General features: G+C 41.7%; 4 protein-coding genes and 3 long non-coding RNA genes across 30 annotated transcripts; 3 read left to right on the top strand and 4 right to left on the bottom strand.

Moving 5' to 3' along the window:
- Positions 1 to 48,904: 48,904 nt before the first annotated feature.
- On the bottom strand, positions 48,905 to 115,737 carry PUS7 (pseudouridine synthase 7). Of its 5 annotated transcripts, none has more exons than XM_037836441.1 (17): positions 115,506 to 115,737; positions 103,100 to 103,532; positions 102,061 to 102,148; positions 101,829 to 101,930; positions 96,885 to 97,029; positions 88,051 to 88,068; positions 86,434 to 86,545; positions 85,159 to 85,236; positions 65,335 to 65,463; positions 64,830 to 64,955; positions 58,329 to 58,390; positions 57,301 to 57,461; positions 56,204 to 56,330; positions 54,771 to 54,872; positions 51,662 to 51,791; positions 50,622 to 50,713; positions 48,905 to 49,990 (listed from the first exon to the last, which is right to left on the bottom strand). In XM_037836441.1, the coding sequence occupies exons 1-17, from the start codon at positions 115,732 to 115,734 to the stop codon at positions 49,854 to 49,856; spliced, it is 2,271 nt and encodes a 756-aa protein (XP_037692369.1). In that variant the 5' UTR covers positions 115,735 to 115,737; the 3' UTR covers positions 48,905 to 49,853. The 5 variants fall into 5 exon arrangements, with proteins under 5 accessions (XP_037692369.1, XP_037692370.1, XP_037692373.1 ...); XM_037836442.1 differs by having other exon boundaries at positions 102,064 to 102,148; XM_037836445.1 differs by having other exon boundaries at positions 103,100 to 103,500; positions 115,506 to 115,639.
- Positions 115,738 to 124,912: 9,175 nt separating this feature from the next.
- On the top strand, positions 124,913 to 146,439 carry RINT1 (RAD50 interactor 1). 6 transcript variants are annotated; one of them, XM_037836434.1, is made up of 15 exons: positions 124,913 to 125,092; positions 125,620 to 125,665; positions 130,700 to 130,884; positions 133,199 to 133,440; positions 136,791 to 136,964; positions 137,065 to 137,211; positions 137,756 to 137,912; positions 140,262 to 140,372; positions 140,470 to 140,695; positions 141,203 to 141,340; positions 142,595 to 142,794; positions 143,261 to 143,475; positions 144,321 to 144,501; positions 144,580 to 144,698; positions 145,628 to 146,439. In XM_037836434.1, exons 1-15 carry the CDS (start codon positions 125,051 to 125,053, stop codon positions 145,818 to 145,820), a joined length of 2,376 nt encoding a protein of 791 aa, XP_037692362.1. In that variant the 5' UTR covers positions 124,913 to 125,050; the 3' UTR covers positions 145,821 to 146,439. The 6 variants fall into 6 exon arrangements, with proteins under 6 accessions (XP_037692362.1, XP_037692359.1, XP_037692361.1 ...); XM_037836431.1 differs by having other exon boundaries at positions 124,917 to 125,092; positions 130,793 to 130,884; XM_037836433.1 differs by having other exon boundaries at positions 124,961 to 125,145.
- On the bottom strand, positions 127,056 to 183,067 carry EFCAB10 (EF-hand calcium binding domain 10). Of its 3 annotated transcripts, none has more exons than XM_037836438.1 (4): positions 182,923 to 183,067; positions 156,417 to 156,581; positions 156,240 to 156,327; positions 127,056 to 127,514 (listed from the first exon to the last, which is right to left on the bottom strand). In XM_037836438.1, exons 1-4 carry the CDS (start codon positions 183,029 to 183,031, stop codon positions 127,475 to 127,477), a joined length of 402 nt encoding a protein of 133 aa, XP_037692366.1. In that variant the 5' UTR covers positions 183,032 to 183,067; the 3' UTR covers positions 127,056 to 127,474. The 3 variants fall into 3 exon arrangements, with proteins under 3 accessions (XP_037692366.1, XP_037692365.1, XP_037692367.1); XM_037836437.1 differs by lacking the exon at positions 127,056 to 127,514 and adding an exon at positions 141,817 to 144,491; XM_037836439.1 differs by lacking the exon at positions 127,056 to 127,514 and adding an exon at positions 145,931 to 146,012.
- Positions 183,068 to 207,110: 24,043 nt separating this feature from the next.
- Positions 207,111 to 444,056, bottom strand: ATXN7L1 (ataxin 7 like 1). Of its 11 annotated transcripts, none has more exons than XM_037836418.1 (13): positions 443,837 to 444,055; positions 443,267 to 443,335; positions 359,256 to 359,360; positions 259,897 to 260,119; positions 239,645 to 239,925; positions 236,562 to 236,644; positions 235,436 to 235,692; positions 224,310 to 224,502; positions 220,194 to 220,315; positions 218,395 to 218,700; positions 214,783 to 215,734; positions 211,876 to 211,950; positions 207,111 to 210,174 (listed from the first exon to the last, which is right to left on the bottom strand). In XM_037836418.1, exons 1-13 carry the CDS (start codon positions 444,015 to 444,017, stop codon positions 210,133 to 210,135), a joined length of 2,889 nt encoding a protein of 962 aa, XP_037692346.1. In that variant the 5' UTR covers positions 444,018 to 444,055; the 3' UTR covers positions 207,111 to 210,132. The 11 variants fall into 11 exon arrangements, with proteins under 11 accessions (XP_037692346.1, XP_037692347.1, XP_037692348.1 ...); XM_037836419.1 differs by having other exon boundaries at positions 207,111 to 210,171; XM_037836420.1 differs by lacking the exon at positions 211,876 to 211,950 and having other exon boundaries at positions 443,837 to 444,056.
- Positions 212,907 to 214,766, bottom strand: LOC119534266. Its single transcript, XR_005216999.1, has 2 exons — positions 213,665 to 214,766; positions 212,907 to 213,035 (listed from the first exon to the last, which is right to left on the bottom strand). It is a non-coding gene; the product is annotated as an uncharacterized LOC119534266 (long non-coding RNA).
- LOC119534267 lies at positions 302,809 to 336,683 on the top strand. Its single transcript, XR_005217000.1, has 2 exons — positions 302,809 to 302,961; positions 336,146 to 336,683. It is a non-coding gene; the product is annotated as an uncharacterized LOC119534267 (long non-coding RNA).
- Positions 444,057 to 444,419: 363 nt separating the features above from the next.
- LOC119534264 lies at positions 444,420 to 495,867 on the top strand. 3 transcript variants are annotated; one of them, XR_005216997.1, is made up of 5 exons: positions 444,420 to 444,577; positions 444,703 to 444,755; positions 444,857 to 444,962; positions 445,533 to 445,788; positions 494,458 to 495,867. It is a non-coding gene; the product is annotated as an uncharacterized LOC119534264 (long non-coding RNA). The 3 variants fall into 3 exon arrangements; XR_005216998.1 differs by having other exon boundaries at positions 444,420 to 444,755; positions 445,590 to 445,788; XR_005216996.1 differs by having other exon boundaries at positions 444,420 to 444,755.
- The last annotated feature ends 40,063 nt before the right edge of the window (positions 495,868 to 535,930 follow it).

Genomic DNA, 535,930 nt, shown 5'->3' with positions numbered 1-535,930 from the left:
TCTTGCTTCTGGGGCCCCCCACACCCTGTTTCCTCCACTCCAGCTGCCATTGTTGGAAGGGTCTTGTGTCAGGAGCTAAAGGGAAGGGTGGGGAAGATGGATGTCCACCCTAACTGTCAAGTCTTTTTATTGACATGGGGGCAATTTGAGTCATGCATGGTGTTGATCAATAAAGGTCACTCTGGTGGGCACTCTTCTGAGTAATATAGATAACCCTTTTTACGTTCTAACGAATTGGAATAGCTAGCAGTAAATACCTGAAACTATCAAACTACAATCCAGAATCTTTGAATCTTGAAGATGATTGTATAACAATGGAGCTTATGAGGGGTGACAATGTGATTGGGAAAACCATGTGGATCACACTCCCCTTTGTCCAGTGTATGGATGGATGAGTAGAAAAAAAATTAGTATGAATGAAGACTATTCGTGTGAATGCAATCAGTTACCTAAAATATGGGAAAACAAAGGGTATTTTTGTTTCCTTTCATGTTATTGAAAATGCCATCTGTAGCAATATACAACTTCTGCCAACATTTCTGCCAAAAAAATCCTTAAATTTTTGTTAATTGAAGTGTCATTTTTCTTTTAATACCAATATTGATATGCAGCAGTTATTGGATCTATTGGATCTAGAACAGCAAGTCTATATGAAAGACTTCGGTCCTGTTTTCAAGTTTACCTTTGGAGAATTTTTCATCGGTGTGCTTTCATTGGTGAAAGCTTATTGATCAGTTTTCACTAATATTGCAGACCTGTTGTTTAACACAGACATAATTAAAAATTAAATTCCTACTTTACAGTTAAATGAGTTATATTCTATCCAAAGTTAATGAATACTCATCATCCATCATTTCACTAATTATTTTGCTATGTTTTGCTCTCATCTGTGCTATTGAGGTTATTTATAAACATTTATTGTATCTGCATGGCAGAATTGTACTTAATGGTGAACTCCTTGGTACCTCTTCCCATCTCCATGTTCAGTGACCTCAAGTTGGTAGTCTGAAATTGGCTGTGCCAGTTTGAATATATTGTGTCCCCCAAACGCCATTATCTTTGAAGTAATCTTGTGTGGGCAGATGTTATCAGTGTTGATTAGATTGTAATTCTTTGCACCCCACCCAACTGTGGGTGATGACTCTGATGAGATATTTCCATGGAGGCATGGCTCCACCCATTCAGGGTGGGCCTTGATCAGTGGAGCCACATAAATGAGCTGAGGGGTAGAGGGAACTCAGTGCAGCTGAGAGTGACGTTTTGGAAGAGGAGCTACAGCCAAGAGGGACACTTTGAAGAACGCACTGGAATGGAGGGAGGAGCTTCAGCTTAGAGAGACAGTTTGGAGATGGCCGTTGAAAGCAGACTCTTGCTCCAGAGAAGCTGAGAGAGGACAAATATCCCAAGTGCAACTAAGAGTGACATTTTTGAGGAACTGCAGCCTAGAGAGGAACGTCCTGGGAGAAAGCCATTCTGAAACCAGAACTTTGGAGCAGACGCCAGCCACGTGCCTTCCCAGCTAACAGGTTTTCCGGACACCATTGGCCGTCCTCCAGTGAAGGTACCTGTGCCAGTTTGAATGTATTGTGTCCCCCAAATGCCATTATCTTTGTGGTCTTGTGTGGGGCAGACGTTTTTGGTGCTGGTTGGATTTGCTTGGAATGTGCCCCACCCAGCTGTGGGAGATGATTTTGATGAGATGTTCCCATGGAGGCGTGGCCCCGCCCATTCAGGGTGGGCCTTGATAAGTGGGGCTATATAAATGAGCTGACTCAAAGAGAGGGAAGTGAGTGCAGCTGTGAGTGGCGTTTTGAGGAGGAGCAAGCTTGCTGGAGAGGAATGTCCTGGGAGAAAGCCGTTTTGAGGCCGGAGCTTTGGAGCAGACGCCAGCTGCCTTCCTAGCTAGCAGAGGTTTTCCGGATACCATTGGCCATCCTCCGGTGAAGGTACCCGATTGTTGAGGTGTTACCTTGGACTTTCTGTGGCCTTAAGACTGTAACTGTGTAGTGAAATAAACCCTCGTTTTATAAAAGCCTATCCATCTCTGGTGTTTTGCATTCTGCAGCATGAGCAAACTAGAACAGTACCCAATGGCTGATGTGTTACCTTGGACACTTTATGGCCTTAAGACTGTAACTATGTAACCAAATAAACCCCCTTTTATAAAAGCCAATCCATCTCTGGTGTTTTGCATTCAGGCAGCATTAGCAAACTAGAACATTGGCCATCATGTGAGGATTTGAACTAGAGAAATGGGCAGATGCTGCAATGAGTTGTTAAACATTTAACCAGTATACTAGTGATTTTGATTAAAATGTCACATTCATAAGCATCTGTTCTACAATAGGCCATGATATTTTAATTTCACATCCAAAATGGGTAGTACTTAAACTTTTCCTACTTAGTGGAGAAGGTCATTGAAAAAAATAATACATAAAATGACAAGTTATCAGCTTTTTCCTAAAGTACCAAAAGAATCTTTAAAACACTAGGTGTTTTGTTGACTTTTTTCCATTCCAACCCTTTCTTTTATGGGAATTTTCATGATTAACTTGAAGGATGACAATTACTGATGAATGAAAGTGGAAAAATTAAAAAAAAATACCCACTCACTTTTATATTCTGATTAGCAACTTTAGAATGTATTTTTTACTTCCTACTATAGAAGTGATTTATTACATTTGTACTACATGCCCCTGGCTCTCCCCATTAACCTTCCAATGATTCTCTTGGCTACTACTTTTTTTTCTTAAATTTTTAATTTTGAAATACTTTCAAACTTACAAGACAGTTGCAAAAATAATACACACCCCATACAGAGAACTCCAACATACCATCCCCCCATATGATCCACCAATTTCAATATTTTGGCACATTTGTTGAATCATTCTATGTATGTACGTATGTACATACATATCTGTCTGTCTAATTTACCAATTTTCCGAACATTTGAGAATAGGTTGTATACACCATGCTCCTTAAACACTTATTTCCAGGTATACTTTGAAAGAACAAAGATATTCACATATGTAACCATCTTAAATAGTTATCAAATTCAAGAACTTTAACACTGATATAAAGCTTTCAGTCTATATTCCAATTTTTTCATATGTCCCAACAATGTATTGAATTTGTTATTGTCTCTTTAGTTGCCCTGGCTACTATTTTTACTCCTCCTAGTGATTGCCTTTTTGCCTTTAAATACTATATGAAGCCATCTATTTATTATTTTATAAATGTCAATAAAATCAATTTTATTGATTTCCCTCTCTGAAAATCAGTTAAGTAATGCACTTATTTCTTCTGCCTCCTCCCAGTTTTTGCTAGTTGTGGTATTATCTAACTTGGCAAGACTTAATATTTATATACTTTTTTTAAAAAATTGTGGAATATAACACATTTACATAGAAGCGGTAACTTTCCAAACGCAATTTAACAAGTAGTTAGAGATTCAATTTCAAAGAATATTATGGGTTACAGTTCCACAGTTTCAGTTATTTCCTTATTGTGAAATATAACATACATGCAAAAAGGTAATAACTTTCAAAGTACAATTTAACAAGTAGTTATATAGGAAATTTTAAAGAATGTTGTGAGTTACGGTACCATAGTTTCAGTTATTTCTTTATTGTAATATAAAACATCTGTTTAAAAAAGGTGATAACTTTCAAATTACAATTTAACAAGTAGCTATATAGCAAATTTCAAAGAATTTTATGGGTCACAGTTACTCCATTTCCGTTCTTTCCTTCTAGCTATTCTAGTACCCTAGCAACTAAGAAAAAGAAAATTAAATAGATTCAGTATTCATAATTCTTTGTTAAATTCTAAAAAATTTATATATTATTTACCTACTTACATCTAAAGTTAAAACTCCTCTTTGCTACAGCTGACCATGTATGATTCTGCCTCAGGGCCTGTTGTGGTTTGCTAATGCTGCCATTATGCAAAATACCAGAAATGGATTGGCTTTTATAATGGGGATTTATTAAGTTACAAATTTACAGTCCTACAGCCATAGAAGTGCCCAAACCAAGGCATAATCATGAGAATACCTTCACTGGAGAAAGGCCACTGGTGTCCAGAAAACCCGTTAGCTTGGAAGGCACATGGCTGGTGTCTGCTTGCTCCCATGTTGTGCTTCAAAATGGCATTCTCCAAAGTGTCTGAGCATCAGCCAATGTCAGGGGGCCACAACTCCAAGCATCTCTGAGCTAAGCCGGCAAGCATCTGGGCCTATAACAATGTATTTAAAGGGCTCCAGTAAACTAATCAAGACCCATGCTGAATGGGCCAGGCCACGCCTCCATGGAAATAATCTAATCAAAAGTTTAACCTACAGTTGGGTAAGTCACATCTCCATGGAAACAACCTAATCCCAATATCCCACAAGATTGGATTAAAGATCATGGCTTTTTGTAAGGGACATAATACATCCAAATAGGCACAGGGCCTTTGCATTTGCTCTTCGTGGCTCAGGCCCTTAACTTGATTTAGAGCTATTTAGATGCCACCTCACTAGAGAAGCCCTTTCTGACCAACTTGTCTAAAGGAGCATCCCTTTCCCTCCACTCCATTCACTCTCTATTCTCCTACTCTTTTTTATTGTCTTCATGGCATTTGTGCCAGTTTGAATATATTGTGTCCCCAAATGCCATTATCTTTGATGTAATCTTGTGTGGGCAGACGTTATCAGTGTTGATTAGATTGTAATTCTTTGAGTGTCTCTTTGGAATGTGCCCCACCCAACTGTAGGTGATAACTCTGATGAGATATTTCCATGGAGGTGTGGCCCCACCCATTCAGGGTGGGCCTTGATCACTGGAGCCATATAAATGAGCTGACAGGCAGAGGGAACTCAGTACAGCTGTGAGTGACATTTTGAAGAGGAGCTACAGCCAAGAGAGACACTTTGAAGAAAGCACAGGAGCTGCAGATGACAGTTTGAAGACGGCTGCTGAAAGCAGACTCTTGCTCCATAGAAGCTAAGAGGGGACAAACACCCCAAGTGCAACTAAGAGTGACATTTTTGAGGAACTGCAGCCTAGAGAGGAACGTCCTGGGAGAAAGCCATTTTGAAACCAGAACTTTGGAGCAGACGCCAGCCACGTGCCTTCCCAGCTAACAGAGGTTTTCCAGACACCATTGGCCATCCTTCAGTGGAGGTACCCGATTGTTGATGTGTTACCTTGGACACTTTATGGCCTTAAGACTGTAACTGTGTAACCAAATAAACCTCTTTTATAAAAGCCAATCTATCGCTGGTGTTTTGCATTCCAGCAGAATTAGCAAACTAGAACAGCATTTATCATAATGTAACATTATTTATTTGTTTACGGTGTGTCCCCCCCACTAGAAAGTAAGACCATGAGGGCACCTTTGTTGAGTTCACTGAGTATTCCCAAAACTAGAACAGTGTGTGGCATACAGTCAGTGCTCAGTGAACATTTGTGGAATGAATGAATAAATCCAAAAGAGGAAAACCAAAGAAGTAGTATCACAAAGGTCTGTGAAAATGCAGATTGTGGGAAGATGGTGGAGCAGGAATCAGTCTTTCCATTAAAACAACTATTGAACTGGCAGAAACTGTCTAAATCAACAACTTTGAAACTCTGGAGCCTGGGGTAACATTGCAGCATCCAGTCAGGAACAGGAGGAGGACTGGTAATTTGCGATAAAGACTGGTGGGTTTCACTCTCCCCGTAGCAACTACCATCCCCTCCTCCCCCAGCCTCATGGCTGGCAGCACTGGGGACTGCTCAGCTTGCTGATGCCAGTTTGGGACATAAAGAACTAGTCCTACAAACTCTGGGGATGTGTGGTCTGAACCCAGATCTCTACCTTTGATCAGCTACTTCAGACTGCTGGGGACCTGCTCTGAGGGTGGCCATTGTTCCAAACCCCCTAGAGCAAAGGTGGCAGAGGAATCTTAAAGACAGTAACCTTCTGCAAAATTACAGAAAAGAGTTAAAAGGCTGCACTAACAGGGCAAGTACTAAATTAAGCAAATGCAACTTCAAAAGCTATAGAAGAAGCGCCCTGTGCCCTTGCTGGATCCTCACCCACACTTCTACAACACGTAGTGGAGTCAGTTTGCACTCCCTTTGTGGGTCCTTGGCCCTTCTCCAGAGGGAGCAGAGTGGCCCCATGTGCATAGTGGGGTGCATGTATGTAAGTGCCAATCTCTCTGGTAGATATCTGGGATCAGCTGTTACCAGCTCACTGGATGAGGCCAGGCTCCTACCAGAACAGAGACTTACTCCAGGTTCGAGGTCCATTGAGAAGGAATTCACAGATGGGACAGACCAGTGGCAAAGTGACAGCAAAGCTTTATTTGAGATGTTACGCTGGAGCCTCCAAGCAGAGACCACTTCTGGGGGGCTACAGCTCAGGCAGAATTACAACTTAAGCAGTGTTACAGATCAGAATAGTACATGTCAAAGAGTATCAGCAGTCGATGAGCTCAAGAGAGAGTTGTGCCCAGTAAGTTCGGTCTTGGCCTTTTATTTGCTGGGGGGGTGGGGGCTTAGACCCTTGGTGTTTTAGGATTGGCTCATTTTTATGCAAATAAGGGACTGCACTGTGGTGGAATAGGGGACCAGCTAAGAGCACCTTGTGATTGGTTCAATTGAAGGCCATTTTGATTGGTGCTTGCATTCCCAGGCTATCTTGAATCAAGGGTGTTCAGGATTGGCTCATTTGCAATATTAGTCCCATGCCCCCTTTCTGCTGGTCCGAGGTTCCCTATTCTAGTGTGCCTCAAGACCACACATCCTCAGAGTTTGTAGGACAAAAGAAAGTCTGGCATTATTAGCAGTTACTGTAAATGTAAATGCCTTAAATGCCCCAGTTGAAAGGCAGAGATTGGCAGAATGGATAAAAAACCATGACCCAAGTATATGATACATACAAGAGACCTTAAATTCAAAGACATAAGTAGGCTGAAAGTGAAAGGATGGAAAAATATATACCACACAGGTAGTAACCAAGGAAATTTCAATACAACCACTTTCAATAATGGATAGAATATCAATAAGGAAATAGAAGACTTGAATGATATTCTAAATCAGCTAGATTTAACAGACATATATAGAACATTTCACCAAACAGGAGCAGAATACACATTCTTCTCCAGTGTACATGTATCATTATCCAGGATAGACCATATGTAGGTAACAAAATAAGTCTGCATAAATGAGAAAATATTGAAATCATACATTGTCTTCTCCAACCACAACACAATGAAGCTACAAATCAATAACAGAGGGAGAATTTTAAAATTAACAAATCTTTGCAAATTAGGCATTAAACAGCGTACTCTTAAAATACTTATGGGTCAAAGAAGAAATCAAAAGGGAAATTAGGAAATATTTGATGCAACTGAAAATGAAAACAACATAAAACTTATGGAATGCAGCAAAGGCAGTGCTGAGAGGGAAATTTATAACTCTAAATGCCTACATTAAAAAGGAAAAAAAGACTTCAAAGCAAAAGTAGAGGATATAAAAAAAGAACAAAGTAAACTTGAAGTGAGCAGAAGGAATAAAAAACTAAGAGTATACCAGAGGTAAATGAGATAAAGAATTTAAAAAAGAGAGAATGAACAAAACTAAAAGTTGGATTTTTGAAAAGATCAATTAAATTGACACTTTCCCTAGACTGACAGAAGAGAGACAGAGACAGAGACAGAGAGAGGACACAAACAACTAAAATCATAAATGAAAAGGAGGACATTATTATTGATTCCAAAGAAATAAAAAGGACTATAAGAGGATACTATAGGAGAACCTAAGATGGCGGCTAGGAGAGACTGGGCAAAAAAACACCTCCATTTAAAATATTAGATAAAAGCCAGAAGGTGATCCAGAACACCAGTTCCAGCGATGCACCAGCTGGACAAGGTCTGCTAAATCCACAGAGACCATGCACTTGATGAAACTGAGAGTCTGCGTTCTGAAACGAGTGAGTAAGCCACTGAATATCTGGCAGCCATGCTGCAGTGTGGGGAAACCGAAGGTTGGCATTTGGAAGCGGACTAGTTCTTTTTAAAAAAAAAAAACCAAAAGTGAGTGCAGATACGGCAGCGAGAACCGCACAGTGAAGTGCAGCAGGAATGGGCTGTGCAAATGCCTCAATATCTGGCATGGAAGATACCCTTTCACGCTCCCGCTGCTAAGTGTCTTGGAGTGAGGAAAGCAGAGGTGAGCCAAAAGGGGAAAGAAACCACACCCCTTCCAGTCATCTTCCTGGTGTGCTGGGAATGCTCCTGCCCAGCACTGGAGCCACAGCCCAGGGCAGCACCAAAAAACCCAGTGTGACATGAAGTGTTTCCAGCAACACACGTACACGCCACAATATCAGGCATGGACAATAGCCTTTCATGCACCCACAGCTAATTGTCCCAGAGCTGGGAAGGCAGAGCTGTGCAAAAAGGGGGAAATTAACATGCCCCATTCAGCCATTCTTTCAGCAGGCTGGGACACCCCTACATGGCCTGGTGGCCCAGAACTTCCCTTGAGGGATGGTGCGCACTCGTGACATAGCACAACCTTCCCTCAGCAGAGGCCCTAGAAGGGCACAGCTTGGAAGAGGGACCCACTTGGAAATCCCAGGGACCATACACCAATAGCAAAGACTTGTGGGTCAGCAGCAGAGACAATCAGTGGTGAGACTGAAATGAAGGTTTAGACTCTTGCAACAGCCTTAAATCTCCAGGAACACTTGGGAGGTTTGATTGTTAAAGCTGCCCTCCCTCCCTAACCACTCAGACACACGCCCCACATTCAGGGTGGATAGCACCAACAACACACCCAAACTTGGTGCACCAATTGGATCCCAGAAGAATCAGACCCCCACACACCATGAAGACAAAGTTGGGAGAACTGACTCGAGGGGAATGGGTGACTCGTGGACGCCATCTGCTGGTTAGTTACAGAAAGTGTTTGACACCAAGCTGTAAATCTGACAAATTAGAGATTCGGCTTTGAATAATCCTACATATCCTAAAAGAACCCTATCAAATAAAGCAAATGCCAAGAAACCACAAACAACAGAAAATTTTAAAGCATATGATAAAACCAGACCATATGGATAACCCAAACCCAAACACCCAATCAAAAGATCAGAGGAGACACAGTACTTGGAGCAATTAATCAAAGAACTAAAGACAAACAATGAGAGCATGGCACAGGATATGAAGGACATGAAGAAGGGCATGGCACAGGATATAAAGGACATGCAGAAGACCCTAGAAGAGCATAAAGAAGAAATTGCAAGAGTAAATAAAGAAAAGATGATCTTATGGAAATAAAAGAAACTGTTGACCAAATTAAAAAGATTCTGGATACTCATAGTACAAGACTAGTGGAAGCTGAACAACAAATCAGTGACCTCGAGGACCACAGAATGGAAAAATGAAAGAACAAAAGAAAGAATGGGGAAAAAATTCAAAAAAATCAAAATGGACCTCAGGGATATGACAGATAAAATAAAACGGTCAAATATAAGACTCATTGGTGTTTCAGAAGGGGAAGAGAAGGGTAAAGGTCTAGAAAGTGTATTCAAAGAAATTGCTGGGGAAAACTTCCCTAACCTTCTATGCAGTATAAATACACAAAGCATAAATGCCCAGCAAACTCCAAATAGAATAAATCCAAATAAACCCACGCCAAGACATATTCTGATCAGACTCTCAAATACTGAAGAGAAAGAGCAAGTTCTGAAAGCAGCAAGAGAAAAGCAATTCACCACATACAAAGGAAACAATACAAGACTAAGCAGTGACTACTCAGTGGCCACTATGGAGGTGAGAAGGCAGTGGCATGACATATTTAAAATTCTGAGAAAGAAAAATTTCCAACCAAGAATACTTTATCCAGCAAAGCTCTCCTTCAAATTTCAGGGAGAGCTTAAATTTTTCACAGACAAACAAATGCTGAGAGATTTTGCTAATAAAGTCCTGCCCTACTTCAGATACTAAAAGGAGCCCTACCGACAGAGAAACAAAGAAAGGAGAGATATGGAGAAAGGTTCAGTACTAAAGAGATTCAATATTGGTTCATCAAAAGACAATAAGAGAGAGAGAGAGAAAAAATATATATCTGACAAACATAAACCAAAGGATAGGATGGCTGATTCAAGAAATGCCTTCACAGTAATAATATTGAATGTAAATGGATTAAACTCCCCAATTAAAAGATATAGAATGGCAGAATGGATCAAAAAATATGAACCATCAATATGTTGCATACAAGAGACTCATCTTAGACACAGGGACACAAAGAAATTGAAAGTGAAAGGATGGAAAAAATATTTCATGCAAGCTACAGCCGAAAGAAAGTAGGAGTAGCAATATTAATCTCAGATAAAATAGTCCTTAAATGCAAAGATGTTAGGAGAGACAAAGAAGGCCACTACATACTAATAAAAGGGGCAATTCAACAAGAAGAAATAACAATCATAAATGTTTATGCACCCAATCATGGTGCCACAAAATACATGAGACAAACACTGGCAAAACTAAAGGATGCAATGGATGTTTCCACAATGCTTGTGAGAGACTTCAACACATCACTCTCTACTATAGACAGATCAACCAGACAGAAGACCAGTAAGGAAACTGAAAACCTAAACAATCTGATAAATGAATTTGATTTAACAGACATATATAGAACATCACATCCCAAATCACCAAGATACACATTCTTCTCCAGTGATCATGGAACTTTCTCCAGAATGGACCATATGCTGGGACATAAAAGAAGCCTCAATAAATTATAAAAAATTGAAGTTATTCAAAGCACATTCTCTGACCACAATGCAATACCATTAGAAGTTAATAACCATCAGAGACTTAGAAAATTCACAAACACCTGGAGGTTAAACAACACACTCCTAAAATAAATGGTTTATAATGTAGAATGTAGGGGAACTAGCAAAAGAGAGCAATTAATGATGGGGGAACGACTACCCAATAAGAACAGATAAGCTATCGTTTGTAAATTTAACGTTCTGGGAATGCCCAGGAACAACTAGAGTTTGTTAATTTCTGATGGGTCTGGTAGGAACAAGTTCATAGAAATGTTGCTATATTAGGTTATTTTCTTGGGGTAGACTAGAAACATGTTGGAAGTAAAGTAGTTATTTTAGTTTAGTTGTCTTTTTCTTACTCTCTTGCTATGGTTGTTTGAAATTTTTTTTATTGTATATCTTTCTTTAAAAAATATTTTTTGGATATAGATAATTTAAAAAAAAAGAGTTAATTAAGAGTTAATGACAATCAATACAATATATGATACTGGAGTGAATCTAAGAATGGAGGAGAAAAGCTCAAAGAGGGCATAAGGAAAAACTGAAATATAGAATTTAAGCTTTATATCCATATTAATTTTCTTGAATTAACTGCAGTTAAATTAATGGCGTAAATGAATATCCTTGTTCGTAGGAAATGTACATGGAAGTGTTACGAGTTCAAGGAGTATGATATATGCAACCTGCTCTCAAATGTTCAGAAGATGATAAATGGGTAGATAGATATTGATAGAAAGATAATAGATATAGTTGAAAGAAAGAAGGGGGAGGGAGGGAGGGAGAGAGGTAGGAAGGAAAGAAGGAAGGAAGGAAGGAGAAAGAAAAGTACTGCAAAGGTAGCAAAATGTAAAATTGGTAGATATGGATATCTGGGGGTGGAGGAGTGTTGGAGTTCTCTGTATGGGGTTTGTGTTGTATTTGCAACTGTCCTATATGTTTGAAATTATTTCAAAATAAAAATTAAAGAAAAAAAAGAGGATACTATAAACAACTGTATGCCAACAAATTGGATAAGTTAGGTGAAATGGAGAGATTCCTAGAAACACACAAATTACCTACAATTACTAAGAAGAAACATAAGATCTCAATGAACCAATTACTAGTAAAGAGGCTGAATCAGACATCAAAAACCTCCCAAGAGAGAAAGAAGATGGTGGCACAGAGAGGAGTGGAAGCTAGTCAGCCCCCTGGAACAACTAATAAACAATCTGGAACAAATAGTAAATAATCTGGAATAACTACAGGGGGACAAATAATGACTGTCCACTCATCATACACCAACCTGAATTGGGAGGAATGCCCAAGATTGCAGCATAAAATCTGTAAGTAAGGACTGCAGACCTGTGCCGAGAGCTCCTCCCCCACAGTAGCCTCAACTGCAAAACCTCACTGTGATAGAGAGCAGCACTCTGTGAACAAGTGAATACCTCAGTCCAGCTCCAACTGGGGTTTTGATTAACAAATGTACTGTTCAATACAAGCTACAAATCTCCAACAAACAGATGGAGGTCTTTAGTGACAACTGACCTTAAAGAGCCAGAGGACTTCTCTGTGCCGGGAGGGGGAGCCCAGAAGACCGGGTGATATCTATGGCCAGTGGGTGAAGCTGGGAGGACCATGGACTGGCCCTGAAGGGGGGCTTTCTGTCCCTTTTTCTCTCTCTCAACCTGGGGGGCTCAGTGGAGAAGGCTGCAGCCATTTTCAGTTCAAAGCTCTCTGACCCAGACAAGGGTGGAGATAGAAGAGTCAGAGAGACAAACATCCTATTTAAATGCAAATGAAAACTCCCTAGGGGGTATCTTCCTTAAGAGGAAGGAGGTGGTGCCCAGCCCTACTACCGACCTGCCATTCAGAACCAGACCCCACCTGGGGGGAAAACAGCCAAAACAGAAACTAAGGACTAAGGGGGCCACACCTCCTTACACCAGTCAGGAGTGACAGACTGACAGGCGCCACCTGCTGGGTAGGTTAGGAAAAGCACAGCAGCTTGAAGTCTCACAGGGTGCATCAATCTTCTAAGACACACCCTCAGGGAGACCTGATACTGAATGTTGCCCCCTTCTGAGATCTGAGCACATTATGGTCTGTGAATACCTGACTGGGGTAACCAAGGAAACCAAATGCCTAGACAACAGAAAACTACAACCTACACTAAGAAAAATGAAGTTATGGCGCAAAGGAACAAACTTACACTTCAACTGAGATACAGGAATTAAAACAACTAATGCTAAATCAATATAAAAAGTTTAGGGAAGACATGGAAAAAGAGATGAAGTATATAACAAAAACACTGGGGAAAATAAGGTAGAAATCAAGTTTGAAAAAACAACTGGCAGAATCTATGGAAATGAAAGGCACAACACAAGAGATGAAAGACACAATGGAGACATACAGCAGCAGATCTCAAGAGGCAGAAGAAAACACTCAGGAACTGGAGAACAAGATACTTGAAATGCTACACACAAAAGAACAGATAGAGAAAAGAGTGGAAAAATATGAGCAACATCTCAGGGAATTGAATGACAACATGAAGTGCATGAATGTACATGTCATGGGTGTCCCAGAAAGAGAAGAGAAGGGAAAAGGAGTGGAAGCAATAATAGAGGAAATAATCAACAAAAATTTCCCATCTCTTATGAAAGACAAAAAATTACAGGTCCAAGAAGTGCAGTGTACCCCAAACAAAATAGATCTGAATAGGCCTATGCCAAGACACTTAATAATCAGATTATCAAACAACAAAGACAAACAGACAATCCTAAAAGCAGCAAGAGAAAAGCTATCCATCACATACAAAGGAAGCTTGATAAGACTGTGTGGATTTCACAGTAGAAACCATGAGGCAAGAAGGAAGTGGTGTGATATATTTAAGATACTGCAAGAGAAAAACTGCCAACCAAGAATCCTATAGCTGGCAAAACTGTCCTTTAAATATGAGGGAGAGTTTAAAATATTCTCTGACAAACAGACAATGACAGAGTTTGTGAACAAGATACCTGCTATACAGGAAATACTAAAGGGAGCACTACAGACAGATAGGAAAAGACAGAAGTTTGGAACACAATCTTGGATGATGGTAGTACAGCAATGTAAGTATACTGAACAAAGATGACTGTGAGTATGGTTGAAAGAGGAAGGTTAGGAGTATGTGGGACACCAGAAGGAAAGAGGAAAAATAAAGACTGGGACTGTATAACTCAGTGAAACCTAGAGTGCTCAACAACTGGAATAAATTGCACAAATATGTTTTTACACGAGGGAGAAGAAATGAATGTCAACCTTGCAAGGTGTTAAAAATAGGGTGGTATTGGGGGAAAAATACAATCAATGCAAACTAGAGACTATAATTAACAGAAGCATTGTATTATGCTTCCTTTAACGTAACAATGGCAATATACCAAAGCTAAATGCCTTTAAGAGGGGAACATAAGTGAGGGGTATGGGACTCTTGGCATTGGTGATGTTGTCTGACTCTTTATTCTACTTTAGTTTAATGCTATCTTTCTTTTTGTTGCTTCCTAGCTGTCATGTTTTGTTCTGTTTTGTTTTCTCTTTCTTTTTTCTTTTTCTTTTGTCTCTCTACTTTCTTTGACTCTTCCTCCTTCTTTGTGGAAGAAATGCAGATGTCCTTATATAGATAATGGTGAGGGTGGTGAATACATAAATACGTGACTATACAGGGAACCATCAATTGTATACTTAGGATGGAATGTATGGGGTGTGAACAAAACTGTCTTAAAAAAATGAGTTGATGAAGAAACCTTGAGGACATTATATTGAGAGAAATAAGTCAGACACATAAGGACAAATATTGCAGGGTCTCACTGATATGAACTAATTATAATATGTAAACTCATAGACGTGAAATATAAGTTACCAGGATATAGAACGAGGCTAAAGAATGGGGAGTGGTGGTTTATTATAAGCAGAATGTTCAACTAGGTTGAACTTAAGTATTTGAAAATGGGCAGAGGTGAGAATAGCTAACAGTGCTGAATGGTGTGTGAATGTGGTGGAAAGGGGAAGCTCAGAGTCACGTATGTCACCAGAAGGAAAGTTAGAGGTTAAAAGATGGGACTGTATAAAACAGTGAATCCTATGGTGGGTAATGTCTGTGATTACCTGTACAAATATTAGAAATCTCTTTCAGGAACTAGAACAAATATATGACACTATAACTAGAAGTTAATAACAGAGGGGCATAGAGGGAGAAAGGTATACTTATTGCAAACTATATACTACAGTTAGTAGTATTTTAACATTCTTTCATCAATAGTAACAAATGTACTATACCAATACTATGAGCCAATAATGGAGGGGGGGATGGTTAGTATACAGAAGGATTTAAGTTTTCTTTTCTTTTTTTTTTTTTTTTTTTTGTCTTTATTTCTTTTCTGGAGTAATGAAAATGTTCTAAAAATTAAAAAAATAAACTAATTGTGCTGATTGATGCACAGGCGCATGATGGTACCGTGGACAGCTGATTGTATACTTTGGATCTTTGGATAACTGTATGGAATGTGAACAATCTCAAAAAAAAAAGAAAAACCTCTCAAGAAATAAGACAAAGCCCTGGACCAGCAGGCTTGACAGGTGAATTTTACCAAACATTTCAAGAAAAATTAATACCTATCTTGCTCAAAGTATTCCAAAAAAATTGAAGAGGACAGTACACTCCCTACGTCATTCCATGAGGCCAACATCACCCAAATACCAAAGCTAGATAAAGATAACACAAGAAACTACAGACCAATATCCCTTGTGACAATAGATGCAAAAATCCTTTAGAAAATGCTACAAAACTGAGCATAACAGCATATCAGAACTATTAGGTAACATGACCAACTGGGATTCATCCCAGCTACATAAAGGTGGATCAACATAAGGAAATTAATTAATGTAATACACAACATTAACAGAACAAAGGGGAAAAACCACAAGATCAATTGATGCAGAAAAGGCATTTAACAAAATCCAGTTTTCTTGATAAAAATGCTTAGCAAACAAGGAATAGAAGGAAACTTCCTCAACATGATATATAGCATATGTGGAAAACCCACAGCAAATATCATACTCAATGGTGGTGAAAGACTGAAAGCTATCCCTCCAAGATCAGGAACAAGACAAAGATGCCAACTGCCACCTCTATTATTCAGTATTGTACTGGAAGTTCTTGCCAGAGCAGTCAGGCAAGAAAAACAAATAAAAGGTATCCAAGTTGGAAAGGAAGAAGTAAAACTCTCCCTATTTGCAGATGTTATGATCCTATATAGAAAAAATCTTGAAAAATCCACAACAAAGCTACTGAAACTAATAAATGAATTCAGCAATTGGCGGGATATAAGATCAACACTCCAAAATCAGTAGTGTTTCTATACACAAGCAATGAACAATTGGAAAAAAAAATCAAGAAAAAATTTCCATCCACAATAGCAACTAAAAGAATAAAATATCTAGGAATAAATCTAACCAAGGATGTATTGGACTTGTACATAGAAAACCACAAAACATTGCAAAAAGAAATCAAATAAGACCTAAATAAACAGAAAGACATTCTGTCAGGTTAGGGAGACAACATATTGTTAAGATGTCAATTCTACCCAATGTGGTTTACAGATTCAATGCAATCTCAATCAAAATTCCAACAGCCGCCTTTGGAGAAATGAAAAAGTCAATCGTCTAATGTATATGGAAGGGTAAGGGGTCCCAAATAGCTAAAGCCATCTTGAAAGAGTTGGAGGACTCACACTTCCCAATCTTAAAACGTATTACAAAGTCACAGTAATAAAAACAGCATGGCAGTGGCACAAGGACAGACATACAGACCAACGAAATTGAATTGAGAGCTCAGAAATTAATCCTCACATTTATGGCCATTCCAGTTTGCTAACACTGCCATTTTGCAAAATACCAGGAATGGACTGGTTTTTATAAAGGGGATCTATTAGGTCACAAATTTACAGTTCCAAGGCAATAAAGTGTTCAAAACAATGCATCAGCAAGAGGATACCTTTGCAAAAGGAAGGCCAATGTCAGCTGAGAAGGCATGTGGCTGGCATCTGCTGGTCCTTTGTTCTTGGGTTGTGTTTCAAAATGGCTTTTTCCTCCTTACTTTCCCAGGGTGTTTCTCTCTAAGCATCTGGGGGTCTTCTCTGAGCTTTTCAGGGGCAAATGCTGGGCATCATCTCTTAGCTTAGCATCTCTGAGCATCTCCAAGCATCAGCAAGCATCTGGGTCTTAGCTCTCTTAAAAACTCCAGTGAACTAATCAAGATCAACCCTGCATGGGCAGGGTCCACACCTACAGAGAAACAGTTCAATCAGTTTCCACTATAATTGACAGATTAATCAGTCTGCCCCCACAAGACTGCATTAAAGAATATGACTTTTCTGGGTGACATAATACATCCAAAACGGCACAATGGTCAACTGATTTTTTTTTAAATTCAGTTTTATTGAAATACATTCACACACCATACAATCATCCATGGTATACAATCCACCGTCCACAGTATGATAACATAGTTATGCGTTCATCACCACAGTCTATCTCTGAACATTTTCCTTACATCAGAAAGAACCAGAACAAGAATAAAAAATAAAAGTGAAAAAAGAACACCCAAACCATCCCCCCCATCCCACCCCATTTGTCCTTTAGTTTTTATCCCCATTTTTCTACTCATCCATACCCTAGAGAAAGGGGGTATAATCCACAAGGTCTTCACAATCACACTGTCACCCCTTGTAATCTACATTATTATATAATTGTCTTCAGGAGCCCAGACTGCTGGGTTGGAGTTTGGTAGTTTCAGGTATTTACTTCTAGCTATTCCAATACATTAAAGCCTAAGAGGTGTTATCTATATAGTGCATAAGAATGTCCACCAGAGTGACCTCTCGACTCCATTTGAAATCTCTCAGCCACTGAAACTATTTCATCTCATTTTGCATCCCCCTGGTCAACTGATTTTTGACAAGGGAATGGGGAAAGAATAGTCTATTCAACAAATGGTGCTGGGAAAACTGGATGTCCACGTGCAAAACTGAAGATGGACTCCTATCTCACATCGTCTAGAAAAATCAACGCAAAATGCATCACAGACCTAAATATAAGAACCAGAACTATTAAATTCCTAGTGGAAAACATAGGGAAGCATCTTAGGACCTTGTGTTGTGATGGTTTCTTAGACTTTACACCCAAAACACAAGCAACGAAAGAAAAAAAATAGATAAATGGGATCTCATCAAAATTAAAAAGTTTTGTGCCTTAAAGGACTTTATCATGAAAGTAAAAAGACAATCTACATAATGGGGGAAAATATTTGGAAACCACATATCTGATAAGGGTTTAATATCCAGAATATATAAAGAACTGTCTTACAACTCAACAATAAAAAAGACAAACATCCCAATTTAAAAAATGGGCAAAGGATCCAAATAGACATTTCTCCAAAGAAGATATACAAATCCAAAAGGCACATGAACAGATGCTCAACATCACTGGCTATCAGGAAAATGCAAATCAAAGCCACAATGAGATACCATTTCACACCCACTAGAATGACTACTACTAAAAAAAGAGAAAACTACAAATGTTAGAGAGGATATGGAGAAATAGGAACACTCTTTCATTGTTGGTGGGAATGTAAAATGGTGCAGCAGTTGTGGAAGACAGTTTGGTGGTTCCTCAGAAAGTGAAGTACAGAATTACCATATGACCTGGAATTCCCACTTCTAGGTATATACCCAAAAGAATGAGAGGTGGGACTTGAACAGATATTTGCACACTGATGTTCATAGCAGCATTAGTCACAATTGCCAAAAGATGGAAGCCACCCAAGTATCCATCAACCAATGAATGGATAAACAAAATATGGTGTACACATACAACTGAATATTATTCAGCCATAAAAAGGAGTGAAGTTCTGATACACATGACAGCATAGATGAACCTCGAAGACATTGTATTGAGTAAAATAAGCCAGACAGAAAAGGACAAATATCGTACCATTGGATGGGGTGGGGATAGGGAATGAGGGATTAAGGTTTAAATTGTACAAAGTTTCTATTTGGGTTGATTGTAAAGTTTTGGTAACGAATGGTGGTGATGGTAGCACAACACTGTGACCATAATTAATAGCCTTGAACTAAAAATAGGACTGTACAACAAACAGTAACCCTATTGTAAATGATGGACTATAGTTAATAGGACAATTATAAAAATGTTCTTTCATGAATTGTAACAACTGTACTACAGCAATATAAGGTGTTAATAATAGGGTGGTAAATGGGAACTTTGTATTTTATACATAATTTTTTGCAAACCTACAATTTCTCTAATTAAAAAAAGTCTGCGATTGTGTGATTGTAAAAACCTTGGGACTGACACACCTGTTCCAGTTTGCTAATGCTGTCATTGTGCAAAATACCAGAAATGGATTGTCTTTTATAAAGGGGATTTATTAAGTTATAAATTTACAATTCTAAGGCCATAAAAGTGTCCAAACTAAGGCATCATCAAGAGGATACCTTCACTGAAGGAAGGCCAAAGGCATCCAGAACACCTCTGTCAGCTGTGAAGGCACATGGCTGGCATCTGCTGATCCTTTGCTCCCAGGTTGCATTTCAAAATGGCTTTCTCCAAAATGCCTCTGGGCTTCTTTCTCTCTTAGCTTCTCTCAGCTCTCTGATTGGTTCTCCTGGGACGTTTCTAAGCACCTGAGAGTCCTCTCTTGGCTTCTCTGGGGCAAACTCTGGGTTTCATCTCTTAGCTTTAGCATCTCCAAACATCCTTCTGTCTGCATCTCCAGGTGTTTCCAAGCATCTGCATCTGTGTGGCTCTTGAGCTCTCTTAAGTACTCCAATGAACTAATCAAGACTCACCCTGAATGGGCGGGGCCACACCTGGATGGAAATAGTCTAATCAAAAAGGTCTCATCCACAATTGGGTGAGTCACAGCTCCATGGAAACAAACTAATCAAAAAGTTCTACCCTAATCAATAGATTAATAAGTCTGCCCCCACATTACATTAAAGAACATGGCTTTTCTGGGGGATATAACAGATCTAAACCAGCACACCCCCTTTATCCAGTATATGGGTAGATGAGTAATAAAATAAAGACATGCATGGGAAAAAAATGGATTGGGAATATGGGGAAAAATTTGTAAACGATGTAAAATAGTTAATAATATTTCATCAATTTTAACAAATATAACTACTGTTAAAAAATAGCATAATTACAAAAAGTGCTATCATCAATTTTAACAAAATTTCCACACCAATGCAAGTGTTGGTGATGGAGTGGTGTGTGAGAATACTGTATTTTATGCATGACTGTTCTGTAAACTCACAACTTCTCTAATAAAAAAAAAGAAACAATTTTTTTAAAAGTCTGTGAATATGCAAATATTTTTAGGAACTTAGTAATGTTATCGATTACAGTAAAAATGAAAGTATATTCCTATGTCATTGACATTTTGGCAATCAAATGAGAAACTTCCAAATATCAATGTCTAATATATCCTCTTTTATTTCTAATATCATTCATCGTTTTGAATTGTACTTCAATTTCTAGCTGCTAGTCCCATGTCATTTCTGTTTTTGGATTTATTTTTATTTTGCTAGAGATCATGCTCGAGAAATTTTCCCATAGAGGGTGACAAACTTTTTTATTATTTCCCCACTCCATTCTCGCTATTGTCTCCTTCTAGAACACCTATGACATTGAACTATCCTCCACCTTCTGTCCTTTCAGTTTATGTTCTGAGAGACTTCCTCTACTTAAAGATCCTCCTGATCATCTGGTCTTCAGTTAATCCACTTTATCTTTCTCCCAATTCATTATTTTTGCAATCACTCTTTTTGTTGTCTGAGTAATTCCTTTTCATTGCAGACTTATTGTTTTATAGATACACTATCTTTTGAGTATGCTAATTAGGACAATTTGAAATGCTCTTCTGTTTCCAGAATTGTCTCTGTTTCCTATGAAGGTCATTGTTCACTATGTTCATCTTGGTCCTTCTCTTCCATGTTGTTGCCTTTCCTTGTGTCTGTAAGCCCTGACACACACGGACATTCCATTTCTATAGAGGAGTGAGGAACTATGATGGTTAGTATTGGCCATTGTTGGTATGAGTTTCTTTAGTAAAGTTTTCCATTCTCCGGCAGGCCTCTCCCTAAGAGGAGAGCCTCCCAGCATATCTTGGTGAAACACACTTGGGTGAGGAGGCAGGACATAGGCTGCAGAACCCCACCATTGCTAAATTGTAGGGGACTGTACTTTGAATGGAACGGGTTTACTGTGTTTCTCTCCAAGGCAGAACTGCGTTCCCTCCTCCCCACCTATTCTGCTTGGAGTTCTGAAGTTCACTCAAGTTCTGGTCTCCTTTACCCAGGCATGAAGTGTTTCCCTCTTAGGCTGCCTGCCAACTTTCTTCACAGAACTGTTCACTGGCTTTCTTCCAATGGCAAAAGAACTTGGAACAGTGCCTAGTGCTTTGCAACATGATCAACAAATATTTTTTGAACGAATAAATGATGAAAGAGAGGGGGAGGGAACCAACTGTCCCTGCATGAGTTACTCTCAAGATGGCTCCCTGGCCCTGCACTGCTCTTCGTATTTGTGGACCTCAAGCTTGCCAATGGCTAAGATTTCCTTTGTTACATCTGATGTGTTGGGCTAAGTGCTATTTCCTCTTCACTCTCCACGAATGTGAGCCCACTTACACACTCTCTTCAATAAAACTATAATTTCAGTGACATCTTGGGAGGAAAAGAAGATAGATGGATGTATTCAGCCTGTCAACTTAAACCTGAAATATATCTGAAAGTGTAGTTACAAAAAAAAAAAATGTGTTTTAAAAAACATTTATTGAACCCTAACAAGTTAGAAGTTTGAAAAAATTAGTATGGAGTTTTCTTTTTATAAGTTGATATTTTATTTGGAAATTAGGAAAAGAATAATATAAATTAATTGAATATTGGCTAAACAAATCAGCAGAAAATGAGTTAAAGATTTTTTTGACCTATGTTTTTAACAGAATCATGTAGTTTTAATATAGTATCCAGTTAATAAATGTTTATTGAAGAAAATGAACATTTATGAGTAATAGATGAAATGTCAAGATTCCTAAGGAAAAATAGTTTTGTCAGTTGAATATACCTTCATTTGAAACAAATTTGGCTTTTAAAGAAAAAGGCAGTATACAGTATATTAAATGGAAAAAGTAACAGCATAGTATCATGTAAACATTATACCCACATTAAAAGTATACATGGTAAGGGACTTTAAAACAGACAGTTCTCCAAAGAAAATATACAAATGGCCAATAAGCACAGGAAAAGATGTTCAACATCATTAGCCATTAAGGAAATGCAAATCCAAATCACAGTGAGCAACCACTTCGCACCCACTAGAAGGCTATCATTAAAAACAAAACAAAACAAAACACACACACACCAAAACAAAAAACCCAAAACAGAAAATAACAAGTGTTGATAAGGATGTAGAGAAATTGGAACCAATTGGAACCCTTATACATTATTGGCAGGACTGTAATATGGTGCAGCTGCTGTGGATAAACAAACTGGTGGTTCCTCAAAAAGTTAAGCATAGAATTACCATATAAACCAACAATGCCACTCCTACGTATATACCCCAAAGAAGTGAAAACAAGGACTGAAGAAGATACACATACACCTATATTTACAAGAGCATTATTCACAATAGCCAAAGATGGAAACGAATGGAGAAACAAAATATGATTTATACATACAATAGAGTATTGTTCTGTCATAAAAAGGAATGAAGTTCTGATATATGATACAACAAGGATGAACGGTTAAAATTTTATGCTAAGTGAAATAAGTCAGACACAAAAGTACAAATATGCTATGATTCCACTTACATAAAATATCTACAATAGGCAAATTCATAGAGACATAAAATAGATTAGAAGTTACCAGAGCCTGGGGTGGGGGAAGAGTATGGGCAGTTATTGCTCGATGGGTACAGAGTACCTGTTTGGGGTGATAAAAAGTTTTAGAAACAGATAGTAGTGATAGTAGCACAACATTGTGAATGTTATTAATGTCACTGAACAGTACACTTAAAAATGGTTGAAATGGCATTTTTTATGTTATGTGCATTTATCAAAATAAAAAACCAGACACAGGTCAGTTAAAAGTAAAGGAATGATAGACCATGCTAACACTAATCAAAAGAAAGCTGGAGTAGCTATATTAATTTCAGTTGACGCAGACTTCAGAGCAAGGGAAATTATCAGGAATAAAAAGGGGCATTAAAAATAATAAAGGAGCCAGTTCTCCAAGAAGACATAACAATTCTAAATATTTCTGCACGTAACACCAGGACATCAAAATATGTGAGGCAAAAAATGAAAAAAAAAAATATTTGAGGCAAAAACTAATAGAATAGCAAGGAGGAATTAACAAATCCACTATTATAGTCGGTGACTTCAATAGCTATCCTTCAGTAACTGATGGACACAGAAGGCAGAAAATCATTAAGGATATAGTTGAACTAAAGAGCACCATCAATCAACCTGATCTAATTGACAGTTATTGAATACTTCATACAACAAGAGCAGAGCACGTACCCTTCTCAAGCTCACAATGAACAGTCATGAAGAGAGACCACATTCTGGGCCATAAAACACACTTGGAAATTAAAAAAAAAAAAAAGCAAATCATGAAGATGCTCATTGGGAAGATGGTGGAGGAGGGAGCTTCAGGACTCAGTCCTCCCACCAAATTAAATAGGCAGCAAATGTCTGAAACAACTATTTTGAAATTCTAGAGGCCAGAAGAATACCATACAGCATACAGGGAAGAGTGGTGGGAAGAGGCGGATAAATTATGGTAAAGAACAGTAAATTGCTCTCTCCGCACTGTGGGTACCATGTCCATCTCTTCACTCTTGCGGCAGGATGCTGTGGAGTTCAGCCCCTGGCTAGCTGCTGGTGACATAAAATTCTCTCCACCTAGAACGTGGGTGGGCATAGTTGGTCACTCATCACGGCTTTTGATTAGCGAATTTGGATAGGTGGGGGCCCAGCTCTGAGGGCGGCCATTGTTTCAACCAGCCCTGGACAGCTGCAGTGGCAGTGGAGACTTAAAGATGCTATGCTGGCTCCACGGTTCCCTGGCCTTACAGGTCAATAAAGAAAGCTTCTTTCTGGCAAGCATAGGAAACATATGATACTTTGGAGACCTTGAGAAAGAGGAATTTAACCCTTAATCTATAGGTACTCGAGGTGAAATCTGGTGCCAAGTTCTTGGCATGGCTTCCTAGCCTAGAAAGGATTTCAAAAGTCCAGAGATTCTGGCTGGATACTTGATTGGCCTTCCAGAAAGATGGTGGAATAGGACAGGCAGAACTCACTCTTCTACCATAAAACAACTAGAGAACAGGCAGAAAACCACCAAAGCAGCAGTTCTGGAGTCCAGAAGGACATCTGCATTATATAAAGAGAAGAAACCTGGATGGAAAAGTGGAGAAACTAGGACTGAGAAACTGGGGTGAGCGTATTCAAACATTATCATCCCTAAGGTCCACAGCCGTGTTAACAGCCAGAACAGGCAGCCAAAAGGTGACAAACCCCTGCTTCAGAGAAGCGGGGAAGGCAATCCTCTCAGATCTGCAGGCTAGTGTTCCCGTGTGGAAACCCAGGAGCGAGTACTCATCTTAGCCACATACAGACACCCTGCTGTGGTGTCCAGTGACTAGCCCCGAGTCCTGAGGCAGGCCACTGTGGGTGCCTGGACTTGGGGGAGTCTGGGAAGCCCTCCCTTTGGGACGAGAGGGGGATGCAGTGCAGAGCTGATCTGACAATTGGCCAGCAAGAGAGACACTTTGGATCCAGCTGCCTTGCTATCTGCACAGGGGCTCAGGGCACACACTGCATGCACAACCTGAGAAATGAGGACAAGGGAGCTGCATTGCAATGCCAGGCACCCTTTCCCCTATCCCCCAAGGTGGTCTTGCTGAGCCGGCAAAAAGCAGTGCACTCCTGGGACAGCTGCTGGCTGGTGAAGTTGAACTTCCCAGTCCCGCAGCCTGGAGTCTTTCCACACAGGAGTCTGGGAATCACCAGACCCATCATACCTACAAATCTGAGTCTGTGCACCAGTGCCAACCCCTACCCCTGGAAATGGCAGCTTCCAGCACAACTGGGGCCTGTGGCCTTGATTGGATTTTCACGTGGTCTGGACCCAGCCCAGTGGGTTGCTGCAATTGGAGAGAGGCAGAATTGTAGGGAAGAGGTGGCTCAACAGCATCATCTGCTGGGAAGATGGGGAAAGTGTAGACTGGCAAGCTGCTTTTCTGCCCAGCCTTCGGCAGACTTTTAAAAAGGGCTGCTCCCCCTGAGATAGGCCCTGACCTTGGTTTGGCTGAGAATTAGTGACAAACCAAGAGCCAAAGGAGACCCTCAACGCAAACCCAAGCAAAAACTAAATATTATATGAGTGAAGGAAACCCCTCAAAATAATCGTATTAAGATAATCAAATGCCTAGAAACCCAAAACAAAAAAATCACAAACCATATGAAGAAGAAAGATATGGCCAAGGCATATGATCAAAATAAAAAGCCTGAGGAGACAGAATTTGAAAGAACTAATCAAGGATGTTCATACAAAGATCCTAAATAATTTCAATGAGTTGGCTAAAGAGATTAAAGATATCAAGAAGACATTAGAAGAGCATTAAGAAGAATTTGAAAGAATAAATAGAAAAATAGCAGATCTTTTGGAAATGAAAGATTCTGTAGAGCAAGTGAAAATATATTAGAGACATACAACAGCAGATTTGAAGAGGCAGAAGGAAGAAGAAATGAATGAGGAGACAGACAACTGAATTCAAATGCACAAAAGAACAAATGGAGAAAAAGATGGAAAAATTTGACTTGGCTCTCAGGAAAATGATGGACAACATGAGGTAGACAAATGTAAGAATCACTGGTGTCCCAGAAAGAGAAGAGAAGAATAAAGGGCTAGGAAGAGTATGCAAGGAAATAGTTGGGGAAAACTTCCCGACCCATATAAAAGACAAATATGTAAATCAAAGAAGCCCGACGAACTCCAAATAGAATAAACCTAAACAGACACACTCCAAGACACTACTAATTAGACTATCTAATGCTGAAGAGAAGGAGAGAGTCCTGAGAGCAGCAAGAGCAAAGTGATTCACCACATACAAGGGAAACAACATAAGAGAAGGGGATAAGAAGGCAGTGGTATAACATATTTAAGATTCTGAAAGAGAAAAATTGCCAACCAAGAATTCTTTATCCAGCAAAACTCTCCTTCAAAATTGAGAGAGAGTTAAAATTTTCACAGGCAAACAAATGCTGAGAGAATGTGTTAACAAGAGACCTGCCCTGTCGGAAATACTAGAGGGAGCTCTTCTGACTGAGAAAAAAGAAAGGAGAGAGCAGTCTGGAGAAGGGCACAGAACTGAAGAGTATTGGTAAGGGTAACCTAAAGGACAAAAAAGAGAGAGGAAAAAAAAGTAGATCTGATAACTAAAAACCAAAGGATAAGATGGCTGGTTCAAGACCTCCCTTCACAGTAATAACTCTGAATGTGAATGGGTTAACTCCCCAATTAAAAGATACAGACTGGTAGGATGGATTAAAAAGTATGACCCATCGATACGGTGTTTACAAGAGACTCATTTAGACCCTGTGACACAAAGAGACTGAAAGTGAAAGGATGGAAAAAAATATTCTACACAAGCTATAACCAAAAGAAAGCAGGGATAGCTATACTAATATTGGACAAAACAGAATTTAAATGCTAAGATGTTGTAAGAGACAAAGGACACTATATTAATAAAAGGGGCAATTCACCAAGAAGAAATAACAATCATAAATGTTTTATGCACCCAATCAAGGAGCTCCAAAGTACATGAGACAAACACTGGCGAAACTGAAGAGAGCAACAGACACATTTACAGTAATAGCGGGAGAATTCAATACACCACTTTCTTCTACAGATAGAACTAGACAGAGGACCAATAAGGAAATTAGAAACTTGAACAATATGATAAATGAATTAGACTTAACAGACATATATAGATTGTTACATCCCAAAGTACCAGGATATACATTCTACTCTAGTGCCCGTGGAATGTTCTCCAGGATAGATCATATGCTGGAGCACAAAACAAGTCTTAATAAATTTAAAAAGATTGAAATTATTCAAAGCACATTCTTTAACCTAATAGAATGCAACTAGAAATCAATAATCATTAAAGATCTTTCACAAATATATGGAGGTTAAACAACACACTCCTAAACAACCAATGGGACAAAGTAGAAATTGTAAGAGAAATAGGTAAATATCTAGAGATGAATGAAAACAAGAACACAACATATCAAAACCTATGGGATGCAGCAAAGGCAGTACTGAGGGAGAAATTTATAACCCTAAATGCATATATCAAACAAGAAAGCGCTAAAACTGAAGACCTAACTGAACAACTGAAGAAGCTAGAGAATGATCAGCAAACTATCCCTAAAGCAAGTAGAAGAAAAGAAATAACAAAGATTAACCAAAAAACCAACAGAGAGAATAAATAAAACCAAAAGGTCAACAAGATTGACAGTCCCTTAGCTACACTGACAAAGTCAAAAAGAGAGAAGACCCAAATAAACAGAATCAGAAATGAGAGTGGGATAATTGCTATGGATCCCTATTAAAAAAAAAAAAAAAAAAAAAAAAAAAGGATACTATGAACAGCTGTATGCCAACAAGCTAGACAATTTAGAGGAAATGGACGATTTCCTGGAAACACATGAACAACTTAGACTAACCCAAGAAGAAATAGAAGACCTCAACAAACCAATCAGAAACAAAGAGATCTAATCAGTCATCAAAATTCTACCTACAAATAAAAGTCCAGAGCCAGATGGCTTCACAGGGGAATTTTATCAAACTTTCCAAAGATAATTGACACTATTTCTGCTCAAACTCATTCAAAAAATTCAAGAAAAAGGAACATTACCTAACCCATTTTATGAAACTAATATCACTGATAACAAAACCAGATAAAGATACCACAAAAAAGGAAAACCATAGGCCAATCTCCCTAATGAATATAGACGCAAAAATTCTCAACAAAATACCTGCAAATCAAATCCAAAGGCACATTAAAAGAATTATGCACCATGACCAAGTGGGGTTCATTCCTGGCATGTCTGGGTGATTCAACATAAGAAAATCAGTTAAATGTAATAAAACACAATAACAAATCAAAAGGGAAAAATCTAATGATCATCTTGATAGATGCTGAAAAAGCATTCGATAAAATTCAACATCCCTTTTTGATAAAAAGACTCCAAAAGGTAGGAATTGAAGGAAACTTCTCCAATATGATAAAAAACATATATAAAAAACCCACAGTCAGCTTAGTACTTGTGCTAGTTCAGATATATTATGTCCCGCCAAAAGCCATATTCTTTGATACAATCTTGTGGGGGCAGATGTATTAGCATTAATTAGATTGGAGTCCTTTGAGTGTTTCCATGGAGATGTGACTCAATCAACTGTGAGTGAAACGTTGATTGGATAATTTCCATGGAGGTGTTACCCCGCCAATTCAGGGTGGGTGTTAATTGGATCACTGGAGTCGTATAAAGGAATTCACAGAAAAAGGACCAGAGAGCAACTGAGAGTTACATTTTGAAGGGCAGCTGCAGCTAAGAGAAGACAAAATGCCCCAAGAGCAACACTTTGGAGAATGCCATTTTTGAAACACAACCTGGGAGGAAGCAGACACCAGCCACGTGTCTTCCCAAGTAACAGAGGTTTTCCAGATGCCGATGGCCTTTCTCCAGTGAAGGTACCCTTTGCTGATGCCTTACCTTGGAAAAATTATGGCCTTAACACGGTAACTGTGTGACCAAATTAATCCCCTTTATAAAAGTCAATCCATTTCTGGTGTTTGGCAAAAGGGCAGCATTAACAAACCAGAACAGTATTCAACAGTAAGAGGCTAAAAGTCTTTCCCCTCAGATCGGGAACAAGACAAGGATGCCCACTGTCACCTCTATTATTCAACATTGTGCTAGAAATTCTGGCCAGAGCAATTCGCCAAGACAAAGAAATAAACGGTATCCAAATTGGAAAGGAAGAAGTAAAACTGTCATTATCTGCAGAGCATATGATCTTATATTTGGAAAATCCTGAGAAATAGACGACAAAGCTACTTGAGCTAATAAATTCAGCAGAGTGGCAGGATACAAGATTAATGCACATTAGTCAGTAATATTCCTATACACTAGTAATGACCTAACTGAAGAGGCAATCAAAAAAAAATTCTATTCACAATGGCAACTAAAAAAATCAAGAACTTAGGAATATACTTAACCAAGGATGTAAAAGACCTCTACACAGAAAACTACATAACTTTATTAAAAGAAATTAAAAAGGACCTAAATAGGTGGAAAGATAATCTGTACTCATGGATTGGAAGGCTAAAAATCGTTAAGATGTCAATTCTACCCAAACTTATCTATAGATTCAAGGCAATTCCAATAAAAATGCTAACAACCTACTCTGCAGACCTGGAAAAGCTAGTTATCAAATTTATTTGGAAGGGAAAGGGGCCATGAATTGCCAAAAACATCCTAAAAAAGAAGAACGAAGTGGGGGTACTTACACTTCCAGACTTTGAAGCCTATCATAAACAACAGTGGTCAAAACAGCATGGTATTGGCACAAAGATAAACACTGATCAATGGAATCAAAATGAGAGTTTGGAAATAGACCCCCAGATCTATGGTCGATGATCTTTGATAAGGGTCCCAAATCCACTGAACTGGGACAGAACAGTCTCTTCAACCAATGGGACTGGGAGACTTGGATATCCATAACCAAAAGATTGAAAGAGGACCCCCTACCTCATACCCTATACAAAAATTAAAGTGTATCAAAGACCTCAATATAAGAGACAGCACAATAAAACTCTGAGAATATATGGAAACATCTTCAAGACCTAGTAATAGGAGGTAACTTCTTAGACCTTACACCCAAAGCACAAGCAACAACAACAACAAAAAATAGATAAATGAGAACTCCTCAAAATCAAAATCTTCTGTGCCTCAAAAGACTTTGTCAAAAAGGTGAAGAGGCAGCCAGCTCAATGGGAGAAAATATTTGGAAACCATATATCTGATAAGAGACTGATATCCTGAATATATAAAGAAATCCTACAACTCAACAACAATAGTACAAACAGCCCAATAATGAAACAGGCAAATGATATGAAAAGGCATTTTTCTGAAGAATACAGGTGGCTAAAAAAAAGATGAAAAAAAGTTCATCATCACTAGCTATTAGGGAAATGCAAATCAAAACCACAATAAGATACCATCTCACACCAATAAGAATGGTGGCCATTAAACAAACAGCAAACAATAAATGCTGGGATGGATGTGAAAAAATTGGAACTCTTATTTACTGTTAGTGGGAATGTATAATGGTACAGCCGCTGTGGAAGACAGTTTGGCAGTTTCTCAGAAAATTAGACATTGAATTACCCTACGATCTGACAATTCCTCTTCTCAGTATATACCCAGAAGATTTAAAAGCAGTGACATGAACAGACATTTGTACAGTGATGTTCACAGCAGCATTGTTCACAACTGCCAAGAGATGGAAACAATCCAAGTGTCTTCCAACAGAAGAGTGGATAAACAAAAGTGGTATGTACATACAATGGAATACTATGCAGCAGTAGGAAAGAACAAGGTTCTGAAACATATGGCAACATGGATGAATCTTAAAGATACAATTCTGAATGAAATAAGTCAGACACAAAAGGAGAGAAACTGTATGTTACCACTACTGTGAACTCCCTGAACAATGTAAAATCAATGTGTTATAATATTGAATTTTGGGGACCTAGTGATAGAAGTTAGTGGAAGGGGAATGATAATCTTATGTCTTCAGATATGTTAATGAGAGTGAATTCAAATGTATGGGAATGGATAGGGGTGACGATTCTTTGTTAATGGAATTATAAGTATCAAAGCTGTACTGAAGGTGAATAGGATTGAAAGTGGTTGTTCAAAGTCATGTATCCCACAGATCAGCACTACACAGATAGGTGTTTGCATGACATACTTCTAAGTTGTGACAATAGTACAAAGAGTTGACAACAGAATGGTATATGGGGAAAAATCTACCTATTGCATACCAGGGACTATAATTAATAGGAAAAGCTTTCTAATACCACACAAATATTAGGGACAAATAATTACGGGCTGAACAGAGCTATGGAGTGTTTTGGGTCATGAGAATTGTTTAAAATGGAGAGTGATGAGGATTGTACAACTAAGTGATGATAATGTATGATATGGATGGATTATCGTGGACATAACATCAGCTATGTTAACTTAGAAACCCCCTCTTTTAAAGTCAAGCCTTCAATCTTGAGGCTTGCTCTTGTGAAACTTATGGTTGTAAAGGGGAGGCTAAACCCATCTATAATTATGCCTAGGAGTCACCTCCAGAGAACCTCTTTTGTTGCTCAAATGTGACTCTCTCTCTAAGCCCAACTCTGCAAATAAATTCATCACCCTCCCTGTGACATGGGACAGGAACCCTCCCCCCAGGTGAATGAGTCTCCCTGCTGCCGTGGGACACGAATTTTTGGAAAGCCTGACCCTAGGATCGAGGGATTGAGAGTGCCTTTTTGACCAAAAAGGGGGAAAGAAAGGCAATAAAAAAAGGTTTCAGTGGCTAAGAGAATCCAAATAGGGTTGAGAGGCTGTCTCCTGGAAGCTTCTCTTATGCAAGCTTCAGTTACATATGCCAAAATGGCCACAGTATAAGCCCAAGTAAACAGTAGTCCCTAAAACCCTAAAGAACAGCCAGATTCCTATCTGAGATCTATAAAATTTTCACACACTAAGTTTGTTCCTCAGAAACTTAAATCCTCCAGAGAACTCTTATGCCAGCTAGGTCACAAAACCCAGTGGCAAAAGCCTCTTCAAGAACATCAACCAGATGTGTCCCCTTTTCCCATAAAGTCAACACCCCTTTTCAACATGAACAAGTTAGAGTGGTCACTGCCTAGACAATCTGAAGATTGGGAAAGTAATTAAACTAGAGGAAGGGGCAGCAACAGACAAGATGGAATTTAACAAAGGATTATGAATAATGACTATTTAATTTTCTTTTTCTTAATTGTTAGGGTACAAGAATAGCTAGAAGGAAAGAATTGAAATGGTGGAACTGTAACCCATAGCATTCTTTGAAATTTGCCATATAGCTACTTGTTAAATTATAATTTGAAAGTTATCACCTTTTTGTATATATGTTATATTTCAGAATAAGAAAATAACTGAAACTATGGTACTGTAACTCATAACATTTTTGAAATTTCCTTTATAATAACTTGTTAAATAATACATTGAAAATTATTACCTTTTTTGATGTTATATGTTATATTTCACAGTAAGGAAATAACTGAAACTGTGGAACTGTAACCCATAACATTCTTTGAAATTTGCTCTCTAACTACTTGTTAAATTGTACTTGGAAAGTTATCACTTCTATGCATGTATGTTATATTCCACAACAAAAAACATGATAAAAAATTTTAAAATGTAAAAAAAATTGGTTAAATTAAAAAAAGCTCCCAGCAAAGAAAAGCCCAGGACCAGATGGCTTTACAGGGGAATTCTACCAAACACTTTAAGAGATTTTACCCCAATTCTGCTTAAACTCTTTCAAAATAATTGAAGTGGAAGCAACACTCCTTCGTTCACTCTACAAGGCTAAGATCACCCTCATACCAAATCCAGATAAAGATTCCGCAAGAAAATAAATGTCTCATGAAGATGGATGCAAAAATCCTCAGCAAAATACTAGCAAACTGAATCCAGCAGCACGTTAAAATAACTATACATCATGATCAAGTGGGATTTATCCCTGGTATGCAAGTGTGGTTCAACATAAGAAAGTCAATTAATGTAATATACCACATTAACAGAATGAAGGAAAGAAAACACATGACCATTTCAAATGACACAGAAAAGGTCTTCGGTAAAATCCAGCACCTCTTTGTGATCAAAACTTAGAAAACTAGGAATAAGGAAAGTTCCTCAACATGATAAATGGCATAGAAACCCACAGCTAACATCCTACATAATGGTGGGAGACTGAAAGCTTTCCTTCCAAGATCAGGAATAAAACAAAGATGCCCACTGTCACTCTACATTGTACTGGAAGCTCATAAACAGTATCCAAGTTGGAAAGGAAGAAGTAAAACTCTCCCTATTTGCAGATGATATGATCCTATATAGAGAAAGTCCTGAAAAATCCACAACAAAGCTACTGAAACTAATAAATGAATTCAGCAAAGTAATGGGATTCAAGATCAACACCTAAAAATCAGTAGTGTTTCTATACCCAAGCAATGAACAACTGGAAGAATTCAAGAAAAAAATCCCATTCACAATAGCAACTAAAAGAATAAAATAACTAGGAATAAACCTAACCAAGGACCTATTAGACTTATACAGAAAAAACTATAAAGCACTGCTAAAAGAAATCAAAGACCTAAATAAATGGAAGGACATTTTGTGTTCATGGATTGGGAGACCAAATATTATTGATGTCAATACTACCCAAAGCAATTTACAGATTCAATGCAATCTGAATTCCACCAACCTTCTTTGCAGAAATGGAAAAGCCAATCATCAAATTTATATGCAATGGTTAGGGGCCCTGAATACCTAAACCCTTCTTCAAAAAGAAGAATGAAGTTGGAGGACTCACACTTCCCAATCTTAAAACTGATTACAAATCCACAGTAATCAAAACAGCATGATACTGACACAGGATAGTTATACAGACCAATGGAATTGAATTGAGAGCTCAGAAATCAATCTTTCCACTTATGGCCAACTGATTTTTTTTTCTTATTATTATTTTTTTTAATCTTCATTTTATTGAGATATATTCACATACCATGCAGTCATACAAAACAAATCTTACTTTCGATTGTTTACAGTACCATAACATAGTGGTACATTCATCACCCAAATCAATCCCTGACACCTTCATTAGCACACACACAAAAATAACAAGAATAATAATTAGAGTGAAAAAGAGCAATTGAAGTGAAAAAGAACACTGGGTACCTTTGTCTGTTTGTTTCCTTCCCCTATTTTTCTACTCATCCATCCATAAACTAGACAAAGTGGAGTGTGGTCCTTATGGCTTTCCCAATCCCACTGTCACCACTCATAAGCTACATTTTTATACAACTGTCTTCGAGATTCATGGGTTCTGGGTTGTAGTTTGATAGTTTCAGGTATCCACCACCAGCTACCCCAATTCTTTAGAACCTAAAAAGGGTTGTCTAAAGTGTGCATAAGAGTGCCCACCAGAGTGACCTCTCGGCTCCTTTTGGAATCTCTCTGCCACTGAAGCTTATTTCATTTCCTTTCACATCCCCCTTTTGGTCAAGAAGATGTTCTCCGTCCCACGATGCCAGGTCTACATTCCTCCCCGGAAGTCGTATTCCACGTTGCCAGGGAGATTCACTCCCCTGGGTGTCTGATCCCACGTAGGGGGGAGGGCAGTGATTTCACCTTTCAAGTTGGCTTAGCTAGAGAGACAGGGCCACATCTGAGCAACAAAGAGGCATTCGGGAGGAGGCTCTTAGGCACAACCATAGGGAGGCCTAGCCTTTCCTTTGCAGCAACCATCTTCCCAAGGGTAAAACCTGTGGTAGAGGGCTCAACCCATCAAACCACCAGTCCCCTATGTCTGTGGTCATGTTAGCAACCATGGAGGTGGGGTAGGCGAATACCCCTGCATTCTCCACAGGCTCCTCAAGGGGGCACTACATCTTTTTTTTTTTCCTTGTTTTTCTTTCTTTTTTTTTTTTTTTAACTTTCCCTTCTTTTTTAAATCAACTGTAAGAAAAAAAAAGTTAAAAAGAAAACAAACATACAATAAAAGAACATTTCAAAGAGACCATAACAAGGGGGTAAGAAAAAGACAACTAACCTAAGATAACTGCTTAACTTCCAACATGTTCCTACTTTACCCCAAGAAAGTTACATAATATAGCAACATTTCTGTGAACTTGTTCCTACTATATCCATCAGAATTTAACAGACCATAGTCATTTCTGGGCATCCCCAGAACGTTAAATAGCTTATGTGTTCTTCTTGGATTATTGTTCCCCCTTCCTTAATTGCTCTCTACTGCTAGTTCCCCTACATTCTACATTATAAACCATTTGTTTTACATTTTTCAAAGTTCACATTAGTGGTAGCATATAATATTTCTCTTTTTGTGCCTGGCTTATTTCGCTCAGCATTATGTCTTCAAGGTTCATCCATGTTGTCATATGTTTCACGAGATCGTTCCTTCTTACTGCCGCGTAGTATTCCATCGTGTGTATATACCACATTTTCTTTATCCACTCATCTGTTGAAGGACATTTGGGTTGTTTCCATCTCTTGGCAATTGTGAATAATGCTGCTATGAACATTGGCGTGCAGATATCTGTTCGTGTCACTGCTTTCCGATCTTCCGGGTATATACCGAGAAGTGCAATCGCTGGATCGAATGGTAGCTCTATATCTAGTTTTCTAAGGAACTGCCAGACTGACTTCCAGAGTGGCTGAACCATTGTCCCACCAACAATGAATAAGAGTTCCAATTTCTCCACATTCCCTCCAGCATTTGTAGTTTCCTGTTTGTTTAATGGCAGCCATTCTAACCAGTGTTAGATGGTATCTCATTGTGGTCTTAATTTGCATCTCTCTAATAGCCAGTGAAGCTGAACATTTTTTCATGTGTTTCTTGGCCATTTGTATTTCCTCTTCAGAGAACTGTCTTTTCATATCTTTTGCCCATTTTATAATTGGGCTGTCTGTACTACTGTCATTGAGTTGTAGGATTTCTTTATATATCAGTCGGCTGCCTCTTTACCTTTTTGAGAAATTCCTTTGAGGTGCAGAAACTTCTAAGCTTGAGGAGTTCCCATTTATCTATTTTCTCTTTTGTTGCTTGTGCTTTGGGTGTAAAGTCTAGGAAGTGGCCACCTAATACAAGGTCTTGAAGATGTTTTCCTACATTATCTTCTAGGAGTTTTATGGTACTTTCTTTTATATTGAGATCTTTGGTCCATTTTGAGTTAATTTTTGTGTAGGGGGTGAGGTAGGGGTCTTCTTTCATTCTTTTGGATATGGATATCCAACTCTCCCAGCCCCATTTGTTGAAAAGACCATTATGGCTCAGTTCAGTGACTTTGGGGGCCTTATCAAAGATCAGTCGGCCATAGATCTGAGGGTCTATCTCTGAATTCTCAATTCGATTCCATTGATCTATATGTCTATCTTTGTGCCAGTACCATGCTGTTTTGGCAACTGTGGTTTTATAATAAGCTTCAAAGTCAGGGAGTGTAAGTCCTCCCACTTCGTTTTTCTTTTTTAGAGCGTCTTTAGCAATTCGAGGCATCTTCCCTTTCCAAATAAATTTGATAACTAGCTTTTCCAAGTCTGCAAAGTAGGTTGTTGGAATTTTGATTGGGATTGCATTGAATCTGTAGATGAGTTTGGGTAGAATTGACATCTTAATGACATTTAGTCTTCCTATCCATGAACATGGATTATTTTTCTATCTTTTAAGGTCCCCTTCTATTTCTTTTAGTAGAGTTATGTAGTTTTCTTTGTATAGGTCTTTTACATCTTTGGTTAAGTTTATTCCTAGGTACTTGATTTTTTTAGTTGCTATTGAAAATGGTATCTTTTTCTTGAGTGTCTCTTCAGTTTGTTCATTTCTAGCATATAGAAACATTACTGACTTATGTGCATTAACCTTGTATCCCGCTACTTTGCTAAATTTGTTTATTAGCTCTAGTAGCTGTATCGTCGATTTCTCAGAGTTTTCTAGATATAAGATCATATCATCTGCAAACAATGACAGTTTTACTTCTTCTTTTCCAATTTGGATGCCTTTTATTTCTTTGTCTTGCCGGATTGCCCTGACTAGCACTTCCAGCACAATGTTGAATAACAGTGGTGACAGCGGGCATCCTTGTCTTGTTCCTGATCTTAGAGGGAAGGCTTTCAGTCTCTCACCATTGAGTACTATGCTGGCTGTGGGTTTTTCATATATGCTCTTTATCATGTTGAGGAAGTTTCCTTCAATTCCTACCTTTTGAAGTGTTTTTATCAAAAAGGGATGTTGGATTTTGTCAAATGCTTTTTCACCATCTATTGAGATGATCATTTGATTTTTCCCTTTTGACTTGTTAATGTGTTGTAATACATTGATTGATTTTCTTATGTTGAACCATCCTTGCATGCCTGGAACGAACCCCACTTGGTCATGGTGTATGATTTTTTTAATGTGTCTTTGGATTCGATTTGCAAGTATTTTGTTGAGGATTTTTGCATCTATATTCATTAGGGAGATTGGCCGGTAGTTTTCCTTTTTTGTAGCATCTTTGCCTGGTTTTGGTATTAGATTGATGTTAGCTTCATAAAATGAGTTAGGTAGTGTTCCATTTTCTTCAATGTTTTGAAAGAGTTTGAGTAAGATTGGTGTCAGTTCTTTCTGGAAAGTTTGGTAGAATTCCCCTGTGAAGCCGTCTGGCCCTGGGCATTTATTTGTGGGAAGATTTTTGATGACTGATTGGATCTCTTTGCTTGTGATGGGTTGGTTGAGGTCTTCTATTTCTTCTCTGGTCAGTCTAGGTTGTTCATATGTTTCCAGGAAATTGTCCATTTCCTCTACATTATCCAGTTTGTTGCCATACAGTTGTTCATAATATCCTCTTATAATTTTTTTAATTTCTTCAGGATCTGCAGTTATGTCACCTTTTTCATTCATTATTTTGTTTATATGGGTCTTCTCTCTTTTTGATTTTGTCAGTCTAGCTAGGGGCTTGTCAATCTTGTTGATCTTCTCAAAGAACCAACTTTTGGTGATATTTATCCTCTCTATTGTTTTTTTGTTCTCTATGTCATTTATTTCTGCTTTAATCCTTGTTATTTCTTTTCTTCTACTTGGTTTAGGATTGGTTTGCTGTTCATTTTCTAGCTTCTTCAGTTGATCCATTAGTTCTTTGATTTTGGCTCTTTCTTCCTTTTTAATATATGCGTTTAGTGCTATAAATTTCCCCCTCAGCACTGCTTTTGCTGCATCCCATAGGTTTTGGTATGTTGTGTTCTCATTTTCATTCGTCTCTATATATTTAGCAATTTCTCTTGCTATTTCTTCTTTAACCCACTGATTGTTTAGGAGTGTGTTGTTTAACCTCCAGGTATTTGTGAATTTTCTAAGTCTCTGATGGTTATTGACTTCTAATTGTATTCCATTGTGGTCAGAGAATGTGCTTTGAATAATTTCAATCTTTTTAAATTTATTGAGGCTTGTTTTATGTCCCAGCATATGATCTATTCTGGAGAAAGTTCCATGATCACTAGAAAAGTATGTGTATCCTGGTGATTTGGGATGTAATGTCCTGTATATGTCTGTTAAATCTAATTCATTTATCAGATTGTTTAGGTTTTCAATTTCCTTATTGGTCTTCTGTCTGGTTGATCTATCTATAGGAGAGAGTGATGTGTTGAAGTCTCCCACAATTATTGTGGAAACATCAATTGCTTCCTTTAGTTTTGCCAGTGTTTCTCTCATGTATTTTGTGGCACCTTGATTGGGTGCATAGACATTTACGATTGTTATTTCTTCTTGCTGAATTGCCCCTTTTATTAGTACGTAGTGGCCTTCTTTGTCTCTCAAAACATCCCTGCATTTGAAGTCTATTTTATCTGAGATTAATATTGCTACACCTGCTTTCTTTTGGCTGTAGCTTGCATGAAATATTTTTTTCCATCCTTTCACTTTCAGTTTCTTTGTGTCCCTGTGTCTAAGATGAGTCTCTTGTATGCAACATATTGATGGTTCATTTTTTTTGATCCATTCTGCAAATCTGTATCTTTTAATTGGGGAGTTTAATCCATTTACATTCAACGTTATAACCGTGAAGGCATCCCTTGAATCAGCCATCTTATCCTTTGGTTTATGTTTGTCATATATATTTTTCCCCTCTCTCTATTAATATCCTTTATTGTACCCATACCGAATCTCTTTAGTACTGAACCTTTCTCCAAGTCTCTCTGTCCTTTCTTTGTTTCTCTGTCTGTAGGGCTCCCTTGAGTATCTCCAGTAGGGCAGGTCTCTTGTTAGCAAATTCTCTCAGCATTTGTTTGTCTGTGAAAAATTTAAGCTCTCCCTCAAATTTGAAGGAGAGCTTTGCTGGATAAAGTATTCTTGGCTGGAAATTTTTCTCACTCAGAATTTTAAATATATCGTGCCACTGCCTTCTCGCCTCCATGGTGGCTGCTGAGTAGTCACTACTTAGTCTTATGCTGTTTCCTTTGTATGTGGTGAGTTGGTTTTCTCTTGCTGCTCTCAGAACTTGCTCCTTCTCTTCTGTGTTTGACAGTGTGATCAGTGTATGTCTTGGAGTGGGTTTATTTGGATTTATTCTATTTGGAGTTCGCTGAGCATTTATGATTTGTGTATTTATGTTGTTTAGAAGATTTGGGAAGTTTTCCCCAACAATTTCTTTGAATACTCTTCCTAGACCTTTACCCTTTTCTTCCCCTTCTGGGACACCAATGAGTCTTATATTCGGACGTTTAATATTATCTATCATATCCCTGAGGTCCATTTCGATTTTTTCAATTTTTTTCCCCATTCTTTCTTTTATGCTTTCATTTTCCATTCTGTCATCTTCGAGGTCACTGATTCATTGTTCAACTTCCTCTAGTCTTGTACTATGAGTGTCCAGAATCTTTTTAATTTGGTCAACAGTTTCTTTAATTTCCATAAGATCATCCATTTTTTTATTTAGTCTTGCAATGTCTTCTTTATGCTCTTCTAGGGTCTTCTTGATTTCCTTTGTCTCCCGTACTATGTTCTCATTGTTCATCTTTAGTTCTTTGAGTAGCTGCTCTAGGTGCTGTGTGTCTTTTGATCTTTTGGTTTGGGTGCTTGGGCTTGGGTTATCCATATCGTCTGGTTTTTTCATATGCTTTATAATTTTCTGTTGTTTTTGGCCTCGTGGCATTTGCTGAACTTGATAGGGTTCTTTTATGATTTGTAGACCAATTGAAGTCCTTATCTCTAATTTATCAGATCTACAGCTTCGTGGAGTACACTTTCTCTAACTAACCAGCAGGTGGCGTCCACGAGCCACCTGTTCTCCACAAGCCAGTTCTCCCCTGCTTAGCCTTTTTGGTGAGTGGGGGAGTGAGTCTTGTGGGGTCCAATTGGTGTACCAAGCTTGCGTGTGTAGTTGGTGTTGCCTGCCCTGTATATGGGGCGTGTTTCTGGGCAGTCAGGGAGTGGGGGGGTGGCTCTAACATTCAAATCTCCCTGATGATCTTAGAGTTTTAAGGCTGCTGCAATAGTCTAATTCTTCAGTTCAGTCCTGCCACAGTTTGTCTCTGCCACTGACCCACAAGTCCTTGGTATTGGCGTATGGCTCCTGAGACTTGCAAGTGGGCCCCTCTTCCAGGCCGTGCACCCCCTGGTCCTCTGTTGAGGGATGACTGTGCTATGTCACAGGTGAGTGCCGTCCCCCCAGGGCAGTTCTGGGCTGCTGGGCTGTGTAGGGAGGCTCCCAGTCTGCTGAAATGATGGCTGAATGGGGCTTTGTTAATTCACACTGCTCTACCTTCCCAACTCTGGGACAATCAGCTGAGGTTGCAGGGAAGGCTAATGTCCACGCCCAGTTTTGTGGTATGTGCCTGTTATTTGAAGCACTTCCGTCACACTGGGTTGTCTGGGGCAGTTCTGGGCTATGGGGCTGGCGGTGGGCAGGAGTGTTTCCTGTCCACCAGGATGATGGCTGTGAGCGGACACCCCCCTTTTCTTGGGAAGTTGTGGTGTTTAGTGAATTTTCTCAGCCACTGGATTATTGCGTTTTGTCTCAGAGCTCTCCTAGTTCTGCTCTTGACTTGACCTGCCCAAATTGCAGGTCTTTGAAGCTTTCTGTATTGGGCTTCTTAGAGTAATTGTTTTAGAAAAAGAAAAAAGGATTACAAAAAAAAAAAAAAAAAAAAAAAGGGCCCTCCTCAGAGATCTAATGGGCTATTGAAATGCTAAGAGACAAAGCAACCAGGGCCATTAAGGAAAGGACCACAGGGCAGAGAGATCAGCTTTTCTTCGGGATTTGCATATGTGCCTCAGGGCTCTTCCCCTTTCTATGTTCACCAGAACTCCAAAAATCCTCCGCTTTTATTTTGGAGTTTTTCGTGTTGTTTTTTTTCTATGCCTGTCTCCTCTCTGCTGGGCTGGCTGCTCTCAGATTCTCTGGTGTCTGGTTTCAGTCTATATATGGTTGGAATTTGGATCAGTAGAATGAGTTTCCGATAAGGGCTGCCACTGCAGTTCTCCCTTCTCCTTCCCGGAGCTGACAGCCCCTCCTCCCACGGGACTGAGCCTGGCAGGGAGGGGCGCGGGTCCCCTGGCCGCAAAAACTTACAGATTTCGCTGATCTCAGCAGTTCCACATTTTCATGAGTGTTGTATGAAGTATGCCCAAAGTCAGATTGCTCTGTGGTGTCCAGTCCACGCAGTTCCTGGCTTTCTACCTACTTTGCTGGAGGAGTAACTAAAACATACAGCTCACCAGTCTGCCATCTTGCCCCGCCTCCGGCCAACTGATTTTTGAGAAGAAGGAAAGACCACTAAATTGGGAAAGAAAAGCCTCTTCAACAAAGGATGTGGGGAAAACCAGAACTCCATTAGCGAAAAAAAAAAAAAAAAAAAAAAAGAGAACGCCCTACCTCCCACCATACACAAAAGTCAATTCAAAATGGATCAAAGACCTAAGTAATAAAAGAGAACTATTAAAGTCCTAGAAGAAAGCATAGGTAACCATCTTCAGGACCTTGTGTTAGGCAATGGTTTCTTAGACTTCACACTCAAAGTACAAGCAACTAAAGAAAACACAGAAAACTGGGACCTCAACAAATTTTAAAACTTTTGTGCATCAGAAGACTTTATCATGAAAGTAAAACAAAAACCTCCACAGTGGGAGAAAATATTTGGAAGTCATATATCTAATAAAGGTTTAATATCCAGAATATATAAAGAAACCTTCCAACTTAAGAAAAAGACAAAAAATCCCATTAAAAAATGGGCAAAAGACTTGAAGAGACATCTCTCCAAAGAACAGCACATGAGAAGATGCTCAACATCAAGGAAATGCAAATCAAAACCACAATGGGATACCATGTCACACCCAGTAGAATGGCTGCTACATAAAAAATGGAAAATAACAAGTATTGGAGAGGAGAAACAGGAACTCTCATTCATTACTGGTGGCAACATAAAATGGTGTGGCTGCTCTGGAATAAAATTTGGTGGTTCCTCAGAAAGCTAAGTATAGAATTACCATATGACCCAGTAATCCCACTACTAGGTATAAACCCAAAAGAATCGAAAGCAGGGACTTGAACAGATACATGCACACCAATGTTCACAGCAGCGCTATTCACAATTGCCAAAAGATAGAAGCATCCTAAGTGATCATTAACTGATGACTGGATAAACAAAATGTGATATATACATACAATGGAATACTATTTGGCTGTAAAAAGGAATGAAGTCCTGATACACGTGACAACATGGATGAACACTTAAGACAGCATGTAAAGTGAAATAAGCCAGACACAAAAGTACAAATATTGCATGATCATCACTGATTTGAAACAATTAGAATAAGCAAATGCATACTGAGTGAAAATCAAGAATTTAGATTACCAGGGAATGGGGTGGGGCTAGGCAACGGGGTGGGGATAGGGAACGTGAAGTTAAGGCTTAAAATGCACAGGATTCCTATTTGGAATGACAGAAACATTTTGGTTACGGATGGTGGTGATGGTAGCACAATACAACTCTGTGAATGCAATAAACAGCACTGAAATATATATATCTGAATATGATTAAAAGGGGAAATATTAGATTGTGTATAAGGTAGAATAAAAATTAAAAACAAAAATCCATGGAACTACACTACACAAACAGGGAACTCTTAAGTTAAACCATGTAGTTTAACTACTAGTACAATTATAAAAACGTGCTATCATCAAATGTAACAAACGTTCCACACCAGTGCAAGGTGTTGGTCGTGGGGTATGGGAATCCTATATTTTGTGCATGGTTTTTCTATAAATCCACAACTATTCTAATGAAAAAGAAAAGTAAAGAAAAGAAAAGAGATTATACCAACTATGTTCTCAGATCACAATGGAATTAAACTGGAAATCAATGACAAAAAAATAGCTGGAAAATCCCCAAATATTTGGGGCTTAAAAAGAACACACATTACTAAATTACATATTGGTCAAAGAAATCTCAGAGAAATTTAAAAATATTTCAAACGAAATGAAAATGAAAATGCAACTTAGCAAAATTTGTGGGACTTGGCAGAAACAGTGCTTAGAAAATAATAGAAAAGGCACATAATAGAAAAGAAGAGGATCTAAAATTAATAATCTAAGTTTCTACTTTAGGAGACTAGAGAAAGAAGAGCAATTTAAGCCTTGATTGAGTAAATAAAGAAAACAAAAACTAGAACAGAAATCAGTGAAATTGAAAAACATGTAAACAATGGAGAAAATTCATGAACTCAAAAGCTGGTTCTTTGAAAAGTTAAAATATCTTGTGAATTCTTAAATATTAGCTTTAGTGATTTTTGCTAAAAACACATGTTCTCAGGAAACCCTTTTAAAGTAAACGTGCAAGATGCAAGAGAAAGCCATTTGCAAGAGAAAGCCATTTGCAGTTTTTTGCTTTTACTTTTGTTTGCTGTTAATATTTTATTGAAACTTTATTGGTCATTTTCTGGTTTTGTAAGTACATCTGCTTAATGCAGTTAGGTCTTTAAAATTGTCTTTGTTGAGCCATAAACTAATCACACATCTAAGGAGATATTCTAACTTCTTAAACATCACAAACTTTCTTCATTCAGTTTTTGGAAACAACTATCTCCACCTTCTTGACTATAAAGAATACTCCACATTCTCTGTATTTCCTGTATACAGCTTTGTCATACTCAGGACTTGCCTTTCTTAGCCTACCAGTAGGTTCTTGGGTTGCTTTGCTCCCTGCTTTAAGTTCATTTATGCAAAGGAAGTACTGAACAACCTAATTTCAGGAACGCTAAGGGCCGGGTCTGCCTAAAGCATCAGTTTTGTGCCTTTCTACAACAGGAATACAGTAAATGTTTGTAGAATGAATAGTCCATGTTTTTCTGTGGAAAAGCTAATTGTTGATATCAGTAAACTACATCTATTGTTGGATTATCACTCTAGCTTTACCAACAACATGGCTTCCTCATTAACGCATTGGGGGCCTAAGAATCCAGAATGACACAGACAGAAGCAGAGCCACTGTCGCTCCACTTTATTAGATATCACGAGGAAAAGGAACAACGAAGAAACTATTGTTTTCCCAAAAGGTAAAGTTAATGGAAAGTGTCAATCGATGTTAACTGTGTCCTCTAGACTGAGTTTTGGTACTAAAACATTTTTGTCTAGTAAAAACAGGTAATAAGAGCTCTTATGTAACAAATTATTCTTGTAAACAGGAAGAGAGAAATGTAGAAAACAGCACGAATGTTGGCAATAGAAAGCAGGTGTGGGCGCTAGTCTGAGAGACGCAAGGGCGTGTTCCCTTTGTTACCATTTGTGTGAACGCAGTTCTCAGTGGCCGCTATGGCAACAAAAGCACTCCCTTGGGCACCAGAGTTCAAGCGGACTTTCCCTGGTGATTTCATCCTGGAAAGTTACACTGAGGAATTCTTGGACTTCACCTTGAACGCTCCCAGTCGTGGAAGTCCACTTTGGGATGGTGTTGTGGACACTTGAGGAATCTCATTTACAAGTACAATCTCAGTAATAGCTACTACAGCCTTTTAACCTCAGCCCTGAGGAAAGTGAAAAGACAACCAACAGAGTGGGAGAAATGGGGGGTGGAGGATGAGGAGTGACTGCTAAGGAGTATGGGGTGTGTGTCTCCGTGTGTTTCTTTTTGGGATAATGAAAATGTAAAATTGTCTGTGGTAATGGTGGCACAATTCTGTGACTACTGAATTGTACAGTAATGTGAATTACATCTCAAGAAAAACTGTTAATAGTTTTAAAAAAGGAAAAACCTCAGCCCTACCTCCATCATCTTACTATCACTCCACGAACTGGGTTCTGAGTTTTATGTGCTAATTCATACGATTTTCTTTTACTTTTGGTTCTATCCTCCTTCTCATCCCCAAACCTCAATTTATATCCCATAGATTTGGAATTTAAAATCTAAAGAGGTGGCACTAAGGATTAGCTTTGTGTTATTTAGGAAAGAGAAAAAAATTGCAGTGTGTCATCCAAACTGCTTAAGGAAATTTTCAAGCATCCTCAAATATTTCAGAACCTATTAACAATTATGGTATGTACTCCCAGAGCAAAAATATTTGCTTCCAATCATAAAACTTAATTTAACAATCTATTAGGTATTTGAAAATCCCTTTTAACTAGCCGCTCAAGCTACCTATTCTTAATATGTCACGTAAAACCCTAATATCCAAGACAAATTTAACATTATACCAGTGACATGTAACAAAGAAGAATCACTATCTTTCTAGAGCTGTGCTGGCCAACATGGTAGCTACTGGCCACATATGACTACTGAGGAATGTAAAATATCTATTTTTTTAAATATTGATTACATGTTATAATATTTTAGATATACCGAGCTAAATAAAATGTTATTAAGATTAATTCCATTGTTCCTGTTTACTTTTTAATGTGGCTACTAGAAATTTTAAATTATAAACGAGGCTCCCATTATATTTTTATCAGGCAGAGCTGCTCTAGAGAAACATTTAGCGCTTCTGAGGAGACTAAATATGCATTAGAAGACAAGGGCTTTGAATAACTTCACCCATTACAGTTCCCTGTTGCCATTTTTTTTACACACTGGTCATTTCCAGGCTCCAGGAGCCTTTAGTACAGGTGGTAAAGCTATACACAAAGTTAACATTGTACTCCTGTAAGAAAATAAAATATGGACTCTCTCTAAACATTTTTGCTTTTTATAGCGGCTACTTTCAAAGCATCTACAGCATGCCAGCCAAAAAGGAAAGTATTCAATAACAGTAGCTAAGACCTTTTCAGGGGGTGGTGATTTCCTGTGTAGAGCAAGGAGGCCACAAAACCGCAAGATGGTTTGACTAAACAGAACAAGGGCATCTAGATGAAAGCAAGGTAGAACAGAAGGAAAAGAGGATTATAGAGGATTAGGGGATCCTGGAAAAAGCTGGAAAATGAGAAGCATGGAAGGGAGTTAAAGGGAGACTCCTAGACATTGATCAGCAGGATCTATTTCAAGTGTAAAACCTTAAATCAACAATTTGAGTCCTAGATCTAATTAAAATGCAACCACACCTGCACTTGATGAACATGTATAAACTGAGCATTTGCCTTTAAACACAGCATCACTTGGTGTCACACATGATCAACGCAGACTCTCCTCCACCTTTGGTGACTGATTTCTTGTTCTCTAGAGCAGTGCCATTCTAAGAACTTTCTGTGAGGATGAAAATGTTCTTGGTCTTTGCTGTTCAATACAGCAGCCACTAGCCACATGTGGCTATGGAGCAGCAGAGAGGTGGCTAGTGGTGTGACGGGACAACTGAATTTTAAATTTTTCTTTCAATTAAATTTAATTAGCCACATGTAGCTAGTGATTGCTGTGCTGGCTAACTTAGGTCTACAGCCAGGCACCCTCTAAGAGCTTGTTGGAAATACAGTATTGCAGACTCCACCTGGACTTTCTGAAATACATTCTGCAGTTTAACAAGAATGCCAAGTGATTCCTATGCACAATAAAATTTGGGAAGCACTGAGCAGGGGTCTTATGTGGAGCCCCTCCCTAAAATTATATGAAAAGTTTGTATGTATATGTGTTTTCTGTGTATATATGAATATGTGTGTATCTCCCTTTTCTTCCCCAGAGGACAAAGTCCATACTTTTCCCGATTTTCCAAGGACTTCATGTTCCAAAAAGAGAAGTTCTATCCTAGATTAATGTAGTCTCAGAAAGTGGGACACCAGATTTCACTGTAACAAGGAAAGCCTTAAAGTTATTCCTTGTTAGGCAAAGGCTCACACTTTCCAGTTTTTGCCAGTATGAGCCAGGTACCATTTTGCTATGTGAGCAAACTCTTTCCAATTTATGAACCTGGCCATTTTCAGCTTTGTAGTTCTTCCATTGTACTTTCACTTCTTCATGTCTGTCACCAAAATTAACTACATGCTACACTCTGCTAGCCTATTGATTTTTGTTTCAAAATGCCACATATACATGCATCAGCACAGACTGGTAGTTATTTTTGTATGATATAATGTACATACCCAAACTCATCATTTTTTAGTGCAAAACTGACCACAAAATGCATTCCAGTACAAAGGCAGATTTGTGCTAATTTGTACCGACTGGAGCAACTGGTTGAAGTTGCAAGTGCTGATGTGCTACTGCAGCTGCACCCAATTTTTGGTTGATTCAGGAATCAGCAGGAATTTTATTTTTATTAGTCTAGCTATTATCTACAACATGAAACCATGAATAAAAATATTTGATAGTACCAGCTTGACTCTTTAGCTTACCTTTCCAATGGTAAATAATACTACTGGCTTTACAAATAATGAGAAAGAACGATCCTTTATTATTTCTTTTAGGTAAAATTTTAGGAGACAATACTTTTATTTTGAGAATGAGGTTGTTTTCAGACTCTGTAAATTTGTCTGTGAGGAACTTCCCACCTTTGTTAACAACAACAAAAATGTACTGACTTCCATGCTAAAGGAATTGATTGATTCCAAATTGACGAAGTCCCTAGTAATGTTAAATGGCATGTCCCCAAGTCTCAAAAGAGCTCTAAGAATATGTCCCCAATCATTATTTTCCCCTGCTGTTTAAGAAGAGACCTACACAAACTGATAGTTGGCCAATGCAGCAAGGAAAATTAACTCTTCATATAGAGTCACTTGCATTTCTAAGGTGAAGAAAACGTAAGTTTTGCATCGCTTCTGGTTTGTTTTCAATGTAAATTTTTAAATGCAAACTACCAAATGCACTTATAATAGGCAGGCTTAGGTCCCCTTAATAAGTACTTTTTTCACTCATTAGTCTGATGAAGGAGTGTAACTTCCTATTAGTGGGAAGTAGACAGACAGACCATTATACATTTAATACATTTGGCTTTTGGAAACCAGCCAGCTAAAAGGATGACTTACCACGATATTTTTAATCCTTTTTCGACCTCAGCAGTGTGGTGGATGTCATTAAATTAAAAGGGCTGAACCAATTTTATGGTATTTGTCATGGCAGCCAGGAAACCAAGACAGTTTTGGTACCGGAAGTGGGATGCTGCTATCACAAGTACCTAAAAATGTGGAAATGGCTTTCGATTTGGGAAATGGGTAGAAGCTGAAAGTTTGCTGGAACCCAGAAGAGAAAGGAAAAGACATTGTCATGTGACATGGAATGCCAAGAAACCCAAGGATTGTTTGAAGCCAGCACCAGGACACCACAGTCTTTAGACAGAAGGCATCATCTTGCTGACCCCTAGATTTTGGACTTCTCTGAGCCTCAAAACCATGAGACAATAAACTCTTGTTGTTTAAGCCACAAAAAAAAAAAAAAAATTAAAAGGGCTGAAGTAAAGCTCTTAGTCTTGTTTCCACTGCCTGATACACGACAAATGTCATTCACTCTCCCACTGGGTGGGAAAGCACACTGGAAGGTAAGCAAGTGATGCTACTATAAGGATAACCCTGAATTCAGTCTTACACAGTACATTATTCATAAAATGTGACACTCTATTATTCTCATATCTCACACCTTTGTGTCTCAACACCATTGGTGAGAATCCCTCATTCACTTTTGTCCCCTGCCTTTAGTTAGGGCCAAGATTCTCATTTGCACTCAGTTTTAGATATTTATTTGATTTATTAATATAACCAACAGAAAGGAATTTTTAAAAATATTTATTATATCTGGTCCTAGAAATGACAGAAAATAAAAACTGATATAATTACGTCACATAACTTTAGAAAGGTGCATTCATCCTTTCACATCAGAGTTGTATGCAATGCCAGAAATGGAAATCCCAAAGCTGTTGGTGACAAAGCTGACAGGAGTCCTCATAAATTTTTAAGGTTTTTTTTTCTTTTGGACAAATATGAGTCCAGTGGAAAGAGTCCCGAACATAATAAAAGGCACCTAGAGTAAAAATTAGACTTAATTAATTAAAATAGTGGCACATGTTTACATCAAGAAAAAAGTCCTGTTCATGCAATGCTCCTGGCAAGGCAATGATGATGTAAATGTAAAAGCTCTTACAACTAAAACATCTCTAAACACTTACCAGAACCTTGTATGTGCTCTGGATAATCACAATCCTTCCTGTGTTTATAAACCTGTAGGTATTTTATTATCATTTGTATAAGCATGAATGCTGTATTTATTTTTATATGCAGGGGCTCTCAAATTATGTATCCAGTCAAGATTTGTTTTTTTGCATCTGTGTCTCAAATGCACTGTCGTGTACTCCATAGACCTGTTAAAAATTCCTATTGTCTTTCAAGAATGTATCAAACACCTAAAACTGCTACTTTAAACCAAAATCCTTTTTCATTACGACAAAGGCAGTAAAGCTGACATTTTACTATGTTAAGCACCTAAAATATATTTTGACCAATTTTATATTCTCTGAACTAGAGTGAGGAGTCCTCAGGACTTGTGTATGTGTATAAAAATTGCAAATTACTGATTTATGCTAATAAAAACTTGAAAAAATACAAATAATCTTTGACTATAAAGATTCAAAATCCACATATGGGTAGGTTCTAAGAGAAAAATTAACAGGAAGCCAGTAAGCAAACACTAGTCTGCATTTTCTCATCTGTGGACAAGGTACTTAGCGGAGCCAGGTTGTGTTCAGCTGGGACTGGTTCTTGATGCTGGTGTCCATTTTTAGTACTTCTCGAATGGCCATGGTAGCATAGGTAGAAGGAGGAAGAGAAAAATCCATCTTCAGAGCCCGGTATTTGCCTTCTGCCAGGCAAGAAAAGAACAGAAAGAAAACTAAGGCAACTAAGATAGACTAGGGAGGCGCATAAAATCTCTATACAAATACAAAGAACTGTCTCACAGGCTTCCACTTCCCAGGGGACCTGCTGCTTCTTCCCATCGGGAAGTCAGAGATCTGTGAGTGTGTGACCCAGGTCAGTGTCTGCGGTAATTCTACCTGGGCATCTTCATAAACAGGGCAGACCACAGAAGAACTCAAGAAAAATGTATGCAAAATAAATTTTTAAAAAATTGGGGCACAGGGGAGAACAGGAAAAGGAATGGAAACAAGAATTTGACAATGAGACTGCAAATTCAATTTGTTAGACTCTTCCTGGATTTTCACTCACCCTCCTTCACTCTCTGTGGGGATGGGGAAGAAAGATTCAGTCACCCAATATCACATTCGTCTATAATTTATTCTCAGTGGATTTACTGGTTTAGTCACCGACCTACAGCTGTTAACATGAAACTGAGGGGGCAAAAGGCAAAATAGAAACCCAGGAGTGGGTAGGTGGTGGTAGAGATGCTAAGAGCAATTTCTGTTTCTAATTTATGTTTTTGTATGAGAAAACATCTCAAAGTTGACACAAAGCCGATGACTGAGTAAACTGACCAGAAGCAAAAACTGGTGGTGGTTTCCCTTCTAGGTTGTCCACATCTGTGTTGAAAAGTGGAATTTTAGGATCATCATATTCAACGACTTCCCTTTAAAACACATATAAACAAAGAGTTTTAGTTTGAAAGTGAACTTTCATAAAATGCACTTTACTTGGCACTATCTATTACTTAGCAAGACAAATACATTGTCTATTGAAAATAATTATAGGTAGGACTACTTAACAGCAGAACAGGGCCAGATTTTATTTATAATTATTGCCTTTGTATTATTATATAGCAAGATGAAAGACAATGGCAATCCTGGAAATTCTTTTAATGTGAAGTTGATAAGTAGTAAACTTCACTTTGGTCAGATGTGATAAAATTAATCATGGTATTTACAATTTCTCCAGAGCACTTATCTTGTTACTATAGTGTCCTTACTGCTCTCTGGGGTGGGGAAGGCAAAGTCCAACTTTGCTAACCTCTTGCCCATAATTCAGAAATAGGGCGGGGGGGCAGGGGTAGGGGAAAGGGAGAGAGAAACACACACAATTTCTGACAATTAGCAACCAGTTCAGGATTTAATTTTTTAAATTATTAAGCAAAGTTTTCGACAATACTAGGTGTAAAGTATTTTTAAATGGATTAATACATCTTTTTCTCTCTAGAGACACGATAGTAAAACAATCAGATTAGTGTTTGGAACTCCCAGCTAACTGTGATTAAGATAACCTGTTCACATATAGCTCCGTAAGCAAACCAGTTTTTACAAACAGGAAAAAGGTTCATTTTTTACACATTTCTTCAATTATGTAATAATGTTAATAAAATGAGAACTAAAAATCACTTTCACTATTTGTTTGCATTCAAAACAATTTCATCTATTTCTTGATGATCTGAAAAACACCAAGGAGTAGTAGTGAAATAACAGTAATGACAGCAACGGTAACTAACACTATGTGCCAGTTTCTAGACATTGAAAAATACGTATGTAAAGCAGAAACTTAAAACCCACAATAACTCAATTCTAATTTATTCCAAACTATTACTCACCAGCTGACATTCTGAGGACGAATAATGATCTTTCTGTAGGCCCCTGATAAGGAATAATCTCGAATTTTGTGTCTCATGTTGTCAATGTCAAGATTGTCTGCTGTGAGCATTTCCCTGTAGGATTCACTAACTAAAATAAAATATATAAAGTTAGTTGGAATGCAGCATGTCAGAATTTACCTGGAATTATACTACAAACCCAGTGACATATAAATTCAGTTAGATCACCCTAACATAATTAGTTACCCTAATTTATAATCCCGAAGTCTGTTCTCCGGAATCAAAATTTAGTGACTTTGTAACTAGAACTAGAGGATATCTCCAACTTAGGTTTGGCCAACTTGTAAGCTGGCTGTTTGCAATCAGTCACAGTACCCGTGGCATAAATTCTCCAAGCCGTCTACAAAGGGCCATTTTATCTGAAGTTGCTGAACTATACGTTACATGTGCTTAGAATTGGAAGACCATATACAGATGCTACAAACTCTTTCTGAAAGACAGGCACAAATAAACATAAACATAAGAAACCTTGGAAAACCATCTGGTTCACCCTTGCATCTGATGCAGAAATCTTTTTATAACACCCAAAAGAGGCAGTCATTTAGCCTCTGCTTGAACATTGCCTTTACGGGGAACTTACTTCTTTGTGAGGCAGGCAAGTACTAGAAAATTCCTTCTGTATCAAGCTGAAATTTGTCTTCTTGTAACTTCTGTTAGTTGCTGTGAAACAAGCAGATTAATCCTGCCCTCTTCCCTATTGATTAATAAGTATCTACTTAAGCCATATCTTCTCTAGGCCAAACTGATTCTCTCAACTATCCCTCTTTTGACATTTCTATATTCCTCACCAGACCCCTTATCCACCTCAAGGTAACAGGCTTGTGTTCAGCAGTAACTGCAGATACTTCTCATAGAAACTACTATCAAACTGCATCTTTTAGCTCTTTGTGCATAAATATAAGAATTTACATGTAACCCTATTTTAAATATCTTCTGCAGTGCTTTCTAATTACTTATTTTTCATATTGATTAACAATTTATTTTGCACAACTCACAAATATGATAAGATTTATTTATTCAAGTTGTTCATAAAAAATGATGGACAAAATAGGGTTAAGGAAAGACTCCTTCACCACACACTACAATGATGACAGGAATCCCTAAATTGACCACTGTAGGATACCAGGTACACATGTTTTATATTCACAAGATTGAACTAGCACCCATCTGGTGTACAGCTTCCTATCTTGTCTATAAGGTTTTCATGAATGGCCCTGTCAAAGGCCTGGATGAATTTATGTTCTAGTGGCTGACAGCCAGAGTGCCTGATCCTGAGTTCTTTCTCTTTCTTGGAAAGAGGTGAAGCCTGGCTTTTAACATCTTAGTGCCTTCCTTCTCACTAATTCCTGGCACTGCTCTCCTGGGATCCTAGCTGCATCACCCCTCCCAGAGCAGGGAGACCATCCTGCTTCCCCTAGAAGTTTTAAAGCTCCATTATCCATCTTTCTTATTTATTCTTTCCTCCTCCCCTCAACTCCTTTTCCCTCAGTGAAGTCAACCTCATATTAAGTATTAAGAGTACAGCAACTTACTATTCAACCCTTTCAGAGGTATTTGCATTATCATAGGAGGATGTTAATCCTAATTATTCTCTAATTAATAAAATTTCAAGGAATATAAATAATGATAAAGAAAATAATTCATGCCTCTTGAGAGGAAAGACATTTTAACAGGGCAGATGACTGGCTGACCAGCACTGGCTAGGAGGAAACTTCCAGGGTCAGTACCAGGTCAGTCCCACTGGTCACAGCTGCTTTCTTTTTCTAATTCCTGAATCCATGAACAATAAAAGCTCCAACTTTTTTCTCACAACGACATATACGAAGGTAATAGAAGTAATTCTTCAATGTCTCCAAGGAATGGGAAATAAGGTTAGAGAATTTTATTACTTGATAAACTTCTATACTCCTTGACTTTTTTTTTTTTTTTTTTTTTTTTTACAAACGCTTTAATTTCTTTTGGGTAAATGCTTAGGAGGGAATGGCTGGATTCTATGGTAGATACATGTTTACTTTTTTTTAATTAAATTCAGTTTTAATGAAATACATTCACACACCATACAATCATCCATGATATACAATCCACTGTCCACAGTATGATAACATAGTTATGCATTCGTCACCACAATCTATCTCTGAACATTTTCCTTACATCAGAAAGAACCAGAACAAGAATAAAAAATAAAAGTGAAAAAAAAAACACCCAAATCATCCCCCCCATCCCACCCCATTTGTCCTTTAGTTTTTATCCCCATTCCTCCACTCATCCATACACTAGATAAAGGGGGTGTGATCCACAAGGTCTTCACAATCACACTGTTACCCCTTGTAATCTACATTATTGTATAATTGTCTTCAGGAGTCCAGACTGCTAGGTTGGTATACTCCTTAACTTTTTAAACACCATGAATGCATATATTTTTTTTTTAAAGGTTAAAAAAAAACAAAACGTAGAATTGCCTATCTACTTTCTCAATGACTATTTTGAAACCCTTCCCATTGACAAAAACTAAATGAAGAATGGGGTGGGATGGATGGGGGGGGGTGGAATGATTTGGGTGTTCTTTTTTACTTTTATTTTTTATTCTTATTTTCATTCTTTTGGAGTGATGAAGATGTTCAAGGGTTGATTGTGGTGATGAATGCACAACTATGTGATGGAACTGTGAACAGCCATGGATAATTGTATGGTCTGTGAATACATCTCAATAAAACTGAATTTAAAAAAAACCTTCCTATCATTAATATTTATAAGTGAATTTCAGAAACTGAAGTAATACCAACAACAGTAATAATAATACTACCACTATCATCTCCACCATCTACGTTCTCAATTTAAATTATCCTTCTGAATCCATTCTTTTTTGGGAGACTTTTATAAATAACCATGGTTTGTATGTGTTTGAAATCTAAATATTTTTTCAAGGCTGACAGAAGTCTAATTAAGTTTCATTTAAAGTACCGATTTTTTTCCCCTCTCCAGTTTTGGCTGCCAGTAGTTTAATTATGTTAGACTTTGTTTAACTATTTTCCCCACACAGGGAACTTACTTTTATGCTTTGGGTAGATGACATCGAAACCAGGCAAGGGCATTACCACATCATGGATGGAGTAATTATGAATATCTTCTTCCTCAATATGGGTGGCAGTGGCTGCAAATTCACAAGTGGACAATAAATTAAAGAAACAGGCAATATTTTCTAGAGCTCAGTTTTCTAAAATTAAATACATATAAATAAATTGGAAATGCAAGGTGGCACAGGTTCAGTGGCCTTGAAAGCTTAAAGAAATTAAGTTGGAATAAAGGCCTGTCTGTCTGTTCTTCCCCATTCTAGAAATAAACACTGAGAATTTAGAAAAAAGTAGTTCTAATGAAATTAAAAACAGCTGCATCCTCATTTTTTGGGAACCCATGCATTTTAAAATCAGCTCCCTTTTCCTTCCTAAACAATGCTACAAAATACTATTTGGAAGGCCATCACAAATGAATCAATTTTGCTAAAAGAATACACAATTTTAAAAACCAGTCTGTAGAGAACGGAATGTGGTGACAACACTGGACACTCAAAGATACTGTATGTGATGAACACTGGATGAGGAAAATAAATTTAATTTATGAGCAAATTAAAAACTTCAGTGGTTGTGGTGAGGAATGCACAACCATGTGATGATCCTGTGAACCACTGATTGTACAGTTGGATTGATTGTATGATATGTGAATATATCTCAATAAAACTGCTAGGGAAGACAAAACTTAGTGGATTTATGGGGACTACCTACAAATGAGCAGGGCATGTGTTCAGTTAACAGAGGGGCAGCCGGGCACGTCAGAAGATGGACTTTGGAAGCAGGCAAATAACTGTGAATCCAGCCTTTTCTTTCCTTTTTTAATTTTTAACCAGCTGTGGAATCTTGTGCAAATTACTGAATCTCATCTGAAAAATGGAGCTAATACTTACTCTGTAGTAATACTGTGAGCTTTAAACTAGAAGACATAGGTAACAAGCTTAGCACAATGCCCCTCACACAGTAAGGGCTCAACAGCCGAAGGAATGATTCACACTCTGCTCTGAATGCTTCTGGCAATAATAAATGTCCATTGTGCTATGGCCCACATGTAAAGTTAATCAGATATTAACCTGAACAAACTCTTTAAAACTGAACAAGCTGAGAGCCTGACACACATCTAGAAGTGTATAAAATTATTTGCTATACCCAGACCAAGGTTTGGGATTTTAGCCATCATTTAACTCAAATTCTATTTTAGTTACGAAAACTGAGGCCCAGAGGGAGAGTACTCAAACTAGACGTGTACTTTCTCATTAAAGATACAGATAAAAACTGGTCAGTGCAAGTTGACACTGTCCTCCCAGCTCAAATACATCTCTTTCTTAACTAGTAGCCAGGCTGCATTTTAAAGCCACTAGTGACAAATAACTGAATCCTAGTTTGGTTGAATAAAGATGATACTTGGCCTTTTTACCTCCTTTGAGAACAAGGTCCCCTGGAACAGGTTTCAGTCCGTACTCTTCTATTCTCTTGCTCACCATGTTATTCCATACATAACTTTGATAGCTATGAATATACATCAAGCGATTATTTCTTGGTATCTGGAGGGAAGGAAAACAACAGGCAAGAAAATATATAAATATATATTCTGAATTTGAAAGTACTGTACTTTCCAAGATACCTTGTTTAGTGGTGATTCTAATGCAAGAAATTCCTACAAATCTCTCATTTTTCTAATAGCCTACAGAAACAGGTGACTGTTTCGCAGCATAAAATTCTAGAAACGAACTCCTCAGACTAAAGGATGTTAGCAATCAACAGCAGCTGCAGCAATGCCTGTTTTGTATCCATAGCACACAAACTCATTTAAATAAAACAAATGCTATGGAATTTATACCCTGAATCAAAGACATAGGCTTCAAACTCAAGGAATTTACAAATCAATTATACAGCTAACAGTGAATTCCCATAATTCTAAGAAAGGAGAAAACCTAAATGATTTAACTGACAACTAATTTCATACAGTAAGAATCCTACCTTTTTTGTTTTCATTTTTATAACCAAAACTTAAATTTAAGAATTAAACGTTAACCTATTCCAGATTACAGATATCCAAATACTAGTACAGGTTACAACTGCAAAGCTGGTAGCAACTCTTGACCCACCATGCAGAAACCTGACTAAAAGCTCACAGTCCAACCCTCTTAATCAGGCAGTTTACAGTTCTGATGATAGAGAATGATCAAGAAATGACTATACAATGGATTCTGAATTTCTCAAATTCCAAGACACTTAATTTAAATTAAATTTCCATTGTAGATAAGATTTTCCCTCATCAATGGTTTTCTCACACCCCCTTAATGTTAATAACTACTGTCAGCACTGCCTCCCTCCCCCCATCACCAGTCGGGGTGTGAACAAGTGTCACTCAGGTAAAACACCTCTTTCAGATCACCAAAGGAAACTTAGTTATCTTCTGCTCTTTCCAAATTCAGTAAATCAATAAAGATAAAATTTTAAAAAGTTTTAAGCCACCTAGAGCCATAGCCTGACTTCACAAATTGCACTCACTATGCCAAATGCAGAGACTATATTCTTCATTCCATATTTTGAAAGTCCTCGAAGCAGCTGCCCTTCCACACACCTTTTGACAGGTAGTTTTCTGAGGGCAGTGGCTGGGTCTTTGGTCTTAGACCATTCTTCCCTGCATTTAACCAAGTACCCCTTTTCGGCTGGGGAAGAAAAAGCAGTTGTGATTAAACAATTTATCCAACAGACAGACTTCTATAACTTAAAATGTTCATGGAAAACCCAAAATTAGAAAGTGGTATCTTTAATACAAGATCTATGAAGAGCAAACCTGTGAGTAGTGATCAGAAAGTGAAAAGAAAGGAAAGCTAGGAAGTTTACAAAGCTATATGGCTTTGTCAACATGCCACCATCTTGGGATTCAAAGTCAAATATTGCTCATTATCATAGCTGATTCAACATGAGATAAATGCCTGGCAGTCCTCCCTTCTTTCTTTTTTTCTACTGTACTGCCAAATTTAATGAGTTACTTTCCTTAAAATTAGACAATTTTATCTTTTTGTTTGCAAATGAAAAACCCAAAATAATTGTAACTATTTTGACAACACGTAAAGTAGTAAATAAATTCTTCTCCACATAGTATGGTTTTACAAATACTTTCTAGAAAAAAGTTTTAATGAACTCTTTGAATTAAGCCAAGTTTTTATAGTCCGTTACACTTTAGTGAAAAAACTACAAATGAAATCGTTTGGATTCCTATACTTAATCAGATTAAGCAGTACAAGGAGAAAAGGAAATGAATTACAGAGCACTGTATTCATTTAATGAATTAATAAATTAAATATCTAAAGAGCTAAAAAAACAGGATATAAATTAATCTCCAAAATATATACACAGACCATGTGAAAAAATATAAAGAAAAATACTACTTCCCATTTCATTGTAAAAACAATTAAAGAAAATTCTGAAATAACTCTATCCTAATTTGCACATATACTTTTTTCACAGCAATTCCATGAATACCTAGTCATATATTCTATTTTTTTTCTTAACATGTATTTTATTCTCACCTCCAGAACGGGGTTTTAATATTAAGTCCATGACTTCAGTCCAGGAATTTTGTAATATAGCTCTAAAATTAAGCACAGCATTTATTTCACTTAATTTTGCATTAAGATAAAATTTTTTTAACTTTCTATTTTAAAATAATTTCAAAGTTACAGGACAGTTGCAAAAATAATACAAACCCCATACAGAAAGCTTCAACATACCTCCACAAACCCCCAGATACTCAGATTCACCAATTTTAACATTTTGCCACCTTTGGTTGGTTTTCTCTCTCTCTTCACCCTGCCCCCTCACCTGCACATTTGAGAACAGTAGCACCCATCATATTCCTTGAACATATAATACTTCCATGAACATGTTCTACAAACAGGATATTCCCTTAAGCAATCACCTTAAATGCTCAAGAAATCAAGCTCAAGAAATTTAACATTGATACCAAGCTTACATTCTATATTCCAATTTTTTCTTATGTCTCAATAATGTCTTTCTGAGCCTTTTCTCCTCCATTCTTAGATCCCATCCAGTATCATGTATTACATTTAATTATCTTTCCTTTTTTTAAAAATTATATAAATATATATACATGAATCTTTCCATCCCAACTATTCCCAAGTATACCAGTCAGTGTGATAAATAATTCAAAATGTTACAGTACCCTCACCACCATCCATTACTATAATTTTTCCTTTACCCCAAACAGAAATCCTACACTCATTTTACATTAACTCCCCATTGCCCCTACCCCTGGTAACCTGGTCTTTAGCTCTGTTTTGTTCCTTTTCATAACTTCTGTCTATTGACATTCTCCTTGTATTCGTTTTCCTGATTTCCTTTAGTTCTTTGTTTATATTTTCCTTCAGCTCTTTGAGCACATTTAGGATCATTTCTAAAAAGTCTTTGTCAGTTATGTCCCAGGTCTGGTCCTCCTCATTGATGGTTTCTTTGCCTGGCCTATTGCTTCTGTTTCTTTGTATGTTTTGTAATCTTTTGTTGAAATCTGGACATTTTGGTATTTTAATGTGTTTTCACAGAAATTCAGATTCTGAGGCATCTATTCCTTAAGCTTGTATCCATCTAGTATACGACAGAACTTTCTTTGAATGCCAAGAGCTAAAACACACACACACAAAACCCCACACCTTTCCCAGTCTTTATGGATTGACTTGTACAAGTGCTCTCTTTCAGAGCTTTTCCATATAATGAGTTTAGAGAATAGTTTAGGCCTAAATGTAGGGGTCTCCCTGATCCTTCTGTCCATGTGTCTTGTCTTGGGCATGCATGTGTGGCCCTAGGAATTTCCCTCTTTACATCGATACAAATGTCCCCTCTTCCCTAAGAAACAATTTCCTTATGGTCCCATGCACTGCACTACATATATGTCCTACAAACAGCAATCCCTTGCCCTAGGCAGCCAGTGATTGCTCTCCCAGAGCATTCTATATGAGAGCTCAGGGAGCTGCCTTCTACACACAGGGCAAGTTCTGGTACAGTGATACCCTCGGGTATCAGATCAACTGGGCCAGACATACATGTTACCAGTATATGCCGAGGGTTACTCTGCTCCCTCTGGAACTGGGACCAAAGACCTGCACTGGCAGTGCGGCCAGCTTGCACGAAGCTGGTGAGGGGGTGGGGGAGTGGCAAGCCAGGGCGTCCAGGAGAGCCTACTGCTTTTAAGTGGACTTTTTCCTGATTTGGCGCTCGCCCTGTTACTGCAATCCTTTATCTGTTTTCCGGAGCTTTGAAAAAGATGTTTCTGCGAGTTCCTGCTGGTTGTTCAAAGCTTCTGTTGGGGTATGAATCCCTCAAATATCTCACTCTGCCATCTTTATTGGAGAATGTGAGATAAATGTTATATGCCCAAATCTTTTGTAGAGTCAACAAATCATTTATATTTATATTTATATTTCTTATTAAGCTTCATAGTAAGCATAAAAGCTAATATAATAATATAGATTTCAAATGTAAATGCAAACAGAATTTAAAAGAGAGAAGACAATTAAGTACATATAATAATGTACACCCATAACATTTTGTATCATTTCCATTTTAAAATGCTATAATAGTATAAATACCAATCTGTCATGCTCTAAGTCATTATACATGGCATTACTTGCATAAATCAAAGTTTTATCTTTATGTGCCAAAACTTGTTTGAACTTTTCCCCTATGTTGAATATTTTCCTACTTAGGCAAACAGAATAAATACAATTTATCCTCTGTGATTCTTGCCAAAATGAAAATATCTGTATTTTTGATTATAAAAGTGATACATGCTTGTTAAAAATTAAATACATAAGTAGAGAAAGGTTACCTGTTATCCAACCTCTATGCAAGTAAACATTGTTAACACTTTAAAGTATATTTTTTGAGACTTTGACACTTCTACAGGTGTATGTAATTTCCCCTTTAATTTTTATTATACTATCTTTTGCCATATAGCAATTTATATTTTGTGTATCATGCATGAAAATATTTCCTTTAAGATTTCTAGACTTAGTGTCATGCTTAGAAAGGCATTCCCTACCATAAGTATATAAAGATTAGTTTTTCTTTTCTTCTAGCTAATTATGGTTTTTATCTTTCCCATGTAAAAGAGCTAATCAATACAGGGCATTTTTTAATATCTTGTGAGATAGGGAACTCTTTCTCCCTCCTAAACAGCCAATTATCTCACATTTATTCTAAAATAATACATACCTTTCTCATGGATTCTTAAATGTCACCTTTATTATATATGGTTTGGGCTAATGTGACACAATAACTGGATTCCAAAGAAATCTTTTATTATAAAAAGTTAAAAAAACCTGCTTCCAAAAAAGGTACGTCAATTAAAAAAAAAAGAGCCATGAGTTAAGAGTTTCAATTTCAAGAGTACAGGCCCCTCATTTCCCATCACTTCTCATTAGTAAGGTGTCCTTTTTAAATTCTTTTATATATATTCTCACAGTTTTGCAACCTATTATGATAAAGTACTAAACCACTCAAAGGGAGAAGGTGCATTGCTCAAACAATGGTAAGCACTTTGGGACCTTGCCATAAATCAACAGCTTTATACTAATTATGGACATGAATTAATCCACATATAAAATCCAATTGAAAATTTAAAAAGACAAGCTGAAGGGGAAATGTCACCCTAAATTTCCATATATATATTTTTAGACTCCATTCTGTTTTACTTATCTAGATGCCTACTAGTGTTAGCAGCATGCTATTTTAGTTACTGTAGCCTTATTCTATATTTTGATATGTTTGAGGATGTTATCCTTCTTTTTCAAAAACTTCTTGGCTATTTTCATGTAATTATTTTTACACATCAAATTTGGAATCAATTATCAAGTTTCTGCCCCCAGATCCTATCAGAATATTCACTGAAATTAAAGAAATTTAAATTCTAATAAAAATGACATCTTCATATTGAGTCTTCCTTTCCAAGAACATGGTATGTCTCAACTCTGACCATCTACTAAAATTTTCTTTTATTTCTTTGAGTAAAGTTCTATAGTTCCACTCAGATAAGACTGAAACATTTTTTAGTCAGTTTATTCTAAGGAATTTTATAATTTTTTTTGAATAGACTTTTTTCCCACATCACATTTTCTTTTTCCTCTCCTTCCTCCCACCTACATTTTCTCTGGCAATATAAAAAGAGACTGATTATTCTGTATCTATCCTGTAATCAACCCCTTTTTCAGCAAAATCTCTTGTTGTTTATGGCAGACAATCACATCATTTACTAATACAGCATCTGTCTCCTCCTTTTCAGTATTTAAAGTATACTAAAACATCCAGGAAAATGCGTAGAAATATCAGTGAAAGCTGACAATCACGTCTTTTTCCTGACTTGAAGCAGATGCCTTTTGAGTTTTATATATGGTATAATGCTTGCTACTGGTAGATGATACTTTAGAAAGTAGTAAAAATGTTTCCTTCTATGTTAGTTTTGTTTATAGGAATGGCTATTATGGTATCTATGGATGAGATCATATGGATTTTCAACTATTAATGTAATGCATTCCATTAACAGATTTTTTACTGTAGGGCATCCTTGCAGAACTAGAAGAAACCGTGCTACATCTGTCTTTAAATATACTGCTGGAGTGATAAATGATCTACCAGAATAGGCCGGTAGCAATAATTCTCAAATAAACGTATACAAACTTGGTACTAGGGAATGGTTTGTCAGGTATCATACACAAAGTCTTCTATGTCCAAAAACCAACTGTATTACATTTAACTATGTAACACAGAACTCACTGAACTATGACCAGTGGGCCAAATCTGGTCAGCCACTTGTTTTTCTTAAAAAAGTTTTACTGGAAAACAGCCATGCCCATCAGTTTACATGTTGTATATGGCTCCTTTCACACTGCAACAGCAGAGAAGCCTAAAATATTTACTATCAGGCCCTTTACAGAAAAAAAATTGCTGACACCTGGAGTAATGTATTTAAAAGTTTCTTAACAGCAGAACTTCTCAAGACCTTTAAGGTACTAAAATATACTTGGAAGGTTTCTTATACCATGTTAAATATTTATAACAGGCCATCCTACTGGCCCAGTACACATTAAGATGCTTTCTGCTCTTCTTAGTTTTTCTTTTCTTCTTCCACCTTTAAAAATAGTTTTAATTTAAAATCTCAAAATTTTATTGTGGTTACATGTATATAACATAACATTTCTCTTTTTAATCATTTTTAAGTGTACAATTCAGTGGTATTAATTACATTGACATTGTTGTGCTACCATCATCCTTTTTTAAAAAACATTACTAGTGAGGTATAATTCACACATCCTACAATTCAATCATTTAAGTGTACAATTCAATGCTTTTTTATATATTCATTGAGTTGTGCAACCATCACACAAGTTTGGAACATTTTATCAAACCCTCAAAGGAATCCTACATCCCCATTTATTCGTTTCCTTGCTGTAGGCAACCACAAATCTACCTTCTGTTTCTATAGACTTGCCTATGCTAGACACTTCAAATGAATGGAAGCACACAGTAAGTGACCTTTTGTGTATAGCTTCTTTTACTTAGCATAATATTTAGAAGGTTTACCTACGCTGTAGGGTGTATCAGTATTTCATTCCTTTTAACTGCTGATAACATTTCATTTTATGTATATACCACATTACTTTTATCCATTCATTAGTTGACGGATATTTGGGTTGTCTCCACCTTTTGGCTATTATAAATAATGCTACAATGAACATTCATGTACAAGTTTTGTATGAATATACATTTTCAACTCTCTTGGGTATATATAAGAATTGCTGTGTCATATGGTAGTTCTACATTTAACTTTTGGAAAAATTGCCAGATTATTTTTCAAAGTGGCTGCATTGTTTTACATTCCCACCATCAATCTATGAAGGCTCTTATTTTTTTTGCATCCTCACCAACACATGTTTTTTCTTTCTGTGAAGTGGTATCTCATTGTATGTGTGATTTGAATTTCCCTAATGGCTAACGATGTTGAGCATCTTTTCATGTGCCTATTTGGCCATTTGTATATATTCTCTGGAGAAATGTCTATTTGGCTCCTTTGCCCATTTTTAAATTGGGTTGTCTTTTTATTATTGAGCTGTAAGAGTTCTTTCTGTATTCTGTATACAAGTCCTTCCCCCTTTAAACCATATATACTGCAGGTTCATTTTTATCCCAGGAGGTCCTATGACAGTAACAGTGGGTTGCTTTGAAGCCAGGAAATGTTCTTATTATGTTATAGAAACGCATGGTTTGGAGTTTTGAACTCACTTTGTACTGACCTTAGGGAAAATTTTGCAATTTTTGTTCCTTGATAAATTTGATCTCATTTGCATTAGTTATATTACCTTTAGAGCACAAAATTTACAGGGTTCTCATGGCTGTCCTTCTGCTAACTTAATTATGAATTTCAAAAGCTGTTACAGCCTTCCCTTAAATAGTCAGTCCTATGATAAAATTAGCATCTTCAGTGTCTTTTTTAATGTCCTCTGACCAGTAAGTGAGGTTGAAAACACATTTTTTCATTAATATTAGTTACTACAGTTTTCTACTTGGGAACCATTTTTTCTCTGGTTAATATGTTTTAATTTTTAAATGTTACTTTCCATTTATTGAGCACTTACTTAATCTACGTACAGTAATAGGCGCTACATAAACATCATCATCTCACTTCATTTTCACCACCTTGCTGAGGTGGTTACTATCATCTCCATTTTACAGATTAGTAATCTTAGGCTCAGAAATCAGGTCTCATTTTACTGAGATAACCTTCACAACACTGCATCAAGGGGGAGGAGAAAACACTATACTGTAGATTTTACCATTGTGTGCTTTCAAAAACACATGAAGCAAATGCAACTCCAAGTATTTAGCTGCTCAAACAATGGATTGGAGTCAAGAAAACTCTATTCCCAGGACTATAGCTAACCAGTTATGTGAGCTCAGGCAGACCTCCTTAAATTACTTTTTTTAATAAAAATTTTTAGATAAAAGTTAAATTAAATACAAACCTTCCAACTTGGTATGTAGGTACTGCTGTAGTTCCAAACCTTTGCATTCCATAGTAATTGATAAATCCAATCTGTCTGAGAGAATTCATGGCTTGTTGTACTTGGTCATCAGTTCCTGTTATATTTCTGAAGGGAACCAAGTCATCCAGAGGGAAAAAATTAGTCAAACATATTTCAGGGATACCTATCATAATTCTGACTTGGCTTCCATGTCCCTTTCCTTCCTCCCTTGCAGCTTTCTTTTGACCTCCTGAGGGCTCTTCTGCTTACAGTATTTGAGGGAGATGGTGCATTTTCAAAGGTTGTGCCAAGTTTTCAGAGGAGTGAGGGCCTCAATACAAATGCTAGGAAGTATTTGCTTTCCCAGCCCTACCAGGCCCTGCCTTGCCTTCCCTGGCTGTCAAACCAGTTAGTACTAGCTAACCTGTTAGTAACTGTCACTAATAGACTCACGGTCATCCAGCAAGACCCTCACTGGTCTGCATTCCAACCCACAGTTCTTTACCTGAGGACCACAGTGAAGTGATTTCCTTGAAGCTCTCCCAGTTTCAGAGGGTTTTTCTGGTAGCTGAAATTGCCTAGCTTAAAGTTCATCAAACACTTGTTCAAGTGGGCAAGTCTTTGTGCAGTTATCCTAGAAAATGTAACAACAAAACAGGTGAAAGAGCAGAAAGAGGATCATGAAATATTGCTTGACTGAAACAGTCAGGGACATCTTGCTGCAGAGAATAGCAGCCTGAAACAATACTAAACCAAAGCTATGCCATTGAAAAAGAAAGGCACCATATCCACAGCAGGTAGAGTGGGCACACTTTCATCTTCCTCTGGATTTTTCCTCCAACATAATATTGCCTACTCCTCACTACTATGGAACGAAAAAACCTGAGCTGTATGTTATATACTTAAAGCCTCATGTTTTTGTGTACTGATGAGTAATAAAAACGTCTGTGGAATTTTCTACAAAGTACTTCCACTCTTTTGGGCAGGGAGCAAGTCTATAACAGAAAAGAATGTTACAAGCATTTAAAAAAAAAAACAAAAACAGTTGGTCAACAATGAGATACCATCTAACACCTATTAGAGTGGCTGCCATTAAACAAACAGGAAACTACAAATGCTGGAGGGGATGTGGAGAAATTGGAACTCTTATTCATTGTTGGTGGGACTGTATAATGGTTCAGCCACTCTGGAAGTCAGTCTGGAAGTTCCTTAGAAAACTAGAAATAGAGTTACCATTCGATCCAGCGATTGCACTTCTCGGTATATACCCGGAAGATCGGAAAGCAGTGACACGAACAGATACCTGCACACCAATGTTCATAGCAGCATTATTCACAATTGCCAAGAGATGGAAACAACCCAAATGTCCTTCAACAGATGAGTGGATAAATAAAATGTGGTATATACACACGATGGAATACTACACGGCAGTAAGAAGGAACGACCTCGTGAAACATATGACAACATGGATGAACCTTGAAGACATAATGCTGAGAGAAATAAGCCAGGCACAGAAAGAGAAATATCATATGCTACCACTAATGTGAACTTTGAAAAATGTAAAACGAATGGTTTATAATGTAGAATGTAGGGGAACTAGCAATAGAGAGAATTAAGGAAGGGGGAACAGTAATCCAAGAAGAACAGATATGCTATTTAACGTTCTGGGGATGCCCAGGAATGACTATGGTCTGTTAATTTCTGATGGATATAGTAGGAGCAAGTTCACAGAAATGTTGCTATATCATGTAACTTTCTTGGGGTAAAGTAGGAACATGTTGGAAGTTAAGCAGTTATCTTAGGTTAGTTGTCTTTTTCTTACTCCCTTGTTATGGTCTCTTTGAAATGTTCTTTTATTGTATGTTTGTTTTCTTTTTAACTTTTTTTTCATACAGTTGATTTAAAAAAGAAGGGAAAGTTAAAAAAAAAAAAAAAGAAAAACAAGGAAAAAAAAAAAAGATCTAGTGCCCCCTTGAGGAGCCTGTGGAGAATGCAGGGGTATTCGCCTACCCCACCTCCATGGTTGCTAACATGACCACAGACATAGGGAACTGGTGGTTTGATGGGTTGAGCCCTCTACCATAGGTTTTACCCTTGGCAAGACGGTTGCTGCAAAGGAGAGGCTAGGCCTCCCTATAATTGTGCCTAAGAGCCTCCTCCCAAATGCCTCTTTGTTGCTCAGATGTGGCCCTCTCTCTCTAGCTAAGCCAACTTGAAAGGTGAAATCACTGCCCTCCCCCCTACGTGGGATCAGACACCCAGGGGAGTGAATCTCCTTGGCAACATGGAATATGACTCCCGGGGAGGAAGGCAGACCTGGCATCGTGGGACGGAGAACATCTTCTTGACCAAAAGGGGGATGAGAAAGGAAATGAAATAAGCTTCAGTAGCAGAGAGATTCCAAAAGGAGTTGAGAGGTCACTCTGGTGGGCACTCTTATGCACACTTTAGACAACCCTTTTTAGGTTCTAAAGAATTGGGGTAGCTGGTGGTGGATACCTGAAACTATCAAACTACAACCCAGAACCCATGAATCTTGAAGACAGCTGTATAGAAATGTAGCTTATGAGGGGTGACAATGGGATTGGGAAAGCCATAAGGACCACACTCCACTTTGTCTAGTTTATGGATGGATGAGTAGAAAAATAGGGGAAGGAAACAAACAGACAAAGGTACCCAGTGTTCTTTTTTACTTCAATTGCTCTTTTTCACTCTAATTGTTGTTCTTGTTATTTTTGTGTGTGTGCTAATGAAGGTGTCAGGGATTGATTTAGGTGATGCGGGTGACTGAGCTTGTACCTCGACTTACCAGGCCTGGGCCAGGGGACCTGATATCATCCCCTGGGGAGGGTAGTAGGTACGGGCGTGAGTGCCCTCTGCAGCCCCCCCGAGCCTGGGGAGCGAGGTCAGGGCAGCTCCCTTTTCCTCACCCAAAATGTCACGGGCAGGGGAGGCTTGCCGGAGGAAACCGCCTTTCTCCCAACTGTCCTTTCCCCACTTCCTTATCTTACCCACTCACTCCCTGGTGCCAAGGCCATTCCTGCCACCGCCAGCGCGCATGCACCATGGCCAGAACAACCCCCGCCCCGCTGCAACGGCTCCGGCGTTCTCTCAGAACCAATCCTAGCCCCTATCCCTTCAGTATTGCCATTTAAGGCTGCTTCACCTCCTTTCCAGCCCTGCCCTTCTTACCAGCCTATATAACCTGTAATCACCCCTGAATAAATCTCTTTGGCGCATACTCCTACTGGATGAAGACTGTCTTGTCCTTATCGCCGCCCTCCATACCTTGCACGCCTCCCGCCGAGGACCTGGCCAAGTCCTCCGCCTCACCCTCGCCTCTGGGAAAGAGCCCCCGCCGCCGGTACCCTTTAAGCAGCCCCGAGAGCTAAGGGCTCAGCTACCGGCCGCCACTCCCCCTAGAAGCAGTAACCGCGACCGCCAACTGGTGCCCTGTGTGAGGAAGCGTCTCCACACAACAGTTCGGCAGGTCGCCCGCTCGCCCGGACGCCTCTCCAGCTTCCCGTTTCCTCGCCTGCAAGGTAAGGGCCGCCTCTCCTTCGCCGCTTCCGGAGCCGTGGGAGGTTCACTGCTCCGAAGCCGCTCCTCCCTTCCCCCACGCTCTCTTCGTCCTTTTGTATGCGCACTTCTATGACCCCCGTTCCTCCTAACGCTCTCCCTCTTCCCCTCCATTACTTTGCTGTAGTTCTTTGTATTTTTATTTCCTCATTTGGTGCCGTGTGCCTCTTTGCAACCGCCCCCCCCGACTACTCCCGTTGCCAAAGGGCACTGCTTTCCGCTCTCGCCGTCTCCTTCGGCCTTGCGGCCACAGTTTATCTCATTCTCTCTGCTCGGTAAACAACTCCTCCTCCTCCTCCCCACCAGCCGGGCCGGCCCGGCTCGGGAGCAAACCCCCCCTCCTCCCCCCTCAGCTATGAGTAATCGTATATCTACGTGTCAGGCACCTCAAGTTCGTGCTCTAGCGGGTCTCCTAGACACGCATCGCTGTAAAGTGTCTGTCCGGCAGCTGCAGGTGTACTGGGACCTCCTGCTTCCCTTTAACCCATGGCTCACCACTTGCCATCTTTGGAACCCTGTTACTTATGATCGCCTTATTGATCGGGTCACCAACGCCATGGAACATGAGAGCAAGCGCTTCCCTCCCGGCTTGCTCCCCACTTTGATAACCATCCGCTCCTGCCTTCAAGGCTCCCTCCCCCCTGATCGAGGCCCCATTAAATCCAAGCGATGACATCAGCCCTAAGCTGGGCCAGAAACCGCGTATGCTTTACCCCGCCCTTTCACAGGGCGGAGTTAGTCCACCATCTTATGCCTTGAACCCCGCCCTTTCACAGGGCGGGGCTGATCCACGATCTTGTGTCTTAGCCACGCCCACCGCGCCGCCATCTTGCGACGCTTGGGGCCTCCCACTCCCACCTCCCCCTTCGGCAAGCTCCCCCTCGGAGCCGCTACCGGCAGCTGCCGCCGCTCCTTCCACCCTGCCGGCTAACAACCCCTGGCTGCCTTCTACACCTCAAGGCAACCCTTGGGGCAACGCTCCCCCTACCCCCACTTCCGTGCCAAGCCTTCTGCAAGCGCGTCCTCCTTTCTCTCGTGCTTTTCGCTGCTTTCCTCTTAACCTTGCCCCCACCCCACAGAAACCGTATGACTGGTATCCCATTGACTCAGATACTATCAAGCAGCTTCGCAGGGCCGTCAAGGAGGACGGGTTAGGTAGCCCATACGCTTCCCAAATACTGCAGGATCTCGGCATGGACTTTTGCATCCCCCAAGACTGGGCCTCGCTTGCCCGTTCCATTCTTAACCCCGGTCAGTTTGTTGACTGGCGTGCTCACTTCCAGGCAGAAGCAGCTCAGCAAAGTGAGCAAGACGCAGCCCTTGGAGTCTATCATCCCCCTGAAGCCTATTTGGGCACTGGAGCATTTCTAAATGCGTCTGCTTATATTAATGTCCCTGCTACCTTCTGGACTGTCCTCAGAGGCATCGCCTTACGCGCGTTTGCCAATTGCTCTGCCCGTCGACCTGACAAATTTACCAAGCTCCTCCAGGAGCCAAATGAACCTTTTGCCACCTTCGTTTCCAGGGTTGAAGAGGCCTGTGCTAGAAAAGTTACCGACCCCCAAGCCCAGTTAGCGCTCACCCGCGAACTCATTCTAGAAGGAGCTAACCCCCCCTGTAAGCAAGCCATTCTTCCCTTGCGGGAAAAAAGGATAGATGACTGGGTTCTCGCCTGCAGCGCCTTTGATCCAGCTGCCACGTCTCTAGCCCAGGCTGTCTCTGGCGCCGTCACTGCCGCCTTGGCCGCCACCACCGGTTGTTTTAAATGCGGGCAAGGCGGTCATTTTGCCAGGGAATGCCCCAATACGGAGGTCAAACGCCCGCCTCCCATGCAACGCAATGGGCGCCCCCCTCCCACTCCATGCCCGCGCTGCCAACGTGGTTATCACTGGGCGCGCGATTGCAAAAGCAGCCACAGAGACCTTAACGAGAAAGATTTAAAAAAAATTCTGCTATCCCTGGTGCCCTGGCGGTAGTCAACACCAAAGCACTGAGCAGGCTTTAAACTCCAAGCGGGGCAAGCCTCAGCCCCGCCCCTAAGAGGCAGCGTGCCGGCCGGTTCCAATAAAACTAATCAATGCTCCAACAATAAAACGCTTCTCTGGACAGTCCCCCTCACTCCAGAAAAACCTACTCGTAAGTTAAAAATAGAGGGGCAATGGTACACAGGCACGCTCGATTCAGGGGCAGAAATCTCTTGCATGCCCGCTCAATATGCCACCATGTGCATGGTTCTTGATGGTCCCTCGGTAGTGGGAGCCACTGGCACCTCTACTTCTCTTCAGGCCATAAGACCCATTAAGTGGGAGGATGGAGAAGGCCACTCAGGTACCTTCCGCCCGTTATTTCTACACACCATAGACCAAATTTTATGGGGCCGTGACATCCTCGCCGCCTCTGGGGCAGTGCTTACCACGCAGCCCCCCCAATAATGTGCGCCACTGCTCGTTTAACACCTCCAGCGCCCGTTCCTCTGCAGTGGGATACTGAGGAACCTATATGGGTGGAGCAGTGGCCCCTTCCCACGCATAAATTGGTAGTACTCCAAGCCCTCGTACAAGAACAATTGAATGCTGGCCACATAGAACCTTCTACTAGCCCCAATAATTCGCCAGTATTTGTTATTCATAAAAAAACCACAGGGAAATTTAGGCTCCTCAATGATTTGCGGGAAATCAATAAGCATATTCTTCCCATGGGTTCCCCGCAGCCTGGCCTTCCCCATCCGGTAGCCATCCCGGCTCACTATCACGTAGCCACCATTGACATCAAAGACTGTTTCTTTTCCATCCCGCTACATGAGCGAGACCGCCCGCGCTTTGCCTTTACAGTTCCCGTCCCCAATCACGCGGGCGCGGCTAATAGGTACCAATGGAAAGTCCTCCCTCAAGGGATGCGTAACAGTCCGGCCATCTGCCAGATGTATGTTAATCACGCAGTGGCCCCCCTGCGAAAGCAGGCCATGCTCATCCATTACATGGATGACATCTTAGTGGCCTCTGAAGACGCCGAGACGCTTCCTCTAATCCTCAAAGACCTTACCACTAATTTAGCTGACCTCGGCCTTACAATTCAACTCGATAAAGTTCAAATTGTGCCTCCATTAGCCTTCTTAGGGTTTAGTATTGATAAAACCATTGCTCCGTCCGCTCCCCAGCTGGACATACCGGACCGGGTCACTATCACTGAGCTTCAACAGCTCTGCGGTCAAATCAATTGGCTCCGCTCTGCGTTGCCGATCACCACAGCGCAGCTACAACCACTCTTTATGCTGCTGAGTGTCCCTGAAGCCCCGCCGCTAGCAATCTCCCGGCGCATTAAGCTCACCCAGGAGGCAAAAGAAGCCATTGCCGCAATTAACAAGGCACTTGCTGCCTGCTGTCTCAACAGGTTCAGCACTAGAGAGGGCAATCTTATAGCACTCATCCTCCCTACGCCCGGCACACCCATGGGCTGCCTGTGGCAGGAAGGCCCTCTACTTTGGGCGCATCCCGCTAAAAGTCGACTTAGGAAGATTTGCCCCGCAGTACGGCTCTGGATCAGCCTAGCTTCAGATCTAGTTACCTTGGCTGTTCATGTATTCGGAGAGCCGCCAGAAAAAATTATTTGGCCCCTAGACACAGGCCAAACCCGCCTGCTTATACGTGACAACCCGGACATGCAAATCCTTTTAGAAGGATTTCAGGGGGAATTCAGCTGCCACTATCCTAGCCATCGGCTGTTACAGGGACTCGCCAAGCTTCCCTTCCGCAGTCCCTTCCATCCTTTCCCCTCCTCTGCACCCATCCCGGGTGCCAATACCGTCTTTACTGACGCCTCCAAAACCCGTTTCGCCTTCCTCTCTTATTCGCAGGACCATCCGGAACCCCGCCTATTCAGTTATGTCAACCTTCATTCGGTCCAAGTGGGGGAAATTCTGGCAGTGTCATACGCACTAAACGCCCACTGCAGCCACCCAGTAAACATTTTCACTGACAGCCTCTACACGTATCAAGTCTGCCGAGTCCTTGCATTTTCCACCTTTTTCCCTGGGAACTCAGCCATCGATAAAGCACTTTCTAACCTCAGAAGCATCTTAGAGCATAGACAAGATCCTTGGTTCGTTAGCCACATTCGTAGTCACTCAGGCCTTCCGGGGCCCTTGGCTAATGGCAACAGTATAGTAGACCAAGCGGTCTCAGCTCAGACTACCCAAGCTATGCTAACTCACACAGCGGCCCCTCCGGGGGACGCTGTTAACCAGGCCAAGTTATTGCATTCCAGGTTTCACTTTTCGGCTACGTCGTTACATCATCTATGTAACCTTCCCTTAGATACCTGTAAACATCTTGTCCGCAATTGTGCAACTTGTGCACCCTTTGCGCCACTTGACCCCTTACAACCTCAAGGAGTCAACCCACGAGGCTTAAAACCAAATTCTAGATGGCAAATGGATGTAACTCATGTTCCGTCCTTTGGGCGCCTCAAGTATGTACATGTAATGATTGACACCTTTTCAGCTATGTGTTATGCAGTCCCCCTTGCCGGGGAAACGGCCAAACATTGTATCAAAGCCCTGAGACAAGGAATTCTCTTCATGGGAGTCCCTTGGGACCTAAAAACAGACAATGGGCCTGCCTATCGCAGTGCCTCTTTTGCGGCTTTTCTTCAGTTATATAACATCACCCATCATTTCGGCATCCCCTATAATCCACAGGGGCAAGCCATTGTAGAAGCAATCCATCGCCGCTTAAAAATACAGATTAAAAAAGAAAGGGCAATGCTCCCCCAGGCAACTCCAGGGGACCTTGTTATAGCAGCCCTTATTCACCTTAATCTACTCACATTCAATAAGGAAGGGCTTTCGCCCCTACATAAACATTGGGGGCCCTCGTATAGGCCCACCCAGGCCCCGATGGTTTACTGGAAGGACCCGGAGAATAATACCTGGAAAGGTCCCTCCCCACTTCTCGCCCAGGGGCGCGGGTTTGCTTGTGTTTTCCCAGATGATGCAGCACAACCAATATGGATCCCAGGAAGGGCAATCCGGCCCGCCACCAGCAACCACGCGTTCAACGAGACGGGAACGCCGTCGTCTCCGCAGCCTGGTGCACCAGATGACAACAGTACACCTGGGCCTGAACCCCAGTCCGAGCAGAGCGCAGCAGCGGCGAGAAATTAGAAAAATTATACGCCTCTATAAACAGGCAAAACACCATGTCATACACCCTCTCAACCCTCACCCAAGCATAACCTCCCTTCTAATGGTTATGTTAGTTCTTGCCTCTTCTACCCAGGGCGATCCCCACCAGCCTTGGAAGTGGACCCTTGCGCGTTGGAAAGACTCCACAATAATTTTTTCCAACACCACAGCAGGATCTCCCTCCTTCGTCTTTTATGCCATTGATCTGTTTGTCCCTCCTAATCCAAAACTTCCTAGTTATCCAGGCAGCCTAAATATTCAGGATTATTATATGTGTCCAGCTTCAAATCCTGGAAAATCATACTGCAAATCCCCAACAAACTATTACTGCCCGTACTGGGGGTGTGAAACATTAGCCACTGGCTGGAAACCTTCTGTCCCTGACAAATTTCTAAACCTCGCAGTAATCCCGTATTCTTGCCAAAATTCAGGCTATCGCTATTTCAACAGGTACCCTTGTCCTAAAAGACTAATGCTCACCATACAAAACCCTGCCGATACGTCTTGGCTCTTGGGTAAAACTTGGGGCTTCCGAATTTGGCTATCGGGGTTCGATCGGGGAACCCTTATATTCATAAGAAAGGAGGCAATAAACCAACCAAAGAAAGATACTATTATAAAAAAGCCCTTTAACATTAGTCCCAACAAGGTCATTAACCCTCTTTTTCCACAGCCCTCCAGCCGCACCTTAGCTCCAACTAAACGCACTTCAACTACATCTCAAACCCCACCACCCCAGCTTCCTCTGCCCCCTTCTCGTTATTCCTCTCCCCTCCTCAGCCTCATCCAAGCCGCCTTTGCCTCAGTAAACTCCTCCAACCCCAATTTTACCTCATCCTGCTGGCTCTGCCTCTCCACCTCTTCCTCTCTATACGAGCCCGTTGCCTCCAACCTCTCCTTTTCAGAAAGCACAGAAAACAGCCCCTTGGAATGCAATTGGAATACCTCTGCCGTCCCCCTGACCTTTCATTCAGTCTCCTATACGGGAAAGTGCGTCCGCCCTCGCTCCAGTAACTCTCCCGACCTCACTGCCTGTGCCAGCTATTCATCTCCCAGCAGCTCTGCCAAATTTCTCATTCCTCATAACTCCTCCCAATGGCTCTGCTCCTCTACAGGACTTACCCCCTGTCTCAGCACGAATGTCATCAATGAATATAAAGAAACTTGCCTCCTAATTGTCCTTATCCCTAGGGTCTTATACCACAGCGAAGAAGACTTCTTCCTCCGTCTGGAAAAAACTGCGGCTCCTGCCCCACTGCAAAAGCGAGAGCCCATCACCGTCCTTACAATTGCCTCCCTCCTAGGTCTTGCCGGCACTAGCACCGGAATCGCTGCACTAGCCAGTCAAGGCTCCGCCCTATCTCACCTCAGGGCGGCTGTTGACGAAGACATTCATCACTTACAAAACGCTATTTACCATCTAAAAAATTCTGTCAATTCCCTCTCTGAGGTAGTGCTCCAAAACCGCCGAGGTCTTGACCTTCTCCTCCTCAAAGAAGGAGGCCTCTGCGCCGCCCTAGGAGAAGAGTGCTGTGTTTATGCCAATTCCACAGGTCTCGTCGAGGACAGCCTGAAAAGGGTCCGAGAGGGACTGGAAAAGCGTAAAAGAGATCGTGAAGCCACCAGTTATTGGTCCAGTTTTTTCACTCCCATCCTCCCATACATCCTTCCTTTTCTTGGCCCCTTATTAATAATTATTCTAGCTCTCATCTTAGGACCCTGCCTCATCCGCAAAATTGTCCAGCTTGTAAGAAAACAAACGGATGCCATTTTTTCCTCGTTCGTGCAAATCCAGTATCAGCGACTCGCCACCTCTAACGCCCCCCACTCCAAGATGACAGCCAACCCTCCGCGACCTCAACGCCACCGGTCGACTCGCCAACCGCGAAGCCCTTCTCAATCACCTGAACATCGTTCTCACCTCGAGTTCCAGCTTCTCTGAACCCCTGAACTTTAAACCCCTCACCTTCACCCAGCCCGCTGCAGCGAAGCCATTGTCAAGCGCCCGGGCACCACACCAACACTGAGCTCCAGCCTCGCTGAGCCACCGTCAACCCCTTTTTTCCCTTCCCTGACCTCCCCCTTCCCTCACCCTTAGCGGGCCTCTCCGGTAAAGCCTCTTCCTCTAATTAGAAAAGAAAGGGGAATTGCGGGTGACTGAGCTTGTACCTCGACTTACCAGGCCTGGGCCAGGGGACCTGATATCACCCCCTGGGGAGGGTAGTAGGTACGGGCGTGAGTGCCCTCTGCAGCCCCCCCGAGCCTGGGGAGCGAGGTCAGGGCAGCTCCCTTTTCCTCACCCAAAATGTCACGGGCAGGGGAGGCTTGCCGGAGGAAACCGCCTTTCTCCCAACTGTCCTTTCCCCACTTCCTTATCTTACCCACTCACTCCCTGGTGCCAAGGCCACTCCTGCCACCGCCAGCGCGCATGCACCATGGCCAGAACAACCCCCGCCCCGCTGCAACGGCTCCGGCGTTCTCTCAGAACCAATCCTAGCCCCTATCCCTTCAGTATTGCCATTTAAGGCTGCTTCACCTCCTTTCCAGCCCTGCCCTTCTTACCAGCCTATATAACCTGTAATCACCCCTGAATAAATCTCTTTGGCGCATACTCCTACTGGATGAAGAGTGTCTTGTCCTTATCGCCGCCCTCCATACCTTGCACGCCTCCCGCTGAGGACCTGGCCAAGTCCTCCGCCTCGCCCTCGCCTCCGGGAAAGAGCCCCCGCCGCCGGTACCCTTTAAGCAGCCCCGAGAGCTAAGGGCTCAGCTACCGGCCGCCACTCCCCCTAGAAGCAGTAACCGCGACCGCAAGGTGATGAATGTACAACTATGTAATGGTACTGTAAACAATCGAAAGTACGATTTGTTTTGTATGACTGCGTGGTATGTGAATATATCTCAATAAAATGAAGATAAAAAAAAAATGTAGCTTATGAGGGGTGACAATGGGATTGGGAAAACCATAAGGACCACACTCTCCTTTGTGTAGTTTATGGATGAGTAGAAAAATAGGGGAAGGAAACAAACAAACAGACAAAGGTACCCAGTGTTCTTTTTTTACTTCAATTGCTCTTTTTCACTTTAATTATTATTCTTGTTATTTTTGTGTGTGTGCTAAAGAAGGTGTCAGGGATTGATTTAGGTGATGAATGTACAACTATGTAATGGTACTGTGAACAATGGAATGTACGATTTGTTTTGTATGACTGCGTGGTATGTGAATATATCGCAATAAAATGAAGACTAAAAAAAAAAAAAAAAAAGTTGGTCATATTTTTGTCTGTCAGAAAAACACTACCCTTTACAGAAAATACTCCTTATAGAAAAGTAAAAAGAAAGATTCATAGTTCTATCACCTGAATAAAATCTGTTAACAGCAAAGTTTATATTTCCTTTCATTTTTTAACATGTTAAAAATAGGTATCTATAGTTGGAATCCTTTAATGAATTCATACCCTGCTGCTGTCATTTTACTTATATATTTCCTCTGTTATTATACACTTTTATAAACAATTATTTCCTTAACTTCCTTAATAGGTAATATATGTAGAAAAACAAATACAGTACTAAAATGCTTTTGTTCTACCTCTATCCTATAATGTCCCTCCCACTGGCAACCACTGTTCCCAGTTCTTTGTGTATCGTTCCAGAAGCAATTTCTATATGTAAGCACATGTATGTAACCAGTGTCCCTTCTCTGTTTGGAACTTTTCTCTTTGGAAGCTGCTAATATGTATGTTATATATACAGAAAAGTACACAGCTTGATGAATTTTCACAAAGTTAATACATCCAAGTAACTGAGAACCCAGATTCTCCCATTTTAAAAACAAATTCTGGTACACTATAACTTATTCAGTACCATGATTTTTTTCACTTAAAAATGTATTTTAGAGATTTGTGTTATCCATTCAGTACTTCTAAAGTTGCCCCATTCCATTTATTTAGCTGCATGATGCAGCTGCTCCATTGCATGGACACACCATCCTTTATCTGACCCGCCTCTGAAGGACATTTAAGTTAACAATCCTTTGCTACACTATAGCAAATATCCTTATAAATACTTCATCATGTATGTCTGTACATGCACACACACATGTATATACCATATATAAAGTTCATCAAACACTTATTTAAGTGGGCAAGTCTTTGTGCAGTTATCCTAGAAAATGTAACAAAACAGGTAAAAGAGCAGCAAGAGGATCATGAAATAGACCATAAATATATAAGATAAGTTCCTAAGAGGATCAAAGGGTATGTGGATTTCAAATTTAAACCCATATTGCCAAAAGTCCTCCAAAAAGTTCATATCATTATGCTCACACTATTTAAGTGTCTGTAACTAGACTCATCCCTGTGTCTATCTCCTCAAATCCACAGCAATATAAACTTTTTTGGCCTTTGCCAGTCTGATAAGTAAATAGTGATATTTTACTATGGTTTTAATTTGCACATCTCTTATTGTGAGAGTGGCTAAACATTTTTTCATATGTTGAAGAGCAATTTGTACTCCTTTCCTGTAATTTGCCTGTTTGTCCTGTTACCTATTTTTCCATTGGAACTGCTGAAATTTTCTCATTGTTTTTGTATATTAAGGAAATCTATCTTTACCATATATTTTCAAATGTTTTCTCCAGTTTGTGGTTTTACTTTATTTATAATATTTTTTACTATTTAGAAAAATTTCCCCCAATTTTATTTGGAAGAATTTCAAAATTAGAGAAAAGTGGCAATCGTATAATGAACACTCCTACACCTCTTACCTAGATTTACCAAGTTAGCATTTTTCCAGATTTACTTCATCTCTCTCTAAATAGCCCACATATTACACATACACACACACATACACAAGTATAACATGTATATATTTTACTGTGTCACTTTATAGTTAGTTGCAGGCATCCTGACTTCACCTCTAGGACCCAAGGACAATCTCTTGCATGACCACAAAGGTTACAGTGAGGAAGCCTAACATTAATTCAGTATTACCATCTAATATGCAGTTCATATTCAAACCCTGTTAGCTCAATAATGTTGCTTATCCGTCTGTTTTAGCTCCTTAAATTCAGGATCCAATCAAGGATCACTCATTGCAACTGTGATGTCTCCATTAGTTTAGAGCCTAGGTCTTTGCAGATTTTAGGTCCCCAACCTTTCATTTTTCATGACATCTGACTTTTAGAAGAATCCAAGCCAGCTGTTTTGCGTAATTTCCTTAAATTTGGATTGAACTGTTTCTTCATAATTAAGATTCAGGTATACATTTCTGTAGGAATACCAATGAGGTAATGTTGTATCCTCAGGGCATCACATCAAGAGGCATTGCTTCTGTTTGTCCTTCACTGATAACAAATTTGATCATTTAGGTAGGATTGTATTTGCTAGATTTTTCCCCTGTAAGGGCAGTCTTTCCTTTTGTTTCCAATCAGTATTCTGAGGTGGTATTTTTGAGATTGTGTGAATATTCTCTTTCCCAACAGTCTTTTACCTAACTGTCTAGGTTTACAAGGATGATTCTTGCCTGAATCAAATATTACTGTGGTGATTATAAAACAGTGTTTTCCTGCATATACCATTCCTTGTAAAAAAGGGCTTTACAGAGACTAAAAGTTAAGGTTTGTTAAATTCATCAAAATAATTCTGGGTTTTGCGTCATACTTAGAAAGGATGTCCCCACTCCAAGATTAATGAAAAAAATTAGCCCTTTTCATTTTTTTTTTTTGGTTGCAATTTTTATGTTTAAATCTTTGATCCACCTGGAATTTATTTATCATAGGGAACTGAGACAGGAAGCCAACTGAATTTCTTTTCAGATGGCTCCTCACTTAATCCCTACAACATTTACTGACTCAACCATTTTTTTCTGTTGATTTCAAATTTATTTTGAATACACACTAAATCCTTGAAAATATTTGGGTCTATAACTACTTTAGTCTATCTATTCATATGTCAGTATCAAATTGATTTAACTGCTAGATTTATATGCTTTAATATTCCCCTTTATTTGTCATTTATTGCAGAGTTTTTATGGCCCATTTTGCCTCAACTTTTCCACACTAACTTCATGATCAGCTAGATTAGTTGAAGAAACATTCTATTGGTATTTTCATTACTACCACTGGTATTAGTATTAATTTATAAAGTTATTCAGTAAGAAAAGACATCTTTATATGTATCTAAGAACAGGTTATATCATTCATTTATTTAAGTCTTGTATGTCTCTCAATAGCATTTCAAAGTTTTTCTTCATAGAGCTTCTTACATGTCTCTCTCCTTTTCTCCTGCGTATGTTACTTTTCTCTTTTTTTTACTTTTTGCTGTGCAAAACACTTTTTTCATTATAATTTTTAAGTGGTTATTGTATTTTGTGTATATTAATTTCATAAACAATCACCTTATTAATTTTTATCTTTTATAGCTATCAGTAGACTGCTCTTCTAATTTTTTTATGTTTTATTTCTTAATTTTGTCTATTTGTATTAGCTAGTTGTCCAGAGTGATGATAAATAACAGCGATAACAGGGTGGCCATCTTTATCTTGTTCCTGACTCTAAATGAAAGCTTCTGGTATTTCACCATTAACTTAGATGCTGGCTTTTCACTTGAGATTCACATATTTTGCCATGTTAAGAAAGTATTAATCTACCTCTATTTTAGCAAAGTTTAAAAATTGTAAAAATAGATGTTAGAAATAATTTTTAATGGTCAAATACTAATTCATCAAGTTTATGCATTTATTTAACCATTCACTTTAAGATTTGCCAATCTGGGTCACCTGTAAATGATAAATACTGCCACAAGGTATATCCTACGTATAAACAGTGTTTTTAATTTTTTTAAATTCACACTTCCTTTGAAAAGACATCTATTCTGAGAACTACCAGCACAAGAAGTATGAGTTCTTCACTTTGTTGAATACACTTTATTCTTTGCTACCCTATATGCTGTCAGTGTTTTTCAAGGTTGGTCCTTGAGCTCGCACTTACTGGCTCATGCTATCAGGAGCCATGTTCCAACTCTGCCCATAAGAGAGGGGCTGGGAGGGCTGATGTGGATCTTGGGGAGCTGACCCACATTAAAGGCCAAGTTCTGCCCCAAAGGGCCCACAGAGACTGAGAGTAGCCAATCATGGAAACAGCCCAACAGAGGCGTGTGCCCTGGCCCTGCAGGCCTCTAAAGTCCCAATGATAGATGAAATATTAATGGAGAAATTTTATTCTGCTTTCTAATGACAAATATTCAGTTGTCAAGTAAAAAACAAAAAATGTTTAAAATTCATTTATACAAAACCAGCCTGCCATCTAATTTCACAAATTCTCCTTTCTTTGCTGAAAACTTCCCCATGCTTTCTGAAAACAATCAATTCCTTGAAGCACTATTAATCACCATATTTGTTTCCTGTGTTTGTCCGGTTCAATATGTGCAGCAGTATCCTGGCCAAGGTTCTTGAGAAAAAACTGTGTTGTTGTCCCATTAATTAATATAAAAAGGGGGAAGCTAGCCAGAAAAGTAAGGAAACAGGCAAAACTTGTACCCCATTTCCCCTCTGTCCCTTGCCCAACCCTAACCAAAAGGCCCAGGACAAGAGTCCAAACACGGGAGGAGCAAGTCTAGTCCAGACTTGGGCCAGCTTCTGGAAGGCAGCAAGTCCAGGAGAAAAGAGGTCCAGGTCCTTGACTTCACAAGGAGACAATGGTTGAACCATTCAACAGAAGTTAATCTTTGAATTCTATCCCAAAGAATCTAGAAAACAGAGATCAGTGTGAATAGGGTGAGGAACAGGAGGGGCAGAATACCTTCTATTTTACACTGCTGTAGAAACCAACAGAATAATTAAGAATATTCAAAAGAATAGTGCCATGGAAGTGCCCGACAGCTCTGTTCTTGGGTATAGAACACACATCTATTTCTGAATCTCACTGGCAGGGTAGAAAGCATGAGCTATAGTCAGTTTTTGTTGGTGTGGGTGCTCAAAGAGACAGATGGAATGGAGTTGACGATATCTTCATGATGCTATTTACAGTTTTAATTTGGATGATCCTACATCCAAATTGATATGGTTGTAAATTCATGTCAAATTCTGTGAATGACCTGGAAATATGAATATTTCACTTGCAAACATCAGGAGCCAACTGTGCCGTTATCTAAGCAGCACACTGCACAAAAAGCCTTTATAAGCAAAGCCAGGGAAATACCAGCCCAGGCTCAGAAAGGAGACTGGCAGGAACAGGCAAGAAAAGAAACAAACCATTCTGAATGAGACTGTTCCTGTTTGAGATCCTGTTAAAATTACTAGATAACTTTAGAGAGTTATATGAGACTAAAAAGAAACAGTGTTTATCCCCAGGACTGATAAATTCAGAAATAATTAAAATCTTTGTCTAGAAGAGTGGGTTTATCCTGTTCACTAGTTCTCACAGGAAAGGCCAATCTGTCCAGCTCCACATATCATTGAAGCAAAATAAGGGTATAGCCTGCATTCGTGAGATCAATGCCACATGCTTTCAAAAGGCCAACATTTTGATCCCTTAGTGTGTAACCTGATTGGTCTCTGGAACATTGGGTATCTCTGTGACACCTGAAACTCAGAGCTAGAGCTCGGCAGATATGAGTATCAGTATTAACGCATACAGCAACTGTTAAAAAAAAAAAAAAAAAAAAGCTGAAATAGAGCCCAGACTTCAATCAGAGATATGAATAAAGCAGATCTGGTTAAGATTAGAACAAATCGGGCCAAAGGGTGAAGGCTGAAACTGTGTGTTAAAACTTCAACTTCCATGTGAGACCAAGGGAAGAGATGTTTATTTGGTGCAGGATCTATATTTTCTAAATAATATTACTTCTACAGTCAGTTAATTCAAACACCACAATTACATGGAACTTTGAGTAGGAAGTGAGCTATGGTAGGTCTGTATAGATTAGAATGAAATAGCAACACATCCTAAAGTAATTTGGGTGGAGAATAAAAATATATATTCGGGCCCCCCCCCCGAAGAGCTGGGGGAGGATGCAGAGGTGTTGGACTTCCTCACCTGGATCGTCGCTGATATTCTCAAACATTGGGGACTGACGGCTTGATGTGCTGAGCCTTCTGTCTTGGGGCTGGCCCCTATGAAGCTTGTTGCTGCAAGGAGAGGCTAAACCTGCTTACAGTTGTGCCTAAGAATCTCCCTGAGTGCCTCTTTGTTGCTCAGATGTGGCCCTCTCTCTCTAAGCCACCTTGGCAGGTGATCTTGCTGCCTTTTCCCCTACGTGGGACCTGACTCCCAGGGGTGGAAATCTCCCTGACAACGCAGGATATGACTCCCAGGGATGAATCTGGACCCAGCATCATTGGATTGAGAACATCTTCTTGACCAAAAGGGGGATGTGAAATGAAAGGAAATAAAGTTTCAGTGGCTGAGAGATTTCAAAGGGAGTCAAGAGGTCACTCTGGTGGACATTCTTACACACGATACAGATAACACCTCTTAGGTTTTAATGTATTGGAATAGCTAGAAGTAGATACCTGAAACTATCAAACTCCAACCCAGTAGCACTGACTCTTGAAGACGACTGTATAACAATGTAGCTTACAAGGGGTGACAGTGTGATTGTGAAAACCTTGTGGATCGCACTCCCTTTATCCAGTGTATGGATGGATAAGTAGAAAAATGGGGACAAAAAAAACTAAATGAAAAATAGGGTGGGATGGGGAGGTGACTTGGGTGTTCTTTTTTATTTTTTATTCTGATTCTGATTCTTTCTGATGTAAGCAAAATGGTCAAAAATAGATTGAGGTGATGAATACACAGCTGTATGATGGTACTGTGAACAGTTGACTGTACACCATGGAAGACTGTGTGGTATGTGAATATATCTCAATAAAACTGATTTTTTTTTTTTAAAAGGCCAACATTTAGGGATCTAATATTCCTTACTAAGTCACAGAAACATGATAAAGGCACCAAAGGTCTATGAGGACAGAGCAGCATCAAGATCAAGAATGACACCTGCTGGTGGATCAAGAAGAGAAATAAGTATCTTGAGTCTTCAATTATTCAAATATTTTACATCATAAAATGCAAAATAAAATAATGAGATGCCACTTTTCACCCTCAAATTAGCAAACGATTTTTTTTTTAATGATAGTGTGCTGGGGAGGATTCTGGGGAACAAGGATTCCACATTCCCTTTAACTCGATAATGCCACTGTTAAGTTTATCTTAATGAAGTTATCAGTGATGTGCGCCAAGATTTAGTTACAAACACTTCTGCCATGGAATTGCTCATAGTAACAAGAATTTAATATAAACATTAAAAAATAGAGTAACAGTTAATAAATTAGGAAACATCCATATATAAAGTATCTGGCAAGCACCAAAAAGGATGAGATCGAACTCTATGTCCTAACAGGGAAAGAGATGTATCACTTATTGTTGAAAAGAAAAGAATAGTTTACACAAATATATTTGTTTAAAGGGGGAAAAATCCATCACAAAATACACGCCAAGCTGGGAACAAGGTAATCTTTGAGGGAACGCAGTCATGGCAGAACTTTTACCTACTCCCACCTTAGGTACAGCCAAGAGAACACAGAATTGACCACAGTGATATTTTAGATACCTAAAAGGAGCCAAGACAAGGAACACCTGGAGCCACCAGAAGATGGAAAAGGCAAGAAAGGTTCTTTCTCCCTTAGAGCCTCTGGAGGGAGCACAACCCTGTGGACTGGCTTCCAGAACTGCAAGAGAATGAATTTCTACTGTTTTAACACCCTCACAACCCCACTCCACCCCATGCACACCGAAGGATTAAGAACCTGTGTCCTCTGCTCACAGACTATGGGGAAAGCCTGCGTCCCCAAACTGCCACCTCTTTTCTCCCAACCTTCGCTGCCCGTTCTTCTGAGTTTCTGGTCAGAGGAACTATTTCAATTCTCCATATTCTTTTTAAGTTCCCTTCCCCACTTTTCCTTGCACTCTCATCAGTTAACTTTACACCCTAAATGTCACAGAAAGAAAAAGAAAAAAGGCCACCAGATGGGAATGCCATCATTTTCACGTATCTTCTCTACTCCCTTTCAAACACATCAACATCTGCACAACAGGTAGTAAAAATTATGGAAAGATGATGTTTTTTATTCTCCTTTCATTACATCATACCACTGTCCCAAGGTCAAGGAAGAACAAAACTAGAATAATTCATTAGGATATAACCAGGAGCTCAACCATTATACTATTTAAAGTGGATCAGAGAAGTGGTGGGAAAAAAGGTCAGATTGCAGGGGACTGGAGATTAAAGGGGAGATGCCACCTCAAATCCTTTATGAAAAGATGGGAGAAATACAGCTATTTATTTTTAGTGGAGATGGCAAGCATAGACTGTTTTTAATTGCAGTATAATTGACAAACTGTACATATTTAAAATGTACAAATTTTGATGTGTGTATGTATCTATGAAACCATCACCACATTCAATATCAAGATGGCAGAAGTAAACCCCATTAATCAAGGAAATTTGAGAACTCTGAAAGATAGTGCTGGGGTGTTTGCAGTACAAATCCCAGTATGTACTTTCTACTTACTTGAGAACAGCAATCTCTTGAACTGTTATAGCCCTTTTATCTTTGGTTCCCATGTAGGAGAATATGTTTGGCTTGACTCTGATAAGACAGAAACAAAACCACCTAAAGTCATATATCATAAAGAAACCACATTTCTCATAATTTAAGTTTCAAAACAAATATACTTAAAACATAACAGAATAAAAGAAAAACAAGGAGAAACTTTATTCAAAAAAATCTATCCAGGAAAATATAAATTAATATGCAAGCTAAAAAAGTAAAGGACACCTGAACAATTCCTTTCTTAGCAGGGCTTGCCCTAGAACATTTGTGGCTATTAGTGAATAATTGATATTGTTCAAAAATTTGGCTAGCCAGTAACAAAAAAGGAACTGATACACTTCCTATTGATCATATGCAGACAATTACCTTATGTAAAACTCTGAAAGAAAAAGTCATTCTAGATATATAATGTGCAACTTTGAAAAATTTCTATCTTCAAATATATAAAAGTTGATAATAGTGGGAACTTCCTTTTAATACATGCTAATGCTTTGTATTAAAAAGTCAAATGCTAAAACAGGGATCTGAGTAGTTCTGATGTGAAGATATAAGTTAGTTAACTGTTCCATTGGAACAGAAACAGGATTTCTTGACTCCTGTGCCACCCCCAGCTCCAGATATCAGAGAACCTCCTCCCACCCCCGAATGTCTACTCCCATCAGGAGCTGTCTACTGTCCTCGGCTCAGGCACAGGAGTAACTCAATTGGCTACTGCATTACCATGTTTAACTTGAATTAAATCTATACCAGAACGCAAATTTCCCTACCAAACCCATTTGCTATGGTGCTCCTGTGGCCATTTCTATTAAAAGAAAAAATTCTTCAGCACCTAGCCCATCCCGAGACGCAATTTCTGCTATATATGCATTCTATGAGAAAATCTGACTGGTCTCGGGTTTTCAATCTAGTCAGTCTCCAGGAATTCAAAGCTGTCAGTTTAATAAATCAAATCCACGCAACCAAATCAAAGTATAGGCTTTAAGGGAATAAGGTTAATTTTTATTTTTAGCTGGATACACTGGTAATCCTCAAATGTACATGAATGATTTACTTAAAAATTTTTCATACTAGTTTACCAGCAAAATGCATGGGTGTCAAGAAATTTACCTACTGTCTTCAAAAAAAATAAGTGGGAGGTTATTTTGTCTATGCTCCTGCTCCTTTTCATCAGCATGGGAAGACGTAAAAATCACAGTGTTTTGATTTTGTATAGCATAAGAACAAGATACTAACCTTAAATATTTGGATAGTACATTAATGGCATCCATGGTGTCTTTGTTTTCCTTGTATAGTACAAAGTGGCAGTAACTTCCCCTAGATTTTGGCCAAGAATGTTTTCTTGGATCTTAAAAACAAAAAAAAAAATGAATGTAATATATACCATAATATAAGTTATTTGAGTTTCTTTCTATATAAAACCCCACTGAGCTCATTTTTTTTTGCTACAGAACCCTGAGAGTGAGAAATCAGGTCCAATCTGTCAGCAAACACAGCTTTAAGTGGTTACAGCTGTGTATGTGGACTACAGGTACTAAACTTTCTGTGGCTGGGTACTTAACATAGAGTACTTGTCTTTTCACATTTAAAATCAAAGGTGTAGTGATAAATGCCTAAAACTAACCAGTGGTCTTTACACAGAAGAGATACAGAAGAGGCACAGTGGTTTCCCAGTGATGTCTACAAGCACCCATTTCTGGTACATGGGGCAACCAGCTCTCTAGAACACATGCAGTCCAAAAGGAAACAGCAGTTACATCAAAATCTACCGTCTAGTCTTGCCTAATGTCCACAGTCGGGTGTTTACACATATTCAGATTGGATGCCTTGAGGGAGGTGACATAGGAATAAAGCTTGCGAGGAGTCTGCCTCAGAGACATGTTTAGATTTTCCACAGGCTACTTTCATCACAAAAGTTTAGCTAATATCAGATGGTTTGCAAATGTCTACCTAACAGAGCAGCTGGCATTCAAGAACTGATTATCACTCCTGGGAAAAAGGAAACTTTAAAAATTAAGCCATGTTAAAGGTTAACTTTTGAGCTAGTACCTTGTTCAACTTTTTGGAGACTGACAAACATTTCATGGTCTTGGAGAAGACGAATTTTAAAACTGCTCTTTTAACTGAACATTTCAATTATACTATAATGTAAAAATGTATATTCAGGCAATATTAAGATTTAGATTTAAGCTGCTCCAAAAGTGTTTTGAAAAAATCAGCACTTTAAAAGAAAAATATGTAGGCCACAACTGCATTTTCCAGACACTGTACAATAATATTCATGAGTCTTGTGCAACACACAGCTGCAACTGTTATTTGAACACATTTAATTCACTTAGTGCTGTTAGCTCCATGAAAAAAAAAAAACTGTGAAAAAACAAAATATTTCATACAATCCCTAGAAAAGAGTCCTTTTCGTTTAAAAATGTTCCTTCATCTTTGTCCCTAAAACAATCCTTTAGCATAAACTCACGAATCCTTCATCTTCAGAGGCTTAAGATATTCCTGGTATGGAAGTTACTTGTACAACCTGGCTTTGTCAAGGTGAAAGGGCTACTGTGATAGGTTGGTGATTTAAGCTACAATGTAAATACAATGTAAAGAACAAATGAATCAAACCCTCTAGGAAAACTGCCATCAGCATTGTATGCCTAGACATGTATGCTTGGGCAGAAAAGTACTGCAAGTATTTCTTCAGTTCTTGGTATGAATTCCTCACAACTCAGCCTGAGAAAATTGTGAGTAGGAATATCATTTTAGGTATTCCTCCAGCTCACAAGCAAAAACTTATAGCACTTGTGACAAAATCATTGGCATTTCATCTTGTCTACATGAAATGCCAATAGCTCTTACCTGTTGCAGTTCTGACCTCTGTCCAAATGCATAGCATAAAGAGCACAAGAGAGCAATGTTTATTTTACGATAATATTAAAGTGCTTTAGAGGTGAACATGCAAATGACCGCATGGTAAGTTTATATTGAAGATTTTATATAGCACCTGGTAGTTATGTACTGGGTTAACAGCCATTTAGACATTAACAATGGAATGCTGTGGAGGCAAACAGTGAAAACGAGGTGAACTCACCGACAGGTACTAAGCCTCCCTGTCTCTAAGCTGTACTGTCCATACCCATGGTATGTAGCAAAAGGTTTAAAACTAAACAAAATGCTTCCCCAGAGAGATTTGCTTCCTTAATTATGGGAGGGCATATATCAAAATGCTATTTGTGTTTGTTTTTGGTAGTGAGACTGCAAGTAATCCTTTACTGATTTTGCTTTGTGCTAGTCTGTGTTTTATGAGATTCCTACATTGAATTACAATAAAGTTTTTTTATTTGAAAAATTTTGAATAATCACTATGGAAAACAGTTCTCTAAGACAGGAAACTCTTACAGATTAAAAAAGATTTATGAGACATCCATCGGATGCAATATTCTGACCTTGCTTGGATGATTATTTGAACAAGCCACCTGTGTACAAAAGACATTTTTGAGAAAACAGAGGAAAAACTGAACACAGACTAGGTATTACATATAAAGGAATTATGTTAATTTTGTTGGAGATGATTATGGTTTGGGGCCTTATTCCTCATCTGTTAGATATATACTGAGGTATCTGAGTGAAAGATGGATTCCCAGAATTTGTAGGAAAAAAACTGGAGTGAGATAGATCAAATAAAAACAACAGAATGTTGATACTCTTGAACTTAGTTGATGCATACATGGGGTTCAATACACTACTTCCCCTATTTGGGATGTTTGAGCTGCTCATAATAAAAAGTTAAAAAAAAAAACACTAGTGATAAAAATTTATGAAGTATAGTTGCATTTTTTGTTAACTATCCCTTTAGTTCATTCACAGTTAACTATAATGGCAAGAAGAAAATTAAGTCACAAGTATAAAAATCTAAATGCTGTTATATCTTAGAAGAAACCATGACAACGGAGTATGAGTTTTGGCTCACAAGCAATCTTTCTCTATTAGCAAATCCAAGCACTGAGCATGCACACAATTATCTCCTCTGCAAACAGATGCACTTATCCTTTTTCTAGATGCACTCAATATACAGAATAGCAAGCATATGCATTGATTAATTGGGGACATTTTGAATAACTGAAAATCAGTGAGTCTCAACTTATTCTGGGCAATTTATTTGATTGTATAATATTCCAACTCTTAAGAATACCAAGTGGTATATACTTAGCTTTATAATTCAAATGACTTTAAAATAACTTTCAGACATTTTTGAGACACTCGGATTTATAACGCAAATGTAAAGAATTTTCAAGCTGGAGTAATAAGAAGCAACATTCTAATGGTCTGCCATGGCAGCTCCGCTCTAATATGAATGGAAGCCAGATAAAGGGGGGAACCAAGTTCAGGAGGATTCATGTACTGAGCACAGAGATCTCTCTGAATAAGAATGGAAAAAAATGCTTGAGACTCAAGAAAGTAGACAGGCTGGGGTAGCATGCAGAACATTCTTCCGTTCTTATTCAAGGCCATTCCCATCACTGCACCCCTGCACACCAACTCGTTAAGCTTCCTGCTACATCAATTATCACTCTCCTCCCTGAATTTTCACCCTCTCTCCCGACTGGCTCTTTCCCTTCAGCAAATACAATGTTTAGAGCTTTCCAATCTTAAAATGTCAAACCTAGGTGGAACTTAAGATGGCAGCTAGGTGAGATAGGGCAAAAAAACACCTCTGTGAAAAATACTAGATGAAAACCAGAAAGTGACCCAGAATACCGCTTTCAGCGATGTGCCAGCTGGATGAGGTCTGCTAGTACCACAGGGGCTGTATACTTGGTGAAACCGGGAGTCTGCATTCTGAAACGAGTATGCTGGCTGGAAGACCCGCTGCCACGCTGCGGTGTGGGGAAGCCAGGGGATGGCGTTTGGAGACCGACTGGTTCTTTTAAAAAAAAAAAAGGGAAAAACCCAGGAGTGGCTGCAGTTGTGACAGTGGGAACCACGCAGTAAAACACAGCAGGAGAGGGCTGAGGGCTGAGCCGGCCTCTCGGTGTCTGGCCTGGCGGATAGCCTGCTGCAGGTAGCCTCGGGGCCAGGGGAGCAGAGGGGGGGAGCTGGAAGCAGAAAGGAACCCCACGGCTTGCAGCTGGCTCCCTGGAGGGCTGGATAAACTCCTGCCCAGGGCCGTGCCCACAGCCCAGAGCCCTGCCAGTTGTCCCGGAGCTGGGAAGGAGGAACTAAGCAAGGAGTGGGGGGGGGGGGGGTTGAGATCCCCTGTTCGGCCATCTTTGCATCAGGCTGAGAGCACCCCTGCACAGCCCGGGGCCCGGGGCTTCCCTTAACGGATGGCGCGCACTGGTGACGTAGCACAGCATTCCCTCAGCAGAGGTCCTGGAAGATCACAGCTGAGATGGGGGCCTGCTCGGAAAACCCAGGGACGCTACGCCAAGTCCGGTGGTTTGTGGGTCAGCGAGAGAGAGGGCCTGGGGCTGAACTGAAATGAAGGCTTAGACTCTTGCGGTGGCCTTGAATCTCCGGGAACCTGGGGGGTTTGAATATTAAAGCTGCCCTTCCTCCCTGGCCACCTGGACACACGCCCCACATTCAGGGTGGGCGGCTCCAGCAACACACCCAAACTGAGTTCAGCAACTGAACCCCACAAGAATCATTTCCCCACACACTGCGGGGACAAGGTTGAGAAGAACTGACTTGAGGGGTATAGGTGACTCGCAGACACCATCTGCTGGTTAGTTAGAGAAAGTGTATGCCATCAACTTGTGTTTCTGAAAAATTAGATTGGTATCTTTTTTTACAACTTGAAAGAACCCTATCAAGCAAAGCAAATGCCAAGAGGCCAAAAACAACAGAAAATCTTAACACATATGATAAAACCAGATGATATGGAGAACCCAATTCCAAACGCCCCAATCAAAATATCAGAAGAGACACAGTACTTGGCACAATTAATCAAAGAACTACAGTTGAGGAATGAAAACATGGCAAAGGATTTAAAGGACATCAAGAAGACCATGGCCCAGGATATAAGCGACATAAAGAAGACCCTAGAAGAGCATAAAGAAGACATTGCAAGAGTAAATAAAAAAATAGAAGATCTTATGGAAATAAAAGAAACTGTTGGCCAAATTAAAAAGACTCTGGATACTCACAATACAAGATTATAGGAAGCTGAACAATGTCTCAGTGTCCTAGAAGTCCACAGAACAGAAAATGAAAGAACAAAAGAAAGAATGGAGAAAAAAATCGAAAAAATCAAAATGATCTCAGGGATATGATAGATAAAATAAAATATCCAAACTTAAGACTCATTGGTGTCCCAGAAGGGGAAGAGAAGGGTAAAGGTCTACAAAGAGTATTCAAAGAAATTGTTGGGAAAAACTTCCCAAACCTTCTACACAATATAAATACAAGAAGCATAAATGCCCAGCGAACCCCAAATAGAATAAATCCAAATAAACCCACTCCGAGACATATTCTGATCAGACTGTCAAATACTGAAGAGAAGGAGCAAGTTCTAAAAGCAGCAAGAGAAAAGCAATTCACCACATACAAAGGAAACAACATAAGACTAAGTTGTGACTACTCAGCGGCCACCATGGAGGCGAGAAGGCAGTGGCATGATATATTTAAAATTCTGAGAGAGAAAAATTTCCAACCAAGAATACTTTATCCAGAAGAACTCTCCTTCAAATTTGAGGGAGAGCTTAAATTTTTCACAGACAAACAAATCCTGAGAGACTTTGCCAATAAAAGACCTGCCCTACTTCAGATACTAAAGGGAGCCCTACCGACGGAGAAACAAAGAAAGGAGAAAGAGATATAGAGAATTTTAACAGACATATATAGAACCTTACATCCCAAATCACCAGGACACTCATTTTTCTCTAGTGAGCACGGATCTTTATCCAGAAGGGACCATAAGCTGGGACATAAAACAAGCCTCAAGAAATTAAAAAAAAAAAAAAAAAAAAAAAAAAAATTGAATATATCCAAAGCACATTCTCCGACCACAATGGAATACAAATAGAAGTCAATAATTTTTGAATTGTAACTCCACTATTTACTTCCTACATGATAAAAGATACACAAACTAATGACAAATCAGCGGTTTTGAACTCAATGTAAAATATGTAATTTTAGACAACTATATAAAGGTGGGGGAATGGAGGAATATAGGAACATAGTTTATGTGTCTTATTGAAGTTAAGTTGGTATCAAAGAAAAACAAGATTGTTATGGATTTAAGAGGTTAATTTTAAGCCCCACAGTAAACACAAAGAAATTATCAGAGACTATGACCATAGAGATGAAAAGTAGAGTATGGGTTAAAAGAAATGGGGGAAGGGGCAATGGGGAGTTAAGAAATGAGTGTAGGGTTGCTGTCTGAGGTGAAGGGAAATTTCTAGTAATGGATGGTGGGAAAGAGCATTACAACATCCTAAATGTGATTAATCCCACTGATGGAATGCTAGGGAGGGGGTGGAATGGAAGATTTAGGCTGTATATATGTTTCCACAATTAAAAAAATTTAATAAAAAAGACAGTCTAAATAGATGACAAGTGAATGCCAACGATGAACCTGGATGGGATTGGAGGATGGAGGACAAGAGGCTCAAAGGGACACAGGTGAGACATAAGGAAAAGGAAATACAGAATGTAAGCTTAGTATCATTGTTGAATGTCTTGTACTTCTTAGCTGTGCTTAATGGGATTGCATAAAAGAATGTTCTTGTTCATGGGAAGTGTGTATGTGAATTATAATGTTTGTTCAAAGATGTGTGCAGCCTGCTCTCATGTTCAGAAGACAGAGCAATAGATGATGGTGATAGGGAGGGAGGGAGGAAGGGAAGGACGGAAAGAAATAGCGATGTGACAGCATGTTAAAGTTGGTGGATTGGGGTGTCGGGGGAGGGGGGTCAGGGTATGCTGGAGTTCTGTGTATGGGGTTTGTATTGTTTTTGCAACTGTTCCTATAACCTTGAATTATTTCAAAATAAAAAAAAAAAAAGAGAGGCAGAGAGAGAGAGACATCACAGATAATGAAAAAGAAATAGAAGCAAAGTCAGGAGAGAGTGAAATCACATAAATATTTTCTAAAATTTATCTAGAACTTTTAAAAATATGACAAAAAGATTGCTTCATACTCTGTCAATGTCTTACTGGAGCATTATCTAAGAAGCTCATTCAGTGTCATCGGATGTTCTAGGGGAAGTAATCTTGGCTTGTCCTACTTTGACCATTGATTAAGACCCAGACTCTGTAAAGTTAGCGTGTAGAGGGCTGGAAAACTGCAAATCATTTTTGTCTGGTAGTGTATAAATTATTTTTAGCTAATAGATTTTTTTAAAAAGACTCCTAGGATTTAACAAATGATTATGACTACTGACTCATTCTATAGATATTTCTTTCTAGTTTCTAGTGAATTAGAGTAACCCTAGAAAATACCTGAAAATGTTGAACTGTAATCCAGTAGCCTTGATCTTTTGATAATGATTATATAACTATACAGGTTTTATCGTGTAACTGTGTGATTGTAAAAACATTGAGACTGACAACCCCTTTATCCAGTGTAATAAAATAAAGTAATACAAAAAAAAAAAAAAAAAAAAAGTCGAACCTATATTCCCGTCACCTTAATCATGTTCCCTTCCTCCCTTCTTGTCTTTACAGCTTATTTGAAAGGCAATCTGTACTTCCGACCTTCTATCTCGACCTACTGTGTTAATGACTTCCAACCTCAACATTCCACTAAAACTGCTCTGGTAAAGACATCAATGATTTCCACATTGCTAAACTGATAAGACATGTTTCAGAGCTCTTATCACACTGGACCTATCATAGAATTTGTCACTGCTGACTTCTCTGATTATTGGTATTTCCTCTTCCTGTGGATTCCATAAAACCAGACTCTCCCAGAGAGTTTCTTTTGTGTCTGTCTGGCTCTTCCTTCTGAGACTTTGTGGATCCCTAAATCCAGGTATCCCAGCTGGAAAGCTTTCATTTCAGAAAATATGGCAAATCTCTATATATCATGTGGCAGAAAATTTTTTACTTAAGGCTTTAAAAAGAAGTTTTTAGAGCCATTTGGAATGTACATTATCCATCTCAAGATATAAATTAATTTCCTTGATTACATAATTTATAATACTTATACGGTATTTTCAGAAAAATACCATATTTATGTTTCTATTGGTAAATCAATGTGCCCTATCTATCAGACTGGCTTAACCCACACAATGATGCCTGAGTTAAAATAATTGGTAATTTGTTGTCTTTGGGTAGATTCTACCATGCCTATGTTTTAGGATGCAATATCTCTATTTGAAAAAAGTTTAGGTTAAGAATATTCCAAAAACTACTAGATAAAGCATAACCTATCAATAATAATGCTGTCTCTAGTCAACTAGTCATTTATATCAGGGCTTGGTAGCAAAGTAGCTAGAAAAATGTTATATATTTAGCTTTGCAATGAAATTTTAAAAGCTATTTCATTCAAATGCTAGGCAAGGAGGTCCAGGAAGACAAGCTGTCACTGATACTGGGCTCTTATTTGTGGGGGCATGAACAACAGCTGCTGGATACTAGATCTCCCTACTTCCCCAATAGCATTGCTTCCGGGTCAGCTTACGGCTGGGAGCTGCACCTGTAAAAGATGAACACGTGCTCATGTGCTGGTCTGGGTCAGGGAATGTCCTTCCATGAAGAGGCTGGACGGCAGAGATTTAGTCCACCCTTGACTAAATGCCATGACACCTCTAGCCCAAGAGGTTAGATCTCTACGTAAGGGTTGACTCATTCTGGACCTTACTTGTTGCTCTTTTGTAAAGTGAGAAATTAATATTTTACTGAAGATGCCCAAAGGGAGATAGAGAGAGGCTGTTCACATCACACAGCACTTGGCATTTTACTTGAAAAAGCTTAAGGAATATTTTTATTGAAAAAAATGACAGATGGGGTAAGAAGCAGGAAGTAGCTAATAGCGTAAGCACAGAAGATGTAGATGAAGAGAGAATACCGGAAATCCGGCAACAATCACTTAACGGTTGTCAATGTTAATGGCCACCTTGACCTGCAAATGCCGTAACTCCCCTCCCCTGCAGATCACAAAACCTGGTATCCTCTAAGATATGATGGTCATTTCCAAAAAGCAGCCAATCAGAAAAATACAGTTTTTGCTTTTTAAAATCTGCTTCCTCATGACCACAATGAGCAGAACAAGACCTTGCCTCTTCCCCATGCCTTCGTAGAGGGCAGCTGGCCACACACTGATTACCAACGTGGGTTTCCTGTCTACAAGAGACATCTCTCTAGCAGCCCTTCCTGATCTGGAGTCCCTGATAGAACTAAGACCAAATACCCTAAGCCACCCATTGTATGTAATAAATATACTTCTTTCCTATATTTGTATTATAGTTACTAGCTACATATTATCCTTGGGAAATCTGAGAAAACAGTCACTCAAACTATTATCTGTTGAGCTTAATTCTCTTGTGGAATCCTGACTGAGAAGGCTACTATGATAATGTTTCATACTGTCACCCAGAGATTAAAGAAACATATACTAACCAAGTCACTAGCTTCTGGACTGAGAAGTGATTAACAACTCCTTTCCTCGAGCAGTTCCAGAGCACATAATCTCACTTTGCTATTTGGTATCCACTGAGATCAGAAATGGCCCCCCATCACCATCTTCTCCTCAACTGCTCAAGGTTTCTCATTTCTATATTCGTATCTGGATATGCTGATTTGACTAGATTATTTTCACAAACATATTTCACAAACAAACTTTATTTCTGCTCCAATTTATCTTACACCCTTACATTTCACTAGAATCACAGTTATAACAATTAAGGCTTCAGCCATTCACAGTATTATCTTTTAAACTTACTAAGATATTGACAAAGCCCTAATGGTCTGAACAGTCTTGTTATATCCTTGGAATTCTGCTCCAACAAATATATCTTGAAATAACCAGGCTGTTCTTGGTAGGGGAGAAGAGTGAGGGAATGACTTTTTCCTACAGTAATTTTCATAAAAAATTTACCTGCTCATTTGACAGGTAAAAAAAAAAAATTACCTACTTTTTCTTAATGTTATATGTAAATACAAAATTTCATGGCAGTAGTAAATACATTAGAACATAAATATCAAAGAGATTAACAGATACACCAATTTTAAATGAATGATATGCAATGAAAGGGGCTCAGGTAAAGGGGTGTTTTTCTATATTCCATTTTTTTTTTTTTATGTGTAAGTGAAGAAGATACTCTCAGTGGGAAGGCAGAAGCTGTTTCAATATAGGCACGTGGCAGATAATATGCCAGAGGGAATGGTGATAGGCATTTTTTTTGTTCATCTGAAAGCTTTCTTTTCTCCATTAAGAACACAAAATGACAAACAAATCTTCCAATTTCTTCCTGAATTGCCACTCATCCCACTCTGCTCTTCGGGGAACATATTAAATTCCTAGGACTCTCTCTCAGGCACCATTGTAATTTTAGCTAATCTTGAGTCACACAAAAGACCTAATGCCCCATGTCAGACAGACAGTGTGCAGGATGGCTCTGGCATCTTAAATGACAGTAGTCCCCTTCTCTGAACAACAGCAAAGTAGCCCCTGGACATGAGCAGGAAGGTGAATGAGGTGCAGGATCTGCCTGGCAAGACGAACACCAGGTCCTTCCCACACTTACTTGCCAAAGCCTTTTTTCCAGCTGCGTGGTAGGCTACAATATATTTCTTCCCCTCTCTGTCCTCTGTTTTTGTCTCTAATCCTGGAAATAGAGATTTAATAGCTTGATGGATGACGGTTCTTTTCTCTTTGGTGTCTTCAATAACCTATTCACAACATAGACAGTGGTATTATGAATTTAAAAAACATTAAGTAGAGAAATAACCAATGAGTTAGGAAAAACATTTTTCATCTTATTGGCTCTGCAGAATTAAAGTGCATGGATACAATTTCAAGAATATTTTAAAGCCTCAGAGTATTGCAAATCATAAGAGCCTGTTTATCAAGCATGTCCATCTGCCAGACACTGTATCAGCACTTCACATTCAGCATCTTATTTAATCCTCAGTTTCCCACCATTATATTTACTTATAGATGAGGTCTGAGAGGCCTTCAGAAGTTAAGGAACGCATCTAGGATTGTACAGCTGCAGGGCAGTAGAGCTGGATGGGAAACCCAGCCTGTCTTGATTCTTAAACCGCCATTCCCAGACCCTACCTCTCAAGCTCTCCACTAGAAAAATACCTCAGGTTCTCAGATGAAAATGTGAAGCTGGGCCTTTTGGTATGTCAGTGTGCTGGTTTGTATATATTGTGTCCCCCAGAAAAAGCCATATTCTTTAATGCAATCTTGTGGGGGCAGATGTATTAGTGTTGACTAGGTTGGAAACTTCTGAGTGCTTCCACGGAGATGTGACCTATCCCACTGTGACTGACACCTTTGATTAGGGTGTGACCTCTTGATTTAATGTTTCCATGGAATTGTGGCTCCACCCATTCAGGGTGGGTCTTGATCTGATCACTGGAGTACTTTAAAAAGAGCCACACAGGCCCAGACACAGAGCAGCTGTAAGTGACATTCTGGAGAGCAACTGAGTGTGTCATTTTGAAGAGCAGCTGCAGCTAATAGAGGATAAAATGCCCCAAGAGCAACATTTTGGAGAATGCCATCTTGAAATGCAACCTGGGAGCAAGCAGATGCCAGTCATGTGCCTTCCCAGCTAACAGAGGTTTTTGGACACCATCGGCCATCCTTCAGTGAAGGTACCCTTTGTTGATGCCTTACCTTGGACACTTTATGGCCTTAAGACTGTAACTTTGTAACCAAATAAACCCCTTTTATAAAAGCCAATCCATTTCTGGTGTTTTGCAAAAAGGCAGCATTAACAAACTGGAACAGTCAGTAACTTAACTCCACTAAACAGTCCAACTGACACTTTCCTTATACTGAATTCCACTCCATACTGAATTATTTTATAATGAGGTTCTAGCACAATTGTTAACAGTTGTGAAAAATCAATATAAAGAAAATGTAAACTAATTAGTTACAGGATTGTTTTTCAGTTTTTGAGTGTGTCTCACTATAAGAAATACATTTTACATTTTGACTTAAGAGCCACAAATGTGTATATGGGTGTGTGTATATACTTTGTTAAAAAATTGAAAAAAAAATACTCACCTTTACCATGTACAAGGCATCACTATTTTCTATTTTATTTTATTGCATTAAAAAAAAAAAGAAGGTGCGTTGAGACCCATTAAACTGATTTCAGGACCCACTAATGGGTTGCAACCTTTAAGCTGAAAAACACTGATATATACTACAACCACTACTGGCTAAACTTGACAATATTTTAGCAAAAATTAAAAAGCAAAAAAAAAAAAAGTACACAATTACAGACAAATGATTTCATATCAAAAAATGTGTCTACAATGCCCTTATAAAGCTCGTTACTGCAAAGGAGAGGATAAACTTGCATATAATTGTGCCTAAGAGTCTCCCCCTGAGTACCTCTCTGTTGCTCAGATGTGGCCCCCTCTCTCTCTAACTGAGCCACCTCAACAGGTGAACTCGCAGCCCTCCCCACTACTTGGGACCCGACTCCCAGGGGTGCAAATCTCCCTGGCAATGCAGAATATGACTCCCGGGGGATGAATCTGGACCCGACATCACGGGACTGAGAGTATTTTCTTGACCAAAAGGGGGATGCAAAATGAGATGAAACAGTTTCAGTGGCTGAGAGATTTCAAATGGAGTCGAGAGGTCACTCTGGTGGACATTCTTATGCACTATATAGGTAACACCTCTTAGGTTTTAATGTACTGGAATAGCTAGAAGTAAATACCTGAAACTACCAAACTCCAACCCAGCAGTCTGGACTCCTGAAAACAATTATATAATAATGTCGATTACAAGGGGTGACAGTGTGATTGTGAAGACCTTGTGGATCACACCCCCTTTATCTAGTGTATGGATGAGTAGAAAAATGGGGATAAAAACTAAAGGACAAATGGGGTGGGATGGGAGGGATGATTTGGGTGTTCTTTTTTCACTTTTATTTTTTATTCTTGTTCTGGTTCTTTCTGATGTAAGGAAAATGTTTGGAGATGGACTGTGGTAGTGAATGCATAACTATCTTATCATACTGTGGACGGCTGATTGTACACCATGGATGATTGTATGGTGTGTGAATGTATTTCAATAAAACTGAATTTAATTAAAAAAAATGTGTCTACAAAAGGACAAATATTGTATGATCTCACTAATATGAACCGAATATACAATGTAAACTCGTAGACTTAGAATCTAAAATTAGGTTTCCAGGAGATAGAATGAGGCTAGAGAATGGGGAGCAGTTGTTTAAGATATGCAGAATTTTTAACTAGGTTGAATTTAAATGAATGGAAATGGGTAGAGGTGATGGTAGCACATTATTTGAGTATAATTAACAGTGCTGAACTGTGTGTGAATGTGGTTGATAGGGGAAGGTTAGAGTCATATATGTCACCAGAAGGAAAGCCCGAGGTTAAAACATGGGACTGTATAACTCAGTAAATCTTGTGCTGGATGATGACTGCGATCAACAGTACAAAGACAAAAAATTTCCTCCATGAAATAGAACAAATGAATGAAACTATTACAAGAAGTTAATGATAGAGTGATATATGGGAAAAACATACCTATTGCAAACAATGGACTATAGTTAACAGTAATATCTTAATATTCTTTCATCAACAGTAACAAATGTACCATACCAATGCTAGGGATCAATGATGGGGGGAGGTGGGGATAAGGGATATGGGATGCTTTGGGTTTTCTTTTTTTTTTCTTTTTTTCCCCCTGGAGTAATGAAAATGTTCTAAAATTGATATGTGATGATACTGTGAACCACTGACTGTATACTTTGGATGGATTGTATGGTATGTGAATATACCTCAATAAAATTGCATTAAAAAAGGAAAAAGAATGTGTCTATATCTGGTATTACTGAGGGCAGTGAGTTGGGATCATAGTGTATGTATATGAATATCCACTTAAACCTCAAAAATTCACAAAGTTCAACCTCCTCACTTTACAGATGAGAAAACTTACCCATGCTTTATTCCCTTTATAAGTTAAAAACTTTCAGTAGATGGCATAACCATAGTTTTTAAGATGGTAATTAATTTTGCCACCTGTGTAGGAAAATGCATATTATGGAGCTAAGATATACCACTGCATTGTACAAGCAAGGGAAACCTGGACCTACCTCCCAGATTTGCTCTCAAAACATAATCTTTGGAGTTATTCGCTTTGACATTGCTGAAGATTTTATCCATGGGTAAATTCAGGTAGTAAGATCCCTAAAGTTGTAATGTCATATACTTTGGGAAGTTTGGGCAGGAGGCGGAAGGGTCAGTCAGGGATTAGAGGCATGAATTCCGAAAAATTACCGTAAACTCACACTAACTAGTAGAATGATGGAGACAAAATTTCACACAACCCCAAATCTAGTAGCTCATTAAAATATGGTACAAAATGAATTTAATTTTAAACATGAAATTCTAAAAATCTTGTGCTACAAGAGTCTCAAAATCTTGTAACACATTTACTTTGCCATTAAGACTACCTGGAGCTGTCTGTCCAATATGGACTACAAGGCACTTGAAATGTGGCTAGTATGAATTGAGTTGTGTTATAGTGTAAAATATCACCAGATTTCAAAAATAGTAGGGGGGGAAAGTAAAATATTGGATTAATAATGTTTACAAAATTACATATTGAAATGAAAATATTTTAGAGGAATTAGGGCAAAATATATTTTTAAAATTTATTTCCTGTTTCTTTTTTTAAAATGTGGCTAACACAAAATTTAAAATTACATACACACACACACACACACACACACACACAATTACATACACAGCTCAAATATTGTAATTTCAGTGGATAGCGCTAATGTACAAAAATAAAACTTCCGTACGAAAAAACTTTCTTAAGACATTTACTCAAAGGTACCAAGATGGTGCAAAATCTTAATAATAGGGTAACACCGTGCAGGGGTGGGTGGGTATATGGGAACTACAATTACTCTACTAAAAAATATTTTTTTAAAATTAACAAAACAAAACAAAACAAAGGCATTTACTATTCTATTTCTTAGCTGAGCTCTCCTTTTCTTGAATATCGGAATTTGAGCCTTGTTACCTCTCTTCACCAATCCCTCCCCAACCCAGAGCCCCATGTAAAGTGAAGAGGCTGATGGAGACAGAGTGAGAACCACCAGACCAGGGTCACAGATCTGACTGTTAGGCAGCAGCAGTCTTACTGCAGCAGATACCATGAGATACCACAGTCACTTTGCATTTCAAAACAACAGATTCCTTTGTTGACTTGTTGTCATTTTTGTTTTTAAAGCAAAAACATTTTTTTTTGGAGAGGGGGCAGGGATCAGTTTCTCTGGATACCAGTATCCATCCCTGATAAAAAAAATAATTCTCAGTGTAATGCCCTTTTAGATCAAATAGGGCAAGGTCATCCTTTTGTTAATCATTGTAATTTTTTCAACAGATACTTACTGGCAACCACCCAAAAAGCAGCAAGCAAAACCCTCAAAAACCCTCTTACATGTTTTTGTGCTATTTACCTCAATGGCAACACTTGTTTCCTTATTTTTAAAAAGCTGGAGCTCTTCCAAACGCTGCTTTTCTTCAGCTGTCAAAACCGTCACTGTATCTTCTGAAGGATCCTTTAAAATAACCATGAGAACTCCCAGTGAGTCCAACACAGACTTAAAGGCTGTTAAAGCTCTAAATTTCTAAGATCCCTAGAAAAGGCTATTTTTATACAGAAGGGGACTTTTATTAGCGAGCTACTGCTACCTCCTCATCCACCGGAACAGACAAGTCATCCAAATGGCTAATTCGTCCATCTTTTCCTATTTCGTGAACCACAAAGTCAGAGTATCTGATGAAAAGAAAACACAAATTTTCAGCAAATTAACATTCTGTTTCCTACTAATTTTAGGATAAAATTTATCAATAGTAAGTCTTAGAATTGTATAAAACGGATTTTTTTTTTTTTTTTAAGTCTTCACTGCAAAATCATGGTTATTTTTTTCTGATTTCTTTATGAATGCTGAGCTATGCCTTGGTTCAGGCTTTGCAGAACTTAAGGAAAAGGCCCCCTGAGCTTCTGGAGTATTCTTCGAGAAAAATGCATAAACAAAAGCTTATTAACGTTACCCTGTGATTATACAAACAGCTGTTATGCAAGTGAACCATAAAATACAGTAAATGGTTTATTAAATCAGAACCCGGCAATTCAGATCCTAAGTCTGAACTACCCTGAAGCTTACCGTTATGCTAAATACTTTACATACGTTATGTAAAATCCTCTCAACAACCCCAAGGTAGTGTTGGGATCTATTTTTTGGACAAGGAAACTGACACTCAGAGGTGTTAAGTAACTATTAGGGGACTGAACTAGGATTCACATTCAGATCCATCTGGCTACAAAGGCCACCTTTTTGTACTGTATGATGTGGCACACTAGGGTGAAAGGGTTTAAGGCTATAAGACTAATCCTGGAGAAAATGTGAAACCATTTTTAAAATAATTTATTTTAAAGACACGAATAGCACCCATTTACATAATAACAATCCATGCCACTGGAAATTATCTTTACTTACTCACAAACAGTATTGGGAAGGATCTTCCCTTGCTAAGAACTGACCATTATTTGCATTTATTTGAAGATATGCAAAAACTCAAGATAATTCACTTAGATCTCCTTTGCCCTATTCCGTTTTGACCATCAAAGTAAACAATCCTTAGGGAAACAGAGCTAAATGGAAGAATATATCATTAACTTCTTTTCTAAAGAACTAATATAACTTTATACATAAACGAAACATACCTCTCTTTTAAGATTCCTGAGAATCCTTGATGAGAACTTACAAACTTGGTGATGCCCACATCAAGTTCGGTGAGTCCATGCTTCATCATGTCTGCAAAACTCTCCACTTCCTCCTCCTCCTCGCCCTCCCCGGAAAGGCCATCTTCCTCCTCCCCGTCCTCTTCTTCTAACTGTGCGTCAGAATTGTTTTTACCTTCTCCGACACTTACAGCTTCAGGCTGCCCAGGGACATTTTCCCTGCTCGGTAGGGCGTCACTCTCTAGCCCATCTGGACCTCTGCTTGGACAGCATTCTGAGACCTTCTGTCTTTTTACCTCCTCTGCTGCGGTGAGACTCTCATTATCTTCCACGGCAAGGGACCCACGCTTCAGTGACACACCAGTTACTTCTGTGGTCTCCATCTTTAAGACCCCAAGAAAACATTTATGAGAACCTTGTAAGGAGGAAAAAGAGAATAGGTACTAACAATCATTTAAAAAGAAATCGATTTCAGCCAACAGAGGCACAGTTAACTTGTTCAGAGAGCCCAAAAAATCATTCATTAAATTGATTCTTCCTGATATTGGCATACACTTACAGTAGAATAGAAAACTAGCGCAGTAATTCTGCATGGAATTTGACAGTGTGCATCAAAATTCTTAACAATTCCACTTCATAGTCTATACCCTAAAGAACTGAAAGCAGGGACTCAAGAATTATAAATAATGTTTACAGCAGCATTTTTCACAAAACTCAAAAGGCAGAACAATGCAAGTGTTCACCAATAGATGAATGGAAAAAGAAAATGTGGTATACACATGCAATGGAATATTATTCACCTGTAAAAAAAAAAAAAGGAATGAAGTTTTGATGCATGCTACAACATGAATTGTTGGGGACTGAACTATGCACCGCAGAAAAATATGTTCTTATTCTTAATCCATTCCTGTGGGTATGAACCCATTGTAAATAGGACCTTCAGAAGACATTATTTTTAGTTAAGTTGTGGCCAACGGAATCAGTTTTAACTTTAACACGGATTACTGAAGTCCTTTATAAGCAGAGTGAAAGTCAGAGAGGGAGAGAAGCCACGGGGAGTAGACACAAGCCAAGAAAGAGACAAAGTAATCCAGAGGAGAGAGGAAAAGTTGTTGCCATGTGCACTGCCATGTGACAGAAAAGCTAAGGACCAAGGATTTCTGGCAGCCAGCCCCAGAATGCCTCAGTCTTCAGGGAGAAAGCATCATCTTGATGAGGCCTCAATGTTGGACTTCTCTAGCCTCAAAACCATGAGCAACATATAACTGTGCCTAAGAGTCTTCCCCCGAGGGCCTCTTTGCTGCTCAGATGTGGCCCCTCTCTCTAACTAAGCCACCTTGGTGGGTGATCTCGCTGCCCTCCCCCACTACGTGGGACCTGACCTCCCAGGGGTGTAAATCTCCCTGGCAACATAGGATATAACTCTTGGGGATGAATCTGGACCCAGCATCGTGGGATTGAGAACATCTTCTTGACCAAAAGGGGGATGTGAAATGAAATGAAATGAAGTTTCAGTGGCTGAGAGATTTCAAATGGAGTCGAGAGGTCACTCTGGTGGGCATTCTTACGCACTACATAGGTAACACTTTTTAGGTTTTAATATATTGGAATAGCCAGAAGTAAATACCAAAAATTACCAAACTCCAACCCAGTAGACTTGACTCTTGAAGACGACTGTATAACAATGTAGCTTACAAGGGGTGACAGTGTGACTGTGCATGGATGAATGAGTAGAAAAATGGGGACGAAACCTAAATGAAAAATAGGGAGGGATGGGGGTGTGTGTGATTTGGGTGTTCTTTTTTTATTTTTATTTTTTATTCTTACTCTGATTCTTTCTGGTGTAAGGAAAATGTTCAAAAATAGATTGGGGTGATGAATGCACAGCTATAAGATGGTACTGTGAACAGTTGATTGTACACCATGGATAACTGTATGGTATGTGACTATATCTCAATAAAACTGAATTGAAACAACAACAACAACATAATGTGAGCTTCAGATGTGGCCTTTCTCTGTCTAAGCCCAACTCAGCAAATAAATTCATTAACCCTCCCCCTGCCCCCACAAGGGACATGACTGCCAAGGAAGGTCTCCCTGGTGACCTGGGATATGATTCCCAGGAATGAGCCTAGCCCTGGCAGCGAGGGATTGAAAATGCCTACTTGACCAAAAAGGGGCAAAAAAAAAAGGTAACCAGCTGAGGTCACAGTGGCTGAGATCCCAATAGCATCGAGAGGCTATCCTGGAGGTTTTTCTTCCCCAAGCCCCAGCTAGACATGCCACATGTCATGCCCTTACCAAAAGTATTCCCCAAATACCTAGGTCCATACCTGATATTCTGTAAAAGATGCACTCACTAAGTTTTATCTTTCAGAAACTTAAATCCACTTAAGTGTTCCTATACCAGACAAGTCCTAAAACCCAGAGACAACAGCCTCTTTAAGACCAACAAATCAGCTGCAGCCCCCTTCCCATACTGTCAACACCCCCTTTCAATATGAACAAGTTACAGTGCTCACTGCCTCAACACACCTGAAGATGGAAAAACAGATTAAGTGAGAGGAAGGGGTAGCAACAAACAAGATAAGATTTAACAAAGTTCTATGAATACTGAAACTTTATATAAATACATATATTTTTTTGGATGCTGGGGTGTTGGAATGGCTGGAAGGAGGTAAATGACATGGTGGAACTGTAGCCTAGCATCCTTTGGGATTTGCTCTATAGCTGCTCATTTAATTGTGCCTTGAAGGTCTTCACCTTTTTGTATATACCCTGTATTTCATAATAAGGAAAGAACTGAAATTGTGGAACTGTAACCCATAACAATTTTTCAAATTACCTATATGACTGCTTGTTGAGCTGTACATTGAGATATGACACCTTTCTATGTGTATGTCATATTTTATAATAACAGAAATGGTTGATGTTGTGGAACTGTGACCCATGACATTCTCTGAAATTTGCTCTCTAACTGCTTATGAAATTGTACTTTGAAAGTTATCACTGTTATGCATATATGTTAAAGTTCACAATAAAAAAAAAACCAAAAACAAAACCATGAGCTAATAAATTCCCATTGTTTATGCCAACCAATTGCATGGTATTTGTTCTAGCAGCCAGGAAACTAAAACATGGATGAACCTTGAAAATATCATTATTGAGTGAAATAAGCCAGACATAAAAAGACAAATATTGTATGATTTTGCTTATATGAAATACCTAGAATAAGCAAATTTCATAGAAACAGTTAGTAGATTACAGGTTACCAGGGACAAAGGTGGGTGGGGTGGGGAGAAAAAGGGAATTATTGCATAATGGGTGCAGAGTTTCTGTTTGAAGCAATAAAAAAGTTGGGGTAATAGATTTTGGGGATGGTAGCATAATATTGTGAGTACAATTAATAGCACTGAATCATACATGAAAGTGGTTAAAATGGGAAATTCTGGGTTGTATATATGTTACTACAATAAATTTTTTTTTTAAAAGAATATATATGCCCTTTGACCCAGAAATACTACTTTTAGGGATTTATCTTAAGAAAATAATTAAGAAAGTGTTTAAAATTTTAGCTGCAAGGTTCTTCATCACAGTGCTTTTACAGTAGCGAAAAATTAAGAACAATGAAGTCTTGGTTCATAAAATGCAGAATAAGTGGAAACAAGGTAAAAAGAAACTGAGATAAGGTGGTTACTTTTAGGAGAGGAAAGAGGTGGCTGGGCACAATCGTGAGAAACTTGTTTTCACAGAATGCCATTTTTGAGTCATTTGAATTTTGTTTCATGTAGAAATATCATGTCTCCCACAAAAGTTATGTTCAAGTCTTAATCCATATTCCTGCAGGTGATCTGTAAATCAGATCTTTAAAGATGCTATTAGTTAAGGTGTGGACCCATTTGTGAATAGGATCTTAGAAGACCCTACTTAAGGACAAACTGAATCAAGATGGGCCTTAACCTGTATGACTGGAGTCCTTATAAAGCAGAGGAGATTTGGAAGCAGTCAGTGAGAGAAAGCCATTAGAGGAGACCAAGGAGACAGACCGTCACCTGAGGAAAGCAGAAAGCCCCCAAGAATTGCAGCAAGCCAGCATTAGGATGCTACAGACTTTGGGAGAAAGGCTGGCCTGTCAAGACCAAGATTTTGGACTTCTGGTCTCCAAAACCACGAGACAAAAAAAAAATCCGTTCTTTGAACTAACCAGTGGTATTTTTCATAGCAGCCCAGGTAAACAAAAACAATCATCCGTTTGAAAAAAACGATTAAATAAAAATAATAAAAATAAACACTTTGGCATGAAAGCATATTCATACCATTCCATATTAAAAAAACAAACAAACAACAGATTATCATTTAACTGACCCACACACAATGTACTAAACCAAAAGTCTAAGCAGTTATACATACTTTGTAATCCAGAGCAGCTTGAGAGAGGGGCCTAAACACATGGCATTCAAAATAAACACATTCATGAATCCAAGACCTTGAGTGCCTGTCTTATTTGATGTTCTTGGTGAAATAAGGATAAAGACTTTCCGATATTATATAGGGAGATGCTAAAGTTAACATACAAACGATCTTCGTAATCATAGTCATAAAGAAAATGAACTGGCAAAAAATTAGTATTCCAGTTCTCTAAGCCGTAGATTAACAAGTAACCCACCTGCAGAAGCAAAATAAGAATGATGAATTAAATTTTAAGATTCCATATTTGATCTTACCTCACAGATAAATCCAAGAATAAAAAGTAAAGAAAAAGACGAACACAAATACATGCTAAAAGTAAAAGAAAAAAGGACCATGACAGCTACGAACAGTAGGAGAAAAGATATATGAAAATGTCAGTAAAATCAATTTCCTTTGAAAGGCAAAAAAGTTAAAAAAAAAAAAAAAAAAAAGAAAGAAAGAAAGAAAGAAAAAAAAAGAAAATGGAAGATACCAAGAAACTGGAATAGCAGTAGACCACAACTGGTTAATGTAAAATTATCCTCTCTAATTCAAATAGAAAATATTTATTCTTTGTTTGTTCTAGTAAGGTGTAGTAAAAAGAATGCTGATTTAGGAATTAAAAGTTGATGCTATTTTATTTTCACTTTGTATCAACAAATCTGCCCTCACAGAGCTTGCACACACGTGAGGGGAGCAGAAAGACATCTAGGCTTACCTGGGGACTATGGGAACAGAAAGCAGCAGCAGGGGGTGGTGGGTGAGGGTTTGTCTGAGAAAATCTAACGGAAGACCAAAAGTGAATATCTGAGCCAGGCTTTGAGGAACAAGTTGGAGTAAAGTCACAGAAAATGTGGAGAAGGGTGCTTGGGTAGCAGGTTCCACGCGTGCAAAGGCCCAGGGGCAGGGAGTGCAGGAAGACCCACAAGGAGCTCATCACACATTGTGGGGTGTAAGCCACACAAGAAGAGGGTCTGGAGTTAAAACTAAGAAGGTGGGCTGAAGCCTCATCAGGCCAACAAAATCTCTAAAGGATTTAAAGCAGGCTTTGACCTTGCCAGTTTCATGAGGTATGATAATCTCCTGGCATCTCTTGAAAATAAAACTGGAATTATACTGGAAGACCAGGTAACAGGAAACAGCAATAATCTGAGAGACATGAGGACAAATCAAATAATGCAATACAATGTGTGGATCCCTCTTTGGGTCCTGATTTAAACAAATCAACTGTTTCAAAAAGCATTAACGGATCTTTTTTATTTCTTTGGGGTCCATGGTAATCATCCCTGTCTCATTTCTGATTTTATGTATTTGCATCTTCTTTTCTGTCTTTGTCAGTCTAGCTAAGGGTTTGTCAATTTTACTGATCTCAAAGAACGAACTTGTGGTTTTATTGATTCTCTCTACTGTTTTTTTGTTCTCCATTTCATTTATTTCTGCTCTAATCTTTGTTATTTCTTTCCTTTTGCTTGCTCTGAGATTAGTTTGCTGTTCTTTCTCTAGTTTCTCCCGGTATTTGGTTAGGGCCTTTGATTTTCACTCCTTCTCCTTTTTAATGTAGGTGTTTGGGCTAGAAATTTCCCTCTCTGCACTGCCTTAGCTTCATCCTATAAGTTTTGATATGCTGAGTTCTCATTTTCATTCATCTCAAGATATTTACGATTTCTCTTGCCAATTTCTTCTTTGACCCCTGGTTGCTGAAGAGTGTGTTGTTTAACCTCCATATATTTGTGAATTTTCCAGTTCTCTGGTAATTATTGATTTCCAATGTCATTCCATTATGATCAGGGAAAGTGCTTGTATAATTTCAATCTTTTAAAATTTATTAAGCATCCTCAAGATCTAGGGATAGGCAGTAGTTTCCTAGACCTTACACCCAAAGCACAAGCAAACATAGATAAAAATAGATAATGGGACCTCCTCAAAATGGAATACTTCTGTGCTTCAAAGGACTTTGTCAAAAGGGTGAAAAGGCAGCTGACTCAATGGGAGAAAATATTTGGAAACCACATATCTGATAAGGCTTTTATATTCCCGAATACATAAAAATCCTACAACTCAACAAACAAAAGACAACCAACCCAATTAAAAAATGGGCCAAAGGACCCAAATAGACATTTTTCCAAAGAGGAAATACAAATGGCTAAAAAGCACATGAAAGATGCTCATCTTCACTGGCTACTAGGGAAATGCAAATCAAGACAAATGAGGTATCATTTCACATCTATTAGAATGGTCACTATTAACAGGAAACTAAAAGTGTTGGAGCAGACGTATGAAATAGGAAAAACTCATTCACTGTTGGAGGTAATGTAAAATTTTGGTATAGCTGCTGTGGAAGACAGTTTGGCAGTTCCTCAAAAGCTAGGTATTGAGTTGCTCTACGAATCTGGCAATCCCGCTACTCAGCATATACCCAAAAGAACTGAAAGGGATGCGAACAGACATTCGCACACCCATGTTCACAGTGGCATTATTCACAATGCCAAAAGACAGAAAAAATCGAAGCGTCCATCAACGGACAAATGGACAAACAAAGCGTGGTATTACATACAATAGAATATTATTCAGCAGTAAGAAGGGATAAAGTCCTGAAGCATGTGACAACATGGATGAACCCTGAGGGTCAATTATGTTGAGTGAAATAAGTCAGACACAAAAGGAACAATATTATTATGATCTCACTAATATGAACTAATGATACTATGTGAACTCATAGACATAGAATCTATAATAAGATACCAGGAGATAGAATGAGGCTAGAGAATGGGGAGCAGTTACTTAACAAACATGTGCAAATTTTTAACTAGGATGAATTTTAATGAGTGGAAATGGAGAGAGGTGATGGTAGCACATTATTTGAGTATAATTAACAGTGCTGAATTGTGTGTGAATGTGGTGGACGGGAAGTTTCACTTCGCTCCCCCTTTTTGTCAAGAAGATTTTCTCAATCCCACGATGTGGGGTCCAGGCTCACCCCCCCTGGAGTCATGTCCTACATTGCCAAGGAGACTGACACCCCTGGGAATCATGTCCCATATAAGGGGGAGGGCAGTGAGTTTATCTGCCGAGTGGGCTTAGAGACAGAGGCCACATCTGAGCAACGAGAGGTTCTCTTCGGGTGACTGTTAGGCATAATTATAAGTAGGCTTAGCCTCTCCTTTTAAAGCAAACTTCTACAGGAAGTCTTTGCTAATTTCTTTTTCTTGTCTTGCTTGCTTTGTTTTTTTTCCGTTAAAAAAATTATGTGTAGTAAAATATATACAACCTAAAATTTGCCGTTTTAACCATTTTTAAGTGTGCAATTAATTACATTCACAATGTTTCTGAAATCATCACCAACATCTGTTTCCAAACTTTCTGTCATTCCAAACAGAATGGTGCACTCATTAAGCAATAATTCGCCATTTTTCCTCCTACCCTCAGCCCTGAGTAACCTCTAATCTACTTTCTGGCTCTACTTTCTGTCAAAAATGAATTTTTTATTTACACCTATTCTAGGTACTTTCATGTAAGTTGAATCATACAGTATCTGTCCTTTTTTGTCTGGCTTCTTTCACTTAGCGTGTTTCCAAGGTTCATCCATATTGTAGCATGTATCAGAACTTCAATCCTTTTTATGGCTGAATAATATTCTATTGTACGTACATACTACATTTTGTTTATCCATTCATCTATCCATGGACATTTGAGTTGTTTCCACCTGTTGGCTATTGTGAATAATGCTGGCATACAGAAGTCTGTCTGAGTCCCTATTTTCAATTCTTTTGGGTATATAACTGGAAGTGGGATTGCCGGTCATATGGTAATAGTATTCTTAACTTTCCTGCCCCATGTTACCTTCCCACAAGGATTCCAATTTCTCCATATCCTCGCCAACACTAGTTATTTTCCAATTTTTTGACTACAGCCATCCTAGTAGGTGCAAAGTGGTATCCCGTTGTGGTTTTGATTTGCATGCCAGGCCACACTCATTTTAACATTCACTCCTCAATGCTACACTTCACTCCCTCAACAAAAACTTACTGCACACTCCTGTGCAAGGCATTATGCCTCAGTGAACCAAATGAACACCCTGACCATCCGAGGCTTACATTCTAGTGGAACATCTGGCTTCTGCCTACAACATGCCCATTAAATTGTTTCCTCCAAGGTCAGCGATGCCTCTCCTGCTGCTGCCAATCCTGGTTCTACTTAATTCTTTTCCCAGTCAGACATACTTCACTACTTCCCTTCCTTGAAACTCCTATTCCTTACTTTTCCTGCCTCTTTAGGTGCTCTTTTACCATACTTCTCTGCTTGTTCCTTAAATTTAGACTCTCCTAGGCTGCCTCCTCAGTCTCATTTCCTTCTTACTCCCAAGTGCTCCAGCCTAGAACCCTCCATCTCCAACTCCCTGGTTACTGGGGGGTTCCAGCTAATAGTAACGACAGCTAAACTATTATAGAATACAGACAGACACAGCTTATTCAAGACTCGCTCCAACCCTATGACTTAGGAGTTACTATCATCCCCATCTAAGCACTAAAGAAACAGACCCTGAGATTAAGTATCATGCTCAAGGTTACGCAGCTACTAAGAGGTGGAATCAAGATGGTCAAACTCAACATGCCCTAAACTTATCTCATCATTTCCCACCACAAACATACTTCTTTTAAACCGTCATCTCTTACCTCAAAGAATGTTTACCACCAACTAATTACCAGTCACCTGAATCAGAATATGGTCATTATCCTGACTCTCCATTCTCCATTATGCCTACATCAGTGAACCCATGAATGAAATTCTAGCAGGTTTGGGACAGCACCTGTTATGCCAACCATCCCTGGAATGCCAGTATCAGCAGATCATGGATCTCAAGTACCAACCACTGTTTTCAAATCTTCTTACTTACTTGGTGAATGGCAATTTGTATGGTATGACTTGGAGCCAGATTTATTGTTTTTGCCATTTACTAAATAGGTCATTGAATCTCTCTAAGCCTCAGTTTTCTTTCTCTGTAAACTGAAAAGAGATGCAAAAAGTTGCAATAGTCATTCTGATTGAAAGGTTGCTCATTAATATTTATTATGGGATGGTTTTACACAGAACTGTATTGCTGAGTCAGGGGAAGGAAAAAAGCTATTTATGCTTGTTTTTTTTTTTTTTTTTTTTTACCTCTGGCCTATTGTTTAAACAGGGTTTCACCTTCAAACACCATTTAATTTTAAAAGACCCTCCATAAAAGGCACTGCCAACAGCACCAAACAAACAGGCCTTGAAGCCGGCAATCTTTTCCTTGATATTGTAGACACTTACCTGATCTCCTTTACTTGGTATATTCAATTGCAAAACAAGCTCATTAACTGATCTTACTTTTGTGTTTCAAATAAAATTATACTTTTAACTTGCTTTAGCTGATGATCCTATCATAGACATGTTCATTTTTAAGGTATATATAGCACCAATAATTATAAATCACTTAATATATATTTTTGCTATCTGTGCTATGGGCCTAGAAACTGAAAGCACATTTACTAGAACACTTGTGCAAACTTTGGGATCAGGAAAGTCAGAATTCAAATTAGTGTTGTTGTCACGATCAAGAACTAAATAAAAGGGAAGAATGAAATGCAATACAATTTTTAAATTTAAAAAAAAGAGAGAGAGAGAGAGAACAGTGATCCTGGGAAGACACCCCGAGACTCAATCTGAAAGATAAAACAACCCTGACTGCCCAAAGGTGAGAGGTTTAAGGATATGTAAGTTTTGCATTCAGGAAAATCCAAAGATACACATCCAAACAGTCTAGCTTGAAACTATAAAATATACCTGGCTAAAAATAAAATAAAATAAAAAAATTAGCAGGGGAGGGCAAGATTTATGAGCTGTTTTATTTTTAAAAAAATTTTATTTTGAAGAAATATTATGCTGAACATATACCCTATTGATGACAGAATCTCAGTTGTTAAGTAAAATCTATATAGACCAGAGGCCTGATTCTACTACCAGAAGAGAACAAATTTTCCCATGAACTTAAAAAAGTCCTCCACAATTCTCTGAAGGGAGTGCTAAAATAAGTGATTTTTGTTTCCTCTGCACTCCCAATGAGAAAAGAAATATTACAGTTTCAACAGTATATTAAAATCTTTCTCATGAAGATATTGGATTGATCAATGACTCCTCTACACCAAAATAAAAAGGCTCATCATTTTCAAAATTTAAATACAACATTGATGACAACAGTCCCTTAAAACTATTTTTTCCCAAAGTGAGCATCTAAAAATGAGCCATATTAGTCTTAATCCTACTTATATTTCAAAACCTTCCACAAATTCCATTTTTTAAATGCATCCCTCCTCTAACCCCTGCAAACTGTAATCTCTCCAGTTGTTAAAATCTCACAACAAAGAGCACTTTCTTTGAAGTAGAGCATACACACTACATTCAGATATATAAAATTGTTATGTCTGTCAGATTCGTTCATTCCACAAATATTTATTGAGCACCTCCTATGTGACAGGCACTGTTCCAGGCAGTTGGGGAAAAGGGAAAATTTCCTGCCTTCCTGAAACTCACATTCTATTTGAGGATATATCTGAAAATAAAATAAAAATCAATCTCAGAACATGCACACAGGAACCCTACAAAGAAAATAAAGCAGAATAAGGGAGTTGAGAATAAGAAGGGCACTCTCTAGCAAAGCCTAAGGAGGTGAGGGTTGGACAAAATCCTGAATGAAGAAGACATTAAAAGACTTGTGAGGAAAGCACAGGCAGGGGGAAAAAGTGTGTAAAGGACTTATGGCAGGAGTTGACTTAGTATAACAGGAAGGCCAGCTAGCTTATTTCCCTCTCTTACTTGAGGGGAAGGACTGTTTCATTAATTCCTGTATTGCCCTAACCTCTATTAAAAGACATGTTCGAAAGGAGTGGTGAAGTTAATAAATATGGGCTGTTGGCTACTTGCCTAACGACTGAACTCAACCGGCCTCTCCATCCCCTTTTCAATATAGGTGAACAATGTATTTGACAGAACCCTCAACAGCCAATGCATCCCCGGGCCAAAGAGGCATATTCTTTTCACACAGATGATTACAGACTTCAGACAAAAGCCCTCAGTAACCCTTTATTTTCTGAATGAAAGACGTAGCCTCCCAATCCTACTTTCTAGGAGGAGCTTATAACGAAGCAATGAAGGGATACTTTTAAAAAGATTATTATTAGAGTAGTTAAGGGTTACGAAAAAAATTATGCATAAAATACATAATATCTAAACCTGTCAGCGCAGCGCTGACGCTAAGGACGCTAAGGACGCTAAGGACACTAAGGACTCTGTGCAGATGAGTTGGGCAGGTACAAAAGCACCTTCATTCACTCACTGAATATTCACGGAGCAGAGAGATGGGGAAAATACTCCTAGTCCCCAGTCTCAGGGAGGTTCGCTTCTACTTTGGAAAATGTATACAAAATAAAAAGTCTCCTAAGTGCCTGCCTGGCATATAGTAGTCTCGCAACAAATACCGCGGACCGAATGCAAGGGCTAGAGCACGTGAGTTGGTAAAGGGCTTCGGGATAAAGGCTAGTTTTCTCTTCAAACAGGGAGAGCGGCTGGGAGGAGTTTAATGAGGATCTGGGGCAAAGAAAGCCGAGGGAAGGGAAGAGGATCCTCGGCTAACAGCGCCGCGGGGAGGACGAAGGGCGCGGCGCCCCCTGGCGACCGGCCCGGGAAACTGGGAAGCTGGGAGCCCTGCCCGCGCGGCCGCAGCACAGAAACGCCAGGCTGCAGCCGCGCTCCCCCGGGCATGATCCGTAATGGAGGCGCCCAGGGCGCAGAACCACGCCGGGACGCATTCCCAGTCGGCACTGCCTCTCCGGGAGGGGCCCTGGGGCGCGGGCGCCGGGCCTGGCCGAGAGCTGGAAATGGAGCCCGGACGGCAGCGGAGAGGCCGCGCACTTACCGGGAGCCTGGGAACGCGGGCGCGGCTCGAACCGAGCAGCGAGGGAGCAGAATCGCCGGTTGGGGCGCAAAGGCGCGGCGGCGGCGAAAACCACTCGGCAGCGCCAGCTGCGAGAGCAGCGCAGGATAGGCAATGCCGTCCAGGCCTCGGACGGAGGAGCCCGGGATGGATTCGCCCGCCGCCGGGCTCGCACACGTGCAGCGCCGCGCCGCGCCGCGCCGAGGCCCATGGCGGCCCGTCCCCCGGGGCGGAGCCCGCTCCCCGCCGCCGGCCCCGCCCGCTGGCCCCCGCCCGCCGGCCCGGAGTGGGTGTGGCCCCGCCGCTTCCGGCGGGTTAGGGCTCCCGGAGCTGCTCTCCCGGGACCTGTACTCCGTGGCCTGGCAGCTTGCGGGGTGGGGAGCTTCCGGTGGCCATTGGCCCCGGGAACTCCCAGGCGGTCGCACCAGGCGTTTGGCAAGGGCAAAAAGTGGTTTTACCATGCATGAGTTATTTAGGTATTCTTCTGGATTTCTAAAGCAGCGATTGCCTTTACGAAGTTTAGTAATCCTCTAATTAGGGCTTCTTAAACATTGCTATGGTCCTTTCTTGTTGCCCTTCACCAAGCGGTTAACTTCAAAATAAATTGAGAATCACTTTAACGACTTTTGTTTTACAAAAGTTTTGCATTCGTATGCAGCGGATCCAAGAGCATCATTTCCCCCACTTCTCCAATTTACCCCTTGTTTGACAGCTTCCCAAAAGGATCTGCTTCAAGAAATTTGAACATAGCAGTTTGTGCTTCCGTGTAAGGAAAAATAAAATCCTTACCTCCTCCCATGCTCTTCAAGAAGCATGCATTTCCTGACCAAATCCCAGTCCCTAATAGCGCTCACAGATCTAATATTCTGCCAAACTTCAGCCCGAGTAAAAAACCAGTGCTGGATCAAGTCTTCATATTTATTCTAGACTTGTATTTTTTTCAATTTTATGTTATAGTTAATAACACAAAATTTACCCATAAGTGACATTAGATAGTCACATTATTTTGCTACCATCACCGCTATCTAATTCCAGAACATTTTCATTACCCCAAAAGGAAACCCCATAACCATTAAGCAGTCAGTCCTAATTTTGACTTGTTTTCAAAACACAGATTTACATGTGGGGATCTGGTCAAATGCATCACAGATAATTTGCCCAGACTGGGGGGTTCTGTACTGCTTTTCTCTACAGATTTACCTCAGCTAAGTACCTCAGATATTTTTCTGTCCCTAATGGGTGTATGGTCACAGGTCCATGGGTTATGGTTAATTCGTAGGTTAATATCCCAATGACGTTAACTGCAAATATTCTTAATACAGCCTTGCAGTAATAATGCAACCCCAAACTCTTAATATGTGTATACTTTGTAAAGTATGTTTTCAGAGGTTTGACTCAACTCCTCAAAAATGTGTATAGAGGAAAGAAAGTTCACATTCTGTGGCCACTAGCTGGGTCCATAGTCAAAACTTAACTCTTCTTTGAAATCTAAGTACTTGTTAAATCATACTTGGAAAGATATCACTTTTCTGTATATATGTTATTTTTCATGATAAAAATGTAAAAAGAAAAACCCAAACACAACTAATGCTTTTGCATTTCAACCTAAAGGGACTTACACAAGCTCCAAATAAAACATACATTTATAGTTTCCCATCTTCCAAAACAGGCAGCTCCTTATTGGCTTTTATTGTTAAAATAAAACAGAAGTGTAAAAAACTTCTCCCCCATTCCAACTCCCTCTAATAACATTTAACAGTTCAATATTATCCTCAACTTTACAATGCCATCTCAACATGTATATTCCACACTGTATTCATTATATCTATTAACTCCATACTAGCCAGCTGTATGGATGGATTGCTATCATACAAAATTTCTCTCTTCTTTCATTCTTGTTATTGCCTGGTATCCTGACCACCTTAGATGCCTTTCCAGAAACCCCAGATAGTAAATTGTCCTATGTGCTCCCTCAGTCATTGCTAACATTTCTGTTGTTGAAACAACTATGCTCAATATTAAATTATTTATTTCCATGTTTATTTCCTTTAGTAGAGGGTAAAAATTTGAATTTAGGGCAATCACTATGCCCCTTCATTTTTACTTTTTTTTTTTTCTCAGTTGTACATGCCTATATGTAGAGTTAAATAATTTTGTAGAAACCTTGTAAGGTTTGCACAATGAATCAGCAAGAAGTGCCTCCCCACCTTTTCTTCCTCCCAAAAGGCTGTCACTTCACTTCTTTTAACTGATTAATTTTATACTTGCCTCTGTTTCTCTAACTAACATGCTTGTATCGACATTTCTTGATTTTTTTTTTTTTTTTTTTTTTTACTTTTAGGCATTATTTATTGACTTCACTTAATGGAATATGAGTATTTAGCTCTTCTTCCTTCCCCCACCTTTACCACACTTCCTGTGTCTCCATCTGCCCAATATAGTTCTATTGTACTTTTTATTAGAGTTTTGTTTACTTCATTATGATGAGGTAAACATTATTCACCTCTTAAGTAAGTAGTAAAACATGATTACTTCTCTTATCATTCAAGCTTCTGTTTTTTCCTATAGTTAATAATCTTCTTTTGGTTTACTTGTTCATCACTCCAAACCCAAACTCTTTACTTGACTGTTTAGCTCTCCCCTTCCAGATGTTCAGATTCATGAAATGTTCTACCAATTTCATCTTTCTGAAGGAGTCCTTCTGGAGCCTTCTGAGCTGCCTCAATCTATGGCTAGTGCCAATTGTGGCAACTCACTTCATTTTTCTCCTGTGTTTATATTCTGTTTCTATATTCTGTGTCTTCATTTTTCTTTTTTTTTTTATATAAAATATTTTATTTGAAAATTTTTTCATTAGCTGATTCTTTTTTTTTTTTCATTTTTATTGAGATTGTTCAGATACCATACAATTATCCAAAGATCCAAAGTGTACAATCACTTGCCCCTGGGTACCCTCATACAGCTGTGCATCCATCACACTTAATTTTTGTTCAATTTTTAGAAACTTTTCATTACTCCAGACAAGAAATAAAGTGAAAGATGAAAAAAGAAAAAAAGAAAAGGAAACTCTAAACCTCCCCTATCCCTAACCAACCCCCCTCAATTGTTGACTCCTAGTATTGATATAGTACGCTTGTTACTGTTTATGAAAAAATGTTGAAATACTAGTAACTGCAGTATATAGTTTGTAATAGGTATATAGTTCTTCCCTATATGCCCCTCTATTATTAATTTCTAATTGTATTGTCATACATTTGTTCTGGTTCATGAAGTGATTTCTAGTATTTGTACAGTTGATCATGGACATTGCCCACCATAGGATTCAGTTTTATACATTTCCATCTTTTGACCTCCAACTTTTCTTCTGGTGACATATATGACTCTGAGCTTCCCCTTTCCACCTCATTCACACACCATTCGGCGCTGTAGTTATTCTCACATCTTGCTACCAACACCCCTGTTCATTTCCAAACATTTAAGTTCATCCTGATTGAACATCCTGCTCATACTAAGCAAGCGCATCTACATTTCTTCCACAAGGCAGGAGGGAGAGTCAAAGAAGGTAGAGAGGCAAAAGAAAGAGGAAGCAAAAAAATGACAGCTAGGAAGCAGCAAAAGGAAAAATAACTTTAAATCAAAGTAAAATAAAGAATCAGACAATACCACCAATGTCAAGTGTCTAACATGCCTCCCCTATCCCCCCTCTTATCTGCATTCACCTTGGTATATCACCTTTGTTACATTAAAGGAAGCATAATACAATGATTCTATTAGTTACAGTCTCTAGTTTATGCTGATTGCATCCCTCCCTCAATGCCTCCCCATTTTTAACACCTTGCAAGGTTGACATTTGCTTGTTCTCCCTCGTAAAAGAACATATTTGTACATTTTATCACAATTGTTGAATACTCTACATTTCACCAAGTTACACAGTCCCAGTCTTTATCTTTCCTCCTTTCTTGTGGTGTCTCACATGCTCCCCATCTTCCTCTCTCAACCGTATTCATAGTTACCTTTGTTCAGTGTACTTACATTGTTGTGCTACCATCTCCCAAAATTGTGTTCCAAACCACACACTCCTGTCTTCTATCACCCTGTAGTGCTCCCTTTAGTATTTCCTGTAGGGCAGGTGTCTTGTTCACATAGTCTCTCATTGTCTGTTTGTCAGAGAATATTTTGAGCTCTCCCTCATATTTGAAGGACAGCTTTGCTGGATGCAGGATTCTTGGTTGGTGGTTTTTCTCTTTCAGTATCTTAAATATATCACACCATTTCCTTCTTGCCTCCATGGTTTCTGCTGAGAGATCCGCACATAGTCTTATTAAGCTTCCTTTGTATGTAATGGATTGTTTTTCTCTTGCTGCTTTCAGGATTCTCTCTTTGTCTTTGACATTTGATAATCTGATTATTAAGTGTCTTGGCGTAGGCCTATTCATATCTCTTCTGTTTGGAGTACGCTGCGCTTCTTGGATCTGTAATTTTATGTCTTTCATAAGAGATGGGAAATTTTCATTAATTATTTCCTCTATTATTGCTTCTGCCCCCTTTCCCTTCTCTTCTCCTTCTGGGACACCAATGATACGTACATTATTGTACTTTGTTTCATCCTTGAGTTCCCGGAGAGAGTTGCTCATATTTTTTCATTCTTTTCTCCATCTGCTCCTTTGCGTGTAGGCTTTCAGGTGTTTTGTTCTCCAGTTCCTGAGTGTTTTCTTCTGCCTCTTGAGATCTGCTGTTGTATGTTTCCATTGTGTCTTTCATCTCTTGTGTTGTGCCTTTCATTTCCATAGATTCTACTAGTAGGTTTTTTGAACTTTTGATTTCTGCCGTATACATGTCCAGTGCTTCCTTTACAGCCTCTATCTCTTTTGCAATATCTTCTCTAAACTTTTTGAATTGATTTAGCATTAGTTGTTTAAATTCCTGTATCTCTGTTGAAGTGTACGTTTGTTCCTTTGACTGGGCCATAACTTTGTTTTTCTTAGTGTAGGTTGTAATTTTCTGTTGTCTAGGCATGGTTTCCTTGGTTATCCAAATCAGGTTTTCCCAGACCAGAACAGGCTCAGGTCCCAGAGGGAAGAAATATTCAGAATCTGGTTTCTCTGTGGGTGTGTCTTAGAAAATTGCTCCACCCTTTGATGCCTCGGGTCACTGTGCTTTTCTGCCCAGCAGGTGACGCCTGTTACCCTATAATTCTTGACTGGTGTGAGGAGGTATGGCCGTGTTCCCCCAGGCTCTGGGGTCTGGTTCTGAATGGAAAGGGCCCCACCCCTTTTCTCCTAGAGAAGACAGACCTCTCAGGTGGAGGTCATTAGCATTTCAATGGTCTCGCTCTCTGCTTGTGGTGTCTCCACCCTTCCCCGAGTCACAGCCCTGGAAACTGAAAATGACTGAGGCTTTCTCCACTGAGCCAAAAAAGAAACAGATAGTTCCCTTCAGACGGAGTCCAAGGCGACCCTCCGACTCTCCCAGGTCAGTCGTCACCCAAAGCCTCTGTCTGTTTTTTGGGGCTGCGTACCTGTAGTGAGCAGTTCACACTCACTACTTAAAACCCCAGTTGGAGCTCAGCTGAGCTGTATTTGCTTGCTGGGAGAGAGCTTCTCTCTGGCACCACGAGGCTTTGCAGTTCGGGCTATGGGGGAGGGGGTCTCCCGACCTGGTTCCGCAGGTTTTACTTACAGATTTTATGCTGTGTTCTCGGGCATTCCTCCCAATACAGGTTGGTGTATGATGAATGGACGGTCTCGTTTGTCCCCCCCGCAGTTATTCTGGGTTATTTACTAGTTGTTTCTGGTTTTTTGTAGTTGTTCCAGGGGGACTACTTAGCTTCCACTCCTCTCTATGCTGCCATCTTGTCGCGAGTCCCCGTCTTCATTTTTCTTGATTTATTCCCTCAAATTAGGGGAGCATGACCTCTAGCAACTTCCTGAGAAAGAAGAGGTAAATGAAATGTAAATTTTAATTCTTGAGTATCTGAACATGTCTTTATTCCAGCTCCACATGTGATTGATAGTTTACCAATCAAGTACTGAATTTAGTTTGAAATAAATTTACTTTTGAACATCGAGAAGAATTGCTCCTCTGTCTTCTAGTTTCCTTTGTTACTGTTGAGAAATCCAAAGATTTGCTAAGAAATTTATTTTCGAAATGGTTTATTTTTCATCCTGGAAGTTTAGGATCATCTTTTTGCCCCCAGTGTTTTGCGATTTCACAGTGATGAGCCTGGACACTCAGTGGGGCCCTATCAATCTGGAAGCTCAAGAGTTTCAGTTTGGGAAAATTTTCTTGAATTGTTTTGTTGATGATTCTCCTGTACCTACTCCTCATTTTCTCTTTTAGAAGTCTTATTTTTCAGGTTTTGGAACCCCTGGACAGGTTCTCTAATTTGTTACCTTTTCTTTTATATTTTCCATTTTTGTCCTTCTGCTTTTATTTTTTTAAGGATATTTCCAAACATTTACCTTCCAACTCTTTTACTGAACTTTTCATTTCTGCTATCATATGTACAGTTTTTTGTCTTGGAATGCTAGTTTAAGAATAGCTCCTGTTCTTGTTTTTATGGTTGCAATGGTATCTCATATCTGTCTCAGGATATTGGTAATATTTTTTAGTACTCTCCTCATTGAATGATTTCTGTTTCCTTCTAAGAGTTGCTCCCTTCCCGGCCCTGTGTGTTTTGGTCTCTATGGTACTACCTTCTGTGTTAATTTGTTTATGAAGTTGTCAAATCCCCAAGTCCTCTCTTGCTGCTAGGTAACTCCTCTTTTCTCTTCCTTGTCAAAAGACAATGTGTGTGTGTGTGTGTGTGTCTATGTGTGTGTGTGTGTGTGTGTGTGTGTGTGCACGCGCCTGCCTGCCTGCCTGCACTGGGCAAAATGCATGTTAGATGCTGAGTCCTCTTTCTCCATTCAGCTCCCAGAATGGTTACAATCTGCATCCTCCTGGCAGAAAATTGGAGGGTCATTTCTAGAAAATCTGACCAGCCTTAGAAAGATCCAGAGACACTGATATTGGAAATCCCCCTGTGCCGGTTTGTATATATTATGTCCCCCAGAAAAAGCCATATCCTTTGATGCAATCTTGTGGGGCAGACATATTAGTGGGGATTAAGTTGGAACATTTGGATTTGAGTTGTTTGCATTGAGGCGCGCCCCACCCAACTGTAGGTGATAACTCTGATGGGATGATTTCCATGGAGGCATGGCCCCACCCATTCAGGGTGGGCCTTGATCAGTGGAGCCATACAAATGAGCTGACAAACAGAAGGAACTCAGTGCAGCTGTGAGTGACATTTTGAAGAGGAGTGACAGCCAAGAGGGACACTTTGGAGAACGCACGGGAGATGCAGATGAGAGACAGTTTGAAGATGGCCATTGAAAGCAGACTCTTGCTCCGGAGAAGCTAAGAGAGGACAAATACCCCAAGTGCAACTAAGAGTGACATTTTTGAGGAACTGCAGCCTACAGAGGACCGTCCTGGGAGAAAGCCATTTTGAACCCAGAACTTGGGAGCTGACACCAGCCACATGCCTTCCCAGCTAACAGAGGTTTTCCAGACACCATTGGCCATCCTCCAGTGAAGGGACCCGATTGTTGATGACTTACCTTGGACATTTTATGGCCTTAAGACTGTAACTATGTAACCAAATAAACCCCCTTTTGTAAAAGCCAATCCATCTCTGGTGTTCTACATTCTGGCATTAGCAAACTAGAACACCCCCCAACCAAACAGCCCAACCAAATGGCTCTGCACTGAAGCTCCTGGTCAACAAGCTTGCTCATACTTTCAGAACATCCGTTCAGATCTGTTATTGTTCTATCTATAAATAGAAGCTGAACAATCAAGGACACCATCTTAAATATAAATCTAAATGCTTCGGGAACAATAATCCAAGAAGAACAGATAAGCTATCATGGGTAAATTTAATGTTCTGGCAATGCCCAGGAACGACTATGGTCTGTTAATTTCTGGTGGGTATAGTAGGAGTTCACAGAAATGTTACTATATTAGGTTACTTTCTTGGGGTAGAGTAAGAAAACGTTGGAAGTAAAGTAGTTATCTTAGGTTAGTAGTCTTTTTCTTACTCCCTTGTTATGGTCTCTTTGAAATGTTCTTTTATTGTATGTTTTTTTTTTTATTTTTTTTATTTTTCATACAGTTGATTTAGAAAAAAAAAAAAGGAAAAAAATATGCAGAGCCCCCTTGAGGAGCTGGTGGAGAATGCAGGGGTATTGGCCTGCCCTACCTCCATGGTTGCTAACATCCCCACAGACATGATTGGGGGTTTGATGGATTGAGCCCTCTACCACAGAATTTGCCCTTGGGAAGACGGTTGCTGCAAAGGAGAGGCTAGGCCTCCCTATAATTGTGCCTAAGAGCCTCCTCCCGAATGCCTCTTTGTTGCTCAGATGTGGCCCTCTCTCTCTAGCTAAGCTAACTTGAAAGGTGATATCACTGCCCTCCCCTCTACGTGGGATCAGACACCCAGGGGAGTGAATCTCCCTGGGAACGTGGAATATGACTCCCGGGGAGGAATGTAGACCCAGCATTGTGGGATGGAGAACATCTCCTTGACCAAAAGGGGGATGTGAAAGGAAATGAAATAAGCTCCAGTGGCAGAGAGATTCCAAAAGGAGCCGAGAGGTCACTCTAGTGGGCACTCTTAAGCACAATACAGACAACCCTTTTTTAGGTTCTAATGAATTGGAATAGCTAGCAGTAAATACCTGAAACTATCAAACTACAACCCAGAACCCATGAATCTTGAAGACAATTGTATAAAAATGTGGCTTATGAGGGGGGACAGTGGGATTGGGGGGGGCCATGGGGATCACTCTCCCGTTTGTCTAGTTTGTGGATGGATGAGTGGAAAGGTGGGGAAAGGAAACAAACAAACAAACAAACAGACAAGGGTGCCCAGTGTTCTTTTTTACTTTAGTTGCTCCTGGTCACTTTAATTATTATTCTGGTTATTTTGTGTGTGTGTGTGGTAATGAGGGTGTTGGGGATTGATTTTGGTAATGAATGTACAACTACGTAATGGTACTGTGAACAATCAAATGTAGGATTTGTTTTGTATGACTGCGTGGTATGTGAATATATCTCAATAAAATGAATAATAAAAAAAAAATCTAAATGCTTCACAGTGATTTTGTGGTGTGGAGGGAGGGGTATCTTCAAGCTCCATAACTGAGGGCCCTAAGGAAGTAGACAGGGCTTTACTGTGCTTGAAAAGAATGTGACTCCCGCCCGTTCTCTGGAGAGCGTCGGGAACCCGAGGCTGCATCCGCAACTGCCGACTCTGTCCCTGGCCGGCAGGGGGAGGTACGTCGCGCGGCCCGGGGCTGCGCTGACCTGGCCTGTCTAGGCGGAGAGGAAGAAACCAGAGAGACGGCGAGAGGAAGTCTCGGTGGCGCTCAGCGTTGAAGTCTGATCTGGTGTTTCTACCTGGCAACGTCGCTGCCCCAAACCGTATTCCACAGGCCACGCTGGCTGCGCATCAAGCCGAGGACGCGCCCGGAGGCGGGATGCTCGCGGCCGGCGAGATCGCCGAGGCGCCGGCTGTCCCGGTGAGATGTCTGGGGAGGGAACAAGATGAGGTGGCACAGACCTCCCGGCAGAGGTAATCCCGGGGAGATGGCCCTTGTGACCTCGGTAAGGTGGCCCGTGCCACTCCGGTGAGATGGCCCCAGAGTCCCCGGGGAGGTGGCACTGGTGGCTCAGTGAGGTGGCGCAGACCTTCTGAAGGAGGTAGTCCTGGTGAGTGACCCTGCCATCCGGGGAGGTGACTCGGGCGGTCCCGAGGGAGATGGCCCTTGAGCCCTGGTGAGGTGGCATAGATCTCCCGAGGCAGCTGGTCCTGGTGGGGTGGCCCTGGCAGCCCGATGAAGTGGCTCTGGTGGACCGGTGAGATGGCACAGACCTCCCGGGAAGGTGGCCCATTTTGAAGAGGCATTGGACTACCCTGACCCCTCAGGAGGGCCCTAAGGAAGAGGTCTGGGACTGCTCTCCCCACCAGTAGATGCCCTTGGGGAACCCTGCATGAGTTCCACCCAGCGCTAGGGTCTTAATGTGTTTAACCCTCCTCTCCTTTTAGTGCTGCCCTGAAAATGGTGATGAAAGGAAGAACATCGAAGAAAAAAGTAAGCAGGCTCCAAACACCTTAGTTCTTTCTATCAAGCCATCACTCCAAAATTCAACTTTCCAAGGTCCACATCAGAAAAGGGGTCTTACCTCTTTATCTTTTAGATGAGGTGTCTTTTTTCGGTACAATATGATTACATAGTATTAAATACTCATTATGATTATAAACAGTTTTGTCTTAACCTTCTAAAATTGTAAAATGTGGGATGCTTTGGAGATCACTCCCTGACCCCTACTTAGTGCAGGGATTGGTGTGATTTCTGTGGGGTTCTGCCCATCATTCAGGATTCAAAATAACCTGGTTGGGGGTGGGGGGGCTACCTGTGATTTTAATGAAACATCAACTCATTAAGCATTGGGGAATTGGGAGGAGCTAATGATCTAGGAGAGATGACCACCACCTTAGTTGGATTCAAAGGAGTCAAATGATGACTGTTTAGTTGTACTTTTAAACTTCAGTGTATTTTCAATTAAAAATTGGTGTGGGAAGAGCACAGTAGATAATTTGGTATCAGGATCTTGGACTGGATGCAGAAGGGGTAAAAGGTCAATATCTGCCTTTCCATAGGAGAATATGTCAGGATGTGTATGTTTGTCATTTTACTCTCATGAACTAAGCATGGCAGGCTACTGGAAATCAAGGAATCTTCAGTGACTTTTTTTATGCAATTTTATTGAGATATAATCACATAACATACAATAAAAATGTACGATCAGCTGTTCACAGTATCGTTATATAGTTGTGCATTCATCAGTACAATCAAACTTTGAACATTTTCATTATCCAAAAAATAAAAAAAGATTAAAATAAAAAAGAACGATCCAAAACATCCCATTCCCCTCCCCCCATTGTTCATTTACTTTTTTAAATACAGTTTAATTGAGATATATTCACACATCCTACAGTCATCCACAGTGTACAGTTATTCACAGCAACATCATACATTTGTGCATTCATCACCAGAATCAATTTTTGAACCTTTTCGTTACTCCAAAATAAAAATAAAAGCAAAAAAGAACACCTAAATCTTTCCATCCCCTCCATCCCACCCTATTCTTCATCTAATTTTTGTCCCCATTTTTCCACTCATCTGTCCATACACTGGATATAGGGAGTATGAGCCACAAGGTTTTCACAGTCACATAGTTACGCTGTGCAATCTACATAGTTATACAATTGTCTTCAAGAATCAAGGTCACTGGGTTGCAGTTCAACATCTTCATGTATTTCCCTCTAGCCATTCCAACACACTAAAAACTAAAAAGTGATTTATCTATATAGCACATACGAATACCCTCCAGAGTGACCTCTCGACTCCATTTGAAATCTCTCAGCCACTGGAACCTTATTTGTTTCATCTCTCTTCCCTCTTTTGGTCAAGAAGATCCTCTCAGTCCCACAGTACTGGGTCCAGGCTCATTTCCAGGAGTCATTTCCCGCACTGCCAGGGGGATTTCACATCCCTGGGTGTCATGTCCCACATAGCAGGGAGGGTAATGAGTTCATCCTTCAGGGACTTTTGAAGTGAAATTTATTGGGAGAGAAGGGGGGAAAGTATGTAATAGCTATTCTATCAGGCTTTTGGTTCTTCTGATCATGCAAACAGTCTGGAAATGAGTAGTGGTAAGACTCTTGTACCCTTGCACCCATGTTACCTTATGGCCTTTAGGAACAAAGCTTGCCCTTGATATCCCCACTGATATATTCTCTCCCAGAAAGAAAACTCTGAGTAGTCCATAGCATTTCACATTCATAGCCACGCGAACTCTGCTTTTTCCTTGAAGGATTTGAGGATATCACCTTTCAGTCAAACCCTTCCCTTTTGCATCTTTGCCCCATTCAGGTGCCTGGGAAGTAAAACGATAGAGGTTGATTTTAACCTTTGTTCTTGCCTCTGCCTTGGTGGCTAAGTAATAGCTTTGCAATTTGGAGTGCTCTTTACGAAAACACAAGAGAGAGACAAATAAAAACCTTCTGTTTTAGTTTCTTTACCTGCTCAAGCAAATACCATGCAATGGGTTGGCTTAAACAATGAGAATTTATTAGCTTATGGTTTTGAGGCTAAAAGAAAGTCCAAATCAGGGCTATGCTTTCTCCCTGAAGACTGTGGTGTTCTGGGGCTTGGGATGGAGATCCTTGGTCCTTAGCTTGATATGTGGCAAGGTACATGGTGACATCTCCTAGTCTCACCCTTCTCTTCCAGGTTTCCTAGAGGTTCATCTTCTGACTGCTCCCTCTGTGGATTTCTTTTTCTTTGTCTGAATTTCGTTCTCCTTATACAGGACTCCAGTTATAGGATTAAGACCAATCCTGTGTGAGGTGGGCCACACCGTAACTGAAGTAACGTCATCAAAAAGTCATGCTTACAATGGATTCACACCCACAGGAATGCTTTAGGTTTAAGAACATGTTTTTCTGGGGTACATACAGCTAAAAACCACTATACCTTCCAAATCAGCAATGTGCCGTTTTGAAAAATGTCATTTATTAAGAATGTACTATGCTGCATTTAAATGATTATATCAAAAGGGCTTATTTTTTTTTTAATGTGTAGATAGAATTTACTTCTTAAGGTACAGCAACCGTAGCATTCACAAAACATCTTTCCACACAACTCTACCTCTATTTGTCTGCTGATACACCATGTAACTCACTTTTGTTTTATGTAGGATAAATAAGAAAAGAAGACATTTTGACTTCTGTAAATAATAGTGATGGATTTCTGTATTAATAAAGTTTTGGTGCAGACCAGCTAATTCTCATATTTGAAGGGGAAGAAAATATTTTGGGTTAAGAGTCAGGAGACATGGATTTTAGTTCCATTTCCAACCTTTAAGTGTAGCCTGGGGCAAATGTTATAATTTATTTTGTAGTTGGGAAGTTGAGGCATAGATTTATGTTAGTTTCACTTCTACTACCTATTAGTGAGCTTCTGGATCTTATAGCATGCAAACAAGCTTTTAATTCTTATAAGTTTAATAGAACAAAGGAAAATTTTGGGGTTTTTGGGGGGAGAGATGCCAAGTTTACTAAACACACTGGTATATATTGTTAATATTTTCATAAATAATTGAATAATATATTTATATTTTGCATTTAGACAAATCTTTAGGTATTCATATTTACATTTTATCAGAAGTGAAGTTGTTTATAATGAGGTTGATTATACCCTTCTTGCTTTTTTCTCATTGCTATATTCTTAAAACTTTGGATTTTTGGTAAAGAGCTATGAGAGACAGCTCAAAATACATTTGTCTAAAGAACAGAAGTGAATTCTAATCAATATTATTTCCCAGAAGGCTCTGTGTTGTTTCCCCAGCTTCATCACTCAAGCACACACCTTTTGTTTTTTTTTTTTAATCCCCAGGCACTACTCAAATCTAGGAAGGTTAAGCCCTGTTTGTAAAATAATTCAAGTTGTAGACTGAGTAGGGTTGGCCATGTTTAATGTCAGGGAACTTAAAGACTGCACTGTGAAATGAAGTTCGATCCAAAGTTCAAGTTTCCTAAACTTGCCCATGAAGAAGGAAACCATGATTAACCATAAAAGGATAGCTTACACATGGAAACAGATAATTCCAAGGGAAACAACTTTATCTGAGCACACTGTGGTGGTATGGAAGGAGAAAGACATGACATTTAACCCTGGGTCATATCATCCCTCCTTCCTTTGCCAAGAAACTGCTGTGGGTCTTCAGGTTACCCTTGGGTGTAAGGCACAGTCTGAATGCTCCCGTGGCACAGATGGTCAGCAAAGGTGCAGCTAGAGACACTCCGGAAAAGGGGAGCAGTGCTGTTGCTCCACAAATTCAGGACAGTGCAAAATAATTTATTTGCCTTTGAAATGGGTTATGTGTTTATTAGAAACTTTTCTTAAGCATTTTGTTTAAAGAAAAGGTGAATTTAAATAAATATTTAAATCTTGCCTCATTCCACAAAGAATCGGAAGTAAATTTAATTAATTAATTTTGTCTTAATAAATATACTGGATAGTGGAAGAAGGTATAGAAGCTTGCATGGTGAAAAACTGATGTGTGAAATATAAGAAGTGGTCAACTTTCAAGCATAGAAAAAGAAGTGGACTATTTAGGAAACTTTACTACTTGGGATGAGTGCAAAGATACATAGTGTCCCTGCTGTCCCTGGGTACTGTTGGCTTTTAAATGTTGCCTCTGCTACCCTTCTCAAGAAGCGGCTTTAGGGTTCCAAGTCACCTGTGTTTGTCACATTTAATAAGTCCAATGTAAATACTGGTCTGTCTTATTTGCCATGGAAACGGACTCACTTTAGACTGTAGAATGTAAACCTTTGGGTTTTTGCATTTCTTGAATATTCATTCAGTACTTGCATCAAACCATTTTGATTTTTTCATAGTAATTTGTGTTTTCTCTCATTTTTCCTTTTTTTCTGACATAGACATCTTTGTACAATGACATTTGAAGCTTCTAAAATTTCTTTACTCTTAGATAAGGAGCTTTATTCATTGGTAATCCTTTCAAAATTTTTTCATATACTTGAAAGAAAAAAATTTTTTTTAACATGTTAAAGCAGAGTCCTCTTTTGGTGTTAATTCTAGACCATACTATCTAATAATAAGTTGCTTAGACATTATTATAATGTAATAAAAACTGTATCAATAAAATTAGATTCCACATTTTATGTAATAAAATAAACTCTTTAAGACATTAAAGACATTTTCTGGAAAAGCTTAATGATCTCTTTGTGACTGCATCACTATGCAACATTTATTGAAATCTGTGGTTACTAGGTCAGACTTGAGGGATTTTTCCTGAACAAATCCCTTGGACTCACAATTCCTATACTATGAGTTTCCTCAGCTCTTAAGCATTTTGTAGTACTTGATTGGTGGTTTGCTTGGTAGCTATTCATTTGGGTATTTTATGTATATTTATTGTGTTTTCTCTAAATTATTAACTTTTGAAGGTAGATGTACTGTGTTGTATATCTTTTGCATTTCCTTTAATTACATAGTACCTAGTGGTGTTGAGTAATTGTTATTCTTTTATTTTAGATGACATAAATATGATAGTTCTTGTTGGAAGTGAACAAGTAAGTGAAGGTACAGATAATGGTGATCTCTCTTCCTATGTGTCTGCATTCATAGAAAAGGAAGTTGGAACTGACCTTAAATCTTTAAAGAAACTTGATAAACTCATAGAACAGATGACAGAAAGTAAAATGCAGTTAGAAGAACAGGCAAGTATTAAACCTCATTGAAATAATATTGATTATAAGTTTATGTAAACATAATCAGATAAATACAGGAATATAACATTTTAATAATGATTATTTCTGGGTGATTGGATAACAGGTGACATTCATATTTTTCTGTATTTTCCAGTTTTTTTCATATTTTCCATTCAAAAATTTTTTTTTTTTACAATGAACATATATTACTTGAAATAACTTCAAAAATCCAGTGAATGTATTCTTAAACAAACAAAAAAATGGGCCCCTATAACCTGGAAAATGGTGCAGTTTTCAAGGATAAAAGATTTTTATCATGTAACTACTAAATTAGGTTAAGTAAACTCTGTGTGGGTATTTTGGTGTTTTATCCCCAGGTTGCCAGTTTCTTATCTTCTCCCACCTCATCCCATTAAGCTTTCTCAACCTCATGTCTTTCCACCATACCCACTGCTAGCCTTTAAGTTTAGCCTGGCCCTGTCTGCCTTTTCCACTCCTGCATGCAGGTAGTTGTGGGCCCTGTTGGAGGAAATCACCCAGCTGAGTGGATTGATGCCAGCCCAAATCTGTGGTCAGCCATCATGGCTGAGTCTTCAGCCCCACCTGGCAGTCATTCCATGGGACCCGGATTGGCTCCTCTTCTACTCCCCTCAGCTGTTCTTCCAAATTCTCCCCAAGACATCTGCTCTGCTTCTGGCCATTCTACCATTCCTTTTCCTCAAATGAAAAATTGAGGCCATCTAGCATGAATCTGTTGAACCGTTTTACCCCACACTCGGCAAACTTAATTGCAACCATTTTAAACTTTTACTTCAGCAAAAGATCAATATAAGGCCGTCCATATGCCCCAAATCCTACTTGCCAACTCAGTGGACTTGCTTGAGCACATATTTCCATTTTCTCTTTTCTAATTTCATTCTCTGCTCCTCAACCAGTTCTGTCCTCTAGGACATTTACAGGTCTTTCCCTTCAAACTTAAATAAACAAAAAACCTTCCCCTCATTTTTCAGTAGGTGTTAGCTTCCTTTTACTACCAGGCTTCTTCAAAAAGTCATCTTACTTTGTTATCTATCTCCACTTCCTAATTTGCCATTCACTGTTTGACCCATTGTAATTAGGCTTTTTTTTTCCCCAATGGGCCACTGAAAAGCCTGCTGAAGTCCTTATTTGAACTTTAAGTTCAGCAGGTCCAAAAATGTATTGATCTGTCTCTGAAAATAATTCTCCTACCTTGGTTAAGGGAACCCCATCTGTCACTCAAGATGTCACTTGTGACCTGGTCACTCTAAACCTGTCCAGCCTCATCTTCTCTTTGCAGTTCCTTGAACTTGATCCTTTGCTCTCTCTGCTCTTGTTTCTAATCACGACTGAGCTGGCCCTTCTGCTCAAAATGCCATCTCCGTCCATAATTAGTTCCCTGGAAAATTCCCACCTATCCTGCAAAGGTCTCTGCATGAGTTATGAAAGCAGAATTGCCTTGCACCTCAAAATCTCAATACTCAAAGTGTGGGAGCGTGTTAGAAAAACAGGATCTCAGGACCTACTCCAGATCTACCAAGTCCAAATTTGCATATAATGAGAGCTCTAGGTAATCTGTGTGCTTATTCAAGTTTGGGAAGCATTACCTTAGTACACCATTACACCTAGCATATTTCTTTTATTGCATTAATCACTTGGTTGAAATTATTTGCTTACCTCTCTCTCATACCATCCTGAGCTTAAGGGCAAATGCTGTCTTACTTATCTGCATATCCTTAGTACAGTGCCTGGTACAGAGTAACTATCTATTCAATGTTGACTGGATTTTTATTCCTCCATAATATTCTTTGTACTGTATTCTTTGTATATATTTTCCAGTATGCCATAAGAAAAATTCATTTAATAAATACCATATCTGAAGGCATTATCTGGATCTTTTCTTACCAAGTCAGTGGTTTTCAACCTGGACTTAAATTAGAATTGCCTGAGGAAATTTTGCCAAATAGTTCCTTCCCAAACTTTCAGAGCTTCATTTGTTTTTGATGGAGAATAATTAGTAGCTAAAGCATGTAAGTGGTCTCTGGCTGGAACCTCTAAAAGTGCTGAGTCTCGTGATGAAGCATAAGGCAGGTACCAGATGCTTCTTGGACCATTGTGATAGGCCCCCTCCCTGGGCACCTTCATAGAAAGCATTTTATGTTTGGGTTTCAACCTTTCTTTTGAAGTTTTTAATACAATTTAAGACAATTTTCAATTTTATTAGAACAAGCATGTATAGAAAACATTATGAAAATGTTATCTGATGGGTGCTGTTTTGTTTTGTTTTGTTTTTTGGTATGGTCAGGTGTTTACAATTTCATCAGAAATCCCTAAAAGAATTCAGAGTGCTTTAAAAAATGCAGAAGAATCAAAGCAATCCCTTAATCAGCTTCTGGAGCAAGAAAATTATCTCTTTAGCTCCATTAATAGCCATTTGCTGACTGCACAGCCCTGGATGGAAGATCTTGGCTCCATGATTAACCAAATAGAAGAGATTGAACGGCATCTCGCCTACCTAAAATGGATTTCACAAATTGAAGAACTAAGGTAAAATATGCTTCATTGCTCTCATAATTATTATTTCTCTTTGAGGCTTCTGTCCCAAAGAGGCTATGCATGCCATTAAATAATCGAGTTAATTAAAGATGATGATAATGTAATTTTACCAGTTGTTGTGAAAATTGCATTATGATAATGATTCTTTTTCTTTATTGTGAATAAACATAAACTTTTCAGGGAGCTTAATTTGATTTTGAAAGAAAGATCTAAGCAGATTAAAATTTTAAGTCCTATAGTTGTGTTGTAAACATATAATAAACACTATTACTTTTGCCATGTTATAAAAAACCACTCAGTGTTGTAATATTCATGTTTACTTTTATTTTTTAGCAATGGTCACATAATGAAATGGATTGCTTTTTCTATAATTTGAATTTTTTTTTCAGTAGGAAGCATCTAATAAAAGCTACACAGTATTTTTTAGATGAATAACACTGGGTTGTACTACCTATAGATAGAAAATAAAATAAAGTAAGACTTGACTTTGGTACTATTTGAATTGAATACTTATGGTGTATGGTTGATTGTGAATGTCTGAGAATTGCTTTTTCAAACAAATTAAAAAAAGTCAAATTAACATTTACCCACCTAGATTGCCAAATTATGTGGTTTCATGATATGTTCCCCCCACCCCTACCCCTGCTTCAAAATTGTAGTGTACCATCTTTACTCTGTTTTAACTACTCTTGCTTCAAAGCTGTCAGCAACCATTAGGGTTGTCTGGAAGACTTAAGGGAGACAAGTCTTACAAGAGAGAGACTTAGTGTCCCATTTAGAGAGTCCTAAAGTCTCATTTCAAATGTATTATAGTTAGTATATTTTGTTATTTCTTCAAAAGTGTAACACAGTATCTCTTTGTCCTACATGTTTCCCAAAATTTTAAAGGATTTTACATATGAGAAAAATATGAAAATCTTTGTTTTGCATATAGGAGGAGTTTTACATTTAGAGGAAAAGTGATAGCCTGGGATTGTAGTGTTACTAGTGATTCCAGAAATCGACTTAAGCCTTTTAAAGCATCTCATTCTTGTTTAGATAAATTATCTGCAGTGAAGGAATTTTAAACTTTGCCTTATTTTACTTTGTTTCAACTCGCCCTTCTGAAAGAAAACACCAATGAGGGGCAATATTAATAATCTTATTAAGTAAAATAAGTTGTTTAAAAGCCTCACTGTTGTAGGCTAAAGTACTAAATAAACTAAAACAGAACTGTGGTTATTGATAACCTTTTCTGGTATCCGAATTGTTTAAATGAGAAATATGCCTAGGGAATCATATTTGAAATAGAAATTAAACTCATAATCAAGTTGAGCAGTTACTTCTCTCTCTTTTTAATGTGTTCTTTTCTCCTAGGTCTTGTGATCCATCTCTATTTCTACCCTCTAAAGTTCTGTTTTTTATTTTGTAGCACTTTCTCTTTCTTTTTAAGGTAGTTTTCTCTTCTAGAACTAGCATCTTTATACTAGCTGTTTCTTGAATGCCACAGTAAAGCACTGTCACTATGAATGATCCCTATTAGCATGGCTTTTCCTGAGCTCTAAATGTCCTTCCTGCTTCATTGTTGGGGGGTGATCTATTTCAGGAGGTTCATTCCATCCTAGAAAGCAGTACTTCTATATTCTAGGGTTATTTGTACATTTTGAATTCTTTTGTAACATTTGTACATTTCTTAAACATGGTGATCTTTGTTTTAACATAATGCCACACTTAGTTTGGAGTGATAATTCTTCTCTTTGAAGTGAGAAATTAGGGAGAAGTTTTTATAAGGTCCCCTGTTACGATAATAGGCCATAATGCAAAGGGAAAAACCCTATACAGGAGCAGTCACTTTATACATACCCACCATTCAGAATAGGTCCCACAAAGCAGTATCAGTGCCTTAATTGCAGAAATAGTGGATTTGTTGACACCTAATTGGAAAAAAGAGTGTTTTCAATACTCATAATAGCTATAAAGAACAAAATCTGCTGGAAATCTTAATAAAAATGATTAGAAAAGAAGAAAGAAAAATGAGAGGATGAGAGTATAGCCAAAGGGCTTACAGAAATAGAATGATACAAAAATGAGCTTGGTGTTCTTGTTGAGGTCTAAAGCACTGACAGTGGAAAGCAAAAATGGTTCATGGAGGGAAGAGAGGAAAAAGTTGACTACCAGTGCATAGTGGAGTTTGGCAAGGTAGGGATACACATTTCTGTTCTTAAGGAGAACTCTGTGACTACCCCAGGAACACAATTGAAGCAGCACACTGAACCAGGGGAAAGAGTGTCAGCACATCAGTCATCTTCCAGTGCCAGGGCAGGGAGAAGTGGGCATAGCTGCTACAGGAGCTGGGAGTGGAGCACTTGCTTCAGATTTTCTGCAGAGGGTGACCCCTAAACTGAGATTAATTACTGGAAAGGTTACATTTTGTTCCTAATTCTGAGATGGCTTAAGACATGGGATATGTTATTTTTATCAAAAGAAACATTTCATTTTTAAATAAAATGTTTTGATTTTTAAGGGCCAAATATGCAAGCTTGTGGCTCCTGAACTGAATTTGTCCTGAAGACATGTTTTATTTGGCTTGTGTTTTATTAAAGAATTTGATTGGTTTGATTTTACTTGCAAATCTTGATTTCTGGTTTTTCTTGAAAATGTTTTAAGATTTGGCCATTTTGGACCCACACTCCAGCATGGTAACACTTGGCTAGGGCCATAGGATGGGATATGTGCTTTTTTGTTTGCCCTAGTCCCCACCCATTTTGCTTTTCTCATTTACTTGACCTGTCAGACTTTTGTGGGCATTTGAATTTGCTACTCTGGCTTTAGAGCTTACCTTAAATTTTATATGGAACTTCCAATAGTAACTTCACATGGCTAGACACTTAAGTGCCATCTCCTTCAGTTTCCGATAATGTCGGCTGGGCAACATAGATAAAAATCAGTGACTATCAAAAGTTCCTTCTCTGCTGTCCCTCTCAAATTTGAACCTTCCAGATGCTATCTACCTCATTCCCTTAGATTAAGACACTAAAGACTTTTGTAAAATGTAGATGTTATCAGAAATGAGTGGTGCCTCAGGGACCCAAGAAAAATTGGTTCTATTGGAAGGAGTGGGGAGGGAAAGGTGGAGGGGGTGTCCCGAGTATGGGCCTCTGCTCTTAAAAGGATGCTGAATTTGAGGACTCCAAGCTCCCAGAATCACTTGGGTATCAGGTGAAAAAGCCACCTCAGTGTGGTGGTGCATCATTCTTCCTTGGTTGTAACTTTATTTAAAATAAGAGGGAGATGCAGTTTTTCTGAGTTTGGGATTTTTCTGAACAAACTGTCTTTAAAGTTTGCTTTGCTTTGCTTTGCAGTGATAATATTCAGCAGTATCTGATGACCAATAATGTACCAGAAGCAGCCTCAACTCTGGTGTTTATGGCAGAACTTGACATCAAGCTTCAGGAGTCTTCCTGTACTCATCTTCTTGGTTTCATGAGAGCCACTGTTAAATTCTGGCATAAAATTCTCAAGGACAAGCTTACTAGGTAGTGAATTAACTCGTATTTCATGGTAATTGCTTTCAGGTGGATATTTGGTGATCATTATATATTTTACTGAAAAATGTGTGTTACTTTTCTGTTACAGTGATTTTGAAGAAATATTAGCACAGCTTCATTGGCCATTCATTGGACCCCCTCAGTCTCAAACTGGCTTAAGTCGACCAGCCAGTGCTCTGGAAATATATGGTAACCTGGAGACACTATTTTGTCAGCTTCTGAAACTACAAACCTCGTATCTTTGTTGGAGTTGAAAATTTACTAAAATGTCTTTTTTTGAAAGTGATTTTGTGTCTAGATAGTAAAACCTTTTGAAAGTGGCCAAGAAGACAAATGGGAGCCCTGGGTTTGAATTTCACCTATATATGCCCATCAAATAGTGTACTGTTCTCTTTCAAAGTGAATTGCATGTGGTGGGAGGACCGTGAGGAAGATTCCTGAAATACATGACTTACTTAGGTTTGTAGCACACATAGCTCACTTGGGATAATAGAAAAAATGGGCAGTTGGGAAGAAAGCCCTGTACTTTCTTTGTAATCATAAAATGATTATTTGTCTATTTCCCTATTTAGTACTATCATTCTTTATGTTAGAAAAGACAGATTAATTCTGGTAACTTAACTTTTGTGGTGCCTTTTTTCACTGAAATAATATTTAATGTAAAGTTAGATTACATAGTATATTATTATAATTAACTTTACTTAGTACCTGATAAATTTGTTGGAAAAGCCTATTTTGTGTGTATGGTTTTCACTTTTTCCTTGACTTGACTATGTCAGAGATGTATTACTGACTGAGCCAAAACAACTCCCAGAAAAATACTCTCTTCCTGCCTCCCCTTCTATCATCCTGCCCATCCAGATTATGCTGACTCCCCTTCAGAAGAGGTTCAGATATCACTTCAGAGGGAACCGACAGACTAACCTCATAAGCAAGGTGTGCTTTGTCAACCCTTATCCTTGGTTTTTATTAGTAAATGTTAAAGATTTCTATACTTTCACTGGTTTAAGTTAAAATTGGATTTATTCACATTTCTGGTTTTTTCTCAAAAGAGTTAAATTCTTATCCTGTTGTTGTCCCTTATAGATATATTTTGAGACTATGTTGATATGTTGTACGAGTCGACTCACTCATTAGCACATCATCTGACCAATTTCTCAAGTGTCCCCTTGGGTGTGCATTTGCTGTGGCAGTTTTCACAACTGTATCTACATGTGTTTCCCTGTGCAAATTGCCTTTTCAGGTTTATAAATATTTCAGAAAGAGAAGTGAAAGTCAAAAGATAGTAGAACATTAACTTTTGAATAGAGGTGCCAAAGCTAAGATTTGCAGCCATGCAAGTGAATAAATGATGGAAATGTTTAATTTGACCTGGAAAACAATTATATCCAACTGTTTCCAATGAAATTTGTTGCTAATTATAACCTCCAGGTTTGCTGGGGGATGAATACTATTTTGTTTATCCTTGAGTTTCGCTATATCTAATGCAGGGCACTTAGCAGGTGTTCAGTAAGTGTTTTGAATTAAATGTAATTAAGTGCCAGAAAGCACCAGGAATTGTATGTATCATATATGAATTGACTTGTAGGCTTTATGGAATTCCAAAGGAATCAAGGGATAGGCAATTACATGTGCAAAGGAAGGACTTAGTGGCAATGGGCTTCTGGTTGTTAAATTCCACTTGTTCTTTTCTACTTTATGGATGGGAGAGAAGTGTAGAACCAGTTAGTAAGTTGTGAGATGAAGCAATTAACCTAAAATTGTAGAGAGGCAGTAATAATTTGAGGTAAGGAAATTGTGAGTTATGTTCGCTGCCTTTTTTTTTTTTTTTTAAGTCTTCATTTTATTGAGATATATTCACATACCACGCAGTCATACAAAACAAATCGTACTTTCGATTGTTTACAGTACCATTACATAGTGGTACATTCATCACCCAAATCAATCCCTGGCACCTTCATTAGCACACACACAAAAATAACAAGAATAATAATTAGAGTGAAAAAGAGCAATTGAAGTAAAAAAGAACACTGGGTACCTTTGTCTGTTTGTTTCCTTCCCCTATTTTTCTACTCATCCATCCATAAACTAGACAAAGTGGAGTGTGGTCCTTATGGCTTTCCCAATCCCATTGTCACCCCTCATAAGCTACATTTTTATACAACTGTCTTCGAGATTCATGGGTTCTGGGTTGTAGTTTGATAGTTTCAGGTATCCACCACCAGCTACCCCAATTCATTAGAACCTAAAAAGGGTTGTCTAAAGTGTGCATAAGAGTGCCCACCAGAGTGACCTCTCGGCTCCTTTTGGAATCTCTCTGCCACTGAAGCTTATTTCATTTCCTTTCACATCCCCCTTTTGGTCAAGAAGATGTTCTCCGTCCCACGATGCCAGGTCTACATTCCTCCCCGGGAGTCGTATTCCACGTTGCCAGGGAGATTCACTCCCCTGGGTGTCTGATCCCACATAGAGGGGAGGGCAGTGATTTCACCTTTCAAGTTGGCTTAGCTAGAGAGACAGGGCCACATCTGAGCAACAAAGAGGCATTCGGGAGGAGGCTCTTAGGCACAACCATAGGGAGGCCTAGCCTCTCCTTTTCGCTGCTTTTTAAAGTATGATCCCAACTGTCCTGGCACTCTGACAGCAAGCCTAAACTGTGCAGCCTTGAGAATAGAGACTGTCTTATGCATCTTTGTATTCCAGCATCTAGCACACTACAGGGATTAACCGTTCAGTAAATATTTCTGAATTCCTGTCCAACAAACTTGGGAAAGTGTTACAGAATCCTCTTTAGGGACAATTAAATGGTGCACACCTACATTTTCTTTTCTACAATTATATCTGTTTTGAGGCATGTGCATTTTTTGTAATACAGACCAAATATTTTTTTTCTTAATTTACCTTTTGAAAAGAAAAAGCAGAAGAAAATAATCTTTTAAAATTATTTTGTAAATGCTACTTCAGAACAAATAATTTCAAAGCCAGCAGTTCATTGTAACACTCATCATTTTATATACTACTAAACTAGGCTATAACTATATGTGGTGTTGTAAATGTATGAATTTGTTGACTTAAGTCATGTTTTTGGAATTTGTTGGGAATACACTGAGATTCATTAAGCCTTGCATGAATTCAAAATTCAGAGTAGAAATTGTACTCTTACATATATGTGGAATTTTTAGTTTATTTTTTGAGTGCTGTATACAGTTAAATAGAGCCAGTTAATTGCAACTTTCTAGTTGGAATGACTTTTCAGATTTCAAATTATTTTACTTTCTTCCTTAGCCTGAGTGGTACCTGGCTCAGGTACTTATGTGGATTGGAAATCACACTCAATTTCTGGATGAGAAGATTCAGCCAATTTTAGACAAAGTAGGCTCTTCAGTAAATGCAAGGGTAAGCAACTAGTCTTAAGCATTTCAGTTTTAGAGTTGTGTGTGTAGATGAATTAACTTTGTCATTTATACTCTTCTTGCTTCTGTATTTCTTTTAGCTTGAATTTTCTCGGGGCCTTATGATGCTGGTTCTTGAGAAGTTAGCTACTGATATTCCTTCTCTGCTCTATGATGACAATCTCTTCTGTCACTTGGTGGATGAGGTGCTTCTGTTTGAGAGGGAACTACATAGTGTATATTACTATCCTAGCACTTTTGCCAGTTGTATGCATATTCTATCAGAGGAAACATGTTTTCAGAGATGGTTGACTGTGGAAAGAAAATGTAAGTGCCAATGTGGTTATAGGGTGGGAAGAGATATCTGGTTTTGTGCATAAACATTTTTGGTGTTTTTCTTCTCCAGCTCTGGGTAGGAACTAGAGCCATCTAAACTTTTCTTGGTCAGGGTTTATCAAGTTGCCTTCAGAGATCATTCATTTTCTTTCCATCAAACTTTGGTTTTTCCTGGAATTACACTCCATTTTTAGAGAGGAGAATTCAAGCCAACAGGGTGTGTAACTTTTATAGATTTTACATATAATATTTCTGCTCTTGGTACAATCTTTTTGGAATGTAGCTTATTAATCAATATAACTTTTGAAGATTTGGGGGAGGAAAGTTAAGATGTCTTGTTTAACTCTAAAATAGGGCATATTAAATATAGTGCAACTTAGTGGGAGGTTGTGTTTATTTCTTATAGAAAAGTCATTGTTCCTAAAAAAATCGTGAGTTGAAAAGTTGGGAATGACTGTTAACTATTTAATTGACATAATTCTTTTTTCTGCAAATCAGTTGCTCTTCAAAAAATGGACTCAATGCTTTCATCAGAAGCTGCCTGGGTATCTCAATATAAGGATATCACTGATGTGGATGAAATGAAAGTTCCAGACTGTGCAGAAACTTTTATGACTCTACTCTTGGTTATAACTGGTAAGTATAAGTCTTTTAAGATATGACGTTGTTTTAAAAATGGACTTCTCATGTGGTATTTTTTCATGTGGTTCAAGAAATTAATAATACTTAGTAGTTATTATAATATCTTCATATTCAGTTTCTATTTTGGCAGAAATCTAGCACAGTATTCTAGCTTTGGGTTGTTTAATAATTTAAGTAAGAACTTAAACAGTATACATGAGGAAAAAAACTCCTGAATTGTTTTACATAGAAGTAATTAAATAAGAATTTAATTTCATCACCTGAACTCTCCTGCCATTCAGCTTTTTAAGTATTTTCAGTAAATGGTTAATTTTTAAATATTTTAAATATTATAATATTTTATAAATTTTAAATATTATTAAATTTTAAATACTATTTTCTTGGCCATGATTTTTATCAAAGACTGAAGAAGACAGTAAAAGTAGCTTTCAGGTGCAGGAATTTTCTGGCCAGCGGGAGCATAACCCTTTGTTGTCTGCAGCCATCTGCATTGCCCCATTGCAGGCCTGCTGGTTCTCCAGGAACCACTGGGCCTTTTTTGCCACCATTGTTCCCTGTCCTGTCTATTGCTTGGGCCTGCAGAGTAACTTGAAGAAATGCCATTCTGGCCAAATCAGTAAATAATTCCACATTCTTAACTGCAAGAAAAATATGAAAAACACTAAAGCACAAGAAAATTAAAATTAAGACACTCATGTGTCTTTCAAGAACTTTTTATTAGGGAAATTTTCAAACATACCCCCAAGTACAGAGAATAATATAATAAACACTCAGGTACCTGTTACCCAAGTTCGAAACAATTATCCCTTTTCTGTTATAAATTTTTCTCCTTGACTTTTTCCCCCCAGCATATTTTAAAGAAAATTTCAGACATTATATTTCACCTAAAAATTCTTAAGTATCTCTTTCAATCTATCATATTTCCTCTTCCTTTTTTTAAAAATGGTATTTATTTGTTGAAGAAACTGTGTCATTATTGTATATATTTCTCATATGCCTTTTTTAAAAATTAAGGTATAATTTATATACAGTGAAATGCACAGTTCTTAAGTGTACAGTTCATTGGGTTTTGACAAATCCATATATTTGTGAAACCCATGTCCTTAAAGAGTTTAGAAATAGACCTATACTTGAATGGTCAACTGATTTTCAACAAAGGCACTGAAGCAGTTCGGTGGGGGAAAACCTATAACTACATCATGGATGGTACCAAAAATCTTCACATGTCTTTTTAACGTTCTTTAACAGACAGGTACAAAAACCTTCCCACAGCTTCCCGAAAGCTGCAGTTCCTGGAGTTACAGAAGGACTTAGTAGATGATTTTAGGATACGATTAACTCAGGTGATGAAAGAAGAGACTAGAGCTTCCCTTGGCTTTCGATACTGTGCAATTCTTAATGCTGTTAACTACATCGCAACAGTACTAGCAGATTGGGCTGACAATGTTGTAAGTTAATGTATTTTTATACTAAATCATACATTAGAAGTTTGGACTATTTTACCCTTTTTATTTTTTAACTTACTATTTTACCTTTTAAAACTTTAAATGTATTGCCTAAATTTAGGAGGTGGTATTAAAGTACACATTTTTTCAATCAGAAATCCCAAATGGCTAAGTAATCCTGATATTTTAATGTATTTAATCAATAGAAAAGAAAGTCAACTTTCATAAGACAGAAAGTAGATGAGTGGTTGCCTAGGGCTGGATAGGGGTTGTGGTGCTGGTCATGGGGGTTGACAGCTAAGCGGTGTGGGGTTTCCTTTTGGAGTAAGTGAAAATGTTCTAGAATTGACTGTGATGATGGTTACACAACTCTGTGAATATATTAAAAAGCAACTGAATTGTATACTTTGAATGGGAGAATTGTATGGTATATGGAGTAATATACATGTTAGTGTGTTTTTGTTTCCAGTTCTTTCTACAGCTTCAACAGGCAGCATTAGAGGTCTTTGCAGAGAGTAATACTCTCAGTAAACTACAGCTGGGACAACTAGCCTCTATGGAGAGCTCGGTCTTTGATGACATGATTAACCTCTTAGAGCGCTTAAAGCATGACATGTTAGCCCGTCAGGTAGACCATGTTTTTAGAGAAGTTAAAGATGCTGCAAAATTGTATAAAAAAGAAAGGTGAGTCCTCTATATTTTCTTGTAAGTCAGCTCTTAACTCCAGTTTGGTAAAAGTTAAAAGCTGGTACATGCAGTCAGATTTCTAAGATGTCTAGATAGCATAGGGTTTGGCCTTTTGTACTCCAAAAACTTTGAACAGTTTCTGATGGAAATATTTATTCTTTCAGATCTTCTTAATCAGAATAAATTGATCATAATTTAACCTTCATATGTGTTTGTTAATATAGAGAGCTGTTGTGTAATCTGGGGTTGAATGACTTAGCCTTTCACCCATTTTACAAAATAAGGTGCTCCCACTGTACTCTGTGCATGCTTGCATCATACAATTTATTCCAGTACCATAACCGCCTGTGGACACCTCTGAAACTTCCAGCAGATCATGAGCTCCCTGAGAGCAGGCAATGCCTATCTGTTCTATCACAGTGCCACAGAGTACTTCCAAATCAGTTTGGAAGTGATATTAATCCCCATTGTTTTTACTGGAAATTAGAGCATAATATTAGCTGATGTCTTAAATGCTAATACATTTTACATTTTAACTGTTTTATAATTACATTATCAACAAATCATATGAAAATTTGGGGGGATTGGTTTCTTGAAATTTTTATCTATCATCCTCATATTAAATAAGTAAGTGATTGAGAGCTAAAATGTTAAATATAGGTACATTTGTTTTCTGTTAGCCCTGTACCTTTTTTTCTTCTCCAAAATACACCAAGACTGTTTAAACACAGTATACTTCCCAACATTTAAAATGAGTTATATCTTTAAAAATATGCGGTGATTAAAAATTTTATAGTAAAAGTTACTATGCTTCAGGCTATGCTGTTTTTGTTTTTTTTCAGGTGGCTGTCCTTGCCATCTCAGTCAGAGCAGGCAGTCATGTCCTTGTCCAGTTCGGCTTGTCCCTTATTGCTTACAATACGAGACCGTTTACTTCAATTGGAGCAGCAGCTTTGTTTCTCCTTATTTAAAATTTTCTGGCAAATGCTTGTAGAGAAGCTGGATATATACATCTACCAAGAAGTAAGAGTAAACTATATTATTGGGCTGTGATGCTAAAGGCAACTGGTATATCATCATAAGAATTTTTCTTTGTTTCAGATAATTCTTGCTAATCACTTCAATGAAGGAGGAGCAGCTCAGTTGCAGTTTGATATGACTCGGAATCTTTTCCCTTTGTTTTCCCATTATTGCAAGAGACCAGAAAATTATTTTAAGCAGTAAGCTCAATATTTAACTATTAATATTGGTGTATCAAATTGTTAGAAGAATTTAATTTTTTTTAAAAACTGTAGGGCCCCAAGGATGTTTGGTGGAGTACGTATAGAATCAGTTAAAAATGTTAAAACATTCATTTCATATCTGTGGATGTCTGGTGCACAGTACTAAGCACAATGGGGAAACTAAAATAGTACAAGCTGTGACCCATGACCTCAAGGAGTATACCAGAACTGGATATAAAGTATATCTTGGGCTTTGTTTTCTACCATTTGGTTTAACACTCCTATTAGATTATTACTGAGAGATAAAATAGAAAATGGGAGCAAGTACAGTTCTGCCATATTCAATAAATATAAGAAATTACAAATATTGTTTAGTAACTGAAGGAAATTTGGTTTCTAAAACATTTGATATTAATTTTGGTTTAAATGTTACTATAAGTGTAGTAAGAATTAGTATTTTTCAGAATTTGTTGGGTTGAACTTTAAATTATTTAGTGGTTTCTGAGATTATAAAGTATTCCTTTTACACATATAAATGGAAAATTATTTTTGCTCATTTCATTAAGATATTTGACTATTTCTAGTTATTTTAGTATTCTATATTTCTGCTCCTTTCATTCTATCCCTTAATTAAAGTCTAGCTATATTTAGTAGCTAAATAGACTGGTATCCAGCAATTATTTAGGGTAGTAATGATGCATAATGAAAACAGTGCTTCTCTTATCTTGTAGTAATCTAATGAAATAAAACTAATAGTTTAACACATTAAAAAAGCCAAATAATAGATCCACAGATAAATTTTTTAGAGGACATATGGACAACCTGTGCAGGCAAGATGTTTACTTTTTCAAAGTGAAATTGTTATAGGACAATATGAGTGATATAGATATTGGAGAGTTCATTTCCTTCCTTTTTTTTTTAAACAGTGTGAAAGAAGCCTGTATTATCTTGAATTTGAACATTGGTTCTGCCCTACTTCTGAAAGATGTACTACAGTCAGCTTCAGGGCAACCTCCTGCCACAGCAGCATTAAATGAAGTTGGAATATACAAACTGGCTCAACAAGATGTTGAGATTCTACTTAATCTGAGGACAAACTGGCCTAATACTGGAAGATAATGCAAGTCTTTAAGGGAAGTCTTTTGTGTTTGTTTGTTTGTTGAACAAAGAGGAAGCCAACTGGATTTCAAGATATACGATGAAGTTCTATATTAATGGAACTGCACAACTAAAACTTTCACAGAATCATTTATTATCTTGGACTTAAGGTGTTATTAAAATGCCGACCATATTTCATGAGTCCTCCTGTTCCTAAGAAAACAAAAACATAAAACTCAGAAATTATGAAAACTCAGAATAATTCTATTTACAAATATAAATGCTGAGTCTGTTGGAAAAAATACAAAAGTATAGATAATAAATTATAACCAACTTTCAGTTTCCTGTACTAATTAAAAGAAACTCTGTCAGTAATATATAGTGAATAAATTAAAAAAATGATTTTAGAATCATGTATCTGGTATGGGAATTCACTGTATTTATATAAGAAAACACAGAATGAAAATGATAACTAAGGTAGAATTGCTCTTCATTTGTCAGAAAAGTTGTCTCATTTAAAATATTTCCTAGTTCCATTCCATGTGATAGTAGGCAACATTTTCTTTCTGGATGAAACATTTCAGGCCAGAGCAATCTGCCTCACCCTTTCTTCTGGGATACAGAATGTAAATTTTTTTTTTTTTTTAGGGTTGGCTCCTGCCTTTATTTATTTATTTATTTATTTATTTATTTATTTATTTAATCATCATTTTAATGAGATATATTCACATACCACGCAGTCTTACAAAACAAATCGTACTTTCGATTGTTTACAGTACCATTACATAGTTGTACATTCATCACCTAAATCAATCCCTGACACCTACATTAGCACACACACAAAAATAACAAGAATAATAATTAGAGTGAAAAAGAGCAATTGAAGTAAAAAAGAACACTGGGTACCTTTGTCTGTTTGTTTCCTTCCCCTATTTTTCTACTCATCCATCTATAAACTAGACAAAGTGGAGTGTGGTCCTTATGGCTTTCCCAATCCCATTGACACCCCTCATAAGCTACATTTTTATACAACTGTCTTCGAGATTCATGGGTTCTGGGTTGTAGTTTGATAGTTTCAGGTATCCACCACCAGCTACCCCAATTCTTTAGAACCTAAAAAGGGTTGTCTAAAGTGTGCGTAAGAGTGCCCACCAGAGTGACCTCTCGGCTCCTTTTAGAATCTCTCTGCCACTGAAGCTTATTTCATTTCCTTTCACATCCTTTGGTCAAGAAGATGTTCTCCGTCCCACGATGCTGGGTCTACATTCCTCCCCGGGAGTCATATTCCACGTTGCCAGGGAGATTCACTCCCCTGGGTGTCTGATCCCACGTAGGGGGGAGGGCAGTGATTTCACCTTTCAAGTTGGCTTAGCCAGAGTGAGAGGGCCACATCTGAGCAACAAAGAGGCATTCAGGAGGAGACTCTTAGGCACAAATATAGGGAGGCCTAGCCTCTCCTTTGCAGCAACCGTCTTCCCAAGGGTAAAACTTATGGTAGAGGGCTCAACCCATCAAACCACCAGTCCCCTATGTCTGTGGTCATGTTAGCAACCATGGAGGTGGGGTAGGCGAATACCCCTGCATTCTCCACAGGCTCCTCAAGGGGGCACTACATCATTTTTTTTCCTTGTTTTTCTTTCTTTCTTTCTTTTTTTTAACTTTCCCTTCTTTTTTAAATCAACTGTATGAAAAAAAAAGTTAAAAAGAAAACAAACATACAATAAAAGAACATTTCAAAGAGACCATAACAAGGGAGTAAGAAAAAGACAACTAACCTAAGATAACTGCTTAACTTCCACCATGTTCCTACTTTACCCCAAGAAAGTTACATAATATAGCAACCTTTCTGTGAACTTGTTCCTACTATATCCATCAGAAATTAACAGACCATAGTCATTTCTGGGCATCCCCAGAACGTTAAATAGCTTATCTGTTCTTCTTGGAATATTGTTCCCCCTTCCTTAATTGCTCTCTACTGCTAGTTCCCCTACATTCTACATTATAAACCATTTGTTTTACATTTTTCAAAGTTCACATTAGTGGTAGCATATAATATTTCTGTTTTTGTGCCTGGCTTATTTCACTCAGCATTATGTCTTCAAGGTTCATCCATGTTGTCATATGTTTCACGAGATCGTTCCTTCTTACTGCCGCGTAGTATTCCATCATTTGTATATACCACATTTTCTTTATCCACTCATCTGTTGAAGGACATTTGGGTTGTTTCCATCTCTTGGCAATTGTGAATAATGCTGCTATGAACATTGGCGTGCAGATATCTGTTCGTGTCACTGCTTTCCGATCTTCCGGGTATATACCGAGAAGTGCAATCGCTGGATCGAATGGTAGCTCTATATCTAGTTTTCTAAGGAACTGCCAGACTGACTTCCAGAGTGGCTGAACCATTATACAGTCCCACCAACAATGAATAAGAGTTCCAATTTCTCCACATCCCCTCCAGCATTTGTAGTTTCCTGTTTGTTTAATGGCAGCCATTCTAACCGGTGTTAGATGGTATCTCATTGTGGTTTTAGTTTGCATCTCTCTAATAGCTAGTGAAGCTGAACATGTTTTCATGTGTTTCTTGGCCATTTGTATTTCCTCTTCAGAGAACTGTCTTTTCATATCTTTTGCCCATTTTATAATTGGGCTGGCTGTACTATTGTCATTGAGTTGTAGGATTTCTTTGTATATGCAAGATATCAGTCTTTTGTCAGATACATGGTTTCCAAAAATTTTTTCCCATTGAGTTGGCTGCCTCTTTACCTTTTTGAGAAATTCCTTTGAGGTGCAGAAACTTCTAAGCTTGAGGAGTTCCCATTTATCTATTTTCTCTTTTGTTGCTTGTGCTTTGGGTGTAAAGTCTAGGAAGTGGCCGCCTAATACAAGGTCTTGAAGATGTTTTCCTACATTATCTTCTAGGAGTTTTATGGTACTTTCTTTTATATTGAGATCTTTGGTCCATTTTGAGTTAATTTTTGTGTAGGGGGTGAGGTAGGGGTCCTCTTTCATTCTTTTGGATATGGATATCCAACTCTCCCAGCCCCATTTGTTGAAAAGACCATTATGACTCAGTTCAGTGACTTTGGGGGCCTTATCAAAGATCAGTCGGCCATAGATCTGAGGGTCTATCTCTGAATTCTCAATTCGATTCCATTGATCTATGTCTATCTTTGTGCCAGTACCATGCTGTTTTGGCAACTGTGGCTTTATAATAAGCTTCAAAGTCAGGGAGTGTAAGTCCTCCCACTTCGTTTTTCTTTTTTTAGAGTGTCTTTAGCAATTCGAGGCATCTTCCCTTTCCAAATAAATTTGATAACTAGCTTTTCCAAGTCTGCAAAGTAGGTTGTTGGAATTTTGATTGGGATTGCATTGGATCTGTAGATGAGTTTGGGTAGAATTGACATCTTAATGACATTTAGCCTTCCTATCCATGAACATGGAATATTTTTCCATCTTTTAAGGTCCCCTTCTATTTCTTTTAGTAGAGTTATGTAGTTTTCTTTGTATAGGTCTTTTATATAACTTTTTGTATAACTTTCTGGTTAAGTTTATTCCTAGGTACTTGATTTTTTTAGTTGCTATTGAAAATGGTATCTTTTTCTTGAGTGTCTCTTCAGTTTGTTCATTTCTAGCATATAGAAACATTACTGACTTATGTGCATTAACCTTGTATCCCGCTACTTTGCTAAATTTGTTTATTAGCTCTAGTAGCTGTATCGTCGATTTCTCAGGGTTTTCTAGATATAAGATCATATCGTCTGCAAACAATGACAGTTTTACTTCTTCTTTTCCAATTTGGATGCCTTTTATTTCTTTGTCTTGCCGGATTGCCCTGGCTAGCACTTCCAGCACAATGTTGAATAACAGTGGTGACAGCGGGCATCCTTGTCTTGTTCCTGATCTTAGAGGGAAGGCTTTCAGTCTCTCACCATTGAGTACTATGCTGGCTGTGGGTTTTTCATATATGCTCTTTATCATGTTGAGGAAGTTTCCTTCAATTCCTACCTTTTGAAGTGTTTTTATCAAAAAGGGATGTTGGATTTTGTCAAATGCTTTTTCAGCATCTATTGAGATGATCAATTGATTTTTCCCTTTCGAGTTTTTAATGTGTTGTAATACATTGATTGTTTTTCTTATGTTGAACCATCCTTGCATGCCTGGAATGAACCCCACTTGGTCATGGTGTATGATATTTTTAATGTGTCTTTGGATTCGATTTGCAAGTATTTTGTTGAGGATTTTTGCATCTATATTCATTAGGGAGATTGGCCGGTAGTTTTCCTTTTTTGTAGCATCTTTGCCTGGTTTTGGTATTAGATTGATGTTAGCTTCATAAAATGAGTTAGGTAGTGTTCCCTTTTCTTCAATGTTTTGAAAGAGTTTGAGTAAGATTGGTGTCAGTTCTTTCTGGAAAGTTTGGTAGAATTCCCCTGTGAAGCCATCTGGCCCTGGGCATTTATTTGTGGGAAGATTTTTGATGACTGATTGGATCTCTTTGCTTGTGATGGGTTGGTTGAGGTCTTCTATTTCTTCTCTGGTCAGTCTAGGTTGTTCATATGTTTCCAGGAAATTGTCCATTTCTTCTACATTATCCAGTTTGTTGCCATACAGTTGCTCATAATATCCTCTTATAATTTTTTTAATTTCTTCAGGATCTGCAGTTATGTCACCTTTTTCATTCATTATTTTGTTTATATGGGTCTTCTCTCTTTTTGATTTTGTCAGTCTAGCTAGGGGCTTGTCAATCTTGTTGATCTTCTCAAAGAACCAACTTTTGGTGATATTTATTCTCTCTATTGTTTTTTTGTTCTCTATGTCATTTATTTCTGCTTTAATCCTTGTTATTTCTTTTCTTCTACTTGGTTTAGGATTGGTTTGCTGTTCATTTTCTAGCTTCTTCAGTTGATCCATTAGTTCTTTGATTTTGGCCCTTTCTTCCTTTTTAATATATGCGTTTAGTGCTATAAATTTCCCCCTTAGCACTGCTTTTGCTGCATCCCATAGGTTTTGGTATGTTGTGTTCTCATTTTCATTCGTCTCTATATATTTAGCAATTTCTCTTGCTATTTCTTCTTTAACCCACTGATTGTTTAGGAGTGTGTTGTTTAACCTCCAGGTATTTGTGAATTTTCTAAGTCTCTGATGGTTATTGACTTCTAATTGTATTCCATTGTGGTCAGAGAATGTGCTTTGAATAATTTCAATCTTTTTAAATTTATTGAGGCTTGTTTTATGTCCCAGCATATGATCTATTCTGGAGAAAGTTCCGTGAGCACTAGAAAAGTATGTGTATCCTGGTGATTTGGGATGTAATGTCCTGTATATGTCTGTTAAATCTAATTCATTTATCAGATTGTTTAGGTTTTCAATTTCCTTATTGGTCTTCTGTGTGGTTGATCTATCTATAGGAGAGAGTGATGTGTTGAAGTCTCCCACAATTATTGTGGAAACATCAATTGCTTCCTTTAGTTTTGCCAGTGTTTCTCTCATGTATTTTGTGGCACCTTGATTGGGTGCATAGACATTTACGATTGTTATTTCTTCTTGCTGAATTGCCCCTTTTATTAGTATGTAGTGGCCTTCTTTGTCTCTCAAAACATCCCTGCATTTGAAGTCTATTTTATCTGAGATTAATATTGCTACTCCTGCTTTCTTTTGGCTGTAGCTTGCATGAAATATTTTTTTCCATCCTTTCACTTTCAGTTTCTTTGTGTCCCTGTGTCTAAGATGAGTCTCTTGTATGCAACATATTGATGGTTTATTTTTTTTTGATCCATTCTGCGAATCTATATCTTTTAATTGGGGAGTTTAATCCATTTACATTCAACGTTATAACCGTGAAGGCATTTCTTGAATCAGCCATCTTATCCTTTGGTTTATGTTTGTCATATTTTTCCCCTCTGTCTATTAATATCCTTTATTGTACCCATACCAAATCTCTTTAGTACTGAACCTTTCTCCAAGTCTCTCTGTCCTTTCTTTGTTTCTCTGTCTGTAGGGCTCCCTTGAGTATCTCCAGTAGGGCAGGTCTCTTGTTAGCAAATTCTCTCAGCATTTGTTTGTCACTGAAAAATTTAAGCTCTCCCTCAAATTTGAAGGAGAGCTTTGCTGGATAAAGTATTCTTGGCTGGAAATTTTTCTCACTCAGAATTTTAAATATATCGTGCCACTGCCTTCTCGCCTCCATGGTGGCTGCTGAGTAGTCACTACTTAGTCTTATGCTGTTTCCTTTGTATGTGGTGAACTGCTTTTCTCTTGCTGCTTTCAGAACTTGCTCCTTCTCTTCTGTGTTTGACAGTGTGATCAGTATATGTCTCGGAGTGGGTTTATTTGGATTTATTCTATTTGGAGTTCGCTGAGCATTTATGATTTGTGTATTTATGTTGTTTAGAAGATTTGGGAAGTTTTCCCCAACAATTTCTTTGAATACTCTTCCTAGACCTTTACCCTTTTCTTCCCCTTCTGGGACACCAATGAGTCTTATATTCGGACGTTTCATATTATCTGTCATATCCCTGAGGTCCATTTCGATTTTTTCAAATTTTTTCCCCATTCTTTCTTTTATGCTTTCATTTTCCATTCTGTCATCTTCCAGGTCACTGATTTGTTGTTCAACTTCCTCTAGTCTTGTACTATGAGTGTCCAGAATCTTTTTAATTTGGTCAACAGTTTCTTTAATTTCCATAAGATCATCCATTTTTTTATTTAGTCTTGCAATGTCTTCTTTATGCTCTTCTAGGGTCTTCTTGATTTCCTTTGTATCCCATACTATGGTCTCATTGTTCATCTTTAGTTCTTTGAGTAGCTGCTCTAGGTGCTGTGTCTCTTCTGATCTTTTGATTTGGGTGCTTGGGCTTGGGTTATCCATATCGTCTGGTTTTTTCATATGCTTTATAATTTTCTGTTGTTTTTGGCCTCTTGGCATTTGCTGAACTTGATAGGGTTCTTTTATGATTTGTAGACCAATTGAAGTCCTTATCTCTAATTTATCAGATCTACAGCTTCGTGGAGTACACTTTCTCTAACTAACCAGGAGGTGGCGTCCACGAGCCACCTGTTCTCCACAAGCCAGTTCTCCCCTGCTTAGCCTTTTTGGTGAGTGGGGGAGTGAGTCTTGTGGGGTCCAATTGGTGTACCAAGCTTGTGTATGTAGTTGGTGTTGCCTGCCCTGTATATGGGGCATGTTTCTGGGCAGTCGGGGAGGGGTGTGGCCCTAACAATCAAATCTCCCTGGTGATCCTAGAGTTTTAAAGCTGCTGCAATAGTCTAATCCTTCAGTTCAGTCCTGCCACAGTTTGTCTCTGCAACTGACCCACAAGTCCTTGGTATTGGCGTATGGCTCCTGAGACTTGCAAGTGGGCCCCTCTTCCAGGCTGTGCACCCCGGGTCCTCTGTTGAGGGATGACTGTGCTATGTCACAGGTGAGTGCCGTCCCCCCAGGGCGGTTCTGGGCTGCTGGGCTGTGTAGGGAGGCTCCCAGTCTGCTGAAATGATGGCTGAATGGGGCTTTGTTAATTTACACTGCTCCACCTTCCCAACTCTGGGACAATCAGCTGAGGTTGTAGGGAAGGCTAATGTCCACGCCCAGTTTTGTGGTGTGTGCCTGTTATTTGAAGCACTTCCGTCACACTGGGTTGTCTGGGGCAGCTCTGGGCTATGGGCCTGGCAATGGGCAGGAGTGTTTCCTGTCTACCAGGATGATGGCTGTGAGCGGACACCCCCCTTTTCTTGGGAAGTTGTGGTGTTTAGTGAATTTTCTCAGCCACTGGATTATTGCCTTTTGTCTCAGAGCTCTCTTAGGTCTGCTCTTGACTTGACCTGCCCAAATTGCAAGTCTTTGAAGTTTTCTGTATTGGGCTTCTTAGAGTAATTGTTTTAGAAAAAGAAAAAAGGATTAAAAAAAAGGGCCCTCCTCAGAGATCTAATGTGTTATTGAAATGCTAAGAGACAAAGCAATTAGGGCCATTAAGGAAAGGTCCACAGGGCAGAGAGATCAGCTTTTCTTCGGGATTTGCATATGCGCCTCAGGGCCTGAGCTCTGCCCTTCCGCTTTCTATGTTCACCAGAACTCCAAAAATCCTCCGCTTTTATTTTGGAGTTTTTCGTGTTGTTTTTTTTCTATGCCTGTCTCCTCTCTGCTGGGCTGGCTGCTCTCAGATTCTCTGGTGTCTGGTCTCAGTCTATCTATGGTTGGAGTCTGGATCAGTAGAATGAGTTTCCGATAAGGGCTACCACTGCAGTTCTCCCTTCTCCTTCTCGGAGCTGACAGCCCCTCCTCCCACAGGACTGAGCCTGGCAGGGAGGGGTGCTGGTCCCCTGGCCGCAAAAACTTACAGATTTCGCTGATCTCAGCAGTTCCACATTTTCATGAGTGTTGTATGAAGTATGCCCAAAGTCAGATTGCTCTGTGGTGTCCAGTCCACGCAGTTCCTGGCTTTCTACCTACTTTCCTGGAGGAGTAACTAAAACATACAGCTCACCAGTCCGCCATCTTGCCCCGCCTCCGAATGTTACATTTAGAAGAGCCAAAGAATATTTCTCAGTAAGTAGGATAACTGGAATTTTTACTATTAAACATGGCTTTTGTAAATGCATGGTCCAAATATTTTTTTCATGGTCAGTCTTTAATAGCTTATTAATGTTTTTCCCACTTTTTATATGAATTATAAAGTATAAAAATTTGTCCAACAGCTCTAAATAAAAATGAAGAAAGATATTGAAATAAATTTGATATTTTTATAAAGAGAAAAAATATTATATGGAAGGATAAGGGACCCCAAGGACTCACAATTCCTGATCTTAAAACTTATTACAAACCACAGTAATCAAAACAGCATGGTACTGGCACAAGGACAGACATAAAGAACAATGGAATCAAATTGAGAGTGCAGAAATCAGTCCTCACGTTTATGATCAATTGATTTTTGACAAGGTGCAATTGTCAACTGGAAAAAAGTAGTCTCTTCAACAAATGGTGCTGGAGAAACTGGATCTCCATTTGCAAAAAAATATGGAGGACCCCTACCCCACACTTTACATCAAAATCAACTCAAAATGGATCAAAGGCCTAAATATAAGGACCAGAAGTACCAAACTCCTAGAAGAAAACAGGGAAGCATCTTCAGGACCTTGTGTTAGACAACAGTTTCTTGGACTTTACACCCAAAGCACAAGCAACAAAAGAAAAAAATAGATAAATGGGACCTCTTCAAAATTAAAACTTTTGTGCCTCAAAGGACTCGATCATGAAAGTAAAATGACTGCCTACACATTGGCAACCACATATCTAATAAAGGTTTAATATCCAGAATATATAAAGAAATTCTTTGACTTAATAATAAAAGGACAAAAAACTCAATTTAAAAAACGGGCAAAAGTCTTGAAAAGACATCTCTCTAAAGAAGATATACAAATGGCCAGACAGCACATGAACAGATGCTCAACATCATTAGCCATCAGGGAAATGCAAGTGACAACCATAATGAAATATCATTTCACACCCATTAGAATGGCTATTAAAAAAACATTAAATAACAAGTGTTGGAGAAGATGCAGAGAAAAAGAAACACTCATTCATTGCTGGTGGCAATGTAAAATGGTGCAGCCATTGTGGAAGATAGTTTGGCTGTTCTTCAGAAAGCTAAGTATGGAACTACTGTATGACTTGGCAATCCTATTACTAAGCATATACCCAAAAGAATTGAAAGCAGGGACTCAAACAGATATTTGCACACCAATTTTCATAGCAGCATTATTCACAATTGCCAAAAGATGGGAAGAACCCAACTGTCCATCAACCGATGAATGGATTAATAAAATGTGGTTATACATACAATGGGATATTATTTAGCCACAAAAAGGATACATGCAACAATATGGATGAACCCTGAAGACATCATGTTGAGTGAAATAAGCCAGAAACAAAAGGACAAATATTGTTTGATCTTACTGATTTGAAATAACTTGAATAAGCAAACTCATAGTCAGAATCTAGAATATGGGCTACCAGAGGATGAAGTGGGGATAGGGAATAAAAAGTTAAGGTTTAAAATGTACAGAGTTCCTATCTGGAATGTTGGAAATGTTTTGGTAATGGATGGTAGTGATGGTGGCACAACATTGGAAATGCAATAAACACATTTAATTGAAATGTGATTAAAAGAGGAAATGTTAGATTGTATATATGGCAACATAATAAAAATTAAAAAAAACAACATGGAACTACACTACATCAATAGTGAACCCTAAAAGTTAAAACATGGACAATAGTTAATAGTACAATTATAGAAAAGTACTATCATCAGTTGTAACAAATATTCCACACCAATGCAAAGGGGTAAAAAATAGGGTGATAGATGGGTATCCTATATTTTAAGCATGATTGTTCTATAAACCCACAACTTCTTTAATAAAGAAAAAATGCATAAATAAACTTACACTTCATGCCTGAATTTTTCCAAGGTTATTGAATGACCATCATCTTTTAAAACTTCATCTGCAGTACACAGACCCAAGGTTTTTAGGGCTAAGAAGTCAGAATGAGAAGAAATGAAAATATATACAGTGAGAATTATTTTCAGCTACAAACTACCTCAGTTTGCAGAAGATACTGACCTTCTTTGTACTGCACAAATGATATGCTGCCTTTACCCGAGGTGTCCATTATCTCAAACATAGCCACAATGTTAGAGTTATCCATAAAGAAAGGAAAGGCCACACCTGTTACTTTGGCAAGTCTCAATCGTTCCAATATAGCTATTAAATAATCTCTTGGTTTTTCTGCAAAAGAATAATTCCAGATATGAAATGAAAATATATCACAAATGGAAACAGTCATTTAACAATTACACATCTATGTGCCAGGTACTGTACTAGACACTAGCGATACAAGGCTTTCATGAAATAGTCCGGCAGGAAAGGCAGAGTGAATAATTAAATAATTATGTTTTCAAGTGCCCTACCCCAGATGACTGAATCAGAAATTCTAGAGATTGGACCTGGGCATTTGTTTAAAAAGCTCTCCAGGTGATTCTAATTTGCAGACAGGGTTGAAAACCAAAAGGATAGAGGGAACAGCATGATGCAGGAAAAAAGTTGTCAAGTTAAAAGAAGGGATAAAATATAGATAGATAATATATTAGATAAATATAGTACTCCAGTTAGGAAGCAGAATGTCCATTTCTAACATAGAAGTGGCATTTTGAATAAATAGGTTATCTTTCATGTAAGTAACATGAAAAATGAAAAATTAAGATCTACTTTCCAGAAATAATGTAGTAGAACAATCATGATGAAAAGAAACCAGAAGAAGTAAAGATGGAGCAGTTCAGATGATAAATGCCACTACTACTGCCTGCCATTTTATTTCAGTCCCAGACTTTACTCTCATATTTTCTCTTTAAATTATCTTTCAAAACTATATCAGACAAAAGTAAATACATACAGACAAAAGTAAAATGAACCCCAATATACCCCTCACCAACCGCAAGTATTTCATTTATGGCCACTCTTATTCCACTAAGTCCCATCAATTTACCCCCCTTCATTATTATTTTGAAGCAAATCACAGCCATTATATCATTTCATTAATAAATATTTCTGTTCATATCTCTAAAAGATAAGGACTCCTTTTCCACATTACCACAACACTATTACCATAATACCATTCACACATTTTAAAACATTTCTTAATGTCATCAGATAGGCAGTCAGTATTCAAATTTCCAGTTGTCTCACAAGGGTCATAATTTTTACACACTTTTTAAAAAGTCAGTACTCTAATAGGATCCACACATTGGAAGAGGTTGTTAGGTCTTTTAAGTCTCTCTTAATCTATAAATTCCCCTCCATCCTTTCTCCCCCTTGGGATTTATATGTTGAAGAAACCAGAAGTAGATAAGACTTTTTATCTAATATAGTGTACTATTTTTACAAATTTTAATAATTATTACAACAAATAGGCCACTAATCACATCTTCATCTATGTAATCTTCTGTTGATTTTTCCAGAAAGAAAAAGGTCAAGTTTGAATTTCAACTTGCTACATTTCCTTTTAAGGCTGGAATAAGTAAACAAATAATGTCAACGGAATTATGTGTGTTACTGTAATGAAAATCTTAACCAGGCTTATTGTCATATATCCTTTAAACTTCATGGGATACTATAATGCTTATGCTTGGGTCTATAATTTAAATGCTGCCTGCTTCTAAAAATAATTTGAAATTGCTTACAATAGCATATATATGTGTAAAATTGTAAAATAAACATACCCATTTTTAAAAACATGAACAGAGAAGCCAAATATTACTAACCACTTAAATTAATACAATCTCAGTGACTAGCATTAAAATTAACACTTAAATGTCAGCTGATAATACACTCAGTTCTTTAAGGGAGACAAACCCAAGTCCAATGTATTAATAATAGTAGCTAATATTTGTTGATTCCTTGCTATGTGCTCGGTACTGTGCTAAGCATTTTATCTGGCTTTCTTCATGTACTCCTTACAACAGTTACTTGCCCAAGATCACACAGCTAATATGAATCCAGGCAATGTATTTCTAAAGCTTGCAGATTTTACCACATTCTAACTAAAATCTGAGAAGCATCTTCAATCCCCAAATCCAGTCAGTCATAATGGTCTTTATTGAGCCTTTCTCCTAAATAGCTCTCAAATTCATCTCATTCTCACCACTCCCATATATCAGTATCTCTCATCTGTGTTAGTATAATTGCCTCCTTTTTTTTTTTCTTAAGTTTTAACTTTATTAAAGCCAACTTCTAAAATTTCATGCTCCCTCCTTCCATAGAATCAACACTGAGAAGTGGCTGCCCACCCATTTTGGAATTGAGGATGCAGGACTGTGAATCTGTTCCCTCAACAGCAATAACCTAAAAAAGCTATCTAGTCTTATTTTCTGTATCTCCCCTGCAATTTCAAGGTTTTCAAACATGTCATAATGCCATGGGCTTTACAAAGACACCAGATAAAGATAGCATATCTTCTTAAGCATCAGTCATACTCTGTGTGAGTAAAACAAAACATTTATATTAAGATATGGACATATCTGCAGAATAAAACTCATGAATTTTCAGGATAAAACAAGTGACTTCAAAGAGACTTGCTATGCAGCTTCAGGCTAAGACCCCAGACACTCAATACAAGTCCTCTTTCCTCTGCCACTAGGACTACTTGGGAAACTGAGAAGCACTGCATGTTCTCTGTACGCTAACCAGGCTTTTTCGCCTCCTTATCTTAGCTCAATGTTTCCTAACCTGTGATTTTCCCTTCCCCCACTTTGGAGTTTGTAATGATGTTTCAAGGACTTCATATTGTTAAACGTGGTAACAGCATCACAATTTTTAATTGATAATTATTTAAATTTTTTACGTGATGGAGATTATGCTATTGATGTGAAACTATTCCCAGACTTCTCTTTCTTATCCCTTCAGCTAAAGACAATTTTCCTTTATCTGCTTAGATTCTCTTCCCCCACCATTCTTTTGAAATAACGCTTTTTTTTTTTTGCCAGACAGGTTCAAAGATTTAAGTGGTGAAAGAAAAATGTAAGGAATCCCCAAGACACTAACTTGGTTGACATGATAAAGAGCTAAGAGAAAAAGGCAAGGCAGGGAACAGGAGACAGAAGATTTGGATGGGCTGAGTGTCATAGATTTGGAACCTGACTGGCTCTGCAGATGCTGTGGGTAAATACAATTGGGAAGCAAGAAGGAGCTTTTGAGTGGTCCTATAGTGGTCTCATTACTCTTGGTTGCTGGAATGACTGCCTCTTTGAGTGTAATTCCATGCTGAGACTAAGCTGAATATATGAGGGCCTTTCTTATATTTATCATATATTATAATGACATATTTATATACTATATATTATAATTGTTTTATGTTGTGTTGCATTTATATTATGTTGTTATATATTAAATTATACTACATTATATTATTATAATTGCCCTTGAAAACAGAACTGTTTGAGTACCTCAAACAGTATATATCAGCAGCCAAGGTAGATGAGATGAGTGTGCTCATGCTGTGATTCAGAAAATCAATTTTTCATTCAGTTGACAGGCTGGCTGTCATTGTGTTTTTGACTTTTAAAATTTTAATTGTTTTTATTAATTAGGAGGACCAAATGTCATGATTTGCCAGGAACAGTCTGGGTTTACTATGCTGTCCTGGCATAATTATTAATAGCACCTTCTTTCCCTCAAAATGTCTCTTGTTTAGATGATAAATAATACAGTGATCTTACCCATAAGGTCCATTAGTGAAGACAAGAAATACAAGGGACAATAATGTTAAAATCTAAGTTGTAACAGTAGAATACACATTCTTCTTAAATGCACATGGATCATTCTCCAGGATAAACCATATGGTAGGTCACAAAACAAACTCAGTAAACTCAAAAGTACCAAAATCATAAAATGCATGTTCTCTAAACACAGTGGAATGAAGCGAGAAATCCATAACAGAAGGACAAATGGAGTATTCACAAATATGTGACAATTAAACAATGTACTCTTTAACAACCAAAGGGTTAAAGAGGAAACCACAAGGGAAATTTTAAAATATTTTGAGGCAAATGAAAATGAAAATACCACATATCAAAACTTATGGGATGCAGCAAAGTCAGTGCTGAGTGGGAAATTTACAGTTCTAAATGCTTACATTAAAAAAGACAAAAGGATAGGAATGTTTTGGGTGTTCTTTTTAATTTTAATTTTAATTTTATTTTTTGGAGTAATGAAAATGTTCAAAGATTGACTATGGTGATGAATGCACAACTATATGATGATACTATGAACAACTGATTGTACAACTTGGAGGACTGTATGTTATGTGACTATATCTCAATAAAATTGCATTTAAAAAAAGAGAAAGATTTCATTTCAAATAAGAGAACTAACCTCAAAACTGGATGAAATAGAAAAAGAAGAGCAAATTATACCTAAAGTATAATTTGAGTAGAAGGAAAGAAATAATAAAGATTAGAGTGGAGAGAAATGGAATAGAGAATAGAAAAACAAAAGAATCAACAAAACCAAAAGTTGGTTCTCTGAAAGATCAAAAAAATTGGCAAATCATTAGCTAGACTGACAAAGAAAAAAAGAGGACACAAATGACTAAAATCAGAAATGAAAAGGGAGACATTACTACTGACTCCAGTGAAATAAAAAGGACTATAAGAGGATATGTACGCCAATAAATTAGATAACCTAGATGAAATGGACAAAGTCTCAGAAACGCACAAACTACCTACACTGATTCAAGAAGAAATAGAAAGGCCTGTCTGGGAAGGGTGGCTGGCAGCCCTCGCCCTGTGGGGCTGCCGGCCTGCGGCCCAGTGCTCCTGTGCAGAGGCCTCGGCGATGGGCTCCGGCGCTAGTGGTGGGGCCAAGGGGAGTGAAAGGCGGGGAGTCGGGGGCGTCAGCAAGGACATGGCTCCTGACTTCCGCGCAGAACGAGAGTGACCAAGCGGTGGAGCCCAAATGGTCTCTAGCATCTTGCCCGTGTCACTGGAGGACAAGGTGTCCCATAGTATGAAGGAGATGATTGGAGGTTGTTGCATTTGCTCAGATGAGAGAGGCTAGGCGGAGAACCCGCTGGTGTACTGCGACGGGCACCGCTGCAGTGTTGCGGTGCACCAAGCTTTCTACGTATGGCATTGCTCAAGTACCCACTGGACCATGGTTTTGCAGGAAATGTGAATCTCAGGAGAGAGCAGCCAGAGTGGAAATGGGGAAGGAGACCAGGACAAACAGAACTAGCAGAGAAAGGGGTGAATCCTGGAAAGGTGAAGGGAAACACCAAATTCCATATATAAACTCTTTCCAAGTCTCTAAATGATGCCTGGACCCACTGAACAAGTGGCAAGCAATATGAACTGGAATTTGAGATGTTACCCACTATTAGAAGAGTTTGAAGTTAGAGGTTAATCAAAGAACTGTGTGTTTAAAAAATTTCAATACTCTTTGAAACATGTAACAGTTAGAACATTCAAGACAATCCAAAACTACTCAACATAGAATCTGAAAAATGTGATCAGTTTCAAAAAAGGAATCAACGGAGCTCGACCCCTCAATGACTCAGATGTTGGAATTATCACAGAAAGGCTTAACTAGTATAACTACACTCACAAAGGTAAAGAACAATATTCATATAATGAAATAAAGAATGCAAAACATCAACAGATCAACAAGAAATGTAAAAAAAAAAAACAGAATTTAAAACAAAATACAATAAACAATTTAAAAAAAATCACTGAAAGAGCTTCATAGAAGAAAGAAGGTGGCAGAAGAGAGAATTCAAGAACACAGTATTAGACCAAAAGAAATGATCCATTTTGATAAACAGAGAGAAAGGATTGTAAAAAAATAAAAGATCCTCAGAAATCTGTAAGACAATATCCGTAATTAATTGGAGCCCAGAAGAAGAGAGAGAATGGAGTTTTAAAAAATTTTGAAGAAATGATATTTATAGCTTTCCCCAATTTAGTAAAGGTGTAAACTTATAAATTCATGAAGTTCAAATCCCAAACAGCAAGAAATGTGAAGAAAATTATCTGATATTAATGTCAAATTGTTGAAAACTAAAGATGAAGGGAAAATTGTAAAAGAAGCAGAGAATTAAAAAAGTTGCATACAGGGGACAAAGACTTGAGTGGCACAAACTTTCTCATCAGAAACTATTGTGGCCAGAAAACAGAGAAAAACTTCTTTAATATATTGAAAGAACAAAACTGTCAACCTAGAATTCTATATTAAGTGAAAATATCCTTCAAGAATGCAGATGAGATGAAGACATTTTCAGAAAAACTAAAAAAAAAAAAAAAAAAAGTGCAGATTTACACCTTAGAAAGGTTAAATAAAATGAAGGGAAATAGAGCCAGAGGAAAACTTGAACCTTCAGCAACAAATAAGAACAATGGAAATGCTTATTCTTAGAAAACCATACATCAAGTTAAAAAAAAAAAAAGAATAGAAGATCTCAACAAACCAATAACTAATAGAGAGATTGAATCAGACACTGAAACTTCCCAACAAATTCCTGATTTTCTTGCAAGCATTGGGGACTACCAGTTTAGTAGACAGAGCCCTTGATCTTGGGGCATGCCCTGATGAAGTTTGTTACTGCAAAGAAGAGGTTAAGCCTACTTATAATTGTGCCTAAGAGTCACCCCCAGAGAACCTTTTTTGTTGCTCAGATGTGGCCTCTTTTGTTGCTCAGATGTGGCAGGTAAACTCACTGCCCTCCCCCCTATGTGGGAAATGACTCTGAGGGGTGTAAATCTTCCTGGCAATGAGGAACTTGACTCCCAGGGATAAGCCTGGACCTGCCACTGTAGGATTGAGAAAGCCTTCTGAACCAAAGGGGGAAAAAGAAATGAAACAAAATAAAGTTTCAGTGGCTGAAAGATTTCAAATGGAGTTGAGAGGTCATTCTGGAGGTTATTCTTATACATTATATAGATTTCCTTTTTTAGTTTTTAGTATATTAGAATAGCTAGAAGGAAACACATGAAACTGTTGAACTGCAATCCAGTATCCTTGATTCTTAAAGATGATCATATAACTATATTGCTATACGGTGTGACTACGTGATTGTGAAAACCTTGTGGCTCACACTCCCTGAGTATGTCCTCACACTCATGTGTATGGACAGATGAGTAGAAAAACGGGAACAAAAAGTAAATGAATAATGGGGGGTAAGGAGGGGTATGAGATGTTTCAGGTGTTCTTTTTTACTTTTATTTTTATTTTTATTCTTATTCTTATTTTTTTGGAGTAATGAAAATGTTCAAAAATTGATTGTGGTGATGAATGCACAACCATATGATGATACTGTGAACAACTGATTGTACACTTTGGATGACTGTATGGTATGTGAATACATCTCAATAAAATAACATTAAAAAGAAAAGAAAAAAAACCTCAACAACTTCCCAATAAAAGAAAGCCCAGGACCAGATGGCTACATAGGAGAATTTTACCAAACATTTCAAAAAGAATTAACACCAATCCTCCTCAAACTCTTCCAAAAGGACTGAATAGTAGGAAATACTCTTAATATATTCTACGAGGCCAACATCACCCTCATACCAAAGCAAGAGAACCTGGAAGACATCATGCTACGTGAAATAAGCCAGACAAAAAATTTCACTGGTATGAAATAATTAGAGAATATGGGTTACCAGAGGACAGGATGGGGTAGGGAATAGGGAATTAAGGCTCAAAATGTACAGAGTTTCTATTTGGAGCAATGGAAAAGTTTTGGTAATGGGTGGTGGTGATGGTAGCACAATACTGTGAATGTAATTAACAGCACTGAATTATATATTTGAATGTGGTTAAAAGGGAAAATTTTAGATTGTATATATGGTACTAGAATAAAAATTTTTTAAAAAATCCATGGAACTGCATAACACAAACAATAAGCCCTAAGTCAAATTATGGACTATAGTTAATAAAATTATAAAAGTGTGCTTTTAGCTATTATAACAAATGTTCCACACCAATGCAAGATGTTAATAATGGGGTGGTATATGGGAATTCTGTATCTTATGCATGATTGTTCTGTAACCCCCAACTTCTCTTAAAAAAAAAAAGTTAAATGAGGAACATCAAAACAATTTTTTAAATTCTCAAGACGATCAGTAGATTCATAAATTGCATTGGTTTGATCAAAATTATCATACCACACATCAAAATGTCTCTAGTCCTTAACAAATTAGTGAGAAAACACATAGTGAAAATTACATCAAAACTGACTTTGTTGGGAATAAAAGCTATCCAACATTTTAATGTTACTTTGTGGGAAAACTTATAATATAGCAGCCTGAAACCTCTCACAGCCCATCATTCAGAAACAGGGCACAACACTCATAAAATTAAAAGCTTATTTTTTTTAAAGCCAAAAATGGAATAATTTTAAGCATCAGGTCATAAAAGCAGTTTTTGTCTATTTCTGTTGCATGAACTTGAAATTAAGTAACTACCTACATTTTTAATGTTTTTCTAAAAACTATTTATCAAAGACCTACATTTTTAATATACTTGTAATCACCAAACATAATTTAACATCTGATTTAAAAAAATATTCATTAAAGTTTCTGGTTAACAAGTAGCAGATCAAACAAACTTATTTATCGCCACTCTCTTTCTAAATCCCACTAAAATGACCAAAAAGGGATAAGTTAGATAAAGACCCACAGAGAATGGGAGAGGAGGAGGTGACCGCATTAGAGGTGTCATCAAAATTCTGGAAACTGAAAAGTAAATGGACATGTGGTAACTGACTTTATAACAGAACTGACAGAGCTGAACGCTGAGCTCAGGCACAGGGAAAAGCTAAGATAGAAGTCAAATGGTGTTGCAGAAACTTGGAAGGTTCAGGAAATGAACCAGGTACTTCTGAAGAGAGAACTGTAGGTAGGACAGAAAACAGAACTGGATGAAAGTCTGTACAAGAGATGGATTTTCAGAACTCTATTCTCACCAAACCCAGTCAGACAACTCTTCCACCTCAGCAAAAAGACTGGAGCTCTGTTCCATTAAGAGGCTATACCAGGAGGAATGCAGAATGGTGCAAGCACTCTGGAAGACAGTGTGGAGGTTCCTCAGGAAGCTAAGTACAGATTTGCCATATGGCCCAGCTATTCCATTGCTAGGTATATACTCAGAGGAACCGAAACTTAAGACACAAACAGACATTTGTAAACCGATGTTTATTGTAGTATTATTCACGATTGCCAAGAGATGGAAACATCCCAAATGTCCATCCACGGACAAGTGGATAAACAAACTGTGGTATATACACATGATGGGATATTATGCAGCTGTAAGACAGAACAAAGACATGGAACATATGATAAGGTAGATGAACCCTGAGGACGTTATGTTGAGTGAAGTTAGCCAGAAACAAAAGGACAGATACTGTATGGTCTCATTAATATGAACAAATATTAATGAACAAATTTTGAGAGTTAAAAGCTCAGAATACAGGCTACCAGAAGCTAGAAAGAGGGTAGAGATCGGGCATTTGATGCTGAAGGACTACAGAATGTTTGGCAGGATTGATTGTATAGACCCAGAAATAGATAGCATAATACTGTGTGATGGTAGCACAAAATTCTAAGTACACTGAACAAAGATGTCTGTAACTACACTGAATAAAGCTGAAAGAGGTGGGATAGGAGAATGTATGACACCAGAGGTAAAGATAGATGATAAAAGACTGGGATTGTATAACTTGGCAAAAACTGGAGTGGCCAATGACTGTTACTAAATGTACAACTATAAAAATGTTTTTACATGTGGGAGAACAAATGAATGTCAACCATGAAGACTGTTGAAAAAGGGATGGTATTTGGGAAAAAAAACATAAAGCAAACTGGAGTCTATGGTCAACAGTAACATTGTAATTTGCTTCAATTAAATGTAACAAAGGCAATATACCAAAGCTAAGTGTGTATGAGAGGGGGATATAAAGGAGGGATATGAGATTCTTGGTAGTGGTGTTGTTTTCTGTCCTTACTAATACATTGTATTGTATGACATGTTATTTTGCTTTTTATAATCTTTTTTATTATTTGCTAAAAACAAAACAAAACAAAACTTTTTTTTTGTAGTAATCAATATGTTCAAGTGCTGATTGTGGCGATAAATGTACAACTTTATGATGATACCGTGAACTGACTGTACACTGTGGATAAATGTATGGTATGTGAATATACCTCGATAAAATTGTAAGAAAAAAATATAAATAGGAGTAAAAGTGTTGGAGAAAACATGGAGAGAAGGATGTACCCATCTACCATTGATGAGCAGGCAGAATGGTGCAGCCTTTCTGGAGGTCAGTGTGGTGGTTCCACAAAAAGCTAAGTATGTGGGGGCCATAAGGTCCTGCAACCTCATTATGGGGTATGTTATTGGAAGATCTGAGAGACAGACATGAATGGACATTTGCACACTGGTGTTCATGGAGGCAGTATTCATGATTTGCAATGGGTGGAGGTGGCCTAAGGGTACATAGACTGAGGAACAGAATGGTGAACTGTGGTGTATGCCTACAATGGAATACTGAGCAACTATGAGAAGGAGTGAAGCTGTGAGACATGCAATGAGGTGAATGGATCCTGTACACAGCATTTTGAGTGAAGTACATCAGAAATAAAGGAAAACACTATAATGCCTCACCAATATGGACTAACTACAATGTGTAAACTCAGAATTGAATCTTAGAACACTGCCTAAGAGGGGAACAATTATTGTAATGGTCCTTAGCCTGTAAGCTCTTACAGCAGTCAAATCTATTCCTGAATTGTAATGGCTATCTCCAAACTTTGAGATGCTGATCCTTTAGTATATAACCTAATTAATTGGTCTCTGGAACACTGGATATCTCTGTGACACCTGAAACTCAGAGCTAGGGCTTGGCAGATATGAATGTCAGTATTAGTGCATACAGCAATTGTTTAAGAAAAAAAAAAGTTGAAAAAGAGCCCAGACTTCAATTAGTGATATGAATGAAGCAGATATGGTTAAGACTAGGGCAAACCGAGCCAAAGGGTAAAGATTGAAACTGACTGTTTTAAAACTTCAACTTCCATGTGAGACCAAGGGAAGAGATGTCTATTTGGTGCAGGATCTGTATTTGCTAAACAGTATAACTCTACAGTCAGTTTGTTCAAATACCCCAATTACATGGAACTTTGAATAGGAAGTGAGATATGGTAGGTTTGTAAAGGTTAGAGTGAAACAGTGACACATCCCAAAGTAATTTGGGCAGAGAATAAAAATATATTTGCAGGGCCCCCCTGAGGAACTGGGGGAAAATGTGGAAGAGTTGGACTTCCAAACACCTGGACTGATGCTGATGTTGTCACAGACATTGAGGACTGGCGGTTTGATGTGCTGAGCCCTCTATCATGGGACTTGCCCTTATGAAGCTCGTTACTGCGAGGGAGAGGCTAGACTTGCATACAATTGTGCCTAAGAGTCTCCCCAAGTGCCTCTTTGTTGCTCAGATGTGGCCCTCCCTCTGTCTCTAACTAGGTCACGTCAGCAGGTGAGCTCACTGCCCTCCCCTCTACATGGAACCTGACTCCCAGGGGTGTAAATCTCCCTGGCAATGCAAGATATGACTCCTGGGGATGAATCTGGACCTGGAATTGTGGGATTGAGAATATTTTCTTGACCAAAAGGGGGAAGTGAAATGAAATGAAATAAAGTTTCAGTGGCTGAGAGATCTCAAATGGAGTTGAGAGGTCACTCTGGTGGACGTTCTTATGCACTATATAGATAACACCTGTTAGGTTTTAATGTATTGGAATAGCTAGAAGTAAATACCTGAAACTATCAAACTCCAACCCAGTAGTCTGGACTCCTGAAGACGACTGTATAACAATGTAGCTTACAAGGGGTGACAGTGTGATTGTGAAAACCTTGTGGATCGCACTCCCTTTATCTACTGTATGGGTAGATGAGTAAAAAATGGGGACAAAAAGGGACTGAAAAATAGGGTGGGATGGGGGCATGATTTGGGTGTTCTTTTTTACTTTTATTTTTTATTCTTATTCTGATTCTGATGTAAGGAAAATGTTCAAAAATAGATTGGGATGATGAATGCATGACTATAGGATGGTACTGTGAACAGTTGATTGTACACCATGCATGACTGTATGGTATATGAATATATTGCAATAAAACTGAATTTATGTAAAAAAAAAAAAAAGGCTATACCAGGGACAATTTGCACTGGGGACACGAAGCACAGCTAAAGGTGGGTCTGAGCCTGTTGAAAATAGAGGTATTGTGTGAAAGTCCATATACTGAATGGCAGTGGTTGGCAGACAAACCTACCAACTGCACTTTCCCACTCCCCACTGACTATGGTATTTCTCTCTAGAGAAAATGACTTACCCAAGGGAAATATCGCAAGAAACTGGAATCTGGGTGTCCTCTAAAGAAAAGTTGAGTCTGTGTCTGATACAGTGAAGCTCACCAAACAACAAGCCTTGCTGATGCAAACAGGGCTGCTAATCAACTTTTTGGAGTTTTACTTTTTTTTATTTTTTTTCGAAATAAATAAAATTTGCAAAAACAATACAAACCCCATACACAGAACTCCAGCATACCCCGACCCCCCTCCCCTGATACCCTGATCCACCAACTTTAACATCCTGTCACACCATTTCTTTCTTTCCCTCCCTCCCTATCTATTATCTATCATCTAGTGCTCTGTCTTCTGAACATGAGAGCAAGCTGCACACATCTTTGAACAATATAATTCATGTATGCACTTCCCATGAATAAGAACATTTTTTATGCAATCCCATTAAGCGCAGCTAAGAACTTCAAGAAATTCAACATTGATACAGAGCTTACATTTTTTTTAAATCTTCATTTTATTGAGCTATATTCACATACCATGCAGTCATACAAAACAAATCGTACATTCGATTGTTCACAGTACCATTACATAGTTGTACATTCATCACCTAAATCAATCCCTGACACCTTCATTAGAACACACACAAAAATAACAATAATAATTAAAGTGAAAAAGAGCAATTAAAGTAAAAAAGAACACTGGGTGCCTTTGTCTGTCTGTTTGTTTGTTTGTTTCCTTCCCCTATTTTTCTACTCATCCATCCATAAACTAGACAAAGGGGAGTATGGTCCTTATGGCTTTCCCAATCCCATTGTCACCCCTCATAAGCTACATTTTTATACAATTGTCTTCGAGATTCACGGGTTCTGGGTTGTAGTTTGATAGTTTCAGGTATCCACCACCAGCTACCCCAATTCTTTAGAACCTAAAAAGGGTTGTCTAAATTGTGTGTAAGAGTGCCCACCAGAGTGACCTCTCGGCTCCTTTTGGAGTATCTCTGCCTCTGAAGCTTATTTCATTTCCTTTCACATCCCCCTTTTGGACAAGAAGGTGTTCTCCATCCCATGATGCCGGGTCTACATTCCTCCCCGGGAGTCATGTTACACGAAGCCAGGGAGATTCACTCCCCTGGGTGTCTGATCCCACGTAGGGGGGAGGGCAGTGATTTCACCTTTCAAGTTGGCTTAGCCAGAGAGAGAGGGCCACATCTGAGCAACAAAGAGGCATTCGGGAGGAGGCTCTTAGGCACAATTATAGGGAGGCCTAGCCTCTCCTTTGCAGCAACAGTCTTCCCAAGGGTAAATCCTGTGGTAGACGGCTCAACCCAACAAACCACCAGTCCCCTATGTCTGTGGTCATGTTAGCAACCATCGAGGTGGGGTAGGCCAATACCCCTGCATTCTCCACAGGCTCCTCAAGGGGACTCTACATATTTTTTTCCTTGTTTTTTTTTAAATTTTTTTTTTTTTAAATCAACTGTATGAAAAATAAAAAAATAAAAATAAATAAAAATAATAATTAAAAAAAAAAAAAAACATACAATAAAAGAACATTTCAAAGAGACCATAACAGGGAAGTAAGAAAAAGACAATTAACCTAAGATAACTACTTTACTTCCAACATGTTCCTACTCTACCCCAAGAAAGTTACCTAATATAATAACATTTCTGTGAACTTGTTCCTACTATACCCATCAGAAATTAACAGACCATAGTCATTCCTGGGCATTCCCAGAACGTTAATTTTATCCATAATAGCTCATCTGTTCTTCTTGGATTATTGTTCCCCCTTCCTTAATTGCTCTCTATTGCTAGTTCCCCTACATTCTACATTATAAACCATTTGTTTTACATTTTTCAAAGTTCACATTAGTGGTAGCATATAATATTTCTCTTTTTGTGCCTGGCTTATTTCACTCAGCATTATGTCTTCAAGGTTCATCCATGGTGTCATATGTTTCACGAGATCGTTCCTTCTTAGTGCCGTGTAGTATTCCATCGTGTGTATATACCACATTTTATTTATCCACTCATCTGTTGAAGGACATTTGGGTTGTTTCCATCTCTTGGCAATTGTGAATAATGCTGCTATGAACACTGGTGTGCAGATATCTGTTTGTGTCACTGCTCTCCGATCTTCCGGGTATATACCGAGAAGTGCAATCGCTGGATCGAACGGTAACTCTGTATCTAGTTTTCTAAGGAACTGCCAGACTGACTTCCAGAGTGGCTGAACCATTATACAGTCCCACCAACAATGAATGAGAGTTCCAATTTCTCCACATCCCCTCCAGCATTTGTAGTTTCCTGTTTGTTTAATGGCAGCCATTCTAATTGGTGTGAGATGGTATCTCATTGTGGTCTTAATTTGCATTTCTTTAATAGCTAGTGAAGCTGAACATTTTTTCATGTGTTTCTTGGCCATTTGTATTTCCTCTTCAGAGAACTGTCTTTTCATATCTTTTGCCCATATTATAATTGGGCTATCTGTACTATTGTCATTGAGTTGTAGGATTTCTTTATATATGCAAGATATCAGTCCTTTGTCAGATACATGGTTTCCAGAAATTTTTTCCCATTGAGTTGGCTGCCTCTTTACCTTTTTGAGAAATTCCTTTGAGGTACAGAAACTTCTAAGCTTGAAGAGTTCCCATTTATCTATTTTTTCTTTTGTTGCTTGTGCTAGGAAGTGTCCACCTAATACATGGTCTTGAAGATGTTTTCCTACATTATCTTCTAGCAGTTTTATGGTACTTTCTTCTATATTGAGATCTTTAGTCCATTTTGAGTTAATTTTTGTGTAGGGTGTGAGGCAGGGGTCCTCTTTCATTCTTTTGGATATGGATATCCAACTCTCCCAGCCCCATTTATTGAAAAGACCATTATGACTCAGTTCAGTGACTTTGGGGGCCTTATCAAAGATCAGTCGGCCATAGATCTGGGGGTCTATCTCCGAGTTCTCAATCCGATTCCATTGATCTATATGTCTATCTTTGTGCCAGTACCATGCTGTTTTGACAACTGTGGCTTTATAATAAGCTCCAAAGTCAGGAAGTGTAAGTCCTCCCACTTCGTTTTTCTTTTTTAGAGTGTCTTTAGCAATTCGAGGCATCTTCCGTTTCCAAATAAATTTGATAACTAGCTTTTCCAAGTCTGCAAAGTAGGTTGTTGGAATTTTGATTGGGATTGCATTGAATCTGTAGATGAGTTTGGGCAGAATTGACATCTTAATGACATTTAGCCTTCCTATCCATGAACATGGAATATTTTTCCATCTTTTAAGGTCCCCTTCTATTTCTTTTAGTAGAGTTATGTAGTTTTCTTTGTATAGGTCTTTTACATCTTTGGTTAAGTTTATTCTTAGGTACGATTTTTTTAGTTGCTATTGAAAATGGTATCTTTTTCTTGAGTGTCTCTTCAGTTTGTTCATTTCTAGCATATAGAAACATTACTGACTTATGTGCATTAATCTTGTATCCTGCTACTTTGCTAAATTTGTTTATTAGCTCTAGTAGCTGTATCGTCGATTTCTCGGGGTTTTCCAGATATAAGATCATATCATCTGCAAACAATGACAGTTTTACTTCTTCTTTTCCAATATGGATGCCTTTTATTTCTTTGTCTTGCTGGATTGCACAATGTTGAATAACAGTGGTGACAGCGGGCATCCTTGTCTTGTTCCTGATCTTAGAGGGAAGGCTTTTAGTCTCTCACCATTGAATACTACGCTGGCTGTGGGTTTTTCATATATGCTCTTTATCATATTGAGGAAGTTTCCTTCAATTCCTACCTTTTGAAGTGTTTTTATCAAAAACGGATGTTGGATTTTGTCAAATGCTTTTTCAGCATCTCTTGAGATGATCATTTGATTTTTCCCTTTCGAATTGTTAATGTTTTGTAATACATTGATTGATTTTCTTATGTGGAACCATCCTTGCATGCCTGGAATGAACCCCACTTGGTCATGGTGTATGATTTTTTTAATGTGTCTTTGGATTCGATTTGCAAGTATTTTGTTGAGGATTTTTGCATCTATATTCATTAGGGAGATTGGCCGGTAGATTTCCTTTTTTGTAGCATCTTTGCCTGGTTTTGGTATTAGATTGATGTTAGCTTCATAAAATGAGTTAGGTAGTGTTCCATTTTCTTCAATGTTTTGAATGAGTTTAAGTAAGATTGGTGTCAGTTCTTTCTGGAAAGTCTGGTAGAATTCCCCTATGAAGCCATCTGGCCCTGGGCATTTATTTGTGGGAAGATTTTTGATGACTGATTGGATCTCTTTGCTTGTGATGGGTTGGTTGAGGTCTTCTATTTCTTCTCTGGTCAGTCTAGGTTGTTCACATGTTTCCAGGAAATTGTCCATTTCCTCTACATTATCCAGTTTGTTGCCATACAGTTGTTCATAGTATCCTCTTATAATTCTTTTAATTTCTTCGGGATCTGCAATTATGTCACCCTTTTCATTCATTATTTTGTTTATATGGGTCTTCTCTCTTTTTGATTTTGTCAGTCTAGCCAGGGGCTTGTCAATCTTGTTGATCTTCTCAAAGAACCAACTTTTGGTGATATTTATCCTCTCTATTGTTTTTTTGTTCTCTATGTCATTTATTTCTGCTTTAATCCTTGTTATTTCTTTTCTTCTACTTGGTTTAGGATTGGTTTGCTGTTCATTTTCTAGCTTCTTCAGTTGGTCCATTAGTTCTTTGATTCTGGCTCTTTCTTCCTTTTTAATATATGCATTTAGTGCTATAAATTTCCCCCTCAGTACTGCTTCTGCTGCATCCCATAGGTTTTGGTATGTTGTGTTCTCATTTTCATTCGTCTCTATATATTTAGCAATTTCTCTTGCTATTTCTTCTTTAACCCACTGATTGTTCAGGAGTGTGTTGTTTAACCTCCAGCTATTTGTGAATTTTCCAAGTCTCTGATGGTTATTGACTTCTAATTGTATTCCATTGTGGTCAGAGAATGTCCTTTGAATAATTTCAATCTTTTTAAATTTATTGAGGCTTGTTTTATGTCCCAGCATATGATCTATTCTGGAGAAAGTTCCGTGAGCACTAGAGAAGTATGTGTATCCTGGTGATTTGGGATGTAATGTTCTGTATATGTCTGTTAAATCTAATTCATTTATCAGATTGTTTAGGTTTTGAATTTCCTTATTGGTCTTCTGTCTGGTTGATCTATCTATAGGACACAGTGATGTGTTGAAGTCTCCCACAATTATTGTGGAAACATCAATTGCTTCCTTTAGTTTTACCAGTGTTTCTCTCATGTATTTTGTGGCACCCGACTGAGTGCATAAACATTTATGATTGTTATTTCTGTTGAATTGCCCCTTTCACCAGTATGTAGTGGCCTTCTTTGTCTCTCAAAACATCCCTGCATTTAAAGTCTCTTTTATCTGAGATTAATATTGCTACACCTGCTTTCTTTTGGCTGTAGCTTGCATGAAATATTTTTTCCATCCTTTCACTTGCAATTTCTTTGTGTCCCTGTGTCTAAGATGAGTCTCTTGTATGCAACATATTGATGGTTCATTTTTTTTTATTCATTCTGCGAATCTATATCTTTTAATTGGGGAGTTTAATCCATTTACATTCAACGTTATAACCGTGAAGGCATTTCTTGAATCAGCCATCTTATCCTTTGGTTTATGTTTGTCATATATATTTTTCCCCTCTCTCTATTAATATCCTTTAACGTACCCATACCAAATCTCTTTAGTACTGAACCTTTCTCCAAGTCTCTCTCTACTTTCTTTGTTTCTCTGTCTGTAGGGCTCCCTTTAGTATCTCCAGTAGGGCAGCTCTCTTGTTAGCAAATTCTCTCAGCATTTGTTTGTCTGTGAAAAATTTAAGCTCCCCCTCAAATCTGAAGGAGAGCTTTGCTGGATAAAGTATTCTTGGTTGGAAATTTTTCTCACTCAGAATTTTAAATACATTGTGCCACTGCCTTCTTGCCTCCATGGTGGCTGCTGAGTAGTCACTACTTAGTCTTATGCTGTTTCCTTTGTATGTGGTGAATTGCTTTTCTCTTGCTGCTTTCAGAACTTGCTCCTTCTCTTCCGTGTTTGACAGTGTGATCAGAATATGTCTCGGAGTGGGTTTATTTGGATTTATTCTATTTGGAGTTCGCTGGGCATTTATGATTTGTGTATTTATGGTGTTTAGAAGATTTGGGAAGTTTTCCCCAACAATTTCTTTGAATACTCTTCCTAGACCTTTACCCTTTTCTTCCCCTTCTGGGACACCAGTGAGTCTTATATTCAGGCATTTTATATTATCATATCCCTGAGGCCTGTTTCAATTTTTTTTTATTTTTTTCCCCATTCTTTCTTTTGTGCTTTCATTTTCCATTCTGTCATCTTCCAGGTCACTGATTCATTGTTCAACTTCCTCTAGTCCTGTACTATGAGTATCCAGAATCTTTTTAATTTGGTCAACAGTTTCTTTAATTTCCATAAGATCATCTACTTTTTTATTTAGTCTTGCAATGTCTTCTTTATGCTATCCTAGGGTCTTCTCGATATGCTTTGTATCCCGTACTATGGTCTCATTGTTCATCTTTAGTTCTTTGAGTAGCTGCTCTAGGTGCTGTGTCTCTTCTAATCTTTTGATTTGGGTGCTTGGGCTTGGGTTATCCATATCATCTGGTTTTTTCATATGCTTTATAATTTTCTGTTGTTTTTGGCCTCTTGGCATTTGCTTAACTTGATGGGGTTCTTTTAGGATTTGTAGGCCAATTGAAGTCCTTATCTTTAATTTATCAGATCTACAGCTTTGTGGAGTACACTTTCTCTGACTAACCAGCAGGTGGCATCCACGAGCCACCTGCTCTCCACAAGCCAGTTCTCTCCTGCTTTGCCTTTGTGGTGAGTGGGGGAGTGAGTCTTGCGGGGTCCAATTGGGGTACCAAGCTTGCGTGTGCAGTTGGTGTTGCCTGCCCTGTATATGGGGCGTGTGTCTGGGCGGTCGGGGGGGGGGGGTGGCTCTAACAATCAAATCTCCCTGGTGTTCCTGGAGTTTTAAAGCTGCTGCAATAGTCTAATTCTTCAGTTCAGTCCTGCCACAGTTTGTCTCTGCCACTGACCCACAAGACCTTGGTATTGACGTATGGCTCCTGAGACTTGCTAGTGGGTCCCTCTTCCAGGCCGTGCACCCCCTGGTCCTCTGTTGAGGGATGACTGTGCTATGTCACAGGTGAGTGCCGTCCCCCCAGGGTGGTTGTGGACTGCTGGGTTGTGTACGGAGGCTCCCAGTCTGCTGAAATGATGGCTGAATGGGGCTTTGTTAATTCACACTGCTCCACCTTCCCAACTCTGGGACAACCAGCTGAGGGTGCAGGGAAGGCTAATGTCCACGCCCAGTTTTGTGGTGTGTGCCTGTTATTTGAAGCACTTCCGTCACACTGGGTTGTCTGGGGCAGCTCTGGGCTATGGGGCTGGCAACGGGCAGGAGTGTTTCCTGTTCACCAGGATGATGGCTGTGAGCAGACATCCCCCTTTTCTAGGGAAGCTGTGGTGTTTAGTGAATTTTCTCAGCCACTGGATTATTGCCTTTTGTCTCAGAGCTCTCTTTGTTCTGCTCTTGTCTTGACCTGCCCAAATTGCAAGTTTTTGAGGCTTTCTGTATTGGGCTTCTTAGAGTAATTGTTTTAGAAACAGAAAAAAAAAAAGGTAAAAAAAAAAAAAAGCCCTACTCGCAGATCTAATGGGTTATTGAAATGCTAAGAGAGAAAGCAATTAGGGCCATTAAGGAAAGATCCAGGAGGCAGAGGGATCAGTTTTTCTTCAGGATTTGCATATGAGGATCTGATTCTTGTGGGGTTCAATTGGTGCACTAAATTTGCGTGTGTTTTTGGTGCTGTCTGCCCTGAATGTGGTGTGTGTATTTGAGCAGTTAGGGAGGCAGGGCAGCTTTAATAATCAAACCTCCCAGGTGTTCCCGGAGATTTAAGACTGTTGCAAGAGCCTAAGCCTTCATTTCAGTCTTGCCACAGATTGTCTCTGCCACTGACCCAAAAGTCCTTGCTATTGGTGTAGGGTCCCTGGGATTTCCGAGCAGGTCCCCTTTCTCAGCCGTGCTTTTCTAGGACCTCTGCTGAGGGAAGATTGTGCCACGTCACAAGTACGCGCTGGCCCGCCAGGGGAGCCCTGGGCCACCGGGCCGTGCAGGGGCATTCCCAGCCTGCTTTAAAGATGGTTGAACGGGGCGTGTTAATTTCCCCCTTTTCACACAGTTCCGGCTTCCCAGCTCTGGGACAACTAGCTGTGGGTGCACTAAAAGCCACTGTCCACGGCCAATATTGTGGCGTGTGCACGGTGCTGTGGGAAAGACTCCCTATCACATTGGGTTTCTTGGCTTGGCTCTGGGCTGTGGGTCCGGCCCCGGGCAGGAGTGTCCCCAGTCCGCCGGGGATGGCTGCAAGGGGCACAGTTTCTTTCTCCTTTTGGCTCCCCTCTGCTCCCCTGGCCCTGAGACAATCAGCAGCAGGTGTGGGAAGGGCTATCCTCCACACCAGACACCAAGGCGTTGGCCCAGCCAATTCCTGCCATGTTTCACTGCATGGTTCTCCCCGTTGTATCTGCAGCCGCTCCTGGGTTGTTTTTTTTTTTTTTAAAGAACTAGTACGTCTCCAAACGTCAACCCACTGTTTCCCCACACTGCAGTGTGGCCACCGGACTTTCAGCCAGCTCACTCACTCGCTTCAGAATGCAGACTCCTGGTTTCACCAAATGCACGGTCCCTCTGGATTTGGCAGACCTTGTCTGGCTGGTGCATCGCTGAAACTGGTGTTCTGAGTCACTTTCTGGTTTTTATCTGGTATTTTTCACGGAGGTGTTTTTTTGCCCTGTCTCACCTAGCCGCCATCTTAGGTTCTCCTCTGGAGTTTTACTCTTAAATATGAGTGGTTAGGCAATGTTTACCAGATATTTGAGAAAAGACTTGTTTTAGTTTGCTAATGTTGCCAGAATGCAAAACACCAGAGATGGATTGGCTTTTACAAAAGGGGGTTTATTTGGTTACACAGTTACAGTCTTAAGGCCATACAGTGTCCAAGGTAACAGATCAGCAATCAAGTACCTTCACTGGAGGATGGCCAGTGGTGTCTGGAAAACCTCTGTTAGCTGGGAAGGCACATGGCTGGTGTCTGCTCCAAAGTTCTGGTTTCAAAATGGCTTTCTCCCAGGACATTCCTCTCTAGGCTGCAGTTCCTCAAAAATGTCACTCTTAGTTGCACTTGGGGTATTTGTCCTTTCTTAGCTTTTCCGGAGCAAGAGTCTGCTTTCAACGGCATCTTCAAACGGTCTCTCAGCTGCAGCTCCTGTGCTTTCTTCAAAGTGTCCCTCTTGGCTGTCTCTTCAAAATGTCACTCACAGCTGCACTGAGTTCCTTCTGTTTGTCAGCCAATTTATATGGCTCTACTGATTGAGGCCCACCCTGAATGGGTGAGGCCATGCCTCCATGGAAATATCTCATCAGAGTTATCACCTACAGTTCGGTGGGGCGCATTTCCATGCAAACAACCTAATCCAAACATACCAACTTAATCCCCACTAATATGTCTGCCCCACAAGATTCCATCAAAGAATATGGCTTTTTCTGGGGGACATAATACATTCAAACCAGCACAAGCCTCTAGTCTAAAAGGCTAGAAATATATGCAAATAGAAAAACGGAAATGGGTGGAGCGAAATGTAGGGAGCAGAAAACTTTTTCAACTTTTTTTAAAAAAACATAGTATCTTTAGACAATTAAGAAGCAATAACTGAATCCACGAAAAAGAACAGGATGCTCTTTAAAAATAAACATTCAGATAGTAAGATCTTGAGAGTTTAAAAATCTGATTGAAATAAGAAACTAATAGATAGGATGGAAAGTAAAAGTTCATGAAATTTGAGAAAGTTGAACAAGATGATGAAAAGATGGTGGCAGGAAATGAAAGAAAATTAGAGAATCAAACTAGAAGTTTCAATATCTAGCTGGTAATAGTTCCAGAAAGAAACAAATAGGTAAGGAAAGTAACTGAGAATAATATTTCCTAGACCTGAAGGAAAAAGTCTTCAAATTGAAAAAGACTACCAAGTACCCAGTACAATGGATAAGAAAGGGAGGAAGGCAGGCAGGCAGGCAGGCAGGCTGGCAGGCAGGCAGAAACTTACTCCAAGTGTGCTGGTTTGAATGTATTATGTCCCCCAAAATACCATTATCTTTGATGTAATCTTGTGTGGGCAGATGTTTCAGTGTTGATTAGACTGTAATTCTTTGAGTGTTTCCGTGGAGATGCACCCCACCCAACTGTGGGTGATGACTCTGATTGGATAATTTCCATGGAGGTGTTACACTACCCATGCAGGGTGGGTCTAAATTAAATCACTGGAGCCATATAAATGAGCTGACAAACAGAAGGAACTCGGTCCAGCTGAGAGTGACATTTTGAAGAGGAGCTACAGCCAAAAGGGACACTTTGAAGAATGCACTGGAACAGAGAGAGGAGCTTCAGCTTACAGAGACATTCTGGAGACGGCCTTTGAAAGCAGACTTTTGCTCTGGAGAAGCTAAGAGAAGACAAACGCCCCAAGAGCAACTAAGAGTGACATTTTTGAGGAACTGCAGCCTAGAGAGGAACATCCTGGGAGAAAGCTATTTTGAAACCAGAACTTGGAGCAGACACTGGCCATGTGCCTTCCCAGCTAACAGAGGTTTTCCAGATGCCATTGGCCATCTTCCAGTGAAGGTACCCTATTGTTGATGCGTTACCTTGGACACTTTATGGCCTAACCAAATAAACCCCCTTTTATAAAAGCCAATCCATTTCTGGTGTTTTGCATTCCCACAGCATTAGCAAATTAGAACACCAAGGCAACCAGATGAAGAACAACAGGGACCAGATAAAATGACAAACCTAAACTCTTCCAGAAAGAAAAAGCATGTCTCATAACTGTACATAGCTTCAAAAATCTGAATGACATCATGACATAATACTTCTTTAGAGCAACACTGCAAAGAAGACAATTTTATCCAAAGAAGAATTTTAGACAGCCAGTTATCATTGAGTTTTGAGTGTAATATAAACATTTTTGGACATGCAAGTTCTCAAAACATATACCTTTCAAAGCATGGTATCTCAGGAAGCCAACAGACTATGTGTTCCACGAGAAGAAGGGGGTAAAGCAAGAAACAGGGATACCAGAGTGGCATAAAACACAGGCTCTCACACATAAGAGAGGCAAAGAGGATTCTTAGAATCAGAGTGAGGGAAATCTTGGAATAACAACTGTATAGCAGGATATTGAGCAATCAATACAGACTGGAGCAGGAAGACACAGAGCTCCAGGGGAGTGTGACCACTTGATGAATGTAAATGTAATCAGAGAAGATCTATGCTTCTGGCAAAAAGAAGATATGGATGAATTAGTGATAAATACACAGAAAATTAAGCAAATTTAAAAAAAATGTAATATTATTAACCCCAAGGAAAACAAGCGAAATATAATCAGAGCATACCACATAGCTCAGCTGTGGAGAGCTGTCTAATAATAATGGAAATTCTGAATACTAGCCATACAAAAAATTGTAATCCAACTTTATTGGCAAGATGGGGTGAGTGGGAACAGAAGTGTGTGTGTGTGTGTGTGTGTGTGTGTGTGTGTAAGAGGGCTAAATTTTCACCTTCCACAGTGTAAAGCTAATATCTAAACTGGGTGCAGGGAGTCAAGAAATAGCAATATAAGCTTGTTTTTTTTTTAGAAATGTCAAGATAAATAGCATAGGAAATGGTTAAAGAGTTGAAAGTCCTTTATTCTGTGGAGTAGGAACTGGGAATGGGGGGATGACTGCTATTATTCCATATAAACCTTGGAGTACATTTTGATTTTTAAAACTTCACGCACATACTCTGATAAAAATCAAAATAAAATGTAAAAAGTATGTTGACAAACCATGGTTTTTCGTACATAATGAATACAACAATACATATTAATGAGTTTATCACTTCTTAAAATAGGGAAAATTAAATTTTGTATCAATATATAATGACTGTTAGAGTTTAACATAAAATTTGTTTTGAAAAATCAAATGCATTAAAATCAGGGTATCCCCACCTATAATTATGCCTAGGAGTCACCTCCAGAGAACCTCTTTTATTGCTCAAATGTGGACTTTCTCTCTCTAAACCGAATTCTGCACATAAATTCATCACACTCCCCCGACTTGGGACAGGACCCCCCAGGTGAATGAGTCTCCCTGGCAACATGGGACACAGATTCCAGAGTGAGCCTAAACCTGGCACTGAGGGATTGAGAATGCCTTTTTAACCAAAAGTGTGGAACAAAAGGCAACAAAATAAGATTTCCGTGACTAAGAGATTTCAAATGGAGTCAAAAGGCTGTCCCGGACATTACTCCTATGCAAGCTTCGGCTAGATATGCCAAATGGCCACAGTATGATAAGCCCAAGTCAACAGTAGTCCTGAAAACCCTAAAGAACACCTGGATCCCTATCTGAGACTCTAAAGTTTCAGTCACTAGATTTATTCTTCAGAAACTTAAATCCTCCAGAGAGCTCCTATGCCAGCTAAGTCCCAAAACCCAGAGGCAACAGCATCCTCAAGAACATCAACCAGTTGCGTTCCCTTTTCCCATAATGTTGACATACCTTTTCAACATGAGTAAGTTAGGATGGTCACTGCCTAGACATCCCTGAAGATCAGGAAAGTGATTAAACTGGGGAAAGGGTAACAACAGACAAGATAGAATTTGACAAAGGATTATGAATACGGAATCTCTATATAATTTTCTTTTTCTTAGTTGCTAGAGTATTAGAATAGCTGGAAGGAAAGAACTGAAATGGTAGATCTGTAACCCATAACATTCTTTGAAATTTGCTATATAGCTACTTGCTAAACTGCAATTTAAAAGTTATCACCTTTTTGAATATATATTATAGCTCACAATAAGGAAATAATTGAAACTATGGTACTGTAACCCACAACATTCTTGGAAATTTCCTATATAACTACTTGTTAAATCATACTTCTAAAGTTATCACCTTTTTGCACATATGTTATATTTCACAATAAGGAAATAACTGAAACTGAAAAAAATCAGACTATCAAGAATAACAATTTGGTTATTTTGCTGGATACGTTAATAATGATCCATAATATTTATAAAGAAATTACTGCTGCATCTAATAGCAAGAGATTAGTTTCAACATTACACTAACAAACATCAGCAAGATACTTCTCATGTTTTCAAAAAATAGGTTTTTAAAAATTAGTTTATTAATAGCAACTTTCCCCCCAGTGCATTAAAAAAATTTAAGTGCATTCCTTTGTACTTTTCACTTTTTACTTATTTTATTTTTACTTGTTGCAGAGTTTTTATTGCTTTATTGATCCCTTTATTGATACATGATCATACTGGTTGGTAGTTTTTGGTAAAGTCAGAATGTTTGATATTTCCATTTCCTTCCACAGAAGCAAACGGACAATGCCGGCATTTTGTCTCTCCATACGGAGGCCAGCAAGTTACAACTGTACACCCTAGCGAGGACATAAAACCATTTTTAATACAACGATTTAAAATAAAAATTTCACCTTAACATTAACTTTTATCATACACCACACAAAAATTATGACAGGATTCAAACTCCGTAAAGGGGCTCAGCGTCTAAAATATGTCAGGAAAAGCTATCTCTTCGAGAACATCCTTCCCTCTTGCCCTGTCAATTGTTTAGTCCCCTTACCCGATTAAAAAGTCTTTGAGGACAGTGGAACCATCTGCTGTTTAACGGGCATAAGGATGATTTTTATATTATCCATTTGATTTTCCCCACCATTCTATGAAAGAGTACTTTATTATCCCCATTTTCTAGAAGAGACGAAAGGTCACATGGTACCAAGGAGTGGGTGGAGCCCGGCTGCCGGGCACCCTAGCTTCTCTCCCACCTCCTACCATCCCTCGGTCTCCGCATATTCCCAAAGCTGGTGCAGAAGTCGTTCAATAGGTATTTGTTTAATTAAAGGCCACAGAGTTAATTACCAGCAGAAGACTCAGGTAGCTGGGGGGCAAGAGAGAGAGGGTGTGAGTGTGTGGAGGTGGGGGGTAACCAGGAGGGAAGCTGGGCGCGGGAGTGGAGTGAAGGGGGGAGTTTCTGGGGAAATGTGGGCTGGCGCCTGGGACCCAAAGCAGAGTAGCAGGCGAGAGTCTTACCCGGCTGGAAAAAGAGGAGAGTGCTGGTGAGGTGGTTCAGCAGCTGCATAATCCGATGTTTTTCCAAGTAACTCCTGGCCTGGTGCTCCCGGTCGCCGCCGGCCTCCATTACGAGGTGTAGCGCCGTTGCTAGGCGACCAGGGGGTTTCTCAGCAGATCCGGCCGGGCTCCGCCCCCTCCGCCCCGCACGGTCACGTGACGGGAGTCCTGGCAACTGCCTACCGGGGTCGGATTTCTACGCCTCACGGCGGAAGGGAAGTCCGAGGGAGTGTGGCTGAACGATAATTGGGAAGGAGGGTGTACGCGGTACCCTGGGGGAGACGGATGTGGGCTGGATGGCGGGGTTCTCGTCCCGGGCTGAGGTCTGGGCCTGGCTGGCCTTTCCTGTTTCTGTCTCCAGCAGCTAGCGCAGTATTTGTTGGGCTCAACACTATTTTTCCCTTTTATTATAAAGCAGTCATGCATAAAGTGCAGGCTTCTCATATACTGCTTTATCATTACCTCCTATGACAGGTAAGTCCCAAAACCCAGAGGCAATAGCCTCTTCAAAAACATCAACCAGATGGTGTCCCCTTTTTGCATAAAGTTGACACCCCTTTTCAACAGGAACAAGTTAGGGTGGTTCCTGCCTAGACATCCTCGAATTTTGAGAAAGTTATTAAACTAGACGAAGGAGTACAGCAGACAAGATGGAATTTGATAAAGGATTATGAATACTGAATCTTTTTTTTGTTGTTAATTTTTTTTTTTATTAAATTCAGTTTTATTGAAATACATTCACACACCATACAATCATCCATGATATATAATCCACTGTCCACAGTATGATAACATAGTTATGTGTTCATCACCACAATCTGTCTCTGAACATTTTCCTTACATCAGAAAGAACCAGAACAAGAATAAAAAATAAAAGTGAAAAAAAACACCCAAATCATCCCCCCATCCCACCCCATTTGTCCTTTAGTTTTTATCCCCATTCCTCCACTCATCCATACACTAGATAAAGGGGGTGTGATCCACAAGGTCTTCACAATCACACTGTCACCCCTTGTAATCTACATTATTATCTAATTGTCTTCAGGAGTCCAGACTGCTGGTTGGAGTTTGGTAGTTTCAGGTATTTACTTCTAGCTTGAATACTGAATCTTCATACAATTTTCTTTTTCTTAGTTGCTAGGGTATTAGAATAGCCAGAAAGAAAGAATTAAAATGGTGGAACTGTAACCCATAGCATCCTTTGATATTTGTTCTATAGCTACTTGTTAAATTGTAACTTGAAAGTTGTCACCTTTTTGTATATAAATTTCACAATAAGGAAATAACTGAAACGATGGTGCTGTAACCCATAGCATTCTTTGAAATTTACCCTCTAACTACTTGTTAAATTGTACTTGGAAAGTTATCACTTCTATGTATATATGTTATATTCTAGAATTAAAAAAATAATTTTAAAAAATAAAATAAAATGTCAAATAAAAAAGAGGGAAAAACAAATGCTGGGTCCGGCTGAGGAAGGCCCAAGTCACAGCAAACAGAGGGATCTGGTTTGCATTCCCAGGCCTGCTGTTGTCATGGTGTCCTTTGACCCAAGGCCTGTGTGGCCTGGGGAAAGAATAATAAAAAATATAAGGAACATTCCTGGATACAGTGATTTCTTCTCAGTGCTATGTGTTCAACAGGTTTGGTTTTCTTCTTGAGAACTTCATGTATTTACTCTTCAGGAGTTACTTAGTTCCTGAATAAATAATTCTGCCCTTTGTGCTCTAGAACCTCAAATGACACTGAAATTAAAACAATCTAATTTCCTATGCCTATAAAATCAGGCTGAAAAGAGCACGGTGGGCCCCACTGACTTCTTCCCAAGCTGCCGACTGGTTTCTGTCCCAACAAGCCTGGGTTCCTCTGTCTGCCAAAAGAACCACAGGGTCTACTCAGGGCTCTCTCATCACACCTCAGGAAGCTCTGGGCTGCATCTCTAATTCCCCTGGAAAACATGCTAAAGAGAAGGGTCCAGGTGCCACCTAGTGGCATTAACTATGCTCTGTCAATGCCATCTCAGTAAGTCAAACTGGGCTTAATTAATCATCATCAACATCATCATCATAACCCTTCTTCTTCTTTGAGACCTTGTCCTGCACCTCTTAATGATTATTAATAGTATTACCAACCCTTTCATTGGTGTTTGAGAGTAACTCCAAGTGGAAGTCATTAAAGGAGGGGTCTCCAACCAGAGGTGCACATTAGAACCACCTCGGGTCCTTCAAAAAATATCGCTGCTTGGGCCCCACTCCAGGCCCATTCCACTGAATCTTTGGGGATGGGACCTGGACACTGGGAGTTGTTTTTTATTAGCAGCTTTATTGAGCTATAATTAACATTTAATAAACGAGACTATTTGATAGGTTTTGATGTCTGTATATAATCCATGAAATCATAACCACAATCCAGATAATGGGCATGTCATCACCCCCAAAGGTTTTCTTGTGCCCCTTGGTGATTCCTCCCTCTGTCCTCTCCCCAGTCTCTCTCTCCCCGGGCAACCACTGGCCTGCAATCTGTAACTACAGATTTTCTGGAATTTTACATAAATGGAACCATACAGTATGTACCCTTTTTTTGTCTGGTTTCTTTCACTTGGCGTAATTATTTTGAGAGTCATCCATGTTTAAGATTCATCCATGATACATGTTGTTGCATGTATCGAGACATCATTCTTTTTTTATTGCTGAGTAGGATTCCATAGTATAGATGATACCACAATTTGGTTATCCAGTCACCTGTTGATGGACATTTGGATTGTCTTCAGTTTGAAGCAATTTACAAATAAAGCTGCTGTAAACATTTGTGTACAGGTCTTTGTATGGACATTTACTTTCCTTTCTTTTGGGTAAATATCTAGGAATGAGATGGCTGGATGATATAATAGGTGTATATTTAACTTTTTAAGAAACTGTCCAACTCTTTTCAAAGTAGCTGTACCATTTTATATTCCCACACTGGTAGTTACTAAAAGCTTCCCAGGTGATTCTAATGGGCAGCCAGGGTTGAGTGCCTGCATTACAGCTACCTGTTCAGGTTGAGCTGCAGGGCTAGGAAATGTTGATCAGGAGTCCAGGGACTCTAGGAATATCCAACCCATGCTTGGTATAGACTTACAGTGAGTCTCAACCTAGGAGAAACACTGGCATTTCATGTGGAGCCTTTTTTTTAAAAAATTCATTTTTATTGAGATAAAATAAAATACCATGCAGTCATACGAAGTGTACATTCAATTGTACATTCAGTGCCATTATATAGTTGTACGTTCATCACCAAAATTAATTTTTGAACATTTTCATACCACACACACAAAAATAATAAGAATAAAAATTAAAGTGAAAAAGAACAATTAAAGTAAAAACACTGCGTGCCTTTTTTTTTTCCCCCATTTTTCTACTCATCCATCCATATACACTGGACAAAGGGGAGTGTGGTCCATATGACTTTCCTAATCACATTGTCACCCCTCATAAGCTACGTTTTTATACAATCGTCTTCAGGATTCATGGGTTCTGGATTGTAGTTTGATAGTTTCAGGTATTTACTGCTAGCTATTCCAATTCATTAGAACCTAAAAAGGGTTGTCTACATTGTGCGTAAGAGTGCCCACCAGAGTGACCTCTTGGCTCCTTTTGGAATCTCTCTGCCACTGAAACTTATTTCATTTCCTTTCACATCCCTCTTTTGGTCAAGAAGATGTTCTCCATCCCATGACGCCAGGTCTAGATTCCTCCCCGGAAGTCATATTTCATATGGAGCCTTTTAAAAATATAATGTCTGCCCCGTCTCCCTGGAGAGATTCTGATAGAATTGCTTTGGATGGGCATTGGTGGTAGGGGTGGAGCCGGGGGTGGGGAGTTTCCCAGGCAACACTATTTTTTAACAGTTTCCCAGATGGTCCTAGGGTAGAGAAGGACCAGTTGTTCCCATTTGCCCAGGGCTGAGGGATGTCCAGGGATGCGAAACTTTCAGTGCTAAAACTGGGAAGGTTTGTTGACCACTAGCATAAAGAGCCTGGACTTTGGAACCAGATGGATTTGTAAATCTGCCTGTCAGTCTTGGACTTGCAGCTTAAGGGGTGGAGATGTATAAAAAGGAAAGTGGGGAGATATGACCAGCCACTGCAGACCGGGTGCTGACTCCGTTTTTCTGTTCTTTGCTTCAATGAGGGACAAGTCAGCAGTGACTCAGCTATGAATTTTTGGTTGCTGTTTAAAAAGGAGGAAAAGTGTGAGAGACTCTTTTTCTGAGAAAATATATAGGTGAGTGTTCCGATTTGCTAATGCTGCCGTTATGCAAAATACCAGAAATGGATTGGCTTTTATAAAGGGGGTTTATTTGGTTACAAAGTTACAGTCCTAAGGCCATAGAAGTGTGCAAACAAAGGCATCAGCAGTAGGGTACCTTCACTGAAGGATAGGCCAATGGCATTGGAAAACCTCTGTTAGCTCAGAAGGCACGTGGCTGGCGTCTGCTTGCTTGAAGGTTGCATTTCAAAATGGTGTTCTCCTAAATGTCAGTGTCAGCTTTCAATGGCCGTCTTCCAAATGTCTCTTTATGCTACAGTACTGATCTCCTTTTGTCTGAGCTGTTATAGGGCTCAGGTAAACTAATCAAGACCCACACTGAATGGGCGGGGCCACACCTCCATGGAAACAACCTAATCCAAAGATTCCAACCAAATCAACACTAATATGTCTGCCCCCACAAGATGGCATTAAAGAACATTTCATTTTGAGGGACATAATACATCCAAACCAGCACAATGAGGCACAGTGCTATAGAGGCTTCTGGGCCAGACTGCTTCACTTCACTTTTTACCAGTTTTACTGACCGTTTTACAGACACCTAAATTGTCTGCCTCAATTTCCTAATCAATAGAATGGGAATAATATATCTACCTCACAGGGATATCATGAGGATGGAATGAGCTAATATATGTAAAGCTCTTAGAATGGTGCCGAGCATGTATGAAATGCTGCATAAGTGTTTGCTGTTATTATCTTAAAATTAGAGGGAAGATATTTGGAATGATGGAAATGTTTTGGTAATGGATGGTAGTGACAGTAGCACAATATTGTGAACATAATTAACAGGACTGAAATATATATCTGAATGTAATAAAAGGGGAAATGATAGATTGTATATGGAGTAACAGAATAAAATATTTTTTAAAAATCCATGGAACTATACTACATCAAGGGTGAACCCTTAAACTGTGGACTATAGTTAATTACAATTAACTATATAGTAGTACAATTATAAAAATGCAATTGTTAGTAACTATATAGTTAGTACAATTATAAAAATGTGCTTTCATCAGTTGTAACAAATGTTCCACACCAATGCAAGGTGTTAATAATAGGGTGGTACATGGGAATCCTATATTTTATGCGTGATTGTTCTGTAAACCCACAACTTCTCTAATTAAAAAAAATGAGAAGAAACGGAAAATAAATAAAATATAAATATATATATATAAGAAATATAGTATCCATAACCTATGCTAATAGGATATCCTACCTAGTTTCCTACTGAAAGATTTTTCTTGGTAACTTTTCAGATTTTGTATTGCAGCTTTTAAAAACTATAGACTCTTGGTTCTGTGTGGCAATGTAGGAGGAAGAAAAGATGTATTTATTATACCCTTAACATTCTTGTACAAATCGTAAGGGAGGAATAAATTTGAAGCTTGATAATTTTATTTTCACAAAGTTGTTTTATTGGTGCGTTGCATTTTTAGTTGTTTTTTCAAAAAACAAAACACAGCCTAATTGGGATCTTATGTTAGTCTTGGTGTATGGTAGGATGCAGGAACCAGTTTTAGCTCTGTAACTGTGACCTAACAGGTACACAGGATGCTGTGGAACTCGAGTCCCAAGAGGTACGTTACAGTCTTTGTAAAACAGTAACAGTCAATTATCTGAGGTAGTGCCAGGTGTACTAGAAACTGTGTCCAGCCTTGACTGATTCTTTATTAACCTAAAAAGCAAAAAACCATGAAGGCATTTTTTTAAACACTAAGTAATTTAAATCCACTTACAAAACATGAAGTGTACAAAATATCAAGAGAGGGCCTCCCTACAGCAGGAAAAGATTGCATCTGGCCCTGTGGTGCCACTTTACTCTGTTTAATTAAAAAATTTTTTTTTTAATTTCAAATAGCTTGACTCACAAAAGTTGTAAAAGGAGTTCAGAGAGTTTCTGTGTACCCCCAGGTTCCCCAGATGATGTATGTTACATTATCACAGGTGATTGTCAAACTAGGAAATTGACACAGGTACCATACTATTAACTCAGAATAGACCTCATTTGGAGTTCACCTGCTCTTACATGCACTTCTTTTCTATTCTGTTTCATTTTTGAGGCTACTTCTGTATTTCAGAATATCGTATCATAAACTGAGCCTAAATTTAGCTCCCATCATACTGACTAGGTCTAATTAGGTCCACCAAATTAAAGCTTAGGACAAAATTTATGAATGACTTTCTTTGATTTTCTAAATTAGTCATATGAAGGATGACTTCAGTAGATCACTTATTACCACAATTTACATGGGAAAGCCAAAGGCCCTTTCTCAAGAGCTTCTCAACTTGTTAGCTGTGTGATCTTGCACAAATTATATGACCTTTCTAAGTTTTGATATCCTCATCTGTAAAATGGGATAATAATCTCACCTACCTCATAGAGTTGTTGTGAGGATTAAATTAGAAAAGATGCAAAACACAGAATTGAGGCTCAATGATGTTATTTATTCACTACTACTGCTACCACAATACCACCACTACTAGTGCTAGTCCTACTGTTACCACCAGCAGCACGCACCAAGGGAATGCCTGTCCATTTAGCCCATTTCTTGCTGTCAGAGCAGAGTAGGTGTGGCTCAATGCTGGGATTCTGGATACAGTCTGGAAGTCTCTACTCTCCTGGCAGATGGCGGACGGCGGGGTAGAAGGGTGTGCTCTCTCATGGCTGGGATGGTGGCCAGGAAGCATACGATCCTGTCTTCCCTGGCTGAAACTGAGAATGCAGCTCCCCAAATAATACTACTGATTGATATTAGACTTCAGGTGCACTGCAGGATATATGGGCTTTTGTGGGTTGTCCTATGACCTAATCACCCTCAACATTACATTTTAAATGGAAGAATATATTAGATTTAAAAAAACCAACTTCCAAAGGAACATTTGGAGCACAACCCATAAAGTGGTGATTGCTTATACATAATAGACAATTATTCATGTCTTATTAATTTTTTTTAACTAAGACATCCACTTTGCCCCAGTGCCCTTTTTAAGTGAAATAAATTTAAAAGGAAAATAAGAAGTAGTAAAAAATTGTTGGTTTGAATGTTGGTCACTTTCAAATGATAGCCAGGTTCTCATTGTTGGCTTTACTAATGTATTAAATTATTTCATACACTATATTAGTGAATCAGTATAGTTCTGCTCATCATAAGTATGTCTACTGCATTGGCCAGAGTCAGTGGTGTGCTGAAGTGGGCTTACACCAGTTCATAAGAATCAATTGTGAATGTCTGTGGTGACTTGGAGCTACATACCCCGGAAAAACATTTTTAAAATCTTATTCCATGCCTGTGGGTGTGAACCCATTGTAAATAGGACTTTTTGATGAGGTTATTTCAGTTAAGTATGGCCCAACTGAATCAGGATGGGTCTTAATTCTATTATAGGAGACTTTATAGAGAAAGCCACAGAAAGAGAAGCCACAGGGAACAGATAGAAATTGGAATTCAAGGAACCTGGAAGAGAAAGGAGAAGTTGCCGCCATGTGCATTGCTATTGATGGAAAAGCGAAGGCACCCCAAAGTTTTTGGCCGGCCAGAAGATAGCAATCCCGGGAGGAAGCAAGCCTTCTAGCCTCTGCCATGAGCCGATAAATTCCTAATGTTAAGCCAACCCATTGCTTGTATTTGTTTCAGCAGCCAGGAAACAAAAACAACATCTCTTCCCAACTCTACATTCAAGTGAGGTAATGCTGTTAGTTTGAAATCAGCCTTGGTGGGAAACGTTTCCTCCCCACCCTCAAAGCGGGTTGTTCAACATATTCCAGTACCCCACCGACCCCTTCACTTTTAAATTAACATTTATTGTATGCCAACTGTATGCCTGACACTATTGTTACCAAGCAAGTGGGCTCATTGCCCGATGTGCATAGAGGCCAATATTGTGACAACGGGATTTCGAGAAAATAAAGAGTATATTTATTGCAAGGCCAGGCAAGAAGACAGGGGAGAACGATCAAATCTGTTTTCCGGAACTGAGGGGGCTTATGTTATTTATGCAATTTGTTAGGGGTTGTTCTAGAGGAGTGACTCAGGATGGGGTGAGATGTTACAGGTCAGGAGGCAGGATTAAGTGGAGCACATGCAGTCACAAATCATGTTTGTTCATACATTGCATGTTAAAAAATGGTGGCCTTGACATGATGAGGGGTGTGTTTTTTAGTATTATAATTAAGCATAGGTAACTTTAGGTCAAAGTGTTACCTTTCTGCGTGTGCTCCAGTCTCCAGATCTAGTTGGAAGTTGACTATTTTCTACAGGGGAAGAAGGATACAGGAATTAGGCTTTTGGTGAAGCAAGTCACTTATTAATAAACGCAAGTAGGTGGACCTCAAGCAAGTAAGGGAGCGGTTAGGAAATGGGCTTGCTAGCAGCTGGTTTCACTATTTTAGGAACTAAACTGGTGAACAAGACTGCCCAGGGCCTGCCTCCTTGTGACTTATACTTTAGAGGCAACCCCTTCAGTAAAAACATGGAGCCCAAATAAACATGAAATGTACATGTTTTTTTAAAAATAAAAAAGCCATGGAATGGCAATCTAACCTATATGGTAATCCACACCAAGCTTTACGGATACAAAATACCCATTGAGAAAGTCCACCTATTAAGCAGGCTTGCTTCTAAAGCAACCCCAGGCACTCCATTTTTAATCTTCTCCAGGGAAGTAGATTCCACAATTTTTCTCTGTCATCAGCTATGTTTCACCACTTTCACAATTTTTCCCTGGCCCTACATCTAGTCTTCTTAAGCTCCTAAGCCCAGAGCCAAACTCTGTTCTTTGGTAAACATAAAGGCAAGATCACATAATGGCTTCCATATATTTCATTTTTATTTATGCATATTGATATTATGCTAACCTAATTATAAAAAATATCAAAGCAACACATGTACATGGCAACAATTTAAATTCAACAGAAGAGTTTACAATGAAGAATGACAATCTCGTGCCTCCCTCCACTCCGCCCCGGCCACCTGGTAACATTCTCTGCTGGGCCTGATGTCCCTGAATCCTGGACCTCTCGGTGTGCCTTTCAATTTCTCCAGAAAATAACCCTCAGTCCCCTGCTGGGCAGCGGGTAGGAGAAGGAGAGTGCCACCTGGCTGCAAGCAGGAGGTAAAGGGGGATCTGGGAAATCCAACAGCCTTATGGGTAATTTTCAAATCCCCTTCCCCATTTTCAACCCATTGCTCCACCCCTGCCCTAAGAAGCCTCCTGTCTCTGGAGGACTGGGAGAGAAATGGACTTACTAGTCATTAATCTTCTCCTCAAATCACTCTATAAGTTTGTTCTCTCTGCTACTACAATTATCATTCCAAATCTGCCACTATTTTACTTAAAAAGAAAACTTTTAAATTTGGAAATGCACAACAAGGTGAGTGAATCTCAAGTAAATATAAATTTTTCACAAATGATTATACTCATGTAAAAATCTTCCAGGTCAAGATACAGAACATTTACATCACTCCAGACCTCCTTGTGTCCCCTGAAGGTAACACTATTCTATAAATCTGTCTCTAAATCACCAAGGTTATTTGAATGCCAATTCATTGGTTAAAATGTTAGACAATGCTGGGCTCTTTATGAACCTGGTAGGAACATCCTCAAAGTGCTTGAAGGTGGCGTTGGCCTGGAGGCACTCACTCTCTGGGTATGTTCTACAGCAGAGGAGTCAATCCTCTTCTCAATGTTGTACTGTCTAGTCCCCATCGGAATGTTCTCAATTTACTGAGTTAGTCAGAACCAAAAGACTTGTAAAAATTTAAAGCAAACAAGAGGCATTCATTGATTCTTTCCAAAAGAAAAGTCCCAGAATCACTGTTTTAAAAAAATTGTTAATTAATGTATTCTTAATTATGGTGAAATACATATAATATGAAAATCATTTTAACTATTTCAAGTGGACAATCTTTGACATTAAGTACCTTGACAATACTGTGTAATTTTCATGACTTTATTTCCAAACTATTTTCATCATCCCAAACCAAAACTCATGCTCATTTAGCAATAACTCCCTATTCCCCTCCTCCCACTACCCCTGGCAACCACTATTCTGCTTTCAGACTCTATGAATGTGCTTATTCTAAGTATTTCATATAAAAAATCATAGAATATTTGTTCTTTTGTGTCTGGTTTATTTCACTCAACATGATGTCTTCAAGGTTTACCTATGTTGTAGCATGTACCAGTTTCTTTTTATGGCTGAATAATGTTTCATTGTATGCACATACCACATGCTGTTTATCCCTTCATCTGTTGATAGATACTTGGGTGGCTTCCATCTTTCGGCAATTGTGAATAATGCTGCCTTGAACATCGGTGTGCAAGTATCTGCCTGAGTCCCTGCTCTCAATTCTTTTGAGTATATACCTATGAGCGGAATTGCCAGGTCATATGGTAATTCTATACTTAGCTTTCTGAGGAACCTTCAAACTGTCTTCCACAGGGGTTGCACCATTTTACTTTACCAACAGCAATGAATGAGTGTTCCTATTTTTCCGTATCCTCTCCAACACTTGTAATTTTCCATTTTTTTTAAATAGCAGCTATTCTAATGGGTGTGAAATTGGTTTTGATTTGCATTGCTCTAGTGGCTAATGATGTTGAGCATCTTTTCATATTCTTACTAGCTATTTGAATATCTTATTTGGAGAAATGTCTATTCGAATCCTTGGTCAACTGAATTGCTTTTAAAAGTGATTCTTTAAAAGGCTTGTGTACAGCATTAATGAGGTTATACTCTGAGGAGTAATTACAAAAATGTGTTAATTTGCTTCCTTTTAAATCTCTTTCACTGGACAGATGTTGTGCTGGTTTGAATCTATTACATACCCCTAGAAAAGCCATGCCCTTTTAATCCAATCTTGTGGGGGCATACCTCTCATTGGGTTGGACCTTTTGATTAGGTTGTTTCCATGGAAATGTGCCTCAGCCCATTCAAGGTGGGTCTTAATCCTTTGCTAGAGTCCTCTATGAAAGGCTAAAAATCAGATGAAACTGAGAGAGCTTGGAGACGCTTAGAGAGAGAATACCCAGAGACATTTTGGAGGATGAGAGTCATTTTGAAACCAGAAGCTGGGAGAGAAGGACCAGCAGACATCGCCATGTGTCTTCCCAGGTGACATCTGGAACCCCAGATGTCATGAGCCTTTCCTCAGAGAAGGTATCATCCTGATGATGCCTTAATTGGGACAATTTCATGGCCTTAGAACTACAAATTTGTGAACTAATAAACTCCCATTGCAAAAGCCAATCCATTTCTGGTGTATTGCATTCCATCAGCTTTAGCAAATCCAAATAGATGTCTATAAGCACCCTGAATTAGTATCAATTAAAGTGATTTCAGCTTTTCTTCCCCAGTCAGTTCTCCATCAGTCAATGAAGAGAATTTAATTCCTTCTTCCCCCTTTCTCAATCTGACTAGGATTCCACTGGGCCATGGTCCTCAAAAACGATCTTCCTCTTTCAAGTCACACATCTGCCACATCTGATTGTTCTTTTCCTCTCATCTTGAATTTTTGCCTTTTATATTAAAAGTAAGATAATTGGGAGGGCGTGCCATCATTAGAAAGGCTTTGTAAAGACTACAAAACAAGGAAACTACCTCTCTTTTGAGAGGTAATTTTTTGGGGAAAAGACCTTGGCTTATAGTTGGGCATAAATGATACTTTATGCTTTCTTAGCCTTACTAGATAAATCCTACAAAACATATATGTAAATGTTTTCCTCTCAATATTTGAATTAAATTCCATGTTGAATACCTTTGTTGTCAAACTGCTTTGCTAATAAGTGTTTAAAATTGATAATTGTTTTATCAAGTCCAAAATGCATTTGTTTCAGAAGTTTTGGACAAATTATTGATGCAAATATTCTTAGGCATTATAATTCTCAGAAGTCAGGGTCTTAGAATCTGGGGCCTAAAGAATAGGGACAAGAGGGAATATTTGGACTGTGAATACTTTACACTTGGGTATGTTGTGACACAGAAGACTGTCATTCACCTTAGTTGAACATAGTGTGGGCACTTGTATTCTCTAAACTATTGAAAGTTTGCAAGATGTACCTCTGAATGGACTGTGCTGGGCAGGTTTAGTAGACTGGGTGGGACAAAGGGTAAGGAATGAAAGACTTCAACCCTGAAGTGTATTCCTTTATATCCCCAGGAAGCACAAGTTTGAGATGTAGTAGAGAAGATCAACAGTCTACGTAAAAGAGATTCCAGGTCTTGGGAATTGTTACTTCTGTGGCTGGGTTGCTTCCTTCGGTCACCAGGTAGGGTCACGCTCCTGACAACCTAGGGTTTCAAAGGTTGCTGCTACTGTTTCTACTGCTAGCTAGCTATTGCAGCCACTTGTATAGGGAATCTTATCCTATTGATTATTTTTATTTGTAGAATATCCCATTGAAAGTTTTTTTTTTGGGGGGGGGTGTTGCAATGTGCTTTATCCTAAAGTAGTATGTAACTATGTTAATTGCAGAATTAATGTAAAATTGACTACATCTTTCACAGATGAAACAGCCATCAGGATGTGGATCTGAGAATGCATGGGACAGCAAGGACTTTAGAGATACCTCATCAGTGGTTTTCAGCCTTACTTTGTAGTAGCAGAATGCTTTTAAAACAAAACCTCATTATATGAAACATGGAAAGAGTGATTCTGCTCTGGGAAAATTGGCAGATGGGAGCTTGGCCCTGTCTACTGAGCTTTCCCCCTATCCACTGCAGTGCACCCTGAGACAGCTTGTTGGAACAGCGTTTAAAATCCACTGCCCTAAACCATTCCTTATTTAACTGAGGAAGAAACAAAGGCCCAAAGACGTGTAGTTAGTTGATTGAGGTCACCCATCTTCTCAGGGCCAGTACTTAGAGTACTGGCTTAGAGTCCTGGGTTGTCATCCAGTGACCTGTGAAGCAACCATTAGTCTGCAGGAAGACAAACTGTTCTGGGACTGATATAGAAGATAAATAGTGTTTCTAGTGCCTAAAGAGAGAATATTGCAAGAACCTTATTCTTAAACTCTTCCTTTTGTTGTCAAAAAAAGAAAACATACCTTCTTTCTCTGAATGGAGCATACTCTTAAGACGTTACATAGGCCTGGACTATGTAGATCATATTCCTGTATGGTAGGAGTGGGAGAGAATTTGCTCTATGTAGAAAATTTTTATATATAGTAAGACAGTTTTCAGAAAAAGTATGTAACCATCTTTTGTTTTTAACCTTAGCTTGAAATATTTAAATTTATCAGATATATGGTATGAAATATTTAAATTGATCAGATATATGTTTTCCAAATATTTTCATTTCTGAAGGTTGTCCTTATACTTACTTGATAATGTAGTTTTATGCACAGAAGTTTTTAATCTTGATGAAGTCCATTCCATTTTTTTCTTTTGTTGCTTGTGCTCTTTATGTAAAATCTAAAAATCCATTACCTGCTTCAAGGTCCTGAAGATATTTCCCTAGGTTTTCTTGTAAGACTTGTATTGTTTTAGCTTCTATATTTAAGTTATTGATCAATTTTGAATTAATTTTTGTATATGGTGAGAGGTAGCACTCCACATTCATTCTTTTGCATATGGAGTCTCAGTTGTCCCAGTATCATCTGTTGAAGAGATGTTCTTTCCCCCATTGAGTGGACTTAGCACCCTTATAAAAAATTAACTAGTTAGAGATGTATGGATTTATTTCTGAACTCTCAATTCTATTCCATCGGGCTGTATGTCTATCCTTATGCCAATACCACGTTGTTTTAATTATTATAGCTTTGTAGTAAGTTTTGAAATAAAGAAGTATGAGTCCTCCAACTTTGCTCTTTTTCAAGATTATTTTGGCTACTTGGGGCCCTTTGCAATTCCATATGAGGATCAGCTTTTTCATTTCTGCAAAAATGGCTGCTGGAATTTTGACAGAGATTACATTGAGTTAGTAGATTGCTTTAGGCAATATTGATATCTTAACAATGTTAAGTTTTCCAATCCATGAACACAGGATGTCTTTCCATTTATTTAAGTCTTTAATTTCTTTTAGCAATGTTTTATAGTTTTCAGTGTTCTAGTCTTTCACCTCCTTGGTTAAATTTATTCCTAGGTATTTTATTCTTTTAGATGCTATTGTAAATGGTATTTTTTACTCGATTTCCTTTTCAGATTGTTTATTACTGGTGTATAGGAACTTGACTGACTTCTGCATGTTTATCTTGTCTTCTGCAACTTTGCTGAATTCATTTTTTAGTTCTAGTAGCTTTTTGTGGATTCTTTGTGGTTTCCTGTAGGATAATGGCATCTGTGAATAGGGATAATTTGTCTTCTTCCTTTCCAATTTGGATGTCTTTAAAAAAAAATTTTTTTTTTAATTTTTAAAAATTTCTCTTGCCTTGTTGCTTTGGCTAGAACTTACAATACAATGTTGAATAACAGTGGTGACAGTGGGCATCCTTGTCTTGTTCCTGATCTCAGGAGGAAAGCTTTTAGTCTTTCACCATTGAATATGATATAAGCTGTGGGTTTTTTCATAAATGTCTATTCCTAATTTTCTGTTGTTTTTTTTAAATCATAAAAGGGTGTTGGTTTTTCCCCTTCATTCTATTAACATGGTGTATTACATTGATTGATTTTATGTTGAACCCTCCTTGCAATCCTGGAATAAATTCCACTTGGTCATGGTATCTAATCCTATTAATGTACTGTCGGATTCAGTTTGCCAGTATTTTGTTGAGACTTTTTGAATCTATATTCATAAGGGATCTTGGTCTGCAATTTTCTTTTATTTTGCTTTCTTTATCAGGCTTTGGTATTAGGGTAATGCTGGCATCATAGAAAACATTGGGAAGTAATCCCTCCTCTTCTATTTTTTGGAAGAGTTTGAGAAAGATTGGTATTAAATCTTCTTTAAGTGTTTGGTAGAATTCAGCAGTGAAACCATCTGGTCCAGGTCTTTTATTTTTTCATTGGAAAGTTTTAAATCACTGATTGAATCTCTTTATTCATTATACAACTGTTAAGATTTTCTATTTCTTCTTGTGTCAGATTAGGTAATTTCTATGTTTCAAGAAATTTATCCATTTTATCCAGGTTTTCTAATTTGCTGACATATAATTTTTCATCGTGACCTCTTATGATCCTTTTTATCCCTTTTATCTCTGTAAGGTCAGTACTAATGTCCCCATGTCCATTCCTGATTTTATTTATTTGTATCCTCTGCTTTTCTTTGTCAGTCTGGCTAAAGGTTTGTTGATATTACTGATCTTTCCAAAAAAAAACCAACATTTGGTTTTGTTGATTCTACCATTTTTCTATTCTCTATTTCATTCCTCTCTGCCCTAATTTTTACTATTTCTTTCCTCCTACTAAGTTTGGGTTTAATTTGCTCTTCTTGTTCTAGTTTCTTTAGGTGTGAAGTTAGGTTATTGATTTGTGATCTTTTTAATGTGAGCATTTAGGGCTATAGATTTCCCTCTGAGCACTGCCTTTGCTGTATCCCATAAGTTTTGTGTTTTCATTTTGTTCATGTCAAGGTATTTCCTAATTTCCCTTGTGATTTCTTCTTGACCCATTGGTTGTGTAAGTGTATTATCAAATTTCCACATATTTGTAAAATTTCCAGTTTTCCTTCTGGTATTGATTTCTAGCTTTATTCCATTGTGTACTGAGAAGACACTTTGTATGATTTCAATATTTATAAATTTATTAATATTTGATTTGTGGCCTAATATATGTTCTTTCCTGGAAAATGTTCCATGTGCACTTGAGAAGAATATGTATTCTGTTCTTTTTGAGTGGAGTGTTCTATATATGTCCATTAGGTCTAATGGTTTAATAGCATTATTCAAGTCCTCTATTTCTTTATCTTCTGTTTAGTTGTTTAATCAATTATCAAAAGTGGTATATTGAAGTCTTCAAGTAGTATTGTAGAACTATCTATTTATCCCTTCAATTCTGTCAATTTTTGCTTCACATATTTTGGGGCTCTATTATGAGGTGCATATATGTTTATAATCACTATATCTTCTTGCTGAATTGAACATTTTATCAATGGATAATAACCTTCTTTGTCTCTTGTAATGTTTCTTAACTTAAAGTCTATTTTGTCTGACAATAATATAGTCCCTCTAGCTCTCTTTTGATTACTGTTTGCATGGAATATTTCTTTCCACCCTTTATTTTCAACTTCTTTGTGTTTTTGCACCTAAAGTGATTGTCATGTAGATAGCATATAGGGATCATCCAATCTATCAATCTCTGCTTTTAAATGGGGGGTGGGGGGAAGGATCAATCCATTGACTTTCCAGGGAATAAATGAGAGGAAAGGATTTAGTTCTGCCATTTGGCTATTTGTTTTCTGTATGTCTCATATATGTTTTGTTCCTCAGTTACATAATAACTGTCTCTTTTTATTTAGTTGCTTTTTTGTAGTGTACCATTTTTATTCCTTTCTTTTCTTTTCTCTATATTTTTTGGTTATTTTCTTAGTGGCTGTAGTTACAATTAAGATCTTTAACTAATAACAACTCTATTAGTCAGGGTTCCCCAGAGAAACAGAACTGTCAGGATCTATAAATATAATGTAAATTTTATGAGATGTATTAAAGGAATTGGCTCACACTACTGTGGAGATGGGCAAGTCTGAATTCCATAGGGCAGGTCATAAGCTGGGAACTCCAGTGAAGGTTTTTGATGAATTCCCTAGGGGAAACTGGCTGGTTGAAGTAGAGATGAAAATTCTTCCTTATGACTGCTGAAATCATCAGTTCCCTTTAAGGCTTTCAAATTATTGGATGACACTTCTCTCATTGTTGAAGGCAATCTCCTTAGTTGATTGTAGATGTAATCAGTCATAGATGCAATCAACATACAGATGATTTAAATAGATGAGATATCCTTACACTAACAATCAGGCCAGTGCTTGCTTGACCAAACAACTAGACACCATAACATAGTAGATACATGAACTTAACCATCATGACAACCTAGTTTGACTAGTTCCAACCTAGTTTCAGTAGTATATAAATTCTCTACTCCTATATATGTCTGTCCCTCCCCCCTTATATTGTTATTGTATCAGATTACATCTCTATACATTGTACACTTATGAACATAAATTTTAAATGTTCTTTTACACATTTGCCTGTTAAGTCATATGGGCAGGACACACAGTTACAAACCAAAAATTCAGTAATACTGGATGGTATGTTTACCTATGTAGTTACTTTTACCAGTGTTATTTATTTCTTTTAATGGCTTCAAGTTACTGTCTAGTGTCTCTTTATTTTAGCTTGAAGAACTCCCTTTAGCATTTCTTGTAGGCCATGTCTTCTAGTAATGAATTCTTTCAGTTTTTATTGAAATTGACAGTTTTTTTTAATTTAAGGACTCAAAATATGCCATCCCACTGTCTGTTAGCTTCCATGTTTTCCATTTTTTTTTTTAAAGCAAATGTACATTTATTAAGGCAGTGAATTATTCTACAGTACCCTACTAGGTTTTCCATTACATTGGGTGGGAACTGCTTCAGCTGCTGATAAGAAAAGGAGCACACTAAGACAGACAAGTATAAGGAGACAGAGGAGTGAAGTAGGGCTTTGAAGGGCATTAGCTTCTATGGTTTTTGATGAGAAAGCTAAAATTAATCATTTTGGAGACCCCTTGCATGTGACAAGGTGCCTCACTCTTGCTGCTTTCAAAATTCTCTTTGTCTCTGGGATTTTGACAATTTTGCTGTAATGTGTCTTGGTATAGATATCTTTGAGTCTATCCTGCTTGGAGTTTGTTGAACTTCCTGGATGCATATATTCATTTTTTCCATCAGATTGGGCAAGTTTTCTGTCATTACTTCTTCAAATACTTTTACTGCCCCTTTTTCTCTTGTCCTTCTGGGACTCCTTTGATGCGTATGTTGGTATACTTGATGGTGTTTCATTGGTCCCTCAGGCTCTGTTAATTTTTCTTCATTTTTTTTCTTTCTTTCTGCTCCTCACACTGGATAATTTCATCTGTCTTGTCTTCAAGTTTGCTGATCCTTTCTTCTCCCTGTTCAAAGCTGCTGTTGAATCCATCTAATGAATTTTTCATTTCTATTACTTTACTTTGCAGCTCCAAAATTTCTGTTTGCTTCCTTTTTATAATTTCCATCTCTTTATTTTGTTCAATGTTTTTCTAATTTCCTTTCATTCTTTGTATATGAATTCCTTTAGCTAACTGAATATATTTAAGATGATTGATTTAAAATCTTTGACTAATAATTCCAATATATGAGCTTCCTCAGAGATGGTTTCTGGAAAATTCTTTTTTTTTTTTCCTATGAATGGGCCATACTTTCTTGTTTCTTTCTTGTGTGTTTTGTAAATTTTTGTTGGAAACTGGGCATTTTGAGTATTATGTTGTTATAACTTTGGAAATCCAGGTCTCCCACTCTTCTGGGATCACTATATATATATTTTTTAATTGATGGTTGGAGCTATCAAGTTGGAATTTTACGATTTTTTTTTCCTTCCAAATAGGGGGTAAAAATAGGTTCTGCCTCTTTAAAACTCTTTTACCACTTTTGCCTGAGAGGTTTGAAAGAATGGCTGTCCTCACAGCCAGCCCCCTAGCTATCTGAAGTAGCTGATCAAAAGCTGTGATAAGTAATTGGATCACACACCCTGGATATTAGAGGACTAGGTTCTTATAGCCCATGCTGGTACTGATAAGCTGCACCAGGAGCTTGGGCTGTAGTCCCACTATTGCCTGCCACCTGGTTGGGGGATGGTAAAATTCACCATATTTACCACAATTTACCAGCATCTTCCTCCAGGTCTTCCCTGGGAAGCTGCAGTGTTCTCTAGACTCCAAAATTTCAAAGTAGTTGATTCAGACAGTTCCTGCCAGTTCAACAGTTATTTTGATGGAGGAACTAATTCCTGGATCTTCCTATTCTGCCACCTTTCCAGAATCCATTCCCCAGAAGCTCTGCTATTTTTGCTCCCCATCCCCTTCACTTCTCTGAGGCTCTGCCTTTGCCCTAATCCAAAAAGGTGCCAGGATCATCATCCTCCTTGCCCCCACCCAGCACTGCATTTGAATTAGGAAGGAACATGGAGATAATTTTCTTTTTGAGGGGGAGGAGCTAAGCAATAAGACTGACCAATAAGTTAGGGAAGTGAAGTAGGTGGGAGGAAATGGAAATCCTAATACAGACTGCTGCAGAAGATCCTATTTTAATAGCAGCTTCCATCCTACTGTATTTTCTTAGGTTGCAGAGGATGCAAATGCTTTTGTGATTATGTTTGCTTTGATTGAAAATGTACTAAAATATTTGAAGGCCAAAAGGGAAACCTAGAAGTGCTACAGAAATTTTAAAATTAGGAAAATTTTCTCAATATTAATGACCTTAGATCAGATTTGTGTTTTAATTGTCTTAAAAAATAAAACACCTCCAAGTTCTTGGCAAGTTTACCACAGCAATTCTTCAATGATTCCAATTTGTATGGGAGTGATTAGGTTTTTGAGGCATTCAGATTTTATGCACCTTCATCATGTACTTTTCTAATTGAATGAATATGAAGTTGTAGTGACTAAAAAAAAACCTATTACAATATATTTCTGGTAACTTTGCTCAGAAACATGGATACATAAAGCCTGCTACTCTGGACTGGCCCCAAACAGATAAGAAATCAAGAAATAACCCATTAAGCAAGTAGCTATCACCTAATGGGAAAAACTAAACAAGAGAAAAATATCGAAATATAGTAAAATAAATTCCAGAAACCTGAGTAACCTACTAAGAGGCACACAGAATTTTAAAATACTTTTTGGGAAATATCCACAGTGACTTAGGAAGAAAAGTTGTAGGTAGAGTATATTTTTACAGCAGGTAGGAGGTACAAAGGAAACTGCACTGGATTGAAAGGAGGGCAGATTTGCCCATTAGTCAGAAACTGCTGTATGGTCTTAGCACCACATTTAAATTCTCTGTGTCTCCTTACCTGCAGAAGAGGGTTTTTAAGATAACTTCCACTGTCCCTATCAATTCTCCAAGGCTATGCCTAGTTTTGAAGGAGCCTTCTCTAAGGCCCAGGTTTGAGGAAAAAAGAATGGAAAAGCCTCTTTCCAAAAGGAATTCGAAGTTGCCCAAGCCAGTGCTCAAATGGACTGCCAGTCAGGGACAAAGCTTTCAGAGAACCAATGGGTGAAAGAGGTAGTTAGTGTGGGAAACACCATATTGATGTTTTATGACTGTGGATGATCCAGTTTTATAAACATTTATTCAAAGTGCCTGCTATGAGCCAAGCTTCAAATCTGTTTCTTGTTTCTTATTCTGCACAATAATAAAAATACCCACCTAGGCCTGAGGCAAAATGGCAAAAGATTTGCCTTAGTTTCCCTGACAGCCTTGGCTCCCAGTGGCCTTCCTCTGGTCTCCAGTCCTGTCTTCTCCAAGCCAGGACCTTTCTTTGATCACTAATTTCAAATGTGCTCTCAATACTGTCTAGCAAACCAATTTCTTTGGTAACCATTTCATTCTTCAGTTACTCTCCTCAAACTTCTTCCAAGCTCTCAGGCACGGAATTCCCTCTTCCTAACAGTGATTCTACAAGTGGACTTCTTCCCCATAACCCTGAAGGGGCTCGTCCTTCTTTCTGAAGGGCCAATGCCTTTGGGCTTGGATTCAACTCTCCTCTTGACTTCGCAGAAACTTCCCTTCTTTTATCACCCTTTCTCCTTCTATCACCTGCCAGCCTCATCAGCATATGAATTTTTACCCGGGCTCTCCTCCCCTGAAAACAAAAGAACAGAAGGAAACAACCCCCCCCCCCCCACTTGAGCCAATATCTCCTAACCTCCTTGAGATTTGTCTGCACACACTGAACCAGGAAGAGAAAGGAGAAGCCAGGAGAGGCCACCATGTGCAACGCTTGTGACAGAAGAGCCAAGGATCAAGGTTCACTTGCAGCCAGTCCCAGAACACTAATCTTCTGGGTGAGATCTTCGCCTTGATGACACCTTGACTTTGGACTTTCTCTTTGCTTCAAAACTGTGTGCTAAAAAATTCTCATTGTTTAAGCCAACCCATGGCATGGTATTTGCTTTAGCAGCCAGGAAACTAAAACACCATCTTTAATTTCCACTTTGCAGCCCTATTTGACTCATTGACTGTTCCTTCCTCAAAACATCCTACAATCCCGGCTTTTGGGGTACCACATTCTGTTGGGTTTCCTGTTCTCTTTATGAATGCTCCACCTTAGGTTCCTTGCCAGCTCTTCTGATACTACCCAACCTGCAAATGTCTGTTCTTCTCCCTCTATATTCTCTCAGGTAATCACATCCATACCTGTGGCTCTAAATATCATCCATATACTAACGACTTCCAAATTGATGTCTCCATCCTAGACCTCTTGGTAGCTTCAATCATGTGTATACCATGCCTCCTTGACAAAACAATTTGTATGTTTCACAGAAATTTTATACATGAGCAAACATAATTGAGTAAAGCAGAACTGATGCTAAACTCTCCTCCTGCCTTCCCCTCAACAAAACTCAATCCTCCTCTGGTTTTCAACTCTAAAAGAGAAAAGAAAAAAAAAAAAAAAAGGCATCTCCATCCAACACAATTGCTTGACAAGAAACCTGGGAGTTACTCTTGTTCTGCCATCCAATTCATAAGCAAGTCTTGTCAGTTTAATATCTACAATATATCTTGAATCCATTCACTTCTTTTTTACATCTACTGTCATCATTCTGGGTCTGCATTCTTATTATCTCTCTCCTGATCTCTTGCAATAGCTTCTAATTGATTCTCCACAGCAGCTAGAGAGATCTCTTAAGACAGATCAGAAAGAAATCTATAGGGACAGAAAGTAGATTAGTAGTTGCTTAGGGCTGGGGGTGAGGGGAAAGTGGAGAATGGAGAAGAGGATGATAGTTAAGGGGTATATGAGATTTCTTTTTGACGTGATGAAAATATTCTAAAATTGACTGTGGTGAAGGTTGCACATATCTGTGACTATACTAAAATTCATTGAATTGTACATTTTAAATGGGTGAATTGTATGGTATGTGCATTACATCTCAATAAAGCTGTTTTTAAAAACTCAGATCAAATCATGCTATGCTCCTACTTAAAACCCTTCAAAGGATTCCCACTGAATTTAGTATAAAATCCAAATTCTATTAGACCTTTTGTGACCTTGTCCCTGCCTTTTGTCCATCTGTCACACCCGGTTCTCTCCACAATGGACCTTCTTTAGGCTCCAAGAACTTACCAAGCTTCTGCCACCCTAGGCAATCTCTGCCTAGGACTCTCTGCCCCCACTCTCTGCCTGGCTAACCCTCCTTCAGGTCACTTCCTTGGAGAGCATTCCCTGAGCGCCCCTTTCTATATTGGTTTCTCCTATAATTTTCTCCCTCATAGAACTCAATTACTCCCACCACAGCATTTGCCACAATCTGTAATTACACATTTAATTCTGTGTTTATTTATTTACGGTCTCCCCCACTGGGCTGCTTCCAGAGAGCAGCTGGGACTGGTCTGTTTCTCATCACTGAGCACAGAGCGCCTAGCTCAAGGGCAGGTACAGAGAGCGCGCTGCATAAACATTTGTTGAATGAATTTGAAACTGTGGAAACTTCCCCCTTTCTCTGCCCTTATCACAAGCTCTCTTAACTTCCCCTCTCCAGTAAATTACCACAATCGCCAACCACCAACTGCCTGACACCGGCAGAGACCAGCCCTAACCGGCCTGTAACAACGCCCCAGCCAAACGCATGCGCACTTACTGCCAAGTAAGTAACTTACCTAAGGTAACCTTCCCTCTAAAAATCCTCCTCGGAACCAAGTTTACAGGGATGAAGAGTCATCAGAAGAAAATAAAATGCGAGGGGTCCCTCAAAAAAGATAAAATGCGGCCGCTGGCATATTTCTATAAACGGCCAATCAGAATATGCCAACTTGAATCCTGTTGCTATTCCCACCTCCCTCCGTGTACACATTATAAATCTCCCTTAGTTCTTGGATTGGGGAGACAGATTTGAGCCTTACCTCCTGTCTCCTTGCTGGTTGACTTGGCAGTAAATCTCTTTCCTCAAAATCCAGGTATCATGTCAGCTTCTGTGCACATCAGGCAGCAAACCCATTACTCTGTAACAAATTTACCGTCTTCTACTCTCATCTCTCACCTTGAATCTGTGTTCTTGCAGGAAGGCTCTTCTGGTGATAATACCTTAACCCAAAAGAAAAGAAAAAAGAAAACACAATACTCCCCAAATCTAAATAAAAACCAGAAGACCTTGTTTTACAAACATATAAATTATTTTATTTACAAAGCCATGTTACAAAAAAAAAAAAAAAAAAAAAAAAAAAAAATACAATCGCTCACTGGAGAATGTCTCCAGGCCTGGTGCTGAACCACGGCAGTATCAATAGATACGTGTTTATTCTTTCCTTTTTAAAACTGTAAGCCATAGAATTTACTATTTACACCTACTTTAGACATTTATTCTGCTTACAATATCACAGGCATGGAATGAATTCTATCTGATAGTGCTAATACATAAAGGTGTGGGACGAAGAAGGAAAATACTTAGTGTTACAAAATATGGATTGTAGAAAAGAAACCCACTCCACAAGTGTGGCATTTGTTTAGAATGATTGGACATGCTTTCTTCAAAATTCTTCTGGAAAAGGTTCTAAAATCGGTAGTAAGAAAGGACAATTGAGCAGGTGCAAATTCTTGTCTGTGCAACAACAGTTATTTAATATACCCCATGACTGACCAGCTACGTAAAACCCACAGAGTTTTGTTAAAGTGCCATGGGCCGACAGCATAACAAAATATAAGGTGTAAATAGAAAATTTCTTTTTTTCCTTTTTAAAACAAGAGTTCACTGAGAATCAGCAATAATAGAATATGCTGTATAAACTATTCTCTACAAAGGTTGATCAGCATTATTTACAATTGGTACATTGATACAAAAGAAGGCATACAAGTTATCCAAGTCGCTTTTTTATGGCTGACAGGTCTATGCATTGCATTATGCTTAACAACCAGAGCTTCTGAGCCTCTAAGGTTGGAGACGAGTCACGAGATCTTCAGGCAAATAGGGGTATGTGCAGTCAAGGGACTGGGAGAGAAGGCTGGGTGGGGTGTGCAGAACAGAAGAACCCAAAGGTTATCATCCTACAAATGCTGTATAGGCTGGTCCAGTTTACCTCCATTAAAACAAACCAAAAGCAAACCTTTTATTTGCATTCCATTTTTCAAGCTGCAAGTTTTTAATACATCATTATAAAGTAAACCTATGGTTGATTGTGAAGGAAGAAATACCGTGGGTTTTCCCTTTTTGCTCGGTTTTCCAGAAATGTCACCACCGTGGTCAGAACTAGTCTTTAACCATGGAGCAGCATTTGGTGGGGAGCCTCTTTATTCCAGCTTCCAATTCAAAATGTATGTTGAGAGCTAAAATGTTTAAATCTATTGAATTGCTCCGTGAGTCACTGTTGAGACATTATTTCTCAGAAGCAGCTACTTAATCTCACAATCTTTGTTTTCCCTCTTTGAATATAGGAGTTTTTAAATCAGAGAGTTATTTTGTTGCTGAGATTTGTTTTGTTTTCACTCCTGCAAGTTTTACAACTCAAAAATAAATTATAAAAAACAACAGACTTCTAAATTCGAACAAGACAAAAATTGTGCAAAAATAACAAAGATATGTACATACTTTTCAGTCTGAAGAAATGTACAATAAAAACGTAATTCAAAGAACATTTTAAAAATATAAACATTGCTTAAACTTTCCTAAGTTTCATATTGTTTCAGAACCTACTCTGGTCAGTTAGCTCTGTTATATAGTAAAACATAAATTATTACAAAATTAACACTATAAAAATTTACTTTTAAGAATATCTTCTAAACTTTTTTCAAAGGGTCTAACCTTGTTTATAATTTCTTAAACATTTATAAGTCTTAAAATCTGCCTTAACCTTTTTTTAAAAAAAGAAAAAAGTAACAATCTTCCCTTCAATTTGCAGTCTCTTTTTCCCAAGACGAAATAAGCCAGCATATTAAGTGCACTTTTAACCCTGTAGAAATAAAAATGAAATCATATGAACTAATGTCCTGGTACCTAATAACTCCTGATTTTTTAAAAAATCTTCATTTTATATTAAAAAATTTAGTAATCCTATAAGAAACACTGTCAGTGCAATTCCATTGATACGAATCACTCCGTTTGCTTCCCGTCTTTGAAAATTCCAATCGTGTGATGAAACTTTAACAGTAGTCTGATCTTTGGGTTGGGAGAGATGGTAAAGAAAAGGGAAACTTCTGGGTGGGGTGAGGGTTGTGCCTAGCTGCAAATCTAGCATTCATTTCTGATTTAAGGATGGAGCGAAACCTCCCAGTATCTTTGCTATTTTAAATAACATTTACCAGATGCCTTATGCAAAGTTACATGATTAATAGCCTAGAACCCTGTGTTTTATATTGTGAATTCCTTTCCTGGTTATGATCCTCTATTAGAGCTATAATATTGATGTTTCTTTCAAAACTCCAGTGTGAATAATTTATGGCTCCAACTTCTCTCTTCCAGCACTTCCAAATGGTTTTTCACTAAGCAGTGGCTTGTCCTTTCCACTCCTAGCAGGGGCCTGTATCAGAGTTGGGACATCTGATGACCTAGAGCATGCTGATCTGGGAGTGTGCTGATTCCGCAGGGTCTCCGTGGCCCAGGGCATGGAGGTTGGTGGGAAATGCTAGTATTCTCACAAGGGGCTTGACACATAACTTACGGAAGCTTCCCCTCAGGGACCCTTCCTTCTTCTTCCCTCATTTTCTCCTTTTCCCTAGCACTGGAAGGCAGACTGGGAACTTTCTGCAGCTGTGACAACGTGCCTCCCCACGGAATGGCTTCCCGGTCTCTTGCAGCCTTCCTCCCTGGAATTCTTCCCCCTCTGGCTCGCCTACCTTTGAGCTCTTGCACACTGGGCCCTGGAAGGGGAGTATGCAGAGTGGATTCCTAACAAGCTCAGCTTGTACCCAGCTCCCACCCTCTTTTGAGATATGCCCCCTGCTCTGCTTCCTGCCACCTTCCCAGGCCCATTACACCCCTGAGCAATCACACAACCTGTCACAATATATCCTGTTTGAGCTGCACAGCTGGACAGTGATATTGGGTAAACCAAATCCCTAAATGGCTGCTCATCTCAATTTTGCCCGTAACATTGCACTCCTGCCCACGTGGGCCGGAGAAACCTGAGGAGGGCACCCCGCCCACCCTCCAGCTCTCTGCTCCCCAGGAACAGGCTGTGGCCCCCACTCCTCCCCTGCAGAGGGCCCCCTAGCATGCTCTCAAGAGGGGAGCTGGTGCCAGCTGGCAGCTTCTGGTGGCCAGTGGGGATCCAGTGAGTGGAGGTGGGAGGAGATGGGAGGGTTGGGGTGGGACAGGACGAGGAAGGAAAGGAGTACTGCACGTGCAAAAGTTCAAGAGTTTCAGACGATGCCAACCCAATGCAATGTCCGCTCTTGATGGCTGGAGCAAAATGATGGTGCAAGAGCAACATCAGAAGCTACAGCGGTGACCCCAAATCTAGAAGAATGTTTAAACTGGTGGAAATGAAAGGAAAGACAACGGAAACAAAACACTGGTATTGTTTTCCGTAAATCTCAAATTCACGGTTTTTTTTTGTTTTTTGTTTTTTTTTGTCTTTTCCTTTTTCTTCAAAACTAAAAATTGGTCAAGTAAAGAAAAGGAGAAAGGCTAGAGCCACAGGCAGGGCACAGGAAATTGACTCTCCCCCACTGCCCACTCCCTCCCTCCTCCTCCTGCCAAGGCCTCCTGGGATGGGATCAGGTGGCCGGGAATTGGTTTGGAAGTGGCTTCATAATCTTGTTATGGAAGAGTCCTTATCCTGCCCGGTCTGTTTGTGGTCTTCTAGGAAAGAAAAGAAAAGCTTGTTTTAAAACCACGTATTTGGGATTACCCACGAGAACTCAGGAATTGAACCAGTTTTCTCATCTATAATAAAAAGGTTAATATTACACAGCCTGCATTGGGCAAAGAGCAGCTGCAATAAGCAAGTGAAATGATGGATGTAAATGGCTCCATAAAGGTGAGTGAGGTAGCCACAAAGACCCCAGCTGTAGAGAGAATGCAGGGCCAAACATGGTGGTCATGCAAGGGATACCTTCCTCTTTAGGAGAGAGGACTGTGATAAAAGATTTGTCTTCATGTTTTTCTCCACATTAGTTCACCTTTTCCTACCTAACCTATAGTTGACATGGTGAATTGTCAAAGTGGGAAGTATAGTGTTGAGTTAAACATAGAGACTTTGAGTTCAGGTTACATAGCCTAGCCCTGATACCCTCCTAGGGTGCTTAAAAAGTTTTAATGAAATGATGTGCATAAAGGGCTCAACGAGTGGTCGTTATTATTACAACATTTGTCAAGGCTGATGCCAGCATTTTGGGTCCTGAGCAGATGTACATGGAGCCCTGGGCGCACAACAGGCTTGTTAAGGGTGAGTATAGTCTCCAGGTACAACCAGCCACCTCTGCAGGAGAACTGCCATAAACACAGGCCTGAGCATAAACATGCCTTCTTCCCCGCCCCAGCACACATGGTCGGTTGCAGGTGTTCAGGCACAGAAAGGGCTGTAGTGACTCAAAATGGTGGACAGAAACTCCTCTGTCAATGATCTTGAGCTACAAAAATTGTTTCCCCATCGTTTCCACCCAAACTCTACCCCAGAGTTGTGAGAAAACCACAAAGGGCAAAATGTAGACAAGCACAGACATTGCAATTTGGTGTCTGCAGAACCTGTAGCACATCTAAGGCAACATAACAATGTAGCCCTATACATATGTTTTTTCCAGTCACATGTAAACATGTACAACCCCACCTCCATACCCTTCCTGCCCCTCGCCGCCCCAACACACACAAACACACTCCACTGGAGAAACACACGTATCCACTGGTCTTATATATTGACAACTCTCACACTTCAAGTTTATAAAAACGCGTAAGTCTATCCTGAATACTCTCACCGTAATGCTTGCCACATCCTGACTGGGGCCTACAGCTCACTAGAAGCCTTTCAGAAAGCACTGACTGGTATCTGCCATGGACAAGGCCCTTTAGTCAAAATCATCTTGTTTAATTTTCACAATCACCTTAGGAGGTAAGCATCAGTTTTGCTATGTAACAGATTAAAAAACTGAAGCTCAGAAAACTCAGCTGCCTAAGATCAGATGGTCGATAATAATAATAGAAGTAGTCATAGTAGTAGTCAACACTGCCTGTGTATTTACTGTGTGGCAGGCATTTTCTAGAGGCCTTATGTGAATAAACTAATGTAATCCTCACAAAAACCATATAAGGTAGGGGCCATTATTATCCCCATTTTATACAGGAGGAAATGGAAGCACAGAGAAGTTAAGTAACTTGCCTGAGGGCACAAAACTAATAACTAGAAGGCCTAAGACTGGAAGCCAGGGAGCCATGCTCTTGACCGCTACACCAAACTGGAGATGAGATCTGAACCATGGCCTGACCCCAACACCCACACTGTGCTGTGCTGATGACCCTGTGTACTTTTGCCCCTGCTCACCACTCCCCCCACCCCCAATAACTTACCTGTCGGTTGTGTCCTGGGCTGGATATGCTTGAAGGACTGGATTGTGACAAAGCTAGGCTGCTATTTTTCCCAACCTGAAAGACACCAGTGAAGCCCTACTCAGACATACAATGTAGTAAAGGTGGTGGGCATGTCACTAGGGGAAAAGAGAAGGGCTGCTCAATAATGGGCCTTATTCTCAAGCCAAGTCGGAACTGTGTTTCCATCTTAAATGGTGGAGAAAATGGGTGTCTTGCTGCTGTCCCTTTCATCCCCAGAGAGAAAGCGGAATGGTGGAGAACTCCTAATTCTGCCTCCCCAGATGCAGAGGAAGGTTTCAGGGATGAGGACAAAGGTTTCTGGTTAGAGGCCACACCCCTCCTGGGAGCATCTAACTCATCAGAGGCCCAGCTTTTTCACCGTGGCCAAAGGGTCACACAAGCTCTTCTACCTCTGAATCTCAGACCCATACTCAACTTGCTTCTAGCCCAGACTCCCTTGGAGGAGCTGGGACAAAAGCTTGGGTCTTTTCCTGGGTCAGTGTTTCCTGCCAGGAGACATAGCTCACACCCTGCTGTTCTTCAAAAACCAGCAAGACAGCCCTTGGCTCACCCAACCCCCAGCCAGTGGCATGGGAAGGAAGCAAGCTTTGCCTGAGGTGGGTCCCTAGGTGAGCAGTACTGAAAAGGGCAGCTGGGTCTGTAAACAGCCTGTCCTCTGCCTTAACCTACCATTGCATAAAGATGTTTGCCTTATATCTGGAGTCTTGTTTTTGTTCACCTTAACACTTCTGTGGCAAATTCTGGCTTTATGCCTTTCAGGTACAATTAAGTGGATCCCCGACTTGTCCCCAAAGCTCACTTCCATCTTGGATTTCTCAACCTCATGCCACCCCCCCTTCCCAGTCGCGTAACAGAATCAATCCAGACCCAAAGGCGTTTCTCCAACATTTGGAAATCCCTGGTGGTGACCCTGGCTGAGCCTTCTCTTGATGGCCTGGTGACAAGCACCCTGGTACCAATGTTGACTAGACCTAAGGCAGTTGTTCACCTTTTTTTTTTTTTTTTTTTTTTTTTTAAATTTCCTTCCAGATGAACACTCTCTGCGTGGAGGCTTGACTGCTCCTTTCACCACTGGTAGTTGGCAGATTCATTGTGTTTACTAAACATTTCATGTGATCCTGCAGACCAAGGAATCAACAAAGCAACATTCACTAATTACAGAGGCACTCCATTCATGGCACAGAGGTTAGAAGCCCAGAATCCAGGGCCAAAGGATTTAAGTCCCAACCCTACTGTTTAATTGCTGTGTGACTCTGGGAACATTGCTTAACCTTCCTATGCCTCAGTTTACTCTTCTGCAAATTGGGGGGTATTAATGGGTAGTTATCAAATGAATTCATCTATCTAAAGTGCTTGGCACAGAGTCTGTCACACAAGTCAGTGTTTTCCACTGGTACTTTATCTAAAATGGATGAGGCACTAAAGCCTTGCTACTCAAAGAGTAACCTACAAACTAGTGCAATGGCACTGCCTGGGAGCCTGTTAGAAATGCACTCTCAGGCCCCAGCCCAGATCTGCTGACTCAGAATGTGCATTTTAACAAGAGCCGCAGGTGATTCGTTTGCACTGTCAAATTTGGGAAGCCCTGGCTCTGCCCTCCATTCGGAGACACAGAGGAGGCACTGACCAAGCAGTTTAGTCTGAAGGTAGGGTCCTGTGGTGCTAACCTCCCTATCCCCCCACATGGATCTGGGGGATCAGAATGGCGGGCATGTCTGAACCTAGTGAAAGGACCCATGTCTCCCACCTGTCATCTTGGCCTTGGTTTGTGGCTTGTCTGACCCTTGAGTCCCAAACTTGCTGCTCTTTCTGTGCTGACTTGTGATTTGTGAATCTTCCTGAAGATTTTCTCTTTGTGAGGTTTCAACAAGTCTCATAAACAATGGTACAAAACATAGAATGTCTTTTTAACAACTGCTTCCTATCTTATCTCTCTCAATTCCTCATCCCCTGCTTAGGGTCTGGCACACTTAATTACATAGTCATAAACCTTACACACCATGCACAGGCTGACCTCCCGGTGTACAGCTACTGGGCAGGCTGGCTGTGTTCCACTAAGAACCCTGGGCCGGTCTCCTCCCCATCTTTGCTCTCTCCTTTATTGTCCAAAAGGTACGAGAATCTGGGGTGGGATGGTGGGCTCTATTAAGTACTCCCCAGCCTGAGGAGGAAGCCTAAACGCAAGGATGAGAAACACGTATTCTTTTTAATTGCACCACCTTTCCCCAGCTTTCCTCACAGGACACACTCCTATTTGGACAATGCCATTGAGCACTTCTTAGCCAGTTGGCATGAGCTTGCAGTTTTACTTTTTTAAAGAACAAAAAAGTTGTATTTGGAGGAGGCAGGGAGTCGGGCAGCACGGTAAACTGAGAGGAACAGTTGTCTGGGGGCTGACCCTGTTCTCCCTACGTGGGACCCCAGGCTCCTCATCTAACCAGCCTGGGCCTCAGGTTCTTCCTTAGGGGTTTCCAGAAGACCAGAACTCTTTAATGGAATCATCCTCAGAGCCTCAAGATGCAAAATAGACAGAAGTAGAGTGGGGAGCTCAGACTCTCTCTGTGCTTCCATTTCCTCATCTCTAAAACGGGGATAATTCTACCAATGGCACCGGGTCGTTGCGAGGATTAAATGAGGTGGTATCTGTCAAGTGTTTAGAATAGTGCCTAGGATATAGTAAGTGTTCCAGAAAATATTTGTTAAATAAACTGCTCTCAAAGCAAGGGGGGAAGCAATGACAGGAGTGGAGGTTGCTTCCCGTCTGAGTCACTTTTGGCTAAGCTGGGGCGCTGTCCGGCTCCCCCTGCTCCCCCCCAGAGCCGATGAAGGCGGTGCCGGGAGCCCCTGGGAGGACGGGTCCCTTACCTGCCGCGAGGAGGCGCTGTTAACCGGATCGGGCACCGGCACGAGAAGGCTGGGCGGGTTCTTTTTGTGAACGCTATTCATACCAGGCATTTTAGTGATTTTACAGGCTTTGCTACTAGAACTCGAGTTCTTACGCTTTTTTCCTTCTGATTTGTCAAAAGAGAGGGGCAGAGATGACACGGCATTGTGTGAGGCCAGAGAGAGGTCTCCCGCGTGGAGCGCGAGGGAGGGCACAGAGAGGGCACAGGAGTCGCTGCCGCCGCCCACCGCGCCCGCGTGTCTCCCTGAGTCCGCGGGGCCGCCGGGCAGCGAGGTCCGTCCTGAGGGCTCCAGTTTGGCACTGAGTGGGCTCACGCCATTGTTTGAGTTGTGCACGGACAGACTGTTAAAGGAAGGGGCGGCCTGATAAGAGTTCAAAGCCGAACTGGTGTTCAAAACACAGTTCTTTTTGTGGGGCCCTGATAATGGAGACGCGAGGGAGGTCTGCAGGGAAAATGAGGAGGAGGAGGAGGAGGAAGTCGTAGACTGCGGCTTCCTCTTTTTGTTACTTGGAGACTCATCGCTCCGGGCGGACAGGTCTTTGACTTTTGAGGATTTGCTGGTTTTGGTTTTGGATGGCTTGTGGGATGGGGAAGGGATGACAGCTGGTATCGGGGACACGGCGGATGGGGCCTTGAAGGTTGAGTCCATGATGCTGAGGGTTGCAGCCACATGAGGGAAAGCTGTGGTGTGTGACATGAGGGCGCTTGGGTCCGGCGATGTCACGAAAGCTGCGTTTGAGAGCATGGCGGATGTCATTATGTAAGAAGAGGTGAGCCTCGAGCTGATGGGAGCTGAAGGAAGATACACAGCACTGGGGTTGCTGAAGGGTTGTAAAACGGATGCTGGAACAGGGGTGGTGATGTGGGCTGCTGGCGAGGGCAGGGGGCTATCTTTCGCAGGAGGGATCTTCCTAAACGTGAGAGAAGAGTGAAAGAGAAACAGTGAGAAATTGGGCTGGCGTTGCTTGGGAGGCTCCAATTATGTTTGAGCATCAGGACTACAGAGAAACCCCTGGCAGAACCAGACTATGGAAAATGAAGCCTTGAAGAATGGTAAAATCTGAATTATGGCCCTTCCTTATGGCTCCCCCCCAACCCTCCTCCCCCCATTGCAACATCCAGCGACCTATTTTGAATCACTTTCATGTTTTTCAGATCCTACTCTCCTCGCTTGGTTACTGGATAATGGCTGATTTTGGTTCATGGATAAAAGGCAAATGTTATTTAGAATATAAATTCCCAGTAAATACTCCTTTTTTCTGGGGGGGGAGGGAGGCAGTCATGAAAGTGATTTTTAATGGGAACTGGTTATTTTACATTAAGGTCCTGGTTTGAATAAATGTGAGGACAGGGCTTTGCCACCTGTGTAAAGGCCAGAGCTCTCACCCTTCCCCCACCGCAGCTGCTACTTGCTGCCTCTCAGGGGGCTTCCCAGCCCCGTTCCCACCCCCTGCTTTCCCACCCTACTCTTGGATGAGGCAGTCTAGGAAACGACCCTGTCCTCACAGGCCAGAATTTGCTGCCTGTAGCCTTTGGTTTAGTCTGTAGAGAGGCATTTCCGTGTTAGCTCATGGCTGCCGGCTCCTGTTGGCCCGGCCACAAAGGCAGCAAAACAGTGGAGGCTGAGGGGCTTGAAAAATGACAAAGATGTTACATTGCCCATACCCAGAACTGATTTTTTTTTTTTTTCTCCCCTTATTCACTTGACCCCATTCCCAGCTCTCACTTAGAGGAACTACAATTGGGGTGTAGGCTGCCTGCATCAGGTCCTCTTGTCCCTGTGTAAGGAAGGGGTGAACGTGTAGAGGGCCCTCTTGTGTCCAGAGAAAGGGGTCAGGAACTTCTAGATTGTTCTGAAGATAAGTGCAGGATAGGGCAGGAAGAGGACAGGAGAGGACAGAGGAGGACAGGGGAGGGGAAAGCCACTGTTTTCTTCTTCATCTTCCTGGAGCCTGGGGAGTACCTGAGAGCAAATCAAGGCCAGCACCATGGCAGGTCACTCTTGGGGCCTCCCTGCAAATTCCGTCTTTGACTTGCGCTGGAAACAGCTCCCGGTTCCAAACAGGGCCCGGGTCCATGTGGCTGCTACTCGGGACCAGGAGGAGGTACGGGGGCTTGGGGGTCACCATTTGTTTCTGGTTTTGCATCCACTTGGGAGCCAAACAGGTTCTTTACTGTTTCTCACCTCCCTTTCCCCCCTGGAAATCATAATCACTGTAGCCAGGGCTCTCTAGCAATTAAGAACTAGTTTTTCCTCTTTGAAAACAGCACTGGAAGAAGGGCAGGCTTGGGTCCTGCAAGGTGTGAGACGGGCCCTTCCATAGTCCCTTCTCTTCGTTGGAGGTCACCCTCCCAGCTGGCCTCAGGATTAGGTGCTAGGGCATCTGGAAAGAGCCCCTCTGAGAAATAAATGCCTCTCTTAGCATCCTCCATCTGACAATTCAATTTTCTGCCTGCCGCTTTAGTGGCGCCGATGGCTTCCATTTTTAGGGTGGAATCTGGAGGAATCCTTAAATAGAGAAGCACAACATCCTTGAAAATGCCAGACCAACGACATCAAATATAAGAGAAAAATGTTGCCAAACTCACAGTGACCATGATGGCATTTGAGAATTTACTTTCTCTCAAGTCTGAAGAATGTAGGAGACCCTGTTAGTACTAAATGAGGGGCTCTATAAATACTTGTGATGACGGATGAGTGACCGAATGAATGGATGAATGGGTGGGTGGATGGGTGAGCAAGTGAATTCCGGCAGCCACGTAACCGTATTGTCAGGGGCTAGGCATGCTAGGCAGGGACTCCCATGTAACTAGACTGGAAAGGTCTAAACATGTCCTTAGAACTGTCTGGCATTGCACAACCCCTTTCCTAACAGGGCCAGGAAGCACTGCTTAGGGTGTAAGGAGTCAGCACACTTTTCCTCCCATCTCTGTGGCCCTGCTGTGGTTCTACAGGCATCCTGCCCAATCTTTCCTTTGGTTTCCAACTAAAGGTTGGATAGAAATTCATGTGGGAAGAGGTTTAGCGATCATTTGTCATAAAAAGTTATTTACAAATACCAGATGGCTCATTTTAGAGTGGAGCCCAATTGATGCCCTTAAATGGGATCCTCTTTTAAGGTCTCAATTTATAATTTTCCCATTAAGTAACATAAATGCACACTTCAACTTGTGCCGATGAGCAGAGCCGAAGTCCTAAATCTTAATGGGTTGGCACTCAGGATTGGGAAGGGTGCAGGTTTTTTGGCAGAGTTGCTATCACTTTCCTTCCTTTCCCCACTAATCCTCAGTGGCTAGCAGGTCCAGGGGCAGTGATTAGGGCAAGAGAGAAGCAGGGCAAGGAGCACGTGGACAGCTCACTGTCCCCGGGAGCCCTTTCCCTTATGCTCAACAGCTTCTGTGTTTTTCTAGGTGCCAAATGGCCGTGGACTTCAGCTTTCTGTGCTGTGCCGGGTTTAAGCTCTGCCCACACTGGCCTAGGGAAGTCCCATACACAAGCCCATAGATGCGTATAAATGACTGACAGTGCCCATCCTCCCCTGCCAGCTGGCATGGAGATCCAGATGCTGACCTGGCTGAAAGAGAATACTGTGTTGGCGTCTCCTGATGCAGACTTAAATGCTTGTTAAAGAAAAAAGAGTCTTGGCCGTTCCTTTTCTTCCTAATGTCTTCCATGCCCCCATCGGCTGCCATCCCTCCAGGTTCGGGCCCGTCGGGGCCTGGGGTTTGGGCAGCGAGGTTGAGAGGGCAGCGGGGTGCTACGCTCTCCAGAGTTGACACCCAGGCAGCCCCAATGTTGCTCAGTGACAGCAGATTGGTTAGGCAAGTCCTGAAAAGGGGGGAGGGACCTGATGCCCTGTGGCTCGGGCTTCTGTGCCTGAGGAGGAAAGGAACATGGAGCTTGAGCTGACAGGACAGCAGGCAGCGACATACAGATCAACACATTCCTTCCACGTGTCCGGGATTCACGCTTCCATAACCCAGGAGAGCAAAGAGCTGTGAGAATCACCAGGACTGGCTGTCATTTTGGGGGAACAAGTGCAGAAGGGGAAATCACCGAATCACTGAGGACAAGGTAACCCCATAAGGCTGCGCCAATTTGTTGCTGTTTTGAACGGACACAGGTCTATCAAGGGTGCCTTTTATACACGCAGGGCAGTCGCTTAAATGGGAAGAAGCGATAAGCTTCTCTTGTGGCCCTTTCCTATTTCAGGTTAAGTGTCAACAATTAGTCCTAAGCCTACTATGCGCACTGAATGCAGACTCAGTGGAGCTCCCTTCTCTTGCTGGAAGCTCTTTGGGATGAAAAGGGGCTGAGGTGCCACAGATGCTCGGGAGAGAAGTGGAAACTTGGGAGAGGAGTGAGTTTTGCATTCTGCTCCACTCCCACCCCCAGGACCCTCCTTATTTCTCAGGAACGACTTTCTTGTCTCACTGACTTCACTGGGGCAGGGTGGGGGTCTCAGCCACCCGCCATCACTGATGGCCCTCCTTGACCATCTGGGCCGAGTCTTAAGTGATCCATGATTTTGATGGATTATGATATCTTGAGAGCTCACCTGTGGGAGTGGAGGGTTGGGGTACCTAGAGGGCTGGCTTTACTTTATCAAGTGGCGGAAAAGGCAGCTCCTTATTTGTTGGGGTTTGAGAGAGTCTAGGCCGATCGTTCCTTCACAAATAGCCTTTTACCGAGTCAGGAAGGTTTCTCCCTTTTTCATGAACCCCTATTAAAATGTAAGCACACTGGGAGAGATTAGAGAATCAAGGGACCTTGGAGAAATGGAACATAAGGCAGAGTTTAGAGGAGGAAGAAGTACAAGCAGAGGTGAGGAGGGATCCTAGGGAGGTAGGAAGGGCCAAAGACAAACTTAACCAACTTCACAACATTGTTTAGGATCTGCCCTGTTAGCAAGTGTTCGTGTTTTTTTTTTTTTTTTTACCATGGTCCATTAAACAATTAGAAATTGGTTCATAACCATTATGAAATCTTTAGAACTGATGTTGTAGCATTAACATGACAAACAGTAGCATATTCTTAATATCCTTAGATGTTGTTAGTCATCATAAAAAGGCCCTTTAACACTGTTAAATAAGCCAGATTTTATCTAATATCTTTTTCATTTAGTTTAGAAGATACCAACAGAAAAATGATCCCCAAAGAAGACAAAACAGACAACACATCATAGGTGTTTCTAAACGGTAGATAAACTATTAAGAAGAGCTGACATTTAAGAATTGCTTGTGAATCTTGATTTTAAGAATCATTTTTTTCTATGAAGGACTAACATCTGATGTTTATTTAGAAAATTAGGGTTCAAATAATTATGGGGCAGCTCAATCTTAGAATGCACAGATGACCTGCTCACTTACTTCCACATCTGTGAATTCAAGTGTTTTTCTACCATGGAGTTCAGTGCGAATCGAAACCGATCCCATCTTCTATCAAACACATAGTACCCTCGTCCCATGAGGCGACTCCCGAATGAGCAAAACTGTGAGGAAAAACACAGCGTAATTTTGATTACAGGTTAATAAGCCAATATAAACCATACAGAGAAAATAACATTTGCATAAAAACACACAGGGGCACAATTTTACTCGAAATAAAGAAGCAAATAGTATTAAAGCCAAAAATATTTCTGTGGTGTTTGAGTTTGAGCTCTAGATTTTCTGCAGAACCTCACATTATAACTCGACAAAAGCTACATTCAATTTCCTGTGGCACTGAGGGCTAAATTCTCCACTCTGGGGATTGAGCCAGCATTTTAAGTTAAAAAGAATAAGCGGCAGTCAGGGTGATTTTTCAGCACCATCTGCTCACCATATCAGCCATCTTCTCAAGGAACTCCGTGGTTCCCTGTTTCTCATCACAGCAATGGAAACTGCTTGCTCTGGGTTCAAGGTCTTCTGCCAGCTGGTGACACTTTTCCTGTCTGATGTCAACAGACCCACTTCACTTCCAACCAGGCTCAGCACCTTCCCTGCCCAGGCCCCAACTAATTTCTTCCCAGTGTCAGGGCTTTCAGGCTGCCCTGGGGCACACGCTTTCGCTCATGCTGCTCCCTCTGCCTGCGTCTCCTTCCTCTCCTCCCTGTCAGTCCCAAGTCTCACCTTCCTTGGAGCCCCAAGCAAAAACTCTCATTTTCTACAAACTTTATCTGATTAACCTTACCACTCTGAACTCCCACAGCACACCTATTGCTTACTTTATTATCTACCACCTTGGAATCATTCCGTGACTGCTTTATATTGTTATACATTGCCTTATGTTCCTGACCAGATTATTAATTTATAAAGGCTAGGAACCCCTTTGTCTTCCTCCCCCCGCCCCTACCTCCTCCTCAGTATGAGGATAGTAGCGCTGAAGAATGGAGACAGGCTCCTGCAAAATGTTTAAAGCAGACCATCACATTTAAAACATATGGCTGAAATATGAGTATTCAGATATTTATAATAAACTCCATTTGATTATGATGTTAGGACAACTGGAAGGCTGGTGGACAGAAATGCAAGAAGCGGCCTGTGAGAAGGTGATATTTGGCTGGTCTGGAGCTCAGGCAAGGCTGCAAATGACTCTATAACTCAAATGCAGCTTCTGTCCCTTCCTCCAGGCCTCCCAGAAGCTCGCTGGCCTCCATCCCAGACACAGTGCTGGGTTGGCTCGTTCCCCAAACCTTCCTGGAACCAGTCTTTTGGAACAGTTCTCAGGACGAAATGCAAGACCTTCCTTTTGTTCTATCTCTGCTTGTGTTTTGAGGGGTTTGTGTTAAAAATCTTGCCACATGTCAAATCTGGTACCACTTATGGAAAACATTTTTCTGCATCTTCTTATTAGGTTTTTACTGACCAAAGAAATAAACATACAAGGGGAATCCTCTAACATGGAAGCTAGTCCCAGCAGTGTGTGGGAGCTGTTCCAGGTCTGGACATCATCTCTTCTTTTATCTCAATTGCTAAAGATACACTGAGTGAGCCTTCATTACAAAAAACGGTTTACTGTATCAACTGAGCATGAGAGAAGGGACAAAGCAAAGGAACAAATCTGTGGCTTTTCCATTTAAAATCAGCAAAACATTAAGGGCACATAACTCTTCCATGCCCAGAGCTTAGCTGAACCACTGTGGCCTGGCAGTCTTTCAATTTGTACAAATGTCTTGATCTACTCAAGAGCCTGGCCTTCTGGTAGAGTCCCATCTCTGTTGCAGACTTGGAAGCTGGAGGTACCTTTCTGTCTCTGCTACCCATGTATCTCTTTCAATACAAATGGGAGGCTAGATGGCCCTGAAAGGTGCTTGTCCCAGTCGGTGTGGTAAGCCCTTAGCAGAGCTGTGGATCCTTGCCGTCGTGGCCACAAGGGCAGACCCTACTGGCGGCCAGCCTAGTCAACTGCCTGTTCCCACCTCTCCCTGTCTTTTCTTTGCTAACAGAACCACATTTTTGTTCTAGTATCCAACACGCAGCAGTGGGTAGGAAAGGGGGATTTCTCTCCTGGGACCTAGGGATGAATAGTGGCTGGTTTTAGCCTGTGTCACTGCAATTCCATCCTTCTCTGCCATTGATCAGTCCAGGGGTGGGCATGTGACCCATTTCTGGCCAATGCAGATGTAAGGGGAAGTCTGATGGGTATTTCATAGGAAGATTTTCTTCCCTAACATTACAGCATCTTGGACGCCAATGAATTGGCCTCCAAGACACCTGTACACCAATGTTCATAGCAGCATTATTCATAATAGCCAGAAGGTGAAAACAACCCTAATGTCCATCAACAGATGAATGGATTAAAAAAATGTAGCATATACAAAAAGTGGAACGGAATGCTATTCAGCCATAAAAATGAATGAAGTTCTGATACATGGATGAACCTTGCACACATTAAGCAAAGTGAAAGAAGCCAGACACGAAATGATAAGTTCCACTTATATGAAATATCTTGAATAAGCAAATTCATAAACACAGAAAGTAGATTAGAGTTTATCAGGGGCTATGGGGACACGGGAGTAGGGAGCAACTAACTACATAATGTTTTGGGTGGTGAAAACTTTTAATAAGAAAAGAGGTTATGTGTAGTACAGCATTGTAAAAGTAAAAGTAATTAATGCCACAAACTGTATATTTAAAATGGTTAAAATGGCAAATTTTATGTTATATATAGCATATATCTAACACCCTCCACCCAACAAGACGGCATCTTGGAAGAGAGTTGCTTTCTGTTTGTCTCTTTCTGTCCTGCTTATAATGCTATTGGACAAGGATGTGATATTGAAGATGTAGCAGATGTAATACCATGTGGGAAAGGCCAACAGGGTTGAAGAGACCCTTCTCTCAGCTCCATGACGTACTGGAGGTGCATGCTCAACCAACCTTGGAGCCACCTACCTCTTGACTTCTCGTTTAGGTGAGGTTAGTGTTTAAGCCATGTGAGCTTTCTATTATTGGCAGTCAAAGGCATTCCTAATAGTCCCTGACTATTTGCGCATTAGCCAAGAGGCAGTCTCCGGCTGTTGGTGGGCCACAAGTAACCATCATCCCTAGAACAGGAAGTGAATTTGGCCTTCATTCATCACACAGAGAGGAGGGAGGAAGGCCCTCTCTCTTGATGCAGGACTGATTTTACCCAGACAGTTCATGAGATCTAGGGAGTCAAAGCTCAGCGTACAGGGCTCAGGCTGGTACCAGAGCCAACAGGCCTTGGGGTCCCAGGTCCCAGGCTCACCTGCATTGAGCCCTATGACGGGAGCACCAGGCAGTCCCTTCTCAAATACTCACATGGCAAACACTAGCCTCTTGCCAATGCCTCCTAGTATTTTCCACCTCAATTTCAATGACCTTCTGAATTGTTAAAGTGGACCCTTTCAAGGAATTGGAAAGAAAGCGCCCTTTTTGTTAATCAACAGTCATACTGACATGAAATGTTTCCTCCCTCCCTCAACTCTCTCTACCTTCCTCCCACCCTCCTTCTCCCTTCCTCTCCCTCCCCCTCTCTCTCTCTCACACACATACATGTGTGCATGCACACACACATGAGTTCTGGTGCTATTAGGCCACACTAATAACAATAAAGCTTAGAACCAACAGGGGAGAAAACCAACTACTTCCAGCACCTGGCACACTGCTAAGACAGACAGTTTCCAGCAGGTGGGCCAGACTAATTCTTGAAACTAGAGGCTCCATTTTTAGATGGGCCAGACCAGAAGGTCAACTCCCCAGTGCACTTACATAAACACTATTTCTCCAGCATGACTGCTTCAAGGTGGACCACAAATACTCAGGTGTTTAAAGGATTAGAATCAGCCAGTAGCCTTTTCCTTTCCTTCCGTGATTTTCAAGGGTATTTCTAAGGCAATCATTCAACCTCAGGGTAAGGCTCTTCGTAACACACTGGTTGGCGGCCTCTCCTTAGTAATGCATGCTGTCTGGCACGATCAACTAAAGGCCTGCAAAGCACAGGGCAGAAAAAGGCAAGGAAGGAAACAGAAAGAGGCCTACCGCAAGAGGTCTGGGGTGGTGTGTGGAGAACTGACAGTCTAATTTCTCGGATTCATCAGCTCCTTCCATCTCCCCTTCATCACTGGACAGTCGGCTGGCAAGGTCACCTCCAACAGGAGGCAGGGGGGGTTCCGGAGTGTAGCCACTGTGATTTGAAGATGCGCTGCTACTGATGCTATTTGCAGATGATGGTCTAAGGGCAAGAAAGGAGAACAGACTGAATAAACTTTTCTGAGGTAGCAACATCCAGCCAGTTTAATGGAGCTCAGAAGACAACCCTATTCGCCTTCCCAAGATGTCAGGGAAGGCAGCTGGATGGCAGATTTGCACAAGGGCAAAATTAAGGCTGAGAGGGTTAGCGCTCTTCTGTGATCCAGTGGGTCCCAGGCTCTGCCCTGGCTGCTGCCTCTGGGGTGGAATACAGGCATGAGAGTAAAACCACAACTGTGTAAGCAGAATGTAAAACACATAATGTGACCGAGTTAATTTAACATCAAAGTAGTTGTCTCTGAATTCAGTTACAACCATTCACCCGTTTACATGTCAGTAATTTGTATTTGCCACATCTAGCTGCTTCTCCTTGAAAGTAGAAGCACTTTCAAACTGCATGCATATAGGGTTGCTGAACTGTATAGGAATATCAGCAGGTAAACAGGTAAACAAGTTTAAACCAATCAACAAAATATCAGTGGTGAAGAAAGACAGCCCTGGGAACGCTTTCTTTGCTACTGAACTGGGACTTTATGACATTGTTATCATACTGGCATGAAAAAAGGTTTTGACACGGCGGTGGACTCTCACATCCCTTAATCCACAGCTGCATCTTTTTCCTTAATATTGAGCCACATGTAGTTGAATACTGCGTCTTCTAAGGATGAATGTTTCAATTCAAACATTGACAAGCCCTTTTAGCCAATGCCTGGCAGGCCTGACTAGTAGTAGGTGCAGAAGAAATATATTTCTGAAGGAAGGAATGACTGAATTTCATGTGTATAGATTGATCCAACAGATCTCGATTATGGCTAAGCTGAGAAAAAAGCAATGTCACAAAAGGAGGCAGCACTACACACTTTCTAAGCAGTAAAAAAAAAACAAACAAAACAAGGAAAAAATAAAACCAACCAACAAAAACGTCTACATTAGTAGAAGAGCTAGAAAAGGATTAGTCACAGTTGGTTGTTAACAGTTTTTACTACTTCTCCGCTTTTATCAGGTGATTGACCAGGGAGAGATGGCAAAGATGGGCAGAAAAAGAAGTTTTGGGAAAAGAAAAAAAAATTCAAGGTCTTTTAAAAAAATTGTTTTTCTGCTTCCTGCTTCGAAAGCTGCCCCCTCAAGTCACATGAAGCAGCACTGTTAATTTGTCACCCTTCTCTCTCATTTTCATCCTGGATTCTTGGTTGCTTTGAAATCTTTCTAGGTCGTGAATAGTACCTGAACTGAAACCAGATCCCCAAGGTACAGTCATTTAAAAACAAAGTCCCAGGTAGTGTTTTTTTCCAGTGTCATTACAAGAACTACGTTGGTATGACAATTTATTATTGACTGTCACCTTCCCATATTTATAAAAATAAAAATGCCATTACTCTGCATGGTAAAAGTCTATCATCCAGAGAGCACATTGCCACAGGGGTCCCCAGAAACCTCCTTTTCTGCATCGGGATGGGCAACGCCACCACTGCCTGCTTATGCTGAAACCTAAGTTCATAAAGCAATTCAGCTAATGCTGAAACTTATGAAGAAGGAAAACAGCATCGACAGTCCTGCTCCCCAAGATCCAATGCTGTTAGCATTTTGATTTATATCCTTCCAGACTTATTTACTGTGCCTACATATGCATATGCGTTTTTAAGCAAAAACTGTATCAAACTGTGCATACTATTTTGAGACACACTTTTTTTTTTTTAAACAGTGATGTTATAGAAATATTTCCATGTTAATAAGTACAGAAGTCCACCATCATTTTTAATATTCCATAGTATGGCTATATCATAATTTACTTAATAATCTTTTATTGATGGATACTTAAATTCTCTCCAAACTTTCTAACAGGCTCTTTTTGAAGCCTTCTCCACCATGGTAGGACCTCCCTGACCTGCCAGAGATGAAAGTGAGCAGGATTTTGTTAAGTGTGATAATAGGAAAATATCTTAATTTTTTTAAAGATGCATTTGGAAAGATTTAGAGGTGAAATGTCATTATATCCATAAGTTCCTTTAAAATACATCAGCAAAAACATAGATGAAGCAAGTAGAGCAAGATATGAATATAATAACTGTTAAGACTATGTGTGTGTGTACTAATTATACTAGTCTCTCTCCTTTTCTGTACATGGGAAAAATCATAACAAAAGTAAAAACAAAAACAAAAACAAAAGTGAGCTTTTTCTTACACATAAGTGAGGAATGTGTAAGAAAGTGACTGAAGAACTTCCTGTTAAACATGGCAGATGAATCTCACATATTTATTGCCCTTCCTCCCCAAATCCTACTAAAATGATAGTTTATTGACAGTTTACTTAGAAAAGGTTATTAGCCCTGAAGAAAAAAGAGCTCAACAGAGGAAATATGGTGCTGACTTCCCAACATCCATTTAACCCCTAAGCCAACAGTGGGAATATTTTATTAATCTTGCTAATGATTGGCTTAGAAAAGGACATGAGTCTTTTTTTTCCCCTTCCTTTTTTTTTCCAGGGTGGGGGGTACTTCTAGACATATATTTCTTACTTTTAAAAAGGAAGATGGAGTCTCCACCTTCATCTGCACTTTGTTGTATCTGGATGTGCCTGGAATTGTTACAACCATCTTGCTACTGACTTTGAGGATGAAGCCAAAACATTGAAGAAGGTGGAATAAAAAAAGGGCAGAGGAAAAGAGCCAATCCCCGACCTTTAGGGTCTGGTGCCTCTTCCCCTCTGGACTTCTTGTCATGGGAGATAAGAAATTTCCTAAATATTTAAGCCTTTGGCAGTCTAGGTTTTTGCTACTTGCATCCAAAGCATCCTGGCTGATGCAAGTGTGAACAAGAGATTTTAACAAATTTTTTGAAAACAGAATGTGGTTGATGAAGTGGTAACTGACTTAGATGGTAACTTCTTCCACCTTGCTAAGTGACCGCAGAGGAAAATTCCAGTGGGAAAAGAGCTGGCCTACTGCAGAACTCCTGAGAAGTTCAAAACCTGGAGTTACCTAGAAGTGCAGAAGTCATGGGTGAGGTGAGGACTAAACATAAGGGGTGAGTGAAAGTCCTCATATGTGGTAGTTGGACCTACAGGACATCTCTACCATTTATCCAGATGAGTCAGTCACCACTGCCCCCTGCCAGCTTACCTCTCTGTGATAGTTAGGCTCATGTGTCAACTTGGTTAGGTAATGGTGCCCAGTTGTCTGGTCAAGCAAGCCCTGGCCTAACTGTTACTGTAAGGACATTTTATGGACTTAACTCATCAGTAAGTTGATTGCATTTATGACTGATTACATCTATTGTCAACTAAGGAGTCATCAGCAATGAGAGATGTTTCATCCAATCAGTTGAAGGCTTTAAAAGGAGAAGTGATGACTTCAGCAGTCAGAAGAGAGAGAACTTTCTACTTCAGCCAACCAGCTTCTCCTGGGGAATTCTTCAAAAACCTTCGTTGGGGTTGCCAGCTTGCAACCTGCCCTACAGAATTTGGACTTGTGCATCCCTGCAGTTGCATGTGACACTTTTACAAAATCTCATATTTACAGCTATCTCCTGTTGGTTCTGTTTCCCTAGAAAACCCTGACTAAAATACACCCCCTCCCCCAGTCAACTTTCCAGTAAGAGAACAAAGCTTTATTCTCCAGAGAGACTGAACTGGAGAGATTCTACACATGGGACCCACCAGTCTCAACAGTGATCAGGAGTGAGGCCAAGGGCTGGAAACAGAGTGACTCTGGGCTATCTTGGCCTCTTTTCCCCACCTTAATCCCCTGGTGCCTAAAGCCAGGCATAACACCACCTCATACCCTTGAGAAACTGAATGGCCCCAGAGAAAATGCTTCCAGATCTTGCCTTTGGGAATCCTCCATCAAAAGATTGAATGGTGACCTGATGACCTTTTGGTACACAGTCCCACACAAAGACTTCCAATTAGCCATTAGGGCTTCTCTTCTAAATATGGATGATTAGAGATCATCATACATTCCTAGAACATCTCCAACATGAGACTGACCAACCAAACATCAAACACATGAACACAGAAATGAAACAAATCTGTAGGAAACAAAGATAGTGAAGGAAAGAGGAAAAACTAAACAACTCTATCCTCAGAGATATTAGAGATGACATTGCCTCTGCAAAATGAAAGTATCTTTAGCAGGATATTATACAGAAGAAACAATCAGGAAAAACAAAACAAAACCAGAAACTAAAAATTTAAAGAGTGTATCACAAATTGAATATTCAACGGGTGGTTTTGAAGGTAAAGTAAAAAAATCTTAAGAAAGTAGAACCAAGGAGATTAAGAGATGGATTAAGAGAAAAGAAGTAAAAGAATTAAAAGATCAGTGTAAGAGGTCCAACATTCAACTAATAGGAGTCAAGAAAGAGAGAAGAAAGGGTTGGGAGAATATTATGCAAGACGTAACACATGAAAATATCCCAGGAGAGAAGGACAAGTGTTTCCAGATTAAAATGATCCACTGAGTACCCAGCCCAATGAATGTAAAAGGACTCTCATCGAGAGTCATTCCTGTGAGATTTCAGAGCCCCAGGCTTCAGTGCTAAAAACAGGTCACATGCGCATCCCAAATGGCCACAGTATGCCAGGCCCTTACCAAAAATATTCCCCATATACTTGAAATTCTATAAAAGATGTACTCACTAAGTTTTATCTCTTAGAAACTGAAATCCACCAGAGTGTTCCTATACCAGGCAAGTCCTAAAACCCAGAGGCAACAGCCTTTTTAAGATCAACTATCAGATGTGGCCCACATCTCCACGCTGTCGACATCCCTTTTCAGTATGAACAAGTTAGGGTGCTCATTGCCTAGATACCACTGAAGATGGAGAAAGAGACTGAGAGGAAGGAGTAGCAACAAATAAGATAAGATTTAACAAAGGTCTATGAATACTGAAAATTTATATATAAATATATATACACATATTTAGATGCTGGGGTGTTGGAATAGCTGGAAGGAGGTAAATGACATGGTAGTACTTACTGTACCCTGTAACATCCTTTGAAACTTGCTCTATAGCTACTCGTTGAATTGTGCTTTGAAAGTCTTCTCTTCACCTTTCTATATATATCCTATATTGCATAATAAGGAAAGAACTGAAACTGTAACCCGTAACAGTTTTTGAAATTACCTATATTACTGCTTGTTGAGCTGTACATCAAAAGTTAACACCTTTCTGTATGTATATTTTACAATAATGGAAAAAGCTGAAGATGTGGAACTGTGACCTATGACATTCTTTGAAATGTGCTTTCTAACTACTTGTTAAATCATATTTTGAAAGTTATCACTATTATGTATATACGTTAAAGTTCACAATAAAAATGCATTAAAAAAAAGATGATATGCAAAGAAATGGGGTCAGAATAATACTAAACTTCTCAATAAAAACATTTGCTTCTATATGTCAATGAAAATGTCTTCCAAAATTCTGTAGAGAAATGATTTTCAAACTAGAGTTATATACTCAGGGAGGCTATTAATTAAGTGTGAGGGTATTATGAAAACATTTTCTGGTGTGCAAGTATTCCACAATTTGACCTCCTTCTTATGACCTTCCTTTCATAGGAAGCTGGAGGAGATGCTCCATCAAAATAAAGGTGCAAACTAAAAAGGAGGAAGTCATGCAGTCCAGGAAACAGGCACTCTAACTCAGAGGGGTGAAGAATTGTTCCAGGATGGCAGAAATTACTGTTTTTCATTCTAAGTCTTTTAGTATTATCTAATTTTTAAACTATGTATCTATATTACTTGGATTTAAAAAAATGAAAAGAGGAAAAAAGGAAAGAAAATGGCTGAAGCACTGTGGATGGTTAAGTTCTAGTTGCCAGATTTTGAAAGAGGGAAGGAGTTGAGGAGAGAGAATCCTGGAGAGGCAGGCTGAACCCGAAAGATGTGTGCTCTAGAGCAGAAACAGCTTGGAGAGCCAAGCTAGACATATGAATGTATGAATGGTTGTGTGCACACATGTGCACATGCACACCGAGAAGAAGCAGCTCTGAATCTTTTTCTTTTTAGGTTCGTTTCAATCAGGATGTATGCATCTTCCTGGAGATGATGGAGCCGTGGGTGCTTTCAGGACCTTCCAATTTGATCTTGTATTCCAAGAGTCTAGTCTGTGTCTTAATAGCAGGGCTTTGGTGAGGAGTGATAGGGAATAGGGAAACTGGTCAGGAGAGAGTATTGAAAAAGTCACTCGGTTTGTTTAGCTGCCATGCGCCCTTTCCGTCTCCCCTCATCAGTCTCGCCTAAAGACAAAGAATATACTTGGCTCCACTCAGGGAAACTTAGAGAAAGTCCCCACTCATACCACTTTAAGGAAGCACAAACATCAATCTGTCTGAGTGCCCTGGAGAAGAGAATAAAATGCAACTGACTTCAGCTGAATCCCTACTATGAGTCAGGCATGTCATCCAAGCTACATACTGCCCTAGGTGGGTGCCTTATCCACATCTTCAGATGAGGAAATTGGTTGCAAAATTAATAGGAGATGGAAATGAGACTTAACCTTGTCTTCTTGACTTCAGAGCTCCATCTTTGGGAAGTGGACAAACATATGTCAAGGAGAGAAATGGGCTTGTGGTTTGGCAAAATGGTATCCTAATGAGTTAAGAACTAGAGGTCCTTTTGCTCTAGACTTATCCTTGCCCTTTTCCAGATATCTAGGATGTTCTGCCTCTCTCCTCACTGCCCTTGTCAGTCTAAGAGTCATTGGATTTTATCATTTTACACTTAAGAGTAAATGTGTCTTTATTTTTGGAAGAAATGGGAATTTCGCTTATAGATTGTGGTGGTGAATGCCTGACTATGGGATTTTACCAGGAGCCATTGATTGTACACCTAGGATGGTTTGTATGGTGTGTGAATAAAACTGTTTAAGAAAATAAACAGAAAACTACAAGTGCTGGAGGAGACGTGAAGAGATATACCTATTCACTTTGGTAGGGAAGTAGAATTGTGCAGCCCCTCTGGAGGGCAGTGTGGCAGTTCCTCAGGAACCTAAGTATAGAATTGCCAAACTATTTAGCAATCTTGTTAGCAGGTATGTACTGGGAAGAACTGAAGGCAGAGACATGAAGAGATATTTGCACAATGGTGTATATGGTGGCATTATTCACGATTGCCAATGAATGGAGGTGACCCAAGGGTCCAGCGACTGATGAGTGGAAGGGTGAGCTGTGGTGTATAACACATACGACAGAATATTGTGCAGCTGCCGAAAGGAATGAAGCTGTGACGCATGCAACGAGGTGAATGAACCTTGAGGACATTATGTCGCATGAAATAAGCCAGAAACGAAAGGACAGATATTGTATGGTCTCACTAATATGAACTAACGATAATGAGCAAACTCTGAAAGTTAAAGTTGAAAGCATAGGCTATCAGGAGATAGAAAGAGGGCAGGGATTGAGTGATCGAGTGATGCTTAAGGAGTATAGAATGTTTAATAAAGTTGATTGTAAAGGTTCAGAAACGGATAGCACAATACTGTGTGATGGTAGCGCAATACCGTAAGTGTAATTAAGAAAGTGGAGTATGAGTATGTTGAAAGAGGAAGGCTAGAGTTGTGTAGACCACCAGAAGGAAAGCTAGAGAATAAAAACTGGGACTGTATAACTTAGCGAAACCTACAGTGGACAATGAAGGTGGTGAATTGTATAAATATTAGAGAACTAGAAAAAAAGTATGTCACTATACAAGGTGTTACTAATAGGGTGGTATACGGGAAAAACACAATTAATATAAACTAAGGTCTATAGTTAACAGTAACATTGTAATATTCTTGCATTAATGGCAACAAAGGCGCTATACCAAAGCTAAATGTCAATAATGGGTGGTAGGAGTATGGGATTTTTTTCTTTGGAAGAAATGAGAATGTTCTCATAGTAACTGTAGTGGTGAATGCATAACTATGTGATTATACCAAGAGCCACTGATTGTACACTTAGGATGGATTGTATGGTGTATGAATAAAATGGTTCAAAAATTAAAAAAAAGAGTAAATATGTGAATTTCTATGGGGCAGAGGGGTATGTGCCCAGATTTTTTGTCAGCACTGGCTTCTGCAACCTACCCTCTACCTCCCACCCCACAGGGCCACAGCCTGGCTTGTCAGAGCTCAGCTCCACCCTCTGTACCTCTCCTGCTTTCCAACAGAGTGTTGATGGGTTGAGCTGGACTGGTCATTCACAGTTCTTGGGGTCTTTGGAACATGTGCATTTAGAGTTGGGGGCAAGGCAAGAGAGCCAATGGGTTTGTTATTAAAGGGCCCTCTGGTTGTGGGGCAGGGAAGATAGCCGTATGGAAATCAGGCAGCACCGAGGCTGCTCTGCTCACATTGCTTTTCCATGGAATACCATGACAACTTACTAACAGCTACCATTAATTAGGTGCTTATTAAGTGCTTGGTACTTTATCTCATTTCATTCTTATCTCCATTTTACAGACGAGCAATCTGAGGCTACAGAGGTGAAGAAACATGACCAAGGTTATCTAGCTAGTAAGCCTCGAGCTGAGATTTGCACTCAAAACCCTGCTCCAATCCTTGTTATCTAACTTTTTAAACTTTTCTCATTCAAGACTCAAGTTTCTTTTTAAAGAATCCCCAACAAAAGTGGGTTTCAATTCAAGAGTATGAGAACCGAAATATTTTCAAGGTTACCAAAATTCACATATGTTAACATTTCCTATAAAGGGGAATCTTAATTGGGAATGGATTACAATAGTTACTTCATGTATATTAGGTTTTTTTTTTTCCTATATAGATAATTATTGTAGAGGAAATATCTACTATTTATATCATTTATATGAATAAAATAAATGTTGCTGTGAGTTTTACGTTACAATATTAAACTCTGATGTTGTTTTAGTCTCTGATTTCATGGGGTCTCATCCTAACCTAACACAAGTGAGAAAAGACATTATTCCCCACTAACTTTGATAATAGCTCACCCCTGAGTTTTCTGCTTATATCATCCCTGAAAAGTGTTCTCAAAAATCATTGCTACCAATGTTTGCAATGTGCTCCTTTGCCTACCTCCTTCATTTCCAATGACATTCTTCTTGTTGATTAACCTCACCCTCCTCTTTCTTCAGCTTCCCTAAGAGAACACAAACACCTGGCATTTCTCTACAGACAGATAGTCCCCTGAAAATTAAACCAGAAAGGGGCAGAAAGAAGAGGCTCCATAAGGCCTCTTATTATTTTTTTACCGGCTGCTCCCTGGTATCTCTGTTATGCCAGGTTCTACTGGGTGAGAAGTGCCTCTCCGCCAGTTAAAAAAAGATGGAGAAATGGATAATAGAAAGAAGGTTCCCTGGAGTCCTCCTGGGTGGGGTGGGGTGGGCTGTGATGATCCCTCGGGGGTTCTGGGGTAGAACGTGCCCTGAGTATATGTGTCTGAGAAGAGCAGGGATGAGTGTGTTTCAGGTGGAGGCGGGTCTGCATTTATATTGGGTTCCATGTAAGGTTTGGTTGGAATAAAAATGTTCTACAACTAAAAACAAGTTTGAAGCCACTGTATATAGAATTCAAGACCCTGCCAGAAGTTTGGGACAGAATTGACTCTTCAACTCTAAAGTAACGGTAATATCCTTTACCAACATCCAGCATCACAGTGAGAGGCGATTATAAAATGATCAGAGAGAGAGAGGGGTGGCAAGGAGAGCAGCATGTAAATGGATGGCAACGACACGACAATGATTATGATGATGGAAATGGGGGAGGGCGGCACTTCCATCCAACCAGTCCTCCCAGTGCCTGAAGCTGAGGCTGACCATTCTGACACAGGACTCTGTTCAATGGGGTTAGGCCTGCACTGAAGTGGAAGGGACGAGGGTCAGTAATAGCTGCCATCGAGTATTTGTTTTTTGCTGTAAACCCTCCCCCCAACCCCTTCTTTAACAACTATGTTTTCTCAAGGCCTACTTGCTTACAGGACAATTGATCGTTGGGACTACACAGCGTGCATTCAGTATCACTGGAAAAAGCACTATCTGTACTTCTCATAGAGGGTTATTAGTGTCTCCTTTTTAATGAAAGTGATAGATATATTTCGTAAACTCAAAATTCTTGAAGAGCATAGTCTAGTTTGATTTATCTCTGTACCTTGGTGACTTCACCTAACAGGATTAGGGGCAGGTACTTTGCTTATGGAGCAAGGTAAATATTTCTGAATGAATGGTCCCCTGTCCCATTACCTGGAAACAGTGCTCACGGCCCATCAAAACAGATGTGTGGATTTTAAATTGCTCTTAACCCAGATAGGTTTTAAATTCTGCATTTTCTGTTCTTTCCTTTCTGTTCAGGACAACTAAATAAAGCCCCAAACAGGTCTCAGAAGAGCAGCTTTCTTAGTGAAGAGGGAAATGTAAGGACAAACAGCCTCTGCTTGTCAACTTTCCACAACCTGCTCATAGGAGAGTTGTGGGGAAAATTCACAAAATGTTGTGGCCAATGGGCTAGCATGGTCCAACTAGCTCCTAAGCTGTGCTGATTACCCATTCACCAGGTTTTCTCTACTTTGGCTACAGGAATCTTCAACTAATATGAAAACCCAAGCAGTCAGAAAGTCACCTGGTGGCTGACGTGTCATGCATCCAGGTATCTATCTGTAGCTCATTCTTGCTCTGTGAAGACACATACTGTTGCATACTAAGGTCTGCCATGAAGGATGACAATGATGACAATGATGATGACAGTGACGATGGTGAAGATTGTGCAGATGAGAGCAGCTAAAATTCATTGAGCACGTGTGGCAGCCACTGCCTTATGCATGTTACCCCATTTAAACTTCACAACAGACTTATGAGGCAGCACTCCACTAAATGGAAGTTTAGCACATGATCAGATGGTGCACAACGCAGCAAGGCAAAGTAACTCGACCGAGGACTCAGAGCTACTACCACCAAGGTGGGACTTACCTAGGAAGTACAGAATTAGGTGGCCTGGATTTTGCAGGGGACACAACTTTAGATTCTGGTCCAGAGTTCCCTGAAGATCCTGGAAGAGAATCCTGTGCGGTCCCGGGTTGATTTGGAAGTATTTCCCTTGTTGAAGTCAGGAGATGCTCTTTATCCTTAACTTCCTTTTCCCGGGACTTGGCTTTGTGTTCTGCCAGGAGAAGGTCGAATTGCTTTTTCCGGCCTGGGACTGCCCTCCGATGGCTTAGTGAATGTGTCTAAGGAGAAGAGAGATGAAAAGCACAGCCTCTTTGATCAGCACATAAACCTGCTTCCCCAGGTCCTCCATTTCAGAAATAGCAATTCATGGGAATTCAAAGGTGCTTGCAAAGTCAACTTCAGGCAACAGCTCCTGTTCTGTGGCTAGGAAGAGGCAGTGACCACACAAATAAAACCATGCCCTATCCTCCTGGTGTTAAGTCAAAGCTTCCTCCAAAAAATGGCATAGGATGACGAGCTTCAGCGCAGAACCCATCAAATCAAAACCTCTCTGATGAAAGGCAACCGCCAGGGAATGCTAACAGTTAATCCAGGTGCAGGTGGGAGGCTCGATGTGGCCCGGACAACAAGAGTCACCAAGGAGAGGGGGCCACGGCCTCGATGCCGGGAAGCACTAGCAGCTCACATGAAACATGGGGCTTGAGGCTGCCCAATGGCGGCCGCCTCGGGTCAGCCGTTTCCCGGGCCACCCCGGTGCGGTGCGGCGGGATCAGAGGCGCGGCGGCACAGCATTCTCCGCTCCGAGGCTGCCTTTCAGGGCGCCGCCGCTGCCGCCGCTGCCGCTGCTCCTGCATACATTAAAATGTAGCAGGGTTTAGAACCGCCTGTGAGTGCCTATAAATACAATTTACTGTCTGGCCTCACAAGTAACAGGGGAAGCCTATTTTTTTTCCCCCTTCTTAAAAAGCCAGCCAGCTTGAGGCAGGCACTCTGCTACCATGGAAGAGAAGAAAGCATTTCCCTTACAAAGAACAGCTGGGGGTCATGTCGAGGTTCCACACCCTGCCGTGTGCAGAGAGTGGCATGCAAACATTTCGACAAAGGCCCCAGCGAGAGCAGGAAGTATTTTTTATGGAAAGAGAAATACCTTGCAGGTGAGGGATCTTGTGCAAGGTTTCTTTGTCTCGGGATCCAATACTCCACAGTGTTTATTTGGGTCAAATTCTCTCTCTGGTTTAAGAAACAAACAAAAAATATAAGAAAAAAGGAGACTAAATAGGATTTGGCATTAAGACTACATTAAAAAAAATTGCACATTTGCACCAACAAGTGAGACATTGTCAGGCAATCTGTTTTGTTTTTTTTTCAACCGGCTGCGAAAATGCTTCAAGAACCGCTCAGAGGAAAATGGCGTTCCCCTCTGAACCCAGAATTCCCAAGTCCAGCTTTTGTAGGGGTGCAGACTGCAGCACAGGGTGTGGGGGTAGGGGATGGGAAAGGAGCCACTGCACTTGTTTTACTTGAAACGGTTCCACAGGTACTTGGTGCTTTGGGCAAAGCCGATACCCAGGAGAGCCACCTCAGGCTGAAGGGCCACTTTTTCCTGAGCTGCTCCAAGAGTACCTGGAGCCCCTGCCCTGTCTTCCTGCCAGTGTCAGCAATTTAAAGGGAAGCTCGTTCCTTGACATGTCAGTGTGACCTGCCTCTTTGGGGCTTGGCAAAGTCCTCAGCACAAGGCTTTCCACATGGCCTGGCTGACCTGAAAGATTAAATCCTTTACCTCACTCAAGAACATTTTGGTGGTGTCACAGGGAGGAGCAGGGGGAAAGGCTGGGTGTGTGTGTTATGTGCATCAGAAGTTGACGGTACATAGTGAACGTGACCCACTAATGTCACAGCCTGCTCTGGCCCCAGCACTGGGCCTGGCGCTCCCCAGGTGCATCACCAGGCAGCGGCATCTGGGGATGAGAACAGCTGTGTGGGGAGCAGGCCAGGCTTTCCCAAGCTCCTGCCTTGCAAATGCATTGCTGATGGCTCCTGTCTAAGGAACCTGCTCTTTGTATGCCCCCATTTTGGATCCTTCACCCCTCCTGGGATTACTAAAGTGCTCTCCTCACCTGGAAAATGAGGGGATGTGAGGTGATCCCTTAAGGACCCCCTAAGCTTTTCAGTTCCACTCTTAGCCTGAGCCCCCTCTGGAAGGCACCCAGCAAAGCCCTGAGCCCTGCAGAGCAGGGACGACCAGCTCTTCTGGGCCTGTAAGGGACGAGCAGCAGTGTTGGTGGGTGGGGGGTAAGGAAACTTGGTGGAGTGTCCTTAAGAACCCTGAATGGCTGCAAATTAAAAAGAGGTTACCTAGCCTGAAAAACTGTCTGAAATGGGTGGCATGGACTCTGAACGTAATAAATGAACGTATTCTATTTTTATAAAAAAGGGTTTGGGGGACATAGAGGGGCTGCAGTATTAACTGATGATGTGTGCAAATAAAACCATTCTGTTATCCAAGACAGAGTCTCTGGTTGCCTATCAAAATGCCCTCCTCCCCTTTTTTGCTGTGTCTTCTTTTTTTCAGCTTCACTTTTAAGAATAGAAAACTGCTAGGCCTGGAGTTGCCCATTTCCCACAAGCCTTCTCTGCCCACCAAGAGGTGAGTGCCTGGCCAGGCGCCGGCTGCCTGGCAGGGAGCTCTTTTCCTTGTGCCTGTCAGAGTCAGACCCGTGCCCAGATCCACACCACACCTCATGCTGGCTTGAAGCTGAGCAGGTTGTTTGGCTGGGGCTAGCAGCTGGCTGACAAACGTGGAAGCAAGGTAGAGACAAGCAAAAGATCCGATGAGACAAAACAACCAACAAAATGCAAAAACAACAGACAGCAAAAACAAACAAACAAACAAAATACCAAAAAACACAACAACTCCAAGCGACTTCAGACTGGGGCACAGGCTGGAAGCCATAGTTGTGCTCCTGCCATGACAAAGACCCCGTGGCCTCTGGACACTATACCCAGGCCTAGCGGTTTTTCCAAGGATGTTGCCACCCACCTCTGCAGAGGGAAACCTAACTTTACATTCAGGAAAGAGCCAGCAGCTGGGGGCTTCAGTCCACAAAGTGAGGTGCCCACCCATGTTTGCAAGGAGTGGCTGGGTTCTACCTTTCTATCTTGATAGTGGGTGAATAGTACATGGAGACATTTGTAGGCTATAAAACCTGCTTCATTTGAATGCTTTGGGCCTGAAGTACTTTTAAGAAATAATTTGTATCTTTTTTTTTTTTTTTTTTTTAAATTACAAAGGTAAGACATACTCCCTATAGAAAAGCCAGAAGTATAGATAAACACGATGTAGGAAATAAAAATTACGTACAATTCTGGGGTGCTGAAAAAATTATGCTCATACCAGAGGATACAGTTTCTCTCACAGGATTGGCTTCCATTGTAATTATTTTATTTTTCTGGTGACTATTAGATAAATGCCCCCAGGGTGTGAAGGAGTTCTGAAGTTTACAGCTTTTCCAGGTCTTTTGGAAAAAGGGGAACTCCCAGATTTCATTCTATAACAAATCCAAAGCAAACGCGTCCACGTGGGGCCTCAAGCCAGGTAGCTATTGCCCCAAGGAATGGCTTGGTGCCGCTTTTCTCGGCAGCCGAGGAGCAAACCCAAAAGAGGCGCCACATAGCCCATCTGCCATGCCAGCCTGAGTGTTCCTGAATGAGAATTCCAGCCTGAAAATGTGGGAAAGGCAGTCATGGCCCCAGACCTCCAAAACAACTTGGAAGCCGATGAGGCCAAGAGTCAGAGGTCGTGTCTTCCTGTGGTGCACAGTTGCTGGGGGACTTACTGCAGCCTGCCCTACTGTGAGACATCACTGTGGGCGAAACAGCCCAGCAGGAAGTCTCTATGGAGGCAGGTGGCAGTGCAGCCTGTTAGAGCCACCTGCTGACAAGGCCCTCGGAATCTACAGACTGTTGTGGTTGATGCAGAGCATCCTGCCTCCTGGGTCACCATGGTAACTCCTGGTTGGCACTGGACCGAGCAAGAGACTGCATCTGCCCCGGAATAAGAGAATCAGTTCTCCATTTATTTTGGGGGGAGTCCTGTTGGCAGATAACCTCCATGTCTCCCTTCAAATGAAACAGACCTGCTTAATTATAAGAACACGTCACTCCTTGGTTATGGATGTGATTCAACTTCAGTCACATCATGAGCCGGACTCTAATGACACTGATACATACCTGAAAGTCTCCTGTAAGGCTTGTTGCTGTTTTTGGTGCCATTTTGGTGTTTCTTATCTATTACGGCTGACAGAATTCCTTTGCCATTTAAAATCTTCTCTGGCGAAGGTGGCACTGGCTTGGACATCAAAACCGGCTTGATTAAAGGTGGGGTGGAGACAGCAGAGGACGAAGTGGAGGAGGTGACTGTGGTAGTGGTTGTAGAGTTCATTTTGACATTGGCACCATCTGCCTTCACTAGGTTAGGAATTTTCTCTAAACTGACTACAGGAACCGGAATGCTGCAAAATAAATGAACAAACACACACAATTGCCTTTTTTTTGATATATTCTGGTCCACTGAGAAGCTATACCTGCTTACCATTATCACAACACATCCTTATCACTTATTTATACTACTCCTATAAGCTAGCAGCATGATTCCAGTTTTGCTAGGAGGAAGATTCATGTCTAGGAAAGGATCAACGGGGGGTGTGACGCTGGCACGGTGCCAGGGATGGCATCAGAACTGACTGATTAGCTCCTGTGCTGGCTTGTCCCCATAGAGCCTGCCACTCCTGCCTTCTCAGCCCTAATATGTTGGCTGTCTCCAAGACGGCCTCTTGGGCAGAACAAGGTGCCCGCTGTGCAGCTCAGGAAGAGGTGCTGTTTGTTCCCTGAAGACAGAGTGTCACTTGCTGAATCATGCCCCCTCCCCTAGCACTCTCAGTCCCCCACCCTGGCCTGATCAGGTCTGACATCTGCTCAGCTGGAGAGTGCCGACAGGCTCACACCACACCGAAGCCTGGCTTTGAGCCAGAGTACAGCACGGCATGCTGTTGGAGGGCTTCTGGATTTCTCGCATATCCTGAGGAAGGGCTCAAATTGAGTGAGCCGCCATGTAACATTATCTAATATTCCATTTTAGGCAGCGTGTTATGTAAATAGGCAATTCTCAAGGCTGGCAGGTGAGAAGATGAATTTTAAGAAGTCAGAGCACAAAGGTGTACTTTCGCTCTTCAGAATCTGTCACCTTAGCCCCACTTCCCTGCTAATTCTTCTGTAATGGATGTGCATTTGATTTCTGCTACTCTTTTAATGCTGGAGGATACTGTGTCTGAGGGCCCATGGAGGACGCCGTCTCAGGGTCTTAAAAGAGGAGACAAATAAGCTTTGCTTTGGTCCCTGCACTAGATTCCCTTCCCCCCTTGCAGGAGGGTAGGATGCTAACGCTTCTGCCCCCCAATCATCTTCAAGCTGAGAGTGGAGCCTACTTAGCTATTTGAATGCCAAATGATCTAGAATATGGCATTTACATGCCTGGAGACAATGTAGGGCATGAAAGAGAGGCCGGTTTTTGGCAGGAGGGGAATCTTATCTGTCCACGTGGCTGGCTGGCTTTCCCTTCTCTAACATTCACAGATTGTTTCTCTGATCAACTTGCTCATGAACTTATTTTAGCAACCCCTCAGCCTCTGCCCCTTCTCCGACTTTGAAGCAGGATTGCAGACGTTATTTACAGATCTTTGCTAGTGAGAAGCGCACACTGTGGCAGACCAGACGCTTTCTGGGCCTGGGAAGGGCGGTGTGAGACTTCATGCCCCACGTGAGGAGGAACTGGAATGGTGGTTTTTAATAACACACCCAACCACTGCCAATTCTGCCCTTGATCAGAGTGCCTCCTTTGCTGAGATAAAGCTGAACTGCTGCTACTTTCTAATTAATGGCAGTTCTTAAGGCATTCACATACTGCTGAAGACTGGCACAAGAACCCCCCCAAAAAGAGCAAGCACACTAAGAAGCTTTAATAGCGTGGCGGTGGGGAATGGGGAGTTAGTGCTTTATGGGCACAGAGTCTCTGGGCTGATGGAGAAGTGCTGGTAATGGATGGTGGTGATGGTAGCACAACACTGTGAATGTAATTAACACGGCTGAACTGTATACTTGGTTAAAAATGGGAATATATGTTACCACAAGGAAAATTTAAAATCAATCAATCAATACATAAAACTGGTAAAGGTCAATCATGGAAAAAAAATAGAATCTATAATAGATGTTACTCAGTGAAATTAGTGTCAGATTCCTGATTTTTTTAAAATGGTAAAACATGCAAAACCACGTGACAGAGTTCTTCTAGGATCATTCCTTCACTCCTTTTTTAATAACTTAAATTACAAATCTCATACAACTGTACACCTAAAATGGTGAATTTTACTGTATGTAAATCATACCTCAATAGCCTCTCACTCTTGTTCTGATCTGTTGACCTCTGCTTTTTCAGGGAAAAATGAAACTTCAAGTGTTGATGTGAACCTAGATTACTAGGCAGGTGAGACAATTCTCTGGCACCTGAGTGGCCTCTCCTGGTCTACTACTTTGTGAAGCCAAGTTCAGAAAAGGAAATGAGGACTTCCAAATTTCCGATTTAGCTCTCATTACATGAGCTGGGATAAGTGAACGTAAGGTTCCAGTGTCTGTGAAAAATGCCCTGGGCACTTGGTTGAGCACTCATGAGCTCAACAGACAAAGACCTGATGCCTGGGATAGAATAATCGGGAGCAGTTGTATACACCAAAATAAATTTAAAGACCAAGGCAACTCTCCTCAAATGCTGACAGCACAGTCGGCGTTTCTCCCCTAAAGTCAACGTCCAGCTCAAAATGTGTTCCTTAAGTCAGCCACAAGGCCCCAGGTGCACAAGGTCCAGCCAGGTGGAAAAGTGCCAGTAGACTCTTATCCTTGGCGATGCCTTCCCCCACCAGTGTGTAACTGAGCTTGGGCCAGGCCAGCCACGGTGTGTGACTGATTTCCTAATTTGGAATTTTCTCCACTATGTAATGAGTGTGGCCCATTCACACTCTCTACTGCAAACACTCCTAGAACTCCAGATGGACTTCAACCCCAGTGTCCACAGGCAGGATACAGAATTGGAGCCCATCAGAAATGGGAAAGAAAGGCTGATGTGCAGTCCTCTGGCATTTAGTTTAGTTTTCTTGGATGAGGAATGGGAAGTGTTAGGGAAAAAATCTGATTGAGAATGTTTCAAAGCCACGCCAAGGTATATACCTCAAGGAACTGAAAACTAGTAGTCAAACATACTCTTACACCAAGCATTACTCACAGTAGCTGCAAGATAGAAACAACCCAAATGTCCATCAATGGATGAATGGACAAATTGTTTCATATACAAACAATGGAATATTAGCCATAAAAAGGAATGAAGTACTGATAAATGCCACAATGTGGACGAACCTCCAAAACATGCTGAGTGAAAGAAACCAGACACAAAAGGTCACATTTTACATGATTCCATTCATGTGAACTGTCCAGCAGAGGCAAGGCCATAGTGACAAAACGCAGATTGGTGGTTGCTGAGGGCTGAGGGGAGGGGGAAGTAGGAAGCAATTGCTCAACGAGTACAGGATTTCCTTTTGGGGTGGTGAAAATGTTTTGGAACTAGATAGAGGTGGTGATTGCACAACACTGAGAATGTACCAAATGCCAGTGAATTGTACAATTTAAAATAGTTAATTTTATGTCACGTGAATTTTACCTCAGTTAAAAAAAAAAAAAGAATGTTTCAAAGGATTCCAAAGACCAAGTGAGTCAGAGAGCTGAGCCACTGAGTAAATGCTCCAGATGTGAGGTAAGCAGGCGGCACCTTGGCAGTGGGAAGAGGAGGGGCTGAGTTCTACTGGGGTAGGATTCTCAGGGTCTCCATTAGCTAATGGAGAAGGGCTATAGACAGAGAGATGGAAGTAGAACCTGGGAGCTGCCCCTGATACTTTCTTCCTGGGTGTCCCTACTCACCCCCAAAAGTTTGGGCTTGCCCTCTAAAGTAACCTACCTCTGGCCTGGGCTGAGATGGTCCTTCTGCTAGGAGTTAAGAGAAGACAAGGGAAGTGGGCAGCTCAGTGATAGTGGAAAGGGTCTCATTCCCAGAGGGAAAGAGAGAGAGAGGTGAAAATCATACCCATTTACCTACATGCCTTTGCCACTACCATGCCCCCAGTATAAATGCTTTTGGCTCATCTGAGCAGTCAGCCTCCTTTCTTCAGTGTTTCTGGCAAGAGCCCCGAGTTCCTAAACTGATAAACAAAGAGGAAATGACTGCAAGACTGTGCCACACAATTTGGAAAACCAATCCCAGAGAGCCTGTCCTTTTTAAGATAAGAGCTCAGGCTGGCATAAGAACATGAGGACCTGCTGAGAGCCCGCACCCCTGCTTGTGTGTGAACTCCAGGGAATGAGGCAGCACAGCTCTCTGGAAGCCATCATCGCAGAAGTGTCCTCTGCCTTCTCCCACTTGTCCCCTTTCTCACCCCCCTTACTTCCTTTGCCAGGTACTGAGCTTGCCCCAGACCCAGGCAAGTAAGGACTCCTTCTGGATGTCAAAGGATGCAAAATCACAGGTTTTTGTTTTTTTTTTTCCTCATTTGGAAACAAGCTAAAAGATGCTGGCAGCTGCTTTCGCAGGAGGGGCAATGCTTCCCTTTTCTGGGCTGAATCACGTTAACTCCTACACTCCCATGTGCAGTCAGGAGCTGGGAGGGGGTAGTTAGTTGGCAACACCTGGATGACTGATTCAGCCACTTATTCTATTTGTTTAGGTGATAAACAAGCCTGGCAGTCACCCCTGAGGTCGGCCAAAGCCCCCTAAAGCTCCTCCTCCCCCAGTCTTAAGGGACTCGTTTACATGCTTCTTCATGTCTCACAATTAGTTGCACTTATCAACTCACAGTTGTCCTTTCCTTAAGGAGCAGTGTTTGAAAGGGAAAGACGTGTCTCCACTCTTCTCCTGCTGCTTTCATAATGCCTGTTCTGTACGCTTGGGATGAACCTTTCAGGGAGCCCAGGGATGCAGCTTTTCCCCCTGCTGCGTCTAATATACTGGGAATAGTTATCTCCTTGTTATCTCTGCACCTCTACCCCGGATCCTGGGAAGGGATCCCACAGCCGAGAATGGTCTCCCTCATCCCTGCATGGCTACTCGGGGAGATGTCCACCTTCTGTTTCTTTTGTGCAGCTCTGACTGTCCATGTCTTCCCCCTGCGTGCTTGGCCTGTCTGAATTTATTTTTCTGGACCAAGAAGGGTGGCTTTAAAAAAAAAAATGATTCTATTGGCACCCAGCAGATTCCCCTCCCTGCCCAGTGGCATGTGCTGAAGAGCAGACGTGGAGAATCCTGAGGTGCCGCCCTCGGGCTACAGGGCAGCTGCTCTCACACCAGCTGTGCTTTCCTGGTGGTCATGATGTATTCTTTTATCATCAATGGATAGGCCTTAAGAGGATGGTTCAGAAAATCTTCAGGCCTGCAGAAATGCTTGCCAGCCCTCACTCCACGTACCAGCCTGCAGTAAAGAAGTATTTGGCAGACGGGAGCCGGCACACATACGGTATTTGTGCTGTGGGTTATGTGTCTGCTGAGAGTTCTCGGCTGGCTGCACACTGATTTCGCTGACAAAGGCCCACATGCTTATGCTACTGGTCTGGCAGAATTTTGAGAATCCCTGATTTCCCTGGCAGATCCTTGGAAGGTCCATTTCACCGAGCCTCTGCCACCAAGCAGCGATACCATTGTCACCCCCAATAAAAAGGAATACACTTAGTTTTAAAAGATTCTCAGAGAAGAAACTCTATTTGGCTCTCTTGGATGCATTTTGGGGGCTCCTATGAGGAAATTATTTATATGCAACCTAAATTTCTTAAGTTGAAGAACTACTTGGGGCCTTCTTGAAGGCTGGGAGTCAGGCAGTCACTAAGAATTAGCCTAAGAAAACAGAGCCACAAAGTCCTACCACGGTACAGCAGACACGGTAGGTGCAACTTAAATCCTGACGAATAAATAAATGGTAATTTTTTTGTGTGAACCTGGCAAAATATTAGAAAAACGTTTAGAAAGCCAATTTGTAACATCCTAAGCACACAGAAAGTAGGGCAATCAACCACGGAGCATGGTAAATAAGAAAATCTGCCAGAGTAATCTATTAATAATTAAACTGTTATTAGTAATAATTAAATAATTAAACCATTACTCTGAGGTTGAATGTCAGGCTTGGTTGAGTCAACTGTGAAAAGGTGGTCAGACCTCACAGCTTTCGGGGGTGAGTGGTTCCAGCAGAGGAGGCAAGAAAAGGTGGGTTACCAGGAGTCTCGCACCAACCCAGGGTGGTATTGAGTGGAGCGCGGCAGGGGCCCATCGGGAACCCAGAGGTTATAGCAGCTTCATCAGTCTCTTGGATGATGGGCCAAGACTTTGCTCCTCCATTGAGTGAGGAGGTGATTAGCTGCTGAGAAGAATGGTGTGAGGTTTTTCCCTGAGCCAGTAAGTTGCCACCGTGGCCAGAAGCAAACAAAATAAAGAGCAGGGAGGACAAGTAGGGCTGAATCGAGGGTCTGCATCTTGTTACTGTTCTGGCAACATCACAGAGTGTGGAGAGTTGCTTCGGACAACGGGTAAGAAGACAGGCTTTGAAACTGACAAACCTCCATTCAAACCCTGCATTTTCTATTGCTAGAGGCATTTTCATGAGAAAGCCATTTCACTTGTTGCAGGGCCTCAGCGAGTTCACAAGGACTTCTGTGAGGATTAGGAAAAGGGCAGCTGGCCCAGCAGGTGCAGTGAGCGCTGGATGTCACTTCTTCTTGCTTCCTCGGCCGGGCAGCCTTGTACACTGCAAGATCCACACAAGTAAATGTGACTGTCCTGCCTAGCTTATCTTGGGACTTTACCTCTCTGTGCCTCGGTTTCCTTATCAGTAACATGAAGAAAATGATCAATAGTTGAGATGATTATATGAGATAATACACATAAAGGGCTTAGCATAGTGCCAGGCATGTAATACATGCTCAATAAATCGGAGCAAAAACCAGAAGGGGGCAGGGAATAACTCATTCCCTCTCCCCAGCGACCCTGAGGCTTCTGGCATGCAAGTCACAGTCACCCTCAGAAACTTTTCTCTCCTTTGTGTCTCTCCCCTTCAGTTCCACAACAGAGGAAGAGGTGGACAATGGGAGGAGGCAGGGGCAGGGTCCAGGTGGGAGCGGATGGCCTTCACATTCACCTAGAGCAGAGTATCACTTTGGGGTGGTGTAGTGAACAGGAAAAACAGAACTAGGTAGGAACCTTTCCAGACTCAATGGCCGCTTTCCAGGAGCCTTCAGCCCTACTCCACAAACCCACTACTTCTCGATCCCCAATCTTTTAGGTGCTGCCCAAGCCTTGACTAGTGGTTGAAGCTCTCACCTGGACAACACATTCCAGAAGAAGAGTGAGCAGGACCTCCAGCCTCCTTTCATACAGATTTGTGTGTCCTGCAATTCTGAACCATGTTGGGCAATGCGGGCTCCCGTGGGCTCCAAGATTCCTTTGGGATGAGTAGATCTACATGCCCTGCTCTGAGCTGCCCCTGTTTCCCTGGAAGCAGGGAAGCCCCAGCCCCAGCCCCAGCCTCCCTGCTGATCTGTGAATCTCTCCTTCAGAGGCCTATGGTCCTTGCCTGTCTGTTAATCGGGGCTTCCCAAGGCGCAGAGCTCAAAAGGGTCTCCAAACCCACTGGGAGAAAAGCGTGCACTAAATGTCCTGCTATTCCTGGAGAGTCCTCAGGAATCATCAAGGGAATAGGGATACAGGAGAAGGAACAGCAGAGTCTGTAGGGTGTATGATACTGAACAGGCTGGCTCTGGGGGTGCCCTTGGGGCCAGCTGTGCCTGCAGCAGTGCAGTCTCCAGCAGGGAGTCCAGAGAGTGCTCAGGGACCCCTGAGGTTACATCAACTCCACCTACTCAGTGCCTCTCCTTTCACAAACGAGAACTAAAAGCCTCACAACTGAAGTACTTCTGGCATAGGGTAATGACCATGGAGAATCACATACAGCTTTTGAAGGCTGGTTTTGAGAAGGTGGAGATCAGGAGGCCAGTGGACTGTGGGGGGCGCTGGTGCCAAGCAGGACAAAGCCCCAGGAGCGGGTCCCCCAGCTCCAGCCCAGGACAGCTCTGCTCCAGAGCAGCAGGCAGAGCGCTCCCCTCTGTGGCCACTAGAGGGCACTGGCTCCCGCTTCATGAGCTGCAGGCGGCTCTGCTCGCCTGCCTGCCCCTCACCTTCCAGAGCCAGCTCAGACATTTACTGTTTCCCTCAAGCTCTGGAGTCAACGCCCACCCAGGGGTGAGAGTCGGGAAAGACGACTCCTAGCACATCCTCCGCCCCCCGCCAGGGAAGTCTGGGAGCCAGTGTGGAGACCTTGGGCTTGTCCTGCCCCTTTGCATTCAAGAAGCTTGTTCAGAGCAAGTTGGGGAATGGGGAGAGGGCATAGCAGAACTGGCTATCTGTCAGTGTCCCAGCCCCTGGCCAGGGACACGAAAACCCTCTGCTCTCCCAGAACAGGAGCTCCCTTTCAGGAAGTAACAGCTCCAGGGAGCCTCCCGCCCTCTCGCACGTCCTGGCTGTCGCTCATTCTGCTGCTTCCTTTTCAGCACAGGATTCCAGTGCTGGGCAGGCAGCCCTGCACTTAAACCTCCTTCACCCAGAAAACCAAGCACGTGCTTTTTAAACCTTCAAGATCTCAGTCTTCACATTGACCTACAGCAAACTCAGGAAATTCTTTGTACCAAATTAAATATGCTTTTTCTTTTTTTTTAACTCTATGCTAACAACATTGCCACCCAGTTAGAGACTGTGGCTCTTTGACATCCAGTCACTCATGAGTCACTCTGACAAGTCCACCTCTTACGCGGCTGTTAAAACAACTCTCCCTCGCCATGATCAGTCCAGGCCTCACCACGGCCTGCCAGATGAAAATCCCCACCACTGTTCTTTCTGCACCTGCCTCACCGTGTGCCCTAATTTGTCTCCACTCAGCCACTGGTGCAGATCTGATCATGCCATTCCTCTGTTTAAAAGAAGGGGCATTATCTCTGGGAGGCTGCAGAGTCCCCAGCTTCCTGGGCTGCCCCGCGAGGCCTTTCACAGCCATCTCCCTCCCATGCCAGGCACCTCCCGGGACAGTCTCACGCAACTTCTTGCCATTCCTGGAATATCCAGAGCTCTGGTCTGGGTCTGTGCCTTTCCTTGGGCTGGGTGGTGCCCTCAGCTAGCAGAACTGTCCCCTCTTCCAGGTGAACTCTACCCCAGACAAATGTCCTCTTCTCTCTCAGTGCTGGCTCTTCCTTCTCAGGTGTTTCTGCTGGCCTGATGGTGGCAAATGGCAAGGTTTTACTTCTCTGTCTTTCTGTCCCAACCAGACTGTAAGCTACCTGAGTAGCTTGTTCACCTCCGGAATTATCCCAGCTGCATATGCATTACCTGGTAGTTAGGAAGGACTCAATAAATGTTTGCTGAATGAATTAATGTCCCCAGTGAAGGTTAAATCACATGATAAAAACCGAGCGAGCTCTCCACCAACTCTTGGTAAGAGCAAATGCTTCAGACAAGGACCGGCCTACAGTTGTTTCCTCCTTGCAGAAGAGCTAGAGTGAGTGATGACTATGGTGAGGATGATGAGGCTTGCGGTGGCAGACGCCGAGCCCCCAAGAGCACCCTGGGCACCTACCAGGCACTCACACAGATCTGGTGTTTAACCTTTGCCTTCCATTTTATAGGGGGGGCATCAGAGGCTTAGAAAGGTTAAATAACTTTCCCCAGGCCATTCGGCATAGTCAAGTGCAGAAATGCGGTTTGAATTCAGGTAACTCTAAGGACAGTGCTCTTTATTGCAGCTCTGGAAGTGAGCAGAACCGGGATCAAGTCCCAGCTCTGCCACTGTCCATCTTGGGCCTCAGTTTCCCCATTTGTAAAAGGCGACATATAAAATCTTCACCATAGAGTGGTCTTGAGGCTCATGGGGTTGAGAATATGAAGGTATCCAAAAATAAAAGTGCTATGCAAATATGAAGGGCCAAGGGTACTAATATTTGTGGCTCATACTTCTCTCCATCATGCTTTTTTCCCCTTCCCCAGCTGTGTTGTATTTTAAACATTTTTTGTTATTATTTTTTAGGATCTCACAACTTTATTATACAATCCATGAACTGCGCAGCATCCCATTAAGAAAGCAGAAGGATGCACCCCGAGGGGGTGGAAAGGGGAAGCTCTTATAAGGCCAAGTGGAAGCAAGTAAGGAAATGTTCTTATTGGTTGACATTAAGTTCTATTTTACCTAGGGGGGGTCTTACAGAGTGGGGAGCAGATATACATTGATTAGCAAGGCATGCTTATCCAGTCTGATAACTCCCTCTCCTGGGCACAAACTTATTTATCAGCAGATTTTTCTTACATGCAGTTCTGTAGGTTGCTTTCCATTTTTTGGGAAAACCTCCTTCAGGTCAATTGTTTTTGTCTTCTAGAAAAGTCCTTCTCAGAAAGGAGTCCCCTCCCAGCAACACTCAATGCAGGCGCCATTTTATTTTACTGAACATCTGCAAAGCACTTAGTACAGGAGCAAGTGCCCAATTGATGGGAGCTGACTAGCCTGTATTTTCCCTCCTAGACTCTATCCTCTATTTCTGAGCATTTCTGTGACTTACCAAGGGCAGCTAAATTTGCACCCTGCCTCCCAAGAAACTGAACATTGTCCCTACCTTTGCTCATCTGAAAACTCAGTGAGCATGCAGCACTTAGATGCTGAAGTTCCTGCCCTGGAAGGGGCATTACTCCTGGCGACTTGAATTTTCTGGCCTGTCTACCCTCCCACCCTCTCTTACCCACCTGCCCTTTCTACACCTTTCCTCTGTAGTCATGACAGTGGCCTCCATTTACTGCTCTTGTCCACCCATCTTCTGACACCATCTCCTCTTTCATCCTCTGCTCTTCTCCTTCCCCGATGCCTAAACCTGCACCACTGGAGAAAACAGTGGTCTCAGAATGTTCCCCTCATCTCTTGTGTGAGAAGGGCTACATTTGTAAGTGGGAATCCAGAAAGGGCCTTCTGTGGAATGCCACAGCAAGTCCTCAATTCCCCTCTGATTAGGGTTTTCCTCACGTGTCGAGCAAGTCCTCAGACATGTGCACAAACACCAGTAAGGGACTGCGGTGTCGGGATGCTACTCTATGGGCCTCACCTTTCATTTTTCCTTTGCTTTCCACTGTATGTGTATACCACATTTTGTTCATCCATCCATCTGTTGATGGACACTCAGGTGGTTTGCACCGTTTGGCTACTGTTAATAATGCTGCTTTGAACACTGGTGTCCAAGCATATGTTTGAGTCCCTGTTTTCAATTCTCTTGGGTATATACCTAGAGAGGGGTGGCTGGATCATACAGTAGTTCTATGTTTGTCCTTCTGAGGAAACATCAAACTCTTTTCCACAGCAGCTGCACCATTTTACATTCTCACCAGCAAAGTACAAAGGTTCCTAATTCTCTGCATCTCACCAGCACTTATTTTCCATTTTAAAAATAATAGCCATTCTAATGGGTGTGAGTCCATTACTTTTTTGATGGCATTAAAAATGCAATAGAAATATGAAAATTAATATAATTTTTGGACATTAAAATTACAATCAGCTTAGTGGACTGTAACTCAGGACTAAGATATCTTTCAAATTAACGGCAGCAGGGCTGAAACCAATTTTTCATTGGTGTTTGGGGGAAAATGTGGCATGTAATTACCCAAGCACAGTGGGAAAAGGGTTTCATCATTCATTCATTCAATCAACAAATATTTACTGAACACTTCTCTGTATCAGGCACTATTTTTAGGAATAAGTGGTGAGCAAGCTAGATAATGGCCTTCCTCTTAGAGATTAACCTTCAGGAGGGTTCCAGCCCTTACAAGGGTTCCAATTTCTCCACATCCTCACTAACATTTTTTTTTAATCATAGCTATCCTTATAGGTGTAAAAAGGAATCCCATTGCTTTTAAAAAATGTATTTACAAATACTCTATACCCATCAAACAAAAACTCATTTTTAATTTTTAAAATACTTTCCCTTCTCTCCTGAGCAGAGGGTTTTTTCTCATCCAGGACCATATTGGCCATCCCTAGCTCTAATAATTGTACTGGGGGAAAATAATACTGGGATGGGGAATGGCACTCTGATTTCGCCTCAAGAACTCAAAAGATATTCATTTATACTGCTTGTTTCCTAAGCATCAGAAAAGTCTCAGTGAGGAGGGGGAAGAGAGCAGTTCCATTTCACAGCTTCATTCATTCATTCACTCATCAGACACTCATTTATTAAATATTTGCTGAGTGCCAGATTCCAGGTTAAGCAATAGGGCTGCCAAGGAGTTCACGGGCTGGGGGTGGGAGGGAATAAAGATGCAAATAATTACAATATAATGTGATGGCAGTTCTTAGGGTAGTATCTTGAATGTGGAGGGGAGCTTAGACGAAGGAGCACCTGAATCTGTACAAAAAGTCCAGGAAGGCTTCATGGAGGAAGTGGTGCCTATGCAGAGACTTTAAGCATGTAGGGACAGACAAGCAGGGAGACTGCTCCTGGGAAGGGGGATAGCATGTGCCAACACATGGATGCATGCCTGAGGAGCTACAAATAAATTGGGGCACCTGGAATACAAAACAAAAGGGTTAAAATATCGGCAAGTATCAGGTGGATGAGTGGGAAAGGTTCAATCATATAGTCACCTCTGAAGGGGTTAAAGTTTCACTCTAGGTGAGGAAGGGGAGCCATTGAAGACTCCTGAGCAGGGAGATGGCACACATCATTCTGGTGGGGGTTGGGCAAGGGGCAAGGAGACAGGGTAGGGCCTAGGGTAAGAATCCTGCTGAGGAATCTAGGGTGGTCCAAGAGCTTAGGGCAGTCAGAGGTTCTGCAGCACTTTGGGTCTCTAGTATTTTCCAAACTGAGTGTCACCCCTGAGATGACTCCCGATGTCTTCTGGGAGCCATCAATCCTGAGCCAGGGTCTTGCCCCTCGTTCATGCCAATACCAGGCAGGAAGAGATAAGGCAGGCTAGTTCTTCCCGTGGGCACGCTTGGCCAGCCCTGGCAGTTATCATTCTCCTCTCCAGAAGGCACAGGGAAGGCTTCCAAAGCACTTCCCTGGCCCAGCCCCCAGCCCTCCCGGTATAAGCATTTTGCAAGCAGCCCTGCCCACTGGGGGAGAAGGAACCCTGCTCTCCACCTGCCTTCGGGCACACTCGCAGAGCCCAGGGAGACTGCTGAGTTTTCCTTTGCTTTGGCTCATTTTCCTTCAGGAGCAGCAGGCTCATCTCCTGCATTTTTAATAGGAGAGCATATTTAGCATTCAACACACATGTGTGGGTTGATAAGGCCCAAAGAGAAGGCAATAAGCCATCCAGGAGGAAAACCTCCTCCCTTCTCGCTGCTCACATCAGCAGTTTGAGTTCCCCGTCAACTCCCCACGCTGGCCAGGGCAGCCGAAACCACAGCAGATGGGAAGGTCAGACTGACCGACCGGTCACCACCCGAGGGGCTCAGGCCGTGCAGGGTTTCATGGATAAAGGCTGAAATACTCATTTTAGCTTGAAAGAGCCTAACAGCTATAATTTCCTCTTGACTTCCACCTGGGGATGGAATCCTCCAGCCCAGCTCCCTCAGCCTTTACGGGCTCTGTGGACACCAAAGCGGCAGGCGTCAGGCTGCGTCTTCCCCAGCCGCTGGCTCCCTTAGGAGTGGTGTCCACCGGGAGGACAGCGTGCCAGTGGAAAGGGGCTCAGAGAGCCAGTGCCGGCGGGGAGGCTGGGTGGCCTGGGAGTGCCATCAGGGAGATCTGCGGGGATCACATAGTGATGCCTGCTCTGTTTTCCCCTTTCTTCTAATGGAGAGTTATTTTTCAACTTACCCAGCCATAGATGGGAGAAAAATCACAAAATCATATACCATTTAACCTTGTGCGTGAATGTCAGGAGTTGACCTGACCTCGGGAGGGGTGTTTTCAGTGCCGTACATGTGAATGTGAGCTATTTGGGAAAGGGCACCCTGGACCTGCTGGTAAGTCTAGTCTAACCTGCCACCCCCCAGGCACAGCCTTATACTTTGTTGGCCTTTAGAGGCCAATAGAGAGCTAGCTCGTGGGGAGCAATGGAACAGAACTTGAACAGAGAGAAGATGCTCTGCACAGCCGGATTCCTTCCTCCAGGTCTCATTACCCCTACAGCATCAGGCGAATGTGAGAAGGCCTGAGAGTTCCTTCCACCTTTCACAACTGGAACTTGGTGACTCCTTTCCCAGGAGCATGGCATCAAAAATCCGAGGAGTCAAATGAATATACTTTTGAATCAAAGAACCAGAGGGCCCCACCCAGGTCACCTGGTACAGATGTCTGAGCTGGCTGATATGACAGTCCCCAGCTACTTGGAGTTAGTGAGTGTTTAAAATGTGGCTACTCTGGCTAAGGAGCGGGATTTTACATTTTCTTCAATTCTAATTAATTACAATTTAAAAAGATACTTAATTCAGTTATTAGAAAACTTTTAAGGATGTTTGGAACAACTTGGGTATGTAAGTCTACTTTGTCATCTCTGATTTTTACGACCTCTAAATACAGATCAGCTATTTCCAATGAAAATTCAGTGTCCAAATTGAGATGCGCCGTAAGTGTAAGGATGCGTGGTAAGGATTTCAAAGGTTTAGTATGAAAAAAAGAATGTAAATGATCTCATTGGTTATATGTTGAAACGATAGTTTGGATATGTTAGGTGAAATAAAATAAATTGTGAAAATTAATTTCACTTGTTTCTTTTCACTTTTAAAAATGTGGCTACTAGAAAATTTAAAATTATATGTGTGGCACACATTCTATTTCCAGAGGACAGCACTAGTCCAATCCTAGACAAAAGATTAACTGTCTCCAAGAATAGAAAATTTACAATCCTCTTCAATGGTCAGATCACTCTTCCATTCAACTCAGCAAATATTTACTGACAAGGTTTGCTGAGTGTTTGTTGAGTCACAAGAACCTACTGTGTAGGAGGCTCAGCAATTACTGCTGAGTGGGAGGAACACGGGAACTCTAACCCGTGGCAGACCAGAGACAGTGTCACAGGGGAGGTAAAAATTAAGGCGTTGGCGAGGAGGAGGTGAATAAGAGAAGAGCTTTAAGAAGAGGGTGGCCAGCGGGGTGAGCAGTGAGGAACAGCTCAGACGGGGGACAGGATGCTGCGGAAAGAACGCTAGGTGTGCAGACTTTCCCTGTTCCTCTCCCCCTGGCTCCACGTTCCCAAGGTCCTATCTTGGCCCCTGTGTGCTCATGCCCCCTTCATACCCACAGTTTCAAGGCCCATGTCTACACCGAAGATTCAAATCTCTATGTCTACCCATACCCTTCTCCTGACCTGGTTCCAAATATTCGACACCCACCAGACATCTCCATGTAGATGTTTCTCGGATACTTCAAAGTCAGCTGAGCCCCCCAGCTGAACTCGTCCTCTCCTCCCCACGCTGAACTCTGCCCCTTTCTCTCCTTCTCTTAGGGAAGTGGTAGGACCAGTCACCCAGTTGTCCGACCCAGGAACCTGGACATCATCCCAGAGTTTTCCCTTTTATTCCAAACTCTACTACATTCAAACAGCCCTAAAGTCCTGAGGAGTTTCCCTCCTTACTATTTCTCACAGCTGGCCCTGTCTTTATATGCCCTTTGCCGCTGCCTTGGTCTGGGCTATCGTTACACTTTGCCTGAATTACGCAACAATGTCCTCACTGCTCTCCCAGCTTCCTGAGTGGCCTTTCAGTGCATCCTTTATGCTGCTGTCAGTGTGATCTTACTACAGTAGAAAACTGCTCCTAATACAGCTCCATGAAGCCTTCAGGGTAAAGTCCTAATTCCTGAACTTAGCATATGTAGCTGATCTTCATACTCTGGCCCTCACCTACCTACCCGGCTTCATCTCCCAGCCTCTCCCCATGTGCAAATACTTCTCCACATTCTGTTCTCTCTGCCTGGGATCCCCTTTTCACATTCATTGTCTAGCTCATTCCTACTCGTCCTTCAAATTCAACTTACTGTGACCTCTTCTGAAAAACCTTTTCTGAGTTCTTAGCATGGGTTAGGTGCCCTCCTTCTGTGCTACCAATATCACAGCCCTTATCACATTGTGCTGTGTGTTAGCTGCTGTCTCTTTCTACAGACTCACTAAGACAGTTGAACTTTGTATCCCCAGGGCTGCAGTGTACAGATGTGCAGGTTATGCACTGCACTAGGACATCCAGCTGAGGAAGTGAGGAGGGCATGAAGTCCATTAGCCAATTGTGCATCCTGGTAAAGGGCTGCTGCCAGGACTTTTTCTAATTTTCTCAAGAATGTGCTATATGGGACATCAGTGGCTGCTATGTATCCCCAGGGCTTGTTATACAATTGGCATACAGTTGTCGCTCATTAAATGTTAAGTTGTGTAAAGACAAATGGATGTTCTAGGCAGAGGTACTGGGAAAGATTTTGGGTAGAGCTAGAATAATGGGTTGGTACTGTATGATCAGGATTGGATTAGAAGGTTTGGAACCAGGGTGGGGGGTCTCTCATGTTGGGCTGGAAGGCTAACATTTAATTCAGTAGGCAATGAAGAACGTTTGAGAGTTTTTGAGAGAACTGCGACTGAGAATCACAAAAATATTCAGGCTCAAAAATGAGACTCAGAGAAGCTACATGAACTGTTCAAGATCAGCCAGAAAGCTACCGGCAGAGCAGGGACTTGAACTTGCTTTTCTTGCCCGTAGGCTCAGTGCTGGTTCTTTGCACCGCACTCTGGGAAGGTATCTCAGAACCAAGTCTGAGCCCTCTGGACCAGCATGCCAAGTCTTCCCAGCCATGGGGACTCTGTTCCTTGACACACATTCCTGGCAGTTGTTGATAGATGGATACCAGCCAGGCAGGATGGAGAGGAAACAGCTAGGAGACCAGTGTAAGTAATAGTTCAGTCTCCTTCTTGGTGCACTCCTTGTTCTATCTTCACGTATACCCCCTTGAGGGTGTCCCTTTACAGCCATCTTCCCGGCAGGCTGGGAATGCTCCTGCCCCACGCCAGCGTCACATCCAGAGCTGCCCCAAACAACCCAGCATTATGGGAAGTGTTTCCAGCAACAATCACACATGCCACAATAGCTGGCATGGACAATAGTCTTTCTTGCACCCGCAGCTAATTGTCCCGGAGCTGGGAAGGCAGAGCTGTGTGAAAAGGGGGAAATTAACACGCCCATACAGCCATCCTTTCAGCAGGCTGGGAACGCACCTACTTGGCCCGGCGGCCCAGAACCTCCCTTGGGGGATGGCGCTCACCTGTGACATAGCACAGTCTTCCCTCAGCAGAGGCCCTAGGAGTTCATGGCTTGGAAGAGGGACCCACTTGCAAGTCTCAGGAGCCATATGCCAATACCAAGGACTTGTGGGTCAGCAGCAGAGACAATGTGCAGGAAGACTGAACTGAAGGATTAGACTATTGCAACAGCTTTAAATCTCCAGGAACACCTGGTAGATTTGTTTATTAAAGCCACCCTCCCTCCCTAACCACTGACACACGTACCACATTCAGGGCAGGCAGAGTACCAATTACAAACGCAAGCTTGGTGCACCAACTGGACCCCTACAAGACTCAGACCCCCACTCATCACAAAGACAAAGTTGGGGAGAACTGGCTTGAGGGTAATAGGCGCGGATGCCACCTGCTGGTTAGTTAGAGAAAGTGTACACCACCAAGCTGTAGATCTGACAAATTAGAGATAAGGGTTTGAATTAGCCTACATATCCTAACAGAACCCTATCAAGTTAAGCAAATGCCAAGAGGCCAAAAACAACAGAAAATTTTAAAGCATATGAAAAAACCAGACAATATGGATAACCCAAACCCAAACACCCAAATCAAAAGATCAGAGGAGACGCAGTACTTGGAGCAATTAATCAAAGAACTAAAGATGAACAATGAGAGCATGGCACAGGATATAAAAGACACGAAGATGACCCTAGAAGAACATAAAAAAGAAATTGCCAGAGTAAATAAAAATATAGTCAATCTTATGGAAATTAGGTAAAGCATCCCATCTGCTTTCTGTTCTTCACACAGTGTAAGCACTCTAGTTTTTGAAGCCTTTTTTCCACAAGAGCTATTTCCCTCCTTGCAATCCTTTTGGTTGCTCTTTCCTGGCTAGTTTCCTCAGATTCTTTCAAAAACACTTCCTGCCTCTACCTTGCTCATGGCAGGTCTTAGAAATTTGGTGTTGAGTTGGACTGAATTGAAGGTGGAGACTGATCTAAACCCAGAGGTTTCCCCAAAAGGTTCGCCTTCTGGAGTGATTCTTCTTGGTGCTGGGCCTCACGCTCCTGGGCCACCTGAAATCCCACATTTGCTCTTTTGCAAGGGAACTCATTTCACAATCTTTCATGATCCCCCAGAGTCTCTTCCTCGACTATGAGCTCCTTGCCAGGGTTTCCTCATTTGGTTTCTCAGCTCATTTCTGGACTCTGAATAAACTATTTTATCCTTTTCCATTTTCAACCTCACTCTGAGTCTGAAAAGGCATCTCTAAACTTTTTTTGAGAGGAGCTGACTCCTCAACCTTTATCCCAGGCTATAGAAGCTCTGTCCTTTGGGAGACATGATAACAATAATAATGATGATGACATCATCATCAAATATCTATTGAACATCTACTCTGATCCAAACACTGTGTTGTCTGCTGTAATAAAAACTGCCTCACTTAATCCTCCCAACAATCCTATGGGACAAAGCTTTTTTTTTATTGTGGCAACATTTATGTAACATAAAATTTGACATTTTCAACATTTTTAAGTGTACAAGTCAGTAGCATTAATTACTTTTACAATGTTGTGCTACCATCACCACCTTCCATTACTAAAACTTTTTCATCCCCCAAAACAGAAACTCTTCACTCTTTAAGCAGTAACTCCCCACTTTCCTCCTCTGAGCCCCTGGCAACCTCTAATCTACTTTCTGTCTCTTGTGAATTTGCTTATTCTAGATATTTATATAAGTGGAATCATACAATATTTTTACATCTGGCTTATTTCACTTATTAGTCCCATTTTATGGATGATGAAACTGAGGCACAGCAAGATCAAGTAACTTGCCCAAGTTCAACCAGCTGAGATTTGAACAGAGGCAATGAGCCCAGAGCCTGTGCTTACATCAGGACACTCTGCTGCCTCAGCAAACAAACTTTCAGGTGTTCTCTGAGGCTGCTGATAAGAGGCATTGTGGAATAGCAACTGGGAGACGCTGTTCCTAGTGTGCAGGCACAGGGATCACCTCCTGCCAGTGTGCATCTCCTACAGGAGAGATCCGAGAGCGTAACAACCAAACAGACAAAGCTTGTCCGCGAGGCCCAGCAGGATGACAGGTAACTCCCCTCCTCGTCTCCCATGCCTAAACCTTTCCACCCTCTCACAAGAGGCCCTTTAATGGACCTGGGTAATTAACTCTTTACAAAGTCATCTTCATATCCAGAGCACAGTGACAAACCAATTGATGGATGGTTTTGCTCCACGGCTTTCCTAGATATAAAAGTTAACTGTAATTAACTATCACTAATGAACAGAATACTTTTTTCCTTTCAATATATAAATCAGATGGCCTCAACATTTATCCTTTTCTGCCTTCATGGGGCCTGGGAGCAAAGGCTAGAGGCTGTGGAATAAGCTAATCCCCACGTGCTCCAGGGTGCGAGTCGTCCCACCCAATGACATGTGCGCCTTGGGCATTTGGAGATGCTCATCTTCTGCTACCTGGCCTCCTCTTCAGTTTGGTTTCCTGTCTGTCCACTCCACAAGTAACCTTTTCTGACTTTTTGGTAAAGATTGAGATAGAAAAAGAAATGAAAAGCCTCTTATTTTTCACAGTAACCTGCAACTGGCTCTCCCCCAACCCATCAAAGGGGTGACACTCTGCTTGGTTTTTTTCTTCTTCCTTCTGTGGTCAGCTCTCCATTACCTGCCTCTGCGGGGACCTGGCTGCTCACAGCAGGGAGGCCCTGCTGGGCAGACTGTCTGTGCTTTTGATTATTCAAGCCAAAGCTTCTCTCCACTGGGGTGGAAAATTGAGAGGTGACCGTATAACTGAGGAATATTTCCCTGTGACCCTTTTCTTAGACACAACTTGGCTCAGCCCTCCAGGGGAGAAAAAACTCCCCCGCCAGGCACATGGCACTTTGAAGGTCCCACTTTCCCTCTAGTGTTTCGATTTCTCATTACAGCATTTTGGCTTTCTCTTTTCCCTCCACCGTTCCCCAGATTCCTGGACATGACGCCCAGGAAGAGAGCCAGAGGGAAAACACTGTTGCCCGTGGTGACAGGGACGGGCAGTAGGGACAGACAGCTGCTGGCTGGCAGCTCCCAACACTCACCATGGTTTATCCCTTGATCCTTTTGCAGAAAAGACCGTGTGCTGTTTGTTGCTGGAGGTAAGTAGATTGTCTTTGGGCGTTTTGAATGGCTTTGAGGTGCTGCTGGCAGAGTTATGGCCGCTGAGACAGGCTTTTGTTTTCACCTGTACTAGTGATGTCCTGGAATTGGAGGCTGGAGACGCTGGAGAGGGAGAAGGTCTACACATTGAACTGTGCCTTCTCTCTGCAGGGGAAGAAAGAACAGAACTCAGTATCATCGGCAGCAAGGGAGTCTGTCACCCACTCACACGTATTTGTCTACACAACAGGCAAGGAGAAAACTGCTTTTCTTGCAACATCTACATCGGTGAACCCTCAGTTCTGACCACCATTGGTCTTGACATCTGCTCCTCTCCGACCAACTAGCAATTATTACGTTATGGATTTCTGTATCAGATGGCATGCTAAATTAGCAAAAGGTTCTCATGAGAGGCATTTAACAGGCCATCCTTCTGCAAAGGCACTTCCACAGAAGGAGCACAGGTACACCAGGTGTTGCTTGAATGCTGCGGGACGGCCACATTGCCAAAGGGCTTCCCAGCCAGCTACTCAGAGATCACAAGGTCCCTCAGGACAGTGAGCAGGGCAGGAGTCCTCAGAGAGACAAGCGGGGCTGAATGAAGGGGTCTTTGCCAGCCAGGGAGTAGTCCAGCAACTCTGCTGACACAGCCAGGCTGTGGCCTCTACAGGGCCCATGGAGGTCCAGGGCCATGGCCATGCAGGAGGACGTCAGTGCTTGAGGCAGAATCTGCAGATCTGGGGTGTGGACTTGGGCTGGCAGGCGCAGCTGAGCTGTGGGCAGGGATGCCACCTTTGTTCACATGCAGTCAGCCTTTGTAGTCTCGACTCAATGGGCAGGAGGGGGACACTGAGCGGGACAGCAGAGATGTGAAGTAACGTTCCAGTGTACACCCACCACAGTGGCTCTTCACTGTTTTAGGGTACCAGATTTGGTAAAAGTTAAGGATCTTCTCCCCCAGAAAAATGCACGCAGACAGATGCCCACAAAACTGGGGACACAATTTCAGGAAGGAATTCCAGACCCTAAAAAGACAGCGCTGCGGAATTGCGTCTATCTCCTCTCAGGCTCTCTCATGCCTTATATGGTGCCTGGTATATAGTTGGTGCTTCATTAACAGGTGTTGAATAAAAATAAATGGAATTATAACAGATGTTCTGGTGGAAAGAACTGGAGATCACAAATTTGGAAATCTGGGTTGAAGGTGTTAATGAAAAAGATGAGAGGAGAGGATGACAGATCACATTCTCCCTCTCCCCCAAAGCTGATTCTCAGGCTTCCCTTTTAGTGAGACAGTTCTTGCTGCTATTCCAGGTACCTTGAAGTGGGAGAAGAAAGCCAGCCAGACTAACCTGTGCTTTCTGGAAAGGGAATTTGGGACTGACTCTGGACCTCTGATGAACTGGCATTGAAAAAAAACTTGATTTCTGAGGATCATATGATTATTGGGTATTTTTGCCAGCCCAGTCTGCACAGGTTGCCTAAACTGAATAGTTTCACTGGGTAATTTTTCTTCATTTGGACCTTGTATACATGCTTAGTTTCTAGAAGCCATCTTGTTGAAGACTTCGAAAACCAAGTGCTAATTGCAGGGCCTCTACTTTGTATAGAAAAGAACATGGGATGGGAGTCAGGAGCCCTAGGCTTCAGCTCCAACCATGTCCCTTAGCAGGCTTGTGGCTCTGAGTTTATCACTTAAACTTCCTTGGTTTCCGTGTCTTTGTCAATGAAGTGAGTCCCCAGGTGGCTAAGGCTTCTTTCTACTCCATTACCATAAAAACAAGGCATACTTCCACTGACTCCTTCTCTTCTCATCCCTCAAGATTCCTAATGTTATAGCAACAATTACAGCTGAAGCACTGAAATATTCTACTCATGCAGGATCTTTCTTGGAGGAATTCATCCTTTGTAAAATTGTACTGGCCTTTATAAGCCCTGTGAGACAGGCAGGAACCTGCCAGGCATCTCCACCCTCCTCACGGATGACAGGCCAAGGAGACCCAGAGGGGACAGGTGGGCCACCAAGGCCAGGTCAGTGGGGCCATGTGCGGTGTGCAGGGGCCCAGCCGCTTCTCAGGAAGGCAGGTCATGGGGTGAAGAGTGAACAAGATTTGAAGCCAGGAAACTGGGAAGTGTAGAACTTAGAGTCCTGAAGGTTAGAACTGGATCTTAAAGGAAAAATAGTCAGATCTCCTTTTGGATAGATGGGGAAACCAGATCACAGAGGTTAGCAATTGCCAGCCCCTGGGGCGAAGCAAATTGGCGGCAATGCTGAGATCAAAACCACGTCTCCTCAGTTCAAATACACAGTTTTTTCTGCCCTTCAGAAATTTCTTTATTGGCAGAGGTTTCCAATACAAAAATAAGAACTTTGATTTTTTTCCACAATTTGAATTTTACCACAGTCTTCATTTATTTACTTGGTATCATTTACTCAAGCTGACCAGGGTCGGGCATGTACAGAAATATCCCTCAGTTTAGGTGGGCAGAGAAGCCTTAAAAACCAAAATAAATTTTATTTTGGTAAACTAAGAGTTAAAAATAATGCAGTGAAAGATAAATCACAAGGACTGTGGGAAGATGATGGAGTATGAAGCTCCAGGAATCAGTCCCTCCACCAGAACAACTATTAAACAGAATCAACTGTTTTGAAACTCCAGAGTCCAGTAAACACTGTATGGCTTCCTGGGAAGAGTGGGAGGCAGAGGCTGGTAAATTACAGTAAATAGCAAATCGTTCTCGGTGCCGTGGTTACCGGTGCCCCTCCCCCACCCTCATGGCAGGCAGCAGTGGGGCCTGGACCTGGCGTAGCTTGCTGGTGCTAAAAAGGGACATAAAAATCTACTTTCCTTAGATACTTGGTGGGCATTGGCCAATCTGTGATTTTGGCTTTTGATCAGCTACTTCGGATCACTTCAGATCACCTACTTCAGATCAGCTACTTGGGATCAACCCACCCCAGACAAACGCGGCAGAGGAGACTTAAAGACGGATGCTTCCTTGGAGCTGCTGAGGACAGGTGAAGGGCCGCATTTACTGGATAGGTCAAGAAATGCAGCCTTAGGGAATGCGGACGAAGCTCCTGGTGCCCTTCGTGGCCCCTCCCTCATCCCCTCTCCAGGGCAGTTTGGAGCCAGCCAGCACTTTGTTTGTGGATCCCTGACCTTGTTCTGGATAGGAAAGATTGACTTGGGAAACTCCTTTCCAACATGCTCCCCCTCCCAGAATTTGCCCTACAGACAAAAGCAGCCTGAGTCAAGGAAAGCAGTGTGAGCAACAACTGAGGCGGGTGGCCTAACACAAAGGCTAACCTGCTTTAAGTTCAGCAATGAAACACCTGGGAGAGGGAGAAAGTCTGTTTCCTGTGAAGTACAGGGGGCATTCAAACTCCCCTAAATAGGGGAACTTCTAAGGGCACTAGCAAGTGCAAGCACAGGACAAGCATGGGCCCAGAAATGACAGGGAGGACCCAGCATTCTGCATTTGCCTTGGGCAGACCTTCCTGATGGGACAGCTGACATGCATGAAAATCTCTATCATGTCACTGGCTGGTTGCAAACTCAAGAAACAGACATCTCAGGGAATAAATCCCAGAGCTAACATTTTAAAATATTAAAAAGTACAGTGTGCAACAAAAGAGTACAAGACAAACAAAGAAACAGGAAATGATAGGCCATTCAAAGGAGGATAATAAAAATCCAGAAAACATCAATGACGAAGACCAGATTGTGGACACGCTGGACAAAGACTTTAAAGAAAATGATCTTCAATACGCCCAAGGAGATGAAGGCAAATGTAGAGAAAGAACTAAAAGATAACAAGAAAACAAAGAATGAACAACATGAGAATCTCAATGAAGAGACAGAACTACTGGAGTAGAAGACCACAATAACTGAAATGAAAAATTCCTGGGAGGGTTACAACAGCAGATGGAGCTGGCAGAAGAAAGAATCAGTAAATTCAAAGACAAGACAATTGAAATGAGTTAGGCTGAGGAGCAGAAAGAAAACGGAATTATCAAAGGTGAAAGCAGCCTAAAGAACTCTGGGACACCATCAAGCATATAGATCCCAGAGTAGAGGAAAGAGAAAAAGAGGCAGAGGGATATTCAAAGATATAATGACAGAGAACTTCCCAGACTTGGCAAAAGACACGAACATGCACATCCAGGAAGTCCAGAAAACAACAAATAGAATAAACTTGAAGAAAAATATGCCCATCACACACTGATAAAACTGTTGGATGCAAAGGACAAGGAAAGGGTCCTGAAAGCAACGTGTTATGTACAAGGAAGTCCCAATTAGACAGAGTGCTGATTTTTCTTGGAAAGTATGGAGGCAAAAAGACAGTGGGTTGAAACACTTAAAGTGCTGAAAGAAAACAATTGCCAAGCAAGAATTTTATATCCAGTGATACTGTCTTTCAAAAATGAGGGAGAAATTAAGAGATTCCCAGTTAAACAAAAGCTGAGGGAGTTCATCACCACTAGACATGTCCTACAAGCAATGCTAAAGGGGGTTTATCACACTGAAAGCAACGGATATCAGATGGTGGTTCAAAGTGGCATAAAGAAATAATGACCTCCAGTAAATTTCCATGTGGGTAACTATAAATGCCAGCAGTATTTTACTTCTTACTTTCTATAGATGCTAAAATGCAAATGCATAAAAAATAACGATAAATCTACGGTTTTGTACATACAGTGTACAAAGATATAAATTGTACCATATACAAAAAAAGGTGGGGGGATGGACAGGTATAGGAACAGTGTATGTGTAAGCTATGGAAGTCAAGTTGATTGACTTCTACATATTTGATTGATTGTTACATATTTAGGATGTTAAATTTTAACCACAAGAAAAATGTATGAAAAATACACCCAGATAGAAATGAGAAGAGACTCAATTTGGTACAGCACAAAAAATCATGTAAATATGAAAGTAGGTATTAATGGAAAAATTGAAAGGAAAAAAAGGTACAGGCCTCACAAAGACTAAATATAGCAGAAGGCCTGCATTATCACTAGTGACTTTAATTGTAAATGGCTTAAACTCTCCAATCAAAAGGCGGAGATTGGCAGAATGATAAAAAAGCATGACCCAACAATCTGCTATCTACAAGGGACTCACCTTACATTAAAAAAAATCAGTAAGATGAAAGTGAAAGGATGGAAAAAATATATCATGCAAGTAGTAACCAAAAGAAAGCTGGGATAGCTATACTAATATCAGATAAAAGAGTCTTTAAGTGAAAAACAGTTATGAGAGACAAAGACAGTCATTATATACTGATAAAAGGATAAATTCAATCAGAAGACATAATAATTATAAAGATATATACACCTAACAGCAAAGCCTCAAAATATATGAAGCAACTATTGACAGACTTGAAGGGAGAAATTGACAGTTCTACATTAACAGTAGGAGACTTTAATACACTACTTTCAAAAATGGATAGAACAACTAGACAGAAGATCAATAAAGAAATACAAGACACAAATGATACTCTAATCCAGCTGTACCTAACAGAGACTTCATCCAAGAAAAATAGAATACACATTCTTCTTGAGAGTGCATGGATCATTCTCCAGGCTAGACCAAATCTTAGGTCACAAAACGAGTCTCAGTAAATGTAAGAATATTGAAATCATACAATGTATCTTTGCCAACCACAATGGAATGAACTAGAAATCAATAACAAAAGAAAGACTGGAAAATTCACAAATACGCGTAAACAATGTACTCTTAAACCAATGGGTTAAAGAGGAAATCACAAGGAAAATTAGCAAATATCTTGAGGCTAATGAAAATAAAAATACAACAGATCATATGGGATCAGCAAAGACAATGCTGAGAGAGAAATTTATAGCTCTAAATGCTTACATTAAAAAAGAAGTAAGATTTCAAATCAGAGACCTAACTTCAAAACTGTAAGAACTAGAAAAAGAAGAACAAACTAAATCCAAAGTGAGCAGAAGGAAGGAAATAACAAAGATTAGAGCAGAGATAAATGGAATAGAGACGAACAAAACAATAGAGAGAATCAACAAAACCAAAAGTTGGTTTTTTTGAGAAGACTAATAAAATTGACAAACCTTTAGCTAGACTGACAAAGAAAAAAAGAGAGAAGACACAAATGACTTAAGTCAGAAATGAAAAAGAGGACAGTACTACTGACTCCACTGAAATAAAATGGGTAATAATGGGATACTACAAACAACTTACAAACAAATTAGATAATCTAGATGAAATGGACAAATTCCTAGAAACACACAAACTGCCTACACTGACTCAAGAAGAAATAGAGTATCTCAACAAATCAATAACTAGTAAAGAGATTGAATCATTCATCAAAAACCTTTCAACAAAGAAAAGCCCAGGACCCCACAGTTTTTCACAAGGGAATTTTATTCTTCCAAAAAAATTGAAGAGGAGTGAACATACCCTAATTCATTCTACAAGGCGAACAACACCCTCATACCAAAGCCAGATAAACATGACACAAGTAAAGAAATTACAGACCAGCAGCTTTTATGAATATATATGCAAATAGCCTCAGCAAAATGCTAGCAAACTGAATTCAACAATGCATTAAAATAATTTATACCATGATCAAGTGGGATTTATCCCAGCAATACAAGGTGGTTCAACATATGAAAATTGATTCATGTAACATACCACATGAACAGAATGAAGGAAGAAACCCACATGATCATCTTAATTGAAGCAGAAAAGGCATTTGACAAAATGCAGCACCCCTTCATGATAAAAATACGTTGGAAACTAGGAATACAAGGAAACTTCTGCAACATGATAAAGGGCATATATGAAAAACCCACAGCTAACATGAAAGCTTTCACTCTAAGATCAGGAATAAGACAAGGATGCCCACTGTTACCAGTGTTATTCAACACTGTCCTGGAAGTTCTTGCCAGAGCAATTAGGCAAGAAAAAGAAAATAAAAGGCATCAAAATTGGAAAGGAAGAAATAAAAGTTTCCCTATTTGCAGATGACATGATCCTACATAGAGAAGATCCTGAAAAATTCCCCCAAATCTCCTAGAGCTAATAAATGAATTTGGCAAAGTGGCGGTGTACAAGTCAACACCCCCAAATCAGTACTGTTTCTATACACTAGCAATAAACAATCAGAAGAAGATATTAAGGAAAAAATTCCATTTACAATAGCAACAAAGAGATTAAATCAAACCAAGGATGTAAAGGATTTGTACTTAGAAAATGACAAAACATTGCTAAAAGGAATCAAAGAAGACCTAAATAAATGGAAGGACATTCCATGTTCATGGAATGGAAGACTAACTATTGTTAAGATGTCAATTCTACCCAATGCGATTTACAGATTCAACACAATACCAATCAAATTCCAACAATCTTCTTTGCAGAAATGGAAAAGCCAATCATCAAATTTATCTGGAATGGTAAGGGGCCCCAAATATCCAAGGCCATATTGAAAAAGAAGGAATTTGGAGGACTCACACTTCCTGATCTTAAAACTTATTACAAAGCCACAGTAATCAAAACAGCATGGTACTGGCACAAGGACAGACATATAGACCTATGGAATTGAATTGAGAGCTCAGAAATAAACCATCACATTTATGGCCAACTGATTTTTGATAAAGGGGAAAAGACCACGTAATTGGAAAAGAATAGTCTTCTCAACAAATGGTACCAGTAAAACTGAAGAATAAAGGTCAATCTCCACCTTGCAACATATTCGAAAATCAACTAAAAATGGGTCAAAGACCTAAATATAAGAGCTAGAACTATAAAACTCTTAGATGAGAACACAGGGAAGCAACTTTAGGGCCTTTTGTTGGCAAAGGTTTCTTGAACTTTACACCCAAATCACAAGCAACAAAAGAAAAAAATAGGTAAATGGACCACATCAGAATTAAAAACGTTTGTGCCTCAAAGGACTTTGTCCAGCAAGTGAAAAGGCAGCCTACTCAATAGGAGAAAATATTTGGAAACCACATATCCAATAAGGGTTTAATATCTGGAATATATAAAGAAATTCTTCATCACAACAACAAAATGACAGAGAACCCAGTTAAAAAAATGGGCAAAAGACTTGAAAAGATATTTCTCCAAAGAACAGATATACAAATGGCCAAAAAGCACATGAAAAGATTCTCACCATCATTAGCCATTAGGGAAATGCAAATAAAAACCACAATGAGATACCATTTAGCACCTACTAGAATGCCTACTATTAAAAAAAAAAAAAAATTACAATGCCTACTATTAAAAAAAAAAAACACAAAATTATAAGCGTTGAAGAGGATGTGGAGAAACAGGAACACACATTCATTGCTGGGGGTAATGTAAAATGGTGCAGCCACTGTGGAAAACATTTTGGTGGTTCCTCAGAGAGTTAAGTATAGAATTATATGACCCAGCAATCCCACTTCTAGGTATGTTGCTAAAAGACTTGAAAGCAGGGACTCGAACAGGTATTTGCACACTGATGTTCATAGTGGCATTATTCACAATTGCCAAAAGATGAAAGCAACTCATGTGTCTATCAACCAATGAATGGATAAACAAAATGTGGTATACACACTCCATGGAATATTATTCAACCATAAAGAGGAATGAAGTCCTGATATATGCAACAACATGCATGAACCTTGAGGACATCGTGTTTAATGAAATAAGCCAGACAAAAAAGGACAACTATTGTGTGAGCTCACTGATATGAAATAATTAGAATAAGCAAACTCATAGATTTAGAGTCCCTGTTACCAAAGGACAGGGCTGGGGAAAGGAATAGGGAGTTAAGGCTTAAAATGTAGAGTTTTGTATTTGGGACGATGGGCAAGTTTTGGTGAGTGATGGTGGTGATGGTAGCCCAATATGGTGAATGTAATTAACAGCACTGAATTATGTATTTGAATATAGTTAAAAGGGGAAATTTTAGGATATAAATATATACATGCACACACATATATATCTATAGATAAAAATTATATATAAAAAAGATAATTTACCTTAAGGGTCAAACACAATGGGTCAGACCAGTGATTGTAAACTACCTTCTCAGAGAATTCTGGTTAGTGAACCTGGCCCACATGTTCTGTTGCCAAAGTTACAGAAAAAAACCAGTGGATAAATGTTTTCTCTTGCCTTTATACTTTAGTTCCATAAATTCTTCTTAAATGACCCACTGAAAGAACAAGTTGCTTATGAAAGATTAATGGAAACCTGAAGACAGACTTTCACCCTTCATTTTTTTTTTTCATGTGTGATTTTGAATGGCAATAGACTAAAGTAGTATTTCCTTTTTTGGAACTGTTCCTTGTTCTTTTTGAATGAGGTATCCCACAAAGAGATGTGTGATTTCTGTCTCCTGAGCTGTGAACAAGCTTGCATGTTACTGGTGCAATGTAAGAATTTAAAGTGGGGAGAAAACTAGTACGGCCAGAGCGATCAGGGCTTTACTAAGGCGGCGAACTTCAGGTGAGCTTTTGCAAATGGGTCAAATTGATATCTCAGGTAGGGGAGGGTGAGCAGATTTCACTGAAATACCCAATTCCTATTCGATCTGTGAAGACCAGCCTGTTGGTGACTGTTGAGACAGTTTTGTCCTTTGGCGGAGGGGGTGGGCTGGTGACAGGAGAAGGTAGGGTCTTAGTTTCTTGTAAGAAGATGTGGTTGCGCAGGTGGAATTTCTCTGGGTAAATCTCACCAGATTCTGATATAAGCCCCTGCCCACTTTGGACTTCACCATTATTTTCTGTTTGAGTCAAGGGCCTACCTTAGGTAGATTCCTATAAGTATTCTACTTCCATTTGCCCTGCACAGGACAAATTATAATTCTTCACTCACCCTTAAAATATTTTATAGACTAATAATTTTAGAGAAAAGATCTTTTCCCTCCACATTTCCCCAGACTTTGTTAATGTACAAAGACATATTAATTGATGATATTTTGGACTTTTCTTTTTCAACTAACATATTCTATACATATATTTCTAATTCCCACATATTTGTCATTTTATATAGGGAATATTCAATCACATTAACATGATGAAGATTATTATTTAACTACTCTCTTATATTCTACTTATGGTCTGGCATTTGTGTGTGTGTGTCTGTGTGTATGTGTGTGATTGTCTTTTTCTTTCTCTCTCTCTTTTTTTAATTTATATTTATTTTAATCCAATACTACTTTATTTACTTTGATACTCAAATTGTTCCAACTTTGGCCATTGGGGGCTCTTTCAGTTGGCTCCTACGATTTTTTTAATTAAATTCAGTTTTATTGAGATATATTCACATACCATACAATCATCTGTGGTGTACAATCAACTGTTAACAGCACTGTCATATAGTTATGCATTCATCACCCCAATCTATTTTTGAACATTTTCCTTACACCAGAAAGAATCAGAATCAGAATAAAAAATAAAAGTGAAAAAGAACACCCAAATCATCCCCCCATCCGACCCTATTTTTCATTTAGTTTTTGTCCCCATTTTTCTACTCATCCACGCAGAAAGGGAGTGTGATCTAAAAGGCTTTCACAATCACACTGTCACCCTTGTAAGCTACATCACTATACAATTGTCTTCAAGAGTCAAGGTCTCTCTCTCTCTCTCTTTTTTTTTTTTAACAGTTTCTGTAAAAAGTGATTTAGGATTATTTCATTGAGGTATGGTTCCCCAAGTGAATGGCTGTGAAAGTTTATAGCTCTTGCTACACATTTCTTTCCAGGCTGTTCGACACAAAGACAAAACCAATCTACCGTGCCAATGTTGACTATAAGCACCACTTACCTACTGAAGTGAAAACAGAAAATCACTGTCAGAACATCTATGCAAAATTATATGTCCAATAATACATCAATAACAACCTGAGTAATTGATTTTGGGTTGGCAACCTCTGGTCTTGCTCTCTGTCCTTTGGCCAATAGTAATAATTTATTAAGATTTTCCTATGTGCCAGGTACTCTATTAAATTCTTGATTTACCTGATAGCATTTAATTATTACAATACCTTAAGACTGGTAACTTTATTATCTCTAGTCTTCAGATAAGGAAACTGAAGCTCAGAGATAACCATGAGTTGCCCCAGGTCACAGAGCTAGGAAACATCAGAGCTGGGAATGTCTTCAGAGCTTGGTAGTCTTACTCTAAACTTTACTACCTTGAAATGTCAGAAGATGCTGCTGTGGATAGAGAGAGGCTGGAGGAGCAGGCTAGATCCCGTCCTTTCCTGTGGCCTGTGGACATTTCTGAGGACCCTGAGTCCCCCAGGGAGAGGAAAGAAACACCTTTTAGGAGTTTAGGCACTTCTTAGCAGCCAGTCAGCAGCCCCATGCCACAGCCTCAGACCCAACTCTTCTGAGACCTCAACCTCAAAGAGTTGAGGGCCCTGGACCAAGCAAACGAAACCCTTTTACTGTTTTCCATTTCCACCACAGGGAGTCCAGGACAAGGCCTCAGCAGCTGGCTGTTCTAAGACCACCTGCTTCCCCACAGACTCAACCATCCAGGTGCAACTCTAGGTAGCGAACCCGAGACTGGCTGAGCAGTGGGCTTGCAGAGACCGATTCTCGGCATCCTAAAACTCTGTTAGGTGTGGGGAGCCTGGGAACCCCCACCATTCTGTCCCCTTACTCACTGCAGGTAAAATCCAGCAGGTTCTCAGGCAATTCCATTTCCGTAAATATTCAGAGCCCTGCCCTCCCCCCTCATGCTTTTTCACTGAGATATTTTCATATGCTGCAGCATCACTGTCCTGTATTTAAAACCTCAGCACAGAAGCAACTGGAGTAGCCTCGTGGCTGAGCTGGCTGCTGACACCCAATGTGGCTCCCTGAACCATTTTTAGAAAGAACTTACTGGAAATTTTCCAATATGGTTTTTAAGAAACCAATCTCCTCCCAATAGACTTTGACCACCACAAACAAAGCCCTGGTTGTGTAATCCCACTTGGGCTTAGGCCAGCACCTGGATTTCTCATTTGATAGTGCTGAGTTGCCTTCAGCCCCCACCTCTGAGGGCAGGTGCTCAGCAAATCATTAGCCTGATTCTATTTTATCAGTGGATTCTATCTGCTTTATTAGCTGCAGTCAGGATGCTTTCTATAAAGGACAACCCTGAATTCCAGGGGGCCTTCTTCCAAAAGTAAACTGGAGTTGGAGGGAGAGAGGCCAAACATCTGCTGTATTTTACAACCACCTGGTGAGACAGCTATCCTCCCAGATTATAGCTGTGGAAACTGAGGCAGACTGCATTTAAGAAACTTGCCCATAGTCACAAGGCTATTAAGTGGAGGAGCTGGGGTTAAAATCTTGGCATGTGGTCTCATTTGCCACAATTGTATTTACATGCTAAGTATAGTACCATGATGGCTAGAGAGGGGATATTGAATCAGCCTTCCTCAGCAGAGGAGAAAATGAAGACACAGGAAAGCCAAGTGTCGTAGGCAGGCAATGAGCTGCAGGCAGAGCCAGGCCAAGCAGTTCCTGTACAGCTGGGCTTGTAGGCTCCCCTGGAGCACCTACTCCCTCCTCAGACTAGAACATTTCTTTGAAAGACATCAGGATCTGACTAGCCAGTGAGGTGCCTGTCACCAATTAACCTGTTCTAGATCTTCTTTACCCTTCTTCACCCCCTTCCCACTGCCAGGCAACATGAGCTGTCTGGAGCAAGAAGTTCTTTGATAAGTGCCAGTGTGGGTTGGTGGCCTACACAGCTTGAGCCAACTCTGTTCCCACACCTGCCTGGGCTCTGGGCTGGTTTCTTGGTTGCCTGGTCATCCCATGCCCACTCATTTACTTAGGAAGGCAAGCAACACTTCCTGAGTGCTTATTGTGTGCCAGGAAGTGTACAAGCTACTTTTACACTTACCAACTCATGTAATTTACCCTACTGTCCCATAAAGTGGACACTGATAGCCCCTTTTATATAGATGGGGAAATTAAAGCTTAGTAAGACTATGAAACAAGACCAAGCTCACACAGACCTTGGCTGAGTCAATGCCCTTTCCACCATGCCATCCTGCTTGGGTTATTCCTTTCCTTCCATACGTTAATGATGCAACTTCTCTGATGATCCTTGAAAGCATTTCCCACATTCAAGGCTCGCCCTGGACATAAATCTGAAGTTAGAAACCTAACTTAGGATCCTCTTTATCTTTTCTTCCTTGGTAACATTTCCCTCCCCGCTGCCTCTTCCTGTCAATAAAACCTACTCTTCTATTTTCCATTTCTACTAAGGTGCAAATTTCTGGCATCAACCCCTGTTGGGTAGGATTTGGGGAGTCCCAGGGACTTTCCAGGGCCCTGAAATATTTCCATCACCCCCCAGGGGTGCAATCACAAGACACTCAACCTACCTAGAAGGAAAAACCACTGAAAATGTAAATCTGTGGGGGAACAAGCACATGTGCACACCCCTGGGGTTACTTTTATGACAATCTAAGGAAATGTGTATGTGAAAGAGTAACCCAAATCCACAAAACCAAAAAAAAATAAAAAATAAAAAATCACAAATAATATGTAGATACTAATCATGACTTGGTTAAAATAGTTAACATATATATATATTATATACGTAGGGGAAAAAAGGAAAGATACAGGATGTATTGTTTAATAGGCTCTGTTTTTGTTAAAGCTGTTTAAATTCACACAAGAAAAAAGATTGAAACAACAAACAAGGCAACCAACCACCATCCTAATATATCCCTCACCAGAAAGGACAAAGGAGAGAAAACAGGTGTAAATACAAAAAGCATGGGTTAAAGTCAAATCTCATTCATTCATTTACTCATTTTTTTGGCATTTCCTTGTCACCTACCACATGCTGGGATATCATAGTGGGGAGAAGACAGGGTGGGGGCAGCAGTCTCCAGGTCCCCGGCTGGCTATCACCTTTGTCACCCAGAGTGGAGAAGAGCTGCCCTCTCCCCACACATCCCCCAGCCTCCCAAGGGGGTCGGCGGCTGCCCTAAGGTCCTGAGGCAAGTAAACGTCCCTCCCTGGTCTACTGGATGCTGCCTGCAGCCCGAGCCACAATCTCTTAATAACATTAGTCTTTTAATTGCCCCAGCTGGTCCTACATGTCCGGATCCAACATGGTAATGGAGAGGTTGACAAGAAATTCCACCTGCACGGTCCTAAAATTCACCAGAGTAACCTTTCTGCTGCTGCCACCAACCACCACCAAACATGCACACTGCACAAGTCACATGAGTTTAAACACAGGAGTCACCATAGCTTCAAGGTTTAGGACAAGCTCTTAGGCTTTACCTTCAGATGGTCCAGCTGACATCACCCCCACCCCAGGACCACTGAAGGGACAGCTGTGACAGGCAGCTAGCAGGTAGCCAGGCAAAGAGGGGCACAGGCTGAGGTTCCTTTAGGAGAAGACCAATCAACAGGGAGTCCCAAGGTCTAATATACAGCTGGAATAAATCTTGCCATTAGTGTCTCGAGGCAAAGTCAGAGGCCTTTACCCAGATGAGCAAATTGAGTAAAAGCCCTGCGTTTGTCACAGGCATGCCCCGTCCACACCTCTGGGAAGGGGTCAGTGGATCTTGGATGCACGAGTCAGCTAAAGCACCCAGGCTACACTTACACAAGCAGCAGAGACCGCCTCAGACAGCAAGTGCTCTTTCACTCTTGGGACAGCAGAGCCAGGATCCCTCGAAAATTTGTAATTTTTTAAAAAACATCCGTAGGTGATTCTCAGATTCTGCCAGCTTTGGGAATCACTGAAAATGTGGACCAAACACTGCTGTCATTGGAACAAGAAAGATCTGGGCTCAAATCCCATCTCTGCCATTGATTAGCTCTGTGACTTGGGCAAAGAACTTAACCCCCTGAGCCCCAGTTTCCTTATCCATAAAATGGGGATAGCAGTACCCACATCATAAGGTTCCTAAGGGGCAGGTGCTCCTGTAGCCCACTGAGCCCCCCATCTTCACACCTACTACCTGCTGTAATTGCTGGTTCAGTGGTCCAGGTGCCCTGCCACTGGACATGCCTGGAGGCAGGTGTCTTGCTCACTCTTTTGCCTGTGGCACTTCAAACAAGGTCTTGCCCTAGCAGGCACTCACTATATTTCATCGTTGAATACATGAATGCTGTGAGGACTGATGACACGGGGAAGGCAGTCAACCTTCGTTGACTACAGTGCCAGCTCACTTTAGGCACCTCACGTAAGTTTCCCTGGCACATGAAAACGCTGATTTATAAAAATACAGGTGATCGCTTTCTTAAGTAGCCAGTTCTCTGCCTTCCTCCTGCTCCTGAATTAAAAATTATTCCATGTTTAAGAATCCAATGGGAGCACAGTTTAAGGAACACAGGCCAGGGCAGGGGAGGCCACCACTGCTTTCTTTCTTCCTGTACTGACCTCTGATCTCAAGCGTGCCGGGCCACAGTCTCCTAAATAGAAGGTCTTGGCTCCCTGAGAAGCCCACAGGGTCACTTAGAACCACTCACCCCACAGGCTGCTGTGGTCCCGCAGCAGCCACTAATAACGGAACCATTTCTGTTCTCCTTGGAGTGGCAGTTGGCAGTGGCAAACAGGAAGTTGTCTTGAGCAGGGTGTGGCTGTGCCCTGCCAATACATGTGTACAGAGACACATACTTCTTTTTTCCCCCCTCTGCAGCCCCCTTCTGCCTCCCTCATACTCCTTCTTTAGGAGCAAAAGGTCTGAGTTATTTTGGTGAAAACAAAGCTTTTTACATGACTTAAAATCAACCATTACTACCATATAAACAAAAACCTGGGGCAGAAAGAAGCTGAAAACACAGCAGGAGGTCTATTCCCTGCATTGGTCACTCAACTGTGGCACTTAGTAGCGGTGCGAACAGGGGTGTGTGTTCGAGTTTTCCCCTTTATGTGTCTGCAGGCACACAGGAAGCAAAACCCCAGCTAGAAAGCCAGGCCACATAGACTGCCAGTCGTCCTACCGGGCCAGTCTGCTCGGCCAGCCACCAATACAGCATGCACACACTGGACCAAGGACCATCAGCAGATAGAAGGAACGAAAAACACAGGTTGCTATTTTCAAGCAATTTTTGAAGTTTGAATTAAAAAAAAAAAACTCCTAACACAAATTACATGTAAGAACGTTTGAGAAAAACAACTGCAGAGTAAATAAATAAACGTAGTTTAAGCTGAGCATAAGTGCTGAAGTGGGGGTGCCTGGAGTTGGTAAGGTTCGTGGAAGCTGGCTGTGCAGCGCTAAGAGAGGTGTGCTAGAAAATTTTCCATTCCACTCTTTCCCAGGGCCCGAGGCTTGTGCCTCCAGAAGGGCTGTCCAAAATAGACTGGTCCCCAACCCAGCCTCCTACTCCTGACCCCTTTCTGAGGCAGCTATGCTCCCCACTTCACACCTCAGCCCTGTCTCCAGCCCCCATATTACCAGCACTCCTGTGCTAAACCCCAGCTCTGCTAAACGGACACTGGGCTGACAGCAAGCTCAGCCTGCCAGGCTCTCTCTTCCTTGACCTGCGCCCAGCCCCACGCCGTCCTGTGTGGCAAACGTGCCCTGTGCTCACACTTACACATCCCGGGGAGACGGCCTTGCCGTTTGGATAAGGAGGCTGAGCCAGTGACACGCTGGGCAAGGCTGGGCAAGGCGACTTGTGGTTGATGTTTCCTGGCTCCCGGCGGAGGGCCTGGCCAGTCAAAACGCACCACTTCCCCTTTAAGAGAGCACGCCCCGATGAGATTAGGGAAAGGCAGAAAGAAAAGCCCGGAACAGTCAGGGTTGCATCCTGAATTTGGCAGATAAACTTGGGTTTTTCTGAACTGCACACGTGAGGTGCGGTTAGAGGCAGCGGGTTCCTCGGACGCTCGTTAGAGCCGTCACTGTGTGTCCCCACAGGAGGGGGGGACACGCTCGGGCTGCCCGGCTGAGCTCCCTGCACTCCCTGCGGCCTCGGCCTGGGCCCTGGACACCCCGCAGAGGCCACAGGCCTTTCCATGCCTTCCCTTGGGGCCTGTCCAGCTGATGGGCAGAATCCGCTCCGACACCTGGCCCTATGCTTTAAGAGAGTGGAGACATTATAAGGATGGAAAAATACTTTTGTTGACCATGTTAACTATTAATTTAAGAAGGGAGTTTTAATTCATTCTGCATACCTAAAAATCTTTATTCTCTGATCTTGGCAAAGGACAGCAGATGGAGGGCATCTATAAAAACAAAGGCACACAAGAGGCCACATGTTGTATGAGTCCACTTACACGAAACATCCAGAAAAGGTAAATACAGACATAGAAAGCACATTGGTGGTTGCCAGGGGCTGGGGGCAGGGGGTTATGGGGAGTAACTGCTTATGGGTATGAGGTTTCCTTTGGGGTGAAGATGTTTTGGAACTAGATAAAGGTGGTGGTTACACAACATTGTAAATATACCAAATGCCACTGAACTGCTCACTTTAATTTTAGGTTATGTAATTTTAGTTTTTTTAATATTAAAAAAAAAAGGTAAAATGTATTTTTGGTATCCTCTTATCTTTTACCAGGACCTCCCCTGTGTTTCATCCAGCATTTCTTTGCAAAACCCTGGCTATTACCTGATAGATCCTAAGTCTCCCTGGCTAAGGGGTGGATACCTTTTAACAAGGAAAAATAAAAACAATCCTATAACAGGGGAAAGTTTTTCCAAGACTCAGAGGTATGTCTCTAATGGGAGAATTTCGGACCATGGAGAAATGGTATCATCTCAAATCTTGCCACATAAGCGAGGGAGTGCCTGCTTGCCTCTGTAAGGTGGCCTCAGAAGGGGAACGTCCCTTTAGCAGCTTGACAGCCATAACCAAAGCCCGTGAGAGTGAAGTCTCCCACAGGAGAATTATCCAGGGAGAACATGACTTTGGGCATCTGGGTTCTTACCTTCCTTTTTTCCTCTTCTTCCCAGAATTAAAGGGAATTAATCAGTTTTTGATTGGGAGGAAGCTGTGCTGGTTGACAAAGTAGAGCTGGTTTCCACAAATTCCATTTCTTTGGAATGGAGGGAGTGGGGACGAGGGGGTGTGACCCAACCACCCGCCTGACCCAGCTCCGTTAGAGGGAGCATCAGCCCTCCCTTCTTGTTCATTTGCAGTTTTGGTCAGAGATAGTCTTCTCCTCACCGTGAGGCTGTGAGCCATGTCCTCAGGGCCCTAGGCTAGCGAGTCAGGGGCTCATGGCCACATTTCCCTGACCCAGGGGGCTGTCCAGTAGAGGCTTGCAGGATGTGGCAATACTTAGAAGAAACACAGATGAAAGGGCAAGCCCCATGGCCCGGGAGCCCGAGACTTTCCAGAGACAAACGTGCACAGACTTCTAATATCTCTATTTGTTGAGAGTTCCAGGATGATCTGGAAGACTGAGATGGGAATGACTTTCCTTGGCCTGGTTCTTTCAGAGCTGTCTGATCCTCTGGAGCACTTTTCCTGGCCTCTTTCAATTCTGTTCTCTCTCCTCACCTCAGGTGCCCAGGCAATAAATAGGTGGCCCAAGTTCTCAGCACAGTAATATGCAATATTTACACTGCCCTAGCTTCTGAGGAGGAGCAAGTTTAGAATCGTAACTCTAAGTACAAAAACAGGCAGGCTCAACCCTATTAAAAATGGGCAGAGGGCTTTAACAGACATTGTGGAAAAGCAAATCAATGGCATTAGATATCACTTCACACAAAGATGGCTATAGTAAAAAAAAAAAAAGGACAATAACAAGTATTGGCAAGGGTGCGGAGAAACCGAAACCCTTATATATTGTTTTCGGAATGGTGCAGCCGCTGTGGAAAACAAATTGGTGGTTCCTCTAAAAGTTAAACACAGAATTACCATATAACCCAGCAATTCCACTCCTAGATCTATACACAAAAGAAATGAAAGCAGGGACCCAACTGAATACTTGTTGGCCAATGTCCATAGCAGCACTACTCACAATAGCCAAAGGTGGATACAACTTGTATCCACCATCAACAGATGAATGGATGAATAAAAAGTGTGGTGCATATATACATATATATATATACACACACACACACACATATATATATACATACATACATATATATATATACACATATATACATACATACATATATATATATATATATATATATATATATATATATATATGATGGAATATTATTTAGCCATAAAGAGGAATGAAGTGCTAGCACATGCTACAATGTGGGTAAACTTCAAAAACATTCTGCTAAGTGAAAGAAGCCAGACACAAAAGGTCATAGATTGCATGATTCCATTTATATGAAATATCCAGAATAGGTAAATATATAGAAACAGAAAGTAGGTGGGTGATTGCCAGGGGCTAAGGGGAAGGGAGAGTGGAGAAAAGCTGCTTAGTGGGTATGGGGTTTGCTTTTAGGGTGAGGAAAATGTTTCAGAACTATATAGAGGTGGAGGTTGTTCAACACTGGGAATGTACAAAATGACACTGAATTTTTCACTTTAAAATGGTAACTTTTATGTTATATGAATCTTACCTGAAAAAAGGAATCTGCAGAAAGTAAGTACCAGGACAATCCATAAACAGAACAATCAGTTTCAGGATAACTGAGAGTCACCTTCAAAACCCTTCTTGGCATCACTTAAAAGAGGCGATTTTTAAATTAAGGTAATTAATGCAGCTAGCAGGAGACCGCAGACAAGCACTCTAAGACAGTGGTTCCCGAACACTGCCAATTTGAGTCCATGAAGAAGTTTTAATTTGTCTTAAACAATATGATATAAGTACACACGTTCAGATTACTCTGTTCGTGCCTTCCTATGTTTCCATGTTAGGATCTCCTTTCATTTATGTATCAATAGTAATGACAGGTGGTTGTGGAGCTGTTAATGTTTAGGGGAGTGCCGTTTTGTTTTTAATGTCCTTACTTGGTAAAATAAACGGGGAAAAAAAAAAGAGCAAGAACAAAAGAGACAATGACAATTAAATGTAATACATGATCCTGGATGGGATCTAAGATTGGAGGAGAAAAGGCTCAAAAGGACATTATTGGGACATAAGAAAAAATTGGAATATAGAATGTAATATTTTATATCAATGTCAAATTTCTTGAACTTGATAATTGTACTTAGGGTGTTTACATAAGTGAATATCCTTGTTCTTAGGAAACGTTCATGGTAGTATTATGTGTTCAAGGGGTATGATGTATGCAACCTGCTCCAGAAAACAGAGAAATAGTCAGTTAGCTAGCTAGATGGATCGACAGATGGAAAGATAGAATGATGCAGCAAATGTGGCAAAATGTTAAAATTGGTGGACCTGGGTATCTGGTGGTGGAGATGGGGGTAGGTTGGAGTTCTCTGTATGGGGTTTGTATTATTTTTGCAACTGTTCTATAAGTTTGGAATTATTTCAAAATAAAAGTATAATGAAGAAGATGAAGGAAAAAAAACCACCCCAAACCAAACACACAAGTTCCACTAGCTATTTTACAAATGGGATGCTAAGGCATAGCTCACCTCCATCAACCTTCTAATCCCTGATAAAGCCTCTATTTCCATCAAAGGGATCATCAATCTGCCAGGGACCCAGAACTGAGACCTTGAATTTGGGACAGAGAAACAGACTGTCTATAGGCAAGAAACCCCACAGGTAATCATTCTGTGTCAGCCCCCGCCTGCTCCCTGGCCCAGGGCTCCAGTAACTGCTCCAACACTCCTGCCAAGGGGCTGCCCAGGCTTTGCTCCAACATGACAGGGTTGGTGAGGTGTTGCTTTCTGGGGCTGCTGAGCTTCTTTGTAATGTCCACACATTAATCCTATTTCTGCCCTGTGGGGTCACCTTGAACCAATCTAATCCCTCTTTCATGTGACACGTAGCCAAATATTTGTTTCCCTAAATCTCTTCTTCTGCAGGCTAAACGCCCTCTTTCTTACAAAACATCATTTTTACACCTCCTTCTAGGTCTCCCATCTCTGGGTCCTCCTTGCTTCCTACCGTTCTTCATAAACTGTGGAACTCAGAAGGAAGAACATTAAGCTGTCTCATAAGCTGTCCATTCTGGACTTTATTCTCCTATTAATGAAACTAGAGATCCAGTTTGGATACTTTTTTCCTGAGGGCTGCATCACCCCCAAGTCTTACTTAACATGTTTTGTAGCCCAGTCACGTATTCATGGGTATCTATTAAAAATGTCATCTTGATGGATTCAGTCTACTATTCCAGCCTGGGGAGATCTTTTTGGACCCTGATCTATTAATGTATCCACCTTCCTTCCAAATCTATCACCTGAAAACCTGATAAGCCTGTCACCAATGCCATTCATGCTGAATCATCATTTACCACGTGCATGAGGACAGGGCCAAGTGTGCAACTGGATACTTCCGCCCGCGTGACACTGACCTGCTAGTAGCACTCTTGAGGTGTGGCTCCACGAACTGCCTGCCATTCAGGGCAGGTCTGCCATTTGGCCCACATTTCTTCACCTTCCTGGTAAGGATCTCACCGACTCTGACAAATCCAATGATGCCGCTTCCCTTAGCAGTAAATGTGAAGATAAGCGTAAAGCTCTTAAGACAGTGCACTGCACAGAGCGAGCAATCAAACGTTGCCTATTATTGCCGACAAGAAATATAATTAAAAAAACTTGTTTTCCAATTCCCAGGTAAACTACCCTCCATAATGGCAACCAAATACAAACATCAGGCAGCTGAAATCAATGGAATGACTCTGGTATCCAAAAGCTGGTGCCTGAATCCTGCTCTTCTTACAGAATTTCCATGCTCTGAGGTTAACAATACCTGCCCCTCCAGGACTGTAGGGAGGAATCAATGAGCTCAGGCATATGAAAGAGGTTTAAAAGTTGAGCTACGTGGGGTTGTGTGCAGAGCTATGTGATGATACTGTGAGCCAGTGATTGAATAGTTCAGATGGTTTGTATGGTGTGTAAACATATCTCAATAAAACTGCAAAAAAAAAAAGTTGAGCTAGACTGTGCAAACTTACATAAAAGAATGGGATTCTGATTATTGCTGTTATAAATAACCCTAAGATACCATTTCAACTGGCAGAAACCTGCCTGCTAAGCCAAGGAGGAACCTAGAGATACACTCAGGCTGCCAGAAGGCACAGGTCTTTTCATCTCTTCTCTGACAGCGATTACCTTGCTTCCCACCTCGTACCAAAGCTGAGGCTGGGTCCTGGGCAGCAGGGAGCCATGGTTTCTCCATCATCACCTTGTTGAAACCAGGGCCTGAATAACTTGCAGCAAAGATCTGGCTGGTGATGAAGGGCTGGGAGGGTTGTTTTTAGCTCCCCTGTGGCTTGACCCAAACTAATCCCTAGGTTTCCATCCTGAATGGCTCTTTCTAAGAACATCTGGCTTTGGGCTCTCAAGGCAGACCCCAGAAACCCTATTCTCTCTGCTGAGGATGTTTGTGTCTTCAGGAAAGAAACTGTCTTCACTGAGGGAAGATCGTGGGGGAAATTTTTGCAAAGGGCTGTCTGAGACCAATCTGCTGGCCCCTGGCATCTCAGGGTCAAAGACGTTCCATGCCGAAGAGAGAGGGGAATTGATATGGCCACCACACCCCCTGGGAAGAGCGGCAGTTAAAATAGCAGGCAATAGCTGGCTGCCTTCTCCTCTCCTAGTCCTTCTAAGGTTGATTTCCCAACTTTCAGGAGGAATGAATACTGAGGGCAGATTAAAACACACACACACACACACACACACACACACACACACACACACACACACACACACACATAATTGTAGGCAAGATACTGAGAAGACCATACCAAAGAATCTATTCACAAATCAGAGAATTTGCCCAGAAAGGTGGGGGAGGAAGGGGCCGAGGAGGAAGGCATGCTTCCTGTCAGATAATTTTGGGAGCCCACTAGTCCATAAGCTTCCCTCACTCAACCTACCCCTACAATAGTCTCCCTCAAGACAGGTGGGCTGCTGAAGTTACTAAAAACCATCACAGGGCACATTAACACTAACTCAGACTCTCATAGCCATTGGCCCCCTCTTCTTGGGACTTCACTCCATTGTACTCCCTTTGTGCACCCACACAGAGAGGCTGTGCCTGGTTCTACACACCTATGTGAGCAGGAACGAACTCAGCGATGGATTTCCACATTGGACCTCTTACTGCAGGGCTCCAATGCTGCCATGTACAGGAGCTGAGGCAGGACTGGGCTTGATTGACTGTTTTACCTAAAACCATTCCTGTTCACCAGATCAGGGAGAAAAAAGTGCAGTATGGAGGGCAGAGGACAAGGAACTCCTACCGTCAGACACCATTGCCACTCACACGCATTGTCCTCCTTGGTCTGAGGCATGTGGTCTTGAGGGCCAACTGCAGCAAGGTCCAACTGGGCACAGTCTCTGGGTCCCCACGGCTGCCATGGCCCGCCTGCCCTGCAGGCTGAGGCTGAGGTGGTCCACACGTTCATAGAACAGACTTATAGAGCTGGTGTGAAACAGTGCGATGCCAGGCCACAGCTTACTTTCTCGTGATGTGACCTCTTACCCTTGTGGGTGCTGATTAACGCTATTGTTCCAGAAAAAGATAAGACCTTGGGGGTGAGAGGACTCATGCAAAGTGAGGCAACCACCAGCAGACTCACAGGTTGGAGGAACTGACCCATACCATCTGGCCTCATCCCGCCTGTGGCTTGGAATCCACATGATCTCCATATTCTTCCGGGATGCCCTGGTCCTCTCTCAGAGTCCTGGGCCCTGCCAGACCCTGAGCTTCCCACCGAGTGTGGGCTGGGCGGACGCATTTCCCTGGGGACCAGGAGAGGAGGTGGACCCACAAATGTTCCTTGCTGCTAAGGGGCCCAGACACACCAGGTCAGTGATCAAACAGCAGATACATCACTGAGTTCTCTCCTGGCTGGTGGGATGGAGGAATCAAAGCCAGAAAGGAGAGTATTAAAGGCTGATGTCTGGAGGGCCTGGGAGGGGCGACAAGCTCTAGGGGACAGGACAGACAGGCTGGCAAACAGCAGCGCCTTCACTTTTCCAAGGAGCTCAGGGTGGGCGGATTTGGCCAATTCAAATGCAAAAGCCCTAGGGCGAGGGTGACCAGGAAACCTTTCAGTATTCACTGCCATCCCTCTCCAACTCCAACATAAAGGCCAGTAGGTTCTGTTCACATCTCTGCATTCACTCTTGGCTATGAGGTTATTTATACAGTGGGATCAGACGCTTTATAATCACCGCTGGCTGAGACACACAGACAACCAACACACACCTCAAACCTGAAAAGGTGGGCCTCATGTCCTTCCTACCTGTCCCAACCTGAAAGACTGGTAAGGGGAAGCGCAACAGAGGCCCCATGCACGGGGACAGATTTGAATCAGAACAGAGAGTTTCCTAACATCAGCACTGCAGCTTGTTCACCCAGTTTAGATGGGGCCTGGAAGTGGAGAAGATCTGTCTGATGGGTAATGGCCAGGCCTGAGTTCTAGCTCCCCAGCCCCACTGGGCAAGTCAAGTCCCATCGCCAGTCTTTTCCCATTGGGACTAAAGGGCTAGATGTATCCTTTGCCAGCTTAGTGCGGCGAGCGAGAGAAAGCACAGGGCATGCTTTAAACTGGAGAAGACAAGACGGAAAGCAAGACAGCCTCATCATTATTCTCAGCAAGGTTAGAGGCGAGGAAAAATTCAGTTTCATATGGATGAGAGAAACCTAGAGGAGAAAAAGAAATCTGCGTTGCAGCTCTCAGCAGTTAAAAGACGTCCAAGCCTCGGCCTAATGGTCACATTTACTACCTTGGAAATTTCCGTTCCAACTGTCCATTCTCATTTGAGTGTGTGCGTCTGTGATGCTGGGTGGGGGTGGGGTGAGGGTGCTGTCTGGGGACCCGAAGGACCTAGCTCCATGCAGGCTCTCTCCTCAGAAGGCCTTCCACATGGCCTAAATGATGTTAATCGTTTTTTCCCTCCTTTTCGATTTGTTTGGTTTAAAATATTTAACCAGAGGCACAATGAAGTGTCTCATTTTCAACGTTATCCTGGACCATTAGACTGGGACTCCACACTCATTATGCTGATGAACGCGCTACTTACCCATGCAAATTCCAGGAGCAGCAGACAGAGATGGGAGGTGCTCAAGGTACTCTATCAAGGGCTGATTTAATTACACAGCCATTCAGTGGGCAAAGCAGGGCAATTTTTAGCCAACTGTTCTAGTAAATATTATGGGAAACCCTTTTATAGAGTGCTAATTCTGGCTTAGTGTTCTCAACTGCACCCAGCCTTAGTTATCATTCAAACACACACACGTGCCCACCAAACATTCTATCTCCAGGCCAGAAAAAGCAAACAGATTATGTGTTAGCCGGTATGCCACCTTGCAGTAATAGTATTATTTTTTAACGCTGTAAACACCTGAGTATCACTTTAATTTTGTTGGGGCTGAACCTACCAACTTCCTTTCGGCTCTCCTTCCTCTGCCGTGCGGCCCACGCCCCCATGCCCCTCGGGTCCAAGTGAATCCCTCTGACCAGCTCCCGTGCAGGCTGCAGGATCGTCAGATAACACTGCTCCAGCGAGTTTGACCAAACAACCACTCCAAGTCCATTTTGGACGCTGGAAACAATACCCAATCACTGCATCCACCCGCACAGAGCGCCCCAGAGGAAATGGCATCATCACTTTCATTTTACTCCGTTCTGTGACCGACCAAAGGAAAACAACACGTTCTAAGACAATTATCAGGGTTTCAGATATCAGCCGTGAAGAGGGTATGCCCCAGAATGTATCAAATGACCTGAAGGAGACATTAATTTTCAAGAGCTCATATAACCCTCTGCTACACAGGCACTGCCATTTCTTTAAATGCAGAAACGGATTTCACTTTCCGAAGTTGGAACAGAAACTCTCATGCATCCCCGTTTCTTCAAAAAGTCTATAAATAACCCAGGATCAGCAAAATTATGCAAAACATCCTGCTAGAAGAAGAAATGTAAACTAAAACCACTTACAGAGAGACTCAGGCTGCCAACTTAATCTGATTCTACGACGACTGTAAACATGTTGTACTTTTGGAACCTGAAGAGATCCACATTAGCACGGATGCCATCACAAAAAATAAAAAAAAAAAGGAAGGAGAAAACCCCAGTGACTACACAACAACAACAAAAGCCCAACCACAAAACAGAGCAACGTGATTCCGTATTCGGCAGGGTTCAGGCCCCCGCTGACCAGCTGCAGTCAATACCAGCTACCCGAGCTTGCACACGCCAACTGTTTTGACTACGGGCACTTGTTAAACACAGAGTTTCAGGTCCTACCAGTTGGACACCAGAAGTTCATAGAACTGACCCAGCGCCAAGAACAACAAGCACAGAAAGCGAAACGGCTGCCTCGTGCGCTGTGTTTTTGTTAACTGTTTATGCAAGCTCAAAAGCAACTGGGTAACAATTAAGAATAAAACAGAACTTAAATAACAAAAGCAAAAGATTACCACCTGGAAGGAAATGTTGATGCTGGCAGATAAAGGACAGACGTCCACCGGCTTCATTGGTGGGGTGGGTGGGGGTTTTCGGAGAGATCAGTGGGGGAGGGAGGGGCGGGTGTCACACGACAAACTGCGGTTATTAGCAGAAGGAACTGGGTGCTTCCTTGAAGCATCTTGTACTTAACGATTGACTTAAGAGATTTTGCAAAAGCAGAGGCCTGGTGCATATCTGGGGTGCTGGCAGAAACATGAGAGGTTGGAAGTTAGTAGATCTTATAGGAGAAAAAAGGGACGTGCTGGGTGGATTTTTTTAAGAAAGCAGTTCCCTGCTCAGTGCAGTGAGGCCACTGAGCGGAATAGGAAGCAAACTGAGAGCTGACGGGGGGCGGGGTGGGGTCCCCTGGGCTGTTTCTGGCCATGCCAGACCCAGTCCTGAGAAAGGTCTCCCTTTCCCCTTTTGAGTTTAGGGTTGCTGAGGACCGCCTTTCTCCCTATTCGGGACTGGAGTCCTTATACTGTCTTATTGGTGACAGTGAATAAAGTCTCTGCACCTTGCAAAATAAAAAGGGATGCTTAAATCGCTTATCAACAAGGCTTTCCATTTCTTTCCCAGAATGCATCAAGCAGTATCTCTTTTTAGGACTAAGACAATCAGCCAGATAAAATGGAATTTAAAGAGAACTAGGGTGTGGAAGTAAGAGTGAGAAGTTTTATGTTGCTGAGTGGACTAATTTGCTTCCAAAATATATATATCCCCAACTTGAATAATCACAAGTTGCCCCATCCCCAGATGGTTAGGGAAAGTAGTAAATAGAAACAGGGTGTTTATATAAAGGCCACTGTAATTGTGGGCCAGATTCAGGTTTATTCTGGAGAGGAAATGTCATTCCCCTGATCCCAGGATCACCAGTGCAATGGTGGAGAATATGACCCCATACGGCGGCTGCCCCTTTCCTCCTAAAAGAACCCACATTTTATTGCAAGCTATATACAGAAATTGTTTCACTGGGATGTGAAATGTGGCCACCCCAGAATGAAACGCAGCAGTTGCCTGACAGATCAAGACATGAGCAAAGGCAACTCAGAGCATCCAAGACAAAGGAAAGGGGAGGGAGAGGCTGACGGCGGGCGGGGGGTGGGAACTACCCAGGGAAGGTGACCCTGTCCTCAGGGTGGGCATTAAAGGGGTTCCCGAACTCATGTGAGCCATACTTCTCGCTACGTCACAGTTTACAGGCCTTATTCACACATATCGTATTATCTGATCCTTGGAAACAGCCTGTGCGATGGGACCTGCCGTTATTATCACCCCCATTTTACAAAGGAGGAAAACTGAGGTTCACAGAAGCCTTGTGACTCCACCAAGGTCACACACCAGGAAGGTTTTCTGTTGCCACATCCTGGGTCTCTGCCCCAGGAACGAACATGTGCTCCATGGCACTTCTTTGCAAAGCACTTTAATTACGGCAGGTTTTATTATTCCCATTCCACAACCATGTAAACTGAGAATCAGAGAAGCTATGAAATTTGTCCAAAGTCACACTGCAAATTATAAATGACGCCAGGTCTCCCAACTCCTATGCCAGGCCTTTTGGCTTACGTCTACTATGTTTCCAGAAAACATGGCCAATAATGTTTTATCATAAAGCACAACTCCCTTGATTTTCTCAAAACTCCACATCTTTTCTGTAGCAGTTCATGGATTGCAATTACCTAACACAGAAGGGTTCCTCCTCATACTGTGGCGTGAGCCACAAACATCAGTACTCCAGAGCTATTTCAATGGGGCCTCCTTTGTGTTGATCACTTCATCCAAACGCCAATTCCTGGCTCCTCACCCACCCAAGAAAAAGCCAGGAAGGCTTGGCAAGCTGTACATTAGGTAGACTGCATGTCCAAGATGCACAGTCTTGCATGTAGAAGGGATTTCGCTTAGAATGTGATTTGGTGGATCTCTTCTCCAATGTGTTTTTCAAAGTTATGCCTTTGCTGAGCTCTCTTGGAATAGAAGTATATCAGTTAGTATACTCCCAAAAGGAATATACACACACACACACACACACACACATTTGCATTATATTTATATTTTAACTAATTAATTAATCATAAGAAATGGGCTCACGTGATTGTGGGGGCTGGCAAGTCCAAATTCTGTGGGGCAGGCTGGAGGCTGGAAATTCTGGTCAGAGTGATGTTGAAGTCTCGGGTCCCAATTCCTTAGGCTGGAAACTGAGGAAGGAGTGGAGGGTGTAGTCTTGAGGCAGACTTCCATCTTTTTCCTGGAACCCTCAATTCTTCGCATTTAAGATCTCCAACTGATTGGATGAGGCCCACCACGTTATGGAGGGTAATCTCTACTTAAAGTCAACTGACAGTAGATGCTAATCCCATCTACAAAGTATCTCCAAAGCAACAGCTAGGCCAGTGTTCAACCAAACAACAGGACACCAAACCTAGTCAAACTGACCCATAAAATTAATCATCACAAAAGACCACTGAAAATATTGTATCAAATAAAGGGTCCCACTATCACGTTCCCTTGTCCATGCTGTGAGTGGACACAGCCTGGTGGGGGCTGATATTACTCTTATGTCATTCACACGCACAGGTTTGTTGCAAGTTTGGGGCATCCCCTCAGGGCACATGGCACTGAGCTACTGCAGAGGACCCTGGGGTTTGTAGGGGTGAATGGAGAAGTTTGCCAGGGCCATGAACAGAGAGGCTGAATGTGGAATGCAGGAGGGGAGATGGTCGGGAGGTAATGATTAGGAAATTCTCCACCCCCCACCCACCCCCCACCCCCTGCTTCTGCATCCACCTATCCTCCTTTCTCCCCGAAAACACAACAAAACAGAGAGACAAAGGCCAGGGAAGTAGGGTGTCAGGTGGATTTTATGTTGAATGTCACTGCAGCAGCCTATGTCCTGAAGACTAATCTAATCTACGTGCTCCTAGCATCTGGGGACACTCTGTGGTTAGGTGGGATGTGCCTGTGGTGTCTCACTGTTTGTACACACTCTGCTCTGAAGGGGGTTTATTTGAAGTTGTTTTGGTAGCTGCATGACATTTGCATCCATGCTGTCTGAAAGAATATGGGGACTGGGTAAGTTAGAACAGTCTCAGCAGGAAAAGTCATTTGCTTACAAGATACAGAGTGAGTGGGGTATTTCTACCTAACTTGTGATTCCTCCGAGCATGGAGACCATTATTTTAAAACCAAAAAGTACAACACATAGTTTGATCAAGTACTGGCATATTTATATTTATGGAAGACAGGATAGACTATTTAAAATCAGAACTTCTGAAATTCCATGGAACATGGCCGCCAAACTTACAGTAGCAAATTAGTAAAAGTGGGTTAAGAGGGATATGAAAAACAAGCTGAGATTCGTTATGGTGCTGGTGTGCTTAACAAAGTTAGTTCCACCACAGACCAGACACACTGCTTTGAGGATGCAGGTGGGAACGGTGGTTTTGCAAATGTTGGTAACTACAGTACATTCCTCCCTTGGAGGCTGACAGCACTGATGGAGACAAAATGGGTCCCTCTACCCAATTTCTAGGTATTTATACTCCCCTAAGCGAAGGAAGCTTTGTCTGAGTACACATACAGAGAAGGAAGCTGGTCAGGCACCAGCAAGGTCTTTTAAACATGGCCTGGGTATATAAAAAGCTGAGCAAAAGAGGATGGAGCCAAAAAAAGATGGAGGCCTGAGCTGTTAGGAGACGGGAAGGCAAGATGAGCACTTTGGTAGCTTGGCTACCCTTGGTGCAGGCTAGGCTTTAGTTCTTGGGTTCCAGTCCATGATGGTGCCCTACAGACTGCTCAGTCAGTACCTGCAACTCAGCACAATGTTCTTTACTTCCTCCCTGTTACCTGGAAAGCCAGCTTGCCTGATCGTACAGAGACTGGCTTTTGGCATAATCATTTGTGATATGGACCCACAATCAGACACTGTAACTGAAGCCACAGGGCCAGTTTTGCCCAAAAGAGGGGGGTGGGGTGGGGTGAGTTACCTTGGATTTTTGAGGAGAATACAGATTTCAGGTAGCCCTAACCAGTACTGCACAGCAGTTCGCAAGAATATTTTGTAGGGAAGGTGAATAAGTTTTGGCTGAATTGAATCTAGACCACTCGAGGGTAAGTTTCTTGAGGGCCAGCCAGTTTGGAGTCTCACTTACCTTCATAAACCAATGCCAGGCCATAGTACAGAAGCCTTGCTGAGTATTTTCGTTATTATTTTTAAAAATTTTATTGTGTAACACACACACACCATAAAATTTGCCATTTTTATCATTTTTAAATGTAAATATGTTATATTTACAATGTGCTACCATCACCTCCTTCTATTACCAAAACTTTTCATCACCAAAAACAGAAACACTGTATTCATTAAGGAATAACTCCCATCCCTTCTTCCCTTACTGCCTGGTAACCTCTACTTTCTGTCTCTAAGAATTTGCTTATTCCAGATATTTCATAAACGTGGAATCGTACAACATCTGTCCTTCTGTTGTCTGGCTTATCTCACTCAGTATAATGTTTTCAAGGCTCATCCATGTTGTCACATGTATAAGAACTTCATTCCTTTTTATGGCTGAATAATATTCCATTATATGTATATATCACACTCAGTTTATGCATTCATCTTGCTATACATTTTAAATAAATGTTTTAATGAATGGATGAGGTCCCTCTTAATTTGAACTACAAAGATAACATCTATCCCTTATTAGGTATACCTGGAATGTGAGTATCTTTATGTTAAATATGTATCACGATATTTTTAAAAGTTGTCTTTGTCGTCCAATTTAGGGAGAAAATATAAATGCTTTCAATTTAAAATTCGAAATACTAAATCTTTAAAAAAAAAATCAAACTGTAGCCACTTTGTAACAGGAATCTTTCCAAAAGACTTTCATTCCACAGTACTTTGTTTTCTTAAATGGTATACTTTGAACATTATTTGATCCTTTTTGATAACTCAGGGCCAGCTGATGCTAGCGCATCCATTACTATATATTGCTATAAAACTATGATGACTTCAGGGCCCACAAATGTAGCTTTCAAACTTTCTTGACCCTAACTTAAGATATGAATCTTACACTGCAACCCAGTACGCACATATGTTTAGGAGGCAAAAGTTCCAAACGACAACACTTAACTTGACTACCTACAAAGCACTCTGATGTTTTCTAGTCTATTCTATTCTGTTCTACTCTGTTACAACATTTAAAATATTGGTCAGAACTCCCTCAATTGATTGCTCCTCCACCGTGGGTGGTGCCTGTCATTTGTAAACACACATCAGCACCAAATGAGCCTCTGCTTCCCACTTTCTTCTCTGTATTTGTATTTTTCTGCAGCCTGGTGTCACTTCTTTTTACTATCAAGGCTTGCCTCCACAGTGCTTCCCCTCAAAGTTCTAATTTGCTGAATTTGGAAATCAAACCTTTAAGCTTCCTAGTGTTATGTATAAACTAAGTGCAAATTGTTTCTCAATAAACGCCTCAAGGGTACCCCTGGGAACAAGGTGTGGAGTTCAGCACGGTGACTTGGTGCCACCTCTTCAAGCTGTAGAGCTCCTGGCTGCGTTCCCAAGGAGCTTTACACAACGGCAGAGTTCATGATATGGAGGTGCTAGTGAGCACACTACCTGTAAATACCCACATGTGCGTGCTAATTTTTCTCTTTTTTAAAGGTGTGTTCTGAGACTGGGGTTCAGGTGGGTAGGGCTACAAAATGACAAAGGTTCCTGGCAGCAGTATTGCTTCGTGGAGTTCCACGTCTGGGCTTCTGTGGGAGAGGAGGTTATTTCCAAAGTAATTCACCTTGCTTCAGGCAGTTTGCAAAGGGGCAGTATCTCGGCACTCCACCCTGAGCTGCCCTTTGCCCTATTATTTATAGCGTCTCCTAGTTTACACTTCAACTGTCATAAATCCTTCCACCTAAATGCATAAAAGACAGTTTAATAAATATATGAAACTTCTCCAGGTAACATTTTGAAAATGTGTCAAGGTGTGTGTGGAGTAGATATATTATTGTGCATTTCAATAATTACAGCAAAATGGGTAGAACTGTGTCTCTAAACAACCTAAATAACAAGAAGTAGGGCACTAGTTAAGTAAATTATTGGTACATCCATTCAATGGAATGCTGGGAAGCTATAAAAAATGATACAGATTTGTATTTACTGAAATGTGTCCACAATAATTTTACAGGGAAAAAAAGCCAGGTTCAAACAGTCTCTACAGTAAGACTTCATTTTTATTTTAAAAAATATAAAATATATATGCAGATATACACAAATCTATAAACACAGGCAAACACATACACATAGAAAAGTTTAGGTTTCACACCAAGATACTTACTTTCTCATTTTACTTTTTTTTTAATTTACTGAAATTTCTGCAGTTTCTGCAATGTTACTTTTATAATAAGAAAAAAAGCAACTTTCACTTTGAAAAAATACAATTCTATTTCATTATGCAAAACAGCACCTCTTTTTGGGGAACCATAACTATTTTCACCCCACCCCCTGTCCACCTCAGTTCTTATTTTACATGGGAACATTGGCCAACATCTATACATCAGCAAGGCAGTAAGTACATTGGTGCCGAACTTTTAGACTTGCCTCTCACTATAGTTATGTTATCTTTTAAAACTTTTAAAAGAAGAATTCTACCCATATAAAGAAGGGTAAGCTGAATTATTATTAGAAAACTTTTTCCTTAACGTGTTGTAAGGCACAGGACCGGCTTATGGTTTGATTTTTAAGAGTCTCTTCTCTGATGGAATTAAGGGGAATGTACATTCTAAGCAGATGGCTCTGCTAGCTACTTATTTGGTAGAAGCAGGCTACAGGCTATGAAACAAGAAGACAAGTAAAGGAGCTGCCATTATCTATTTTCTGAAGTTAGTTTTCTCCCAAGTCAGAGTCAATTCAAAGCATAAAACAATGTTGGGTTTAAAGGTGTGAATAATTCCTAACTCTAATTAGTGTTGCTCTCTTTACAAAGTTTATTCACATTCATGGGATAACTTGCATCTTACAAAAAATTGACTAGGGAGGGAGGGCAGGCAAGTGTAGTATTTTCAGTTCGCAAATGAGGAAACTAAGATTTATTACGGTGAGGCAACTTGCTCCAGGCCACCATACTGGGAGTGGCATAAACAGGATTCAAACCCAGTTCTTCTGGGTGTATTCGCTTTAATTTGTGCCACTGCATCCTTTCTATAGATGGAGTAACTATATAATTTATTGTTCTAACTGGACACCTTTGAAAGTAAAAGGGGGTGCTAAATGGACAAGGGCAACAGGCATAAATTGTGACTCTTCCAGGCAAATCAGGATTTTTTTGTCACTGTAGACATCATAAAGAATCTAGAGTCCTACACACACAGGACATCACACATCTAAGTAGGGAAGGGAAATGGAAGATGGTTATGATGTCTATAATGTGCTTTAGAGTACTTGAGTATAATCAGTGTTTTATTGTGTGTGAACTGTTAGCCTAGGCTTTCTCTCTAGGGGTGATCAGTTCATAGACTATCAAGAATACAAAGTCTGGATTGGACAACTGCTATTCATCAGAGAGGGCCACACTCCAAAAGTGACTACTTCATGTCTTTTTATCCGTACTTTTGATCAATAATCAACACTTTGCTAATTAACATTCTGAATGTAAAAAGTGGGCATTTATTGGTGGAACTTGTGACTGAGCATAATGAATGCTAGAAATGGACTCTTATTGGTTAAATTAAAGGTATTCAAGATACGTGACTTGGCCAAAAACCTATTGCATCAACGAGGTCCCTTTACTCATAGGGACGGCACTCAAGGCTGCCCTGTGTCCGCCATTGACATAGGAGGGTTACGACAGCATAAAGCCGATTAGAGGCAACAGCAACCTGTCTCTGGTATATTCTTGCAGAAGCCTTGTGTGGACCTTTCCTGCAAGGTATGGTTGGAGCACTTCTAAGGACAGAGGGCTGGGATGTCATCAAGCTTACCGAACCCATAGAATGAACTACTTTGTCCCCAGTTGTTCATTAATGTTTATTTGGTAAATGTTGGTGTCCGTGGCAGAATTAAGTTTGATACCCACATTCATAAAAACCTGGTGGTGAGATTGTGGGGGAGAAGCCAACCCTTGCCCCTTCAGCCTTCTATGGTGGCAACTTTTTCTACCAGAAGGAACCTAAGAGTTCTGCACGGCCAAACCAGCGTAGGTCAGTTCACAACCAACATGCCACTAGGTGAATCTGCAATGGCTAGATTTCAGAAAGAGGTCCGTTAATACATTTTCCTCTTCACTAGATGGTGAGCCTCATGAAAACAAAGACTGGGTCTATCCCGTTCACTACACCACTGTAGTCCCCAAGTCTCACGCAGTGCCTGGCCATAGAAAGTACTTAATAAATTTTTGTTGAATGAATACAATAAATGAATAAGAATTCCATCATTTCAAGAACCTGATTTATTAACTGTAATTTGTGATTGCCCTTTATACCACTAATGATAACTGCTCCTCACAGACCACAAGCTATTGTTTGCCCTGGATTAAGTTAGTCCTTTAAAAAGCAATAAATAAGCCGATAGTAAAAACCTCTGGGATTATATTGTTTAATCCTCACAATAACATGATGGGATTGGTATTATCATTCCCATTTTCTCATGAGGAAACCAAGGTCTAGAGAAGTTAAAACTTAAGTTAGTAAAGTCAGGACATAAACTCAGGTCCAAACCCAAGCTTGCTCACAAAGGCTGTGCGGCACTGAATTAGCAACAATTCACTTTTTCGGGGATTGAATTTCTTTACTGTTTTTACTCCACTCACTTTATGTCATGCTATTTAACACACGTCTTTCTGGTACTTCATCTGACTCTATCAAAAGCTTCTTTTTGGTGAAAACTAGATGGATGTTGGAATATACGAGCTGGCTTTCCGGTTCTTTTACTTTTAATTATTTTGATTGACATGTGGCAGTGAGGGATGTCTAATGGCCTCTCATGTCTTTGAGCTGCAGAGGAATCAGCCCCTAGGAATCTGTCGCAGCTCTCCTTGTCTCCAGGGCAGGCACCAGGCGCTCTGGCTCATTCCGACTCCCTCCCCCCAGCACCCTTCCCTTCTGCCATACTGGATTACTGAGAGCCTTTTGTTTCATGCCTCTGTGACTTAGTGCACAATGTTCTCTCCCTGGAATGCTCTTCCACCCTTTCAGTCTTCACCTTGGTTAACTCCTTGCTTTCTGTCAAGGCTCAGTTCCAATTTAGGGATACCTACGAGGCCCCTGCCCCTCTGCCCCTCTGCCAGGTCACATCTGAGTCACCTTTTCTGTGCTCCCAGGACACACTGAACACACTTCCACCTTAGCACTTCACACGTGGCTTCTTTATGACTGATGGACCTGCCTCTTTCCTCCACTAGTCCGTAAGGAGCCCAAGTCAGGGGCCTCATCTTAGTTCTAGCACATAGCAGGCACTCGAAATGTGTTAGGTAACCGAAAGAATAAATCAGAAAATAATTAGCCAATTCACAATAAAGCAAGAGAAAATGCAGGGATCAGCAGGCCAGCAGTCTCCAGTGGTCTGAGGACTAACGTACCTTAATTATCTCTCTTAGCCAGTGGGCTTAAAAATTATTTTTTAAGCTTATGAGCATCATAGTTGGCTTTTCTAAGAGGCAATTGACTATTTAATTCTGAGTGCTCTGCTTCTTTGCTTGTTATGGAAAAAAAACCTCTGGAGGGCTTTTCTGAATGCAGCCAGTTCCTGTTCATTGATGCTGTGCCAGCCACCAGCAGCCCCTCGAGGGCTTGGGGCGGGCTGACAGCACCCACATGACAGCCTGCTGGTGGTGAGCACTGGCAGTTTGTGGAGGTCTTCCCAATTCTGGGGTGTCCATCTAAGCCAAGAAGATCCCAGGTCCCAGATGCAGACTAACAGGTGACCTGAGTAGAGCTAAAGCTTGATTCCGCCACAGGACTTATAGCCTAATGAAATAAGCAATTCCCAGAATGGCCTTAGCCTTCAGAACATAATTCTAACCACAATGAAGATAAAAATAATTTAGTGATTTCCTCCCACTAAACTCCTGGGTATAAACTAAGATATCTGCAGTGTGGCTGTTCTGATGCTACTGTACAACTATAAATATTTAGATTGTTCTGCATTCTTATCAGTGTTTATCAGCAGGATGCAACTGGCTTTTAAGGTAGAAGAATTCTTTACTGGGTAAGATCGTCCCATGGACAGCGGAACGTTCGGCACCTCTGGTCCAGTAAACACCATTTAATGTGACAGCCCCCAAATGCACATTTCCAAACATAGGCATGAGAAGTGCTCATGAATCCCGGGGTTCAGGGTGAGGTTAGATTTGATGCATTTTGCTGCAGAAGAATCTTGGGAGGGCAGGAGAGGGCACCCAAACCTACCATGTGGGTTGGATTCTAAGGCTCAGGGAGTCAGAGAGAGCTCATCCGAGGCAGAGCAAGGCCTGTCTGTCTGTGGAAGAAAGCTGAGGTCCTGAGATTAAATAGGACATGCGTAAGTTCCTTGAATGCAGTGAAGGAGCTGCGTTCCCTGGCTGCAATCTGATCTCCTCTTCACAGCCTGCAGCAGTTTAATGAAGGGGCTAAGAAGGTCCCTTAAAGGGACAGAGGGCAACTCATTGAATACTGGACTGTTCTCATGGTTTGAAGGTTCTCCTAGTTAAGAACTAACTCTTCTATCTTGTTTGAGCCTTAAAGAGCAGCAACACAACAACCCTGCCACCATCACCACCGTGGCCACAGCCTGGAGATATGACTCAAGGCAGAGAATTTCCAAGTCCCTCCAAGTGATCGAAAAGAGGGAGAGGCTCTCAAACCAGCCACGGTGCTGAGTGACTCTGATTTAATGTGCCAATCACTCTGATTTAATGCTAGAAACTCAACAGCCCTAGCAGGACAGCAATAGGCAAAGTTGCTGTGTAGCTACTTGCTCCTTTGTCTTATGATCTTTCTCATTTATTTTAAATTTATTTTATCTTGCTCTGTTGTTTGCAATTTTACAAGCAACCTTAAATCCTTTTGCAACAAGGCTGGGTATAAATAAATAAAGCAGAGAAATAAAATACTTGGCTGCTGTTGTCAGCACTCTCGGACTGGGTATGAAGTATTTTGGCTCCTATCTAGGAAGAAGGAGGCACTTTGCTGAAATGGGAAGCAAGGAAGGGGAAGGAGGAGAAAACACCCTGGTGTGGAGGCAGACAAGGGCTCGAGCTGGGGGGCTGTCCTGCATAAAGGGGTCACGTGGCCTCAAGTAAGTTCCTAACCCCTTGGGCTGCAGGATCCTTCTCTCTGGAACGAGGACTTTGAATGATTTCAAAGGTCCCTTTATTTTTGAGCACTGTGATTCTATGCGGTACCCATGCTCCTCTTCTCTGTTCTTTCTCAATACCACTGTCTCTTCCAGTGGAGTGGGCCAATCAGGAGTCCTTGTAGGAGTTTCCGTGTGTGATGACAAGTGTGAGCCATATTGGTCACCCAAAGAGACAATTTTGTCCCATGAATCGAAATTGGAGGGCTACTTGTTTGGGAATGTAGGAAACAGGGTTTTATTTGACAATTTATTGGCTAATTTTCCACTGTAAAATGGGGTAAAAATATTGGATTTTATCTCCATTCCTTGAAGAAGTGGTGAGTTCCCTCCTTTTAAATAAGTTCTGTTATAGAAAGTATTATCACATCTGTTTGCATAGCATCTACAACTGCTGTCACAATCATGAACAATAATCAAAAGAATATTATTAAATAATAGCGAGGCATGGTGGGATGGGATGATTTGGGTGTTCTTTTTTACTTTAATTTTTATTCTTATTTTATTTTTGGGGTAATGACAATGTTCAAAAATTAACTGTGGTGATGACTGCACAACTATATAATGGTACTGTGAACAATTGTACACTTTTCGATGATTGTATGGTATGTGAATTAATTAACCTTAATTAAAAAAAATATTATTAGCATATGTCCAAGAAATGGATGCACTGCTAATTTTTCTAGAACATGCTTCACTGTGCTTTCCATTTAAGATTTTGGCCATCTTTTATTGCTAGTCTCACAAACCCATGGTCACTGCCCCATTTGTACACAGAATGGCTTGCAACATCTGTTGCTTTTAGTAGATCCAATTCAAAAGGTCAGAGAAGAATGCCCTAGAGCAGTGCTTCTGAAGATTTACGGTTGTCCATGAATCACCTGGGATCCTGCTAAAATGCAGATTCTGATTCTGTGGGTCGGGGGGGTGGGGGGTTGGGTTGGCGATGCTGGTCTTAGCACCACCTTCTGGGAAGCACGGCTCTAGATGACCATGCTCGCATCCCAGAGCGGGTGCCTGGCTGGGCTGTTGGGCAATGGCTGCGCAGTGTACCCGTCTGACCTACACTGGAGCTGGATGTGCGGCAGGAATAAAATGGGTGATGTGGCCGAGACTACTGCAGAAGGGGCTCCAAGGACAACGGTGGTGCTTCTGCCTTACTTTACAAACAATGCGGTTTTGTGCAGCCTCACTAGATAGAAATTAAATAGAAAGCACAAAGAAAAGGAAGTGAGGCCTGAGGCCTTTAAGCTATAGCAGGCGCAGTGGCCACATGGATGAGTCAAGGACCGCAGGGGAAAGGCCAGGACACAGGCAGGTCAGCTGGCCCAGGGCACACAGTGCACACTCCCCGCCCGAGCCGTGTCTCACGTGGGCCCTGAGTGCCACGAGGCACCCTCAGGGAACCCAAGCCATAGGCCTCAGAGGGCTCCCAGGTAAGCCCTGTGATACAAGCAACCTGGAGTCCTCAAAAGGTACTGATCAGGCCTTCTGCTCTGAGGGCTCTGGCAGCCATCCTCCCCTTCCTTCAGGGGGACTCAGGTGCTCAGAGAAGTGGTCCAGACAGGACCTCAAACGCTCTGACCGCCAGGCCAGGGTGCCCTCCTCTATCCCAGCACAACCTGGTGCCCCCAGTTAAAGGAAAACCCTGATTAAGAAGGATCTGTTTTAAGTACTTCACACCACTTATCTCAATTAATCCTCACAAGTCTATGATGTAGCTGCTATTTAAATCTGTATTTTCAAGATGAGTAGGCAAGCCCAAAGAGGTTAAGTAGTTTGCCCAAGTCACCCACTAATTGGCAGAGTCAGAATTTAAATCCAAATTCCGTGCAACACAGCCTTTGCTTTCCACTGCCGCCCCTGCTGCGTTTTGCCTCAATATGCCAGGGCAGACTTATTTACATTGGAGACCACACACCTGACCCACAGCAGTGCAAGAAACGCAAATTATCCCTGCCACCACAGAACTCGGAGGTGGGGCCTGTGCTTTCCAAGCTTTCCAAGTGATTCTTCTGCATCAGAGGCAATCCTGGTGTAAACTTCTTTCCCAGGCCAGACCAAACTAATAGCACAAGTGTAACTTGACGAATAAACCTCACTGCTTATATGCCGCACTGGGAGGCAGCTTGGTGTACCAAAGAGAGAAGAGGCATGGGCTCAAAACCCAGCTTCGGCAGTAGTTACCAGCTTGGAAAACTTTGGACAAAGAACTTAACTTCTTCGAGCCTCATTTTCCTCATCTGGAGAATGGGAATATAATATCCACCTCATAGAGTTCACATGAGGACCAAGTTAGATAATCACATAAAATACTACACCCCATGTATAATACCCAGGAAGGCTCTGTTAACGGCAGCCCCAGTAACTCCTCAGAGCTCCCCAATTTTCTAAAATTCATGTCTCTTCCCATCATGCTTTACAAAGGTATGAATCCTGAATTCCTTAACTGCCAAACCAAGAGAATAATTTTCCAAAAGAATAAGGAAGCTATACTCTTGCAAAGTGGAGTGGTGTAATATCTAACGATGCCTAAAGGCATTGCCGTAAACACAAATATCCTCAGAAGGTCCCATCCCAAATTGAGGGGTGGAGTGGAGGGGGATGGGATGCTCACTGGAGGACTGGGGAAATTCACTTTTAGGCAATAGCTTTGTTTCCACTACTATTACGGCTGGCCATTACCTGTGGCGTTTAAAAACATACCCCCACCACATACCCCAAGGCTGGTGCAGGGGGAAAAATCAGCTCCAAACTCAAAGGGAATTCTGTCACCCACAATCTCAGGCCTTTCTTAGCCAGACCAGTCCTCCACTCTCCAGCCATTAGGGCACCTTGGAGGAAGCAGGTTCTTGGTGACCCCCGAGATTAGGGCATCCCAATCAGATGCCAGCAGGGTTAGGACACGACAAAGGAAAGGCCCCCAAATGGGGATGGGGGTGGGAGATAAAGAAAGCATGCCAGGGAGGAGAGAAACAATCTCCAGCCTCAGGGGACACTTGGGTCCTCTGAGGCCAGTGCTGCCCCAGGCCACCATCGCTGCTGCCTTACACTCAGAAGTGAGCCAAAGTAGAATTCAAAGGATCTCTTAAAAGATAAAGGGAACAATGTAATGCTACCTTCATCATAGAAATTAAAATCCCACTGGGACATGTCAATCATTACTGTTCATATCTGTATGGAAAAATTTCAATGAAAGGGTGTAGGAGGAGAACGAAAACCTGAGCAGACCTCATTTTTTCATTATTCCCTTTGGGGTTTGGGGGCCTCTGCAAAGATACCCCATCTGCTGTGGGACTACTTGTGCTTTGGTCCTTTTAGATTCTGGCCCAGAAAAACAGAAAAAGAAAACAAAAAACAAAGTGGGTTCTCACATACCTCAACTCTGGCATTGTTATAAGTTATTTGCGCTTTCAAAGTTTAAAAAAATCTAATTATAAAATTCAGATAAGAATGAGGAAGAAAATAAAAATTACCCATATTTCAGTTTAAAAATGTACATATAAAGGTGCATATTTTTACAAAATGGGAGAATATTGAGCACTGTTTTAATTGCTGATTTTTTCCCAGTAACCTACTATGAACATTTCTCCATGTTGTGAAATATTCTTTAAAACAGTTATTTTAGAGGCTGCTTGGTATTTTAATACACCATAATTTAAAAAGGTCCTACCGTTTGGCATTCAGATTGCTTGCAGTTTTTTGCTATTATAGCTAATTCTGTAGTGAACATCCTTTAAATAAATTCTTGTACACATTTCTGTTTATTTTCTTATGATCATTCCTAGAAGTAGAATTTTTGGTTCACGCCCTTGATACATACAGTCAAATGCCCTGCAGAAAGGGAGCATCAATTTCCACATTTCACAGCTGGGAAGAGTTAAGTTTTCCTTCCTCCTTACTAACACCAGGTATTATTAATTTCTAAACATTTGCCATTTTGATAAGTGAAAAATGCTGACTTTTAATTTTTATTTTTGATTATAGTGAGGTTGAACCTTTTTCCACATTAATTGACCATTTGACTTTCTTTTGCAAATTGCCTATTCAGGTCCTCTGTACCTATTATTTAACGAGTATATTTTCTTTTTCTCAATTAATCTGTAAAAACTTTTTATAATACATTTTAAAGTCAGTGGTTGAAAAATAAAATTGTTTCTTAAGACTTAAAACTCTGAAATAGTTAATGACAAGCATGGACACATTTTTGGGGGAGAGGGAGCGGGTATGGGGGTGAAGGGAAGGTTAAATCAGATAAAAATCTTTGTCATCAAATATAAACCTGGAATTCTCTTTTTAAAATGTCTCCTCTTTTAAAACAACAGCAACCACAACAAAACACCAGACATACAAATAACAAAAGCAACAGGGTGGCTGGCATCTTAGGTTGGCTCCTGTACCTATACTAGGCCCCCACACCTTCCCAGTTAATCTGCCACAGGACACCTGACGGGGAAAGAGAGTTCCCGTGGGCACCTCCAAGTCCCAGCGTCCACAGGAAGGGCAGGGCACTTTGCAGAAGTTCTCACTTGGATTACAGCCAGCAAGTCAGCCGCATGAATTCTGAGTTTCTCTGTGCCACTCGGGGTGAGCTGAGAGATCACAAGAAGCCACAAACATGGGGTCTACCTACACCCTCAGGGTGGACAGGATTGAAGAAGATCTAAGAAACTTTCCACACTGTCAGCCTCTGCTCTACTCACTGTTCCAGAGAAGCGGGGGTAGCATCCGTCTCTCCGTGTGGCTGCCTGAGGGCTCCCCAGACAGATGGGGCACAGAGGGAGCAAGCTCTGAAATTCAGGCATGCGACCCCAAATAGAGATACTAATCCTCTCCCAGGCAAGAGAACACCTCTTCACAAACAGTTTGCGTTGTAGCACCTGATGGCAGGAGCAAGTAATGTGGCCACACCAGGTTGGGAGGGTGGAGGGTGACGTCCGATGACAGGCACGTAAGCACCTTCCACTGTGGGCGAGCCCAGGTTACTAACTGCAGGTCAGGTATTCAGGTCAGATGCTTAACCATTCACTCAGGCTCTGGTCAGCCAAGGCACGTGTCCAGGCCACCATTGTTCAAAACAGAACAGGAATTCCAAAACAAAACAAAAAGCCCGGGAGCACAGGAGTGCAGGTTGGGGAGAGAGGATTCACCTTACCAGCAGGGCCTCTGAATTCAGAAAAGGAGCACCTGCTCCAAGCACTGGAAGACATCACAAACAGGTAAGGCATGGAAAAGCCAGGTTTCGAGATACCCATTGCATTTCCATATGACATCCAGATTCCAAGACAAGTGAGACCAGGAAACCGACCAGTTTACAGTGGTTACCACAGCACCACTGCCCACTAGAATGGAGAGATTTTTCTTTTCTTTTGTAATCAGTAGGTGAATGACAGATGAGTGAAGGGAAGCAAAGGAAGGAGAAAAAAAGAGTAGACGGGTAAGGAGAATATTTGCTATTTTTGCCTGTTTGGCATCCACTCCCCCTTCTTTCTTCCAGAAAAGGTACCCTGCTTTTCCTTTGGGAAACACCCTTCTCCCACTCTCAGTGGATATGGCTCTCATGGGCCTGGACGGCTTGGTAAAGTCCTTTCAGGGGACTGCATATGGATAACAATCATTATCCTGGACATTAAGTGTAAGGCTTTATAAGTTAAAGAACTTCCATATATAAACTTCCTACGTGGGGCTTTGGGTCTTTCTGACTTCCTAAACTCAGGCATAACCTCACTCACTGGCTTAGGATTCCAAGACCTCTGCTGAGCTAATTGTTTTCAAAAGCTTCTTGGGGCGCCCCCTTTCATCCACTTAAGCTGGTGCAGGGGCAAAAGCAGCTGACTTCTCCGAAATGATTAGATTAGCAATGATCAGATTAGGCTTTGGGCGAATCTGATACCTATTTAAGGAGGGGGCATACCTGGAGCCCACGGCTGTACACACAAAAGTTAGGATTTCGCAGTTTCCCTGACAGAGGACAGACCAAAACCTACCACATACAGAAAAAGCAGTGACAAAAGGAGTGAGCATTCCTTTTCTAGTAGATTCCTACTTGTCAATAAGCTCATAGGGAGCAGAAAGGCCCACTGTCAAAGGCTTGGCTAAGAATGCATTTAAAGCCTGCATGTCCAGAGAGCAGGGAGAGGAGACCTCTCTTAAGCCATGACTCAAACTTTGGATTCCTCTAAAACTCAGGGTGATCGTATAAGCCCTTAAATATCTGCTGACCCTCTAGCCACCAAAGCCAAATTTCATCTAAAGCCATAAGAACTTTGGGGGCATGAGCTGGTCACCGGGAATCTACTTTTTCCCTGCTTTAAATAGTCTGAATACTGCCAAGGAAGACAGAAATCTTGATCACGATAAAGCCCTTGGGTCACAATTCCCTTTTCTGGACAGTTTTCCTTGGTGTAGGTGATTAATTCATTAATACCTTCAGAGTGTAGACTTGAACAGGCACAGCGAACACCGGCTCTTTCCCAGGATGCTCTACCTGTCAGCAGAGCCAAACCAAACCTTGCTAAGCCCTGACGAGGCTCCTGCGGCCACTCAAGCAAAGCCACTTGTTTCATTTCCTTCCTGTAGCCTTTTCATTCTCTTCTGACCTTGGGCACAGGAAATTTTCTTCAGCTTCCCGCACATGGGTTCCCTGCCCTTCCTCTAACCCCACGTCAAATTCTAGTAAGGAGTCCCCTGTCCAAACAGACACAACCCCAACAACCCCACACCAAATTCTGCTGCTATTGGGTGTGAAATGGCAAGGCCAGAACTGGTGGGCAGTCAGTGGCATGGAGGAGAGAGGACATAAACTGGACAGCCACAGGTTGACGGCCAGGGCCTAGGAATCAGCCCAAATCTCTGCCCACCATGGCTCCAGGTTCCCATGAGGGGAAGGGGGGTGGAGGGGATGGGATCAAAGACCTGACTCAAATAAAATGTAGGGTGATGAGCAGGGGACAACAGGGTGCTGAAGGGTGCTGCCAGAACAATCCCTGAATCGTCTGGCTCAGCCAGCTTTGAAGCAGCTCATTATTAATAATCCTATATTGAAGCCACCAGAATGGTCCCCGCAGGCCGGCTGGGGAGCAGCTATATTTTCTCCAGTGCATCCTGATCTCTCTCACATAACACATTTATCACAGCCACTCCTGGAGGCCTGGGGAAGTGGGAAGGTGGTCTCATCCCAGGGCTGTGGGTGGGGGTGGCAGGGACAGGACACTGCTGGCACTGGCTTGGTGTTACTCTTAGTGACCTCACTTTGCAAAAATTGTGAATATCCTAGACCAGAAGGCAGAACCATCCCAGAGGAAAACTTGGAAGAATTCCCAGGGGCTGGCTTGGCTGCTCCAGCCTGGGTTGCTCTGCCCAGCTGGACACAGCCCATGGGTTCTGTTTTTCCTTTTCCCATCTTCTCTTCTTGAGACACTATGGCTGGTCTGTGACTTTCCTGTGACTGCCCCACTCAGATCCAACTCTGTCTATTGTATTTTAGTGGTGGTGGGGTGGGGACTCATGGGTGAAATTCAATTTTGAGAAACATTTTACATTATTGTGATTTGGGTAGCTGAATTGATAATACAATGGGGTTTTTCTCCTAAATCCCTAGCTCTACGCTTCTGTTCTCTTGAAGGGACTGGTATTCCCTCTTTTTAAGAGGGATGCGGGTGAATGGGTGGGTTTACAAGGTTTGTTTTAATTCTACTGCATATCCCAGCTGCACTGTTCACTGGTGGGGAGATTCTGCTTTATCACACAAGCTCCTCTTTATAGTGACCTCAAAATGCATTTTAACTCAGTCACAGACACTACCCTGCCCTCAGACACTAGGAGGCAGAGCCGGGATTGTCTCTGTATGAGTGCAGGCATGGCCTGCATGCACACTAATGCTTAAAGTTGTCATAGAGAAGGTGAGTCGATATTAGGAAAAACAGTGTAAACTGCTTTCAGTTTGTAGATACTGCAGTCCTAGATCTTGCTGCTCTCGCTCTTTGGCTGTAGGAAGTAGGGTACATCATTTAATACTGGGGTCTCTGGAGCAAAGGGGCCAAGAGGACAGGCTCGGGGTTGGACAAAACTGGGTTTCAATCCTGACTCTGCCACCTGCTAGCTGTCTATGCACAAGTTCCTTTTCTCTCTGTGCCTGTTCTGTCATCTATAAATTGGGAATAATGAGAGTCCGTATTGCAAAGTGCTGCTGTGAAGATTAAATAAGTTGATACATAAAAGCACTTAGAAAATTTCCTGCATATAGTATGTATTCAGTAAATATTTGGTATTTTTTAAATTATTCAACAAATAGCAGATATTATTATACATAAATGGGTTGGGGAGTTGAATCATCTCTCAGGTCTTTTTGCAGCTCTAAAATTCTACAATTTTCCGATGTTATGGAAGACTCAGTGAACCTTGAATAGGTACCCCTTAAAGGAAAACTCCAGGCAAAGGGAGACAGGCTGCAGAGATCCTAGGGTTAGGTGGCCCACCCCTCTCCCGGACCCTGCGTGGGCATTTTGTGGCTGAGCTCAGATATTTCAGGTTGGCACAAGCCAGCATGGCACCACAGCCTTGTAGCCTCTTCCCTTGTGAATGCTGCAGAGGAAGGCAGTCAAACCTGTTTTGTTTTGCCTGTTTGTGGATTCTAGCTCCATCCCCCTCCCCAACTCCCCAAGCTGCTGCTCCATTATGCTGGGCTGTTTAGCTGGGCCACTGAGGTCAGAGCTAACAGGACTCAAGTGTCCCTGCAGCAGCTCTACTGGCACTTGACTTGCTGTAAAGCACAGAGGCACAGGGGAAGCGGTGCTGCTGGAGAGGCCAGATTTTGGAACTCAGAGGCATTTCTAGATGTGGGACTGAATCTTTTTTTGAAGGAAACAGGATATTTGAGTTTAAAGCCTCCTTTTCCAAGAGGACCAAAAGACAGGGCAAATAGGAATCCAGAATACAGAGCTGGAGTGGGAGAGAGAAGGAAGAGAGAAGTTACTGTTTGGCCACTGATAAAACAAGGGAAATAGCTTCTACTCTGAGCAAAGCTACAAAACAATAATAAGTGGAAGCAACCAGATCCCCCTACATCTCTGCACTCCTCCTCTGAAGCCAGTTGTGGCAAAATATAGGGTTATTTTGAGAATAAACCTCCAACAATTGTGTCCCAATACAAACTGCTTCAAAAACCTTTTTTTTTTTTTTTTTTTAAATCAGTTTGAATCCTTCCCCCACCCCCATTGCCTCCTCAGAGGGTGTGATCTCTGACATTCCCACAGTTGACAGGTTGGGTGAGCAGAGCCCTCTTTGTAAGAAATTCGCTCTTTGAATGTGAAGCCTGATTAATCAGAGCAGGGATATTGTGAGCAACTTTAATTTCCATTTCTGATTAAAGAGCAGCACAGCAAATTATTAGCTTTCACACATCCATCCAAACTCCCAATCATCTAATAAATAATTCCAGGAGCACAAAGAGTGAAGCTGGAAACGGTGCAGCTCTGGCCTGTGGAAGGACCAGGAACACTGTTCACATTCTTTTAGGAAGCTGAGCATAGCTCCCACTCCTTGGAGGGCACAGAAGGCGCTGCACCTGCCCCTTAGTATGACCAAACCAAGGCCGGGCAGCAAGTGTGAGGTGCTGTCTGGCAGAGCAGGTGCGAGCCAACCAGAACAGGGGCGTGTCGCCTCCACCTCTGTCTTCTCCCCAGTTCTGGGCTTCATGCCTGGCGCCCGGCCTGTGCTCAACCAGATGGGACACGAGGGTGCAGAAATGCAGTGGCCACCCCTGCAGAAGCATTCTGGGAATTTCCAGCCCGTCTGAATAACTGGATGACCACAGGGCACCCCAGTGCCAGGCAACCAGTGGATCACCGAGGCAGGACTGCTAATAAATAAACTCTTGAGCTTCCTACTCATTGGGAATAGGTGAGAGGCCAGGAAGGATTCTCACCTTGTGTCCAACCACCTGGGTCCTCTCTGTGCTTGTGTGTCATGGGCCCTATCAAGGAAATAAGGAGCTCCTGCAGATTCAGACAGTTGCTACTTAGAATCAGTGATGATTAGAGCTGGCAGACCATTTTACCACACTGCCTCTCTTCCAATAATTTAACTATTAACATTTACATTAACTATTAACATTTTAAAAGCACTTGAAATCATCACAGCATGAGGTTCTTTTAAATAACACAGAATGAGTCTTACCCCCTAGTTACTATTCTCTAGAGAGAAACATTGATACAAATTAAAAGCTAGCAATCTGATCCTCTTCTCTGTCCCACTCAGCTACATAATACGGTATGAGATTTTCTTTTTTCCTTTCTGTTTTATTATACTGGTGGGCAATTCAACAGTAGCTCTTAAAATTAAAATGTGCACACCACACAAATAAAGGTACCACACACCAATGCAAGGTGTTAATAATTGGGTGGTATGTGGAATCCTGTATTTTAAGCATGATTGTTTGGTAAACCCACAACTTCTCTAATAAAAGAAAATTAAAATGTGCACCTCTATGACCCACCAGTTAGTGGAGAAACACTTTTATGTGAATAAGGATGCTCACTACAGCACTGCTGGTGATAATAGGGAAAAAAGAGGAGGGAAAAAAGAAAAAAAAAACTGTAAGCACCATGTCCATTCTATGTAATGTTCTTCAAGAGGCACACAGCTACACATGGAAAGATCTCCATGTTGAATAATTTAGAGAAAAATTGAGTTGCACAAGTTATGTAAAGTTATGTTAAAAGACACATAACAATACTATACATTTTCAGTGTGTACATATACGTAGATATAAAAGTGTGGACAGACACATCCCAAACTAACAACAGTGTTTTCCTCCGGGGGAGAGACTGTGCTTGGAGTAGCACTAAAGGGGTCTTTAACTTATGTTAATGTATTGCTTGCATAATATGAGAGTTACTTTTAAAAAGCTAAGCAAACAAGAAAATGAAAAAAATCTGATTGTACCACTTTGCTTCTCACACTAGTTGTTCCTTGTGAATTTATTATTTAGCCAGGGATAAAATATTAAATTAAAAAGTGTCCCTTTAGATTGCAGGAAGCAATGTAGACTGTGGAAAGAAGATCTAACCATATTATAAGTGTATGAAACAACCTCACCGAAGGGGGTGGGGTGGGGAAGTTGCTGACTTAAGTCATTTTGGTTGTTTCCCGTGGTGATTTGGGTTAACAATGTTGATACTGCTATACATATGTACTGGAACTGAATCAGTAAATGAATGGCAGATGGTGGGAGCTGGGTTTCTCACTGTTGGAGTGCAAACTTACAGATAAGCAAGGGGCACAGGCTAGAATTATCCAGGTGGTAATGGAGACATCAGAATGAACTGATGCTTAATGTAAGGTAGATAGATGGCTACATAGAGCAATATTTATAGATCGGTGTATATACATGGGTTAATTTAACATACACAGATGCATATCCTAATTCTGTCAGCTGAGAGGACCTGGAGGCAGCCACACCCCAGTGGCAATGAGCACATCTGGTGTCCAGCTCTTGGTTTCTAATACCATTTTCCAATTAAGGGATCCCTGGAAAAACAGCTTATGGTAGGATTGGGGCAGGAAATATACAAGATGAACCTGGAGCATCTTATAGCACAGAAAGTAAGGAACTGCACAAAAGAAAATGCCTCCATTGATGGGGATATGTCAAAGGGGCACAGGAGCCAAATGAAAGAGTTCCCGGTGACAAATAGTGTTGGATTAAAACCAAAGTATAAAACAAATACCCGTGAGTCCATAGTGATATGAATGCAAATTTGAATGAATTAACAAATTACGGAGAAGAGAGAAATCTTCCTTGCAGAATTCTAATACATTCAGACACTCCACCCTTAAGAAGAGGGAGCATAACTCCCCACTCCTTAGGTGTGAGCTGTGCATAGTGACTTTCTTCCAGAGAGTACGGTACAGAAAGGGGGGTAAAAAGAGTAACTTCCCTATGGAGAAACTTGACAGATGATCAAGGTCAACATTAACAGTGAAAAGCCATGAGGATAGTAAGGACCCTTATATGGTGTGATGAAAATGGCATCTCACCTTTGTGGTCTTCCTCCCCCAAACCCATAGCCCCAGTCTAATCATGAGATATTTAATATAAAATATTAAATTAAAAAGTGTCCCTTTAGATTGCAGGAAGCAATGTAGACTGTGGAAAGAAGAACTAACTGTATTATAAGTATATGAAACAACCTCACCGAATGGGGTGGGGTGGGGAAGTTTCAACAAAGGGGCATCCTAAAAAAACGTGACCAGCGCTCCTCAAAACTGTCAAGGTCACCAAAAACAAGGAAAGTCTGAAAAACTGTCAGAGGCAAGAGGAGCCAAAAGAGACATGACAACTAAATATGATGTGGCATCCTAGATGGGATCCCGGAACAGGAAGAGTCAAACTAAGGAGAGCTGAATAAACTATGGAGTCTGGTCAATAATACTGTATCAATACTGGTTCAATAATTATAACAAATGTACCAAACTAATGTATGATGTTCATATTAGGGGGAAAGCAGGTACAGGATATATGGGAACTCCCTGTACTATATCTCAATTTTTTCTGTAAATCTAAAACAGTCCTAGAAAATAAAGTCTATTTAAAAACCATCTACTTAATTTCTACATTATCTCCTATTCCTTAAAGAAGAGGGGGATGGAGAACCAAAATTTGTAAAGTACAAATTTACAAGGATAGATTATGGGATTTTTTTTCCCTTGGGAGAGATTTAGACAAGGAGACCAACTATTGGAGAATACAGCTGAAATGAATCTGTAGTTTGATTTGGCAGCCTGGGGCATCTGCCCTCCAAGGTCACTGAAGCCCCCAGTGCTGGCTGCTAAGGTTTTGGCAATCTGAGTATGCATTTTCCCTGGATGTGGTCATTTGTAGGTCAAAACCAAGCAAAATTGAGCCTGGATTGGGTGGGGGTAGGTCGTCGTTCAGCCCTCTGTGTCACCCTCAGTGTACCTTGTCTGCTCCTGCTTCCTCCTGCAGCTTCCCGCCAGCAGTTGGTTTAGATGTGGGAACTAGCTGCTGAGAACCAGGGTGAGGAAGGCCTGGGGATTTGGCATCACTCTTCTGCTCAACCCTTTCATCTCCTGTAATTCTCTGCCCGTTTATTCCCTCTCCAGTCACACTAGGCTCCTAGCTGTTCCTCAAACCTGCCAAGCATGCTCCTGCCTCAGTGCCATTGCACCTGCTGTTTCCTCTACTTGGAATGCTCTTCCCCTAGAAAACATCATGAATTTCCCCCACCACTTCTTTTGGGTCTCTGCTCAAATTTCGCTGTATTAGAGAACTTCATGGCTAAAATAGCAACCCCTACGTCATCACTCTCCTCTTGTTGGCTTCATTTTTCTTTCTCAGCACCACTATATTGTATACCAAGTTACTTATTGTCTGTCATCCTCAAATAGAAGGTGATTTCCATGACAGTAGAGATTTTACCTTTTGTTGTGTATACCAATATCTAGAATAGAACCTAGTACTTAGCACTCAATGATATCTGTTGAATGAATAAATGAATGAATAAGAAATCATATTTTTTTGAATAGGAGATTTTTTACACCACAGTAGGGTGAATAGTGCATACAGACATACACTCACATTGTATTTGTCAGTCCCTTCTATTCTTTAAAGCTCAGAAACCTACCTTTTTCACAAAATCTTGCATGCCTCGGTACAAAAGTATATGCATACATAAGTGCATTATTCATTTAACAAATATTTATTGAATAGGTCCTACATGCCAAAGCACTATGATGGTCCAAAGGTGAGTAAGATTCAATTTCTGGACTCCCAGAGCTCACAGTCATCTGTCCAACCACCCATCCATCCATCCAATTATCCAATGTCTTTGAGCTCCTGCTAAATGCGAGACACTGCGTGTTTAAGATAATATTTGGTAAATGTTCTTGGCTTTGTCTCTGGATTGTTAACCCTGACAAAACAGGGAACTTCAGAATTTAATTGTAGCTCTGCCACTGACTAATTTTTTGACCTGGCAACTCACTGAACTCTTTATTAGTTTCCTCATCTGTGATAAAGGTTGGAGACCACCTGGCCAGCCTGCCTCACCGTGCTGCTGGCAGCGTCAAATAAAATGATCCAAAAATAAAATGTGCTTTCCATGCCACGAAGTCCTAGACACATATAAGGGGTTCTCAGCCAGTATACACCAAAAACAAAAACCCAAACAAACAAAATGAATACCCTTTCCTCAGACCAATTCTCAGTGGTCCTCAGAGCCTAAAGCAGCTTCTGCTGCTGCTGGTGGGGCCAAAAATTCCACAGTTGGACAAAAATCGGAAGAGGTAGCCCACTTTCTGTCAAGGTAATCCTTTGCAGATTAAGTAGACCATCAATAATCTTTGGTTAACATTTGATTCGAGTGTGCACTAGCTCTTCCTTCCCTCCCCACCCCTACAGCTGAGGATCTGTTGGTTAATGTGTGATGTTGTGAAGCTGTTGCCCTCAGAGCCCCCTTTCATAAAAACCTTGACTCATGCTGGCTTTGAGTTTCTTGCAAGATGGCGCTTGATTGCAAACGAAAGTGATTCCTGAATGTTGACATATAAACACTGTCGGCCAGGCCAGGCCCTCTCCAAAAGGAAGATACTGTAAGTCTTCCAAACTCTAGTCAAAGTGATTAACACTGAGAGAGGAGAGAGAATGAGACAGTGAGAGGGTGATGAAGCAAGCAAAGAGAAGATACATGCTAGAATATTCTTCCTAGGGCCATGATTGGATTTCTCCACAAACTCTGGAATTTTCTAGTCTCTATTATATTTATGCTCTCTCTTCCTGATGGGGTGTGTGACATTGTCAGCATTACCTGAAAAGGTGGAGACTATCAAGCAGGGCTGGCAGATTTACTGTATGAAAACAAAGACTCATCCTTCCCCTGCATTTTCACCTACAAGGGCTAAAGTGGTGTCCAATTAAATACCTCAAAGAAATTTTTTTTTCCCCTTAGCCTCTATCCTACAAAGATCCCCATGTGCTGGGCTACAAAAACAATATTCAGAATAACGATGGTGATATCTGCTGGCTACCTTTTACAGAGCATTAGCTAAGAGCCAGGCATGAGCCAATTATGAACACTGACAACTGCAGGCAGCCCAGGGAAGCTCATCTGTGCTGAGGCTCCAATCCCTCTTTTGGGACATTCCCCTATTATTCAACAGCTATGAATTGATGGAAGCGCATCCTTACTATCATGCTATCTCTCCCCTGTATTCGTTTCTTTTTTTTCTTAAGGGAAATTTCAAACACACACAAGAAGAGAACACTACAACAAATGCGCACGTACCCAACCACCCAACTTCATCCATTAACATATTACCAATCCTGTTTCATCTATTCCCATCCCTCAACTGTTTTGGGTGGTTTTTTTTTTTTAGGGAATATTGTAAAGCAAACACCAGACATCAGACCATTTCACCAACCCCTCTAGGTATTTTTTAGACTCCTTTTTCCCTTTGTATAATAATGCAATGACTCCAAGGACCCAGCAAGATGTCTTGCTGGTAGAGGGTGGGAGGTGGGGTGGTGGAAGACAGCAACGTAGTTTTGCACTGCTCCTGAAATCAAACCTAAGCCAACAATCAGCTCACTTATTTTTCATATTGTTTTATGATAATAATTTAATAAGTTGCCTTATTATTTAATGAAACAGGGACAAGAACTAGATTTATACTCTAAGACTGGGCTGAAAGCAGATGGTAAAGCTAATATAGTCTTCTTGGGTTCTGGGGATTGGTGGCTCCTGGTCAGGGAACCCCAACTACTGGAGAAATGGGATCCAGTATATCCTCCCTCTTTGGATATTCACAGCCGAGTGTGATGAGGTTTCAGCCATGAGTGGTGATAGTGCTATCTGTACTGATGCCAAAAGTGGAACTGGGGAATGGATGAAGAAGGAAGCTGAAAACGTGGATTGACTGTGTGCATACCCTACAAATTTATTATTTATGCAAACTGCTTACCACGTGTGCTTAATTACCTTGCAGCACAATAATGAACAGTTCTGTCATTAAAATCCCATCGGATTCCAGAGATTAAAACTCTCTGTGGGGTTTCCTGGCCTTCCTTTGCACTAGGCAAGACTGGCTGCTCATAACTTAAAAATATGAGTGGTCTTGTTTCTGGCTAGGTCTTTGGAGACAAGGTGCTTGTGGCTTTGTGGAACCCCCTTAGGCTCTGATGGGGGGCTTGGCATGTCTGTGACCAAAGACGGCCTCTCCTAACTCTGATCAGGTAAAGGTTTGGCAAAGTCTCTTCTTGAAATGCAGTTGTGGCAGGATGGTTTGGAACTGTAAACCAGGCTTGTGGGCTTATGTAATTTCCAGTTTCCTTAAAGCAGTGGTTCTGGGGAGTCTGAAAATCTATCTGTGGTCCTGCCCTTCCCCAGACTAATTAAATCAGAATCGCTGGGCGTAGGTGCCAGGTGATTCTAATGCAGGGACAGGCTGCGACTCACTGCTTTAAAGCATATGCATGTCGTGCACACCGAGTCTTACTTTGTTCCTTTATCTTTTTCTGTTAGGGTCACCTTTTGTCTCAAAGCTTTTGAAATAGAAGAGTCATGTGCTTTTTAGGTTTGCATATTCAGGTCATGCTGGTTTCATAAAATGAATTGAGGGAAATTTTCATTTTATTCTCTGGTCTGAAATAGTTTGAATAACAAAGGACATACCTGTTTTTTTTGAAGGTTAGATAATACCCAGTTATAAGACCATGCAGGCCTTAAAAAAAAAAGATATCTCTTTCATAAACTTCCTAATGTATTTTAAGGCTATAGGTCTATTCAGGTGTTCTACCTCTTTGGGGGCAATTTTGATAATCTATGTTTTGCTAGGAAATTCTCCATTTCCTCTAGATTTTCAAATTTAATGCTATAAATTTTCATGTACAATGCTTTTATAATTCTTTTATTCTTTTCTCAATTGCTAAGTACATTTTCTTTCTCATTCTAACATTGCAGATCATGAGCTTGTCAGATTTCTTGCTAATAATAGCTAATGCTTATGGATCAGTGACCATGTGCCAGGCCTGGTTCTAACCACTTTATTTGTATTAAATCATTTAATCCTCACAACAACTCAATGAAGGAGGCACTCCTATGCTTGTCATGTTACAGACGAATGCCTCACCTTTGGCTGCACAAAGAAGCTTGCAACTTTCCACTAGGTTGCACATGCGGTTGGTTGCCTGTGGCATCATGTGCTGCCTCCTTGATTATATTACTTGAAAGAATTAAGAAAGAAAAAACAAAACAATAACAACAACGTTGGAGCTGCAGGTTCCTGCTCAAAGCTCTTAACTAGGGAGTATGGTCTTTTAAGAGTTCTGTGGCTGGGAGGTGACAAGACTCCCCTGGCAATAAGTGACCTAGAGGCTTGGGGCTGTAAGCTGCAATGACTAGATGGATTCCATGCTACATGACCCTTTTGGTGACAGGGTCCAAGGTCACTTAAGTGCTCTGAATGTTTACCCAGACAATGAGAGGAACCTGTACCAACACCCGAGGTGGGCATGAGGCGGGATGAAGAAAACTTCAGTGACCTGAAAGAGGTGAGGGCTTACTGTGCTTTACTCATTGCAACAACACACTGTACTACCTTTGCATGAAAAGGCATGTTGGCTCTCTCTTGTGTCCAGAATAAAATCTCAATTCTTCAGTTTGGCCTTCAAGGATTTCCACCACCTGACATCACTTGACTTTCTAAGCCCACCAGTTACTGCTCCCTTTGGGTGCTGCAGGGCCAGTCAAGCTAAACTCCTAGCTCTATATGCCCTTGTATATCTGCCTTTGTGCCTTTGCCCATGCTATTCCCACCACCAGAAATGCCCTTTCTCCATCTCTGGATATCCAAACGCTATGAATACTTTAAGCTCTAGCACAGTGTCATGATACTGTTTTCAATTCTCTCCTCCTATAATTAAATTAATATCTGTGCTTACATAAAGCTTACTATGTGTGCCAGCACATAGTAATGTTAACTCATTAAATGTTAACTCATTTAGTCTTTACAACAACCCTGTCAATTAGGTACTATTCTTATCCTTGTTTTATAATTGGAGAAACTGAAGCTCAGTAATTTGTCCGAGGCTACACAGCTCCTAAGTAGCAGAGCTAGGATTTGAACCTGGGCAGTCTGGTTCCATGCTTTTAGCCTGTCTGCACGGTATCCATGCCTCCCAGAAGGCATGATTTATAGTGATTTATGCACTTCCTCACTGACACTGTCAAGTCGCAGGCACCTTCGGGAAAGGCCGTGCCATAACTGCTGAATTGCTGGAGCTAAGTCAGAACTGGTCATGGAGTTCATAACCTTTATCAGGAACTTGGCAGGAGAAGAACACAGTACTAGGAGAGCTAGGTGGGTGGATTGGGCAGGGCAAGGGTGAAGAATTTGGAACCAAGGACTTTGGTGTCTAGATACTTAAAATGTGTGTAGGGAGGTTGACTTTTGATAAATGATACTGCCGAAGATAATCGAATGCAAACCTAGATAGGACAAACTGAGGCAGATGGGAGATGCTGGCAGAAGTGTGGGAGGCTGCAGGCTTGTTGGGACCTGGGACCACACCCTGAAGGCTTTGCTAAGCCGAGTGTGTTCTTGGACCAGCAAGAGCTGCATCACCTGGGAGCCTGTTGGGAATGTAGACGCTCAGGCCCCACCCCAGCCCTGTTAAAACAGAGTCTGCATTTTAACAAGACCCTCAGGTGATTCGTATGACCTAAAGTTTGAGAAACACTTCCATAAGACCAAAAATCCAGGCCCACTCGCATAGATTGTAACTTAATTGATCTGGGGTGGGAGTCAGAGCATCCATATTTTTGAAAACCTCTTCAGGTGATTTTAATGTGCAGTAGGGGTCAGAGTCACAGCCCACGGAATGGCAAGGGGGAAGGCAAGGGATGGGGAATCCCAGCTCTGCCACTAGGAAGCTATGTGACCTTGGGCATGTCACTCAATGTCAAATGAAGAAAGTAGATTAGCTCAGTAATTCACAAAACTAAGAATCAGAAAATACACATTCCTAGACCAAGTAGATTATAACTCCCAGGGCTGGGCCGGCGGACAGGAATGTTTAAAAAGCTCTCTAAGGGATCTTCATGCAGCTTTTGGCACTGGTCTGGGGATCAGTGCACTAGAGGTTCTCTAGGTCTCTTCTTGCTCTAATAGTCTATGATCATGGAGGAGGAGAATTTCAATCCAGGTTCTGAAAGCAACAATAAATATGTGTTGGTGGAGGGCAACTTGAACATTTTTGTCTGCAACCTGCAGTGAGAAACAGAAGTTCTCTGCATGGCAACCCACTACACACACACACACACACACATAACCAAAACAAATTTCATAGAACGTTGCTTTTCCTATGTGATCCACTCTATTTTCTCTTCTCTTCTATTTTACTATTATTATTAATATTTTAAAATGCACTGCTCTATTGATTTCATGACCCATTAATGGTTGAGGTGACAATCTGAGAAACACGGTGTAGACAGTGCCTGAGGAAACAGTGATGACTTGGTTAGGGCCAGAAAGCCAGAATCAGTAAGCACTGTCTGCCAGAGAGCATACAGCTGTGTGCAAACCATCTAGCCAGTGGAGTCCTAAGGGACAGCTGCTCCAAAGAGGTGAAACCACTAGAAAGGGCACTGGTTGGGAAAGTTGGAAGTCAGAAAGGGGTGGGTGGAAGGCCCAAGTCCCCCAGCTGAGGAGTTAGTGGTCACTACAGAGGCTATGTGTACTCACTACAGCTTTCAGAATAGGAAAGATCCATCGATCATTAGAACAGTTGTTCTCAATGTTGGTAAAACAGTGGAACTGCCTGGGGAGCTCTTACAAAATACTAGTACCTGGGGGCCGCTCCCAGAGAAGCTAAACCTCTAACCCATAGTTCCCCCATGTGATTAGAATGTGCAGCCAGCATTGAAAACCACTGATTTAAGAGTTAAAGAGGCAGGGTTACATAGAAAAGTTATGGGCCTTGGGGCCCCTTAATTTCTCTGAGATTTCCTGTCTGTGAAATGGGGATACAGACTGGCAGGTGCTCCGTCAAAGGTCACTTCATTATGAGTCCAATTTCTGCAATGGGTTAATGAAAACTTTAAGCCCCTGATTCAAGTTCACACAGCTGGGTGGTGGCAGAGTGGGGAGACGCACGGCTGGCTCTAAATGTCAATTCTTTTGCACTGTGAGGTCTCCTCAGGGTACAGGAGCAGAGCCTAGAGAGGGTAGCATGTATTAGGATTAATCTGAATCCAACTCAGATGACCCCAAATGGCCACCTTCCTTCTCACACTGAACTTCAGCCAGGGCACTGGGCCAACGGAGAGTCCCTCATTCAAAACAAAGCCTTAGTTTTCTTTACAGAATTACCAGTCCGCACTCCTCACTACCTTTTACAGGCTTTGATTTCAACATATTGCTGCCATTGTTTGATTTTGACCCACTTGAGCTTGATGTTCTTTTCTGATGAGAGTATCCGTGATGAAGTAAATGCCCCTCGATAGTGGACACAGAGTCAGAGAGAGATTTTTCACCAACTGTGTGGAAGACGAGCAGGCTTGGGAGGAGAAGGAACAGCAGCTGGAAGGCAGTTTCAGCAATTCAGGCACAGGAGGTTGAGGGATTATGAGTGTCAGATCCTTGTTCAAAGGACACATCACCCTGCACCGAGGCAGAGACCCAACTGTCTCCTCTGAAGAGCTAGGACTTCGGAAGAATAAGCATGTTCTGTCCCACATGTGACTCTTAGCCCAAAATCAAGATGTCCAACTTTATCTGGTGCAGTGACCTGGCCTTAAAATATGGCTTGTGATCAAGATCACCAGCCTCTTTGTTGACATTCTCAAATATGCCGGGATGTGAGCAAAAAACAGTGGCAATTTTCTCATTGACATTCTTCTTGTCAGTACAGTAGGTAATAACTCCTACATAATGCTTAATATATGCCAGGCACTTTTCTAAGTGCTTTATGTGTATTAATTCATTTAATTTTCACAGCAACCCTATAATGTAGGTACTATTTATTAAGCCCATTTTACAGATGAGGACACAAAGACACAGAGAGGTAAACTAACTTCCCCAAGGCCACACAGCTAGAAAGGCTGGAGCTGGGATTAGGACCGGGCAATCTGGCTCCAGAGTCCCTGCCCTGAGACACTATAAAAAATGACCACATGTCTGCTGAGTGCTTACCTCGGGGGAGGAACTGTTTTAAGTGATTAGATCGTTAACCCATACCATAGTTACAGCCTTTATCTAAGTTCTAAGATTGTTTAGTTTTTCCAAATCCATAGCTTTCCTGGAAAGCAATTTTAATTTTGAATGAAAAAAAGCCCCTACCTCCCACACATACTATCTGCCTTGCTTGTAAAACAGGTCACTGGCTCTCGTGATCCTACAGCTACCTCTAGTGGATACCTTCTGGTGCCCTGCTCCTTGCCCCTCCCACTCCCAACACTCACATGCCCACCCCAACTTACAGCTCTAACCCCCCAGCATAAAATTACGAAGTGAAGGGTTTTTTTTTTTGGGAGAACCTAAACCTCCAAAGGCCAAACTCATTGCTTTCCAAACTAGAATTTGATGAGTGTTTCTCCTGGTCGGAGACGAGTGGGAGCTGCTGGACCCAGTCTTCCAACCTCTGTATGTGATTTATATTTTGGTATAAAGTAATAACTCTTGTTTTTGCTAAGGGAGCCTGGGAGGGGAAAGGAGGAGCAGTAGAGCAAAGTGGAAGAGGAGAAGGACAGAACAGACAGAAAATAAAGGCGGGAGAAGAGGAAAAACCAGAACGGTTATAAATCTGTGCCAGGAACTGAGGCCAAGTTCATGGCACACTGTTTCTACAGGCAGAAACTCAGAGGGAACTTGCTGCACAATGGCAGGATTTGAATCCAGTACTCCTCTGGCTACCTCAGAGAGAGTCAGGTGAGGCAGGGGTTCTGATTTTCCGTTCTGGCAAGAAGCAAGGCTCCTCAACAAGAATTCTTGGTTGGGTAAGGAGGTAGTTCCCGCTACTCTGATGACTGTCACATTTGTGCACTCAAGGAGGTGACCTCCACAAGGTCCCATGTGCCCCTCTGGAGACACTGGGAAGGCGGCCACGACCATTTCACTCCAGAGGTCGATGGCCGTGCCGAGCGTCACACAGCTGTGGAGGAGCCCAGGCGGTGCTCACTCAGGCCTTCCGACCCCCCGGGTCGCAAGTGCCAATGATGCCAAATGCAGCCAAGCTTCCTTTAAGAATTACCCAGTGGGACTCCCTGGTGGTTTTTAGTTCCTACGAATCTGTTTGTTAACTTACAAGGAAATAGATCTTTCCGCCTCAGTAACAACAAAATTGGTCTTCGCATCTGTGAAAATTATGCTCTAGATGACAGCAATCCTGAATGTTAATCAAGTATCAATCACTGACATGAGTGGAAAATAGAGCTGGCGTCTTTATTCAAGTTTTGTTTTGAGCAAAGCAAAGCAAGGGCTGATGGTGGAGAAGGCCCTTTAATGGGTTTGAAATGGCACAGTGGACGGGAGAGAGCTTTTGCTTGGCGGCCAGGGCCTGGTTTAATTCCCGGCTTTGCCTCTAAATGGATGTGTGACAGACGGCAAGTTTTTGTGCTCCTTGGGTCTCAGTTTTCCCATTTGGAAAACCAGAGAAACACTGCCCACACCTCAGGCCACTGAAAGACTAAGTGAGGGAAAGCATGGAAAGTGCATAGCCTACACAGGCCCTATAGAGAAGCAATTCATGTTTAGACACACTTCGAAGAGTTGGGGAGAATAATCCTACTGGGAAGGGGATCTTGCCAAAATGCTAGCTCAGAATGTATTAACATGCACTGTGTCTGCATCACGTAAATACTCCCTTTTAGTTCTTGTTCAAGTTTTTTGAGCTTCCTGGTCCCCAGCAAAAGGTCTCGCTTTCCTCATTTCAGTAGCCCCGCTCCTCTCCAAATTCCCAGACTCAGATTTAACCCCTTCAACATTGTCCTGCCTCCAAATGTAAAACCTGAATCTAATCATGAGGAAGCATCAGGAAAACCAAACTGAGAGATATTTTGCATAATAATGGCCTGTAATCTCCAAAGGGTCAAGGCTGTGAAAGACAAAGACTGAAGAGCTGGTCCTGATTAAAGAGACATGACCAATAAATGATGAATGCAAAATCCTGGATTTTTTTTTCTATAAAAGACAACTGGCAGAACTTGAATAGATCTGTATTAACGATGTTGATTTCTTGATTTTGAAAACTGTAGTATGGTTTTGGAGAATGTCCTTTTAGGAAATACACATTGAAGTATTGAGGGGTAAGGTGGCATGAGGTTTGCAACTTCCTCTCCAACAGTTCAGAAAAAAAAAATTATGTGTATGTGGCACGTGTATGTGTATGTATATATATGGTTGCAGGGTGGGGAATAGACTATAGAAAAAATAGAGGGGACTCTTTGGACTATTTCTGCTACTCTTCTGTGAGTTTGAAATCATTCCCCCACCACCCCACCTCAAAAAAAAAAAAAAGCTCTCTACAGTTGATCCCACTGTCTCCTATTTCACTCTGTGAATGACTTTGTAGTGTATGTTTCATGTGGGTGATGTACAGAAATTCCTCTTGTACACCTCATACCACTTGACTACAGGCAGATAACATCACAGCTGGAAGGGTCCTCAGAGACCACCCAACTGGAACACTCCCAGGTGATGAAACCAGGCTGTGTTCACACAGCTGACTGCTCTGAGCTGCCGCCGGATTCCAGGTCTCCTCACCTCCAGCCCAGTGGTCTTTCTTCTACTTCACACCACCTGACCACACAATGTATTCGCTGCAAAGAAGTGACAGCTGTGACAAGACATTGATTCCCTAGGCCCTTGGGATGACAGATGGGGCCTGTTGAGAGGGGACAGTGTCTGCTCTCTGTTTCCTCCAGAGGGGGCCATGATATGAAAACTGTGGGAAGCTGCTGTAATCCCATCTGTTCCTAGGGTTCTAAGTAACACCTATATGCTAAAGAGTCTCACATTTGTCTCTGCAACTCTCTGAACCTCTACCTGAAGTCTCCACTCTTATATCCAACTGTCAACAATCAAATCGGCACCTGGAACGTAACATGTCCAAAACCAAACACTAGAGTTTCTCTTCTCCCACCTTTCCTCATCTCAGTAAATGGCACTACCACTCGCCCACCTGTTTGGGTCAAAACCCAATGGTCATCTCTCTCTCTCTCTCTAGCTAAGCCAATTTGGCAGGTGAACTCACTGCCCTCCTCCCTACGTGGGATCTGTCTCCTAGGGGTGTAAATCTTCCTGGCAACGTGGGACATGACTTCCAGGGATGAGCCTGGACTTGGCATCATGGGATTGAGAAAGTTGTCTTGACCAAAAGGGGTAAAAGAAATGTAACAAAGTAAAGTTTCAGTGGCTGAGAGATTTCAAATAGAGTTGAGAGGTCATTCTTGAGGTTATTCTTATGCATTATATAGCTATTCCTTTTTAGTTTCTAGTGTATAAGAATAGCTAGAAGATAATACCTGAATCTGTTGAACTGTAATCTAGTAGACTTGATTTTTGATGATGATTGTATAACTATATACCCTTTATTGTGTGACTGTGTGATTGTGGGAAACTTGTGGCTCAAACTCCCTTTATCCAATATATGGGCAGAAGAGTAATAAAGACAAAAAAAGATATATAAATAATAGGGGAGGATAAGGAGTTTTTGGGTATTCTTTTTTATTTTTATTTTTTCTTTATTTGGGAGTAATGAAAATGTTCGAAAATTGATTACGGCAATGAATGCACAACAATGTAATGATACTGTGAGACAGTGATTGTACACTTCGGGTGAATTACATGGTGTGTGAATATATTTCAATAAAATTGCATTTAAAAAAAAAAAACCCAAAGGCTATTTTAGCCCCGTTTTTCTCTCACAGCCCACTTCCAAACGATCAGCAAATCCTTTGGCTCTACCTTCCATATAGAAACAGAATCTGACTTTGCCCCAGCGCCTAGTCCAGGCCCCAGGATTTCTCTCCTGGACTTCTGACTGGAGAAGTCCCACTTTTCTCTCTTCTATGGTCCACTCCCCACCCAGCAACCAGAATGACCCTTTCTCTCCCCAGTTCAAAACTCCCCAAGGGCTTCTGTCTCAGAATAAGATTGAAGTCCTTGCAAGGGAACAGGATGAGCCTAGCATATCCCAGCTTCAGAGACTTTCCCTGGAGGTTCTATGGTGCCTGGAGTACTTTTGCCAAGTATCCACAAAGCTCTCTCCCTGATTTCATTTAGGACCCAGTCTTCATCCTCTGCCAAGATGCCTTCCCTGACTATTTATCTAAAAGGGCACTCTCTGCCCTTCCCTGCACTAATTTTTCTTCACAACACTCAACACCACCTGAAATCATAGACTTATTTATGGTCTATAGCCCCCACTAAATTCCCTGAGGCAAGGAACCTATTTGGTTTGCCCAGTATCACAGGATCTAGGACACAGCTTGGCACATAAGAGGGGCTCAATATGTGTTCATTTAATGAGTGAATGCATTGCTAAGTAAACGAAGAAAGGAGCAGAACAGTATAGATAATATACACACACTTAATAATAAAAGAAACAGACACATCTATGCTTGACTATCTTTGGGAAGATATAATAGCTATGGCCTCCTGGAGGGTGAATAGGTGGTTGGGGGCAGGGGTAGGAGGGAGAATACTACAAGTGGGTGCACATACTACCTATTCAAAGAATTAAAAATATATATAAACATATTGACACCCCACCTCAAGGCTGACTGGATGGGAGCCATGACTAGACTGCGGGATCAGGTTCAAGGACTTTGTAACTCTCTCTGTTGGATGTTGGTGGCCACCCCTAATCCTGCTAATAAAATGATGATGAGAAGACATATCCAAAGCAGACTGAGTTTGCACCGGTGAGAAAGGGAGAGGGCAGTGGTAGAAGGCTAGACTTGGAGTCACAGCACCTGGGAGAGTGCCCAGCTCTCTCTACCTATGGGAGTCTGGGCAAGTCACTCATGCCTTGGTGGGTCTCAGGTTCCCCTACTGCAATAAGGGGGTGGGATGTTGGGCCAGATCATCTAGAAGGCCTCTTTCCAGCTCCAACGTTCTGTGGTTCTGTGGGTTTTCTTTGTTTTTATTTATATATTTATTTATTAAGATTTATTCAAACACCATACAATTATCCAAAATATACAATCAATGGATCACATTACCATCATATAGTTGTGCATTCATCATCCCAATCTAATTTTTTTTAACATTTTCCTTGTACTAGAAAAAGTGATAATAAGAATAAAAAAAAAAGTGAAAAAAGAACACTCAAATCGTCCCCTCTCTCCCGCCTTATTTTTCCTTTAGTTTTTTGCCCCCATTTTTCTATTCATCCAACCACACACTGGATAAAGGGAGTGCAATCCACCAGGTTTTCAAAATCACACTGTCACCCCTTGTCAGCTATACTGTCATACAATCGTCTTGAAGAATCAAGGCTACTGGGATGGAGTTTGATAGTTTCAGGTATTTACTTCTAGCTATTCCAATACATTGAAACCTAAAAAGTGTTATCTATATAGCACCTAAAACTAAAAAATGTTACCTAAACCTAAAAAGTGTTATCTATATAGTAAGTAAGAATGTCCACCAGAGTGACCTCTTGACTCCATTTGGAATCTCTCAGCCACTGAAGCTTTATTTTGTTTCATTTCACATCCCCCTTTTTCTCAATCCCACGATGCCGGGTCCAGATTCATCCCTGGGAGTCATATCCTGCATTGCCAGGGAGATTTATACCCCTGGGAGTCTGGTCCCATGTAGTGAGATCACCTATCAAGGTAGCTTAGCTAGAGAGAAAGGGCCATGTCTCAGCAACAAAGAGGGATTCACGGGGAGACTCTTAGGCACAATTACAAGCAGGCTTAGCTTCTCCTTTACAGCAACAGGCTTCCCAAAGGTAAGTCCTGTGATAGAGGGTTCAGCACATCAACCTGCCAGTCCTCAATGTTTCTGAGAACATCAGCAACCATCCAGGTGAGGAAGCCCGACACCTCTGCATTTTCCCCTAGCTTGTAGTTCTGTTTTGATCGGATATTACTTTTTGGACCATACCTATGGACAGGTACTATACATCCTCCGACATGCATGCAGACATGGACAATGTCTTAGGAACCCTCCTGCCACTGACTGAGACCTGGCTGGGTGTTCTTCTGGTTACCTGGGCCTGGGTAAGACTGAGCCAGAAAGCTGAGGCTGACACTCCTGCTTCTAGTGGCTTCCTCCTCAGGCGTGGGGTTTGAGATGTTTGCATTCTGTGCCTCTGCCAACTTGTATCAGCCAAGTGAAGTGCCCTGGGGAGCTGCTGTGCGTGAGCTGAGGCTGTGCCGCCTGTGTCCCTGCACCTGGGCCCACCCAGAGATTGAGGAGAACATCAGGTGGCTTCATGGGTCAGCAGGGCAGGCTAATTAAAGTGAACTTTCCAGACAGCCTGAAAAATGCTGGCAGGGAGAACACGTGAAGGAAAAGAGCTTTCAGTGTGTTTGGGAAAAGGCCCTGTGTTGGAGAGGGGTGTGTGGGACATGGGGAAGCAATACTTGGGCACTCAATCATCACATGATCTGCGTTATTGGAAGGAAGAAAATGGCATGGATGCACAGGGAATTTACCTCTTACTTTGGCATGCCCACATTACTGTCTTCCTTATTAGATCTGGCTTGCTAACTGTTTTAGACTGAAGTTAATGTTCAGATCCGTTTGCATTCCCTCTGCACAGGCCAGCAGGTCGGTGGAGAGAGGTCTGGGAGTGTGCCAGGTTCCAGAGGGAATTCCCTGTGGAACAAGAATTCTCTCTGGATCATCCTCAAAATAAAGTTTAAGGTATAGTTATAGTACTGGAGAGTGAGAAAAGGTAAAATTATCATACTGCAAGTCAAACAAGATCGAAAGAAAATGTGCCTTTTGAAAGAAGCATGTCAAGAGATTTGGGGAGAGAAGGGTAATTATAGAGTCTGAAGATGCCCCTGGTTTGATTTACTTAACCAATGCTTTTCAGCCAAATGCTGCCTTTATTTTGAAAGCTCGAGAGTTGACATTTGGGGGAAGGGGATTGGCATACAGAGTTGTCATATTCAGAATGAAAACTCTATCCCTGCATATTAAAGATGTGAGATAGCATTGAGGCTGGTTTTCAAATCCGGGAGCATCAGATTCACTTGTGATTCACTTGTAGAGTTTCTGACTCAGCAGACCTGGCATAAGGCCTGCACTTCTTTTAAAAGCCCCACAAAGTGACTGTAATTCAATCCCATTCTCTGTTGTAACCCCTGCTTCTACACACCCCTCCTCTCCCCAGCCTCTAAAAACCTGTTGGGAGCCATACCCCTCTGGACACTTAGTGACAAGGCCTGTTCTGTCATTAACCAGTCTGTGTTTTAAACAATGTATTTTGGGAGCAGTTAAAATATATTGGATAATATCACTTTGTATTTACAATTGCACTTTTTAAAATGCCATTTTATCAATCATCCTTCTCAAAAACCTGTAAGGGGCTTTCCACTATTCCTCAAAATAAAGCCCTAATGCTTTGAAAAGTAGCTTTTCCTTTTTCCTAGTTTAGCATTCAAGGCTTTCCAGAAGCTGGCTCCAATGTGATCCTCCAGACTGCTCACTCTCGCGCCCCCTCTGACCCTCCCAGATCTCTGCAGGTCGGCTGGCTGCCTTACTGTCTCCCAACACGTAACTCCTCCCCACTTTTTTTATTTGTGCTTCTCTCTCTCTCTCTCTCTCTCTCTCTCTCTCTCTCTCTGTGGTTGTCTATCTATCATCTATTTTTTTTTCTTGTTCTCTTGTGACCATTTTCCATGGTCATTTCATATTCTTCAACACTGTAATAACTGCCTAGTATTGTATCACTAGAATTAGGGATGCATCCTAATTTAATTACTCCATGACCACTGCACATTTTTCTGTTCCTCTTCCCTCAATTTTGCCAGGAAAGATTCAAGAGAACATCTAGCTCAGTGGTTCTCAACTGTGGCCAGTCACTTGTGTAACTGGAGTGGGGATGGGGAAACAGGTATTAAATGAAACCACCCAGATCAAGAAACACAAAGTTGCCAGCATTCCAGAAAGACCTGGGTAGAGAAGGCTTCAGAAGAATTCTCAGATCCATCCTTTGAGATTCGGATTCCTTAATCTGAGGGGAAGCCCAGGAATCCGCATTTTTAAAATTCTCCAAAAGGGCTTCCCCTCCACCACCAGACTTGGAAACCACTGATCCACAATGGTTTCCAAACTTTGCTCCCAGGTCACCTTGGGGTGATGGAAGTGGAGACAGGTGCTGTCAGGCCTGCCTTCCCCTTAAACCAGAGCCATTTTTATCTCTTTCTTATCCTGAGTCCCCATCTGTGGATAAAAATCATACAAAGAATCCACAACCTTGAAAACCAGCTGTACCAGTCATGGTTCAATCAGAGAAGCAGAACCACATGGATATATATGTATCTTCATACACATAGATTTATTACAGGTATTTGACCTTTCACAATCAGGAGAGCTGGTTAAGCTATTGTTTTCACACCTGATGCTGGAGCTAAACGTCCATAGGGCAAGCAGTTGGGAAGGAAGAAGGGTGTAAAGTACGGGACAGCAACAGCAAGCTGGAAAACACAAACCTGAGACAGAATCCATGGCGATGGACTGAAACCTTGTCTGTTCTTGCTGCCTCTGACCTTGATACTACAGACGTCCTGCAGAAGCCAGGCCCTTTGTCAAGGAGCCAAACACCTCCAGGAGTCGGAGCCGCTGAAGGTGGAGCAGGTGCAGGCCGCCTCATGCCAGCGTAGTGGGCTAGTGAGAAGCGACTGTGTGTGCGCAACAAAATGGATTGGGCAACACCTCGCCCTCCAAAGCTCACCCAAGAATCTCTCTCGTGGTGCACCCCAGGGAAAGCCTATGGGACAGTGAACTCTGGGACAGGCATTTCAGCCTAGCCATGTGGACACACTACAAATGATCTAGCACATTGGTTTTCCAGCTTGATCACACGTGGCATTTGAAAAAAACCTGTAACCAGATGCCACCCCCAGGGATTCTGATTTAATTGGCCTGGGGTCAGGACAGGTGAAACCTCCCCAGGTCATTCTGATGTGCCTGCGAGGCTGAGAAGCATTGGCTGTCATCCTGACAAAGGGAGGTGAACCTCAGTACTCTATGCAACCGGGTCCCAAGAGATAAATTCTATTCTGTTTCAGCCCCAAAGGGAAGCATAAGAAGGTCTGGTTATTCTTTCTGAGGTCCTAAAGCTTTTTCTCATCACCCTGCCTTCCTCTATTGCCTGTCTTCTCTTAGCTGACCTAGCCACAAACCTCCTGCAGTCCTCAGCTCAGTGGCTGTTGGCCTTTCCTGGTCACCCTCCTGGTGCTAAGGAGATAAGCAGATTAGGAGGACAGTGGGAAGACACTGGAATCATCCTGATGCCATCAGGCTCACAGTGAACTGAAGACTTGGAAGTTTTCACTATTAAGCTTCCAAATAAAGCATCTCTTCCTTCTAGGCACAGACTAATTAAATGATTATAACACAGCAAAGTGGTCAGTGAACACTTAACTACTCCAACATGAGCCGCAGACTTGGGGAGGAGCCAGTGCTGTAGACACAGGTGGCTGAGCTGCCACCGTGGAGTCTCTCAGGAACAGCTGAAAAAGCAGCTTAAGAGGGGCCACTGTAGGAAAGGAAATGAGAAGAGAGATGGGGGCTGGGAAGAGCTCTGGTTCAAGTTCCAGCACTGGCACTAATGGCCTGGGGCTCTGGGCAAGTCAGGTTACTTCCCCAGGCTTCAGTGTAGACCCGCCTTCCACACAGGGTCACTGAGAGCATCAAGAGAGAGAACAGATGCGAGACTGCTAGAGTAAAAGAAAGCCCCAAAGCACGGACGTTTGTGTGTGCAAGGTGGCATCATTAACTCTACCACAGGCAACACTGGTGTAAGGTAATGGTTCTCTAGAATACGGATTGTTTGAACCCTTTGCTTTCTTTTTTCCTGTCTATGATGTAGTTACTTCTTTTTTTTTTGAAGACATTGTTTATTTTTATTCATTCATTTATTTATTTATCTTCATTTTATTGAGATATATTCACATACCACACAGTCATACAAAACAAATCGCACTTTCGATTGTTCACAGTACCATTATATAGTTGTACATTCATCACCTAAATCAATCCCTGACACCTTCATTAGCACACACACAAAAATAACAAGAATAATAATTAAAGTGAAAAAGAGCAATTGAAGTAAAAAAGAACACTGGGTACCTTTGTCTGTTTGTTTCCTTCTCCTATTTTTCTACTCATCCATCCATAAACTAGACAAAGTGGAGTGTGGTCCTTATGGCTTTCCCAATCCCATTGTCACCCCTCATAAGCTACATTTTTATACAACTGTCTTCAAGATTCATGGGTTCTGGGTTGTAGTTTGATAGTTTCAGGTATCCACCACCAGCTACCCCAATTCTTTAGAACCTAAAAAGAGTTGTCTAAAGTGTGCATAAGAGTGCCCACCAGAGTGACCTCTCGGCTCCTTTTGGAATCTCTCTGCTACTGAAGCTTATTTCATTTCCTTTCACATCCCTCTTTTGGTCAAGAAGATGTTCTCCATCCCACAATGCCGGATCTACATTCCTCCCCAGGAGTCATATTCCACGTTGCCAGAGAGATTCACTCCCCTGGGTGTCTGATCCCACGTAGGGGGGAGGGCAGTGATTTCACCTTTCAAGTTGGCTTAGCTAGAGAGAGAGGGCCATGATGTGGTTATTTCTAATGAGGTCTGCTTAAGTGTGAGATTGACGCAATTGATTAAGATAGGTTTTTAGGATTAACTTTGGGTTTCTATTATTTATGTTCTTCCATTACAGCAGACAATTGAAGCCTGGGTGAGCCACCCCATTCTATAGCTGTAAATAAATTTACATGGAAAGAACACTTCTAATGAATAGCAATAGCAAAAGAAATCTTTCACAGCATCTCTGTGAGGCAAAACTGAGGAAGGATCAGGCAGTGCTGTACTAAGTAAAGAAAAAGTAGAGAAAACTCTGCCCAAATTATATTTTGAGCTTCCTGAGGGCAAGGCCTGAATCCTGCCCACCATTATTTGTATCTGCCAGAGTCCTAGGACAGTGCAGTGCAAAGGAGATTGGATGTAGGGATGCAAAGTTAGATGTCCTAGTTACAGCTTTGCCCCTCAAAAGTCATTTTAATCCTTCACAGTTTCCTGAGTGCCTCAGTTTTCTCCTCTGTAAAATGGGAATTACACTACCTATTTGATGGAATTATTGTTTAACCCAAATTAGACAACATGTGGGAAAATATTTCTAAGACTCAAAAAGTGCCGTGCAAGTCGAAAAATGCGATAAGAGCTGCTACTTCTCAAGAAATACATATTGGTTGTCTTGTTGAGGACAGGGAGGTGCAAAACAGAAGTGGTTAACCCTAGGCTGCTCATCTCAGAGGAAATGCTCAGGGGTGGAGGTGAGAGGGAGATGATGCTGTCTCATCCCCATCCTGGGAAGTCACTGTGCCATCATCTGTCCTGCTGCAAGCTGTTTGTTAGCCTGGCACCTTGTTTTTCATCATTTATTCATCAAGTGCTTATTAAGCACCTATTTTGTGCCAAGCACCATGCCAGGGGCTAAAGCAAAACCAGATGTGGTCCCTGCCCTCATGGAGCTGAATCTAGCAGGATTATTCTAAAATGGGTTGAGACTCAAGTTTGTACACTGTGAGAGTTGGGAAACTCACTTCAAAGAGCTCCAGAGACAGATGAAAATGTTGTTTTTAATATGACTCTAGATTTAAGCTGAAAAATATCAACCTGAGGCCAGGTCTGATACGAAGAAGAGAAAAAAAGGAGAAAAGATAAAACTCCAACCAACCCCATTCTGGGTCTTGTCTTCCTGTGCCCCACCTCGGGTTTCTAGAGTCCTAGTCCCCATAATGAAATGAAGAGACCTGCATTTAATAGGGAGGAAAGCATCAAGCTTTAGGAATGATGTTCCAGCTGGAGTGGGAGGCATTTTAAAGGGAACCCTAAAATCACACCACTTAAGATGACCACTTCAGACCAGCTTGTGCAGGGCAACAGCACTAGTGGAAGTGGTGGCCAGTGGCAGGGATCAACTCCCCACAGTAGACTTTTGTATTTTGTAAGGATTATGAAATATCAGGAAGGAGCAAGGGCAGGAGGAAATATGACTATTGCTAGGGCCCTAGCTTTTATCTAGGGGAGATGGTTTTGTAGGTACTTATTCTAGCTATCTGACTATATAAATGAAATAAGGGAGAATGAAGACTAGGGGAGCCCACAGCTGCCAGAACCCAGAAAAGCCGTCTCTCTTCAAAGTGCCTGGAAGCTTCTCTCATTTCTGACCAAGCTGCCAGACAATCCCACTGGTGAACTGTCTTTACAATTTCCCTCTTAGTGACAAAAGCAAGGCATATTTTATTAAGAGAACCCCAAAAAGCCAAATTCCTGAAAGACTGTAGGCAATGTGAACCCCAAATGGACTCATTAGAAAACAAACTTCTTTTAATTGTAAAATCAAGCACAGACACTGAAAACCACACAAAACGAACATATTGCATTGGGAATTATTATAAGGCAAACACTCTTGCAAACGCCAACTAGGTTGAGGAACAGTACTCTGCCGCACCCCCAGAAGCCCCTCCAAGTGTCTGTCCCAGTCCCAGCCCCCTCTATCCAGAAGCAGCCACTCTCCTGACTTGTCACAGTCATCACTGCCTTGCATTGATTTATGGTTTTATTAGCCACACATGAATCCTTAGACACTAGAGTTTCATCTTGGCCATCCTTAAATGTTTTTTAAAGTTCTTTTAAGCTACAGTTCCTTCTCCATCTATTTCTTTTCCTTACAATCTATCTGACTCGAGTCATTTAACCTGCAGTTTACCAGAGTCTGGATTTTGTTCCTTGGTGCATGCCAACATGTCCAAATGGACTTACTCTTAATGCAAATAATCATTCATTTAAAAAAAATCCTGCATGCAAGCCATCTTCTTAAAGAGAAGGCACACCCAACATAATCACTTGCTCCTGAGTATGGGTAAAAGGAATTCTCACAAACGGCATAATGAAGCAGGGAAAACCCTGGTGATCTGGATGAAGTTCTCTTGGAACTAGTGATTTGTGAAAAAAAAATTTTGCAATGGAAGTGACTAGGGAATGATTCCTCTTAATTTCTTCCAATATAGTTTGCTTTAGTAGGAAATACATTTGGAATGGGCTTTGGCATCATCTTATGCTCCAGGGTCCAGTGTTGTGTATGATTAGGTTTTATCAAAGATGATTGCATAATAGGAACTGGATGCAGCAAAAACCTAAGGAATCTAAACCACTAACCAGAGCCACCAAATGTAATAAATATAAATTATAAATGAAAAGATGATTAGATCTGCCCATTTACTTATGGTTTGGAGCAAGAATAGTAAGCTCAAAATTTTTTTCCTTTCTCTAATCTCAATCAGCAGTCCCACGAACATAATTATTGGCATTTTCAAAAAGCTTTATCAAGTACTGACTTAATAAAGAGCCCAGCCATTTAGGGTGACCCCAAGACACTCCCAGTAAGTCCACAACAGTAAATTATATTCTCCAGGGCTACGGCATCCACATGATGGAAAAAATAAAAAAGTAGTGTTATACTAAGAGACAGGAGTGTTTTTACCATTGAAAATTGAATACGTGTCTTGATTTGTTTTGAAAATCTGTTTTGATTTGCAGAAGGAAAAAAACCTCAGCAAAACAGATGGACACAAAAAAGGATCAAAGAGTCAAGGCACTCTTCAAACCCAATAAGCTACTGTGTTATGCATTAGTTTGTGCAGCCACGCAAAGGGCTTAAACATATTAGAGGGGAATAAAAGAAATTAGGCAAAGGCCCTAAAGTAATCAGTCGAGTTTTCTTTCTTATTTCCTTCCTTGGTTCTCTTGGGGATTGTATTTGTGAAAGAAATCAGGTTTGCGATTCCACCAGAGAGAGAACGTGGGGACGAGAAGGGGCAGGGAGGGAAGAGGTAAAGGGCAGAAGGACTTATTGCAAATTTGACAGGCAGACTGATTTCTTTTTGGGCTCAGGAGTTCTGAAAATCTGCTTGCAAGACTGAGTCACTGCTATTCAAGTGTAGATGGCAAGTGATTTCCAACCCTGGTTCTACAATACTCTAGGGTATTTCCAATTATTACAGAGCATGTGTTTAAAGTTCTCAAAACCAACTTAATTTAAATTCATTTTCACTGAAAAGGCAAATGTAATTCAAAAGCATTTCTCTTAGTTATCGTCTTATTCTATCTTTCTGAAAGATTCAATCCTCTTTCTTGGAATTCTCTGCTGTCTGGACTGTGTGCCACTGTTATTCTGAAGTTTAGTCTAACCACTTGTCTTCCTGGCTGGCTTGTGGTCCTCTTCCAGGCCCCATCTATGGATCACTAGGGATTCTGCAATGTTTTGCCTCAAGCCCTTTTCTCTTCCATCTCTCCACAATACTTTCCATCCCAACCCCCCTCATAGACTCCTCTCTTTTCATGATTTCAGAACCTCAGCCTCTAAGAGCTAATTTGGAATGAAGTTCCTGAAGGGCAGGCTGGGCAAGACCAGGCAGGGGTGAAAATTATCCCAGCCACCATGCTTCTATCAGCTCACTGCTCAAGCTGAGCTGGGATTGGCTCTGGCTAAGTGCTTTCCAAGTATCGTGGTGTTTAATCGTCACACAACTTCTCTGAAAAAGTATAACTACACCGATTTTTTAAATTCATTACATGAGAAGATTTAAGCCTGGAGCTAGAAGAGGCTAGAAGATGTGAGCCTAACTCCAAGCTTGGGTCTGAACCATCACACTCTTCTGTCTGAGGCAAGAGATTTTGTCTTCATGTTTCTGGATGTTGGAAGGACTCATGAACTTTGGGGCTTACTCCATCTTTGGACCAGTGGGAGAACAGATGAGAAGTTCCAGGCTCCTGCTCTGCTGCTCTTGCCATGCAAACCTGGGAGAGGGCCCTGCCTTCCAACACCCAGGCCTCGCCATGAGGCTCCATCACAGGAGGCACGTGGACACGTGAGGCCTTCATCTCGGGTCTCTCTACACGGCCCAGGCTGGGATGTGGGGGCTCCTCCTGGGACTGCTCCCTTTGGAGATGGACCAGGGCCCCAGCATTCCTTCTTGGCAACCTGTGCACCTTGGGCCACAGAAAACCACTCTAACTCAGGAGACTGAACCTCTGAATTCAGGGCTGTCCTTGACCTGGATGATGTGAGGAAGAGGACAGACAGGCAACACTGTCCTGAGCCATCCCTGCTGAAGGGAGACTCAGGGAGGGCCCACAAACCCTCTCTTTGGACTATTTTAGAGTCTCTGTTAATACCATCTCCTTTCCTGTACTCCCATGTTACATGCTACCAACTACTACATGGAAACAAAATATTTGATGGTCTTTTTTCTAGCCTGTTCTTAGCATTTTCTCCCCCCCTACTGACTACCTAAATTTATCATCCAGTTTTGGAGCACTAGGGTGAAGATGGGTTTTGAAATTGCCGTGGGGTTTCATTTATTCACCACGTTTTTTTACTAATGGGAGTCAGCTCTGAGATGATGAACATGGGACTTGGGTCCGTCCCAGCCCACTCACTTCCAAGGCCCATTAGCAACTGGCTGGCTGGATCAGGGTCTAGCTGCGGGGTAAGGCTTGAGCTTCCAGGCTGGAGGAACCAAGCAATCAAAAGGACTAGAAGCTCAGCCAGAAAGAAGTGTTTGTGCGTGTGTGTGTGTGTGTGTGTGTGTGTGTGTGTGTTAGGAGTGACTTACCCTCAGTGGATGGTGGTGGTGGTGAGAAAAAGTGGGGTGAGGCCAAGAAGACAGAAAAAAGCTCAGAGAAATGGGCTACACCCTCAGTTTGGATCTCATACCACAAGCACTCCCTGTACATGCAGCCCTATTCCTACTGGAACACAAGGAGTTAAACATGAAACAACCCTTGAAACAGAAACCTAATTATCCATGGCAATTTATTAAACAACTAAGGTTTCTCGGCCTTATTGAAATAAATGTTTAGTGTATTTTCTTATCCTCTGACGTTCGCTACTTCACTTGTCAGCACCTGCTGGCAGCAGCTGGAGTAATCTCACCATTTTTGCCGTATGTGCAAATCAATTTGATTTCCCCCCAAAAGATAAAAATCAGTAAAGTGATTAAGTTACAATTAAGGCATATCATTGAAAGCACAGACAATATGAACAGGCTGAGGAGGATTTGCCCTTAGGTCACCAGTGACTGCTGTCTACCCAAGTTAAATGATTTTTTTCCCCTCAGTCCTCATGCTGCATGCTTGCTCTACTACATGTGACACTGTGGGCAGGTCACCACGTCTCCTCCTACTTCTTGAAATTCCCTCCTCTTTTGGCTTCCATCATGCTCTCCATATGTCAGGTTTCCCTCCTGTTACTCTTTACTGGCTCCCTCACGTCCATCTGCCTGTCTGTCCATCCATCCATCTGACAGATGTTTAATGACCCCAACATATTAGGCACTGGGGACAATGACAAAGTGGATTTACAGTTTACAAAACACTTTTAAATATATTATTTCATTAAATTCTCACTATAGTCATGTGAGGTGGCTGTTAGGACCCCCACTTTATAGATGGGGAACAGTCTTAGAGAGGATCTGTGATTTACTTGAAGCAGCAGAGCCAGTAGGGGGGAGCCTCTGGTCATTAAGAATTCATAATGGCACTCTCCTACCTCCTGGTCAAGCATAATTTCTCAACTAGTATGGCTGGTCCTAATCAAGTCTCATGATCCAGTCAACACATACTGAAATTGTGTTAGGTTCTGGGGGATGCCGTGACTGGGTCTCTGCCCTCATACAGCTTGCGGGTGAAACAGTCCTTATTCATATGCTCACACAATAAATGTACATTTGTTTTCAGCGTATGAGGGAGAGCTGACCTAGATATGAAACGCAGGGAAGTCTTCCAGGAGGAAATAATCATTAAGATGTGTTCTGCAGGATGAGTCAGAATAAGCTTCGGGAAAAGGAGATGGAAGAAAGTCATATACAGAGGGGGAAAATGTGCAAGGGCCCTGTGGCATGGAGATCCAGTGTGCTGAAAATCTGAAGGCAGCTTGACTGGGGTACTGAAAATGAAAGGGAGCCTGGCGCAGGATGTGGTCCAATTGGTGGGTGTGGAGCCAGGGCACGCAAGACACTGTAGCCATGACAATGACTTTTACTTTAGCTTAAGAACAATGGGAAGCCACAAGTCAAGAAAATGACATGATTACCTTTGATTTTTATTCTAACTTCTGGCTGCAGAATGGCATGCAGAGGAGCAAGAGCAGAAGCAGGGAAAATAGCTGGAAGGCTTTTGCAGTTGTCCGGGCAAGAAGGGATGGTGGCTTGGGCCAGAGTGGAGGTGGCGGAAATGGAGAGAAGAACTCCACAGGATCTCCCTGCTCCATTCAAGCCCATTTTCTCACTGAACGCTGTCACCAGAGCGTGCTCACGAATTTGAAGTACATGGAAGCTTGTCCACACTGAGGGCTCTGCAGGACTCGCCTCTTCCAGGAAGCCTTCTTGAGACACGGCCAGTTATCTGAGATCACTCAGGAGCTGTGTATATCTTCTGCATTGCCCCTTCTCACACCTAGTGCTTCTCTATGGCTTAGCTGTTTTCCGGTCTACTCCTGGAAATGCCTTCATTTCTCGTCTTGCTTTCTTCCTTTAGAAAGCAAATGCTTTGTTGGCATTTGCTGAATGGTATCAACAGGGCTCCTTTGGAAATCACATTTGTAAATTATTACTGATGACAACTGCTTTTTTTTCCCCCCAAATTAAACACTAGTTGCTTAAATCTGTCTTCATGATCTTGTTCTATCAAAACATATGTTCCTATTTTTCCATTATTTCCTCTAAACTCTTCTCCATATTTCTCCTAGTAGAAAGCAGGGGAACGCAGTGGGGGTGAGGTGGGGGCAGGGGTGTAATTAAACAGGGCCATCTGACCAGAATTCCTATACCTTTTAATGGGGTATTTGATTAATCCTTTCCAAAGGCACCATTATTCATGCCTTGATAGAATCTCATTTTATAGCTCTTAATACATGGACCCAATTTATCCACATCACATTGTATTCTAATACTTGTCATCCAAGTTATTAGCTATCTCCTTCTCAGTATAAAATCATCAGCAAGTTTGATTAGCTTATTCCGCGGGGACGATGGGGAGATAAGAACACAAAAGTACAATATGACCACAAATAGTCCTGCCTCCTCCAAAGAAGACTGCCAAGTGGAAGCAGAATCCACGCACAGAGTCAGAGTGGTCAAAACAAACATCTGCCCCGTGGGAGGGTCGCTTTGTGGGACCAGGAACCTTGGCCACGAAGGGCAGACCCTGCCACTGCTGTTAGGCGGACGGAGCCACAGGATCACTTTCATAAAAAACAGTGGGGCGCCCCTCCTTCCTGCTTCCTAACTCCCCTCCCCTCTCCCATAACCCCTCTTCCAGAGAGGCACAGCCCAGAAGCCCTTTTATTCCAGGTATCACTTTTGCCTTAAATCCTTAAATCCCCACTTCTTTCCCTATGGGGGACCTGGCAGGCGGACAATCTAGAATGAAACCCACAGCGCCGTTCACGGCTCTCTCTCAAGCCCAGAGTTGGCTCTCAGCAGCCAGCCCCTGGTCCCTCTTCTCAGGAGCCAAACCTGATCCTGTGACTCAGGGTGGCCTCAGTCCTTTCTAAGCAAGGTCACCTCCTAGCCTGAGAGAGAGGGGGGTCTGCATGACCCCTCAAGGACTGTGGCTCAGAGCCCACAGGGAATTCCCAAGGCTCCTTCTCTACTCAGCCATCTCCATCTCTCCTCACTCCAATCAGGCAGACGCCCCATGGCCCCACTGCCTACAGCCCCTTCTGGAGTCCCTTTTAAAGGCCCCATCAATTTTCATCAAAAATACTCTAACGCTTTTCTCATCCTAGTAGGGTAAGGAAAGAGGCTCACTCTTTGTGGCAATCCTCATCTTCTCAAGAGAGGAGGTGTAATCCCCTTCTCCATGAGCGTTGGTTGGACTTTGTGACTCGTTACTGATGAAAATAAGGCAGAAGTGACAGGGGGACTGAGACCAGGTCATAAAAGGCATTTGGACACCCTCTCCTCTCTCTCTCGGATTAACTGCTCTGAGGGAAGGTAACTGCTTGTTGAGAGCAGCCCTACGGAGGGGCCCAGGGCACTGAAAATAAGGATCCAAGGCCTTCTGCCAACAAGCAGGTGAGTGACCATCCTGGAAGTGATTCCTCCAGCCCCAGCCAGGCCTTCAGATGATGGCAGAACTGACAATGGCTTGGCTGCAACCCCACGAGGGGCCTTGAGCAAGGACCACCCAGCCAAGCTGCTCCCAGGTTCCTGAGCCACAGAAACTATGCAAGACAAGTATTTGTTGTTTTTAAGATGCTGAATGTTGGGGTAACTTGTTATGTAGCAACAGGTGCCAGTGCACTCTCTCTACCTCAGAAGAAGGCCTTGCCTCCTCCTCCTCTTCAATTCCCTCCTCAGGTTCCGTCTTGACCTCCTCTCAGGGAGGCTGTATCCCTGCAGCTCCCTCTTCTGACCCATCCCTGGCCTGCCCTGTGAGTCCTCAGTCTTGAGGACTCTTCCCTAAGAAGTGGGGACAGGAGGGGGAAGGAATTATGTGAATGATTTCGCAGAGAGCCACCTTCCTCAGGACAGGAAGCTGCCTCTTGTTTTTGAACCCTGGGGCCTAATGATTTCAGTCAGGCCGACAGCCAGTGTGAAAAGACTCTGCAAACAAGTGTTCCCTTTTGTACCATACACTCATCTCCGGTACCCTTTCTGCTCATCTGCAGTTTCTGCAAAAGGTCATGTCTCATTTCAACTTTGCAGTTCAGTTCACCTCACACTAGATGGGGATTCCAAGCCTGGAGGGAGATGCAATCTGGCTTAAGCGTCGCAAGGTGTGTCACTAGACTCTACCCCTGCTGGCAGGACCCTGACAGCACAGGCCACGGTCACAAAGGAGGCAGCCATCTAGATTCTCATTTCTCTAATAATTATACCCAGGATGAGATGTAGCTTTTCATGAAAAAGACTGCTCTCCCATCTGGCCAAATCCTAGTAATAAAAAATCAGTCCTTAGCCCTACAGGGCAAGGTCAGATAGTTATAGATGCGACTCTCTTGGAAGGCTTGGTAAAGGTAGAAAAGCAGTAGGCCTCAGCAGCGGACTGACTCCTAAAGCAGTGGTTCTCCAAGTGTGATCCCTGGACCAGCAGTGTCAGCATCATCTGTGGACATGTTAGAAATGCAGATTCTCAGGCCTCACCCTAGGCCCACTGCACCAGAACACTGGGGTGGAGTCCAGCAATCTGAGTCTTAACAAGGTTAAACAAGTTTTTAACAAGGTTAACATGCTTCTAATGCACTGCCAGTGACTGAGAATCAATGCCTTAAAGGATTAAAGGTCTAAATCATTCATTCATTCATTCACCCATTCATTCATTCATTCGGCACTAGTGGAGAGCCTGCAATTTGCCAGACACTGAACTCTCAGGCAGTGAAGAGGAATTATGAGAAATTCCTTCCTCCAGAGGTTAACAGTTTTCCCCTACCTTGCTTTATTACAAAGCTTGAAAAGAGCATAGGAATCTGAAGATACTAATCCAAGGAAAGGAAATCATTCTTTACATGTAAAAATCTTTTCAATGGACAGGAGGCACACCAAAATTGGTGTTTCACAGGAATGATCAGACTCTCAAAATAGGAACCTTTCTAAAGTAAGTAAGTGTGTGGGTTTAATACATTATGTACAGCTGGCTCAGCCTTTGAAGTTTAAAAAAAAAATTGTGATTTCACCATGAATGAAATGCAGAACTACTTCAAAGACTCACTTAGGTATGCGCCTGTCTTTTAAGGAAAAAAAATCTATTTTAACTATTGTTTCATCATCTTCCATGAAGTAGGAGTCCCTCCCACCCCTTTTTTCTATACACCCAAATAAATAATAACAGCTAATATCTATTGTCTTCCCAGGGCCTGATTCTGTGATAACTGACATTCATTAGATTCATCTGGTCCTACTCCAGCCCTATAAAGTAGGTGCAGTAAACACGTTTTGCCTGCAGATGAAGAACGGAAGCTGGAAGGGGCTAATGGTCCATAGCCATTCACCCCATAATGGTAGGGCGGGGACCGGACCCCGGACCTTGCCTTAACCCCCACACTAATTCTCCTCCTGGGCTCTACTCTCAGCCCCACTGGGCCACTGTGCTGCTCATTAAAGCTGCAGATTAATTGGGAAAACATAAAAGAAAATATCACCTTCGCCTAAAAGACTTCTAGTATGAAACCACTGGCAAAGCTAGACTTGGGGGATGTATTTTAAATTTTAAAGTTCATGCTAGATTTTTTCTTCAATGCCATAGATGATTCAGAGCTGGCTATAAAGTTCTTATGGTCACCAGCATCTGTGGCTGGTGTAAGAATCTGGTCCATGCACAAAAGATCCCGCTTTGAGGAGCTGTGACACATTTTCTCCTTTCCCAAGTCTCCTGATGACAGTGTGGCCACTCACTCAATGACCTGCTGTAATGCTGTCAGAGGTGGATGATTTTCCTGGGGTTCGGGGTGAACTTGAGTTGATTCAGCCAAGCCTGGGCCCTAGTGACTGTGGATGTCCAGTTAATCTGACAGCTGTGGTGGGGGAAGGATGAGACCTATGGCTACAGAAGAAATCGGAGCTGTCTGCCCGGGCCAGCAACACACTCAGCCCCTTGGCAGGGGCAGGGACTGCCCTGGTTAGATGAGCTCATCCCTCACATGGGCCCATCTCATTTATGGGGAAGTCACAGGTCACTCACGTTTTGGCAATTAGGTCAAGAAGCCCTTTCCCACCTACTGCATCCTTGGGAATAACTTGGTGCCTTTAGCAATAAGCAACCAAGAAATCTAAAGTCCACATGGGCTGTACAGAGAGCCATGCAGGTAGCTTTCAAGCCACATCCAGAACATACAATGTGCAGTGAACTGAAATGCATCTGCCTTTCCCACTGGCTTTCTGTAAATCAAGGCTTTTTAGAACAGGTCCAACTCCTATCTATTTTTAATTCAGGAATGTTTGTTGGCTTTTGCTGAGACATTGATTTGATTAGTAGCATTCTGTGAAACTACAGACATGCAATGTTGAGCTCACAAATGTATGATTCATTTTAGGATTCTGAACGGAGAAACACACCCATCAATGGCACACTGGAGGCCGGAGATTCTGAGAAAGTACTTCATGCATATAAATGGGGTATTTGACGAAAAAATTTGCTTATGGTTCCAATCCTGAAGCCAGGGACCACCCCACTGTGCTCTCTCCACCCTCACAGAGTGACGGCTCCATGGGAAAGCACTGGGATCAGACAATCCTGCATTTGGACACTCATATGCTGCCTCATTTATCTAACCTGTGACAGGGACGGTGCTGGAAGAGAATCAAAAGATGACAAATTGCTTCTGGTTTTCAAGGAGCTGTTCAGGCTGGGTGTACGCTCAGGGGGAACCAGGGTTGCATGCCAGGAGCCATCACTTCATCTCGTTATAAGGTCCCATTTTGGTAAACACCAACCGGCAAATGATTACTGCCTCCTCTCACCAGTGGGTTCAAAGAGACTTGCTCTGAAAGCCTGAAATTCAGCCACTCTGAAGGTTTGTAGGGCAGAGAATAGGCCTGCTCCCACAAAGCTGTGAGGCAGGGCAGGAAGACCTCGGACGAGACTTTCAGATGAGGCAGGTTTTTCCCATGTTGAGGCAGACTGATAACAGCAGAGTGGTTTTGCAGGATTCCAGAGCACAGACACAGTATCAGTAAATGACTCTGGGAAAGATCGACTCGTGTGAGATAAGTAGACAAAAATTTCCAGGCGACGGGCCATTGGAATCCACACACAACCCCTCAGGCCACCGACTTCACTGGGGGCAGGGAGGAGTCACAGTGGGTGGCTCAAGCTGGTTCCCCCGAGCAAAATTTAGCCCTCCACAAATCCCCTGCATATGGGCCAGAGGTCCAGCAAAGGCTGATGATCATTCTGGCTGTGACCCTTCCTCCTTCTTTCTACCCTGATGCATCCTCTCTGGAGTTCATGGCCAACATTCCCAATACTCTAGAGTGGAGCTCTCCTCAACCAATCCAGTTTGCGGTTTCCTCTCTGCCCTGTGCTGGAATTTGCAATGCCGGAGAAGAGCCTCACTAGGCTTCTACAGGCCAGGTACTCTTCTAAGCATTGCGTTCTTATTTACTCATTCTACCCCCATGACAACCTCTGCGGGTACTATGGTTATCCCCATTTTGTAGTTGAGGAAACTGAGGCACAGGGAGGTTGAGGACTTTGTTGAAGATCACATAGCTAGTACGTAGCAGAGGCAAAAGAAAGCCCGGGCAGCTTGGCTTCCTAAAGGCTCTGCTGCTTCTCTCATCTAACCCTTTGCCATCACTGCAGCTGAACCCCCAGGTAGGTGATGGTTGGCTCAGGCCTTCCTCCTTCCCCAGGCGAACCTCTGGAATTCAGTGGTACCCTGAGCTGGAGTCCAGAGCTTGCAATGTGAAGAGACAGAGGCACCAACACAGCCTCATCTCGAATCCTCCTATTTATTTCTACATTTATGCCGGAATGTCTACGCGTTTATTTTTTGCTTGTTTGTTTTGAACATTCCACCAGGTTGTGCCAGGCGGCTTCATAGATGGTCTCTCTGTTCTCTTTCCTTAGGAGAGCATCTGGCCCCCTCTCCTCGTACCTCCCAACCCTGGCAACGCTCCTGCTGCCAGTGACTGATGCTCCCTGCCTACCCTCATTAGACATTTCAGTTAAAAATTCCTATTTTCCACGTGGCAGGGAGGGATATTTATAGCACAACGTACATTCTATTTATCATTTCTAATAATAACCTTGGAGCGTAACCACCATGCCCAATCCACAGATGGGCAAACAGAGAGGCGGCAGGTCACGGCAAGGTTGCAACAGAGTCCCAAAATACCAGATCTCCCAGGCCACATACACAATTCGCTCTTCAGACTGCTTCCTCTTGTCTTCCTGTTTGACAAACCTATCTGTGGCCTGGGAATGAGAGATGTTATCAAGATCAAGTTGTATCTGTGCCTGTACTCCAGCTCTCAGAATATTAACCACAACTCTAAGCTCTGGTGGCAGGAACAGCAATGCTTCACTTTCTGCCAAAACCCATCCTCATTAGCAGGTTTACATACATGAAACACATAAGGAGTTTCTGGTCTGCACAGTTCTCACAACAGCTGTTATGACTAATCAGAATGCTGAACGGATTAATTCTCCTGCAGAACACAACCAACTGCCTTCAATGTCTGCTGAAATGACCATAACTTTTGTTCTGATGGAATCTTCTGGTCAGGGGATGAAAGGGTAGATCGTAACCTATAAGGGGACTGAGTAATATTCCTTCAGAGTCAAAACTGTAAGACTGTTTTTCAAATAGTTATTAAAGAAAGCTCAGATCCACTGCGATATGAGAAAACCTGAGGATGTGTTCACTGCACACAAGTCTAGAATTAGCAAGAGCTGGCAGTTTCAAAAAGGTGAATTTGCCTCCCACCGAGGGCACTCCATTTTGTTGCTGCTGTGCATTTTTTTTTTGTGGGAGGTCTGAGTTCACAGAAAGTGCACTGGAGTAGGACTCAGGAGTCCTGATTTCTAGTCCCAGCTTTGCCCCATCAGCCTTTGGACCTTGGGCAAGTCATTGAGCTTCCAAGGCTGTCAAGCTAACACCCACCTGGTCTACCTTACTGAGCTGTTACGAAAATCAAAACAAGCAAGCTAGGCATGAGTACTTCATAAATGGCAAGATGCTGTAGAAATGTAAGCTATTTCTAAAAGTATATGACCATTCTCAAAAGACGGAGTGAGACCACAAACTTCTCATCTCAGTTTTCAAAGGAATCACCTTCCAGAGAGACACGGCTAAGGAGAGGCACTTGGGAGTGTGAGCACAGACGGTGGGGTTTACGCCATGATATTCAAAAGCCGGCGACAGTGTGCTATTTAACTTGTTCACTATCTCTGCACTTGTTGGTCCCTGAGTCCTCCTTATCCAGCCATGCATGGCACAAAATGGGTCCTCATAAACATGAACAAATAAAAAAACACCAGCCTGAGGATTTCAGACCCTCTGGTATGGCAAGTTCATCAGTGGGAGAGGAATGGGGTTGAGAGGGGGTATTTCTGGAGGTCCATTGTAGGGTGACCAGTTGACTTGGCTTGCCTGGGCTGGAGGGATTTACCTGCAACAAGTGGTCACCCTGCCTGAGTGTCATATTTGAACGTCCATTTTGCCTCCTCCCCGGGGCCAGCAGAGATTAAAGAATTTGAACTAAGGGAAGGCATATATTTCTCTGAGTTTCTCAAGAGTGGATCCCTAGACATTTACAGCTGGGCAATTTTTTTTTTTTTCTCCTTTTGCCCCTATTAGTTTTAATTTCCCTAGCTGATACCATCTTCTCACTTTCAGGAATCCAACACAATCACACCCCTTCTATTTTTCCTGCATCAGATTATTGCCTCTAAAATATTTCCCTGACCCCTGTCGGTGGCTTCCTGCCACCAGCTAACTCTGCTACCTAACCATGCAGGGCACTCAGTGCAAAACTGCTGCCATTCGCTGGACTTGCACTTGGCATTGTTTGAAGTGCTTTGTGAAATATTCACCAGAAACACACATGCACTGCAGAACTGTTGTCTGGATCAAGATCTGACTGGTACATATAGCAAGGAAATTATATTTTGGGCCAGCGAGATGATGTTATCAGTGGGGATTTCCCCTTTAAAAACTTAGAGCAAAAGTCTGAGTGAGATGATTCAATATTCATAAATGGAAAGCAGATATGTCTTCTCTGTTCCGCCAAGAGCAATAGCTATTTATCACGGCAAATGACTGAAATAGTTGTACATACAATGCTTTACTCAGTGCTGTAAATTACGGTATACAGAAGATTAAACTTAAGCCTAATGCTACCCTTGAGCTTCAACAGCTGAGTCCTATAAATGGATACCCGTTAAGAGGAGAGAATCTTTTTCCTGGTTACTATTTAAAAGCGTATCTCTATTAAAAGCTTGTCTTAAACATAAATTACCAGGAAGCCCGCCTGTGGCCCCAGGCAAGCTCCTCCTTGAGGCACTGGCTCACATGAGCCACATCTAAATGACACAGTGACAGGCCTGAGACTTGAAGCACGTGCTGTGCTGACCTCACGAGGGACGTCAGAGGAACAGGGATGCAGTGAGACGGACTTCAGAGAAAGCTGAATGGAGCACTCCTGGCCCGTCTGCCATGCGTGGTGGGAGGAGGAGGTTCTCTGCTCAGTGGGCTCAGACAGGTCTTAGAGAAACCTTCAGAATTAAAAATGATCCTGAATCCCAAACCATTTCAAAGATAATGTTTCTTCTGTTATCTACTGTTCTGTGAGATAACCTAATCCTGACCTAGAGCCTCAATGTGCCTAAACAAATTTTATTCTCCAAGGGCCTTGCTCCTCAAAGTATGGTCAGTGGACCCATAGAACTAGCATCGCGTGGAAGCCTGATAGAACGGGAGGCTTACTGAATCAGAACCTGCACTTTCAACAAGTTTTCCCAGGTGATGTGTATGCACATTAAAATTTGAGAATCAAGGGATAGGTAAACTGGTATTGCCAGAGAAAAGGAGTCCCTTGATTTTCTCACTGGCAATTGTTACAAATGACAGATATGATTTGTGAGAACCATATGATTCTGTGTTCTCTTTTGTTCAATTTTCTGCTTTAGAACATTTTCAGGGACTTGAGAGACTGATTTTTATGAGCTGGGAATCACTCTCAACTGAGACAGGCAAAAAAGCATCCCAGGGTGTAAAAGAGAGTGAATTAGGAAAAAAAAATTCATGCTTTATAAATCAATCAGGTTGGCTCTTGTCCCTCTGTGAATCAGTAGGCTGCACTGCTAGTGTTTGGGGCCATAATTTCAATTATTTGTTGTAATTACCAATTGACCTTAAGTGGGTCAAGTATGCTAAAGTCTTTGTGTTGTTTGAGGAGAAGATAGAGAACCTGGGTAATTTTAGTCTTTATTAGGAAAAAAAATTATAGTTAATTATGCACGTTAAAAACTTCTTCATAACCACTAAATAACAAATACAATCTTTAGTGGTCAAGCCAGCAGAAGGAAAAAAGGGGAGGGAGTTAAGAAAACTTTGCTATTGCAATGGAAAGCAGGAAAAGCAAACAAAAAAGCAAATAAAAAGCAAGGGAAACAGAAAAAGAAATTAAAGACAGAAATAAGTCCAAATATATAAAGTAATCACAATAAATGTAAATGGATAAAACTCACTTATTAAAAGACACTATCAGATTGGACTTTTAAAAAAGCCAGCTATATACTGCTTACAAGAGAGACACCTAAAACAAAATAACACAAAAAAGTTGAAAATACAAGATTGGAAAGAGATACACATACAAATACAAATAGTCCAAAAAAAAAAACAAAACAAAAAAAAACTGAGTAGCAATGTTAATCATATAAAATAGAACCTAAGGTAAAAGCATTAATAGGAATGAAGAAGCTACCACTAAAAAGACATGACGGTCATAAGCTTACATGTACCCCACAGCACAGCTTCAAAATTGTAAAGCAAAATTTGTCATTTACAGGAGAGACTGATACACTCATGACTATAATAGGAGATTTAAACCCCCGTTCTCAGAAATTATAGAGCAAGATGATAAAAAATGTTGAAATATAAAATACTTCAACAACAAAATAAACAAATATATGGAACCCTGCACACAAGACAGATTATACAAATTTTCTAATCACACAGGAGACATTTACAAAAACTGACCACATACTAGTCATAAAGGAAGTGTCATAAGTTATAAGTGGATACCTTACAACCAACATTCTCCAACCCTATAAATTAAACTAGAAATAAAAAATCAAACAATGGTAAAACTGTCCCTCCATCCCTTAACATTAAAACTAAAAACTACACTCCTAAATTACCACTTGATGTCAGTGTGATTTTTTTCTATGTGTGTCCTAGTTGCTATGGGACCAGGTTAATTTACATGACATTTATCAAGGGTATCACAAGAAACAGGAAACTCCCCAGACCTTTATAGCTTCATTATTTTGTACTTCTAACTAAATTCTACATCAAAGGGAAGGTGTAGTACCTGCCTCCCAAAAGAAAAGAAGGGCCATTCCTGGGTTAATTATAACCAACTTGTACAGAGCTAGAAGCTGCTATTGGCTCATTCCCCAGCTCGTGCCCTGTGCTGTCACTCTATACCCATGTCCTTCTGTTTGCCAAAGCAGCCTTGAAAAAAACTGTTGGACGAACAGGCTGTCCTTGAAGTGCTCCCAGCACCTGGAAAAGGTGCTGTTAAATTGATGTGGCATCTTAGAATGAATGGCATCCTGGAATTGAGGAAATACTATAGTTAACAGTTTGTATGGGATCTCTGTCTGCACTTTCACAGGGCCAAGTGCTTCAGAAAAAAATGAGTGGGGAATGCTGTATAAGAGCCACACACAAAATAAATAGGCTCATAAGTCCCCGGAGGGTGGAGAGTATTATTCCCTTTGCCCCAACGAGTCCCCAAAACCAAACCAAAACCAGACCAATGGTCCCTCCCGCTGTGTGCTGCCAGCCCAGTACAATTCCAGTGCGGGCTGAATTGAAACAAAGAGTCAAAAGAAAAACCCAAACCACTTAAAAAGGATGGAACACAGGATCATGGGAACACTGATAGAACCACGTTGATGATGGATCTGTAAATTCTGAGGACGAGGGTTGGAGAGGATGGGACAATAAGCAGATAAACGAGATGATCATGGCTCTTCAGCCTGTGCACTGGGGCGTCTGCACGGGCAAAGCAGCCTGGTGATTTCTTGCTCACCAACATTACAGGTGCAGCTCTCAGGCACCCCCTTTTTCTCTAGGCCTCCCTGCCATCTTCACCCCCAACTCTCGAAGAGAGGCGCCTCATCACCCAACCCTAGGGAGGGTCACAAGTTGTAAGAATATGGCAAGGGCAGCTGAGAAAATGGCTGAAGGATTTTTAGAAAGCAACTGAGTAGGCCCTGCCTCCTTAAACATACTAGTAAACTTCAGTAACATGTATTTGGAGATAGCACCATCGTCAGAGCCAACAGATAATGCCAGGGCTGGCGTCAACACCATCTTATTAGAGATGAGCAGAAAACCACACCCACAACACAGACTAAGCCACACTTGTCTTAGAAAAATGGACTTCTGGAAATGTTCAGGGATTTGAAGCAGTAATTCAGAGGGAGAAAAGCAAAGTATCTATGATGCGAGTAATTAAATAAACAAGAAAGCAAACTTTGGATGGAAATCTGTAGTTCCAGAAATTTGTAGTTCACAGAAGTCTGTATAACAAAGGATATAGATGCTTTCTCTGGGAAAAATTATTATGCATCACATGTAAAGTGGAATTCATCAGAGTGAAATCATGTACTTTTTCGCCACTTTTTCCCCACTTTATATTTTCGCCTGGACCTGTTTATTTCTCATGTGTCTCATAAATAGCATTCCCCAATTTGTACTCATTCTTCAGAAGTGCCTGGCTCTGTGAAAGGGCAGACAAAAGGTCCTACACAAACAGTTAACTATAGTATTTCCTTGATTCCAGGATGTCGTTTAACAGTAACTTTTTCCAGGGAGAAAAACTCAAACTTGCCATAATAATTGGGCACACGATGGTAAGAAGCACTGTGACTTTAGAAATGATAGGGTGGAAACCTTCTTGGAGATCTGTAGCATCTGTGAGGCAAACCTCCACACAGGGGTTTCTAGCACACTCTTGGAGGTACTTCTCAGGAACCCAAAGTGTGAAGAATCAGCTCCTTGTAATAACACTCCAGAGGCTCTTCCAAACTGGGGTTAAAAGAAAACCGTGATGGTGGGTTCCCTAACTTTGATGCAAGTTAGGTTCTACCATCGGTGTTTGAGGAAAAAATTGTGTATAATCAAAACCTCCTTTGGAAACTCTCCCACATATAAAGTACAGTACACAGCTTAGCAGAGAGTAGATGCTCTCCACAGTTAGTTTCTCCTCCAGCGTTGGAAAAGGTCTTTGTTTCTCTGCTTGAGCACCAAATGAATGGCAGGGCTTTAGTCTGGAGTGACATTGTTAGAAAAATGTGTATTATTGTTATTACTTAGTGCATATGGTTAAATTCAGGTAAGTTAAGAGTGATGAGACCCCAATGCATTTTTGTTTTTTATTCCAAGACCCCTTGGAGCAGTTAAAATGCTAACAGCTATCATGAGTCTCCAGGAGGGGAATCTGGCATGCAGGGCTTCCCAAAGGGTTCGTGTCCACCCGTATTCTCTCTCCCAAGGACTGATGCACTATTCCAGGGAAGGAACCCGGGCAGATGCCGGCCTCTCATTGCTTATGATGGGGAGAATTCCAAAATGACCTTTTGAATCACTGCTGGCAACACTCTTTACTCTGATTTAAATAAAGCTTTGATTGTTACCCTAATTTTCCTCAGTTGATGCAGCTCTAAGGAATGTAATGGAGAGGCTTTTACCCAGAAGACATGCCAGTGATGAGTCACAAGCCAGGGGGCCGTGTAACAGCAACAGCCCTCCAGAAATCAGCTGTGTTCAAGGATCAAAGCAGCAATCTCACAGGCGCTCAGTGAGGAAGGGATGTTTTCCCCTGCATCAGCCTTTCCAACTGTATGTGAACAGAGACTGTAATTCTCTTTCAAGTAGCAATATCTTCTAAATGAACATACTCACCTACATGTAGAATCTGGCTTATTCATAACTGGCAAGCCAATTTTCCTTCCTTGCTTGCTTCCTCTCTCTCTCCTTCCAAGATTCTCTCTGTCTCTTTTTTCAAAGTGTACTGAGCACCACCTTTAGATCCAGCACTTACTGTGTTAACCCAGGAAATAGAAGACTGAGCAGGACAGGGATCCTGGCTCCTTGAAACTCCTACTCTGGGGTATGCGTGTGTATGCATGTGTGTGTGTGTGTGTGTGTGTGTGTGTGCATGCATGAGGAGATGGATAAGTAAAAAAGCATTTATAATAGCTTTGGAATAAGCAATATTGGGAGGTAGACGGTGCCAAGGGCACTTGTAATTGGAAGAGACCTTCCTTCTACCTGTCTGCCCATCCCAACATTTCCGAGTATCTACTATAAGCCAGGAAATGTGCAAGATGCTGACATACAGGAATGTATAAGCCATAGACCTAACCCTCAAGAGCTTACTATTGATAGGATGCAAGGATGCAGAGTACAGAGGGGGCAACTGGCAATTTGGTCAGGCAGCAGCTGAGCTCAGCACAAATGCAGACAGAACGCTCAGTCGTTGCCGGCCTAAAAAGCTATCTAGTGACCTCTTCTCTGTTCTCCTCTCACTCAGCCCTTTGGCATTTGACATGGTCAATGAACATGTTATTCTCTTGGACTCCATGTTGCCATCCTCTACTGGTTTTCCCACCAAATCACTGGCCGTTTCCCTTCTACTAACTCTAAATGTTGACTCCTGCCTTTTACTCACCACCCAATCCAATCCAATCCAATCCAACAGCAGATTCTATCAGCTGCATTTCCAAAGTGGATCTCAAGTTTATCCCTTTCTCTCCGTCTCCATCTGTTATCATGAGCTACTGTGTTAGCCTGTATAAGGTCTCTTAGACTCCACAACAGCCAATGATTGAAAACATAAACCATATTATGTCTTTTTCTCATGCGCATCTTCATTCTCCACACCCAGAATAAAACTCAAACTCCTGACTGACCTACAAGGCTCTGCAGTTGTGGTCCCTGCCCACCTCTCTGGGGTCCTCAAACATGCTTTGCCTCTTTTTGCTCTTGCTGTGCTCTCTGCTAGAACATTTCTTGTTCCAGCTCATCACGTGGCTTGATCATGTATTTCTTTACATTACTTAACTTAGCAGAATATAAGTCCCAAGAAGGTCACAACCTTATCTGTCTTGTTCTCACCACTGTATCTGCAGCACTACAAAAATACCTGGCCTATAATAAGTGCTCAGTAAATATTTTTCAAGTAAATGAATGAATCAAAGCCATGTGACTTTAAAGAAGGTAATTCTAAGAGATTCAGCCTTTAAGAAGTAGGCTTTGATGAGGTTAAAAGTAGAAGTTTTCCAATTATAGATGAATCCAATAATCGTAAGCTTATGAAGATTCTATTAATCTGTCTTTCAATTTGAGCTGAACCATTACATCTGCTGTGTGTTTATTTGCAACATTCTACTCAATTCAGAGAGACATGTAAAAAGGGGGATTTCATTGAATATGGAGGAAATTATCTCCTGTTTGTGGGCCTCCTGGATCTGCTCATTTGTTGGAGATACATAAGAAACGGCAAGCAGAGCTGACGGGAGAGCACATGTGGTACCCTCTCCACCTCTCCTAGGAGCTCCCTGCTTTTTACTTTCTGATGTTTAAGGTCTACCTCAAATGCTATGGCAAAGGCTCTAAACACATTTACCATTACAGATTTATTGCTCCTCTGCCCCTTCCCCTAAAACTGTGACCAAGTCTTCCACCTACGTCAATAAACAAGACAATATCAGCAGCGTAGGTCAGAAAAGTAAGGAAGAGAACTGAAGCTGCCCTGCTCCCCTGCACCTGTCATTTGTTCTCCAGCATCCTACAGGGGATGAAAATGAGCTTTCTGTATCAAAACTTAGTTATAGTGTCACAGGGAGTTTGAGATCTGAAACATTCAACTAGTAAAGTGGTTAAAATGCTCTGGAGCCAGACCTGGGTTGAACTCCTGGGACCACCATTTATTACCAACCTGACCTTGAACAAGCTTCTTAAATCACCCGAGTCTCCCATACCTTGAGTGTGAGATGGGAAGAATACAACCATAGCACCTTAGGTAGGCGAGATGATTAAATAACATAGAAAAATGCTTAGCACATTTTAGGTGTTCAAGAAGTATGTTAGCTTTATTGGTATTGTTGTTATTATCTACTTTTAGCGGTGTGAAAAGTCAGGGTTTGGGAGCAGGCCAACCTGCTAGGTCCTGGACCCAGCATTAACTCATGGTTGTAGCAAGTTCAGAACAGAAAAATTTGAAGTGGAGCAAAAAGTAGCCCTATTTAGTTGTGGAGTCTCTCAGTTGTAATGCTTGACTTAAGGTCTAACCACTGGTGAATCAGTCAGTCACTCCTTTCCCCAGGGAATTCCTTATGATCTACTGTAGGGATTTAGGACCTATCGTGTGACCTGCACTTTACCGGGGACGATGAAAAGATGAAATAAGTCACAGCAGACAGTGTTCCTGTTCATAAGGAGCCCAAAAGATATATGAATCCAGGAGTTAATTCTGAATCTGGGATACATTTATCAAATCAAAGGGGAAAAAAATCCTACTAACAAAATAATATTGGCACAGATTCACATGGTCTTGTCAACTGTTATTAATTATTGCTGTCAGGCTTGACAAAGAGTAAGTTCAGTGAGACCAATTTCCTTTCATTATTTTATACTTCTCTGGTGTAAAAAAAATCTAGTCTCTTAAAAGACAACTAACAATAATAACAAAAAATTAACCCCAACATACAAACCCAATGTACTTGATGAAAAAACCCAGGCCCTGTGCTGTTACACTATCTGAAGCCCTGGCAGGTCAATGAGCCAGTGGTGAGACCCGGGGAGCTCAGGGGACACTGACTTGGGAGGGGCTAACTTTCTCTAGGGCTCAGAAGCACAAATGGTTTGTTTCCTCCTCAACCAGGGGTCACCTGGACTTAGACAAAAGAAAAAAGAACAATTGCTGCAAACCCTGGAACTTCATCAATTAGGCTCCATGTGTTGCACTGCCGGACTACGCTGTCCTCGGTCCCAACATCAGGGTCTGGAGTGGGGGCGCCTGCCTGGCTGCCCCACGCTTTGCTGGAGGAGCCCGTCACTCATTTAGTTACTCGCCGAGTTTGCGGCTGAGCCTCTCTGCTTTAGTTCTCAGTTCATTAAATTCTACCGCATGGCCATCAACATGCAAAACAGCTATTTGAAGGGCAGAAAAGAAACTAAAAAACCCTCTCTGAGAAAGAGGGAAAAAAATTAATCCTCTTCTCTTGTCTATTGAATGACATCTGGGTTCCGTGGTTCGAAACCTGTTTTTTTTTTAGTAGCAGTGACATCCCAGGATTAACTCTGATGAGAGGGGGTGTAGGGCTGCTTGGTTCTAAGCTTAGAGTGAGCCCCACATGTGGCTGAAAATCTTCAGAGGATGTATTATTATTTCTTTTGCCCTTTTTTTTTTAATTTTTTGATTCTGAGGTGGAAAGGACTCCCAGTTTATGGAGTTTTGTAAGATATCTTGTTTTATGCTTTGCATGTGGCTGTGATGGGGAGATGGCCCTGAGGTACTAGCTCTGTGGAAGCTGAAATAGTCAACTTTCTAGATGCCAGTGTGATTCCTCAGAAGTTATTTCTGGGCTTAGTATGTCCATGCACACACGTTTTAATTTGGAAAAAGTGTTAAATACTGAAAAGCACAGAACATAATATGACAAATAGGGTATGTTATTTTTCATGGCAGTGATTCTCAACCAGAGGTGACCCCCAGAGGGGCATTTGGCAATGTCTGGGGACAATTTGGGTTGTCATAACTGGGGGCTGCTACTGGCATCTGTTGGGAAGAGTCCAGGGATCTGCTCAACATCCTACAATGCCCAGGACAGCGTCCCCACCACAAAGAATTATCCAGCCCAACAAGTCGAAAGTGCTGCTTTTGAGACACTCTGCTTTATGGTAATTAGCCTGGAAAGCCATCAGGAGATAAGAACAGAAATAAATCATATTCCTTCCATCTATCTAGGCAAATCATACAACTTCATAAATGTTCAACCCAATTACAAAATTACAACTCAGATCTACCTATTATTTTTCTTTTTAATTAAAATATTCCAAATTGATTAAGAATATTCAACAATTACTAAAAGTAATGAAAATATATTTCCCATTGTAGGCACCTTGCACTTGTTTTGAGCTTAAAGATGCCTGTGCACATACACAGCACCCCCTTCCTCGGCCCCCGCCCCACCCTCCACACAGACACACACACACACACACAAATACACACACTCTCTCCCTACAGGGGAGACAGGGATTCTTTTTGGAAGAAATGGCAACAGCACTTTCTCTCACCCAAGTTTGGGACTCACCGTAGCATTGGCACAAGAAGAGTCACAAACATCTTCCCTCCCACTCCACAGTAATCACAGAAAAACCTTACAACAAGATTTCATTATACATCTCTGAGGCTTATCATTTGGTTAATGATAGCTTTTATTTTTTTAAAGCAAACTTTGTTCCATCTCTGTGCTAACTACTTCCATATGCAATGCCCTTTAATCATCACAACAATCTTATGAGATAAACTAGTACCGTCCCCATTTTAAGAATAAGGAAACTGAGACACAGAGAGGCAGAGCAATCTGCCCACAGGCACACGTTCCAGTGGTACAGAAGGAATTTGAGTTCAAGCAGACAGATTCGATGGAGGCTACACTCAACCACTAGGCTTTACACCAGCTCTCACGTTGCACCAATGCATCAAGCCACAACTTGAGATGGACAATTACTGGGGATAGGCTGAGTAGAATCAGGTGCACCAAGATGAAGCCTTTGGTTTCTGTTTCCCCTTTCTACAACTTGCCCCCAAATGACTTTATCAACTCACCTAAGAAATATTAGAAACAAACTAATTGCCTCAAATCCTAGATCCCCAGGGTAGAGGATTAAAAAAGCATCTAAAGGGCCCTTGCACAGACTTAGGAAACAGACCCTAGGAGAACAGGACATGTGGGGTGGCACAGAACATGACCCCAGAGGGCCTCTACCTCCATGCCAAGTAGAGGGATCTGAGCAGAGGCTGCGCCCCCTTCCTATGCTCGGGGCACAATGCCAGGAGCAGGTAGGAGCGTGGCCAGTCCTTGGAGAGGGCTTCGTGTTACCTCTGTATGGAGCTGCTGTAAAGGCCCGTGGACCTTGCCAGGGAACGCTGAGAGATATTGGGAACATCATGGCATCTCCAAAGGAGCTGACCTTGGGGCTTAGCGAGAAAGTAAATCAATATTTGCAAGGCCAGTCCTGAGGACTCCTGGCAAATGTAATCATATTTGGGCTGACAATTCTCATATCCAAGAGTGTGGGAAGCTGGAGATGAGTCACAGGCAGAAGTCTGCAGGCTGACCTCAGACTGCACCTCCCCGGAGACGGGGCAAGAAACGATGACAGGAAGCACTTGACTGAATAGGTCTTTCCATTTTTCTTAAGAAACATTCAACTTAGTAACAAATTGCCACACTTGACTGACAATAACAGCCAGCCTTTCTCTATTCCCTCACCATATGCCAGGAAGCCATCCATTCTTTATCTCAAGTTCTCACAGCAACTCTGCAAGGCAGGAATTGTCACCCTCATTCTACAGATTAGGAAAATGGGGCTCAAAAAAGTCAAGTAATTAGCCCGAGGTCACACAGCTAGGAAATGTTAGAGCTGAGAGTCTAACCCGTATCAGTTTGACTCCAAAATTCAATGATTTTTCCACTATGGCATTCTATTTCTCAAACTACTGCCAACCTCCGAAGTTTCCAGAACCAACTGCTTAAATATGTGTGTGTGTTTATATACTTCTATATACACACATATACATATATCAGTACAGACATATACACACACACACACACTTTATTTATTTCTAATTTAATTTAAACAACCAGTACACCAAGATCTAGAATGCTCCCTGTTCCCCCCACCCTCCACCTCAATCTCTCTGACTACGTTATGATCCTTAAAACCTAAGAACCAAAGCACAAGAATGAGAACGTTCCCAACAGAACACCTCGTCCAGCCCACTCTCATCCAACAAGGTGACAAGCCCACAGTCGCCGGGCTGGGCAGAGGCCGACTGGGATTCGACCCCGGGTGTGCTGGCGTTTGAGCAGTGTCCCTCCCATGGCACCACAGCCGCTGCTTCCTGGGGCCAAGGCCAGGGATGCACACATTTTCTGGGTGTGGGGAATACAGAGTTGAAAAGGCCCATCCCTGGTAGATGTGCTAAGACAGTGCATGGCAGAGTGGATGTGGCATGGGAGAACAGAGTTCTATGGATAATGAGAGGGAGGGATCATGTCCAGCAGGCTGATGGGGAAGACTCCATGGGGAGAAGGGGGAGAAGGAAATTAAGCAGAGTCCACATTTTACAGGCAAGGGAGTGAGGAGGAGTGAGAAGAGATGACCTGCCCAAGGTCTCACAGTTACTGGGTGAGTCCTGTGAATCAGTTTTGTCTGACTTCAAAGCCCACACTCTTTCCACATCAACAACAAACTTCAAATGTTGTTCTGTGCAGCCCTGGCAGGTGAGGGTCAGGAGAGGTCAGGAGGAGACAAGACCCTTGCCCAATTTCAACCCTAGCAGCTCTGCTTTCCATATATATTAACTGGTTGGGGTCCTCCATGAAATTTCATTGAAACAAAATAGAATGTGAAGTCTTGTGTTACGATACTACCTGGCGAGTGAACGCATTGGGCCTTGGAGTATGGGAAGTAACCTGTGCAGAGGCAGAGAAGGACAGTGGTGAAGTATGCAGGGTCTGGGGCAAAGCGGGCCCTGCCACTGCCGAGCTTTAAGACTCTGGGCAAGGCAACGCACCTCCTAAGCCTTAGCTTCCTCAGCTATAATATTAGCAGCTACTTTGTACGGCTGTGAGAGGATTACTTGCTCCAAGATATGAAAAGCACATCTCAGCACACTGCCTGGTATTTAGGACTTAATAAATGTTTGCTATTATTGATACTGTTATTGTTACAAGGCACAGCGACATTCTTAGTAACTTGAAGAAAATAGCAAAGTTAACATTTGAAGGAAAAGAGCAAAAAAAAAAAAAAAAAAAAAAATCATGGAAGAAGGAATTCTTAAGGAAACTAAGAAATATTCACCCTGGATGAAGAGTTGCTACATTCTGAACTCTGCCTTGCATTCTCTTGGCCTGGATAAATATGGGTTTTGCATCATTGGGACACACATCTGAAAGATGAGGGAGGCTCTGGGGCTTCAATCACCTGAGTTGGGGCTGTGCCCCCATCACTCCTTGTCAGCTGGCTCAGCAAGATGCTCCACGGAGACCAGTTTTCAAGTGATAAGGTCAGTAACTTCAAACCCCAAACTAATTTACTGCTGCTACTCAGAGCAGGTGGCCGCAAAGCTCTCAGCTCTCCCTCTAAGTTCAGATTTGGCTCTTGAACCAAAAGACTTACAGTAGAGGGAGGCATGTACAGCAGCCAGGCCAAGCCCTGAAGGACTCTTTTGCTGGCTAGACAAGGCCAAGAGTTCTGCAGGACATGGGGGTGGGGATGGATGGGGGGTCCCAGGCCCCCTTAGGATTCCCTCCACCAAAGACTCTGCCACTGAATCAAGTTCCCAGCAAAGGTTTTGATGGCTTACATTAGAATGCAAGCCCCAAGAGGGCTGGGGCTTTCATATGTTTTGTTCACTGCTGTATTCCCAGTGCCTGGAAGAGCAGCACAGACTTGCAAATGAATGAATGATGATCGGGTTCAGGGTGACTTAGCTTCTGCCTTGTGACAAGGCAAACAGAGCGACTGGCCATGGAGCATCTCTGGGTGTTCACTGAACAACCAGCTGTGTGGGATCTTCCTGCCATTGCTCTGCTTTTGATTCCCCCACCTGTCACTTCAGCTGGTAGCAGCACCAACAGGCTGCTGACAGTTTCCCTTTGGAGAGGTTTGACCTTTTCTCTTTTCCTAGTGTAAGAGCACTGAGCAAGAAGGTCAGCTCGTTCCAAGCACACAACTTGCTCTTTGCATGTTCACTCTGCTGGAAATTAAAATGCTAGAGCTAGATGCTCCCACCAAAATCACCTCCTCACAGAAAGGCAGGAAACCAAAGCCCTGAGTTGTTAAGCAAGTAGCCCAAAGTCACAGAGCAGGCTGTAGGGAGAGGCAGGAGACTTGGCTCTAATCAGTGCACTTTGTAAAACACTTTCTAGGGCATTCTCTTGGCCTTGCACAGGTCAGAAAGTTTTGTACTAACAAAGGTTCTCTGTAAGCCTGGATCCTCCTTCTACATATCATATATACAAAATATAACTGCAGTATACACACAGATACAGATTATACATAAATATGTAGAGAAGTATATGCCATACACACACATATATACATATATATACATATATTCATAGAAGATATTATATATATAAACTTTACTAGAGTCTCAAGTACATTTACTAAAGAATTTAGATTAGCTCAACTCCTTTTATTTTATGCCTATTTATTACAGAAGGTTTCTTGACTGGTGGGGCAGGGAAAAGTCAGAAATTCTGAGCATGAGAAAGGGGGAATGTGTGTCATTTGTGAAAGTATGTTCAGTATTACAATTGCTCTGATTTGTTTTCAGGTACAATAACTAATGTGCTTTGAAACTTTAAACAGCATTATTAAAGGAGGGTATACAGGTTTTATGCTTTTCTAAAGGGGGACACAGCTTAATAAAAAGGTTGTGAAATATAGCTCCGGACTCACAGCATATTACAGCAGATACAACTTTGGAAACCAACTGGTCTAGCTCCCTGTTAAAGATGAGGAAGCTTCCACCCAGAGAGGTTAAGTGACCTCTTGTCTACGTTCAAATAGCTGTTTATTTGTTCGAGGGAGTGACCATGTAGATTTTGTTGTATCTCTAACAACTCCAAGCTCAACGCCCTGCATCAAACAGGCACCTAAGAATTGCTGCAGACCAACTAAAGGGAATTTGCTACACCCAGGAAGCTCAGATACAGAGGGAGAGCCAGTTTCCGAGAACACCAGAATTCTTTAATAAGGGGATACTTGAAAAAGGAGATGCTGAGCCTGAGCTTTTCACTCCAAGGCACTTCCTTCCCCCACACTGGGCGCCCTCGGCTCCAGCCCTCCTTGGTGGGAATCCGGGAAAGGCTCCATCCTGGCCCTGTCTCTGGGGGAGAGAATGTCAGCCTGGAGGAATGAATCCTCAAGTCTCTGCCATCCCCTGCCCTTTGAACCCCACAGAGCCCATGCCAGGTTGGACAATGGTTTCCGTCTAGTTCCAGCCACCTAAACAAGTTGTAGGTTGCCCCTCATTTGTTTGGACAGGACCACGCCGTTCAGCAGAAGGACTCCCGTAGCTCTTAGAATAGCTACCCTGTGAGCAGAGGCAGCAGCCCTAGGACGAGTTTACTCACAGCCTTGTGCTGGGACAGACACAGGGCCGGACCCTGTCGGGGAGCTGGAGAGGAGGCGAGCCCTCTGGGAGTGGTGGCCGCAGGTGTGTGCACCCAGCGCAGGAGTCCACTTACCGCAGTGCGACTGGAAAACCTGTGGCTTGATGACCTGATTACAGGCACTGCACACTACGAGACAGAAGTCGTCATGTGCTGGATAATGGCCAAATAAGTGCATATCTGTGGGGGAAATGAAAACAATGTTTTTTGAAAAAGCAATTAAGTCTCAGAAGGTGTACAGTTTCCTCTCGGAATTTCTTCAAGGACACTTCTTCAAACAAGACACACAGAAATGCAATAATCTTTACTAAAGGGAATGTGGTTTGTCATAACACAGCTCCCCAACTCTCAGAGAAGCAATTGCCTCGAAGAATCCCTGCTCATTTCACCCTTGGAAACGGACTGCTACTCCGATTGATTCAGTCGGTGGTGTGGTGGGGTGCGGGGTGGGATGTGTCTGAGTCACCTGCCATAGGCAATTACCCTGTTGAGAGCAAACCCAAGTGTTAGCAGGGACCCAGTAAGTCTGTATTTATTTGAAGGTGGGGGGTACTCCCCCAAACCCATTCCTACTTAAGCAAACATCTTTCAGGTGAGGGAGAATGGCGAGAGGGGGGTGGCAGAAGAATGAGGGGTCATCTTAGCCTCAGGAGTTGCCTGGGTTTCTCCACCCCCTGGCAGAAACACAAGGTAAAGGAACCTCTGCACAGTGGCTTGCTTGCTGCCATCATCATCCATTACTCATCTGAGAAATATTTACCGAGTGCCTCCTATATGGCAGGTACTGAGCTAGGTGCTGGGGCGTGACCAGTGAATAAGAACGAGGTCCTGCTGTCCTAGAGCTTATGACAGCAAAAGACGGAAACATGAAACAGACAATTACTGAGTCATCATTTGGTTGTAATTGTGGTTAGTGCTCAGCCATGAGAGCATGTGACAGGCAGACCTAACCTAGTCTGAGGTGTTGGAGAAGGATTCCCCAAGGACAGGCCATTTCAGCTGAGATCTGAAGGATGAGGAGGCCTAAGAGGAATAAAGGGCCAGGGAAGGGAAGGAGGAAAGATCAAGGGTCTGTGGGAGGAAGGAGGTTCTATGCATCCAAAGAAACTCTTAGCTGGAACATAAGAGCGAGGGGACAGGGTGAGGCTAGCAAGGGCCCAGAAACTCTAAATCCTGTAGAGCAAGGTAAGAATTTTGCACTTGATTTTAAGAATAACCGGAAGCTATGGAGGATTTTTAAGCAACAAAGTGACATGATCAGATAAGCATTGCTAAAAGATCAGTTATGAGGTATATGCCTAAGAAAAATGAACACAATGTCCACACAAAAACTTGTACACAAATATTCATAGCAGTATTATTCATAACAGCCACAAAGTGAAAACAACCCAAATGTCCATCAACTAATGAATGGACAAACAAAATAAGAAACAAAATACAGTATATCCACCCAATGGATAAAGCACCATAAAAAGGGATGAAGCACTGACACATGCTACGACATGGATGAAAGAAGCCAGTTACAAAAGACCATATATTATATGGTTCCATTTATATGAAATGTTCAGAATAGGAAATCCATAGAGATAGAAAACAGATTAGTGGTTGTCTAGGGCTCAGTGTGTGTGGGGTTGATAGCTAATGGGCACCGGGTTTCTTTTTAGGGTGATGGAAAATGTTCTAAAATGGATTGTGGTGATGGTTGCACAGCCTTGTGAATATACTAAAAATAAAGGTCAGTTATGAGGAACCTGTGGCCACATGTCCTCGTGCATCCCTGGGCGGGGCACAGGGCCCTGGGTGGCCCCTTAATTATGCCCCTTCTTAGATGACTGGCTCTGGGCAAGTCACTTGGGCAGGGTAATCACACCCAGCGACAGGGCCGATGCAGCATTTGGTGAAAGTGCTTTCTGTCCCAAACGTGGACTTCCTCGGGTTGAGAGAGTAACCGTCCCCCACTACCCCCAGCCCTCACTTTTTAGACTCAACCTGCATCTTTAACAAAAACCCCCAAACACATGATGACTCCCCAAGCTGCAATCCTAGCCACAAGGAAGAGCTGAGCTGCTCATGACATGGGGAAGGCTCATTTACAATCCAACATGTGCTTCAACGGAGGCATTGGGCCTGTGCTCCCGCCTCAGAGCAGCTCTGCAGCTGAGACCCTCCACTCGTCCTGATGGAGCTGTGTGTGTGTGACTGGAAGGGTAGGATGCGCTGGCCATGGGGGAGGCGGGTGGGGGGGTGACGGACACCCCCAGCAGCGTCCTCAGCATTTTCAGGCATGCCAAGATGCTGCCCACCCCCTCAGCAGATGACAGGGCAGGAGACGCAGGCCCACTGGACTTCTAACTTGTCGGTGGCCCTGGTGTGGCCATGAGTCCTCCCTGGGACTCATCTCTCTCCATTTCTACTTCTGGATAAGATCTGTACATGCCATCTGCCTGGGACCAACCGGTACTGCTAGTTAGGGCCTGGTAGGCAGAGAGGCCTGTGGAAAAAGAGGCTGTGACGAGGGTCCCGAAGGGGGAGGAGGCCCAGCCTGGGCCACCCAGTGCGTCTGGCCTGAGTTTTCTGGACTGAGCCCCACCCGGTAGGCCAGGGACCCTCAGTCCAGAGTCCCACATTGAAGAGGAGCACCTCTCGGTCTGCAAATGCTGATGCCACCCTTGTGTCACTTTTTATTTATAGGTTGTTTATTTTTATAACCTATATTCATTTTTTTAATAACAAAAGTAATTCATATTCTTTGAAGATACATTTGAAAAGTACAAAAATACAGAAAAAAATTACTGGCCACTTCTGTTAATACATTGCATCTCATTTAGATTTAAAGTCACATTTTGGGGAAATGGAGACAGCAATTTGACAGGTTACAAAAACCAGGAGCTGATGAGGACTGAAACTTAATTATTCAACAAGCACTTATTGAGCTGCCTCAAATCCTTTCTGCAACAGGTCAGGCTATAAAGGAATGAAAAATTCATTAATCAAAAAGAAAAACAAGCATAAAAGAAAATGTCTTGAGTACCTACTCTGTGACCAGACACCGCAGGGTCTGGAGAAGGGGTCTTTACACCATTAGATGCCCCACTTCTGTATTCCTTCAGAGATCTGTAGAGCCCCCGCCCCTAGCGCTCTCTCTTACATACTCACACCCCCTCACAGCTCATGTCATGGGCTGAAGGTAAAGCTTAGGCTAGTCAGAGACTAGGGTCCCTTGAGGTCCCCTGGGGGTATGTTCTGCTCAAGGCTTTCATTCCGCTGGGACCTTCCTTGGTTTCTCTCTAGGGCAGTTTCAATCTTGCACAGGTCTGCTGAGATCAGGTCTCCCGTGGAAGGTGAGAGGACCTGTGCGTGTGCTTGGATTACTCCCCAGTGGACCAACCTGAGAATTCCTCTATGGACCACCCAGGTTCTGAGAGCCAGGCAGATGGGAAGCAAGTAAGGGCACTTGGCTCCTAGGAAGACCCCACTTCACATGGCTAGGGGTTCACGGTAAGGTGCTGTTCCATGAGGTTAATAAGGGGTGAGGGTGGGGAGGGAGGACAGAGAGGGATGAAAACTAATATGCCAAGCACAGAGCTAGGCATTCTGTTAATTCGTTCTCTCTCTCTTTGTGTGTCTTTTAATTTACCACCCAAATAAAACATTTAGTGCGCAGTTAAAAATAAAAACAGTGGTGTGCTGAAGTGGGCTCGTACTAGCTCACGAGAGCTGATGGTGTACATCTCTTCCTGACTCTGCATTTCAGTGATGTCACGTTGGTAGCTTGATATTAGCGATGATGGGAGTAGTTACACCATGGAAATGGGCAAACACTACAAATCAGGATTTTTGTTTTTCCCTTTTGAAGAGGCAGTTGTTAAACATTTATAAGAGCACCACTGAACAAAGATGGGCAAAAAAGTGTAACTGAACTCACTTGTAATGCCACCCCTTGGAGATAACCACTGTTGACATATTAAGATGTGTCCTCCTAGTCTTTACTATGTGATAACATCATCTGGTTTGATCCTCATAACTAACCCGTGCAGTTGGCATCATCCCCTCTTTCCAGGCAAGGAAACAAAGGTGAAATAATTTGCTCATGAGCCTGTGGTGGTGGTTTGTACAGCAGGATGATATTTCAGGACACTCTTAAAGCTAGTGCTCCTTTCCAGCTGCCTCTTCAATAAGATAGCAAGATCCTGTTTCACAGAGGAAGAGACCAGTATGAAAGGGGTGCCTGGAGGTCTAACAGGCTGTGCCGAGGCTCCAGAGAAGCTGCTGAGTGAGCACAGACCTGGGGTCAGACATGTGTGTGGAACACAGTGCTCATGAGCTGGTCGACCCCAGGGAAGGTGCCGATCCTCTCTGTGTCAGTTTCCTAATCTATGAAATGGGCTGACAATCCCTGCCTCGTGGGGTTGCTGTGACAGCTCATAAAAACTGCCTGGTCCTGTGCCTTCTTCCAGGAGCAATTCAGGAGAGGCTGTGGAGAAAGCTTTCATCGAGATCACCTCCCCTAGTTTCCCAAACCAACTAATCCTCCAGTGAAGGGTCCTTGCTCCAAGTGACACATGCTTAAGACCCTCCCTCACAACCATTCACAGCAGACTTCCTGGGAAGGCTGGGGACCTGCAGAACTCCATATGCATGCGTGTGCATACATGTGCAGCGTGTGGATGGGGGGGGTTGAAGGCCACTTGGAGGCCTCTCTCTAGGCTGTGGATTCTGAGGAAACATGTGCATGAAGAAGACTGGACTTTGCCCAGTTTCAAATACAACGTGCAACTATCTCTCCAACAGGCAAAGCGATGCCTGTTTGTTCCACCCTATTTTGCTCCTGCAAATGGATCCACTATAAATCCACTAAAATCAGAAAGCACCACCCCAGCTCCTCACAGAAGTGACCTTAGTCACCCTCCTGGCTGGGTCATGGGCAGGGAGGTAGCAAGCTCCAGTAGCTTCAATTTGCCGATGGAGGAAACAGAGGTACACTTGCTTCTAGGTCAGTATTTTTAAAATTTTTTTTACCCCAATCCATCACACACATATAAATAGTGTCTGTTTATCTACCTACCCACCAACATCCATCTATCTATCATGTATCTATCTATCTATCTGTCTATCTATCTCCTCTATCATCTTCCATCCATCCATCATCTTTCTTTGAAACATGGGTTACACTCTGATATTTTCTTTTCTACTCATTTCTGTTTTACTCTATTATCTTTTATTAAACAAAAAAAAATGCTGGTTGAAATCCCTAAATTAATTTCATGACCCTGCTAGTGGGTCATAACTCAAAGTTTGAAAAATACTCTTCTAGGGAATTTACTGAGTCAGGGGTGAGCTGAGCATGAGAGTTTGAGAATCATAAAGGTGTGAACTTGTCCTCCTGGGAGTCTGAGGCCCTGAACATAATTGTTGGTGTCAGTTATATGCTGGAGCCAGCCTGTACCGGCCCACAAGGGCTGACTGTGAGCATCGCCTCCCAAATCTGCATTCAGCGACATCAGGCTGGTAGCCTGAGTCAGCCACGTTGGGAATATTTACACCATGGAAATCCATCTCCACCACAAACCAGGGCTCTTTCCCTCAGTGAGCTGCTTGTTAACACATTTATCAGCACACCACTGAAGAGTGCCCACTTTGGTATCACTCTTCCCTGGCTCAGTTTCCCCAGTTATAAAATGGAGAAGATTATATGCCTCATCTACCACACTGGGATGCAGAAAGTCTACTGTGAACTTATGAGGAAATAATTACGTTAATATAAAATATGGTTACGGTATCAATTATTGTTCCCAAAACAAATACTGGTTAAACAGGTTGATCAATTCCTGTATCCTACAAAGTTGCCCATGTGCTGAGGGGGGATGGGGACATGAAGTTACTGGGGTTCTTTCCAATATCTGTTGTCCAAATGCTTATTCATTTAGGGTTATTCATGGGGAGATAGGCTCATATTATTCAGGGAGAGTTAGGCTCATATTCACAGGCTAGGCTCATATTATTAAACTAATGCTGTCTATAACTTTTATCACATAGAGGCGATTCTCAGGGCCCCTGTTTAAAGTAGGCAGTCCTCCACTTCCATTGTTTTACTTCTGATACAATTCTCATTTGTGGAAGAGTCACTTACATTCATGTTATCAACCTGGTCTAGCATGCTCGGCCTGCTTCCTGACATCGCTTGAGGTTCCCCCAGGCCTTTGTCCCCACAAAATCTCCCCAGCCCCACTTCTCACTGCTTCTTTCCTCTGCTGGATGGTGGAAGAGGGAGGCAGGAGACAGAGCTCACTTGCCCTGTAAGGAAAGAGGAAAGTTTGGGACCACAGAATGGTTTCTATGAAAGTAAAGTAATAACTCCGATTTCCTGGTGTAGTTGGTAAACTATTTCTTAAGTTAATACTGAAAAAGACATTGTCAGACTGGGAGTAGCATTTAATCAAGGTAAACAGTTTTTTGAGGGGAAGACTTTTGACAGGCAAAGTCATGTGTTTGTATGAACTATAATTTATATCCAATATTCACTTTTGAAAATGGCTTTTCCCTTCAGGAAAAGGTGGGGTGAGAGCGCCAATTCACTATATGTACAGGACTTGTTTCTAAGATGGGAAGAAAGCTGGGTCTGTGGATTCAGGATCAAACTTGCTGTACACTTTTGAATTTGCCGTGGACACCTTCCAGAGTATGAGACTTTGACACTATAAAGCAACAACTAGTAAGACCACAAAAGCTGAAAAACTTAAGAAAGTAAGGGCTAGCTCCTTCCTTTTGCAAGTGGGAATGTTAAGTGAAAAACAGGCTGCACAGAGAAGCTGTAAGAATCAGATTCTGCTTTGAAGACAGTCGAAGAGCTTATTATAAGCAATTGGTGATATGCATGCTCGCTATAGAAAATCCTGCAGCAGCAAAACAGACAACGTTGAATTTTAGCTTCAAAACAAAACAAAACAAAACAAAACCACCACCACAACAAAACACCACCCAGGAAATGACCTTAGGTTTCCCCCAAAAGTCATTTCTAGGGTTGTGAAACCACCCCAGTTGCTGTAAGAATTATAATAATGCTGAGCCAGGTAGCTCATGCTATAATCCTAGGTTACAGTGACAATAATTTTATACAATTTTAAATTATGCTTCACTTTTTAATTATCTCTAAGATACTGTAGTGGAAAAAAAAAATGAGATCGGATGTACAGAATTTCAACACACCAGGCCCTTTCCAGGAAGCTGAACGCGAGCCTTGCCTGAAAGGCAAGCCACTGCCTGCTGGACACAGGGAACTTGGAGGGACCTAGGGCGGCTGTAACAGCCCTGATGATGGCCAGGGGGCTGGGAATCTCTCAAAACAATGGGCTGGTGGCTGACGGTGGTTTGGATTTGGGGGCCTCTGCTTACAGAAACTCAGGCGAAATTATTTGGAAGAACATTTCCTGTGGTTCAAGGGCACATATGACTATCTCCAAGCAGATTCAAATCAGGACAGACAAGCCCCTGTGAGAGGGATATGCACAACCCCAGAGGCAGCAGCTGGGACTTCGGAGGGGCTGGTCCTAACAGCCTGCCTTTCCCCAATTAATCTTAATTTGTTCTTTATTTAGTTTGGAGGGTTTTTTTCTTCTTCTTCTTCTGCTAGTGGAGTTTTCAGCTGCATTTTTTTTTTTGTTAATCAGCTGCATTTTAATCACTTATGCCAAATGGAGACCTTGAGGGGTCATACAAAAACGTTTCTCCTTGGCCCTGACAGAGAGTTTCTATTTGCCCCTGCAGCCCTCTAAAAACAAAAAAAAATCTCTCTTTAAATTCATGGAGCACAACAATGTGGGGTCTTAAAAGCGATGACCTCCCATCCCCCGTACCTGGAGGCTCCTTACTTGACAACTTCCACTTCCCCAGCAGGAAACCACCACCACCCCCACCACCGCACCCCACCACCCCCGCCCCAAGAAAATACAGTCACTGTCTGTTTTTCAGATCTCTGAAAACCAAGGGCCTGATTGTGAGGGCTTCAAAAACAATGAAATCTGGAAATGGAAACTGAAACAAAAGGACTGGAAAAGCCAGCAGCTGCGGCAAGCTCTTCAGCATCAATGTGAGTGAGTGCATGCGCAGGTGGCAGGAGCAAAGCTTTTCTTCTCTGGCAATCCAAAGACTAAAAAGGCTCCCAGCCTCTTCTTGCGGTGTCTGGGCCAGAAGGAACCTCTGTGTCTGGGGGGCCCAGGAGCTAGGTAGGCCTGGCAGCAGGCAGGCAGGTGCTGGGAAAAACAGGGGGTGGGTGGAGGCCCCCACTATGCTCCGTGGACTGTCCCCTGCCCATCCCCAACCCCAACAACCAATGAACCCCAACAAACACAATGCCACAAGACACCCCAACCACTCCTTCCTCAGGAGAAGGACCTTAAAAGACATTCAGTAAAGATGTAGTGAGGCATGGGGGCTGCACTGGGTCCCTGGGGAAGGGCCCAGCCCCTCTTATCCAACTTCTCTTCCTGATTCCACTCCCCTCAACACAATGAAGGAAGGGAGACTGGGAGCAGTTGAACGCAGAAGGTGACTGCAGCCTGGAGTTTTGAACAAGAGCTGAGTCCCGGTGTCTGGCAGCCCTGAGTTCAAATTCTAGCCCCACCTAAGCTTCTGTTTCCTCATCTGGAATTAAACAATATATTTGTGAAGGGTCTAGCACAGAGTAAGGAGGTAAACAATAGAAGCTATTATTATCTATGCCCTTCTTCCTGTTTTTTTCCAATGCACATGTCACCTCCTCCAGGAAGCCTTCCTTAATGCACCCTTCTTCCCTCTCAGCATGTCCTCTGCAGTGGGACTATAGCTGTCCTAAGTTTTTTTTGGAGTAACTGGTTTATGCCTCTGACTCTCACCAGGCTGAAATCTACTTGAAGACAGGAATTATGACTCGTTGACCTTTATATGTCCATAGCCAAACAGAGTGTAGTATATGGTAACTGCTTAATAAATATTAATAAGTTAACTAGGCTGAAGTCCCATGGAGGTTTATTTAAATTTCATATCCCTATATTTTCCCTTTTCTCAAAGAGGGAAGTAGGAAATGATAATAAAATGCCCTAATATCCACATTCTCAAAGATTATGAAGTCAATAATTATGTCTATTTGTTTATTCTTTGAGCTCCTCGGAAGACAAGTGCTATGTGAACCTAAGAAGGAGGCATGCTCCAGGTGGGCCATCTTGGTAAAGAAGGGGTTATTCCCGTCCCCACCATGCAATGCACTCGAAGGCTGGCTCCTTCCTCTTCTGACAATGGCTCCTTCAGATCTAGTCTTTGTGGTGGGCTTAGGAGGGTCTTCTGGATGCTGCCCCAGTCAAGTTTTCTATTTCAGTGTCCAAAGCCAGGCTTCTCCTGCCCCTTCCTGTCTTGCCCTACTGACAATGGAACAGCACGGCTCAGCCCAGGGTATACTGAGGCGATTGGAGCCCACCCTGGCAGAGGATCTGCTGGCAAGTGGGGCGGTGATGACCTTGGAGTAAACAGAATAATTTTGCAAAGGATTCCCCTTTGCCTAAGGGCTCAGGTGACAATGCCCTTAAACTGGCCCTTAAAATGTTTCTGTGACTGTACAAATTGATGGGTGAAGAAGTCAATGGAACCATCTCCTTTGGTGTCTTTTCACACAGGGTAGTCCACCTCCTGCTGTAGTACCCTGACTGAGCCTGGAGGTTGGATGAAATGTTCCCTTCAGTTTCTTCCCAGCCCTTCAGTTTTTATGACTGGTCCAACAGGGAGTGTGCAGGAGACGCATGGGTGAGGAAGAGGCGAGGAAGGAGAGGGCCACACCCATGCTACAAAGGAAATCTCTGGAAAAGGAAAACGGGACACAAGATCTGAGTGGTTTCCTTTTAAGAGACGTTAGCGAGGGCCTGCTCTTTCTCTCTATTTATCTATCATAGGAGGCACCGTAGTGTTTAAGCACCGTGGTTCTGAGGCAGAATTAGTTTAGTCTCTGCCTGCTCTACTGCTACACCAAACACTGCATTTTTGGTTTCCCAACAAACAAACAAACAAGCAAAAGAAAAGAAAAAGGAAACTCAGACAGCAAGCGATGCCAGTTGACTTTCAAGGGCTGAATTATAAACTGCATAAGTGCGTGAACCAAGCCTCATGCACATCTCGTATCTTCACCCCTAGCACAGTTCTGTTCACGCAGCAGGAGCCAAGCAGAAGGCTGACTTGGAGTTCTTTGTAGGAAACAGAATTCAGCCTTCTTGCTTAAACTCGCAGAATATGGGTTTTAAAAATGGCTGCTCTGAGGCATACTGAAGAATTTGAGGTCCGTCATTTTTCCTCTTGAGATTCGTAGGCTGAGCTTTCCTTTTATCTTGAGGAGAACGAGACAGAGAGTTCAGGGCAAAGGAATGGGGTGGTGGGGTGGGTACCTAGCTGTCGGTGAGAGTCGAACCACAGCCCTGCGAGGACCAGGGGAATTCTAAAAGAACCCTCTCACTTCTGTCACTGTTCAGAGATTTAAATTTGGAAATGGATTTTAAGGCCTCAGAAGGGGCCAGGCAGCATCCACCACAGACGCAGCCCCTGTCCCAGCACAGCGCTTTGGGATGTTTCTTTCTTTTTTTTTTTTTTAAATCTTCAGTTTATTGAGATATATTCACATACCACACAGTCATACAAAACAAATCGTACATTCGATTGTTCACAGTACCATTACATAGTTGTACATTCATCACCTAAATCAATCCCTGACACCTTCATTAGCACACACACAAAAATAACAAGAATAATAATTAGAGTGAAAAAGGGCAATTAAAGTAAAAAAGAACACTGGGTGCCTTTGTCTGTCTGTTTGTTTGTTTGTTTCCTTCCCCTATTTTTCTACTCATCCATCCATAAACTAGACAAAGTGGAGTGTGGTCCTTATGGCTTTCCCAATCCCATTGTCACCCCTCATAAGTTACAGGTTTATACAATTGTCTTTGAGATTCATGGGTTCTGGGTTGTAGTTTGATAGTTCGAGGTATCTACCACCAGCTACCCCAATTCATTAGAACCTAAAAAGGGTTGTCTAAATTGTGCATAAGAGTGCCCACCAGAGTGACCTCTCGGCTCCTTTTGGAATCTCTCTGCCAGGGACATTTCTTGGATGGCATGCTACAGGACCACGCTGAAGGCAGAGTTCATGAAGAAGCCTTCCACAGGCGCCTCAGGAAGGCAGGAAGTGTGACTTTTTAAAGGCAGGAAGTGTGACTTTTTAAAGGCACAAGAAGAGGCCTTGGCCGGTGAGACTCTCTCACGAATGGCCTCAGCTATCAAACTCCTGCCACTAATACCATGCATTATGGGTGGAGAATGCTAACTCACAGGGGCAAGAAAACACCTACCCCAGAAAGCCCACCCATCATTCAGACATACCAACCCCTGTGCAGCTGTGCAGACTCAAGGATGAAGAAGAGATACAGTGCTCAGCATCTGTGAGGCTGGTGCCCGGGGGGTTGGCCCCAGTGCCCAGTGGTCTTGATGAGTCCATAGAAGCCATGAACTGATTCGTATTCAGAGGGTCTGGGGCAAGAGACCTCTGCATCCTTTGGCACTTGTCAGTGGCTGTGAGTGCAAAGCCAAAGTGGCTCTGGCTATGGTTTATCTATAACTGGCAAAGAGACTGCAATGTGTTTTTTCTTCTAGAGGGCCATTTGTGAAGGCTATGGAGACCCACATGTGCCCTTTAAGGTTACAATGATCACCCAAACACTGCTGTCGGAGATCAGAGGTAATTGTGCCATTTGGCTCCAACAAGAGAAGCGTCCACTTGGCTAGCCAGAGGGCATTAGAAAGGATCTGCTTTGTGTCCCTGGAATCAGTGTCCAAAGCACTCAAGCCACTGGGATGGCTCAGCTGAACTCTAGCAAGTTGTCAACAAATTTCCCAAGGCATTCTCCTAGGAATGTGATGCTAACAAGGAGGAGCCAGTATCACCCCGGCTAGGCCCACCATTGCACTAATGCTCGTAAAGGACAGAAATGTACCTTTGCTCTAAAAGAAAAAAAAAAAGAAGGGCTTGCACATCTCATCACATGTAGCCTCCTCAAACCAGCTGCACGTCTCTGGCAGAACACTCTGATGGCGTTGGCGCTTAAAGCTGGTGGCCTTCTGAGCACAGAGGCTCAGGAAAAGAAAATCCACCACATAGAGAGTAATAAAAATGCTATTTTAAGGGGTTGGAAAATAAGCTCAATCAGCTAGAGGAGAAAAATCACAATATCCTCACTCATAAATCAAGCATGAAACTAGTTACGTGTCCAAGGAGAAGAGACTGACTCTTAGCAAGGTTCACGAGGCTCTGGGATCTGGCCCCAACTCTGGGTTCCCAGGTTCAGCTTTCAACACATCCTCTCCCACTGCTGCCCCATTCCTTGCTCCTCCCTCCAAACCCACCCAAATCCGACCCACCTTCCAGACCCAGCTTTAGTGCAGCCTCCTCCAGGAAGCCTTCTAGGATTCCCTCAGAGAGAACCAGTCCTTTCTCTGTGTTTGCACCATGCTTTGCATCTCCTTGCTGCATTTAGCCCACTCTATCTGGTGTTTACAGGTACTAGTGGATATGCCCATCTTCCCCACTGGGACACTAACGTAGTGGACGTAGGCTCAGACATTTAACAGTCAAAAATGAACACTGTCAGAAATGCACTCAAATGCTTAAAATGATGCCAACAAATCCAAAGATGCCTTGCTATAGACTAAGGAACTGCCCAGGAGACTTAGCTGGGGCAGCCAAGGGGTAGTGGAACGAGCATCAAATTCCTCCTCTGCCTTTAGCTGGCTGTGCAACACTGGGTATACCTTTCTTCTTCTGGAAAAATAACCATCCCTATAGGTTGCCACGAGGATTAAATGAGCTAACTTACAATGGAGCCACCATCTTGTAGGCAGTCTATTAAATGCCCTGAAATTGAACTGAACTTTGGCCTGAACTAACTAAGTCAAAAACCAAATATGCTCAGAGGAACACTTCACGGAGGCAGCTTGGTGTGGTGTTTAGAATGCAAGTCCTGGAGGCTTACTGCCTGGATTTGAATCCTGGCACCAGCTTCTTGGGAAATTTCTCCGAGCCTCAGTTTCCTCATCTGCAAAGTGGAAATGATAATAATAGGGCAGTTTTCAGGATGAGATGGAGGTAACACGTGTATGATGTCTGGCACATGGAAGCTCTCAATACATGTTATCTATGACTATCATTTGGAATCAGATTTTGCATGGCAGAACTTAAAAAAAACAAACAAATCTGCTTTACTGGAGCAAAACAGTGAGTGCTGAGAATGAAATCATCACGTTAAAGATCACCAGAACTTGAACTTTCAGTGAGTAAACAGTAAGAACCCTAGATCAGGGTTTCTCAAAGTGTGAACAGCAGCTTGCAATGTGCTTGCCAGAAGCAGATGCCTGGACCCCTCCCAGATGTATGGAATCACCAGGAAGATGCATCTTCAACAAGCTCATCAAGGCATCTGATAACTCCTAAAATTGTCCAACCTTTGTCCTACCAGGACAACTCCTAAAGTGGAGACACTGGGTCACTACACACCCACTGATACAGCTATGTCATTCTGGCAATATGGAATTTCTTGCTGGTTAAAAGATTCTGTTAGCGTGATTGTGAAAATCTTGTGGATCGCACTCCCTTTATCCAGTGTATGGATGGATGAGTAGAAAAATGGGGACAACAACTACATGAAAAATAGGGTGGGATGGGGGATGATTTGGGTGTTCTTTTCTACTTTTATTTTTTATTTTTATTCTGTTTCTTTCTGGTGTAAGGAAAATGTTCAAAAATAGATTGGGACGATGAATGCATAACCATATGATGGTACTGTGAACAGATGATTGTACACCATAGATGACTGTGTGGTATGTGAATATATCTCAATAAAACAGAATTAAAAAAAAAGAAATAAAAGATTCTGTTAGCCAAGGCAGAGGAGTATTCTATATGCCGAGGGTACCGCTAAGGGTGTGCCTGGTACCTGGTTTGGTTTGCCCTCTCAGGCACGTCCACTTGTAAGCTCTTTAGGCATACGGGTTAGAGATGTAATTCAGTGGCGGGCTGCAGCCAACTGACCTGGCAGGCACGGATTGTGCATATCTCTTCTCAACTCCACATTTAGTGACCTCACATTGGTCGCTGAAAATTGGCCACGGTGGGAGCATTTACACCTCGGAAATCAGCAGATGCTCCAAATCGGCTCCCTCCTCACCCCACAAGCCGGTTCACTGGCTCACCACTGCGTGCTCACCCATAATAAAGTTCTGTGCTGGAACGCAAACTCTAATGGAACACGGCCCAAAGCATTATATTTAGGTCCCTGCATGGTTTGGGGTCAGTTAAAGCCTGGTTTCTGAAAAACCTACCTAAAATAAGATGCTAATGATGTTCTGCCGTTTTAATCCTTGTGGCTTGGCTCCAGAGAAAACCTCCTTTGTGCTCTGTGGTCATGCCCTAAACCTCAGCGCTGGGCTGGCCATTTGGCAAATTGCAGTCTTGATACACAAGTGGGATGGAGTCAGGGTGTGGATGCTTCAGGGCTAGTCCCTCATCACCACTAGAAAAACAACTGTCCTCCCGAGGGCTGCCCTGTGGCCTTTATACCTGCAGGAAATCAATCTGCAATCCGTGGGCAGGGCAGAGGTTATACAAGAAATCTACCTCTTATCTGCCCTGTTTCAGCATATACTGCTGGGGGGGAAACACAGACTTTTCCTTTAAATTCCTCCACTCAGCAGTCAGGTGAGTCAGGGAAAATTCAATCCAATTTTTCAGTAAATCCTACTAAGCTCTGGAAGGACACGGTTTGAAAAATCTATTTTTGTGCTTTTATTTACTTAAGGCCTGCATGCCTGGGGAAGGTTTTTCATAGTGCCATCAAACCGCCTTTCACTTATCAGAAAGGAAAAAAAAAAGAGATTCCACCTTCCTGGAATTCTACCAGCCACACCCTGGCCACCCAAGCCTTCTCCTTCTGTTGGCTGCAGGCTGGCAGGCCTACCCAGCACAGGGCCATCTGCAGCCTTGGGGGTGAGCATTTTTTGAGGAAGATTCTTTCCCAAAGGGACTCACGCCAGGACCCTCAATTCCTGGTGGCAAGAGGCCCCTTTGGAGCCCTGTACAACAGCCTGGCTCCAGCAGGTGGCTTTCCCCGTCCAGGGCTGCCCAGAGCTCACATGTTTTGTTTCTCCTGGTTTAAGTGCAGTTTTCAAGCTGAATGCTCAGCCTGTCTCTGTGAGGTTTGCTACTGCTATTCTAGCTATTCTAGCAGCTTCGCAGTGTAGTGTAAACTGCTGGGAGCAGGCCTAGGTAACCCGGACGTCTCCTCTTTCTAGATGGGCCAAATGCTCAGATAGGAAGACAAAGCTTGGAAGACAAAGCCCCTTCAATCTATGCAGGGCTTGGAGTTGTCTGCGTGGGTAAACTTAGACCTTTGTTCAACTCGTACTTTCTTCCTCCTCCTGTGTCAAATCCACCCATCTGGGTCACTGTCTTGCCATTTCAACTCGAGGTCTTAAAGGGATGCCAAGGCAAATCACACACTTCACTCTCTAACTGCCAGCAGATGCCATAGATGACTGGGGAGGGTGGTGGCTGGAGGCAGAGGGTATATATGCATTCACATCACAGGCTTTTTAAAGAAATGGCCACAGAGCCCCTTCTTCTCTGCCTTGGCTCCTCCGTCAGCTTCCCTGGGAGCACAGATGGCTGGGGACCCTGTGACAGAGCTTGCTACTGCCCCTTCCCATCTTCCTAATGATCTAGGTCCCAACAGGTGTGGGGTCAGTTCGAGCCCTGGCTGGTTTGTGAAGAGGGCAGGGACTTAGGCAGTAACCGCAGTGCCACGTGGGTCAGGAGGGCTCCAGTCTGGCTTCCAGCCGGTCTTCTCTGGGTCCCCCACCCTCCTCCAGTCTGGCTTCCAGCCGGTCTTCTCTGGGTCCCCCACCCTCCACTGCCCTTGCTGGTGAAATGAGGCAGCAAGATTCAGTTCTAACCAAGCACAGGATCTTCCAGGAGCTTTCAAAGTACTGATTCCTAGATCCCAGCCAGACTGACTAAATAGGAAATTCTGGGAGTAAGCCCCAGGAATCTGACTTTTTGAACAAAGCTCTCCCAGGTGATTCTGATGCAGCTGTTCAAAGTGACACTGGCCTAGACTTCCCTGATGGTCCCTTCCCACTGAAACAGTCTATTATTTTACATATTTTCACCCAGTTATTAATGTGTGTGCTGGGACAGAGGAAGGGAAAGGACAGGCTGAGAAACATGTGATTTGCCTCGCAAGTAAAGACGTAGCTGTAATACTGCCTGCTCTCTGATCCAGCTGAGTGGCCACAGAAGGCAGCCCAGGAAGGGACCCACGATGGTTACGGCTTCAGGCTTCCTCCTTCCCCATTCTGGGTTAAGGACTGTGAGAGCTCAATAGCAAGGTCTCCTGCCAGGCTTCGGAAGGGAGAGAGGAAACGGGCAACACTTAGCCACACCCCTCACCCTGGCCACACCCCCCATGGTCCTAGATTACTTTCCCGACCTTGGGGTGGAGCCTAACCCGCTCCTTCAGGCTGCAGTGCCCTCATCCACTGGCCAGAAAAAGCCCTTCAGACACAGCCACGCTGTGACAACTCAAACCAAGCCAAGAAAACCCTACACCAGTGATGTGACCAGGGCCTGGTTGGCAGCTCCAGAAAAGCTTGATTAAAGGAGGGACTCCTGTGCCTGGCTGTACTGGGAACTTGTGTGTGTGGATAAAGAGTGAAAATACCCCACCCTGAACCAAGATAAGATTCATAACTGGGGATATGTTCACGGAGAAGAGGAGAGCTCTGGTTGGAATAAATGGACACCCTCCACTGACCCCCAACCTGTTCCAGCTAACAAGAGGTAGAATTTCAGGGGGAACCCTGTGAACACATTTGCATGCTTGTCTGGCATTTCCACAAACAGTTACTCCATGCCTTAGGAGCCAGGGGCTGGTCTATGATTTATTTATTGATGAAACAGCAATCACATTTCAAATAGAGTCGAGAGGTCAACTGTGGAGGTTATTCTTATGCAAGCTTTAGCCAGATATTGCAAACTACCACAGTATGCCAAGCCCCGACCAATAGTATTACTGATAACACTAGGGAGTTTACTGGGCTCTACATAAGTCTCTATAAAAGTTTTTCTTCTTAGGAAGTTTATTTTTTTTAGAAACTTAAGGCCTCAAGATTGATCCTATTCCAGATAAGCCCCGAAACCCAGAAGTAACAGTTTCTTCAAGAACATAAACCATTTTCATGCTTCTTCCCTATAAAGCCAACACCCCTTTCCAGCACAAAGAGGTTAAATTGGTCATTGTCCAGATATCCCTGAAGATTGAGAGAAAGATCAAATGAGATGGAGGAGGTGTAACTGAGAAATTTGACTCATTACATAGGATTTCTTTTTAGTATCTAGTGTTTTAGAATAGCCAAGAGGAAATACCTGAAGTTGTTGAATTGTTATCTGATAGCCCTGATCTTTGATAGTGCTTGTATAATTATATAGTGCAAACAACAACAACAACAAAAAAACAAACAAAAAAAATCTCTTGCCCCTGTTTATATGGATCTATTTCTGGATATTTTGTTCTGTTCTAATGATCTATATATCTATCTCTGACCATACTATACTGTCCTAGTTAATCTACCTCTATTGTAAGTCAAAACTGGGTACAGTACAATACTAGTGATCAATAAGAGAGAAGGTTAAGGGGTATGGGATGTTTGGGGTCTTCTTTTTTCTTTTTATTTCTTTTTCTGGAGTAATGCAAAAATGATCACGGTGATGAATACAGAAATATGTATGATACTGTGAGCCATTGATTATATACTTTGTATGGCATGCGAATATATTTCAATACAACTATGTTTTAAAAAAACTAGCAATCACAGCAGTTAATATTTATTGACTATCTACTCCATGCTAGGCACTGTGCTAAGTGCTTCACACTGATTATTTCATTTAATCCTCCCATTAACCCTGCAGGGGAGACATTATCTCCATTTTATAGATAAGGAAACAAGCTCAAACAGATTAAGCTACTTGTTCTAAGTCTCAAGCTTAGAAATGGTGGAGCCAAAATGTGAGGCTAGGACTGCTGACTGAATTCCTAGGGCAGTCTGCCTTTCTAAAGATGGTAGACCAGAGATAAGGTGGGGGACTGACCAGAGCCCCAGGGCCATTCATGAACAAATACCTGTGGAGTAGCATTTGTTACATGGCCAGGACCAGGGAAGTACAGAAGAAGATAAACCCAAGTCCCTGTCCACAAAGAGGGCTCAGCTGGGACGACAATACCAACACTTAAAACAATGAACGAGCCCAACAGCAGAATGCACTGATATCATAAAGGACTAAATTGTGCCAGACAGCTAGAGAACAGGACAGCATAAAGCGAGAACCGAACAGAGCATGCAGAAAGGGCAAAAGGAGATGGAGAAGGGAGAGATGAACTTGGGCTGAGTGGCAAGGGGTTTTCTTTGTGATGGTGTTTCACATGGGCAGAAAAGGGGCCCATAGAGCCGTGGGGCACGAAGGGGAACTCCCACCCTTCCCAGACTTGGTAAATCGCATGTGCAGGAAGTTCAGGAGGCTGGTAGCAGATGGCACCTGTGACAATGGGGCACCTGGGGTGAGTTGGCATGGGCAAGAGGAAGTCATTGGTCCTACTTATGGTAAGTGTAATATAGGGTGTGTACAGAGAGATTGTACTATGGCAGGGGAAGAGGAAGGCTTCACTAGGATAGCCCCAGAGTTGGGTCTTGAGGGATGAGCAGGAGTTCCCCAGCAGTCTAGGGGATGGAGAAGTGACCCAGCTAGAGGGAAGAGAAGGGCAACCAGGGAGGAGTGGGAAGGCATGGTGCGTTCAGAGGACTGCAAGTAGGTAAGTGCAGCAGAGACAAAGGATGCTGGGAATTCTTGTATGCTAAGGAGTTTGGACTTGATCCTGTAAATGATGGGAACACAGCGAAGGGTTTTACTGTGTTGTGTGCCTGTATGAAAAAGAGCATGAACAGCAGTGATCAGATGCTTGTTTGGGAGGCAATGCTGAGCTTGAGGCGGGCAAGCCTGGAGGTGAGAAGGCTGCTGAAGTGGTCTGGGATGAGGGTGCTGATATCTGACCTAAGGGGCAGTGGCTGCAGGGACAGAGGGGATGAAGGGCCCAAGAGACATTAGGGAGGTTGAATTGCTGGGACTTTGGCACTGACCTGCTGTGGGAAATGACTTGTAGCTTTCTGCCTTTGGTTACTGGGGAGAGGGGAAAGTGAATGGGAATACAGTGCAAGGGCAGGCTGTTTGGGGAAGAGAATAAATTTGTTTTGTGATCTGTTGAGTGTGAGCAACTGATCTACAGTTCAAGATGCAAGTTGGGGCCAGAGAGAGAATAGGAAATTGTGCACATGTTGATGGTCCCTTTGTTGACAAAATGGCAGGAGTCACCCAGCAAAATGACGTTGCTGACAACAAGGTTAAGGATGGAACTTGGGGAAAACCAATTAAAAAAAGGTTAAGAGGAGGGAAAGAGGCCAGTAAATGAAACTGAGAAGGAACAGTCAGAGAGGTAGGAGGTGAGTCATGAGAAAGGAGCAAAGAGGACACACTCAGAAGAGTAAAATGAACAAGAAATCAGGTAAGAAAAACACTCTCAAGTGCCCAATGCATCTGACAATGAGGAACAAAAGCTATTTGGGGGAAAGGTAGGATGTGGAAACCAAGTAACAGTGGCTGCTGGGGTACCTACAACCAAGGGGGGAGGTTGTCTGTTTGTTTCTATTTAAACAAATACTTGAACAAGGGTTTAGGCTGCAGAAAGAAGTCAGCAGAGCCTTCCTTTTCCTTCCTGGGTCTTCTTTGCCTGTTCTCCTGGGCCTTGGGAGTGCTGCGGTCTGGAACGCAGCCAAGCTTGCCCCAGGTGCCCAGCCTCCCACCATGTGCCTGAGTGCTGACCATATCCAAGACACCATGCTTCACAAATACCACTTCATTTAATCTTCTGAAGAACCTCCGGTGGGAGGCTTGATTAGTCCCATTTTACAGGTTAAAAAAAAAAACTGGCCTCAGAGAAGTAAAGTTACCTGCCTAGAGTCACACTGCTAATAAATGGTGCGTAGAATGTGAACCCAGGTGAATCAAACTCCATCAAGCTCCCCTGCCTCAAAAGAGCCTCCCCCATTCATGTCTTCCTTGAAAGAGCCACCCACAATGACCCTGTCCTCATGCTCCTATATAGGGATAGATTAGGGTATGCCTTCCCACAGTCACTCCTGGGGCAGATTTGCTTACAACTCCCTATATCCACACCCTTTGGTAGTTTCCTCTCCCACTGAAACTAGGCTCAGCCATGTGCTTTGCTGTGGCCATTGGGACAACTGCAAATGTGACACAAATAGAAACTCATAAAGTACTTGTGCCCTGGGGTTTGTTTGCCCTCTTTTGCTCCTCTTTGGAATCCTTATGTAAAGAAGTCCAAGCTCCTATCACAGAAAGGACAGACCACATGGTGTAGGGATGAGCCGCCTCCCCAGGCCCCCCCAGACCAACCAGCCAAGCTGGATACACCAGAAGACCACCAAGATGACGCACGGAATCATGACAGACAATGTTTATCGTCTTAAGCCTTTAAGTTTTGGAAAGGTTTGTTTTATAGCAAGAGCTAACTGACACAAGTCCTGAAAGAATACCAAAACCAGCTTCTCCTTCCTGCTCTGAAGCAGTGGAGAAGGATTCTTGGATGTCTAGTTTCTATAGATTCCCTGAGCAATGGAGGAACAACCCCAAGAATACAATACAGCCCTTAGGTGTGGAGGGTCGCCGTGCTCCCGGAGGATTGGGAAAAGCAAGAGGCCTCTGTGCACCCTCCCCTTAGGAAGCAGGTGGGCTTGCTCCCAAGTCAGCAGGCAGCCCCTGGCAGGTGCCAGGTTATTTGGGGACAAAGTGACAGTAGCACACTTCTGCCATGTTGTCCTCAGCCTGGTGTTTTTCCACTGCTGAGAAAAGAAGGCGATCATCTCTTTAGTGAGCTCAAATGCAAAGGCTTCAAGGCAGCATTTCATCAAAGGGTGCTAGAGGAGCTCTTTTGAGAGGCTCTGCAAAACCCAGCAACCTTCAGCTCCACTTAGGAAGGAGCTTGCTGTTTCCATTTCCAGAGAGGCGGAAAAATGAATGAGTACACAAGAAAGCCAACCTGATCAGTGGCACTTTGATAAGGCGACAAAATCACCCCCTCCTCTAATCCAAACCCACTCTCTGTGGTGAACTATTATAGGAAGGAAGCATAGACTAATTAGAAGCATCTCCAGGACATGAGAAAAATCAGCACCTAAAACGCCTAAGCAGAGAAGTTCCTTGTTAAGAAGAGAGAAAACAAAACAAAAAAAACGCTAAGATGTCACTTTCTCCAAACATATTTATAAAGGAGGGAGGAGATAAGAATTAATTAGGACAGGAGCGTCTACATAAGTGACATAAAAGACACAATTATTTTTGCTGCTTTCACAGACCAAGTGTCCCTTTTAGGTGGGGACAGATCCCTGACGCCACCCACCATTTTGAAAAATGACTTTCAGTCTTTGTTAGTTCTAATGAAGCTTGAAATTAAGATGGTTCTTTTGTTTACTCCCCCTGTTAGCAAAGCCCTAGCTGTCCATCAATGACACCAATGTCTGGATTATTTATTTCTCATTGCCCATTCTATGGGGCATAGAAGAATTTTATGGAGCCAAAATGTGAGACATTTTCTCCTAGGGAGTGTGGAAGTGCCTCCCAGCAGAGTGTGGCCCTTTTATAACCTGGATTTTGATGGAATGGACTCTTGCCACCTTTGGGCAGGGCAAAGAGTTTCAGACTGGGACTCAGAAGGCTAACTTCTGGTCTTTCCCTGCCATTAACTAGTTGTGAGGTCTTGGGCAAGTCCCATCACCTTTGAGAAAACTCAGTAAAGCAAAGCAGCTAGTGATTGACAGTCTACATTTTTATAATAGCACATATAGAACTTTGTATAATACAAGCAGCTACATGTATTAACTCATTACATCCTCTGACAGCTTGAGCTAGGGTATCATTACTGTCCCTTTCGACAGAGGAGGAAAGGAGACACAGGCAGGTGAAATGTCATGTCCAGACTTGCCCAGGGAGTAACTAGCAGAGCCAACTGGCTCCAAAGTCCATTCTCTCAGACACAACACTACATTCTCTCTCTAAGGTTAACAGATTCGCAAAGATACTGAAGTCACTGAGGATGATGGCAAAAGATGGGGCAGGGACAATAATCACTAGCCAGTGGCTGAGGGACTAACTTTATGTAATGGGAGTGGAATTTCATAGCACAGAGGTTGGAGGGCCTGCGGCTGGGGAGACTGGGTCCGATCCTGTTTCTACGTTACGGCCCCAGACTTGGAAAGCATCAGTGAACAAACCCAACAAGATCCCTGCTTCATGCACATTACATTCTAGCTGGCGGAGGCAGAGAATAAGGAACAAAGGCTTCAAATCACACATAGTGTGCAGAACGAGAAAGTGTTATGGAAAAGTTACTTGAGCAGGTAGAGGATCGAGAAGTCTGGGTGGGAATTTTAAATAGGGTCTCAATAAGAAGGCGATACTTGAGCAAAGACTCGAGGGTGAAGTATTCAGTCATGTAGTGGGAGGATATCGCGGGGTCCGTGCGGGCAGAGGAGCAGCTAGTACACAAGTACTAAGTGGGAGCGAGCCCTGTGGAGTTAGTAAGAACAGGAAGGCAAGTGTGGCTGGGGAGGCACCAACAAGGACCAAAGCAGCTAGTGAAGGAGCCAGGGCTGGCCCGGGTCCCCGTGGGCCAGCGAGAGGCTGTCAGCCGTAACTCTGAGTGACGGGGAACGACTGCAGGTCTTGAGCAGGGGAGCAACATGACCTGACGTTTGACTTCTGTAGTAATTTGGGTGATGGTGGCAGCAGAAGTGGAGGTTGGAGAAGCGGTTGGTTCAGGATCCAACCCTAAGGTAAGGCTAATAGTTTTCCTGGTAGATGGGCTGTGGGGTGGAAGAAGAAGACGGGAGTCGAGGATGACACCAAGGATTTTGCCTAGAGCAGTTGGAAGAATGATGTGGCCATCGGCCGAGACAGGAAGGCTGTAGAAGAAACAGGTTAGGGGTTAAGGCTAGTTCAGTTTGCAGTATGTTAAATGGGAATGTGTCAAGTCAGAAGCTGGATATGGAAGTCTTGAGTTCAGGAGAAAAGCCCTGGCTGGAGACAGAAAGGAGACTGGATGATTTCAACTAGGGATAACAGTAGATGGAGAAGAGAGCCAAGGACTGAGCCTGGGGCATTCCAAAGTTGAGAGAGGGCAGGTGTGGTAACCAGCAAAGGAATCTGAAATGGAGCAGCCAGGGAGGTAGGAGGGAAACCAAAAGTGCGGAATCCTGGAAGCCTGCATTCCTTCAGCAGCTCCAAACTGCTCCTGGTGGGCCAAGGCCTTCCCACCCACCTACCCACCTACCCACAGCCCCTCCACCTCTCCCCAACACGCCCAAGCTCCAGCTGTGTCAAGTGCTGCCCTTAACCTTGATTCTAATGCTCATCAAGTATTACGGGATTTGTGCACAGAAGAACTTGGCACAGAACAGATCATAAACATTTGCTGAATTAATGAATAAATAAATGATTTAAATGGGTCTCTTCTGGCACCTATGTCATGACCTGTATTAACACTGAATTTAGAGTCAGCTGAAACACAAACTTCTTAATATGGTTTATTAAGACATAGTTCTCCCTCTTATACCTATTTAGTTGATTTTTAAGTCACAAGAATAGGATTTTACATATATTCCAGTTAAAATCTTATCTCGATAGATCTGACTTAGCCTAGTGAGATATTTGGGATCTTGGTTCTGTCACTTTATATACCAGTTTTAGGCCTAGCTTTCTATTATCCAGACTTTGCCATGAGTATTTCATTAATGTCTTTACTCAAGTCATTAATGCAACCAGAAAAGGGCCAGGGACAGAAAAGAGGCTTCTAATGTTGCCCTATAGTTGTCTCTGTTTAATAATGATCCACCCCTTCAACAGATATTTATTAAGTACCTAACTATGTGTGTCTGGTGCACGGAAAGAAACAGATCCCTGCAATTGCTGACTCATATTTCGGTATAGTCTTTCAACCTGTTATAAGTCTGCTGACTCATACGATTTTTTAGAACTACATTCCCCCTCTTATCCATGGGCATTTCATGAGAGACTTTTGTCAAATGCCTTGTTAAAACCAGCGACACTGTGTCCACAATATTCCCTGATTGCTCAGCCCTGGAGCCTCTCCGAAGAGGAAATGGTATTTCTCTGGCATGTGTAGTATGTGGTAAACCCAGGTTGGCTCCCGGTGATCGCCGCCCTCCCTTCTAATAGTCACAATCTATCACCTCAATAATACAGTCTAGACTGTCCCCTGGTCTGTAATATCCGAAATGAATTTTCTTCCCTTTACTGGAAACCAAAAAAAAACAGAAAACAAAAAAAATAACCTGACTATTCTCAGTCTTCTGGGACCTCTGCTTTCCTCCAGGATTCTCACCTCGCAATTTTTTTAGTAACCTAGAATACCATTATCTGGATCTGAAATCTGAACTCAAAATAATTGGGTGTCCCTCTGATAATTTCTCCATTTTCCTCCTACCAATTCCTCTGATCGGCATGGATTCCAATTTCCTCTTACCAGCAAGAGTCCCACTCTTTACAGTCTGCAAGTACTTCCTGTTCAGTCCCTCTATCCTCAGTCTTCTCTTAACCCTCTCCCCCACTCCCCTTGAAGTAAAAGCTGTCTTTCCCAAAGAATATGTTGTTAGGAAATCTGTCTAATAAAGACTGACTTCCTAGCACTCACCGTTCCACATAGCTTCCCGCCACCACCTGGTGCTTACACCCTGCCCTTTAGGATATGCTCTGTCTCGGACCCTTCTTGCCTTCTAGGGTTTATTCTCTCACACTGTGGCCAACCATTCCTTCTCCACAGCATCTCCAGCAAACATGTTAATCACCCACCTGAAACTGGCAGTTCAGTTTACTGCTCTCACTCTAGTAGACTTTTAAAAATAATCTAATAAACTCTATTTTTGCCCGACATTTTAGGACTTGACGATGATGATGATAATGATGATATTGAAGAAGAGAGGGGCAAAGAGGAAAAGAAGGAGAAGCAATTAATTCAGTGCTTTCCAGTAGAGTTTTTCAGGGTCTATATATCTGAAGAATACAGAGGCTAGGCTGCTGTTTTAGTTTCTCCTAGACTGCTTAAAGCAGAAATGCTTTTGAGGCTAGAAAATGGTCCAAATCAAGGCATCATCAAGGCGATGCTTTCTTCCTGAAGACCGGCTGCTGGTGACCCTCAGCTTCTCTGCCACACTGCAAAGCACTTGGTGACATCTCCTGGGCTCTCCCTTCTCTTCCAGGTTTCATTGATTTCAGCTTCTTACTTCACGGTTCTCTCTCTCTCTCTCTCTCTCTCTCTCTCTCTCTCTCTCTCTCTCTCTCTCTATTCATCCCATTTATAAACGACTCCGGTAAGAAGATTAAGACCCATCCTGAATGAGGTGGGTCACACTTTAACCAAAGTAGCCTCACCAAAAGGTCCTCCTTACAATGGGTCCACACCCACAGGAATAGATTAGACTTAAAAACATGTTTTTGTGAGGAATATAACAGCTTCAAACCACCACAGACACCTATATACATTTGCATAACTGTTGGATTAATATTTACATATACTTGTAGGTTGTTATTGGGTATTTACTTGACCTTTAGGTGGGTTTTTTTTTTTCTTCCTGCTTCTCAAATATGCCCTAATTTTGGGAACTCACTGATGTCAATGCTTAGAAATCCTTTAAAATACATTGTGGAACGATAAAAAGAAATGTATGGGAAGGGAGGACTGAAGAAGGACCAAGAGGGGGACTGACCGAGTTGCAAAACACTTGCATAGTTTAAAAGATAACATTTGAATTTGTCTCTCACCTTCCCATGGCTAGACATGCAGAAAAGACACAGAAAGCAGCTTTAAAAATAAATTTTTCTTTAAATAAGAAGAGAATGTTCTGAACTGCTTCTTCCTGGAGCTTTGTATTTATCACTGTATTCACAGAAATTGCCAGTCTAGAACAATCAGTTCACAGGTCTGTTACAGAAGATGATGTACTGGAACTATAAGGAACATGACTGCTAAAAAAGGGGCACAGGGCTGTAGATGGGGTTGGTCCTTTTGGGGGGAGGCCTCTGGGGTGTTCTCCCACCCTCTGTCCCAACCTCACTTTAGGCTCTCCAGGGGAAAGGCATGAAATCATTCTCACATGTAAATAAAGTTCTTCATACCTTCTCTCTTAGACATATTGAGGACTGCTTAGGTCAAGAATGGTGGCTGGTAGCATGAAGTGGGGGAGCAGGGCAAGGCCATCCAAGAGGCAGAAAGCACAGAACTCTCCCATTTGCAGTTTATCCTGGGCTCCAGGAAATGGGATGCACGTGGCAGGTTGACTTTTTAGCTTATTAAGAGTGGTGCTATTTCCCCCTGAATATTTTACATTGAGATCATTTAGCTTTTATAATAAAATTTTAAGAAGTACAATTCCCTTGAAATGTGGCAGATTGGCCACATGTGTTTCTTTCCTTTCCCTCATAAATCCCTCTAAAACTTCATTAATGATATCAAAATGGCACAAATGCCCAGGACAAAGGAGAAATGTCAGGAGACAAGGGCGTGCCCGGTGTAGACTCACAGGTTTTGTAGCTTCCTGCCGTGGGGCATGCAAAAGGGAAGCAAGCAAATCGATTCACCCCACAGTTCCCCGGGTTGTGGCCGTGGAGGCACCCCCCTAGCTTGGAGGAAGCGTAGAGAGAAAGGGAGGGACTAAAACCAGGAGCACTGATTGAAAATCTGAATACAGGGGGGGCCAGACCTAGGACTCCACCCCTAGAGGTTCCCAACACCGGCAAGAAATGAGAGCCTCGTTCTCAGGAGAACTGCACCAGACACGCTCCTTACTTGTGGCCATTGGTTGAAAGGCAGAAGTGTGGTGCTGGGATGAAAGCAGCAGAATGAAGTGAAAGTCTACATTTCAAATAGTGGACGGAGCACTCAAAGGCTTATACCAACAAGGCGGGAGACTGGACATCTCTTCCCTCCCTGGAGAAATGAAGGGGTCTTGATGTCGTCCTCCACCCACTCACTCTCCACCCATCCACCCTACCATGGAGCTCATGTGTTGATCAGAATCCCCCACCAATGCAGAGTTTTTAGGATAGCTGATGATCACCAGACATTTGAGGAAAGCCTCCAAAATGAAAAAGCAAGACCCAAACTAGCAGGAAGAAAAACTCAAAGGAAACAGAGACAATTAAGAGAAAATAAGAAAAGTTAGAGAGGAAAAAACAAAAACAAAAACAAAAAACCCCACTATAATTGATACCCCAGTGATATAAGAAAAGATATTGCATCCAGGAAACAAGGATGCTCTGAAAAAGGAAGAATCAGAACAAGAAGAGTTCTTTGAAATTAAAAATACATCAACAAACAAACACACAAACAAAAAATCAGTATTGGAGAATAAAGTTAAATGGAAGCAAAAGTTAAGGAGAATAAAGTCCAGAAAGTAAAACAGATTCACGAAAGGATAAAGAGTAAAGAGAAAGGTAAAAATCTTAAGAGGCTCAGTCTAGGTTGCCCAACATCTAAGAAGGAGTTCCAGAAAGAAGGAACAGGGAAAACTCATCAAAGAAAGCATTTCAAATTTGTTTTCCAAAATTGAAGAAAAAGCATCTTTAGATTGAACATGCCTATTGAATGCCCACCTCAAGGCAGGGGAGAAAAAGAGAGATCCAGCCAAGGCACGTCATCCTGAATGATAGAGGCAATCCCATAAACTTCCAGAGAGAAAACTAGGTCACGCTGAAGACTCAGAATGGCCCAGGAATTCCAGCACCAGAAGCTGGAAGGCAGTGGAGTGTTGTTGCCTTCAAAATTCAGAAGGGAAATGATTTTCAACCAAAAATTCTATACCCAACTAACCATCACTTAGTTGAGGGTAGACAAAGGTACTTTCAGACCCATGTTGCCTCAAAAAAATTTGCCTTCCAGGATCCTTTCTCAGGAAGCTACTAGAGGATGTGCTCTCCCCCTTCCCCCAAATAAAGGTATACACTGAAAGAGAGGAAGGCACGGATCCAGGAAAACAGGGATAGAGTGAAGGGAAGTCCTTGAATGAAGCCCAGCAATCCCGAGAGTGAAAAGTCCAGACTGGAGCAGGAAGACAAAGGACTCAGGAGATGGGAGGCAGGAGGTGCTGGAGCATTTGGCAAATGGCAGTAAGAGGCATTTGAGGGACTTACTGGGGCATTTGGGAAGAACTTGCAATAGGAACATGGTAAACTAAGCAGTCATTCAAAGGCAATTATTAACTCTAAGAAAAACAGAAGTTGAACAAGAAGGAACACAATCCTGGTACACTCATTGGTTCTCTAATGAATAACATGTATATCATCATGATACAGTAAACACTGACTGACTTTCCCACACTAAGTGAAACTCTACAGGGAGGTCGGGGAGGGGAAGTGAGGGTGGGTGGCATAAGGGGGCCAGAGCCTCAGCTACTCTAACAGGAAGTCTGTAGACAACGTCAAAAACCAATAAATCAGGAAACTCAGTCTAAGCACATAATTTAGACATAATAGATTTCCAGAAGAAACAGCTAAAAGAGTTTAAAGAGGTTGCCTCTGGGGAGTGGGTCTGGGGGAGTGGGGAGCAGTGGAGAGGGGTTCTGTTGTTTGACTTTTAAACTATGTTCCTATAAAATTCTGACAAAATAAAACAATTGAAAAAAATGCCTTAAAAGTTATGTTAAAAAGCTTTTAATAGGGAAAATGGGATGACAAATCAATTCAAAATGAGAGGAAGATTAAGTCAAAGGAAGAGAAAGAGGAAATAGTGTAAAACTCTCGGCATGAAATGGTTCAGATTTAGAACCTATATATGTGATTTCCTGCCGTGGAAAACTTTTAAGCACAGCACTGTAGCGATGCGGTGTCCCTTTCCCCACACCTGGAACACAAGGGACATTTGACATGTTTCAGGGGGAGGTTCAGCTGCTGAGAAATTTCCCAACAGCACTGTCGCCCTTTCCACATCTGCTCCGGGCCCAAGTGCGGGACCGGTTGGGAAATCTGTGTGCTGCGACTTGCCTCCTGCTGCAGGCTGGAATGTTTGCTTCCTAGGCCAGGAAACCAAGAACCCTAGGGAGCCCCGAGGGCATGGGGAGCAGGATGAGATGCAGCCGATGAGAAGTAGCACAAACAGAGACCAAGGAACTGAGAAAACAACATGAGTGAAAGGCATGGGCCTCGTTTCAGCATGTTGCCCCAGCCGATTGTGTTCATGGCTAAAGCCAATCGACAGGCTCCTAGCAACTAGGGGAAGCCATGGGAAGAGGGTGCAAATGATATTTCACTTCACTAAGAGTTTCTCCTCCTCAAGGGTTGTAGACACAAAAAGGCAACAGTTTCCCACTGGACTAGAAAAGTGTTAAATTATACTGGTGTTTACACTTTCATTTCCAAGGCCTTAGGCTGGGGTAGGGTGTTTAATTTTACTGTCTCTCTGATGTATTTGGAGACCCTAATGATGGCAAAAAGCAAACAAACATTTCACTAAATGTCAGTATGCGCTCTCTACCTATTGCTGATACAGGAGAAGCCAATTTTATTAAGATTGAAACAATTAGACCTGAAGATTGTTGTATGCAAAGCACATGAAAATGAAAGCCTATTGGTAAGTGTATAGAAGAAAACAAACCACCGTCTGGTGGTTTCTTTCGATTACATTAAAATAAATGTTTAGATGTAAATTCACCGAAGTTGATAACTGTACTGGGGTTATGTAAGAGAATATTCCCCTTCTTAGGAAATACACACTGAAGTAATTGCTAAAGGACCAAGAAGAATGTAACTTACCTTCAAATGATGGTGCAGAAGGAAATATTATGTGTGACTTAAAAAATATAGAGGATATATATTTCTATCTATCTATCTATCCATCCATCCATCCATCCATTGAAAGATAAAGCAAAATGGGGCAAAATGTAAGTAGCTGGATTTAGGTGAAGGATATATAGATGTTCTTTCTACTATTCTTTTTCTTGAAACTTTTCTGTAAAGTTTGAAAGTTAAAAAAATAATATATAAAATAAAACGAGTGGTTGGTATCCCAAACGAAGCCCTAATAAAATGATGGATGCTTTTCACAAACACCCTATAACCATGCTGGAAGAGTGCCATCCTGCCACCTCATTACCCTGAGATACCAAACCCTGAATCCAATAAGCTGTCTGGGCCAAATTTCTTGCCTTTTGGAATAGCTTCAGTAGCCGTAAAGCAGTCTTAGAATCTAGAGTGTCCAAGGTGGAAGTAAACTACTCTTAGGATTTGCTGACTCCTTAATAGCCTAAATTCAAGGCTGATGCCAGAGGTGTGATCAGTTTGCATAACACAGCTTTATTTAAAAGCAAAGGAACCACTAGCTGCCATACTGACTCCTGAGATGAGTGTTTTGAGGCCAGCAAGCATTAGGATAAAGCCGCATAAAATGCATCCTAACCGTACGCAGGGAGACTGGGACTCGAACAGAGGACGCTTCAACAAGAGGAAATGTTTTCCCTAGAAACCAGGGTACTGGAGCCACATAGGACCCCAGGACATTGCAACTAAAAAGACTATGCCTGTGCTTATTCCCGATTGCTGAATACATGGGTGGCTCATCTTTCACTTTAAATTTAACTTTGTATTTCAAATTCAGGATGGTGGTTACTCTTGAGGGGAGGGCTCCTTCCAGCTTCAATCCCCTTATAACTGCACAGAGAATCACTTATATGGATATCTGAGAGAGAAGAGTTGTCACCAATGATGAAAATATAGAACTCATTTTACAGGTGGTAGAGTAGCATGGGTTCTGGAGACCTGGGCTCAAATTGTGCCTCCATGATGACTTCGGGCACATTATTTAACCTCTCTCACCTGCGGTTTCCTTATGTGTCATATGCAAATGATAACAGGACAGGGCTGTGAGGATGAACTGTGATCATGCAGGGAACACCCTTGTGCAGGGTGGCATGAATTAAGTGCTCAGCTCAGGTCCCATCAGCTGAGATTATTGCTACAGTTTTCACAGCACTTTTATTAACTGGTACTCAGAACATCTTATTCTCCCCTTGCACAATTAAGTCCTCTACACTGGTTGGTGCCAGAAATAGTTTTGCTACATTGTGACATTGCACGTATTCAAAATGTGTAAGCCCCAGAGGCCTTTCAGTGACCTGCTGGAGGGTTCAGCCACTCGCCACCAGGCAGCCTATGCATTCCTCTTGCTGAGGCCATGGAGCTCTTCCCTTCTTTCAAAATCTGTGGCTGCCTACAGTAAGCTGAGCATCATACCCTTAGAGCTACAGGGAGAAATATGCTCTTCTGTGGGCCGGGAGGACACTACTGGCTCTTCAGTTGCAGGATTTAGGCTTGGGGTTGCATTTTGCGTTTTCACTGCTTCACCTGCCCACCTTCACATCATAACCTCTTTTGACCATCAGGTAGGACTTTTGAGTGGGTGGGACGAATGCAAGGAGCAGGTGGTGGCTGGGGCACACAGGTGGTTAACAGGTCACCCGATAGGGCTTGCATGTTGAGGCTCTGCTGTTAAAAGAACAGCTTCAGGTATGTCAACCCAATTCATCCTCATAACAAGGAAGAAAAATTGTTCTTTTATTACCACTTTATAGATAAGGACACCGAAGACTGGAATCAAGTGATTTGCCCAATATCCCAGAGCTAAGTAATGGTGGGACCTATGACTAAGTCTTCATTTCCATTGTCTCAGCAAATTGTTTCTAAGTGAGTGCCACACAACCAAAGATGAGCCATTAGGGTGCGGAAGCATATCACAAGCCCTCATTCTAGTTATTTTAGCTCATCCTTTAAAATTTAAATATTTTTTGTTTTGTAATACCCTTAATATATTAATAGCATATGCCTATAATTTACAATTAAATATAGATTCGATTGGGGCATAAGCTTCAAAGATTTTATCTGATAGATGCATGATGAAAATAGTCTGGGGGTTACTGCTCTAAGGAGGAATCTTACTAATACTGGAGATTAATAGATCATTCTGCTCCTTTCTCTTCATTTTACTATTATTAGTGACTTTTGGTCAGGAACTTTTTTTAAACATTTATTTCCTTAGATTTTGGTCAGGAACTTTAATTGGTGTATATTCTTCAGATTCAGATTGCACCACAGCTTGGTAGAGCAATAGCCCTGATTTTATAAAAAGTCACAGAAGTTGTTTTCTTTCTCCTACAACTCCTATAAGGTCTAAGGCTGATATGAACCATCTTACTTTGTAAAAGGATTCCAGAGATATGCATGCCTGGTGGCTCCCAGCAGAGGTATCCCAAATTTCCAGCATAAAGTGAAGAGAGGAATGTAACTAATCACTGTTGGTGGGGAAGTAGAATGGTGCAGCCCATCTAGAGGGCAGTGTGGTGGCTCCACAGGAAGCTAAGTATGGGGTTGCCACATGGTTCTCTAACCCTGTTATTGAGTACCTACTTGGAAGAACTGAGAACAGGAACACAAATGGACATGTGTACAGTGGGGTTTAAGTGGTGGCAGCATTCACAATTCACAATGGATGGAGGTGGTCTAAGGGTACATCGACTGACGAACAGACTGGTGAACTACGGTGTATGCATACAATGGAATATTGAGTGACTACAAGAAGGAATGAAGATGTGAGTTATGCAACTAGGTGAATGGTCCTTGATGACAGTATGTTGGGTGAAATAAACCAGAAATGAAAAGACTAACATTATAATGCCTAACTAATATGTACTAATTATAATATGCAAACACTGAGAATTGAATCCAAGAGTTATCAGGGGAAGGCTTATTGTAATGGTTCCTAGATTGTAAGATCTTACAGCAGTCATATCTATGAAAGAGTTGTAAGGGCTATTTCTAAATTCTGAGATGCTGTGCTCTTGTGTATAACCTGGTAGGTCCCTGGAACTTTGGGTATCTGTGTGACATGATACCTGAGAGTCAGAACCAGAGTTCAGCAGCTATGAAAGTCAGCATTACCCCATACAGCAAATATTAAAGAGACTGAAAAAGAGATGAGACTTCAGTTAGAGACATGAACAAAATGGACCTGGTTAGGACTAGGTACATCAGACTAAAGGGTAAAGGATGATATTGACAGTGGTTTAAAACTTCAACTTCTGTGTGAGACCAAAGGAAGAGATGTTTATTCAGTGCAAAATCTTTTCTGTAGCACACTATAGAACTTAATTTGTATGGTCAGTTTATTCAAACATCATAATTACACGGAACTTTGAATAGGGAGTGAGATCTGGTTGGTTTGTACAGGTTAGTGTGAATTCCTGATATGACCTAGAGTAATTTGGGCAGAGAATAAAAATGTATTTGCAAAATCCCCTTGAGGGACTGGGGGAAAATGTGGAAATATTAAACATTCCCACCTGAGGAATTACTGATATTCTCACAAGCATTGAGGATACCAATTTAGAAGGCTGAGCCCTTGATCTTGGGGTTTGCCCTTATGAAGCTTGTTATTGCAAAGGAGAGGCTAAGCCTACTTAAAATTGTGCCTAAGAGTCACCCCCAGAGAACCTCTTTTGTTGCTCAAATGTGGCCTCTCTCTCTAAGCCAACTCTTCAGATAAACTCACTGCCCTCTCCCTATATGGGACATGACTCCCAGGGTTGCAAATCTCCCTGGAAACATGGGAAATGACTCCTGAGCATGAACCTATACCCAGCATTGTGGGATTGAGAAAGCCTTCTTGACCAACAGGGGGAAGAGAAATGAAACAAAATGAAGTTTCAGTGGCTGAGAGATTTTAAGTGGGGTAGAGAGGACATTCTGAAGGTTATTCTTATGCGTTATATAGATAGCCCTTGGGAGTTTTTAGTGTATTGGAATAGCTAGAAGGAAATACCTGAAACTGTTGAACTGCAACCCAGTAGCCTTGATTCCTGAAGAAGATTGTTTAAGCATATAACTTAACACTGCGTGACCATGTGATTGTGAAAACCTGTGGCTCCCACTCCCTTTAGCCACTGTGTGGACAGATGAGTAGAAAAATGGGGACATAAAGTAAATGAATAATAGGGAGGGATGCAGGGATGGGATGTTTTGGATGTTCTTTTTTACTTTAATTTTTATTCTTATTCTTATGTATTTATTTATTTATTTTGGTAGTAATGAAAATGTTCAAAATTTGATTGTGGTGATGAATGCACAACTATATGATGATGCTGTGAGCAACTGTACACTTGGGATGATTGTGTGGTATGTGACTACATCCCAATAAAATTGAATTAAAAAAAAAAGTACTCAGGGTGGGGTGGGAAACTATGATGCTACACTTAATTTTAGGACAAACAAAATCTTATACATGAAAGGAAGTGTAAGCATCAATGTCTAAAATTGATAAATGAAGAAACAGTGAATAAGCACATTTCAAAGAAATAGGGAGGTAAATACTCCTGGCTCTGCAGTGAACACACATCTCTCACTATCCAAACCCTCACTTTACACCTTCTGGATTCAAATAGATTTGGATACTTTTTTTTTTTTTTAATCTGTTCCTCACTATTTGACCCCTCACTACTCACATATGAAACTTAGAAACCAAATAAATTTGGATCATGTGGTGTCCCTCACTTTCTGAACTTGTTATCTGACTCCGGCACTAAATGGATTTGGATACTTGATATTTACATGAGCTTATTAATGTAACCACAGATCCTTAACTGAGAACTGTGATACAACTATAGGGTAGGAAAAGTATGCTGGCAATGTTCCAGAGCCAAACCCTTCTCTATTTTAATTTAATTTTCACAGATAATGTCTGAAATACCTAAAATTGATAAGTGAAGAAACACATATAAATATGATTCATGAAGGGATAGAGTAAATATACCAGGAGAAACAGCTAAAAGGGTGAAAAGTGGTTTCCTCTGGGGAACAGGTCTACGAGCGGGTAGAGAGAGGACAGGGGACAGCTATCTGTTTAAATTTTTTTAGTTCTATTTGCTTTTTTTTTTTTTTTTCCTCTAGTTACTTTTTAAACTGTGTTTGTATTAATTTGGAGAGAAAAAAAAGACACATTAAAAAATTGAACAAGAACACTAGCCTGGAGACCTGGGTTCTGGCTGGAGGTCTGTCCCCAGCCAACTGTGCACTGCTGAGCAAGGCACTTTGCATCTCTGGGCCTCGGCTAACTCACCTACAAAATGAGGAGTAGGGTGTGTCTTCATTTCCCCAGCTGCTATCACAAATCCTACACAATGGGTCGGCTTAAACAACAGGGATTTTTGTCTTAGGGTGTTGGAGGCTAGAAAGCTTGCTTCCTCCCGGGGCCGGCTGTGTGCAGGGCCAGCTGTGCCAATACTGCCTCTGTCACACGGTGACGTCTTCTCCTTTCTTTACTGAGTTCCCGCCGACTTCTTCTGGCTCCTCCCTGCGGCTTTCTGGACCCTTTCTATTGCTTCCAGTTTCTTCTCTTGACAAGGCCTCATGTAGTCCGGATTGAGGCCCACATCTTAACTAAAAATAACATCTCCAAGAAGTCCTATTTACAGTGGGTCACACCCACAGGGACGCAGATTAGGATTAGGACCATGTGCTTGTTGGGTACATAATTCAACCTACCATAGGCTCCGTCCCAACTCTACAGTTCCTTGACTGAATAGTTCTAATGTGCACATTTGGATTCTCTTCCAATTTCAGTGGGGCTGTCTTAAATTTCTGAGCTGCTACTATTACTTAGCATCGGTGTTAAGAAAATAGCAGTTATTACTTTAAAATATATAAACCCAAAATAGAGGCATTTGGGAATAACCTGCAATAAGAGAGGTTTGCCAGAAAAACAGAGGAATGTAAACTGCTGCTATTTGTTGTAGAGGTGTGTGAAATGGAAGAAAACACAGCAACAATAATCAAATAGGCAAGGAAGGTTAGATCAAAACAGGTCTATATTAGGTGCTGTGGGGTAGGGAAATATGACCACCCAAGGGATTGGCATAAGGGAGCAGAACAGTCCAAACAGTAAATAATGTTGGCAAAACCATGAAAATGGAGATGATAAGAGGATGAGAAAGGGAAAAAGCTGTAATATTTTACTAAGAGATTTACAAATTCTTTGCCTTTGGGGATATAGAAGTAAGATATGTTCCTAAAGTAAGAACTAATAGAGTTTGACATGGAGGACAAAGATTTTAAACAGCAGAAATCAGCTGCATCTGGGAACCACAGCATCTCAGAGAGGTAGCCTTGGACTACACACCAACCATGTCTGATGTTTGTAGAGTGGAAGGAGAGATGAAAAGGAAAGGATGGATACTCTGTCTTTAAGAGCAAAAGTAAAATACAGCAACAAATCTGACAGTCATAATGGCATCTATATTTGTTTAAACTGACTTCTCTTGCTGGATTCTGAATCTATCTCCAAAATAAACAGCATACTTTCTTCATGACCAGGCAGTAAAGTTCATTGCTATATCATTCATTAAACATTTAAGCCATTCATTAAAAAAAATAAGCTATTTTAAGGACACTGTACTTTTTGATGTCTTTAGGATAAAACAGCTAATGTATACTCATACTTAAAAGTCCAAGCACTGTTCTAAGAACTTCATGCAGAATACCTTATAGACCCACAATCCCTCATACAGAACTCATGGGCTTGTAGATTTTCCAAATCAGAATTTATCAGACTTTAGTAAGGTAAATGGAACACATTATATAACACTCAGCAGAGTATGCGACTGCATCCTGTAATCCAAAATACTAATGTTTCTGCAGGAATAATCATACTAATGTGGATGAAGAAAGACTATAACCAGTCATGTGTGAGTTCAGGTCAGATTTTGATGTTAAATAAGTATGCCTCAAACTTAGGGAAAAACTCAGTTTTCAGAGTGTTTGGATTTTAGAAGTGGAGATCAGTGTTATTGTCCCTATTTGATAAGTGAGGAAACTGAGATACAAAGAAATCATGTAACTTACTCAGGGTCACCAGCCAGTAAGTGGCGGGTGGGGTGAGGGGTTGACCCAGGCAGGCTGGCCCCAGGACCCAGGCTCTTAACTGCTCTGCCATATTGCTTCCTGGGATGCAGCTGATAGTTTAGGGTTGGGGTTGGCAAAGGGCATACATTACATTTTCACCCTACAAGTAGTCAAGGAACATGGTACCCAGATCTGCAGAGTCCTGCTGATATGTAAGAGAGCCAGGGGACATCAAAGCTTCCCATCCATGAAGAACAGAGAGGATGACTTGGAGGACCAAGGGTTTGGAGTTACACATAGAGCAGATCATGAACTAGAAAGACCCTGGGGAAACAGAGCACCCTGGGGAGGGCTGTGCTTGCTCTGAATTCCATGGGAAGTCTGGGGATGAGGAGAATACAGAAAAATCCTAGATGTCACAGGTAAATATGGGCAGCAAGAATGATGACTATGAAAGTGAGCATTGAGAAGGCAATAAGAGAAGTAATAACAGCTACCATTTATCAAGCACATACTAGATGCCAAATACTGTGCTAAGCAGTTTATATACAATATCACATTTTATCCAGATGACAACCTGCTGAGGGAGAAACCATTATTATTCCCATTTTACAGATGAGGAGGCTAAGGCCCAGGTCACACAGTTCACGGTTTATCAGAGGCAGAGCCAAAAGAGAAGAGCGAGCTGGCAGGAGGAAAGCCACAGGTTTAGAAGCTAGAAAAAATCACAGAGGGAGATGAGGGTTTGTGAGCATCACAGATTTCTAAGGGAGAAATACATGGGTTCTACTGGCAAGGGTATTCATGGCTTATGCAATGACAACTATTTTCTATGAAGATACTTTTCAAATTATGTCTTTATGGCATAATGCCTTTGACAAAGTAAATGAAAAGAGAATTTAAATACTAGATAAGCAGTCTTACTTGTTTTTTCACAAGGGAAGATGAGCAAATATGTAGCTTCCATGCTCCAAATTGAAGAAGGCAATCAATACCTTTGACAGGTTCAATCCTCAAATAGTAAAGTGAAAATGCAGACACACACAGAGATACAGCTCTTATGGGCCAACGTGGAGGAGGAAAGAGAAATAATCCTGCAATCTTCTAATAATTAAATTAATTTAATTAACAGCTACAAAACACCCATAAATATACACTATGCCCTGGACCATAAAATGAGAGGATCCACAGCTTTCCCGTCGTTAACGTTAACCCAAACCGTCAATTTGAGTGCGTATTATCAAAATACGTTTACTAGAGTAAGGCCATTTCAGCTACAGGGGAAAACATTAAAACTTCCTTCCAGAAGTGGCCAAAGACAGCATGTTGTTTACATTCCAAGCAAAATCACAACCACTTAACAACTGGATGTTACAATGACCTTACAAGGGCCTTCTCTGGAAAGAAGAGATTAAGAAGAAAAAAATCCAGTTATCCCAAACTGCTCCCTAAGGTTGGGATAGAGTCAAGTTTTCTAAAACATTCCCTGTGTGTAGCTGTGGGGTAGCCCAAGACTCCACCTTCAGTGCAAGTTTCCGAAACGGGAGGCACTAAGAGGAGTCCTTGTCACTGAGAACACAGGAGCCAGTGCCTCTTACAGCCAGCAGATGCCAGAATGCGCCACGTGCCCATCGACTCCCTATGGGGCAGGTGGCAGCACACCCATGTTACAGGTGAGGAAAAGAAGGCTCTGAGAGGTTAAGTCACCTGTTCCAGGTCCTGTCAAATACCGGAGGTGGAGCCAGAGATTTCACCAAGGTCTGTCCCTACAACCGGAGCTCTCTGGCACAGCTGGAGGAGGGGATGGAAAGATGACTAGAGGTCTTCAGTCCACTGCCCCCACCCCTCAACCTGAGCACATGCTTATGTGTTTTATTTATTGGGCTTTGGTTTACGATTTTCTTTGGAAAAGGGTTTTTTCTAAAACCAACTTCTTCAATAACAAAGATGACGACTTTGAAAACCACTGCGCCGTGCCTGTGGCATGTCTTGATTTGTGACCAGAAGAGTTTTTAATTTTCCTTCTCCCACCCCCCTGCGAGGGTGTGGGGGTTTGGGGAGCGGCGGGCAACAACTGTGGAAGCGGGTAAGATGTTGCTGCGTGGGAAATGTTATACATACCTAAAGCATGATTTGGCAAGGGAAGATAACATCTGAGTCATAAAGCAACCCTACATCAAAACAGTAAATCAGAAGCAAACAATGTGGGGAAACAAATTCCTGTATTCTTATGGTGCCTCTGTTGGGAGGATTCCCATCCCCCAGGGCTCTTAACTCATAAATCAACAAATCCATCCCTTCTCTAAGAGGCAGTGAGAACCAACATTCCTGCTTCCGTGGGGGAAAGGCAGATCAGGACAGCATGTGCCTGGTCTGGTTATGTCCAGCGACCTGGAGACAGGATGGGGGCTGTGCACACTGTGATCCCAGCTGCAAACAGTGGTTCGTCTCTGCAGACCAGTAAACATTTTAAGGGCAAGGTTCACAGAGCTGTGCTGTTGAGACTTTAGAGACATCTTCAAGTCCAGTGCTTCTCAATCCAGGGTCCCGCCCTGGGGCGCCTCAGGAGAATCTCAGGATCACCCCAGAGTTATCTGGCTCCCTCTTCAAACAGGACAGTGCCTCTCTTTTCTGTTTTATACAGAGGGGGCTCTAGGTAAAGTTTCATTCCAATGTGAGGTGCTCTAATCCACCATTTAATCATATCATAGAGGAGGTGATGGAGGCCCAGAGAGGGACGGTGAGTTGTGTACTGTCGCAGCCGGTAAGTGGCTGGGCCTCGACACCCAATGCCCTGTCCCTTACCCTGGCTGCATGCAGGGTTGTGCTTTACACTGATGATCGAATGAGAATGCCACGTGGTCTCATCGTAGTGCAAAAGGCTGAAAGCACATCAGACCCATTTAGAAGTCCCCCAAATTGCTGAGAAAATCATGGGCAGTTTAAAATGCTGAGAAAGCAATTTGTGTAGTAATGATGCTTCCAAAATTCAAACTTCCAACTCTTATCAGCTGAGGCGGGCAACAGGCGGACAAAATCACGACGTAAGGAACATCTGCTGACACCCAGTATGGAAAGGTTATGGCCCAGGAAGTACTAAAAATGATCTGGGACCCAAATTCATCTCTGCTCCCTCCTGAAGCCCCACTAAAAATGACAGTAAATTTAATTTTCAACAGGTTTAAACTAGAAGAGCACAAACAAGATAGAAGATAGCAGATTCAAGATGCCAGTGAAAGTTTGGATGCTGCTGGAGAGCAGCTGGAAAAATGGCACATGACTTAGCCGACCTCAACAGGGGGGGAATGGGGCTGGGGAGGCAGAGACACAGGCTGATTTTGGCCCTGGGCCCTGGAAAGGCCCAGGAGTGAGCCTTTGAAAACAGGGTTTGGGGTGGACAGAGAGCAGGAAGCTTGGGGAAAGTCTATAAGGACCACCCACTACCTCACCCCAGCAAAAGACTGGAGAAATCAGAGGTGTTTAAGAACTGACATGTAATAATAGTTGACCAAGTGGCTCAGCTGACAATAATACATACATGGTCATAATAATACAAGCCTCCAAAGTCTGACTGAATGCAAAATTATGATGCTGGAAGGCTGGATGAGGGAGAAGTGTGCAAGGAGCTATCCAAGAAACAAGCCTTCATCTTTCACGGTAGGAAGTTACTAGATAGTATAAAACTAAAAAATCTAGGAATGGCAGAAAAAGTCAGTTATTTAAAAGTGTAAAAGTAAATAAAAATAACAGCAACAAGAATTTTAAAACCACCTGGGGAGTCAAACTGAGGATAGGGAGGGGATTGCTGATTTTTCTTACAAGCCTTATAGCAGGGTTTAATTTGTTAATCTAGGTTCACGTATGATTTTGATAAAAACAAACATTCTTAATGGTAGAGTGAAGAACTGCTAACCAAAGGAATTTATCGACAACACTCAACTGGATTTTTTCCCTACAACTCTTTAACTGGCACCCCTGTCTCTAGGGCCAACTTCCTAGCGCATTTAGCTCACCCTTTACCAGGGTCATCTTCCGACACGCTCACGTCACCCTCCGTTCAAGGCCCGCGTGCTGGAAGACGAAACCCATGGCCTGGGCCCACCAGCCCACCCACAGCTTTCTCCCTCAGTTTTCCAGCCTGGCTGGCTGCCTGTCCTAGAGAACCTCCCGCTCAGCCCACCACACCCAGGTTTCACCTGGCCTGGCTCTCAGGCGGGATCTTCCCCAGCTGGACCAACACAGCCCACACGGGTGCCACACCCCTAGCACTCAGCGCAATGCCTGCCTTCGCTTTCCTTTTTCTCTTCTCATCCTCTTCCCTATCCTCCCTCTCTTAAGCAGCCCTTTCTGACATTTCTTTTAGAAATGTCACTCCCTGAAATTACCTTATTCATTTACCTTTGTTTCCCTCCTCCTCTTATCCATTCACTTCTATTTGTCTGTCTTGTTACAGTTGTTTTCTGAGAGCCGTGCTTGGAAAATGATGGGCACCTGTGATAGGCTGACATCTGTACCCCCAAATGTTCTTACTCTTCACCTGTATTCCTGGGGGTTTGAACCCATAGTAAATAGGATATCTTGAAGATGCTATTTTCGTTAAGGTGTGGCTCAACTGAACGGGGCTGGGCTGTTAGGTGATTACTGGAGTCCTTTATACACAGAAGAAATTCAGACAGAGAAAGCAAGCCGGGGGAGGAGCCAGAAGCCAGAAGTCAATAGATTTGGGAAAAGAAGGGAGAGGAGATCACCATGTGATGGGAAACCAAGGAACCCAAGGCTTGCTGGCCAGCCAGAAGGCCACCGGCCCCAGGAGGAAGACAGCCTTCCAGCTTCTGAAACCACGAGCCAATAAAATTCCTGTTATTCAGCCAACTCATTGTGTGGTATTTGTTATAGCAGCATGGAAACTAAGACAGCACTCGGTACGTATCTGATGAATGAATGAATGAATGACTTTTAAAAAATACCCCCTCCCCACCAGCCCTCTTTAGATATAATAGTATGTGCTCTTTCTCAGCCCACCATAAACAGAAATTCATTGCCATAGCTTCACTGTCCTGTCAAAGCCACCGATGGTCTCCGATTTGTCAAATCTGTTAGGTGATTCCTCCGGAAACCCGAGGAAGCCAGGCCTTCTGCTGCTTCTTCTTCGCTGCTTCCCAGGACTCCGGCCTCCCTCCTGACCTCTCTCTCACCGCCCAAATCACTTCCTGCATTGCCTCATCCAAACTCATGGCTTTAAACACTGGCCCACAATGCCTCTTCTACAATCCTCAAAGCCAACTAAGTTTTTAAGTAACTTTCATGCTGAAAGTTATTTCATGACGATACCTGGCATAAATTGATGCGAGGTTCTTTTTAGTCTTTATCTACTTATTGTGAACATTTTGCTGCAGAAATGCCTGTGTTTGATTATGGATACTGCCCCACACCTCAGTGGGAGTGTTAATTGATTACCTGGATAAAACCGGAGTAATTCTGAATTCTGGAACACATCTGGCCCCAAGGGTTTTATACATCTATATAGCAATGACTACCATTGAAGTGGCTCCAACCTCTTCCTCTCTGCTGCCTGCTCAACTTGTTCAGTTAGGTGTTTTAAAGTTGAAATGTGCAATTTGCACTCAACATGCCCCAAACACAACTCCTGATTTCTCTCCTCCTCAGAGCCTGCTCCTGACACAGGCTCACGCATCTCAGTAACATCACCATCATTCACCCAGCTGCTTGGACCAAAACACTAAGAATCATCCCTGACACCTGTCTTCCCCACATTCCACCTTTACCCCTCAGGACACAACATCAGTTCCACCCTCACAGCGTGTCCTGGATCTGACCCTGCTACCACCTTCACCCACACTTGCCTCCCTTCCTAGCTTTCTTCCTTCTACTTTTATCCCACTAGAGTGCATCTCCACAGAGCAGACAGAGCTTTTAAAAACAGACAAGGTCACTCTCCTGACTAAAACCCCTAATGGCTTCTCTCAACACTAGAATAAAAACCCTAACTCCTTATATAACTTACAAGGCCCCACACAACTTGGTTCTTGTCTTCCACTCTAACCTCACCACCTGTCACAGCAACCTTGCTCAGTTTCCTCCAGCCATGGCAGCTGCTCTCAGTCTGCCCTCAGGACATTTGCACTTGTTGGTCCAGCTCCCCCAGGCTCTCCTGACCCACCCCTGGCTCCCCGCCTCCCACAGCCCCCCCATCATGCAGTTCTCTGGTCATACATCGGCTCCTTAGAAAGGCCTCCCCTGACCACCCACAGCCCATCACTCTCTATCTCCTTGCTGCATTATCTTTCCTTTCCAGACTCTTTTCTCCCCACTAGATTAAAAGGTTTATAAATCTGCAGTCTTGTTAACCATTGGATCCACAGAATTTAGGGCAGAGCCTGACACAAACTACAGGATCAGAAAATATCTGTTGAGTGAAAGAACTAACAAATGTACTCATTGTATGGCATGTAGAAAATAAATAAAAATATAATGAAGAAAATGAAATCATCTCTGGGAATCTCACTGCACAGATATAAACATATACACAAATAAGTATGTGTGCTTAATAATAATAGTAATATTAAGCATAATTGGTAATATTCTATATCTTGATAGGGATTTGGTTCCACAGGAGTATGGATTTGACAAAACTCAGTGGATATATACTTAAGGTTTGTACATTTCACTGTATGTAAATTTTATCTCACAAGAAAAAAACTGTAAACAAATACCAAACACTAGTTAATGACAAGCATGCTGAAATATTTAAGAGGGAGCATATTGATGTCTGCAGCTTACTCCGAAATGCAATAAAAAATAAAATGGATTGTTGGGTGGATAGATATGTGATAAAGCAAATATAATACACTGTTAATGGTAGAATCTAGTGATAGTTATACAACAGTTTTTCACTGTAAAATTCTTTCAAATATGCTATATGTTTGAATATTTTCATTTAAAAATGTTGGAAAAAGATAATTTGGGATCATACTGATTATGTTTGGTATCCTACATGGTTCACCGAGTATTCTGTTATATTTCCCATATTGTTACTATCTTTGAAAGCACGGTTTGAAATACCGTATAATATGCTGCTGGATGGATGTACCACAACTTATTTAACTAGTCTCCTATCTTTGGACATGTAGGCTATCATCAATTTTTCACTTTCATAAACAGTAGAGCAATAAAAATCCTTGTATATAAATCTCTGTGTACAAATTTGTTTATTACTCAGTTTACACTCCCAGAAGTACGTTCACCAGGGTCAAATGTCAAAACATTTTAGAATCCTGTTGTGCACAAACACCACCCAATTGCCTTCTTGAAAAGTGGCTACTGAATGGGTCAATGGCCAGTTCTGGCTCCAATCTGACAGTTCTGGAAATTTCTTAAAGGAGAACACTGTTGTTTGGCTCTGCCTCCGCCTCTCGGCTTAGTGTACTGCCAGGCACACAGTAGGCTCTCAGAAAAATATGCTGAATTATGTTAAAAGAACATAAGAAAATGCAGAGTTTCCATATGCCTACCCCTGGATTTTCTGCATGTTTTTTCTGTAAACACGTTAAAAAAAAAATCAAAACAAGAACATAAGACCAGAACTAATGCTGCCATATTATACCTTATGAGAGTTATTTTTCTTCATGGGAAATCTGAGGCTGCCTCTTCATTTTCTTTCATTAAAAGAGGGAGAAATCGTGGCAGCCATCACAAGCGAGCATGCCCTACAGGCTGTCGACACCTTTCTCACTTTTGGAAAGAACAGAAGAGACTTAATGTATTTCAACACCTGGGGAGGCTGCCCCCTCAGAGAGGGCGGAGGAGGGAGGGGACTGGGGCAGGCAGCCTCTGAGGGGCCCTGGTCGTCATGCCCTCGTGCGAACCCCTCCCCTCGAGCGTGCACTTGGCCTAGTGACTTGCCTCCAATAAACAGAATATGGCAGGGGTGGTGTGATGCCACCTAGGTTTCCCTCCAGCTTGCTCTCCCTCAGAGCCCTCACTCTGGGTGAGCCCAGCTACCACTGGGGCAGCCCTGGGAAGAGGACCACGTGGTAAGGAACCGAGGGAAGCCTCGAGGACCCGAGACCCACCAGCTGCCACAAGAGTGAGCCTGGAAGCGCATCCTTCAGCCCCAGCTGAGCCTTGAGATGGCTGCAGCCCCTGTCAACACCGCGCTGAGAGCCTCGGGACACACCTGGCATCACCAGCTGAGCTGCGCTCAGGTTCCTGGCCGACAGAAGCTGGGAGGCAATACATGTTAGTCGTTTTAAGTTGCTACATTTTGTGGTAATTTGTTATGCAATAATAGATAACCAATACAGGGCCAGACTCATCATAAATTCTTTAAGTGTGATGTGAGACTAAAGCAATCCAAAGGGTACTGAACGTCCGATGCCTTGGCAGCAGTGGAGACTTCCATCAGGGTGGAAGGAAGGGCTGGAGATGGGAGAGAACTAGAACTTTCATCCTTTTCTGTCCCTACCTGCCATTGAGGCCAACTCCCCATGATCAATAATCCAGCCCTTGCTTGGGGCTTTTGTGAGGAGAAGGGAGGGGGACTCAGAGGGTGGGGAGGACTGGAGTGGGAATGAGGCTAGTGCTGGCTGCAGAAGTGGGAAACCAGAAAAGAAGGGCCCTCTCCCCACCTCCCCTCATCACAGCCTCAAAAGATGCAGATCACCATCCCCTGTGCCACGGGAAGCTCTGCCGGGGCATGTAGGGGGCTTCTGACATTGTGAGGAAGGTGTGAGGTGGGGTGGGGGGTTGGAGCACCTGGATGGAGACTTGGTCAGGTGCCTCGCATCCAGGGCTGCCACCTGAGGGGCCAGAAGGGGCTCCTTTGAATGAAGCCTCTCCAGAGAAAATAACAGTGGCCGTTCCCTGGCCCATCAGCTGTACTATCATCAGCATTGCTGTCAACCCAGTCACCATGGATTGATGCCTCCATGTGCCAGCACCGGGTGAGGCCCTTTATGGCAACCCCAGCCAGAAGTGATGCTCTCCCTCAAGAGGAATTCTGAGGGTCGGAAGGGTCAAGCCATTTGCCTAGAATCACAAAGACCATGATTTTAACCCTTATGTCATTCTGCCTCAACAGAAGGTGAACTATGAAAGCCGGAAATGCTCATGGGAGGAAACAGGTTAAGGGACTCATTCCGAAGAGGGCATTCGGAAAAGCCTGTTCCCCCCAAATGGGAAGAGTGGGAAAAAGTGAACGGAGAAAGGCTGTAAAAACCAGCAGCATGTCCCTGACAGCGAGGGGAGGGGCAGCTAACCAGCCCAAGGAATGAAGGAATGCTTTCATGCAGCTGAGCCCCCAAACCTAGAGGTGGATATGTCCTTGTTTCCTGAGACAGGTGAGAAAGGACTGGAAAATGCACCTACATCATGGACATCAAGACGGAGAGAAACCCAGCCCTTCAAAACTTTGTGATTAAAAGGATCCACACATCCAAGAGTGACCTGGGGGAGAGAGCAGGTTGAAGAAGATGAACTTTTCATTTTCAGGTGCCAAAGGCCTCATAAAAGCAAAGGCTCCGCAACTTTACAGAGGAATCTGTAGGACCGTGACTGACTACATCCATGGAAGAGCCTTGGAGAAGGCCCATGTGTGTGCCAGGATGAGGGGCTGCTGCTACAGTGGGTGTCTCCCCAGCTGCACCCTTGTCTGCACCATCCTGTACCTCACTCCCTGCACTCCCCTTCCCAGGACCCGCCACCCCGGGGACATTCGCACCAGCACGCACACTCTGCCCTCACATTCCCCAGGGCCCATGCTGGATTTCTCAAACCCACCCACCAGGGCCCACTCCTCTCCAGCCAGGCCAGGTGTGGCTGGGTCTTACTACACCCCTAAGACTAAAAACGGGCAGGAGCCTTGTATTGTGGGGACTGCTGTGTGGTCAGTCCCTCTAGGCATTGGAACCCAGGCTGGAGATGGGTGGCAACTGCCCTGCAGTGCTCTAAGAGAGAGCAACCATCCAGGCTGCGAAGGATTCCAGAAACAATCATACCATGGGCACTGTTGATGGAATGTCATCGTCCGTGGAATTAACATGGCCTATACAAAACTGAATATTCATAAAACATAAATAATGAAATACATGTTACAATTTTATTTAAAAATATATGTGTGTATATACATAAATGAATTTAGAATTAATTAAGAATGAAGGCTTACTCAACATATGAATTAAGAAAAAAATGTGATGAATGTGGAAAAATATACTGAGAGTGAGATTTAAAGTTGAGGTTCTAGGAGGAATGACTAGTCTGTGAAAAGTTTTTGAGTTTGGCCTAAATTCAGAATTTTAGAAAATGGTTCAGAATTTCAGTTGCTCCCAGGTGTGAGCCAAGTGCAACAGCTAAGCGTCCAACTGAGAAATGAGTGTGTATCTAGGGATGATAACTCAACCTACAATCCCCGGAGCTCAGCAATCCCATGAAGTACAACAGTATGAACAAGCAGAGAGGAGAGGCTTCGGACAGAGGTGATGGGCACAGCCAGGACCAAACTCTCCCCAACGCTCATCAGGCCACCAGGAACCCAAGACGGGGTAAAGGTGGTTGCTGGCACTCACTACATCCATTGCATCCATTGTGGTTCCCCCCAAAATGGAGCATTCTTGTAACCTTTAAACGGGATGAGGTGAAACCTATACGAACACCAGTGGAACAATGATGAGGATGGATGTCAAGTAAACCAAGCAAGATGCAGAACTGAGTGAGTTGTAAGCTTTTGAGGATGTGCAGGCAGAAGATGGGGACTTACTGTTTCTACTCCATGTCGCTCTGGACTGTGGATTTTATTTTTGTTTTATTTTTAACAATCTTACAATTAAAGAGAAAAAGTTCCCAGAGGTAGAGGGACAAGGTCAGTGGGGAAGACTCTTTCAGACCACTGTGTTTGGATTTCACAGGTCAGCATTTCGGCTTAGCTTTCAGTATACTAACATTTCAGTTTTAAAATTCACTGGAAAAGCGGTCCTCACCTTACAAACTGGTTTATTCCCAAAGTTCATCTGCTAGTTATTGCTTGGTGCTTGGAATATATTTCCCCATAGAAACAAAGTTTTAAATGGAGGTAGCTTCTATTCTGGCCTGCAAGAGCCTCTCTGACCCTTAATGAAACCAAAATAGATCTGATTTTCATACAGGGTAGAAAAACCCTATTGACAGACATCCTGAAGGGGACTTTCACAGGACTAGTGGCAAAGCTGTAATTTCTCTTTAAAAAAAATCTTTCTAGGGAAGTCTGGCTAGTGGCACCCTCATTTTTCATCTGTTTTTTTAATAGAGGGGAGAATAGCAGGGGAAAAAAAAGCTCTCAGAACTTTCCTGAGGTGAGTAAGGGATGAAAATTAGAGGGGAAAGAGGTCTTAAGTAAATGTGTGAGAACAAGTTCCTTCTGAGGTGAAAAGATGTGATTTAATGCTGGTGAGAGAGAGGACGAAAGGAGGAGCAGCCATGGCTTGTAGCCCAGACTAAATTAAAAGGATAGCAGTGACATGAGAGAGGGGCAGTGCCCCAAACCTGGGAGTTGGGGGTGTGTGTGTGTGGATGGCATTGGGCTCTTTGGGGATCAGAGATGAAACCCGTAGGAAACTTGAACTCTCACAGTGACAGGTGTCTACTGCATAGCCCTCGAGCTCATGAACAATGACAGAAACCAGGAGGTCCTGATGGTTCTGCATTTCAGTTGCTCCCAATCACCCAAGTACTGTCCTCAGATCATTAATTGATTTGCAGATGATGATGACAACAGGGGCAAGTGACTGCCAGTAAATAATGTATGCTTCGATCATGATTGAAGAGACAATATCTATTTAAATGCAAGTTCTATTATGCCTTGAGAATTTAAGTCCCAGAATCACACAAGAGCTGCAGGGTCACCCAAACAACCAAAGCAAACCACAGACCAGAAGAAACAACCTAAGAAATGAGATGAACATGCTAAAAGCCCAGGTGAGGGCAGTTAGGGAGAAACTGGGAGGCCAGCACTTAAATGTTAGGGCAACAAGGTCCCCTGGGGGGCCTGGGAAGAGATGAGATGAAGGACAAGTGAATTACCAGGGCAGATGGCAAACATGATCAGGTGGCCTGAGGGCCCCGAAAGGTGGTGGTGGTGGGGCTGCCACACCTCTGCCTCCTCCACAGCAACAGGCCCTGAACAGATCCTCCGAGGATATCTGTGGATTCGATTTTATCTTGAAGGTGATCATCAAACCATTGGCGACCTGATTATTCCCTACTTCTTTGAATCTATGATGCCACAAGATGCACCATTATTTTATGTACTGGAAAGAAAACAAAAAAAAAACGGCCAACCAATTAAAATTTTAATCAATTAAATGGATCAAATGGCATCAATTTTAAAACACATCCCAACTTCAGAGACGTTAAAATGTGAAAATAACGAGCCTCTTGGAATCAACCAAGTATGGATTGTAAGGACGCTACCTGACTGTTTGCAGAAGGGGTGCGTGGAAACATGGCAGCCTCTACCTCCCCAGCCCCATCAGCACCAACGAAGAGGGGGCAGTAAAAAGATTCACTTGGCAAAGATGCATCACTCTCAGAATTACATGATAGGAAAAAGCTGAGAATTAGGCAGATGCATGAAAAGGGATCCACAAAAGAAAGCAGGCCCGCAGGAACAACGACTCCTGAGGATCCTAATAAGGATCTTTGGGGAAGGTAGGCTCGGCCACGGAGCACAGGGCGAGCCCAGTGCCAACCGCGGCAGCCTCTGTGTGACAAGTGATGTGCTGGAGCTCTGGGAACATGTGCCAAGTGCTTGCCTCCCCAGTGAGTGAACACCTCACGTGCGCCTTCTCTCACCATGGGGGAGGTCCTAAAAGCAGGAGTCGGACTGCACAGGAAATGCTTTGCACGAAACGAAGCAAGCCTGCTCCCTTGGAAAATAGCTTCCCTCCAGCCTCCTTCAAGGGACTTGGAAACGAATGCTGCCCATTTGCAAATCAATAACTTGCATTGGCTGTGTAGACAATAAAGCTCAATATGTGACCCCAGAGCCGCATAATGGCTCAGAGTTCTAACAGAATCCTGCCCTCCAAGGCACAGACAAGAGAATGACACATGCCTCTTGGCTGCGCCTGTCCAGGGCCACTCCAAGGGCTGGAGGTCTGTTGCACACTCTCTTTCTTTCTTTCTTTCTTTTTTATTTTGGTGAAAAATCAGAGAGCTTCAGCTGAGAATGCTGCCAGAAGCCGAGGACACTCGACATTTTACCACTTCCTACTTTTCACAGCTATTTGCATAAGGGTTGTTAGGAAACTACCTATAGCAGAAAGGAGACGATTTAATGGGAAAAGCATTTCAATCATTCGCTTTCAGCCAGAATTTCACACACTTGGAGGCACTTGACATTATCCTTGGAAATCAGGAGAGAAGCAGCTGCTGTGCAGGCCACACCCCCAGGGATTTCAGCCTTTTTACACAAGGGGGGGCCGCCCCTGCAGAGGTTTGCTAGAGCCTGGGAAATCCCAGGGACTGGGACTGGGAGACCAGATAATGAAACCAAGCTCCATCCTCCCTGGATCAGCCTCGTGCCCAACCTGCAGAGACAATAAAAAGGGCCTATGGCTGGTGAACATAATTTCCCCTGATTGTTCCACTCCCTGCTAATTACTCTCCGAGTCTGGCACCAGAGCAAGAGCCCTGGGCAAAAGTGGAGATGACCTGAACTCCCAGATTACTGGGAACCAAGCCAGCCAGGTCTCTGGGAATCTAGGAACCAGCCACGATCAACCCACTTGCCTCACCTGAAGGGCTGGCTGGAGAACACCTCTGTTTCCTTTCTATTCACCGGGGAGACTCTTAGGGACTTCAACACTCACAACAGAAATGCAAAAGAATCCATTCTTCCTGAAGCATCATCCCTACTTACACCAAGCATTCCTTAGTTCAAATGGGATCACTGAAGAACTCTTCGTATTGCCCACTCAACTTCAGGGGAGCCAGGCCCAGCAGGAAGCCATCCATGGAAAGCAACCTACCAAACTAGCCCACAACATCTGACACATTCAGCTGTGGGTGTTCGAGATACAAATGCAGAGGTTTTTCCCTTTACAAAGGCGAAATAGCATGCTGTTATGGGCAGCAGCTTAGCTGAGAGAGGTTTTTAGGAAGCTGTTGCTGCTGCATGGGAAAAAAAAAAAAGCAGCTTGTGGATTTTGTGCACTTAAAATGAAAATCAAAACTTGAAACTGGAAGATGGTTGCCTGGTTTGGCACCTTTCCCTGGCCTAAGCATTCCAAATCCAACATGGGGATTTCCATGCCTTGGCCCAACACGCTCCTCACTGGACCTCGCTCCCAATTTGTTGGGCACATGGGTGTAAAGGCTGGCAGCTTCTCCATCTGGACGGGGTTCAAGACGGTACCTGATTAGCACATACGAGCCTGTTTTGGCCATTTGGCCTTTATTGGATGGTCCATCCGGGGCATCTGAACAGAGCTGTTAGGCAGTCAGAGCACAGGGCAGAATAAGTCGTGTCTTCTCCCCTTTCTCCCCTTCTCTTAGCCTTCAGCATCTCTGTACCGACACACACAACCCCACCTCCACAGGCTGCTGGCCGTTCGGGGGAGAAGGCAGTCAGTGCTTGTCAGTGGGACTGAGAACTGAGCATGCTCAGTGTGCCCAAGAGAGAGGGGGGAGCTTAAACACCCACAGGGGATGGCAGCCTTATGTCCAACCCCCGTGCAGGACCAGAGAGGACGGAGGAGGGTCCATGAACCCCTGTGGGAAAATACACCATTAAGCACCTACTGTGTGGCAGGTATAAGGAAGGAGGAATACGTGTGAGACACGGGCCCTGTCTTAAAGGAACCCAGAGCCTCTGGAAAGACAAACGAATAAGACATACTATGATGTGATAGATGCCATAACAGAGACACCTGAAATGTGCTGTGGAAACAGATGAGGACTTGGTTAATTCTGCAAGAGGCTGAGGGGGGTGGGGAGGGTGGGGGAGTAGCTGAAGCAAAGTCGGGGCCCTGAAGGATAAGTAGGAAGCTGCCAGGTGGACTAAGACATGTCAGAAAGGAGAGGACGTGGGGGCTGTGGGAGAGCAGGGACTCCTGCAGGGTAGCTAGTGAAGGGTGAGAGGTGGTGGGGGAATGGGGGGAGGCTGAGCTTGGAAGGGCCGCAGGGGCTTCTGTGAAAGGCCTATGCCTATTTAACTGAACAGACAGTTCTGGACAATCAGGGTGGGACAAGGACTGCCACCGTGGGGGAGAAGAGGACAGGCCAGAGCTGAAGTGCTTCAGAGGTGGGGTCCTCAGTGCTCGGGGCAGGAGGAGCTGAAGCCTGCCTGGGGGCAGCCTGTGCACTGCTAGGGTTAAAAAGCCTGCTGGTCAGCGCCTCTGAGTCCAACCTGCCAGCACACCAGCAATCGCTGCCATATGTTCTGAACTTTCCTGATCCCCAGATTGACCCCTGCCAGAATCTGAGTACATCCTGGCTTCCTGCTCTATCTTTTATGTCTTCTCCAGATCATGTCTCCTGCCCCCACAGCTTCCAAATCTCTCACCCACCAGACTGTCAGATGCTGGGCCACTAAGCCTCCCTTTCCTCCCCTGCATCTCCCAGACCCCAGGACCACATCCCCAAGAAGGAAATGGGGTGTACTTTCCAAATACAAACAGTAAACAGCTTACCAGGGGGTGAGGTCACCCTTCCAGGTTTACCTGCCCCAGCTGGTATCAGGAATTACAGGATCCATCTGGTCTGCACAACTACCTTTGCCTCCCAGTTCTGGCTCCATGGAGTGATGCCAACCTCATTTTTCCCCCAGAAACTTTTCTGGGACATTCTTCTATGGCCAGAGAAATCTCGTCATGAGACGATAATCCTGATTTCCTCGGTGAACTCCAGAAGGAATGCATTTAGAATGGGGCCAGGATAGATCACTGGGGCAGACAAGCCCAGGTCTTTTTTCCTGTAAATCTAATTGCTAATAGCTGAGGTAAAAGAAACACTGGGCCTGGTGTGTGCTGTATAGCGTTTATGTTTATAAGAGGGCTTCATGATACATGACCTCATTGGATCTCCACAATGACATGGGAGGCAGGGGTTGGTACTCCTAGGAGACCACCTGGAACAGAGCGTGAAAGCACAGACTCCGGAGCCAGAAGACTGCCTGGGGTTGATCCCAGCTCCATCACTCACTGGCTGCAGACCCCAGGCATCTACGCCACTTCCTTGGGCCTCCGTTTCTCCTGCTGAAAAATGGGACTAATAATAATGCCTGGCACATAGGAAGCAATGTAAAAGTGTTTATTAAAGATCTGCAACTTAGAGAAGACTAAACGTGGAGTGCTGACAGGCTGAGTGACTTGCCTGAGGTTGCCCAGCTGGAATTTGAGCCAAAGAACTAGAATTTCTTGGCTCCCAGGCCATAGTCTTCGTGCCACATCAAACTACTATGCAAAACACCTATTCTCTGCTGAGTTCCTCATCCTGTCTTGGAAAGGACCTTTACAGGGAAAACAATGTACATCATCATCCTACAGCAAGAACCATTAAAGTACAGTTCATCATTTAAAAAAATTTTTGAGATAAAATTCACATAAAATGAAACTCACCATTTTAACCATTTTAAAGTGTATGATTAAGTGATTTTTAGTACATTTGCAATGTTGTGCAACCATCACCACTATCTAACTCCAGAATATTTCCATCACCTCAAAAAGAAATCCTGTGCTTCTTAATTACCCTTTCCCCCATCTCCTGGCAACCACTAATCTACTTTCTGTCTCTGTGGATTTACCCATTCTGGACATTTCATAAAAATGGAATCATATAATATGAGGCTTTTTACATCTGGCTTCTTTCACTTAGCATACTGTTTTCAAGGTTCATCCGTGGTGTAGCATGTATCAGAACTTCATTCCTTTTTTTAAAAAACATTATTTACAAACACTCCATATTCACTGTGATGGTTAAGTTCATGTGTCAACTTAGCTAGGTTGTGGTGTCCACTTGTTTAGTAGAGAAAGCAGGGGTCTGATTGTTACTGTGAGGATATTTTGTGGATTTAAATCAATAGTCAGTTGATTGCACCTATGGCCGACTATATCTACAATTAACAAGGGAGACTGTCTTCAGCAATGGCATAAGAGAAGTCTCATCTAATCAGCTGAAGGCCTTAAAGGGAGAACTGATAATTTCAAAGGTCAGCAAGACTATTTTAGCCAGCCAGAGAACTGGAGTGGTTCTTGAGATATACAGTCTTAAAGATAAGATTTCTGAGTTGATTCTGGGGTTTTTGGAATAATCTGATTAGATTAAAAGTCTCTACTGACTGTATCTCCAATGATCAAGATGGCACTGATAGTCCATGCATGAATCGGCAATAGAGATACACAAAATATCACCATTGTATACTGCTACTCAAATGCTTAGAAGAGGCAAGGCTTGGAGTGACTGTGTATTTGGTACCTTAACAGACTTTTGTGGAGTTAGAAAGTATATGATGCTGGTTGGTTGTTCCCAAATACATGTGATATAGTTGTTTAAAAAAGGGATAAACTCAAGGCTTAAATTCCCAGCTCAAGCACCACATGAAGGACTTGAAGGATATAAAGGTGTTGATTCCCACGACATCACCATTCAACTCTCCTATTTGGCCTGTGAAGAAAACAGACGGATCTTGAAGTATAACAGTGGATCATCATAAACTTATCCAGGTGGTGACTCCAATTGTAGCTGCTGTAGCAGATGTGGTATCATTGCTTAAGCATATCTACCCATCCCCTGGCACCTGGTATGTAGCCATTGAGCTGGCAAACACTTTTTTCTCAATACCCATTAGTAAAGACCACTAGAAACAGTTTGCTTTCAGCTGGCATGGCTAGCTATATACTTTCATTGTCCTACCTCAACTCTCCAGCCCTAAGCCACAAACTAGTCTACTGGGACCTTGATCACCGTTCCTTTCCACAAGACATCACACTGGTCCATTATACTAATAACATTATGCCAATTAGGCCTAGTGAGCAAGAAGTAGCAGCTATTCTAGACCTGATGGGAAGGATTTGTGTGTTAGAGGGTGAGAGATAAATCCAATAAAAATTCAGGGGCATTCCACCTCAATGAAATTTCTAGGTGTCCAGTGGCATGGGGCATGTTAAGATATCCCTTCTGAGGTAAAGGATAAGCTATTGCATCTGGCTCCTCTTACAACCAAAAAAGAGGTACAAACCTTAGTTGGCCTCTTTGAATTTTGGAAGCAACTTATTATATATTTGGGCCTGCTACTCTGGCCCATTAATTGAGTGATCCAAAAAGCTGCTAGTTTTGAGTGGGGACCAGAATAAGAGGAAATTCTGCAACAGCTCTAGGCTGCTATGCAAGCTACCCTACCACTTGGGCCATATGATCCTACAGATCCAATGGTGCTGGAAGTGTCAGTGGCAAATAAAGATGGTGTTTGGAGCCTTTGGCAGGCCCCTATAAGAGAACTACAGCACAGACCCTTGGGATTTTTAAGCAAAGCCCTGACATCCTCTGGAGATAATGACTCCCTTTTTGAGAAATAGTTTTTGGCCTGCTTCTGGGCTTCAGTAGAAACAGATGCTTAACCATGGGCCACCAAGGTACCATGAGACTTGAGTTGCACATGCCTGACTTAGTGACACACCAAGTCACTAAGTCAGGCATGCAACACAGCACTCAATCATCAAATGGAAGTGGTATATACAATATTGGACTTGAGCAGGCCCTAAGTTACATGAGGACGTCCTCCTGCCACATTACCTTCTCTTTACTAGCCCACAGCTATGGCTTTGCAGGGAGCTTCCTAAGTTGAGGAAACTAGAGCCTGGTTTACAGATGGTTCTGCATGATATATGGGTTAGCACCTGAAAGTGGAGAGCTGCAGCACTATGGCCCCTTTCTGGGAAATCCCTGAAGGATCGTGGCAAAGAGAAATCCTCCCAGTGGGCAAGACATCAAGCAATAAACCTGGTGTTCATTTTGCTTGGAAGGAGAAATGGCCAGAGGTGCATCTGTATACTGATTCATGGGCTGTGGCCAGTGGTTTGGCTGGATGACCAGGGACCTAGAAGGAATGTGACTGGAAAAATTGGAAACAAAGAGGTCTGGGGGAGAGGTATGTGGATAGACCTTTCTAAATGGGCAAAAAAAATCAAGATATTGTGTACCATGTGAATATTCACCATAGGGTGACTTTGGCAGAGGAAGACTGCCTTCAGCAATGAAAGGGGAAGTCATGGAAAACTTCGTCAGAGTTCCCAACTTGCAGCCTACCCTATGGAATTTGAACATGCCAATCCCACAGTCACATGGGCCAATTCCTATAGTAGATCTCATAATATTTACAGATATGTATATACATACATACATATGTATGTCCTATTGGTTCTGTTTCCCTGGAGAACCCTGACTAATACATCTACCAAACATACACTTCCCCTCCTTCCCCCTTCTCCATTCCCTGGTAACCTCTAATCTATTTTCTGTCTTTGTGAATTTTGCTATACCTAGACATCTCTTTTAAGTGACATCATGCAATATTTGTCTTTACAAGACTTGCTTATTTTACTGAGCATAATATTTTCAAGATTCTTCCATGCTGCAGCATGTCTCAGAACTTTCTTTCTTGTGGCCAAATAATACTCCATTGCATATATGTACCACATTTTGTTTATCCATTCATCAGTTGATGAACTTATTGGGTTCTGTCCACTTTTTGGCTATTATGAATAATGCTGCAATGAACATTCATGTATAAGTTTTTGTGTGTCATAAGTTTTCAGTTCTCTTAGGTGTATACCTAAAAGTGGAATGGCTGGATCATATAACTCCATATTTAATCTTTTGAAGAACTGCCAAGCTATTTTCCAAAGCAACTGGACCATTTTTTGTTCCTACCGGCAAATTATGAGGTTTCTAATTTCTCCATATTCTCATTAATACTTGTTACTTTCTGCCTTTTGTTTGTTTATTTGCTTGGTTATTATTATTATAACCATCCTAATGGGTGTGAAGTGGTATCTCATTGTGGGTTTCATTTGCATTTCCCTAATGATTAATAAGGTTGAGCATCTTCTCATGTGCACTACATATTTATGTTCTTGATAGTATGGAAATTGAGATAAAAGATATGGAAACTTGGGCCTCTTTCCTCAAATGAAGGAGCTGGCTTGGTATAAGTACATAAAGCTGATCTACATAGAGATCATAGCAGAGAAACATCTTATTCAACAGACAGGTTCCCTGGGTTAGTTCGGATGGGTTCCCTTGGTTAGCTCACATATGCAGTAAGCAAAGGTGGCCCCTAGAGGTAGGGTGGGATTTGGTAAGGCTGCAAGGCTCACAAAAGTTCTCACATCCATCTGGAGCTCACCATGCCCTGCTCCTTTTGCTTGTTATTGGGTTGTACTTGTCTTTTGCAGGCCTTCTTGGCTGCCTCTAACTTTATCCACAGGCTTGAGGATACACTTAGCAAGAGGCTCTGAGATGCTCAGCTGGTAAACCAGCTGCAGGCCTGAGAAAAGCTGGGGAGCTAGGGAGAAATGACACATGACAGATATGTCTGGAAGCTAAGGGAGCAGATGGCCCAAAATGACAGCCAATGTCAGGGTTGGACATTCACTGAAGCAAAACCCTCTTGTGGCACAGGGGCAGAAATGTAGCCCTGGGGTGCCTGGTGTATGAACACTGTAAACCTTTGAGTTTCTCTGCCATGAGCAGAGGCAAAGTACAGCTGGGCGAACGCCTTTCTGAAAACAGGCCACCTGGCCACTGTTGTGAAAGATGGTTCCTCCAAGTGTGAATGGTGTTCCAGACCCCAGATGCTCCCTTCTTTTCACTGCTATTTTCTGGCCATGTCATCATTTTTCAGTGCCTTCACCAGAGACAGGAACAAAGAAAACACCACTATACATTCTCAGGATTCTTGTAGAAAGGTGCGGTCGAGTAAGTGAGGCTGAAACAAACTGATTCTGCTCTATTACTGTGCAGTAAATTACCCCAAAACTTTTTGACTTAAAACAATAATTTACTATTATCTCTTACAGTTCTGTGGATTGACTAGACTCAGCTGAGCAGTTCTCCCTTAGGATCAGATTTCAGCCGGGACTGCAGTCATATGAAGGATTTTCTGGGCTGGACGCCCAAGATGGCCCACTCACATGGCTGGCAGATGATGATGGCTATCAGCTGAGGATTCAGCTAGTGATGGTGACAGGCGTGCATACACTCCAAGTGACTTGAGCTTCTTATAACATGGCAGCTGGGTTCCAGGAGGGAGCGTCCCAAGAGCAAATGTTCCAAGAAACTCAAGCATAAGTTGCAAGACTCCTTATGAGCTAGCTTCAGATGTCACGTCTGTCATATTCTGTTGGTCAAAGTGGTTCACAGGGAACACTTCCGAAGTCATTCTATGAGGTCTCAGTATTACCCTATTATCAGAACCAGTTAAAGACTACACAAGAAAACAACAGACAAAATCCCATTATGAATATTAGGCACAAAAATCCTCAACAAAATACTAGTAAATCAAATCTAGCAACATAAAAAGATGATTATACACTAAGACCAAGTGGGATTTATCCCAGGGTGCAAGGTTGGCTCAACATATATGAAAATCAATTAAAGTACCATATAAAGAACAAAACTGCATGATCATCTCAACAAACACAGAAAAAGCTTTTGACAAAATCCAGTACCCTCATGACAAAAACACTCAACAAACTAGGAATAGAAGGAAATTCCTTCAACCTAATAAAAGATATGCATGAAAAACCTACAACTAACATTGTACTTAATGGTGAAAGACTGAAATTGTCCCCCATGAGATAAGAACAAGACAAGGATACCCACTCTCACTATTTCTATTCAACATTATACTTAAGGTTCTAACCAGGGCATTTAGAGAAGGGGGAAAAAAAGGCATCCAGATTGGAAAGGATAAAGTGAAACTATCTCTATTTGTACATGACATGAATTTATTTATGGAAAACCTTAAAGAATCCAAACACACACTTATACACAAAACTATTAGGTTAGCAATATTGCAGAATAAAAGAACAATATACAAGAATCAATTGTATTTCTATACATTAGCAATAAACAATTTAAAATGAAGTTAAGAAGACAATTCCATTTATGACAGCATCAAAAAGAATAAAAGATGTAGGAATAAATTTAACCATAGAAGTGCAAAACTTGTACAGTGAAAACTACAAAATACATTTGAAAGAAACTGAAGAATACTTAAATAAATAGAAAGCCATCCTGTGTTCAGGGTACTGGAAGATTAAATACTATTAAGATGGCAATAATCCCTAAACTGATCTACAGATTTGACATAATCCCTATCAGAATCCCAACTGCCTTTTTTTTTTTTTTTGCAGAAATTGACTGGCTGATCCTAAAATTCACATGGAAATTGAATGGAATCATATTGTTTCAAGTCAAACAATCTTGAAAAAGAAGAACAAAGTTGAAGGACTCACATTTCCCAGTTTCAAAAATTACTACAAAGTAAAAGTAATCTACTGTCTACAAAGACAGTGTGGTACTGGCATAAGGATAGACGTACAGTCGATGGAATAGAATCAAGAGTCTATTGATTTTCAACAAGGGTTCCAAAGAATAGTCTTTTCAACAAATGGTGCTGAAGCAACTGGATATTCACCTGAAAAAAGAATGAATTTGGAATACTCCCTGACCCCATATACAAAAAATAACTCAAAAATGGATCAGAGCTCTAAATGTAAGAGCTAAAACTACAAAACTCTTAGAAGAGGAGTAAATCTTTGTGATGTTAAATTAGACAACTGTTTCTTAGATATGACACTGAAAGCACAGCAACAAATTAAAAAATACAATTAAACATGATCAAAATTTAAAACTCTTGTGCTTCAAAGAACACCAGGAAAGTGAAAAGACAAGCCACAGAATGGGAAAAAAATCACCAATCATATATCTGCTAAGGGACTTGGATCCAGAATATATAAAGAATTCATACAACTTATGAAGAGAAATAACCCAATTTAAAAATAGGCAAAGAATTAAAAAAAATTTTTTTCCAAAGAAGATTGCCCATATGTATCAATAAACACATGAAGAGATATTCAAGATCATTAGTCATTAGCAAACTGCAAATCAAAACCACCATAAGATACCACTTTATACCTACTAGATGGCTATCATGAAAAAGACAGACAGTAATGAGTGTTGGCAAGGATGTGGAGAAATTGGAACCCCCATATATTGCTGGTGGGAATGTAAAATGGTCCAGTTGCTTTGGAAAATAGTTTGGCAGTTCTTCAAAAGGTTAAGCATAAAGTTACCATATGATCTAACCATTCTACTCCTTAGCATATACCCAAGAGAACTCAAAACACATGTCCACACTGAAACTCGTACATGAATTTTATGGCAGCATTATTCATAAAAGCCAAAAAGTGGAAACAACTGAAATGCCCATTGGCTGGTGAATGAATAAACCAAATGTGTTACATCCATATAATAGAATATTATTTCACCATAACAAGGAATGAAATACTGATAAAGGCTACAATATGGATGAACCTTGAAAACATGATGCTAAGTGAAAGAACTCAGTCACAAAAAACCACATATGATTCCCTTTATATGAAATAACCAGAATAAGCAAATCCCTAGAGATAAAAAGTAGATTAGTGTTGCCAAAGACTACAGGAAGGAGAGAATGGAAGTGACTGCTAATGGGTACAGAGTTCTTTTGAAGATGATGAAGATGTTCTAGAAGTAAATACTGGGGTTGGTTGTACAACTTTTCACTAAACTCAAAACACTGAATTATATACTTTAAAGGGGTGAATTCTATGGTATGTGAATTATATCTCAGTAGAGCGATTATTAAACAACACACACACTCAAGTGAGTCACAGGGTCGGCCACATTTCACAGACAGGGGACTACAGTGGGAGTCATGTTCACCGTGGGGGCATCTTTGGGAACTAGCTATCATGTGCTCTCTAACTTGCTATTTTGTCTTAATGGGTGAGATAACTGGGAGTTGGCCATTAGATCCAAGATTGGATTGGGGTCTGAGTTTTAACTTCAGATCCTGAAATTTGGGAGAGAAATCACATCTTTGTCAGTAGCAAAACAGCCAGACAGCTTCCTTCTGACCCTTCTTCCTCCTAAGACATTGGTCAGGTAACTGATATCCTTGCTCATAGCATCAAGCTGAAATGCTTAGAGAACAGGTTGAATAACAATGGAAAGCAGGAAGGACAAATAAAACCAGGGACAAGGTGACTTTCTAGAGCAAATCCACAGGTGTGGTAGTGAGAGTAGCTGAGGAAAACATGACTATGGTTATGGGGCTCACCCTGAGAATGAGCGTTAGCTCAGCATAGGGAAAGCATGTGCTGGATGGAGAGACTGGCTTCAAATCCTGGACCTGCTGCTTATCTCATGCCACGTGATCTCAAGCAAGTTACTTCAGTTTTCTCTGCTCCAGTTTGCACATCTGTTTGCCAGGTGATAATTAGGATTAAAACTTCGGCTAATACATGTGAAGTACCTGGCATGTAATAGGTGTTCAGAAAATCATAGCTTTTATTATTAGTAATACTGTCAGAATAATTATTAATACTGATGGCTCTTGTCTGCATACAGTATCACCTACCAGGAGGTTTGGGAATTATCTGGGAATTTGTATTTTCCTAGCTACCTTGTTCCTCCAGGGCTAGACCCAGAGAACCAAAGAATTTTTCAGCTGTAAGATTTCCTAAAAATCATGCAATCTACATCTAAATGACAGACATGGTAAATTAGTCTTAATGTATACAGAATTCTCACAAATAGATAAGAAAAATTTAACAGACCAATAGAAGACTAGGCAAAAACTATGAAAAAGCAACTCACAAAAGAACAAACACAACTGGCTAATAAATATATGAAAAATCTTCAAATTCATTAGTAATTATCAGAGTGCAAATTACAACAGTAAGATAACAGTTGAACTTATTAAATTATCAAGTATTTGAAATCGTTGGTGAGGTATTGGCCAGGGTTCAGGAAACAGCTACTCTCATACACTCCTGATGGGAGTGTTAATTGGTACAATATTTCTAGAGGGCAATTTAGCAATGAGTATCAAAAGCCTCAAAAACAGTATACTCCTGGATTCAGCATTCCATTTCTAAAATTTATACTATGGAAATAATCATGAATGTGTGCACAGATTTAGCTACAAGGATAGTGTTCATTTATTGATTGCAACATTATTTTTAATAGTGAAAAATTGAAAGCTACCGATACATCCAACAACGGGGAATTGGTTAAATAAATTATGGAACACACATACAATGGAATACTTAATAATGTGGAAAGATGTTCACCATAATCAAAACATTACAAAGTTATCCCATTTTTTAAATTACCAAGTATGGGGGGGAGGAGTAGTGTCAGCCCTGGTTAACTCTAGGTGACAGGATTATATGCTAGTTTTTCTTTTCTTCTTTTCATTGATGTGTATTTTCTATAGCGATTGTGTATCACTTTCGTACTAAGAAAAAAAAAGATTTAAAAAACAAACTCATGACAGCCCAAACCCTCCAAGTTTGCCAGTTCAGTGTGCCTCGCCTAGAGCAACCTGCTCCTGAGCTCCCTGAATGTCCCATCCTCCTGCTTCAAGTCCTCTCCTCCTTCCAGCCCAGAGCGTGACCTTAGGGCCAGGCCTCTGCTTTCCCCCGCCTCCAGAACCTCCCCCTGCACTGCTCTCCGATCCTGGGACCCCCAAGGTGGCGTGTGAGGTGCCAGGCCCAGCTCCACCACTAATTATCACCCCAGTGAATCCCACGGTTTCTGAGCATCTCCATTCCCCCATCTGCAAGCCCTGGACCTAATGCCTGCTTCCCCTCCAGCCCCCAGAACGCAGCACTCTGGCAAATAAAAACACACCCCAGAAGCTAATATGGCACCAGAATTACAACCCGATTGTTAGTTTTCTTTCCAGGCCTTCACAGGAGACAAGCTGCCACCATCCCCCACTGATGGGAGCCCCGGAAGGGATTCCCCTTCTGGGAGAAGGCCCATCAGCTTGCTGTGCCACCCTCTGACTCTGCTGCCGCTGCCCTGAGGCCCACATCCTGTCCTTACACGCTGACATGCAGACATGCAGCTGGGAGCAGAGGGGCAGATCCTGCAGGCAGGGAGGAGGTAGGGCAATCAGAACTCCTCTGACCGACCAAAGACACGCCTAGAATTCTTTAAGGGTAGAAGAGCCAGGCTGGTCACCCCCCAGAATTTCTCCAGGCATCAAAACACCAGGGCTGGGTCCCCAATGGGAGATGGGCTCATCTGTGGATCACACAGGCTGTTCAAAGACACCACTGAGTCACAGGAAGCAGCCTCTCTCACCGGCTGCTAGCAATCTGCGGTTTCCAACACTTTTGAAGGCGTGGCTACTGTTTACTTGCTTTCATGACACCTCCCCACCGCCTGAAAGTGCTGTCTGTAGACCCTTCCTCCTAACCAAAGTGAACTGAAATGATGAGATAACTGAGGCGCCCTGGGGACGTTCAGGCCCTGGGATGACGGTGGGTGCTCTGAAGTGCTGGGGTCATCTCCCTTCTGCTCCCTTCTGAATTTACAGGGGAAATCGAGCCTGGTGCTGCTCCTTCCTTCTCCCTCACAACCTTCAGTCACCCTGACGGAGGAGAAATCCACACATACCTGCACATTCTGGGGCTACACCAAGAGCTTTCAATATATTTTTTAAAATCCCATGCTTTATCTTAAAAATCAATGTAAACTTTGCTTAATAATCTATGTTTGACTTACTGTATTTTGTTAATTCTAAATTGCACTTTTTCACATCTTTATAATCAGGGTGAGTCTTAGAATCAAGAGTGGTTGTAGTTTAACTGGTAGGGTTTCTCTTAGTGTTACATAAAATAATAGCATCTCTTATAATCAGTGGCATCTTAGAGTCTATGAACTATAATGATATAAAAATAAAACTTTTCTCCAGAAATTCTGCAGTAGAACTGAGGTTCTGGAAAAATGTGCCAGGTTTGCACACTCCTGACTCCCTGGTTAGGGTCTCACTTTTTAGGTGTTTCCTTATGAGCTGTAGTGACCCATGGAATCCACAAGGGGGCCCTCCCAACGTGCTGTGCCTGCACAAGAGGACAATGAGGAAGCCTCACTCAGAACATCCAACCCCCACCCCATCTCCCCTCTTGGGAAATACTCACTGGCAACGAAAGGGAACATTTTCTGAGTATTTATTATGAGCCATGCATTGAGCTAAGTGCTGTTCTTTCACTTCATTTAATTTTCCCGACAACCCTATGAGGTATGTCCTGGGATGATCCCATTTTACAGATGGGTAGAATGAGGCTCCAAGGGGTTATGTCAGACTGTGCTGACTCCTGACCCTCCTGAGCAGGCCTGGTGCTGCTGGGGTCAAACACCCCGGTCCTGGGTCTAGTCACACAGGGGTGATCCATGACCCAAAGGGCCTCCTGTTGGGAAAGACAGCCTCATTTGCCTGCAGTGGAGTCCCTCTCAGGAGCTCTCAGTCTCCCTTCCTGGATCCCCAGTCTCCACAAATGCCCTCACTGGGAGCCCCGGTAGGGGGTTGGAGGATAGCATAAGGATGGAAAAGTCAGTATCAAAAAGGCAGAAATTAGGTATCTAATTTCTAAGAATCTACTTCATTCTTATCCCTTCCTGTGGCCTCTTCCTTATAACCCATCACTTTGCTTGGTTGGAGCTGGGCTTCCAAACTCACCTTCCCACAACACCTTTCTCCCTTTGCTCTCAAATATGGGCCCATTTTCTTGCTTATTCCACAACTGATGTGGGGTGGGGGGGCAAGTCTTACTCCCACACATCCCAGCAGGTAACCTATGAAAACTACCAGATTCCTCAGACCTGCCCCCTCTGCCAGGCCATAATAAGTGCCATTTCCTGACCATCAATGATGTACCAGCTGGTGAATTACCCATTTCCTCCCTATGACTGTCCCTGTTGTCAAAATAAGGAAGCTGATGCATAGAGAGAAGTAACTTGCCCAAAGTCACACAGCGAGCAGGCTGTTAACTAAGATCTGACTGCAAAGTCTGCTGTTTTCCCTCTACACCATCAAACTCCTCTACTATCAATTAGACATTTAAAAGTGGCTTCTCCAAGTTATCTTGTCTTTCTCTGATGTCTCTGTCTACTGTCCCCAGGTAAAACACTCAAACACCAATTATGTCAGGAGGGATAGATTTTGAAGTGGTTCTAACACCCAGGCTTCTCCCCAACTCCCAGCCTGGATCTGGGAGGGCTCTTCCTCAAAGGAGATTTAAAAGTGTCACAAACCCTAACGCTAAAATTCAACTTTCAAAGCAGCACACACATTCCTTGCTTTTCTCAATTCCCTTCCCATGCAGCTCACTTCCTTGCTGTATCTGGGCACATGCGCATCTCCCCCACAAGTTGCAAATTCATTCAAAGACTTGTTTTTGAAGAGGGGAGTGTCACAGATATCTTTGAAGATGGTCTCAGGAAAGTTACCCAACTTCTCCCCAGAAAAAGTATGTACACACAAAATATGCCCCATACCTCTCCAATTCTTCATGTAATTTCAGGGGTTCACAGACCACAAGTCAGGAAATACTACTTTAAAGACTAGAGCTATTCCTTATTTATTCTGCTTCCCTCTTACACCCTAGCACAGAGACTTCACACAGTAAGTGCTGAATACTTTTATAAAATAAAAATGCCTCAGTTTCTTTCCCCTCCTCCTTGCACCCCATCCTTGGTTGGAAAGAATGGAGCTGTCCACTTTATCATAGTTTCTGTGATGCTCTTTCCCCAGTTCTCCCTAAGGTCTCTGTACTTATTCTCCTTCTTGTTCTTTGTGAAGTTCCACAACCTTCTTGCTCTAGGCCTTGAGCCTGCCTCTGGCCTCGTCCCCTCTGCCACCCCTGTCCCAGAGGCCTGCCCCTATGCTCTCCTCTCCCCCATGCAATCCCTGGCTCTTTGCAGCATCGACCAGAGAGTCTGCCCTACTGCAAGCAGGGACCTTACAACCCACTCCTCACCTCCCAGGTGGAAGTCACTAGACCTTGCCCTGTAACTGCCGAAGGTTAGCCTGTTTTCTGGCATCAGAGACCCAATCCCAGAATCCTGACCCAGGTCAGAGTCTCTAACCCTCCCCACACAGCTTCAACCCAGCAATCTGCTGCCTCCTCCAAGAAGCAAAGGCACCAGGGAAAAATCTCAGATTCTCAGCCCTGGCAGGGCTCCGCTGGACCATAAAGCACCTCTGGGCAAGTCAGAAAAAAGGCGGCCCCTCTGGGCAGATGCAGCTCAGAGGGTACACAGCTCTTCAAGCCAAACGCCAGCTCCATCAGGGCCACCTGGCACACATGTTGCTGGCAGGATTGATGGAGAGGTGCACCTGGGCTGTGCTATCTCGGAAATGACGAGGACTTGCCCCAGACAAACCCATTCTCTCCAGGCCTCCATCTGACTCCCTGCAAAAATGGAGCCATGGCACTTGCCTTACCTCACCTTGAAAAGATACGAGGATTTATTATACTTCTTATAAGAGCTTGACACACCAAGAACATTACCTCAGCACATAATTCCCCAGGCTCCAAGATCCCCAGAGGGACATGTGGCAATTTGAGACCCCACTGGGTGAAAGGTGCTGCATAAAAGTAAACATCCCCTTCATCCTGCGTGCTGCTCCATCCCTGCCCCACAGATCCCGTCCCCTCAGGCAGCTGGCTTTTCCTACAGCCAGGCAGCCAGGCCCGTTCTTGATCAGCATGCACTGCCATCCTGTTATAAATCCTTTCCCACAAAGCACTGAAGACTGGTCCTCTCCCTGTGCCAAGAAGTCTTTTTCTGACCATCTGTAATCCATTCAAAGGCACCCGGCAGGAAATGGCGGAAAGGAAAACCCCTGCAAAATGCAACTGGTGGAACCACCTCTCCTCTCGATCATCGCCAGCAAAAGGAAGCCCGCTTTTTTTCAGGACGGGGAACATCTGTCGGAGTTCTCAAAGCTGCTGGGCGGCTGTCAGGGCTCCATGGGCTCAAGACAGATGCTCGCAAAATTTGGTAAGAAAAGCAATGCCGTATTGAGTTTTTAAATCAGCTCTGAAGAGAACTCATTTGAAAAACCAAAACAAACCCCAGACCCTAAGAGAAAGAAAAAACATCAAAAGAAAACTAACCTCAAAAGTGATTTCTTCTGATTTCTACAGACAATGAGACCACGATTTCATGTAGTTCAAATCCTTCTTACTGTGGCTCCCCCTCCAATCTGATGTTGGCTGCTTCTTCCTAATAGTGACAGCTTCGTTTTTTGGCACTAAGAGCCGCGGCCCTCAAAGCGTTGCATTGGTGAGCAGAGCCGGCTTGTACAGGCTCGTAAGAGACGACTGTTAACTATTCAGGAATTTGGTGAGCCAATTATTAAAAATTAAATTATATAAGCTTACAATTAAATATATTCTATTAAAAACATAGGTAATAAATACTCGAAACTCATCACTTGCTCTTTGTTGTACTACATTTTACTATTAGCTATGCTTTGAGTAGGAGTTGGCAACTTCTTTTACGAAGGCCAAGCTGTCTTTGTCTCGACTACTCAACTCTGCATAGACAATCCATAAATGAATGAACAGGGCTGGGTTCCAATAAAACTTTATTGACAAAACCCAATCTGGCCCATAGGTCATAGTCTGCTGATCCCTATTCTTCAGGCTATTTACGTCTATTGTATCTGTATGGCGGAAATATTATATAACAGGTTGCTGCTGCACAACTCTTCACTGGATCCTGTGTTCAGTGATGTCTCATTGCTAGTTTGAAATCACTGTGGTGGGGGGAGAATTCATACAACGGAAATCATCAAATGCCACCAATCAGCATTTATTTATTTTTGTTGACTACCTAGATTAAAGAAAGTTATGGAGACAATTTTAATAATGCAGATTAAATTAGGAAGTTTATTGTGTCTGTAGCTGTAGTTGTATTGTGAATAGCACAAAAAATTGAGAACATATTCATTCAGTACTTGAAAACCATTATCCAATCCAGCAAGGAAGTCACTCATATCACTGACAATCAAGTGAAATCCAACATACGTATCCATTGTTTCACTTTCATCTTACTCAATGACTCAAATGCTAAAACTATCAACATTTATAATGGCCCTACACTTGTTTGTCCATTTCAACCTTAGGTTGGCTAAGGGATGCAAGAATTTGACAAAAATCAATAAAAGCCTTCTGTGAGAATCAACTGACTATATGAAATTAAAGATTTTAATAAAATTGTATTATTTGTAAGTATGCTAAATAGCCTTCTTATCAGTAAAATTTATAATAAACATATATATGGATAGGTACAAATTTTTTAGAAAACAGGTTGTTAAACATTTATTAGCATAACACTGATCGTTAAAGAAAAGAACGACTCAAGAAGTGAGAGGGAAACATAAGAACCCTCCCCTTGGCCCCAGCACCTGAACAGAGAAAGCAACACACACGCAAATACTACCAAACAAAAGAGGAGCCTGTTTCCTGAAACCTCGACTTCATGAAGACTGCACTGGGTTGGGCATCAGGTGGGTCTCCAACTGGAATAAATTTGAACTGTTCCTCTTCAGCATGAACAACAGATCCAGGACTCATCTTACCTCCTTTTCCAAAAGCGACTCCCTGGGCATTGGGGATGGAATCACGTCCCCCATAAGGACAGGTTCATGTCCCCACCCCTAGTCCTCTGGTATGAACCCATTTGTAAACAGGGCCTTGGAAGAGGTTAGTATTAGTTCAGGTGTGGACTCATTTGTGAATAGGATCTTTCAAGATCCTATTTAGATGAAGCCAAATGGAATAAAAATGAGCCTTAATCCATATGATGGAGTCCTTAGAAGCAGAGGGAGTTCAGACACAGCCAGTCAGTAGAAGTCAGAAGTCAGAAGGAAACACACCAAGAACATGGAGACACAGGAGAGAGAGAGAGTTGCCCGTGTGACAGAGGACTGTCGATCGCTACACCCTGCCAAGACTTTGATGTTGGACTTCTAGCCTCCAAAACCTTGAGACAATACAATGCCCACTGTATCATATTTGTCGTAGCAGCCCTGGCACACTGAGATCCTGGGCCAGTCACAGCCCTCACCAGGCCTTTGCTTATACTGTTCCCTCTCTGTGGAATGCCCCGAATGTCCAGATCCTAGCCATCTGTGCAGAATCAGCTCCAGATGCCGTGGGCAGAGCATTCATTCATTCATTCATTCATCCATTCTTAAAGCAACGTGGCTCCCACTGCATGCTCTTCACTGTGCTAGGTGTTCAGACAGAACCACAAACCAACAGCCCCCGCCCACAGGCCAAAGGCCGTGCTGACTGCAGACTGAAATCTCCTCCTTCCCTAGGCTCCTGGGCATTCGATCCACATTTTACTCTCTAGGCAGCATCAGAGTTCTCACCCTCTCTCAAGCTAAGTTCCTGGAGGGCAGAGGCCACGGCTGTTTCACCTTCACATACCGCACTGAGCCCAATATGGGGCCTTCCACATTCTGGGCATTTGGTTATTTTCTACCAAATCAGTGAGTGCAGGAAGCATCACTCCAGCTCACAACCTGCAGAGCATCATTCATCGTGGTTTGCAATTACTTCAGCGGTTTGCTGGACCCAGGCTGAATGCTGGGCTCCAGCAGGAAGGTGGGGGAAGGATTTATTTCAAGTGCAATTATCTTCTTCCCCAAATTAAAGTAGTTGGTCACCTGAGTCTATAGGATAATGTTTCTCAATGTTTTTAAACTCATGCTCTTCCACCCAGACTTGATCACACTTTACTTCCTGAGATTTGCTCGCTCTATTTATCTATCAGTGGACACCAAGACGATTCAGTGAAATTTCTAGATGGGGAACAGGATATTCACTGAGTGCCAACTCATTACCCACAGAATGACATGTTAATTGCAGAAGGAAAATACATCTTTGCAATGAGGAGAAGTGATCACCACCTTACTGAGTGACGGATCCCCAGTAATGGGACGTCTTGACATCATGCGTCTCCTGATGCTTAAGGAAGCACTCAGAATTACCTGGAAGGTAGTCTTGCCAAAATGTTAAGCATGAGTCTATCTGAGACTTTAGATCTAACTTGGGGGGGGGGGGCAGGACATAGGAAAACAAGGTAAATGACACCAAGAGGAAATGATCAGACGAATAAGAACATGAAGCATTCTAAATAGCAATGTTTATACACACACACACACACACACACACACACACACACACACGGCAGCAAGCACTGTTCTAGAGTAAAAGTGACTAGAGTGACATAACAACCAAATTTAATGCATGGACCTTGATAGGATCCTGGTTTGAAAAGAAGTTATAACTTTTTTGGGGGAAATAATAGGAGAAATTTTAATGTGAACTGGATATTCTATGCTATTAAGGCATTACTCTTAGTTTCTGAGTGTGATACTGGTATTATGATTATGTAGGAGATGTATTTTAAGAGATGCATGCTGAAGTATTTAGGGGTGAAGTGTCATGCTGTCTGTGACTTATTTTCAAATGGTTCAGCAAAAACACACATACATATTTATGTAAGATGAAGCTCTGAGTACTTAAGTGAGTAGCTGAAGGTCACACAATCAAGATGTGGCAACATGATAAATATTTAGAGGTGAAGTGTCATGGTGTCTACAAGTTATTTCAAAGGTACAGAAATATATCTACATATATATTCATAGATAAAGCAATTATGACACAATGTGAACTAATCTTTAAATCTAGGCAGTATACACCATGGTACTATTATTTTAATTTTTTACATGTGTGAAAATTTTTGCAAAATTAAGTTGGGTGTGTGTGGTGTGTTTGTCTGTAAAACAAAGTTTTAAAAGAAGTTAGGGGCAAAAAAGAAACAAGGGTATAGAGTTGGGGTTGCCATCTAATCTTAAATAAAAAAGTTCAGGTCTCTCAAAGTCCCTGTGACTCTGGGCCACAATGAGAGGGTTTTTCCAGTGAATTTCACTGCTAATGGTGGAAACTTTAAAGGATGCTGTGACTGCAAGACTCGAAGCTGAGCTAGGTCTTTTTGCTCTGTGGCTCCAAATATCCACTTAAACAGAAACCTCAGGAGTCCTGCCAGTTCTTGGAATCTCAAAACCCTCAAAACATCAGGTGGTGAATCAAAGAAACTTATAGGTCATTTTGGGACTGATATAAAAAGTGAGACACAGGTATAACTCTATATAAAGACATGTACCTGAAAAATAAATTGGAAGCTTGGCCAACGTGCAATGCTCTGCCGACTGAAAGATAACTCAGGGAAGAAAAAGAGACGATAAGGTCCCTCCACCCCATCCCCACCTGAACTCCAGAAGATTATAATGCACTTGTGAAGATAATACATCAGCAGACAACGGAACAGCCTGTGGCAGTTTGAGGATGTCCATGACTTAGGGGCCAAAGTGCATGGTGGGTCCGGCCAGTGGTCCAGGGCAGCCTGAGAGGCTAAGGAAGGCTCCGTGAGGGCAGGGAGGGGACGGCACCGCAGAGGCAAAGATGGAGAAAGGAAAGGCAAGGAATGCGGCTGGTCTGGGGGTCTGTGAGGGGCCGACTACCTGTCAGGACTGGAAGGGACTGAGGTACAGAAGACCCGGAAGGCTGTGTTAACTGCGCTCAATGGGGAAAGGAAGACTGGCTTTTAGTTGAGGAACAACCTGATAAAATTTGAAATTTTCAGGAGATTAATTTTGAAGTGGTGTGCGGGGAAGAGGAGACAGGGAGACCAATTAAAAAGCTATTATGGAAATTTAGGTAGCTCTGAGGCAGGTCATCCGGAGTGGGGGCTGTGGGAATGGAAAGAAATATGAAAGGTGCAGGGAATTGCTTTTCAGATGAGAGTGGGAAGGAGGGTCTATCTCAAAATAGTGAATAAGGGAAATATAAACAAGGCTCTGAGTTCGCATTTGGGGCCCAGGGAGTCTTGGGGGGCACTAAAGAGCTCCATGAGGGGCTTGCAGCACACCGAGGGGTGAGAGGAACACTCTGTGGAGAGGAGAGTTGGGATGCACCAGCACCCCCACCACATAGAGGGGAGCAGCTGCTGCGTGAGCAAGGAGCAAGGGTCTGCTAGCATAGAGTGAATCTGGATGGCAAAGCCTGGCTCTGGAGGGAGGAGCTGACAAAAGAGGCATAAAACTGGCTGTCACTAAATCTTCTGTAAATAAAATAATGGTTTTCAGAAAGCTCTAGGGTAGTCTACTATTTAAAGACATCCTGAACAACTCCACTTTGAAAGCAAATATAACCCAATCTGTTAAACCTGGATCTTTATCTATTGGGTTTATGTAAAACAAGTTGTATGCCTATTTTCAATTGTCTTCCATCATCCCGTCTTGGTCTGAGCTGCTCAAAGTGGCAGAGCTTGGTTGAGTTCCCTGTCCTCTCTTTGGGTCTTGCCCGGCCTCTGCAGAAGGTGGTGAGGAGGGGCACAGTGGGCAAGGGGTAGGGTGTGGCCCAAGGGAACAGGAGGCTGGGGTCCGGGACCTGGCTAAGGGCCGACATTTGTGGGTAAGCTGATCGCGGTCAGCCTTACCCAAACGGGCCCAGTTCCACTTCCCCGTCAGGCTAGGGTGTGAAACGTGCTGGAGCCCACAAGCTCTTGGCACTTACCAGAAGAATCAAATCACCAACAGACTCAGGGAGATCTGAGATCAGAGGTCACCTGAAATCTCACACAGATAAAGCTACTGACCAGGAGAGGGGCCAGAGCTAAGAGGGATCACACATCAAGGACTCCCCAGGTGTCCGAAGCACTGAGAGACATAACTCCTCCGAGACTAGCAAGGTCATCGTGTATAAAATGTTTAAGTGCCTTGGTTAATTAGGAGTAGGTAAGCCCAAAGGAACGGAACATTCCCACATTGCCCAGTCCTCATGTGGGAGAGGCATCTGCGCCTTCCTTTCTCAGCCTCTGCAGCCCAAAGAAGTCTCCTTGTCACTTTCCCTCAGAGCTAGTGACAACCCGGGCATCACTGTGGCTGGGGGGAGCAAAGGACATTCACACCCTCTTAGCAAGTGTATCACGCATCAAGAGGACGCCTCTAATATGGCGGGTGTGGAAAACTGATCTCTGCTCCATCATGCAAAGGAGCACACATGTCTTGAAAAACCCTAACAATCCCAGCCCCAAGAGGGAAACTGAAAAGCGGCCTAGAAGATCTTTAAAAGGGAAACAGGGAGAAATCATCACTGTAGATAGATGCCCCTGGAGTTGCTTGGCAACCATCTTTGCTAACACCTTCTCCCAAAAAGGAACAGTTTGAATCCACTCCAGAGATTTCCCTGAGGCCAGGACTCTGACCACAGAGGCCCCAAAGCCTAGTAACTTGGAATGAGAAAATGTCTCACTGAAAGAGAGACCCAGGGCCCTAGCAACAGGCCAGGGCTTGCATACATGAGAGGGAAGAGAAGCCAGTCCATCTCAACCATTTTGCTTAAACAGCTAATTCTCCTAGGCTAGGGCTGGGACTAGGGTGAGGCAACAGAGCAGCCAAGGATGCAACATTTAAGGAGGTCCTCGCTCCTAAGTGACAATCTTGCACTTGCAGAAGTCTGTATGAGTCCCTCCTTAAATATGTGTCCGGGGTACCACGCTTGCCTCACCCTCGTCCCAGCTCTGCTCTTGGGGTGACACCATGACATGGTGCTTACAAGTACTGCCACTGGATTCAAATCCCAGCTGTATCACCCTGGGCAAATCATAACCTCTCTGAGCCTCCGCTTCCTACTCTCTAAAATGGGGTTGATAATAGGTCTTGCCTCACAGGGTGGTCATGAGGATTACGTGAGAAATGCACATTTAGCACCACGCCTGGCACCGAGTCAAGGCTCAATCAATGGCAGCTAGGACTGTTATTTTAAAAATACCTAAGCAGCTCCCCAGAACTCCTTAGCCCAGACCTATGGAATCAGATGCTCTGGAAGTGGTCCTGGCATGTTTACTATTAAAAAGCTTCACGAGGGGATCTGAAGCTGGGCAGGGTTGGGATCTGCTTCTCTCAACCAATTAACAGGGGATCTCAAAGTTCAGCAGACATCAGAGCAGCCTAGGATGCAACATTTAAGGAGGTCCTCGCTCCTAGGTGACAATCTTGCACTTGCAGAAGCTTGTGTGAGTCCCTCCTTAAATATGTGTCCTGGGTGCCACGCTTGCCTCACCCTCGTCCCAGCTCTGCTCTTGGGGTGACACCATGACACAGTGCTTGCAAGTACTGCCACTGGATTCAAATCCCAGCTGCATCACCCTGGGCAAATCACATTTGGGAGCCTATTTGAGATGCATATTCCAGGGTTCCACTTCTGTTGGTTCTGACTGAGTGCTACTGTATAGAGGGGCCTGGGATGCTAACTACCTGGGACTTCAACACAGGGCCCTCAGAATGACCACACTTGGAAAAGCACTGAAATAGAGTCATTCATGAAAACTAATGGTACAAGGATCATTTTTATTTGGTTGCTATTCCTGGTATCCGTACAGAACCAGGGACACAAACGTTGACAAAAGATGCCTACTGAATACTGGATATGCTCCTGGAGCGGTGAGATTATTATCTGTTCCCTGGAAGGGGCAGCTCTGCTAAGGCCAAGAAGAGGACTCAAGTTCCTGGTAAAAAATAACAATCATCATAACAAATACTCTGTTACTGAGTAGGCACTGTATGCCAGAGAGTATATAAGGGGCTGACATAATACCTCACTTATTTTTACAAAAACCTTGAGAGGTAATTAGTGTTATTCCTATTTTGAAAATGAGAAAATGGAGGCTCAGAAGAATTGTTACAACAAAATAAGTGGCCGAGTCAAGATTCATATAATGCTTCATGAAACTCCCAAGTCTGCATTGCCAATACACTTTTTTAAAGTGCTGGACGTCTCCTCAGTCTGATATGACCAAACTGGGAACTTGTCTCAACCATCTTCCATGCCTCTGGATCACCGGACACCCCTATGGTTAGTGTCACAGATTGGGTCTCCTGTGTCCCCATCTGTGCCCCAAGACTCCATGACCAAGTGGTGTATTGGGACAGGGTCACCCAGCTCCCATCCTCACCTGGCTGAGCATGTCCTTGTACCATTAATATCCAGGGAATCACACTCTGCTTCACAGAAGCAGCCACACTGGTAACTGCTTCTGTGTTCAAAGAGCCGATCATCGAGTCACTTTTATCTTCCTTGCTATGGTGACCTGATGCCATTTGTTCTGCCCTAGAGAGTATTTATTTAGTTTCCTTTTTTTTCTTTAAACACCTGATCCCTTAAAATTGGCAACTGGAATTACGTTATGAAACCACAGGTACAAGAGTAAAGTTTCTACATCAAAACAAAAGCTTTCCCCACAGCTGAATGCCAGCTTTACTTTCAGGCATCCTGCTGAGCCGAGTCTAGCCCCTGAGTCTTAAGGATCCTACATCTCAGCATCCGCCCATTTGCAGGAAGGGATTTCCTAGGCGCTCATCAGTTCAAGTGCCTCTGCATTGGAATCCAAGTCCATTTGGCAGAAGTAGCCAATGTGAGCTCTGCCACAGGAGAGAATAAGGAAGAGCCAGCCAAACAGCAATAACTATGAGCCCATCAGCAGCAGAACACTGTCCCAAGAGCGTGAGGGAAAGAGAGATGTAGGAGTTAGTCCTTGCCATTCAGTTTCTAAAACATTCACGAAAAGTCCAGCCCACTGGCCAACCCTCAACCTCTCCATCATGGCTGCGTTTGATGATTACAGTCAGTGAATGAGCAGTGTCCAGATGTGAATACTGGGCCACATCAGGGCTTGGACAAGAGGGATTTGCCTAGGACAGGCTCTCACTGTGTCTGCTAGGATCATTTTATGTATATTTACGAAGGACATCATGAATGAAACAAAGTATCATGAATGACAGGTTTGCCCACAGGACATAAACACAACCTACATAGAAAACCATGCAGAACCGAATCTGCCTAACCTTTCTAAATCAATGCTGAAGCAGGCCCCTGTGAACCACTGGCTGAGGGAGTTAACTGGCCTCAGAGTCCTAAACAATACTGTAGATCACTTGCACGCAGGTTAAAAGCCCTCAAGAATCAGATCCTCTCCTGCCCTTCCTATTTTCCAATCCCTAACATGGAAATTCTGAAACAAGCGGCTTTGCTCTCCATCATGTGCATCCCCATTTCAGACAAATCCCACGGGTAATCAAACTGCAGAGAACGCCAGTTGTATTTCCAGCCTGACTTTAAATATAAACTGAAATCCTTAATGCTTCGCTGCGGAGCTTTTGACATCAGAGCCACCATACAATAAACGCTGTCATTACCAGAATGAGTGCCTTGGGGTCTCCTTGACCCACAATGAGGGAGGGTTGGGCCACTCAGACTTAGAACCTGAAGCTCATTATTAGCACCATGTACTGTAGAATGAAATAGAAGGTTTGGAGGAGTCATCTTGCAAACCTTTGGAGGAGAGCTCCTTGAGGACCAAGTCTTCTCTCTCTTAAATACTCCCAAATGTCGCCCAGTGCCAGGGGGTAGTCACAGCTCTCTATACATCTGTGGATTATTCAACAAGGCAGATTCACCTGGAATGCAGGCCTAAAACACGAAGGCACTAGCAGAATATTTCTGTAGTTTCTTCGTCTATTTTTCTTAGGTTCTCACATCTCCAGCCTCACCTCATACCAATGATTCTCTCCTGGAGTGATTTGTCCCTCAGGGGACATTTGGCAATGTCTGAAGAATTTTTGGTTGTCACAACTGAGGGAGCAGGAGGAAGATGCTGCTGGAATTTAGAAGGTAGAGGTCAGGGATGTTGCTAAATATCCTAAATGTACAGGATAGTTCCCCACCACAAAGAAGCATGCGGCTTGAAATGTCAATAGTGCCAAGGTTGAGAAACCCTGCATTATACTTCTCTCTGCTTTCCTATCTTCATGCTAGCCATAAGACTTTTTAGTTTCTGGAACATTCTATATTCTCTCACACATCTGGTCTTTGCACCCCCTAATTCCACCCCTGCCCAGCCCTGCACATGGAAAACATCTATTCATCCTCCAGGCCTTCACTTAAATAATATTACTCAGGGAGGCCTTCCCTGAGCCCCTAACCTAAATTAGGTCCTCCTCCTATGCCTCCTGACAGCACCCCAATTTTCCCTCTCAGAGCACTCATCACAGTCGCTATGACTTGTTCCATGTCTGCCTTCGCTACTAGGGTGGACACACCAATGAGGCCAGAGGCTGTGCTTTTTCACTTCTGTATCCCCAGTGCCTTGCCCCAGTGCTGGCACATTGTGACAGCTGGGTATGAAGGAGGCCAAGAAAGCAGTGAGGAGTACATTATAAACTAAGCAAGACACCCAAAGGCTTAAATTATCATCCTACTATGCAGGCACTACAAAGAGAATGCAGCAGCTCCTCACGAATTGCTATGGGCAGCTCTCTAAGATAAATGAAAATGGCAAGACAGTAGACAATATGTATAGCATGCTGTCATTTGTGCGGAGAAACAGGAGGAGAAAAAAATATACATGTGTCTGCTTGAATACACATAGAATATCTTTGGAAAGACACACAACCACTGGTAAACAGTGGTTACCACTGCAGAGGGGAAGTAGACGGGCTGGGGGAGGGGTGGGAGGGAGACTGACTTCTCATTGTATACCCTTCTGAATTCTGTAACATATGAACAATATTACCTACTCAGAAAAGTAAACAACTTTAAAGGAGTGTGAATGAGTGTGTGTACATGTGTAACAGTCTATGTCTTACAGAGGTGAAAAACAAATTCTCATGGAATGACACATGATGAGAACCTGGTACAGTGTAGCTCTGGTTGGAAGGCAATGTCATATAAGTTTCAAAGGTACGCAGCCCCATTTTCTCCACATGGGAACCTAGGCACATGGGAATACTTGGATGTGAAGTGGTAGATGTTTTAGAAGCTTTATATTCTCAAAGTGAGACAAAGATGATCCCTGTGCCTTTTCTCAGTTTTGCTGTCTTGGTCACTGGCACTCCTCACTTACTGAAATTCTCCAGGTCCTTACTTCTCCTCTCTTCATCTTTCCTCCCTACCACCTTTAGGACACTCCATCTCTCCTGTCCTTCTGTCCCAAACGCTGGCCAAGAGAGAAGATAACGAAATTCCAAAGTAAACACATGTGGCTGCTTGTTAGCAAAAGGAGAGGAAGGTAGGCTTAATGGAGAAAGAATCTGAAATTAATGGTGAAAATGAGGTTTATCTGTGTAATCTGTGGACTTCGTGCCTCCCCATCTCCTATTATCATAGATGACAGAGCTGTCCGTAAAATGATAAAGGGAAGCTGTCTGCAGATTCCCATAAATCTCTACTCCTTGTTGCTGGCTTCCCTGGCTCAGATTCTAAGAACACTGCATTCTTACTGAGTCAGTTGCCATCTTTTCCCCCCAAGTTGCTCCCATCCAGCAATAACTTCAGACCTCCTAAACCTGGGCTGAACATGTTCCCATCGAAACTCCTGCTTCCTCCTATGTCCTGTTCCAGCTCAATTCCACCAGCATCTCAGGAGAACAGCAAACTCTTACAGTCACAGTAAGACTTGCCAGCCCCAGCATAGTTTTCAACTTGGAAGCATTCCACAAGTTTACCTACATCAAATCAAAGCATCTGGAAACATTACAACACAGACAAGTGCCTAAAGCGACAAGTGTAGGTTTCCAAAAGATCCAATAAGGATCTATTGAGGATTTTATTTCCTCAGTGATAAAAAAATTTATCAATCATTTAAAAAATTTTTTAGACCTCCCAGTCTCCAGAAAGAACTTTATAAACCCTTCTTAGCCATAGGCTATAAACTAGGTAGTTTTCTCTAGCCCTTGATAAAACGTATCAATGGCTACTTATTACCTGTGCTACATCAGAAATAAGGATATCCATAGAAATTGGTTTTTAAAAATCATTAGCTGGGGGAAAAAAAGAAACGTAACAAGCTGAGGTCATAGTGACTGCGAGATCACAAGTAGAGTTAAGAGGCTATCCTGGAGGTTTCTCTTATGCAAACTCCAGCTAGACATCCCAAATGGCCACAGCACGCCATGCCCTTACCAAAAGTAGTCCCCAAACACCTAGGTCCCTACTTGGGAGTCTATAAAAGATTCACTCAGTAAGTTTTTTTTTTTTGTTATTAAATTCAGTTTTATTGAAATACATTCGCATACCATACAATCATCCATGGTATACAATCCACTCTCCACAGTATGATAACATAGTTATGCGTTCATCACCACAATCTATCTCTGAACATTTTCCTTACATCAGAAAGACCCAGAACAAGAATAAAAAATAAAAGTGAAAAAAGAACACCCAAATCATCCCCCCATCCCACCCCATTTGTCCTTTAGTTTTTATCCCCATTTTTCTACTCATCCATACACTAGATAAAGGGGGTGTGATCCACATCACTCAGTAAGTTTTATCTTTCAGAAACTTAAATCCACCAGAGTGTTCCTATACCATACAAGTCCTAAGACCCAGAGACAACAGCCTCTTGAAGATCAACTATCAGATTCAGCCTCCTATCCCATACTGTCAACACTCCCTTTCAATATGAACAAATTAGGGTGCTCACTGTCTAGACACCCCTGAAGAGGGAGAAAGAGATTAAGTGAAAGGAAGGGGTAGCAACAAAGATAAGATTTAACAAAGGTCTACGAATACTGAAACTTCATATAATTATATATATATATTTTTGGATGCTGGGGTGCTGGAACGGCTGGAAGGAGGTAAATGACACGGTAGAACTACAGCCTATAGTATGCTTTGGGATTTGCTCTATAGCTGCTCATTGAATTGTGCCTTGAAGGTCTTCACCTTTCTGTATTTACCTTTTATTGCATAATAAGGAAAGAACTGAAACTGTGGAAATGTAATCCATAACAATTTTTATAATTACCTACATGACTGCTTGTCGAGCTGTACATCGAGAGATGACATCTTTCTGTATGTATGCTATATTTTATAATAATGGAAATGGCTGAAGTCGTGGAACTGTGTCCCATGACATTCTTTGAAATTTGCTAACTACTTGTGAAATTATACTTTGAAAGTTATCACTGTTATGTATATACATTAAACTTCACACACAAAAAAATAAAAAATAAAAAAATTAGCTTTATAAAATTACAATAAAATGGTTTCTAAATGCTCTAAACATGAAGTTTCTGATACAGTATAGCTTGATCAGTTAAAAGCCCTAGTTAATTACAATAATAAACTTTTCTAGAACTGGCTTCATTACTAAATAATGGTAACAATAAGAACAAAAAAAAAAAAAAATAAAAGCCTGCATTCATTAAGCACTTACTATGTGCTGAGCCCTTTTGTATTATCTCAGTTAATCCTCATAATCTTGTGATTATCTCCATTTTATAGTTAAGGACTCTGAGCCACAAGAACCCATGTTCCTGTTTATGAATTGGCATTCTTTAAAAAAATGTTCAGGTAAGCCATTGGAAAGGGGAAATATCTTTCTACACCACTGAGAGCTTTTCCCAATTAACTTGAAAAGAGCCTTCAGATAAGTCTACTAAGCTTGAGATAAAATTATTTGAAAGGTTAACAGAGACGAATGGCCTTCCCTGGGAATTTTCTATAATAAACACATTTCACATCTTAGACTAGGCTGATAAGGTTTCTGGGAACTCTCCTCTTAGGAAATCTGAATGCCTGATGGATCCAAACTGACTGAGGCCAATGCACTCATGAACAGGGGGTGGACTCTTGACCCTGGGATTTGGACTCAAACCCTCAGTTTTCTGAATCCTGATGGTCATATACCATTCACAAATTATTTGCAAAAGCCTGATTATTCAGAATATGCTTGTGTCATTGAGATACAGTGATTTTTGCCAAATGAAGTAGTTTAAAATATTTTAAATGTAAGGACTTGACTTTTTTTTTTTTTAAGTTTCTTATAAAACAGTCTGTCTGGTATTGACTGCGTCTCAAATGAAGCTTAGGTTCAGAGGTCTCAAAGGGACCTTAGAGGACATCTAGTTCCTTTTGCTTACTATACAGGTGAGAGAACAGGCCCAGAGAAAGTAAATAACATTCTGAAGGCCATACATCAGAATTTAGGGCCTCTGGACCCAAATACTCTCCCCTGCTCCTTTCACTGTACCAAGCTGTCCTGCATATAACCCCATATACTGACATCCGAGCACGGAATTTGCAACACCTTCTGACCTATGATTTAGCAATGTTCAAAAGTATTTGGAAGGAGATGCTGGTCTGTCAGATTCCTCTTGACCATAATTTTAGCTAAATCTGGATGAAATAATAATATTGATGTGAAGACTTTATTACAGACATCTCAAAGCATTCAGTTAACATTTCATACCTAATCTAGGTGGAGAATTGAAGCAGAGAAAGGTTAAAGGAATGAGGAAAGGAAGGAACTATATTACAAAATCAGGTTATTCAAAAAGTCTGCAAGTCTCTCTTGGGTCTTTTGAAGCTGTGGCCAGATAGAGGCAGAAGGTGAAATGATTATTTCACATTTCCAGCCTACCTTCTCTCCCTGAATTCAACCTATAAAAATATCATATCAAAATCCAATTTCACAATTGGAATTACTTAACTTCATTTTATTCATTCATCACTATCTAAGTCCAAACTTCTTCTCAAGGCCTGCTTACTGCCAATAGCATCATGGTTAATCTACATTAATTCACACACGTAGATACACAGAGTCACACCCAGGTCACTTGGTGTCCTGCAGGGCCACATTCACAAACACATTCCTACCATGAGACCTCCCATATGATAATTCCAAAAAAGAGGACCATGGAGAGACTAATGCAACCAACATTTCTGAAGACACTAGCAACCAAATACTCTGACACAGAGTCTAAGCTTGATCCTTAAATTCCACACCATAGGGGAATACACATCTAGTATATGTATACTTTATCCAAAAAGGAAACTGTGTGCATATACCAGAGAGACCATCATGAATTGCTCCCCCAAGTCTGCTTCATCAGGTCAACGAACAAAGAGAATTCAGCCCATACATGGCTATTTTGGTGAACTCAGCAATTGCATGTTACACTGAACAGTGGGTGTCCTTAATGCAAATGCATATAATTAGGAGCTAAATCTTTGTACCTTTACAGGACAAAGGACATAATAAGCAGAATGTACCACTTGTGACTTCTGAGGCAAGAGGCGCTTTTCATTTTTCCTTAAAAGAATCCATTTCTCAGGAGGCAAAGGGAATCTAAGAACAAGAGTCTTTTGAAATTGAAGGGGAGGAGGGAGCAGAACATGAGTTCTGTGTGTTATAGACCCAATCCATCACCCAGACCTGAGTCGCACAATGACCTTTACTCAACTTTGTTTTAAAGGTTTTCACAATCTCACGTCTTTTATGGAAACCTTTTCATTCTTGATGGTCTGATAACAGAGCCCCATAAGCTTTTACAGATCTGAAGAGTTTGAGAAGAGAAATATTCTATAGTGAGAGTTTCTGTTGCCAACACACATGGACATTTAGCACAAATAAGCTGCCACTTGTAAGAAGTCCACCTGACATCATTCCCGCATGCATCCTAAAGATAAAAGTCAAGAGCACACTAAGAGACTTAGAGGCAAACATCTTTAGAACAAAATTTCATTCCCAAAGTGCTTAATTAGCAGAAACACCATGCTAGAGAACTGTCCTTGAATATGCATGCATTTTAACCTCCATGATATTTTTTCTGAAACACAAATTTTCCTTTCACTGGATGGTCAGGAAACGATTGGGCGTAGAAAACTGACTGTCATAGATATGGATCCACAAAATGAGTTACATCTTTCCAAGCAGGGTTCAGCTGCCTTACTGGGTGACATCCCATTCACGAGGGAGACCATTCTTTGGAGACTAATGGCCTTTTTCTCCATTCGTTTTGGATGACAATGCTCCTATGGCCTAGTTTGTCTGAACTCTTTCAACACTTCCCAACAATCTCTTCAGCCCCTTGTGCCTTCCCCCCATCCCCAACTTTAGCCAACCACGTTTGCAAAATATCAGTTAGTGAATTACAATTCAAAAAAAACCCATCTATTTGCTGAGCAGAAAGTGGTCTCTGGAGTTGCTCCATTCAAACCCATAGACCAGAGTTATGTATGGCAGGCTTGCAAATATGGACTGAATATGATTTATTTATGATGACCATGTGTGTCCAATGCCCAGTTCCAGCAGGCTGTGGCTTCACCCTCATGTCTTGGTCTGGGATGACCTATCTACTTACTATGTCCTATTTCAGGCACTGTATCTCCATGCTGGGAAAACAGAGATGGGCGGCGGACTAGGAGGCTGCTCACACAGATGCCCCTAACCCTGCTCACCATATAACAATCTGTGACCAAACCCAGACTGGGCCAAATGTGACTCTCTGGAAATTGCTGCCATACTTGCCATGTAAATTGTTTCAGCGGAGAGTAGAGAAGTGGCTGCTGAAATGACTGACCATGTGGGGTTCATTAAACTACTGTGCATTTACCCACAAGGAAGATTAGGATGCTTGTGATGGGAGCCCCATTCCACATTTCAGAGATTTTGACCCCCAACACTTAGCAACGATGCTCCAAAGGCGAATAGCAAATATGCATCAAAAGGTCCAAATGTGGACTCCAACTGAAGTGCATAAACTTCTGCCTTCAATAGTCTTTTCCCCTCTACCCCCCAGTTGTATTTATACTTTGAAAGAAGTTAACATGAAGCAGTAGTCACCTGAGCGTGCTCAATTTTGACAAGCCTTAGTCACTCTGTACCCAGCAGAACAATTCACATTATATTTGAAATCCTGTGAAGATCCTGCCACACATGCTAACACTAAAATGCCAGTAGCTCCACTTACCTTCTTTATTAAGCCTCATAACCTCCCTGTTTTTTCCACCCTCTTTTCCAGCCTCTTCTAAATCTACATCTGCAGATGAAAAAGAAAAGGAAAAAAGAAAATAAGGAAAAAAAGAGGAAAAAAGGGGGAAAAAAGCCAAAGTCAAGGGGGGAGGGAGAGTGTTTATTTGCAAACAGATCGATATAAATACTGTATATGAATATTGGCAATGCAACATTTTCTCCCAAGTCCGGGTTTCCATCTACCTGGCCCAGATAGGTACCAAAAAAACTATGCAACAGCAACAGAGTAGCCTTTTAAACAGACACACCGTGGGGCTGTGAAAGCCCACCCCGCGGGCTGCCACGGGGAGCCGGGCACAGACGACAACCAGCCAGCCAGCCCTGGCAGCCGGGCCTCTCTGTGCACTGATGGTCTGTCTCTGTGTGTATTTATTTAGAGAGAGAGGGAGAAGCATGGAGGACACCGGGGGCCACTCTCTCTCTCACACACACACTTTTTCCCAGTGGCTCTAGGTGAATGGAAAGGTTACAGGATAATAAAAGGAGGAGGAGGCGGTGGGGTTCTTACTGTCGGAGCAGTGTAATTTGGCGGCGTCGATCCAGGAGGACCAGGGTTTGCCCAGAAACGCCTCCGGACTGGGCACTTTGCGATCCAGTGTCGCCATTGCTCTTCCTTCTTGTTGCTTTTTCCCTGTTCCTTCGGCAGCAGCAGCCGAGAGACACGGGATTCGAGAACGCTCCGACGTCATCTTCGGAACGTTCCGACATTGAGTGTTCTGAAAGGGAGAGGGAGGGAGGGATGGGAGGAGGGAGGCGGAGGAGGAGGAGGAGAAAAAGAGGAGGAGGGGCCGGCGGTCGGGCGCCCGGAGCTGGCTCTGCTCTGCTCTGCTCGCGGCGTCGGTGACCGCCAGAGGCAGCAGAGAGGCGCCCTGGAGCTCGGCGCTCGCCCGCCTGCCCCGGGAGGGGCCGCGCGGCCCGGCGAGCGCTGCTTGCGGGGGACCGCAGGCTGCGGCGCGCCCAGGCGCGGAGATGCTGCTGCGCGGCTCGCCACTGACTGCACCCCGCGGCCGCGAGCCCGAGGAGGAGGGGCGGGGGGTGCGGGTCTGGGGTAGGGTAAGGGGGGATGAGGAGGGGAGAGGCTTGAGCTGGGGCTGGCGGAAGGGGGTCTTTCCTGCAGAGTTGCCGCTCGAAGATGGAAAGTTTTTCCATGCAGCCCTTCCTGCGTGTCTCTCCCTCCCCGGGTCCCTGTCGCCAACCGTGAGGTGCCCCCGTGGGGTCTCTGGCGGCTTAGTGGGGAACCGCAGAGTAGGTATGCACCCCACCACCACTCCAAACCACAGAGGTCGGGGCTCCGGTGACCTCGCCTCCCGGCCACCACCCATTCACCCTTTCTTCTCTTTCATGGTGCATCTTGGACCGTGGACAATTCTGCAGATGCTTCTGGTTGCTGAGACCAATGGGTAAATGGAAATGGTTCTAAAAAGCAGGTGAGTTTGGGGCGAGAAGGGCTGCCGGGCAGGCAAAGCCCAAAATTCCGGCCAGGGTGACTCCAAATTCCCTGCGCGATTCGTGTCTGGGGCTCTCACAGAACACTGCGTAGACTTTGCTCCAGGATCACGACAGCGGAAGAGCGAATTCACCAGCTCTAGGACGACGATGCTAGGGGGCCCAGCCTCTGGAGCACTTTCCAGTAGGTGAGTCCTCCGGAGTAGCGGATGCAGCCTACACCTAGGAATCTGATTCCTGGGAGAATTCACTACAGAAAGGAAGCGTTAAGATTTCCGACGCCTCGTGCTTTGAAATTTCTTCCCACTGCCTGATAACTGCAAAGCCTTAAAAGGTCTTCTGATATTTTTTTTCAAAAATTCCTTATATTTACTAGCAATTACCTAAAATGTATGGATACACCACAAATGAATATATTTTTCTTCTTTTACCCAGCCTCTTTTTTATTTGCCCATAACAGAAGCATGCTGATTTAGAGTTGCTTTGTACTGAGTTCTACTTTGACTGTGCTGTCTCATGCCCCTGCACCTAGCCTTGTGTACCTCAAAACAGGTTCTAGAATGGGATGATGAAGGAGGAGCTACATATTTGTCTGTAGTTGAGATGCTTGTGTTAAATGGGCTTGTTTTTGTCAGACAGAATTCCATTTGCCTGTGCTCTTTGGAAGGGTTCTTACATAGGTAGTGTCCCACTGGGTACAGAATTCCTGTTTGAAGAATTGGTGGTGTTTATAAATGTATATTACTTATTGCCTCTAGTGATATGCTAGACACGGTGCTTGACATTTCTATCCGTCCGTCCATCTTTTCAACAAGCATCACCTGTCATGGACCAGCCTGTGAAGAGCTGAATCCTGCAACAGCCATGTGAATGACCTTGGAAACTTACCCTCCTCCAGTTGAACCTTGAGATGAGACCACAGCCCCGGTCCACACCTTGTTTGCAGCCTCGTGAGAGACATTGAGGCAGAGGCACCCAGCTAAGCCATGTCTGGATTCCTGATCTACAGAAACTGTGAGATAATTAATGTTTATTGTTTTAAGTCATTAAGTTTTGGGGTAACTCGTTACGCAGCAATGTTACTCCTACAGAATGGTTTGGGTGCATGTGATTGGATGACAAAATACTTACTAGATAAGTAAGTTTAAAGGTAAAAGGAAAAGGAAACGCTGAGCAAAGTTCCCTTGTTTCTCTTTTGAGCCTCCTGTGAAATGTGTATCATCTTTCTCAGTTTTTGCCAGCTTAGTGGGAGTAGTTTACACAAGTATCTTCTCCACAGTGGGTTTTGTAATTTTTCTTTGTCCTTTGGGTTCTCAAGTTTTTGCTATTTAAACTCAATCACTACTTTGTAGGAAAGGATTCTCCTACAATAATGTCATGACATAACTGTTCGAAACAAAGCTTTACTGATAGCAATATCACTGCATGGGTGGCTGTTCCAACCCTGCTCTCCTCCAGGTGGGTGGCTAGTCTAGTGATGAAGGGACCCCAGCCCACAGTTGCTGGGAGTCAGTGACCTGAGCTTCCAGAACTCTGTCTTCTCTCCCATTGTAAAGCAAAAATCAAAGGTGATTTATCCTCAGAAGAAGTCAAGTCACCTCAGTTGCAGAAAAAGAAAGCATCAGTTCCATATTTTGACATTAGCTAACTCCCCCAGCTCATTCCCTCCTAAGAGGAGGAAGTTGCACAGGACCTTGAAGATGGTATGATAGCTTAAATATTTTCCCCTTCTCTCTGGGAAGATTTTACTTTGTAGCATAGTAAAGCAGGTGCTGGAATCTCAAAGTGATTTAGCATTTCTACAAAATAAGACTTTAGACACATTGCCAGGTTTAACTGGGTAATGAGAATATATGCATTGTGGCAGTTGGAGTTAAGGGGTATAATTGTAGTTTCTACTCTAAGCCTTCCACAGTTTCTCACTAAGTATAGAAACAATAGGACCAATGTTGTGAAACTATAACCCACCTATGACTTTGTAAGTATGCGTAACATAGTTGTCAATTAAATTGCACAGCTGGAAACCAGAAAATAAAGAATGCATTGCTCATCAAACTACTAGATTTTTACACTTGATTTTAATTGAAAATTGAGGTCAGCTGAAAATAGTATTTGGGCCAACATGGTGCATATGTGTTATTATATACACAGTTTTAGTTTTCTATCCACTAGGTATATGGCAAATGAATTGCAGATTTGAATTCCTTTTAGTAGTAAACAGTTATGATTACTGTAAGTGGCAAAAACAATCTTATACATTCTTAATGAAGTGACCTGCAAAACAGCAATTTAAAGGTGATAGTAGAATGTCTATGTGGTAAAACCGTCTAGCTAAAGCTTAACACCCTCTTTCCCTCGTGATTAATGTTTAGGATGATAAAAAGGATATAAATATTTTTATTGTTTTATTATCTTTCTTAGAAAGAATGGCAGAGTGGTTGGTTTAATTAAAAAGGAGACTCTCCCATAGACCAAATAAGAAATCAGTTCAACAGAGATGATGATGGAAAATGCCTATTTAATTTGAGTAACACCTGGTTCTGTAGAAATATGCATCTAATATGTATCTTGCCTTCACTTACTGTGATTCAAGTGCTGTTTCACCACATCATTATTGAAAAGAGAAGAGGGAATATTAGCTTTCTCATTTGAGGATATTAAACTCCTGCTGGAGTTGAGGCTCTGTGTGTGCACCCTACTTCCTACCTAGACTTTGTTGGGAGTTACCTGGAGGCAACGAGAAGAAAATGACATGTTCCATTAAAATGAGGCATCCCTAGAACTGTTTGATGTTCTTTGCCTTAATTGAATCCATCTATCCCATCTGCCACTCTTCTCTATAAATTTATTTCTCTAACCCACTCTCTCGGAGAATTGTAATTTGGGGGGAAATTTGTTACATACTTTGTTACCTTTTATAAAAGCTCTTGGCATCTGGAGGGCAGGTGTGCCGTCTGCCTCATCTCATCAGACATCTTTGCCTGCCTCTTCCCTGCCCCCTCACATGTTGATGGATTAAAAACAGGACAGGGATCAGAGATCCCCAGTAGCAACCTGAGCAGGAAAGAGAATTGGATTTCCAGGCTTTGGGTTATTGATTGCGATTTAGGGACCCAGCCATGTGTCAGGTCTAGATAGACATGGGTTTGCTATTAACAAATAAAACTATAAAGTAGAAATAAAAAATATGAAATTTGCATTCCGACTGGGGCAGAAAAAACCAAAAGCGGAGTGTGTTATCACCATGTAAAGCTGCCTTAAAACCACCTGGCAGATTCACCTGTGTCTGTGATCACTTGGGGCTCCCCTGAACTGCTCCGATGCTGCAGGTTGTGGAGATATCTGTTCTTCCGTGTGGCAGATCCAGCCCCCTTCCTAACCATGGTTCTTCCTCTAGGGTTATACAGGAGAGAAGATAAACTTCTTTTTAGCCTTGTTCTAGAAATTACTTTTGGCCATCAGCCTAAATATAAACAGATGCAAACTTAATGTACACACATTAATTGGAGCAAAGTCCACCCCCCCACCCCCCTAGTGTCACTGTTAGTGTGATTGGGGAGGGTGAAGGCAGTGATGGGTGGAGGCCGGAGCATGGGTTTGAGATCGGCAGATGTAAAGTTAGAATTGCCCATCAGCCATTTGCTTGAAGACCTTCCTTCTCTGTCTGAGCCTCAGTTTCCTCATCTGTTGAATGGGTACTAAGGCTCTTCTCTTGGGATTGTTGTGAGGATCAAATGAGAGTCTGGATATTGAGCCCCAGCATAGGGCCTGGCATACAGTGACAATTGTAAATGTTCATTGTGATTATTAATTTAGTTGCAATGCATTGTTAAGACTGCAGCTGCCCGTTGAAATTACTCTGAGGTCCGGAGTGGCTCATGTGGTTGCTTCTGACAAACATCCTCTGCTTTGAAAGGAAACTAAAGTTCTCCTTTCTTTGTAGGGACCTGCTGCCCCTGCAAACATTGCATGGTGACTTCTGCCTGAAACTTTATCTTGAAATGGACACCAGAGTAGGGTAAATTCTCTTCGTTCAGGGAAGACGCTATAAGACCTTTTTGTTGGGCAAGGGAACTGCAAAATCCAGTCTGGTTGGGGACAAGGCTACCTTTGCATGACAGGGTAAATAGTTGTCTTAATAGTAAGCAGAGTGTGATCTCTGCAAATTATTTTCTTTAGAAAAATTTTTTATCTTTTGTAAAAGGAACTTAATATTGAATTCTAAAAGTCATTCATGAATGTGTTCTCCTCATGAGATATTTAAACAGTAGAAATAAGGGAAAAATTCCCTCTGATTGTCCTCTTCAGACTGGTCCCTTCCCCTCCACCCAGGTTGGCAGGCATTTTTTATACCATTTTCTATGCATTTACCTATCATACCTACAGATGTAGAGGATACTGCTCTGTGTATGTGTGTGTGATGTTCTTTTCTTTGTTTTACTTGAATGGCATATGCTATTACTTATCACTACATACAAAAACACTTCATTCTCTTTAACTGCTGCATGGTATTCCATAAAATGTCCCAGAGTCTGGTTACCAATTATTTTATTGATGGGCATTTTAAGTTTTTGTTTTTACAAACAATAGAGTAGGCAATATCCATATTTGTATACATGCCTCCTTGGGCACATGAGGAAGTATTTCTACCCAGAAGTTGAATTGCTGGGTATGTGCATTTTAAATTTTAATAAATTCTGTCAAATAGTCTTCTGAAGTAGCTGACAAATTTATATCCCCACTAGCAGTATAGAAATGTGCCCACATGCCACCTGGTGAAATGCAGTAATAGGGAACACCCCACCTGGGATGCTAAGCAACATGTTTCAGAAACAGTGGAAACTCCTGTGTCATTCAGAAATATAGGCAGTCCCATTCTAGGCCAGGGGCACTTCTCTTAAAGCCCCAGGTACCCAACACCATCCAGGAATTCATCTTGGGGTTTTGGTATAAGGTCATCCCGGGATAGTCAAACATCACCATCCAAAGGGTACACAGGTTGACATGGGTGCTGCAGTATCATCCCTCTACATTTTATCCAGTCTTCATGTGCCATGACACCTCCCCATCACCTGCATACTTGGGGTGCCCTTTAGATTTTCAGAGCCCTGGAGCTGCCATTGTGTTATAGGCCATTCACTTAGCAACATGGTGCTCATTTTGAGGCTGCTAGGGGGTCAGCATATTTTGCACATGCACATTGGATGAACCCACCAGTATTCAAGGCCACTTTGGGCAACTGGGTTGACTCTATATTCCCCACAGTTTCCAGCTGCAATGGGATTTCTTTCCCAAGGTTTCTCAGCACCAGAATTTCCTGCTGTTTACTGGATACTCCTTAGTACAGGGATTCCTATGTGGAGTAACAGAAAAGATTAAGTAACACTTGGTGTGGGGTGTAGCTGACCCTGCACATGAGGTTCTGCACAGACATCTCTATTTGAAAGTGAGTATGAAGGAGGATAAGTAAGGTCCTTGTAAGTAGAGGAAAAGTGCAGAGAAAAAGAAACAGGACAGTACAGCATTTCCCAAAACCCATAAGAAATACATGGCCTGAACAATACAGTGTATAATACTAGAAATCTACATAATTCAACTGCATTGAAGATACAACATGAATGCAAACTTGGACAGCAATGGAAGAAAACTAGTTATTTCAGGTTATTTGATTTTCTTACAATTGCTTTGTTTTCTTTTAAGTTGGTGATCTGTGTTGTTTGTGAGTTGTTTTATTTCAACCAAGTTTAAATGAAATAAAATAAAATGAAAAGAAATAAAATAAAGTTTATCATTTAAAAACAAAATCACCCTGAAGGCACAATAATTTTCTGCCATTACTGCCTAAAATTCATAAACTTGATCTAAATATGCAGAAACACTGAATAAACACAAATTGAGGTACATTCTTTAAAAGAATGGTTCAGCAGTTTTCAAATATGTCCAGATGAAGGAAAGAGATGATATATATTCAGATGAATGTGAATAAATGTACCTGGAAACACACACACAAAAAAAAAAAAAAAAAAAAAAGAAATGTGCCCACATTTCCAAGCATTTAAATTTTTGCCAAGATTATGAGTAACAAATATTTAATTTTCATTTCCTTCATTTTTGTGTATATTTGAGTATTTTTCCTTATGTTCATTGTATTTTTCAGTCTGTCAGTTCTAGTTAGTATCTTTTGATGATTTGCTATTGGTATTTTTAAATCTTTTTGTTGCTTTGTAGGAATTCTTTATACGTTCTAGCTTTAGATCTTTGCCTGTTTGAGAAGATTGTAATTTTCTAGCTTGTTCCTTTTCTTCTTTTAACCTTGTTTATGGTGTCTTTTTTGTACACATTTTTTTCTTCATTTGGGTGTAGTCAGATGTATCAGACTTTTCCTTGAGGCCTTTTGTTTTTTGAGCTTCTTGCCTGAGAAGACTTTTTCTTCTCCAAGGTCACAAAATATTTTCTTACATTTTCCCTTTATGCTTGATAGGTTTTTGTCTTTTCATTTAGATCTCTAATCCACCTGCAATTTTTTGGTTAATGAGGTGAGGTAAAAAATTAATTTTCTACTTTTTCCCAAACAGGACGCCAGTTGTCCCCAGTACCATATATGGAAAGATATCCTTTCCATTGAGATCTATCACATACTCACTTCACAACTATGTGGGTTCATTTTTGAGTTCTCTTTTTATTCCACTGATTGAATTGTCATTTCCTGCACCAACTCCACACTGTATTAATTACTTTTGAGTTGTATCATTTGCTGTCTGTTAGAAAAAAATGGTTTTTGTCCATTACAGATTTAGACTATTTCTAAAAACGTATCGGTTATTCCTGATAAGCATGTGGTATGTGTCATTGTCCAGCACGTGCCACGGGACAACTCACAAGGGAGACTAGCTATGTCAGGAAGAACATTGGGAACCCAGCTGCACTTCGTGCTCACAGGGTACCATAAATGTGGGCCCCCATGGCTGCAGCCAACCTGGATTCTTGGTTAAAGCCTCCCAGAGGTGGGGAGAGGACTGAAGATCTGCCCAGGTGGAAGGAGAGAGAAAGGGGGGACTGTGTAGACTGAGCAGCCGGGCCAGGCAATGTCCAGTAGGTGAACGTGTCTAGGACAACGTGGCCCTTTGGAATCTTTCAAACCCAGTATTCAGTTGTAAGGTTTTCCGTGTTGTCATTTCTTTTGCATCTTCCAAGATTTTGTTAAATGACCTGGTCTCAGCTGTGCTGTGGGAAATTAAGTACCTATATGGGAGCCACAGTAGTAAGGTAGAAAGTGGCTGGCTTTACTCCATGCAGACCTGTGCGCCAACAGCACCATTATTCAGGTCTTAGCATCCCAGGAGGTGGCCGGGTACCAGGTGAGCAGAGGGAGATGCAAGGCTATGATGTCCCAGGTGGAGCCCCTAGTGCTCCCTAATACCTTTAACCCAACCCCAGCTCCAAATACACTAAAAATGAAGGAATTCTGAAAATGACAGGCTGAACTTTGGGTTTTATTTATATGACAGGAAAGAGAAGCCTAGTGCCTTTAAGGTCACAAAAGAGTAGTGGCAGAACTTAGAATAAAGCCCAAGTCTCCACTGGTTAGAGGTCAGCTTGCTCATAGATTATTACTTCTCAAGAATGATGCTAAAGCCATAAGTTAAATTTTCCTTGTAGGCCAGTATTTCTCCACCAGGGGTGATTTTGCCCTCCACCCCCAACCAAGAGGACATTTAGTCATGTCTAGAGACATTTCTGGTTCTCAGAACTGGAGTGTGGGTCACTCCTACCTACTGGATAGAGGCCAGAGATGTTGGTAAACATCCTGCGATGCAATGCGTAGGACAGCCCCCCACAACAAAGGATTATCCAGCCCAAAATGATAGTGCCAAGATTGAGAAACCCTGGTGTGAGCCAATTAATTTCAGGTTTTCTTCCTTTTTCATTTCCAGAGAATGAACTTCTAACCCTAGTCCCTATTCAACTATTTTGCCATTGTGGGCTTCTTTCATTACACAGAAATCTAGCAAGAATATATGGTGGGGAGGGGCGGGGCAAGATGGCAGACTGGTGAGCTGTATGTTTTAGTTACTCCTCCAGGAAAGTAGGTAAAAAGCCAGGAACTGCGTGGACTGGACACCACAGAGCAATCTGTCTTTGGGCATACTTCATACAACACTCATGAAAACGTGGAACTGCTGAGATCAGCGAAATCTGTAAGTTTTTGCGGCCAGGGGACCCGCGCCCCTCCCTGCCAGGCTCAGTCCCGGGGGAGGAGGGGCTGTCAGCTCCAGGAAGGAGAAGGGAGAATTGCAGTGGCTGCTCTCATCGGAAACTCATTCTACTGATTCAAACTCCAACCATAGATAGACTGAGGCCAGACACCAGAGACTCTGAGAGCAGCCAGCCCAGCAGAGAGGAGACGGGCATAGAAGGAAAACAACACGAGAAGCTCCAAAGTAAAAGCAGAGGATTTTTGGAGTTCTGGTGAACACAGAAAGGGGAAGGGCGGAGATCAGGCCTTGAGGCGCATATGCAAATCCCGAAGCAAGGCTGATCTCTCTGCCCAGGGCACCTTTCCTTAATGGCCCTGGTTGCTTTGTCTATTAGCATTTCAATAACCCATTAGATCTCTGAGGAGGGCCGTATTTTTTTTTTTTTTTTTTTTTAAATCCTTTTTGCTTTTTCTAAAACAATTACTCTAAGAAGCTCAATACAGAAAGCTTCAAAGAATTGAAATTTGGGCACGTCAAGTCAAGAGCAGAACGAAGAGAGCTCTGAGACAAAAGGCAATAATCCAGTGGCTGAGAAAATTCACTAAACAACACAACTTCCCAAGAAAAGGGGGGTGTCCGCTCACAGCCACCATCCTGGTGGACAGGAAACACTCCTGCCCATCGCCAACCCATAGCCCAGAGCTGCCCCAGACAACCCAGTGTGACGGAAGTGCTTCAAATAACAGGCACACACCACAAAACTGGGCGTGGACATTAGCCTTCCCTGCAACCTCAGCTGAATGTCCCAGAGCTGGGAAGGGGGAGCAGTGTGAATTAACAGAGCCCCATTCAGCCATCATTTGAGCAGACTGGGAGCCTCCCAACACAGCCCAGCAGCCCAGAACTGCCCTGGGGGGACGGCACTCACCTGTGACATAGCACAGTCATCCCTCAACAGAGGACCCGGGGTGCACAGCCTGGAAGAGGGGCCCACTTGCAAGTCTCAGGAGCCATACGCCAATACCAAAGACTTGTGGGTCAGTGGCAGAGACAAACTGTGGCAGGACTGAACTGAAGGATTAGACTATTGCAGTAGCTTTAAAACTCTAGGATCATCAGGGAGATTTGATTGTTAGGGCCACCCCCCCTCCCCGACTGCCCAGAAACACGCCCCACATACAGGGCAGGCAACACCAACTACACACGCAAGCTTGGGACACCAATTGGGCCCCACAAGACTCACTCCCCCACTCACCAAAAAGGCTAAGCAGGGGAGATCTGGCTTGTGGAGAACAGGTGGCTCGTGGACGCCACCTGCTGGTTAGTTAGAGAAAGTGTACTCCACGAAGCTGTAGATCTGATAAATTAGAGATAAGGACTTCAACTGGTCTACAAACCCTAAAAGAACCCTATCAAGGACAGCAAATGCCACGAGGCCAAAAACAACAGAAAATTATAAAGCATATGAAAAAACCAGACGATATGGATAACCCAAGCCCAAGCACCCAAATCAAAGACCAGAAGAGACACACCTAGAGCAGCTACTCAAAGAACTAAAGATGAACAATGAGACCCTAGTACGGGATATGAAGGAAATCAAGAAGACCCTAGAAGAGCATAAAGAAGACATTGCAAGACTAAATAAAAAAATGGATGATCTTATGGAAATTAAAGAAACTGTTGACCAAATTAAAAAGATTCTGGACACTCATAGTACAAGACTAGAGGAAGTTGAACAACGAATCAGTGACCTGGAAGATGACAGAATGGAAAATGAAAGCATAAAAGAAAGAATGGGGAAAAAAAATTGAAAAACTCGAAATGGACCTCAGGGATATGATAGATAATATGAAACGTCCGAATATAAGACTCATTGGTGTCCCAGAAGGGGAAGAAAAGGGTAAAGGTCTAGGAAGAGTATTCAAAGAAATTGTTGGGGAAAACTTCCCAAATCTTCTAAACAACATAAATACACAAATCATAAATGCTCAGCGAACTCCAAATAGAATAAATCCAAAAAAACCCACTCCGAGACATATACTGATCACACTGTCAAACATAGAAGAGAAGGAGCAAGTTCTGAAAGCAGCAAGAGAAAAGCAATTCACCACATACAAAGGAAACAGCATAAGACTAAGTAGTGACTACTCAGCAGCCACCATGGAGGCGAGAAGGCAGTGGCACGATATATTTAAAATTCTGAGAGAGAGGAATTTCCAGCCAAGAATACTTTATCCAGCAAAGCTCTCCTTCAAATTTGAGGGAGAGCTTAAATTTTTCACAGACAAAGAAATGCTGAGAGAATTTGCTAACAAGAGACCTGCCCTACTGGAGATACTAAAGGGAGCCCTACAGACAGAGAAACAAAGACAGGACAGAGAGACTTGGAGAAAGGTTCAGTACTAAAGAGATTCGGTATGGGTACAATAAAGGATATTAATAGAGAGAGGGAAAAATATGGCAAACATAATCCAAAGGATAAGATGGCCGATTCAAGAAATGCCTTCACGGTTTTAACGTTGAATGTAAATGGATTAAACTCCCCAATTAAAAGATATAGATTTGCAGAATGGATCAAAAAAAATGAACCATCAATATGTTGCATACAAGAGACTCATCTTAGACACAGGGACACAAAGAAATTGAAAGTGAAAGGATGGAAAAAAATATTTCATGCAAGCTACAGCCAAAAGAAAGCAGGTGTAGCAATATTAATCTCAGATAAAATAGACTTCAAATGCAGGGATGTTTTGAGAGACAAAGAAGGCCACTACATACTAATAAAAGGGGCAATTCAGCAAGAAGAAATAACAATCGTAAATGTCTATGCACCCAATCAAGGTGCCACAAAATACATGAGAGAAACATTGGCAAAACTAAAGGAAGCAATTGATGTTTCCACAATAATTGTGGGAGACTTCAACACATCACTCTCCCCTATAGATAGATCAACCAGACAGAAGACCAATAAGGAAATTGAAAACCTAAACAATCTGATAAATGAATTAGATTTAACAGACATCTACAGGACATTACATCCCAAATCACCAGGATACACATACTTTTCTAGTGCTCACGGAACTTTCTCCAGAATAGATCATATGCTGGGACATAAAACAAGCCTCAATAAATTTAAAAAGATTGAAATTATTCAAAGCACATTCTCTGACCACAATGGAATACAATTAGAAGTCAATAACCATCAGAGACTTAGAAAATTCACAAATACCTGGAGGTTAAACAACACACTCCTAAACAATCAGTGGGTTAAAGAAGAAATAGCAAGAGAAATTGCTAAATATATAGAGACGAATGAAAATGAGAACACAACATACCAAAACCTATGGGAGGCAGCAAAAGCAGTGCTAAGGGGGAAATTTATAGCACTAAACGCATATATTAAAAAGGAAGAAAGAGCCAAAATCAAAGAACTAATGGATCAACTGAAGAAGCTAGAAAATGAACAGCAAACCAATCCTAAACCAAGTAGAAGAAAAGAAATAACAAGGATTAAAGCAGAAATAAATGACATAGAGAACAAAAAAACAATAGAAAGGATAAATATCACCAAAAGTTGGTTCTTTGAGAAGATCAACAAGATTGACAAGCCCCTAGCTAGACTGACAAAATCAAAAAGAGAGAAGACCCATATAAACAAAATAATGAATGAAAAAGGTGACATAACTGCAGATCCTGAAGAAATTAAAAAAATTATAAGAGGATATTATGAACAACTGTATGGCAACAAACTGGATAATGTAGAAGAAATGGACAATTTTCTGGAAACATATGAACAACCTAGACTGACCAGAGAAGAAATAGAAGACCTCAACCAACCCATCACAAGCAAAGAGATCCAATCAGTCATCAAAAATCTTCCCACAAATAAATGCCCAGGGCCAGATGGCTTCACAGGGGAATTCTACCAAACTTTCCAGAAAGAACTGACACCAATCTTACTCAAACTCTTTCAAAACATTGAAAAAAATGGAACACTACCTAACTCATTTTATGAAGCTAACATCAATCTAATACCAAAACCAGGCAAAGATGCTACAAAAAAGGAAAACTACCGGCCAATCTCCCTAATGAATATAGATGCAAAAATCCTCAACAAAATACTTGCAAATCGAATCCAAAGACACATTAAAAAAATCATACACCATGACCAAGTGGGGTTCATTCCAGGCATGCAAGGATGGTTCAACATCAGAAAAACAATCAATGTATTACAACACATTAAAAACTCGAAAGGGAAAAATCAATTGATCATCTCAATAGATGCTGAAAAAGCATTTGACAAAATCCAACATCCCTTTTTGATAAAAACACTTCAAAAGGTAGGAATTGAAGGAAACTTCCTCAACATGATAAAGAGCATATATGAAAAACCCACAGCCAGCATAGTACTCAATGGTGAGAGACTGAAAGCCTTCCCTCTAAGATCAGGAACAAGACAAGGATGCCCGCTGTCACCACTGTTATTCAACATTGTGCTGGAAGTGCTAGCCAGGGCAATCCGGCAAGACAAAGAAATAAAAGGCATCCAAATTGGAAAAGAAGAAGTAAAACTGTCATTGTTTGCAGATGATATGATCTTATATCTAGAAAACCCTGAGAAATCAACGATACACCTACTAGAGCTAATAAACAAATTTAGCAAAGTAGCGGGATACAAGATTAATGCACATAAGTCAGTAATGTTTCTATATGCTAGAAATGAACAAACTGAAGAGACACTCAAGAAAAAGATACCATTTTCAATAGCAACTAAAAAAATCAAGTACCTAGGAATCAACTTAACCAAAGATGTAAAAGACCTATACAAAGAAAACTACATAACTCTACTAAAAGAAATAGAAGGGGACCTTAAAAGATGGAAAAATATTCCATGTTCATGGATAGGAAGGCTAAATGTCATTAAGATGTCAATTCTACCCAAACTCATCTACAGATTCAATGCAATCCCAATCAAAATTCCAACAACCTACTTTGCAGACTTGGAAAAGCTAGTTATCAAATTTATTTGGAAAGGGAAGATGCCTCGAATTGCTAAAGACACTCTAAAAAAGAAAAACGAAGTGGGAGGACTTACACTCCCTGACTTTGAAGCTTATTATAAAGCCACAGTTGCCAAGACAGCATGGTACTGGCACAAAGATAGACATATAGATCAATGGAATCGAATTGAGAATTCAGAGATAGACCCTCAGATCTATGGCCGACTGATCTTTGATAAGGCCCCCAAAGTCACCGAACTGAGCCATAATGGTCTTTTCAGCAAATGGGGCTGGGAGAGTTGGATATCCATATCCAAAAGAATGAAAGAGGACCCCTACCTCACCCCCTACACAAAATTAACTCAAAATGGACCAAAGATCTCAATATAAAAGAAAGTACCATAAAACTCCTAGAAGATAATGTAGGAAAACATCTTCAAGACCTTGTATTAGGAGGCCACTTCCTAGACTTTACACCCAAAGCACAAGCAACAAAAGAGAAAATAGATAAATGGGAACTCCTCAAGCTTAGAAGTTTCTGCACCTCAAAGGAATTTCTCAAAAAGGTAAAGAGGCAGCCAACTCAATGGGAAAAAATTTTTGGAAACCATGTATCTGACAAAAGACTGATATCTTGCATATACAAAGAAATCCTACAACTCAATGACAATAGTACAGACAGCCCAATTATAAAATGGGCAAAAGATATGAAAAGACAGTTCTCTGAAGAGGAAATACAAATGACCAAGAAACACATGAAAAAATGTTCAGCTTCACTAGCTATTAGAGAGATGCAAATTAAGACCACAATGAGATACCATCTAACACCGGTTAGAATGGCTGCCATTAAACAAACAGGAAACTACAAATGCTGGAGGGGATGTGGAGAAATTGGAACTCTTATTCATTGTTGGTGGGACTGTATAATGGTTCAGCCACTCTGGAAGTCAGTCTGGCAGTTCCTTAGAAAACTAGATATAGAGCTACCATTCGATCCAGCGATTGCACTCCTCGGTATATACCCGGAAGATCGGAAAGCAGTGACACGAACAGATATCTGCACGCCAATGTTCATAGCAGCATTATTCACAATTGCCAAGAGATGGAAACAACCCAAATGTCCTTCAACAGATGAGTGGATAAATAAAATGTGGTATATACACACGATGGAATACTACGTGGCAGTAAGAAGGAACGATCTGGTGAAACATATGACAACATGGATGAACCTTGAAGACATAATGCTGAGCGAAATAAGCCAGGCACAAAAAGAGAAATATTATATGCTACCACTAATGTGAACTTTGAAAAATGTAAAACAAATGGTTTATAATGTAGAATGTAGGGGAACTAGCAGTAGAGAGCAATTAAGGAAGGGGGAACAATAATCCAGGAAGAACAGATAAGCTATTTAACGTTCTGGGGATGCCCAGAAATGACTATGGTCTGTTAATTTCTGATGGTTGTAGTAGGAACAAGTTCACTGAAATGTTGCTATATTATGTAACTTTCTTGGGGTAAAGTAGGAACATGTTGGAAGTTAAGCAGTTATCTTAGGTTAGTTGTCTTTTTCTTACTCCCTTGCTATGGTCTCTTTGAAATGCTCTTTTATTGTATGTTTGTTTTCTTTTTAACTTTTTTTTTCATACAGGTGATTTGAAAAAAGAAGGGAAAGTTAAAAAAAAAAAAAAAAAAAAAAAAAGAAAAAAGACAAACAAGGGAAAAAAAAAAAAAAAAAGATGTAGTGCCCCCTTGAGGAGCCTGTGGAGAATGCGGGGGTATTCGCCTACCCCACCTCCATGGTTGCTAACATGACCACAGACATAGGGGACTGGTGGTTTGATGGGTTGAGCCCTCTACCATAAGTTTTACCCTTGGGAAGACGGTTGCTGCAAAGGAGAGGCTAGGCCTCCCTGTATTTGTGCCTAAGAGTCTCCTCCTGAATGCCTCTTTGTTGCTCAGATGTGGCCCTCTCTCTCTGGCTAAGCCAACTTGAAAGGTGAAATCACTGCCCTCCCCCCTACGTGGGATCAGACACCCAGGGAAGTGAATCTCCCTGGCAACGTGGAATATGACTCCCAGGGAGGAATGTAGACCTGGCACCGTGGGACGGAGAACATCTTCTTGACCAAAAGGGGGATGTGAAAGGAAATGAAATAAGCTTCAGTGGCAGAGAGATTCCAAAAGGAGCCGAGAGGTCACTCTGGTGGGCACTCTTATGCACACTTTAGACAACCCTTTTTAGGTTCTAAAGAATTGGGGTAGCTGGTGGTGGATACCTGAAACTATCAAACTACAACCCAGAACCCATGAATCTCGAAGACAGTTGTATAAAAATGTAGCTTATGAGGGGTGACAATGGGATTGGGAAAGCCATAAGGACCAAACACCACTTTGTCTAGTTTATGGATGGATGTGTAGAAAAGTAGGGGAAGGAAACAAACAGACAAAGGTACCCAGTGTTCTTTTTTACTTCAATTGCTCTTTTTCACTCTAATTATTATTCTTGTTATTTTTGTGTGTGTGCTAATGAAGGTGTCAGGGATTGATTTAGGTGATGAATGTACAACTATGTAATGGTACTGTAAACAATCGAAAGTACAATTTGTTTTGTATGACTGCGTGGTATGTGAATCTATCTCAATAAAATGATGATTAAAAAAAAAAAAAAAAAAACAAAAAAAAAAAAAAACAAAAAACAAAAAACAAAAAAAAAAAAAAAAAAAAGAATATATGGTGGGGTCTGTGAAACCCATCATTGCTACTAGAAAAACCTAAGGTCTTTACAATCTCAATAAATGAAGGCCCAAATAGAGAATGTAAGCTATTTTACAGATATAGTTATGTGAAAATCAAATAATGTGGTCTTCTCTTTATTATTCTCTGAATAATTTATAGTCTATTGCTTTCCTACTCCAATGGGAAAGTTGATCAGTGCTAAGATGCCCATGCTAGATAGCTCTTTTTATTCCCAACTTATAGATAATGAAATTTAGGCTCAGAAGTGAAGTAAAATAAAGCACAGCTACCTCCAACTGGTCTCTTATATTCCAGCGTTAACAAACACCTGGCAAGGGCTGCTGCACGGGTTGTGCACTGCACAATTATGCCACTTCAAAGGAGCACCATTCACATCACAGACATTGTGGATTTATGATGACAATTTTCCCAGCAGATGGCACTAAAGTGGCTTCTTCTAATGAAGTCAGGAATATAAAGACTATTTTTCAACAGATGGAAGTCAAGTGTCTTGAGGAAGGGGTGCCCCTTTCTAAAGCTCACAAATGCTATGGACTAGCAGAAGGAATGAAATTACTGATGACTCTTTGCCTGTATGTATTAGCAGTTCAATGAGGAGTCTTACTTTTTGTTTGAACAGGGGTTATCCTCCCTTGCTAACCACATATGTGATTGTGAGTCAGTACTGCAGGGGGTGATGCAGTTACCCCTAATGCATTTGCGTTGGCAGATTTCCCAAGAAGGCTCTCATGTATGAAAATACAATGCCTTGGATCACGGAATGAATAAAGTGGCCTAGGTATCTAATTTTGGTTGTTCATACTTCAGTTAGGGCTTAAGTCCATCCTAAGCTTGGCTTAGAGGAAGAGACATTGACATATATATCAGCTTAGTAAACTTGGCAGCAGGGAGGTGCAAAGGGTGCCATTTTAATTATAGATTGGCCCATGATTGATTTAGCAATGTGTGTTGCTTTGGTTGTGATTGATGCCAAGTAATGGCAGGTGTTGGACTCTTAGGAGGCTGGGAGCTGATGTTGGAGAATTGACAAACTGATGTGCTCCGTGTTGGCCCTGTACAGGGAGAATCAAAATACAGATAAAATATTGTAAGATGGGAATGATAATATTGCAAGTGTTAACAGAGCTTTTCTGAGCTTCCATCCTTTGTACCTAGGCAACCGTGTTTAGGACACAGGACATTACTCTCCAACAGACCTCCTCTGTTCTAATTTTGTTCTGAATCTGTCATGTACAACATTGTGCCTCTTCATGGTGTTTTAAGGAAAGAAAGTCCCTACTGATTGCCTTATTCGAGAAGGTTTTATGTACTTATTTATTTTTACCTTTGCAAATACCCTGGCATTCAGGGAATTTGGCTAATCAAAAAAAATCACCTATCATAGCGTCAAAATTAACGACCCTAGTTTAAGTTGGGGGTGGAGTCTATAAAGAAATTGCAATCCCCATTTTTATAATCGAATAAAAGAGGCTGACAGAGTTAACTTGCCTGCATCGGGTCAGGGGCCATGTGATACAGACTGTGTGTAGTTGCTTCCTAAGAGGAGTTTATGATTTAGTTTGAGGGAGATGTATGTGCAATGCACAGAGACCAGAAGAGCATGTAAGAAGGTGCTGATCTCATGTGCACATAATAAAGCAGTGGGAGGCAGAGCAGGACAGGATGCTGTGGTGGGCAGGGAAGGCTTGAGAAAGAGGAGAAACCTGAGCTGGAAGGCTATAAATAGTGGGTGGGCTGAGTGACCCAGGGCTGACAGATGGGAATAGTGGCCATCTTAAATAAGAGCCTCGGGTCACATTGATAAATAGTTCCCTAAAACAAAGCCCTGAGTTGAAAACAGGTAAGTCATGAGGGATTTTAGAATCCAGAGTTTAAAAGAGTTACACAATGCTTCCAAGATTAAAATCTACAGTATGGGCGATAATGCTGTGTGTTCTTAGTCAAGTAAGGATATTTCTTTGAGAATACTTTGCATCCAGAACAGATCTCTAAAATCAGGGTTCTGTTGATCTGAATGAACTACTTGGGTGAAGAAGATAACTTTTCAGATTCTTTAACCATTTGTTTGGTGTTTTTAGAAATTACAGCAAAATGAACTGTAGTCTCTGTTTTTGGTTTACCTTCTAACACATCAACACAAGATCATTTTCAGAGACAGGCTAGACAAACCGTTCATTCTAAGGCTGACCAAACATCTGGGTTTGCCTGGGGAGTCCCAGCAAAATTATTAATAGCTTCTTCCCCTTTCAGTCTCAAAAGTGTCCTGGTTTGGATGATAAATTATATGGCTACCCTAATTCTAAGTGATCCACTTTGGACATTTTTGCTTACCCTGTGTATCCTCCGTGGTCAAAAGGGATGCTTCCAGCTTAAGGGTATTTGCCCACAGGTGCATTCTGTCTTTTTGAAATGGTTGTGTTTTTTCTCCTGCATATAAAGCAATCACTGCAAAAAATTCAGAAGGAAAATAAAAAACAACATAAATAAGATAAGAGGTTATCATAGACCCAGGAATAAATGTTAGTATTTTGACATATATACCAAAATACATACATATATGTATATAGTATACTATATGTATTATATATGTATTATAAATATATTTATATATTCTTAGATCCCTAGTCTCTAAACCAAGCAGCTTTACTTGGAGCGTACCCCATATATACATATATAGATATGGATATAAGCATACCCCATATTATATATTGATAAATATATAAAACAGCAATATAGATAGATATCATTTTTAATAATCATTTTTAAAGACTGCATAGTATTCTAGTGAATAGTTGTTCTTAAACTATAATATATTTTAACTAATCCTCAATTTTGGGCATTTAGGTTGTTTGAATTTTTAGATATATTATTAGCAATGCTGTGATGACTATTTTGTATAGCTAAGTTTTGTGCCCATCATGATTATTTTATTTAGGACGCTCTTCTGTAAATAAAATTGCTGAGTCAAAAGGGGCATACATTTAAAATTTTAAAATTGCCAAACTTCACCAACACAAGATTTCCTATTTCTTCATAATCTCATCTGTGCTGTTTCTGTCATTCTTTTGGACCTTTCCAGTCTGATAGGAAAGAATTTCATCTTTGATTATTTCAGTTGTATCTCTGATTATTGATAATTTGTAGGGTATTTTTTTTTCAAATTGACCATTTTTCTATTAGAGTGTTCATCTTTTTCTTACTGAGTTGTGAAAGCTCTTTATATATTAAATAAAGTAACCCCTTGTGTGATAAGTTGCAAGACTTTTCCCCTAATTTTCTATTTGCCTTTTAACTTTATTTATGGTAGGTGTTTGTGTGTACATGGGTATGTGAATTCCGAAGTCTACTTTTTATATAATTGTTTCTATCAGTGTTTTCCTTTAAGGAATTATATGTACTTTTTTAAAGGATCAGGTTTTCAACAAAACTAACCTGTGAAATATTCACTTATCTGTTGCTCTCGAAGCCCTCGAGTTTATTGTTTCAAATTTTACAGTGTGGGTATTGCAGATAGATGAGGCATAATTTTTATTTCCATTTTATGGTTCAGTATGTCTCTCAGAAGAGGTTTAATCATTTTACAAATTCCCAAATGAGTCACTGCAAGTAACAACTGGTGGTATGCATTCTTTTCTTCAACCACAAAACATGTATATCTCCCTTTGTGAAAAGCTACACTGTGAGTTGAAAGGGACTGGTTTGTTTAGACTTTTTTTTTTTTTTTTTTTTGCAGAGTGAATCATGTGGTTCCATTGATATGCTTCATAATTGCAATGAGGTGTTCTCAGGAAAACTGTGGCACCAACCCAAGTTTTGAATACACAGTAAAGGAAATGCCATGGCCTGTCATAGCTCCTCCAAAGCAGGCTGTGTTCCATGGAATAGCATCCCTGAGCTTTGTGGCAGAATTACTACACTGTGGTAATTCACTCAAAGAAATGCATGCTCTAGTTCTAGCTAAGACCATTGCGTGAATGCTGTATCTAGGTTCCCGTGGTGATGTACTGGGTTGAACCATATGTGAGCCTCGAAGACCCCTTGTTCATCTTTAAAGTTAGACCAGAGCATCCTGCTTTCTCATGTGTTGTTTGGCCCCCTCAATGCACATACTAGCAGGTAGGGAGAGAAGAGCATCCTCCCCCAATTCAGATGCCTTATGGAAGCCTCAGCCCCACCCCCTTCCATCAGAGTCCCTTCTTCTGTGGAGTGATGGAGGGGAGACCTTGAGCACCGTCAAGGATTGATCATCCACCATGACGCTGGAGATAGGGCAACCTGCCTCTGTTATCAGCTTTCAGGGCTTTTTATTCCTGCTGCTTGGCAGGTTCCAGCCCAGATGCGATCCTAGGGTGCCAAACCCTACCGACTGTACCTTCTCAGGAGAACCCCATCCTAGGTGGGAGTTTGGGGATGAAGCTGGGAACCAAGGTCCCATGTCAGTAGGTCTTTGCTCCCTTGGTTTTGCAAGGAATTATTAAACAATAATCAATGTAATAACTGTGGAATAACCTCTTATCAGTAGGGAAACAGCTTTAAAATGCAACTCTGGGGGCTAGACTAGGGGCTTGAAAATACTCTTTAATATGGAGTATTAAGAGTTTGAGTGGCCTCTCCTCATGCACTGTACTTCCATATAAAATAGATTAGGGGTCCCCACAATTTGGGGAAGATAATACTAATTTTCCTTTTGCCTATTCAGTGTCATTGGTCTTCCTCTCCCCATTCTCCTATTCAGTATCACAAAAGCCAAAGAACTAATTTGGCTACAACACAGCCTCCTCAGAGTTCTGGGGAGGGGGAGAAATCAAATATGAGCAAAGCCCAAGCCCTCTTTGTGGTTAAGGCTCATTTGTAAATCATTTCATTTTTGCTACCCATTCAACAATCATATCCTTCCCAAAGGGCATCAACAACATGTCAGACAGTGACCACACATGAACAGATTTCCCATGCCTAAATCCCTTCTGGCTTCTCAAGGATCTGTGAACGGGGCAAGCCAGTTATGCCGAGGAATTACAGACCCATACCAAGACCCAGACATGCTAAAAGTAATCTTTTCTCCTTTTGAGGGTTGAGGAAGGGAGCAGTGGAGTAGAACATCTATCCATTTATTCATTTAAGAAGCATTCACTGAGCCCTCCTCCATGGAAGACCCTACCAAAGAGTTGGAAAGAGAAGTCCTGGGCAGAGATATGTCTCAATTTTGGAAAGGCATTTCATGAAGTTCCTAAAAACATCCACAGTGGGCTAGATGTTGGCCCTCAAATTATCAAGTCCTAATCTCTGGAATCTGTGAATGTTACTTTATGCGTTAAAGTCTTTGCAGATGTGATGAAGTTGGATCTCGAGATGGGGAGATTATCCTGGATTATTGGGTGGCCCTAAATGCCATCACATGTATCCTTATGAGGGAAGCAGAGGGATATTGTACAACACACAGAGGAGAAGGGAGTGTGAAGATGGAGCAGAGAGAGATTTGAAGATGCTGGCCTTGGAAATTGAGTGATGCAGCCACAAGCCAAAGGAACACTGGCAGCCACCAGAAGTTAGAAGAAGTAAGGAACAGATTCTTCCCTAGAACTGCTAAAGGGAGTGTGGCCCTGACGATACCTTGATTCCAGTCCAGTGAAACTAACTTCAAACTTCCAGCCTTTAGATCTGTGAGAGAAGTTTCTGCTGTTTTTAAGCCACCAAGATTGTGGTAATTTGTTTCAGTGGCCTCAGGAAACCAATACAACACCCTTGGAGATAAAATGGAGACAAGGATCAAGAAGACACTTTGGGTAAGTAGGATCACAGATACCTGACCAATTCTTTATATCCATTTATTCAGCAATTATTTGTTGTGTACCTACAATGTTTTAGGCACAGAAGATAGAGCAGTGAACATGGCAGACAACATCCCCACTGACAATGGGACAGGAGGAAGGAGTAGGTAATAAACAATGTAACTTCAGTTATTAAGTACTTTGATGAAAACAAAACAGGATAATGGGGAATTAGGAGTGGCTATTTTGGATTGTAGTGGGAAAGCCTTTCTGATGACTTTCTGAGCTGAAGCTTGAATATAAGAAGGATTTTCCCTCTGGGGCAAGAGCTTTCTAAGTAGAGGTAGCTGCAAGTACAAAAACCCTGAGGTGGGAATGAGCTTGATGTGCTTGAGAAGCAAACAGAAAGACAAGCTTTTTCCAAGTCCTTGTGGACAGAGATCTTGCCTGAAGAGCTGCAGGATTCCATCCTAAGCCCTATCTTGTACATTAAAAAAAAAATAATAATTAAATTGGAAATAAACATGTAAAGCATCAAGTATGTGGGTAACATAAAACTGGTAGGGCTTATGTTTGGTTAGATGTCAGGCATCAGGTTTTAAAATACTCTGACGGGTGAACAAACCCCAAAGATGAAAATCAACAGCACAAAATGTGAAGTCCTGAAATGGGACTCAAAAAAAAAAAAAATTGCCTAAGTCAGGAGGGAGAAAACCGATTTAATGCCATACCTGTGTGAAGATGTGAAGATCAACATCTGCAAACAATGTGTTGGAACTGCTATATACAAAGGTGAAGCACCTTGACAACTTCACAAGTAAGGGGTACAACTGAAGGGTTGTAGCCATAGGTCTGCTTCTGGAGTACTGAGTGGGTACCACATTTTTCGGGGGTTACCGAAACAGTTCATTCAATTAACAAATTAACAAATGTTGGAGTACTACTGTGTGCTTGGCACTTCACTAGGCTTTGGGGAAACAATAGTGAATAGGATAGACATGTCTGCCGACCTCAAAGAGGTTATATTCTAGGGAGGAGTAGACACTATACAATTAATTACATAATTATTATCATTATTTGCTATTATTTTTTTCTGATTATAGTTACACAAAAGCAAACATTACAGAAATATATAACATGAAAAGGGAAATTTCCCTCATAAACTCATCTTCCTCCCCAGAGATGGCCATTGTCACAGGTTTGTGCATATTTCTCCAAGTTTTAAAAATACACATATATTTTTAAAGGCTAAAGATGAAATCATAGTCTTCTGAATTTTTTTTTTAGCTTACTATATCTTGGACATCTTTCCATATGTATATAAAGATATCTACCTCATTTTTTTTCATGCTGAATAATATTCCATTTCATTAATAACAGTTTGTTTAACTAGTATCTTATTGATAGATGTGTATACTGTTTCTACTTTTCCCTGTTATAAACAGTGTTACAAATAAAATTATTTTGCATATCTTTTTCCTTGACTTATGGGAGTATTTCTAAAGGGTAAATTCAAGAGGAACTTTGTAGGTCAAGTGGAAATGCTGGGTCAAAGGTTATGAAAAATTAAAATAATAGGTGCTGCCATGTTTCTCACCATTCGGGTTGTAGTGAATGAGAGTGCGAATGGGAGTGCATGTTTTCTTGTAGCCCCAACACCACCAGACAGTTTCAGTCATTTTAATCTTTGCCTGTCTGATAGGCCGAAGAGAGTTACCTTGTTGTTGTTTAAATTAACCATTTTTGACCTACAACTGAGACGACAGCTCAGCAGGGAAGGGTAGGTGGTTTAACAGGTGACCTAGTCGGGGAGGCCAGAAATGCTGAGGTCTGAAATCGATGAGAAACAGTCACCATTAGGCAGGGGTGTGGCGAGGTGGGACCAGGGGATTCCAGGATACCAGGCACTGAGGCCAGTCAAATGCAGCGGCTCTGTGGGGAGAGGGGGCCCTTTGTATCAACAGGACTGAAAAAATTATGGAGCAGCCAGAGTGTGGGGTTTTGGTCTTTATTCCAAGAGAAAGGGAAAGACAATGAAAAGCTTAAATCACTCTGACATGAGGTTGGCGTTTTGAAATGATCCCTCTGGCTGCTGTGTGGAGAATGGATTGGGAAGAGGGGAGAGTGGGCTGGAAGAAAGTATGAGGCAGCTAGTGGGGGAGCCAAGGTGAGAGGTGGTGCCACCCTGGACCAGGGTGGAGATGACACGGAGAGAAAGGGCTAGACTGTAGGGTTATTTAGGAATTGGTGCTTGAATGGGTTTCGGTGGGGGTGAGGAAAAGGGTGGTGTCATGGGAGACTGCGGGTTTGTATGATGATTGAATAGGAGTCATCATTAGGGTGATGAGATGCCAAGGGCACAGGTGACAGTTGGCATGAATGTTGAGGATCCAGAGGAGATGACTGTCTCGGAGTATCTCTATGTACCTCTTATGCCCACAGGTCCATCTGAGGAAAGCTGACCGTGTGCTTCTGCCCGACTGGGCTGGGAGAGTGCCCGAGCCGTGACCGTGCCATAGTCTGGGGTGAGTGTGTACCCAGTGAAGGGAGCAGCACCAAACTGAGCTCATCAGACCTGCTGCGGGGAGTCTGAAGGAGAACCAAAGTGAGGGACAACAATTGGAACTGGGAGACATAAGCCAAAGGAAGGCCACACACGGAGAAGGCAGGAAGTGACATGAGTAAGTCCAAGTCATGAGGAAAGAAGAAGGAGAGGAGAGAGAAGCTGGGCTGGCAGCAGTGGCTGAAGGACCAGAGTGGGAGAGAGGGAGCAACGGCCCCGTCCCTGAGTGTGGCCAAGTGGTAAAGAGTCATTTGAGTGAGCAGATCTCAGTGTGATTTCCCAGCTCTGATGCCGACTAGCTGAGTGACCTCAAACAACTTTCTAAACTTCCTAAGACTCTATCCTGTTCCCTCAGCTATAAAATAGACATCTTCATATTTATTTCTTGGGGTTGTTTTGAGGATTACAGAGATTCACATGAGAATGGGAGAAGATATTTGCAATACTTACAACCACCAGAGAATTAAAAATTGAAAAAACAAAGCAAAACTCCTACAAATCAATAAGAAAAACACAGCTAACCCAATAGAGACTTGAACCAGCACTGAACAGCAGATATTAACATGGCCAAAAAATGTGAAAATATGATCTACATTTTAATAAGGGAAATACAGCAAGTTCCACATGCAGCAACATGGATGAATCTTAGAAGCACAATGTTGAGCAAAAGAAGCAAGATATAGATGAATACATGAAGTATGATTCAATGTATTTAAAGTTTCAAAGCAACAGGCATTTCAACTACAATTGAACACCATGCACACTCATGGGACTGGCAAAATTTGAAAAATCTGGTAATACCAAGTGTTGATGAGGATATGAAGAACAGGAAATCTACAAAGTGCTGGTGGGAAGGTAGATGAGTATAACCATTATGGAAAACACTGCGGCATTATCTTAAAACTGAAAATATGCACAGCCACAACCCAGCAATTCTGTCCTTAGGTGTCTGTATCTAAGAGGGACATCTCAGAATACAAGAGTACAATCATTTCCATGACTTTATGGTTTTTGATGGCCTCATACTGGAAACAATGCAAATATCCATCAACAATCAGCAGTAGCAGGGATATATCGATAGTGGTTTATCTTCTCACTAGAGTACCATGCAGTACTGAAAATGAGTGAACTAACACTGCAAGGAACAACATGGATGAATCCTAAAAACACAATGTTGAACAAAAGTAATACACAGCATATGACTTCTTTAAAACTCAAAAATAGGTAAAACTAAAATATAAACTATACAGTACAGTTTATATGGTATAGCTTATGTTGATGAGAAAATTATAAAGAAAAATAAGGGAGTGATTGCCATAAATGTCAGGATAGTGGTGGCTTCGAGGGGAAAGAGAAGCATCTGGGCCCCAAAGGGGACACATGGGGGGCTTCTGTGGTGCATAGAGGTATTCTGTTTCTTGACCAAGAAGGTGGTTTCCCAAGTATCTACTTTGTGATTGTTCGTTACACTGTACATTTGTTTTGAACACTTTAATATAGGGGTATTAAACTCTACAATTTAACCAGATTTAAAAAAAAAAAAGATAACACTTGTAAAATACTTGGCATAGCGCCTGGCCCATATTAAGAGCTCAACAGATGGCAATTTTATTTACAGTTATAACCCAGTTGTTGGAGCTATGTCGTATCCTAAGCAACCCTCCAGCTCCTGGATTGAGCTCTCATCTCCTTGAAGCCTGGCTTTGTGGTTGAGATTCAATTCCTGACTCCTCTGTTTCCCAGGGTAGCCCAAAATAGACCCCATTATTTAAGACCACTTCTTATCTAATAGGTGGTGGCTTGCTGCACTGCTTCAAACTCTTCCAAGTCTGCTGCCCAATTTTGGTCAACGTGTAAAGCATTTTCTCCCTAGCTAAGCATCTCTGTTATGCAATTCCAGAAAGCTAGATTGCTAAATTGAGCACCACGTGATGTGGTGCAGAGCCAGAGTCCAGCCTGCTGGAGGTCAGAGGTCAGAGGTGGAACCTGATGGCAAGTTGGTGCCAAAGAAATGGGAACACGTGAAAACTTGGCTCTCTGAGACTGAAAGAAAGGGCCTATCAGACAGTAAAGTCACAATCAAACAGCAGTGGTGCAGAGGGCAACTAGGTGAGTTGGTGGACAACTGTGGATGTCATTTAAACCCTTCAAGTATATAGCCCCAAATTCTGGTATTACACAGAAAGGTTGACAATCACTGACTTAATAGTCATACGATAACGTCTCAATTCCTTGCAAGCCTAATAATGGAATTGCCATTCCATAGTTATTGGGAGGGTTGTTGTGTATGATAGCTAATTATAATAATAGTTAACAATTATTGGGTGCTTATAATAATCAGGTACTATGCTAATACTTCATCCTCACCTTCACCCCAGGAGGGAGGTACTGTTTTCATCTCCGTTTACCTTTGATTCAGCTGAGGCACAGAGGGGTGCAGTAACTTGCTGAAGGTCACACAGCTGGTGTTAGAGCCTGAAGTGGGATCATTCATATTCTCCTGTTCTAGAGGGAGGGCATGGGCATTAGATGGAGGCAGAATATGCAAACAATAACAAAAATGTCCCCACAGAGCAGGCCCAACAGTGGAATGGGGAGTTTTGGAAAATAGCAAATTCTATTTCTCTCTAAACAGAGGTGGCATCACTTTATCAAAAGTTTTTTAAAAGATTCTTGCATTCGGTGGCAGGTTGGGCCAAATTCCTTTCAAGGTCCTGCTGAGGAACCCAAATTGGAAGTTTGGGCTTTGGTAGAACTTTGGATAGGAGGCTGGACTGTGTGCTTATTTTTTCTCCAACTATGAACCTCCACACTTCAATAAATACCCTGATGTATAAGCTATTTGAGTACATTTTTCATGCTGATGTTCATGAACTTTCTCAGAGCTCTGAGGCACAGCAAAATTATTTTCCCTGTGGGGATGTTTCTTTTAGTCTTTTGGCTCACAGTAGTTGAACAGAGCCTTTCTGACCAGCGATGAAATACCTTTCTAAGCCTTAGAAGAAAACCGATTTGCATAAGGCTTGCTTCCACATTTGTTTCTTTAATTTCCAACCCCAGGCACTAACCTTTTCAAATGGACTTTCCAGCCAGAGCTCCCACAAATAACGTGACTACTGTGTATGTCATTAACAAGGGCGTTTGATAGCATTTGGGCTGTTTAGAATCTATCCTTTATACTGAAGTGATATGTCTAGCTTTGTTTCCAGGGTTACAGAAACTTCTGTGGTCTGTTTCCCTGTGTCCAGTGGAAACGCACTACTTTCTGCCTCCTGGAGCCTCTGCTGCCTACCCCCTAAGATAACAGAGGTATAATGTGCTGTCTCTAGTCTAGCTTTGGTTGAGCCTTTGAGGTTGTTATTTGACCCTGGAGTGGAAAGTAGACCTGGGAGTTTTTCCATGGGCAAAATATAAAAGCAGAATTGCATTTAGTTGTTTTTAACATCTCTGATTTACAACTGTTTTAAGCAGACGGATAGAGGTTTAAGGATTGCCATATGTACATCTTAATTTATCATTGCACATGCAATTAAGTAGTAAGTTAAATTGTGTTAATTAAATAGAGTTTTTGAACACATACTATTTTATCTGTCCTCCCGTTTAAGTTGCTTTCATTCTTGTTGGGAAATACCTATTTCCTGGATGCACAAAGATCCCCACTGCTTTTTTTACTGGCTACTAGTGAAGCTCTTAAGTGGTTGGTGGGAGTGGTAAACACTCCAGAGAATTAGTGTATTTGGGTAATTTGCTTGGAAGTGGTTTTACACAGTGAGAGTGCCATGATAAACTATATCCTGATGGCTTATGTTTAGAGAACCTTGAGACCTTGACTTACATGGGTAGACTAAATGGCATTAGTAGTCTAAGAAATATTCATGACTGATATTTGTATATTGCTTTACATAATACTTTCACTGATATTAGTTCATTTGATGACTGTTACATAGGGATGACTTTCCAAATAAGATGGAACATGACAGTTTGGCCAAGAAAAGTTAATTTTATTTCATATATCTGGCCCCTTTTTGTATTTTTTGTATTTAAAAATATTTAACAGAAGGGCATCAGATCCAAATAGCACAGAGTCACAGGTAGTATACCTCACACAGCTTCACATTTGGAATCAGCACTTGCTTATCCCGAATTGTCTGATATCAGCAAATGAACATGACATGCTTAAACATCAATAAATATTAAACCTAACTCCTACTGTGTGTCCTCATGAAAAAGAGGGCCAGAAAACCCAGTGTGGATTTCATGCTGTATATCTCCAGTTCGGATGCACTACATCAGTACTCCTCAACAAGTGCCAAGAATCACTTTGGAGCATAATGTCCTACTCTAAATCTTAAATGGAAGAGAAATGCAAACATTTAGTTGAACAGAAGAACAAACACTCGTGAGAGAGTATACTTCAGTAAGAAAGGACAATGAGCCAGATCCAATATCTAGGACATGTGTTCTCAATACTCTGTCCATTACCAAACAGGAAGAAATGGTCAAGATGCCCAAATGTGCCATTCTTCAGAGAGAGCCAGGGAATGAAAGAGCGGGGACAATTGTGTCTCCAATGAGCAAAATATCCTGGGTCACTTAACTCCAGGTCCTTCTTCTTGATGAGACTGATACAAATGTTTCTTTTTCAAAGTTGTCCAAGTCTCCAGGAGGCTCCCACAGGCAAAGATAGGAAACCAGGCATTGCAGAACCTTAGTACTAGATGGGACCTGTGGCCAGGGCTCTGCATGCAAAGATCATGGGTGTGGGACTTCTGCAGGCCTGGGCTCCAGTCCTGGCTGTGTCCTTCCTAGTTATGTGACCTTGGACAAATTATTTAGTCCTCTGAGTCTCAGTTTCCTCATCTGTAAAACTGGAAAAATAATGTCTGCCATTCAGGATTGTTGCATGGATGAGAACTGATGTACATTAAATACCTGGCATGTAGTAAGCACTCAGTAAGTGTTAAGTAATTAAAAAAAAATTATCCAGGCCTTATTTATGAGGTTAATGACCCAATTGTAAAAAAAAGCCCATGTGTAGTTTACATTCATTTCTGCTTTCACCATTTTCATTGAAAACAAAATACTATGCACTAATGTGTTACCTCTTTAAGAGTATTAAGTGTGTATCAGCTAGGATGCTTTCAGGTGCAAGTAACAAAACCCCCAACTCAGACCAGTTTAAATGAATTCATTGGTTCATGAACTGGAAAGTCCGCTTTAATGTAAGTTTCAGGAGAAGCTTGACCCAGCAGCTCCATGATGTACTGAAAAACTTGTAGGGTTGTTTTGTTTTGTTTTGTTCCTGCTCTTCCACCCATGATATCTATCAGCTTTATTCTAAGTCTGGGTTCCTTTGTAGTTGCAAAATGATTGTCAGCAGAAGACTGAGTCCATATGTTAGAATAAGTTTACTCTATGTGGTAGAAAATCCACTATAATAGTGGCTATAACAAGATAGAAGTATATTTCTCTCCCACAGAGAAGAAATCCTAAAGTAGGCAGCCCAGAGCTGGTGTGGTGGCTCCATCATGTTATGGATCCAGACTTCTATCTTGATGCTCTACATCCTAGGGCATGGCTCCCTTTCTCAAGGTCACATCAAGGTCCAAAATGGCTGCTGTCACTCCAGCTTTTATATCTGTGTTCTAGCCAGGAGCAAAGGACAGAAGAAAGGCTTGCCTCCTCTCTCTCTCTCTTTTTAAATACAGTTTTATTGGATATATTCACACATTCTACAGTTATCCACAATGTACAATCATTTGTTCACAGTATCATCATACATTTGTGCCTTCATCACCAGAATCAATTTTTGAAACTTTTCCTTACTCCAAAATAAAAACAAAAGTGAAAAAGAACCCCTAACTCTTTCCATCCCCTCCATCCCACCCTATTCTTCATCTAATTTTTGTCCCCATTTTTCCACTCATCTGTCTATATGCTGGGTAAAGGGAGTGTGAGCCACAAGGTTTTCACAATCACACAGTCACACTGTGCAATCTACATAGTTGTACAATCATCTTCAAGAATCAAGGTCACTGGGTTGCAGTTGGACAACTTCAGGTATTTCTCTCTATCCTTTCTAACCCACTAAAGACTAAGAGGTGGTACCTATATAGCGCATAAGAATACCCTCCAGAGTGACCTCTCGACTCCATTTGAAGTCTCTCAGCTACCAGAACCTTATTTTGTTTCATCTCTTCTCCCCCTTTTGGTCAAGAAGATCCTCCCTCTCAATCCCACAGTGCTGGGTCCAGGCTCATCCCCAGGAGTCATTTCCCGCATTGCCAGAGGGATTTACACCCTTGGTTGTCATGTCCCACGTAGGGGGTAGGGTAGTGAGTTCACCTGCCGAGTGGGCTGAGAGAGAGAGGAGGGTCACATCTGCGCAACAGAGAGGCTCTCTGGGGAGGATGCCTACTGCCTCCTCTCTTTTAAGGAATCTCTTTGGCGGTACCATAAAAACCTTTTGATTATATCTCATTGGCTAGGACTTACTCATATGGCCATACCTAGTTGCAAGGGAGTCTGGAAAATATAATCTTTTGCTGGGCTTAAGTGTGCCCACTTGGCTATTGAAGTATTCTTATTCCCAAGAAGAAAAGGAGAATGGATATTGGAAGGCAATCAGCAGTTGTTACCGCTTGGTGTTTCCTTATTCAGACCCAGTGGACAGAGAGAGTGTCTTTTTGGGAGCTCACACAGAAGGGAACGTATGTTTGCTTTTCAGAAAACACTCCTCAAATCTCGTTAGCTCAAACTCTGTCTTGTACCCATCCCTGAATCAATCACTGTGGTGAAGTGTGGGGGATGGTGAGTGCTGATTGGCTCCTGCAAGGGTGGGATCTGTCCCCTGCCACAGCCCTGAGATATTCAAATACCTGTTAGAAAAGGGAAAGGAGGCAATGGATGCCAGAACAAAAATTTTCTCTTTCACTCTCTCCCACAACTTTCGCCCTCTTTTCACCAGGCTAAAACAACTCTAGGACATTTAACCCCTTGATAAGTCTTGAATTTTAGATCCCTTCTTTCTCTTTATGGATCTTTTCTGAATCATCTCCAAACTCCCCTGCCCCTTTTGGATGGAATTATATCCCAATAATGCTGTGGTTCATGCTGGATTCAGTAATAAGCTGTTAAGTCTCTATACCTCTCTGAACCTTAGTTTCCGCATCTATAACATGAGTATGCTCATAGTATTTACCTTTCTTTTCTCCAAAAATCAAATGAGATAATGTATATGTGCTTGGCACATGGTGAGCATTTAATAAAGGTCAAAGAGTAAACATAACAATACTTCCTGATCCTCTTTTCCTGTGTTTTTCTCTAACATGCTATTTCTTTACCTGAAGTCTTGCAATCCTCTTCTTGCTCCATGCTAGCTTCTGTTTCTGTAGTTTGTTTTTCTCCCCTTAGAATTCTGCTTAATAAACACCCCTGTTTATTCTGACCTCATCTCCAATTTGGGGATGGTAGTTTTCAGCACCTGAAGGCATGACAATAAGAGAAATGATTCAGAAGGGCAAAGAGCAGAAAAGGAGCTGTGAGGAGCGGGTAGAGGAGATGGCTGGTTTCGGCCCCTCCTGGAAGCTGAGCACAGCATCTGGGTGAAGATGCAGCCTCATCCCTGCTTGACTGATGGGGACCTCTTGTTCCAGGCTGAGTTACTTGGGAGAGGGAGACGAATGTTTTTTATTTGTTCATGTGAATTTACATAAGAAACACATCTCTCAATCATCAGGCCTTGAAGCTAATTTGTCTACACACTACTTGAGTTGAGCTTGTAGGTTTATTTAGTTTGGGAATTCAAAAGATGAGGCCCTCAGTCTTGAGGAGCTTAGAAAGCCTCCTCCAACTGCATCTAAGACGGTTTGTCCTTATCCTCTTCTCCCTTTCTAGACCTCCCTCCTCGTTTCAACAAGGATGGAGGGAAGGGAAGATTTACACTCAGTTTCCCATGCAAAGTGCTACTCATGGAATTCCAGTCCTTGAATATATTGGAGGGACCAAGGTTTTCCTGAGTGCTGCTTGAGGTCTTTCTTAATAATCAGGGAGGAGAAAATAGCTAACATCAACTGCCAGTCCCTATACACACTTTTCATGTATAATAGTAATAACAATAGCCAACACTTACATGGTGCTGTATGCCAGCATAGTTTAAATTATTTTAAATATAATAATTATTTTTTCCCCAGTACTCTTCCAAAGTAGTTACTACCATCACCCCCATTTCATAGATGAAGAAATGGGCTCAGATATGTCAAATAACTTGTATTTTAACAGGGTCATTCAGCTAGTGCCAGAGCCTGGGTTTAGACTGAGTTAGTTCAGCTTTTGCTCTTGTTCTTAGCTAGTATTATTATTATCATACCCTTTTTACAGATAAGGAGACTGAGGCACATGGAGAGGAAGTTGTCCTGGATTCAAATGCAGGAGGTAGACTCCAGAGCTGTGCCATGCTGCCTCCTCCAGGGTCATGTCGGACCATTGCCAGGTTCACCACTTCATGTGGGGAGTCCCCTGAGGACTCACACAATGACATAAGTAATCTGGGGCAACAAGTGGCCCTGCACAGGGCACAAACCAATGAGAAGGTATGGACAGGGAGGTTTAAGGTACTTCCTAAACCCCATCAGTCCTGGTAAAGCTTCTGGGGCCTAGAGGGGAACAAGGGAGGCCAGTGCCTAGGGGGGCAGAGGCAGGAAGCCCCTGTGCTCAACGGATTGCATGTTTCTGGCACCAGAAGCAGAATTCACTTGTGCATTTGCTATTCCCTGGTCTCCTTCATTTTACACCAAAAGCCATTGGCCAAGGTGTCCTGGGACCCACTAGCGGCTTTGAAGCACCTGACACCACAATCACAGCCCTGCCAATTAAATAAGGGAACTTGCAAGGGAAGACATCATTTAAAAATGTAACTTATTTATTTATACTGTGCCTTGTTTCCTAAAGGATTGATGACTATGCAGAAATGCCTCACATACTGAGAACATCAATTAGGTGACCATTAGGAGACAATGTGGCTGGAGTCCCAGCTCTCCCACTCCTCTTTCCAGGGACAAGTTCCATCACTTCCCTGCAACTGGGTTTATCTCTACACTGGAAATGATGTCTTCTTGGTAGAATTGGGGCAAATAGTAATAAGAGTTCACACAGTGTTCCCAACACAAGCCTAGCCTGCTGTAGGTGCTCTGTGGATTATTATTATTATTACAAGGCAGAGAATGATGAGACAGAAGGAAAACAAGGATCATAAAATGGAGCCAGCAGTGAGGCCTGGGCAAAAATATCCACCGCAAAGTCATACTCTCTCAGAGCTAGTGTGATGAGAGAAACATGATTGTCAAATCATTCTCAGTGTTCACAAGAGGGAAACAGCATGCTCAGTAAAGGCAACTTCCCAGGCTAAGTCAGAAAGAAAGATCTCTCCAGAGTCCTCCAGAGGACACTGAAATGTTAGAAACTGTCCTCAACAACTTCTTTAGAGTAAACTCAATGAGAAGTGTCAAAGGGCTGCCGCTTAATAGAGGCTACTGGCAATAGGCCACAATTAATCCGGTAGAAACGATGCTACTAAGAGCGAATATAATCAAGTTCTGGCACAGCATTCTCAGCTGTTCTGACTTCACCAGGTGCAAGAATAGCTAATGCTCACTGGGCACTTAGAGGGGCTGGTGAGAGCTCTAAGCCCTCTGTAGGTATTCCCTCGTTTAAGTCTTACAGCAGCCCTGTGAGCTGGTAAGATGATCATCCCATTTTTCAGATGAGTAAACTGAGGCCCGGAAATGCTAAACCTGCCCTAGGTCACTGAGTTCATGGTGCCTAGCTAGGATTCAAACCCAGGCAAGACGACTCCAGAGCCCATGCCACTACCCTCCTATCATGTCTGGAAAATTGATTGGACTGCTCATCCTTTCCACAGCCCTTCATAAAGATGTCCTTGTCAGCTGAGCTTTCAATAAGCCTTGGACAGCTGAGTTCCTGAGGGGCAGAGGTTCTGTTAGTGTGGAGCTGTGTGAGCTGTGTGCTTTCCCTATCAGCTGAGTTGGGACAGGTCTGGCATACAAGAGTGTCCGGCTCCTGCTGGAACTGAAGCCTATCTATGAAGGCTATCCATGACCTTGGCTCAGAAAAGAGGGAGGGCAAATAAGGGAACTGCCACGATCCACCTGAGAAAGTAATCTTCAGTCCAGTCTCTTTTTTATGCAATTTTATTGAGATATATTCACATACCATACCATCATCCAAAGTGTAAAATTGTTCACAGTATCATCATATAGTTGTCCATTCATCACAATTTTTGAACATTTTCATCACTCCAAAAAATAAAGGTAAAAATAAGAATAAAAATAAAAGTAAAACACAACACCCAAAACATCCCATACCCCTCCTCCACCACTATTATTCATTTACTTTTTCCCCCCATTTTTCTACTCATCTGTCCATACACTGGATAAAGGGAGTGTGAGCCACAAGGTTTTCACAATCACACAGTCACACCATGTAAGCTATAGAGTTATATAATCGTCTTCAAGAATCAAGGCTACTGGGTTGCAGCTCACCAGTTTCAGATATTTCCTTCTACCTACTCTAATAAACTAAAAACTAAAAAGGGATATCTGTATAATGCATAAGAGCAACCTCCAGAACCATCTCTTGACTCTCTTTGAAATCTTTCAGCCACCGGGAGTTTATTTTGTTTAATTTCTCTTCCCCTTTTGGTCAGAAAGCTTTCTCGATCCTATAATGCCAGGTCCAGACTCATCCCTGGGAGTCATGTCCCACATTGCCAGGGAGACCTACACCCCTGGGAGTCATGTCCCACATAGGGGGGAGGGCAGTGAGATCACCTGCCAAGTGGGCTTAGAGAGGCCACGTCTGAGCAACAAAAGAGGTTCTCATGGGATGACTCTCAGGCACAGCTGTTAGTAGGCTTAGCATCTCTTTGCAGTAACAAGCTGCATAAGGGCAAGCCCCAAGATAGAGGGTTCAGCCTACTAAACTGGGGGTCCTCAATGCTTGCAAGAATATCAGGAATTCCCCAGGTGGGGTAATTCACTCTTATACAAAGACAAATGGTGACTAAGGACCCTAAGTTCTCTGTATATCATGGCTGCAATAATTTCAGTCGAAAATGTGTCAAGGCAGGTGCACTAACACTTCTGTTTGGGCTATTTTTATTTTTTTATTTTATTATTTTTTTTTAAATATTCATTTTATTGAGATATATTCACATACCATGCAGTCATACAAAGCATACATTCAGTTGTTCACAGTACCATTATATAGTTGTGCGTTCATCACCAAAATTAATTTTTGAACATTTTCATTACCACATGCACAAAAATAATAAGAATAAAGATTAAAGTGAAAAAGAACAATTAAAGTAAAAAAGAACACTTGGTGCCCCTTTTTTTTTTTAAATCTTCATTTTATTGAGATATATTCACATACCACGCAGTCATACAAAACAAATTGTACTTTCGATTGTTTACAGTACCATTACATAGTTGTACATTCATCACCTAAATCAATCCCTGACACCTTCATTAGCACACATACAAAAATAACAGGAATAATAATTAGAGTGAAAAAGAGCAATTGAAGTAAAAAAGAACACTGGGTACCTTTGTCTGTTTGTTTCCTTCCCCTATTTTTCTACTCATCCATCCATAAACTAGACAAAGTGGAGTGTGGTCCTTATGGCTTTCCCAATCCCACTGTCACCACTCATAAGCTACATTTTTATACAACTGTCTTCGAGATTCATGGGTTCTGGGTTGTAGTTTGATAGTTTCAGGTATCCACCACCAGCTACCCCAATTCATTAGAACCTAAAAAGGGTTGTCTAAAGTGTGCATAAGAGTGCCCACCAGAGTGACCTCTCAGCTCCTTTTGGAATCTCTCTGCCACTGAAGCTTATTTCATTTCCTTTCACATCCCCCTTTTGGTCAAGAAGATGTTCTCCGTCCCATGATGCCAGGTCTACATTCCTCCCCGGGAGTCATATTCCACGTTGCCAGGGAGATTCACTCCCCTGGGTGTCTGATCCCACGTAGGGCGGAGGGCAGTGATTTCACCTTTCAAGTTGGCTTAGCCAGAGAGAGAGGGCCACATCTGAGCAACAAAGAGGCATTCGGGAGGAGGCTCTTAGGCACAACCATAGGGAGGCCTAGCCTCTCCTTTGCAGCAACCGTCTTCCCAAGGGTAAAACCTATGGTAGAGGGCTCAACCCAACAAACCACCAGTCCCCTATGTCTGTGGTCATGTTAGCAACCATCGAGGTGGGGTAGGCGAATACCCCTGCATTCTGCACAGGCTCCTCAAGGGGGCACTACATCTTTTTTTTTTTCCTTGTTTTTCTTTTTTTTTTTTTTTTTTAACTTTCCCTTCTTTTTTAAATCAACTGTATGAAAAAAAAGTTAAAAAGAAAACAAACATACAATAAAAAAAACATTTCAAAGAGACCATAACAAGGGAGTAAGAAAAAGACAACTAACCTAAGATAACTGCTTAACTTCCAACATGTTCCTACTTTACCCCAAGAAAGTTACCTAATATAGCAACATTTCTGTGAACTTGTTCCTACTATATCCATCAGAAATTGACAGACCATAGTCATTCCTGGGCATCCCCAGAACGTTAAATAGCTTATCTGTTCTTCTTGGATTATTGTTCCCCCTTCCTTAATTGCTCTCTACTGCTAGTTCCCCTACATTCTACATTATAAACCATTTGTTTTACATTTTTCAAAGTTCACATTAGTGGTAGCATATAACATTTCTCTTTTTGTGCCTGGCTTATTTCGCTCAGCATTATGTCTGCAAGGTTCATCCATGTTGTCATATGTTTCACCAGATCGTTCCTTCTTACTGCCGCGTAGTATTCCATCGTGTGTATATACCACATTTTATTTATCCACTCATCTGTTGAAGGACATTTGGGTTGTTTCCATCTCTTGGCAATTGTGAATAATGCTGCTATGAACATTGGCGTGCAGATATCTGTTCGTGTCACTGCTTTCCGATCTTCCGGGTATATACCAAGAAGTGCAATCGCTGGATCGAATGGTAACTCTATATCTAGTTTTCTAAGGAACTGCCAGACTGACTTCCAGAGTGGCTGAACCATTATACAGTCCCACCAACAATGAATAAGAGTTCCAATTTCTCCACATCCCCTCCAGCATTTGTAGTTTCTTGTTTGTTTAATGGCAGCCATTCTAATCGGTGTTAGATGGTATCTCATTGTGGTCTTAATTTGCATCTCTCTAATAGCTAGTGAAGCTGAACATTTTTTCATGTGTTTCTTGGCCATTTGTATTTCCTCTTCAGAGAACTGTCTTTTCATATCTTTTGCCCATTTTATAATTGGGCTGTCTGTACTATTGTCATTGAGTTGTAGGATTTCTTTGTATATGCAAGATATCAGTCTTTTGTCAGATACATGGTTTCCAAAAATTTTTTCCCATTGAGTTGGCTGCCTCTTTACCTTTTTGAGAAATTCCTTTGAGGTGCAGAAACTTCTAAGCTTGAGGAGTTCCCATTTATCTATTTTCTCTCTTGTTGCTTGTGCTTTGGGTGTAAAGTCTAGGAAGTGGCCGCCTAATACAAGGTCTTGAAGATGTTTTCCTACATTATCTTCTAGGAGTTTTATGGTACTTTCTTTTCTATTGAGATCTTTGGTCCATTTTGAGTTAATTTTTGTGTAGGGGGTGAGGTAGGGGTCCTCTTTCATTCTTTTGGATATGGATATCCAACTCTCCCAGCCCCATTTGTTGAAAAGACCATTATGACTCAGTTCAGTGACTTTGGGGGCCTTATCAAAGATCAGTCGGCCATAGATCTGAAGTTCTATCTCCGAATTCTCAATTCGATTCCATTGATTTATATGTCTATCTTTGTGCCAGTACCATGCTGTTTTGGCAACTGTGGCTTTATAATAAGCTTCAAAGTCAGGGAGTGTAAGTCCTCCCACTTCGTTTTTCTTTTTTAGAGTGTCTTTAGCAATTCGAGGCATCTTCCCTTTCCAAATAAATTTGATAACTAGCTTTTCCAAGTCTGCAAAGTAGGTTGTTGGAATTTTGATTGGGATTGCATTGAATCTGTAGATGAGTTTCGGTAGAATTGACATCTTAATGACATTTAGTCTTCCTATCCATGAACATGGAATATTTTTCCATCTTTTAAGGTCCCCTTCTATTTCTTTTAGTAGAGTTATGTAGTTTTCTTTGTATAGGTCTTTTACATCTTTGGTTAAGTTTATTCCTAGGTACTTGATTTTTTTAGTTGCTATTGAAAATGGTATCTTTTTCTTGAGTGTCTCTTCAGTTTGTTCATTTCTAGCATATAGAAACATTACTGACTTATGTGCATTAATCTTGTATCCCGCTACTTTGCTAAATTTGTTTATTAGCTCTAGTAGCTGTATCGTCGTTTTCTCAGGGTTTTCTAGATATAAGATCATATCATCTGCAAACAATGACAGTTTTACTTCTTCTTTTCCAATTTGGATGCCTTTTATTTCTTTGTCTTGCCGGATTGCCCTGGCTAGCACTTCCAGCACAATGTTGAATAACAGTGGTGACAGCGGGCATCCTTGTCTTGTTCCTGATCTTAGAGGGAAGGCTTTCAGTCTCTCACCATTGAGTACTATGCTGGCTGTGGGTTTTTCATATATGCTCTTTATCATGTTGAGGAATTTTCCTTCAATTCCTACCTTTTGAAGTGTTTTTATCAAAAACGGATGTTGGATTTTGTCAAATGCTTTTTCAGCATCTATTGAGATGATCAATTGATTTTTCCCTTTTGACTTATTAATGTGTTGTAATACATTGATTGATTTTCTTATGTTGAACCATCCTTGCATGCCTGGAATGAACCCCACTTGGTCATGGTGTATGATTTTTTTAATGTGTCTTTGGATTCGATTTGCAAGTATTTTGTTGAGGATTTTTGCATCTATATTCATTAGGGAGATTGGCCGGTAGTTTTCCCTTTTTGTAGCATCTTTGCCTGGTTTTGGTATTAGATTGATGTTAGCTTCATAAAATGAGTTAGGTAGTGTTCCATTTTCTTCAATGTTTTGAAAGAGTTTGAGTAAGATTGGTGTCAGTTCTTTCTGGAAAGTTTGGTAGAATTCCCCTGTGAAGCTATCTGGCCCTGGGCATTTATTTGTGGGAAGATTTTTGATGACTGATTGGATCTCTTTGCTTGTGATGGGTTGGTTGAGGTCTTCTATTTCTTCTCTGGTCAGTCTAGGTTGTTCATATGTTTCCAGGAAATTGTCCATTTCCTCTGCATTATCCAGTTTGTTGCCATACAGTTGTTCATAATATCCTCTTATAATTTTTTTAATTTCTTCAGGATCTGCAGTTATGTCACCTTTTTCATTCATTATTTTATTTATATGGGTCTTCTCTCTTTTTGATTTTGTCATTCTGGCTAGGGGATTGTCAATCTTGTTGATCTTCTCAGAGAACCAATTTTTGGTGTTATTTATTCTCTCTATTGTTTTTTTATTCTCTATGTCATTTATTTCTGCTTTAATCCTTGTTATCTCTTTTCTTCTACTTGGTTTAGGATTGGTTTGCTGTTCATTTTCTAGCTTCTTCAGTTGATCCATTAGTTCTTTGATTTTGGCTCTTTCTTCCTTTTTAATATATGCGTTTAGTGCTATAAATTTCCCCCTTAGCACTGCTTTTGCTGCATCCCATAGGTTTTGGTATGTTGTGTTCTCATTTTCATTCGTCTCTATATATTTAGCAATTTCTCTTGCTATTTCTTCTTTAACCCACTGATTGTTTAGGAGTGTGTTGTTTAACCTCCAGGTATTTGTGAATTTTCTAAGTCTCTGATGGTTATTGACTTCTAATTGTATTCCATTGAGGTCAGAGAATGTGCTTTGAATAATTTCAATCTTTTTAAATTTATTGAGGCTTGTTTTATGTCCCAGCATATGATCTATTCTGGAGAAAGTTCCATGAGCACTAGAAAAGTATGTGTATCCTGGTGACTTGGGATGTAATGTCCTGTATATGTCTATTAAATCTAATTCATTTATCAGATTGTTTAGGTTTTCAGTTTCCTTATTGGTCTTCTGTCTGGTTGATCTATCTATAGGAGAGAGTGATGTGTTGAAGTCTCCCACAATTATTGTGGAAACATCAATTGCTTCCTTTAGTTTTGCCAGTGTTTCTCTCATGTATTTTGTGGCACCTTGATTGGGTGCATAGACATTTACGATTGTTATTTCTTCTTGCTGAATTGCCCCTTTTATTAGTATGTAGTGGCCTTCTTTGTCTCTCAAAACATCCCTGCATTTGAAGTCTATTTTATCTGAGATTAATATTGCTACACCTGCTTTCTTTTGGCTGTAGCTTGCATGAAATATTTTTTTCCATCCTTTCACTTTCAGTTTCTTTGTGTCCCTGTGTCTAAGATGAGTCTCTTGTATGCAACATATTGATGGTTCATTTTTTTTGATCCATTCTGCGAATCTATATCTTTTAATTGGGGAGTTTAATCCATTTACATTCAACGTTATAACCGTGAAGGCATTTCTTAAATCAGCCATCTTATCCTTTGGTTTATGTTTGTCATATTTTTCCCCTCTCTCTATTAATATCCTTTATTGTACCCATACCGAATCTCTTTAGTACTGAACCTTTCTCCAAGTCTCTCTGTCCTGTCTTTGTTTCTCTGTCTGTAGGGCTCCCTTTAGTATCTCCAGTAGGGCAGGTCTCTTGTTAGCAAATTCTCTCAGCATTTGTTTGTCTGTGAAAAATTTAAGCTCTCCCTCAAATTTGAAGGAGAGCTTTGCTGGATAAAGTATTCTTGGCTGGAAATTTTTCTCACTCAGAATTTTAAATACATCGTGCCACTGCCTTCTCGCCTCCATGGTGGCTGCTGAGTAGTCACTACTTAGTCTTATGCTGTTTCCTTTGTATGTGGTGAATTGCTTTTCTCTTGCTGCTTTCAGAACTTGCTCCTTCTCTTCTGTGTTTGACAGTGTGATCAGTATATGTCTTGGAGTGGGTTTATTTGGATTTATTCTATTTGGAGTTCGCTGAGCATTTATGATTTGTGTATTCATGTTGTTTAGAAGATTTGGGAAGTTTTCCCCAACAATTTCTTTGAATACTCTTCCTAGACCTTTACCCTTTTCTTCCCCTTCTGGGACACCAATGAGTCTTATATTCGGACGTTTTATATTGTGTATCATATCCCTGAGGTCCATTTCGATTTTTTCAATTTTTTTCCCCATTCTTTCTTTTATGCTTTCATTTTCCATTCTGTCATGTTCCAGGTCACTGATTCGTTGTTCAACTTCCTCTAGTCTTGTACTATGAGTGTCCAGAATCTTTTTAATTTGGTCAACAGTTTCTTTAATTTCCATAAGATCATCCATTTTTTTTATTTAGTCTTGCAATGTCTTCTTTATGCTCTTCTAGGGTCTTCTTGACTTCCTTTGTATCCCGTAGTACGGTCTCATTGTTCATCTTTAGTTCTTTGAGTAGCTGCTCTAGGTGCTGTGTCTCTTCTGGTCTTTTGATTTGGGTGCTTGGGCTTGGGTTATCCATATCGTCTGGTTTTTTCATATGCTTTATAATTTTCTGTTGTTTTTGGCCTCGTGGCATTTGCTGAACTTGATAGGGTTCTTTTAGGATTTGTAGACCAATTGAAGTCCTTATCTCTAATTTATCAGATCTACAGCTTCGTGGAGTACACCTTCTCTAACTAACCAGCAGGTGGCATCCACGAGCCACCTGTTCTCCACAAGCCAGTTCTCCCCTGCTTAGCGTTTTTGGTGAGTGGGGGAGTGAGTCTTGTGGGGTCCAATTGGTGTACCAAGGTTGCGTGTGTAGTTGGTGTTGCCCGCCCTGTATATGGGGCGTGTTTCTGGGCAGTCAGGGAGGGGGGGTGGCCCTAACAATCAAATCTCCCTGGTGATCCTAGAGTTTTAAAGCTGCTGCAATAGTCTAATCCTTCAGTTCAGTCCTGTCACAGTTTGTCTCTGCCACTGACCCACAAGTCCTTGGTATTGGCGTATGGCTCCTGAGACTTGCAAGTGGGCCCCTCTTCCAGGCTGTGCACCCCGGGTCCTCTGTTGAGGGATGACTGTGCTATGTCACAGGTGAGTGCCATCCCCCCAGGGCAGTTCTGGGCTTCTGGCTGTGTAGGGAGGCTCCCAGTCTGCTGAAATGATGGCTGAATGGGGCTTTGTTAATTCACACTGCTCCACCTTCCCAACTCTGGGACAATCAGCTGAGGTTGCAGGGAAGGCTAATGTCCACGCCCAGTTTTGTGGTGTGTGCCTGTTATTTGAAGCTCTTCCGTCACACTGGGTTGTCTGGGGCAGCTCTGGGCTATGGGGCTGGTGATGGGCAGGAGTGTTTCCTGTCCACCAGGATGATGGCTGTGAGCGGACACCCCCCTTTTCTTGGGAAGTTGTGGTGTTTAGTGAATTTTCTCAGCCACTGGATTATTGCCTTTTGTCTCAGAGCTCTCTTAGGTCTGCTCTTGACTTGACCTGCCCAAATTGCAAGTCTTTGAAGCTTTCTGTATTGGGCTTCTTAGAGTAATTGTTTTAGAAAAAGAAAAAAAGGATTAAAAAAAAAAGGGCCCTCCTCGGAGATCTAATGGGTTATTGAAATGCTAAGAGACAAAGCAACCAGGGCCATTAAGGAGAGGTCCACAGGGCAGAGAGATCAGCTTTTCTTCGGGATTTGCATATGCTCCTCAGGGCCTGAGCTCTGCCCTTCCCCTTTCTATGTTCACCAGAACTCCAAAAATCCTCCACTTTTATTTTGGAGTTTTTTGTGTTGTTTTTTTTCTATGCCTGTCTCCTCTCTGCTGGGCTGGCTGCTCTCAGATTCTCTGGTGTCTGGTCTCAGTCTATCTATGGTTGGAGTTTGGATCAGTAGAATGAGTTTCCGATAAGGGCTGCCACTGCAGTTCTCCCTTCTCCTTCCCGGAGCTGACAGCCCCTTCTCCCACGGGACTGAGCCTGGCAGGGAGGGGCGCGGGTCCCCTGGCCGCAAAAACTTACAGATTTCACTGATCTCAGCAGTTCCACGTTTTCATGAGTGTTGTATGAAGTATGCCCAAAGTCAGATTGCTCTGTGGTGTCCAGTCCACGCAGTTCCTGGCTTTCTACATACTTTCCTGGAGGAGTAACTAAAACATACAGCTCACCAGTCCGCCATTTTGCCCCGCTTCCTGGGCTATTTTTAAAAAGTAAATATATGGAGCCCATAGGATACTCAGTGCACCTCCCTTGCATTGTGATTTTTGCCTAATATATTGGCCCCCCACACCTGTCTGAAAGGAAACACCCCAAAGCCTCCCCATCCTGTAACCACCATCATAGCAAACTGTTCCAGAAAGGCCAACTCCATGGCCCGTGTGCTGTTCTCTCATGGTAGACATTGCTAATTGACTGGGCCACTCACATGACCTTGTGTTGGCCCTGAGTTTGAAACCTATTTGTCATTTCATGGTGCAAAGAACTAGGATCCTCAGTGCTTGGTTCAGGAGACTTGGGTTGAAAGCCCAGCCTAACACTTTCTTACTGTGTACTCATCTATAAAATGGGAATAATAATGATATCTACACTGCAGAGAGCTGTTAGGATGATGACACACAATATCAGTTGCAGATGCCTGTCATCTAAATCTCACAAACAGTAGGTGTTTTGTACAGAAGAGGGATTCATCCATGTGGCCTACAAGGATAAAGAGGAAACCACAAAGCAACCAGTGCTTATTAAATGCATCCTCCACAAATGAAGTAGTGACATTTTAAGTGAATGTGATTCTAGACCCAGAGGTACCTGCTGATAAAACTCATGAATTAAATTTTCCTGTTCCCTATGCCTGGCTTATCTCCTCAAAGGGCCAACTATTCATTTTCAGTGGCCACATGGAGTTTAGACACTTGATGCCTGACACCAAACCTCATTAATTTCTTTTTTCCCCCTTTATTAGAGAAGCTGTGGCTCTACAGAACAATCATGCATAAAATACAGGATTCCCATATACCATCTGTTTTAGTTTGCTAAAGCTGGAGAAATGCAATATACCAGAAATGGGTTGGCTTTTACAATAGGGATTTACTAACTTGCAAATTTACAATTCTGAGGCTGTTAAAATGTCCAAATCAAGGCATCAACAGGCAATGCTTTCTCCCTGAAGACCGGCTACCAGTTATCCTCAGTGCCTCTGTCACCTGGCCAGGCACATGGTGACGTCTGCTAGTCTCTCCCTTCTCTCCTGGGTTTTGTTGCTTCCAGCTTCTGGCGTCCTCTCTGTTTCTGTGAGTTCTTTTTCCTCTGTGTTCTCTCTCAGATTCTCTGGCTTTCTCTGTGGCTTTCTTTCTGAGATTCTGTGTCCTTTCCTCTGAATTTCATCTTTTATTTAGGTCACCAGAAAGAAGATAAAGACCCACCTAGGGCATGCCTCTACTGAAATAACCTAATCAAAAGGTTGAGGTGTTAAAGTCTGCTACTCTTAAGGTAGAACCATCAATTTCTCCCTTCAGATTTGTTGGTATTTGCTTCATATATTTGGGGGCTCTTATGTTAAGTGCAAATATTTATAATTGTTACATCTTCTCATTGAACTGTCCCCTTTATCAGTATGTAATGACTATCTTTGTTCCTCATAACTGTTTTTGACTGAAAGTCTATTTTATCTGAGATTAGTATAGCCACTCCAGTTCTCGTTTGGTTACTACTTGCATAGTATATTTTTTTCCATCCTTTCACACTCAACTTACTTGTATCTATGGCTGTAAAGTGAGCCTCTTGCAGACGCATATAGTTGGGTCATGCTTTTTCATCCATTTTGCCAATCTCTGCCTTTTGACTGGAGAGTATAATCCATTTACATTAAAAGTCTCTACTGAGTCTCTGCCATTTTACTATTTAGCCTTTGTAAGTCTTATACCATTTTGTCCTTCATTTCCATTAAAGCCTAGTTTTACATTTATTTGCTTTCTGGTGTTGTACCGTATTGAGTGCCTTCTCATTTCTATCTGGATGTATTTTTCACCTGTTTTCCTTGTTGTTACCAGAGGGTTAAAATTTAACATCCTAAATATATAACAATTACACTTGGTTTGATACCGACTTAACTACAATAGCATGCACACATACTTTTCCTATGCCCCTCTGTGTTCCCCCACCAATTTTTTTACTCATTACCACTTGCATCTTTGTACAACGAACATACAAAAATCTAGATTTATTGTTACTTTTTATGCATTTGCATTTTAGCACCTATAGGAAAAAGTAGAGTTACATACCAAAATAATACAATATAATAATACTGGCATTCATAATTACCCAAATAGTTACCTTTATCACAGGTCTTTATTTCTTCATGCCACTTTGAACCACTGTCTAGTGCCCTTTCCTTTCAGTCTGAAGAAGTCCCCTTTAGCATTGCTTAAAGGGCAGGTCTAGTGGTGATGCACTCCCTCAGCTTTTGTTTATCTGGGAATGTCTTAATCTCTCCCTCATTTTTGAAAAAGGCAAGTCAAAAATATGAAGATGTAAAATTCTTGGCTGGCAGTTGTTTTCCTTTAGCACTTTAAGTATTTCAACCCACTGCCTTCTTGCCTCCATACTTTCTGATGAGAAATTGGCATTCAATCTTATTGGGATTCAATCTATTGGGATTCCCTTGTATGTAACACATGGCTTCTCTCTTGCAGCTTTCAGAACTCTCTCCTTGTCTTTTGCATTTGATAGTGTAATCACTATATGACGGATGTGTATTATTCTTCATGTTAATCCTGTTTGCTGTTCTCTAAGCTTCTTGGATGTGCATATTCATGTCTTTTGCTAAGTTTGGGAAGTTCTCTGTCATTTCTTTGACTATTCCTTCTGCCCCTTTCTCTCTTTCTTCTCTTTCTGGGACTCCCATAGTACATAAATTGGTGTGCTTGATGGTGTCCCATGGCTCTATTAGGCTAATTTTGCTTTTAAAATTTTTTTCTTTCTTCTCCTCAGCCTGACTCATTCCAAATGTCTTGTCTTCATTGTTCATTGATTCTTTTGCCAGATCCATTCTGCTCTTGAAACTCTCCTGGGCAATGTTTCATTTCAGTTATCGTTTGTCTTTAACTCCAATAATTCTGTTTGATTCCTTTTAAAAATTTCTCTCTCTTTACTTAGACTTCCATATTATTCATTCTTTGTTTTCCTGATATCCTGTAGTTCTTTGTCTATACTTTCCTTCTTCTCCTTAAGGGTTTTTAAAGTCATTTTAAACAAATTTTTTGTTTATTATTTATTTAAAGGCTTTGTTCAGGTTGTCCACATTCTCATCTTCTTCATTAGTGTTTTCTGTATTTTTTTCCTCTTCCTTTGGATGGGCCATCATTTCTTGTTTCTCTGTTTGTCTTGTACTCTGTTGCATGCTGTCCATTTTAATATTTTAAAATGTGAACTCTGGGATTTACTCCCTGTGATGTCTGTTTCCTGGTTTTGTAACCAGCTTGGGATAAGACAGATTTTCTTGAGCTTCAACCCTCCTATCAGGAGGGTCTGCCTAAGGTGAATGCAGTGTGCAAGGTTTTCTGTCTTTCTGGGCCTCTGTCTTCTTCTGGCCTTTTGCTTGTTAGCTGTTTTGGAATTCCCCTGTTTGGTTGTCCCTTCTGTTTCATAGGGGACAAGCCTCCCTCTTTGTATCTGAAGCTAGGCCTTTGTCCCAGACTGTCTGCCTCTATAGACTGCTACACTTCTTTTGTTGTCTCATGCTGCTTTTGCTTGGAGGGCAAATTCTTGGAGGAGCATCACTATGGGAAGGACTTTCCCAATTCAGTCTTTCCCAGCCAAAACAGGGCCAGGGACCCAAGAAGGGGGTGCAGACCAGCTCCAAAGTGCCCAGTGGTCAGGAAGGATGCTAAAAAACTCCCTAATGGTTCCCCAAAGCTGAGCTTTTCTGGTCTGCCCAATAAATGTGTTCCCTCAGCTAACTGTCCCCTGCAGCCCTGAGGAAGCACTGTGTCTTTAAATCTCCACTGCCTCCGCCCCTGTCCAGGGTGGGTTGAAACAATAACTGCCCTCAGTGCCAGGACCCAGCAATCTGAGTTTAGTAATGAAAAGCTGTGATCAGTGATTGGCCATGCACGCCCTTGTTCTTGGGGAAGAGGATTTTTATGTCCCTTTCTGTCTGTAGCAGCTAACCAGGGGCTGACCCCCATGGTGGCCTGCTCGAGAGTAGGGGACAGTCACCAGTATCTGCTGGGCTTAATTTATCAGCCTCTTCCTCTTGCTCTTCCCTGGATGCTATACGGTGTTCTTCTGGCCTCTGGTGTTTCAAAATATTTGTTTCAGACAGTCCTGGCCTATTTAATAGTTGTTTCGATGGGAAGCCTGAGTCCTGGAGCTCCCTATTCCGCCATCTTCCTGAGAAGTTCCTCATTCATTTCTTTTATATTTGTTGAACAGCTGCTGCATGGAGATTCAAAGAAGGTAACCGTTCACCATGGGACAAGGCACCACATCCTAGGTAACCTCTGTATCCTCAGACCAAACACTGTGAGTGCAAAACACATGCCAGGCACTGCTCTTGGTACTTCACAAACATTGATGTGTTTACTCCCCACAACAACCCTATGAGACAAGTGCAACATTGTCTGTGTTTTACAGATAAGAAGACAACAGGGCTCAGCAAATGCTTTTAATGATGATGATGTTCATAATTGTCACACAGGCAGGACTCCGAGTGTTCCAGTCTTGGGGCTACTCCTCTTCTTGTGCACTCAGATTAATTGGTATAGTCCACCTCCTCTTCTCTGGGAGTCAGACCCTCCTCAAGATTTCCTGAGAATGTTGCTGAGGCCTTGTGGTATCCTGATCATCCCACCACCCGTCTGTGGTTATCAGCATCCCGATGGTGACTGTCTTTCTCTGCCAGTGGCATCTCCTGCTGTCATGGCCCTTTATACCTTATACCTTTATCCTTTATACCTTAGGCTGTGTAGGCAGCGCACCTTTACTGAAAGTTGGATCTAATGCAGAGGACTCAAGGCACAGCATAGTACAGGCAATGGCGGAAACCCGAATAAATGTTCTACCCCGTATCTAGATTGCTCACCATGTCCCTGAAGGACTAAGTCTGCCATTAGATTTGTGGGCTTTGCTGCCATAGGAATTGGTGTCTGCCCAACTAACTGCTTCTTCCAACCCCCAAATTCCCACTTACTTTCCAATGGAGCAGAATTTATCTCATTCCTCACTTTCCTGTTTATTTTTCAGGCTGTGCCCAGAACCTGCTTTCCTCACCCATAAAGTCCCATCAAGGCTCACATGGTATTTCCTCCCTGTAAGACAAATTATATCCTACCTAATGCATGAAAATGGCCACGGTCACAGTTTTGAATAGCATTTCCCCCTGCTACATCATATGTATCAGAGCTTGCAGAATGGTTGGGAATTAGACTTTTAAAAAGTAAGGTCAAAATTAGATAAAAGTGATCCAAAACAGGAGATGGCCAAACAGTATGATATGAATGGTGGTACCAAAAATAAGGGAGAGGAAGAGAAGATGGTTGTAAGCTGGGATGGTTCCACTAGGCTTTCACAGTAGAGGTGAAATTGGATTGAGTGATGAGGGATAGGTGGGGGTTGAGTGGAAGGAGAGTAGGAGAGTGTTACAGGCAGGAGAAGCAGCTTGAATAATAGCACGGAGGTGGCATGAGATGGCACATGGTAGAGGGGGTGAGAAGTCATCCAGGCTGGTGGAGAAGAGCAGGAAACCTCTCCAGGCTAGAAGGAGAAGCAGAAACCAGGCTGTGAAGACTCTGCCAATTGTTTTCTGGTAGCATTTCTGGAGTGATCGTGTTGATTGCGGTTCCCTGTGTATGAGACACTCAACAATGTAAACTGCCACGATAGAGCTCTCTAATTAAGTCTATTTTCTTACAACATGTGTTTGTTTATCACAGAGAGCTGTGATAACTTGAGAGTGTCTGTCAACCTCGTGTCGCGCACCAGCTGAACTCAGTGACATCTTGGCTTCTGACAGACTGCGGGTGTTATTACTTAACCTGTGGGAGGCTGCCCAAGGCTGGAGGCTGCTCTACTTGGAATGTGCTTCCTTTGGGGCGTGGGCAGATTTGACCTGAGTGAAGGCAGCACAAAAGCCTTGAGTTTAAGCCCCATGCCATCATCAGTATACACCAGTGGTTCTCAAACTTTAGCCTGCATCGGAGTCAACTGGAGGGCTTGTAAAACAGAGTGCTGGGCTCTGCCCCTAGGATTCCTGTGTCGGTAGGTCTCAGGTGGCTGAGAATTTACATTTCTAACAAGTTCCCAGGTGCTGCTGATGCTGCTGATCTGGAAATCACACTTCATAGCGCTAATAACACAAAACTTTTCTTTCCCAGGTTTTCTTTCTGTAAAGGTGCCCCCTGAGGAAATTTCAGATTTGGAGAGACAATGGATGGAAACCAAGTGGTGGACACAATATGGATATACAAAATTTGGTATATCCATAAAAAGGAATATTATTCAGCCATGAAAAGGAATGAAGTCCTAATACATGCTACGACAGGGATGCACCTTGAAACTTTATGCTAAATGAAAGAAGCCAGATACAAGAGGTCATATTTATATGAAATATCAAAATAGCAAATCCATAGAAACAGAAAGCAGATCAGTGGTTGCCAGGGGTGGGAGGAGAACAGTGGGGAGTGACCACTTAATGGATACCAGATTTCTATTTGGGGTGATGAAAAAGTTCTGGAACTAGATAGTGATGATGGTTGCAAAACACTGTGACTGTACTAAATGCCACTGAATTGTACACTTAAAAATGGCAAATTTTATGTGTATTTTACCACAGTAATTAAAAAAAAACCCTGAGACTAAATGGAATTTCTGTTGTTCTAATTCAAATTTTGGGCCAGTTGAAAGGTTTACAGGAAAAAAGTTGGAAATGTAAAGGGCCTAAACCAGTGCATATCTCAACTGTGATTTCATGAATAATCACCTGGAGAGTTTCCACAAAATACCTTGTCTTAGCTCCACCTATGATGAATTAAATAAAAACCTCTGAAGGTGCAACCCAGGCATCTAAATATTTAAAATTCACTCTGGGGTTATTCTAATGTACAGCTAGATCTGAGAACTCTGGACTAAAACCTCAAGGGCCAAATGGACTGATAACCTTTGTGCAAACTGTCTTGAGCCTTTCTTCGCCTCCCAAACTTGCTTGGGAATGGTGTGTAGAGTTGAAGGAGGAGTCTTTTGAAATCAGATCTACCAGAGTTGGAAAAATGACTCCACCACCAATAAGCTGTGTGACCTTGGGCAAACCACATAGCCTCTCTGTTTTCTCCTATGTAAAGAACACAAATTTATAGTTTTGTCATGAGGCTAATGTGAAACAGGTCCATTTCCTGGTTGTAACAGTGCTGGTTGTAACCCGTCTCTTTGAATCCCCCTCTAGACCAGAAGGGAGACACAGTGCTTTATTTGTGTGAAGTCCCAGCACCGCAGTATCTTGTACTATAAGTTCCATTTTCTCCCTCCACCTGAGACTAGTTTGAAAGATATCTTTTTACCTAAGGAGAACATGTTTAGATCGGGAATTAGTGATTATAGCCTTTTGGATCCGTAATATGCAAGCAGAGGAAATGATGAGCCCTTTTTGCATTCAGGCTGACTATCTTTTGTGTACCAAGCTTTATAATACTGTAAATATACTCTGAGACAAAAGCAGACAAAAGTCAGCCACAAATCCTAACAGTAAATAAAATCATTTGAATTTTTCCATGTTTCTGTCCAGTCCTTATTTGTAGCTAATGTAGATAATGTATTTTTATTCACCTACAATTATAGCATAGATACAACTTTCATGTTTTACTTTTAATTCAGTATTTTATCTTCTGCATTTGTCATATTTCCATATTCTTCAGTATTACCATTTTAATGGCTATATAGTATTTCATTGAGAAGCCTTATTATAATTTATTGTAACATCCCTCTATTATGGCTTCCAAGTTCTCAATATAAGCAATTGTACTCGATAAAAATATTTCTGCATGACTTTCAACTTCCTTTGGTTTATTTCCTTAAAATAAAATTCTCGTAACTTACTGGATCAAGGGGTACGAACATTTTAAGTCTCTTGAGTGGACTATCAAATTACATGGTAAAGGATTGTACCAATTTACACTCCTACCAGCAGGGTGTGAACGTATCATTTTCAACAACTTGCCAGCACTAGGTTTCATCATTTTAAAAAAGATTTGCAAATTGTGCCACTATAATCTAATTTAATGTGATGTAATAAGTGACTATGTCTACTTTTTTGGCATACATAACATTTCTTTCCCACTGTTTTACTGGTGGCATCCCTACTATTTGTAAACTGCTTGAGGGCAGTTTACAAGCCCTGCACATAGTAGAAAATCAATAATTACTTTTTGAAGCAATGAATAATTCAGGCAATCCCTTCTCCCAATAATTTTCCAGTTTTCTAATAGCAGAGGCTTAAAAAAAACACCACTAAATTAAACTTTATTTCACTTATGTTGGCAGCCTTAGTGTGCTCTGTTTGCTGGGAAAAAATACACGAAGATTTTCACTTGGTATGAAGTAGACTTGCCCCACCCAACAAAAGGAAAGCTATAACAAAAGGAAATCATTGCTTTTTTGCTCTGCCCCTTTTAGCACTCCATTTACTCCTGAAGGGCCAGCATGACATGGATTAAGGAAAAACTATTTGTAGAGCTTATGGGAGGAAAATGATCACGAATAGGCCATTCCTAAGCTATTGAGCTTAGCTCTTACCTTTTCAAGTAGGTAAAGTTTGTGCATGCACAGATGGAGACAGAGATTGAAGTGATGCATGTACAAGCCAAGGATTGCTAAAGTATTTGCATTTTAGTACCTATTGATTGGGGCAGCTTATCGTGATGAAAAGCTGTGAATTCAGTATTGCTTTTTCAAAACATGTATTTTCTTAATTACAACAGTTTCTATATACATTTCAAACATAGTAGTAAAAAAACACCATGAGCCCTATTTATCCAGCTACACATGTTTGATGTGCATATGCATTCTCAGATTCCTTAAGTGTCCTCCTCTGCAAAAAGGTTGGGAAATACTGCTCTGAGGATAAGCCAACAATTTATAACTAGCAGGTACTTAACCAGTTAAGATGACTAGGGAAGTGTTTGCCATTGTAACAAGTGCTTTACTAGTATTTGATACCATAACCTGCTTCCCCACTCCCTGACCAAGAAGACTCGTTCTCAATTTTTGAAGATGGCTGATTTTAAAAGTGTGCTGCTCCTGCCTGTCCATCTTCTTCTCATCAGTGACAGCAACAAACAATTAATGGCAGTTCTTAAATGTCTTGCTGCCTCAAATAACATCTTCCTCCAATTAAAAACAAAGGCTGCACCTCTCCCCTGCTCCCTTCATTGGCCCTAACATCTTGACATCTCCTTCTGTCTCCAGTTTTATCTAAGACCTAGCTTAGCTCTCAGAACAGAGTATGTCATATTCTTCTATTGCAGAGAGATTGTTTGTGACTATGTTTTCGAAGTAAATTTATGCTGGTGGTTTGCAGAAAGTTGACGTAAACCAAGGGCCCCCTTGTCAGAGGGCAGCAGGGTCCCCGTGGATCCACATCATCACCTGGACAAGGAATTCTTGTAACCTGGCCTCCTGGGCTTGTTGCAGGGAAGGGGTCGTCCACTTATTACACCCTTCCCCCTTCCCCATTTTCTACAAAGACACTGTGGCCCTAGTTTGCTCCAGTTTCACTCTTCAAATTCAACTCAGCATATGATTAGGTCATAGATTCTTAAACTCAAAGAAACATAGACATCATAACCCAGTGGTTTCCAAGCCTGGATTTTTAGCAGAATCTCCTGGAGAACTTTTTTAAAATACATTTTCTTGCCTCCATGCCCATTCTGATTTATCAGGACTGGGTGGGGCCTGGAATTTGCATTTTGAAAAGCTCTCCTTGGACTTTGGATGATCAGTAAGTTTCAGAACCACGAATCCATGCAGGCTCCCAGGGCGAGACTCCCTTGAATGTCATCTCTGGCAGGTGGCTATACAAAAACCGTGAGAACATCTCTACTGTGGGGCACTATTTTTCACAAGTGGCCTGAGTAGAGACAGTTCTCCTCATGGTGAGTTGAAAGGCATTCTACCATGGAAGGTTCCACCTGTAGGTCTCAATTATGCCTTTTAGGACAACACAGGAAAAAGTTATTCTTTCTTCCTCATGACACCCCTTCAAATAGGATCCCCTTTCTTATTTCTAGACCTTCCCTCCTGGTTGTCCTCTTCTGAATTTGGTTGCATGATTTTACAGAGAGTTGATTATGTGCCAAGGGTCTTTATGGAGTCGGGATCTCCCCAGTGTTTGAGGCGAGAAGACTGTGGGCTGGTTGCAACAGCTAATAAGTAGCTGAATTGAATTTTTTATTTTGAAATACATTCAAACCTAAAGGACAGTTACAAAAATAACACAAACCCCTTCAGAGAACTGCAACATACCTCTTACCCCTCCAGATACCTTGTCCCACCAATTTTAACCAATTTTAACACTTTACCACATTTGCCATCTCATTCTCTCTATTTCTATCTAACTATCTGCCTGCCTGTTTGTGGATCATTTTCATAATTTCCTTCTCTCTATTGATATTCTGTTTGTGTTCATCTCTCATATTTCTGATTTTATTTAATTCTTTGTCTGTGTTTCCCATTAGCTCTTTGAGCATACTTAGGACAATTTTTAAAAAAGTCTACATCTGGTATGCCCCAAGTATGGTCTTCCTCGCTGGTAGTTTTTAATGCTTTACTCTTCCGCTTTGCCTGGGCCATTGCTTCCTGTCTCTTTTTATGTTTGTAACCTTTTGTTGAAAGCTAGACATTTTGATATTTTAACATGTTATCGGTGAAATTTAGACTCTACGGCAAACTATTCCTTAAGCTTATATTCATCTAGTGTTATGACCAAGTTTTCCTTGAATGCCAGGAGCTAACCCCACCCCCCAAAAAAATAAAAAAGAAAAGAAAACACCTTTCCCAGTCTTTGCAGATTGACCTGTGAGAGTGCTTTCCTTTAGGACTTATCCATACAATGGGCTGTATGAAAATAGCTTGAGGCCAAAGCTTAGGGTCCTCCCGGATCTTTCTGCCCAGGAGTCTTTTCTGAGGCATACATATGTGGCCCTAGGAATTTCTCCATTTACATGGTCACAAATGTCCCCTCATCCTTATGGTCTGGGAATTACAGTGTTATGTCCTAAAGCCAGCAATCCCTTACCCCATGTGGCATGACTTACCTGCTCTCCCATAACATTCTGTAGGAGAGCTCAGTGAGTCGCCTTCTACATACAGGGCAATTTCTGGGTCAGTGAGTCCCTTAGCCACCACCAGACAGACTGGGCCTAACATACATGCTCCCAGTACGTGCACAAGGGTCACTCTTCTCCCTCTGGAATTGGGACCAGGGACCTCCACTGGGAGCACAACCGGCTCTGCACCAAGCTGGTAAGGGTGGGGGAGGGGCCAGCCAGAGGGCCTTGGGAACCGACCACTTTCAAGTAGACTTTAAAAAAATTTGGCACTCACCCTGTAACTGCAGTCCTTTAACCATTTTCCGGAGCTTTGAGAAAGAAGTTTCTGCCAGTTCCTGCTGGTTGTTCAAAGCTTCTGTGGGGAGATAGAGCCCTAAAGCGTCTCACTCCGCCATCTTGAATGAGGCAGGGACAGCTGAATTGAAATTTAAATAATCTGCCTGACCCCAAATGCTGCACTAACTAATATGTTCTGCTCCAGATTTCTTTTTCTTTACTTTTAAATTCAAAATAAATAGATGCCATATGGGTTGAATTTTGTACCCCCCTCCCCCAAAAAAAAGACATGTTGAAGTCCTAAGCCCCAGTATCTCAGAATATGACTAATGCAGATGCAATTAGTTAAGATGAAGTAATAGCGTGAACTCTTAATCTAACGTGCAGTGACAGGCACACCAAGAAGAGGGCCCTGTGAAGACAGAGGCAGAGATTGGAGTGATGCATCTACAAGCCAAGGAAAACCAAGGAGTGCTGGCAAACACCAGAAACTAGAAATGTCAAGGAAGGTTCTCCCCTTGGAGCATGGGCTGCCAACATCTTGATTTTACACCTTATCCTCCAGAGCTCTGAGACAATAAATTTGTTTTTTTATACCTCTAAATCTATGATTCTCTGTTACAGCAGCCCTAGAAAACTAACACAGATGTTAGTGGATTGTAAAAGTAACCCCCTCACCCCCCAATTCTGCTCTCTGAAGGCAGCCATTATCAAATTTGCAAAGTTCCTTCCAAAACACACCACCAAAAGCTGGATGTTATGTCTGGAGCAACGGAGAAATCTGCCTCCTTTGCTCTGGATGTCAGCTAAATGACTGCAGCCTGACTGCACTGTGGGTTTGAAGCATTGAGTAGGATTCTTTGCTTATTTTGAACTTGTGGGCAACTAAACTGTGCATTTGTTTGTTTGTTTTTAATAAATTGTTGGTTCAGGTTCCACTCATTTTGTTTCCTCGCAAATAGGATCCTTTATCATAAAAGAAAGAATTTATACCTTTCTATTATTTTTCTTATTGGTTGTAATCCATTATTCCAATTTATACAGAACATTTAGCATCCTAGTTTGATCATTCATTAACCTATCCAGTTCAATGTCATTCTCAGATTTTAATAGGCATGATACCACTCTTTATCCAAATCATCGATGAAAGTTTTCTTGAAGTTAGAACCAATGACAGAGTCTTTAAGGCATCAGTAAGGGCATTAATCAATTAATGAATACTCTTGGGCTACAATTATTCAACCAAATGTGAACACACCTAATCTTATTACCATTCAGTCTTGTCTATAAAGACAAGCACCTTTCTGTCTTCAAGATCTATCACAGCCACAGAATGTTCCTGATTAATCTAGTAAGCCTATTCAAAAGGAGAAATATTCCATTTTATTCTTAGCAAACCTACATGAGTTCCTAGTTATCATCATCTTTCCCTCTCAGGGTTCACAAAACATCCCTCTTATTGTCTATTTGAGAATTTTTCTGGAGCTTGTTATCAAATTTCCTTTTTTTTTTCGGTCAGATTCTGGGTGGCTCAGAAAGGGGCTGGGTTCAGGCTGTGATTTGTCACCGGGGAGCCTGGAGTGGCAGGCAAGGCTGGCCCACAGGTCTGGGGAATGAAGGCAGCTGAACGGTGAGGCAGGTGGGCTGGTCGATTCCTCAGGGGCAAGAATACATCAAGGGGCAGGGAAAGAATGAGAATGGAACAAAAGCAAATATTCCTTCCTGGAGCAAACAAGCTGGGCAAGGAAAGGCTGGAGGCAGGACATGAGACTGATGCTTGATTGATAAACTGTGGTAGAAACCAAGAAAGCACAGGGTCAGGGAGGTAAGGCTGAAGTCGCTTAAGAGTCAGGATTAGTCTCTGAGAAGCAAGCTGCCTCATCGAGTTTTATGTTGGGACAGTGCATTCCCTGTCTCAACCAATGGCATTGTTCACTAACCAATTGTCTGAACCTCAAATCTGGGCATCTTCCTACAGTCTCCCTATTTCCTCAGTCTCCCCATAACCAATTTAATTTCTAAGCCCTATCATTTCTACCTTACTTGAAAACACAAACTTGATCATCTCTCTCCCCTCCTTAAAAATGCTTCCATAGTTTTTTAGTTAGCTTCAAAATAAAATTGAATCCTTTAGCATGGAAAACCTCCCCCTCCCTGGAAGATGCTTTACTTCCCATTCCCTCTTGCCTCATCCCACACTCCTCAGGCTCTGGTGTTCTATATTTTGGTTGGTCATAGTGTAGATGCTGTCTTTTATGCTTTTGAATGTGCTGCTTCTACTACTAGAAATATCTGCCCCTACTTTCCTGTTCATCTGGCTAATTGAATTCCCTGTCTCCACAATTTGCTCCCTGCTCCCCATTTTGAGTGCCTTTCTCTGAGTGCCCTTATCTTATTTCCTTCATAGGACATAATGTATTGTAATGATTGATTTATTTGCTTGTGTCCCATCTAGATTCGGAGCTCCTTGAGGACCAGAAAATATCTTAGGATACCTAGAGCTTAGCACATTGCTTGGCACACAGAGATGAACAAAAAGTATTTGTTAAATTCAGTTATTCATCCAGTCATATATTCAATATTAATTAAAGAACAGCCACTTTAAAGGGGATAGTCCTTTCTTTAAGGATCCCTGTATTGACCCAGTCTATGCATCATGATACTTATTGGTGACAGAAGGACTTTGTTATTTGGAGGTAATGTATATAGGCGGTATAATACTAGGTCAGATCTCCTAGTTTATAGGGACCTAAAGCTTTTTTGGTTGGAATCCTTAATATATTTAGCTAGGATCGGAGGCAGCCTGGTTGTGACGTGGCATCAAGCCTGTTGGGTGAGAGGAGGGGTAATGAAGAGGGGGATGAATTTTGGCTCCAGCTCATGGGAATTGATGAATTAGACTATATGAAACAGGACTAGGAAGTGTTATTCATTTCCTTAGAGTTATGAGTATATAGAATAATTGGGCAAAACGAAGGACTGTGTTTATGTCTATACTAGATAGCTGACATGGAAGCTCTCCAGGGAGACTGTTCAATTGAATCTTACAGGCACAACTGATCTGGTGAAAATTATATAATAGTTGGCCTGTCCTTTGGATGTTCATACTGGTAGTTATTCTATTATGATGGCTTTAAGAAATATGGGGACTGGCAATAACTGGGGTAAGTGTAGCAGAACAAATGGGTGTTAAAGGGAAAATTCAACTGTAAGGAGCAATGACAGCTTCATGATGGTACCTGGCAACAGAACACAGAGGATAAGTCATCTTTAACTTTTGCTTTGCAAAAATTGAGGTCTAAATTGGGGCTTCAGTATTGAAGTAATCCATTTGGAAGGATTCATAAAAAGTAAAATGCATTTCATATGACCATCTGGGCAGCTGTAGTCACATAGGTGTCTTGTTGGTCTGATAGAAAACGAGCTATGTTAGTGAGTGCATTAGTCATCTTGATGAATAGTACAGGAGCACCCTGTCTTGAAGAGCTCAGGATAACACCTGTTGCACCCATAACCTAGAGTGACTGGGCATTTGGCAGAGTCCAAAGGAAAAGTTGACCCAGCAGCACTCTTTGAATATGTCCATGTTTTGTTGCATTTCTTTCTAGAACTGTTAGAGGTTTCAATTCACAAAATGTAATGGTGGGAACAAACTGAAGGGTAAGGCACAGCCACCATATCTGGGTGTACAGGATTAGATAGAAAGTGTCCCTGCAGTTAGCAGAGTGGCAGACAGTGGGTGTGATCTGTGCCTTCTGCTGTTGCTCTCTGCTGGGAGATGCAAAGTTCAGCAAGGCTGAGCTGAGGCATGTTTCTGGGCATTCTTGGCCACTGAGCCTGCTGCCTTGAGTGGGGCCAGGTAGTCAGTCCTGTGGCTGGAACATAAAACTGCGGATCTGGATGCTCAGGATATGGTGGGTCTAGATGTTGAGTCAGTGGGTTTGGTACTTAGTTGAGATCTCAGATATCTGAATGTGCAGTGATTTTTTAATGCTATGATGGAGCACCTAATCCCTCCAGGCAGGGTCAATAGGATCAAAATATGACCTTGGTCATCAAGTTTTCCTTTTCCCAGATGGTGCAGATCTATGCTGTCCAATATGGTGACCTCTGGTTACATGCGGTGTTCTAGTTTCCTAATGCTGCTGGAATGCAAAACACCAGAAATGGATTGGCTTTTATAAAGGGGATTTATTTGGCTACAAAGTAACAGTCTTAAGGCCAATGGTGTCCATAAAACTCTGTTAGCTGGGAAGGCACGTGGCTGGCGTCTGCTTGCTCCCAGGTTGCGTTTCAAAATGGCATTCTCCAAAATGTCACTGTCAGCTTCCAACAGCCATCTTCAAAACGTCTCTCTCAGCTGCAGTTAGCTATGAGTTCTTTCTGTCTGAGCTTTCATAGAGCTCCAGTGAACCAATCAAGGCCCACACTGAATGGGTGGGGCCATGCCTCCATGGAAATCATCCAATCAGAGCTATCACCTACAGTGGTGTGGGTCACATCTCCATCGACACAACCTAATCTAAAGGTTCCAACTTTAATCAACACTAATATGTTTGCCCCTACAAGAGTGCACCAAAGAACATGGCTTTTTCTGGGGGACATAATTTATGCAAACTGGCACATGTGGCTATTGAACATTTAAAATGTGGCTAATATGCTACATGTGCTGTAAGTATAACATGTATGCTGGATTTTGAAGACTTAGAACAACAAAAAAACAGAATGTAAAATATCTCATTAATTATCTTTTATATTGATTACATATTGAAATAATATTTTTGATATATTGGGTTAAATAAAATATATTTTAAGAATTAATTTCACATTTTTGTACTTTAAAAAACTTGGCTATTAGAGTATTTAAAATTATATACATGGCTCATTTGTAGCCCACGTTACATTTCTATTGGATGGCCCTGGTCTCGATCTTCCTATTCAGAGTGTGGTCTGCAGATCAGCAGCATGGATGTCAGCATTACTTGGAAGCTTGTTAGAAATGCAGAGCCTCAGGACCCATCCAGACATATTAAATTTAAATTAAACAAAATTTTTAAAAATTCAGTTACTCAGACAAATTAGCTACATTTCAAGTGCTCATGAGCCACAGGTGGCTAGTTGCTACTGTACTGACTAGCCCTGATTATAGAACATTTCCATCATCACAGAAAGTTCCCTTGGACAGTGCTGGTCTGGATCACTTTGAAGGAAAATTTGTGGAAAATCATGTCCCCCACAGGATTACCATGCTGGTGGTTTGTAGACCAGGTGAGGATAGGAGAGGTTTAATTGTGCTGATGAAGGAGTCTCCACCTCCCAGGAAAGACTGCCGTGGATCAGAATAGAAGTACATTATTTCTTCCAAGACCCAGTGGATAACTCCTGAAAGATGTAAATTTTTAGTAGCTGGCTTTTGTGGGAGGCTCCTGAAAATATGAACCCTGGGGTCTTGGAGCCAAAGGGAGAAGGTATGTTAGGGGTAGCCGATCCATCCGGATGTCATGCTTGAAGTTGATGTGGCCCAGAAATTTGATTTCTACTATGTAACAGTAAATGTACTTCTCCAGTTTTGTATTTACATGTACATCTAGAGGCATGTCAGGGCCCTCTGGATAGGGGATTGAGAAATTAATTGGACGCTTTTCCCTAAAAGATTATACACTACTCTGCCCTAAATAATAGTCATGTCTCATTGTAAGCTTCAGCAAATAACTCTTTGGCAAATAATTTATTGTGTGCTGCTGCTAAGTCTAATAAATGAAAGGTGGCCCTTCCCTTTAAAAAATTGAGATATATAATACCAATCTCATAAACTTTAATTCCCAAACCCTGGGATTATGAGAGGCACTGAAAGTATGAGTGGCATTAAGATTATCCTTTAACTTTGCAGTAGCCAGAATAATACCTCCTGTTCCCCAAATATGTCTACAGCCTAATCCCCAAATCTGTGAATATGTTACCTTACATGGCAAAAGGGACTTTGTAAATGTGACTGAGGTTACGAACCTTGAAATGGGGAGATTGCCCTGGATTATCTGGGGGCCTAATCTAATCACATGAGACTTTAAAGGAGGAATATATTTCCCAACTGTGTTTGGAAGAGAGAGAAATATGATCTTGGAAGAAGGGCCAGAAAGATGTGACGTTGCTGGATTTGAAGATGGAGGAAGGCGACCACGAGCCAGGGAATGCAGGTGGATTCTAGAAGCTGGAAAAGGCTTTGGAAAGAATGCAGCCCTGCCTACACCCTGATTTTAGCTTAGTGAGACTTGTGTTGGACTTCTGACCTATAAAAATCCAAGATAATAAATGTGTGTTGTTAAAGCTGCTAAATTTGTAGTAATTTGTTACAGCAGCAATGGGAAACTAATACACTTTTGTAGAGATGATGCTTCTTAAATAATTCATTGTGAAAAATTAACTGGTGGAATATTCATGTTCACTAGTCAGTGCATTCTTATAGATAATTCTGTATGAAGTTAAATAATAATAAAAACTTTTGCTTGGTGAGTCCAGAGGGCTATTATACCTACCTTTACCCCTTTCTTCTCAGAGTAGGTGTAAGTCTACTGAAGGTATAATTCAGTGAAAACCATGTCTGCCAAGAACTTACATGCATGAGTGGCATTGAAAGCCTTTGAGTCATTTCATAGCTTCAGCTCATGGTTTTATTTTCACAGAGAGGACGTGAGGAGATGGATGGATAATAAACCATTTCTAAAAACCTTGGTCTTGGTGAATTCTTTGTGGGGGGTGGGTAACATGGGTTCTATACCCCAATGTCAGTTCAGTGGTACAACTATGAGGCTGGTGATAATGCATATCAGAGAGAAAGAAGTCAGAATCATAGCTTCTGAGACTAAATATGTTCTTGAATCTCAAATCATTAATGACCTTGGCATTCATGGTGTTAACCTTGGCTCAGATGAGGATGCCCTTGAGCCTTACCAGGTTGTCCAAGATCACTAAGTTAACCATGACTAGGACTCCAGGAGATGGAGCTCAGTTGATGGCCCCTTATTTCGCTATAGCACAGTGCCCACTTGGCCCATTTTTCTTCATGAAGAAAAGATGTAATTGCTGCCAAAAGGAGACCTGGAGCTCTGCCTACCAGTTCTAACTCCCACTGACTGGGTGACCACTTGTCCCTGAGGACATACAGTCTCCTCCAGTAGCAACAGAAGGGACCATGGATTCTTCCATTTCATTGCCCAAACTTGGGGACTTGAACCAGGAAAGGCCCTGATTTTTTCTGCAGGGCTGGGCTGGGCAAGGCAAGACTGGGTGAATAGGTGGAGGCAAGGGTGGAATTAAAGCTGGAGGTAGGGGTAGGGCTGGCTAGGGGGTTGGCCAGCTGGAATGAAGTTGCCAAGCATTTGGTCATCAGGGCTAGGAGTTAAAACTAAGGATTGGGTTGCAGGTAGGTCAGGGATCCTGGCGATAACACAGCTGGGATGAAGGGAAAAGCATGTAAACAAAGCCAGGCCAAGAAAGGTCAGAGATGGAACCGAAGCCAGATAAGCACACAGTCAGGAAGCCAAGGTCAAAGTAGGAGGCAGCGCAGTGCCAGGGTTGAAAGCATGGATTTTTCATTCACTTGGACAGACGTGAGTTTAAATCCCATTCTGCCAATTACTAGCAATATGATTTTGGGCAATTCACTTAAATCTTTCTGTGTCCCGTTAACTCATCTGTAAAATTAGAATAATAATATGTATTCTGCAGGTGATTGTAAGAATTGGAAATAATGCATACAGAGCACCACACACACTGATTCTCCAACTAGAGTTTATGGGTATACTTTCGAGGTCCAAAAGTTCTCTACAAAAATTTTATTTTAAGATCTTAGCTTTAAACCCACTGTTTTACAAACTGGGATCAGTGGATCTCTCTCTGGGCTGCAGAAGTATTGCTGTGGACTCAGAGTTTTACAACTTGAGAAACACTAGATTAGCATATAGTAAGTGCTCAATAAATGTAAATCATTGGAGACAGGATTATTATTAAGATAAGAGAAGCGTAAATTGTGGTGAAGCAGGGCTGGGCCAAAGCCCGTATTGTTGATTTTATCCCAGAGAGGAGAGTTAATTGGATTTGGAGTCAAGGCTGCTTTGTTTGGGTTTGGTGTTTTCAGCATCCCGGGTGGCTGCCTAGGGCTGCCCGGTTTTTAAGGAACAAGTTCCTGGGGCAACTGCTGGGCTCTGTTGTGACCTGACAGTTTCTGACAGTCCCATTTTTGAAACTTGGAACCTTTCTCATCTTGGGTTTTCTGGCACCGTTTCCTTGCTCTGCGATTTTCAGAGATTACACTGTGATTCCTCAATTACCTCTGAAAGGTCTTCCAGTTCCTGGGACATAATTCATGGAGCCTGGAGACCTGAACTCATTTAGAGCTGCTCGGGGCTCACTATCTCTCCATCCATCTTTGGCTTCTGTTCCCTCTTAACCATCTGTGTCCTGCCTTACCAGTCATAGAGATTCTGAGTCCAGATGGCAAGGACAGAAGTTAAATCGCAGCTGGGCAGTTCTGTCTTCTTTCTGACATCTGTTCCACCATCTATTCTAAGCAACCACCCTTCCTTATTCATCTTCTTGCCCCAAACACGATTTGCGAGGTCCAGGTTTTCTCTCTGAGCAAACACCTGAGATCAGACTGCAACAGTATCATAGCCTCTTCTTTCCTGTACTTCTCTCCTCTCTACCTTCTCACCGAAACATTCCCTGTGCCGACACAGAGGGGTTTTTGGGTACCTCCCCTATATTCATTTGGATTATGCATTAATGTGTTTTCAGAATGAGGTTTTTAGAGCCCTCTATTTCTCAAGTCATATATCCTTTTAGCGCAGTGGTTCTTAACCCTGGCTGCACATTAGGATGACTGTAACAGACTTTAAGAAGCACCAAGGCCAATTAAACCAAATCTCTGGGGCAGTGTCCAGGCACGTGTTTTTGTTGCTGTTGTTGTTCTGTTGTTTGTTTGTTTGTTTGTTTTAGGTTCTCCACATAATCACAAAAGAAAAAATGTGGTTAAAGTGAACCACATCAAAATTTAAAACTTCCACTCATGAAAAGATCCTAATAAAAAAGGGAAGAAACAAGTCACAACTGGGCGAAAGTATTTGCCATACATATAGCTGACAAAGGATTTGCATCTAGAGTATCTCAGCAATCCCTACAACTCACTAATAAAAAGTCAAATGACCCTATTTAAAAATTGTTCAAGAGTCTTGAACAGGCACTTCATGAAGGAAAATATATAAATGGACAAAAGTACATAAAAAGTGTGCAACATCATTAGTTAACAGGAAAATGCAAATTAAAGCCAAAATGAGATAATCACTAAAATAGCTAAAATAAAAACACTGATAACACTAAATGTTGGCAATGATATGAACCAACTGTAAATCTATTTGATTTCTGGTAGAAGTATGAAATGGTACAACCACATTGAAAATTGGTCTAGTAGTTTCTCCTAAGGTTAAACACATTGCTATCCAATGACCAAAACACCACTTGGAGGTATTTACCCAAGAGAAATGAAAGCACATGTACACTAAAAAACTTAGCAGCTTTATTTGTAATAGCCCCAAATCAGAAACAACCTAATTGCCCCTCACCAGAGCATGGATAAACAAATTGTAGAATATCCATACAATTGAATACAATCAGCAGTAGAAAATGCGTGAACTACTAATTCACACGATGAACCTCAAAAACATGCTGAGTGAAAGAATCCAGGCACAAAAGAGTATCTACTGTATGATTCCATTTATAGGAAGTTCTAAAACAGGCAAAACTGAAAAATGGAGAAAGAATCAGAACAGAGGTTGCCTCTAGGGAGTGGGTTCTGTGAGTGACTGGGAAGCAGCATAAGGAATCTTTCTGGGGTGACAGAAATGTTTTATATCCTGATAGTGGTGTGAGTTACAAAGTATGCATTTGTCAAAATTCATAGAGTTGTACATTTAACATCTGTACATATAATTTATATAAATTGTACCTCAATAGGGAAATTTAAGTTAAAAAAAGTTCCCCAGATGATTTTGCTATGTAGTAAGGTGTGCTGGTTTGGATATTTTATGTACCCCAAAAAAGACTATATTCTTTTAATGCAATCTTGTGGGTGCAGACCTACTGTGGGTGGGACCTTTGATTAGGTTGTTTCCATTGAGGTGTGTCCCTGCCCATTCAAGGTGGGTCTTAAACCCCTTGCTGGAGTCCTCTATGAAAGGATAAAAGGCACAGACATTTTTGGAGAAAGAGCTCAGAGAAGCTGAGACAGAAGCCCAGAGACATTTTGGAGGAAGCTACTGAAACCAGAAGCCAAATCCAGGAGAGAAGGACCAGCAGAGCCAGCCATGTGCCTTCCCATGTGACAGAGGAACCCCGGATGCCATCAGCCTTTCCTCAGAGAAGGTATCATCCTATTGATGCCTTAATTGGGACATTTTCATGGCCTTACAATGGTAAATTTGTGAATTAATAAACCCCCATTGTAAAAGCTAATCCATTTCTGGTATATTGCACTCCTGCAGCTTTAGCAAACTGAAACATAAGTGTTGAGAGCGACTAATATGGTGTCTCCATTCATAAAATATCTTCTATCTTTTCCCTGAAGTTTGAAAACCTTCTTTCCTCACCTCTGGGCCCCTTGTCCACCTGCACCCCATATTTCATTCTCCTGTAATTAGGAAGTGCAGAACACCATGGGCACCTCACCAGGAGGTCTCTCATTTCCAACACACCAACCACACCCTCTTTGTTGGCTCAAATGAAGTCTAAAGTCTCCTTGTAAGTTTCCTTTCCTTTCTGAGCAAAGGACTTGTCTGTGAGATGACTGGAAAAATGCCCACCTGCTCTTCTTTCAGGAGAATGAAACCCGTGGCCCGTGCCTAGATAGTTGAGGCTCTCTGGCCTTGCTCTCTTACCTGTGTGCAAAGGTTGATGCTATGCTTGGGGAAAACAACTTTTATCCACTTCATCGAATAAGTGTCTTTTCACTCCTAGACCTACTGATTTTGATGTAGTTGAATGTGTTCTTATTTAAAGTTTTGTCTCCCTTTTTGCTAGATATACTTCTTTTGAATAAACCACACTTTTATAAATTACTATTCCATTCTGAATTCTCTTCTACCAAGACCCAGGGATGCTAAGGAGAATGTGTTTACTATGTTGTGTCCATATTTTCAAGCTATTTTTGCCCATCTCCTATGCCTTGCCATATTTTCTTGTCTGTGGGAAAAGCCAAGACCTGATTTAGCTTCTTTTTTGAAGATATTGTGTCAAACACCTGTGAAGCAATATAGACATAATATATCACCATCTCAGCATTTTACCTGTCCAGACTCAGCCAGTAAGTAAAGAATAAGTCACAAAGAGACTCTGCACACACAATAGATGCCATAAAATCCACACACTTTACTTAGAGGTGAGCTCCTTTGATTCTCACTCATAGCCAATTTACTCTTACCTGACATGCAATTGTAACAATTTTCGCAATCCGGTTAGAAGCACCAAGTTCGAAGGCAGAAAAAATGTCTCTTATGGTCAGGTATATTGACAGCTGTAAGAAGTGACCACTGATAGGAGAAAAGACACAAGCCTTTCCACCTTCACCTTATCTTTTTAAAATAAAAGAGAATTATAAAAGTCTAGTGGCCCTTTGATTCAGAAGCACATATGTAGAATGACTTTCAATAATCCCTAGAGGCATAACTATATTTGAGAGCAACACAAAGCTTGTTTACAACAATGACTTTAAGTCATAAAAAATACAGGCTAAATGTCCTTCATTCTACTCTCTTTGAGGAGGCAGAGAAGTGTGCAATATGGGTTAGAAAAGCTTCTACCTGATAAAGTGGAAATAAAAGTTTGGACAGCTCCAGCGAATGAGTTTCAGTGTCTGAGACGCTGGCTTTCCTGGTGCTGTGCCCTGCCTGGCAGTGTTGGGGTGATGGGGTGATACTGCCCAGTGGCGATTGCAGAGGCAGAACCAGGCACTCTCCGCTGTCCTCCATAACCAGCCCTTGCCCCCTCAGAGGACATAGAAGACACAAGTGCCCTCATGGTTCTTGCAGCCCTTCATGCATGGCCTCTGCTCCAACCTGCCATTCGTGGTGTTTCCCAAGCACCTGCTGCATCTCTTCCTCACACCCTCCTCCAGCTGCCACCCCCTGTCCCTGCTCACCTCCAACCCCAAAGACCTCTGGGTGGTCTCTCCATGCTACAAACACATCTGAGGCTCATCCATTAATCCACGGATCTGAAATTAAAGAAGTGATGTATGCAGAAGTTCTACAGATTAAACAACATGATGTTTGGATTTTGTTTTAAAATAATCCAGCAGGGCTGGGGGAGGGAAGGGCATAGATGAAGCAAGATCATTATTGATAGTTGTTGAATTTGGATGATGGAGTTATAATATTACTCACTCTCATTTTGTGTATATTAGAAAATGTCCCTTAAAAAGTTAAAAGGAAAAATTCTGTATGGTCATACAACAATTTAAAGGTCTTACTCTCTTGTCATGCAATGCTGGAAAGGGAATGTATGTCCATTTTACTATTAGCCCAAGACTACTCAAAATAGTTTTATCAATAACATCATCCAGGGCACAAAAATATCTGTAAATTATCATTGAAAATAAGAGAGAATCTCTCATATGTCTCTTGTCTTTTGTAATCTACATGCTTCCTTGCCATCTTTTTTTTTCTTGCTATTTATATATTGGGGAAAAAAAAGGATTGTTGAACTGTAATCCAGTAGCCTTGATCTTCGATAATGATTGTATAACTATATAGCTTTTATCTTGTGAACGTGTGATTTTAAAAACCTTGACTGACACCCCCATTATCCAGTGTATGGGTAAATGAGTAATAAAATAAAGATATGCATGAAAATAATAATACTGATAATAAGAAGTTGGGAATATGGGGAAGAATACCCCTATGTAAACTATGGACAATAGTTAATAGTACTACTTTAATAATCTTTCATCAATTGTAACAAATATAACTACTGGTAAAAAAATGGTAGAATAACACACAAAAAAACACGCTACCATCAATTGTAATAAATTTTCCACACCAATCCAAGCATTAGTGGTGGGAAGATGTATGGGAACCCTGTATTTTATGCATGATTGTTTTGTAAACCCTCAAATTCTCTAATAAAAAAAATTTTAATTAAAAAAATAGGACATACAACACAAACAGGGAACCCAAATGTAAGCCGTGGGCTATGTTGATACTATAATGATAATAATATTATTTCATCAATTATAACAAATGTACTACATTAATGCAAAGTGTTAATAATAGGGAGGTTTATGGGAACTCTGTATTTTCTGCATAATTTTTCTGTAAACCACAACTTCTCTAATTAAAAAAAAAAAATTGCCTTCCAAAACAAGGGGGGCTATTTGTCTGTAGGATTTTCAGCATCCTAGATTTTGATGATTGTACCCTCATGGTATTGTTTAACATGTTCCTCTATTACCTGCAATTCCTATGTGCTCATAGTTATACCTGGCAGCTTGTCATCATTATCAGTAATATCAAATATTTTATTTCTAAGGCTTGCAATGTACATGTACAACATGTCATCACAGTGTGTAAGGCAGAGTCCCAAACTCTTCTGAGGCAACAAGAAAGAAGGGTGACTGTTTTTTAGTAATGACAAGTCTGGTTTCTGTCCACCTGACAAAAAGCATCTGGCCAGAATCCATTGTCAGCCCCATGATGACTGGGGGATTTGTTGGGCAGACCCTTAGTGCCTGGAAATGAGCATGGCAGGTGGAAAGAATGCAGACTTAGGAATCAGACAGACCTAACTTTGAATTCTGACCTCACCTTTTATTAGGAAATTGCCTTTCCTAGTTACCAAATATCATAAAGTTTCAGATTCTTTACATAAGTGGATAATGTCCATCTCACCGGGCTGCTGAGATGCACTTGTCATGTGGTATGTGTTCAATAATTGCTTGTTTTTTTCAACTTAGTTTACAAACAAGAATTTTCAAAAGAACCACAAATCCACAGTTTGTTTAGATTCAAACGAAAATGGAATCTAAGTTGGTGTTCACCAACTTCATAAAAAATAAAGTTTCCAAGTAAGACTCAAGAAAGAACATGCAGAAAGGGGAAGGAGTATGGGAACAAGAAATACTGCTCTCCTTCCCTCCTTCTTAGCACTTAGAAAATTCAGGAGATTCTTCCTAAAGTAAGCTTGACCCATTTCAGCCTAAAAATGCGCTATTCTCTAGACTATGCTGGCTTGAAAACATATTTCTTTTACCAAAAGATGAGTTCAGAGTAAATGACTCAGAAACATACGGATGAAATTTCCCTTAAGCCACCTGGGGGATTCAAAATTAAGGGAAAGAGTGCTTGGCAAAATGCATTTGGGGTTTTGCCAAGCCTAAACCAACTGAGAAATAGTTAAGACACAAGGCAGATCACAAATGCTGCCAAGTTTACCCATCTTAGCGGGACAGGGATTTATAATTAGAGCTGCTCAGAAAAGCACTGCCCCACTGGTGGCAAAGGACAAAAAGGTCTTTGTCCTCCAAGTCTCAACGTGACTGTTCTTTCCCAGGTGAGGGTCTTGCAGCCTATATGCCCGTCAACCCTCAGTGTCCTCAAAGCAGCCGGCCTGGCCAGCACAGCTCATCTTCTACACCAAACTCCTGACACTCCTGCCCAGTGTCCTTTGTCTCCAGGCCAGGTTGGAGGTTTCTTACTATGAATTCCTGGATGAGGAAGGACAGAGACTGATGGCTGTTCTGGAATTACAGTGGAGAGCTGTAATGGGAAAATAGGACAAAACGATTTCCTTCTCTGACATACACTTTTTTTCCCTTCTTTTACCTTTGCACCTTGCCTCATTTATCTGTCTCCTGTGGGTTTCTTCTCTGTAAAATGAAGGGATTAGATCAGCAGTTTTCAAATCGTGCGACCAGAAGCCCTGTCAGGGCCTAGCCAAGGCCTTGGAAAGGGAGGAGGAAACACTGAGGACTCTTTTAACAAGGAGGAGGGGGTTCCTGCGTAAGATTTTGAATGAACCAAGGACTCTGGAGTTAAATAGTTTGAAAGTCATGATTCTCATGTTCTTTCTGACTCAACACAGCTGGTGGTGTGCATCTCACTTATCAGGCTCCACTCAAAGAACTGCCCCAGTTTTTCTCTTTCTTCAGAGATCATCCAGGTGCCCTACATGCTGAGCAAAGGACCTAGAGCAGTGAACAAACCAGGCATGGCCCTTGTCCTCCTGGAGCTAACAGTCTAGCTGGAGAGACTGAATTAAATGAACAAATGAATATATAAACCCAAATCAAGATAGACACACCATAAAAGAAAAGATCGTGGTTGAAGGTTGAGTGGGCCTGGGGTTTGAGAGAGATTACAGAAAGCCTTCTGTCCAAAGCATCTCCTCCCAGCCTGGTTTGGCACTTGACACTCCACAGAATTGCTAACCATCATTAAGTCATTGAAGGTTTCCATTAAAAATACACATCTTTTACTGCGAGGGGAGGGTTGAAAAACACAGAGTATGAATCAGCTGATCAGCTCAGCTAGGTGTTTCTGCAGGAAGCAGAGAGGACAGCTTGAGAGAACAGGCTGGTGCCTTCAGGTGAGTGAGGATGGGAAGGTCTACAGCTTGGTGGGCTGAGGAGTAAACCCAGGTAGACCACCTGAAGGGGTACAAAGGTTCAGAAAGGAGGCGACCCGAAGGGCAAATGAAGGCTGCTCCGCTGATCCCTTCACTTATTTCAGTATTGTATCTAGAGCTGTCTTTGATTCCTCTTCCCTGTTTCTCACTGAGTTTACCATGCTATACACAGTAAATGTTAATTGATTACTAGATCTTAATTCTATTGCGATTTCTATGCCTCTACCCCTCGTCACTTTCTACATTTTGTAAAGAGCGAAAGGCCTTTGAAAAAGACTTCTGGAAATGTCTCCATGGTTCCTACCATAGGTAACGGCCAAGTCCACCATTTCGGGCCTGCGATGGGCCTGACTTCTTACTGAGGCAGAGTGGAGAGATGAAGGGAAGGGGCTGGGGAGATGGAGACTGGCTTCTTTGCTTAAAGAGTTAAAACTCCTGTGGGGCACTAGATGGCAATGTTTCCCCAAATCTAAACTCGGCAGAGGGGAGGAACTGTTGACAGAAGGTCCACACTGCACAGCTGCCAATCCCCACACTGTTCTGTGAAACCCAAGTTTGTGGAGATGAGAAGACTGATGACTGGTGGAGGGGATCCTCAACAGTTCATCTCTCAGGGTCTAGCCCATAGTAAGGGCTCAGGGTGTTAGCTGTTATTATCACTACCATATCACCACTACCACCACCACCACCACTAGGGTTACCACCACTACAACCACCACCACTAGAGTTACCACCACCACCACTTCCACCACCACCACCCACCACTAGAGCTACCACCATCATCACCACTACCACCACCACCACCACTAGAGTTACTACCACTATCACCACCACCACTACCACCACCACCACGTACCACTAGAGCTACCACCATCATCACCACTACCACTACCACCACCAACTAGAGTTACCACCACCACCACCACCACTAGAGTTACTACCACTATCACCACCACCACTACCACCACCGCTAGAGCTACCACCACAACCACCACCACCACTACTAGAGTTACCATCACCACCACGAGAACTATCACCATCACCACAACCACCATCACCACCACCATCACCACCACTAGAGTTACTACCTCCACCACCTCCACTAGAGCTACCACCATCACCACCACCACCACTAGAGTTACCACCACTGCCACTACTAGAGCTACCACCACCACCATCACCTCTATCTCTACCACTATTACTACTACTAATTGGGTCATACATATATTGTTTTTGTTGGTGATGAAAATTAAAACTATTCTGACTAATTCTGGAAGGAGAGATGTAGTTAGAGATACGTACCTTCCTATGTTTTTTGTTTGGTTTGGTTTTTTGCAAATACATACTACAACTAGCTTAACAAACTGCTGCCTAGTATAGAGACTTAGGAGAATTGCTTTAATGAGTAGATAAGAATGACCTGCATTTGACCTATCAGGTTTTTTCTGTAGATAAGCAGTGCCTTTTAAGTACTTAAGCTGTATTTTAAAACAGGGAATTCTATGTGGACTGAAAATCTCATCCAGAGTTTTGTTTGCATTATCAATGTATTTAGCACACTCTTTCTGCTTAGCAGCCACCCCTGCTCCCCAGGCCTAGTGATCTGTTACTGTCTCTTAATGTTGCCAGTGTGGCACACCTACCAACCCACAGAGAGTCCAAACATATTGCTTGATACAGGAGCAAACATTATCTGAACTTCTCATATAATCAGGCTGGCCAGATGACCTGTTTCTTTGGGACTGGAAATTGAACTTAGGTGAGCTATGTGAAGGAACCAGAATCAAGGTGTTTAAGAGGGTGGGAACAGCAAGGGGAAGAGGGTGGCATGGTTATAGGACCAAAAGTGGGCTGCCAACCATTTGCTTTCATCTGCCTCTTTTGTGCCTGACAGCCCAGTGCCCCATGGCTGCCACCTAACAGAAGCAGACTTCTGCATAGGTCCATTCACGTAGTCAGTCAACAAATAATGATTAACTTCTACAATACAGCCACTATGGTTTTAGGCTCTAGGGATATAGCAGTGAGGGAAGCATGCACCCCAATGATGCTTACCTACTGGTGTGGGAGAAAAAGAAAAACAAAACAACAAATTACTAAATATAATTCAGGTTTGATATTTGTCAATAAGAAGAATGAAGCAAGATTAAGAGATGGTGAGAGGTAATCATGGGTGTGTGTGAAGATGAGTGTGTGTGTTTCTATTGGCAATTTTATTTAGGTTCATCAAGGCAGGTTGTTCTGAAGAGATGACATTTGAACAGAGAGACCTGAGTGGAATGAGTGGGTTAGCCATGCGAGAGTCCTGCACTAAAGCAGAAGCACTCACAACCGTTATTGCAAACTGACCTAAATCCATTGGTCAGGATGCACAAATCTTGGATTCTTTTAGATTGATGGTAATCATTGAAAAAAGATTGAGGCAAATAAGGGTGAACTAGCTCCCCTACAACTTTGTAAAAAAGCAAGTCTACCAAATTTGGTCATACATACAGAAACTTATTAAATAGTTTTTATTAACAGGTTCAAATCGTTTACACAAACCATTCTGTTATCTCAATGAAGACGTAGCACTCTGTACTTTTAGGAGCTCTTACCACCACCTGTTTGAGGGGTTTTCTTGAGGCAGGGGCCACAACATTCCAGGGGCAGGGTTTTGTAATACTTTCCTGGAAACAGGCCACCAGAACTCCTCCCAGCCAAAGGATGGACATGGGATCAGGGACTGTCCCTAAGGGCACGTATGATAGGTTTCAGTGATTTCCTACACTCTGTTTGTCCCCAGTGGGGTTCTCTGGAAGCAGATTCTGAGACATGGTTTGGGGTGAAAGATGCTTACTAGGGATCAACTCCTGTAAGAGGAAGGGGAAGGAATCAAGATTGGGGAGAGGAAGAAGTTGAACTGTGATGCAAGCCCGACAAAGACCCATCCAATCCAGTGTGGTGCTCTGGAGTGAGTACTGCTCATCGAAGTTGTCTTGCATTGCGTCACAATGGCCAGGACTTCATCTTTATCTGACTCAGTCAATGGCTGAGGGCTGCCCTGGGGAGGGTGACCTTGGGCAAGGCAGCTCTCTGTAAGTGAGGCAGACCCTGGAGGAGTGGGTAGCGGGAGGTGTGTAGCTTGGTCCCTGCAGCCGACCAGCAAGGCCTTCCTTATAGAGTCATCTGGGCCACACATCTGTGTCTAGCACACTGGTCATGTAACAGTGAAGAATGTTACATGTCTAAATATCTTAGTCAATTCACGTATCTTGAAAATCTTTAAATTCATCTAGAGTCCATTTCTAATATTCATCATACTTATTAACAACTACTGTCAACAATAAAAACCCATTTCTGGCATTCACTATGCTAATTGAAAGAGCCTCGGGTATTCATTTAGACATCGATCACAGAAGCACTTGAGGTGGCTGCCTCTGCAGTGTAGCCTTTCTGATAAAATACTAACTATTCCTGGAGTGGAATTTTCCATTAGAGCAGCTGACTGCCCTTAGAGTAAAAGCTTAAACGAAATAGCACATACAGAGTATAACCAACTCGACCTTGCTGAAGTATTTTAAAGTAAGTCACAGGCATCCCAACAGCCCTCATTTAGATGTGCTGTTCTGGGTCTCGGATGCCTACTCTCTGCTCTTGTCCTTTCATACTGTCTTAGGGATTATTTGGTTGCTAGGAATAGAAACCCACCAAACTAGTTCAAGTGTGTTTATTGTAAGGATACAAGGAGTCGATGGACAACCTCACAGACATCAAGGTTGACAAGGAAGTCTACTTGGGCCACCCAGAGATTGGAACAGGGCTGTTGGGATCTGAAATTTCCCTGCCTTGCTCATGGAGCCTCAGGCTCCTCTCTTCTTTTCTTTGCCTGCTCCCTTCTGCTTCTCTGCCTTTTCCGTTCACTCTTCAGCATGCTTCCCCCATCCTGATTCTACTTAAACTTTTAGTTGAAGCACCCACCATCATTTGGCCATAGTGTAGTCCCCATGTCTTTTAGGTCAAAGTCTTGAGAAAAAAAAAGAAAAGAAAAAGTATGACTGGTGCTGCCCTACTCACAGCCTGGGTCTCTTGGGTTAGTTGAGAACTGAGATCATCAGTGGCCAGGGGCGGTGTTTGTGCCTGGTAAAGAGGATCTTCCTTCCAGGGACTGTTGAAGGACAAGTTCCCCAAGAAGAGGATGAAGATGGAGAGGCACTGACCCAGAATTTCTGGCATGCCCACCTAAATCCTATTTACTAGTAGTGTGGCATCTTGCCAGAAAATTCCCTTATGAGCACACCCTTGTGTGTGCATGCACAGGTGCACATGTGCACAGGCACATGTAATTCATTAAGCCAGTGCAAGATTAACTGCCAAAGGACATATATTCATATTATAATATTCAGGTGTACACAGATGTTGCTTTCTTGATTCAGCTCATAAAGAAATGCCTTCTCATCTTTCTCTGAAACCCTGTCTGCCACAAATTTCACGTTCTCAGTTACAATTCAGGGAGGTCTGAATTGACTTCCTCAGTGACGGCCACTTCTACCACCTTGCTACCATCCAGCAGACATGGAGAGAAGAACACAGTCTCTCCCTCACAGATCACACATTGCCAAAGTCTGAGTTAAGTAGCTCGTGACCAACCCTATTCTATAGCAAGCCCTCCAAGGAAACTCTTGCCTCTAAGCCAAATGTAACCACTAGCTTTCAGCATAAGCTATCAACCTGAGGATTTGATTCATGAAAGCAGAGTGTGCTCCAAACTGAGTACATAGAAACCTCATATTGTTCGCAATGTTTCCTTTCATGTTTGTTTGCATTATTTAGAATTTCCCAGGGATGCTTGTGAGTCAACTAATCTGAGCAACCAGGCATCCTAAGCAGGCAGAGCAACAAAGCAAACAAACCTGTGTCTTGATTGCTTGGAGGTGGTCACTTCTGAGTAGGGCAGAAATGGGGCAGTCCTTGCCCAGGCCAGGGAGGTTCGCTCATTCCCCATAGCCCCCTCCCCAACTTCCCTCATACCCCTTTATCAGTGGCAGAGCCTTTATCCCCCGTCAGAGCAAAAGCAGAAAGTCGAGATACCAGCCAGTTAAGAAACTTGGAAGTATTCAAAGCCTTGCTGTTCCTTCCTGGACCCCCTTACTGAGAGGTAGGAATAGGAGTAAAAGCACATATTTACCATCAGTTTCCCCTTACTCCTCCCTTAAGTTCACATGTCCAGGGAACTCACTGACTTAAATGAAAAACTAGATAAAGGTATTAGCTAGCGTATGTTCTCCTGAAAGCATGTTGGAGAAATGTCTGAAAGGGTAAACTGAGGACACTGAACAGAGACTTTCTTCCTTTCCTTTTCACCTCCATCTAGCTGCCCTGGCAACTTTTTCCCAGCACTGTGTGGTCAAGCTCACGGTCCCACCCAAAACCACCCGGTTGGCCTTTTTTACAATCGTGTCCCAGATGCTGCACTCTGTCCACAGCCTCCAACCCGAGCCCTCAGCTCTGATATCTCCTTTTTCTCAGCTATTTCTGATTTCCTGGGGGTGAGTCCCGAGTTCCCTGTTATTTCCTCCTGCAAATCTGTCTGTTTCTCTAGTTCCCACCTGGTACACTTATCCTTAATTAGGATATACACTCTCCCTTTTGATCATGCTCCTTCTCAACTCCCCAGTCTGGCCTCGCTCCTGGAACCCTTATCCTGAGGCAGGTCTCCGAGGCTGGTGAGACCTCAGATCAGGAGACATACACGTGTATCTTTATACCGGGTGACCTCTGAAAAAGCAGAAAAGTCAGCTGGAACAGGGCCACACTACAATTGGAGGAGAGGGGAACTCCAGCAACGTGTGCAAGCTGTGTGTATTCTTGTCTCCGCAAGTGCAGAAGCAGAGCACCCTGAGATGAGAGTTTGACAGTGGTGCTTCTTAAATCTCTTCTCAGTCAGGTGGACTGAGAAAAGGAAACGTTGCTGTACTTGTTTGTCATGGAGGAGATAACGGGCAGCCCTTGGTTTGGGGTAACCTGTGTTCACGGCCCCTTGACCCAACATTCTCCATGGGGGCATTAGAGGCGGACCTCAGCTGACTGCGTAAACACTATGGTGGGTGACGTGTGGGGTCTCAGTTTGACCCCTCTACTGAGTGGAAATTGGGAGAGCAAGAAAGTGGGGCCACTTGTATTTCCAGTGACTGTCTCCATTACAGTGAGGGTATAATAATGTCACCTAGAACTGGCTTGAGCTAACCCCTCCATGACAGGTGAGACCTTCACACCCGATTCACGCCCCGTCACCCAAGAATCCCAGGGACATACCTAGAGCAGGAAAGCAGGAAAGGAGGGCCCCCAGACATCCACTTCGATTGGGGAAGTCCGTGGGGCTCTCAGGCTGCTACCCCTAGCTGTCCGTCCAGGCCGAGGTGGTCGTGGGTGATTCCACATGCTAAATTTGCCACAGGCACCCATACTCAGAGCCCCTGATTCTCTGATCAGCCACATTCCTTAGGGGTCGTCCTGGCTTAGAGATGCTGGTCAGGACCGATTCAATCCCCCACCTTCACCATCCCTCTTCCCAGGCCTTTCCCTAGGGGTCCAACAGCAGCTGGGTCTCTTTTTAGCTCCCCAAACAAAGCTCGCAAAGCATTCCTCCTGCCCCTTTTCTACACAGTGGGGCTGGATGGTTCATCAGCAAGTGCTGGGTGACCCATTAGGGAGATCCTGAGCTTAAAACACCAAAGAATCTGTTCCTGTCTCTCACAGCCAGGAGCTTGGTATCCTTGAGATGCAAGGCCAGTGTGGCTGGGGCATGGAGGTGAATTGCTTGAGATGGGTAATTAACAGAAAATACAGGGAAAATAGAAACATTTAAGTAATACCATGAGGAAGCTATCACTGAAATACAGGCTAGGGGAGAATGCACACGGAAAATGACCTTGTTTGGGGGGTGAGGCTCCCGGGCAACAAGGGACTTGACTCCCAGGGATGAGCCTGGCCCTGGCATCATGGGATTGAAAATGTAATTTTGACCAAAAGGGGGAAAGAAATGAAACAAAATAAAGCTTCAGTGACTGAGAGAACTCAAATAGAGTTGAGAGGTCAATCTGGAGGTTATTCTTATGCATTATATAGATATCTCTTTTTAGTTTCTAGTGTATTAGAACAGCTAGAAGGAAATACCTGAATCTGTTGAATGGTAATCCAGAAGATTTGATTCTTGATGATAACTGTGTAGCTATATAGCTTTTATTGTGTGACCATGTGAAAATGAAAACCTGCTGACTGACACTCCCTTTAACCAGTGTATGGGCAGATGAGTAATAAAATAATGACAAAAATATATGAATAATAGAGGGGGATAAGGGGTATGGGATGGTTTGGGTATTCTTTTTTATTTTTTATATATATATTTCTTTTTTTGGAGTAGTGAAAATGCTCAAAAATTGACTGTGGTGATGAATGCACAACTATACAATGATACTGTGAGCCACTGATTGTATACTTTGGATGGATTATATGGTGAGTATATCTCAACAAAATTGCATTAAAAAAATAAAAAACAAAAATAAAAAGATGATCCTGTTTAACAAACAAATAACAAATAGTTGATGGGGGCGGAATATGGGACTTTGGGTTTACCTAAAAATAGCTAGATTAAGTTTTCTGTGTCTGTTCTATAAATGAGGATTCAAGATGGAAAGTAAGGCTAGAACAAGGAAAAAGAGTCAGAGATACCTTCCTTTCTTCCTGACAACCAGCTCCCTCAGTGAAAGACAGTAGTGCTGCTTGTCGATGCAGCAGATAAAACAAAAACCCATGGACTCATTCCTCAGCTCTCATTCTCTCCCCCTATGCCTCTGCCACACACAGCCTTTTCCAGTTACTTTTCTTTCCAGTGAATACAGGAGTGGGAGAAAGGGAGATGAGGTGCTAAGAGATGGGGGCACCATTCTAATCAAGAGGACACACGTGCTATTTGTGTGTGTGGATGATATGTACAGCCCAATAATCCGGAACAGACAGGTTGGCAGTGCAGTTGTCTGGAACAGAGACCCTGGAGCCAAATTGCCTGGGTTTGAATCCTGGATCTATCACTTCCTAGGTTTGTAACCTTGGATAAGTTATTTAACTTCTCTGTGCCTTGGTTTCCACATCTGTAAAATGGGGATAATATTAATAACACTGTCTCATAGCGTTGTTGCAAGGATTAAACGAGCTGATACACATTAAAACTTCGTGTCTGGCACAGATACAGCACTCTATAAATGCTTGCTCATTATTATTATGGACAGCAATGACGTAACAGTTCTGTTTCTGTCAGTGTTCACTATTTAAATGGTTTATATAAATGGGGAGCAAGCCTAATTTATAATTCATTTATAGCAAATACCTAGCAACTTCCGAAAAAGATTGAAAATGTCTGAACAAATGATAGTAACTGGGAAATCCATCCATTGGTGTCTTGTTTGCAATTCTTTAGTAAAGGATAATAATTTTTCACTCAAGTGAAAAAGGGCCCTTTTTTTTCCCTGTTTCTCAATTGTGGTGTAGTGGCGCGCTTCCTAAACCATCAGCAGGGAGACCTGGAAATAATGGCATAGACGTCGGCACTCGTAACTCGGTGGAATAAAAGAATACCATTTTTGAGCCCCTACTCTGGGCCAGGAATAGCTACACAAAGTCTCTCCTTTGATCCTCGCACCCAGCACTGCAATGGAAATGACACTATTCCACTTTACAGAGGAGGAAATGGGTTAGGGGGTGGGGGGAGATTAAGTAATTTGCTCAGAGTTACAAGGAAGCAAGTTGGGGAGCTAGGGTTCAAACTAAGCTTGACTCCAAAGCCCACGTGCTTCCTGCTCTGCCACACTTCCCTTGTGATTGGGCAAGACTCTTAGCTCCTCCCAGCTCTTTGAACCTCCAGTTCTGCACAGGAAAATGAGAGTAACTAGTATCTTTTCCCTCTGCTCTTCTGCATGAGCAAGGATAGGCCCTGTGCCTGCATATCAAGGAATTTAAGCATGTGGAATTCATACCAATTTTTGACAAGCAATAGAGACTGTAAACAATGAGCCTGACCTTAATTCAAACACTAAGTGATTATGTTTGACAAAGAAGTGTAAACACAGCTTTAATTGATTCATGTGCTTACAATTGGTTCATTTATTATTGTCTTCTCCGTAATAGCCTCCATCTGGGATCTAGGGATTTGGTTGCTACATATGCTTTCTCGCTGGTTTGAGCTCAGGTCCAACATTCCTTTGTTGATTCATTCATTTATTTCACAAATTAATGGCGCTGGGGCCTGCGCCGAGTGAACAATTGTGAACAAAACAGGCATGGCTCCTGCCTTCGTGGAGCACACAATCTAATGGCTTGTGAGCAAATTACTTCACAAATAAATACAAAGTCAAAATTTGTGATGACAACCATGAATAAAGGGAATGAGGGTGCTCTCAGGGAGAATGACCAGCAATGGGTTGTCAAGGAAGAGGGATATTTAAGCGGAGATCTACAAGTTGAAAAGGAGCCAGTCACAGGGAAAGTAGTGGGGAAGGATGTTCCAGAGAAGGGAAACAGTATGTGCAAAGGCCCTGGGCCAGGAAGGGCTTGGTATCCTTGATGAGATGCAAGGGAGGGAGTGTGGCTAGAGGGAATACAGGGCAGGGGTAAATTGCTTGAGATGGGGTAATTAACACCAGATGCAGGAAAAATAGAAATATTTAAATAACACCCTGAGGATGCAATCATTAAAATACAGACTGTGGGAAAATCTGCATGAAAAATGACCCCGTTTAGCAAACAAATAGCAAATAATTTGCCAGGGAAAAAAAGATGGAGGGGAAACCTACCGATTAAAAGAGACTTAAGACATACCAAGGAAACTGGAAACCTCATACGTGGCTGGTGGGTTGTAAAATGGTACTTAGGACAGTGATAGCAATCTGGAGTATGGGACAGCATGTGCAGCACTAATGGACAGGCTTCCCCTGCCCCACATCCTCCTACACATTCACTTGTACCCATGAATGGCTTTTCATAATCCAAACAATGCAGAAATGGAGAACAAAGACACCAAACTCCTTGGCTTTAGAAGGTATTATGCAGGCATAAGGTAGGAAAAAATCTGAAAGAAGATGTGAGCAGGCAGCACCCATTTCTCACTGCCTTCCTTCCATCCACCTTCTTCGAAGCCAACACATAAAGTCCTCTAAATTGGGTCAGGATTATTGAAGAGGGAACAAATTAGATGCAGTGTGGAAGTTGTGCATCTTTCCAGTGCCTCCATACTAGCCACCTCTCAGATGTGGATGTATCTGACTGGGGTACACAAAGGAACCCCTTTTAAATTTGAGGATCTGAGAATGGTGAGGACCTGTCCCTTGTTTCCTGGATGAAGTCCAGGGAGACCTCAAGCCTGATCCATTGTTTTGTGTATCAACAGTGGGGTAGAGACACGGCAGTCACGTCTTGCTGGAGCTGGAGGCTACCCTGAATTTCCTATATCCTTGGAGGCATGTGGATGGCCCTCTGAAAATATCCAAGGCTCCTGAATCAGGCACAAAAGATATCTGGGAGAGAGCAAGCCCATGGGGTTTTAAGACCAGAAGAGGGAACATCACATTAGAAGGATACAGTCCAAAGACAGGATTGCAGAGGATTGCTGATGTGTATGAGGCTATCTTGGAAATCAGGCAGGATGGGGTACATCTGAAGCAACAGGCCAGCAGAGAACCAAGAAGTAAGTGCCCAGTTCCAGCTTTAATGATAATTAGCAGAGTGACCTTAGGATATATATATAAAATATAATATTACACATTCACACACATACATATATATAAAGAGATTTATTATAAGAAATTGGATCATGTGATTATCAAGGGTAATCTCCTTCACTTAAAGTTAACTAATTATAGACGCTAATCCCATCTATGAAATACTTCCACATGACATCTAGGCCAGTGTTTGACCAAACAACTGGACACCATAACCTAGCCAAGTTGACACATAAAATCAACCATCGCACAGGACATCTGCCTTCCCCCGTCATCCCAGACAGTGTTTGTGTCATCGCTTTGCTCTCACTGTCATTTCTCCTAATCTTGGCTCCAATGTCTTTATGAGTCTGTTCTGCCCTCTGGCTGGAGGAAGGTTTTTCTTGGAAGGGAAGACTGAGGCACAGCTGGGACTGCCTGAGACTGCAGTGCCCTGGCTCCTTCCTACCAGTCTCCTTATTTTATACTCTGATCATTTCTGGGCAGAATATCATCTATTCCTGCTCTGCCCCATTAGTTAATTTCTTAAGAAAAACAGTAGGTTTTGGAAAATACTAAGCTCAGAGCGAGTGGATACTGATTCCCCACAGGCAATGTTAACTTTGTCTCACCCATAGTTCATTTTTACCTCCTATTTTGGACAAGATGCTTCTTGGAACATGGGTAAGGGAGGTATCAGCTTTCCTTTCTTTCTCTTTGTGCTGGGGAGAGGTTAAGTAACATTTAATAGAACACACAGTTGATGGTTTATGGAGTTGGAATTCAAACTTGGGCCCATTTACATGCAATTTCCAAACCATCCCACCACTCCAAAGGGATACCACTACTTTAGACTGTATCTACAAGTAAAAAAAAACATGTACAGGGCATCTCCTCTGTGGAGAAGATGTACACGTTCAAAAACCAGTCTCATTTCACAATAATACTCCGTACACAAGCAGATACATGCACACACACACATTTGAGGCCAGGGGCCCTTTGGAGCACCTGTTGGCAGAGCCTTCTCTTTCTCTCTGACCATCATCTTCTAGATTAGACCTCTGGCAGGACCTAAGAAGGGCCTGGGGAGTTTGTGATGACAACTATGATCATGTCAAAGTCAGCTGATGACCATCAATTCCCACCCTTCAGGGACTCTGCCAGCTGTGGTGTTTTGCCTATTAAGAATCCACTGTCCTCTGCAGACAGATTTTTGTGGCAGAATATATATATCCTCATATTATCTGTTCAGAGAGAGGCAGTAGCTTGAAAAGCTTAACTGTTACAGCAGAAGCACCTGCATGTGAAAGCGCCTTCTGCAAAGCAGCATACAAATACCAGTCATTTACTGCTGCTGTGCTCTTCCCACTATTATTAACATTTTTAGAGTGGGAGAAAGATGGGAGGACTAAGAATTCAAAAGCCTGGCATTCATTCCTAGAGCTCCACTAACTGGGAAGGTGAGTTGGGACAAGTCCCTTAAACCATTTTCTTATCTAGAAAATACAAAGCTTATATCACACTCAGTTAGAAGATCTATATGGCGTTTTGAGGCTCTAAAATTCTAGAGTTTTTACAGAAGTTTTACACTTTCTACTTGTTTGAGGAAACCGCGTGAACATAATCAATTAGATGTCCAGAAAATGTCTAAACTTTTAATGAGGGTTGGATGTGTTAGGAGATCAGAGGACAAAGACTTTTCTTTTTTTTGTATAGTGGAGGTTTAAATGCAGGTTATAGAGAGCCCACAGGAGCACAGAGGGCTGTTTAAAACCCAACTGCTTTAGTTGGAACTTATTTTTGAATGTAGGTTTACACACCACACAAACCCACAAACACATGCACATACACACACACACAAACAGAATAATCTCAAATTAACAGATAATATGTTTCTGAAAAGAACCATATTAAGTTAAATTTTTGTGAATTGAAATATTCTGATTGCATTAAGAGAATATACTAGTAAAAAAAAAAAAAAGGAAAGAAAAGCCTTCTTTATAAGTCCTCAAAGCTAAGCAAAACCAAACCAAATCAAACCAAACAAATTCATCTCCAACTTTTTGTCTTACAGGAACTCATACTATTATATATTTGCTTTGAAAATTAGGATTTTTTTTTCCTTTGGTGATCAGACTTTTTAATGAGACATATCTCTAAGTTATGATGAAATCAGAAAAAATATTTTCATATGCTATTTGTGAAATCTGTTATTTTAAAGTTATATTTCATATACTTTAACATATACATTATATATTTCTTGTAAGTTTGCAATTATCTGACACCACTCAGCAGGACTACTGATTTATAGATACTTCTATTAAATCTATTTATGCCTTTGGTTTTGAAAATACAACAGAATAAAAATGTTGTAAGGGACAGTCCTAGCACAGCCTGCCATCTTTGTCTGGGACCCACAAATACATCCTGTGCTCAGAGCCAAATGTGTTGGTCTGGTGGGAAAAAACACAATCCCCTAGTAGATAAAGGGACTGCCAGTACATTTCTTCCCCTATTGTCCTGAGCACCTGTAAGTACTCATTGGAGACAGTGTGATTCTGGTGGGCATGTTTTATGACATCCAGCTCACACCCTGGCAGTATACCTGTCACTAGAGGAGAGGCAGTGGGGTTCCTCCACTATGGCACACAAACACAAGAGAGGGGCGTACTGTGAGTAGAACATCTTCCTGCATCAGCCAAAGATCGAAACCCACTGGCTCTGGGGAACCAACACCCAGTAGTGAAGCTGACCTTGCTCTGTCTCTTCTCTACATGATGAAATGTCTTTTCATCAAAGCCTGTGTGAGTCGAGCTTTTGCTGGCAACCTGATACCTGTATTGGAGTGTGTTGACATCTTTTAGGTGTCTCTCCTTCTGACTGACTGAAAAAATCTTTGATAATAATACTATCATAAGCTCAACGAATATGTTTTTCACTTAGTAATAAACCATTTGAACTTTAAAAACAGTTATTAACTTGTTAGTCTTTCAGAAACAGGAGGTTACAATAAACTTTTTTTTTTTTTTTTTTTTTTTTTTTTTTTATTTTTTATTTTTATTTTTTTTTTTTTTTTATTTTTTTACAATAAACTTTTAAGAACAGCTAGCCTTGTTGTCTCAAGGAAAAATTAGAATTTTGTAATTGTAGGACATTAAGGACAAAATTAAAACCTTAAAAATTACCAGAAAGAAAACACAGACTTCTTGAAGAAAAAGGCAAAAACAAATCAAACTAATAGCAAACTATTCAGCATAACCATAGATTTCGGAAGACAGGGAGATACTATCTCTAAAGTAGTTGAGGGAAAATAACAGTCAACTTATATACCCAGCTAAACTATTATTTACAAGCAAGGATGAAATAAAAGATGTTTTAAGGTACACAAAGACTAATAATACTTATTGCTCACAGAGACAGGCTGAAAGAACCACTGAAGGATGAAAATAAGAAGAAAAGTGAATCTAGAAAAAAAAAGACTGAGATGTAAAAAGCAAAGATGTACAAAGAAATATGCAAAATACCTTGGTAGCTATAAATCAGTATTGCCAGTTAAAAAAACCATTTTCTGTTTACAACAAGGAAGAACTTACTATTAAATAACATAGAAAATGAGAGGGTGAAGTTGAAAACTAGTGAAGGTCTTTGTTTTGAGAGGAAGAAGATAAAAGCAATGACCTTTAACACTTTTTGGAAAAGTATAAAATTATGTATTTTGAAATAGAATATATACCTTCCAAGTTAATTGAGGGGAGAAAAGGAAAATAAAGAGAATATGTCAATACAAGAGAAGTCAGAGAAAGTGAAAGAAAATCAAAGAAAAAGCTGTTTAATAGTAAACAGAGGAGAAAATAGAAATGAGATTAAATACATTGTTAATCATAATAAATGCAAATGGGTTTAATTTATTTGTTAAAAGAAAGGCACTTTCAGGTTGAATTAAAAACAAATAAGGTATAAACTATCAAGAATCAAGCCTAAACATTTACATAGAAAGTTTGAGAAGAAAGACATAGAAAAGCACAAAGCAGGAAAATACTTATCAAAGGCTATTCTGCTTTCCTACTATCTAGCAGGGCAAATATGCCTTGGAAGCTGAAATTAGAGACTCCAACTTAGTTTGTTAGCACCTCAAGGGCTTATTCATTTATGTAACCCCACTACTAGCACAGTGCATTACACATAGTAGGTATTTAATAAATGCTCACTGAAGGGGCTGATAGGAAAGTTTGGAAGAGTATTTGAAATGATCTAGTTCTACCAAGTAATTTTACATGTAAAGTGATTATGGAGCAAGGATTAGTTGACTTTCCCAAAGGCTCATAGTTATTTACTATGTATTTTTTAAAGTCTATTTTGTTTAGGTGTATTACATAAAATGGACTGCATCCACTCAAAGTGTACAATTTGATGAGTTTTGAAAGCTGCAAATGCTCATGAAACTCCCACGACAATCAAGATAAAGACCATTTCTGTTACCCCAAAAGATTCTTCCTGCCTCTTCACAGGTCATCCCTCCCTCCACCCTCAGCCTTAGACACCCACCAATCTGCTTTTTTGAAAAATGTTTTATTTTGAAATAATTTCAAACTTACAGGATAGTTGCAAAAATAATACAAACCCATACAGAGAACTGTAACATATCCCACTCCCCAGATATCCAGAACCACCATTTTAACATTTTGCTACCTTTGCTGTACCATTCTATATCTATCATCTATCTATCTATCATGTATCTATCCATCTATTTCTGAACATTTGAGAGCAGGATGCACACATCATACTTTGAACACATAATATTTCCATGTATACCTCTTGACAAATATATTCAATTATGTAATCACCTTAAGTGCAGTTATCAATTTCAAGAAATTTAACATTGATATAAAGCTTACATTCTATCTTCCAATTTTCTCTTACATGCCCAAAGTGTCCTCTTGAGCCTTTTCTCCTCCATTTTAGATCCCAACCATTACTATGTACTGCATTTAATTATCATTATCCCTCTAGTTCATCTTTCTTTCTTTTTCTTAATTGTGGAAACATATACACAATATAAATCTTCACATCCCAACCCCTCCCAAGCATATCACTCAGTGGGATTAATTACATTCACAATATTGCAGTACTCTTACCACCGTCCATTACTAGAACTTTCTCTTCACCCCAAATAGAAACCTTACATTCATTTTGCTTTAATTCCCCATTGTCCCTTCCCCCTAACCCTGGTAACTTGTACTCTACTTTCTGTCATTATGAGTTTGCATATTTTCTGATATTTTCTTTGTGGTTATCATGGGGCTTAAATTTAACACCCTAAATCTATAACAATCTTGTTTGCTTTGATACTAGCTTAACTTCAATAGCATACATAAATTATATTCTGATAGCACTCCACCCCCATTTTTATGTAGTTCTTGTCACAAATTACATATTTATTGTGAGTCCAAAACTGTTACGTTATCATTACATTTAATGCATTTCCCTTTTAAATCCTGTAGGAAGTAAAAAGTGGAGTCACAAATCAAAACTATAATAATACTGATATTTATATTTACCCATGTCATTAGCTTTACTGGAGACCTTTATTTCTTCCTGTGGCTTCAGTCAGTTTTCTAATATTCTTTCCTTTCAAACTGCAGAACTCCCTTTAGCATTTCTTGTAGGGCCAGTCTAGTTGTGAGGAAGATGTTAAGCTTTTGTTAATCTGGGAATGTCTTAATCCCTCCCTCATTTTTTTTTAAATTCAGTTTTATTGATATATATTCACATACCATACAATCAACCACAGTGTACCAACTGTTTAGAGTACTATCATATAGTTGTGCATTCATCACCATAATCAATTTTTGAACATTTTTCTTACTCCAAAAATAAAAATAAGAATAAAAGTAAAAGTAAAAAAGAACACACAAAACATTCCACCCCCCCATCCCACCCTGTTTTTCATTTAGTTTTGTCCCCTTTTTCTACTCATCTGTCCATACACTGGACAAAGGGAGTGTGAGCCACAAGGTTTTCACAATCACACAGTCATACCAGGTAAGATACATAGTTATGCAATCATCTTCAAGAATCACAGCTACTGGGTTGCAGTTTGATAGTTTCAGGTATTTCCTTCTAGCTATTCCAATACACTAAACACTAAAAAGGGATATCTATATAGCACATAAAAATGCCCTCCAGAGTGACCTCTCAACTCCATTTGAAATCTCTCAGTCACTGAAACTTTATCTTGTTTCATTTTGCTCCCCCCTTTTGTTCAAGAAGATTTTCTCAATCCCATGATGCTGGGTCTAAGCTCATCCCTGGAAGTCACGGCCCACATTTCCAGGGAGAGTTACACCCCTGGGAGTCATGTCCTGTGGGAGGCAGTGAGTTTACCTGCAGAATTGGCTTAGAGAAAGAGGCCACATCTGGGCAACGAAAGAGGTTCTCTGGGGGAGACTCTAGGGCACAATTATAAGTAGGCTCAGCCTTTCCTTTGCAGTAACAAGCCTCATAAGGACAAACCTCCTCCCTCAGTTTTGAAAGATGGTTTTGCTGGTCATAGAATTCTTTGTTGGTAATCTTTTGCCTTCAGCACTTTAAATACCGTCTTCCCTGGTTTCTGATGAGAAATCGGCACTTAATTTTATTGAGGCTCCCTTGTTTGTGACATGTTGTTTCTCTCTTATGGCTTTGTGAATTTTCTCTTGCTCTTTGGCATTTGACAGTATGACTATAACATGGTGTGTTGTGTGTCAATTTGGATGTATCCTGTTTGGAGTTCAGAGCATCTTGGATGCTGAAATCTGGGAAGTTTTTAGTGATTACTTCTTTGAATATTCTCTTTCCCCTTCTCTCTTTCTTTTCCTTTTGGGACTCTGACAAAGCATGTATTGGTATGCTTAATGGTGTCCCACAGCTTCCTCAGGCTCTGTTAACTTTTCTTCATTCTTCTTTCCGCTCCTCAGATTGGATGATTTCAATGATCTTATCTTCATATTCACTGATTCTTTCTTCTGCCAGCTCTGAACTGTTGTGAAATCCCTCTAGGGAATTTTTAATTTGTTTCTGTGGTCTTCACCTCTGTTTGGTTCCTTTTCATAATTTTTGTCTCTCTATTAATATTCTCTTTGTGTTCATGTATCATTTTCTTGATTGCCTTTAGTTCTTTGTTCATATTTTCCTTTAGCTCTTTTAGCATATTTAGGACCATTTCTAAAAAGTCTTGTCCAGAATGTCCCAGATCTGATCCTTCCCATTGATGATTTCTAATGCTTTACCCTTCTCTTTGCCTGGGCCATCATTTCCTGTTTCTTTGTATGTCCTGTAATCCTTTGTTGAAACCTGGACATTTTTATATTTTAATGTGTTTTTCCCTGGAATTTGAACTCCAAGCTATCTTTTCTTTAAGCTTATAGCCAGCTAGTATTCAGACAGAGCTTTCCTTAATTCCATGAGCTAACAAAAAAATAAATAAATAAAAGAAAAGAAGGAAAAACAGAAAACCTTTCCTAGCCTTTGCAGATTGAGCTGTGTAAGTACTCTCCTTCAGGGCTTACCCATACAATGAGTTTAGAGAATAGCTCTTGGCCAAAGTATAGGGGCCTCCCTGATCCTTTCTGTGCCTATGGTTTGTCTCAGACAAAAGACAAGGAATTTCCTTGTTTGCACTGACAATTAGCCCCTCTTCCTGAGAAAAGAGTTTTCTTGTGGTCCCGGGTACTGCACTGTATGACCTATAGCCAGCAATCCCTTGCCCCAAGCATTCACTTGACTGCTCTCCTGCAGAATTCTGGAGGAGAGCCTGTTGAGCCACCTTCTACATGCAAGGCAAGTTCCAGGACAGTGAATTACTCAGGCCACCACCGGACAGACTGCACCAGATGTACATGCTCCCAGTATGTGCACAAGGGTTACTCTGCTCCCTCTGGAACCGGGACCAGGGATCAGTTCTGGGAGCATGGGCCAGCCCTACAAGGAGTTGGTGAGGACTGGGGGAGGGGCCAGTAAGGGCTTCAGGAGATTCTACCACTTTTAAGTAGTCTTTTTCTTGAGTTGTGACGTGCCCTGTTACTGCAGTCCTTTAACTGTTTTCTAAAGCTTTGAGAAGACATTTTTGCCAGTTCTTGCTTGTTGTTCAAAGCTTCTGTGGGGAGATAGAGCTCTGAAGCCTCTCACTCCAATGCCTGCATCAGTGTAGGCCTGATCTGACATCACCACTTTAGATTGGTTTGCATTTTCTACCATTTTATATAAATCGAATCAAAAGGTAGGTAGTCTTTTGTGTCTGGCTTCTTTTGCTGAGCATGATTTTGGGATTCATCCATGTTGTGGAATGTATCAGTAGTTCATTCCTTTTTATTGCTGAGCAGTATTCCTTTTTATGGATATACCACAATTTGTTTATCCATTCACCTGATGATGGACATTTGCGACAACTATGAATAAAAGTGCTATGAACATTTATGTATAAGTCTTTATGTAGCTGCATTGTATAGTAGGTTTATTTTTATTTTTAACAGTTTTATTGAGGTATAATTCAAATGCCATATAATTCATCCATTTAAAGTATACAATTGAATGGTTTTTAAGATATTCACAGATATGGGCAACCATCACTACAGCCAATTTTAGAAATTTCTTCACCTCAGAAAGAAGCCCCATACCCTTTAGCAATCACTTCCCTATACCCCTTCTCCCCCTGCCCCATTCTGACATCAGTCTCTCACTGGCTTTGTTGCATAAGGGCAGCTGACTGGAGTAAGGATATATCTTCCTGCTCAAACAAAGGCAAGAAAGGAGGGAGAACACTGAGGACTTCAGCCTGAAGAAGCAGACGAGCCTTTGGTATCCACAGGGAAGATAGTGAGATGGATGACCCAGTTCTCCATCTATTCATCCTGATGCTTCGTGTGGGATGGGATTACTGTGTACAGTACAGGACTGACCTGCATAGAACATCCAGCCACTCACATCCATGCAAATGAGGGCACCAAGCCCAGGAAAAGCAAGTCTTGGCTTCATTCTTTCATGCAGGTGGTAAATCCCACTCTCTCTTGAATGGCCGACTCTGTCCACAAGCCTGCTCTGCGCTAGGAGAAACCTTCCTCCTCTTTTCTTCCAGGCACAATGTGGAACAGACTGGAGGCACATTTCCCCAGCTTAACACTTCTACCTTGAACCTAACCACTATTTAGAAGTGAAGAAAAAAGTCTTTGAGCAGATGAGGGGAGCTCTGCTTAGCTGGTTAAGGAGAACTCTGAGAAAGCTGTTGAAAAAGCAGTTCCCATGGAATCCCACCTCACACCTGAGGGAAATATTCCAACGAAATCAGAGGTCTACATTTGAAAAATAAAATTGTAAAGGTGCTAGAAGAAAACAAAAAATAAAAATTTATCTCAGAGAGGTCTTTCTATGTAGCATGAGAAACTGAGAAGCCAGGGAAGACATGATAACTTTGACAATATAAAAATTTAAAATTTTACGTGGTAAATATCACCATACACAAAATCAAAAAACAAATGGTAAATTGGGAAAAACATATGCAATGCATATTACAGATGAAGTACATATTTGCTTAACATTTCAAGGATACCTATAAACCAGTAGGAAATATATTAAAAATCCAGCAGAAAAATGGAAGAAATGAACAGACAAGTCACAGAAAAGGAAATAGTAATGATTCCTAAACATTGTGAAAAGATGCTCAACCTCACTCTTAATAAGGGAAATGCAAATTGAAATGAGATGCCATTTTTTAATTTAACAGACCGGCAAAAAGCAAAATGTTTGACAACTCTGTTGGTGAGAGTGTGTGGGAAATAAGCACACTCATATTATTAGTAGGAGTATAAATTGGAACAACC

This window comes from Choloepus didactylus, chromosome 5 (assembly GCF_015220235.1).
Source record: "Choloepus didactylus isolate mChoDid1 chromosome 5, mChoDid1.pri, whole genome shotgun sequence".
NCBI lineage: Eukaryota > Metazoa > Chordata > Mammalia > Pilosa > Megalonychidae > Choloepus > Choloepus didactylus.
The sequence above is the reverse complement of the archived record's forward strand: the minus strand, read 5'-3'. Positions and strand labels throughout refer to the sequence as shown.

What these genes read in the sequence shown, in the direction of transcription:
- EFCAB10 (XM_037836437.1), bottom strand. Translation starts at nt 183,031, where the DNA reads ATGGAGGCCGGCGGCGACCGGGAGCACCAGGCCAGGAGTTACTTGGAA. An exon ending in TCTCCTCTTTTTCCAGCCGG is followed by an intron (nt 156,582 to 182,922) that starts GTAAGACTCTCG and finishes ATTCTTTTGCAG; the next exon opens with AAAAACCAAGAGATTATTTA. An exon ending in ATTTGTGCAGTACAAAGAAG is followed by an intron (nt 156,328 to 156,416) that starts GTCAGTATCTTC and finishes CTGACTTCTTAG; the next exon opens with CCCTAAAAACCTTGGGTCTG.
- RINT1 (XM_037836434.1), top strand. Translation starts at nt 125,051, where the DNA reads ATGCTCGCGGCCGGCGAGATCGCCGAGGCGCCGGCTGTCCCG. An exon ending in CCGAGGCGCCGGCTGTCCCG is followed by an intron (nt 125,093 to 125,619) that starts GTGAGATGTCTG and finishes CTCTCCTTTTAG; the next exon opens with TGCTGCCCTGAAAATGGTGA. An exon ending in GAAGAACATCGAAGAAAAAA is followed by an intron (nt 125,666 to 130,699) that starts GTAAGCAGGCTC and finishes CTTTTATTTTAG; the next exon opens with ATGACATAAATATGATAGTT.
- ATXN7L1 (XM_037836418.1), bottom strand. Translation starts at nt 444,017, where the DNA reads ATGACGTCGGAGCGTTCTCGAATCCCGTGTCTCTCGGCTGCTGCTGCC. An exon ending in TATGAGGCTTAATAAAGAAG is followed by an intron (nt 359,361 to 443,266) that starts GTAAGTGGAGCT and finishes TTTCCCCCACAG; the next exon opens with ATATGCACTTATTTGGCCAT. An exon ending in CAGTATTCTCTTTCAGCCAG is followed by an intron (nt 215,735 to 218,394) that starts GTCAGCATCTGG and finishes TCTCACGTTTAG; the next exon opens with GAAGATCCCTCCTGCGAAAG.
- PUS7 (XM_037836441.1), bottom strand. Translation starts at nt 115,734, where the DNA reads ATGGGCCTCGGCGCGGCGCGGCGCGGCGCTGCACGTGTGCGAGCCCGG. An exon ending in TTCCGGTGGATGAGGAGGTA is followed by an intron (nt 101,931 to 102,060) that starts GCAGTAGCTCGC and finishes GTTATTTTAAAG; the next exon opens with GATCCTTCAGAAGATACAGT. An exon ending in ACCACCAGTTTTTGCTTCTG is followed by an intron (nt 49,991 to 50,621) that starts GTCAGTTTACTC and finishes CTTGCCTGGCAG; the next exon opens with AAGGCAAATACCGGGCTCTG.